This window comes from Osmerus eperlanus, chromosome 10, assembly GCF_963692335.1.
Source record: "Osmerus eperlanus chromosome 10, fOsmEpe2.1, whole genome shotgun sequence".
NCBI classification, from domain to species: Eukaryota; Metazoa; Chordata; class Actinopteri; order Osmeriformes; family Osmeridae; genus Osmerus; species Osmerus eperlanus.
This window is the reverse complement of record NC_085027.1, coordinates 17,533,731-18,110,446: the sequence shown is the minus strand read 5'-3', so window position 1 is coordinate 18,110,446 and position 576,716 is coordinate 17,533,731. Positions and strand designations below refer to the sequence as shown.

The 576,716-nt window shown below is 41.5% G+C and overlaps 11 protein-coding genes, 2 long non-coding RNA genes and 1 pseudogene across 32 annotated transcripts in view; 9 read left to right on the top strand and 5 right to left on the bottom strand.

Moving 5' to 3' along the window:
• Positions 1-75,810, top strand: part of kifc3 (kinesin family member C3) — a 76,819-nt gene extending 1,009 nt beyond the window's left edge. The window contains exons 1-23 of one of the 12 annotated variants that reach the window (XM_062471904.1): positions 58,066-58,180; positions 62,502-62,622; positions 63,889-64,031; positions 64,597-64,632; positions 64,898-65,063; positions 65,413-65,531; positions 65,672-65,737; positions 67,915-68,061; positions 68,149-68,430; positions 68,526-68,669; positions 68,909-68,995; positions 70,432-70,579; positions 70,665-70,795; positions 70,932-71,043; positions 71,140-71,321; positions 71,415-71,519; positions 71,695-71,825; positions 72,269-72,392; positions 72,814-72,943; positions 73,058-73,437; positions 73,516-73,693; positions 73,817-73,863; positions 74,317-75,810. In XM_062471904.1, coding sequence (XP_062327888.1) covers positions 62,541-62,622; positions 63,889-64,031; positions 64,597-64,632; positions 64,898-65,063; positions 65,413-65,531; positions 65,672-65,737; positions 67,915-68,061; positions 68,149-68,430; positions 68,526-68,669; positions 68,909-68,995; positions 70,432-70,579; positions 70,665-70,795; positions 70,932-71,043; positions 71,140-71,321; positions 71,415-71,519; positions 71,695-71,825; positions 72,269-72,392; positions 72,814-72,943; positions 73,058-73,437; positions 73,516-73,693; positions 73,817-73,863; positions 74,317-74,325 — 2,949 coding nt within the window. In that variant the 5' untranslated portion in view covers positions 58,066-58,180; positions 62,502-62,540 and the 3' untranslated portion in view covers positions 74,326-75,810. Of the gene's footprint in view, positions 1-58,065; positions 58,181-61,070; positions 61,334-62,028; positions 62,149-62,501; positions 62,766-63,888; positions 64,032-64,596; positions 64,633-64,897; positions 65,064-65,412; positions 65,532-65,671; positions 65,738-67,914; positions 68,062-68,148; positions 68,431-68,525; positions 68,670-68,908; positions 68,996-70,431; positions 70,580-70,664; positions 70,796-70,931; positions 71,044-71,139; positions 71,322-71,414; positions 71,520-71,694; positions 71,826-72,268; positions 72,393-72,813; positions 72,944-73,057; positions 73,438-73,515; positions 73,694-73,816; positions 73,864-74,316 lie in introns of those variants that run through there. The other 11 variants (XM_062471897.1, XM_062471895.1, XM_062471900.1 and 8 more) reach the window with 11 other exon arrangements.
• A 238-nt stretch (positions 75,811-76,048) lies between these two features.
• Positions 76,049-85,339, bottom strand: katnb1 (katanin p80 (WD repeat containing) subunit B 1). 3 transcript variants are annotated; one of them, XM_062471473.1, is made up of 20 exons: positions 85,174-85,337; positions 84,312-84,533; positions 84,016-84,146; positions 83,732-83,849; positions 83,521-83,621; positions 83,128-83,169; positions 82,590-82,673; positions 82,236-82,351; positions 82,057-82,128; positions 81,797-81,947; positions 80,754-80,938; positions 79,747-79,901; positions 79,538-79,588; positions 79,349-79,413; positions 79,002-79,256; positions 78,735-78,884; positions 78,542-78,618; positions 78,361-78,435; positions 77,140-77,256; positions 76,049-77,041 (listed from the first exon to the last, which is right to left on the bottom strand). In XM_062471473.1, exons 2-20 carry the CDS (start codon positions 84,349-84,351, stop codon positions 76,906-76,908), a joined length of 2,121 nt encoding a protein of 706 aa, XP_062327457.1. In that variant the 5' UTR covers positions 84,352-84,533; positions 85,174-85,337; the 3' UTR covers positions 76,049-76,905. The 3 variants fall into 3 exon arrangements, 2 of the variants coding, with proteins under 2 accessions (XP_062327457.1, XP_062327458.1); XM_062471474.1 differs by lacking the exon at positions 85,174-85,337 and adding an exon at positions 84,783-84,802; XR_009931500.1 differs by lacking the exon at positions 76,049-77,041 and adding an exon at positions 77,781-77,877 and having other exon boundaries at positions 85,174-85,339.
• A 244-nt stretch (positions 85,340-85,583) lies between these two features.
• Positions 85,584-87,945, bottom strand: tmem208 (transmembrane protein 208). Its single transcript, XM_062471184.1, has 6 exons — positions 87,706-87,945; positions 87,470-87,565; positions 87,293-87,352; positions 86,966-87,102; positions 86,709-86,793; positions 85,584-86,556 (listed from the first exon to the last, which is right to left on the bottom strand). Exons 1-6 carry the CDS (start codon positions 87,709-87,711, stop codon positions 86,419-86,421), a joined length of 522 nt encoding a protein of 173 aa, XP_062327168.1. The 5' UTR covers positions 87,712-87,945; the 3' UTR covers positions 85,584-86,418.
• Positions 87,946-88,445: 500 nt separating this feature from the next.
• Positions 88,446-93,049, top strand: slc39a1 (solute carrier family 39 member 1). Its single transcript, XM_062471183.1, has 4 exons — positions 88,446-88,881; positions 90,581-90,711; positions 90,934-91,266; positions 91,892-93,049. The coding sequence occupies exons 1-4, from the start codon at positions 88,767-88,769 to the stop codon at positions 92,243-92,245; spliced, it is 933 nt and encodes a 310-aa protein (XP_062327167.1). The 5' UTR covers positions 88,446-88,766; the 3' UTR covers positions 92,246-93,049.
• A 5,266-nt stretch (positions 93,050-98,315) lies between these two features.
• Positions 98,316-370,837, top strand: rlbp1a (retinaldehyde binding protein 1a). 3 transcript variants are annotated; one of them, XR_009931520.1, is made up of 9 exons: positions 98,316-98,440; positions 99,163-99,201; positions 99,649-99,777; positions 99,905-100,109; positions 101,150-101,328; positions 101,530-101,688; positions 102,095-102,205; positions 102,454-102,673; positions 370,827-370,837. XR_009931520.1 is itself a non-coding variant. In XM_062471919.1 (8 exons), exons 2-8 carry the CDS (start codon positions 99,187-99,189, stop codon positions 102,598-102,600), a joined length of 945 nt encoding a protein of 314 aa, XP_062327903.1. In that variant the 5' UTR covers positions 98,316-98,440; positions 99,163-99,186; the 3' UTR covers positions 102,601-103,423. The 3 variants fall into 3 exon arrangements, 2 of the variants coding, with proteins under 2 accessions (XP_062327903.1, XP_062327904.1); XM_062471919.1 differs by lacking the exon at positions 370,827-370,837 and having other exon boundaries at positions 102,454-103,423; XM_062471920.1 differs by lacking the exons at positions 101,530-101,688; positions 370,827-370,837 and having other exon boundaries at positions 102,454-103,433.
• Positions 181,875-183,843, top strand: LOC134028348 (piggyBac transposable element-derived protein 4-like; annotated as a pseudogene).
• Positions 216,105-217,031, top strand: LOC134028143 (uncharacterized). The gene is made up of 2 exons (XR_009931502.1): positions 216,105-216,405; positions 216,908-217,031. It is a non-coding gene; the product is annotated as an uncharacterized LOC134028143 (long non-coding RNA).
• On the top strand, positions 277,635-384,527 carry syt7b (synaptotagmin VIIb). Its single transcript, XM_062471916.1, has 10 exons — positions 277,635-277,714; positions 327,958-328,112; positions 338,260-338,610; positions 343,732-343,854; positions 362,610-362,739; positions 381,314-381,581; positions 381,734-381,903; positions 382,876-382,990; positions 383,193-383,392; positions 384,311-384,527. The coding sequence occupies exons 2-10, from the start codon at positions 328,012-328,014 to the stop codon at positions 384,413-384,415; spliced, it is 1,563 nt and encodes a 520-aa protein (XP_062327900.1). The 5' UTR covers positions 277,635-277,714; positions 327,958-328,011; the 3' UTR covers positions 384,416-384,527.
• A 70,990-nt stretch (positions 384,528-455,517) lies between these two features.
• Positions 455,518-462,197, bottom strand: sdhaf2 (succinate dehydrogenase complex assembly factor 2). Its single transcript, XM_062471922.1, has 4 exons — positions 462,037-462,197; positions 461,229-461,452; positions 460,976-461,085; positions 455,518-456,191 (listed from the first exon to the last, which is right to left on the bottom strand). The coding sequence occupies exons 1-4, from the start codon at positions 462,061-462,063 to the stop codon at positions 456,061-456,063; spliced, it is 492 nt and encodes a 163-aa protein (XP_062327906.1). The 5' UTR covers positions 462,064-462,197; the 3' UTR covers positions 455,518-456,060.
• Positions 462,198-462,460: 263 nt separating this feature from the next.
• Positions 462,461-467,174, top strand: LOC134028396 (cleavage and polyadenylation specificity factor subunit 7-like). 2 transcript variants are annotated; one of them, XM_062471918.1, is made up of 9 exons: positions 462,461-463,030; positions 463,474-463,584; positions 463,835-463,938; positions 464,054-464,199; positions 464,319-464,658; positions 465,001-465,119; positions 465,446-465,590; positions 466,227-466,450; positions 466,741-467,174. In XM_062471918.1, the coding sequence occupies exons 1-8, from the start codon at positions 462,950-462,952 to the stop codon at positions 466,441-466,443; spliced, it is 1,263 nt and encodes a 420-aa protein (XP_062327902.1). In that variant the 5' UTR covers positions 462,461-462,949; the 3' UTR covers positions 466,444-466,450; positions 466,741-467,174. The 2 variants fall into 2 exon arrangements, with proteins under 2 accessions (XP_062327902.1, XP_062327901.1); XM_062471917.1 differs by having other exon boundaries at positions 462,462-463,030; positions 463,474-463,665.
• A 189-nt stretch (positions 467,175-467,363) lies between these two features.
• polr2l (RNA polymerase II, I and III subunit L) lies at positions 467,364-468,271 on the bottom strand. The gene is made up of 3 exons (XM_062471923.1): positions 468,122-468,271; positions 467,828-467,939; positions 467,364-467,637 (listed from the first exon to the last, which is right to left on the bottom strand). Exons 2-3 carry the CDS (start codon positions 467,920-467,922, stop codon positions 467,529-467,531), a joined length of 204 nt encoding a protein of 67 aa, XP_062327907.1. The 5' UTR covers positions 467,923-467,939; positions 468,122-468,271; the 3' UTR covers positions 467,364-467,528.
• Positions 468,272-469,802: 1,531 nt separating this feature from the next.
• On the bottom strand, positions 469,803-473,478 carry LOC134028237 (uncharacterized). Its single transcript, XR_009931506.1, has 2 exons — positions 472,941-473,478; positions 469,803-472,103 (listed from the first exon to the last, which is right to left on the bottom strand). It is a non-coding gene; the product is annotated as an uncharacterized LOC134028237 (long non-coding RNA).
• A 752-nt stretch (positions 473,479-474,230) lies between these two features.
• Positions 474,231-524,553, top strand: dagla (diacylglycerol lipase, alpha). 4 transcript variants are annotated; one of them, XM_062471892.1, is made up of 21 exons: positions 474,232-474,479; positions 474,879-475,052; positions 506,496-506,597; positions 506,724-506,935; positions 507,150-507,251; positions 507,430-507,568; positions 508,273-508,360; positions 508,507-508,641; positions 508,733-508,810; positions 508,912-509,036; positions 509,355-509,505; positions 510,259-510,342; positions 511,566-511,643; positions 512,038-512,118; positions 512,311-512,453; positions 514,877-514,945; positions 515,195-515,267; positions 515,374-515,579; positions 515,708-515,834; positions 520,226-520,389; positions 520,904-524,553. In XM_062471892.1, exons 3-21 carry the CDS (start codon positions 506,503-506,505, stop codon positions 522,015-522,017), a joined length of 3,264 nt encoding a protein of 1,087 aa, XP_062327876.1. In that variant the 5' UTR covers positions 474,232-474,479; positions 474,879-475,052; positions 506,496-506,502; the 3' UTR covers positions 522,018-524,553. The 4 variants fall into 4 exon arrangements, with proteins under 4 accessions (XP_062327878.1, XP_062327876.1, XP_062327877.1 ...); XM_062471893.1 differs by having other exon boundaries at positions 474,232-474,772; positions 521,072-524,553; XM_062471891.1 differs by having other exon boundaries at positions 474,232-474,772.
• Positions 524,554-535,371: 10,818 nt separating this feature from the next.
• On the top strand, positions 535,372-536,729 carry LOC134028347 (C-X-C chemokine receptor type 4-like). The gene is made up of 3 exons (XM_062471832.1): positions 535,372-535,690; positions 535,843-535,983; positions 536,054-536,729. Exons 1-3 carry the CDS (start codon positions 535,372-535,374, stop codon positions 536,578-536,580), a joined length of 987 nt encoding a protein of 328 aa, XP_062327816.1. The 3' UTR covers positions 536,581-536,729.
• The last annotated feature ends 39,987 nt before the right edge of the window (positions 536,730-576,716 follow it).

Below are 576,716 nucleotides of genomic sequence, written 5' to 3'. Positions count from 1 at the left end.
GCTTTGCCTTCGGCAAGAGCACAACCTTTGTTCTCACATATATATTTATTATTATTTATTTTTGCCCCCCTAAGCCTCAGTCAATATTTGGACTACATAGACAACCTAGGTGTCAAAAGTTTCGTCTTGGTAGTGATTGAGTTGCTTGTATTTTTATTTACACTACTTTGCACAGTTTAGGATGTTACAACGTTTTTGTGGCAAAAAGTGTATTTTGTCAACGAAGGGTACCAGTGCTAGCCTACGTCACTACGTCAGCACACGTTAGCAACGACGCATGGATACAACGTGATAGAGACGTTCTAGCACGCAAATTGGAGCTTGGATTATGAGTGAAAAATGCCAAACCCCAAAATTACCAACCATTGGGTTTTGTTGAGAAAGCAATTTCGAGTGGAACTGCCATCTCTGATTTTTTATTTCGGTCGTGAAAGTCTTTGTAATTTGAGCGAGTGCGTGTCGCCCGTGAGACTGCCTAGGCGGCAGCCATGCAAGCGTCATAGTAGTTTAGTATTTTCGTAATTTTATAGTTCGGTCAATTCTACACCAAAAAACAGAAGGAGGGCAATGTTATGACGATATGACTATTTTGAAGACAGCCAGATGGTGAGATGTTAATGTAGGTTGCTGTAAAAACTGTGATTGGTTTGCTACGTGAGAGCCCCGTCAGCCTCCGTTGACGATTGCGTCAGCTGTTGTCGATCTCTGATGAGTATTTTCTTAATTTCGTACCAGGGTCAATTCTACATCAAAAATCAGAAGGAGGGCAGTGTTTTTAAAGATATGGCGATTGCGAAGATAGCCAGCGGGTCAGCATATTTTTGTGATGTGTAAAACTTGGAATTTGAGTGACACCGCGGCTTGTTTTGACGTTAGCCTCAGTCAGACTCGGCTCGCCCACAGGCAGTGTGTAGTACTGTCTTCAATGCCACAGCTAAACTTTATGTCAAAAGAAATGTTCTAATTTCCGGCGCTTTCAAACAATCAGTGAAATGTGGAGCAACAGCAGCTAGCTTGTTAGCTTGTGAACTTATTTTGAATTAGCCATTTCCCCTACATTAATGTCAAACTTAATTACGTTTTGGGGGGCATATTTTCAGTTATCAGACGGTACTGTTTGAATCACAATTCCATACTGCCAGTGACAACGTTGTTACAGTAGCTTGTTTCAAAGGGGGTTCGCAGCTGTTTCAAAGGGTGTTCTTAATGAAATATGCAATATGAGTAGGCTAAATGCTTGAAAATATCACTAGAAGGGAAAAACTTAGAGGACGGACCCACCTGCAACCGACGCAAGCAAGCACACCCTACAATTTCCCCAGAAATTGTACCCTCTCTAGTTGGGTGTGCTTTGCCTTCGGCAAGGGCACAACCTTTGTTCTCTCACATATATATTATTGGGTGTGCTTTGCCTTCGGCAAGGGCACAACCTTTGTTCTCTCACATATATATTTATTTATTATTGTTTATTTTCGCCCCCCTAAGGATCAGTCAATATTTGGACTACATACACAACGGCGGTGTCAAAAGGTTCGTCTTGTTAGCGATTGCGTTGGTTGTATTTTTATTTACGTTCCGTTGCATGGTTTAAGTAGAAATTGCGTTTTTGTGGTGAAAAGTGAAGCTAACGGTGGCTAATTTGCTAGCCACAGTCACTGACGTTACAAAAGTCACTACGTCACTAACGTCACGAAAACACGCGTGACTACCTGTAGCAGAACATTCGTTTCGCATCTGTTAACCCTTTGACGCGTACGAACACACCGGTGTGTTGAGTCCTGGCTGGTCCCTGGAGCGTACCAACACACCGGTGTGTTGGAACGCGTCCTTTAGAATGTCCAGTTTGGCTTATTACGTAACAATAAACTCTTCAGCATTAGCCTACGCGTATGTTATAAACATGAATCTCAATTTACTGTATATTTTGAGAAAGTTTACCTTTATTATCCATAAGAAAACGTTCAAACAATTTAGTTTAGCTAATGTTAGCTAACAGCTAACCAAAAATAACTCACGCTTTACTCACGCCACCTAGTAAACCATAATATTATCCGTTTTCCTTGACTTGGCTATCGCTTTCAACAGATTTTACTATTGTACAACCAACCAGAGATCGAAATAATAGATATACGTTCACAAATATGCATCTAAAACATCTGACATTCGTCTGTCTTTCGTCTCGTTTTGAGCTACTAGAGGCCATCTTTGATTTTTTTGTCTTCCGGCAACAAATATGACCCTTGATGATGTACCCCTTGACCCCGTACACCTCAGTATTTTCTCGTGAGAAGAGTAGGTCATCTCGTTGACCATTTGACACCCACAATGCAGAGTACTGATCAAAACAAAAATAAATGGCAGCCTACATTATCGTCATTAGCCAAGTTAGCTTCTCGAAAGCTACACTACGATAATATATCATATCAATTCACTGTGGATTCACCTGTGTGAATATTTAAAAATCGGAACAGTAATGACAGTACTAAGTTATTTTAATAAATATTTTAATAAGTTAAAAAGCCCACACCAACACGTTTCTTAATTTTTAACACGTATCCTTTTACTCATTTCAGGTAGCTAATTACATGTCCAGGAAAGGGTACAATCTCGTCATTGTCACGTTACATATCAATGAATATCATTAGCACACAGCTATAAAAAATATCACATCAAAATTATTTAAAACCTTGACACTGTGTAGGGGTAGGCAAAGCTTCCGTCAACATATCGGCAAAAAGGTACAGCATGTTTGAGTTGTGTGATGTACTGGCTATGTTTAGGACATGATCCTTTACACAGGATCCACTATGGACATCCAGGATCATGAAGGGCTTGGGATTTCTGGATCTGTTGTCATGACAAGTCAACTGGTATTTATTGTCATCATATACTTACAGTACACAATGAAACAAAACAACGTTCTTCCAGGACCTAGACATAACCTAGACAACTACAACAACTGTGTGGAATTAGGTCAATAAAATTGGTCCAATAAGACAAGATGAAATTTGTGACAAATGCCTCAAAACACCAAGAAGTGGGGATACTGTGAATGTAAACAAGTAAGCTAGTGCAAGGGAAACTGAATGTAAACATAACATACTAATACCATAATACATGGACATCAGTTATTGAGGTAGCAGCAATATGCAAAAATATTGAGTTTGATGATGTACAGGAGCGTGTGGGATGCATGGGTTTGTCCACAATGCGTGTGGGTTTGGGGATGCAGCATTTCGTATAGATGTTTGTGAGGGAGGGCAGAGAGATCCTGACTATCTTCTCAGCTGTCCTCACTGTCCTCTGCAGGCCGTGATGCAGCTCCTTGGGATGCTCTCTACAGTCCCTCTATGCAATGTGGTGAGGGTGTGGGATGGGAGATGGGCTTTCAGCCTTTGCAAAAAAATAAACATGCTGCTGGTACATCAAGGAATTAGGTGTTTGACGGTCTCGTTGATGTTCAGCAAGGAATGGTCACTTTGTGCTGACCGTACTTGCTCGACACCTGAGAGAAGGCCATGTACTATACATGGACAATTTGTACAGCAGTGCTGTCATGTTCTGTTTCTTGGAACGGGACCTGTGCGGGCCAACATTCACCTGTAAAATTATAGGGAGATGTTCAAGATATAGAAAACGGTCAACAGCAGGCAATCAAGTGGTATGACAAGTGGTGCGTTTCATTACCCTATGAAACATTACAGTCATACATTGCCGTCTTGTCATTTCAATAGGTTGTTAGATTGAATAAGCATAAAGTCTGGTTTATTCTACATGTCGTCCATCAACTAGCCCTAGCCCAGATTTTCCAAACAAATTACACTTGCCTCTCATTTTTGCTTGAACTGTGGCCTGACAATAAATGAGGAATACATTTTCTATCAACACGGAAATTAATGACAGTAGATGGTAGCAAGAGATCACAAAACATAGCCATCAATATAGAATGGATGTCTGAATTATTGTGTTTGCTTTAATTGGACTAAACATGGTGTAGCGGGGTTTGCTCGTTTAAGATTAGCAATACTTAATTTATAATAAAGTATGTAGTTCTTGGGGCACCACCTCTTATTGTTAAAGGGATAGAGGAAACCTTATTGAATAATATTTAAATAATAGCCTTCGTAATAATCAGTCTAATCTTAAGGAATGAATTCGTTCTAAGAGTAGAGCCAATCGTAACATCAGTGAACACGCACGTCAAAATATCTTTACAATGAATTTATTCAAGTAAGGTAAACAGATCTTATGAAAGTTGGATTATGGGTTTGATATGAGAGATTGGTTTCAATGAACAGAATGAAATGGTCTAACTTAAAGAAAGGCAGAAATTGTACAGTCAGTGATTACATCCTTACAAATCATAAACAGAGCTCACGCCAATGCCATGTCGAGGAGGAAAGAGCGTTAGCCATAGTTACGTTTGATCAGGGGTTGATCAATGATGTTGAGGGCGGTTTGCGCCAAAGGTCCATTTGAAGAATCTGAAGTCACAGCGCGGCTGCGCTGGGTCATGTGACTGAGTCTGCGGGATCTCAGTGAAGTCGCATTTGGAATTGCGTTTTGGGTTCTTCTGTTGAAACGTCCAGATAGTGACGCGTTCACTATAAAGTTGAATCTCAGGAGAAGCTTGGCGACGTCCTTGGAACGCCAATCCTGATGGCGTTCATGCCATGGTCGGTTTCGCTGGAGTCCGAGATTGATGGTCATCTTAGGGCTTTATACAGTTCGAGGGAGGACCCGTCTGGGGTCAGATGTGGATTGGGGGAAGTTGGGTTCTCAACTCCCCCCTCCTTCCTTCACACCTACCAAAGGTGTGATCTGATCTTTGGCTGGTTCATTCGATGGTTCAAATATTGTTCTGGACATCTTGGTACAGTTACAAAATATAGTTGAATGATTGTTTTATTATGATAGCTTCGTGTAGATACCAAGAATGACGTGGTTATCTTTCAGGAAGAAGGAGTTGTTACTAGAATCAAGATTTCAGTGAACACAACATTAAAACAAAGTAACAAACATAACACAAATATCCCTCTCATAATTCTCCACCTTGTACTCTTGTGGTAAAGGTGAAGTCTCAAGACTTTCCTCAAAAGTTCTGATCAAGGTATGTTCTTTGTTCAAATCGCCGCCGAAACGGATAGCAAATGGTCGCTGGAGACGTGTTGTCTAAATCAGGCCCTTTGAAGCTTGCAAGCTAGCAGGAGGGCTGATTAGGTAGATTGGGGAGGCCCCCCCCCCCCCTTCTATGGTTCCTTTGCATCGGCGTTTGGTGGGTAATCAGCATACTGAGGGTGTCACAAGGGCTGATTCTGATGTGATTGAATCACTCTTCAGGTGTGGCAAGATGTTGGCTCCGTGTGGTCTTGTGGACCTCACTACATCCCCCCGGATGTCAACTTTCATAGACCGTCGTCGATGAAACTGTTGACATGAAGACAAGAGAAGAAAGACCACAGCAGCGTAACAGCATGTCACCCCCCCTCCCCAGACATTGGCATGGCTATGAGTGATTAAGCTATGACATGACATAGGAAAAAGGTTGAGAGGAAATTATTGAAACAAAAAGAGGCACTTGAAGTGGCTTACAATGGCCGTAGCAATTGAAGCTTTGTGACTAGGGGTCTAGATGAGGGAAAAGTTGTCGGCTTTCCAATCTTTTTAAATCAAACTAGTTTCAATAAACTCATTTAGGTTATGGTTACAATTGACTGCCAAAGACGTATACAAATAACAAATAAAGGTACAAGGTAATTATAGTACATACTTTACACAATTATAGTTACTAAGTAGCTTCTTGAAGTCAACGTAACTAAACCACATTGATGAACTGCATCTAATAATGTAACTTTAGTTTGGCAACCACTGTTATTTTAAAACACAGTTAGCTGTGGGAATAGTCAATGCTTTTTTCGACAAGCTATCGTGGCGGCATAATAGGTTACGTGTAGAAACTGCATTGTTTAGTTGCTTCTAAACAAAAGTCCTTCAGGACTAAGCACTACTGTCTGTTTCCCTGAACTAGACATGTGCACCAACGTATTAGTTGGTTGGTTAATTCACTTAACCAAATAGCTACACTATTAAAAATAGAGGCTATAATAAAGGCTCTTATGCTACTTTCCGTGAAGAGCTGGCCGAGGCAGATTACAACGTAAATGTCGGGGCAGCGGTGTTTCTGAGCACGCGCGTACCTCCGGTCAAACCTAGCCGCTTCCTTTGAGCTAGCTGGTCCCACACACACACTCGTGGTGGCGGTAGGTTACGTGTACAGAACTGCGTTGTTTAGTTGCTTCTAAACAAAAGTCCTTCAGGACTAAGCACTACTGTCTGTTTCCCTGAACTAGACATGTGCACCAACGTATTAGTTGGTTGGTTAATTCACTTAACCAAATAGCTACACTATTTAAAATAGAGGCTATAATAAAGGCTCTTATGCTACTTTCCGTGAAGAGCTGGCCGAGGCAGATTACAACGTAAATGTCGGGGCAGCGGTGTTTCTGAGCACGCGCGTACCTCCGGTCAAACCTAGCCGCTTCCTTTGAGCTAGCTGGTCCCACACACACACTAGCAGCTATTTCACGAAAAACAATTGAATACGCACACAGCCACTGTAGCCCAGGCACAGTAGTATTAAATACATGGTGCTACATACAGTTAGAGCTCGCTCTATTTTAACAGTTCGTTTCACAAAAGTTACGATTGCTCATTTCAATCTATCTTAGCCTCACACGGGGCGCCATTATGTAGCGGGGTTTGCTCGTTTAAGATTAGCAATACTTAATTTATAATAAAGTATGTAGTTCTTGGGGCACCACCTCTTATTGTTAAAGGGATAGAGGAAACCTTATTGAATAATATTTAAATAATAGCCTTCGTAATAATCAGTCTAATCTTAAGGAATGAATTCGTTCTAAGAGTAGAGCCAATCGTAACATCAGTGAACACGCACGTCAAAATATCTTTACAATGAATTTATTCAAGTAAGGTAAACAGATCTTATGAAAGTTGGATTATGGGTTTGATATGAGAGATTGGTTTCAATGAACAGAATGAAATGGTCTAACTTAAAGAAAGGCAGAAATTGTACAGTCAGTGATTACATCCTTACAAATCATAAACAGAGCTCACGCCAATGCCATGTCGAGGAGGAAAGAGCGTTAGCCATAGTTACGTTTGATCAGGGGTTGATCAATGATGTTGAGGGCGGTTTGCGCCAAAGGTCCATTTGAAGAATCTGAAGTCACAGCGCGGCTGCGCTGGGTCATGTGACTGAGTCTGCGGGATCTCAGTGAAGTCGCATTTGGAATTGCGTTTTGGGTTCTTCTGTTGAAACGTCCAGATAGTGACGCGTTCACTATAAAGTTGAATCTCAGGAGAAGCTTGGCGACGTCCTTGGAACGCCAATCCTGATGGCGTTCATGCCATGGTCGGTTTCGCTGGAGTCCGAGATTGATGGTCATCTTAGGGCTTTATACAGTTCGAGGGAGGACCCGTCTGGGGTCAGATGTGGATTGGGGGAAGTTGGGTTCTCAACTCCCCCCTCCTTCCTTCACACCTACCAAAGGTGTGATCTGATCTTTGGCTGGTTCATTCGATGGTTCAAATATTGTTCTGGACATCTTGGTACAGTTACAAAATATAGTTGAATGATTGTTTTATTATGATAGCTTCGTGTAGATACCAAGAATGACGTGGTTATCTTTCAGGAAGAAGGAGTTGTTACTAGAATCAAGATTTCAGTGAACACAACATTAAAACAAAGTAACAAACATAACACAAATATCCCTCTCATAATTCTCCACCTTGTACTCTTGTGGTAAAGGTGAAGTCTCAAGACTTTCCTCAAAAGTTCTGATCAAGGTATGTTCTTTGTTCAAATCGCCGCCGAAACGGATAGCAAATGGTCGCTGGAGACGTGTTGTCTAAATCAGGCCCTTTGAAGCTTGCAAGCTAGCAGGAGGGCTGATTAGGTAGATTGGGGAGGCCCCCCCCCCCTTCTATGGTTCCTTTGCATCGGCGTTTGGTGGGTAATCAGCATACTGAGGGTGTCACAAGGGCTGATTCTGATGTGATTGAATCACTCTTCAGGTGTGGCAAGATGTTGGCTCCGTGTGGTCTTGTGGACCTCACTACAATGGCAAGTTAGTAATCGCTAGTTACCTGAATAATACCCTTTACTACGAGCTAGCTAGCAAAAACATCAGATAGTGGAAAACAACCACAGGTCATGCTTTCGTCTCAATATCATGCCACAGGTATGTGTATATTTTGTGGGTATAAATAATCTACTCACCAGAAAAGTTTCCCAGATAAATTGAAGCCAACCAAAAAGGTTTGAAGGTATCCAAGCAGCATGAGCTTGCTTGATCGCCTTTCGCCGAGGTGTCTGGGAGTCATGTTCCAGTCTCGCCTACAGTATAGCTCAATTTGGTTGACGATCAACAGTTGCTGCTAATTTACTTGGCTATGTTACGTAGTTTGTGTAGTAGGATTATAACAAAGTAATGCAAGTGCATCTAGTCAGTCTAGCGTATTACTAGGATTGTAATGTATCGTTTTGTTTTCGTTTAGCTGGCTTCCATCCAGTAACTTATTTTGTGAACACTGGCTGCGTTGCCAACTCAGAAGGTTTACGAGATGGAAGCCAGCTAGAGAAAACAAAACGATGAATATAAATGAAATTAGACTGACTGGATGTATCCAAATTATTTTGTATTCGTTATAATCCGACCACACAAACAACGTAACATAGCCTAGTAAATTAGCAACAGCTAACTTGTTGATTGACTCTTTACTACACTACGAGCTAGCTAGTTTGGCAAAAACATCACCTCGTGAAATACAACAGTTCATGCTTTCATCTCAGTATCGTGCAAACTATATGGGTGGTATAATTTGAGTTATACAAATACTTCAGTCACCAGAATAATAGCCAAAATATCTACTTTGAAGGTTTCCGCCAGTCCCCTGAAGCGGAAGAAATACGTAACGAGAAGGTGGATAAACAAAACAACCAATGAATGGAGTATTCGTCACTAATACGGGGTGCAAACTAGGTCAATGGAAAATGTGAACCGATAAATACTTAAATTGTATAGCAATTCGATTTTAATGCGTCATAATCAATTTCTGGAACGTTGAGATTGATCCAAACTCACACGCATAAAAAACTCACTCTGGGGGACCAGTCAAGGAATTTAGAACCTACGTGTGAAAGGGTTAACTTGGGGGATAGCTAGGCTAACTATAGCTTTACTGTAAGGCAGCTGCAGAAACGCCACAAGCAAAGAGGCCAGGGTGATAACTATTTACTAATTTTACTTTGTGATGTGAAACACAATTGTGAAATGTAATGTACAATATTAGCTGATATTATTAAGGAAGTAGGCCCACATCTACTTTCGGAAACGGTAGTAGTAGTCTACTATTTCACTGAAGCATTAGCATGACATTAGCCTCTGTTGCCCGGGCAACACATAGCTACTACAGTGGTCTATGATGCATCTGTTTTCAATCGTTAAAATAAACATTCCTCACAAATACATTTTCGTTGTAGGATTTATTATGACATTACATTACAAGTAAACGATTTGTTGGTGAAATTATCATTACCTGTGGTTTCAAACCAGTGTTGCTCACTGCAACGCTGTAGCTTACGCGAGACACACTACAAAAACATCTACACAGCTGTTTAGGAAGTCAAACGGCGACAGAACATGTTCGGCACTCCCCTTACTTAAATCAAAAGTCTTTCAATAGGTGAAACTATCTGACTACTAACCTGAACTTCATTGCCACAGCCTAAACTTTGTCAATCTGTTCATGAAAATAATTAATTTCAGCCTAAACCGTACAACGGAACGTTCAATCCAATTCAACCAACGCAATCGCTACCAAGACGAACACAGCAGTAGTCTAGTGTACTGTAGTAGAATTTACCGGGGCAGCTTCTCCACACAGGGCTATATCGCATTTTGCGTTGTTACTGACAATGATCGCTACCAGTGAGCTTTTTATGAATGAGCAATTTTCCACTAAATAAATGTCAAGCTTATTTACGTTTTTGGGGGCATTTTTTCAGTTAGCAGATGGTAATGTTTGAATCGCGATTCCATCTTCTACTGCCGGTAACGTCGTAGAATAATCTTCAAAGGGGGTTCTTTATTAATGAATGAATGCAATATGAGTAGGCTAAATGCCTGAAAATATCACGAGAAGGGAAAACTTAAAAGGACGTTTAAGTCATAGAGATTAGGTCAATTTTTACACCGGTCTGCCAAATTTATTCGTTGATTCAGCTATGAGGCTGCCTCTTGCAGGGGAAATGAGAAGACATCATATTTCATTCTACACTTAACTCGTATTTTGAGTTGTAAATGAGCAGCAAAAAAAAGATGCTTTTAAATCTATGTAATCTTTATAAATAATAAGTAGGCCCTATGCATTTTTATATAAAATATACAGAAATATCAGTTGTAAAAATGTCATTAAAAAACGGACCCCTGTGCAACCGAAGCAGCAAGCACACCCTACAATTTCCCCAGAAATTGTACCCTCTCTAGTTATTATTATTTTCCCACCCCTAAGGATCAGTCAATATTTGGACTACATAGAAAACGGCGGTGTCAAAATGTTCGTCTTGGTCTCGATTGCGTTGCTTCTATTGGGATTTACGTTCCGTTGCACGGTTTAGGCTGAACTTAAGTTTTTGTGGCAAAAAGTGCCTTGTGTCAACAAAGGGTACTCAGTGCTAGCCTACGTCACAACGTCAGCACACGTTAGCAACGACGCATGGATACAACGTGCATAGATGTGCTGTTGCACAGCGAGTATTGTGCCGTGGTGTACTAACAGCATCATACATGTACATTTAAGCAAATCAAGACTTGCATGTGCAGTAAGTAATGTAACATTAAATAATGTATTAAACTCAAGCTTGTGTGGTGCGTCGCTGGCTTCAGTGCCACAGCCTAAACGTTCTCATTTCCGGCGCTTTCAAACAATCCCCTCACTCAGTTAAGTTTGGCTAGCCACCGCAACTAGCTTGCTCGTAGCAATCCTCTTTTGAATTAGCCAATTCTCCCTAAATAGATGTCAAGCTTATTTACGTTTTTGGGGGCATATTTTCAGTTGGCAGAGGGTACTGTTTGAATCGCGATTCCATCTGAAATACTGCCGTTGAAAGCGTTATTACAGTCGTTTGTTTCAAAGTTTTTTTTATTTATTTATTTTATTTTTTATGAATTACGCAATCAGGGTTTTTCCTGGGTCAAAATGGGTGCTCCAAAAAAAAAAAAAATGTATTCTTTTTTTCTTCCTTTTTCTAATCAATGTATTTATTCCCAGGTGTTTTGCACCCCCCTCTGTAATAGTCTAATAGCTAATGTAATATTGCACATATTTTCATCCTATTTCCCCTAAAGCAATAAAGTTAGGCTACTTAAAGACACCTTACACTCAAAGTATGCTCTAAATGGCATAAATGCTGCCAATTAATAATTGACGTAACAACTGATATGGTAAAATTCTAGCGGCACTGTGTAGATTTGAATAGTCAAGAGATGGCGGTTACAATAAATTTATTTTGCTTGTACAAATCAAGATTTAACAAAGTACTTTGTGATCAGTCTAACGAAGGAGGTGCTAGCCACAGGTCGTTCGCCAGAGTGATACAGAACAACCCCAAAACCCTACATTATATCAACTTTAGATCAAATGGTTCCTCTGAACTCTGTGATTGGTCCGCACTGCTCAGTGACAGTGACTTCATATCAAGTTCCCACGGTTCTTTAATGTGGCCTCTCTCCCCAAACCAGTAGATAGTAAAACCACAGGAGTTCAGCAGTCAAATGGTCAACTGTCCTTTGTGTGGGCACTTCAAACAAGTATTTGATTAACCCCACCCAATGCAACAGGAAGGGTCAGAGCAGCAGATCACAATAACAATACAGTTGAATCCCCATTGTCTCCAGACCAGCTGTCTCTTCCTCCCCAGGTGTCATAAACTGCAAATGGCATCTCTACCAAATGGAGTTGACTCTTAATCAACTTTAGACTTCCGTTAAAACACATTCCTCATATATGAAACACACACATTATAACTGTATTCCAAAATTTCCACGACAATGCCACAATTTTCTTTTTTTACAATAGCATAAACCCAAACAATTAATCAAGAAAAATAAAATTCAAACATTAACATAAGAAATGCTAGTCTCAAGACAAAACCCATTGTACCCCGTACACCACAAAGTCCAGGTTGTCGGAACTGATGCCATGGTCGTGCATCCGTAGTGGCCATCTTCAGTTGAATGTAGGCAAACTTCTGTCAGGCGGTGTAGTCTAGTCGAATCGATTGCAAACGACGATCAAATTGCTCAGGGCAACTTTCAACGACACTGCACTTCGCGTACAGCTCGGAAATTTCCTTGGTACTACGCAGAACGCGTATCCTCTGCTTCCGTCTCCAGACAAGGTGCACGCAATGGTTAGCGTGTATCCACGTTGCTCTTCCCTCCGATCTTAACCGCCGGATTAGTCGTCAGGAGAATCTGGTATGGCCCCGTCCACCTTGGGTTTTACCAGGCGTTTCAGGTCCTTCACCACGATCCAGTCCTCTGGTATCAAATCATGCAGCGGTCCAGTCATAGGAATAGCCTCCTTCACCTGCCTGTGAATCTCACACAAAATAGACTCCAAAAAGGTTGCACAGTGATAAACAAGCACATTCTCACAGAGGTCAGTTAAAGGTAACTGACTTCTTGTCGTCTGACTTCGTCTTCAAAGTTCTGTTCTCTCATTCAACTGAAGTGATTAACACAATGTTAAATCCTATCAACACCAAAATAACTTCCTTAAACAAGTGTGACCCATTATCATTACATAACCTCAAAGAAAAATCCCATCGAAAATAATCTAAATTAACAAAAGCTTGATCACTGAGCCCCTGAGAAGTCTAAAACTTCTTCCCATCCAACAACCATCAAAACAGTATCACTTCTCCAAAAATTGAACTCTACAAAATCCATCTATCAATACCCAAATAGTTTCTCTAACCTTAACTGTGAAGCTTATCGTGTTTAAATTCCTTTTCTCATACTACTTGTCCCACATATGAAGAACTGACAAAAAATGACTATGCATCCATTACAAATCCTCTTGTATGCTAAAATAATGGATTCTTGATATCACACAAACTGTAGAGGCATGATCTTTCCATGTGTTAACTTAGCAAAATCTCAAGATAAATGTTTTATGCAGACCATACAACCTCCATTTTTTATTCTCATATCCTTCCTTTTTCCAAAACGCATTTTCTTGTGGATTAGTCCAAGTTCAAATCTCCATTCCACCATTCCTTTCTCCATCTGTCCGCTGTATTCTGTAATTCTTATCAAATATACTCAAACAAAACAAAATTCTCACTCTGGGTTAAATACAGTACAATATTTTCAACTCAGCAATATCATATCAAACCCTCACAATCCTATCACAAATCCAAACTACTGAAGCTAAATTCATAAAACCATAAAACCCCATAGTCACTCTCTGTTTGGATCAGTCAGTCATAAATTCCTAAACGTCATCTCTTCCTCTCTAAGAAGCCTGCGCTTCCCTTAAAGAATCTGTAACAAATGTTGTATCAAGGTCACACAACAATTTTCCTCAAAAGAGTCCTGTAAGCCCAAATTTGTCAAGTTAGGCTCATCCGGACATAGCAACATCATCTCATCACTTCCTGTAAACATATCAACATCAAAAACATATTCTAGTTAGTTCATCAATGCATTCAGGCAATCTAGAAACTGCTCCAGCTAGTATCAGCACTAGCATTTTCCCTGTGGAATAATCATAATTGTTAGAGTGAATTCCACATTTGCATACAGCAAGTTGTGTCCCAGATCAAACTAAGAAACTTCCTGTTTCCATACCTTTCCCAAAATCATATGTAACACCAATGATGTATTTAACTATCAGTAAAAATATTTTAACTCTTTTCCCTTTTATGAATTAACAAGCTTACACTGAAGCAAACAACTTTTGAACCAATTTGTATAAAATAAAACTATTTTAGAAAACAACCAAATTACGAATAACCTCAACTTTTAGTCTCTATCTTTTCTTCAAAAAACCTTTAGGAACAGTTCAAATGAATACCTTTACATTTCAGATTCCCTTTTAATTTTTTTGTATTTAAATTCACCAAATCAAATCTCTCTTTTTCCAAGACATGTAGAAAACCAGCATCACTACCCTAAACCAGAATTTAATCTGTATGATTCCAAAATAAAACATAGACCATAAAATGTTCTTAATGTAACCAAACTTATACCCCATCTATATTTCTATATAGGTTAGATAGGTAGAACTTCATAACTTGCTTTGGCTGCAGTCCAGAACAAGCTACTTCGTTCTAACCATCACACCACAATTTATCAGACTTAATAAGTCTTCCCAAATTATTTCAAAACCAAGTTATCATAACCCTCTTTATGAACCAATACCATAATGATACAACCTCATCACAGCCTAACTGTTTATCCCAAAACATTGTACCATGCCCTTAAGACCATGCCCTTTTTCTTTTAAACCTTTAAATTCACAATTTAACATAAACCCGTAAAACAAAACCTTATTCTTTAACTCCTCAAAAGTTTCATCAAAGCATGTAATGTATACACCTTTGAATATTCCTATATTTACCAGCTATCTCAATTACTCTTTGTTAGTGAATCAACTCAAATAAACCATCGCGCATTTCAAAACTCGAATCAAACAAACAGCGCCCTCTGGAACAAAGCAAAAACTCTCAACCTTTTTTCTCTTTTTTTTTAAACAACACAGATGGTTGGCGTTTACCATCTATTCACTTAATTTTGCTAAAGTATAACTTTTCCAATTCAATTAGAACTAATTTACGAACCAGGGTCTAATTTCTGCATTTTTATGGATACCATCACACACAAAACTCACATAATTATGCAGAATTATACCCTCTGGGATCACCTTTGTAAGACTCAACGTAACGGGACTCTTTTTTAGCCCCCACCTTTCCTCGGAATTTCTGAAACTCATTTAAAATGTCCTCAAACAAACAAAACCTTGTTAGCAAATGTCTCAAAATACTCATCACCCAACATATTTCAAAAATAACCAAATTAATATGTAAAATTCGCTCCAAATGTATCTATTTCTCTAAATTTGCGTCTTTGTAAATTTCTCAACTTCCGTCTGCGCATGCGTCATGCGGTTACTCCTGGATTTCAAATGTCAAGCTGCAATTCCTTTACTAGCCTGTACCCGCCTGTCGGTCTGTTAGTTTGTTAGCCAATGTCGTTGCCATAGTTGCAAATTCAACTTCCTGGACTCTCCTTTGTCTCAGGACAGAACAAAATGCACTTCCTCCACGTTTTCACCATTAGCCATTAACCAACAGTCACAGCCTGGATTTTCTTTACAAGTCTATCAACCATTAGTACTATTTCAATTTCCACATAAAAATTAGGCTCCGAAATCTACATATGCACCTAATATCACTCGTCAGAGAATGACAGTTTACCCATGTATTAGCATTCTGGTTGGACAAAGCTCCAACTTCAAGTCCATTTAAATAGGTAAATATGAATACCACCAAACCCAACACATTTCAACAAATCATCTCAGCAGCAATAAACACACATATGTAGCACCTTTGCCCTTGACAACAATCGCAATTCAGTCTCTAACTAGTTCCCCTTGTATACACTTCAGTCCCTCGGACTGGCTCAATCTTTCTAATCACTTATTCATAACCCTTTACATATTTCTTTAAACGGTAACATCTGTGAACTCCCACAAAATAAAAAATTTAAAAACCATCGAACATTTCCAGACATAAACAAAAATATTCCTTAAACAACATAACATTTCCGTTTGAACACATAACTTTCTATAAAAGTTTCAATAACCCCGGGATTGTAATTCTTCAAATGAATATCGCTTTTGTTGCCAAAACTGGCCTTTTACCAATTATCCTACCCAAAAACTAAATTTCCAGCGCATTATTCAATAACGAATCAAGCTCATAATATAGAAAATCGGTCTGTACATAATTTCCAAATCAAGAGTATGGCAACTCACAATATTTTCTTAAGTTTGACAAAGAAACAGAAACACACATCTGTTTTCCAACCAATATACTTCTCAATTCAACGTCAAATTCTCTATAAAATGAGTGTTTTTTTATTTATTTTTTTGCACTCATGTTTGGGCCACTGCACGCAGAATGGGCTTCACTGAAAGAATCAACTTCCGCTAGGCTCAAGCGCATGCGCCTCTTTTCAAGTGGAGAATTCAGTCAAAGAATTAACATTAGCATTTTCAAAACAGAATGTCTCCGTCTTCAAAAACAAATGCCTTCTGGCGGTAATCAGACCGATGTAAAGTCTAACATCAAATATATACCGGTTAACACAGAGTTGTAAAACAATATAACAAGTCAATCGTCTCTCCTCTACCAACAGTGTCAACCGATAAACATTGTACGCCACCATTTCGGAACTCAACTTCCGGTCACGAACCCCTCTGATTTGAGAGTTCGCTCACAATTTCCAGAAAACTTTCAAGTGATGACACATCTCCGGACATTCACGTACATTTTGCTCAAATTCCCACAATTAAAGCACGCATTTTGGATTGACCTAGCAATTCGTGTTGGCCTACATGTTTTTCAACAGCATGTCAACACGCTCTGCATCAGCTTCGACCATAGCCCACAACACCACTTATTCCAAACACAACAGGGACTCAAACCCTTTGTTCCGGAGAGGACTTTAACCTTTCCTTCTTTGAAACACAATGGCAATTGCAAGTCAAGGCACAAGCTTCAATCTTTGCGGGAATCCAAAGCAAATCTATAAACAAATTCCAGGATCCTGCTTTCTTGACTTTTCCTAGATATAACCGGCTGTCAGAAGACATCGGAGTCATAGAGAAATGGCAAATGTCTGACCTCATGTTCATATTCTGTTCTCGCATTCCCGCAAAACCTCATGCGCCTGCGCATCCTGCCGCAACACCCCTGGCTGCGGATGAGGCGAAATTTGTTTGCGGAACAGCCAGAAAATCTCAATCGTGAATCTGTGGGGAAATAGATGAAAAATTCCCCACACTATTCTGTCTTAATATTTCTTCATCTCTCTACCTATCTCCATCCAATCAGAAAAAGCTCTCCAATCAGGCTAAAATCTATTATTTTCTCCACCTAAAAAAATTGTGTATCTATTTCTCTCCACGAACCTAATTCGCAATACAATAAGGTCCTTAAAACAAAACGACTCCACACTCGAAAATCCACATTTATCAATCCATATTTGCATTTGCAATAAACTATTGTTACCATACTTTTGTTTCATGTAATCGATGTTTGGACAGGTCAATTCTGCCTCCAGACCATTCATTTTCAGAATTACAATCCATAAACGATAACCAACGACGGAAAATAAAGACACAATTACTCCTTTTCTTTTCTAAAAACAATTAAATTCCGACTTCACAACTTTCAATGAAAATAACTGCACAATAATAAATTACAAATATTCAAACCGAAAAATAATTAAAATGTTGAAAAATAATTAAAATTGATTTTTGTAATTTGTATAAAGGGTTGAATAATAGACACCATTAGTTACTCATACTTCTTTTAACCTCAAAAAAACATAACTTGTAATTAAAACAAAAAATGAACACGCGTGTTGCAAACTTAAAACCTCTACTTTGAAATTTCACAGGCCCATACTTCCTAACTTTTTTTTTTTCTTAAACACTCAGCTGACTAGTATACTTTTCTCTCGGGACTTAGAATCACGTTTAGGCCGTAAATAAATAAGAACTGTTATGACCACCAAAGCCAATACAATTTCTCAAACTATCACTAACCCAACATATTCTAATCCTAGGGTCTCAAAAGACACATAACACGATATAACATGTGAATTTATCACCCTTTTGTGCACTCGTCAGCACACTTTCCCTGCATGCTTTTTTACGACTTTCACGTAAAGGATAAGTTCTCCGGCCTTACCCGATTAATTTGTACGACTTGCACGTACAGGACAAAAGCTCTCCTCCGGTCTCTGCCCTATTAATTTCGTACGACTTGCACGTACAGGACAAAGCTCTCCTCCGGTCTCTGCCCTATTACTAACTAAACCGAATTATTGACCATAGTCTAAACAACACACATTTAGACAACTCAAACTACACAGTGGCCAAAAAGGATTTCTCACCGGTTCTTTCAGGATCCCACGTCAGCCACAAAACGTCCAACGGGCGCCCCCCCTGGCCCTGCTGTCTCACGCATGGCGGAAGGAAAGGCGGCTTTTGCCGGAAGATCAATTCGCCGAGGGGAGCCGCCTGCTGAACGCCGTAGACCAATCGAGGATCCCCATACGGGCCACCAAGTGATATGGTAAAATTCTAGCGGCACTGTGTAGATTTGAATAGTCGGTTACAATAAATTTATTTTGCTTGTACAAATCAAGATTTAACAAAGTACTTTGTGATCAGTCTAACGAAGGAGGTGATAGCCACAGGTCGTTCGCCAGAGTGATACAGAACAACCCCAAAACCCTACATTATATCAACTTTAGATCAAATGGTTCCTCTGAACTCTGTGATTGGTCCGCACTGCTCAGTGACAGTGACTTCATATCAAGTTCCCACGGTTCTTTAATGTGGCCTCTCTCCCCAAACCAGTAGATGGTAAAACCACAGGAGTTCAGCAGTCAAATGGTCAACTGTCCTTTGTGTGGGCACTTCAAACAAGTATTTGATTAACCCCACCCAATGCAACAGGAAGGGTCAGAGCAGCAGATCACAATAACAATACAGTTGAATCCACATTGTCTCCAGACCAGCTGTCTCTTCCTCCCCAGGTGTCATAAACGGCAAATGGCATCTCTACCAAATGGAGTTGACTCTTAATCAACTTTAGACTTCCGTTAAAACACATTCCTCATATATGAAACACACACATTATAACTGTATTCCAAAATTTCCACGACACAACTTATTGTAAATGGTCAGTAGCCTAGCCTATCGATTAAGGTAGGCCACTCTGAAGCATGTACACTGCCTGCTTCATTTGATCTTGATAGGCTAAGCATTCTGTAGCAAACAATAACAATAAACCCACTTTTTATTAATTAAAACTACTTCAGCATAATAATGCACCTAAAATACAAACCTGAGCGAGGGCAGCAATCGCTATCGAATCAACAGACAATTTAGCTAGCAGGGGAAGAATACAAACAATGAAAATCACCAGTTAACTTGATTTAAATTTGCAAGAACTATAGACTTATACAATAACAGGCTTAACACGCAATCTCAACTGCGGTGTGAAGCGCGTGTCCGTGCAATTCTCCGACAAGCACTCTAACGCCTGGGACACACTGGCTGCGAAGCACCTGGACGCGCCGCGCAGCGCCACGATAGGCTATGATCGGCTACGACTGAGAAAAAGCTGTTGACACCAGACGCGCATTTCTCCTCGCCGGTCACCAAGCCTTTCAGCTACTTTGAGCTTTCCTTTACGCTGACATCCTTTACCCTTTACGCTTTCCTTTCCGGCGCGTCGCAGCAGATCGCAGGCAGTGTGTCCCAGGCGTAACAATCACTGCTGATAGACTGCCTAAAATGTTGTACAGCCTGATTTCTGATACCGTGGCGGCAGAAATGTAGCCATAGAGGAAACACTGCACTATATATTATCATTCCAGGTTAAGAATACCAATGGAGGCTGCGTTGGAAATCGTAAATCAAACTTTTGTCAGCATTTTGAGTGGAAATTTCATTTGCATTTGTACAGGTGTATTCGTGCACGTCGGGCTGGCCCTCGCAGCGGAACAACAGTTTTCTGGCCGATCTGTCCATTCGCGCACCTCAAAGTTGCGTATTGATCAGACAAGAAGACACGCTTATCAACTCGATTACTATTGATCACAACAGAACGAGGGTTCGGCTGTAGCCTACTTGAAACATACTATTGAGAACATATTCGCTGACATGCATTGCACGCGTTTTTATTTATCGCAGACTTTTTTTTGCCTTTGGCGCTCGGGATTTGTCATTGGCGCTCTGGAAAACGGCTTTGGCGCGCGCCAACATTTTCTCTATGCAGGAAAAACCCTGGCAATATGAGTAGGCTAAATGCTTGAAAAATGTCACTAGAAGAGAAAAACTTAAGGGGACGGACCCACCTGCAACCGACGCAAGCAAGCACACCCTACAATTTCCCCAGAAATTGTATCCTCTCTAGTTTCAATTGCTTTTCATATGCTTTCACTTGCTAGCAAAGCAATTGAACTCTCCCTGGAGACACCCACATTTTCTATTTTTTATCCACCACCAGCAACACCATTAATTGTGGGTGGCAGTTTTTTGACAGGAAAGGCCAGATGAGGCCTTTGTTTTTAAAGCATAGTGCTGTGTTTGTAATGGACATACCAACGTGTTCACACAGATACAGATCATACATTTTAGAGGCCCATAGCATTCAGTTCCCTGCAGCTCCTCTTCTCCTCACACATCACCCCTGGCACAGCATTCTGGAAACATGAGTCACTAGCGGAACAGAACATTTCTCTGTTTTGATGCAAGATTTTGATGATCTGAGACCAGTGACACCATTTTGACTTTAGTCAAAGGATTTCAGATGCAAACATTACATGCTTAGTATGAGGAAAGGGATACTTTCTGTCTGACAGTGGGATGCTGACTCAATACTCCTCTTGTGAAATCTCATAATACAAGCTTCTGGCACACAGTAGGGCAATGTTCTTGACTGGGAGGGCTCACAGAAACAAGGTACTTTATAAATGAGTTGTCCAACTCTGAGTCACATCCTATAAAGATATAACATTTGAGCAACCATGAAGACTAGGATGAAGATTCCCTTTACTGGTAGCTGACTGATTTCCATCTAACTTCTCGTCTTTTATTAGGATTGTAACCTGTTGTAACTGATAGTATGCCTATTTTTATTATTCTAGAAACCTATTTGGCCCAATAACTCAAAAAAAACTGAAAAGCTTTTTAAATTTGGCACATTGATACAACCGGCCATGCCACCAGACCAAGAATGGCCCACATTTGACCATAGGCCACGCCCAAAAGTCAAATTTTCAAAGTGATGGCATTTCCACACCATTGCACCGATTCTTCTGAAACTTGGTGTACATGCCTCATTTCTCATGAGGAACATAAAGGTATGTAGGACCCATAAAGTCAGATTTATGGATTTGACTGTACAGTGACACAACTCAGCTTAATTTTGTAACTCCGTTGGGCACAGGGATGATGGTGGATAACATCATACCTACCGAAATGTTTGGGACTGTAAGATCTGACACACCACAAAATTATTTTGGTGGCTCCTCATGCCCTGTACAGTGTGCCATAAAAAGCTTTTGATACTAGTTGCAAAAATGTAAAAGTTAGAAGTTTTTATTTTTATTTTTTATACCTGCCGAAATCCCCCCCCCCCTCATATCTTGGGACTATAAGATCTGACACACCCCAACTATGCGGGGATGTGGACAATCTGGAAGGCAACACTAACTGGGTAATAGCTTGTCAAATGGTATTGAATACATTACTTGTTTCACTACTAAACACATTTATAATGTAGCATTGGTATTTCTTTGTATAAGAGTTAATGTTATTATAGGTGACAGTGACAGTTTTTGCCATTCCTAATGTTTGATCATTCATTATCATTCCACAAATGTCTTAATATTTATCCAAAATCTCAGGTTGGCTGTGACAGCTGCCTCAGATGGTTCCATCACTGTTGTGCTCAAATCCAACTGACAGGAATATGTCTGTGCTGCCTGCCGTAAACGGCCCTGACCTGTTTTCATGATCAAGCCTCAAACTTGTTAAAACTCTTATTTAAATAATAATTATTTCTTTCTTTTTTCTACCTTTTGTTAATTTATCATTATAGTTTTTTGTTTAAAATAAATGTGATGGAACCAATCAAAATGTCATCATTTATTAGATGTTTTTCACTAGCCATTCACAAAGGGAAGGTCCAGGCTTGGCTTATCAGGTACTAGAACCAAGCACTGTACATTGCAAGTTAGAAGATACTAACTAGGCTGTGGGGAGCAGGATCTATAAAATGGATATGATTGTAAACACAAAACAGTTGTGTGGCAAGTAGTTTACTGAGAGGGAAATATAAGTTGAATCCTGGTAGGATGGACCTGTGAGCAGGGGCCTTTTTATATACATTTGTAAAATAATGTAGGTATACTAATTTACCAGACGAGTGCATTTAGTAAGTAGCCTATAACAGCAAGTACAACGTAATCAAGAATCAGAAGTGAATAGTTCTACTAAAAGTGATTCGTACAAATGAATACAAAGAAGGATGCTCGCTTTTACTTGGCAGTGACATAACGGCAGTCGCAACTACAACATAATTCACATATTACCCTCATTCCGATAATAGGACAGTGTAGCACAACATCGACATCAGCATCGTTTTTCAAGTGCAGCTCCACATTACGTCTATTTTCGTGAGACAATCATTCAGATTTTACATGTAGCACGACATACAAATCTTATAGGCTCTCAAGTGCAGCGCAACATAACTTATATTTTAATGAAACATTAATTAAATAGCCTACTGACAATTCACCCCCCCCCCCCTCCCCGCAGAAACAAAGTTATAACCCTATATTTACTTAATTTAAATTTGCAAGAACTATAGACTTGTACAATAACAGGCTTAAATGAACTGACAACATAAATTATACGATTTACAGTTCTCAAGGACGCACACACGCAATCTTAACTGTGGTGTGAAGCGCGTGTCCGTGCTATTCTCCGACATGCGCTCTAACAATCACTGCTGATAGACGGCCTAAAATTTTGTACAGCCCTATTTCTGATTAGCCTGGTCCTAACCAGACCCTCGTACATTTCATTTGTACAGAGGGTCTGGGATTGCTCCATTGACAAGCGTTAACTTCCTTGAAGGCGGGTACTCTGTTGAAGTTTAAAACTATTGGATCTGTTCAGAGCCACTCTGATCTGCCATAACCAATCGCTAGCGTTCGCCTTAGCCAACTCCTTCACCACTACTGTAACGGAGCTAGCTGCAGTAGCTGGAAAATCTAACTTTTGCCGAACCCCGTGGGGAGGAGGGCCACAACATCATGGCCACCAATAAAACTCAGCAAGGATTGTTCTTGCTCCGGCTTTAACTTATGGATATTCAGCAGCGTTGCCACAACAGATCGAATAGCTTCGCTCGCATTGCTAGCATAACGTTAGCTTTCGGGCTAATAGCTCAGCCAAGGGAAAGCCAGTGTTGGTTCTATGAGCTGAGCGGACTATAAAATATCAGAGTTGGCTAACGTGAGAACGATGACGTTGATGTCGTGCATTAGGTAAGGGATAATGCCCGACGAGGTGTACAATATCACCTGATAATGGACTCCGCAGAAGCAACCGTCCTCCGTTGCGCGTCGGACGGTTCACGCCTCCGCATCGTCCATTATCAGGTGATATTGTACACCTCGTCGGGCATTATCCCTTACCTAATGCACGAAATCAACGTCATCGTTCTCAGCCACTCGGGCCGCCACAGCAAAATCAACATAGAGGAAACACTGATATGACTGCAATATACTGACGAGAGGAAAGAAAAGACAATACTATAACAATAATGCAAGAAAATATTTTGTATTTAGACAGTTCATTTGGGGGAGGGGCAGCTACCTTATTATGCAGGTTTGTAGCTTAATCTACAATGGACAAGAAGATCCTCTCCCTCTCACTGTCACTCAGGAAAGGCAGGGTATTGAAGCGTGGATCCAAAGCTGATGCAATGTACAACAGGTCTTCAATTTTTGTGGACCGCTTATCAAAATCATCCAGGAACACCTTCATTTCCTTAATGAGCCCTGTATCCTCAGTATTTGCCTCAAAGTGCTTCTTAAGTTTTGCTTTGACAGGGGCAATCATGGAAATCGTAGGCTGCTCATCCTCGCACATGACTGTGGTCATAACTTTGACAGGTGCTATCACTTTGACCATGTGTCCAGGTGTCCTCAGCATTGCAGAGGTCACCTTCAGTAAGAGCGCTTACATCTTCTCCTTTTCTGAGCTCCCTTGACATGAGTGTGGCAAAAACTGCCGATTGTTGCTCCAAAAAACGTTCGAGCATGTCGTGAGAACTGTTCCACCGGGTGGTAACGTAATTTATGAGCTTGTGGGAGGGCAATGCCATTTGCTGTTGTTTCTGTCGAAGGAGTTCACCCGCTATGTTGCGATGGAAAAATCCAACCACCCTCCTCACTTTCCCAAGCACCTTCGCAGCACGGCTCACATGAAAGGCCTTCTGGGCAGCCTGATTTAATGTATGCGCAAAACACAAAAGGTGAGGGGTCATCTCGGCCTCCACTCCAGCGACAATCATGTTTTTGACGTCGGTCATCAGTGCTGGGTCTTTATAATCTATGTACCACTCAAGACATCCTTTTTTCAATAGAGCGCCAATGTTTTTCCCTGTGTGTGTGTGATTCATTAAGACTGTAGTCTGTAAAACATGGTTCGCTAACTCCCAATCCGGAGTAACATAATGCACGGTGATCGTCACTTAACCCTCGTGCTGCCTTCGGGTCACATGACCCAAAGGTTCATAACGAACCATCGTTGTGTTTACCCAATTTTACCCAATACAAAAACAAATTAAAATAATTTTCTTTTAACCATCGCAATGTGGGGGGTCTGAGACAGCCTAGCTGTTAAAAGAAAATGCTTCACTTTGTCTTTGTATGCGGTAAATTTGTCGCAATACGACGGTGGGTCACAATGACTGATGGGTCAGAATGACCCGAAGATAACACAAGGGTTAAGAATCTGTTGCACATGATGTCCAGGCATTGGTTGTAATTGGCACTCGTTCAGCGCTTGAAAGTTTAGCCTTCAGGTCAGTCTTTGTTTCTATGTACAGCTCGGGTATGCATTTATCGCTGACATGCTGTCTACACGGTATCTTGTACCTCGGCTCTAACTCTTTCAGCAGTACACAAAATCCGTCATTTTCGTTGACACTGTATGGTCTGAGGTCCAGGGCGATGAAACGAGCCACAAGTGTCGTAATTGTCTTAGCCCTCGCCGAGTTGTAACTAAGTTGTGGCTGATGGAGAAACTGTGATATATTTCTGTTCTCCAATGGGGTTATGTTTGTGCTGCTCGATGCAGTGCTAGCATCAAGTTCGGCATCACTGGCATGGTGTCTCGAGATGTGAGTGCTGAGATTCGTGGTACTGCCACTGTACTTAATTACTTCCCTACATAACTTACAAATAGCTTCACTTTTAACAAGTTTACCTTCCTTTTTGTAGAAGCCAAAGGTCTTCCAAACTTTCGATCTGAGTTTCGATGGCGCTTTGAAAATGTGTTCGCTGTGGTCAGACATCATTTCACTACAAACTGGCATGTTCTGAGCATGTTAACGTATGTTGCGTTATTCAAAGGGATAGCGGCACGCCTGATAGGCTTATGTTATGCGGGCTTTGGCCAATGACAGACTGTCATTGTTCTGACTGAGCTCAAGTGCACCAAGTCAGTGAGTGAGGGTTTTGCATAGCAACTTAACGGAGAGACAAACACTTGTGAACCGGTTCATAACTTTTAAATCGGGGCAACAACCGGTTCATGTCATTTTAAAACCGATACGGGACTGAACGCATCGATGTAGTCGTATCTTACACACTAAAAACGGATATCGATACGTATCGGTTATTTTTTACACCCCTACTATGCTCATCTCTACACAACTTTGAAGAAGAAAAGGCTGGCACTAACAATGTGTTGTTCAACAGTAATTAATTGACTAATTAAAGAATAAGAGTGATTTGGAAAAGCTCTCCTGTGGTGTAGCCTGTATTAAGAAGCATGCATGCCATGTCTCATATGGCATATTATGGGTTTCTCAAATAACTTGGCGTGAAAATAGGATTATTAGGTCGGGCTGGTGTAATTGAGCTAAATTGGTAAACTCACTCCTCAGCATAAATACAGCCCACTCGCGCCATCGATCGAAGTGTTAGCTTTTGGGTGGCATAGCTGGTTAAGGAAGTGTTTATAAAGGTGGTAGTCGTTTGAAGTCAGAGGATCCAAATTGAAACCCAGTGCAGGCAAGAGTGGGAGGAAGCAACACTGATGAGCGTCGCAACTCCGAAGGACCGAAGCCATCTCATGAAGTAGAGCCATGTCTGTCCCTTTTAGTAGAGGCCATGGTGCTACCAGCTCACTCCAGGCTGTTGTCCAAGTGGACTCCAAGGTTAGGTGATTTGGGTGATTATTATAAGTGTAGAACCCCACTTTCTCAACCTCCATCCCCTGGATGAGAACTGGGGTCGAAGGGAGTAGTTCCTGTCGCACCATCAAACAATATCATCCACCAGGCCCATGTACCCTTCTAACCCTCCCTGATACACCCCACAAAAGCAGTGTCATCAGAGAACTTCTGCAGATGGCAAGTATCCAACTTGGATATAATGTCGGAGGTGTACAAAAACTGGGTGAATGTAGGTGGTGAATCTAGTTGGATATTAGTTTGGTGTTGCTCTTTTGTACTGAGGCAGTATTCTCTGTTGACACTCATACCTCGTGTGAGTCAGAGGTGGAGGCCTCACACATCCATCCCAGCTCCATAATTCTTTGTTCAGTGTCAGTAGAGAGGCATCTGTTTACAGTTTATACAGCTGTCCCTACAGCCCAAGGTCTCAGTGCTCAGACGTGTGTGGAGAAGCGGGGGGTAAGGGCACACCCAGTGGGCAGCCTGGTTGCATTTGTTCAGACATGCCATATTTTATACTAACCACTCTGATCTGTTGCTGAGTGTTTCCACAGGCGTGTCCCTGGCAAGCCCCAAGGTTAGTATGCAGTAACAGTAACATGCTGTCATACAGCTAGCCGGAAGAGAGGTGAAGACAGGCTCTGGTGTTGGTTTAGAGTGCTCTCTTTTTCTACTCCTTCTCCTTCTTGTTTTTTCTCATCCATTACTGTGTCCTGCTCTCTCTCTCACTCACTCACACACACACACACACACACACACACACACTCATCTGTGGGATGTGCTAGACACACATCTGATCCATGGAGGCCCCACCTCGCAATTTACAGTATTTAAGATCTGCTGCTAATGTCTTGGTGCCAAATACCGCTGCACACCTTCAGAGGTCTAGTGGAGTCCATGCCTCAACAGGTCAGGGCTGTTTTGGCGGCAAAAGGGGGACCTACACAATATTAAACAGGTGGTCATAATGTTATGGCTGATCAGTGTAGCTCTAGCATCAAGACGGTTGTGTAGGCCCTTTGCCCAGAAATATCCTTAATTTCTCAGTATCATCAAGCTCTATGTAGTTGGTGGCCAAGCAGCGAAGCTGTGAAGCCACCTTGTGTTTCTACCTTTTCTGATTTAGGGTTCCTCCAGGCCAGGCCACGCCTAAAAGTCAAATTTTCAGAGTGATCGCATTTCCATTTTGATGGACAGTGACATTTAGACTCGACATTTTGTACAGATGTGTAGAATTTGTCTTTCAAAACGTTGTATCAAATACAACATGGCTGAAAGGAGTGTATTTATGTAAATGTCAACACATTGTGGAAGTCACTATCAGAGAATGGCTGTTTATCAATCCGAAGAACGCTAGGAACGCAATTACAATCTTTTTAAGAACGTTCTTGCAAGCGTCCTTACGAGAGTGGTCTTGCAAGGACGGAGACTGAATAGACCAATTATCACCCTACGTCAAACGACTGTCAAGCATGCTCAACTGCGCATGTCGGATGCAAAAGACGAACTTCTCCCGGGTATAATACACTTGGAGTGTCGATCAGGTCATCATATATATCTGGCCACTAGATTTCAGGGCTTGACATTAACTTTTTGAGGCACTTGTTCTTTGGACAAGTACATTTACGTTTCATTTGTCCATGAACAAAAGTCACTTGACCCCGATACTTTTAAACAGCCTGACCAAGTGATCGGGCAAAACTAGCGTGGCTACGGAGGTCACTTTCTCAGGCAAATGACGAATGAAACAGATCGGTTAAAGAAATCCGAGATGCTGGCTTTCTTCAGCAGGCTCGTATCTACAAAAGGCAGTCCTCCCTGACGTTTTTAGTGTAGGATGGAGTGAACGGGCAAAACTACTGGTTCGGGCAAAACTAGCTTGGCTAACGGAGGTCGCTTTCTCAGGCAAATGATGAATGAAACAGGCTTGGTTAAAGAAATCCGAGATTCTGGCTATCTTCAGCAGGGTTGTATCTAGAAAAGGCAGTCCTCCCTGACGTTTATAGTGTAGAATGGAGTGAAATACAACATTGTGCACACTGCCAGTGAGCGACCCGAGTCTGACTGAGGCTAACGACGTCAAAACAGTGTAATTGTCACAGTGACGTTCTCACTCAAATTTCAAGACTTTCGTAACCCAAATCAAAATTCTGATGTGACAGATCAATGGGGAATCGCTTTCTCAAAGGCTGTCCTCCTCGACCTTTTTGGTCTTTTTAAATCGAACTATTTGTATAATCCGAACTTCTCTAGCCATTATAAAGGCTATCCTTTCCCGGTTTTCTGCAGCCACATTGCGCGCGCATCCCGAATGTTTACAAACAAATAATTGGTCTATTGAGATGCGGGTTTTCTTGGCTATTGCGCAATACCCTGGACTCGCTAGGTTATCGAAAAGTCGGAGCAAATTTACAAAGTACCCGTTTCATCAATAAAATAAACACATCTTCAGCGACTACACTGCCCATTTTTCGTCACATTTTAATTCAGATGCTGATTTTCACGTACCGTTTAGCTGAACTATGAATAGTAAAAACTTAAAGTTATGAAGTTTGACCTAGCTAGCTTTCGATGTGTCAGTCCCACTGTTGTGTGTGACTATAAGCTACGACAGTGACACCCGAAGTGCGTTCCTTATATCCAGTTCAGGCCTATTCCATAATTTTGTTTGATTGCTGTCACAGCAGAAAATCCCGCTTGATGTTGGAAATGGAAGCAGGGTTTTCAGTGCTTTAGTGGCGATCTCAGGATAGCCTTCATCCAAAACACCGATAGAGTTGTTGTCTCAAACAGGCTTCATTGAGTGGTAACTATCACTTGTCACGTGTCAAGAGGAAGAGACGCGCATGATACCGTTCAATGAAGCCCACAAACTTGCTAAAAAATGAGTAAACACACGTCTTTGCAGAGCTTTTTTGCTCAGGGGAAAAGGCCCGCGGAGAAGGAGAGAATCAGGTCATTTTTTAGAATAAAACGTCTTTCAGACTCTGATAATCAATTAAAAGGAAATAATGTTATTAATTCTTTTTTGTGCGGCCCGGTACGAAATGACCCACGGACCGGGGAACGCTGCTCTAAAGACCCGGCAATTCAATCAATTTCCCGGCACATTTGCAATGTAATGCAATGCAGATGTGCACACCACCCCCTACCAAACAAGATGGATAGCTCGGTCAGCAGGGAGCTGAAGAAGAGCGGCTACTGGAGTCACTCTGCTGCGCCGCTCAGAATGCTTTTTCGTTCATTTTGCATTTCTGCAAATGCATTTGAATTTGAATTGTGGTCACGATTTTGCAGCCACGTTCTTAAAATGAAAATGCATTTCTGGAAATGCATTTGAATTTGAATTGTGGTCACGATTTTGCAGCCACGTTCTTGAAAATGAAAATGCATTTCTGGAAATGCATTTGAATTGTGGTCACGATTTTGCAGCCACGTTCTTAAAATGCATTTAATTTCAAATTGAATTTTGGTATCTATTTGCTGGGGCATGTTTTGAAAATTAAATCTCAAATGTCTATTTCTTTTTCATTTTAATTAAGTGAAAGATTGAGCACTCTTGAAGAAGAAAATTAAAATGCAAATAGGATGATTGAATACTAATTTAATTTGAGTCAAATAATGCAGCCACATTCTTAAAATGCAAATGCATTTCTGGAAATGCATTTTCATTTGAATTTCGGTAACAATTTGCTTCCATAGTTTCAAACCAGTGTTGCTCACTGCAACGCTGTAGCCTACGCGAGACACACTACAAAAACATCTACACAACATGTTCGGCACTCCCCTTACTTAAATCAAAAGTCTAACTACTAACCTGAACTTCATTGCCACAGCCTAAACTTTGTCAATCTGTTCATGAAAATAATTAATTTCAGCCTAAACCGTACAACGGAACGTTAAATCCAATTCAACCAACACAATCGCTACCAAGACAAACACAGCAGTAGTCTAGTACTGTACTGTAGTAGTAGAATTTACCGGGGCAGCTTCTCCACACAGGGCTATATCGCATTTTGCGTTGTTACTGACAATGATCGCTACCAGTGAGCTTTTTATGAATGAGCGATTTTCCACTAAATAAATGTCAAGCTTATTTACGTTTTGGGGGGCATATTTTCAGTTAGCAGATGGTACTGTTTGAATCGCGATTCCATCTTCTACTGCCGGTAACGTCGTAGAATAATCTTCAAAGGGGGTTCTTTATTAATGAATGAATGCAATATGAGTAGGCTAAATGCCTGAAAATATCACGAGAAGGGAAAACTTAAAAGGACATTTAAGTCATAGAGATTAGGTCCATTTTTACACCGGTCTGACAAATTTATTTGTTTTGATTCAGCCATGAGGCTACCTCTTGCAGGGGAAATGAGAAGACATCATATTTAATTCTACACTTCACTCGTATTTTCAGTTGTAAATGAGCAGCCCAAAAAAATGCTTTTAAATCTATGTAATGTTTATAAATAATAAGTATGCATTTTAATATAAAATATACAGATATATCAGTTGTAAAAATGTCATTCAAAAACGGACCCCTGTGCAACCGACGCAAGCAAGCACACCCTACAATTTCCCCAGAAATTGTACCCTCTCTAGTTACAGCTTACTGTCTGTTTATGTGTGTGTGTCTATGGCCCTTGCAGTCTGGCATTGCTACTGATGTTGATGTGAGCTGAAAAGGAGGCCCAGTGCCTTGGAGGTGGATGTCAGACCACTGGACGAAGGAGCGCTGGATGGGAGACCACTAGTTGAAGGAGCGCTGGATGGGAGACCACTGGATGAGAGATTTCTGGATGAGGGAAAATGTGATGGAGTGGGCTGTCTTATATTTAAACCACAGTATTTTTGTCATTACTATGCTTTTAATTGTGGTCGTTATTGAGTTATATTGAGTTTGCTCCTGTTGACTTTAGCAAACCACCTCTTTCTCCTCTCACTATCAGCTGGGAAGCCGTAGCCTACATCACGACTCCCTATTTGGAGCATGCAATACATCCCCATGCATCACACCCAACCATTATGAAATCCAAGATGCTAGATGCAAGACCAAGACAGCGCAGTGTAGACAAAAGCGTTACCTTTATTGTGTCACCCTTTACACTCTTTTCATAGCAGAGACTAAAATAACGTGTACATATTTGAATAGTCATGTTGACTATCATGTAGATGTACTGTAGCCTTTCACAACCAAGTCCTTGAGGTTTAATCATTGTGCACTACACATGCATAAAATGATACTATATAGTAGGGAAAGATTAAATAAAGATGCAGAACAAACTACTTGTTTCCAAGTTACATTTAATGACAACACATGAAGGGTATGAAGAGATTCTTAAAGAGATTCTTGAAGACATTCTTAAATTGGAATACAGCTCCTATTGCATCGGTTGATTTTCCAAATCCTGTTGATAATGACATGTGCAGCACGCTCCCTTACAAATGCACTGCTTGAACTATGAGTATCGGTGTACCTCAGTAAATTAGAATATTGTGGAAAAGTTTGTTTATTTTGATTAGTAAATTCAAAAGTTGAAACTCATATATTATACAGATGCATTACACACACAGTGAAATACTTCAAGCGTTCATTTTAATTTTGATGATTCTGACTTTCATCTAATGAAATCCCAAAATTCAGTATCTCAGAAAATTAGAATATTACACAAGACCAATAAACCTAAGGATTTTTAATACAGAAATGTCAGCCGACTGGAAAGTATGTTCATATAGGCATTCAATACTTGGTCTGGGTTCCTTTTGCATGAATAATTGCATCAATATGGCATGGAGGCGATCAGCCTGTGGCACTGCTGATGTGTTATGGAAGCCCAGGTTGCTTTGATAGCGGCCTTCAGCTCGTCTGCACTGTTGGGTCTGGTGTCTCTCATCTTCCTCTTGACAATACTCATAGAGTCTATGGGTTCAGGTCAGGCAAGTTTGCTGACCAATCAAATGATACCATGGTCATTAAACCAGGTTCTGTTACTTCTGGCAGTGTGGGCAGGTGCCAAGTCGTGCTGGAAAATGAAATCAGCATCTCCATAAAGCTTGTCAATGGAAGGAAGCATGAAGTGCTCTAAAATGTCCTGGTAGACGGCTGCATTGACTTTGGACTTGATAAAACTGTGGACCTACCAGCAGATTACATGGCTCTGCAAATCATCACTTGGAAACTTCAAACTGGACTTCAAGCAACTTGGATTCTGTGCCTCTCCACTTTTCCTCCAGACTCTGGGACTTTTATTTCCAAGTGAAATGCAACATTTACTTTAATCTGAAAAGAGGATCTTGGACCACTGAGCAAGTCCTTTCCCTTTTCTCCTTCGCCTGGGTAAGACGCTTCTGACGTTGTCTCTGGTTCAGGAGTGGCTTGACACGAGGAATGCGACAGTTGTAGCCCATGTCCTGGATACATCTGTGCGTGGTGGCTTTTGATGCACTGACTCCAGCCTCAGTCCACTCCTTGTGAATTTCCCCCAAATTCTTGAATGACCGTTGCTTCACAATCCTCTCAAGGCTGCAGTTATCCCTGTTGCTTGTGCACCTTTTTCTACCACAATTTTCCCTTCCACTCAACTTTCTATTAATATGCTTGGATACAGCACTTTGGGAACAGCCAGCGTCTTTAGCAATGACTTTTAGTGGCTTACCCTCCTTGTGGAGGGTGTCAATGATTGTCTTCAGGACAGCAGTCTTCCCCATGACTGTGTAGCCTACTGAACCAGACTTAGAGACCATTTAAAGGCTTAGGAAACCGTTACAGGAGATAATCTGCTGATTAGAGTAGGACATCACGAGTCTACAATATTTAACTTTTTCAGTCAAATGTTCTAGGATACTGAAATTTGGGTTTTCATTAGCTGTAAGCCATAATCATCCAAATGAAAAGAAATAAACACTTCAAATGTTTCACTCTGTCTGTAATGCCTCTGTATAATATATGAATTTCACCTTTTTCCATGATATTCTAATTTACTGAGATTCACCTGTGTCGGTCTAACTGCAGAGTATAGTAGTATAACCATGCTTATAAACTAGACCGCACCATTTCAATGATATGCAATCTACATAATGTATTTGTGACCTGCTAGGGAAGTTACCCGGCTACTTATGTAATGTTACAACACTGGATTAAAATCTAAATGATTAGAGCTACGTCTAAATTCATTTACACAAGTTTCTTAGTTTGACCCGTCTGACACACTCGTCGACACGAGTGTGGATTGCTATGGCATAATGCTTGTCTGAACGTCCTGCCCCGATACCGCCCTGATCCCGCCCCAATCCCGCCCCCTAATTAGCTTAAGGATGAAGAAATACAGAAATAAATGTACACAGAAATAAATAAATACAGAAATAAATACAGACAGAAATAAATCTATCAATAAATATATTGCATACATAGAAATAATTTTACAATTAATTTACTATAGTCTTTTATTTTCTACGTAATTTATTTCTGTCTGTATTTATTTCTGTATTTATTTATTTCTTGGTCTGGGTTCTAAGGAACCCAGACCAAGTATTGAATGCCTATATGAACATACTTTCCAGTCGGCTGACATTTCTGTATTAAAAATCCTTAGGTTTATTGGTCTTGTGTAATATTCTAATTTTCTGAGATACTGAATTTTGGGATTTCATTAGATGAAAGTCAGAATCATCAAAATTAAAATGAACGCTTGAAGTATTTCACTGTGTGTGTAATGCATCTGTATAATATATGAGTTTCAACTTTTGAATTTACTAATCAAAATAAACAAACTTTTCCACAATATTCTAATTTACTGAGGTACACCGATACTCATAGTTCAAGCAGTGCATTTGTAAGGGAGCGTGCTGCACATGTCATTATCAACAGGATTTGGAAAATCAACCGATGCAATAGGAGCTGTATTCCAATTTAAGAATGTCTTCAAGAATCTCTTTAAGAATCTCTTCATACCCTTCATGTGTTGTCATTAAATGTAACTTGGAAACAAGTAGTTTGTTCTGCATCTTTATTTAATCTTTCCCTACTATATAGTATCATTTTATGCATGTGTAGTGCACAATGATTAAACCTCAAGGACTTGGTTGTGAAAGGCTACAGTACAACTACATGATAGTCAACATGACTATTCAAATATGTACACGTTATTTTAGTCTCTGCTATGAAAAGAGTGTAAAGGGTGACACAATAAAGGTAACGCTTTTGTCTACACTGCGCTGTCTTGGTCTTGCACCTAGCATCTTGGATTTCATAATGGTTGGGTGTGATGCATGGGGATGTATTGCATGCTCCAAATAGGGAGTCGTGATGTAGGCTACGGCTTCCCAGCTGATAGTGAGAGGAGAAAGAGGTGGTTTGCTAAAGTCAACAGGAGCAAACTCAATATAACTCAATAACGACCACAATTAAAAGCATAGTAATGACAAAAATACTGTGGTTTAAATATAAGACAGCCCACTCCATCACATTTTCCCTCATCCAGAAATCTCTCATCCAGTGGTCTCCCATCCAGCGCTCCTTCAACTAGTGGTCTCCCATCCAGCGCTCCTTCGTCCAGTGGTCTGACATCCACCTCCAAGGCACTGGGCCTCCTTTTCAGCTCACATCAACATCAGTAGCAATGCCAGACTGCAAGGGCCATAGACACACACACATAAACAGACAGTAAGCTGTAACTAGAGAGGGTACAATTTCTGGGGAAATTGTAGGGTGTGCTTGCTTGCGTCGGTTGCACAGGGGTCCGTTTTTGAATGACATTTTTACAACTGATATCTGTATATTTTATATTAAAATGCATACTTATTATTTATAAACATTACATAGATTTAAAAGCATTTTTTTGTGCTGCTCATTTACAACTGAAAATACGAGTGAAGTGTAGAATGAAATGGATGTCTTCTCATTTCCCCTGCAAGAGGCAGCCTCATCGTTGAAACAAAACGAATAAATTTGGCAGACCGGTGTACAAATTGACCTAATCTCTATGATTTAAACGTCCTTTTAAGTTTTTCCCTTCTCATGATATTTTCATGCATTTAGCCTACTCATTGCATTCATTCATTAATAAAGAACCCCCTTTGAAGATTATTCTACGACGTTACCCGGCAGTAGAAGATGGAATCGCGATTCAAACAGTACCATCTGCTAACTGAAAATATGCCCCCCAAAACGTAAATAAGCTTGACAATTATTTAATGGAAAATCGCTCATTTATAAAAAGCTCACTGGTAGCGATCATTGTCAGTAACAATGCAAAATGCGATATAGCCCTGTATGGAGAAGCTGCCCCGGTAAATTGTACTACTACGGTACAGTACTAGACTACTGCTGTGTTCGTCTTGGTAGTATTTTCATGAACAGATTGACAACGTTTAGGATGTGGCAATGAAGTTCAGGTTAGTAGTTAGATAGACTTTGGATTTAAGTAAGGGGAGTGCCGAACATGTTCTGTCGCCGTTTGACTTCCTAAACAGCTGTGTAGTGTAGATGTTTTTGTAGTGTGTCTCGCGTAAGCTACAGCGTTGCAGTGAGCTACACTGGTTTGAAACCACAGGTAATGGTAATTTCACCAACAAATCGTTTACTAATGTCAGAATAAATCCTACAACGAAAATGTATATGTGAGGAATGTTTATTTTAACGATTGAAAACAGATACATCATAGACCACTGTAGTATGTGTTGCCCGGGCAACACAGGCTAATGTCATGATGCTAATACTTCAGTGAAATAGTAGACTACTGTTTCCGAAAGTAGATGTACTTCCTTAATAATATCAGCTTATACTGTACATTACACATCACAATTGTGTGTCATATCACAAAGTAAAATGAGTAAATAGTTATCACCCTGGCCTCTTTGCTTGTGGCGTTTCTGCAGCTGCCTTGCAGTAAAGCTATAGTTAGCCTAGCTATCCCCCAAGTTAACAGATGCGAAACGAATGTTCTGCCAAAGGTAGTCACGCGTGTTTTCGTGACGTTAGTGACGTAGTGACGTTAGTAACGTCAGTGACTGTGGCTAGCAAATTAGCCACCGTTAGCTTCACTTTTCGCCACAAAAACTTAACTTAAGCCCAAACCATGCAACGGAACGTAAATTCCAATAGAAGCAACGCAATCGCTACCAAGACGAACCTTTTGACACCGCCGTTGTGTATGTAGGCCAAATATTGACTGAGTTTTAGGGGGGCGAAAATAAACAATAAATATAGCTGCAAGCAGCAATGAGGTGGCCAAGCAATCGAATGACCCATAAAACATGTTTTACATCCTCAGAAGAGGGTTAAGAGTACACGCAACAAGTTTGGTGCGAATCCATCAAAGATTTGCTGAGATACGACCCAACTTCCTGTTTGCTGGCTTAACGGCACATTTTGATTGGCCGTACCGGGCAAACGGTTTTGAAAATCCAAAAAACATATGATGGCTTTTGTGAGGCTTGGTCTGAAGATGATCTCTGCCAAATTTGGTGAAGATTGGAAAACATTTGTAGGAGGAGTACAGAAAAAACGTTTTTTCAGTAATTCAAAATGGCGGCCGCATCAATTCGGCAGTTATCACAAGTTATCATGTGTCACACACGGGATGTCCCAAGATATCATGAGACAAAGGAATCACTTAATAAAGGCAAACGAATCAACAGTTATTGGCCAAAACACATTTTTGCATCCTGCGGCCACGCCCAGTGATCACATGACACCAAATTGTTTGGACATCCTCAGATGAGGGTTCCGAGTCATCATACCAAGTTTGGTGTTGATTTCTCAAGGATTGGCTGAGATATGACCCAACTTCCTGTTTGGTGTCTTTGCTGCCGATTTTGATTGGCTGTACCGGACAAACGGTTTTGAAAATCAAAAATCTTTGGATAACTTCTGTGAGGGTTGCTCTGACGATGATGTGTGCCAATTCTGGGGAAGATTAAAGAAAAATTGTAGGAGGAGTAGGCTTTCAAAGGTTTTCGATAAAACCGGAAATGGCGGAAAATCTATATAACCGGAAATTGACGTCATAGGGTGTGTTGAACTCGTCTTGACCCAGGGAATCCAATGGTACCTCATTTTTGAAAATCGGTCATACGGTTCAAAAGTTACGTATGTAAACACAAGTCCAACTTTGACCCGTTGGTGGCGCTAGAGTGCTCCAATGGGAGACATGAAACTTTGTGAATATAAAGAGGGGACTGTGCTTAATGAGTGTGCCAAATTTCACAACTTTTTACCATACGGTTCTAGGGGCTGCCATAGACTCCAATGGCAGAAGAAGTGTAACTAGAGAGGGTACAATTTCTGGGGAAATTGTAGGGTGTGCTTGCTTGCGTCGGTTGCACAGGGGTCCGTTTTTGAATGACATTTTTACAACTGATATTTCTGTATATTTTATATAAAAATGCATACTTATTATTTATAAAGATTACATAGATTTAAAAGCATTTTTTTTGCTGCTCATTTACAACTGAAAATACGAGTGTAGTGTAGAATGAAATTAGATGTCTTCTCATTTCCCCTGCAAGAGGCAGCCTCATCGTTGAATCAAAACGAATAAATTTGGCAGACCGGTGTAAAAATTGACTTAATCTCTATGACTTAAACGTCCTTTTAAGTTTTTCCCTTCTCGTGATATTTTAAGGAATTTAGCCTACACATATTGCATTCATTCATGAATAAAGAACCCCCTTTGAAGATTATTCTACGACGTTACCGGCAGTAGAAGATGGAATCGCGATTCAAACAGTACCCTCTGCTAACTGAAAATATGCCCCCAAAAACGTAAATAAGCTTGACATTTATTTAGTGGAAAATCGCTTTCATAAAAAGCTCACTGGTAGCGATCATTGTCAGTAACAACAAGTGCGATATAGCCCTGTGTGGAGAAGCTGCCCCGGTAAATTGTACTACTACGGTACAGTAGTAGACTACAGTACTGCTGTGTTCGTTCATCTTGGTAGCGATTGCGTTGGTTGAATTGGATTTAACGTTCCGTTGTACGGTTTAGGCTGAAATTAATTATTTTCATGAACAGATTGACAAAGTTTAGGCTGTGGCAATGAAGTTAAGGTTAGTAGTTAGATAGACTTTTGGTTTAAGTAAGGGGAGTGCCGAACATGTTCTGTCGCCGTTTGACTTCCTACAGCTGTGTAGATGTTTTTGTAGTGTCTCGCGTAGGCTACAGCGTTGCAGTGAGCAACACTGGTTTGAAACCACAGGTAATGATAATTTCACCAACAAATCGTTTACTTGTAATGTAATGTCATAATAAATCCTACAACGAAAATGTATTTGTGAGGAATGTTTATTTTAACGATTGAAAACAGATGCATCATAGACCACTGTAGTATGTGTTGCCCGGGCAACACAGGCTAATGTCATGATGCTAATACTTCAGTGAAATAGTAGACTACTGTTTCCGAAAGTAGATGTACTTCCTTAATAATATCAGCTTATACTTTACATTACACATGACAATTGTGTGTCATATCACAAAGTAAAATGAGTAAATAGTTATCACCCTGGCCTCTTTGCTTGTGGCGTTTCTGCAGCTGCCTTGCAGTAAAGCTATAGTTAGCCTAGCTATCCCCCAAGTTAACAGATGCGAAACGAATGTTCTGCCAAAGGTAGTCACGCATGTTTTCGTGACGTTAGTGACGTAGTGACGTTAGTAACGTCAGTGACTGTGGCTAGCAAATTAGCCACCGTTAGCTTCACTTTTCGCCACAAAAACTTAACTTCAGCCTAAACCATGCAACGGAACGTAAATTCCAATAGAAGCAACTCAATCGCTACCAAGACGAAACTTTTGACACCTACGTTGTCTATGTAGGCCAAATATTGACTGAGTTTTAGGGGGGCAAAAAGAAATAAAAATAATAATAATAATAATAATATATATGTGAGAGAACAAAGGTTGTGCTCTCGCCGAAGGCTTGAGCACACCCAATAATAAATATAGCTGCAAGCAGCAATGGGGTGGCCAAGCAGGTCAGATGACCCAGAAGAAACTTTCGACATCCTCAAAAGAGTGTTCCGAGTACACGCAGCAAGTTTGGCGTGAATCCATCAAAGATTTGCTGAGATACGACACAACTTTCTGTTTGGCGGCTCTGCTGCCGATTTCGATTGGCTGTACCGGACAAATGGTTTCTAAAATCTAAAATCATTTTGATAGTTTGTGTGAGGATTGCATTGACTATAGCTTGTAGCTTGACTACAAGCAACTTGCTAAATGATTAAATGTCAAATCCAACTTTAAATGTATAAAAGAGAGAATTAAACCTAGAGGTTTAAAAGGCTACGTTTGTCTAAACTGACATGCACAAACTCAGAGCACTGAGTTTCAACATCCATGTACACATTTTGTCTCTATTTTTTACTCTACTCTTTAACGCATGACTATGTTTAACTTAATGTCAGCACCTCTCTGTCATCAATTGTCTCTGGAGTGGGGGATGGGGGCTTCTTATCCAACAAATTACATCCCTGAACTTTTAAAACATATCAATGGCCTACTACAATTGTAAACATCCTTTGGCCTTCCCATGCTGGGAAGAAAACTAGTTTTTCTTTGATTAAACATTGACCTTGAATAAACGCTGCACCAAAAATGAACATTGTGTAATAAATGGCACCTTCGATTAAACCTCCCTCCCGCCTCCCCCAAAAAATCAGAAAACGGTTATTTAATTGGTTAAATTAAAACACAGTATTTATTACACAATTAATTTACAAGTGTAGCATACTATTATCCCATGAAACACTGGCAGGCACAAGTGTCTTTCTTGCTACAGATTTATTTGAAGCTTTTTCTCCAAATCCACCGTTAAAACTAATGAGAAAATAAAGACCACTTTAGCTTAATATGAACATGCAATGACATGCGCAGCATGTAAATAACATTCACCAAAGTCAAATACAGACACAAAACAACATACTTGTTGGCTGCATGCTGTAGCCTACACAAGGGAATAGAGGTTTCCTTAGATTGCTAACAACCTCTATAACAACCTTAAACTTATCACTTAGTGAATGTGCATAAAGCTCCAGGACCTGACAACATCCCTGGCTGTGTTCTCAAGGCCTGTGCTCCTGAACTGGCAGAGGTGTTCACTGACATCTTTAACCTCTCCCTGTCGCAGTCTGTCGTCCCCAATAGGTTCAAGGGGGCCACCATCATCCCAGTCTCTAAGAAACCATCAGTGAGCTGTCTCAATGATTACCGCCTTGTTGCCCTGTTGTGATGAAATGCTTTGAGACGTTAGTCAAAGACCACATTACATCCTGCCTGTCACCTGCATTAGACCCACTCCAGTTTGCATATAGGCCGAACAGGTCTACAGATGATGTTGTAGCTTTGGCCTTGAACACTGCTCTCTTTCACTTGGATCAGAACAACATATACGTGCGGATGCTCTTCATCGACTTCAGCTCCGTTTTCAACACCATAGTACCATCCAGGCTCATCATAAAACTACAGGACCGAACATCTGTCCTTCCATGTGCAGCTGGACAGGACACAGGCAGTACGGCTAGGTAACATCACCCCACCAGTCTAACACTCAGCACTGGTGCCCCACAGAGTTGTGTGTTAAGCCCACTGTTGTACTCTCTGTTCACCTATGGTTGTGCAGCCACAAAAAGGTCCAACACTATCATTATGTTTGCTGATGACACCACCATTATCGGCTGCATCAAGAATGGTGATGAGTCTGCCTACAGAGCAGAGGTGGTAAGCCTGTTGCTTAATGTAGCAAAAACCAAGGAGTTGATAGTGGACTACAGGCGGCTGCAGGGAGAACATGCACCCATTCACATCGCGGGCACAGCTGTGGAGAGTCAAAAGTTTCAGATTTTTTGGTATCAACATCAGTGAGGATCTGAGCTGGACCACCATATTGGTGTGGTTACAAGGATAGCGAAACAGAGGCTCTTTTTTCAGCGGCGACTGTGGAAATTTGGCATGGACTGCACTATACTGACCAATTTTTACCGGTGCACCATTGAGAGCATACTGACTGGTGGCATTACAACATGGTTTGGCAACAGCACTGCCCAGGACAGGAAGACACTACAAAGAGTGGTCAAATCTGCACAGCGTATTACAAGGACTGCATTACCATCCATTCAGGACCTTTACAGCCAGCGGTGCAGGAGAAAGGCCAAGTGGATAATTTCTGACCCTAGTCATCCCTGCCACAGTCTTTTCTCCCTCCTGCCTTCTGGAAGGCGATACAAGAGTATAAGGTCCTGTACCAGCAGATACAGGGATAGTTTTCTCACACATGCCATCAGGATGCTGAACTGTCCTTGAAATATATTTTTGCACTACAAATTTTCTTATTTTTTCTACCCTTTTTCTCCATTCTTTAGTATTTAATTTTTTTATTCTGCAAGTTGAACGGACATTGAGCACAAAGAATTTCATTACTTATAAATGCTGTTTATGAGTATATGATAATAAACTTGAACTTGAAACTTTTATCAGAGCTTTAAATTGTCTGTGCTTCGCTTGCTGTTAGGTTGTCGACTCTCTCACTCATGTGCGTCCCAAAAGGCCTTCAAAATAAAGTCACGTAATAATTCTGAATACAATTATATAATTCTAAATTAAGACATTGCTTGAAAAAAAATTATACATTATTATAATGCAATTGCGACAATTGCATTCAGGCCTATAGATAGTTATACAAATTGTATACAATATGGCGAGGTAGCTGACTTAACCATTCCTGAATGTGCTTTTCATCAACACCAAGTTTGCGTGCTATAGATCTGTTGCTGGTGGTGAGTGCTTTCTGCACAGGTTTCTGTTTGAAAGCTAAAGTGTAAGAATGTTACGGCATGCTGCGTCAGATTTGTACACAAAGTAGAGACACGCGCGGCATACATTTTACACTGGGCTTTTGTTTGACTTCCTTGTCTATTCTGTGTTTGTCTATGGCTGCACTGCAGCTACAATTCACTGAATCTCTCTTACCAATTAAACGTTGCCCTTGAATGAACGCCACCCTCGAATAAACGCTGCACCACTAACTGCTCTATTAAAAGGGTTCACTATGAAGCAAACCATTCTAACAAAATAATAACAACATTTACAATGATTTCAACAAGAAGTCTCTCTGACTTGACAACTCTCTAAACAAGCAACTTTCCAAAGCAATCTCTGAAACAGCTGACCAGTGTGGTAATTTTATGTTGACAACTAAACCGCTGATTGGAAGTGCGCGGCTGATTGCCAATCACGAGATAGGGAGACTGATAGCCAACCGCCAACAAACGCTGACTAGACCATACCTGCATGCAGCGAATAGAAAGAAAGAGGGGAGAAAAGAAAAAACACACAACCACAACTATACAGACTGAATTAGGACATTTTAAACATGGGTCCGTAACAAAGACGTTGTTAAAAATGCTCATTCACATTCATTTTTCTCAATTAATCTTATCACTTAAACACACTGGTTTAGCATTTTTTCCCACAAGGAAGTCTAACCTCAACAGTGGATCCTTGGTCCCTGGATCTCTTGCTGGAACATGGCATCTAAAAAACACATAGAAAAACCATCAAAAACTATGAAATGTAACATACCACACTACTGCTTAACAATTTCATAGTCTTACATTATCATAACTTCATTCTCAACAGTTCTAGTATACAGACCTTTAAGAAAATATTGAAATGGTTAGGATTCTCAAAACACCAATCTCTTTACTTAAAAAAATATTTTGACATCCATTATTTCCCTTTATTCAATTTACACTGTCTACATTCAAATTTAAGTCTGTAAAATGTAAACATACAGAAACAGACTCGACTATAAATACAAATTAAGACCAATTGAGAACAATTTATCTTGCAAATGGTTTTTACTTTAAATTCATGTTTCACCAAAAGAATCATCACAGTTTAACACAAATAACCAAACCTTACTGTTAAAATACTGCCAAGCCACTGACTCACATTAGAAAATTAAAACAAATAAACATAGCCTAGAAGATGTACCTGTAGGTCAATTACATAATCAAGAGCATGGAGTAGGAATGGATGGATGACAAAATACCCCGCCGAGCCCAATCCATTAAATATTTCCTACCCATAAGTTAATTTCCTGAAATGCAATAATTCACCAACATTTTGACAATTTCATGCTCCAAACTTTGTGGGAACAGTTTGGAGATGGCCCCTTCCTGTTCTAACATGACTGTACAAACGGGGCACAAAGCAAGGCCCATAAACACATGGATGAGCGAGATTGGTGTGGACGAACTTGAGTGGCCTGCACACAGTCCTGACCTCAACCCAATACAACACCTTTGGGATGAATTAGAGCAGGGACTGCGAGCCAAACCTTCTTGTTCCACATCAATGTTGGACCTCACAAATGCACTTCTGGAAGAATGGTAAAACATTTACATAAACCTCTTAAACCTTGTGGAAAGCCTTCCTAGACGAGTTGAAACTATTATAGCTACAAAGGGTGGTCCGACATCATATCCTATGGTTTAAGAATGAGATGTCACTCACGTTCATGAGCGTGTAAAGGCAACCGAGCGAATACTTTGGCAATTTAGTGTATAAAATTGATACAAATATAAAATGTTATCAAGAGATGGGAAATCGTGCAGCATAGTACAACATGCCGATTACAAACGTATTGTAGCTCTATAGGCTTTCAATGGAACTCCTAAACGATCAAACCATGAACCCAAACAAAGCTAGCAAGCAAAACAACCATGGTACCATTGCTACTTGTTTAATGCTAGGTAGCTCTATCTGTGCAGCAAACTAGGCTACCTAGCTACAGTTTGGAAAAGAATAACTTACGATGTGAAGACCGTCAGAAAAACTTGGAACGAACAAACAAAATTACATCAACAATGACATGTAGCTAAAGATAGAATAACCCAACCGTAGGTAGGTACAGTACATAAATTTGAAACGCCGTCCACAAAAGCAAAAACTAGCCTTAAGGGTTATAGCTTGCTCGGCATTTATCTGACCTCCTTGTCTATTTGTTTGTGTATGGCCGCACTGCAACTACAATTCACTGAATCTGTCTTACTAATTAAACGTTGCCTTCGAATAAAAGCCGCACCACAAATGATCATTGTGTAATACACGCTGCAGTGTTTAACCCTTTGACGCGTACGAACACACCGGTGTGTTGAGTCCTGGCTGGTCCCTGGAGCGTACCAACACACCGGTGTGTTGGAACGCGTCCTTTAGAATGTCCAGTTTGGCTTATTACGTAACAATAAACTCTTCAGCATTAGCCTACGCGTATGTTATAAACATGAATCTCAATTTACTGTATATTTTGAGAAAGTTTACCTTTATTATCCATAAGAAAACGTTCAAACAATTTAGTTTAGCTAATGTTAGCTAACAGCTAACCAAAAATAACTCACGCTTTACTCACGCCACCTAGTAAACCATAATATTATCCGTTTTCCTTGACTTGGCTATCGCTTTCAACAGATTTTACTATTGTACAACCAACTAGAGATCGAAATAATAGATATACGTTCACAAATATGCATCTAAAACATCTGACATTCGTCTGTCTTTCGTCTCGTTTTGAGCTACTAGAGGCCATCTTTGATTTTTTTGTCTTCCGGCAACAAATATGACCCTTGATGATGTACCCCTTGACCCCGTACACCTCAGTATTTTCTCGTGAGAAGATTAGGTCATCTCGTTGACCATTTGACACCCACAATGCAGAGTACTGATCAAAACAAAAAACATGGCAGCCTACATTATCGTCATTAGCCAAGTTAGCTTCTCGAAAGCTACACTACGATAATATATCATATCAATTCACTGTGGATTCACCTGTGTGAATATTAAAAAATCGGAACAGTAATGACAGTACTAAGTTATTTTAATAAATATTTTAATAAGTTAAAAAGCCCACACCAACACGTTTCTTAATTTTTAACACGTATCCTTTTACTCATTTCAGGTAGCTAATTACATGTCCAGGAAAGGGTACAATCTCGTCATTGTCACGTTACATATCAATGAATATCATTAGCACACAGCTATAAAAAATATCACATCAAAATTATTTAAAACCTTACTGTGTAGGGGTAGGCAAAGCTTCCGTCAACATATCGGCAAAAAGGTACAGCATGTTTGAGTTGTGTGATGTACTGGCTATGTTTAGGACATGATCCTTTACACAGGATCCACTATGGACATCCAGGATCATGAAGGGCTTGGGATTTCTGGATCTGTTGTCATGACAAGTCAACTGGTATTTATTGTCATCATATACTTACAGTACACAATGAAACAAAACAACGTTCTTCCAGGACCTAGACATAACCTAGACAACTACAACAACTGTGTGGAATTAGGTCAATAAAATTGGTCCAATAAGACAAGATGAAATTTGTGACAAATGCCTCAAAACACCAAGAAGTGGGGATACTGTGAATGTAAACAAGTAAGCTAGTGCAAGGGAAACTGAATGTAAACATAACATACTAATACCATAATACATGGACATCAGTTATTGAGGTAGCAGCAATATGCAAAAATATTGAGTTTGATGATGTACAGGAGCGTGTGGGGTGCATGGGTTTGTCCACAATGCGTGTGGGTTTGGGGATGCAGCATTTGGTATAGATGTTTGTGAGGGAGGGCAGAGAGATCCTGACTATCTTCTCAGCTGTCCTCACTGTCCTCTGCAGGCCGTGATGCAGCTCCTTGGGATGCTCTCTACAGTCCCTCTATGCAATGTGGTGATGGTGTGGGATGGGAGATGGGCTTTCAGCCTTTGCAAAAAAATAAACATGCTGCTGGTACATCAAGGAATTAGGTGTTTGACGGTCTCGTTGATGTTCAGCAAGGAATGGTCACTTTGTGCTGACCGTACTTGCTCGACACCTGAGAGAAGGCCATGTACTATACATGGACAATTTGTACAGCAGTGCTGTCATGTTCTGTTTCTTGGAACGGGGCCTGTGCAGGCCAACATTCACCTGTAAAATTATAGGGAGATGTTCAAGATATAGAAAACGGTCAACAGCAGGCAATCAAGTGGTATGACAAGTGGTGCGTTTCATTACCCTATGAAACATTACAGTCATACATTGCCGTCTTGTCATTTCAATAGGTTGTTAGATTGAATAAGCATAAAGTCTGGTTTATTCTACATGTCGTCCATCAACTAGCCCTAGCCCAGATTTTCCAAACAAATTACACTTGCCTCTCATTTTTGCTTGAACTGTGGCCTGACAATAAATGAGGAATACATTTTCTATCAACACGGAAATTAATGACAGTAGATGGTAGCAAGAGATCACAAAACATAGCCATCAATATAGAATGGATGTCTGAATTATTGTGTTTGCTTTAATTTGACTAAACATGGCAAGTTAGTAATCGCTAGTTACCTGAATAATACCCTTTACTACGAGCTAGCTAGTAAAAACATCAGATAGTGGAAAAAAACCACAGGTCATGCTTTCGTCTCAATATCATGCCACAGGTATGTGTATATTTTGTGGGTATAAATAATCTACTCACCAGAAAAGTTTCCCAGATAAAGATGCCAACCAAAAAGGTTTGAAGGTATCCAAGCAGCATGAGCTTGCTTGATCGCCTTTCGCCGAGGTGTGTGGGAGTCATGTTCCAGTCTCGCCTATAGCTCAATTTGGTTGACGATCAACAGTTGCTGCTAATTTACTTGGCTATGTTACGTAGTTTGTGTAGTAGGATTATAACAAAGTAATGCAAGTGCATCTAGTCAGTCTAGCGTATTACTAGGATTGTAATGTATTGTTTTGTTTTCGTTTAGCTGGCTTCCATCCAGTAACTTATTTTGTGAACACTGGCTGCGTTGCCAACTCAGAAGGTTTACGAGATGGAAGCCAGCTAGAGAAAACAAAACGATGAATATAAATCAAATTAGACTGACTGGATGTATCCAAATTATTTTGTATTCGTTATAATCCGACCACACAAACAATGTAACATAGCCTAGTAAATTAGCAACAGCTAACTTGTTGATTGACTCTTTACTACACTACGAGCTAGCTAGTTTGGCAAAAACATCACCTCGTGAAATACAACAGTTCATGCTTTCATCTCAGTATCGTGCAAACTATATGGGTGGTATAATTTGAGTTATACAAATACTTCAGTCACCAGAATAATAGCCAAAATATCTACTTTGAAGGTTTCCGCCAGTCCCCTGAAGCGGAAGAAATACGTAACGAGAAGGTGGATAAACAAAACAACCAATGAATGGAGTATTCGTCACTAATACGGGGTGCAAACTAGGTCAATGGAAAATGCGAACCGAGAAATACTTAAATTGTATAGCAATTCGATTTTAATGCGTCATAATCAATTTCTGGAACGTTGAGATTGATCCAAACTCACGCGCATAAAAAACTCACTCTGGGGGACCAGTCAAGGAATTTAGAACCTACGTGTGAAAGGGTTAATCGAAAGACACATTTGGAACTCACCGTACTAATTTAAATTACATCAACAATGACATGTAAAAATAGAACAACCCAACCGCATAGTCACGCACAGTATACAAATTTCAAACGCGTCTCACAGAAGCAAGTATAATGTTAAAGATTTTACGACTTGCTAGCCTGTAATACTGTCTGTACAAAGAGATATTCTTAGCTCAGCTAGCCTACAGTAGATAGATTAGCTGCTATCCTGTTTACGACAGTATAAAAGTCTTCAAGTTATCATACGAATACAAACGCTAAAATACATGTTTTGTACTGCCATTGTAGGATCTTATTACTCACTGTCAAATGTAACAATGAAAATCTCTGAGGGCTGCAGGAGTTCTCCAACGATAAAATAAAATGGTCGTCTTCTTGTGCGTGTACCAAGCTCGCGCGTGTGTCAAGGGGCTCTGGCCCCTTGTGTGTGAGAATGTGGAGCACGCGCGCACAGGAGCAAAGGGAGAGAGGATTTGGGGAAACAGCCCTAGAAATTAGCCAAGCATGCATGTTTCAAATATTCACTAAAAATCGAGTTTTCATGTTACAGTCAACTTTTTCTCAGATTTGTGTACTCAACATTCTCAAGAGTCTTCATATGAACTAGTGATTGAATCAGAGTATAGTTTTTTGGCCGGCGGATGTGTAAAGCATTATTTTAGCATTAGCAATAAATTCAATTTGCTTTATATCAATCATTTTTAGAGGTATGAAGTTGCCTTTGCACATGGTAACATGTTGTAGTGTCTTCCACGTGACATACCAAGTTTGGTGTTGATATCTCAAAGATTTGCTGAGATTTGACCAAACGTCCTGTTTGGTTGCTTTGTTGCAGATTTTGATTGGCTCTACCGGACAAACGGTTTTGAAAATCAGAAATCCCTACGATAACTTTTGTGAGGCTCAGTCTGGATATCATCTATGGCAATTTTGAAGAAAATTCGACCAAAAATGTAGGAGGAGTAGGGAAAAAACGCGTTTCCTTAATCTTTATTGTACAGACAAATTCAATATGGCGGCCGTTATAGCTTCTTGAGGCTTTTTTATTCCTCATGAGAAATAAGGCATATGTAATGAATTTCAGAATTTTGGGACTTATGGCCTGCAAATGGCATCAATTTGAAAATTGACATATTGGGGCGTGGCCTGTAGCGCCACCTATTGTCTCACATGGCCCATGTTTGGTATGGTAGTTACTAATGGTCTGCAGTTTCAACATGCCAAATTTCACAACTTTTTACGGTACTGGTCTAGGGGCTGCCATTGACTCCCATGGGTAAAACATAATAATACCACCAAATATAGCTGCAGGCAGCAATGGCGGGTTCCTCCTCAGCATTGCAAACCATTACAAAATTGACATGACACAGACATGTATTTCATACATGTACACAACATTTCAATACAATTGGATCAATGGCTGATTTGAAGTCATTTTTTGAAATTCTTCACAAATTGTCACTGTAGAGAAATATCCATGCTGCCGACATTATGGGTTCTTGAGACTTCTTTGTTCCCCATTGGCAATAAGGCATGCGTACCAACTTTTAGACATTTTGGACTGACAGGGTTAAAATGCCACCCTTTTGAAAGTGACAACTTTGAAGCGTGTTCTGTCAGGCCACCTGTGCTCTGGTCAGGCCCATCATGCAGAGATCCATTCTTTAAAAGCTTTGATTACAACAATAACTTTATGAAAGTCAGAATACACTTTAGTAAAGGACGTGTGTAGTTTATGTACTACTACTGCTTGCTCTGCCCACACACTTTCCCCATCCATGCTGTTTCCCTCTTTGCCAGTGCGGGTGGTGCGGTGGCCGCATGAGGTTTAGGTGTAGTCCAAAAGTTGCCTCCCACAATCAAAACATATTAACCGCAACATTGTTTTCAAACTTTCTCAAAGATGGCTTGAAAACCACAGATATTGACTCTCTTCTTGAGTAGATCTCTTTCCAGAATCTCAGTCAATCCAGAATCAAGATTAGCCTCATAGGCAATTGGTCTGGTCTAGGGCACAGCCCACGTTCAGCTCCTTGCAAGTATAGCCTGTGATAGTAAAATGGCCGACTCTCTGTTCCCATTAAACTACACAGCATGCACACTCAAGGTGACCAACAAGATTATATTAACTAACAAACAATGGCCGGGTTTCCCAGATTCGTTAAGAAGCTCTTAACGCTAAGAGCTTCTTAAGAGCGTTCTAAGAACGCTCTAGAACGCTCTTAGAACGCTCCTAAGAAGCTCTTAGCGTTAAGAGCTTCTTAACGAATCTGGGAAACCCGGCCAATAACATTACAAACATCTAACTGAACGAACACAACAACTGAAATCCCTTGCGTAGCTGTTGTTTTTTTAACATGCCGCACTGCATGCTGGGTACCCAAGAGCGCTGACGCTGATTATCTAGCTGTGCTCCGACTGCGTGATATGACGAGATGCTAGTGGTGCGCTGAGGTCTCAGAGTCTCCTGCCCGAGTTCAAGTTCTGCCCGATTAGCAAGCTATTTTTACTAATGTTTTGTTAGCAATTGAATGGTAATGCAAGCTAGCTAAAAACAATGTTAGTTAGCTTGGCTAAACTGGTTTTCATAGCAACAGAAATCAACAAATCAGATCAGTCGAACTTTATTCAGAAATGGGGGGATGGCGGGAACATTAAAGGTGTAGGTACAGTAAAAGTGAAATGGAACGCGTCTTTCTGCCTTGAAGCTGCGTGCGCATCAACAAGACCCCATCTATATGTAAAGATAACATCCAAGCTAACAATTTCGCCAAATCTGACTGCAGCATTGTATACCATATGTACCGTGTTATGGTTGTTTGAGTTAAACAACTTGCTAAATGAATTAAATGTCAAATCCAACTATAAATGTATAAAAGAGAGTTCCAATCAAATCTGAATTTGTTTTAAACCTAGAGGTTTAAAAGGTTACCTTTGCCTAAACTGACATGCACCAACTCAGTTTCAACAGCCATTTACACATTTAGTCTCTATTTGTTACTCTATTCTTAAGGCATGTTTAACTTAATGTCTGCACCTCTCTGTCACCAACTGTCTCTGCAGTGGGGGCTTCACAGGGTGTCTACAGGTATAAACAAGTTAAATGTAAGACCTTTTAATACCACTTCCAAATGAAATTAAAGACCAAACTTACGATGGAAATACAAATCAAAAGTGGAAATATACAGTCATCTTTCCAAGTAAACACTGATGTCTGTTCAATATGAACAGTATGGTAAAATGACAATAATCGGTTGAGTTTAAGAACATTGACTAAATGTGTGTAATGCGGAAGGATAACACAAAAATGTAATTGCTGTCCTAAATTATACTTATTATTACACTAGGGTGGAAATGGTGGAGCAGAAACTAACAATTCCATGAATCCCATGGAAACAAAGGCAAATGTGTGAGATGTACTGATGTGGAGCACAAATGCTCCAAGAAGCAGTACTTCTCTTGAGTGGTTTTTATTCAGATGAATAATCATTGGATTCAGGTCAAAAGTCTATCACTTGAACTAGTTTCATCACTTAAGACACAAAGTCAGCAGCTTGGCATACTGGCACATGGAAAGGATTAAACATTTAGACTTTCATCAAAGTAATGCTGGCTTGTCCTTTTTCATCAATGTCCTCAAAAAAGCAGGCTGCAGAGCTACTGTGTCTGTGGGGTGACTGTCTCTGGAGGGCTGGCAGGCAGGGGCAAGCAGGGCCTGCAGGCAGGCAGGCAGGCAGGCCAGCTGGATCAAGCTGTTCTGGGGTCAGGGCTGAAGAGAAGCTGTCCAGCTAGAGAGGGGTAGTCCAGCAAGGGGTCTGTGTGGATCTCACCATCCTCGAGTCTGTTGCATCCTCTGTTGAACTCTGTTGAGCAGGCCTCTGCATGACCCTCCAGACCTGTCAAAGTGAAGAAAGGGTCCATGTCAGTTGTGAAAAATGAAGCTTTTCCCATCTACACTTGATACAGACTTCAGTTTTGACTGTGAAATGCAGTGTCATTACTTGAACTTGAATCCAAATGTGTTGACGTCATGGAGACCCATGCAGTCACTCAAAACACAGGTTCGATTCCAGGCTCTGGCAAGAGTATTTACCTCTAAACTGGTCAATATATACACATCTGACAAAAGACCAGCTCGACCTTTGCTTGTAAACAGTGATTCTGACTGTAAGAGACCTTTAAATAGCCTGACTTACCGAAATTGGCAAAACTAGCCTGGCTAACGTAGGTCGCTTTCTCAGGGCATATGACGAATGAAACAGGCTCGCCTTGAAAAAGTCTCCCTGCCGCATAGGCTTATTACAAAGACTTTCACGCCAAAAATCACCATTATGAGCCGACAGGTCTGTGGGGAATTGCTTTTTCTCCTAAAGGCTGCTCTCCTCGACCTTTTTGATGAACAATTCGCCGAGATGCAAAATGACTCACTAATTAAAAACACAGAGGAAAAAAGCTAGAGCTACAGTAGCTACTTTTCGAGTTTGGTTTTCCGTCACTTCAGAATCACGATCTATAAGGTCTAAAAGTGCTAAACCTTCACCATAATTCAAGAGTAGTGTACTTTCACAAACCCAATCATTAATTCTAGCTTAAAATGTGTAAAACCAGGACTTACCGAAAGTGGCTGCCTCCAACACGGCTTTCACGGGAGACGACTTTCACGGGACACGGGAAACAACAATGGCCGCCGAAAAATAATTTGTATTCGTAACAGCGAGCTGCGATTGGAAGCGAAATGAAACAGGGGCTAAAAAACGAGGGTGGGGGCTTGGTCAGCACACATTTTCAAGAAAGCATGCGTGTGTCAAGGGGCTCTGGCCCCTTGTGTGTGAGAGAATGTGGAGCACGCGCGCACAGGAGCAAAGGGAGAGAGGATTTGGGGAAACAGCCCTAGAAATTAGCCAAGCATGCATGTTTCAAATATTCACTAAAAATCGAGTTTTCATGTTACAGTCAACTTTTTCTCAGATTTGTGTACTCAACATTCTCAAGAGTCTTCATATGAACTAGTGATTGAATCAGAGTATCAGTTTTTGGCCGGCGGATGTGTAAAGCATTATTTTAGCATTAGCAATAAATTCAATTTGCTTTATATCAATCATTTTTAGAGGTATGAAGTTGCCTTTGCACATGGTAACATGTTGTAGTGTCTTCCACGTGACATACCAAGTTTGGTGTTGATATCTCAAAGATTTGCTGAGATTTGACCAAACGTCCTGTTTGGTTGCTTTGTTGCAGATTTTGATTGGCTCTACCGGACAAACGGTTTTGAAAATCAGAAATCCCTACGATAACTTTTGTGAGGCTCAGTCTGGATATCATCTATGGCAATTTTGAAGAAAATTCGACCAAAAATGTAGGAGGAGTAGGGAAAAAACGCGTTTCCTTAATCTTTATTGTACAGACAAATCCAATATGGTGGCCGTTATAGCTTCTTGAGGCTTTTTTATTCCTCATGAGAAATAAGGCATATGTAATGAATTTCAGAATTTTGGGACTTATGGCCTGCAAATGGCATCAATTTGAAAATTGACATATTGGGGCGTGGCCTGTAGCGCCACCTATTGTCTCACATGGCCCATGTTTGGTATGGTAGTTACTAATGGTCTGCAGTTTCAACATGCCAAATTTCACAACTTTTTACGGTACTGGTCTAGGGGCTGCCATTGACTCCCATGGGTAAAAAATAATAATACCACCAATAACAATAGGGTTCTCCTACCGGAGGAACCCTAATAACAATAGGGTTCTCCTACCGGAGGAACCCTAATAATACCACCAATAACAATAGGGTTCTCCTACCGGAGGAACCCAAATAAGAAAAGGTAGAAACACTTAAGTGGCTTCCCTGCTTCGCGGCTTGGCCACCAATAAGAAAAGGTAGAAACACTTAAGTGGCTTCGCCGCTTCGCGGCTTGGCCACCAATAAGAAAAGGTAGAAACACTTAAGTGGCTTCGCCGCTTCGCGGCTTGGCCACCAAATATATATGTGAGAGAACAAAGGTTGTGCTCTCGCCGAAGGCTTGAGCACACCCAAATATATATGTGAGAGAAAAAAGGTTGTGCTCTCGCCGAAGGCTTGAGCACACCCAATGATAATCACATGATGGACTGAATGTTACAATGGTCTCTAACTCATAGTTTGCTTAGTAAACATTCACTTTATGAATAGATTAACCATGTTGTACTATGTTCTTTGATGGTTCCTTGACACTGTATAATATCATCCAATTTCTTACTGTACCAACCCCCAGACTATGGTGCAAATAAGCGACCACAGTTACGGATTAATAATTAAATACAGCTTTCCTCTCACACAAACTTGTTTGTAGGCATTAGTTTCTCAATAAATATAAATAGTGCACTAAATTAGCTAGCTACACTGATCATTACATAAACAGGTCATCACTCACTTCGTAGCACATTGTTTTTGCTACGTTCTGGCTTCTACATGTCTACTGTACAGTACCTAGCATCAAAAAATCTCGGCACTTTAAGATACTGAAATGTTAAATGTACTAGATGCCAGAAAATGGGCCAAGAACTTCCACATTCTTACCTTGGCACAACTCCATCATACAGTACAGTACAACTGTTCCTCAACGACGATGCTGCTGTGTTTGAAACTGATGCTAGCTCGCTCTAGTTCTAACTAGCCTACAGTACAGTACAGTACCATGAACGTAAAGGCAATTGACGCAACTCTTTCTCTTTATGACTCTGCAGGCAGCTAAATGGTACAAATTGGTATCCAGAGCCTCAACGCGAAAAAGTTAAACATCTTGACTAGCACTTTTTTTTTAGCAAGGTTAGCTAGCCAAAACTCTCATATCTCGCTATCTATTGCGTGTGTGCAGTCTTTTGTTTACTAAGGTAGTCATAGCAAACCCAGGCATTAAGGTGACACCGTGACATACATTGATTGACAGCTTACCTCATTAGCTTAAGGACAAGGAAATACAGAAATAAATGTACACAGAAATAAATAAATACAGAAATAAATGTACACAGAAATAAATAAATACAAAAATAAATAAATACAGAAATAAATGGCCATGTAAATAAATAAATACGTAATTAAGATGTTTTCATACATTTATTTTTATATATTTACATTTTTTTATGTATAAATACATTTATGTATACATTTATTTATTTATTTTTAATTTTGGCAGGTTTGGTCCTCCATATTTGAGGGGCTCCTAAACATTATAATATATTTGTAAGTAATAGTAAAATTAATTTTACTATTACTACTACTACTTAAATTTATTAAGTTTACTTCACTAAGTACTTACATTAATTGAAAGTGCACTTAAAAGTATTTCCCAGTATACTTTGAGGCTCTTTAGGAAGAATACTTCATGAACTGAAAGTGCACTACACAGGTTACTTTAGAGTATTCCAAGGTATACTTTAAGTACTTTGGGAAGTATACTTTATGAACTGAAAGTGCACTACACAGGTTACTTTAGAGTATTCCAAAGTATACTTTTTATTTATTGATTTTATGTAAAGCACCTTGAGCTACAATTATTGTATGAAATGTGCTATATAAATAAAGTCTTACTTACTTACTTACTTTGAAGTACTTTAGGAAGTATACTTGATGAACTGAAAGTGCACTACACAGGCCACTTTACATTATTCAAAAGTAAACCTTGAAATACACTATAAGTGTACTTTAAAGTGTACTAAGTGACCTAAAAAGTGGGCCAATTCAGTTTACTTAGTACAAAAATAGTATATAAATAAGTACACTGCTAGTATACTTTAAGTAACATGATAATAGTATACTTTTTATACTAAGTATACTTACAAAATAAACTTGAAGTATACTTATTTTTTGTAAGGGTACCGTAGAGCTAGCTCTTAGTAGATAATCTAGCTAACTACATCTAAATGGCTGCTCGTACGTGAAGGCTCCAAAGTGGATGGTGATACAAATAGAAAGGTAGTCTATAGGGTCCACTGCAAACACGTATCATATTCTCATGTAGGTTAGTGCATGACATGTGCACCAGCAGATACTATTTTAAAAGAAATTCCTGCATTAAAATAATGTATCATGACTGTTTGTATGATTTGGTCATTTATTATCACACTAGCATTTAATTATCACGGAAACAATTAAACTGCACTAAACTGTAAGTGTAAAGTGAAAATAACAAAACCAGTCAGTATGATGACTGGAGCGAATATCATTCACGTCTTACTAAAACAGCGGCCACGCAAAAGGGAATGAGGAAACTGTTTCCTCCCTACTAAAAAATACAATGCGGGTCACGTGAAAAAGGGATCCAAAGACTCGTAGAAAGACCGAGTCGGGAAATGAACGAATCGTTCGTTTCCTCCAGTACAGAGCCTATGCAGGTCACGTGAAAAATGATCCAAAGACTCGTAGAAAGACCGAGTCGGGAAATGAACGAATCGTTCGTTTCCTCTAGCTACCACTACAGAGCCTATGCAGGTCACGTGAAAAATGATCCAAAGACTCGTAGAAAGACCGAGTCGGGAAATGAACGAATCGTTCCCTCTAGCGTTTCCTCTAGATACCACTACAGAGCCTATGCAGGTCACGTGAAAAATGATCCAAATACTCGTACCCGAAGACCGAGTCGGGAAATGAACGAATCATTTATGAGGACTACTCCCGAGTCCTTGTAAGGATTTGTTCAAAATGAACGAATCGTTCACGAACGACACATCACTATCTCACGCCACACATTGTGTTTCTTAGCTGAGAAGGCAACGCCAACCAAGTAGTTCTTTTACCGTTGTAAACAGTAATGGACGAGGCGCAGATATGAGTGAAGCAATATAGACGCGCGAACACCCGTGAAAGCTCGTCTTTGCTTTGTACGCAGCAAACATTTGGTTGGCCCCACCAAATCTCACTCCAAGGTTTTTTGAAAAGTTGGCAGCCCAGTGACTTGCTATAGCTTGTTCTGGTAATGCTAGCTAGGCGTTAGCTACATATTTTAGATTTAACTGTAAGGAAACATGAGGTCAACCCAGCCTCCTGGTCAATTCAATATGAACCATATTTGGGTTGAATGATAAACTTTCATGGGTTACATGGTCAATCTTGCTGGGTTACCCAACGTGTGTTCTCTCATTTAACCTTCTAAATGTTAACCAGCCGCTGGGTTTCAACCCAGCATTTTTGAGTGCAGGCTATTTTCATAGAGGTAGCCTACATGTTCTTGTTGACCATATCATTGTGATTTATTGTGAAAAAAACATGGGTAAAAACAGTTCTAACAGCATGCATCTGTAGTAAACACAGTGATTTAGTGTTTTTGTCTACTTTACTGTTGTTTTTATGGTAAAATAATATAATTTTTACAAAGCAATAATGCAAAGGTTATCAAACTTTCTTGTATTTACATTTACAGAACTTATCTGTGAATTCAACAGTTAATTCATGTTTTATAATCCTAAGGAGGGTCCGGAAGGCTACAGTACCTGAGCTTGGGTGTAGAATTGCTCATCTATAATGCACATTCTCCAGACCAGTTGGGACCAGTCCTAAGATTTTCCATGCGCACACACACTGTCTGAGATGTTTCTCAACTGTATTCAGCATTTTTCTGTATTTGTTCTGTGACAACAACCTGGTCCTGATTATGAGAAGCAAAACTACTCAAAAGCACCTAAGAAAAAAGGAGGGAGAGGGAGGGGTTTAGTGTTTGTGAATGGTGTTTGTGATCCAGCCCAGCCACACACTGCTGTTCAGCATGGATCAGTACATGAACAATGATAGCATGATGTAACGACTGAGTACATCTAGGTGGGTTTGTTTGTCCTTTTACATTGGAATGCTTGTGTGTGTACTCATCTTACGTTGTAGACATTTTTCATTGAAGTATTTCAGAGGATGGGAGTAGATGGGATGGGGCCACGATGTGACACACAGCATTGTGCTGTTGCTTTGAATATTTGAAGTGGGGGAGGAGCATGCAGTGCACTGACATGTCTCATTTGTGACTGAAATATTTATTCCTCCATTAGGAGGGAGGATGGATTGGAGAAGAGCCAAAGAGAGGGAGGGGACTAGAGGAAGAGGGGGTTGGGTGACGACAACTACACGGGCAGTGTTGCTTGCTCCAATTCCACTGTTACTAAGGAACAGAGCACAAGAGCAGCGTGTGTGTGTGCACGCATTAGACTAGATAAAGGATGTGGGCTGGCTGGTGTCACTGAGCTTTCACTGTGTGTGTGTGTGTGTGTGTGTGTGTGTGTGTGTGTGTGTGTGTTCAGCAGTGAGGTATTGTTTATGCTGGGAAATGGAGAGACACTAAAAATACAGGGATGATGAGGACACACAGACTGCAGGGGAGGAGGTGAGTAGTCTACATACAAAATACAGATGGACAAAGGATGAGAAAGATGGCGAGGAGAGAGAGAGAGATAGAAGGGAAACAAAAAGATGGACAGTGAGCGAGAGCAAAAGGGATGGTAATGGTGAAATAAAGAGGGGGCAGAGTGAGAGAGAGGACTGTAAGTAACCAAGGGTTAGTGTGTGCCTGTGTGTGTTTGCTGCTCAGTTTGGTCTTCGCTAGGATGTAGAACACTAACAGGAACAGGATATTCTCCTTTTCCTCTCTTTGTTGGGGTTTACTCTTATATCCCTGTAATCTCCTGTCCATCTGTCTGCCCCTCTGTGTGTCTGTCTGCAGTTTTTTCCCAACCTTCTGTTCTCCGGTGAGGACCTGTTCAGAAAAAGCACTCCGATTATTGTTCAGTGTGTGTCTGTCTACTTAAAGTTTCATTTCCACTGTTATTGAGCAGACAGATTTTTTCCACCCAATGTATGGTGGCTGAGCTGCTTGTGAATGATCTGACCCAGTTTTAGGGAAGAATACGGGAGGGAGAGAAGGATGGGGAGAAGCGGAGGATTGAAGGTAAGGAGGGAATTTGATGTTCTTGCTATTCACAGAAAACAGATACCTACGTCCCTCTTGTCTAGTATCGTATGTCCACTAGTCTTGTCACAGTAGACTGTCTACATTTGTCTGGGTGAAGTGTGTGTGTGTGTGAGAAAGAGAGAGGAAGGGAAGGGGGGAGGGAGAACAACAGGATGAATGCAAGAATTGTGTGCATCTCTGAGGGGGGCGTTTGGGCAATTTGGGTGCCATTGGACTGTGAGAGTGATGGACAGGGACAGACTGCATAACCTCAGGAAGTATGTGTCTTAATGCGTGTGTGTACTGTATGTTTGCTTGTGTGGACTTGTGTAATGCAAGGCCCTCCTGCCTTATATGCAGTGAGTAAATGAAGTGTGTTAACACCATGGCTAATGAAGAGCTCTTTACTCAGTAGGTCTTACTTAGAGGTCTCCTCATAGCTTCTCAAGCTGTCCAGCTAGACACCACATGGCAGCTCTGTGGAAACCTCTCTTTATTATTAACAAAGCACCATGGTAGTAACTCCAATTCCCCATACCCCCTTCAGGAATGTCCTTATAAAGTGTTAAATCTGGTTACTTTGGGAGGGCTAATTATGTAGACTGGCCAGTGGTCGACATATCTCTGTGTTGTCATTGGGACAGAAATAGGCCCTCTAGCACTGTACTGTAAGAGAAATATTATCTATAACGAGCAAACAAGAACCGTACTTGCATATCCCATATTAAATACATTGACCTCAAAAGCATGTTCACTCACATGCACATGATAATCATACAAACGTGCATTGTCAGTCCAAGACAAGAATGATCCTTGTGTCTGCAGAGTGGCATTTTAACAGTGAATCGGTGTGTCAGCTCCTGTCCAGATGAGGAATATCTACTTTGTGTAGTGTTTGTATTGTGTGTGTGTGTGTGTGTCAGCAGCTTGTAAAATTTAGTCTAATCTAATCTGTGCTAGTCTATCAAAGGAATGGCTGTGAGTGTTGGGTTGGTGGCAGGTGGTGGCAGGGCCGCTACCTGTGTTTGGTGTCTCTGTACAGGGACTGGATAGTTTAGGTTGTTGGGTCAGGCAGGAGAGAGGTATATTTTAGACTGGTGCCGAATTAACACATTTATTGCACACTTCAGCAGCCCTGCTGTTGTCAGTAAAACACACAAATACAGATTACTTGAACTATAGATAGTGCATAGTGCCCGTGATGAAATTGGTGGCACACACACAGATTCCTGGGGGGGATTATTAAAGTCTTATCCGCCTTAATTTGCCTTACGGGTGCCTTTTCTTCACAGCAGGGGGCCAGAGTGCTAAGGCAAGGCCAGTTGGGTTGTTGACAAACTTTTGAAACCTAAACCCACCTCTAGTGCACCAAGAACCACCAGGAGAGTGTCACCTAGGAAACCTCCAAACATAGGAGTCTTCGTCTGTAATGTTCCAATGCAACAAACAACTTGACTGGTTGAATGTTCCTTTTATTTTCAGCCACCAAAGGAGGTCTCTGACTTGCTCTCTGTAAGAAGAAGAGTACAGTGCATCCGGAAAGTATCCAGAGCGCTTAACTTTTTTCACATGTTATGTTACAGCCATATTCCAAAATGGATTATATTCATTTTTCCCCCTCAAAATTCTTGGAGCATCATACTCAAAAAGACTTGAGGCTGTAATTGCTGACAAAGGTGCTTCATCAAAGTATTGAGCAAAGGCTGTGAATACTTATGTACATGTTGCCAATCTTTAAAAAATATGAAACAAACCTTTTTCACTTCGTCATTATGGGGTATTGTGTGTAGAATAAAAAAAGTTTAATCCATTTTGGAATAAGGCTGTAATATAACAGAATGTGGATGAAGTGAAGCGCTGTGAATACTTTGCGGATGCACTATATTAATACCGTTGCTCAAGGTGCTTGCGACAGGATCCTATTCATAATCACAACAGAAACTGGAGTAGACGGCATCTATGTTCTCTCCTTATGGGCAGTATGGGGTTGGGAAGAAAGGAGAGGTAGTCAACCTGGATCAGCTGTTCCTCTACATCCTGTCCTGGGAACTGTTGGAGCTGAGATCAGCTCCCTGAGAGCTGTGTGTAGCTCTACCTAGAGTGAAGGGGAAGCAGGAGGCCATCTGGTCACAGGCTTAAAAGATTATTGGTAGTGTTTTGTGAGTGGTGAATTTAGAGCTGGTCTGGGATCAGGTCATGTGGTATCCTCCTGCTGGTCCAGGTGAGGGGCCTGAATAGTCCTGTTCCTAGATCTGTTTTAAGGAGGGTCTGTTTGGGAGGAGCCTAACCCAGCCCTCTCAGTAATCAGATTTAATACATTTACTTTGGATAGTGTTGTTATTCAGTAGGGTGTGCATGTATTTGAGAGAATAATGGGGGTTGATGTGGGGGTGAGGAGTTTACCTGTAGCAGAGGGTCAGTGTATGACTGGATGTGAGTGGTACATGGTCTGGATTAGACATTAAGCATGGCCATGGCTCTGTGACAGACAGCATGTTAGGTTTGGTTGGAATTCTCATCAACAAACGCTGGCTGGACCGAGACCACTACAGTCACCACGCAGAACGCAAGGCAACAGGAAATGGAAGGGTAGGGTGTGTGTGTGGATATTAGAGGTTGTCATAGAAAATTGCATTTATATACTGATGACCTGCATAGTGTGGACTGGGTATAGTGATGGAGAGTACTGCTAGTGTGGGCCCCCTAAAAGAATGACAAATAATTAGGATATATTCGAAAAAACAAAAAAACGGACGCATGAGTTAAAGCTGTTTTCCGCTTGCATACAGGCAATTCTCTTCTTGCTCGTCGCCTCAAAAGTTCAATTCATCTGGTTTGCGCAACATTGCCATTGTTATTCACACATGATCACCTGGCGATGAGTACAGCGGCTCCGAGTGATGTAGGTTCCCTGGAGAGGGTTTATTCTTGGGGTAGGGGTATGGGGGTGGTTAAAATAATTGTTTAGGGGGGATTGTTCTGAACTTCACATCCATGTGCATTTGTTTTAGCTGTTCTGCGAAGGGGCTAGTCCTGTAATCCGATTGCTAATGTATTTAGTATGAGTCAGTGGCATGTAATCTGATTGGCTTGATCAAGTTGACCTATGTGGAACAGTGCTCACATTTAAGACAAGTGGGGTGAGGGTAAGGTCTTAGCTACCAGTCAGGTCCCGTCAGTCATTACCCTACTATCAGTGCCTCTAGGCATGTTGCGGATGTTCAGGTTCTCTGTTGAGAATCGCCCACTTGTTTGGGGAGTGACATCACATTCTACATTTCTATCACCAGTTGTCCTCTCGGGAGGAAAGACTGATTGTACAGTACTGAAAAACACACTGTGGCTGATTCTACCGGAGACTATTGCCCTGGGAGATGACTGATACAAGGCAGAGAACAACCTGGGTATTTTCATGAATCAGTAAAAGCCAATGTTTTATTCAGAATCTATGATGATCATTAATAATAAGTTACAGATGTTGCAGCTGTGGCAAAGGCGTCCTGCAGTATCGGTCGACTGTCAGCTGATGCAGAAATGTTATCCACCTTTTACTCATTACTCATAGGCTGTAAGCTCTTCTCAAATTTCTTCCTCGTCTTCTTTCTCATTTCACGTGTTTGTCATATCTTTTACCCTCCCTCCTGTTTGGGTTTGTCAGTTGGATCATCTGCATCTCTCTCTCTCCCTTACGCTCTCTCCCTCTGTCCCCCCCTCGCTCCCCCCCTCGCTCTCTCTGTCTCTGTGTCTCTCGGGGAAGCCGGTCCAGCAGTCCAGTGTTCTGCTCAGCCCCGCGGTCATGTTCGGAACACGAAAGACCTGGGATCTTGGCCACGCCCCCTGCCTTCAGGACCTCTGGAAGAAAGACGTCTCATTGGACGGTGAGCAAGTCTTAAATGTGGGGGCGGGGCAGGGCTGAACCAGTGTGTCTGCATTTTTGGGTCTACGGAGGAGAGAAGGAGGGAGACGTGACGGCACTCACTGAGAGAGTCGGGAAGAGAAGAGGACTGTGCGACTCGTTCCTGTGAGTTTGTTTTACATTCAGCTGAGGGAGACTGGATCCTTGAAGAAAAAGCTGGCACACCTTAGCATTTACACATTACTGTTGTCTAAAAAATATGCGTTAAAGATATGGGTGTCCCTGTGTGTCTAGATGTGGCTCTAAGGCTGATCCCCTTAAAGCCACATTCCAGGGGGCAGGAGTGCTAACACTGTTTGTTTGCGTGTGTGGATGCGCATTGTGAACTAGTTTGTTGTGTCCCTGTGATAATGCGCTTGCAGTGCTGTTCATGGTGACTATGGAGAAGTTTAATTGTTCCTACTGAGGATAGACACAGACAAAACTATGAGAGGGTCAGGGAGCTGACAAAGGAAAATTTGAAAGGTAGTGTTCATGTCCAGAGGCTTTTGTATGGCCCCAGGCCACACTGGTGACAGGTCAGTGTTCTAATGAGTATATGTGTGTGTGTGTGCACTCTGTGAGACTTGGTTATGCTGTCAACAACTAACCAAATGCAATTCACATACTTGATTTCCAAGGATTTATTCAATCTGTCTGTGTATCTGGTATTTGCATATAGTTTTAGGTTTTGGGAACTTCTTTATAGCCTGTAAGGGGTTGCTGTTTGTGCATGTGTTTGATTAGCTGAGTAGTTCTTAGAGTACACATGGATTAGGTCAGCTTAAGACATTAATTATTGTTTAGGCGTACAGTATTAGTGACTTGACGTACAGTATTACAGTGATTGGATCCTGTAGTACAGTGCTGTGATTGTTCTAAAATTGAGTCTGGGCCCCAGTAGAGTTGACTAAGGTGAGCACACTCACACAAACAGACATCCACAGGGTTAATGTTTCACCTGATGGAGTCTTATCACTCCGCTTATCTAGCCTTTGTTGGTTTCCATGGTGCTCTACGAACCTTGGTAGGAGAGAAAATAGGGGCATAGGAAGAGGAGATTGGACTGACTGAAAAAACAGATTTGAAAAGAGAATTTGTAAAATGGTTAGAGGGGTGGAGAGCCTTGGATAATGAACCCTGACTAAAAAAGGACAGACAGAATGTGCTGAAAAGGTGAACAGGAGATCAGCACTGTATCCACCCACAGATCCGTGTGTCACTGTTTGTCCCTCTTGGTTACCTGTAGCGAGCTCAGGGGACTTTCTGATGAGTGATGGTGAGGAGGACAGCTCCTTCCTGTCTCTGCCTGGTACCACCTTCGCACAGTGTCCCTCGCTGACTGCTGACCTTACAGAAACTAGTCCCCACAACCAGCAATTACTCGTACAGGTGGGTTACAAAGAGCATACACACATATACACACTGACAGATCCATGGGGAGACACTCCTTCAGAAGATGCAGACGCTTTTTTTTGTGTGACTCATTTGTAAGGTTGTGCGTGTGAACAAGCTGGCGTGATGCTCCAGTGACGGTCTCAGTACTGACTCAGATGCTTACATCAGCAATTCATACAATGATATTAGCTAACAGGAGCACCTCATGGCCTCTTCAGCCTGGGCTTGCCCACTAAACATGACAGTGCAGTACATTTTCTCAGACACGTTTGTTTTAACAGCTCCTCACACGTGTGTAGTTTGAACAGACACACAGGCACTGTCTCCCCCTCTGCTGAATGCGCATCGTGGCTTTGAGCAGAATGACACAGCCAAATCTCTGCAGTCTACCACCTAAATCCTTTGTTTTTCAACAATGCTGCATCATGCTTATACGATATCTCTATCTTCTTTTCTCTCCTGATATTACTAGCCCTATGTGCTTCATCCCTCTCCTTTTTCACAACATCTTCTTATTTGTTCTTTCAATCATCTCTCCCTGTTCTCTTCTCATCAACAGAAGGTCACCTGGTCTTATTCCTGGACACCTGCCTATGTAACATTCTCATTTACCTACTCGCTCACTAGATGTGTCCCTGTGACCTCTTCTCCTTCTCTACCTACTTGTTAGAGCTTTTCTGAACAGCTGTGTTGTCTGTAGTCAGTGGTAGCAGCAGACTGGTAGAACCCTGTTGTAACCTTGTTCTATAGCTGTCTGTAACATAGACATAATTTGACCTCAGAGAAGTACACCATTCTATTAGATTCCACGTATCCCTATGAACTTGTTTGACACCTAACCACTAACTGTATGTGTGTAGACGCTGCAAGACAAGGTGTGTGAGTTCCAGGCGCGTCTGCGTAGTGAGGAGGGCTCTCGCCGCCTGCAGCTGCAGCGGTTACAGCACAGTCACAAACAGAGTCTCCAGGAAAAGACCAACGTCATCCACACACTGCAGGAGGAGCTGCACTCAGTCCAGCCCAGAGGTGAGGTGAGGGAAAGAGAGAGAGAAGATCGAATAGAGGAGTAGAGACGATTGTGGTAGTTTCAGTAGAACAGATGAGTGAATTGCAGGTGACATCTGGGGTCACTCACATCTCTCTCATGTGTGTGAAATTCATGAGTCAGTCCATAGTCAGGCTGGGTTTTCATGGTATGCCTGTTTGAGTGTTCCATAAATATTGCTATGGGTAGGGTGTGCGTGTTGTTCTGATAGTGGGTGTATGCACACACACTACAGGACAGGTGTATATCAACTGTCTGTCCGTTTGCATTACTCAGCCCTGCATGCTTTAACTGCCCATACATTTGAGTTGTGTGTTTGTGTGTGTGCAGGCGTGAGACCATTGCAAAAGCTGGCTGAGCCAAAGGAGCAGCAGCCTCCCAGAGAGCGTTCCAAAGAGCGTCTCACCAGTCAGGAGGGAGAGCAGCTCATTGCTCAGCTGCGCACACAGGTACAGTCCATCGGGTGGGCTTCGGAGTTGATTGGAAGAGCCTAGGCCTGATAGCAGCAGCTGATACAGGATGAGGTGAACTTTGTTAGTGGAGGACTAGTACAGTTGTAAAGTCTCTGGTCTCTCACGATGATCTACAGGTGGAGGAGCTGGAGGAGAAGCTGTTGGACCAGAGCCAGGATGTGGAGAGACTGCGCTCTGAGCTGGTAAACGAGACAAGATGGGAGAGATGGAGGGTAGAAGTGTGAGAGAGAGATGGAGATGTACACAGGATATCGCAGAGCTAGTCTAAATTCCTGGGATAGACGGAGGAGCGTTTGAATTAGCTCAACTCGTGACACATTTTTTGCTGTCAAGCAACCTGTGTTCGGTTGGGGTTGGGCAATAGAAGGGAGAGAGAAAATACATGTTGAATCCTGGGTTTTGGAAGCACAATACTGCAGGGCTCGACATATTACGTCACGTTATGTGCCACTCATTACATCTATTTTACCGTTTTTATTTTACCGAATTATGCATTGGCAAAACACAAAAAAGTGGCTTTGTCCCACGATCTCTACAGACCGTGCAGCTAATGTAATGCTCAACACTTGAACGGGGGCTTAAATGAAAGAGGAATTATTTACTGTGTTGTCTGTTACACTATCAGTGCTTGGAAACCCAGCTAACACAGTTACGTTGCCCTTACGTTGCCGCAACGTCACTCGATGACCAAACATACGTTGCCGCAACGTCTTTGGCGACGTTGCGGGACCGTGCATCTGTGGGACGCCAGAACGTAACCGCAACGTAATCTTGTGACGTTGCCAGTCCGTAACCGCGACGTCGTGGCAACGTTATTTTTCCGACGTTGCCAGTCTGTAACCGCGACCTCCTAGCAACGTCATTTTCCGACGTTGCCAGTCCGTAACCGCGACCTCCTAGCAACGTAATTTTCCGAGGAGAGCCTCTCGCTGGTTCTCCTCCAATGTCTCCATCTTCCGGAGCATAACCTGTAATGTGTCTGTCATTAAAGACAAGTAAAACAAGTTTACAAGAGTTAGCATGATTGGCATACACTGTGGTTCTTCTAGATTAGCTGTAACATTTATGTAAATAACAAATGTTACCTTGAATGGTTGTATACAAAGCATATATATTTTTGAGTGTCTTATATTTGCACTTGCCTGGCTGCCAGCTGTTTTCCTGGGCCCCCAATTGGTTCACCTCCACCAGACCAGAGTTGACATCTAGGGGTATGGAATCTGGTGATGCAAAAGTTTTAAGTCATGCTTTTGCTTCAAAACATAGCCTTTAGGTTGCCATGGCTCATACAATTATTGTCACTGTTTTAAACGGTCATTCATTACTTTACCATCATTTCCCAGGGACACAGTGCTAGGCCGCGTGACGGTGGTAGGATAATCTGTACAGAAATGAAAATGGAATGTAGTTTATGTACATAGTTATAGCATATTGATATAAAAGGAGTAGCATTGCACATATGTGATCGTTCGAAAGCAGGGCCCCACATCGTAGCGTCGCACATGTGTGATTCTGAACATTCCAACCGACTGTTACACAAAAACTATATGACAAACGCTATAGTATGGCTTCAAAATTTACAATTAGTAGGCTAACAAGTAACACTAGCAGGTAGTAGCATTGCTACGAGTATTATGCTAGGTTGCTAGGTAACGGAAGCTAATTAAAGCAACCTAGCTGCCGTTTTGGAAAAATAACTACTATTTAAAAATAATACTGTGACTTGCATAGGCAAATGGCTAGCTAAATTTATACTACATCTAAAATAATTTCAGGGCTGCCAACTCACGCATTGGCTGTAAGACACGCATTTCAACCATTTCTCACGCCACACCAGATGAGATTTTGGTTGACACGACCAAATCTCACTTTGAAAAGTTGGCAGCCCTGTAATTTTGTAGACACAACAATGGATTTTGCCACTAAATGTTGGTGTTAACTTTTTATTTGTTCTACAATTTACCTTTCTACCCGGCAGAGGCTGATTTATCAAGGGATCCTTTAAAAGGTGTATACTTTACAGTTGAATATTAGCTGATATTTAACTACGTTTAACCGATACAAATGCTATAATGCTTGCTAGGTACACAGCCGTGTACCAACCGACGCTAGCTAGCTAACGTCAACACAATTTATTTTTTATAAAATTATAAATCTTTACCCAGACAAGTGACTTTTGTGCATGGACAAGTGAAACGTTAATGTATTGTCCAAAGGACAAGTGTCTCAAAAAGTTAATGTCGAGCCCTGATACTGTACATCCACCCTTGGAAGGAACGCATTTTTATTATTGTAGCGTTATGTTGACATATCTCTCCCTGGTTGCATGTGTGTCTGTATATGGTCCTCGGGCATCCAGGGTGCGACAGATCTGGAGAAGCACTTGGAGCTGCTTGTGTGTGAGAATGAGCGGCTAAAGCAGGAGTTGAAGTCATGCAAGACTTCTCTGCTCCACACCCAGGATAGGCCAGCCGACTCCACATGCTCTGCCTGCCCCAGCTGCCAGGTGTGTGTATGTGTGTCACCAATTAATATGGTCTGTATTTGTTTTCATTCTGTTATGTTCTAACTGTGTGTGGTCATGTGTGTGCAGGATGCAGAGGTCATGCGAGGAGAGGTGTCTCAGTGGGAGAGCCAGGCCAGGCAGAGGGAGATGAGGCTGGCTGAGCTGGAGAAGGATCTCCTAGAGAAGACCTACAGGGTGGAGACCCTCCATAGACACCTGGAAGAGTCCAACTGCCAGCTGGGGGAGACCCAGAGGCAACTGGGAGAGTCCAAGCGTCAGCGGGGAGAGGTGGAGCAGCGGCTTAAGCTCCGGCTCAAGGACAGTGAAGAGGAGCTGGCTCGAGAGTCCGCGATGCCGCCGCAGGTCAAGGTTAGGAGACACGCCCAACCTGGAACAATGACTTCCTATCGTACTGGAATGACAATACTCTCATTTTTCCCCCTCCCCACCATTAGGTGACTCAGGCGGTGGAGTCTCAGAAGGAGCTGGCTGTAGCAGCCAAAAGCGCTGCCCTGCAGGAGAAGCTGGCTGTGCAGAGACAGCTGCTTAGAGAGCTGGAGCAGCAGCTCCATGAGTCCCAGAGGACCTGCACCCAGCTACGAGCACAGGTACACACGCTGGATACACACCAACACACGCCTTACACAGGAATGGCCTCGGCTGTTGGACTTTTCTGTGCCTCTCCCCGGTCTGTTCAACTCTCCCTTTAGTAAGTCTGTTCTTTTGAACCCCACCCCCCCTCCTGTTACCTTGTTTACAGGCTGATAGAGCCTCCCTCCCCACCTAGAGACTTATTGGTTTTACCCTTCATGTTAATTCCTTTATCTCCACTTGCGTTTGGTTCCAGCTGCATATGGACCGTGGCCGCTTGTGCGCCCTGCTCTCCAAGGCTATCGGCAAGGGCAACGGCGAGGTCATTCGCAGGTTGTCCAAGGTTGGCCCCCCACCCCCCTCTTCGATACCCCCTATAGTTCAGAAGTCAACACTGCAGCTAGTGCTGTAGATAGAAGCAGGTCACTCTGGAACCCATTCTTAAGTCAGACTTAATATACCCCATAATCACTCAACTAAAGTCTTACATTTTATTCCTTTCGCTTTTTCAAAGTGACATAGAAATAGTGCATTTTGAAGTACAGCAGATAATCAAAGTTCAAAAGAGCATAATTCTACCAATGCTTATAGTCAAGGAAAGGTCTGTAGTTGCACTTTGGCTGGTAAAACAATAACACGTCAACTACAAGATTATGTAGTGCAGTACAACAAAATCTGAATCATATCGTAAGTGCAACATCTTAAACAATTCCAATTCTATTCCGAGACAGTGTGACAGGATCTCAAATACAATATGTAGAAAATGAGTTCAGAAGTGTGGTTTTCATATGCAATTTTGGGCATAATCTATACAGGTAAAAAAAAACAGTGTGTAACTACCATGTACATAGCAAAACCAATTGTAAAACATTGCAGGTACTACCTACATAGGAATTGCTATGTAATCGTATTGAGTGTTTGCGGTGTGGATTATTAACAACATTACAGCAGGTATAGTATGGAGCAGGTGTGGTTGGGGACCTGTATGGGGCAGTTGAAAGTTGTTACCAAAATAAGATCAATTTTAACATCAACGTACCCCTGGAAAGCCCAACCAAGTTTTGCTTAACTGGTACCACCAATTACATTGCAGTTCTAATGTAACTACAGTACAATGCTTGTTCCCAAAGGTATTGCTATGTATGTAGAGTAGCCACATGGTCGTTAATCTGACCTTAATTTAAGGCCCAATTTTGCTTGATCCACCTGGAAGCTGCTTTAGAACTTTGGAACCTGTACTATTTTGTGAAGAATTTATCACAGGAGGGTTTTATGTGAGTTCAACTAACAGTTAGTAGATCTGTCATGCTGTATTTTGTGTGTGTCTCAACACCCCTGTGTTTCAGCTCCCCAAACCCCACCCATTAGTGTGTGACCAACCAGACCAACCTGTGTGTGCTCTATAGTGACTCCCTGTTGTACTCTACAAAGATTAGCATGCATCCTGATGGACCAGTCTGTAGTCATGTAGCTTCATCAGTTGAATCTGGCAAGGGGCTTTAGTTCACCCTTTAGCCCTTCTCTATATTTAAAGTCTTACCAATTGAAACTCCAAACTCTGTTTTCTTGTGTAACTGAAGGTGAGAGGAACCTCTGAAGTGGCTCTTTGTATTTCTGCCTCCATGTTTGCACCTAATGCTGTACCCACTTCTGGCTCAGCTCTTAGTTCCAGAACCTCCAAGGGCTCCAGAATCTCTCCTCACCAAGGTCCCAAGGTGGGTGTTGGTATTCCCCTGGCCCCTCTCTAACCCCTCTCTTGGCCTCTGTCCTGGTGTGTAGATCCTGGTGTACGAGGGGGAGATGGAAAGGACCCAGGGCCAGCTTGAGGCTGAGATGCAGAACCTGGAGGAAGAGAAGAACAGAGTGATTGAGGAGGCCTTCATTAGAGCTGAAAGTGAGATGAAAGCTGTACATGAAAACCTAGCTGGTGAGTGTGTGTGTATTTCATTCAGTCAGCGCCTACCTCTGTATTCCCATGATGTTGTCTAACTGTTATCTGTGTGTCTGTCCAGGTGTTCGTATGAACTTGCTGACCCTGCAACCTGCACTGCGAACCCTTACCTGTGACTACAACTGTCTGAAGAGACAGGTTCAAGACTTTCCCTTCATGCTGGACAAAGCCATCACAGAGGCTAAGCAAGAGGTCATATGGCGTGTGTGTGTTTAGGGATGTGTGTGTGAATTGATTTGTTCACCATTTGCCATTACAAACACTAAATATATATGTTTTTGCTAGCATCATGATGCTAACTCTGTGTGCCAACTTGTCATGCCTAAAGATCTGCCAAGTGATCAGTGAGGTCAGCAGTGCCAACCAGGAGCTGCTGCGTAAATACAAAAGGGAGATGAACTTGAGAAAGAAGTGTCATAACGAGCTGGTGCGCCTCAAAGGTACCACCTTCATCCCTCACCTCAGCATTCTGGAATATGTAGTTCCCACTGCCATCCCCAGCTCCTAATATAATGGTTTCTGCCTACATTTCCCAGGCAACATCAGGGTTTTCTGTCGCGTGCGGCCTGTGTACCATGGGGAATCAGATTCAGCAGAGGCCAAAAACATGGTGACCATTGACTCTGATGATGACTCAGTCCTCTACCTCTCCAACAAAGGAAAACTGATGACCTTTGAACTTGACAAGGTGTTCCCACCTCATGCCTCTCAGGAAAAGGTTGGTCACCAAGTGCCCACCAGGCACCTGCATAGTCTTTTTCTTTTGTCTTAAGAGCTGCTACTCTTACACCCTCTCTGATTGGACAAACAGGTGTTTCAGGAGGTCCAGTCCTTGGTGACTTCCTGTATCGATGGCTTTAATGTGTGTATCTTCGCCTATGGACAGACAGGCTCAGGAAAGACCTACACCATGGAGGTAGGTTGAGCTGAGGGATCCTGCTACATGTCCTTCGTTTCTGAAGTAAAAAACCTCCCCTGTCTGTCCTTTAAGCATTTACCCAATGACTCTCCCCAGCCTGAATGTGGTGTAGATTTTAACCAGTGATTGGCAGGTGGTGGTGGTTGCTGACCAATAGATGCAATGTCCTCAGGGTGTGGTCCAGGACCCTGGCATAAACCAGAGAGCTTTAAGGCTGCTCTTCTCTGAGGTGACTGAGAAAGCTCCCGACTGGGACTACAAAATCACAGTCAGCATGGTGGAGATCTACAATGAGACCCTTCGGTAAGCATACACACACACCTACACACAATTTATTAAACTAAGCTTAGAAAATGGACTTTAGTGATTGGGTGGGTTACACTGTGTGAACAAGTGGTCACTTTGTTACCACCTCAGAGAGCAGGGGTTTGCACCATTAGTAGACATTATTGCATTTCCTTTATGTAAGTCCTTCCTAAGCCCTCTGTAGCACCATGTGCTGGCTGGTATGTGTGCTTAGGAAATTTGAGTGAACTGGTCAGTGATTATGTAAAAGTGGATTATATTCAATGTCCTTGGTCATCTGTGCAGCACAAAGTATTCTACTATTCTATCTTTTCTCCCTTCCTATTTTTTCCCCCTCACCATTATGTAACCTCTGAACATCTGTTCAAGCTTTAGTGCCAGAGTGTGATGATGGGATGCTCCCTGGCCAGGAACCATCTGACTGTTTGACTTTCCACCAGGAACCTCTTGGGAGAGAACCCCAGTGAGAAGCTGGACATTAAAATGAACCCAGATGGTAGCGGTCAGCTGTATGTGCCCGGTCTCACAGAGTTCATCGTCCAGAGTCCCGAGGACATCAATAAGGTCAGTCCATCATCGACCATGGGTTGGATGCTCAAAGACCAACGAGTTCCATTGAGAGGCAACCAAAGATCCAGGAAGTACTTTGTCAGTCTACCAGAGTATAATGTTTGTCTGCTCAGTATGAAATGGTAGTAGGGGAGCTGGATACTAACTGTGTTCCTAATCTACCTGATTTTAAATTGGCTCCATCAGGTAGGTAGGTCGCAGTAGGTTCTTATCCTGAGCGTAGATGGTTAAATAGCTGCCAGGACTCCCTGGGCTGAAGGAATGTGCTGGAGCAGGGATTTGGCTCCTCCAACCCCCAGATTAGACCTACATATGTTAGATAAAGAGATCTCTTTCCAAGAGAGTGTGTTTGCGTGTGTGTGTCTTGTAACTGTACAGATAGGGTCTGCTGTTTACACGTCTCATTTGAATGCAGGTTTTTGAGCTGGGTCATATGAATAGAGCCACCGCCTGTACAAACCTGAATGAACATAGCTCGCGCTCCCATGCACTCCTCATCATCACTGTGGCAGGATTCAACTGCTCCACTGGACATCGCACTCATGGTATTCTTTCTCACTCCCTGTCTTTTGTACATTCCCTAAAATGCGCGCGCGCACACACACACACAGAAGGATACAAACACATGGCAGTCATTCATATGTGTCCTATTCCCAAAGGTAAGTTGAACCTGGTGGACTTGGCGGGCTCTGAGCGGATCGGAAAGTCTGGGGCTGAGGGTAGCCGCCTCAGAGAGGCCCAGTGCATCAACAAGTCACTGTCGGCCCTGGGCGACGTCATAAACGCGCTGCGGAGCCGACACTCCCATGTGCCATTCAGGAACTCGCGGCTCACCTACCTCCTCCAGGACTCACTGAGTGGGGACAGCAAGACGCTGATGATGGTCCAGGTGTCTCCTCTAGTCAGCAACATGAGCGAGTCGGTGTGCTCGCTGAAGTTTGCCCAGCGTGTACGGACCATTGAGCTAGGCTCCGTCTCCTCAAGAAGACAGACAGAAAACTCCTCCACCTCCTCCTCCCCCACCCACGACAGCATTGAGGTAAAACTCACTCTGGCTTTTAACACAGCACTTATCTGGGCTCCCTCAAATACCTCCCTTATCCCTCCTGTAAACTAGGACAGATCCAGCTTCATTATAGCCCATCATAGGAATGTTTGCCTTCTGCAGCTGGACTCTCCACCAGTGACTCCGGTGCCCCTTCCCATCTCCCGGGCCAGCAGTGCTGGCTCTACCCTCTCCTCCACATCCAAGACCCCCACCACACGCAGGAGGTCCCAGTCTCAGCTCTCAACAGGTAAAAACACACTGAAGAAAAAAATTGTTCTCCCAGCACACACCACATACTGACGCAGTCAACTTTCAAACCCTTTGACCCTGGAAAGGTGTTGTCCTGATCCTGTGATTGGTTGGTTTACAGACAGGCAGGTAGACACAGCCAGACCATTGCTCGGGGATGGTGGGCAGGTAGGTGGGCTTAATGCTGAATGGTTGGTAGCTTGGCATGGTAACGCTCAGCATGGCATGGTGCCCAATGCCCACCTGTGTCACCTGTTCAAGGCCCACCTAACACTCCCTGCCTCTAACTCAGACAGTGCTAGTGTGTGTGTGTGTGGGGGATACAACAATGTAAGTCCACAAGCTTGAGTGAGTCTACAAACCCATGTCATTATTTAGTAAATAAAAAATTGTGTGTTAGTGTGTCTATATTTTATTTTTATTGGGAGACAGAGATACAACGTGTGTGAGACAGACCGAGAGTGTGTTACTGAATGTTTCACGTTGTCCGCTCACTCATCTTTGCTGCTCTCTGCCTGGGCTGGATTGAGTTGTGGTGATTAGATTTGGATGTAGGAGACCCCGACCACCCCACTTCTTTCCTCCTCTCACACTCCTGCTCTCCTCTGGTTTGTCCTGCAGGACGATTAAAGCTGGTCGCCTGAGATCCCTGCTGGGCCCGTCCACAAAGAATGAGAACACCTGGCCTGGAGGGGTGTGAACCAGCACTACTGAATTGACAACCAGTCGGAACACCAAATCAGCTACATCCTCTGACCTTGTGCATTTCTCATCCTATGCTTGAAAGGAGTGACTGAATCAAACAATGGATCATGTTGTGACTATTTTGAGCTACGTGACCTAGTGAGAGCTAGCGTTTTATCAGATCTTTCCACATGTATGACATTTGACCTCCTAATATTTAAAACTAAGACTGTATCTCCTTCATGGACTCTGAGGAAAGAGGATCTTGCGTTTTTCCCACATTGCTAGGGTTGTTGTTGAGCACCATGTCTTCCAGCACTCACTACGGACACCTGAAGAGGCTCCACTGACCAACAACGTTGCTGCAGTCAACCCTTCATTACCCAGAATGGCTCACTTACCTCTCAGCCTGGACTGAGATTTGCTCTTCTGTTGGCCAAAAGACAACTCACCTCTCCCCCTTTATCAGAGACAGTGCTAAATCATCCTTATCATCCAACAGTGTACATTGTAATCACAGTATTTAAAATTGGGTAAAAATGCACTTTAAACAAGGCTGTTACCTTATTGATGTTTTTAATCATTAATGATTTCATTAATGCATTATATATATATACAGTATATCTGCGTTGAACTGTTTTATGAACTTTTTGCAGTTTTGTTTTCTAATGAGGAACATCTTGGTCTCCTCACTCATTTCCCTTAATCAATCAGGGTACTCTACATGAAGTGAGCTGGGCATATTCTGTCCAATAGGACATGAGCAATAAGATAGATGTGCACAGGGAGAGGTTCTTCCTGTGTGCATGTGTGTTTTAGAATAGCAAAAATTGGCTATATAGACCTGCATCTAACTGCCTTAGCACTGCATGGAAGCACTCACATTCCTTTGTATCTTGTTTTATGTCTTGCACAGAGCTAATAGAGCTTGATAGATTCAAAACCATGTCAGACAGTAAATGCTCATGGTAGAAGTTGACTCTTAACAGCACTGTCTGTGCTTTTATCCTGACTACATTCTAAACCTCATCGGTAGTTAAGATCTGACCTCAGGCCAGTGTCTGGGTACAACTTGTCTTCACTGCCCTATCTGACCACAACCAGCAAGTGACTTCAGACCTCACAGAACAAACACTAACATGTAGCCATGGAAACCGCTGCTGGACTGTGGAGGGAGTGATGAGACTCTGGCATCTGTGTTGTAAATGCATTTATGCCGTAGGAATGCTTCAAGTTTGATCAACAGCTGATGGTTTCTTTATGTTAACTCAATTTTCCTTCCAGATGTTCTAAAACGTTAACGTGGGAGGAACATTGAGACGTGTTGTTGGTTGCTGCTGGTATTGCTGCTTGCTTGTGTCGTTGTATAGTAGGTTTCTAAACAGTTTTGTTTTTGTACACCCTTTTTAATAAACATGAAATCAAATGAAACTGAAATGTGTGGATGGGTGTGGTCTTCTTAAACCCAGGAAAAAAACTGAATGTTTTGTCATTGCTCCAACTGGCAGAAGATACAGCAGACATGTTATTTGCTACACCAAGTGTAGTTCCAGATATCATATTGAACTATACATATTCTGTATATTCTCTTCAAACTTGATATGTTTAGACATATGGGAATACATCTCAGCTGCCTTCACATCCATTTATTTTGCTACTATGCTTACATCTCTGGATTAATAAACATATACTGCCCCTTAATGATTAACAAGTGATTTCAGAAAAAGTGTCACCATCAGCAGAGCTTTATAAATTCTGTCTGGCCACTTTTTTTAAACTAAGTACTCTCCAGCACTGAACTGAGACTACCATTCATGTGTCTTGTCTGCTTGCTGCCCCCTGCTGCTGGAGGATGGATATTACAATTAGTCATCTTCCAATCCAGTTACACCACGTCTTTTGTTCCTTTTATTAGCAAAACATGATTTAGTGTTATTACTTACAGTGCATCTATGTTGACATAAATTACAGACTGTAGAAAAAGCATTTAAATAGAAATCAGTAAAATGACTGCCCGTGTTGCTTGGACACCCTATAGCACTCATGCCCAATGGTCCAGGGGTTGTGTGTGTGTGTGCAAACTCACACATGTGAAGGGCAGGTGACGGTAAGAGAATGAATCACATCTCACACACCAACTAAAAAAGATATAAAGGTACACACACTCAAAACAACACAAACAGACCTGTGATGGCTGTTGTCCTCACACAAGCACATACTGTACAGTGCATGTAATGTGCCTAGGGTTTAGAGTTGAGTCCTGGGTCGTTGTGACACTGACGCTGGCTACAGAGCTAACATAAAAACCCTTCAGCAGCATCTGGGTGCCATATGCATAAGATTCATCTCCCACTCAGCCCTGTTTCACAGTTCACTGCTGCAGTCACAGTCTGTGACTGACTTCGCACAGGAAGCAGACATACTCAGTCAGGCCAGCCTGGCTTCAGCAGTCATCACAATGCTCCGCCATTTGGAATCAGTCACCAGGCATCTTGGATCTACACGTGTTTTAAGTTGCACAGTCTGTCAATAGTCCAAAGGGGCCATGAGCAACTGTAGCTCTTTGAAGGAGCTGCCGTGGCGGCCCACCTGGTCAGCCTTGTTTTTGACCATGTTGCTAAGATTCTTCAGCTGATTGTAACATGCCTTGCACTTCTGATGTCTGGAAACAAGAACACACTGGACTGATGATCTGGGATGGCTATTATGAATATTTAAATAGAGATATTTAATAGCTTGGAGTTCCAAAATCAGACTGACCGTTCCTCTCGTGTGATGTCCACTCCGACAGAAGGGGGCGCTGTGAGAGTGTCTGAGATGAGGGGCCAGAAACGCTTCAGGATCAGCTTCAGAGACATACAGCCCGTCTGCACATAACTGACCACACAGAGAAGAGACACGCTTCTATATTATATACAGTCCTGTTTATATGATACACACACACACACAACATAGGAGATAGGTTCACTATATACAGCCAGGTCTTTGGGTATTTGGACAGAAACATTTTCATTTCATTTTGGCTCTGTACGCCATCACGATAGTTTAGAAATGAAACAATCAAGACAATCACTAGGATTAAACTGTTGTACATAAGGTGGAGTTGAAAATGAGTTTTAAGTTCATCACACCACAGAAGAATGTGTTGTTAACTACCCATCCAAATTAGAATGAAAAAAAACAGAATGTTAAATTAGGCTTTGAAATCGTGAGAAAATCAGCAGTCTTCTCTGCTTGAGACTGGGGGGGCGTGTCGCCTGAAGGAGCTGAAGCTCCGCCCCTTCGAATTTATTGAATTTAGCAACAACAGCAACACTAGCTAAATCAATTGCAGATATCAGAACAGACCTACCTGCAGTCTGAGTGTTTTATGTGTTAATTACTTTGTCTTTGCATCGTACCAGCTGAGTAACAGAATGCAACCGTCTGTGATCTGACGTAGATAGGTGGCTGTGACGTAGATAGGTTGGGTTTTGCCCCGCCTATACAAAACCTGAGCTGAAAACGGGTGAGAAACTGTTCAACGGTCTAACTCCACATTTCAGTGTGACAAAGTTTTAGAGCTTTGCACATGCTTTCAGCAACTAATTTCACACATATATAATGTACTGAGAAGCAAATCATGGAATTTGCTTTACAGTATTTTTCTGCCTAATGATAGCTTGCTTCACTGATAGTGACAGCTCTTTAGACTTCAGATTGAGAGTTAACAGCAACAGATGCCAATTGCAAATTTCAAACTTTAATTTAGTAATGTAGACCAATCAAAATCAAAGATTGCTTACTGGTGACAAACTTGGCCATAGGCTTTTGGTCCTGAGGTGAGGTGAGGACTCATATTAAAGCTGAAAGTCTGCCCTTCGAGCTCATATTCATTATTTAATTTCACTACTTTACTATAATTCTCAAAATGACAATAACTTTGTCAGAAACATAAGAGTTCAGTCTCTACACTTCAGTCATAGCACCAGTATCCCTTACCTTTCATACTTGCTCTGTAACAGCTCCTCAATCTGGGGCAGGATGGACATACACAGGTCCAGTTTCCATAGCGACCTACATCAACAAAGTGACCAGGCCAGATGTTGGTCAGATAGCGCTGACACAGGAACCCATGTCAGATGTCCACTCACAGTAACTGTGTGAGCAGAGGACCACTCACGGTTTGAGGTTGACTATGTTAAGGATGTCCACCACGATGGAGAGATCGTTCATAGACATGGCCGAGTCCAGAGACGTCTAGAGAAAGAAAGCACAAAAATTATCCCTCAGCTTTCCTCAGGGACCTGCTATTGTCTTTTCTTTTACGGTGATGTTGTGTGAATGTTGTCTGAACATTAGGGGGGTCTGTGTACCTTGACGTCGCCGCTGCCCCACACAGCCCTGACTGTGTCCAGGTTTTTGCGCCGGCTGGTCAGCATCACACACATGGTGTCATGGCCCTTCCTGATCTGGGACAACGCCTCATCATCCCCCAGCACGCTGGGCCGGTTATTACGAGCATGCTGGGTAGAGAAGAACACTTTACACCTCCCATTCGAAAACACTACTTCATCGCTGTGGGTAAGATTGAGTGAGATTAAATGCGTGTGTGTGCAGCCTCTGTAAAGTATACTACACACAGGAAGAAAATCTCCCACGTTGAGTCCTATTGGCTCATTCCTGGTCGATAAGATGACACTAGGCTGCGGTTTGGCTTTAGCCAAGGTGACAGCTGCTGGTGGGGCTGGGCGGGGTGCGGGGGGGTTGGAAGAGGTGGGCCGTGTCACGGAGGACATTGCCGTCTGGATCGGTATGGGCCGAGGAGCAGAGGAAACAACAGTAGGCTCCACCCTCAAGACAGGAGTCGAGGAGGCTATGGGCTTCGACTGGCCAGACTGAAAAAAGAGATGCTGTTCAGCACACATTTAACACACACAGTAAAACTAGTTGCCATTGATCAAGGACATTCAGATGATGAAGCACAGACCTGCTGTATGTCAACGGTGGGGGTCACCGTGTCCAGGGTCACGTTGGGCCTCACCACAAAGATCTCTGAGAGGTGGCAAAGCATTGTAGACACACACACACACTTATTACTGTCCCATCAACTACAGACAACAGATCAGTACAGCCTTCCTCCTGAGTGGCAACAGTATCAAGGGGGTGTTCTACTCACCATCCTCAAAAGGAGCAGGAAAGGGCTCGCTCCTCATAGGGGGGGTGCGGGCTGGCCAGGACAGGACGGGAAGGGGGATGGGGGGCAGAGGCATATATTGAGAATAGAGATAAACCAGTTTACCTAAACACTGAAGACCCTAGTTGCAGACCCTTAAATTAGCCAACAGTGCTCAGTATGTACAGTGAAAAAAACTTGAGTAAGCCTACAGATGGCACTTTTTGGTTGGAAGATCTCCTTGTAGTCATCAGCATTACGGATCTCGGCAGAGGACTCCTTCTCCTCTCTTTCATCCTCACTGCTGGGACTCTGTCTCTCGCCCTCAGGGCTGCGGCGCTGGGCCTCAGAGCTCTGCTGCTTCACCCTGGGAACCCCGACACACGGCACACTGTTTACAGTCACTCTCTCTCTCTCTCTCTCTCTCTCTCTCTCTCTCTCTCTCTCTCTCACTCACTATAGAATAGGGGTGGAACGGTACATGTATTTGTATTGAACCGAAACGGTACGGGCGTCACGGTTCGGTGCATGAAATTACACGGAGAATACACAGTATAACAATAAATAAAACTTGCGTGCAAATTAATTAATGTAATGCGTAACTACTGTTAGATACTCGTGTTCTTTAGGGACACCTAATCTGTTGCCCTGCTTTAGCTCTGAAGCTCTGGTGCCGCCGTGAGTCAGAGATAGCTAGCAGCACTAAGGACAGTATGGCGAGTGGTGGCGACCCACGAGAGATAGAGGACTCGCCGGCCTCTTTAAGATCGCAAGTTTGGGAAAACTTTGGTTTACCATTCAATTACAGTAGTACAGGCGAGAGAGTGGTGGATAAGACAAGCACTGTGTGTCGGCGTGTCCTAAATGATTAAAAATATCCGACGCCATCACCCAGGTGCACCCTTGAACGAGACAAAAGAAAACTGTCCAACTTCTCCCTACAGTGCTTAACCAGCCTTTAGATACACATACAAATAGGGCCAAAAAACACACTGACGCAATCGGAATTTACATGTCATCTTCAATGCGCCCGTATTCACTCGTAGAGGAACCTGGTTTGTTTCGCTTTTCCCTCCATTACCAAACTCGTACCGAACCGTGATGTCTGAACCGCAGTATGAACCGAACCTCAGTGTACCATTCCACCCCTACTATAGAATGTTCGTCTCCAGTGCGCAAATGGCCATTGTGCTGGAGAGGTGTAAATAGAACTGCTGACCTCTGTGTGTTACATGTCGTCATAGGTCTCTCATAGTTGCGGCGCAGAGTGGATCCTTTGGGCGAGGGCTCTGTGAGTGGCTGATTATCCTGGATCACACCTTGGATCACAGAGCCGGACTTCTTTACCCGGGTTAGGTCAACCACGTAGGAGGACACATTGGTCATGTGGAAGGACACGCCAATCTGGGCAGGGGTTAAAGTGAAAAAAAATCCTGAGCTGGAACTTTTTTTGGGGGGGGGGGGGGGGTCGAGGAGAGAAACACTTTTTTGTCTTCTGCTAGTTTTCTACACAGGGTGACCATTGGCTAAGAAATTGTGAATGACAAGTCATGTTCTGCAATAAATGTGCACAAACGTATTTCTAAGTCGCACACACGGTCATTCATAGACAAACGGTGTGTCAGCTGTAACAGTTTCTCCCGGCAACGTCATGGTAAGTTTGAGTGCACGGGCAGCGGCTCTATGACCGGGGTCAAACTCGAGCAAGCACTTTCTTACCGCTGCTGGCATATAGTAGCTTCCTTGAGCAAAACGTGCAGAAACAAGCACCAGGCTCTCAGTTTCTTGCACCAACTGCCAAAAGGCTCGCCGTCTATACCTTCTATCCACGACCAGCGCCATTTATTTTGTAGTCCTTATGGGTTGGACATCATCCCCAGGCTTCATGAATTTGCGCGCCATAGTCACCGACAACGCTAACGTGATGTATGAATCTCATTCACACTGTGTTGCCAGGATCTTCCCAGCTCTGCTTCTGATAGGCTTGTAACGTTAGTTATAGCTGCGTTCCTCTCATATGATTGGTAGGTGAAATCAATTGATTCAAAAATATTAAACCGCATGTAAGTTCCCAACAAACAAAACAATTCTCATGGCCGCACGCCGGACATCTGGCACGGTGCCAGAATACTTTAAGCCCTGTCTGGGGGGAGAGAGGGAGGGACATGCAGGGAGATGAAGACACGGGAGACAGAAAATAGGTCAAAGCTAGGACAAACAAAGCAAACCACTCAAAGTGAGAGTAACAGTGGCCCCACCTACCAACTGGTGGTTGCATATTGCAAGGTCTGCCACACGGCCCCAGCCCACTGGCACCAAGTCAAAACAGCGGTCTGGCTCCCAGCCATACACACGCAGAGAATCCATCGCCCCACTGTACAGGCAGCAGCCATCCGGGTCGAACGAGATACACCTACAGGACAAATCCAAGAGGGAGAGAGAGAGGAGTTACCTGTAAAATACTGAGACCAATGCTGGCCATTGAATCATGTATTAACAGTGCATGAATCACAGAGGCCTACCTGACTGCTCCTGTCTCTCCTTCTGAAGAACCAATCATCTTAAACTTCTCCAGGTCCCATAATTTGACAGTCCTAGAGAAGACAAACACACACAGATAGAAGAGCCAAGCTCAGTAACCTATTGCTGTGCTGTGAAGTAGGGTGGGGTGAAGAGGGGAGGAGAGTGAGGTGGGAGGAACCTGTCTGAGCTGCCAGACGCCAACATGTACTCGTTCGGGTGGAACTGGACAATGTTGACCGCTCCGGTGTGGGCCATGAATTCAGTGATCATCTTGCCTGCAGTCAAGTCCCAGAGCTAGGACACAAGGCAGAGAGGAGAAGCTGCTGACTAATTGACAGATGGCAAACTTAGTTACTGATAAGCATGAAGGGCTGCATTTCAAAAGTCTTCTCTCCATCCCTTCATCAGCACTAATCTACTGGACATGTGAATGTGTGCTCCTGCCAGCTTGCTGCCCTGTGTTCATTTCAAAGGAGATGAAGAAAACGCTGAAAGATTCTTGAAATATCAGAGTGAACAGAGAAGGCTGTACCTTGATAGTGCAGTCATCTCCAGCAGAGGCCAGCCACTTCCCATCTGGACTGAAAGCCAAACACCTCACTGCCTGAGTGTGGCCCTATAGACAAACATAATGGATGTATTAGATGTGAATGGCCTGTAAAAAAAAAATTATCACACAAAACATGTACACAAACACTAACATATACAAACTGACATAAAGGGTGCATAGATATACATAAGCCCATCCCCCTATACCAAAGAGGAAGACAATAGATATTCGCTGTAAAAAGTAATCCCTCGGCTAAATCCTGCAGCCAGACACACAGCATTAGCCCTGATTAACAGAGCCATTCCCATGGCCACAGCTAACAGGATAACAAGCCACTGATCAACACGTTCCTATCCTGTTCCCTTTGCTTAAAAGGCCAGATTTTTCAACCTGATCAAGGGCTCTTCTTAACTATACAACCTTGGCACACTTTGTTGGATCCTTTAAAATATTCTGAGGAATCAATGGCTCTCTTCTATGGCACTGTTTACAAACACAACCACACAGACACACATCTTACCTTGTACCTGAAGACACATCCCTTTCTCCGAATGTCCCAGAGCTGGCCAAACAAAGAAGATTTTTTTAATTTTTACCTTTACTTACACAGGCTATTCTTATTGAGATTTAAATCTCTTATTCGAGAGACCAGTTCAACCTCAGCAAGTGGAACAATGTTCTGTATAATACAATTTTACATGAACACAAACTTGAAAAAGACAAGATAGACATATTTACACAACACTGTTGTGCATAAAGAAAAGAAGAAAAAAAAACACTATTAAAAACAGCTGTCCTAAAGGCAATTACATTCTTCCATGCTATTACCAGCAAATAGTGGCATGTATCTCTAATAAATAAGCTGCACACCTATGGACAGTGCCCCAACACACACAAACAAATACACACACACCTTGATGTTGGTGTCCATTGAGCCAGATGCCAGGTATTCTCCATATGGATGGAAGTCCAGGCTACAGATATTGGCCTTGTGTCCTATCAGGGTCCTTAAAACTAGATAAACAGATAAATAGTTAAATAGATATACAGTGAGGCAATAACACTCACCTGATGTATACATGCACACACAAACTACTGACTCTAAATGGAAAGTGCAAACTTACTCTTGGCTGCTTCCAGGTCCCAGACACGCAGTGATCCAGACTGGGAGCCTGCCACCACCTGCTCCTCAGAGCTGTTAAACTGCACACACTCGACTGGGTTGTTATGACCAGTCAGACTCTTCAGAGAGTAAGCAATATAGAAACAGACAAAAATAGAGGACAGAGAGAATTATGTTATGGTGTCATTTCTGTAAATTTGTATGTATTTTTATTTTAAGATTAATACATTGGAACCTTAAACAGATAAAACAACATTACAGACACACATTATAGCAGTAATTTACCATGATGCAGTTGGGTTTGCTGATGGCCCAGATGTTGACTCTGCAGTCTTCCCCTCCGGTGGCCAGGAGACGACCCGAGCTCTTCCCCAGAGCCACCGACGACACATTACTAGAGTGGGCCACAATCTCCTCTGAAACACAGCAATATCAGGCAGTGTTTCACTGATCTACACAGCAAAGGCCAGGGAATCTACAGATCACACACACTTTACTTTATGGTAATTTGGTCTTCATGCAACCACAAAAAGATTTGATCAGGACGATGGGGAAAGATGACTAGAGAGACAAATACTCACGTAATCTCCATGATGTCTTAGTAGTATTGGCCACCGCCATAATGGTGTATAAGAGCAACAAATAATAACGTAATGCTGCCAAATGCTAACTTTGGTTGTAAAGATAATACTTAATTTCAAGAGAGATGACCCAGTCAATGACAGGTGTTATAAATTAATGAGCTAATGTTAACTTTGTAGAGGTCAGCTTCTCATCACATCTTCTGGTAGCTTTTCCTAAAACTGCCAATGACAAACAAATAAAATGTGTTATTATTTTATCAAGCTAGAATTGGCTTACATCAGCTTCGTACTCAGTTTAACAAATAGTTTGTCGGACAGGTTTATAGAGCTACTGTAAGTAAAAGGGGAACATTTTTTTGTTTACAACACAGTAGCTTATTGATAGCTACCTATCGCACTAGAGCATACATCCTGCGCCGGTAGAGCATACATTTGAAATACTATGGCCCCGCCCTTGCCGCGTTATACTTTTCTAGTTAGCTGTTAGCTAGGTTATGCAACTTAATGCCAGCTGGACTTGCTAGTTTATTAGACAAGCTAGATAGCTAACGCTAGTCTACAGTAGCTCGAAAGTTGCCGGATGGATAGTGAATTGGCTTCTTGCTACCCAAAAGTGAGCGTAGCATGAGACGGAATTTTATCAAATAGAAGCTAATTAGTTTAGGTTTTGTTCACACAGACCCGTTTAAAAAAAACATTTATTTAACAAAGTCACTGACGTTAAGGACTACTGTAGCTAACTGAGGTAGCTAGCTCTAGCTACAGTAGCTAGCTACTAGTTACATAAACTACTGTGTCAGACAGCTCTAGAAAGCAGGTGCCAAATCAAAACGTACAGGACTTCATATTGCAAACCTACCTGAAAGTGTAACTCATTAACCTTCCCCTTGGGAGATGTTACACGAAAATCCCCAGATTTCAATAGCTAGCTAGCTAGCTACAACTAATATCAATTTGCTTGCAAGCAACTTATGTTTATGCCGCTGCAACTCGAGACTTGAGGAGTCTAGTCTAGACAACTGACTTGCAGCTTAGCAACAAGGCCACTTCCGGTTAGGTTGAATCGAATATCAACCTAGATGGTCCGGATGAGGGAAATAAACCACAATCTTTGATCCACATCCATATAGGCTATACACCAAAGTGGACAGATAAAATATTCCCCATCATTTCAACAACAGAAATCATTCAACTAGTGTTTCATCTTTAAATAGTAGGCTATTACCACTGTTGAAATTGTTCATGCAACAAACATCTAAACTAGAAATATTTTGATCTTGTCTTTTTATTCAATTGTTTTATGTATCTGTACATTAAGACTTTGACAGAACAAAATCTAGTCACACAGATATTAACTGATAAAAAGAAGCCATTGCTTTTTAGAACAACCCTGCATGCCAATGCAAAAATAGTGAACATCATATTGCTAATCTGTTCAAAGAAATTTACTGAAAATCTAAGTTGAAAATCTATAAATGTCTTCATTATTTTTATTGAAAATCTGGATTGGTAATATGTTCATGTTTAGAGACATTGTTTTGGATTGGATCCAGGCAAGATGGTCTCACATAAAAAGAGACCTGAAGAACAATATGTAAAACATTTGTGTAAATCTGGACGAAGACCAACAGAAGATCACAAAGTTGTGTTATCATTCCATTCTTTCACCTTTTCCCTTCAAGGCCATGACACTGAATTTATGACAGCTGTACGATGGACACTTAGCAGGTACTTACATATACACATATTATGTATTATATAATCAGAAGTCTATGACTATCAAAGGAGAGTATTCCACGGTAAAGGGGATAGTAAAAGCCTTGTGTACTGAGATATCCCTCACACATGTTGGTAATGAATCCCTGGTCCAAATTATTATAAAAAAAGAGAGACTATTTCATGATTAACTCTTCAAATGTAAAAGTGAGATTAAGAAAAGTATAGCAGTTGGGATGGAGAGAGAAAAGAAGAGGTAAGCCAGTTGTACCACAGGGTCTGGTTCGTTGTCCATGCCTGTTCCTCCTGAATAACTTAACTCGAGAGTTCATGGACAACTGTATATTAGGTTCTGTGTATAAAAAATAAAGCAGTCTGCACAGCATAGTCAGAATCTCTTCATCTGTCTGCGCTCCTGCCGTCTCTGTTTCTTTTCATTGACCTCCTCTGGAGCTGTAGGGCTCTCTGCTGAAAACCAGGGACCCAGGAAGTTGACCCACAGCAGGTGCAGTGCACGGGCAGGAGCCTGACAAAGTATATGGTGAAGGGTAGGACAGAGATAAACATTAAAACAAATGTGCCACATGCTACAATAGGCTGTTGCAATAACATCAATACATCAATGACAGGTTAAAGGGGTATGGAAACACCATAGAAATGCCATATAAAAATACTTACCAGTAGCCAGAGGTACCAGAAGTAGGAGGAGATGATGCTTAGCACTTGAACGATTGCAGTAAGAAGAATTACATCCTTCAGGTGCCTAAAACAGTTAACAGACTGAGATATTAGATTCTCAACTTAATTTCCTTGTTAAGTTAATGTTCTTGACTAACTTGAGGTAAAGATAACCCCTTTGATCATTTTGGATGATTAAACCCATCAAACACACCAACCCATCCCCATCGTCTCCCTTTCTGATTCCGAACACTCACTCTGCCATGCCTTGTTCCATGTTCAGGTCTATGCCTCCATCCAGCAGGCTCCCATCCTCCGCCAATACTGGTTTAGCCATGGTGGACATAGAACGGTAACTGCCAACATACACAGCCAGTGCAAACACCAGGAACAGCTATAGAAGGAAATGTGTATTGAAAGACAAGAAGGGTTTGAAAGAGAAGAAAAGGAGACAAGGGGAAATGAGTGATGGCACGCAATCAGGACAGATTAGTGGCATCACATAGTATGTGTACTTCGTTATAATCATCCCATTTATTTACTGTTGAAGTAAAGGATCTCTGCATAGTGTAGAATATTCTCACCCATGTCCAAAAAGTGGATGAGCCGTTGAAGACCAAGAGGTTTATGGCAGTGTATATCGCCTAAATGAAAGTTAAAGTGTTAATACCATTACTAGGCTGCATATTAGTGGCAAATAGTCTATTTCTATCAATAGTTTAAAAATGTGTGCCACACCAGTCGTGTTATAGCCATCTTACATTCGCTCCCAAGATGACTCTTGTGTAGAACTTGAGCGTCGCCTCGTTCTCCTCATATATTTGCTTCTTACCTTTAGTGCCTACCTTACCTTTGGGCTGTGTGCATTGAAACATGGGTTAGCTTCGTCAATAACAAAAAAAATTGTTTAACTCAACATTGGAACAAAATGTTAATATTAAGTCAAGAGAGTATCTATGAAAATATCTAGCTAATTGCAAATATGAAAACTCCATACCGCCATTGGGACTGTAACACTGTTCTGCTTTTCCCTTCACGTTGAGGACCCTTTCTGACATCGACCTCCGCACTGTTTCAATTTCTGGCTACAGCACGCTCATAGGCTATATAGATATATTAAAGTGCTGTAAGAATAACAACTCGCTATGTTATATGTCTAGAGAGTGCCCAAGTAACACATCAGCGTTGAAATACATTTCCGGCGCAGAGGTCTTTCGTCATGAACATTAATCCAATGAAGGAGTTTGGTTGTCAAACGCTGCTTGTTTACATGTTTCTTTGTAGCCTATTCGTTCATTAATGTTAATGTCAAGAGGACATGTGATAGGCGTAAAACGATACTTTTTTGTTAGTTTTTTTTTAACAGTTTAACAGTTGGTGAAAATCGATAGAGATTGTTGTGGCGCCTGGTTTATTGACCAGCAACAGTTTTAATTAACAAATTAACTTGTATCTTATGTCTCGTGCAAAAACAGTCAAGAGTCCAACCTTCCAAATCAAGCTCAGATAATCCAATGTGGAAATATCAGTGGGTAGGCTAATAAAAGTGTTCGGATTTTGAATGGAATAATTTTCTGGTCAAAAGTAACGCTTCTAAACTATTGAAAGTAAATCATTTTAACGGCCATCAACGTTGAAAGACATACGTGAATGTTGATGTAATCGAACAACTTCAGCCTAATTAACAAACAAGCAAACTAGGCTCCTTTAATAGTGCAGCATAGAGTGGGTGGAGCTAGCACTAGAAAGTACTGTGTCCAAAATCTGGCGAGATGTAAACATTTCTAGCTAGCTCTTGGGCACTATGGCCAGGCCAGATTTATAACAATAAGATAGTTTCGATTACAGTGAACACTTTTACTTTAGAAGACTAAGATCTCAATGATCTGTTTATAGCGGATCTTTTGTATTATGCAGCGCACACAGTAGGCTGTAACAATTGTGTCCCAAACTTCCTGTTTGAAGTGAGGCTAATTATATATTTACTCTCACTATTGTACCGAACGGGTAAAATTCAAACGATTATTCCGAGTTTGACAAACAGTAGCCCAGATCAAAATGGACTACCTCTTACAGGTTAAAATAGGCGCCCTCGTGGGTTTATTGTTTTTAACGCTACTTTTCGGATTTATCCCTGCTTGGATGAGATGTTTCAGAGAAACCAGCAGAACAGGTAGCAAAACATGCATTTTGATGTATTTATTTCACACTTTACACTTTGAATGAATTGCATGGATGGGTTTGAGATTGTAGGCATATAGGCAAATTATTGTAGCCTATGGTGTGTAGCGTTCTACAATGACATGCAGTCAAGTGTCTATTTACTCCTATTGATATTGACTACAGTCATTTACAGTTGAGTAGCTTACCCAAAAGTGGTTCTTTTAAACTATAGTTCTCGCAACATGTGGCCAAAGTTTTGTTCATTCAGTTAGTGATAGTTCAAGCGGAGACTATATCTGAGTTTCATTATTGAGGCATAGTGAGAACAAAGTGAAGTCACCCGACTGAGACTGCGAAGATCCTCATTTGATCACATTATAGTCAAATATTACCTGAGAGGAATGGTTATAGGAGGATAAGGGGATGTTTGTACACTCAAAATAATGTAAACTTCTTTCCCCTGTGGTCCTTGAGAAAATCACATTATTTGATAGTGCCGTTTTTTTCACCTCCAGTCTGGAGGTGAAAAAAACGGCACTATATAGGCTATAGATAACATCTTATCCAAAGTTAAGGACGAACATTCAGGCCAGTGACCAAAGCTGCTGTGGTGTGCCTAGATTTAACAAGAGTGCTCTTAATGTATCCATTTAGCAGACGCTTTTATCCAAAGCGACTTCCAAGAGAGAGCATTACAATTACAATAACATTTTATTGTGATTGTTGTTTTTTGCCAAAGCCGCTGTCCTGCCAAAATGGATTCTGACAAGTTATTTCCACTTTCATTTGTGTTAAAAGAAGTGACTGCAGTAGTAGATGCTTTGGTAGCTTTATTCAAGTCTGCCGAAGCATTGTGTTGCCCGTTCCTTGATAACCTTAAGAAAGATTAAGTAGCAATGGGCCTAATATCACTTAAAAGTGATATTTTTCATATTGCCATCTCATTTAAAAATGACCACATGTATCCAATGGCATTGCAAGGCAAGACAATAGGACCCATTGGGTATGTAATGTGGTCTTTCAAAAAATATATAGGATTTGCAAATGTGTTTTTTTGGAGAGCTAAAAGTGATGTTGTAATTTTAAACCGGGTCTACAGGGCTAAAAGCCTAAATGATTAGATTTGAATAATCAATAGGTAGGCTAACTGTCCAGCAGGGCTTCAAATTAACTTTTTGATTTAGTGGCACAATTTAGGAGCAAAACATTTGGAGCACCTAGCAAATATTAGGTAGCACCACAACTAGAATGTTGTAGATTTATTTTGCGCTCTAGTTATCTCCTTGTCACGTGACAACAGATCGCAGTGACAAGGAGTGACTGAAAATCTAAAATTGAGAACGTAGATTAAGTTTAATTGGTTATGTAACGTTGGATGGAACGGTCACTGTATACACATACTGTGTAGTAGGCTAATTAGCGAGAGTTTTGTAAAGAAATGAAAACAGGTCGCACCATAACGATTATTTGCGCTCGCACAAATGCTCCCAAATATATTTTAATGTCGCACAGACACAATTTCGGGAGTATATGCTACCAAAATGGTCGCAATTTCATGCCCTGTATCCACTCATTAGATGTTAACAGAATAACAGCAACAGTCTGTAAGGGTTTCCTTTATATTTAAGCTATATGAGATACACTTGTTCACCCTGAAACTGTAAAAATTAAATCAAACAATAAGAGGGCTTTGCATGTTTGTGATGCAGAGACCCATCGAATTGTGTTGAGTTTCATCAGCTGTTTTGCTGGAGGCGTCTTCCTGTCTGCCTGTCTGCTCGACATCATCCCAGACTATCTCTCAGACATCAGTGCTGAGCTACAATCACGGAAGGTGGAGGTGAGTTTGGCCCCACTCCCATCAATTAAACAACATGAGGCGCAACCTCAAAGTTTTGGCTTAGACAGCGAGCTGTCATTTTTGCAGTTATTTTGGATCCCTTGGCCATGTGTATTTATAGTATACCACTAACCATAACCCTTTGTGTGGTTGGTAAATGATAAAGTATTAAAGAGGGAAGCTTTAACTGAATTAAAGTCCATGTGCATCTGTCTTAAATAGACCAGCTTCCCAATCCCTGAGTTCATCATGGCTGCCGGCTTCTTCACTGTCCTCATTCTTGAGAGAATTGTCCTCAGCTGCCGTAAGGAAGAAGCGTCCGTTGAGGAGAGATCCCCCTTGATAAACTCCTGTGGTCATGGTCATGGACACGGCCATGGGCATGGGCATGGGCATGGACGAACCACATCCAGCAGTTTGGAGGGCAGCGGCCATCACATTCATGTTGACCACCAGGCCCACTCTTCCTTCCGTTCTTTCATGCTCTTCCTCTCTCTATCCCTTCACTCTGTGTTTGAGGGCCTAGCCATAGGCTTGCAGACCACAGATGCAAAGGTATGAGCTTTGTCGACAACCTTTTGAAGTAAACACAACATGTTTGCTGTGTATGTTATACTATGTTGTACTATTTATGTTTGCCATGTATGTCACATTAGATCCGTCACCTGGTGTACTGCACAATTCAATAAGTTCAAAGATGTACAGAAGCCTGCAAGTCCTGTCTACAGTGAACTCACTAACCTTCATGTACCATACTAATAAGACTGCCAACTACAGAAATTGCTGTTCTTAGCTGAATGAGTTGTAGCATGTGACTTTGGTTTATGTAACATGTGTAAAGGAGAACTTTACCAGGGAGAACATTTGTAGAAAGAATGGTTAAGGCTCAATGAGGATATGTGTTCTAAAACAGGAAGCAGGTCACTTTCATAGGAAATGCTTTCTTCTACATCCTCAGGCTGCTACTCATGTACTATCAGCTGATGCCATGGGTTGATAATGAAAACTATTCACCCAAAATAAACTGTTGTAGGTTTAGGATTGGGTTGCATTTACCCAGAGAATAGTTGGTTTCTTGAGTATAAAGATGAAAAAAAAATGATCTCAAAAGAAAAAATACAATACATTAAATTTTACATGCACTTGTTATGGTAAACGCTGTTTTCTCTTTCACTTCCAGGTATTGGAGATCTGTATTGCCATTCTGGTTCACAAAAGCATAATCGTTTTCAGCCTATCAGTGAAACTGGTCCAGAGTGCATTGCGGCCCATGTGGGTGGTAGCTTACATTGGTGTCTTCGCAATGATGTCACCGCTGGGTATAGCTTTGGGCATCGGAGTGATTGAGGCAAAGCTGGCAGCTGGCTCTTTGATCCAGGCCATCCTGGAGGGGTTGGCGGCGGGGACATTTGTTTACATTACCTTTCTAGAGATCTTGCCCCATGAACTCAACTCTGCAGAGAACCAACTGCTCAAGGTCCTCTTCATCCTGCTTGGCTTCAGTGTCATGGCGGGCCTGACCTTCATTGGCTGAGAGAGCACCATGGGTTGGATCTACCCATGTAAAACCCAAGGGCCTTGATGGGTGTACAGGCCCCATGCTTGAAGCAGGTTGAACTATTTCTTTTGAACTATTGTGGATGTTTCAGTGTTTCTATCCCAATGTTTTTATTGAAAATTTTCAGAAGTGGGTGTTTTTTTCTTTTAAAACTTTATTATAATTGTTCAACTCAAAGGTTCATATAACTGACATCAAGTGTTTGATTTCCAATGTCTGGTGGCAAATATTTAGAAGAAACCAGTTGAGACAAAGGGCTGTTAAAACTAAAATAATGTGATCTAATGGTACTAGATTCATAAACTGTATCAGTATCTCTTTATCTGTGCTATCCTATGTTTACACTTTGTTCAACTGAGCTCTATTTTAAGACTGCAGAATTTGGTGAGTTAAAGTATTATACTGTTAAGTGGCTGATCTTTAACCAAACTGAAGACCCACTGTGGAGCACCTTATATTGAAAATGTTCCAGCCCTGTCAGTGTGTATCCTATTTCATAGACACATTTTTACCAAGTATTTTCTGTATAAAACAGTTGGAGAAAACCACAATTTGTGATTCTAGCACATTGCACACATGCTACTAATGTTTGGAACATGACACATTTGTGTCTGTATCATAATACCTCAGTATTATGTGCCTTACAGATTAGATCAATTAGATGTACTGTACTACATTACTCCCTAATTTCAGTATGTCTTAAGTATGTCACCATCTTGGACAATGTCAATTGTTTTCCATGTTCCCTCCACATGCTCGGATGTGATAAACTGTTGTGATCAGGGCTGTGTTGGGATAGTTTGTTTGCAGACTTAAGATTTTTTCCTTTTAAGAGCTTAGTTCTGCTCCTTATTGTAAAAATCAGCCTGATAATTTACATTTTAGTCATTTAGCAGACGCTCTTATCCGGAGCGACTTACAGTAAGTACGGGGACATTCCCCCCGAGGCAAGTAGGGTAAAGTGCCTTGCCCAAGGACACAACATCATTTGACACGGCCGGGAATCGACCCAGCAACCTTCTGATTACTAGCCCGATTCCCTAACCGCTCGGCCACCTGACTCCCTATGATAATGGGAGATTGACTGTCAACTTAGGAAATTTGACCATCACTATCCATGAGTCAGGGCCTTGTGATAACTTTGTATTTATTTTATAATTAATTTTTCTGCCATTTCTTCCTTCTTTACTTGCAGTCAAAGCTTATCGAATTGGGAAGGTCAGATCATGCACTTCTTCAGATTTATTACACATCTCACATCAGTCATGTTAGATCAGTGGTTCTCTAAGGAAGGCAGAGGAAAGTTGCAAGGGGGGGGGGGGGGAGGCGGCGACCATGAAGAGACATGGTCGCCCGACCATGAAGAGACAGAAATGACATGCCATCGTGTAAACAAGATAAATAACATAAGGCCATTTAGTTTGTTTAATAAAAGAGCAAGCTATATACATGTTTTATAGGAAAGGTAACCTTAAATGACTTATTTAGTGATCGGGCGCTATATTTTTATTTTATTAACTTGACCTTCCAGGGGTGCCGTTGGGGGGGGCGGGGCGCCCCCCTAATATAATGGTAGGGGAAACACTGAAGTTCAACACTCCCTTATTTCTGCAGTCTCTTTTCTGGTAACCCTGTCGAAAGAGTAGAGCTTTTGATTATGGTGTGTGAAGTGCTGAATTTTCTTTTTGTCCATGGCCTGTTTTGAAATGTGGCCACTGCTCATGGCTATGGTCAACAGTGTTATTATTGGAGCTTTGTTGGTCTTGTTACTCGTGTCCTCATCTATGGGTTAACCCTTGTGTTATCTTCGGGTCATTCTGACCCATCAGCCGTGTGACCCACCGTTGTATTGCGACAAATTTACCTCATACAAAAACAAAGTGAAGCATTTTCTTTTAACCGTTGGGCTGTCTCAGACCCCCCACATTGCAAAGGTTAAAAGAAAATTATTTTTATTAGTTTTTGTATTGGGTAAAACTGGGTAAACACAATGATGGTTCGTTATGAACCTTTGGGTCATGTGACCCGAAGGCAGCACAAGGGTTAATGTCATGTGGTTCATGGTGTACTCGTTTTAGTGTGGTTTGTTATCTCTGCCTCTAGGTGGGAGTATTGACCCCCGAACTAACAGTACTGAATTCATGGTTAATGGTAGTGTACAGGTAAAGTAGTTTTAGCCAGCCTGTTCAACAAGCTTCATCTCTCAAGCTCAAATTTCCTGATGTATATTGAAGTGAACCTTTCGACTACACAAGTACATTTACATTTATTCATTTAGCAGACGCTTTTATCCAAAGCGACTTCCAAGAGAGAGCTTTACAAAGTGCATAGGTCACTGATCATAACAACAAGATAGCCACAAAAACATTGCGAGTAGCCAAAACATGAAGCACACATTGTGAACAACCAAAGTAAGTGCCAAAGGGAAGAACCATAAGAGCATGTAGTTAAACAAGTTACAATTAAACAACATGAACCGCTATAAGTGCAAGTGTACCTGTGGAAAAAGCAAGCAACAATAATAAAAACAATATATCACAGCGAGTACAAAAATTTAAATCAGTTACCACTAACCACAAGAGCAACAAGTCTCTAAGCAAGAGTCATTGTGATCCTTGAGGAAACTAACATCGGGTCAAGCGAACCATTCCTAAGTACCGTTGTACTCCCGGAACAAGTGCGTCTTGAGCCTTTTCTTGAAGGTGGAGAGACAGTCAGTGTCTCTGATGGAGGTGGGGAGTTGATTCCACCACTGGGGGGCCAGACAGGAGAAGAGCTTGTGTTGGGACCGGGCGGTCTTGAGCGGTGGGACCACCAGGCGGTTGTCTGAAGAAGACCGTAGGTGACGGGTGGGGGTGTAAGGCTGCAGGAGAGACTTGATGTAGACGGGTGCAGTCCCGTTCACTGCTCGGAAGGTCAGTACCAGGGTCTTGAATCTGATACGGGCCATGATAGGTAGCCAGTGGAGAGAGATGAGGAGCGGGGTAACATGGGTAGATTAGGTCTGGGTAGATTGTAGACCAGGCGGGCCGCTGTGTTCTGAATCCTCTGAAGAGGGCGGGTTGCACATGCTGGGAGACCAGCGAGCAGCGAGTTGCAATAGTCCAACTTGGAGAGGACAAGTGCTTGGACTAGCAGCTGGGTGGAGTGCTCAGACAGGTATCTCCTAATCTTCCGGATGTTGTAGAGGGTGAATCTACACGACCGGGAGACCGCAGCAATGTGGGCCGTGAGGGAGAGCTCGTCGTCCATGGTAACCCCAAGGTTCCTGGCAGAGGATGAAGGGGTCACCGTCGCAGATCCAGGGTGATTGAGAGATCGTGGGACATGGAGGGTTTAGCCGGGATGATGAGAAGTTCTGTTTTGGCGAGGTTCAGCTGGAGGTGGTGCTCGGTCATCCAGGCGGAGATGTAATCCAGGCCTCAATCCTAGCTGAGATCCCCGGATCGGTCGGGGGGAACGACAGGTACAGCTGCGTGTCGTCAGCGTAGCAGTGGTAGAAGAAGCCATGGGAGGTGATGATTGGTCCAAGTGAGGTGGTGTACAGAGAGAAGAGGAGGGGTCCAAGGACGGAGCCCTGTGGGACACCAGTGGAGAGCTGGCGAGGGCCTGACACTTTGCCTCCCCAGGAGACCTGGTAGGATCTTCCCGACAGGTAGGATGAGATCCACTGGAGTGCAGTGCCAGTGATGCCCATCTCAGAAAGTCTGGAGAGCAGGATCTGGTGGTTAACCATATCAAACGCTGCAGAAAGGTCCAGCAGAATGATGACGGATGACCTGGAAGCCGCTCTGGCAGACTGGAGGGCAGTCTCTGTGGAGTGGCCAGTCTTGAAGCCCGATTGGTTGGGGTCAAGCAGGTTGTTCTGAGAGAGAAAGTTTGACAGTTGGTTAGATACAGCACGTTCAATTGTTTTTGAAAAGAAGGGTAACAGTGATACCGGTCTGTAGTTCTGGAGGACGGCAGGGTTAAGGGAGGTTTTTTTGAGTAGAGGGGTAACTCTAGCCTGTTTGAAGGCAGAGGGGAAGGTGCCGGAGATAAGAGAGGAGTTTAGGACATGGAGAAGAAAAGTTATGATGGAGGGGGAGATGGTTTGAAAGAGAGGGGAGGGGATAGGATCAAGGGGACAGGAGGTGGGGCGATGAGAGAGAATGAGGTCAGAGATCTCTGCCTCAGACAGGGGAGAAGTACAGATATGGAAGCTCAGGGTTTCCCGCAGAACTTTTCAGTTAAGGCGGCCGCCTAAGCAACACACGCTTGCCGCCTTAACTACATCGTCAAAATAGCATTTTAAATAGCGATATCCGCCGTTGTCCTGTTTTACTCCTTTCCATTCCAAACCATGACCAACGCCAGTCTCCCCTCTGCATAAAACGTTTTGCGCCCCCCCCCCCCGCGCTCCGCCGGCAATACATATGTGGCCATGTTGTACCCTGGTGGTGAATGTCACACCCTCACATATTTCTGTGTATCAATATCCAGGAGGTCCTGTCAATAGAACAGCAGGATAAACTACAGAGATGATGACCGTAGACCCTAGAGTGACAAAAATCCATTCCAGGGTCTGAGAAAGATATTGGGGTGAACAAGAACGTCCTATGTAATGGAGGGCTTTGGGACGCACACAGTGACATCAACTGATGGACATTCTTGAACCATCAAAGAGTTTTCTCTCCATACCAGAAATTACAATTGTCCATTACCGTGCCAGTTATTATAGACAACATAGTTGGACCTCCATTTGGTTTTGGAGAGTAGAAGCTGGTAATTTATAAGGACCCACTAATGAGAACCCAGTTGCTCAAAGAGGAACAATGGGGGAGTCTAGAAAGAGGACTACATGCACAACTGAATAATGAAGTCAGCCTACTTGCTCTCTTTTGCTTGCTACAGTATGCTTCACACTAAAGTTTTCTCTGGATTTCACTAATGAGATCCATGTGGACCATCTGAAATGAGGGCATGGTATTTTCACAGTTTCTCAATTAAACTGACAAGAATGTCATCAACATTAGCTACCTTTCCAGGAAATGTTGATTGATTTTAGTGCTTTTAAATAAAGTGTCAATCAGACAAGTGATGAACAAAGCTGTAGCCACTGAAGTAGGTCAACTAGATCCTGCATCATCTTTACATCTAGTGGGTTTATCTGATTCACTCAGCATGGATCGATGGGGATGTCCATTCCTCTGTATCTGACTTTGTTGTGCAAGGTTGTTTAAGCTCCAACCCTGCCTCATTACAAAATGAGGTTTGCAGAGTGGGCTCTCCGTATTACTCACACTAACTGCCTCCTGACTCGTTGACATAGTTAGAATGGTTTGATGTTACGCAATCATGGATAAAAATATAATCCCTAATCTTGGTCCAAAACAGGGCCCTCTGAAGACGTTTGTGGAGTGCTGGGAGATTCATTTTGAATGGGTATAATTGGCTGTTACCAGGGCTCCTATGTTTTGGCCATCAATACTCACTTCCTTCTGAGCTAAATCTATGGTTGCATGATTTGTGTGATGTTCAGAACATATAATTAGGTCTGCAGCATGGAGGAGCATGTCAGCATAGCTAGTGTCACACAGATGACAGGAACGGCAAGCTTCATGGCACGCCCATGCACCCTGCGAAAATGTAAATAGTGTAATCACTGTGCTTATTCTTATAGTGGGACTCTACTTATACCAAGTATTGACCAGTCAGCTTCTGGAGACATTGCTTTATTCATCCAGAGGGTTACTGGGATGCTTAATTTCCCAATAGCTCAGATTCTGAGTTATTGGTCACATCCATATCTGCTGTAGTTCTTCATTTTGTCTCTCTTTCTCCCCTCTCTCACTCTGTGGTTCATATGATGTAAATTAGAACCTCCTAGTAATTCAGGGTGACGTGCTAATCTCTCTGTGAGTGACACTCCCTCCTCCCTCAAGACCCCCATTCTCTCTTTCTCTCTCTCTCTCTCTCTCTCTCTCTCTCTATCTCTCTATCTCTCTCTCTCTCTCTCTCTCTCTCTCTCTCTCTCTCTCTCTCTCTCTCTCTCTCTCTCTCTCTCTCTCTCTCTCTCCCTCCCTCTACATGCCTTCTCATCCACTCTGCTGTCACTCTCAAGAGCTCTCTCACAGGTTCTCTCACTCTTTCCATCCCTGTCAGTCCAGCTCCCTGTGGTCAAGGACTAAGGTAAGGTTAAGCAGACCTGAGATAGGCTGGGGTATTCATATGTTATCGTACAATCAAATGTTAGAGTTACAATTAGTTCAGACAAATTCCAAGGTCTGATTTTATCCAGTGATTCAAGCAATTCTGGGTTGTGATGAGAGATTGTTTTATGAGATTAAACAAGTGGCATTACCTAACTTGATATTTGATAGATGGTCATTTAATTGGCTTTAAAAGATAAATGCTATCAAGTAAATCTTTATTTTATAAAAAATAAATACATATATTGTGATTGTGTGGCTTTGATGGACTGTACAGGATGAGAGATTTACAACTAAGATTGTGGACTAGTTGTTCTGTGTGCATGGACTCTGTTCTAGAGAGTTGAAAGGAGGTCTCTTTTATAGAACTGAAAAGAGACACTGTACAATCAAACACAATCTGCCACTTTAGAAAATGCATATCCACAGAATTCAAATGCTAGACATAAAAAATTGATTCTAAGAACTGAGAAATCCAGGAACTGAATGAATGCCAACATCTTTATCCTAAGTAAATGCAGGAAACTGAAATAATACCAAGCTTATTCTGTGACCTTTTAAATTGACACAACCCCTGAGTTGTAATGGAATCTAGACCGTATGGGAAGGCAGTAAATTGATCCATGATGAACATAGTCATTGATCGATCAAAGATCGGAAAAGTAAGCATTTGAGCCCCTATGTGCTCGTCTCTGTTCACAGTGTTGGTGACTCCTGCGAGATCCTATGACCATGGCTGCTGTAAGTATTCTCAGCAACTAATAGGAAGGTTAACAGCTGGATGCCGATCTGTTCTCAGCTTCAGCCACTTTTGAATGCTGGGGCAGGCTGGCAACCTGTTTGAGGGTCTTTAGAATATCAGAGCCTGTTGCTGGTTATACCTGTTTTGTAGAAGATGAAGGCTTTGGTAGAATCCTTAGTGTTTTTGAGAGGTAGGTTTAGCAAACGTCTCTGTAATCATGTGAGACAGATTAGCAGCCTACTCTGCATTATTTGTGGTCTGTCCTAGGGTGGGGCACTGGCAGGGGATTATAGTGTGTGTGTGTAGTTTACATAGACCCACAGAAAGGCAATAAGTCAACCACAACTAAGTATTCAGACATGCTCTCTCTTTCTTTCTCTCTCCCCCTCTCTCTCTCTTTGTGTTTGTGTGTGTGTGCATGCATTTTTGCCTGCGTGCATGTACAGACTGGAACGTTCCGCATGGTTTCAGAGGAAGAGCAGGCTCTGAGGTCCAAGCTGGAACACCTGACTGTGAAGGACCACGGGCCGGTGTTTGGCCCCTGCCTCAAACTGCCTGCTCACACCATACAAAAGGTACAGAAACACACACCATCCAGATCCCAGGAGAGGATCACACTAAACTATAAAAAAATAAATAACCAGCAGTACTTTGTGTACCACCACCATACATGGTCCTCTGATATTACTTTTCATTTCCAAGGCAAAGGATGAATTGAATGAGACAGAGCAGACCAGAATGTCATCTCTGAAGGAGCTGCGAGCCATGATGAAGAAAAAGGCAGGAGAGGGGGATGACCTAGCTAAGGCAGTGCTGGAGCGCTTTCGAGACAAGCCAGACTCTCTGCTGCTACGTTTCATCAGAGCTCGCAAGTTTGACGTGGCCAGGTCCCACGAGCTCATGAAGGGTGAGGAGGAAAAGTCAATTCATAGAGGATTACTCCTTTGTGAATGCTACGATTACATTCCCAATTCATCTGGCTGTTTGTCTGTCTGTACATCTATCCATCCATCCTTTTTTCATGGGTCCATCGATGCATCCGTACATCCATCCATACGTACTATAATAATACGTACATACCTACACACATGCATACTTTGCATACATGCAGTACTGTGGACATGGACTGTCGAGGACACTGGATGTGATTGGGTAGTTGAGGGCCAAAATATTTTTCTGTGTTTTTTATATTTGTTTTCTCATCACTCAGAATGCTCTCCGATAATTGGAGGCTGGCACAGCCTTTCAAAGTTCCCCTGACAAAGAGGTCCTTTGTGTTTAAATAGGGCAAGAGGTTTGGTTGGCCTGTGCACCCACCGTTTTCTGCTGGGAACTGTCCAGTGCCTGCACCGAGACAGTGTGTTTGTGCAAAAACAATGGGGGCCATGATAACAAAGCCCATTCCACTCTTTCTCATACACTCATGCAGTCTCTGGATCTACAACACATGCCTGAACCACGCACACACATACACATCCATTGAATGTGTCCCTAATACATATCAAATGTAACTGGCTGAAAAGTAACATTGTACAATAACACAACCCTTTAAAGGGGGTGAATACTGGGGCACCCAGAGTTGTGAGACAGAAATGTGCACTTGCTCCCTGAGGTTAATTGGTGGCCTGGAAAGAAGGGGTTTGTCTAGCGAATCAAGATAAGAAGCTGTGACACACAAACATGCACTCACACATGCATAGTTATGCTGTTGAGACAACGTTTTACAGATGTTCAGTCATCATGTGAAAGCAGCTCTGGATCAAGGCTACTACAACAACCCATCCTAAATACTGGAGATTGTGTCAGATGGCCTACTCAATTTTCACACACAATTAAATGTGTGCTTTAGATACTCATCATATTCCTCAAATTATACTGATGAACTATATCTAACTTGTGACTTGTAAGCTTTCTTTAATGTTCTCCTTATCTGTTGCATGTATGCAGGTTATGTGCGTTTCAGAAAAGAGTATCCGGAACTCTTTGAGAGCCTCACCCCGGAGGCAGTGCGCAGTACCATCGAGGCGGGCTACCCCATGGTACTGCCCAGCAGAGACAAGTACGGCCATGTGGTCTTGCTCTTCAACATTGAGAACTGGGACCTGGAGGAGGTCACCTTTGATGAGGTTAGGAATGTCTAAATTAATTAAGCTTCTATTGGACTGTCTCAAGTGTCAAGGGGTTGGGGTTAGATTTTTTGTTGACCAACCCATTGGTTCCATTGTTCTAGGCAAGACCAAAGAAGCACATTCTGTGCATAGTAACTATGTCACACTGGTCTCAGCACACCACATTATGACCTCTGTATCTGTGTGTGTGTATTGTAGACCCTGAGGGCTTATTGTGTGATTCTGGAGAAGCTCTTGGAAAACGAGGAGACCCAGATCAATGGTTTTGTCCTGATAGAGAACTTCAAGGGCTTCACCATGCAGCACGCCTCTGGGATCAAACCCACTGAGCTCAAGAAGATGGTGGACATGCTTCAGGTCAGAGCAGCTTCAACTAGTCCATCTACCTGTGGGTAGATCCATACAGATATCCATACACACTTATCTAGTCAGGTGGCTGAGCGGTTAGGGAATCGGGCTATTAATCAGAAGGTTGACGGTTCGATTCCAGCTGTGCAAAATTACATTGTGTCCTTGGGCAAGGCACTTCACCCTACTTACCTCGGGGGAATGTCCCTGTACTGTAAGTCGCTCTGGATAAGAGCGACTGCTAAATGACTAAATGTAAAATGTAAATGTATCTATGGGATCAAAGCCATGGGTCTATGCTCCACCAACTTTAGATATAAATATATATAATTACTAAACATCTGCTAGTGCTAATCCTAGACCCACTAGTGCTTCCTCAGACTGACAAAGGATGTTTTGGTGTTCTTGAATGCAGGATTCCTTCCCCGCTCGTTTCAAGGCAGTCCATGTGACTCATCAGCCTTGGTACTTCACCACCACCTACAACGTGGTCAAACCCTTCATGAAGAGCAAGCTGCTGGAGAGGGTGAGGAGGGGAGGAGGACTGAGGGTGTGAGGTGTACAGTTGGAGTGGAGAACATGAGATGTGCTGAGATGAGTGCATGGATGTGTCTCTCTCTTTCTATCTCTCTCTTATTCAACTATCTTATTAAAGAATGTGTTTTTGCAATGTCTGGTGGGTAAATAAATGCACGTTCCAGGAGTTTCTCGTAGAGTAAAGTGTATGAGTAGAGGGCCTCTTCTGATCTTTGTTCTTGGGCCTCCTCCTGGCAGGTGTTTGTCCATGGCGAGGAGCTTGACGGCTACCTCAAGGAATTTGATGCAGACATCCTGCCATCAGACTTCGATGGCAAAGCCCCTGTGTCTGACTGCAAGGCCATTGCTACCAAGCTGTTTGGATCAGAGGACACTGCCCTTTAACCATGTCCCTGTCATACAAGGCTGGAAAAGTCAATGACCTGGTCTAAACTCAGAATCTAACACCTTAGACCCTCTATACATAGACCATGGATATGAATGGTTGTTTGTTGTTTTTTACTGCAGAGTAAAGTGTAGGTACTCCTTGTAAGCATTTTTCCAGTCAGGGGTTAACTGTGACATTCAGAAAAAGGCGGTCCCCCAAGAATTTATCAACATGGTGAGATTAAATTTCGTAAATTTGTTGTTCCTCGCTTTAAATGTGCAATGTTTTCTATGACATTGGACAGGATCCACCTTTTTAAATTGCAGACAATATGTATGTTACAATAGGTACACTCTTAACCTTTCTCAAGAGAATATATTAATAAGTAAATCCTAAAATAGGCCTGTGTTAGTTGTTGTGTTATCCGACAAATAAGCCAATTTGTTCAACAGTGCCATTATCTTTTTGCTTAACTAAGTTTTTTTGTAGTTTTATTCTTCTTTTTTTACAACTAATAACATTAATTGTCTGTATCTGGTCATTTCTATCCCTGTACTGTTATAATCGTACTCTTCAACATTTTGACAAGGTAGATAATATCCCTGGAATAGCATCTCAATAATCTATTTTCAATAAAATGTGAATATATTATATACATATATTGTTTTTCTTTTGTTTATACAATTTTAGTTTATTGTATTTTCTATAAATTGGTGTATTAACTTGCACACCGTCTCTCATTGTCCAGTAGATATTACTGCAATTAATTATTGACACCACATAGGGTATAACAACCTCACTTATGCATTCAACATCAACTGCAAACAGTTTATGTGAAGACTTGTTTCCAATAAAGGCCCCCCCAAAAAAATCCTCCCAAGAACCTAATATTCTTGATTAAATTAAACATATAACTTATATGCTATTGTTTCTCCACAAATGCACATCAGTGATACAAAATCACAATACCAAAAGACTATTAGGGACAAAATTGTAATGTTCAATATGACCTTATTCATGCTCTAAAATGTAAATGCATATATAAGGAAAAATGAAATCAAAACTGATTTGATTTGTATTTATAGTTTTCAGCAAGGTTTTACAATCTCAACGCAGGTTCCTTAATTTGACTACTGTCCCTCATACAATATTAAACAGTAGACAATTGTATTACCCCCTGGTTTAAACCAGAGGTGACAAGTCTCGGTGTAATCCTGGACTCAGATTTGAATTTCAACTCTCACAATAATAAAGTGACCAAAACAGCTTTCTTTCACCTCAGGAATATAGCGAAGGTACGACCATTCATAAACCAAAATGATGCAAAGAAGCTGGCTGGACTACTGTAACGCACTTTTCGCTGGTCTTCCCAAGAAAACCACTGAAAGACTATAGTTTATTCAAAACTCTGCAGCTAGATTATTAACCAAAACCAAAAGGAGAGAACACATTAGTCCCGTCCTAGCTCTTCCCTAGCTAATTCTGTTACCTTCAGAATTGACTTTAAGATCCTTCTCCTCACACACAAAGCTCTAAATGGACAAGGACCTAGCTACATTGCTACCTTTCTTACTAACTAGACACCAGCTAGAACACCACGATCATCAGATGCAGGACTATTAGAGGTCACTAGAAGCAGTCATAAGAAGATTGGTGATGCAGCCTTTGTCAACTATGCCCCAAAACTATAGAACACATTACCCATAAATATTAGGGAAGCAAACACGCTGCACATTTCCAAAGGCAGCTTAAAACCTATCTTTTTACCAAAGCATTTTACAAATTTAGTCTCAGAAGGGTTTTATTACTTTAATTACTTGTATTATGTTTTTGATAGATTTTTGGGGATTCCCGCAAAAACTGTGGCTTGTGTTTTGTTGAGTTACATTTTATTTATATTTGGAAACCACAAAGACAGTTGGTCGAGATACCGCAAAGACTGTGGCTTGAGATACCGCAAGGACTGTGGCTTGTGTGATTACCGCAAAAACTGCGGCCTCAGAAGGGTTTATTACTTTTATTACTTGTATTATTGTTTTTATTGATTTTATGTAAAGCACCTTGAGCTGCAATTCTTGTATGAAATGTTCTTAAATACATTTCATGATTTTTGTAAAATACAGGGAGAAAAAACTCAGTTGTCCTACTGTATATCACTGTTTCGTTTCAATATTATGGACAAAGCTCCACCAGCTGGTGTGTAACAGATGTAACATCTACTTTCATTACATTTACATTTATTCATTTAGCAGACGCTTTTATCCAAAGCGACTTCCAAGAGAGAGCTTTACAAAGTGCATAGGTCACTGATCATAACAACAAGATAGCCACAAAACATTGCGAGTAGCCAAAACATGAAGCACATTACATTCAACTTTTAACACTACATAGCTTTCACTCTCCTGAGCAATGGAGAATTTAATTACTCGATTCCATTCAAGACGGGGCTTTTAATGTGTGAGCATTAAAAGCAAAATAAAGTTAAACTAGCCCTGCCATGGTAGCATTCATTGTGACATTCACATTCACTACATCTTAATAGCATTCATCATGGTCCATTTTAGCATTGTTGGTATTAGTAATATTCCTTCTCAGGTCATCTTAGCAACTCCAGCAGTCAGAAAGCTATTTAAGGACTGCCTAAGACACCTACTAGCCTGCAGCCTCTGGAGATCTGACAAACTCACAAACAAAAAAAAGACAGATAGGTCTGCTTTGTTGCTGAAATGTTAGTGTGAAATATTTTACTCCTTGGTACACTTTATCCAGTGAATTGAAACGGAACAGTAGAATTCTGCTAACAGCTAATTCTGAGGTAAATAAAGGTCTAGGCTGTTTTGTGCTTCAATGTGAACAAATCTCACTTCACTATTTAACCCTCGTGCTGCCTTCGGGTCACATGACCCAAAGGTTCATAACGAACCATCGTTGTGTTTACCCAATTTTACCCAATACAAAAACAAATACAAAATTTTTTCTTTTAACCATTCCAATGTGGGGGGTCTGAGACAGCCCGACAGTTAAAAGAAAATGCTTCACTTTGTTTTTGTATGAGGTAAATTTGTCGCAATACGACGGTGGGTCACAATGACTGATGGGTCAGAATGACCCGAAGATAACACAAGGGTTAAGAAATATCCACTCCACATTTGAAAAAATGTCAGTCACTGTAAACAAAATATTTTCTTCCTCCGTAAGGAGGAAACCTATTGTTATTGTTAGTTTTATTATTATTATTGTTGGAATGCTGCTTCAGCATTCCAAGTATTGTTCTTTGAATCTTTATTCAACTTCTTCATATTCTTCTTCTATTTCTTCCTTGACACCTTTCAGCGCCTTCAAATCTTCAGCTATTAAAACCGTTCAGCTATCAAACAATTCAGCAGTTTAGGGCTATGACTGCTATGACTTTTCAGCTTTCTACCTCTTATGTTTGAATTAATATAAATCAATATTCATAATATTTTTAACATGGTTTTCTAATGGAGTTTTTTTTTCAAATCCTCTCAAACTTCTTAACCCTTGTGTTATCTTCGGGTCATTCGGACCCATCAGTCATTGTGACCCACCATCATATTGCGACAACTTTACCGCATACAAAAACAAAGTGAGGAATTTTGTGAGGAAGTGAGGAAAAGAAAATGCTATTTATTTGTTTTTGTATTGGGTAAAATTGGGTAAACACAACGATGGTTCGTTGTGAACCTTTGGGTCATGTGACCCGAAGGCAGCACAAGGGTTAAAACTTCTTCAACTTCCAAATCCTTCTTCTTCCTCAATCTTTCAGCTAGAGACACCATTTAAACTTTAAAATGTTGACAAAACCCTAAATTATTTTTAAATCATTCAGCTTTTTGATATCTATTCAACTTTTTTCAATATCACTGATTATGTTTCATGACCTTTTCAAACCGTTTCTGAGATTTACATGGGTGTGTACGTGAAACCCTAGAGTGCAGACTGAAACGCTTAGAGTGGAGGGGAGCTTCGGATGTTGTTGAAAAAATATTTCTAGTTTGCCAGCATTGCCAACATTTTTGCTCTTCATGCTCCGTTTTTGGATCAATAGATAGCTAATTTTGTGCTGGTCGTAGACAGTTGTCTGTTGAATCCAACAGACGTACACATTTGTTCAGAGCCCCACGAAAGCGAGACAAAGTCCAACTCTCGCCCCATAGAGACCAATGCAAATCTGGTGACAAAATCGTCAGAGAAAGCAAAAAGAACAAGATTTTGAAACTGCCGGTAGAGTCGTATTTCTGACCGCACAGAAATATGAAGGACATCTCTGGTTTCGGCAGAGTCTTGGGTCTCGGAAAATATCGTTATTTTTTGGATTGGACGTATAGTTTTGGGTCTAGGTTAACTTGTTTGAGGTGTGGATTCAAGCTACATTTCTGTTATTCTCTGCCCTCAGCGCGTTAGCAATCATAGCTGCACCATCACCGTGGAAACGACAGACACGCAGCACTCAGTCTCACGCAGGTGATTGGTATTAGCTGATTAGTGGAGTCACAAGACAGAATTTGATAGTATTTCAACCTAATACAATTTACAAGAGGTGACTCTGCAGGTGCTGCTAATATCTCTTTTACTACTATTGCTAATGGAACTGTTTTATTCTACTACGCCACTGAATGCGTTTACTTGACCATGAGAAACCCGATTACTAGCAATTGTCGGTTTATGCCATACGATTACTCCGTTTACATGTGTAATTGGGTGTGCTTTGCCTTCGGCAAGGGCACAACCTTTGTTCTCTCACATATATATTATTATTATTATTATTCTTTTTGCCCCCCTAAAACTCAGTCAATATTTGGCCTACATAGACAAAGTAGGTGTCAAAAGTTTCGTCTTGGTAGCGATTGAGTTGCTTCTATTGGAATTTACGTTCCGTTGCATGGTTTAGGCTGAAGTTAAGTTTTTGTGGCGAAAAGTGAAGCTAACGGTGGCTAATTTGCTAGCCACAGTCACTGACGTTACTAACGTCACTAACGTCACGAAAACACGCGTGACTACCTTTGGCAGAACATTCGTTTCGCATCTGTTAACTTGGGGGATAGCTAGGCTAACTATAGCTTTACTGCAAGGCAGCTCCAGAAACGCCACAAGCAAAGAGGCCAGGGTGATAACTATTTACTCATTTTACTTTGTGATATGACGGGGTTAGGGTTTCTACCTTTTCTTATAATTATTATAATTATTATTATTAGGGGCCAAGCAGCGAAGCTGCGAGGCACCTATTGTTATTGTTAGTATTATTATTAGGGGCCAAGCAGCGAAGCACCTATTGTTATTGTTAGTATTATTATTAGGGGCCAAGCAGCGAAGCTGCGAGGCAACTATTGTTATTGTTAGTATTATTATTAGGGGCCAAGCAGCGAAGCTGCGAGGCACCTATTGTTATTGTTAGTATTATTATTAGGGGCCAAGCAGCGAAGCTGCGAGGCACCTATTGTTATTGTTAGTATTATTATTATTATTATTATTATTATTAGGGGCCAAGCAGCGAAGCTATTGTTATTGTTAGTATTATTATTATTATTATTATTATACTTCTTAAGACTAGGTGTCTATGGCAGGCCCTAGAAGCGCTTGGTCGAAAGTTGTGAAATTTGGCACACTCATTAGCGGCAGTCCCCTGGTCCAATTCACAAAGTTTCATGTCCCATACTCGGGCACTCTAGCGCCACCAATGGGTCAAAGTTGGAGTTGTGTTTACACACGCAACTTTTAAACCGTATGACCCATTTTCAAAAATGAGGTACCATTGGATTCCCTGGATCAAGCCGAATTCAATGCACACCATGGCGTAAATTTCCGGTTTATAGATTTTCCGCTATTTCCGGTTTTATCAAAAACCTTTGAAAGCCTACTCCTCCTACAATCTTTGTCAAATCTTCTTCAAAATTACCAGATATGCTTTTCAGACCAAGCCGCACAAAAGTTATGGTAGAGCATTTTGATACCCACAAACGTTTGTCCGTGACAGCCAATCAAAATCAGCAGAAAAGCCACCAAACAGGAAGTGAAGTCATATCTCAGCAGTTGTTTGAGGCAGTGAAACTAAATTTGGTACGCCGCCTCGGAACCTTATTCTGAGGATGTCCTCCAAAGATTGTGTCATGTGACTAAAAGGGGGCGTGGCCGGAAGCATAAACGTGTTTACGCTAATAACTGTTGAAGTGTTTACCTTAATAAAGTAATTTCTTTGTCTGTTGATGTCTTGTGAGATATCAAGCCTGACTATTAATAACTTTTCATAAAATTCGAACGGACGTGGCCGCCATTTTGGATTTCATGGAAAAGTATAAAAACCTTTTGCACGACCCAATTTTTGTCCAATGTTTACCAAATTTGGCAAAGATGATCTTTAGACCCAGTTTCACAAAAGCAATCAGAAGAATTTTCAATTTTCAAAAACGTTTGTTCGGTAGAGACGATCAAAAGCGGTGGCGAAGCCGCCAAACGAGGCGCAAGAGCATATCTCAGCAACCATTTGCGCGATTGTCACCAAACTTGGGTTCCATCGTTCCCATGAGGAGCAGAGGAGGCCTGCAGTGTTATACCAGAAAAATAACTTTGAACTATCAGTACTCTTGAACGCAAACATATATTTCAACCATACTTGGTGTGTTGCATGAGTGCAACAGGTTGTTGTGACTTAATTGTTGCACAAGTGCTATGGAGGCCATGTCCTGCTCTGGACTGCTTGGCCCCTCCATTGCTGCTTGCAGCTATATTTAGGGGCCAAGCAGCGAAGCTGCGAGGCACCTATTGTTATTGTTAGTATTATTAGGGTTCCTCCGGTAGGAGAACCCTATTGTTATTAGGGTTCCTCCGGTAGGAGAACCCTATTGTTATTGGTGGTATTATTATTTTTTACCCATGGGAGTCAATGGCAGCCCCTAGACCAGTACCGTAAAAAGTTGTGAAATTTGGCATGTTGAAACTGCAGACCATTAGTAACTACCATACCAAACATGGGCCATGTGAGACAATAGGTGGCGCTACAGGCCACGCCCCAATATGTCAATTTTCAAATTGATGCCATTTGCAGGCCATAAGTCCCAAAATTCTGAAATTCATTACATATGCCTTATTTCTCATGAGGAATAAAAAAGCCTCAAGAAGCTATAACGGCCGCCATATTGGATTTTTCTGTACAATAAAAGATTAAGGAAACGCGTTTTTTCCCTACTCCTCCTACATTTTTGGTCGAATTTTCTTCAAAATTGCCATAGATGATATCCAGACTGAGCCTCACAAAAGTTATCGTAGGGATTTCTGATTTTCAAAACCGTTTGTCCGGTAGAGCCAATCAAAATCTGCAACAAAGCAACCAAACAGGACGTTTGGTCAAATCTCAGCAAATCTTTGAGATATCAACACCAAACTTGGTATGTCACGTGGAAGACACTACAACATGTTACCATGTGCAAAGGCAACTTCATACCTCTAAAAATGATTGATATAAAGCAAATTGAATTTATTGCTAATGCTAAAATAATGCTTTACACATCCGCCGGCCAAAAACTGATACTCTGATTCAATCACTAGTTCATATGAAGACTCTTGAGAATGTTGAGTACACAAATCTGAGAAAAAGTTGACTGTAACATGAAAACTCGATTTTTAGTGAATATTTGAAACATGCATGCTTGGCTAATTTCTAGGGCTGTTTCCCCAAATCCTCTCTCCCTTTGCTCCTGTGCGCGCGTGCTCCACATTCTCTCACACACAAGGGGCCAGAGCCCCTTGACACACGCATGCTTTCTTGAAAATGTGTGCTGACCAAGCCCCCACCCTCGTTTTTTAGCCCCTGTTTCATTTCGCTTCCAATCGCAGCTCGCTGTTACGAATACAAATTATTTTTCGGCGGCCATTGTTGTTTCCCGTGTCCCGTGAAAGTCGTCTCCCGTGAAAGCCGTGTTGGAGGCAGCCACTTTCGGTAAGTCCTGGTTTTACACATTTTAAGCTAGAATTAATGATTGGGTTTGTGAAAGTACACTACTCTTGAATTATGGTGAAGGTTTAGCACTTTTAGACCTTATAGATCGTGATTCTGAAGTGACGGAAAACCAAACTCGAAAAGTAGCTACTGTAGCTCTAGCTTTTTTCCTCTGTGTTTTTAATTAGTGAGTCATTTTGCATCTCGGCGAATTGTTCATCAAAAAGGTCGAGGAGAGCAGCCTTTAGGAGAAAAAGCAATTCCCCACAGACCTGTCGGCTCATAATGGTGATTTTTGGCGTGAAAGTCTTTGTAATAAGCCTATGCGGCAGGGAGACTTTTTCAAGGCGAGCCTGTTTCATTCGTCATATGCCCTGAGAAAGCGACCTACGTTAGCCAGGCTAGTTTTGCCAATTTCGGTAAGTCAGGCTATTTAAAGGTCTCTTACAGTCAGAATCACTGTTTACAAGCAAAGGTCGAGCTGGTCTTTTGTCAGATGTGTATATATTGACCAGTTTAGAGGTAAATACTCTTGCCAGAGCCTGGAATCGAACCTGTGTTTTGAGTGACTGCATGGGTCTCCATGACGTCAACACATTTGGATTCAAGTTCAAGTAATGACACTGCATTTCACAGTCAAAACTGAAGTCTGTATCAAGTGTAGATGGGAAAAGCTTCATTTTTCACAACTGACATGGACCCTTTCTTCACTTTGACAGGTCTGGAGGGTCATGCAGAGGCCTGCTCAACAGAGTTCAACAGAGGATGCAACAGACTCGAGGATGGTGAGATCCACACAGACCCCTTGCTGGACTACCCCTCTCTAGCTGGACAGCTTCTCTTCAGCCCTGACCCCAGAACAGCTTGATCCAGCTGGCCTGCCTGCCTGCAGGCCCTGCTTGCCCCTGCCTGCCAGCCCTCCAGAGACAGTCACCCCACAGACACAGTAGCTCTGCAGCCTGCTTTTTTGAGGACATTGATGAAAAAGGACAAGCCAGCATTACTTTGATGAAAGTCTAAATGTTTAATCCTTTCCATGTGCCAGTATGCCAAGCTGCTGACTTTGTGTCTTAAGTGATGAAACTAGTTCAAGTGATAGACTTTTGACCTGAATCCAATGATTATTCATCTGAATAAAAACCACTCAAGAGAAGTACTGCTTCTTGGAGCATTTGTGCTCCACATCAGTACATCTCACACATTTGCCTTTGTTTCCATGGGATTCATGGAATTGTTAGTTTCTGCTCCACCATTTCCACCCTAGTGTAATAATAAGTATAATTTAGGACAGCAATTACATTTTTGTGTTATCCTTCCGCATTACACACATTTAGTCAATGTTCTTAAACTCAACCGATTATTGTCATTTTACCATACTGTTCATATTGAACAGACATCAGTGTTTACTTGGAAAGATGACTGTATATTTCCACTTTTGATTTGTATTTCCATCGTAAGTTTGGTCTTTAATTTCATTTGGAAGTGGTATTAAAAGGTCTTACATTTAACTTGTTTATACCTGTAGACACCCTGTGAAGCCCCCACTGCAGAGACAGTTGGTGACAGAGAGGTGCAGACATTAAGTTAAACATGCCTTAAGAATAGAGTAACAAATAGAGACTAAATGTGTAAATGGCTGTTGAAACTGAGTTGGTGCATGTCAGTTTAGGCAAAGGTAACCTTTTAAACCTCTAGGTTTAAAACAAATTCAGATTTGATTGGAACTCTCTTTTATACATTTATAGTTGGATTTGACATTTAATTCATTTAGCAAGTTGTTTAACTCAAACAACCATAACACGGTACATATGGTATACAATGCTGCAGTCAGATTTGGCGAAATTGTTAGCTTGGATGTTATCTTTACATATAGATGGGGTCTTGTTGATGCGCACGCAGCTTCAAGGCAGAAAGACGCGTTCCATTTCACTTTTACTGTACCTACACCTTTAATGTTCCCGCCATCCCCCCATTTCTGAATAAAGTTCGACTGATCTGATTTGTTGATTTCTGTTGCTATGAAAACCAGTTTAGCCAAGCTAACTAACATTGTTTTTAGCTAGCTTGCATTACCATTCAATTGCTAACAAAACATTAGTAAAAATAGCTTGCTAATCGGGCAGAACTTGAACTCGGGCAGGAGACTCTGAGACCTCAGCGCACCACTAGCATCTCGTCATATCACGCAGTCGGAGCACAGCTAGATAATCAGCGTCAGCGCTCTTGGGTACCCAGCATGCAGTGCGGCATGTTAAAAAAACAACAGCTACGCAAGGGATTTCAGTTGTTGTGTTCGTTCAGTTAGATGTTTGTAATGTTATTGGCCGGGTTTCCCAGATTCGTTAAGAAGCTCTTAACGCTAAGAGCTTCTTAGGAGCGTTCTAAGAGCGTTCTAGAGCGTTCTTAGAACGCTCTTAAGAAGCTCTTAGCGTTAAGAGCTTCTTAACGAATCTGGGAAACCCGGCCATTGTTTGTTAGTTAATATAATCTTGTTGGTCACCTTGAGTGTGCATGCTGTGTAGTTTAATGGGAACAGAGAGTCGGCCATTTTACTATCACAGGCTATACTTGCAAGGAGCTGAACGTGGGCTGTGCCCTAGACCAGACCAATTGCCTATGAGGCTAATCTTGATTCTGGATTGACTGAGATTCTGGAAAGAGATCTACTCAAGAAGAGAGTCAATGTCTGTGGTTTTCAAGCCATCTTTGAGAAAGTTTGAAAACAATGTTGCGGTTAATATGTTTTGATTGTGGGAGGCAACTTTTGGACTACACCTAAACCTCATGCGGCCACCGCACCACCCGCACTGGCAAAGAGGGAAACAGCATGGATGGGGAAAGTGTGTGGGCAGAGCAAGCAGTAGTAGTACATAAACTACACACGTCCTTTACTAAAGTGTATTCTGACTTTCATAAAGTTATTGTTGTAATCAAAGCTTTTAAAGAATGGATCTCTGCATGATGGGCCTGACCAGAGCACAGGTGGCCTGACAGAACACGCTTCAAAGTTGTCACTTTCAAAAGGGTGGCATTTTAACCCTGTCAGTCCAAAATGTCTAAAAGTTGGTACGCATGCCTTATTGCCAATGGGGAACAAAGAAGTCTCAAGAACCCATAATGTCGGCAGCATGGATATTTCTCTACAGTGACAATTTGTGAAGAATTTCAAAAAATGACTTCAAATCAGCCATTGATCCAATTGTATTGAAATGTTGTGTACATGTATGAAATACATGTCTGTGTCATGTCAATTTTGTAATGGTTTGCAATGCTGAGGAGGAACCCGCCATTGCTGCCTGCAGCTATATTTAGGGTTCCTCCGGTAGGAGAACCCTATTGTTATTAGGGTTCCTCCGGTAGGAGAACCCTATTGTCATTGGTGGTATTATTATTTTTTACCCATGGGAGTCAATGGCAGCCCCTAGACCAGTACCGTAAAAAGTTGTGAAATTTGGCATGTTGAAACTGCAGACCATTAGTAACTACCATACCAAACATGGGCCATGTGAGACAATAGGTGGCGCTACAGGCCACGCCCCAATATGTCAATTTTCAAATTGATGCCATTTGCAGGCCATAAGTCCCAAAATTCTGAAATTCATTACATATGCCTTATTTCTCATGAGGAATAAAAAAGCCTCAAGAAGCTATAACGGCCACCATATTGGATTTGTCTGTACAATAAAGATTAAGGAAACGCGTTTTTTCCCTACTCCTCCTACATTTTTGGTCGAATTTTCTTCAAAATTGCCATAGATGATATCCAGACTGAGCCTCACAAAAGTTATCGTAGGGATTTCTGATTTTCAAAACCGTTTGTCCGGTAGAGCCAATCAAAATCTGCAACAAAGCAACCAAACAGGACGTTTGGTCAAATCTCAGCAAATCTTTGAGATATCAACACCAAACTTGGTATGTCACGTGGAAGACACTACAACATGTTACCATGTGCAAAGGCAACTTCATACCTCTAAAAATGATTGATATAAAGCAAATTGAATTTATTGCTAATGCTAAAATAATGCTTTACACATCCGCCGGCCAAAAACTGATACTCTGATTCAATCACTAGTTCATATGAAGACTCTTGAGAATGTTGAGTACACAAATCTGAGAAAAAGTTGACTGTAACATGAAAACTCGATTTTTAGTGAATATTTGAAACATGCATGCTTGGCTAATTTCTAGGGCTGTTTCCCCAAATCCTCTCTCCCTTTGCTCCTGTGCGCGCGTGCTCCACATTCTCTCACACACAAGGGGCCAGAGCCCCTTGACACACGCATGCTTTCTTGAAAATGTGTGCTGACCAAGCCCCCACCCTCGTTTTTTAGCCCCTGTTTCATTTCGCTTCCAATCGCAGCTCGCTGTTACGAATACAAATTATTTTTCGGCGGCCATTGTTGTTTCCCGTGTCCCGTGAAAGTCGTCTCCCGTGAAAGCCGTGTTGGAGGCAGCCACTTTCGGTAAGTCCTGGTTTTACACATTTTAAGCTAGAATTAATGATTGGGTTTGTGAAAGTACACTACTCTTGAATTATGGTGAAGGTTTAGCACTTTTAGACCTTATAGATCGTGATTCTGAAGTGACGGAAAACCAAACTCGAAAAGTAGCTACTGTAGCTCTAGCTTTTTTCCTCTGTGTTTTTAATTAGTGAGTCATTTTGCATCTCGGCGAATTGTTCATCAAAAAGGTCGAGGAGAGCAGCCTTTAGGAGAAAAAGCAATTCCCCACAGACCTGTCGGCTCATAATGGTGATTTTTGGCGTGAAAGTCTTTGTAATAAGCCTATGCGGCAGGGAGACTTTTTCAAGGCGAGCCTGTTTCATTCGTCATATGCCCTGAGAAAGCGACCTACGTTAGCCAGGCTAGTTTTGCCAATTTCGGTAAGTCAGGCTATTTAAAGGTCTCTTACAGTCAGAATCACTGTTTACAAGCAAAGGTCGAGCTGGTCTTTTGTCAGATGTGTATATATTGACCAGTTTAGAGGTAAATACTCTTGCCAGAGCCTGGAATCGAACCTGTGTTTTGAGTGACTGCATGGGTCTCCATGACGTCAACACATTTGGATTCAAGTTCAAGTAATGACACTGCATTTCACAGTCAAAACTGAAGTCTGTATCAAGTGTAGATGGGAAAAGCTTCATTTTTCACAACTGACATGGACCCTTTCTTCACTTTGACAGGTCTGGAGGGTCATGCAGAGGCCTGCTCAACAGAGTTCAACAGAGGATGCAACAGACTCGAGGATGGTGAGATCCACACAGACCCCTTGCTGGACTACCCCTCTCTAGCTGGACAGCTTCTCTTCAGCCCTGACCCCAGAACAGCTTGATCCAGCTGGCCTGCCTGCCTGCCTGCCTGCCTGCAGGCCCTGCTTGCCCCTGCCTGCCAGCCCTCCAGAGACAGTCACCCCACAGACACAGTAGCTCTGCAGCCTGCTTTTTTGAGGACATTGATGAAAAAGGACAAGCCAGCATTACTTTGATGAAAGTCTAAATGTTTAATCCTTTCCATGTGCCAGTATGCCAAGCTGCTGACTTTGTGTCTTAAGTGATGAAACTAGTTCAAGTGATAGACTTTTGACCTGAATCCAATGATTATTCATCTGAATAAAAACCACTCAAGAGAAGTACTGCTTCTTGGAGCATTTGTGCTCCACATCAGTACATCTCACACATTTGCCTTTGTTTCCATGGGATTCATGGAATTGTTAGTTTCTGCTCCACCATTTCCACCCTAGTGTAATAATAAGTATAATTTAGGACAGCAATTACATTTTTGTGTTATCCTTCCGCATTACACACATTTAGTCAATGTTCTTAAACTCAACCGATTATTGTCATTTTACCATACTGTTCATATTGAACAGACATCAGTGTTTACTTGGAAAGATGACTGTATATTTCCACTTTTGATTTGTATTTCCATCGTAAGTTTGGTCTTTAATTTCATTTGGAAGTGGTATTAAAAGGTCTTACATTTAACTTGTTTATACCTGTAGACACCCTGTGAAGCCCCCACTGCAGAGACAGTTGGTGACAGAGAGGTGCAGACATTAAGTTAAACATGCCTTAAGAATAGAGTAACAAATAGAGACTAAATGTGTAAATGGCTGTTGAAACTGAGTTGGTGCATGTCAGTTTAGGCAAAGGTAACCTTTTAAACCTCTAGGTTTAAAACAAATTCAGATTTGATTGGAACTCTCTTTTATACATTTATAGTTGGATTTGACATTTAATTCATTTAGCAAGTTGTTTAACTCAAACAACCATAACACGGTACATATGGTATACAATGCTGCAGTCAGATTTGGCGAAATTGTTAGCTTGGATGTTATCTTTACATATAGATGGGGTCTTGTTGATGCGCACGCAGCTTCAAGGCAGAAAGACGCGTTCCATTTCACTTTTACTGTACCTACACCTTTAATGTTCCCGCCATCCCCCCATTTCTGAATAAAGTTCGACTGATCTGATTTGTTGATTTCTGTTGCTATGAAAACCAGTTTAGCCAAGCTAACTAACATTGTTTTTAGCTAGCTTGCATTACCATTCAATTGCTAACAAAACATTAGTAAAAATAGCTTGCTAATCGGGCAGAACTTGAACTCGGGCAGGAGACTCTGAGACCTCAGCGCACCACTAGCATCTCGTCATATCACGCAGTCGGAGCACAGCTAGATAATCAGCGTCAGCGCTCTTGGGTACCCAGCATGCAGTGCGGCATGTTAAAAAAACAACAGCTACGCAAGGGATTTCAGTTGTTGTGTTCGTTCAGTTAGATGTTTGTAATGCTATTGGCCGGGTTTCCCAGATTCGTTAAGAAGCTCTTAACGCTAAGAGCTTCTTAGGAGCGTTCTAAGAGCGTTCTAGAGCGTTCTTAGAACGCTCTTAAGAAGCTCTTAGCGTTAAGAGCTTCTTAACGAATCTGGGAAACCCGGCCATTGTTTGTTAGTTAATATAATCTTGTTGGTCACCTTGAGTGTGCATGCTGTGTAGTTTAATGGGAACAGAGAGTCGGCCATTTTACTATCACAGGCTATACTTGCAAGGAGCTGAACGTGGGCTGTGCCCTAGACCAGACCAATTGCCTATGAGGCTAATCTTGATTCTGGATTGACTGAGATTCTGGAAAGAGATCTACTCAAGAAGAGAGTCAATGTCTGTGGTTTTCAAGCCATCTTTGAGAAAGTTTGAAAACAATGTTGCGGTTAATATGTTTTGATTGTGGGAGGCAACTTTTGGACTACACCTAAACCTCATGCGGCCACCGCACCACCCGCACTGGCAAAGAGGGAAACAGCATGGATGGGGAAAGTGTGTGGGCAGAGCAAGCAGTAGTAGTACATAAACTACACACGTCCTTTACTAAAGTGTATTCTGACTTTCATAAAGTTATTGTTGTAATCAAAGCTTTTAAAGAATGGATCTCTGCATGATGGGCCTGACCAGAGCACAGGTGGCCTGACAGAACACGCTTCAAAGTTGTCACTTTCAAAAGGGTGGCATTTTAACCCTGTCAGTCCAAAATGTCTAAAAGTTGGTACGCATGCCTTATTGCCAATGGGGAACAAAGAAGTCTCAAGAACCCATAATGTCGGCAGCATGGATATTTCTCTACAGTGACAATTTGTGAAGAATTTCAAAAAATGACTTCAAATCAGCCATTGATCCAATTGTATTGAAATGTTGTGTACATGTATGAAATACATGTCTGTGTCATGTCAATTTTGTAATGGTTTGCAATGCTGAGGAGGAACCCGCCATTGCTGCCTGCAGCTATATTTAGGGTTCCTCCGGTAGGAGAACCCTATTGTTATTGGTGGTATTATTATTTTTTACCCATGGGAGTCAATGGCAGCCCCTAGACCAGTACCGTAAAAAGTTGTGAAATTTGGCATGTTGAAACTGCAGACCATTAGTAACTACCATACCAAACATGGGCCATGTGAGACAATAGGTGGCGCTACAGGCCACGCCCCAATATGTCAATTTTCAAATTGATGCCATTTGCAGGCCATAAGTCCCCAAATTCTGAAATTCATTACATATGCCTTATTTCTCATGAGGAATAAAAAAGCCTCAAGAAGCTATAACGGCCACCATATTGGATTTGTCTGTACAATAAAGATTAAGGAAATGCGTTTTTTCCCTACTCCTCCTACATTTTTGGTCGAATTTTCTTCAAAATTGCCATAGATGATATCCAGACTGAGCCTCACAAAAGTTATCGTAGGGATTTCTGATTTTCAAAACCGTTTGTCCGGTAGAGCCAATCAAAATCTGCAACAAAGCAACCAAACAGGACGTTTGGTCAAATCTCAGCAAATCTTTGAGATATCAACACCAAACTTGGTATGTCACGTGGAAGACACTACAACATGTTACCATGTGCAAAGGCAACTTCATACCTCAAAAAATGATTGATATAAAGCAAATTGAATTTATTGCTAATGCTAAAATAATGCTTTACACATCCGCCGGCCAAAAACTGATACTCTGATTCAATCACTAGTTCATATGAAGACTCTTGAGAATGTTGAGTACACAAATCTGAGAAAAAGTTGACTGTAACATGAAAACTCGATTTTTAGTGAATATTTGAAACATGCATGCTTGGCTAATTTCTAGGGCTGTTTCCCCAAATCCTCTCTCCCTTTGCTCCTGTGCGCGCGTGCTCCACATTCTCTCACACACAAGGGGCCAGAGCCCCTTGACACACGCATGCTTTCTTGAAAATGTGTGCTGACCAAGCCCCCACCCTCGTTTTTTAGCCCCTGTTTCATTTCGCTTCCAATCGCAGCTCGCTGTTACGAATACAAATTATTTTTCGGCGGCCATTGTTGTTTCCCGTGTCCCGTGAAAGTCGTCTCCCGTGAAAGCCGTGTTGGAGGCAGCCACTTTCGGTAAGTCCTGGTTTTACACATTTTAAGCTAGAATTAATGATTGGGTTTGTGAAAGTACACTACTCTTGAATTATGGTGAAGGTTTAGCACTTTTAGACCTTATAGATCGTGATTCTGAAGTGACGGAAAACCAAACTCGAAAAGTAGCTACTGTAGCTCTAGCTTTTTTCCTCTGTGTTTTTAATTAGTGAGTCATTTTGCATCTCGGCGAATTGTTCATCAAAAAGGTCGAGGAGAGCAGCCTTTAGGAGAAAAAGCAATTCCCCACAGACCTGTCGGCTCATAATGGTGATTTTTGGCGTGAAAGTCTTTGTAATAAGCCTATGCGGCAGGGAGACTTTTTCAAGGCGAGCCTGTTTCATTCGTCATATGCCCTGAGAAAGCGACCTACGTTAGCCAGGCTAGTTTTGCCAATTTCGGTAAGTCAGGCTATTTAAAGGTCTCTTACAGTCAGAATCACTGTTTACAAGCAAAGGTCGAGCTGGTCTTTTGTCAGATGTGTATATATTGACCAGTTTAGAGGTAAATACTCTTGCCAGAGCCTGGAATCGAACCTGTGTTTTGAGTGACTGCATGGGTCTCCATGACGTCAACACATTTGGATTCAAGTTCAAGTAATGACACTGCATTTCACAGTCAAAACTGAAGTCTGTATCAAGTGTAGATGGGAAAAGCTTCATTTTTCACAACTGACATGGACCCTTTCTTCACTTTGACAGGTCTGGAGGGTCATGCAGAGGCCTGCTCAACAGAGTTCAACAGAGGATGCAACAGACTCGAGGATGGTGAGATCCACACAGACCCCTTGCTGGACTACCCCTCTCTAGCTGGACAGCTTCTCTTCAGCCCTGACCCCAGAACAGCTTGATCCAGCTGGCCTGCCTGCCTGCCTGCCTGCCTGCAGGCCCTGCTTGCCCCTGCCTGCCAGCCCTCCAGAGACAGTCACCCCACAGACACAGTAGCTCTGCAGCCTGCTTTTTTGAGGACATTGATGAAAAAGGACAAGCCAGCATTACTTTGATGAAAGTCTAAATGTTTAATCCTTTCCATGTGCCAGTATGCCAAGCTGCTGACTTTGTGTCTTAAGTGATGAAACTAGTTCAAGTGATAGACTTTTGACCTGAATCCAATGATTATTCATCTGAATAAAAACCACTCAAGAGAAGTACTGCTTCTTGGAGCATTTGTGCTCCACATCAGTACATCTCACACATTTGCCTTTGTTTCCATGGGATTCATGGAATTGTTAGTTTCTGCTCCACCATTTCCACCCTAGTGTAATAATAAGTCTAATTTAGGACAGCAATTACATTTTTGTGTTATCCTTCCGCATTACACACATTTAGTCAATGTTCTTAAACTCAACCGATTATTGTCATTTTACCATACTGTTCATATTGAACAGACATCAGTGTTTACTTGGAAAGATGACTGTATATTTCCACTTTTGATTTGTATTTCCATCGTAAGTTTGGTCTTTAATTTCATTTGGAAGTGGTATTAAAAGGTCTTACATTTAACTTGTTTATACCTGTAGACACCCTGTGAAGCCCCCACTGCAGAGACAGTTGGTGACAGAGAGGTGCAGACATTAAGTTAAACATGCCTTAAGAATAGAGTAACAAATAGAGACTAAATGTGTAAATGGCTGTTGAAACTGAGTTGGTGCATGTCAGTTTAGGCAAAGGTAACCTTTTAAACCTCTAGGTTTAAAACAAATTCAGATTTGATTGGAACTCTCTTTTATACATTTATAGTTGGATTTGACATTTAATTCATTTAGCAAGTTGTTTAACTCAAACAACCATAACACGGTACATATGGTATACAATGCTGCAGTCAGATTTGGCGAAATTGTTAGCTTGGATGTTATCTTTACATATAGATGGGGTCTTGTTGATGCGCACGCAGCTTCAAGGCAGAAAGACGCGTTCCATTTCACTTTTACTGTACCTACACCTTTAATGTTCCCGCCATCCCCCCATTTCTGAATAAAGTTCGACTGATCTGATTTGTTGATTTCTGTTGCTATGAAAACCAGTTTAGCCAAGCTAACTAACATTGTTTTTAGCTAGCTTGCATTACCATTCAATTGCTAACAAAACATTAGTAAAAATAGCTTGCTAATCGGGCAGAACTTGAACTCGGGCAGGAGACTCTGAGACCTCAGCGCACCACTAGCATCTCGTCATATCACGCAGTCGGAGCACAGCTAGATAATCAGCGTCAGCGCTCTTGGGTACCCAGCATGCAGTGCGGCATGTTAAAAAAACAACAGCTACGCAAGGGATTTCAGTTGTTGTGTTCGTTCAGTTAGATGTTTGTAATGCTATTGGCCGGGTTTCCCAGATTCGTTAAGAAGCTCTTAACGCTAAGAGCTTCTTAGGAGCGTTCTAAGAGCGTTCTAGAGCGTTCTTAGAACGCTCTTAAGAAGCTCTTAGCGTTAAGAGCTTCTTAACGAATCTGGGAAACCCGGCCATTGTTTGTTAGTTAATATAATCTTGTTGGTCACCTTGAGTGTGCATGCTGTGTAGTTTAATGGGAACAGAGAGTCGGCCATTTTACTATCACAGGCTATACTTGCAAGGAGCTGAACGTGGGCTGTGCCCTAGACCAGACCAATTGCCTATGAGGCTAATCTTGATTCTGGATTGACTGAGATTCTGGAAAGAGATCTACTCAAGAAGAGAGTCAATGTCTGTGGTTTTCAAGCCATCTTTGAGAAAGTTTGAAAACAATGTTGCGGTTAATATGTTTTGATTGTGGGAGGCAACTTTTGGACTACACCTAAACCTCATGCGGCCACCGCACCACCCGCACTGGCAAAGAGGGAAACAGCATGGATGGGGAAAGTGTGTGGGCAGAGCAAGCAGTAGTAGTACATAAACTACACACGTCCTTTACTAAAGTGTATTCTGACTTTCATAAAGTTATTGTTGTAATCAAAGCTTTTAAAGAATGGATCTCTGCATGATGGGCCTGACCAGAGCACAGGTGGCCTGACAGAACACGCTTCAAAGTTGTCACTTTCAAAAGGGTGGCATTTTAACCCTGTCAGTCCAAAATGTCTAAAAGTTGGTACGCATGCCTTATTGCCAATGGGGAACAAAGAAGTCTCAAGAACCCATAATGTCGGCAGCATGGATATTTCTCTACAGTGACAATTTGTGAAGAATTTCAAAAAATGACTTCAAATCAGCCATTGATCCAATTGTATTGAAATGTTGTGTACATGTATGAAATACATGTCTGTGTCATGTCAATTTTGTAATGGTTTGCAATGCTGAGGAGGAACCCGCCATTGCTGCCTGCAGCTATATTTATTAGGGTTCCTCCGGTAGGAGAACCCTATTGTTATTGGTGGTATTATTATTTTTTACCCATGGGAGTCAATGGCAGCCCCTAGACCAGTACCGTAAAAAGTTGTGAAATTTGGCATGTTGAAACTGCAGACCATTAGTAACTACCATACCAAACATGGGCCATGTGAGACAATAGGTGGCGCTACAGGCCACGCCCCAATATGTCAATTTTCAAATTGATGCCATTTGCAGGCCATAAGTCCCCAAATTCTGAAATTCATTACATATGCCTTATTTCTCATGAGGAATAAAAAAGCCTCAAGAAGCTATAACGGCCACCATATTGGATTTGTCTGTACAATAAAGATTAAGGAAATGCGTTTTTTCCCTACTCCTCCTACATTTTTGGTCGAATTTTCTTCAAAATTGCCATAGATGATATCCAGACTGAGCCTCACAAAAGTTATCGTAGGGATTTCTGATTTTCAAAACCGTTTGTCCGGTAGAGCCAATCAAAATCTGCAACAAAGCAACCAAACAGGACGTTTGGTCAAATCTCAGCAAATCTTTGAGATATCAACACCAAACTTGGTATGTCACGTGGAAGACACTACAACATGTTACCATGTGCAAAGGCAACTTCATACCTCAAAAAATGATTGATATAAAGCAAATTGAATTTATTGCTAATGCTAAAATAATGCTTTACACATCCGCCGGCCAAAAACTGATACTCTGATTCAATCACTAGTTCATATGAAGACTCTTGAGAATGTTGAGTACACAAATCTGAGAAAAAGTTGACTGTAACATGAAAACTCGATTTTTAGTGAATATTTGAAACATGCATGCTTGGCTAATTTCTAGGGCTGTTTCCCCAAATCCTCTCTCCCTTTGCTCCTGTGCGCGCGTGCTCCACATTCTCTCACACACAAGGGGCCAGAGCCCCTTGACACACGCATGCTTTCTTGAAAATGTGTGCTGACCAAGCCCCCACCCTCGTTTTTTAGCCCCTGTTTCATTTCGCTTCCAATCGCAGCTCGCTGTTACGAATACAAATTATTTTTCGGCGGCCATTGTTGTTTCCCGTGTCCCGTGAAAGTCGTCTCCCGTGAAAGCCGTGTTGGAGGCAGCCACTTTCGGTAAGTCCTGGTTTTACACATTTTAAGCTAGAATTAATGATTGGGTTTGTGAAAGTACACTACTCTTGAATTATGGTGAAGGTTTAGCACTTTTAGACCTTATAGATCGTGATTCTGAAGTGACGGAAAACCAAACTCGAAAAGTAGCTACTGTAGCTCTAGCTTTTTTCCTCTGTGTTTTTAATTAGTGAGTCATTTTGCATCTCGGCGAATTGTTCATCAAAAAGGTCGAGGAGAGCAGCCTTTAGGAGAAAAAGCAATTCCCCACAGACCTGTCGGCTCATAATGGTGATTTTTGGCGTGAAAGTCTTTGTAATAAGCCTATGCGGCAGGGAGACTTTTTCAAGGCGAGCCTGTTTCATTCGTCATATGCCCTGAGAAAGCGACCTACGTTAGCCAGGCTAGTTTTGCCAATTTCGGTAAGTCAGGCTATTTAAAGGTCTCTTACAGTCAGAATCACTGTTTACAAGCAAAGGTCGAGCTGGTCTTTTGTCAGATGTGTATATATTGACCAGTTTAGAGGTAAATACTCTTGCCAGAGCCTGGAATCGAACCTGTGTTTTGAGTGACTGCATGGGTCTCCATGACGTCAACACATTTGGATTCAAGTTCAAGTAATGACACTGCATTTCACAGTCAAAACTGAAGTCTGTATCAAGTGTAGATGGGAAAAGCTTCATTTTTCACAACTGACATGGACCCTTTCTTCACTTTGACAGGTCTGGAGGGTCATGCAGAGGCCTGCTCAACAGAGTTCAACAGAGGATGCAACAGACTCGAGGATGGTGAGATCCACACAGACCCCTTGCTGGACTACCCCTCTCTAGCTGGACAGCTTCTCTTCAGCCCTGACCCCAGAACAGCTTGATCCAGCTGGCCTGCCTGCCTGCCTGCCTGCAGGCCCTGCTTGCCCCTGCCTGCCAGCCCTCCAGAGACAGTCACCCCACAGACACAGTAGCTCTGCAGCCTGCTTTTTTGAGGACATTGATGAAAAAGGACAAGCCAGCATTACTTTGATGAAAGTCTAAATGTTTAATCCTTTCCATGTGCCAGTATGCCAAGCTGCTGACTTTGTGTCTTAAGTGATGAAACTAGTTCAAGTGATAGACTTTTGACCTGAATCCAATGATTATTCATCTGAATAAAAACCACTCAAGAGAAGTACTGCTTCTTGGAGCATTTGTGCTCCACATCAGTACATCTCACACATTTGCCTTTGTTTCCATGGGATTCATGGAATTGTTAGTTTCTGCTCCACCATTTCCACCCTAGTGTAATAATAAGTATAATTTAGGACAGCAATTACATTTTTGTGTTATCCTTCCGCATTACACACATTTAGTCAATGTTCTTAAACTCAACCGATTATTGTCATTTTACCATACTGTTCATATTGAACAGACATCAGTGTTTACTTGGAAAGATGACTGTATATTTCCACTTTTGATTTGTATTTCCATCGTAAGTTTGGTCTTTAATTTCATTTGGAAGTGGTATTAAAAGGTCTTACATTTAACTTGTTTATACCTGTAGACACCCTGTGAAGCCCCCACTGCAGAGACAGTTGGTGACAGAGAGGTGCAGACATTAAGTTAAACATGCCTTAAGAATAGAGTAACAAATAGAGACTAAATGTGTAAATGGCTGTTGAAACTGAGTTGGTGCATGTCAGTTTAGGCAAAGGTAACCTTTTAAACCTCTAGGTTTAAAACAAATTCAGATTTGATTGGAACTCTCTTTTATACATTTATAGTTGGATTTGACATTTAATTCATTTAGCAAGTTGTTTAACTCAAACAACCATAACACGGTACATATGGTATACAATGCTGCAGTCAGATTTGGCGAAATTGTTAGCTTGGATGTTATCTTTACATATAGATGGGGTCTTGTTGATGCGCACGCAGCTTCAAGGCAGAAAGACGCGTTCCATTTCACTTTTACTGTACCTACACCTTTAATGTTCCCGCCATCCCCCCATTTCTGAATAAAGTTCGACTGATCTGATTTGTTGATTTCTGTTGCTATGAAAACCAGTTTAGCCAAGCTAACTAACATTGTTTTTAGCTAGCTTGCATTACCATTCAATTGCTAACAAAACATTAGTAAAAATAGCTTGCTAATCGGGCAGAACTTGAACTCGGGCAGGAGACTCTGAGACCTCAGCGCACCACTAGCATCTCGTCATATCACGCAGTCGGAGCACAGCTAGATAATCAGCGTCAGCGCTCTTGGGTACCCAGCATGCAGTGCGGCATGTTAAAAAAACAACAGCTACGCAAGGGATTTCAGTTGTTGTGTTCGTTCAGTTAGATGTTTGTAATGCTATTGGCCGGGTTTCCCAGATTCGTTAAGAAGCTCTTAACGCTAAGAGCTTCTTAGGAGCGTTCTAAGAGCGTTCTAGAGCGTTCTTAGAACGCTCTTAAGAAGCTCTTAGCGTTAAGAGCTTCTTAACGAATCTGGGAAACCCGGCCATTGTTTGTTAGTTAATATAATCTTGTTGGTCACCTTGAGTGTGCATGCTGTGTAGTTTAATGGGAACAGAGAGTCGGCCATTTTACTATCACAGGCTATACTTGCAAGGAGCTGAACGTGGGCTGTGCCCTAGACCAGACCAATTGCCTATGAGGCTAATCTTGATTCTGGATTGACTGAGATTCTGGAAAGAGATCTACTCAAGAAGAGAGTCAATGTCTGTGGTTTTCAAGCCATCTTTGAGAAAGTTTGAAAACAATGTTGCGGTTAATATGTTTTGATTGTGGGAGGCAACTTTTGGACTACACCTAAACCTCATGCGGCCACCGCACCACCCGCACTGGCAAAGAGGGAAACAGCATGGATGGGGAAAGTGTGTGGGCAGAGCAAGCAGTAGTAGTACATAAACTACACACGTCCTTTACTAAAGTGTATTCTGACTTTCATAAAGTTATTGTTGTAATCAAAGCTTTTAAAGAATGGATCTCTGCATGATGGGCCTGACCAGAGCACAGGTGGCCTGACAGAACACGCTTCAAAGTTGTCACTTTCAAAAGGGTGGCATTTTAACCCTGTCAGTCCAAAATGTCTAAAAGTTGGTACGCATGCCTTATTGCCAATGGGGAACAAAGAAGTCTCAAGAACCCATAATGTCGGCAGCATGGATATTTCTCTACAGTGACAATTTGTGAAGAATTTCAAAAAATGACTTCAAATCAGCCATTGATCCAATTGTATTGAAATGTTGTGTACATGTATGAAATACATGTCTGTGTCATGTCAATTTTGTAATGGTTTGCAATGCTGAGGAGGAACCCGCCATTGCTGCCTGCAGCTATATTTAGGGTTCCTCCGGTAGGAGAACCCTATTGTTATTAGGGTTCCTCCGGTAGGAGAACCCTATTGTCATTGGTGGTATTATTATTTTTTACCCATGGGAGTCAATGGCAGCCCCTAGACCAGTACCGTAAAAAGTTGTGAAATTTGGCATGTTGAAACTGCAGACCATTAGTAACTACCATACCAAACATGGGCCATGTGAGACAATAGGTGGCGCTACAGGCCACGCCCCAATATGTCAATTTTCAAATTGATGCCATTTGCAGGCCATAAGTCCCAAAATTCTGAAATTCATTACATATGCCTTATTTCTCATGAGGAATAAAAAAGCCTCAAGAAGCTATAACGGCCGCCATATTGAATTTGTCTGTACAATAAAGATTAAGGAAACGTGTTTTTTCCCTACTCCTCCTACATTTTTGGTCGAATTTTCTTCAAAATTGCCATAGATGATATCCAGACTGAGCCTCACAAAAGTTATCGTAGGGATTTCTGATTTTCAAAACCCTTTGTCCGGTAGAGCCAATCAAAATCTGCAACAAAGCAACCAAACAGGACGTTTGGTCAAATCTCAGCAAATCTTTGAGATATCAACACCAAACTTGGTATGTCACGTGGAAGACACTACAACATGTTACCATGTGCAAAGGCAACTTCATACCTCTAAAAATGATTGATATAAAGCAAATTTAATTTATTGCTAATGCTAAAATAATGCTTTACACATCCGCCGGCCAAAAAATGATACTCTGATTCAATCACTAGTTCATATGAAGACTCTTGAGAATGTTGAGTACACAAATCTGAGAAAAAGTTGACTGTAACATGAAAACTCGATTTTTAGTGAATATCTGAAACATGCATGCTTGGCTAATTTCTAGGGCTGTTTCCCCAAATCCTCTCTCCCTTTGCTCCTGTGCGCGCGTGCTCCACATTCTCACACACACAAGGGGCCAGAGCCCCTTGACACACGCGCGAGCTTGGTACACGCACAAGAAGACGACCATTTTATTTTATCGTTGGAGAACTCCTGCAGCCCTCAGATTTTCATTGTTACATTTGACAGTGAGTAATAAGATCCTACAATGGCAGTACAAAACATGTATTTTAGCGTTTGTATTCGTATGATAACTTGAAGACTTTTATACTGTCGTAAACAGGATAGCAGCTAATCTATCTAGGCTAGCTGAGCTAAGGATATCTCTTTGTACAGACAGTATTACAGGCTAGCAAGTCGTAAAATCTTTAACATTATACTTGCTTCTGTGAGACGCGTTTGAAATTTGTATACTGTGCGTAACTATGCGGTTGGGTTGTTCTATTTTTACATGTCATTGTTGATGTAATTTAAATTAGTACGGTGAGTTCCAAATGTGTCTTTCGATTAAACACTGCAGCGTGTATTACACAATGATCATTTGTGGTGCGGCGTTTATTCGAAAGCAACGTTTAATTAGTAAGACAGATTCAGTGAATTGTAGTTGCAGTGCGGCCATACACAAACAAATAGACAAGGAGGTCAAACAAATGCCGAGCAAGCTATAACCCTTAAGGCTAGTTTTTGCTTTTGTGGACGGCGTTTCAAATTTATGTACTGTACGTACCTACGTTTGGGTTATTCTATCTTTAGCTACATGTCATTGTTGATGTAATTTTGTTTGTTCGTTCCAAGTTTTTCTGACGGTCTTCACATCGTAAGTTATTCTTTTCCAAACTGTAGCTAGGTAGCCTAGTTTGCTGCACAGATAGAGCTACCTAGCATTAAACAAGTAGCAATGGTACCATGGTTGTTTTGCTTGCTAGCTTTGTTTGGGTTCATGGTTTGATCGTTTAGGAGTTCCATTGAAAGCCTATAGAGCTACAATACGTTTGTAATCGGCATGTTGTACTATGCTGCACGATTTCCCATCTCTTGATAACATTTTATATTTGTATCAATTTTATACACTAAATTGCCAAAGTATTCGCTCGGTTGCCTTTACACGCTCATGAACGTGAGCGACATCTCATTCTTAAACCATAGGATATGATGTCGGACCACCCTATAATAGTTTCAACTCGTCTAGGAAGGCTTTCCACAAGGTTTAAGAGGTTTATGGAAATGTTTTACCATTCTTCCAGAAGTGCATTTGTGAGGTCCTACATTGATGTGGAACAAGAAGGTTTGGCTCGCAGTCCCTGCTCTAATTCATCCCAAAGGTGTTGTATTGGGTTGAGGTCAGGACTGTGTGCAGGCCACTCAAGTTCGTCCACACCAATCTCGCTCATCCATGTGTTTATGGGCCTTGCTTTGTGCACTGTTGCACAGTCATGTTAGAACAGGAAGGAGCCATCTCCAAACTGTTCCCACAAAGTTTGGAGCATGAAATTGTCAAAATGTTGGTGAATTATTGCATTTCAGGAAATTAATTTATGGGTAGGAAATATTTAATGGATTGGGCTCGGCGGGGTATTTTGTCATCCATCCATTCCTACTCCATGCTCTTGATTATGTAATTGACCTACAGGTACATCTTCTAGGCTATGTTTATTTGTTTTAATTTTCTAATGTGAGTCAGTGGCTTGGCAGTATTTTAACAGTAAGGTTTGGTTATTTGTGTTAAACTGTGATGATTCTTTTGGTGAAACATGAATTTAAAGTAAAAACCATTTGCAAGATAAATTGTTCTCAATTGGTCTTAATTTGTATTTATAGTCGAGTCCGTTTCTCTATGTTTACATTTTACAGACTTAAATTTGAATGTAGACAGTGTAAATTGAATAAAGGTAAATAATGGATGTCTAAATATTTTTTTTAAGTACAGAGATTGGTGTTTTGAGAATCCTAACCATTTCAATATTTTCTTAAAGGTCTGTATACTAGAACTGTTGAGTATGAAGTTATGATAATGTAAGACTATGAAATTGTTAAGCAGTAGTGTGGTATGTTACATTTCATAGTTTTTGATGGTTTTTCTATGTGTTTTTTAGATGCCATGTTCCAGCAAGAGATCCAGGGACCAAGGATCCACTGTTGAGGTTAGACTTCCTTGTGGGAAAAAATGCTAAACCAGTGTGTTTAAGTGATAAGATTAATTGAGAAAAATGAATGTGAATGAGCATTTTTAACAACGTCTTTGTTACGGACCCATGTTTAAAATGTCCTAATTCAGTCTGTATAGTTGTGGTTGTGTGTTTTTTCTTTTCTCCCCTCTTTCTTTCTATTCGCTGCATGCAGGTATGGTCTAGTCAGCGTTTGTTGGCGGTTGGCTATCAGTCTCCCTATCTCGTGATTGGCAATCAGCCGCGCACTTCCAATCAGCGGTTTAGTTGTCAACATAAAATTACCACACTGGTCAGCTGTTTCAGAGATTGCTTTGGAAAGTTGCTTGTTTAGAGAGTTGTCAAGTCAGAGAGACTTCTTGTTGAAATCATTGTAAATGTTGTTATTATTTTGTTAGAATGGTTTGCTTCATAGTGAACCCTTTTAATAGAGCAGTTAGTGGTGCAGCGTTTATTCGAGGGTGGCGTTCATTCAAGGGCAACGTTTAATTGGTAAGAGAGATTCAGTGAATTGTAGCTGCAGTGCAGCCATAGACAAACACAGAATAGACAAGGAAGTCAAACAAAAGCCCAGTGTAAAATGTATGCCGCGCGTGTCTCTACTTTGTGTACAAATCTGACGCAGCATGCCGTAACATTCTTACACTTTAGCTTTCAAACAGAAACCTGTGCAGAAAGCACTCACCACCAGCAACAGATCTATAGCACGCAAACTTGGTGTTGATGAAAAGCACATTGAGGAATGGTTAAGTCAGCTACCTCGCCATATTGTATACAATATGTATAACTATCTATAGGCCTGAATGCAATTGTCGCAATTGCATTATAATAATGTATAATTTTTTTTCAAGCAATGTCTTAATTTAGAATTATATAATTGTATTCAGAATTATTACGTGACTTTATTTTTAAGGCTCAAGGCTCATGAGTGAGAGAGTCGACAACCTAACAGCAAGCGAAGCACAGACAATTTAAAGCTCTGATAAAAGTTTCAAGTTCAAGTTTATTATCATATACTCATAAACAGCATTTATAAGTAATGAAATTCTTTGTGCTCAATGTCCGTTCAACTTGCAGAATAAAAAAATTCAATACTAAAGGATGGAGAAAAAGGGTAGAAAAAATAAGAAAAATTGTAGTGCAAAAAGATATTTCAAGGACAGTTCAGCATCCTTATGGCATGTGTGAGAAAACTATCCCTGTATCTGATGGTACAGGACCTTATACTCTTGTATCGCCTTCCAGAAGGCAGGAGGGAGAAAAGACTGTGGCAGGGATGACTAGGGTCAGAAATGATCTACTTGGCCTTTCTCCTGCACCGCTGGCTGTAAAGGTCCTGAATGGATGGTAATGCAGTCCTTGTAATACGCTGTGCAGATTTGACCACTCTTTGTAGTGTCTTCCTGTCCTGGGCAGTGCTGTTGCCAAACCATGTTGTAATGCCACCAGTCAGTATGCTCACAATGGTGCACCGGTAAAAATTGGTCAGTATAGTGCAGTCCATGCCAAATTTCCACAGTCGCCGCTGAAAAAAGAGCCTCTGTTTCGCTGTCCTTGTAACCACACCAATATGGTGGTCCAGCTCAGATCCTCACTGATGTTGATACCAAAAAATCTGAAACTTTTGACTCTCCACAGCTGTGCCCTCAATGTGAATGGGTGCATGTTCTCCCTGCAGCCGCCTGTAGTCCACTATCAACTCCTTGGTTTTTGCTACATTAAGCAACAGGCTGTTATGCTGACACCAGGATGTCATTGTTGCCACCTCTGCTCTGTAGGCAGACTCATCACCATTCTTGATGCAGCCGATAATGGTGGTGTCATCAGCAAACATAATGATAGTGTTGGAGCTGTTTGTGGCTGCACAACCATAGGTGAACAGAGAGTACAACAGTGGGCTTAACACACAACTCTGTGGGGCACCAGTGCTGAGTGTTAGACTGGTGGGGTGATGTTACCTAGCCGTACTGCCTGTGTCCTATCCAGCTGCACATGGAAGGACTGATGTTCCGGTCCTGTAGTTTCATGATGAGCCTGGATGGTACTATGGTGTTGAAAACGGAGCTGAAGTCGATGAAGAGCATCCGCACGTATATGTTGTTCTGATCCAAGTGAAAGAGAGCAGTGTTCAAGGCCAAAGCTACAACATCATCTGTAGACCTGTTCGGCCTATATGCAAACTGGAGTGGGTCTAATGCAGGTGACAGGCAGAATGTAATGTGGTCTTTGACTAACGTCTCAAAGCATTTCATCACAACAGGGCAACAGGGCGGTAATCATTGAGACAGCTCACTGATGGTTTCTTAGAGACTGGGATGATGGTGGCTCCCTTGAACCTATTGGGGACGACAGACTGCGACAGGGAGAGGTTAAAGATGTCAGTGAACACCTCTGCCAGTTCAGGAGCACAGGCCTTGAGAACACAGCCAGGGATGTTGTCAGGTCCTGGAGCTTTATGCACATTCACTCTAAGTGATAAGTTTAAGGTTGTTATAGAGGTTGTTAGCAATCTAAGGAAACCTCTATTCCCTTGTGTAGGCTACAGCATGCAGCCAACAAAGTATGTTGTTTTGTGTCTGTATTTGACTTTGGTGAATGTTATTTACATGCTGCGCATGTCATTGCATGTTCATATTAAGCTAAAGTGGTCTTTATTTTCTCATTACAACGTGAGTTTAGTTTTAACGGTGGATTTGGAGAAAAATCTTCAAATAAATCTGTAGCAAGAAAGACACTTGTGCCTGCCAGTGTTTCATGGGATAATAGTATGCTACACTTGTAAATTACTTGTGTAATAAATACTGTGTTTTAATTTAACCAATTAAATAACCGTTTTCTGATTTTTGTGGGGAGGCGTTTAATCGAAGGTGCCATTTATTACACAATGTTCATTTTTGGTGCAGCGTTTATTCAAGGTCAACGTTTAATCAAAGAAAAACTGTAGTTTTCTTCCCAGCATGGGAAGGCCAAAGGATGTTTACAATTGTAGTAGGCCATTGATATGTTTTAAAAGTTCAGGGATGTAATTTGTTGGATAAGAAGCCCCCATCCCCCACTCCAGAGACAATTGATGACAGAGAGGTGCTGACATTAAGTTAAACATAGTCATGCGTTAAAGAGTAGAGTAAAAAATAGAGACAAAATGTGTACATGGATGTTGAAACTCAGTGCTCTGAGTTTATGCATGTCAGTTTAGACAAACGTAGCCTTTTAAACCTCTAGGTTTAATTCTCTCTTTTATACATTTAAAGTTGGATTTGACATTTAACAGACATTTAATCATTTAGCAAGTTGTTTGACTCAAAAACCATAACGAAGTACATATGGTGTAAAAAATCTGCAGTCAAATTTGGCGAAATTGCTAGCTTGGATGTTATCTTTACATATAGATGGGTTGGTGGTTACAAACAATGAGGATGCGCACGCAGCTTCAAGGCAGAACAATGCCTACCATTTCACCTCTAGTTTATATGTTCCCACCCCCCCCCCCCTTCTGAATAAAGTTAGATTGATCTGATTTGTTGATATCTGTTGCTATGAAAACCATTTTAGCCAAGCTAACTAACATTGTTTTTAGCTAGCTGACATTACCATTCAATCACTAACAAAACACTAATAGAAATACTTTGCTAACAGTCCTCACGTGTAATCAAAAGCTTGTAGTGAGATCACATGCATGACCCCCCGAGACAAGCTTTCATGTTTGCATCGCTAGCATCTCGTCATATTACACAGCCGGAAGACAGCTAGATAATAAATATTGTAGCGTCAGCGCCCTTGGGTACCCAGCATGCAGTGCACACCAAAAACGCAAATAGCTGTGGAAAATAGTTTGGTTACAACAGCTGTGCAAGGGATTTCAGTTGTTGTGTTCGTTCACTTAAATGTGTGTAATGTTATTGTTTTTTACTTAAGATAATACTGTTGGTCACCCTGATTGTGCATGTTGTGTAGTTTAATGGGATCAGAGAGTCTGACCATGACAAAGTATTGTTAAGCTGCTGTACCATCACAAGGTACACTTGCTAACAGCTGGACATTAGCTATACCTTGGTCCAGTTCCCTACATGACTCTTGACAGTTGTTTGACTGAGACTCTAGAGAGAGCTCAATTCAGGTAGAGTTCTAATAGCCATGGTCTTCTAACCAGTTTCAGTTTTGAAAACAGTGTGACTGTGTATGGTATGTTTTTTGGGCTACTTCTAATACTCATACGGCTGCCGCATTTATGCCTTGGCATGACCTGCGCTGGGATAGAGGGAAACAGCATGGATGGGGAAAGTGTGTGGGCAGAGCAAGCAGTAGTAGTACATAACCTACACACTTCCTTTAGTGAAGTGTATCCTCACTTTCATAAAGTTATTGTTGTAATCAAAGCTTTTAAAGAATGGATCTCTGCATGATGGGCCTGACCAGAGCACAGGTGGCCTGACACAACACGCTTCAAAGTTGTCACTTTCAAAAGGGTGGCATTTTAACCCTGTCAGTCCAACATGTCTAAAAGTTGGTACGCATGCCTTATTGCCAATGGGGAACAAATAAGTCTCAAGAACCCATAATGTCGGCAGCATGGATATTTCTCTACAGTGACAATTTGTGAAGAATTTCAAAAAATGACTTCAAATCAGCCATTCATCCAATTGTCTTGAAATGTTGTGTACATGTATGAAATACATGTCTGTGTCATGTCAATTTTGTAATGGTTTGCAATGCTGAGGAGGAACCCGCCATTGCTGCCTGCAGCTATATTTAGGGTTCCTCCGGTAGGAGAACCCTATTGTTATTGGTGGTATTATTATTTTTTACCCATGGGAGTCAATGGCAGCCCCTAGACCAGTACCGTAAAAAGTTGTGAAATTTGGCATGTTGAAACTGCAGACCATTAGTAACTACCATACCAAACATGGGCCATGTGAGACAATAGGTGGCGCTACAGGCCACGCCCCAATATGTCAATTTTCAAATTGATGCCATTTGCAGGCCATAAGTCCCAAAATTCTGAAATTCATTACATATGCCTTATTTCTCATGAGGAATAAAAAAGCCTCAAGAAGCTATAACGGCCACCATATTGGATTTGTCTGTACAATAAAGATTAAGGAAACGCGTTTTTTCCCTACTCCTCCTACATTTTTGGTCGAATTTTCTTCAAAATTGCCATAGATGATATCCAGACTGAGCCTCACAAAAGTTATCGTAGGGATTTCTGATTTTCAAAACCGTTTGTCCGGTAGAGCCAATCAAAATCTGCAACAAAGCAACCAAACAGGACGTTTGGTCAAATCTCAGCAAATCTTTGAGATATCAACACCAAACTTGGTATGTCACGTGGAAGACACTACAACATGTTACCATGTGCAAAGGCAACTTCATACCTCTAAAAATGATTGATATAAAGCAAATTGAATTTATTGCTAATGCTAAAATAATGCTTTACACATCCGCCGGCCAAAAACTGATACTCTGATTCAATCACTAGTTCATATGAAGACTCTTGAGAATGTTGAGTACACAAATCTGAGAAAAAGTTGACTGTAACATGAAAACTCGATTTTTAGTGAATATTTGAAACATGCATGCTTGGCTAATTTCTAGGGCTGTTTCCCCAAATCCTCTCTCCCTTTGCTCCTGTGCGCGCGTGCTCCACATTCTCTCACACACAAGGGGCCAGAGCCCCTTGACACACGCATGCTTTCTTGAAAATGTGTGCTGACCAAGCCCCCACCCTCGTTTTTTAGCCCCTGTTTCATTTCGCTTCCAATCGCAGCTCGCTGTTACGAATACAAATTATTTTTCGGCGGCCATTGTTGTTTCCCGTGTCCCGTGAAAGTCGTCTCCCGTGAAAGCCGTGTTGGAGGCAGCCACTTTCGGTAAGTCCTGGTTTTACACATTTTAAGCTAGAATTAATGATTGGGTTTGTGAAAGTACACTACTCTTGAATTATGGTGAAGGTTTAGCACTTTTAGACCTTATAGATCGTGATTCTGAAGTGACGGAAAACCAAACTCGAAAAGTAGCTACTGTAGCTCTAGCTTTTTTCCTCTGTGTTTTTAATTAGTGAGTCATTTTGCATCTCGGCGAATTGTTCATCAAAAAGGTCGAGGAGAGCAGCCTTTAGGAGAAAAAGCAATTCCCCACAGACCTGTCGGCTCATAATGGTGATTTTTGGCGTGAAAGTCTTTGTAATAAGCCTATGCGGCAGGGAGACTTTTTCAAGGCGAGCCTGTTTCATTCGTCATATGCCCTGAGAAAGCGACCTACGTTAGCCAGGCTAGTTTTGCCAATTTCGGTAAGTCAGGCTATTTAAAGGTCTCTTACAGTCAGAATCACTGTTTACAAGCAAAGGTCGAGCTGGTCTTTTGTCAGATGTGTATATATTGACCAGTTTAGAGGTAAATACTCTTGCCAGAGCCTGGAATCGAACCTGTGTTTTGAGTGACTGCATGGGTCTCCATGACGTCAACACATTTGGATTCAAGTTCAAGTAATGACACTGCATTTCACAGTCAAAACTGAAGTCTGTATCAAGTGTAGATGGGAAAAGCTTCATTTTTCACAACTGACATGGACCCTTTCTTCACTTTGACAGGTCTGGAGGGTCATGCAGAGGCCTGCTCAACAGAGTTCAACAGAGGATGCAACAGACTCGAGGATGGTGAGATCCACACAGACCCCTTGCTGGACTACCCCTCTCTAGCTGGACAGCTTCTCTTCAGCCCTGACCCCAGAACAGCTTGATCCAGCTGGCCTGCCTGCCTGCCTGCCTGCAGGCCCTGCTTGCCCCTGCCTGCCAGCCCTCCAGAGACAGTCACCCCACAGACACAGTAGCTCTGCAGCCTGCTTTTTTGAGGACATTGATGAAAAAGGACAAGCCAGCATTACTTTGATGAAAGTCTAAATGTTTAATCCTTTCCATGTGCCAGTATGCCAAGCTGCTGACTTTGTGTCTTAAGTGATGAAACTAGTTCAAGTGATAGACTTTTGACCTGAATCCAATGATTATTCATCTGAATAAAAACCACTCAAGAGAAGTACTGCTTCTTGGAGCATTTGTGCTCCACATCAGTACATCTCACACATTTGCCTTTGTTTCCATGGGATTCATGGAATTGTTAGTTTCTGCTCCACCATTTCCACCCTAGTGTAATAATAAGTATAATTTAGGACAGCAATTACATTTTTGTGTTATCCTTCCGCATTACACACATTTAGTCAATGTTCTTAAACTCAACCGATTATTGTCATTTTACCATACTGTTCATATTGAACAGACATCAGTGTTTACTTGGAAAGATGACTGTATATTTCCACTTTTGATTTGTATTTCCATCGTAAGTTTGGTCTTTAATTTCATTTGAAAGTGGTATTAAAAGGTCTTACATTTAACTTGTTTATACCTGTAGACACCCTGTGAAGCCCCCACTGCAGAGACAGTTGGTGACAGAGAGGTGCAGACATTAAGTTAAACATGCCTTAAGAATAGAGTAACAAATAGAGACTAAATGTGTAAATGGCTGTTGAAACTGAGTTGGTGCATGTCAGTTTAGGCAAAGGTAACCTTTTAAACCTCTAGGTTTAAAACAAATTCAGATTTGATTGGAACTCTCTTTTATACATTTATAGTTGGATTTGACATTTAATTCATTTAGCAAGTTGTTTAACTCAAACAACCATAACACGGTACATATGGTATACAATGCTGCAGTCAGATTTGGCGAAATTGTTAGCTTGGATGTTATCTTTACATATAGATGGGGTCTTGTTGATGCGCACGCAGCTTCAAGGCAGAAAGACGCGTTCCATTTCACTTTTACTGTACCTACACCTTTAATGTTCCCGCCATCCCCCCATTTCTGAATAAAGTTCGACTGATCTGATTTGTTGATTTCTGTTGCTATGAAAACCAGTTTAGCCAAGCTAACTAACATTGTTTTTAGCTAGCTTGCATTACCATTCAATTGCTAACAAAACATTAGTAAAAATAGCTTGCTAATCGGGCAGAACTTGAACTCGGGCAGGAGACTCTGAGACCTCAGCGCACCACTAGCATCTCGTCATATCACGCAGTCGGAGCACAGCTAGATAATCAGCGTCAGCGCTCTTGGGTACCCAGCATGCAGTGCGGCATGTTAAAAAAACAACAGCTACGCAAGGGATTTCAGTTGTTGTGTTCGTTCAGTTAGATGTTTGTAATGTTATTGGCCGGGTTTCCCAGATTCGTTAAGAAGCTCTTAACGCTAAGAGCTTCTTAGGAGCGTTCTAAGAGCGTTCTAGAGCGTTCTTAGAACGCTCTTAAGAAGCTCTTAGCGTTAAGAGCTTCTTAACGAATCTGGGAAACCCGGCCATTGTTTGTTAGTTAATATAATCTTGTTGGTCACCTTGAGTGTGCATGCTGTGTAGTTTAATGGGAACAGAGAGTCGGCCATTTTACTATCACAGGCTATACTTGCAAGGAGCTGAACGTGGGCTGTGCCCTAGACCAGACCAATTGCCTATGAGGCTAATCTTGATTCTGGATTGACTGAGATTCTGGAAAGAGATCTACTCAAGAAGAGAGTCAATATCTGTGGTTTTCAAGCCATCTTTGAGAAAGTTTGAAAACAATGTTGCGGTTAATATGTTTTGATTGTGGGAGGCAACTTTTGGACTACACCTAAACCTCATGCGGCCACCGCACCACCCGCACTGGCAAAGAGGGAAACAGCATGGATGGGGAAAGTGTGTGGGCAGAGCAAGCAGTAGTAGTACGTAAACTACACACGTCCTTTACTAAAGTGTATTCTGACTTTCATAAAGTTATTGTTGTAATCAAAGCTTTTAAAGAATGGATCTCTGCATGATGGGCCTGACCAGAGCACAGGTGGCCTGACAGAACACGCTTCAAAGTTGTCACTTTCAAAAGGGTGGCATTTTAACCCTGTCAGTCCAAAATGTCTAAAAGTTGGTACGCATGCCTTATTGCCAATGGGGAACAAAGAAGTCTCAAGAACCCATAATGTCGGCAGCATGGATATTTCTCTACAGTGACAATTTGTGAAGAATTTCAAAAAATGACTTCAAATCAGCCATTGATCCAATTGTATTGAAATGTTGTGTACATGTATGAAATACATGTCTGTGTCATGTCAATTTTGTAATGGTTTGCAATGCTGAGGAGGAACCCGCCATTGCTGCCTGCAGCTATATTTAGGGTTCCTCCGGTAGGAGAACCCTATTGTTATTGGTGGTATTATTATTTTTTACCCATGGGAGTCAATGGCAGCCCCTAGACCAGTACCGTAAAAAGTTGTGAAATTTGGCATGTTGAAACTGCAGACCATTAGTAACTACCATACCAAACATGGGCCATGTGAGACAATAGGTGGCGCTACAGGCCACGCCCCAATATGTCAATTTTCAAATTGATGCCATTTGCAGGCCATAAGTCCCAAAATTCTGAAATTCATTACATATGCCTTATTTCTCATGAGGAATAAAAAAGCCTCAAGAAGCTATAACGGCCACCATATTGGATTTGTCTGTACAATAAAGATTAAGGAAACGCGTTTTTTCCCTACTCCTCCTACATTTTTGGTCGAATTTTCTTCAAAATTGCCATAGATGATATCCAGACTGAGCCTCACAAAAGTTATCGTAGGGATTTCTGATTTTCAAAACCGTTTGTCCGGTAGAGCCAATCAAAATCTGCAACAAAGCAACCAAACAGGACGTTTGGTCAAATCTCAGCAAATCTTTGAGATATCAACACCAAACTTGGTATGTCACGTGGAAGACACTACAACATGTTACCATGTGCAAAGGCAACTTCATACCTCTAAAAATGATTGATATAAAGCAAATTGAATTTATTGCTAATGCTAAAATAATGCTTTACACATCCGCCGGCCAAAAACTGATACTCTGATTCAATCACTAGTTCATATGAAGACTCTTGAGAATGTTGAGTACACAAATCTGAGAAAAAGTTGACTGTAACATGAAAACTCGATTTTTAGTGAATATTTGAAACATGCATGCTTGGCTAATTTCTAGGGCTGTTTCCCCAAATCCTCTCTCCCTTTGCTCCTGTGCGCGCGTGCTCCACATTCTCTCACACACAAGGGGCCAGAGCCCCTTGACACACGCATGCTTTCTTGAAAATGTGTGCTGACCAAGCCCCCACCCTCGTTTTTTAGCCCCTGTTTCATTTCGCTTCCAATCGCAGCTCGCTGTTACGAATACAAATTATTTTTCGGCGGCCATTGTTGTTTCCCGTGTCCCGTGAAAGTCGTCTCCCGTGAAAGCCGTGTTGGAGGCAGCCACTTTCGGTAAGTCCTGGTTTTACACATTTTAAGCTAGAATTAATGATTGGGTTTGTGAAAGTACACTACTCTTGAATTATGGTGAAGGTTTAGCACTTTTAGACCTTATAGATCGTGATTCTGAAGTGACGGAAAACCAAACTCGAAAAGTAGCTACTGTAGCTCTAGCTTTTTTCCTCTGTGTTTTTAATTAGTGAGTCATTTTGCATCTCGGCGAATTGTTCATCAAAAAGGTCGAGGAGAGCAGCCTTTAGGAGAAAAAGCAATTCCCCACAGACCTGTCGGCTCATAATGGTGATTTTTGGCGTGAAAGTCTTTGTAATAAGCCTATGCGGCAGGGAGACTTTTTCAAGGCGAGCCTGTTTCATTCGTCATATGCCCTGAGAAAGCGACCTACGTTAGCCAGGCTAGTTTTGCCAATTTCGGTAAGTCAGGCTATTTAAAGGTCTCTTACAGTCAGAATCACTGTTTACAAGCAAAGGTCGAGCTGGTCTTTTGTCAGATGTGTATATATTGACCAGTTTAGAGGTAAATACTCTTGCCAGAGCCTGGAATCGAACCTGTGTTTTGAGTGACTGCATGGGTCTCCATGACGTCAACACATTTGGATTCAAGTTCAAGTAATGACACTGCATTTCACAGTCAAAACTGAAGTCTGTATCAAGTGTAGATGGGAAAAGCTTCATTTTTCACAACTGACATGGACCCTTTCTTCACTTTGACAGGTCTGGAGGGTCATGCAGAGGCCTGCTCAACAGAGTTCAACAGAGGATGCAACAGACTCGAGGATGGTGAGATCCACACAGACCCCTTGCTGGACTACCCCTCTCTAGCTGGACAGCTTCTCTTCAGCCCTGACCCCAGAACAGCTTGATCCAGCTGGCCTGCCTGCCTGCCTGCCTGCCTGCAGGCCCTGCTTGCCCCTGCCTGCCAGCCCTCCAGAGACAGTCACCCCACAGACACAGTAGCTCTGCAGCCTGCTTTTTTGAGGACATTGATGAAAAAGGACAAGCCAGCATTACTTTGATGAAAGTCTAAATGTTTAATCCTTTCCATGTGCCAGTATGCCAAGCTGCTGACTTTGTGTCTTAAGTGATGAAACTAGTTCAAGTGATAGACTTTTGACCTGAATCCAATGATTATTCATCTGAATAAAAACCACTCAAGAGAAGTACTGCTTCTTGGAGCATTTGTGCTCCACATCAGTACATCTCACACATTTGCCTTTGTTTCCATGGGATTCATGGAATTGTTAGTTTCTGCTCCACCATTTCCACCCTAGTGTAATAATAAGTCTAATTTAGGACAGCAATTACATTTTTGTGTTATCCTTCCGCATTACACACATTTAGTCAATGTTCTTAAACTCAACCGATTATTGTCATTTTACCATACTGTTCATATTGAACAGACATCAGTGTTTACTTGGAAAGATGACTGTATATTTCCACTTTTGATTTGTATTTCCATCGTAAGTTTGGTCTTTAATTTCATTTGGAAGTGGTATTAAAAGGTCTTACATTTAACTTGTTTATACCTGTAGACACCCTGTGAAGCCCCCACTGCAGAGACAGTTGGTGACAGAGAGGTGCAGACATTAAGTTAAACATGCCTTAAGAATAGAGTAACAAATAGAGACTAAATGTGTAAATGGCTGTTGAAACTGAGTTGGTGCATGTCAGTTTAGGCAAAGGTAACCTTTTAAACCTCTAGGTTTAAAACAAATTCAGATTTGATTGGAACTCTCTTTTATACATTTATAGTTGGATTTGACATTTAATTCATTTAGCAAGTTGTTTAACTCAAACAACCATAACACGGTACATATGGTATACAATGCTGCAGTCAGATTTGGCGAAATTGTTAGCTTGGATGTTATCTTTACATATAGATGGGGTCTTGTTGATGCGCACGCAGCTTCAAGGCAGAAAGACGCGTTCCATTTCACTTTTACTGTACCTACACCTTTAATGTTCCCGCCATCCCCCCATTTCTGAATAAAGTTCGACTGATCTGATTTGTTGATTTCTGTTGCTATGAAAACCAGTTTAGCCAAGCTAACTAACATTGTTTTTAGCTAGCTTGCATTACCATTCAATTGCTAACAAAACATTAGTAAAAATAGCTTGCTAATCGGGCAGAACTTGAACTCGGGCAGGAGACTCTGAGACCTCAGCGCACCACTAGCATCTCGTCATATCACGCAGTCGTAGCACAGCTAGATAATCAGCGTCAGCGCTCTTGGGTACCCAGCATGCAGTGCGGCATGTTAAAAAAACAACAGCTACGCAAGGGATTTCAGTTGTTGTGTTCGTTCAGTTAGATGTTTGTAATGCTATTGGCCGGGTTTCCCAGATTCGTTAAGAAGCTCTTAACGCTAAGAGCTTCTTAGGAGCGTTCTAAGAGCGTTCTAGAGCGTTCTTAGAACGCTCTTAAGAAGCTCTTAGCGTTAAGAGCTTCTTAACGAATCTGGGAAACCCGGCCATTGTTTGTTAGTTAATATAATCTTGTTGGTCACCTTGAGTGTGCATGCTGTGTAGTTTAATGGGAACAGAGAGTCGGCCATTTTACTATCACAGGCTATACTTGCAAGGAGCTGAACGTGGGCTGTGCCCTAGACCAGACCAATTGCCTATGAGGCTAATCTTGATTCTGGATTGACTGAGATTCTGGAAAGAGATCTACTCAAGAAGAGAGTCAATGTCTGTGGTTTTCAAGCCATCTTTGAGAAAGTTTGAAAACAATGTTGCGGTTAATATGTTTTGATTGTGGGAGGCAACTTTTGGACTACACCTAAACCTCATGCGGCCACCGCACCACCCGCACTGGCAAAGAGGGAAACAGCATGGATGGGGAAAGTGTGTGGGCAGAGCAAGCAGTAGTAGTACATAAACTACACACGTCCTTTACTAAAGTGTATTCTGACTTTCATAAAGTTATTGTTGTAATCAAAGCTTTTAAAGAATGGATCTCTGCATGATGGGCCTGACCAGAGCACAGGTGGCCTGACAGAACACGCTTCAAAGTTGTCACTTTCAAAAGGGTGGCATTTTAACCCTGTCAGTCCAAAATGTCTAAAAGTTGGTACGCATGCCTTATTGCCAATGGGGAACAAAGAAGTCTCAAGAACCCATAATGTCGGCAGCATGGATATTTCTCTACAGTGACAATTTGTGAAGAATTTCAAAAAATGACTTCAAATCAGCCATTGATCCAATTGTATTGAAATGTTGTGTACATGTATGAAATACATGTCTGTGTCATGTCAATTTTGTAATGGTTTGCAATGCTGAGGAGGAACCCGCCATTGCTGCCTGCAGCTATATTTATTATTATTATTCTAGTTCCATGGGAGTCAATGGCAGCCCCTAGAACCCTTGGATTACTTTTTGTGAAATTTGGCACACTCATTAAGGACAGTTCCTTATATACCTACACCAAGTTTCATGTATCCCATTAGACCACTCTAGCGCCACCAATGGGTTAAAGTTGGACTTGTGTTTACACACGCAACTTTTGAACCGTATGACCGATTTTCAAAAATGAGGTACCATTGGATTCCCTGGATCAAGACGAGCTCAACGCACCCCATGACGTCGATTTCCGGTTATATAGATTTTCCGCTATTTCCGGTTGTATCAAAAACCTTTGAAAGCCTACTCCTCCTACAATTTTTGTCATATCTTCTTCAAAATGACCAGAGATGATCTTCAGACCAAGCCTCACAAAAGTTATCCCATGGCTGATTTTCTAAACCGTTTGTCCGGCACAGCCAATCAAAATCGGCAACAAAGCAACCAAACAGGACGTTTGGTCAAATCTCAGCAAATCTTTGAGATATCAACACCAAACTTGGTATGTCACGTGGAAGACACTACAACATGTTACCATGTGCAAAGGCAACTTCATACCTCTAAAAATGATTGATATAAAGCAAATTGAATTTATTGCTAATGCTAAAATAATGCTTTACACATCCGCCGGCCAAAAACTGATACTCTGATTCAATCACTAGTTCATATGAAGACTCTTGAGAATGTTGAGTACACAAATCTGAGAAAAAGTTGACTGTAACATGAAAACTCTATATTTGAAACATGCATGCTTGGCTAATTGCTAACGAAATTTCAAATGAAATGTCTCCCCTGCTCTTCAGCGCGCGCGTGCTCCACATTCTCACACACACAGCTTTTCCCTTGACACGCGCGAGCTTGGCGAGACACACACACAACATTTTAGGAAAAAGTGGGTCGACCAAGCCCCCACCCTTGGTCCTTGGCTTGAAGCAATGTGTCTTAGTAGCTATTCTGTGGCTAGTTAGGCTAGTAGCATATTTCTATTTTCTTGGAAATATTTACTCACAAATGAAAAGTCTCCCTTTGCTTTTCAGTGTTTGTGTTCCAAATTCTCTCACACACATGCTGGCCCCTTGACACTATTCATTCTATTTTCTTCAAAATATTTACTCACAAATGCAATAGTTTAGCTTTGAAAATGTGCTGTAAGAGGAGAATAGTGTGCAAAAAATATATAGTTTGGAAAAATGTATCTGAGGATCATTTGTAATTTAGAAGACATTTTCAAGGGGTCTGAATACTTTTGCAAGGAAATGTATGTGTAGGAAACATGTCTGGCAAATTCATATTCCTATGGAATTTGCTATCACATCAGATTTTTTGTAATTGGATTAAAGGTGTGTCAATAACTTTTGTTTAATTGTATTTACTAGTTTGATCATGTATTTTGTATGATTTGTTTTGGATAATGGAACCGGATATACGGGTTTGAAATAAGTATACGTTGGAAGGTGAACAGAAGGTTAGTACGTTGTTGACATCAAGAGAAGAACACCATTTTTTTGTGTGCAGAAGATTTTCGTTTACATTTGATCGTAAGTAATAAAAGCATACCTATTACAGCGGTAAACAACATGTATTATAGTGTTTAATTCGTATGATAACTTCAACATCATTTTATTCTGTTTTTGTTCTTGTTTAGTTGAGGTAGGGATTCGTCTTTGCTAGTAAACAGTAGGCTATGTATTTCAGCATAGCAAGCTATATATAACGTTTCTGCTTGTGTGAGACGGCGTATGGAATTAATGTTCTGTGCGTGCCTGTACGGTTCGGTTATTCTATATTTCGTCATGTAATTGTGTTGTTTTAATGTGTGCCTTCCAAGTTTTTGTGACTGTATTTACAACCCAAATGTTTTGGTCGAAATGGTAGCTAACTAGCTTAGTTAGCTGCATAGTTACCTAGCATTAGGCAGAAGGCAATAAAGAGAGGCGATAGGAGCGATCGCTAGATGTTTGAGTAGTTAATTGTGTTCAGACAGTGATGAAACCAAACGATAGAAGTTTAACCTAGTTCGTGTGCGTTGATGAATACATAGTCAATGTTTCATTGACTTGTTCCAGTATCACTTTGTGACTCTGTACTGTGTTGTGGATATGTTGGCCTAATGTTAATGTCGAGAAAAGCAGACATGGCCCTTCGACATGCGGTTAGTACTATAAGTAAATGTACTTGCGGTATAGTTGGGTTAAATTGGCAGCGACAGTTGTGTGTAAATTGATGTGGGATCTTATAGTTAGTAATGTTCGTGGTAATTATTGTTTTCACTTGGTGATAGGTGGTGAAGTGTCTTGATCATTGTCCTGGGAGAACGGTCTTACAGATGTAACTTAACATGTGTCTGCACAGGTGATTGTGTAGGCTTCCAATGTTAGCATAGTCTTGCAGGGATTGACATTATTAAGGTTTGTCTGCTTGTTTGGGACAAGTGGGTTTTTTGGTAGGGCAAGTGGAAAAGAAATGTTCTTGCCCCACTGGACAAGGTAAAACTCAAACTAAATAAAATGCCATGTTACTTGCACTGGCCAGCTTGCAAATGTTGAGGATAGCCCACCGAAGTAGAGTTAGCCAATGTTTTAGCTAACTAATGTCAGTTTGCTAGTTGTATGTAACATTTCACTGGGTCTTGCAGCTGTTTGATTTACTGAAATAATTATGAAATGTTATGTTCTATTAGCCATTTCCTTAGTTTAGCAAGTCACAGTATTTTCAAGCTTTCATAGGTTAACTGAGAAGACACAGTAAATAATTCCTATTTTTATATAGACTTTAATAGTTTGTATATTTATTTTGTTTTAGACCACACAGACAAACAAACATATACAAACCCAAAGTTATTTTAGTAAAATAAATGAAGAATGCCTGTGCCTTGTTTAGTGTTCTTATCAACATTCTATGGTGACAACTAAACCCCAACCTTGAGTCAACAACACCCAAACTTCCCAACATGTGGTATGTTACATTGTATAGTGTTTGTAATGTTTTTTTGATGTGCTTTTAGATGCCACGATCCAGCAAGAAATCAACAGCAGCCAAGAAAAGGAAAGCTGCAGAGGCCACTGTTGAGGTTTGACTTCCTTGTGAACAAAGCAAAACCAGCTTGTTTAAGTGATAAGATTAATTTACAAAAATGAATGTGAATGAGCATTCTTAAGAACCTCATTGTTACAGACCTATGTTTGTAATTTTCCTAATTTAGTCAGTGTTTGTATAGTTGTGGTTGTGTGTTTTTTCTTTTCTATTCTCCCCTCTTTCTTCCTATTCACTGCATGCAGGTACGGTGTAGTTGGTTTTTCCCAATCCTGTGACCTGCAATCAGCTGCCCACTTCCAATCAGCTGTTAGTTTCACATGAAATTACCGGAGTCGTCTGTTGTTTGGCAACACAGTTGCTTCTTTACAGTTTTTCAGAGAGACTTCTAGTTGAAATCATTGCTAATATTTTGTTAGAATGGTTTGCTACATAGTGCACTCCCTTACTACACCAGTTATTTTGTTCATGTTGATATGCAGTATTGTGCTTTGTTAGTGTGTTTTTTTGTGGACTTACATTTAGTCATTTAGCAGATGCTCTTATCCAGAGCGACTTACAGTAAGTACAGGGACATTCCCTTGAGGCAAGTAGGGTGAAGTGCCTTGCTTAAGGACACAACGTCATTTAGCACGGCCGGGAATCAAACTGGAAACCTTTAGATTACTAGCCGCTTCCCTAACCGCTCAGCCACCTGACTCCCATGGACTTGCACATGGGGGCTTTAAAATTGGTAAACTGTTTAACATGGGCATACACTCCATCACACACAGCGAACCTCTGGTAACACAGGAGGGAAGGAACGGGTGCCACCTCATGTATGTTTAGTCTGGGCTCTAGGTGTTTACTAGATCAGATACTTTTTTGGCATTTGCTTTTCTTTGGCATTGTTAAGCATTTATTGTTTTTCTGTTGTGACAATTGTGACAAACATCACTTTTAGTCACACTAAAAGTGTTAATTTCAAAACCGTTTGTCCGGTACAGCCAATCAAAATCGTCAACAAAGCAACCAAACAGGAAGTTGGATCAAATCTCAGCAAATCTTTGAACTATCAACACCAAACTTGGTGTGTCACGTGAAAGACACTACATCATGTTCCCATGTGAGAAGGCAAATTAATATCTTAAAAAATGATTGAAATAAAGGAAATCTAATTTATTTCTAACGCTAAAATAATGCTTTACACATCCGCCAGTCAAAAAACTCTGATTCAATCAGAATTTCATGAAGACTCTTGAGAATGTTTAGTATACAAATCTCAGAAAAAGTTGACTGTAAGATGAAAAGTTGAATTTTGGTGAATATTTGAAAAATGCATGCTTGGCTAATTGTTAAGGGAATTTCCAATGAAATGTCTCCCCTGCTCCTCAGCGCGCGCGCTCCACATTCTCACACACTCAGCCTTTCCCTTGACACACACGCAAGCTTGGCGAGACGCATACACAACATTTCAGGCAATTGTGGGCTGACCAAGCCCCCACTCATTGCTTGGTCTTTAGCAAAGGCCCATGTGGATCTTGATGGTATTGCATTTCCGATTTTGAATGCAATGGTAAAAAGTTCTCAAAATCCTGAAACATTGATAGTATGTTTAGAGTACTACCACACCACAAATGGCCCAATATCACCCATAAGTGACGCTACAGGCCACGCCCTCATACACAAAGATACAAGGCTTTCTGGAATGGGTAGGCTCACCAAGCCCCCTCCCTTCACTCCTTGGCTTGAAATAAAAGCCCTTGTGGATCTTGATGGTATTGCATTTCAGATTTGGTATCCCATTGGTAAGTCTACAGCATGGATGTTTCCATACAGTGACAATTTTTGAAGAATATACATTTTTCAATGGTTCACAATGTTAGGAGGAATCCGCCATTGCTGCTTGCAGCTATATTTAGGATTCCTCCGTGAGGAGGAAACCTATTGTTATTGTTAGTTTTATTATTCTAGTTCCATGGGAGTCAATGGCAGCCCCTAGAACCCTTGGATAACTTTTTGTTAAACTTGGCACACTCATTAACCCTTGTGTTATCTTCGGGTCATTCTGACCCATCAGTCATTGTGACCCACCGTCGTATTGCGACAACTTTACCGCATACAAAAACAAAGTGAAGCATTTTCTTTTAACCGTTGGGCTGTCTCAGACCCCCCACATTGCGAAGGTTAAAAGAAAATTATTAGGGTTCCTCCGGTAGGAGAACCCTATTGTTATTGGTGGTATTATTATTTTTTACCCATGGGAGTCAATGGCAGCCCCTAGACCAGTACCGTAAAAAGTTGTGAAATTTGGCATGTTGAAACTGCAGACCATTAGTAACTACCATACCAAACATGGGCCGTGTGAGACAATAGGTGGCGCTACAGGCCACGCCCCAATATGTCAATTTTCAAATTGATGCCATTTGCAGGCCATAAGTCCCAAAATTCTGAAATTCATTACATATGCCTTATTTCTCATGAGGAATAAAAAAGCCTCAAGAAGCTATAACGGCCGCCATATTGGATTTTTCTGTACAATAAAGATTAAGGAAACGCGTTTTTTCCCTACTCCTCCTACATTTTTGGTCGAATTTTCTTCAAAATTGCCATAGATGATATCCAGACTGAGCCTCACAAAAGTTATCGTAGGGATTTCTGATTTTCAAAACCGTTTGTCCGGTAGAGCCAATCAAAATCTGCAACAAAGCAACCAAACAGGACGTTTGGTCAAATCTCAGCAAATCTTTGAGATATCAACACCAAACTTGGTATGTCACGTGGAAGACACTACAACATGTTACCATGTGCAAAGGCAACTTCATACCTCAAAAAATGATTGATATAAAGCAAATTGAATTTATTGCTAATGCTAAAATAATGCTTTACACATCCGCCGGCCAAAAACTGATACTCTGATTCAATCACTAGTTCATATGAAGACTCTTGAGAATGTTGAGTACACAAATCTGAGAAAAAGTTGACTGTAACATGAAAACTCGATTTTTAGTGAATATTTGAAACATGCATGCTTGGCTAATTTCTAGGGCTGTTTCCCCAAATCCTCTCTCCCTTTGCTCCTGTGCGCGCGTGCTCCACATTCTCACACACAAAAGGGGCCAGAGCCCCTTGACACACGCGCGAGCTTGGTACGACGCACAAGAAGAAGGCCATTTTATAGTTGGAGAAGACTTGAAGACAACGACTGACGAGACTCCTGCAGCCCTCAGAGATTTTCATTGTTACATTTGACAGTGAGTAATAAGAGCCTACAACGGCAGTACAAAACATGTATTTTAGCGTTTGTATTCGTATGATAACTTGAAGACTTTTATACTGTTGTAAACAGGATAGCAGCTAATCTATCTAGGCTAGCTGAGCTAAGGATTTCTCTTTGTACAGGCAGTATTACAGGCTAGCAAGCCGTACAATCTTTAACATTATACTTGCTTCTGTGAGACGCGTTTGAAATTTGTATACTGTGCGTAACTATGCGGTTGGGTTGTTCTATTTCTACGGTCTTCACATCGTAAGTTATTCTTTTCCAAACTGTAGCTAGGTAGCCTAGTTTGCTGCACAGATAGAGCTACCTAGCATTAAACAAGTAGCAATGGTACCATGGTTGTTTTGCTTGCTAGCTTTGTTTGGGTTCATGGTTTGATCGTTTAGGAGTTCCATTGAAAGCCTATAGAGCTACAATACGTTTGTAATCGGCATGTTGTACTATGCTGCACGATTTCCCATCTCTTGATAACATTTTATATTTGTATCAATTTTATACACTAAATTGCCAAAGTATTCGCTCGGTTGCCTTTACACGCTCATGAACGTGAGTGACATCTCATTCTTAAACCATAGGATATGATGTCGGACCACCCTTTGTAGCTATAATAGTTTCAACTCGTCTAGGAAGGCTTTCCACAAGGTTTAAGAGGTTTATGGAAATGTTTTACCATTCTTCCAGAAGTGCATTTGTGAGGTCCAACATTGATGTGGAACAAGAAGGTTTGGCTCGCAGTCCCTGCTCTAATTCATCCCAAAGGTGTTGTATTGGGTTGAGGTCAGGACTGTGTGCAGGCCACTCAAGTTCGTCCACACCAATCTCGCTCATCCATGTGTTTATGGGCCTTGCTTTGTGCACTGTTGCACAGTCATGTTAGAACAGGAAGGGGCCATCTCCAAACTGTTCCCACAAAGTTTGGAGCATGAAATTGTCAAAATGTTGGTGAATTATTGCATTTCAGGAAATTAACTTATGGGTAGGAAATATTTAATGGATTGGGCTCGGCGGGGTATTTTGTCATCCATCCATTCCTACTCCATGCTCTTGATTATGTAATTGACCTACAGGTACATCTTCTAGGCTATGTTTATTTGTTTTAATTTTCTAATGTGAGTCAGTGGCTTGGCAGTATTTTAACAGTAAGGTTTGGTTATTTGTGTTAAACTGTGATGATTCTTTTGGTGAAACATGAATTTAAAGTAAAAACCATTTGCAAGATAAATTGTTCTCAATTGGTCTTAATTTGTATTTATAGTCGAGTCCGTTTCTCTATGTTTACATTTTACAGACTTAAATTTGAATGTAGACAGTGTAAATTGAATAAAGGTAAATAATGGATGTCTAAATATTTTTTTTAAGTACAGAGATTGGTGTTTTGAGAATCCTAACCCTTTCAATATTTTCTTAAAGGTCTGTATACTAGAACTGTTGAGTATGAAGTTATGATAATGTAAGACTATGAAATTGTTAAGCAGTAGTGTGGTATGTTACATTTCATAGTTTTTGATGGTTTTTCTATGTGTTTTTTAGATGCCATGTTCCAGCAAGAGATCCAGGGACCAAGGATCCACTGTTGAGGTTAGACTTCCTTGTGGGAAAAAATGCTAAACCAGTGTGTTTAAGTGATAAGATTAATTGAGAAAAATGAATGTGAATGAGCATTTTTAACAACGTCTTTGTTACGGACCCATGTTTAAAATGTCCTAATTCAGTCTGTATAGTTGTGGTTGTGTGTTTTTTCTTTTCTCCCCTCTTTCTTTCTATTCGCTGCATGCAGGTATGGTCTAGTCAGCGTTTGTTGGCGGTTGGCTATCAGTCTCCCTATCTCGTGATTGGCAATCAGCCGCGCACTTCCAATCAGCGGTTTCAGAGATTGCTTTGGAAAGTTGCTTGTTTAGAGAGTTGTCAAGTCAGAGAGACTTCTTGTTGAAATCATTGTAAATGTTTTTATTATTTTGTTAGAATGGTTTGCTTCATAGTGAACCCTTTTAATAGAGCAGTTAGTGGTGCAGCGTTTATTCGAGGGTGGCGTTCATTCAAGGGCAACGTTTAATTGGTAAGAGAGATTCAGTGAATTGTAGCTGCAGTGCAGCCATAGACAAACACAGAATAGACAAGGAAGTCAAACAAAAGCCCAGTGTAAAATGTATGCCGCGCGTGTCTCTACTTTGTGTACAAATCTGACGCAGCATGCTGTAACATTCTTACACTTTAGCTTTCAAACAGAAACCTGTGCAGAAAGCACTCACCACCAGCAACAGATCTATAGCACGCAAACTTGGTGTTGATGAAAAGCACATTCAGGAATGGTTAAGTCAGCTACCTCGCCATATTGTATACAATATGTATAACTATCTATAGGCCTGAATGCAATTGTCGCAATTGCATTATAATAATGTATAATTTTTTTTCAAGCAATGTCTTAATTTAGAATTATATAATTGTATTCAGAATTATTACGTGACTTTATTTTGAAGGCCTTTTGGGACGCTCATGAGTGAGAGAGTCGACAACCTAACAGCAAGCGAAGCACAGACAATTTAAAGCTCTGATAAGTTTCAAGTTCAAGTTTATTATCATATACTCATAAACAGCATTTATAAGTAATGAAATTCTTTGTGCTCAATGTCCGTTCAACTTGCAGAATAAAAAAATTCAATACTAAAGAATGGGGGAAAAGGGTAGAAAAAATAAGAAAAATTGTAGTGCAAAAAGATATTTCAAGGACAGTTCAGCATCCTGATGGCATGTGTGAGAAAACTATCCCTGTATCTGCTGGTACAGGACCTTATACTCTTGTATCGCCTTCCAGAAGGCAGGAGGGAGAAAAGACTGTGGCAGGGATGACTAGGGTCAGAAATGATCCACTTGGCCTTTCTCCTGCACCGCTGGCTGTAAAGGTCCTGAATGGATGGTAATGCAGTCCTTGTAATACGCTGTGCAGATTTGACCACTCTTTGTAGTGTCTTCCTGTCCTGGGCAGTGCTGTTGCCAAACCATGTTGTAATGCCACCAGTCAGTATGCTCTCAATGGTGCACCGGTAAAAATTGGTCAGTATAGTGCAGTCCATGCCAAATTTCCACAGTCGCCGCTGAAAAAAGAGCCTCTGTTTCGCTGTCCTTGTAACCACACCAATATGGTGGTCCAGCTCAGATCCTCACTGATGTTGATACCAAAAAATCTGAAACTTTTGACTCTCCACAGCTGTGCCCGCGATGTGAATGGGTGCATGTTCTCCCTGCAGCCGCCTGTAGTCCACTATCAACTCCTTGGTTTTTGCTACATTAAGCAACAGGCTGTTATGCTGACACCAGGATGTCATTGTTGCCACCTCTGCTCTGTAGGCAGACTCATCACCATTCTTGATGCAGCCGATAATGGTGGTGTCATCAGCAAACATAATGATAGTGTTGGACCTTTTTGTGGCTGCACAACCATAGGTGAACAGAGAGTACAACAGTGGGCTTAACACACAACTCTGTGGGGCACCAGTGCTGAGTGTTAGACTGGTGGGGTGATGTTACCTAGCCGTACTGCCTGTGTCCTGTCCAGCTGCACATGGAAGGACTGATGTTCCGGTCCTGTAGTTTTATGATGAGCCTGGATGGTACTATGGTGTTGAAAACGGAGCTGAAGTCGATGAAGAGCATCCGCACGTATATGTTGTTCTGATCCAAGTGAAAGAGAGCAGTGTTCAAGGCCAAAGCTACAACATCATCTGTAGACCTGTTCGGCCTATATGCAAACTGGAGTGGGTCTAATGCAGGTGACAGGCAGCATGTAATGTGGTCTTTGACTAACGTCTCAAAGCATTTCATCACAACAGGGCAACAGGGCGGTAATCATTGAGACAGCTCACTGATGGTTTCTTAGAGACTGGGATGATGGTGGCCCCCTTGAACCTATTGGGGACGACAGACTGCGACAGGGAGAGGTTAAAGATGTCAGTGAACACCTCTGCCAGTTCAGGAGCACAGGCCTTGAGAACACAGCCAGGGATGTTGTCAGGTCCTGGAGCTTTATGCACATTCACTCTAAGTGATAAGTTTAAGGTTGTTATAGAGGTTGTTAGCAATCTAAGGAAACCTCTATTCCCTTGTGTAGGCTACAGCATGCAGCCAACAAAGTATGTTGTTTTGTGTCTGTATTTGACTTTGGTGAATGTTATTTACATGCTGCGCATGTCATTGCATGTTCATATTAAGCTAATGTGGTCTTTATTTTCTCATTACAGCGTGAGTTTAGTTTTAACGGTGGATTTGGAGAAAAAGCTTCAAATAAATCTGTAGCAAGAAAGACACTTGTGCCTGCCAGTGTTTCATGGGATAATAGTATGCTACACTTGTAAATTACTTGTGTAATAAATACTGTGTTTTAATTTAACCAATTAAATAACCGTTTTCTGATTTTTTGGGGGAGGCGTTTAATCGAAGGTGCCATTTATTACACAATGTTCATTTTTGGTGCAGCGTTTATTCAAGGTCAACGTTTAATCAAAGAAAAACTGGAGTTTTCTTCCCAGCATGGGAAGGCCAAAGGATGTTTACAATTGTAGTAGGCCATTGATATGTTTTAAAAGTTCAGGGATGTAATTTGTTGGATAAGAAGCCCCCATCCCCCACTCCAGAGACAATTGATGACAGAGAGGTGCTGACATTAAGTTAAACATAGTCATGCGTTAAAGAGTAGAGTAAATAATAGAGACAAAATGTGTACATGGATGTTGAAACTCAGTGCTCTGAGTTTGTGCATGTCAGTTTAACGTAGCCTTTTCAACCTCTAGGTTTAATTCTCTCTTTTATACATTTAAAGTTGGATTTGACATTTAACATACATTTAATCATTTAGCAAGTTGTTTGACTCAAAAACCATAACGAAGTACATATGGTGTAAAAAATCTGCAGTCAAATTTGGCGAAATTGCTAGCTTGGATGTTATCTTTACATATAGATGGGTTGGTGGTTACAAACAATGAGGATGCGCACGCAGCTTCAAGGCAGAACAATGCCTACCATTTCACCTCTAGTTTATATGTTCCCCCCCCCCCCCCCCCTTCTGAATAAAGTTAGATAGATCTGATTTGTTGATATCTGTTGCTATGAAAACCATTTTAGCCAAGCTAACTAACATTGTTTTTAGCTAGCTGACATTACCATTCAATCACTAACAAAACACGAATAGAAATACTTTGCTAACAGTCCTCACGTGTAATCAAAAGCTTGTAGTGAGATCACATGCATGACCCCCCGAGACAAGCTTTCATGTTTGCATCGCTAGCATCTCGTCATATTACACAGCCGGAAGACATCTAGATAATAAATATTGTAGCGTCAGCGCCCTTGGGTACCCAGCATGCAGTGCACACCAAAAACGCAAATAGCTGTGGAAAATAGTTTGGTTACAACAGCTGTGCAAGGGATTTCAGTTGTTGTGTTCGTTCACTTAAATGTGTGTAATGTTATTGTTTTTTACTTAAGATAATACTGTTGGTCACCCTGATTGTGCATGTTGTGTAGTTTAATGGGATCAGAGAGTCTGACCATGACAAAGTATTGTTAAGCTGCTGTACCATCACAAGGTACACTTGCTAACAGCTGGACATTAGCTATACCTTGGTCCAGTTCCCTACATGACTCTTGACAGTTGTTTGACTGAGACTCTAGAGAGAGCTCAATTCAGGTAGAGTTCTAATAGCCATGGTCTTGTAACCAGTTTCAGTTTTGAAAACAGTGTGACTGTGTATGGTATGTTTTTTTGGGCTACTTCTAATACTCATACGGCTGCCGCATTTATGCCTTGGCATGACCTGCGCTGGGATAGAGGGAAACCGCATGGATGGGGAAAGTGTGTGGGCAGAGCAAGCAGTAGTAGTACATAACCTACACACTTCCTTTAGTGAAGTGTATCCTCACTTTCATAAAGTTATTGTTGTAATCAAAGCTTTTAAAGAATGGATCTCTGCATGATGGGCCTGACCAGAGCACAGGTGGCCTGACACAACACGCTTCAAAGTTGTCACTTTCAAAAGGGTGGCATTTTAACCCTGTCAGTCCAACATGTCTAAAAGTTGGTACGCATGCCTTATTGCCAATGGGGAACAAATAAGTCTCAAGAACCCATAATGTCGGCAGCATGGATATTTCTCTACAGTGACACTTTGTGAAGAATTTCAAAAAATGACTTCAAATCAGCCATTGATCCAATTGTCTTGAAATGTTGTGTACATGTATGAAATACATGTCTGTGTCATGTCAATTTTGTAATGGTTTGCAATGCTGAGGAGGAACCCGCCATTGCTGCCTGCAGCTATATTTGGTGGTATTATTATGTTTTACCCATGGGAGTCAATGGCAGCCCCTAGACCAGTACCGTAAAAAGTTGTGAAATTTGGCATGTTGAAACTGCAGACCATTAGTAACTACCATACCAAACATGGGCCATGTGAGACAATAGGTGGCGCTACAGGCCACGCCCCAATATGTCAATTTTCAAATTGATGCCATTTGCAGGCCATAAGTCCAAAAATTCTGAAATTCATTACATATGCCTTATTTCTCATGAGGAATAAAAAAGCCTCAAGAAGCTATAACGGCCGCCATATTGAATTTGTCTGTACAATAAAGATTAAGGAAACGCGTTTTTTCCCTACTCCTCCTACATTTTTGGTCGAATTTTCTTCAAAATTGCCATAGATGATATCCAGACTGAGCCTCACAAAAGTTATCGTAGGGATTTCTGATTTTCAAAACCGTTTGTCCGGTAGAGCCAATCAAAATCTGCAACAAAGCAACCAAACAGGACGTTTGGTCAAATCTCAGCAAATCTTTGAGATATCAACACCAAACTTGGTATGTCACGTGGAAGACACTACAACATGTTACCATGTGTAAAGGCAACTTCATACCTCTAAAAATGATTGATATAAAGCAAATTGAATTTATTGCTAATGCTAAAATAATGCTTTACACATCCGCCGGCCAAAAAATGATACTCTGATTCAATCACTAGTTCATATGAAGACTCTTGAGAATGTTGAGTACACAAATCTGAGAAAAAGTTGACTCTAACATGAAAACTCGATTTTTAGTGAATATTTGAAACATGCATGCTTGGCTAATTTCTAGGGCTGTTTCCCCAAATCCTCTCTCCCTTTGCTCCTGTGCGCGCGTGCTCCACATTCTCACACACAAGGGGCCAGAGCCCCTTGACACACGCGCGAGCTTGGTACACGCACAAGAAGACGACCATTTTATTTTATCGTTGGAGAACTCCTGCAGCCCTCAGAGATTTTCATTGTTACATTTGACAGTGAGTAATAAGATCCTACAATGGCAGTACAAAACATGTATTTTAGCGTTTGTATTCGTATGATAACTTGAAGACTTTTATATTGTCGTAAACAGGATAGCAGCTAATCTATCTACTGTAGGCTAGCTGAGCTAAGAATATCTCTTTGTACAGACAGTATTACAGGCTAGCAAGTCGTAAAATCTTTAACATTATACTTGCTTCTGTGAGACGCGTTTGAAATTTGTATACTGTGCGTGACTATGCGGTTGGGTTGTTCTATTTTTACATGTCATTGTTGATGTAATTTAAATTAGTACGGTGAGTTCCAAATGTGTCTTTCGATTAAACACTGCAGCGTGTATTACACAATGATCATTTGTGGTGCGGCTTTTATTCGAAGGCAACGTTTAATTAGTAAGACAGATTCAGTGAATTGTAGTTGCAGTGCGGCCATACACAAACAAATAGACAAGGTCAGATAAATGCCGAGCAAGCTATAACCCTTAAGGCTAGTTTTTGCTTTTGTGGACGGCGTTTCAAATTTATGTACTGTACCTACCTACGGTTGGGTTATTCTATCTTTAGCTACATGTCATTGTTGATGTAATTTTGTTTGTTCGTTCCAAGTTTTTCTGACGGTCTTCACATTGTAAGTTATTCTTTTTGAAACTGTAGCTAGGTAGCCTAGTTTGCTGCACAGTTAGAGCTACCTAGCATAAGCAAGTAGCAATGGTACCATGGTTGTTTTGCTTGCTAGCTTTGTTTGGGTTCATGGTTTGATCGTTTAGGAGTTCCATTGAAAGCCTATAGACCTACAATACGTTTGTAATCGGCATTTTGTACCATGCTGCACGATTTCCTATCTCTTGATAACATTTTATATTTGTATCAATTTTATACACTAAATTGCCAAAGTATTCGCTCGGTTGCCTTTACACGCTCATGAACGTGAGTGACATCTCATTCTTAAACCATAGGATATGATGTCGGACCACCCTTTGTAGCTATAATAGTTTCAACTCGTCTAGGAAGGCTTTCCAAAAGGTTTAAGAGGTTTATGGAAATGTTTTACCATTCTTCCAGAAGTGCATTTGTGAGGTCCAACATTGATGTGGAACAAGAAGGTTTGGCTCGCAGTCCCTGCTCTAATTCATCCCAAAGGTGTTGTATTGGGTTGAGGTCAGGACTGTGTGCAGGCCACTCAAGTTCGTCCACACCAATCTCGCTCATCCATGTGTTTATGGGCCTTGCTTTGTGCACTGTTGCACAGTCATGTTAGAACAGGAAGGGGCCATCTCCAAACTGTTCCCACAAAGTTTGGAGCATGAAATTGTCAAAATGTTGGTGAATTATTGCATTTCAGGAAATTAACTTATGGGTAGGAAATATTTAATGGATTGGGCTCGGCGGGGTATTTTGTCATCCATCCATTCCTACTCCATGCTCTTGATTATGTAATTGACCTACAGGTACATCTTCTAGGCTATGTTTATTTGTTTTAATTTTCTAATGTGAGTCAGTGGCTTGGCAGTATTTTAACAGTAAGGTTTGGTTATTTGTGTTAAACTGTGATGATTCTTTTGGTGAAACATGAATTTAAAGTAAAAACCATTTGCAAGATAAATTGTTCTCAATTGGTCTTAATTTGTATTTATAGTCGAGTCCGTTTCTCTGTTTACATTTTACAGACTTAAATTTGAATGTAGACAGTGTAAATTGAATAAAGGTAAATAATGGATGTCTAAATATTTTTTTTAAGTACAGAGATTGGTGTTTTGAGAATCCTAACCATTTCAATATTTTCTTAAAGGTCTGTATACTACAACTGTTGAGTATGAAGTTATGATAATGTAAGACTATGAAATTGTTAAGCAGTAGTGTGGTATGTTACATTTCATAGTTTTTGATGGTTTTTCTATGTGTTTTTTAGATGCCATGTTCCAGCAAGAGATCCAGGGACCAAGGATCCACTGTTGAGGTTAGACTTCCTTGTGGGAAAAAATGCTAAACCAGTGTGTTTAAGTGATAAGATTAATTGAGAAAAATGAATGTGAATGAGCATTTTTAACAATGTCTTTGTTACGGACCCATGTTTAAAATGTCCTAATTCAGTCTGTATAGTTGTGGTTGTGTGTTTTTTCTTTTCTCCCTTCTTTCTTTCTATTCGCTGCATGCAGGTATGGTCTAGTCAGCGTTTGTTGGCGGTTGGCTATCAGTCTCCCTATCTCGTGATTGGCAATCAGCTGCGCACTTCCAATCAGCGGTTTAGTTGTCAACATAAAATTACCACACTGGTCAGAGATTGCTTTTTGCTTTGGAAAGTTGCTTGTTTAGAGAGTTGTCAAGTCAGAGAGACTTCTTGTTGAAATCATTGTAAATGTTGTTATTATTTTGTTAGAATGGTTTGCTTCATAGTGAACCCTTTTAATAGAGCAGTTAGTGGTGCAGCGTTTATTCGAGGGTGGCGTTCATTCAAGGGCAACGTTTAATTGGTAAGAGAGATTCAGTGAATTGTAGCTGCAGTGCAGCCATAGACAAACACAGAATAGACAAGGAAGTCAAACAAAAGCCCAGTGTAAAATGTATGCCGCGCGTGTCTCTACTTTGTGTACAAATCTGACGCAGCATGCCGTAACATTCTTACAGCTTTCAAACAGAAACCTGTGCAGAAAGCACTCACCACCAGCAACAGATCTATAGCACGCAAACTTGGTGTTGATGAAAAGCACATTCAGGAATGGTTAAGTCAGCTACCTCGCCATATTGTATACAATATGTATAACTATCTATAGGCCTGAATGCAATTGTCGCAATTGCATTATAATAATGTATAATTTTTTTTCAAGCAATGTCTTAATTTAGAATTATATAATTGTATTCAGAATTATTACGTGACTTTATTTTGAAGGCCTTTTGGGACGCTCATGAGTGAGAGAGTCGACAACAGCAAGCGAAGCACAGACAATTTAAAGCTCTGATAAAAGTTTCAAGTTCAAGTTTATTATCATATACTCATAAACAGCATTTATAAGTAATGAAATTCTTTGTGCTCAATGTCCGTTCAACTTGCAGAATAAAAAAATTTAATACTAAAGAATGGAGAAAAAGGGTAGAAAAAATAAGAAAAATTGTAGTGCAAAAAGATATTTCAAGGACAGTTCAGCATCCTGATGGCATGTGTGAGAAAACTATCCCTGTATCTGCTGGTACAGGACCTTATACTCTTGTATCGCCTTCCAGAAGGCAGGAGGGAGAAAAGACTGTGGCAGGGATGACTAGGGTCAGAAATGATCCACTTGGCCTTTCTCCTGCACCGCTGGCTGTAAAGGTCCTGAATGGATGGTAATGCAGTCCTTGTAATACGCTGTGCAGATTTGACCACTCTTTGTAGTGTCTTCCTGTCCTGGGCAGTGCTGTTGCCAAACCATGTTGTAATGCCACCAGTCAGTATGCTCTCAATGGTGCACCGGTAAAAATTGGTCAGTATAGTGCAGTCCATGCCAAATTTCCACAGTCGCCGCTGAAAAAAGAGCCTCTGTTTCGCTGTCCTTGTAACCACACCAATATGGTGGTCCAGCTCAGATCCTCACTGATGTTGATACCAAAAAATCTGAAACTTTTGACTCTCCACAGCTGTGCCCGCGATGTGAATGGGTGCATGTTCTCCCTGCAGCCGCCAGTAGTCCACTATCAACTCCTTGGTTTTTGCTACATTAAGCAACAGGCTGTTATGCTGACACCAGGATGTCATTGTTGCCAACTCTGCTCTGTAGGCAGACTCATCACCATTCTTGATGCAGCCGATAATGGTGGTGTCATCAGCAAACATAATGATAGTGTTGGACCTTTTTGTGGCTGCACAACCATAGGTGAACAGAGAGTACAACAGTGGGCTTAACACACAACTCTGTGGGGCACCAGTGCTGAGTGTTAGACTGGTGGGGTGATGTTACCTAGCCGTACTGCCTGTGTCCTGTCCAGCTGCACATGGAAGGACTGATGTTCGGTCCTGTAGTTTTATGATGAGCCTGGATGGTACTATGGTGTTGAAAACGGAGCTGAAGTCGATGAAGAGCATCCGCACGTATATGTTGTTCTGATCCAAGTGAAAGAGAGCAGTGTTCAAGGCCAAAGCTACAACATCATCTGTAGACCTGTTCGGCCTATATGCAAACTGGAGTGGGTCTAATGCAGGTGACAGGCAGGATGTAATGTGGTCTTTGACTAAAGTCTCAAAGCATTTAATCACAACAGGGCAACAGGGCGGTAATCATTGAGACAGCTCACTGATGGTTTCTTAGAGACTGGGATGATGGTGGCCCCCTTGAACCTATTGGGGACGACAGACTGCGACAGGGAGAGGTTAAAGATGTCAGTGAACACCTCTGCCAGTTCAGGAGCACAGGCCTTGAGAACACAGCCAGGGATGTTGTCAGGTCCTGGAGCTTTATGCACATTCACTCTAAGTGATAAGTTTAAGGTTGTTATAGAGGTTGTTAGCAATCTAAGGAAACCTCTATTCCCTTGTGTAGGCTACAGCATGCAGCCAACAAAGTATGTTGTTTTGTGTCTGTATTTGACTTTGGTGAATGTTATTTACATGCTGCGCATGTCATTGCATGTTCATATTAAGCTAAAGTGGTCTTTATTTTCTCATTACAACGTGAGTTTAGTTTTAACGGTGGATTTGGAGAAAAATCTTCAAATAAATCTGTAGCAAGAAAGACACTTGTGCCTGCCAGTGTTTCATGGGATAATAGTATGCTACACTTGTAAATTACTTGTGTAATAAATACTGTGTTTTAACCAATTAAATAACCGTTTTCTGATTTTTTGGGGGAGGCGTTTAATCGAAGGTGCCATTTATTACACAATGTTCATTTTTGGTGCAGCGTTTATTCAAGGTCAACGTTTAATCAAAGAAAAACTGTAGTTTTCTTCCCAGCATGGGAAGGCCAAAGGATGTTTACAATTGTAGTAGGCCATTGATATGTTTTAAAAGTTCAGGGATGTAATTTGTTGGATAAGAAGCCCCCATCCCCCACTCCAGAGACAATTGATGACAGAGAGGTGCTGACATTAAGTTAAACATAGTCATGCGTTAAAGAGTAGAGTAAAAAATAGAGACAAAATGTGTACATGGATGTTGAAACTCAGTGCTCTGAGTTTGTGCATGTCAGTTTAGACAAACGTAGCCTTTTCAACCTCTAGGTTTAATTCTCTCTTTTATACATTTAAAGTTGGATTTGACATTTAACAGACATTTAATCATTTAGCAAGTTGTTTGACTCAAAAACCATAACGAAGTACATATGGTGTAAAAAATCTGCAGTCAAATTTGGCGAAATTTCTAGCTTGGATGTTATCTTTACATATAGATGGGTTGGTGGTTACAAACAATGAGGATGCGCACGCAGCTTCAAGGCAGAACAATGCCTACCATTTCACCTCTAGTTTATATGTTCCCACCCCCCCCCCCCCTTCTGAATAAAGTTAGATAGATCTGATTTGTTGATATCTGTTGCTATGAAAACCATTTTAGCCAAGCTAACTAACATTGTTTTTAGCTAGCTGACATTACCATTCAATCACTAACAAAACACGAATAGAAATACTTTGCTAACAGTCCTCACGTGTAATCAAAAGCTTGTAGTGAGATCACATGCATGACCCCCCGAGACAAGCTTTCATGTTTGCATCGCTAGCATCTCGTCATATTACACAGCCGGAAGACAGCTAGATAATAAATATTGTAGCGTCAGCGCCCTTGGGTACCCAGCATGCAGTGCACACCAAAAACGCAAATAGCTGTGGAAACGCAAATAGCTTGGTTACAACAGCTGTGCAAGGGATTTCAGTTGTTGTGTTCGTTCACTTAAATGTGTGTAATGTTATTGTTTTTTACTTAAGATAATACTGTTGGTCACCCTGATTGTGCATGTTGTGTAGTTTAATGGGATCAGAGAGTCTGACCATGACAAAGTATTGTTAAGCTGCTGTACCATCACAAGGTACACTTGCTAACAGCTGGACATTAGCTATACCTTGGTCCAGTTCCCTACATGACTCTTGACAGTTGTTTGACTGAGACTCTAGAGAGAGCTCAATTCAGGTAGAGTTCTAATAGCCATGGTCTTGTAACCAGTTTCAGTTTTGAAAACAGTGTGACTGTGTATGGTATGTTTTTTGGGCTACTTCTAATACTCATACGGCTGCCGCATTTATGCCTTGGCATGACCTGCGCTGGGATAGAGGGAAACCGCATGGATGGGGAAAGTGTGTGGGCAGAGCAAGCAGTAGTAGTACATAACCTACACACTTCCTTTAGTGAAGTGTATCCTCACTTTCATAAAGTTATTGTTGTAATCAAAGCTTTTAACCCTTGTGCTGCCTTCGGGTCACATGACCCAAAGGTTCATAACGAACCATCGTTGTGTTTACCCAATTTTACCCAATACAAAAACAAATAAAAATAATTTTCTTTTAACCATCGCAATGTGGGGGGTCTGAGACAGCCCAACGGTTAAAAGAAAATGATTCACTTTGTTTTGGTATGCGGTAAAGTTGTCGCAATACGACGGTGGGTCACAATGACTGATGGGTCAGAATGACCCGAAGATAACACAAGGGTTAAAGAATGGATCTCTGCATGATGGGCCTGACCAGAGCACAGGTGGCCTGACACAACACGCTTCAAAGTTGTCACTTTCAAAAGGGTGGCATTTTAACCCTGTCAGTCCAACATGTCTAAAAGTTGGTACGCATGCCTTATTGCCAATGGGGAACAAATAAGTCTCAAGAACCCATAATGTCGGCAGCATGGATATTTCTCTACAGTGACAATTTGTGAAGAATTTCAAAAAATGACTTCAAATCAGCCATTGATCCAATTGTCTTGAAATGTTGTGTACATGTATGAAATACATGTCTGTGTCATGTCAATTTTGTAATGGTTTGCAATGCTGAGGAGGAACCCGCCATTGCTGCCTGCAGCTATATTTTTTATTTGTTTTTGTATTGGGTAAAATTGGGTAAACACAACGATGGTTCGTTATGAACCTTTGGGTCATGTGACCCGAAGGCAGCACGAGGGTTAAGGACAGTTCCTTCTATACCTACACCAAGTTTCATGTATCCCATTAGACCACTCTAGCGCCACCAATGGGTCAAAGTTGGACTTGTGTTTACACACGCAACTTTTGAACCGTATGACTGATTTTCAAAAATGAGGTACCATTGGATTCCCTGGATCAAGAAGAGTTCAACGCACCCTATGACGTCAATTTCCGGTTATATAGATTTTTCGCCATTTCCGGTTTTATCAAAAACCTTTGAAAGCCTACTCCTCCTACAATTTTTGTCAGATCTTCTTTAAAATTACCAATGATGATCTTCAGACCAAGCCTCACAAAAGTTATCGAAAAGAATTTTGATTCTCACAACCGTTTGTTCGGTACAGCCAATCAAATTCAGCACAAAAGCCGCCAAACAAGAAGTGAAGTCATATCTCAGCAAATCTTTGAGATATCAACACCAAACATGGTATGATAACTCGGAACCCTCTTCTGAGGATGTCTACACAATTTGGTGTCATGTGATCACTGGGTGTGGCCGCAGGAAGCAAAAATGTGTTTTGGCCAATAACTATTGATTTGTTTGCCTTTATTATGTGATTCCTTTGTCTCATGATATCTTGGGACATCCCGTGTGTGACACATAATAACTTGTGATAAAAGCCGAATTGATGCGGCCGCCATTTTGAATTCATTGAAAAACGTTTTTTCTCTACTCCTCCTACAATTTTTGTCATATCTTCTTCAAAATTACCAGAGATGATCTTCAGACCAAGCCTCACAAAAGTTATCCCATGGCGTTTTGACTTTCTAAACCGTTTGTCCGGTACAGCCAATCAAAATCAGCAACAAAGCAACCAAACAGGAAGTTGGGTCAAATCTCAGCAAATCTTTGAGATATCAACACGAAACTTGGTATGTCACAAGGAATACACTACATGATGTTACCATGTGCAAAGGCAACTTCATATCTCAAAAAATGGTTGATATAAAGCAAATCGAATTTATCGCTAACGCTAAAATAATACTTTACAAATCCGCCAGTCAAAAACTGATACTCTGATTCAATCACAAGTTCATATGAAGACTCTTGAGAATGTTTAGTACACAAATCTGAGAAAAAAGTTGACTGTGAGATGAAAAGTCGATTTGTGGTGAATATTTGAAACATGAATGCTTGGCTAATTGCTAATGAAATTTCCAATGTAATGTCTCCCTCTGCTCCTCAGCGTGCGCGCTCCACATTCTCACACACTCAGCCTTTCCCTTGACACACGCGGAAGCTTGGCGAGACGCATACACAACATTTCAGGCAATTGTGGGCTGACTAAGCCCCCACTCATTCCTTGGCTTGAAGTGAAGGCCCTTGTGGATCTTGATGGTATTGCATTTCCGATTTTGTGTGCAATGGTAAAAAGTTCTCAAAATCCTGAAACATTGATAGTATAGGCCAAGAGTAACTACCACACCACAAATGGCCCAATATCACCCATAGGTGACGCTACAGGCCACGCCCTGATACACAAAGACACAAGGCTTTCTGGAATGGGTAGGCTCACCAAGCCCCCTCCTTTCATTCCTTGGCTTGAGATAAAAGCCCTTGTGGATCTTGATGGTATTGCATTTCAGATTTGGTATCCCATTGGTAAGTATACAGCATGGATTTTTCTATACAGTGACAATTTGTGAAGAATATACATTTTTCAATGGTTCACAATGTTAGGAGGAATCCGCCATTGCTGCTTGCAGCTATATTTATTATTATTATTCTAGTTCTATGGGAGTCAATGGCAGCCCCTAGAACCCTTGGATAACTTTTTGTTAAATTTGGCACACTCATTAACCCTTGTGTTATCTTCGGGTCATTCTGACCCATCAGTCATTGTGACCCACTGTCGTATTGCGACAAATTTACCTCATACAAAAACAAAGTGAAGCATTTTCTTTAAACTGTCGGGCTGTCTCAGACCCCCCACATTACAATGGTTAAAAGAAAATTATTTTTATTTGTTTTTGTATTGGGTGAAATTGGGTAAACACAACGATGGTTCGTTGTGAACCTTTGGGTCATGTGACCCGAAGGCAGCACGAGGGTTAAGGACAGTTCCTTCTATACCTACACCAAGTTTCATGTATCCCATTAGACCACTCTAGCGCCACCAATGGGTCAAAGTTGGACTTGTGTTTACACACGCAACTTTTGAACCGTATGACTGATTTAAAAAAATGAGGTACCATTGGATTCCCTGGATCAAGACGAGTTCAACGCACCCTATGACGTCAATTTCCGGTTATATAGATTTTTCGCCATTTCCGGTTTTATCAAAAACCTTTGAAAGCCTACTCCTCCTACAATTTTTGTCAGATCTTCTTTAAAATTACCAATGATGATCTTCAGACCAAGCCTCACAAAAGTTATCGAAAAGAATTTTGATTCTCACAACCGTTTGTTCGGTACAGCCAATCAAATTCAGCAGAAAAGCCGCCAAACAAGAAGTGAAGTCATATCTCAGCAAATCTTTGAGATATCAACGCCAAACTTGGTATGATGACTCGGAACCCTCTTCTGAGGATGTCTACACAATTTGGTGTCATTTCATCACTGGGCGTGGCCGCAGGAAGCAAAAATGTGTTTTGGCCAATAACTATTGATTTGTTTGCCTTTATTAAGTGATTCCTTTGTCTCATGATATCTTGGGACATCCCGTGTGTGACACATGATAACTTGTGATAAAAGCCGAATTGATGCGGCCGCCATTTTGAATTCATTGAAAAACGTTTTTTCTCTACTCGTCCTACAATTTTTGTCATATCTTCTTCAAAATTACCAGAGATGATCTTCAGACCAAGCCTCACAAAAGTTATCCCATGGCGTTTTGACTTTCTAAACCGTTTGGCCGGTACAGCCAATCAAAATCAGCAACAAAGCAACCAAACAGGAAGTTGGGTCAAATCTCAGCAAATCTTTGAGATATCAACACCAAACGTGGTATGTCACAAGGAATACACTACATGATGTTACCATGTGCAAAGGCAACTTCATATCTCAAAAAATGGTTGATATAAAGCATATCGAATTTATCGCTAACGCTACAATAATACTTTACAAATCCGCCAGTCAAAAACTGATACTCTGATTCAATCACAAGTTCATATGAAGACTCTTGAGAATGTTTAGTACACAAATCTGAGAAAAAGTTGACTGTGAGATGAAAAGTCGATTTGTGGTGAATATTTGAAACATGCATGCTTGGCTAATTTCTAATGAAATTTCCAATGTAATGTCTCCCTCGGCTCCTCAGCGCGCGCGCTCCACATTCTCACACACTCAGCCTTTCCCTTGACACACGCGGAAGCTTGGCGAGACGCATACACAACATTTCAGGCAATTGTGGGCTGACTAAGCCCCCACTCATTCCTTGGCTTGAAGTGAAGGCCCTTGTGGATCTTGATGGTAATGCATTTTAGAAAAAGTTCTCAAATTCCTGAAACATTGATAGTATAGGCCAGGAGTAACTACCACACCACAAATGACGCACCATTATCCATAGGTGGCGCTACGGCCAAGTCCCAATTGTCCATTTACAAAGTGATGCCATTCGCATCCCATTTGTCCCAAAATTCTGAAATTCATTAGATATGCCTCAATAACCTATAACTGCCGACATATTGATTTTTTTTGTACAGTAAAGATTTAGGAAACACGTTTTTTCGCGACTTCTCCTACAATTGTTGTCCAATCTTCCCCAGAATTGGCAGGTATCATCGTCAGAGCAACCCTCACTGAATTCTTCAACAGATTTTTGAATTTCAAAACCGTTTGTCCGGTACAGCCAATCAAAATCGTCAACAAAGCAACCAAACAGGAAGTTGGATCAAATCTCAGCAAATCTTTGAAATATCAACACCAAACTTGGTGTGTCACGTGAAAGACACTACATCATGTTCCCATGTGAGAAGGCAAATTAATATCTTAAAAAATGATTGAAATAAAGTGTAAGGCAGAGTTTCTGGGTACATGTACAGCTTGTGTCTCGGTAAGGTCAAGAGGTCATGCAGTGAGGCCCCCTCTGAGCAGAATATAGCATGCAGTCCAGACAGTGGGGAGACAGTAAGGAAAATCATGTACAAATAGGGCTTATGTGATTAACGACCACTTCACCTGCTGAACGTTCTAGTGTATCAGTGTACTGACCACTGAAGACCTGTTAAGGAAGCAATTCTGTGCATTCTATATCTGTACTGTCCAACTGATGTATTTAAGCACGACTGAGAGACAGAGTTCTCACTCATGCCATCAGCTCGTCTTGAACTGATTGTTTGATCAGGGCCGCTCAACTAATAAACCCAAGTCCACTCCTTTCCTTTGTCGTGACTCCTTCCGGCCTGCCTTCTCCAGAATTGACATCTTATCATAAAGGAAATCTAATTTATTTCTAACGCTAAAATAATGCTTTACACATCCGCCAGTCAAAAAACTCTGATTCAATCACAAGTTCATATGAAGACTCTTGAGAATGTTTAGTACACAAATCTGAGAAAAAAGTTGACTGTGAGATGAAAAGTCGATTTGTGGTGAATATTTGAAACATGCATGCTTGGCTAATTGCTAATGAAATTTCCAATGTAATATCTCCCCCTGCTCCTCAGCGCGCGCGCTCCACATTCTCACACACTCAGCCTTTCCCTTGACACACGCGGAAGCTTGGCGAGACGCATACACAACATTTCAGGCAATTGTGGGCTGACTAAGCCCCCACTCATTCCTTGGCTTGAAGTGAAGGCCCTTGTGGATCTTGATGGTATTGCATTTCCGATTTTGTGTGCAATGGTAAAAAGTCTCAAAATCCTGAAACATTGATAGTATAGGCCAAGAGTAACTACCACACCACAAATGGCCCAATATCACCCATAGGTGACGCTACAGGCCACGCCCTGATACACAAAGATACAAGGCTTTCTGGAATGGGTAGGCTCACCAAGCCCCCTCCTTTCATTCCTTGGCTTGAGATAAAAGCCCTTGTGGATCTTGATGGTATTGCATTTCAGATTTGGTATCCCATTGGTAAGTATACAGCATGGATTTTTCTATACAGTGACAATTTGTGAAGAATATACATTTTTCAATGGTTCACAATGTTAGGAGGAATCCGCCATTGCTGCTTGCAGCTATATTTATTATTATTATTATTATACAGGAGAAACTGCTTACTTTTTTTTATACAGTAACTGAACACAGCATTTCCCTGCAGTGAGAATAGCTCACTGGGATAAGATGGCTTCCTCTGAAGTGCAAGGTCATAGGTTCGAACCCAGCCACAGTCATCAAGCCTGACATGATACTGGTTTATCTGTTTAGTGAAGCCAGGTATGCCACAGTAGCTGTCTAACAGTATAATGGTAATGACCATGTTTCATTCTCAGGGGATCTATACTCAAGAAGAGTCAGATTTATTGTGCTTTGTAGATATGTGTCCTCTAACCTCTAGGGGGTCAATCCCGTGTCTGACACATGTTAACTTGTGATACCAGCCGAATTGATGCCACCATTTTGAATGAATTAATAAAACGTTTTTGTTCACTCCTCCTACAAAATGTATCAAATATTCACCAAATTTGGGACAGATTATCTTCAGACCACAATCACCTTGACATGTCAAAATAGGACTGAATTACAGCTGTTTAAACTTGGGCCAAATCGGACAACCGCTTTCCACAGGAAAACTGCTTATATTTTTACCCAGTAACTGAACTGTGATTTGCAGCACTGAGAATCGCTCACTAGGATAAGTTGGTGTCCTGGCAACGGCAACGTCAGAGGTTTGAATCCAGCCAAAGCCGACGAGCTTGTCATGTCTCTGATTCTCTGTTTAGCGAGACTGTAAGCCACTGCAAAGGAAGCCAGGTACACCGCAGTCGCTAATTACCTGTAGTCAAGCTACAAGCTATAGTCAATGCAATCCTCACACAAACTATCAAAATGATTTTAGATTTTCGAAACCGTTTGTCCGTTACAGCCAATCGAAATCGGCAGCAGAGCCGCCAAACAGAAAGTTGTGTCGTATCTCAGCAAATCTTTGATGGATTCACGCCAAACTTGCTGCGTGTACTCGGAACACTCTTCTGAGGATGTCGAAAGTTTCTTCTGGGTCATCTGACCTGCTTGGCCACCCCATTGCTGCTTGCAGCTATATTTATTATTATACATCTGCCATGGGAGTCTATGGCAGCCCCTAGAACCACATGGTCAGAAGTTGTGAAATTTGGCACACTCTTTGGGACCAGTCCCCTCATCAATTTCACCAAGTTTCATGTCTCCCATTCTAACCATCTAGCGCCACCAATGGGTCAAAGTTGAAGGTGTGTTTACACACATTACCTTTGAACCATATGCCGCATTTTCCAAAATGAGGTATCATTGGATTCCCTGGATCAAGACAAGTTCAACGCACTCGATGACGTCATACCCAGTCATATAGATTCTCCGCCATTTTGAATGTTAAGGAAAAGTGTTTTTTCGCTACTCCTCCTACAATTCTTGACGAATCTTCTTCAAAATTGCCACAGATGATCTTCAGACCAAGCCTCACAAAATTATCCCCTGGAGCTTTGATTTTCGCAACCGTTTGTTAGTTACAGCCAATCAAATTGATGTGGCTGAATTGATGTGGCCGCCATTTTGAATATAAAGTTTTTTCGCTACCTCTCCTATAAAGTTTGTCCAATATTCACCAAATTTGGCACAGATCATCTTCAGACCAAGCCTCACAAAAGACATCACATGTTTTTTGATTATCTAAACCTTTTGACTGGAACAGCCAATCAAAATCGTCAACCAAGCCACCATAAAAGAAGTGAGGTCATATCTCAGCACCTATTTTCTGCATTGACACCAAATTTGGTATAAGGACTAGGGACCCTGTTCTAAAGAGGTCCAAAATATGTCATGCCATTTCACCTCTAGGTGGCGCTGCAATAAGCAAAGATTTGGCACCATTTATCTTCAGATCATGTTTTTTTTGATTTTCTACACTTTTGACTGGAACAGCCAATCAAAGTCGTCAACCAAGCCACCATAAAATAAGTGAGGTCATATCTCAGCATTGACACCAAATTTGGTGTCAATGCCATCAAGCCTCACCATCAAGCCATCAAGCCTCTGATCAAGCCTCACAAACCTTTTCACATTCCGGTAAAGCTGATCAAAGTCGGCGATGAAGATCATATCTCAGGAAATATTCGCTGAATTGACAACAAACTTGGTATAGGTGCTCGGGCCCCTATTTCAAAGAAGTCCACAAAAGGTTGTGTCATATAACTTCTAGGGGGCTATCCCGTGTCTGACACATATTAAATTGTGATACCAGCTGAATTGATGTGGCTGCCATTTTGAATGAATGAATAAAACGTTTTGGTGAATACCAAATATTCACCTAATTTGGCACAGATTATCTTCAGACCACAATCACCTTGACATGTCAAAATAGAACTGAATTACAGCTGTTTAAACTTGGGAAAAATCTGACAACTGCTTGCCACAGGAAAAATTCCTTATATTTTTACGCAATCACTGAAATCTGATTTCCAGCCCTGAGAATAGCTCACTAGGATAAATTGGTGTCCGGCAACATCAGAGGTTCAAATCCAGCCAAAGCTGACAAGCTTGTCATGTCTCAGATTCTCTGTTTAGCGAGACTATAAGCCACTGCAAAGGAAGCCAGGTACACCGCAGTCACTCGATGTCGAAAGTTTCTTCTGGTTTATCTGACCTGCTTGGCCACCACATTGCTGCTTGCAGCTATATTTATTCTTATTTTTATATATATTTTATTTTATATTTAAATTGTTGGATTCTTAGATTGTTTAGTTTTTAGAAATAGTTAAACTTTTGTACTTTTCCTTAATTTAAGATCTGTATATGTTTAGTGTTTTGCACCTCCCTGCCACAGTAAATTCCGTGATTGTATAACATACATGGCGAATAAACCGAATTCTGATTCTGATTCTGTATGGGGATTTGAACTCATGAGCATAAGGTTACAAGTCTCTCTATCCTCCTCTACACCAACTGTTGAGATTTTATGAATAGAAAGGGCAGTATTAGCTTTGGTCAGCTTTGGGACAAAGGTTAAGAAACGGTTGGCATTTCAAGGTAAAATTGCATGAAATTGCGCATGGTACATCAGAATGATGTCACCTTGAATCCAATAAGGTTTGAAAAACCATCAGTCAAAATTATATTTGATGTATTGACACAAAGATATTGAGGCAATGTGGACATTTACATACATACACCCCTGTCAGACATTTTGTATTGCATTTTTCATTCCATTTCACCCTATATAAAGACACATCTGCCCACACACTATCCCCATCCATGCTGTTTCCCTCTCTTCCAGTGCAGGTCACGCCAAAGGAGAAATGCTGCAGCAGCCGCATGAGGTTTAGATTTAGTCCAGAAATTGCCTCCCACAATCAAAACATAATATAGCTGCAAGCAGCAATGGCGGATTCCTCCTTCAAAATGGCAAAATGTTGTAAAATTGACATAATAGATAGTTACACTGGGATTACCCAGAAGACTTGAAACTGTAATTTGTCATTAAAAAAAAAGATTATACCTTTGCCTGGATTAGAACCAACCACCCTTCACACATCAGCACTGCATCTCATCTTACTAAGCCATTCGCAGACTTAGACATTTGATTGTTCAGTTTTTGTATCAGGAAATAAGAAATTTCTCCAATGGCAAGCATTGTCAGGTTTGGTTAAAGTTCAAACAGCTGTAATTTAGTCCTATTTGAATATGGGACATATCAATGGGACAATGGGATGACTGGGTTGCTGCTGTAAAGAATAACTTACTAGTAGTGCTTTAAAAAGGTTGTTTGGGGTGCCATAACTTGTCATGGAAGGGAATTTCAAATCATGCCTAGCATCAGTGGCGATTTGTCCTGGCTTAGGTTACTGAAATGAATTTGTGCAACAGGCAAGGGATCCACCTGAACAATCAATATACTTCATTAAAGCTAACTCGGCTGTGAATCTGACACTACCATGCATAGACTCCAAGTAGCTAGCTACTGTGGTAAACCTGTCTTGTTTTGCAGTGGTTTACACGGTCTCGCTAAACAGATGATCGGAGTGTTGTTATGGGCTCAAATAAACACTCAGTGCTATGTTTTACAACCGGAGGATTGACCGGAAGACTACAAACCATTCTGTCCAACAACAAAAAAATGCCTTTGACTGGTTTTGAACCTACAACCCTGCGTTTACCAGCACAACATCTCATCCAATTGAGCCATTCCCAGATCTGGACTTTGCCATGTTCAGTAACTGGATAATAAAATAAGGCAAGCATTGTCAGATTTGGTCCAAGCTCTAATTCAGTCATATTTTCACATATCAAGGTGAATATTTGCAGGGTACTTCAGGCGGGTGTCACCTTAAAGCCTATTAGGTTTGAAAAACCATCATTCAAAATGACATTTGATTGAGTGACACAAACATATTGAGGCAATGTGTTCAGCCATTTTGTATTTGATTCAACTGTCTTAAGTAACGTTTTTAAATACATCAATGATACATATCTGTACAAAATTCCAAGTCAATTAGACCTTTGGTTGAAGAGAAGAGGAATTTTTAAAGTTTTCCCTAATTATCACTGTACAGGAAAATCCATCATGGTGGACCTTATGGGTCCTTGAGGCTTTTTTGTTCCTCATGAAAAATGAGACATGCACACCAAGTTTTAGAAGAATTGGAGCAATGAGGTGAAAATGCCATCACTCTGAAAAGTGGACATTTTTGCGTGGCCTGTGGCGCCCCCTATGGTCTGATGTGGGCCAGTCTGTGTTTGGGCGGTATTTGTGGCATGTTCAATATGCCAAATTTCTAAACTTTTTACCAATGTGTTCATGAGATAAATTACAATAATAAATATAGCTGCAAGCAGCAATGGCGGATTCCTCCTAACATTGCGAACCATTGAAAAATGTATATTCTTCACAAATTGTCACTGTATAGAAACATCAATGCTGTAGACTTACCAATGGGATACCAAATCTGAAATGCAATACCATCAAGATCCACAAGGGCTTTTATTTCAAGCCAAGGAGTGAAGGGAGGGGGCTTGGTGAGCCTACCCATTCCAGAAAGCCTTGTATCTTTGTGTATCAGGGCGTGGCCTGTAGCGTCACCTATGGGTGATATTGGACCATTTGTGGTGTGGTAGTTACTCTTGGCCTATACTATCAATGTTTCAGGATTTTGAGAACTTTTTACCATTGCATACAAAATCGGAAATGCAATACCATCAAGATCAACATGGGCCTTTGCTAAAGACCAAGCAATGGGGGCTTGGTCAGCCCACACTCTCCTGAAATGTTGTGTGTGTGTCTCGCCAAGCTTGTGCGTGTGTCAAGGGAATTCGATTTGCTGTATATCAATCATTTTTGGAGATATGAAGTTTCCTTTGCACATGGTAAAATGTTGTAGTGTCTTCCACCGATATACCAAGTTTGGTGTTGATATCTCAAAGATTTGCTGAGATTTGACCTAACTTCCTGTTTGGTTGCTTTGTTGCCGATTTTGATTGGCTGTACCGGACAAACGGTTTTGAAAATCAAAATGCCATGGGATTACTTTTGTGAAGCTTGGTCTGAAGATCATCTCTGGTAATTTTGAAGAAGATATGACAAAAACGTTTTTCAATTAATTCAAAATGGCAGCCGCATCAATTCAGCATTTATCACAAGTTATCATGTGTCACACACGGGATGTCCCAAGATATCATGAGACAAAGGAATCACTTAAAGGGGCGATTGACTGAAAAACCTATTTTACCTTGTCATAGTTGAAAAATGACAGTTTGGTGTGTAAAACAGCCCACCGGTGTTCTGGCCCAGGAACTACTGGAGCTCACGTAGATCTCAGACACTAGTTTATCAGCGCGCTGCTCTGTAGCCTACTTCCACAGGATTTGAAAGAAGAAACTTTTTCTAAGGATATTGAAAATGGACCACGGGCGTAAATGCAGTGTTCCAGGCTGTACAGGGAATGCTGACAGTCATAGTCTTCCCACGGAACCAAACTCTCGACGGGCATGGCTGATGTTTGTCTACAAGAAGATCCCTGTGAAGTTCGACCCTTGGTTCTTCATTTGCTCGAACCATTTCACCAACGACAGTTTTGAAAACCTAGGACAATTTAAAGAAGGATTTGCTAAGCCACTGTTGCTGAAAAAAGGTGCTGTTCCAACCGTATGCTCATCACAAACGCAAGCTGTAAGTATGATTTTGTCGCTAACAGTTAGCCTGCAATGCTAACGTCTCCTGTATCTAGCATAGGTAGAATGCTAAATACGTTTCTAAACACATCAACATACCTTACTTTGCAAATGACTCTAGCTAGACTAACTGTAGTCGGCATTGGAAGGGAAGCTTCCGAAAACGAATAGCCAGAAAACGAATAGCAGTCTAGCCTATTGCTAACGCTTGTCTAGATTATCTATTCGAAAGAACTGGAGAAAGGCAGGTGCTAGATACAGGATACGTTAGCATTGCTAATAACTGTTACCCGACAAAATCATACTACAGCTTGCGGTTGTGATGAAGATAAGGTCGGAACGCACCTCTTTTCAGCAACAGCTTCATAGCAAATCCTGCTTTACATTGTCCCAGGTTTTCAAAACCGTACTTGGTGAAATGGTTCGCGCAAATGTGTCCAGGGTCGAACTGCACAGAGATCTTCAACGCTACGGTATAGACAAACATCAGCCATGCCCGTCTAGTCAATGTTAACTATAGACTCTAGCTCATCTGCTTTTTATTAACAGTGACTTGCAAGGAATGCAAGAACAGCTAGATAGCGAAAACACCTAGACTAACGCAAGAGCATAGGTTGAATGTGTGATGATTTAGCCTAGTTTATTGGCAATGGGGCTAACGTTATTTCATGTTCCTGACTGTGTTTCATTAAAATAAATAACCGTGTTGTCATGTAAAACTACAATTCAAGATGTTTGTCCAGATCTATTTTTCAGCAAGATAGCTAGAGCTAACTGAAGCTGAGTTGAATCACGATAGTTTGTTTGCTAAGCTTTAGTGCTAACGTTACCCACCTAAGTCGATCCTGTTTGCTTCGACAACAGAAGTGGAAACAACTAACGTAATCATTTCAAATGATATCTAGTCAATCTGTTGAAAACAGTGTTATTTAGACAAAATTTATCGTACGTTTTTATTTCAAGTCTCCACTTTCGATGTTTCAGTGAGTGTTGGCCATGTTGCGTCTTTGCTCCGCAGGCAGCTTCACTCATTGTAGACCAACCAATCAGCGCGCAGCTCATCTATATATTCATGAGCATACCATAAAAGGAGAAAACCTAGCGTTTTTTCCCAGGAAAATTTCACTGGATGTATAAGGGGGCATAGAACAGCACCCAGGCCATTTTTAGCCCAACCAATGTTGCATACCCTATTCGGAGACCTTAAGGAACAGTGTGAAATACCCCAAAAACCCAGTCAATCGCCCCTTTAATAAAGGCAAACAAATCAATAGTTATTGGCCAAAACACATTTTTGCTTCCTGCGGCCACGCCCAGTAATCACATGACACCAAATTGTGTAGACATCCTCAGAAGAGGGTTCCGAGTCATCATACCAAGTTTAGTGTTGATATCTCAAAGCTTTGCCGAGATTTGCCCCAAATTCCTGTTTGGTTGCTTTGTTGCCAATTTTGATTGTCTGTACCGGACAAACGGTTTTGAAAATCAAAAACTTTTGATAACTTCTGTGAGGGTTGCTCTGACGATGATGGTTGCCAATTCTGGGGAAGATTGGAAGAAAATTGTAGGAGGAGTAGGTTTTTAAAGGTTTTTGATAAAACCGGAAATGGCGGAAAATCTATAGAACCGGAAATTGACGTCCTAAGGTGCGTTGAACTCGTCTTGATCCAGGGAATCTAATGGGATACATGAAACTTGGTGTAGGTATAGAAGGAACTGTCCTTAATGAGTGTGCCAAATTTCACAAAAAGTTATCGAAGGGTTCTAGGGGCTGCCATTGAATCCCATGGAACTAGAATAATAATAATAAAACTAATAATAACAATAGGTTTCCTCCTTACAGAGGAATCCTAAATATAGCTGCAGGCAGCAATGGCGGGTTCCTCCTCAACATTGCAAACCATTACAAAATTGACATGACACAGACATGTATTTCATACATGTACACAACATTTCAAGACAATTGGATCAATGGCTGATTTGAAGTCATTTTTTGAAATTCTTCACAAATTGTCACTGTAGAGAAATGTCCATGCTGCCAACATTATGGGTTCTTGAGACTTCTTTGTTCCCCATTGGCAATAAGGCATGCGTACCAACTTTTAGACATTTTGGACTGACAGGGTTAAAATGCCACTCTTTTGAAAGTGACAACTTTGAAGCGTGTTCTGTCAGGCTACCTGTGCTCTGGTCAGGCCCATCATGCAGAGATCCATTCTTTAAAAGCTTTGATTACAACAATAACTTTATGAAAGTCAGAATACACTTTAGTAAAGGACGTGTGTAGTTTATGTACTACTACTGCTTGCTCTGGCCACACACTTTCCCCATCCATGCTGTTTCCCTCTTTCCCAGTGCAGGTGGTGCTGTGGCCGCATGAGGTTTAGGTGTAGTCCAAAAGTTGCCTCCCACAATCAAAACATATTAACCGCAACATTGTTTTCAAACTTTCTCAAAGATGGCTTGAAAACCACAGATATTGACTCTCTTCTTGAGTAGATCTCTTTCCAGAATCTCAGTCAATCCAGAATCAAGATTAGCCTCATAGGCAATTGGTCTGGTCTAGGGCACAGCCCACGTTCAGCTCCTTGCAAGTATAGCCTGTGATAGTAAAATGGCCGACTCTCTGTTCCCATTAAACTACACAGCATGCACACTCAAGGTGACCAACAAGATTATATTAACTAACAAACAATAACATTACAAACATCTAACTGAACGAACACAACAACTGAAATCCCTTGCTTAGCTGTTGTTTTTTTACATGCCGCACTGCATGCTGGGTACCCAAGAGCGCTGACGCTGATTATCTAGCTGTGCTCCGACTGCGTGATATGACGAGATGCTAGTGGCGCACTAAGGTCTCAGAGTCTCCTGCCCGAGTTCAAGTTCTGCCCGATTAGCAAGCTATTTTTACTAATGTTTTGTTAGCAATTGAATGGTAATGCAAGCTAGCTAAAAACAATGTTAGTTAGCTTGGCTAAACTGGTTTTCATAGCAACAGAAATCAACAAATCAGATCAGTCGAACTTTATTCAGAAATGGGGGGATGGCGGGAACATTAAAGGTGTAGGTACAGTAAAAGTGAAATGGAACGCGTCTTTCTGAATTGAAGCTGCGTGCGCATCATCAAGACCCCATCTATATGTAAAGATAACATCCAAGCTAACAAATCTGACTGCAGCTTTGTATACCATATGTACCGTGTTATGGTTGTTTGAGTTAAACAACTTGCTAAATGAATTAAATGTCTGTTAAATGTCAAATCCAACTATAAATGTATAAAAGAGAGAGTTCCAATCAAATCTGAATTTGTTTTAAACCTAGAGGTTTAAAAGGCTACCTTTGCCTAAACTGACATGCACCAACTCAGAGAACTGAGTTTCAACAGCCATTTACACATTTAGTCTCTATTTGTTACTCTACTCTTAAGGCATGTTTAACTTAATGTCTGCACCTCTCTGTCACCAACTGTCTCTGGAGTGGGGGGTGGGGGCTTCACAGGGTGTCTACAGGTACAAACAAGTTAAATGTAAGACTTTTTAAGACCTTTTAATACCACTTCCAAATGAAATTAAAGACCAAACTTACGATGGAAATACAAAAGTGGACATATACAGTAATCTTTCCAAGTTGAGTTTAAGAACATTGACTAAATGTGTGTAATGCGAAAGGATAACACAAAATGTAATTGCTGTCCTAAATTATATTTATTATTACACTATGGTGGAAATGGTGGAGCAGAAACTAGCAATTCCATGAATCCCATGGAAACAAAGGCAAATGTGTGAGATGTACTGATGTGGAGCACAAATCATCCAAGAAGCTCTGGATAAGAGCGTCTGCTAAATGACTAAATGAAGCAGTACTTCTCTTGAGTGGTTTTTATTCAGATGAATAATCATTGGATTCATGTCAAAAGTCTATCACTTGAACTGGTTTCATCACTTAACCCTTGTGCTACCTTCGGGTCATTGTGACCCACCGTCGTGTTGCAATACCTATTCCTACCCCTTGTGCTACCTTCGGGTCATTGTGACCCACCGTCGTGTTGCGATGCCTATTCCTACCCCTTGTGCTACCTTCGGGTCATTGTGACCCACCGTCGTGTCTGCGTTGTCAAAGTGTGTATATCACGTTATATCACTAGTTAACACTAGGTGGAGCTGTCTCCGGGTCATTGTGACCCAGCGCAGTGTCTGCGTTGTCAATTGTGAACCCGCCGCCCGCCCCAGAAGTTTATATATCAGGTTAAATCACTAGTTAACACTAGGTGGAGCTGTCCGCGGGTCGTTGTGACCCACCGCAGTGTCTGCGTTGTCAATTACGCCGGTTGAATTAGGCAGGCGTCATTGGGCTCTCTCAACTTGACGAGGTTTGATCCACGCCTCCAACATCTCCCCTGAGTCTAATGACGCCTTTACGATTCGACGATTGGCGATCCCTCTCGGCGGGAGAATTGGCCTGGCGTCAGAGAAAACCGCGGTCGGACCCTTCTGCCAAGTTTGCAGGTAGGACGGCCTCGGCAAGCAGACGGGGCGACGTGACGTCTGGCGTCAGAGAAGACCGCGGCCGGACCTCTCTCACCACTTTTTTTTATTTTTTTAAAAATATTTTTTACCCGTCTGCCGAGCGGCCGTGCGGCTGCGGCCCCTTTGGAATCAGACTGGCCACGTTGACCGACATTAAATTGATAAGGTCGGAACGGTGGGAGACAAATGGTAACCGCGGCCGGACCCGTCTGCCGGGCGGCCGTGCGGCTGCGGCCCCTTTGGAATCAGACTGGCCACGTTGACCTAGATTAAATTGATAAGGTCGGAACGGCTGGAGACAAATGGTAACCGCGGTCGGACCCATCTGCCGAGCGGCCGTGCGGCTGCGGCCCCTTTGGAATCAGACTGGCCACGTCGACCTAGATTAAATTGATAAGGTCGGAACGAAGGGAGACAGATGAAATCGACGCCTCTCTCCGACCTCGTCTCGTCCACTTTATTTATGTATTTTATTTTATATTATTTTATTTCAATTTTTTATTTTTTGTGTCCAACCGCGCGCGCGCGCCGCCTTTTAGGATTCGACGATTGGCGATCCCTCTCGGCGGGAGAATTGGCCTGGCGTCAGAGAAAACCGCGGTCGGACCCTTCTGCCAAGTTTGCAGGTAGGACGGCCTCGGCAAGCAGACGGGGCGACGTGACGTCTGGCGTCAGAGAAAACCGCGGCCGGACCTCTCTCACCACTTTGTTTTTTTTTTTTTTTTTTTTTTTTTTGTCCAACCAGAGAACCAGAGAAAACCGCGGCCGGACCTCTCTCACCACTTTATTTATTTTTTTATTTATTTTTATTTTTGTTTTGTCCAACCAGAGAACCAGAGAAAACCGCCGTCGGACCCTTCTGCCACGTTTGCAGGTAGGACGGCCTCGGCGAGCAGACGGGCCACGTGACGTCTGGCTTCAGAGAAACCGCAGCCGGACCCGTCTGCCGAGCGGCCGTGCGGCTGCGGCCCCTTTGGAATCAGACTGGCCACGTTGACCTAGATTAAATTGATAAGGTCGGAACGGCTGGAGACAAATGGTAACCGCGGTCGGACCCGTCTGCCAAGCGGCCGTGCGGCTGCGGCCCCCTGAATCAGACTGGCCACGTTGACCGACATTAAATTGATAAGGTCGGAATGGCGGGAGACAAATGGTAACCGCGGCCGGACCCGTCTGCCGAGCGGCCGTGCGGCTGCGGCCCTCTGAATCAGACTGGCCACGTCGACCTAGATTAAATTGATAAGGTCGGAACGAAGGGAGACAGATGAAAACCGCGGTCGGACCTCTACGCCGAGCGAACGGCCGAGAGGGGTCGTTGCAGGCCAACATTTCAAAGACGGCCTTTACGATTCGACGATTCTTGATCGCTCTTTGGCAGTCGAATTAGGGAGGCGTCCTTAGAATAATTTGTCCATGCAATCACGTAAACTGTAGACAAGTGCTACTAACACACATTCCGTGGGGGTCAGGACAGCTTCTGTTTAGGGTAACGCAGCTATGGCTCGCAGTTTCAGTGCGCTGCAAGTTCTACAGCAGATGTTTGCCAATATCGAGCAAAGTGAGTCTGAAGAGGAGGCAGAGGATGTGTCAGAAGATGACGGGGAAGAGTGTGCAGAGAATGTAGCAGAAGAGGATGACGAAGAAGAAGAAGAAGAAGAAGACGGGCAAGAGTACGCGGAGCATGTGTCAGAAGAGGAAGAGGAAGACGGGCAAGAGTACGACGTAGTCAACCACGACGACGACGCTGCCGCCGCCGCCGCCGACCAAGCCCCTAAAATCGACAGAGATACTTTCTTGTCGAAAAACGGCCAAATTGAATGGTGTTCGATTGTGTATCGGAGGAATCCGAGGCTGCTGTCGCAACGTGAAAGTACGGAGAGGACCCCCAGAGGACCCACAGCTTACGCCGTTTCCCACGCTCACGACATTGTCTCCGCATTTTTACTCTTTGTCACGCCACAAATCGAAAGAGTAATCTTGGACGTGACAAATCGGGAAGGTTATCTGAAACGCGGAGAGGAGTGGAAAGCCATGGACGCCACTGACCTACGTGCCTACATAGGGCTGCTAATCCTGGCAGGGGTGTACAAGTCCCGAGGCGAAGCGGCCGCCAGTCTATGGGACGCGCAAAGCGGCAGAGCGATTTTCCGCGCTACCATGCAGCTGAAACTCTTCTACACCTATTCGACGTCGATACGATTTGACGACCGTGGGACACGAGCGGCGAGACGCGCGACGGACAAGTTGGCGGCGATGAGAGGTCTGGGATATGTGGGTAGAGAGATTACCACGCCTCTACGACCCAGGGCCCGAAGTGACCGTGGACGAACAACTGCTCGCGTTCAGAGGACGGTGTCCTTTCAAGCAGTACATGCCAAGCAAACCGGCGAAATACGGCATCAAGTCGTGGGTCGCGTGCGATGTAAAATCAAGCTACGCTTGGAAGATACAAGTCTACACCGGGAAGCAGATGGACGGAGTCCCGGAGAGGAACCAGGGGATGCGCGTCGTGCTCGACGTGACAGAGGGCCTGAAGGATCGCAATGTCACGTGTGACAATTTCTTCACCTCTTACGAACTCGGACGAGAGCTCATGGCGACGAGAAACATGACCGTGGTTGGCACCGTGCGAAAGAACAGGGCCGAGCTCCCGTCCGAGCTGCTGACGACGAAGACGTCGCCTTCACTCCAACCACCACTTTGGTTTCCTACCTCGCGAAGAAAAATAAGAACGTTTTACTCATGAGCACACGCCACACAGACGCTGAAATCAGTGACAGAAACGACGGCAAACCGACTATAGTCCTGGATTATAATTTGAACAAAGGCGGAGTCGACAATCTGGATAAGGTCATCACGGCCTACAGCTGTAAAAGGAAGACGGCCCGCTGGCCCCTCGTCATCTTCAGCAACATCGTTGACGTCTCCTCCTACAACGCCTTTGTGATATGGAGAGGTCAACCCCAACTGGATGCCGCGTAAGCGCAACAAGAGAAGGTTTTTCCTCGAGCAGCTCGGAAGGGCCCTCGTGACTCCGCTGATCGAAAGAAGACGATGTCTGCCCCGCACTGGAGCTGCTGCCGCGGTTGTGAAAGATCTACGGATGGCCAGCTGTTGCGATCCGCCTCCTCAACGGCGACCCGGAGAGGATGGCGCAGCGGCAGCAGCAGCCGCCACCGCCGCCTCCTCATCGGCAGGACCGACGTCGCCGGTCCCTGCCAGTAAGAGGAAGAGATGTCAAGTCTGCCCGGTGAAGAAGGACCGTAAAACGTTCACCGTTTGTCGCGGGTGTAAGAGGCCTGTCTGCAAATCCTGTATGTATACTGCCCCACATGCCCCACCGAGCTGGGCTTTGGCCAAGGAGAGGTTCCCGTTGACCCTGGACGACCCGCGGGAGTGTGTGCAGAAGACTGAACAACTCAGTCGAGTGCAGAAGAGGGCTTTGCTCAAGCCACAGCGCTGCTAACGCTACTACCAACACATGCATGGGATGTATAGATGATGTATCAGGACGGCGGGCTGGAGGTTCTATCCCTAGTGCTGTCTGCGGGTCGTTGTGAAGCACGGTGTCATGCGTGGTGTGACAACTTTTCATGATACAAAAATAAAGTGAAACATTTGATTTTATTCCTCGCGTTGTCTTCCTAGTCTATGACGCCACTCTCGTGCCGTTTCGGGGTCGTGGTGAAGCAAACTGACGTTGTGACAACTTTTTCATAATAAAAAATAAATAAAGTGAACCCTTTTATTTCTAGCCTTGTCTGCCTAGCCTATTAGTACACTCTCGCGCTGTATCCTAGTCTGCGCTGTGACTCACCATACCTAGTCTGTTACGCCACCCTCGTGCTGACAACCTTTCGTAATACAAAAATAGTGAAGTGAAACATTATCCGTCGAAATAAAAATGAAATCATATTTGCCCTGACCGTCAAGCGAACCCGGGCCACGGAGCAGAAAGCCCCACAGTCGAAGCCACTAGACCACCAGGGAGATACTTGTTTATTGCGCTGTCTCTGCCTTTTTGTTAGACACGGCAACGTCTGTGTTGTCTATTACGAGACCCCGCACTGTCTCCGGTTCCTTGTGACCCACAGCGGTCTTCTGACAACTTTTCATAATACAAAAATAAATAAAGTGAAACCTTTCATTCCCACGCTGTGGGTCACAACGACCCCCGAGACAGCGCGAAGGTGGCGTAATATACAACGCTGTGGGTCACAACGACCCCCGAGACAGCGCGATGGTGGCGTAATAGACAACGCTGTGGGTCACAACGACCCCCGAGACAGCGCGAAGGTGGCGTAATAGACAACGCTGTGGGTCACAACGACCCCCGAGACAGCGCGAAGGTGGCGTAATATACAACGCTGTGGGTCACAATGACCCGGAGACAGCGCGATGGATAAGTTCAGGTTGCATAGACAATGAGGAGAGCGTAAGGGTTATTGCGCTGTCTCTGCCTTTTTGTTAGACACGGCAACGTCTGTGTTGTCTATTACGAGACCCCGCACTGTCTCTGGTTCCTTGTGACCCACAGCGGTCTTCTGACAACTTTTCATAATACAAAAATAAATAAAGTCAAACCTTTCATTCCCACGCTGTGGGTCACAACGACCCCCGAGACAGCGCGAAGGGGGCGTAATAGACAACGCTGTGGGTCACAACGACCCCCGAGACAGCGCGATGGTGGCGTAATATACAACGCTGTGGGTCACAATGACCCGGAGACAGCGCGAAGGATAAGTTCAGGCTGCATAGACAATGAGGAGAGCGTGAGGGTTAAGACACTCAAAGTCAGCAGCTTGGCATACTGGGACATGGAAAGGATTAAACATTTAGACTTTCATCAAAGTAAAAAATGCTGGTTTGTCCTTTTTCATCAATGTCCTCAAAAAAGCAATCTGCAGAGCCAGTAAACACAGTAGTCTGTGGGGTGACTGTCTGTCTCTTGAAGGCGTGCAGGCAGGGATGAAGCTGGATGAAGCTGTCTTGGGGTCAGGGCTGAAGAGAAGCTGTCCAGCTAGAGAGGGGAAGTCCAGCAAGGGGTCTGTGTGGCGGGTGACTGTCTGTCTCTGGAGGCCTGGCCGGCAGGGGCAGGCAGGGCAGGCCAGCTGGATGAAGCTGTCCTGGGATCAGGGCTGAAGAGAAGCTGTCCAGCTAGAGAGGGGTAGTCCAGCAAGGAGTCTGTGTTGCTCTCAGCATCCTCTGTTGTACTCTGTTGAGCAGGCCTCTGCATGACCCTCCAAACCTGTAAAAGTGAAGAAAGGGTCCATGTCAGTTGTGAAAATCTTTCCCATATACACTTGATACAGACTTCAGTTTTGACTGTGAAATAGAGTCCGAACGATAAAGGATTTTTAAGGCCGATACCGATACAAATATTTGGTAATTTAAAAAACCGATATTCTGATATCGGCCGATATAAAAAAATATTTAAAAAATCCAGAAATGTGTAACAAAACAAACTGATTTCCCTAACAGTAGTTATTTGTAGTTTACATTTAGTCACTTTTAGCAGAAGTTCTTATCCAGAGCGATTAAGTACAGGGACATTCCCTGAGGCAAGTAGGGTTAAGTGCCTTCCCAAGGACACAACGTCATTGACATGGCCGGGAATCGAACCAGCAACCTTCTAATTAATAGCCCGATTGCCTAACTGCTCAGCCATCTGACTCCTGTTATTAGTTCCTCACTAAAATAATATGTTAATGCAGTTTCTGATAAATAAAATGTATAAAAATACAAACTTAAGATATGAAACTTAAAATCCTTAAAAAAATAAAATAATATTCATTTATCGGCCATTATAAATGCCGATACCGATAGTTTAGAAAATGCCCAATATCGTCTGATAATATCGGCCCGCCGATATATCGGTCAGGCTCTACTGTGAAATGCAGTGGCATTGCTTGAACTTGAATCCAAATGTGTTGACCTCATGGAGACCCATGCAAAGTCACTCAAAACACGGGTTCGATTCCAGGCTCTGGCAAGAGTATTTACCTCTAAACTGGTCAATATATACACATCTGACCAAAGACCAAAGCTCGACCTTTGTCTGTAATCAGTGATTCTGACTGCCAAAGACCTTTAAATAGTCTGACCGAGTAAAACTAGCCTGGCTAACGTAGGTCGCTTTCTCAGGCAAATGACGAAGGAAACAGGATTGCTTTGAAAAATCTTCAGCAGGCTCTTGTCTACAAAAAGCAGTCCTCCCTGACGTCTTTGGAGTAGAATTGAGTGAAATACAGTCACTGCCAGTGAGCGAACCAAGTCTAACTCTGAGGCTAACGTCAAAACAATGCACTCTCACTCAAATTGCAAGTTTTCCACAAATCACAAAAATAATAGGACCATCTGGCTAAAAGCACAATTCCCACATCTCTTGAGGCTGCCCTGCCCTTTTCGGGGGTAGAATTTACCGAACTGTAAATACAATGGTGAACATGATGCAACCAAAACATGGCTGCCGCCTAAGCCTATGCGGTCTCCCTGGTGTCCGAACTCACTCCAATTACAAAGACTTTCACGACCCAAATCAAAATTCTGAGCCTACAGGTCTGTGGGGAATCTTTTTTCCGAAAGGCTGCCCTCCTCAACCTTTTGGGTGAAGAATTCGCCGAGATGCAAAATGATTCACTAATTATAAACACAAAGGGGAAAAGCTAGCTACTTTTCGGTTTTCTGTCACTTCAAACTCACAATCTAAAGTTCTAAAAGTGCTCAAACCTTCACCATAATTCAAGAGTAGTGTACTTTCACAAACCCAATCATTGATTCTATCTTAAAATGTGTCAAAATAGGACTTACCGAACGTGGCTGCCTCCAACACGGCTATCAGGCGACTCCAGAAAACAACAATGGCCGCCCCCAAAAATGTTTTATTCGTAATGGCGAGCTGCGATTGGAAGCTAAATGAAACAGGAGCTAAAAACCGAGGGTGGGGGCTTGGTCAGCACACAATTTTCAGAAAGCATGTGTGTGTGTATCGCCATGCTCGCGCGTGTGTCAAGTAGGCTGACCACCTGTCCCACTTTGCTCTGTATCGCACAGCATTATCAATATGCGACGTGCGGGGCAAGGGGTGATAATGCTGTGCGACACAACGCAAAGCGCGACAGGTGGTCACCCTAATGTCAAGGGGCAGGATGAGTCTGAGAATTTGGAGCACGCGCGCTATGGAGCAATTCAATTGAATTCAATCATATGTTGACATATCAAGGTGAAATTGCGTATGGTACTTCAGAATGATGTAAATTTGAAGGCAATAACGTTTGAAAAACCATCAGTCCAAATTATATTTGATTTATTAACACAAAGATATTGTGGCAATGTGGACATTTACATAAATACACTTCTTTCAGCCATTTTTTATTGCATTCCTTATTCAATTTGACCCTATAGAAATACATGTGTTCTACAAATCTGTAACAATTTTCAAGTCGATTGGATCTATGGTTCATGAGGAGAAGGGTTTTGAAGGTTGTACCAAATTTGGACAGTACAGAAAAATCTATCATGGCGGACCTTATGGGTTCTTGAGGCTTTTTTGTTTCCTATTTGCCCCCCAGCTATTGGGCCATTTAGCTGAGAAATATAATAAGAATACTAACAAAAACAATAGGTTTCCTCCTACCGGAGGAACCCTAATAATAGGAATACTAACAAAAACAATAGGTTTCCTCCTACCTCCTGCCTTGTCTACCTAGTCTGTTACGTGACTCTCGTGCTGTTTCCAAGTTGTTGAGACTCACCGCACCTAGTCTGTTATGCCACTCTCATGCCGCTTCGGGTTCGTTGTGACTCGCTGATCCTAGTCTGTTACGCCACTCCCGTGCTGTTTCCAAGTCATTGTGACCCACCGCAGTGTCACAACGACTTGCTGCCTATAAAGACGCTAAGGAGAGCGTGACGGATAATAGCTCCTCTGCATGGTGACCAGTGATACACTGTGATTCAAAGCGAAAATATGAATTCCTGGGGTGTGTGTGGTGTGTTTTTTGTGAGGACGGACTACTCTCGTGCTGTTTCCAAGTTGTTGAGACACACCGCACCTAGTCTGTTACACAACTCTCGTGCCGTTTCGGGGTCCTTGTGAGTCACAGTCAGTATGTGAAAACTTTTCACAATACATTTTTTTTTTGTGAAATATTTGTATTCCTCGCGTTGTCTACCTGGTCTGTTACGTGACTCTCGTGCTGTTTTCAAGTTGTTGAGACTCACCACACCTAGTCTGTTACGCCACTCTCGTGCTGTTTCCAAGTCATTGTGACCCACCGCAGTGTCACAACGACTTGCTGCCTATACAGACGCTAAGGAGAGCGTGAGGGTTAAGATTCAATGAATGCGCATTGATTAAGCCTAAGAAACTCAACGGAGGCCTGTTATTTCTTAAGAAATTAATCAACCTGATCAGCAATTTTGGAAAAATGTTCAAGATCATGCCAAACTGCAGCGTGTGATCAAGACAGCAAGTGGGATCATTGGGGTCAATCAATTGTCTGCAGCAAAGCTGTGTTGTCCGTCAGACTTGGTCCAGCTGTATACACCGTCAAGCACTCTGAGATCTTCAGATTCTAGTGTACTCTCCGAACGCACATTTGTAGTCGCTGGGCCGAAACTAAGGAATTGTTTACCCTTGCACATCAGATTAACAGCCTTCAAGTCTGCTCTAAATACTTATTTATTCTCTTTGGCTTTTAATAGCTTGTTAATCATAGTGAATTGTTTTATCTTTTCATTACTGTACTTTTATCTAGATTGTTGTATGCATTATTTTTTCTGTGAAGATTACTTTGCCTCCTGTAGAGCACTTTGGTCTGCTAAGGTTGTTATAGTGTTCTATAAATACATATCGATTGATTGATTGAGTATTAAGGTATTTTAATTGTATATAATATTGCATATTGTATATGATGTATATTTTAGATTAGTGGAATTGCACAGGATATTCTATTGACGAGTGTGCAGATTTGTGTGTGTAAGTGTGCGTGTGTGTTAGTGTTTGTATAGTATATCCCTGTGTTTTAAACAGGATGTGTATGACCACATACATTTGCCCTTGTGAGATTATAAAGTTATCCTTGACCTCAACCTATATACAAATTCTTCATACTTTTTTCTAAATATTTTTATGACCAAAATGGATGTTTATTTTCATATTATAATTAACCATTATAATCTCTATCCCATCATTAGGTGGTGATTTACTATGATCTGCCGGTAAATAGTGGATAGAAGGATAGTGAGAGGAAGCCATGCAGCTGTCATATAGTTGAGTGACATGACATGAATATCTATCTAAGTATTTTGGCCTGAAGCAGAAAGATAATAAGGGGTAGGAGTAGTAGAGAGAGAGAGGAGAAAGATTAAGGATCAAGTCATTTAACCAAATCAGGCCAGGATGATAAATGCATTGATTGCAGATGGTAGTGATTGTGCCTGAAGGATGAAAGTACACTTAGAGCCAGCACGTCAGTGCTACAGAACTGTAACACTTTCATTCAGAGCACACAAAAATAGCTGTAAAATATTAAACCAAAAAAATATTTACCTTCAGACATGGTTTATTCTCATGAGTCACAAAATAATCACAAAGGCTTATGGAGATTGAGAAAGTGACATGCAAAAGAGCATAGGCGATTTGACCACGTTTGCAGGGGGTACATTTGTACCCCCTACTGTTGGGATGAAAACATTTTTCAAATTAATGTAAAAAAACGATTACATGATTACATTTTTAAGTGATGTCAGAGTTGTATGTTCTATCATGTTTGTTGTACTCTAATGAATAATTTTAAATTTTAAGGTCTATTATTAATTTTGAGCATGTTTTTGTAAGCAAAACAAAAAAAACACTATAACCCTTTGCACCCCCAGTTTTAAAACCTAGAATCGCCTATATGCAGAAAAGTTAAGTATAACCCTATATCCCTTCATCAAGCCACATTTTCAACTTGCTCCTGTCTTTGACTGCAAACTTATGGAAAAGTGTCTGAAGGTACAAGCAATGTCAATAAGTAAAAATTATACATACTATAAGACAGAGAATGAGAGAGAGAAAAGAGAGAAACAGAAAACCAAGAGACGTCTGGGACGGCCGGTAATATCTCCCAGCCAAAGGCTTCGGATTGAGCCAGGAAGACGGAAAGAGGCACAGGGCCAATACAGCTCTGGAGGCCAGCATATCTGATGCCATCTTTCCAGGGTGCCACTGATCTTGCGTTACTGAACACTCAAGGTCAGCCTATTCAAAATAGCAAGAGAACTGGGCTGGTCCCTGGGAGGGTGCAGAGTTGGACAATGGCAAGCCAAAAATGTATGTTTCTAAACCAATATATTATGACTGAGTGATGCAAAACTTCCAACCCCAAAATATCAAGACCTAGGCCTGGAGGAGTAGGCAGAGAATCAATGCTAGTGTGAAGAGGCACTTGTTGCTGGATGGAGTAGTATCATGCTCATACAGAGGTATGGGATTGGACACCTCTAATCCCAAAACTAAAATTAATAATGGCTGTCATGTAAAATATTTTATAAATATGCATTACCTATAAAATGTCTGCCTTTCCATGGATATCACAGGGGATTAGAAACCAAAGATGTTGAACATCTTGGAGAGATCTTTTTTTTATGTTGAATGGTTTGCAGACAACTGCCATCTATATCCTGACAGCTCAATACATTGGTTAAGGACTGTAATTTTATGACAATGTTATCTTCAATTTCATGTGTTTATGAAAAGAATTATTCTGCGTGGAACACTAGAGACCGCCATTGAGCCACTTCAGTCGCCGGCTCAGGTGGACGTGATTCGTGAGTAAATCAGACTCCCATGCTGATTTTTCCTTACTAAGTAAGCTCACACACGTTGAGATTTCAGTAAATAAGCTTATTTTTCACTCGCTGATCATAAGCCAAATGTGAGGGAGATTGAGTAGTGTGCGTGCTGCGAGATAGTATAAGCAGCGGCGGGCTTGTCGCACATGACCTCCAATTACCTGCTGTGGAAAACGCAAGCCGCTGGCTCCAACCTGTCGATTTGTGTGTCATCACGCCCTATTAGCGCTTATTTATAATGGTCTTAGTGTAGTAGCCACACAAAAATCACCACCAACTGGAATGTGGTTAGCTGGTAAAAAAAAAATCCATTGTCTTTTTGTTGGTCCAAGATAAAAACCCATTCTGATTCTGATGATGATGATACCCATCTGTGTATTTGGCCATCTGAGACAGACGTAGTCTGGGATTCCTCGTGGTACATATTTATGTAATTAGTGTCGTATGCCGGTAATAATAATTAATATGATGATGACATTGATAGTTGTTATTGTGGTTTGTCATTTACGTCCTCTATAGGGGTAGGTTATCCAACCAGATCGGACGATGACTGTCAATTGTAGCTTCTGACGCTGGGAACCCTTGGAGAACTGGTCGGTCAGCAAGGAAGTGCAGCGTTCCATCAGCTGCTGGCTGGAGCAAGTAGGCTCCAGCTGCGAGCAACTCGCACGGACTGCTTTCACGTCACCCCGCCCGTCTGCCGTCTCCTCCCTGCAACCCTACAGCGACCATGCCTTTTGAGCGACTTTGAAGTAAAGAGAGAAAGAGGAAGAGCGAGAGAGCGGTGGTGGGGGGGGGGGGGGGGGGGGGGGACTTCAACATCACTTACCTGCTCGAGCGAAAACGGAGGAGGACGCTCAAGTACGCGCGCGTCCACGCGCATCAACTGAGTAGCAAGACAATAAAAGGCAAGAACAAATCCAATTTTGAGTTTTTCATAAGGATACTAATCGAAAAGAAAACACCGTTTAAAAAATAATAATTAAGCAGCAGCTATGCATCTGAACAGAGAAGAAAACAGCAAAGGTGAGCAGATACCATACCAATTAATATCTGGAAGTCATGCACTGTCTCCTTTTAGTTAAACGCTCTCGCGTTGGTTCCAAAACGCCCTTGAATATGATTTGTTGAAGTAATGTTGCTGGGGGTCATTGCCACACATTGGGTGATATTGCCTATTTTTCACTGTCACTCTGACCATATCAGTATGGTCAATTTATAAACCATCTGTTGACAATGATATTAGTTCACATATTGCACACCGATGGCATGAACTCCGTTGTTTTAGTCTACACTTGTACACTTGTTTTGCTCGCAGCCAACATTCGAGTGCTTTTGGTGAACTGAGTTGCCACATTTACAAGGTCATTTATATTCCTCTTATGCCAACGGACATCCGTGTCTGCCAGAGGTAGTGTGTTTGAGTGTGTGATATAATGTACACAGTGTGCGCGTGTTACGCCTCGCCGCGCGCCATGCTCGGTGTCCCCAGCGCGCGTGGTGGAATCTTGACTGAAGTGTTCAGAGGACGAACATGAGGGTTAGACGTCCATTTATGAAATATGCCACATGTGCGTCGGTCGAGGGCGTGATGGGCAGTAGAATACACTACAATACGCCCATCTCTCGCCTCTAAACGTCGACACAGTTGGCTGGTCTTGACACTTAACATCGTGTTCGAATGGAGACTGATCAGCATGTCAGAATATTCATCACCCAAAGGCATCCTTGCAAAATACACTTCAACAAATACAGAAGATGATCTTTATGTATCCATGTATCTGTTGTTTGTTTTTAATAGAAATGCAGACAGATTCCTTGAAAATGCATTATTCTAATTCAGTTAAATTATTTTCCTCTCCTCATCTCAAGATCTCTTCAGCATGTCCTAAAAAATATTTTGGTCTACAACTAGAAGTAGATGTTTAGGTTCCAAATAGCTCTGTGTTTAAACATCTCCTACCTGTTACAAATCCAAAGTAAGAAAATGTACAGACAGAGGGCTGTAGAACACACTTACTATCATCCCATAACACCACTGACACATTTAGAATATAAGATGAGAGGATATATTTTGTACTTTACCCTTGCTTTTGATTTAACTAAACTTTCCTGACTCTCCTGGGCCACCACCCTCTTTTTGTATGCGACAGACAACCATATCACAAAACATGCCATCGTGTTGGCACTCCTTGCTAATTGTCAGGTGTCAGATAGAATAATTAGTGATATTTATAGTGATGGCTATGATGGTGATAGACTAGGAACTTCAGTAGAGCTGAATCTGGAGAAGTCGGTCTCAAGCAGCACCTGATCAGAATGCATGCTACTTTGGAGATTCCGACCCTAGCTAATCTGCGCCTCAGGCTGGGATCAAACCACATCTGAGACTCAACTTAAACTCATTAAATAACAGCTTTAACAACTGGCAAGTAGGCAGGGAGGAACCATGTCCAACCTCTACCAGAGGTTTTCCAAAGATTAACCTATGTTATAGAGTTTAAATTGTAGAGCAGTGTTATTCTTTAGAGAGGGTGTTGACTCCCTCTGTGCTGATTGTTTTCTTAGGGCTATGTATCAGTGAGGACGCCACCTGCTGGAAGGCTGTAGATTTCAGAGGTATTGATTTGCAAATTTGATGGAATGTCATGTCATAATTTTACAAAATTATGTGATATTATGTCTATTTTATACTATCTGTGAGCTTTTGGTCTGATGCTATAACAGAGAGACAAACAAACATACAATGTCCAGAAGTATGGTCTGAGATTTTAGTTCACCAAATCAGATAGGCCGACAGTAAAATATTTAGAATACTATGCTGTGCAATTATTTTATTGATCACTTAAAAAAAAATATATGTATAATTGTTTACACAAACTTTGTTAACAGAAGCAAGAGATATACCTTTTATTTACAAATTATTAATTCAGACTGTAAGGCTGGGTGTCACCTGCCCCTCACCTCTCAAATGCTAAAATATGGAGTTGCTGGACGGAGTCTCTGCTTGATGGGTCTCACAGCTCATTGTGTAACTTACTGTTGCATTGCTAGTCATATGTTGATAAATAAGGGTTAAGATGTGGTCTGATTGGTTATTCTACAGAAAACTGTTGGGTATAAAGGGGATTGTGAAGCATTGTTCTTTATATTCTTGATCTCCTGAGGGCTTCTCCTCATGGCTGGCTTCTCGTACTCCTTCTCCTTGCTCACCGCATAATCTTTCTCTCTGATTTACAATAATCAAGGTAGAGTAGGTAAGAGTTTAAACCTTCATTTTGTAACATGTTTGCCTTGATTTGATTAATTGACATTAATCAAATTGGCATGTTATTAAATAGCTATTTAATTTAACTTGTTTAGACTATTCTTCCTCAGATTTTACCCATAGAGTCAAATAACTGCAATTCCAGCATATTTGGTTAATGTACACTTTTCAGTTTACCCCTCTTCCTTTCAACTTAGGTGAATAGTTTTGTTTAGCCAATATTAAACCCCCTACAAGACCTTTTTTGAAGGGCCGTCTGATTACAGTAAGTGACTGAGCTCTTAGTGAGTTAGTTCATTATCTCTACACCAGCACCAGGGAGCCCAGGGGTGAAATCTCAGGTTAGTCTCAGTACTGCGCTACAGCCTGGATGGGTCAGATTCAGGCCAGATGAAATACTCATGTCATAACTATCGTACCTACGGATGTATCATTGGACTCACTACTACTCTCTGTGACATACAGTACTTGGTCTTACTGTACTTGCTGACCTTTAGCGACCTTTGTGTGATCCATGGGGTTGTGAAGTGAATCTGTGATGGCCTTGCCAACCCAGTCATGACGGCCTGGCTCCTGGAACTCTCTAGTGTCTGTATAGTGCCCTTGTCTGCTAGGTGCCTGATCAGTGATATGAGATTGTGGGTGAGATGGGCTCGCCTCAACCCTGCCCGGCTGGATGTGTGTTCAGTGATCAGGGATTGTGCCATGGCATCACTCTGCTTCTATCATCCGTTTGTTGGATAAGAGATGGGATGGGAGATTGCAACGGCGGCTGTGAGTCTGACAGGGACTGACGCATAGCAGGAACTGGGATGGTGGGAGGAGGGGAGGTAGAAGGATCTGGAGTGAAACAGTGGATGGGAGAAGTGAGGAACAAGAAAAGGAAGAGAAAAGAGGATGGGGTAAAAAACTTTGATGGAGGGAAAAATACTTTGATGGAGGATATTATGAGTAAGAGAAGGGGACAGGGGAGGAAACGGTGCAAATAAGAGATGAATGCATCCAGGTTCAAGTGTATTGTGGAACAGAAACTGTTCTCTGTTCCTTCCCTGCAGTTTTTTACTCTCGGAAGTAATTGCTTATTAATACCAGTCTCTAGATCCATTGTCAAATGTCTTGTTAATATTATATTACTAAAGGAGAAGCATAATGGGCTGCAATCATCTGGCTTATCATTGCTTTATTTGAAAATGAGCAAGAGGGAGAAACAGGACAGAGGTAGGCGGAGAGCAACTATTCGTTAGGTGCTGGATGAAATTAGCCTGGTCCTAACCAGACATTGCATTTGTACAGAGAGTCTGGCCTCGCTCCATTGACAAGCGTTGACTTCCTTGTAGGCGGGTACTCTGTTGAAGTTTAAAACTATTGGATCTGCCCAGAGCCACTCTGATCTGCCATAACCAATCGCTAGCGTTCTCCTTAGCCAATTCCTTCACCACTACTGTAACAGAGCTAGCTGCCGTAGCTGGAAAATCAAACTGTTCCCGAACCCCTTGGGGAGGAGGGCCACAACATCATGGCCACCAACAAAACTCAGCAAAACTTTTTCTTGCTCCGGCTTTAGCTGTTGGATATTCGGCAGCGTTGCCACAACGGACCGCATGGCTTTGCTCGCATCTTTCTCCGCCGCCATTACGGAACTACAACACAAACTAGCGCACAACATCAACGTCATCGTTCTCAGCCACTCCCTCTGTTCGCTGATTCGCCGGTAGAAAATCAACCTGAAAAATCTGACTTACGTACCTCATGGCCAGACCTATGTACAGAAGCAAAAATAAAATTGAGCGGAAGTACGTAGGAGGGCAGAGCCAGGCTAGGATGAAATAACCATCTAAAATGAATGTATTTTCATCCGTCAGTGACTCTGGGGTGAGATGTGAGGAAGGCTGTAAGACATTCTGTCTCAAGGAAGAAGCTTGACTGTGAGTCTGGCCCAAAGGAGCACTGCTGAAGAAACAGAGAGACAAAGAGATAGAAAGACAGCATATAGGGCATTTTGTTTGTGTTTCTCCTGGATGTGCATAGGAGCTGTCAGGGTCATGGGATGGAGTCCTACAGTGCCCCAGTAAGATGCCACATTGATTAACCAAGATGGAGAATGACATGGGACAGAAGGAATCAAGGACATTGAGGTTAAGAAAGTGTAAAGATGAGGTGTGTACATGTCATACAGGCAGGGGTGAAAGTAGTTTTTACTTCTTGGTGGTACTATGATACAGGTTTAATGCGCGCGGTGTAATGCGCGCGCCGAAAATTTCACTTAGCCTAATTATTTATTATTTATTTATTTGTTTATTTACTGTATTATAGTCTACTTATCAAGCATTCACTAGGACTTCTTATCACTCTAGTATCACTCTTTAACCCACCTGTATCTGTTTTTGATTATGAATAAATTGCAAACACTTAATTTCAACATTTATTTATTTATTTTTTAGCTGAATAGTTAGAACAGAACAGTGGAACAGAACAGAAAAGGTAAAACCTTTTCTGTTCTGTTCCACTGTTCTGTTCAAGCCTCTTTGGAATTTATTTTAAGTTTAACACTTAAAATAAATTCCAAAGAGGCTTGAAGTAGCTGTCCTCATCTGCTTGACGATGACGACGAGCCATGCCTTGGGTTGAATGAGCAGCTCTCCTTCCTTTGCCAAGCCAAGTCTTCACATAAGGAAGGGCATCCCACTCCTTACATGGAGGACCCACTGTGTTTATGAAGAGGAGGTTTGCTGCATTTTTTGTTGTTAGTTTGTTTCTGTAATCTGTTATAATGGTGTTCATTGTGCTGAACCCCCTCTCACAGTCTGCATTACTTGCCGACAGTGTGTCCACAGCAATGAGCAATTTCCTCAACCTGTTGGGAACGCTTCTTCCTCCACTTGCCTTGAATTCAATGAACCCAAGGTGTGCCTCCTTTTCGTTCAGGTGAAAAGCATTACACAGATCCCTTACCTCTTCTTCGCCATACCGAGGGTTGTCATGGTCCCAGTTGTCAGGATTAAGAACCTCCATTTTACCGATGAGGCTATTGTAGGCCTCTTTTCTAGTGGCTTTGACACTGGCATGTGCCCTGTTTGCTGTGGTGGTGAAGAGTCTGTCTTTCATACTCTCTGCTACTGCTTTGATGAACTTCACAGAGTCAATGATGGGGGACTTGCCAACACCTAACTTTTCTCCCTTGAATTCCATAATTTCTTCTGCCTTGCTTGCTTCAACAACATGTTGGCCTGAGTGTGTACTTTGGCTCTCGATACGTTTCACATACAGTGACATGATGTCATGGGCCTTCTGAAGTGTGGTCTTCCTGTCCTGAAGAATTTCTGACAAGTTCTTCAGTTCAATGAGAACATCTAACATCAGTGCAAGACTTGTCAGGAAATTAACAGAGCACAATTTTGTAAGCAGCCCCTTGAATTTGGCCCTCTCTCTGCCATCCCTGGAAGTGTCCTCTGATGCCTCCCGGAAATGTTGTGCCAAGGCTGGATAAGACTGCCATACAGCTGTGACTGCCCTACATGAAGAAGCGACCCAGCGGACACTGAACACTCTCCCAATCCTGTTGAGGGTGATGTGCAGGTTGTGAGCACATTCACTCAGCTGTCGCACATTTTTTGGTGACTGGCTATATAAAGAATACAGGGTGTCAAGGAATGCCTGAAAGTCTTTTGTTCCCCCTGTTGAGTCCAGTGCCTGGTCCACAGCAAGCTCCAGTCTGTGATTAAGGCAGTGCCACAGCATGATTCCTGGGAAGTCATCCTGGAGCAGCTTCCCCACACCTGACTTCACACCTAACATTACATTGGCCCCATCACTGCAAAACCCTATGAAGACTTCCTGCAGCAACTCAGTAGTGAAGCTATTCTTGAACAGGCAAGTCATTATCTTGTCTTTGATATGGGCAGCAGACAGACTATCCAGCTCAATCAGGTCCAAAGGAAAGGCAACGGGGTCCATGTTTCCATCAACACTGGTCTTCAAAAACACAATTAGTGTTGATTTGTGTCCAGAACTGGTTGACTCATCTGCTAGTATTGTGATCTTGCATCTATTTTCTATTGTCTTTTTCAGAAGTGCAGTTTTCATTTGTGAAGACACATGATCAATTATATCAACACAGACAGTCTTACTGTGCAAAACACGGCCTAGATCAGAAGCATTGGCTTGCTGCAGGTCAATTAGGCTCTCGAAGTCTGTGAAAGGTTTGCTTTCTTTGGCCACATAATAAGCTGTCCTAAATACTCTTGCAGTGGTCTCATATGTAGCCTCCTCACTGGCGACATTCATGCTCAAAAGTATGTTTTTTTTTGCAGTTAGTTGAATTTTAATCGCTTCATTATGTGCTGCAGACTGTCTATGTTCAAAAATCTTTTTTCGCAGTGATGAAAGTTGAACATCCCTTGATGTACCAAATGGGGCTATCTTTCCTTTAGCCCACTGATTAGCAATATTGACACCACTGGATGCCATGACACCGAGATCTTTCACTTCTTGGCATGGGGTACAGCCAAGCATTCCTGATTTAGCATACAACCATTCATTTTTTTCCTTGAACTGCTTGTACTGTTCTTTTTTCCATACTGAGGGGTAAGCAGTAGGCCTAACATCATCATTATCACATGGTCCTGCTGTACTTGTTCCTGAAGATCCTTCAGTTATTTCATTCTCCTGACTTTGTGACTCCTGGGTTTGAACTTCCTCTAAATCGTCTTCTGAATCATCTTCATCTTGAATTACCATTCTGCTAACTTTACCTGGGTTTTCTGTTTCATTGCTATGGACTTTTCTTTTAAACATATCATACATTTTTCTCTGCATTTTCTTTGTTCCACTTGTCATCTATCCTCTCTTGAATCGCTTTCGAAGCGTTGTGCGTCCGTCTGCTAAAACATGTTGGCGCAATTACTGTAGGCTACTGTGCGCGCTATTCGGTTGTTAAGTCTGACGTCACACGTGACATTTAGCCTCTTCTGGGTCCAAGCGCTCCGCTCGTCCAGATCTAATAACAATGGCGGAACCTGTTAATTTATTTACGATCACGTCCTACTTTAGTGATGCACCCTTGCTCACACAGTTTGTTGTTGCATTTTATTCTTAACCAGTCGTTGTCTTGGGGCCCCAAGCCAGCTCGGCGCCCCAAGCAATTGCTTGTTTTGCTTGCCTTGTCGTGACAGGCCTCTGCGTGTGTCGTAATTTAAAAGAAATTTCTTACCGGTACGGCTTACCGGCAAGAAATTTCTTACCGGTACGGCGTACCGGCCAGTACCGGCTTACTTTCACCCCTGCATACAGGTCATGTGTGTTTGTTTGAGTGAGAGAGAAATATAATGTGATATTTTCAATGAGGGTTTGAACGTCTACAGGAAAGAAGTACCGGTAAGTGTGTATGTGACAGAGAACAAGGTGGTGTATGAGTGGGAGCATTAGGCATTCGTATGCTTACGTGTGTGTTTATGCTGTTGCATAACATATCTCATAAAATGTTGTTTCTGATATACAGTATGCACGAACATACTTAAGTCATCCTTTCTACTCTCCTCTCTTCTGCTCACCTCTCTTCTCCTCTCTTTTCCTCTCTGTTCAGCGGTTAGGGAATCGGGCTATTAATCAGGTTGCCGGTTCGATTCCTGGCCGTGCAAAATGACGTTGTGTCCTTGGGCAAGGCACTTCACCATACTTGCCTCAGGGGAAATGTCCCTGTACACACTGTAAGTCGCTCTGGATAAGCCTTTAACCTTTAAGGAATTTGTGGCTTGAATGTGAGGTACTCTGGAAATGGTATTACCAGTCATGTCCAGCTTTAAGGATAAACTGATCATTATACATATTTAATAAGGCATAGATAGTTACTGTTATAAAATGTTAAATATACTTAATGTTTTACAATGATGAACAAACTATTAACTAGCTTTACAAATTCATATTGTGCTGTTATTACAATGGGTTCCCGAAAAAATCCATAAAAAGAAGTGAGAAATAGAGAGATCTGAAGGCATAAAAAGGGAATGAAGGGCAACTGAGGATGGGGAATAGGGGGATGTCGAGGGGCAGATGCAGGATGAGGAGAAGCTTCAAGATAGGGGTGGTGAGAAAGAGAAGAGGGAGAGAGGGACAAAGAAGAGTTAGGTGGGAGGGTGGCCTAAATGAGAGTTGAGTCTTCTACCTCCTAGATTCTCTTTCATCTCCAAGTGTTTGAAGGCATAGCACTTACTGAGACACCCTTGGGTCTGTCTGCCAGTCTCAGTGTGTGTGTGTGTGTGTGTGTGTGTATGAGAGTTTGTTTGAGAGTGTGCATGTGTGTACGTAGAGAGAGTGAGAGACAGGATTTTTTTTTCTGGCTGACTTGCTTTGGCAGAAAGACGGCATCTGAGGGTAGATCAGTTTCCCATCTGCTCCTCTCTGTCTTTGTGTCTGTTCTTAGAAATAACCTGCTGTCTATCCCTCCCTATCTCTCCGAACACTCACTCCTCACATCTGCCAATCCTACGCTCCTTGGTTATCTCTACTCTTTTTTCTTCATTATCAAATTAAAAAAAAACATTGTAAAAAAACAGGAACAATCTGGCAGCTGGGACGCCAGATTAAACCCATTAAATTACTGTGTTTTTTATGAACATTAATTAACCGTTAAATAATTTTAATTTTCCTGTACCAAATTTACAAGATATATCTGTGAAATTACATTACAGGCTGTTCTTTTCCGGTAAATATGACTTTTATTAATTGAACTTCTCTGTAAAAAAACAGCATTTCTAATTTTAAATGTGTACTATTATCCTGAATAAACCAAATTTGCGGGGGGAAAAACGATGTCCCTGTACTTTCTGTAAGTCGCTCTGGATAAGAGCGTCTGCTAAATGTAAATGTAAGCTTAAACCTTTACCTGTAGCTTTTCAGCTTGCCGCGGGGCATTCTGGGTAACAGTAGCATTGCCGCTACACAACTATCTAATCAACTTTTCTTTGTCCTACTCTGGAGTCTTTACATTTATTCATTTAGCAGACGCTTTTATCCAAAGCGACTTCCAAGAGAGAGCTTTACTAAAAGTGCATTGGTCAATGATCATAAACAACGTGATAGCCCCAAAAAGGCTTTTGCAGGCTATTGTAGTCTTTGATATTGACTGGTGCATGCTGGGATTGCATGACGTCAACTACCCAAGCTCAGTTCACAATTCAAGGTTCCTATGTCTAAACCAAAGAAGTTATTAAGAAGTTATTTGTTCGTGGGATGAAAGTAAATATCTGCAAAATAACTGTTAAAATAGCTTGTTTTGATAAAGTAAAATGATCTGTTTTAACAGAACATTTTGGTGAAAATGTTATTAATATTTGTAAAAAAACAATATAAGTAACAATATTTAGCAGTAATTTTAATGTAAATATATACATTTACATACTATAGATACTATAGATTCCCTGTCATTCAGAAATACAGAAAAAAACACATAATTTACAGAAAAAGTACTGTAATTTAATCTTTTTTTTTCTTCTGTTATTAACCTATTAATCAAATAAATCAATGTTTATCAGTGCATTACATGTTTATATTGGGGTCAGTAATGTTTATGTATTAATTATCTATACATTATGAAAACTAATTCTCCCTAAATCTTTACAAGTGATTCATATTATGTAGCCTAGTTATTATGAATAACATAATTGCTCCCTACGTCCTTCTATTGCTCTCGCTGTGCTCTTAGGGGAATATGTATGTTTTTCCTCGTCTCTCAGCCCACCACACACTCAAATACTCAACTTAATTACAGAGAGAGGCAGAGAAATGGAGGGAAAGAAAGAGGACATGTAGCGTCTTCAGGGGTTGAGTATCAAAGAGGAATGGTGACAGGGATAGAAGGGGCTGGTGGAGGACTGGTAGGATTGGGTAAGGGTAGAAAAAGGGAAGGTGAGAGAGGAGGGTGAGAGCAGGAGAGGAGAAATGGGCCAGGCTAGATCTGAAAGGTGGTGAGAGACAAAAGACTAGAGCCTGTAGGTTCTGACTAAGCTCACTAGTGGGTTTGCTGAGGAACCAAAAGTAGAGAGGGAGACAGAGGGACAGTGAGGGAGAAAGAAAGGAAAACAGGCACTGGAGGCAAGAGCTGGAGAGGGGGAGGGAGAGAAAGGGGAGAAAGAGGAGAGAGGGATAGTGCTGGGAGCAGGAGAAGGAGCCAGCTGTGTTTACTTCTAAGTAAATACTCTGAATAATTTAGTGGAGCCTTAAGTGGCCATGTGGGCTCTGCCCAAGTTCTAATGGACAGGCAGGGGGACACACCCACACACACACTTTTCGGGGAACCACGCATTGACACGCTGTCAAGGAGATGGACCTACAAACTGTCGTGGAAGTTTTTGAGAGAATCAATCGTTTAAGCTGAAGTCGGGTGAAGTACAGAGTTAATGTTTATTTGACGTAGATTTGAACATAATAACGTTATCAACATAACATCATCGACACACAAACATAAGACAATAACACAAAGACAATTCTATACAGCTCCATCTAGCATTCTAAAATGGAACCGGGAGAATCCAGCCCACCAGCACTACCCAGCTGATGGCCCTGAACCCCCCAGAACATTCTTCAACAGACCATTTTATAGATACGACAGTTCTCAAAAGCCATTGGTCCATCCTACAGACATGCAGCTATACCAAATCTCTTCTGTCATTGGTTAAATCCTTAGAACAATACAGTTGAATCCACATTGTCTTCAGACCAACTGTCTCTTCCCCCCAGGTGAGAACTCTCTCAGGTCACCCAGACTTCCCGTCTCTTAGACTTCACGTCTCCTAGCTAGGTGTTTAATCAACATACATTGTATCAAGCTTCTTAACCAACTGTAAACTTATCCTAAAACACATTCATTGTACATAGGCCCAAAATTTCTTTCACATTCCCACACTTTTTCTTTTTGTACAATTAATGTCAACCAACAGTAGTAAACAGTTCTTTAAAAACAAAAAAAATCTAGCTTCAATACAATTCCTAATCAGGATACAAAATGTCATAGTGTAGTAGTCGTCTCTTGTTGCGTGTGCGCATGTGTTAGGCAATTACCCTTCCGTTGTATCAATTTTGAAACTGCAATTCCTTCGCTTGCACATACCCGCCACCGTCGCTGCTGATTCTGTCTGTAAACTGTGACAAATGCCGTTGCCATTCTTCCTGTCTTTCAGGACACTCACGAAACCACAGCCTTGATCTTTCCGATCCAAGCGCTGTCTTTCTGGCAATTTTTGCAGACATTATTCAACAGACGGCGGACTAGCACATTCGGAAGAAAAAATTATGTGTATTTTTATGGATTAGTTCTTTTCTTATCTTATACTCCTCGTTGTTTCAAACAAACATTTAACACAAAAGACAAACTTATACAATTTCCTCACTTTTTCTTTAACTTCTCTTTCCTCACATAAAAGAGAAGTCGGGATTCAAATTCTACATGGAAAACACCACATCAGATTCGCCGTTTACACATCCATCCAAATCCTGGTCGGCAATCTGCAACTCGCCCATTTGGTTAGGATTTATTAACAAATGTTTGCCATGCATTTGTCTACCACCAGACTTAGAATTAATCATAACACACACATCTCAGTAGCAATAAACTCATGCAGAACTCGTAACCCCTAATGGGACTCAAGATCCTTTGTACGACTTCAACGCAACGGGCCTCGAACCCTTTAACATGTATTAGTATACTTAGTAATTACATGACTTCAATAGATAGCTCATACAATTCCAAAATATCGCAATAACATGTATTTGTGAGAAAGAAAAAAAATTCGGTAACTAGATATGACAATTTCAACCAATCCATTTACAGATCAGGATCCACTGTGAGTTTCGAGAACATTCCACATTACCCATACACTCATCCACACACCCATGGATGGACAACCATATGCACTATGCATATGACAACTGGCGCAGCAACAAATAAACTGGCCATCTGCATCTTTGAACTACACAAAGACTAAACACAGACCACAACTGCATCTTTGAACTACTCAAAGACTAAACACAGAGGATTTACAGTAGGAATGTAGCAATATCACAGATAGAATTGCACATCTATTTATCGGACTAAAATTGTACCATTCAAACAAAACCCCATCAAATTCAACAATAACTTTAACCTCACCATAACTTCGCTCAAAGTAATCGATCTCAGTAACTCACCACTTTCCCCTGTTCAAAATGCTGCATCGAATCACCTGACCCTGAGGAAGAATCCCGTTCTTGCCACTCACGAGTCCAGGTCGGATCTCAATGAACATCCTAGTGCCCCCTCCAAAACTGTCGTGGAAGTTTTTGAGAGAATCAATCGTTTAAGCTGAAGTCGGGTGAAGTACAGAGTTAATGTTTATTTGACGTAGATTTGAACATAATAACGTTATCAACATAACATCATCGACACACAAACATAAGACAATAACACGAAGACAATTCTATACAGCTCCATCCAGCATTCTAGAATGGAACCGGGAGAATCCAGCCCACCAGCACTACCCAGCTGATGGCCCTGAACCCCCCCAGAACATTCTTCAACAGACCATTTTATAGATACGACAGTTCTCAAAAGCCATTGGTCCATCCTACAGACATGCAGCTATACCAAATCTCTTCTGTCATTGGTTAAATCCTTAGAACAATACAGTTGAATCCACATTGTCTTCAGACCAACTGTCTCTTCCCCCCAGGTGAGAACTCTCTCAGGTCACCCAGACTTCCCGTCTCTTAGACTTCACGTCTCCTAGCTAGGTGTCATACAACTACAGGTGGCATCTCTACCAAATGGAGTTTAATCAACATACATTGTATCAAGCTTCTTAACCAACTGTAAACTTATCCTAAAACACATTCATTGTACATAGGCCCAAAATTTCTTTCACAATACATAGGCCAGCCAGGGGTATCAGAAAGAACACAGATGGAAGACTTGAAACAGCCATAAGGACAGCATGAGGAGAAACAGAAACAGTGTTTGACACACATACATACAGGCCCAGTTTAAATAGACAGTGTTAACACTAGAACGGCCTCAATGGTCATTCAATGTGCAATAACTTTGTTGAATCCTGCTGGAATCTGACTTTTTCTAAAATTGTTTGTATTTCATTGAAAACTTTTAATATATAAATTACTCAAAAGGCAAAGAAAATATGATCACTTTTACCGGCCATACAGTCATATTGACCGCACAGGACTTTTGTTGTAAATCTTTCCGCAGTTGATGGTTGCTTAGCAATTATCATTGTCGCTGTCAAAGAAACATCGCTAGCGGTTTCGAGTGCTAAAGCTATTTTGCTTACAAATACAAATTGCAGAGCATATGTCTTTGCATGTCTTCACCAGTAGCTAAAGAAATGTGTCCCACAGAGTGAGCGATTGAGAGAGAGGCCAACAGGCCAACAACCTCTCAGACCTAGCGTCTAATGTTTTTAGAACCGGTAAGCATTGTAACACATTAAGAAACCTTAGTACTTGGTATGACCCTTTCTATTCATTGAGTCTCTCTCCCACTGCTTATCGTACACAGTTACAGTCCCTGCTCCTCGTACACTGGAAAAAAAAAACAGGAACAATCTGGCAGCTGGGACGCCAGATTAAACCCATTAAATTACAGTAAAAAACATTTTTTTCATTAACATTAATTAACCGGAAAATAATTGTAATTTTCCTGTACCAAATGTACAAGATATATCTGTAATATTACATTACAGGCTGTTCTTTGCCGGTAAATATGACTTTTATTAATGGAATTTCTCTGTAAAAAAAACTGCATTTTCAATATTATATAAAGCCAAAACAAGATATAACGATTTAACATGCAATTACATTTTTGTGTTATCCTTTCGCATTACACACATTTAGTCAATGTTCTTAAACTCAACTTGGAAAGTAAAACAAATTTATTTGTATAGCCCTTTTTACACGCAAGCATGTCACAGAGGGCTTCACATACGCCCATAGAACTGCCCCTCAACCAACCTAAACCCTCAAGGAAGACAAGGAAAAACTCCCAGAAAAATTCTCAACAGGAGAAAAAATGGAAGAAACCTTGGGAGGAGCAATTCAGAGAGGGATCCCCTCCTCCAGAGACGGTTGGTGAGAGAGAGGAGCAGAACACAGGCTAAACATAGTCATACAGTGTCGATGGGTTTTGAAACACCAAAATCCATTGTTCAACTTTATAGATGTAGGACAGGACCGGGAGACTCGCGACCAGGTCCAGCGTTGGCCGACCGACGACCAGGCAGGTGCTGACAACTCAAACCCCCCACACCACAAGGGATGTGTGTGGGGGGGGACAGAGAGAGGAGAGCAGGGATTAGAGAATGCCAGGAGCAGCTAACAGTTACAGTCATAATAGAATGAGATCCCCACCGGTCAAGTGTGGACTGGTGCAGCAATTTAACAGAGCAAAAAAGGGGTATTTGATGCAGCCCCACACACCAAGACAGCGACAGCCCCCCTCGGTTGGAACATGAAATCTGTTCCAGGGGAAGAGAACTCTAAAATAAGTTATACTTATAGAATAAGGATGGAAACAACCCGTCCCCCGTTGCCTCCAACGTATATAGGGAGTCAGGTGGCTGAGCGGTGAGGGAATCGGGCTAGTAATCCGAAGGTTGCCAGTTCGATTCCCGGTCATGCCAACTGACGTTGTGTCCTTGGGCAAGGCACTTCACCCTACTTGCCTCGGGGGAATGTCCCTGTACTTACTGTAAGTCGCTCTGGATAAGAGCGTCTGCTAAATGTATATGTCCACTTTTGTATTTCCATCGTAAGTTTGGTCTTTAATTTCATTTGGAAGTGGTATTAAAAGGTCTTAAAGTCTTACATTTAACTTGTTTATACCTGTAGACACCCTGTGAAGCCCCCACCACCCACTCCAGAGACAGTTGGTGACAGAGAGGTGCAGACATTAAGTTAAACATGCCTTAAGAGTAGAGAAACAAATAGAGACTAAATGTGTAAATGGATGTTGAAACTCAGTTCTCTGAGTTGGTGCATGTCAGTTTAGGCAAAGGTAGCCTTTTAAACCTCTAGGTTTAAAACAAATTCATATTTGATTGGAACTCTCTCTTTTATACATTTATAGTTGGATTTGACATTTAACAGACATTTAATTCATTTAGCAAGTTGTTTAACTCAAACAACCATAACACAGTACATATGGTATACAAAGCTGCAGTCAGATTTGGCAAAATTGTTAGCTTGGATGTTATCTTTACATATAGATGGGGTCTTGATGATGATGCGCACGCAGCTTCAAGGCAGAAAGACGCCTTCTATTTCACTTTTACTGTACCTACACCTTTAATATTCCCGCCATCCCCCCCTTTCTGAATAAAGTTCGACTGATCTGATTTGTTGATTTCTGTTGCTATGAAAACCAGTTTAGCCAAGCTAACTAACATTGTTTTTAGCTAGCTTGCATTACCATTCAATTGCTAACAAAACATTAGTAAAAATAGCTTGCTAATCGGGCAGAACTTGTTAATGCAGGAGACTCTGAGACCTTACAGTGCGTTCACACTGCAGCAACGCGATGCGAGCGACAACATGTTTTCCATTCATTTTCTATGGAGCCAGGCGAATCGCTTGCGTGGTGCATTGTGGGTAGCGACGCGACGCGACCGAGTTGAGATTTTCTCAACTTTATGTAAATGAGGAGCGATTTTCACTAGCGATGGCCAATCGGAGTGTTTTCTTGTTTCTCGTAACATAGCAACCATGGTAAACATTTCTAGCTTTCTAGGTTTCAAGGTGGAGGAGAAACTAATCGTTTGTGTGGCTGCTTACCCAGTCCTGTACTATACATAGCTGTATTCGTACAGATGTTAATTTTTTTTAAACGATACATGGCGCAAGGTTGCCGAAGTTGTTGGTGCTTGTACTTTCAAATTCAGTCTAGTCACATTACGTAACTTCGTTCTGTGGTAACTAGCTAGCTAGCCCGGCTGGAACTCCCTACTGTATCGTATCGACAGATTAGCAGAGACTTCGAGTAATATAATAAAACGTTTTTTACGCATGTCAACGTGTATGTCTATTAAACAGTTTTGTATTTTGTATACAAGTTGTATTTTGATCGATGTTGCGAGTACGTAAACCCAAGTCTGCACACTTGGCCATGACAACTACAACAGTGACTTTAGAGAACTACATTCTACATTAATCTGTTTGAAACTCCCCCGAGCGTGGTGAACTGTGGGAAGGCGAGCGATGGCAAGCGATTCGCGTCGCTGGAGTGTGAACGCACTGTTAGCGTGCCACTAGCATCTCGTCATATCACGCAGTCGGAGCACAGCTAGATAATCAGCGTCAGCGCTCTTGGGTACCCAGCATGCAGTGCGGCATGTAAAAAAACAACAGCTACGCAATGGATTTCAGTTGTTGTGTTCATTCAGTTAGATGTTTGTAATTATATTGTTTGTTAGTTAATATAATCTAGTTGGTCACCCTGAGTGTGCATGCTGTGTAGTTTAATGGGAACAGAGAGTCGGCCATTTTACTATCACAGGCTATACTTGCAAGGAGCTGAACGTGGGCTGTGCCCCTAGACCAATTGCCTATGAGGCTAATCTTGATTCTGGATTGACTGAGATTCTGGAAAGAGATCTACTCAAGAAGAGAGTCAATATCTGTGGTTTTCAAGCCATCTTTGAGAAAGTTTGAAAATAATGTTGCGGTTAATATGTTTTGATTGTGGGAGGCAACTTTTGGACTACACCTAAATCTAATGCGGCCGCCGCATTTATGCTTTGGCGTGACTGCACTGGGAAAGAGGGAAACAGCATGGATGGGGAAAGTGTGTGGGCAGAGTAAGCAGTAGTAGTACATAACCTACACACGTCCTTTACTAAAGTGTATCCTCACTTTCATAAAGTTATTGTTGTAATCAAAGCTTTTAAAGAATGGATCTCTGCATGATGGGCCTGACCAGAGCACAGGTGGGCTGACAGAACACGCTTCAAAGTTGTCACTTTCATAAGGGTGGCATTTTTTTTTTTTTAACTTAAATTTTTATTGTTTTTTTTGCACATTTTACCAATATCAAACCACATATATGCAGAAATACATCCAGAATAAAGAATAGTCTCAAATAGAGCTTCATGTGCTTGGATTAACAATTCTTATACATACATACCCATATATTTAGGCCAAAAAGACATTGAAAGGAAACAAAAGACAAATCAAAAGCCACAACAAAAGCAAAAACAGGAAAGTAGAAGGCAATAAAAATAATAAATAGAAATAACAGTGACATGTAAGCGTTCTTCCTTACTTGAAATGCAACGTCGAGATCTGATTTCGAGCTTCCTAATCAGTGGTGTCATTAATTTTTCTTTTATATTCTACCCATTTTCCCCATCTTGTATCAAACTTCCCCTCCTGGACCCTCAATATGTACGTGAATCTTTCCATGTCGTATATTTCTTCAACTACACCAAGCCATTGCTTCTTTGTTGGTGGATCTGCTTTGTACCACGCTCTTGTTATTGTTTTCTTGCTGGCTGCCAGCAGAGCTTTTATCAGATATAGGTCCCCACCCTCAACGGTTTCCTGAACCAGATTCCCCAGATACAGCACCAGGCCGGTGTTAGGCATTTCATAACCAATTATCTCCTTTAATTCTTTCAAGACATCTTCCCAATAATGCTCTAACTTTTGGCACTTCCAAAATATATGTGTGTGGTTTGAAGGGTGGCATTTTAACCCTTTCAGTCCAAAATGTCTAAAAGTTGGTACGCATGCCTTATTGCCAATGGGGAACAAAGAAGTCTCAAGAACCCATAATGTCGGCAGCATGGATATTTCTCTACAGTGACAATTTGTGAAGAATTTCAAAAAATGACTTCAAATCAGCCATTGATCCAATTGTCTTGAAATGTTGTGTACATGTATGAAATACATGTCTGTGTCATGTCAATTTTGTAATGGTTTGCAATGTTGAGGAGGAACCCGCCATTGCTGCCTGCAGCTATATTTAGGGTTCCTCCGGAAGGAGGGAACCTATTGTTTTTGTTAGTATTTAGGGTTCCTCCGGTAGGTGGGAACCTATTGTTTTTGTTAGTATTCCTATTATTATTATATTTCTCCGTTAAATGGCTCAATAGCTCAAAAAGTCCTTGACCCGATTTTTTCAAATTTGGCCCAATGATACAACAGGTCACTAACTACTCCCAGACCACTAAAGGCCCATGTACGCCCATAGGTGGCGCTATAAGCCACGCTCAAAGTCTACGTGATTTCCCCAGCGCCCCATTATTCCAAAATGCCTGAAAATTGGTATACATGCCTTATTTCTCATGGGGAACAAAAAAGCCTCAAGAACCCATAAGGTCCGCCATGATAGATTTTGCTGTACTGTCCAAATTTGGTACAACCTTCAAAACCCTTCTCCTCATGAACCATAGCTAACAAAACATTAGTAAAAATAGCTTGCTAATCGAGCAGAACTTGTTAATGCAGGAGACTCAGAGACCTTAGCGCGTCACTAGCATCTCGTCATATCACGCAGTCGGCGCATAGCTAGATAATCAGCTGTCAGCGCTCTTGAGTACACAGCATGCAGTGCGGCATGTCATAAAACGCAAAGACTTGTGGAAAATAGTTCGGTTACAACGGCCATGCGAGGGATTTCAGTTGATGTGTTCGTTCAGTTAGATGTTTGTAATGTTATTGTTTGTTAATATAATCTTGTTGGTCACCCTGAGTGTGCATGTCGTGTAGTTTAATGGGAACAGAGAGTCGGCTACTTTACTATCAGAGGCTAAACTCACAAGGAGCTGGACGTGGGCTTTACCCTAGCCAGTTGCCTATGAGGCTGTTCTTGATTGTGGGTTGATTAAAATTTGGGAAAGAAATCTACTCAAGAAGAAAGTCAATATCTGTGGTTTTCAAGCCATCTTTGAGAAAGTTTGAAAACAATGTTTCGGTTGATATGTATTGATTGTGGGAGGTAATTTTTGGACTACATCTAAACCTCATGCGGCTGCTGCAGCATTTCTGCTTTGGCATGACCTGCGCTGGGACAGAGGGAAACATCATGGATGGGGATGGTGTGTAGGCAGATGTCTTTATATAGGGTGAAATGGAATGAGAAATGCAATACAAAATGTCTGAAAGGGGTGTATTTATGTAAGTGTCCATATTGCCTCAATATCTTTGTGTCAATAAATCAAATATAATTTTGACTGGTTTTTCAAACCTTATTGGCTTCAAGGTGACATCATTCTGATGTACCATGTGCAATTTTATGCAATTTTACCTTGAAATGTCAACCGTTTCTTAACCTTTGTCCTAAAGCTGACCAAAGCTCATACTGTGCCCTTTCTACTCATACAATCTCAACAGTTGGTGTGTAGCAGAGAGGATAGACAGACTGACTTGTGACCTTATGCTCATGAGTTCAAATCCCCATTCAGCCTATTGTTGTTGGCCAAACATGAAGTAGTTTTGCTCTCTTGTTGTCCAACTCTCCATCTTCAACAGTGTACATGTTTATAATATTTTGCCATTTTGCGGAGGAACCCGCATCGCTGCTTGCAGCTATATTTATTATTATTATTATTACACATCTGTCATGGGAGTCTATGGCAGCCCCAACCACATGGTCAGAAGTTGTGAAATTTGGCACACTCTTTGGGACCTGTCCCCTCATCAATTTCACCAAGTTTCATGTCTCCCATTCCAACCATCTAGCGCCACCAATGGGTCAAAGTTGAAGGTGTGTTTACACATGTTACTTTTGAACCATATGCCGCATTTTCCAAAATGAGGTATCGTTGGATTCCCTGGATCAAGACGAGTTCAACGCACTCTATGACATCATACCCAGTTATATAGATTCTCCCCCATTTTCAATGTAAATGAAAAGCGTTTTTTCGCTACTCCTACACTTCTTGTCGAATCTTCTTCAAAATTGCCACAGATGATTTTCAGACCAAGCGTCACAAAAGTTATCCCCTGGAGCTTTGATTTTCGCAACCGTTTGTTAGTTACAGCCAATCAAATTGATGTGGCTGAATTTATGTGGCCGCCATTTTGAATATAAAGTTTTTTCGCTACCTCTCCTATAAGGTTTCTCCAATCTACACCAAATTTGGCACAGATCATCTTCAGACCAAGCCTCACAAAAGACATCACATGTTTTTGGATTATCTAAACCTTTTGACTGGAACAGCCAATCAAAGTCGTCAACCAAGCCACCATAAAAGAAGTGAGGTCATATCTCAGCACCTCTTTACTGCATTGACACCAAATTTGGTATAGGGACTAGGGACCCTGTTCTAAAGAGGTCCAAAATAGGTCATGCCATTTCACCTCTAGGTGGTGCTGCAATAAGCAAATATTTGGCACCAATTATCTTCAGATCAAGCCTCGCAAACGTTTTCACATGGTTTTTGATTTTCAAAACTGTTTTTCCGGTAAAGCTGATCAAAGTCGGCGATGAAGCCGCCAAAACAGGAAGTGAGATCATATCTCAGGAAATATTTGCTGAATTGACATCAAACGTGGTACAGGTGCTCGGGACCCTGTTCCAAAGAGGTCCACAAAAGGTTGTGTCATCTAACCGCATGTTAACATGTGTCTGACACATGTTAACATGTGATACCAGCTGAATTGATGCGGCCGCCATTTTGAATGAATTAATAAAACTTTTTTTTCCCTACTCCTACAAAATGTATCCAATATTTACCAAATTTGGCACAGATTATCTTCAGACCACAATCAGCTTGACATGTCAAAATAGGACTGAATTACATCTGTTTAAACTTGAGCCAAATCTGACAACTGCTTGCCACACGAAAAACTGCTTATATTTTTACACAGTAACTGAACACAGTAATTTCCTGCACTGAGAATAGCTCACTAGGATAAGTTGGTGTCAAATCAAATCAAATCAAATGTATTTGTATAGCCCTTTTTACACGCAAGCATGTCACAGAGGGCTTAACATATGCCCATAGAACTGCCCCTCAACCAACCTAAACCCTCAAGGAAGCAATGCTTCTTATGTGGCAAGCGCAACATAAGAGGTTCGAATCCAGCCAAATCCAACAAGCCTGTCATGTCACAGGTTATCTGTTTACACTATCAAACCTCACCTCACTCTATCAAAATGATTTTTGATTTTCAAAAGCGTTTGTCCGGTACAGCCAATCGAAAACGGCAGCAGGGCCGCCAAACAGAAAGTTGAGACATCAGAATCAGAATTCGGTTTATTCGCCATGTATGTTATACAAACACAGAATTTACTGTGGCAGGGAGGTGCAAAACACTAAACATATACAGATCTTAAATTAAGTAAAAGTACAAAAGTTTAACTATTTCTAAGAACTAAACAATCTAAGAATACAACAATTTAAATGTAAAATAAAATATATATAAAAATAAGAATAACTAGAAAGGTACATTTCCTGAAGAAAATGTGTGTGTTTGCTGAAAGCAGTTGAAACGATTGTTTTGATGGCTTGAATAGTGAAGAAGGTTTTACAAAAAAATTAAAAGAGGTATGTGCTTTAAAAACAAAATGGTGAGAAAAAGTGTTAAAAGTATATCTGTCATTGTTATGCATTGCGATATTTTCTTACTATTGAAAATTGAGAAAAAACAGTGATGAAAAGAGTATCTTATTGACTTTCATACATTTTTAATCGTTAAAAGTAGTGGTGGGCATAGATCAATTTTTTTAATCTAGATTAATCTCACTGTAATCTTGGCTTTAATCTAGATTAAAATGGATCATTTAAATTCCACCGAAGGCATTCAGAATATGTGTGCTACCCAAATAATGACTAAAAGTAGCGTCACTGTGTCCAATCCCGACCGGTTTTTAGCTAACATTCTGATAAAATGCCACTTCAAATATTGATAAAAATAATCGTATCACGTTTTCATCTGATTTATTGATTTCACGTTAAGCTTTAACTTCTTACCTTTAGAGCTAAATATTGTTTAAAAATTTAGAGTTAGCTTAGCCTTTACTAGAGCCGGTCAAAAGACGCTGGCGCCGGTAAATTAGCCGTGCGCTACCCTTGTCCAAACCCGACCGCACTTCTAAACACTGGCCGCTGCTGTTTTTCTGGGGATATTAACTTGATCCAGGGTCACCAAACTGACAATCAATGCTGTCAACATATCCGGGGACGTAGTTATGTCCTCCACAATAAGATCACGCTTCAACATCTCCAAACTATGCGATAAAATCTCAATTTGACTGTATACCACCACCTGCTGGATGTTTTGTTGAACTCTTCTTAAAGTTTGCTAGCCCCCATCCCTTCCTCCCCTCGACTACAGATCACGTCACACATGATCGTGTATTTTCATTGGCAAGACAAAGTAGTGTTAAGCTAGCATTGAAATACACTCATATGCTAACCCATAGTAGCAGTACGATGACAACACAGACACACTTGTCAGAGTAAAGATCGTCGCCCAATCGTCGCCCGAGTGTCGCCGAGTGGTCTTTCGGCCAAAGTAACTTTCCTATATTAGACATGTAAATTATTCCTATTCCTAGACATGTAAACGTCCATATATGTTCATGAAATTTTACACGTAGATTGTTTGGTATGCCTAAAATAATACTACTTACACTTTGCTGGCGATAGCAAAAGAAAATGCTGGCAAAAAGACCGGAAACTGAGTGTCGAAACCCCGTTCGGGTTTGGACAATAGTAGTTTACAGCGGTCGGGATTGGACACAGTGACGTTAAATCTTTGAGAACGGGTTTCTCAAGCCAGGTGGCGCATTAGACAAGGGGCTCATCTCCTGTTTCCAAAATGCATCACAAACTGCTTGAGAAAGCTGTTCTATATAATTGGTGATGAAAATAAATTATGTTCAATAAGATGTACTTGTGTTTATTAGCTGTTTATTAGATTTGTTAGCTTGGCTGATAGAGCTGTGCTGACGGGCTTGCCTCGGTTGCACTCAAATAGTAGTTTGACGACGACTCTTCCCCTGCGCTACATCAGTGCTTGGCCCGGCATCTTCCGCATTAGCTAAGGGAAGCTTTGCGTTTAGGTGGTATTTGAGACTGGAAGAACTCCTACAGTAAACTAATTCCGCATAGCACAAGGTGCAAACAACCTTAGTCTTGTCGAGGTTTCCATTGGGAAGCTTCTTAAAAATACATTTTCCCTGAAGCAAACCAGGCGGCTTCATAGCTGCATCCATGTTAGCACGTTACGTTTGATGTGATAATTTCATACACAAGGCATACACATATGGAGGACCAAACCTGCCAAAATTAAAAATAAATAAATAAATGTATAAATAAATGTATTTATACATAAAAAAATGTAAATATATAAAAATAAATGTATGAAAACATCTTAATTACGTATTTATTTATTTACATGGCCATTTATTTCTGTATTTATTTATTTTTGTATTTATTTATTTCTGTGTACATTTATTTCTGTATTTATTTATTTCTGTGTACATTTATTTCTGTATTTCCTTGTCCTTAAGCTAATGAGGTAAGCTGTCAATCAATGTATGTCACGGTGTCACCTTAACCCCATTGGTTGATCGGTATCAGAGTGCGAAGATGGACTTTCCATGCCTGGGGTTGCTATGACTACCTTAGTAAACAAAAGACTGCACACACGCAATAGATAGCGAGATATGAGAGTTTTGGCTAGCTAACCTTGCTAAAAAAAGTGCTAGTCAAGATGTTTAACTTTTTCGCGTTGAGGCTCTGGATACCAATTTGTACCATTTAGCTGCCTGCAGAGTCATAAAGAGAAAGAGTTGCGTCAATTGCCTTTACGTTCATGGTACTGTACTGTACTGTAGGCTAGTTAGAACTAGAGCGAGCTAGCATCAGTTTCAAACACAGCAGCATCGTCGTTGAGGAACAGTTGTACTGTACTGTATGATGGAGTTGTGCCAAGGTAAGAATGTGGAAATTCTTGGCCCATTTTCTGGCATCTAGTACATTTAACATTTCAGTATCTTAAAGTGCCGAGATTTGTTGATGCTAGCTAGACATGTAGAAGCCAGAACGTAGCAAAAACAATGTGCTACGAAGTGAGTGATGACCTGTTTATGTAATGATCAGTGTAGCTAGCTAATTTAGTGCACTATTTATATTTATTGAGAAACTAATGCCTACAAACAAGTTTGTGTGAGAGGAAAGCTGTATTTAATTATTAATCCGTAACTGTGGTCGCTTATTTGCACCATAGTCTGGGGGTTGGTACAGTAAGAAATTGGATGATATTATACAGTGTCAAGGAACCATCAAAGAACATAGTACAACATGGTTAATCTATTCATAAAGTGAATGTTTACTAAGCAAACTATGAGTTAGAGACCATTGTAACATTCAGTCCTCATGTGATTATCATTACAGCTTACTGTCTGTTTATGTGTGTGTGTCTATGGCCCTTGCAGTCTGGCATTGCTACTGATGTTGATGTGAGCTGAAAAGGAGGCCCAGTGCCTTGGAGGTGGATGTCAGACCACTGGACGAAGGAGCGCTGGATGGGAGACCACTAGTTGAAGGAGCGCTGGATGGGAGACCACTGGATGAGAGATTTCTGGATGAGGGAAAATGTGATGGAGTGGGCTGTCTTATATTTAAACCACAGTATTTTTGCCATTACTATGCTTTTAATTGTGGTCGTTATTGAGTTATATTGAGTTTGCTCCTGTTGACTTTAGCAAACCACCTCTTTCTCCTCTCACTATCAGCTGGGAAGCCGTAGCCTACATCACGACTCCCTATTTGGAGCATGCAATACATCCCCATGCATCACACCCAACCATTATGAAATCCAAGATGCTAGATGCAAGACCAAGACAGCGCAGTGTAGACAAAAGCGTTACCTTTATTGTGTCACCCTTTACACTCTTTTCATAGCAGAGACTAAAATAACGTGTACATATTTGAATAGTCATGTTGACTATCATGTAGATGTACTGTAGCCTTTCACAACCAAGTCCTTGAGGTTTAACCCTCGTGCTGCCTTCGGGTCACATGACCCAAAGGTTCATAATGAACCATCGTTGTGTTTACCCAATTTTACCCAATACAAAAACAAATTAAAATAATTTTCTTTTAACCTTTGCAATGTGGGGGGTCTGAGACAGCCTAGCTGTTAAAAGAAAATGCTTCACTTTGTCTTTGTATGCAGTAAATCTGTCGCAATACGACGGTGGGTCACAATGACTGATGGGTCAGAATGACCCGAAGATAACACAAGGGTTAATCATTGTGCACTACACATGCATAAAATGATACTATATAGTAGGGAAAGATTAAATAAAGATGCAGAACAAACTACTTGTTTCCAAGTTACATTTAATGACAACACATGAAGGGTATGAAGAGATTCTTAAAGAGATTCTTGAAGACATTCTTAAATTGGAATACAGCTCCTATTGCATCGGTTGATTTTCCAAATCCTGTTGATAATGACATGTGCAGCACGCTCCCTTACAAATGCACTGCTTGAACTATGAGTATCGGTGTACCTCAGTAAATTAGAATATTGTGGAAAAGTTTGTTTATTTTGATTAGTAAATTCAAAAGTTGAAACTCATATATTATACAGATGCATTACACACACAGTGAAATACTTCAAGCGTTCATTTTAATTTTGATGATTCTGACTTTCATCTAATGAAATCCCAAAATTCAGTATCTCAGAAAATTAGAATATTACACAAGACCAATAAACCTAAGGATTTTTAATACAGAAATGTCAGCCGACTGGAAAGTATGTTCATATAGGCATTCAATACTTGGTCTGGGTTCCTTTTGCATGAATAATTGCATCAATATGGCATGGAGGCGATCAGCCTGTGGCACTGCTGATGTGTTATGGAAGCCCAGGTTGCTTTGATAGCGGCCTTCAGCTCGTCTGCACTGTTGGGTCTGGTGTCTCTCATCTTCCTCTTGACAATACTCATAGAGTCTATGGGTTCAGGTCAGGCAAGTTTGCTGACCAATCAAATGATACCATGGTCATTAAACCAGGTTCTGTTACTTCTGGCAGTGTGGGTAGGTGCCAAGTCGTGCTGGAAAATGAAATCAGCATCTCCATAAAGCTTGTCAATGGAAGGAAGCATGAAGTGCTCTAAAATGTCCTGGTAGACGGCTGCATTGACTTTGGACTTGATAAAACTGTGGACCTACCAGCAGATTACATGGCTCTGCAAATCATCACTTGGAAACTTCAAACTGGACTTCAAGCAACTTGGATTCTGTGCCTCTCCACTTTTCCTCCAGACTCTGGGACTTTTATTTCCAAGTGAAATGCAACATTTACTTTAATCTGAAAAGAGGATCTTGGACCACTGAGCAAGTCCTTTCCCTTTTCTCCTTCGCCTGGGTAAGACGCTTCTGACGTTGTCTCTGGTTCAGGAGTGGCTTGACACGAGGAATGCGACAGTTGTAGCCCATGTCCTGGATACATCTGTGCGTGGTGGCTTTTGATGCACTGACTCCAGCCTCAGTCCACTCCTTGTGAATTTCCCCCAAATTCTTGAATGACCGTTGCTTCACAATCCTCTCAAGGCTGCAGTTATCCCTGTTGCTTGTGCACCTTTTTCTACCACAATTTTCCCTTCCACTCAACTTTCTATTAATATGCTTGGATGTGATGTTTCTTGGCGAATAAAACCCATTCTGAAAAGTATTAATAATTGAAAGATGTAGAAACAGAAAAAAGTTTGAACAGTGGAACAGTGGAACAGTGAAGAGCGTTGGCCAATCGGATTGGTTCCTTGTTTCTTGTAACGTAGCAACTGTTGGTCATTGTCAACATTTCTAACCTAGACTCTAGGTTTTAGGTTCAAGATGAAGGAGAAACTAATCATGTGTGCCTGCACAACCAGTCCTGTTCAGACACTTAATTTAAAGATGACATCAAAATAATAATCCATAGTGTATGGTTGCCGATGTTGTCGTTGTCCCTGGTGAGTTTTTTTAATTCAATCTCGTCACATTATGTGACTTTGTTGTGCAACTAGAAAAGCTAGCTACTCTAACTCAGAATGCTGCTGCAAAAAAGCAGAACTATTGTGGGTGGTAAATAAGATCATGCTACATCTAGCCAGCGGATAATTTCTTGCAAGTGTGTCAAAGTGGTATTTTTACAGACTGTATTAACACCGTAGGCGTGAATAATGCATGCATCGTCATTGTCGTCCATCTTTAGCTGAAGAAGCTAGAGAGGATGCAATGGGAGATTTCCGACAGTAAGGTAGATATTGCTTCAAATTGAAAACGGAGACGATCTTTTGATTAAAGACAAGTTCCTTAACCTCTGTTGTCAATATCGCCGATAAAAAGTAAATACTGTTACGAAGCATTTGTTTGTAGGTAACGAACGATACAGTAGACGTAGCTAGTTTCGCCGTTCTATGGCAGCTAGTACAGTACTGTATGATGACAGTCGTAGCTAGAGTTGTAAGCACTCGTCACTAGAATGACCAGAACTTTAAAACAAAAGATCATATTTCAAATCTGTCTGCTGTTCTACATTGCCCACACAATTTATGTATATATATCAACTCTAACATGGCCTGTATCTTGTATTGAAAGTGCTCGAAAATTAGCTCGTCTAATGTATGGTGGACTGAGAAAACATATTTGTCAAAGCAGAGCGAGCGGATGTCGTGGGAGAATTCCTAATGTGTTAGATTTACTGCTTCAAATTGAAAACGGAGAAGATATTTAGAGTAAAGACAAGTTTCTTAACGTCTGTGTTCAATATCGTCAACTAAAAGTAAAAACCTTTCAGTTACGAAGCTTTTGTTCGTAGTAATGCCAGCTGCAGTAAACCTTTCGTGACCCCGGTTTAACTGTTCGTGACAGTCGGCTATGACAGTGTTGAGCCCCAATTTTTGCAGATTTCTGTGAAAGTTTCTTAAAGAAAAATAATCTAGCTAGATTATGTACACTTTAAGATCAATGTACATACCTTGTTTGGCCAATTTGGTCGATTGTGGAAAAAAGTAGAACCGTTTTTAGTTATGGAGAGCCATCGCGCTAGCTTGGAATTGCGTTATCCCACTCATCACTTCAGTGGTCATAACTTTTAAACAAAATTGTCTATCTTAAATCTGTCTGCTGTTCTGAATTCACGACAAACGTACGCACATTTCATACATCTAACATATCCTCTATCTTGTAGTGAAAGTGGTTAAAAATGAGGTTTTCTAAAAAAAAGTAATGCAGACGGAGAAGATTTTTGTCAGAATGGCTCCGTGAAATCGTCTTGATAAAGGATGATTTGCCTAACATGATCATTTAAATATTTACATCATTAGAAAGCCCTAAATCTTGTCTTCAAAATGGTATAAACAGTTCAGGTATATTATTTGAAAAGGTATGCATATTCAGGCAGGAAAGTGTTAAACAGTGTCAAAAATTGACGCGGTGAGAAACAGTTCTGTTGACTTGAACATTCTGAACCATTGAAACCCATTCTTTTTTTTAGCACTTTAAACTTTAATACCTTAAAAACGTTAAAAGTTATCAATGAGAAAAGTAATAGCACACTAGAGCAGTTCAGACTTTATCAAATGAAGTTTGAACGGTGTTTCTAGCTTAAACGGTGTGAAAGGAGTAGGCGACGGAAAAAAGTGGGAGGAAAATTAAAAAAAACTAGAAACGGCTGTTCCTGCGAAACAGCAGTGAGAATGCTGAAAACCTAAATGGGGATAGCTGACCATGTTAAAAAAGCTGAAAATAGTGAAAATTTAGTAGAAAGTTATAAGCTGAAGCTTCAAAGCAACCGAAAGGTATTTTTGAAAGAGGCTGGAGCAGCATTCCAACAATGATTTGAAAGGATTTACCATTACTTTTAAAGGGAGAATAATTTGCACAAAAACCTTAATGTCTTAAAAAGTATAAAAGTGAGAAATACCAAAAGTCATAGCCAACATCTCCTGAAGGAGCTGAACGTTTTGATACATAAATTGTAGGAATCGGTGAAAGTATGCAGAACTAGTTAAAGGCCAAAAAACGGCGGAAGAACTAAGAAGTTGATATAATATTAACTAGAAAAGGCTGTTCCTGCGAAACAGCAGTGAGAATGCTGAAAACCTGAATGGGGATAGCTGACCATGCTAAAAAAGCTGACAATAGTGAAAATTTAGTAGAAAGTTATAAGCTGAAGCTTCAAAGCAACCAAAAGGTTTTTTTGAAAGGGGCTGGAGCAGCATTCCAACAATGATTTGAAAGGATTTACCATTACTTTAAAAGGGAGAATAATTTGCACAAAAACCTTAATAGTATAAAAGTATAAAAGTGAGAAATGAGAAAATACCCGCAAGGTGAAATGATTTTCAAAAATGTGTGAGTCACACAAAAGAGGCAGTGTGGAAGCTGAACTGCATCATCTTAACAAAGCTAAGAGCTAAAATAGCCTACAATGTGGGAGAAGCTGAAAGCTGAACTGTTAAACAGAAGAAGTAGGCTAGCTAGTCGTAACAAGAATATTATCGTTTTAACAGATTAAATTATAGTTGGGATAGTATTAGCAGTAGCAGATGTAGCCTATGCGTTTACTCGGCTTTCTTAGTTGGATTCAATGTGTTGATGGAATGAAACATACAGCAGTAGGGCCGATACAGGAAGACACGGCGACACTTTGTTGCAGAAGGATGATGGTGCAAGTTTTGTCCGTGGAGCATACAACGATTAATAAAAAAGAATCATGTAGACGTGTTTATTGAGTAATCGCATAACTAATTACACATGTAAACGGAGTAATCGTATTATTGGCATAAACCGACAATTGCTAGTAATCGTGTTTCTCATGGTCAAGTAAACGTACCAATCACCTGTTTGAGAGACTGAGTGGTGCGTGTCTGTCGTTACGGTGATGGTGCAGCTATGATTGCTAACGCGCTGAGGGCAGAGAATAAGAGAAATGTAGCTAGAATCCACACCTCAAACAAGATAACCTAGACGCAAAACTGTACGTCCAATCCAAAATATAAGGATATTTTCCGAGACCCAAGACTCTGCCGAAACCAGAGATATTCTTTATATGTCTGTGCAGTCAGAAATACGACTCTACCTGCAGTTTCAAAAACGTGTTCCTTTTGCTTTCCTGGTGCTTGTTTGTTTGGTTGCCACGGTGATGGCGCAGCTGTGATAGCTAACGAGCTAGGCAGAGAGAAAAACGAACATTTACCTAGCATCCACACCTCAAACAAGTTGACCTAGACGCAAAACTATACGTCCAATACAAAATATAAGGATATTTTCCGAGACCCAAGACTCTGCCGAAACCAGAGATGTCCTTTATATGTCTGTGCGGTCAGAAATACGACTCTATCGGCAGTTTCAAAATCTTGTTCCTTCTTGCTTTCTCTGACTGATTTTACTCACCTCTCCATTGAAGTTAGTGAGAGAATTTGAAAGGCTGCTCTCGCTTCAAGGCTCATAGCTGAAAATATGTAAATGTGAGCTCTTTAGTAGTTACATTGGCTGAAAGAGGACAATTTTTCCTACATTTTAAGGTATAACTTGTTTCTGTAAGTTAAACTATATGAACGTTAGAGGAATTTGTTTGACAAATTAGTTGAATATCAGAAAAATCATTTGGGAATAGCTGAATGTCTTGTGAACATTTTAAAGGTTGAATGGTGTCTCTAGCTGAAAGTATGCTGAAGTAGTTACGTTTGAAAGAGGAGGAAGCTTTTTAATGATTTGAAAGGATTTACCATTACTTTTAATGGGAGAATAATTTGCACAAAAACCTTAATGTCTTAAAAAGTATAAAAGTGAGAAATACCAAAAGTCATAGCCAACATCTCCTGAAGGAGCTGAACGTTTTGATACAAAAGTTGTAGGAATCGGTGAAAGTATGCAGAACTAGTTAACCCTTTCACACGTAGGTTCTAAATTCCTTGACTGGTCCCCCAGAGTGAGTTTTTTATGCGCGTGAGTTTGGATTAATCTCAACATTCCAGAAATTGATTATGACGCATTAAAATCGAATTGCTATACAATTTAAGTATTTCTCGGTTCGCTCCAGGGACCAGCCAGGACTCAACACACCGGTGTGTTCGTACGCGTCAAAGGGTTAAAGGCCAAAAAACGGCCAAAAAACGGCCAAAAAAAGGCAAAAAAATCCACACCTCAAACAGGTTGACCTAGACGCAAAACTGTACGTCCAATCCAAAATATAAGGATATTTTCCGAGACCCAAGACTCTGCCGAAACCAGAGATATTCTTTATATGTCTGCCCAGCTAACACAGTTACGTTGCCCTTACGTTGCCGCAACGTCACTCGATGACCAAACATACGTTGCCGCAACGTCTTTGGCGACGTTGCGGGACCGTGCATCTGTGGGACGCCAGAACGTAACCGCAACGTAATCTTGTGACGTTGCCAGTCCGTAACCGCGACGTCGTGGCAACGTTATTTTTCCGACGTTGCCAGTCCGTAACCGCGACCTCCTAGCAACGTCATTTTCCGACGTTGCCAGTCCGTAACCGCGACCTCCTAGCAACGTAATTTTCCGACGTTGCCAGTCTGTAACCGCGACCTCCTAGCAACGTCATTTTCCGACGTTGCCAGTCTGTAACCGCGACCTCCTAGCAACGTCATTTTCCGACGTTGCCAGTCCGTAACCGCGACCTCCTAGCAACGTAATTTTGTAACGTTGCCAGTCCGTAACTGCAACGTTAACTAAGTAACCTATATTTCTCAATTCTACTGCTTATATTGGGGCGGTTCATATGCAGACCTCATTTGCCCAAAATGCTACTTGTTCTTGTATAATAGGCTACATGGTAGCCAACTTCAGGAGGTTTGTGTGATGTGTAGCCTAACTCCAGCTAATCATAAACAAGGCAGCATTTCCATGTAACATTGTCATTTTATTTCAAACAAAGTGCCAAACAGTGAATTAAAATCTTCTGCCAGTCCCCGCTACAGGTCCTGTCTGTTGGCCCTGACAATGAAGCACAAAATAAGTTAGTGTTCTATCAACATAATTGCACGTGTAAAAAGGCGCTATACAAGTCATAAAAAAATCACATCTAAAATAATATACATCATCAAAAAAACATGTGATTCTAGATTTGTGTCACATAGCCATGTGAAAGGTTGGATATGGAAGCTGCAATCATGATTCATTCACCTGGCTTGTTTTGAACGGGCTGCCGGGTTGTGTTTGAGTGTCTCCTCTATGAGGAGCTCCACAGCTTTCTCTCCCAGTCCCGTCTTCCACTTCATCACAGCGTCTGGAATTAGAAGTCATGAACTTATTGTCAGCACCAATGTGAACGTTGAACGCTGCGTGTAAGCCATAGTTCATGGCATCTCCAAACACTTACCACTCTCTTTCGCAACTCCAGCACCTTAAGGCGCTCCTCGCTTAAGGCGTCTTGGAGTTCAGCCTGTGTTTGGGCCACCTGTAGGTCCATCACTGGCACCTCTTCAGTGTGTCTGCCCTGTAGTCGCCTGAATAGGAGAGCCTCTCGCTGGTTCTCCTCCAATGTCTCCATCTTCCGGAGCATAACCTGTAATGTGTCTGTCATTAAAGACAAGTAAAACAAGTTTACAAGAGTTAGCATGATTGGCATACACTGTGGTTCTTCTAGATTAGCTGTAACATTTATGTAAATAACAAATGTTACCTTGAATGGTTGTATACAAAGCATATATTTTTTTGAGTGTCTTATATTTGCACTTGCCTGGCTGCCAGCTGTTTTCCTGGGCCCCCAATTGGTTCACCTCCACCAGACCAGAGTTGACATCTAGGGGTATGGAATCTGGTGATGCAAAAGTTTTAAGTCATGCTTTTGCTTCAAAACATAGCCTTTAGGTTGCCATGGCTCATACAATTATTGTCACTGTTTTAAACGGTCATTCATTACTTTACCATCATTTCCCAGGGACACAGTGCTAGGCCGTGTGACGGTGGTAGGATAATCTGTACAGAAATGAAAATGGAATGTAGTTTATGTACATAGTTATAGCATATTGATATAAAAGGAGTAGCATTGCACATATGTGATCGTTCGAAAGCAGGGCCCCACATCGTAGCGTCGCACATGTGTGATTCTGAACATTCCAACCGACTGTTTTCCGATAGACAAAAACTATATGACAAACGCTATAGTATGGCTTCAAAATTTACAATTAGTAGGCTAACAAGTAACACTAGCAGGTAGTAGCATTCCTACGAGTATTATGCTAGGTAACGGAAGCTAATTAAAGCAACCTAGCTGCCGTTTTGGAAAAATAACTGGTGGAAGCGTCGGAAATATTTAAAACTCACGCATCTAAAAGGTTAAAACGAATAAACTTATCCAAAAAAAGATGTCATGTACAAATTGGAAAAATTATAGACGCCATTGCTGTGATTAAAACGTGATCAGCCACGCTAGCTCCACAGTCTTTGAAAATTCCGGGCTAAATAAACTATTTTGGGACAAGGTTTTTTAACAGTTCTGAACGTTTATTTTCACTGATTCTTTTGTGGGTGATTTGTGAGAAGCTAAACTTTGAAAACATGTAGGCCTATGCATTTTCAGTATTTCAACATAACTTTCTGGAGGGTTTAACCTCTACTGTACTGTAGCTATCGAAATCCTAACGTAAACAATGTGAATCTGATAGCACATAAACAGGCTAAATGGCCTACATTTCAAACATATACGTATAAGTATGCCCCATCAAATTTCTTAAAATATGTTTATATATTTCTGTAAAGAAACTCACCTTTGAAGTAGCTAATTTCCAGTTGAAATCCAATGCGTACAAGACGGTGTTGAACCCCTGCAAAATCTCTTCTGAAACCCCAATTTGAGCGATGCGTTGAAATGGGCATGCGCAAAGTTGTTGCTCAGGGGCAGACTGAGGGGCAGGTTTGCTAAGGAAGAATTGTAATATTCTGTGATGACTTGTCTTTGGAAATGAAACTCTTAAGAGTCGCTTACCTTTTGGTCACATTTAACAATTTTGTATCACAAAAATTATTGGAGCACAAATTTGCATTGTGTGTCATACAGCTTTGGTGTGCTATACAAAGAATGTTTGCTTAATCATGTTACACATCACACATTGATTGCTTTTGTACATGTTTATAGTAAAGAATGAAAGACTAAATTATATTCCAGATTCAGTCTTATTTATCAAAGCTATGTTTCTGCATATGAGAAAATTGATGACCAATGACATGCTGGGGCTGAGCTGCACATGAATTACATGCATTGTCTACATTTATACGTGCTGGGTGCAACATTTAATATTGTGTGTGATTGAAATTCATGTAGACTATGGGTACATTGCAAAAGTGTCAGAACTGAGAGCAGTCCAGTGTGATCTCTCCATCTCTGGATAAACCACTATATGCACTCGAGATCCATTGTCCTGCGACCAAAGAGCGACTTAGCCGCAACTTAACCCATGGTACCAAAATTTATGTATCCAGCCGACCAAGGTCCAGGGGACCAACAAATAACGTAACCAGCCGACCAAGGTACGACGTCGCGGCAACGTTGCCCACGGGTCTAAAAATAACGTAACCAGCCGACCAAGGTACAACGTCGCGGCAACGTTGTCCAGGGGACCAAAAAATAACGTAACCAGCCGACCAAGGTACAACGTCGCGGCAACGTTGTCCAGGGGACCAAAAAAAAAAGGAACCAGCCGACCAAGGTACGACGTCGCGGCAACGTTGTCCAGGGGACCAACAAATAACGTAACCAGCCGACCAAGGTACGACGTCGCGGCAACGTTGTCCAGGGGACCAACAAATAACGTAACCAGCCGACCAAGGTACGACGTCGCGGCAACGTTGCCCACGGGTCTAAAAATAACGTAACCAGCCGACCAAGGTACAACGTCGCGGCGACGTTGTCCAGGGGACCAAAAAATAACGTAACCAGCCGACCAAGGTACGACGTCGCGGCAACGTTGTCCAGGGGACCAACAAATAACGTAACCAGCCGACCAAGGTACGACGTCGCGGCAACGTTGCCCACGGGTCTAAAAATAACGTAACCAGCCGACCAAGGTACAACGTCGCGGCAACGTTGTCCAGGGGACCAAAAAATAACGTAACCAGCCGACCAAGGTACGACGTCGCAGCAACGTTGTCCAGGGGACCAACAAATAACGTAACCAGCCGACCAAGGTACGACGTCGTGGCAACGTTGCCCACGGGTCTAAAAATAACGTAACCAGCCGACCAAGGTACAACGTCGTGGCAACGTTGTCCATGGGACCAACTGGCAACATTCCCTTTATAACGTAGCTACGACGTTGCCACGACGTTGCCAGAAGGTAACGTCGCGGGTTACCAACTGAGCACTTACTGGCAACGTTGCCGCAACGTCATGTGTTAGCTGGGTGTGCAGTCAGAAATACGACTCTACCTGCAGTTTCAAAAACGTGTTCCTTTTGCTTTCCTGGTGCTTGTTTGTTTGGTTGCCACGGTGATGGCGCAGCTGTGATAGCTAACGAGCTAGGCAGAGAGAAAAACGAACATTTACCTAGCATCCACACCTCAAACAAGTTGACCTAGACGCAAAACTATACGTCCAATACAAAATATAAGGATATTTTCCGAGACCCAAGACTCTGCCGAAACCAGAGATGTCCTTTATATGTCTGTGCGGTCAGAAATACGACTCTATCGGCAGTTTCAAAATCTTGTTCCTTCTTGCTTTCTCTGACTGATTTTACTCACCTCTCCATTGAAGTTAGTGAGAGAATTTGAAAGGCTGCTCTCGCTTCAAGGCTCATAGCTGAAAATATGTAAATGTGAGCTCTTTAGTAGTTACATTGGCTGAAAGAGGACAATCTTTCCTACATTTTAAGGTATAACTTGTTTCTGTAAGTTAAACTATATGAACGTTAGAGGAATTTGTTTGACAAATTAGTTGAATATCAGAAAAATCATTTGGGAATAGCTGAATGTCTTGTGAACATTTTAAAGGTTGAATGGTGTCTCTAGCTGAAAGTATGCTGAAGTAGTTACGTTTGAAAGAGGAGGAAGCTTTTTAATGATTTGAAAGGATTTACCATTACTTTTAATGGGAGAATAATTTGCACAAAAACCTTAATGTCTTAAAAAGTATAAAAGTGAGAAATACCAAAAGTCATAGCCAACATCTCCTGAAGGAGCTGAACGTTTTGATACAAAAGTTGTAGGAATCGGTTAAAGTATGCAGAACGAGTTAAAGGCCAAAAAACGGCGGAAGAACTAAGAAGTTGAAAAACAATAGTGAGAATGCTGTTCAGCATTCTCACAATAAAGAGAAACAGGAAAACAATAATAAAGAGAAACAGGAAAACAATAGTGAGAATGCTTAACAGCATTCTCACAACTAGAGAGGGTACAATTTCTGGGGAAATTGTAGGGTGTGCTTGCTTGCGTCGGTTGCACAGGGGTCCGTTTTTGGATGACATTTTTACAACTGATATTTCTGTATATTTTATATAAAAATGCATACTTATTATTTATAAAGATTACATAGATTTAAAATAATTTTTTTGCTGCTCATTTACAACTGAAAATACGAGTGAAGTGTAGAATGAAATAGATGTCTTCTCATTTCCCCTGCAAGAGGCAGCCTCATCGTTGAATCAAAACGAATACATTTGGCAGACCTGTGTAAAAATTGACCTAATCTCTATGATTTAAACGTCCTTTTAAGTTTTTCCCTTCTCGTGATATTTTAAGGCATTTAGCCTACTGATATTGCATTCATTCATGAATAAAGAACCCCCTTTGAAGATTATTCTACGACGTTACCGGCAGTAGAAGATGGAATCGCGATTCAAACAGTACCATCTGCTAACTGAAAATATGCCCCCAAAAACGTAAATAAGCTTGACATTTATTTAGTGGAAAATCGCTTTCATAAAAAGCTCACTGGTAGCGATCATTGTCAGTAACAACGCCAAGTGCGATATAGCCGTGTGGAGAAGCTGCCTCGGTAAATTGTACAGTACAGTAGACTACTGCTGTGTTCGTCTTGGTAGCGATTGCGTTGGTTGAATTTGATTTAACGTTCCGTTGTACGGTTTAGCCTGAAATTAATTATTTTCATGAACAGATTGACAAAGTTTAGGCTGTGGCAATGAAGTTAAGGTTAGTAGTTAGACTTTTTATTTAAGTAAGGGGAGTGCCGAACATGTTCTGTCGCCGTTTGACTTCCTACAGTTGTGTAACCTAGATTTTTTTGTAGTGTCTCGCGTAGGCTACAGCCTTGCAGTGAGCAATACTGGTTTGAAACCACAGGTAATGATAATTTCACCCACAAATCGTTTACTTGTAATGTAATGTCATAATAAATCCTACAACGAAAATGTATTTATGAGGAATGTTTATTTTAACGATTGAAAACAGATGCATCATAGACCACTGTAGTATGTGTTGCCTGGGCAACAGAGGCTAATGTCATGATGCTAATACTTCAGTGACATAGTAGACTACTGTTTCCGAAAGTAGATGTACTTCCTTAATAAAATCAGCTTATGTTGTACATTACACGTCACAATTGTGTGTCATATCACAAAGTAAAATTAGTAAATAGTTATCACCCTGGCCTCTTTGCTTGTGGCGTTTCTGCAGCTGCCTTGCAGTAAAGCAGTTAGCTTAGCTATCTCCCAGAAGTTAACGAGCTGCTAAACTAATGTTCTGCTAGAGGTAGTCACGCGAGTTTTCGTGACGTTGGTGACGTAAGTAGCGTCATTGACTGTGGCTAGCAAGTTAGCCACCGTTAGTTTCACTTTTCGCCACAAAAACTTAATTTCCACTTAAACCATGCAACGGAACGTAAATCCCAAAAGAAGCAACCCAATCGCTACCAAGACTAACCTTTTGACACCGCCGTTGTGTATGTAGTCCAAATATTGACTGATCCTTAGGGGGGCGAAAATAAATAATAAATAAATATATATGTGAGAGAACAAAGGTTGTGCCCTTGCCGAAGGCAAAGCACACCCAACTAGAGAGGGTACAATTTCTGGGGAAATTGTAGGGTGTGCTCGCTTGCGTTGGTTGCAGGTGGGTCCGTCCCCATAAGTTTTTCCCATCTAGTGATATTTTCAAGCATTTAGCCTACTTATATTGCATATTTCATTAAGAACACCCTTTGAAACAGCTGCGAACCCCCTTTGAAACAAGCTACTGTAACAACGTTGTCACTGGCAGTGTGGAATCGCGATTCAAACAGTACTGTACCGTCTGCTAACTGAAAATATGCCCCCCAAAACGTAAATAAGTTTGACATTAATGTAGGGGGAAATTCCAAATAAGTTTGCTTGAAAGTTTGAAATGAGAACGTTTCTTTTGACATAAAGTTTAGCTGTGGCTTTGAAGACAGTACGACACACTGCCAGTGGGCGAGCCGAGTCTGACTGAGGCTAATGTCAAAACAAGCCGCGGTGTTCACGCAAATTCCAGGTTATACACAAATCACAAAAATATGCTGACCCGCTGGCTATCTTCGCAATCGCCATATCTTTAAAACACTGCCCTCCTTCTGATTTTTGATGTAGAATTGACCCTTGTACGAAATTAAGAAAATACTCAGAGATCGACAACAGCTGACGCAATCGTCAACGGAGGCTGACGGGGCTCTCACGTAGCAAACCAAAGTTTTTACAGCAACCTACATTAACATCTCACCACCTGGCTGTCTTCACAATAGTCATATCGTCATAACATTGCCCTCCTTCTGTTTTTTGGTGTAGAATTGACCGAACTATAAAATTACGAAAATACTAAACTAGACGCTTGCATGGCTGCCGCCTATGCAGTCTCACGGGCGACGCGCACTCGCTCAAATTACAAAGACTTTCACGACCTAAATAAAAAATCCGAGATGGCAGTTCCACTCGAAATTGCTTTCTCAACAAAACCCAATGGTTGGTAATTTTGGTGGTTGGCATTTTTCACTCATAATCCAAGCTCCAATTTGCGTGCTAGAACGTCTCTATCACGTTGTATCCATGCGTCGTTGCTAACGTGTGCTGACGTAGTGACGTAGGCTAGCACTGGTACCCTTCGTTGACAGAAGACACTTTTTGCCACAAAAACGTTGTAACATCCTAAACTGTGCAACGGAGTGTAAATAAAAATACAAGCAACTCAATCGCTACCAAGACGAAACTTTTGACACCTAGGTTGTCTATGTAGTCCAAATATTGACTGATCCTTAGGGGGGCAAAAATAAATAATAATAAATATATATGTGAGAGAACAAAGGTTGTGCTCTCGCCGAAGGCTTGAGCACACCCAATAATAAGTATGCAGAATAGTGTTTTTGCTTGCAGCAAACACACTAATAAGTGAATGAATGTCAATGGGAGTCCTTGGCCTTGTTGAAGAGGCCAGTAGCAGATGGAAAGAAACTGTTCTTATGGCGTGAGGTTTTGGTCCTGATGGACCGCAGCCTTCTGCCAGAGGGGAGTAGCTGGAACAGGGAGTGACCAGGGTGGGAGGGGTCGGCCACAATCTTCCTCGCACGCCTCAGGGTCCTCGAGGTGTGCAGGTCCTCGAGGGTAGGCAGATTGCAGCCGATCACCTTCTCAGCAGTGCGGATGATACGCTGCAGTCTTCTCTTGTCCTTGGCAGTGGCAGCAGCGTACCAGACGGTGATGGAAGAGGTGAGGATGGACTCAATGATGGCTGTGTAGAAGTGCACCATCATTGTCTTTGGCAGGTTGAATTTCTTCAGCTGCCGTAGGAAGTACATCCTCTGTTGTGCTTTTTTGGTGAGGGAGCTAATGTTCAGTTCCCACTTGAGGTCCACAGTGTTGACTGGGGAGTCGCACAGGGTGATGGGGGTGAGTGGGGCTGTATTCTTCCTGAAGTCCACAACCATCTCCACTGTCTTAAGAGCATTGAGCTCCAAGTTGTTCTGGCTACACCAGGTCACCAGGTTGTCAGCTTCCTACCTATAGTCAGACTCATCCCCGTCAGAGATGAGCCCAATGAGGTGGTGTCGTCCGCAAACTTCAGAAGTTTGACAGACGGATGACTGGAGGTGCAGCTGTTGGTGTACAGGGAGAAGAGCAGAGGGGAAAGGACGCAGCCCTGAGGAGATCCGGTGCAGATGGACCGGGAGTCAGAGACTTGTGTTCCCAGCTTAACGCACTGCTTCCTGTCAGACAGGAAGTCTGTGATCCACCTGCAGGTGGAGTCGGGCATGTTCAGCTGGGAGAGCTTGTCCTGAAGCAGGGCAGGGATGATGGTGTTGAAGGCAGAGCTGAAGTCCACAAACAGGATCCTGGCATAGGATGCTGGGGAGTCCAGGTGCTGTAGGGTGAAGTTGAGGGCCATGTTAACGGCGTCATCCACAGATCTGTTGGCTCTGTAGGCAAACTGCAGTGGGTCCAGGAAAGGGTCTGTGATGGCTTTGAGGTGTGCCAGCACAAGGCGCTCAAAAGACTTCATTACCACAGAGGTCAGGGCGACGGGTCTGTAGTCATTGAGTCCTGTTGGCCTTGGCTTTTTGGGCACAGGGATGATGGTGGAGGACTTGAGACAGGCTGGCACATGGCATGTCTCCAGGGAGGTGTTAAAGATGTAGGTGAACACCGGAGACAGCTGGTCAGCGCAGTGCTTGAGGGTGGCAGGAGAGACAGAGTCCGGCCCAGCTGCTTTGCGGGGGTTCTGCCTCTTGAAAAGTCTGTTAACTTCACCCTCCTGAATGGAGAGAGTTGTCACTGTAGAGGGGGTGAAGGAGGAGGCCCCGTGGGTGGGAAGGGGTAGATCAGGACAGTCCAATTGTCTTTCAAATCTACAGTAGAACTCATTCAGGTCGTTGGCCAGGCGGGAGTCATTAGTGGAGTGGGGGGCTCTGGGCTTGTAGTTGGTGATCTGCCTGAGCCCTCTCCAGACAGAAGCAGAGTCGTTAGCAGAGAACTGACGCTTCAGTCTCTCTGAGTACAGTCGTTTAGCCTCTCTCACCGCCTTGCTAAACCTGTTCTTTGACTCCTTGAATCTGTCTCTATCCCCACTCCGAAATACTTCCTCCTTCTCTGACCTCAACCTTCTGAGCTCTGCTGAGAACCAGGGCTTGTCATATCTGATGGATTCACACCAAACTTGCTGCATGTACTTGGAACCCTCTTCTGAGGATGTCGAAAGTTTCTTCTGGGACATCTGTGCTGCTTGCAGCTATATTTGAAAATGAGTTTTAAGTTCATCACACCACAGAAGAATGTGTTGTTAACTACCCATCCAATTCTAATGAAAAAAAAACACTGACGTATGTTAAATTACACTTTGAAATAGTGAGAAAATCGTCTTCTATGCTTGATGCCTGGGACACACTGGCTGCGATCTGCTGCGAAGCGCCGCCTTTTTTCTTTCGACGCCCATGTTCTCAAATGGGACCGACCACACTGGCTGTAAAGTGCCGTGAAGTGCCGCGATTGCCTGCGATCTGCAGCGATCGTTTCGGCAGCTGGTCTAATATTTTCGCAAGACGCTTGCAAAATCGGCTGCGCTGCAGGATGAGAAAATACATTTACATTTAGTCATTTAGCAGACGCTCTTATCCAGAGCGACTTACAGTAAATACAGGGACATTCCCCCGAGGCAAGTAGGGTGAAGTGCCTTGCCCAAGGACACAACGTAATTTTTGCACGACCGGGAATCGAACCAGCAACCTTCTGATTACTAGCCCAATTCCCTAACCGCTCAGCCTCCTGACCATATTAGTTGATATATTTGAATAAAAAAACATTTTACTACATTAATTGTAGACTACGGTGAACATTTGTAAAGTTGTAGACTTTATAATTTTTTAAATATTACTTTGGAGGAATACGTACAATATTCACTCTATATAAAACCTAACTACACAATGTTGGTAAAGATGGCCGTTCCATGTGGTTACCCTGATAAAAACGAATTAAAATAAACAGATTGATCTGTTGAGCCAACATAGTTGTTTTGTTTGTTTGAGAGAAACGAGTTGTCACGCGTTGCACACAACACACACGCGTGCAGACAGCCTACCGAGTGAACCCCCAAGTAGATTTGGAAAATCTACTTCTGAAAAAATTCAAGAAGATGGACGACATCAAATTATTCTACAACGAAAATGCATTTGTAAGGAATGTTTATTTTAACGATTGAAAACATAGACCTCTGTAGTACTATATGTGTTGGCCGGGCAACAAAGGCTATTGTAAATGGTAAATTGCGGCACTCAAAGCGCTTTACAATGTTTGCGTCTCATTCACCCATTCATACTCTAAATCACACATACAGACGGCAGCGAGCTACCATGCAAGGCGCCGGCCTGCCCATCGGGAGCAACTTGGGGTTCAGAGTCTTGCTCAAGGATACTTCGGCACATGACCTAGGAGGAGTTGGGGATCGAACCGCCAACCTTGCGATTAACAGACAACCCTCTCTACCCCCTGAGCCACAGCCGCCCCACATGATGCTAATGCTTCAGTGAAATAGTAGACTACTGTTTCCGAAAGTAGATGTACTTCGTTAATAATATCAGCTCATATTGTACATTACACTTCACAGTTGTGTTTCATTTCACAAAGTAAAATGAGCAAATAGTTATCACCCTGGCCTCTTTGCTTGTGGCGTTTCTGCAGTTGCCTTGCAGTAAAGCTATAGTTAGCCTAGCTATCTCCCAGAAGTTAACAAGCTCCTAAACTAATTTTCTGCAACAGGTAGTCACGCGTGTTTTCATGACATTGGTACCGTCAGTGACTGTGGCTAGCAAGTTAGCCACCGTTAGCTTCACTTTTCGCCACAAAAACGTAATTTCAATTTAAACTGTGCAACGGAATGTAAATTAAAATTAGTGGTGGGCATAGATAAATTTTTAAAATCTAGATTAATCTCACTGTAATCTTGGCGTTAATCTAGATTAATCTAGATTAAAATGGCTCATTTGAATTCCGCCAAAGGCATTCAGAATATGTGTGCAACCCAAATAATTACTAAAAGTAAGTCTTTGAGAACGGGTTTCTCAAGCCAGGTGGCGCATTAGACCAGGAGCTCATCTCCTGTTTCCAAAATGCATCACAAACTGCTTGAAAAAGCTGTTCTACTATGATAATTGGTGATGAAAATAAATTATGTTCAATGTGCTTATTATGTACTTGTGTTTATTAACTGTTTATTAGATTAGTTAGCTTGGCTGATAGAGCTGTGCTGACGGGCTTGCCTCGGTTGCACTCAAACATCGTAGTTTGACGACGACTCTTCCCCTGCGCTACATCAGTGCTTGGCCCGGCATCTTCCGCATAAGCTAAGGGATGCTTTGCGTCTAGGTGGTATTTGAGACTGGATGAACTCCTACAGTAAACTAATTCCGCATAGCACAAGTTGCAAACAACCTTAGTCTTGTCGAGGTTTCCATTGGGAAGCTTCTTAAAAATACTATACAAATATTCGATGAGGCAAAATCACGGATGATTTAGGAATCCCTGCAGGACGCATTTTTTAGATCTCGAAAAGAGGACATGTCCGGGTAAAATAGGACGTCTGGTCATCCTAATTACAGACAGTTCAAACACAGTTTCTTAAATATGACCACTGAAATACTTAAAAGGAACATTTTCTTCTTCCCCCACGAATGCTTCAGTGGAGATTGCAATGCACGGGCTGTAGGCTTGGTGGGGGTGGTGCATATGGCAGAGTTTTGTCCCTGTTGAAGTCAGCTGGCTGGACTCGCAGAAAGGCCATGTCTACTACCTCCTCATGCTGGGTGCGCCCCTATCTGATACTTTTAAAATAATTGTAGTTTGATTTGAAGTGTATTTATCATTCTGGCAGATCAATTACATCAAGGCTAAAGGCTTTACACACAATTATTGGGAGTTTTACATATCGATCCAGTATACGTTTCACATTGACAGAAATTTTACAATATAGGAAATATTGTGTGTACAGTACATACCTGATGTACTAGACGTCCCTGACTCCCTTCAAACTCTGTTTGAGATAATTGGGTGTGCTCACGCCTTCGGCGAGCACAACCATTGTTCTCTCACATATATATTATTATTATTATTTATTTTCCCACCCCTAAGGATCTGTCAATATTTGGACTACATAGACAACGTTGATGTCAAAAGTTTAGTAGCGATTGAGTTGCTTGTATTTTTATTTACGTTCCGTTGCATGGTTTAAGTTGAAATTACGTTTTTGTGGCAAAAAGTGCCTTTTGTCAACAAAGGGTACTCAGTGCCATAGACATATATACATGTCTATGCTCAGTGCTAGCCTACGTCATAACGTCAGCACACGTTAGCAACGACGCATGGATACAACGTGCATAGATGTGCTGTTGCACAGCGAGTATCGTATCGTGCCGTGGTGTACTAGCAGCACATGTAGGTTACATTTAAGCAAATCAAGACTTGCATGTACAGTAAGTAATGTCACATTAAATAATGTATTTAAACTCAAGCTTGTGTGGTGCGTTGTTGTCTTCAATGCCACAGCCTAAACTTGATGTCAAAAGAAACGTTTTTCATTTCCGGCGCAGTCAAACAATCCCCTTACGTTTGGCTAGCAACAGCAGCTAGGCTAGCTTGCTCGTAGCACAATTTACTGAGGTCAGCTTTTCCACCATGCAGGGCTCTAGTCTAAGGTCAAATGGTCGTATTTGGCATTGTTACTGACAATGATCGCTTCCAGCAAACTTCTTTTGAATTAGCCATTTCCGCCTAAATAAATGTCAAGCTTATTTACGTTTTTTGGGGGCATATTTTCAGTTAGCAGATGGTACTGTTTCAGTCGCGATTCCATCTATAATAATACTTCCGGTGAGAACGTTACTTAGAAAAGCTTGTTTCAAGGGGGTTCAGCTTGTTTCAAAGGTGGTTCTTAATGAATGAATGCAATATGAGTGGGCTAAATGCTTGAAAATATCTACTGTAGAAGAGAAAAACTTAAGGTGACGTTTTAGTCATATAGGTTAAGTTTATTCTACATTTACAGTACATTTAGTCATTTTAGCAGACGCCTGTATCCAGAGCGACTTACAGTAAGTACAGGGACATGCTACACTTCACTTTGTATTTTGAATTGTACATGAGCAGCAACGAATATAGGCTATGCTTTTAAATCTATGCGATCTTCATAAATAATAAGTAGGCATTTTTATATAAAATATACAGAAATATCAGTTGTAAAAATAGCAGTTAATAAACAGAACCGTCTGCAAGCAAGCACACCCTACAATTTCCCCAGAAATTGTACCCTCTTTAGTTGAACCTGGCTTTGCATTGCTCAGGTGTTCTTGAAACCCCAAACGAAGATGCACTGACAGCCACTGCTAAATCCTTGCTAGCACTTGGAGATGTTGAGTCTCTCCATAAATATTGTTTTACGTAGGTGAACTTCCATCTCAGCCTCTGTGAGTTTAGGTTTTCTTAATCTTTCCATAGCTACTCACACATTTTTAAACAGCCCTGTTTGTTCCTCCAAGCAAGATAACCAAATTATTTGGTACAGTACCCTGGAGCGGTCTACAGTTCCAAGATCTTGCCCATGTATGGCTGTATGTATCTCTCTGTGCCTCTCTGTCTGTCTCTCTCTTCCTATACCTTGTCAGTGTGCCTGGCTAAGGAGGGTTGTACCCCACTCCCAGTGTCTGTTTTCTTCACACCATGAACATATCATATGACCCAAGCGTGTGATTCTCTGCCATCATGTGTGTGGCTGGATGACACCCAAGCTCAAGCCTACCTCAGTGCCTGATTAATGCACACAGACACCCCTCCACACCCTTTTGGAACAATCGATCCTCTTCCTACTCCTTCTCCATTCCTCTCTCTCCCTTTCTCCTTTCTGTCCCTCTCTCTCTCTCCCTCTCTCTCCAATGGACCATCTTATTGTGGGGACTCAACCACCCTTATTCCCTTTCACACCATTCACATTATCCCAGTCCACCCACTGACTGGGAAACACTGTAATAAAAGTGAAGGGAATTAGTATGTCTCTGCATAATGTATAGACAAGCATGTTCCTCAATAATGGGCCTAGCTGGGCTGGGGATACACAGGACATGTGCTGTAATGCTAGTGTCAAAGGACATGCAAGCTGTTCTGGTCTGACTGTATTTGTTAATAGAGCTTTTGTGTGTGTGTGTGTGTGTGTGTGTCTATGTGTGTTGTACTCAGCAGCATACTTATTATTGTGTTAATATAATTATTGTGGCACCCCTCAAGAAAAGAGTGCAAACCCATCCCTTCGCAAGAGGAGAAGCGAATACACCGAATATTTCACTTTATTTGTATTTATTCAACAGCATGTGGTATATTAACTTATAGCATCATGTACTAATATAGCAAAAACATTAGATTAAGTAGTGCAATGCCCGTGCCCTTGATGCAGTTGGTTATTAAGATGTGGGTTAGTTAACCAACAAACACATACAGAGAGATTCCTGGAATTATAGATAGAAGTACAATGCCCATCACGACTCTAGGTAGAGCAGTGCTATTTTCACAAAAACACCTCAATATACCGCGATATGGTCCTTAGGAGCGTTTTTGTTATTGCCTACATATCATTGACAATAGTGTCAGTGTAAACTGTGCTGATATCAATGACCAAATTGAGGTGGACTGTTGATGCAGCTATGTAGAATTAGTTGAATATTTCATAAACCGTGCAATGGTAAATTAACTGCCTGCCAGGCTGGTTTAGCAAAAAGAATTAGGCTTTATTTATTTTGCCTTTTTGTGCCCCACTCTGCCAATTATGTTTCATTTTGTTGGCCAGTCATTCAATTGCAAAATATAATTTTTATAAATGGGAAAATACAACCAGGGGGTTGGAAAAAGTTGTTAATCATTGTTATTATATATTTTTTTATTACTATTATAACTTTTTACTAAATGTTGGGTGAGGTCATCTCAAATGTCACATCTCTGTGGGCCCCCCGCACCATGTTGTACGTCTCTGGTTGAAGCCTACTGTATGTTTTAGATGTTTGTGTGTGTCTTGAAAGATGTTTGACCATAAACAACCTCCTGTGATTTAATTAGCTCCTGTACTTGGTCTAATCAACGTAACACCATGCTTCAAAAGAGTATGAATAGTGATGAACTTAGTGACATCACAATAGTGATTAACTTACAGAATGCCCATCTGGTGCAACAGCTTCTCATCTGCTGTGTAGAGTGATTGACAGTTAAAGTTGTTAGGGAAAGAGTTGAGAAGAAAAAAAAACTTGGACTTCACATTCAGGGTTTATAAGCGCTGCGGGCAAACTGCCCAGTGGAACACACAGCGCTGGCTCTTTACCTATATCTCTATCATCTTCCCTCACTCCCTCATTCTCTCTGTCCCTCCTCTTACCTCAGCCTCTACCCCTTCCTCACACATCTCACAGTCCATTTCTCATTATGTCTTTTTTTTCGTCAGCTGCTCTGTCTCTTCTCACTTGACCTATTAACTTAAACAATTTGAGCTCTCTGAAATGTTTTATGTTTAAGTTGCACTGCTCCTCTCTATTTCCTTGCCCATGTTTTTCATCCATTAAGATAACATAAATCAGTACAAATCAATCACTTGATAAAGTTGGAAACAAATGAGGAGGATAATCGACCGTTACCTGGCCATTGAGAGAGCAAGCACTTGGGGGCATGAGAGCAGTGACAGCATGTGAAAAGGAACTTATGGGTTGTTTAGGTGAATGCAATGCACTCAGATGTGCCTGAAGAACACACGTTATATCCACGAGAACTGTTAGATCACATCTAGATAAAGATAAAGGACCATATCTGTGTGTTGGACCAGGCAGGGCTCTGACCAGGGGGCATGGTGTGGAAGTGACCTCAGTGTTGCAGTGATGTCTATTCATCCTGTCAGACAGGAAAGAAAGTGTGATCTCTGGCCCAGACTTGTTCTAGTTGTACTCTCACGCCCTGGCTCCTTTGTGACGAGGGACTTGGAGAATGTTTGAAATATAAACCAGTATCACACTGGCTGTTTAAGCCTCCCACAGGTAATCTTTAATGCAGCTACTGTTCTCAGCTGCTTCAAGATAGAATGGGTATACTGTTTGATGAACTGTTTGCTCTCACATCCCTGAGATCCCTTGGATTCTCAGGACCTCATTCTGTCAGCTCATTGGCCGTCATGCCCTTCTGGTGGTGTGTTTGTTGTAGGGACAAGAGCAACCTCAATCGTGGTCTCTGTACGGGTTGGTACCCTGTTGTGCCACTCTGCCACCCCAGCCCAGGAGGTATCCTATGACTAAGAAGCCACCCCCACTCATCCACACATTCTCACTCAAAAGGATACCGGATTTTTCGTAAAATAAGCTGCATTTTCTATAAGCCGCACCCCACCAGAATGGGAGCTTTGTGTTTATAAATCTGAGTATAAACCGCACTTGAATACATGCCGCACTTGATACGGGAACAATGATACCAAGCAATGCACGAGTATAGGCGAGCTTACAGCATGCCGTTGTGTAACACACTTAGAAAACGAAAGTAAGTAAGTGCGTAATGTATGTTTTCTATTGACCGAGAATTAACTAATATTTACCTTTAGACACGTGAGTTCTAAATATTTACGACGGTCCCCAAAGCGTAAGTTATTTTTCCGAAACGGTAGCTAGCTAGCTTTAGTTAGCTTCCGGGCTAAGTTAGCTAGCATAATACTCATAGCAATGCTACTACAATGCTAGTGTTACTTGTTAGCCTTCTCATTAGTACATTTTGAAGCCATACTAAAGCGTTTGTGGCATAGTTTTTGTCCATCGGAAAATATTCAGTTGGAATGTTCGAAATCGCATATATGCGACGTTATGCTGTGAGACCCGCATTCGAACGATCACATATGTGCAACGCTACTCCTTAACGGGTTAAATAGCATTCACAAAAAAATTGTTTCTACTGTTGTTTTGTTATAAAAACGTGCTATAAGCTGCATCGAAATATAAGCCGCACCACCACAAGAAAAATGTAAAATTGGGGTATAAACCGCGGCTTTATTTCCCCAAAATACGGTACACACAAATGACGCTTTTTACTCCTCACACACACACAAACACACACACTTTCTCTCTTTTAGCTTCTTTTTGACATGATTTAAACCAAAATATCCCACCTCCTCCCTTCAAAGCCACTCCCACAAAACTACAGTAACAAGCATTGAGTGGAGGGGAAGAGTGCGCGCAGGTAGGTAGGTAGACAGACAGGTAGCCCATCCAATCAATAGTCAGGGTACCCCTTAATGATTGGTCGTGTTTATTACAGTATTGCGATGCCCACAGACGTCAGAATGATTTAATATTACCATCAAACTTTTAGATATATTGGTTGCTATCAAGATGTGAAGTTACTTTCGACAAATATGACAAAATGTGCTTCTCAACAACATTAAGAACAAACAAGCACACACACAAACGCATGCATTTGCATGCACAAATACACACATGCCCGCACGCACACACATCAATAAACAAATGTGGCCACCAGCCCCAGAGGCTCTGTGAGCAGAACACAGGCAGGGAGACACAGCACGAGGTTCAGAGGAACAGGGTGGGGGGGAGTAGGGGAGGGAAGGAGGGAACAATCCAAAAATTACGATTGTGGGAAGGTGGGTTAGAGCTGAGGTCAAGGAGAGAGCCAGAAGGAGGGAGAGGACGAAAGTGATGTCTGACTGCCTGCCTGGTGCATTGGGGCAGAAAATTCAGTGAATTATCCTCCATCATTTGCCAATAGTTCTCCTAGCCTTTTGATTGCTGGTTGCTCATCTGACACAGATGATGTCTTGATTGTTACCCTAGCGCTCTGGCCTTGGACAGCTGCCATGTTGTTTGACTAATGGAAGTGACGTGAATATGTGGTTCTGCCCACTCTAGCCAGGTACTGTACTGGTGTACAGGCTAATAATCTCAGAGGCTTCCCTGTCTTGTTCTCGGGTAGCAAGATGATCTGCAATAACTTTAACCCTTGTGCTGCCTTCGGGTCACATGACCCAAAGGTTCATAACGAACCATCGTTGTGTTTACCCAATTTTACCCAATACAAAAACAAATTAAAATAATTTTATTTTAACCTTTGCAATGTGGGGGGTCTAAGACAGCCCAACGGTTAAAAGAAAATGCTTCACTTTGTCTTTGTATGCGGTAAATCTGTCGCAATACGACGGTGGGTCACAATGACTGATGGGTCAGAATGACCCGAAGATAACACAAGGGTTAATGAAGGCAGATGCTTCTTATAGTCTGCAAGAGTATTCCTGTCTGCTCATTATGTGCCATTTCCCTCCCTTGATCCACATGTACCCACAATCCCACCTGCCACAAATCAGCATCATCCATCTAGAGTGACCCGGCACATCCAAAGTCCCATCCTCTTTGATTTCTGGCACTTTTTGGGGATAACTGGAACAGAGCCTACCACTATGTCTGTCAACGTCTGGGTGCCTCTTCACCCTCACTTCCATCCTCAATCATCTAGGAGTTCCCTCTCCGTCCTCCTAGGTCCTCTTACATCCCTGGAATTCTTTGGCATCACCATGGAGACTGTTTATTCAAGCATTGGTTCCCACCGACAAAAGCTTGTTCCTCTTTAACTTCCTCCTCCTTGCTTTCTTTGCTTAACAGGCTTGTCTTTGCTACCAGCCTCACCATTTATTCCTCCAATCAGTTGCCATCAGAGCTTTGTTACCAGCCGTATCTCTCCCAAAAATGTCTACATTTATTCTTTTTTTAAATGAATTTTTTGCACTTGTGAATTGGTCATTATTCTCTGGTGGTAACCCCTTTCAGCAGTACATGGTAGGTTACCCATGTGAAAGGCCAGTGACTTGAATCCTTCCTAAGACACGTACTGTACATGATGACGACAGTTATAGTTTGTTGTGGGTGTGTGTATGTGCAAGTGCGAGTGTGTGTGTGTACCCGAGTATATTGTGTGAGAACATAATACCCCTCTGTGGCCTAACAAGCTCTTATAAAACAGATGCTGCCAGGTCTCTGTTAGAACAATGTGGAGGAGTGAGGGTTAAATACACATAGGAATGCAGAGAGAGAGAGAGCGATAGATAAATAGAAGGAAAGAGAGAGATTGCGATTAAAGATAGGAGGGAATTATATGGATGCCATTGTCAGATGAGTAGTTTTAATCGTTATGGTATTATGTAATTACTTGAGGGAAAATAATGGTGCATTGATAGAGCTGGTGGGTGGGGAGATGAGAGATAAGAATAACAGTCCAAGAGGAACATAGGTGTGGGAGCAGTCCTGCACAGAAACACCATCCCTGCACTTTACAGAAATACCAGTTATGTATTGTGCTGAAACACCAGCCATGTACAAGTCCACTGTTCTTATTCATGGATATACAGTAGAAGTACATGTTATGGATTAGTCTGGTCCAAGCTGGCACAGCAATAAGGTCCTGGGTTTGCTTCCTGCATGGGACACTGTTCGGTGCTCAGGTGGGCTATTTACCGGGCCTTTTCTGTGTGGAGTTTGCAGATTTTCCCTGTGCTCATATGGGTTTCCATATGGGTTTGCAATAGAACCCAAATTTAAAAACAAACAGAACGGATGGTTCTCCTGCCCAGGTGCCTGGTCAGGACCAGTGATGCTCTAATCTCACCACTTTTTTCAGTAACGAGTAGTCTAACGCGTTACTATTTCCAAACCAGTAATCAGATTAAAGTTACTTGTCCAAGTCACTGTGCGTTACTATTTTGTCATTAATAGTAAAATATATATTTGATTTCTTCTTCCGTCTCTGGGAGTGAAGTCATGTAGCCTATGCAACAATTAACCCTCGTGCTGCCTTCGGGTCACATGACCCAAAGGTTCATAACGAACCATCGTTGTGTTTACCCAATTTTACCCAATACAAAAACAAATTAAAATAATTTTCTTTTAACCTTTGCAATGTGGGGGGTCTGAGACAGCCCAACGGTTAAAAGAAAATGCTTCACTTTGTCTTTGTATGCGGTAAATCTGTCGCAATACGACGGTGGGTCACAATGACTGATGGGTCAGAATGACCCGAAGATAACACAAGGGTTAAGTCACGTTTTCAGCATGAGGGTCAAGTCACGTGTGACTGAGTCGCCACTTTCCTCAAGCCCCTTTGCTCCAGTGCCATCTCGATTTGATTATATGTGACAAATAAGAAAGACAAATAAGATTAATAAACTATTATGTGACTCCCTCCCAAGCACAGTCAGACAGCAAATGGTTTCCTTTACGGGTTTTTAATGAAGTCTTCATCTCCACATCAAACCATGAAAACTATGTAATACACGGTATCAAAACACATAAGACATAACGTTAGCTGGTTAGCAAACACAGCATCAAAAGTAACACAACGTTAAAGTACATAACAAACAGACAAAATACCTCGTTGGCTGCATGCTCTAAAAGGAAATCTTCTTATCTTCTTTTACAGTCCCTTTCAGCTTTTAAAGGCATTAATATCTTAATGTAATTCTCTTGACTAATGTACTAACTAACGTGTGTGTAAGGACATCAGCTTTCTTCTCTGTGTTTCGCACTCAAAACTAGCAGCTCCACCAAGGCTCCAAAATAAAAGTATTCTGTTATTACAATAATGTCAATACAATACAGTAATGCTACATACAAATACAAAATGTACAATTCTGAAAAACCTTTACAAAATATTAAAGTAATATGGTGGCAACAGTTACAATTACATGAACAAATGCAACGAACCGCAACTAAATTCATGTTTTTTCTAAAAGTAATGGTTCGCAAATTATCTCATATTTACTGTACTCGGGACGTTTTTTATGGTTAGTTTTTTCCCCAAGTAGGCCTACGACTTGAGTCGTTTTTCCAAGTGCGTTCTTAGGTCAACATTTCAAAAGAAACTCTTGTCTTTAAATCAAAATTACACTTCTGTCTTGCCTCTCATCGGCCAAGTTACAGTGGAGATGTTTGGAGACAATTGATGTAACATGCAGCGACACAAACAACAATGGAGGAGGAGAGAGATGCGCATTTTCGAGTTGGAAATACAATCACTATTTTGAGTATTTGTCAGCTAAAGATGGAAATATCAAGGTTTGTTGTACACATTCATTGTTGTTGTGTACCTTACTGTTAAACATGCACTTCTAATAAAGTGAGTGTTGGCAAAACCGGTTGTCATTTTTATGTTGAGGCGGCGGGGGTGTTGTCGGCAGCTGCTGAATGTTACTAATAAAGTAACTTGTAATCTAACTTAGTTACTTTTAAAATCAAGTAATCTGTAAGGAGTAATCAGTAATCAGATAACTTTTTCAAAGTAACTGGCAACACTGGTCAGGACATGGGTGAGCACTTGGACTTGGCCCCCGAGCGCTGCTGATGTGGCTGCCTACTGCTCTTGGCTGCCCTGGGAGGAAGGGCAGCAGGATAGGAAAAGGGCAGAAGCAAATTTCTCTGGTGAACGCTCTGGCATGCGTTTGTGTGTTCCACCACTCCCTGCCCATGTGTGTGTGTATCACTATTGTGAAATTATTAAAGGGTTCCTTCTTACTGGCAGTATCTGTGATTATTTTACAATATGCAGTTCATAAATATCAACAGTGAAGGTTAAAAGTAGAAGCTTTGACATTGTGTACATACAAAGGATTGTTTATTTAAAGATGTGTGTTTTTGTGTGCGTGTGATAGAAGCAGTTCTATGTGAGTCTTGGGTTGGTATTCTCAGCCACAGGTGGTGCCCAGTAAGACTCCCACCACAACCCTGCATGATGCCAGTCCTGGAGAGAAATAGAGAGTGAGAGAGAGAAAAAAAATTAAGTAGGAGGAGAAAGAGAGGTTATGGCTGGGAAAGAGGAAAGGCTTTCATGGGAAAGAAAGAGAGAGGGGACTGGAGTTATAGAAGAGGGATGGGCAGTTGCTAATGGACACTCAGTTGGAAGTCCTCCTCGCCCGGGCCAACATCAACATATGGTCCCCCTCCTCCTTCTCTTCCTCTGTGAAGACTAATCTCTCACGCCTCTCCTTCTACCAGCTTGTGTGAATGTCTGTGGCCACCTGCAGTTTCTGGGTCTAAGTTCTAGCTAGGTAGGCAGGCATGAGCCAGCTACTTTCTTCTCTGCTCTCGTTTTCATTCTCTGGTTAAGTCTCTTCTTCTCTCTCCAGGCTGCGTTAGCTGCAACTTTGTCAAGCCTGCTGCCACTGCTTTCTGTTTTTTCTTTTCTGCTTGCCACTCTCTTCTCAGCTAGGCAGCTGTACAAGAGCGATATTACTGCTGCTATTATAATAATTAAAGGAACTGGTGCATCCAATTACCAGGATGTAATCCTCCTATCACAACCATCTAATGGAGATCCCCGAGGGTGAGACTACAGGGAGATTGCTTTCAATACTAGGGTGGGCTGGCCTGCCTGCTTGCCAGACAGACAGGAAAACAGCCAGACAACAGTTCCCATCCCCCCCAGCCAGCCAGCCTGCTCAGCTACTGTAAAGGAAGAACTCTAGTGGCACTGTGTAGATCTGAGTAGTCAAGAGATGGCGGTTTCAAGAAATTTATTTTGCTTGTACAAATTAAGAATTAACAAAGTACTTTGTGATCAGTCATAACGAAGGAGGTGCTAGCCACAGGTCGTTCGCCAGAGTGATAAAGAACAACCCTAAAACCCTGCCTTATATAAACTTTAGATCAAATGGCATTCTATAAGGTCAATCCCTCAATGTAGCCAACTCTGTGATTGGTCAGCACTGCTCAGTGACAGTTTGACTCCATACCAAGTGTCCCACAGTTCTTTGATGTGGCATCTCTCCCCAAAACAGTAGATAGTAAAACCACAGGAGTTCACCAGTCAAATGGTCAACTGTCCTTTGTGTGGACATCTTCAAACAAGTATTTAATTAACCCCACCCATGCTACAGGAAGGGTCAGAGCAGCTTGATCAGTTAAACTGCTCCCTCAGATCACAATAACAATACAGTTGAATCCACATTGTCTCCAGACCAGCTGTCTCATCCTCCCCAGGTGTCATAAACTGCAAATGGCATCTCTACCAAATGGAGTTATTTCAACATTAACCAACTTTAGACTTCCATTAAAACACATTCCTCATATATAAAACACACACATTATAACTGTATTCCAAATTTCCACGACAGCTACACAGCTAACTAGACAAACAGTCTGCCAGCCAGCCAGCTAGCCAACCAACCAGTTGGCCAGGCAGCCAACCAGTCTGTCTTACCACCTAATTCTATCTATGCCATAACCTCACAGAGTGAAGAAGATTCCTGGTTCATATTCTTCCATCCTTTCTTTTTTTTTAATCCATGCTCATCCTGGAATAGCCAAACTGTTATTATACAGCAGCTATATGAATTCCACATTGGGAATTCCACAGCAGGAATGCAACATTTATTATTATCGTGGTTCAAATGCTTTTCAACATAATGCTGCCTGATTGCTTTGATTGACAGCCAGCACCTGGAGCTTGGCTGTGTTGTTTTGCATTACACAGGTAAGAGAGAATGGAAGGAGGGAGAGAGAGACCGAAATAGAGATGAATGGTGGGAGGTGGAATAGAGTATATGTTTAGAGAGGAAAAAGAAAGTGGGGAGTAGAGAAGGAAAATAAAGGTAAATACATCAAATAGAATGAGTACTGAGGAGGATGCATTGACTTTTCTGCTTCCTCTCTTTAATGTTCATTTATCCATTCCAACTTAAAAGGTCTGAAGTTATATCTAGGCATGTGCAGAGTGATGGGGGGGTTTGAGGGGGATCTTATTGGAAGAGCGAGAAAGAGAGGAAGAGAGTAGAAAGCAACAGAGTGAGAAAAGAGGATGAACTACGGTTGCATTGCGACTATTTTTGTGGCAACTGGCACTACTTTTTGGATGGCTGTAGAAAGGCAGGCCTGGTAGGCGAGAGACCTGGTAGAAACGCCCCCAAAAAGGTTGTTATCTCATTGTGTTGTTTTACAGAGACTATCAACAGACAGAGGGAGAGGGAACAGGTTGTTGTGTACAAAGACAAAATCACAGAACAAGTAAGATGATTAGCAAGCCTGTGTGACAGTTGTTTAGTGTCTGTCTTTGTATCGTTTTCTGTCAATGTCTCTGTCTCTCTCTCTGTTCTTTCTCAGTCTCTTTTTTCAGTGTCTTCCCCTCTTAGTTGTATATGATACCACTGATATAGAAGCCCCCTGATATCTAAAAAAATATACTCAGGAATCAATTAAACTGGAATTGCATTAAATGTAGTGAATCAACAACTCTCTCTACTGCATGGTATTGTCGTGTAGTATAGCATATTTTATTGTATGTTTTTGCTCAATATTCCTGTTGGTTCCCATCCTTCTCTGATAGATGAGTCTGTCTGTGAGTTAGTGATGATGGAGTGTAGAGAGGAAATCACATTATGGCCTCCCTCCACCACCACACACACACACATCTCCACACCTTCCCTCCTCCCTGTACCTCATTTGTGGGGTTTTTCAGTTATTTATCTGTTGGTTCAGTACGTCACTGGAGGAATATTAGTTTTTTTTCTCGTCTGGATATGATATTTGACCTCTTCTCCCTCCCCTTACATAAATGTGGTGGAGGATCAGTTGTGTTTATGCAGTGACTTTTGTCCCTGAATAAGTTAACATGGTCACTGAAGTCAGAGACTAACCTTTTCCATATATTTCTCCTCTTACTCTCTCCCACTCTTTTTTCTTTCTTCTCTCAATTTATCCCCTCTAATTCTCTCCTATTCCTCTCTCACATTTAGTCATTTCAGGCTCATTGTCTCTCAGTGTGATCCTGGTCTCCATGGGACTGACGGTGTGTACTGTCTGGCTCGTTGCTCTGTGTGGTGTCTGCACCTGGTGTCAACGCAAATTGGTAAGTAACTATGATGCCATATCCTGTTTCCTGCTTTGGTATTGATCTGTATTGTCCTTCACTGTTCACTTTAGTGGATGCCTTGGTTTTATGTCCTGTTGATGGAAGAAGATACCTAGAAGATACAGTTTTTTTTACATAATGAATTAATTGTGTGTACATTTTGACATCAGAAGTCATAGTATTGTAAGTCAGAAGTCATAGCCTCTTGTGCTGCATCATACAGACATACACACTCAAGTACGCACACACTACTTTTTCTAGTCTCACACACACCAATTCCAAACTTGGCTCTTAACAGAAGTGCCTGCTTGACCTGCTATCGAGGTGCGCAAACTCCCCCCCCCCCCCCCCCCCCCCCCAGGCCTGATGCCATTAGTGTAGACAAGTTCGACATCCAGGTAATTATCAGTGATTAATAATTAGCTATGCACAGTGTGCGAATTATACAATGACAATCGGGGGGGTCCCCCCCCGGGACGAAGTTCACCCCTGCCGCTGCCCCAACCAAGTAAACGGCACGACAACGCACTACTAAAACTACAAACACTATTGTTTGTAGTCATTTCTTTCTGAAATAATCTTGATCTTTACAAAATTTGCAGAGTAACATATCTGACTGTTCATCACAAAATAAGGTTGTTGGAAATCTCTCCAGATTCTGACAAGCAATGAGACAGACAAATGAAGCTATCTTGCTTTATATAGAGCTAGCGATAGCTATCTTTTAAGTTGGTGGTTAACCATGTTTCTATCATTAACATTCTTGTGAATATTCTACAGCTAATTGCCATTACAAATACATTCGTGACAGATTGTTGGGGTATTAGATAGCAAACTTGCCTTTCTTTCACTTTATCACGACGCAGAACGCACCGCTACACTGAGGTGATTCAACATTGCACACTGCCTGGTCACTCGCACGCTGTGTTTCTTGAGTTTTATTGGGCACTGGTCACTCGTGCTGTGTTTATTGCGTGAATTTTGACTATGGCAGTCAGTGTAATAGTGTGTGATATTCTCTGCCATAAAGTCAACATTTCTGTGTATTGCCAACCTGTTATTGAATGAATATGGTAACTATATTGTGATATTTACGACTACAGGTAAGAACGATATATAAATGTATCGACCCCCCCGACCTGTGGTTTTTACCTCTTTTGGGGGGGTCCGAGCCTTAATCGGGGGGGTCAGACCCCCCCAAACCCCCCCGTAATTCGCACACTGGCTATGCACTTTCTGTCCCTCCCTTTTGTCTATAACTGGAGAATAGAAACGGCTCATTGACCAGACACTCGGGTGACAAAATTGTCTCTTTGATTAAACTGTCCTTAATGTGAGTTTGTCTCACCCTTCTGCATAATGAAGTATGTCATATTTTATAAAGTAAAGAATTATTTTTATTTCCACTCCTCCTTTTAGCGTCTCGTTAAACCACCTCATTGTCTGGCCAGAATGAATGAATAGCATCACACATGGACACGGGAGCTTGAACATTCCTCTTTGGTTCTTAAGGACATACTCTCTACAGTAAAACACTGCCCCTGAGATTAGAGCAAAAACATTTTGAATGTAACACGGCATTTACTCTTACTGTGCACAACTCTTGGTGGTGAAATATTTCTTGGTTACACATTCATGCATGTTACACTCATTACAAAACATGGCTTGTGCTGTTGAATGAATATGGCTTGTGCTGTGATGTTCTATTAGATTGTGTAAACATTGTGTGCGTTTGTGTTTTTGTGCGTGTTTGTAGCTACTGTATGTGTGTGTAAGTGTGTCTATCTATATGCAGATCTGTGTGTGCTTGTGTGGCCTGGCCTGGTGTGCCACCTTGTTTACAGCTTCCAGCTCATGCTAATGATTCATATGGTAATGAGCACATCACTCGGAGCTGTTGGCTGCTGCCTGAGCGACACTGACTCTTCCCATGCCTTTGATCTGCTCTGGAAATACTGTCTCCTGCCTCCCATTCATTTTTCTTTCTTAATTTTCCCTCTCATTCGCTCTAACTCTTTCTCTATACTGCATGTGCAATATAAACAGTACATACTGTACGTCCCTCATACTATTCCCACATAAAGTAAGATGCACATGCTGTATGTACGTACAATATGTTATGGTGTTTTACTCAACAAGACTCATACCAACCAATATATTTTGACCAGGGGCGTCGCAAAATTTTTGGGATCCCAGGAAGAGATAGCAATTTGCCTCCCCCCTCGGGCATCCCCATTTTGGTTATGTCAGTTTATTCATTCAACACATTTTCAATTCAAGCTTTTCGCTGATTGTCTTGCCCTCTTGACCAAACCCTGTAGCTGGTTGTATCTTCTGTACTGTTCTCCAACTTTCTTTTCTTTACCCACTATCTATTTTCTAACTAAGAAATTCTATTTCCCCACAAAAATTGTTAAAGGGCCTGCTTAACAGGCACCACTGGGCATACTGCTGAATTCAACCAGCCACTTTTACCAGTCAGTAGGGTGACCAGAAGCATGACCCTGAAAAGGAGGACACGTCGGTCAAAAAAGGAGGACAAAGGGGGGGGGGGGGCATTAGGATGAAATTAAGACAATAACATTAGTCATTTTAGTAAGTCAACATTTGTAATTTGAATACAAATCCAATACTTACGGGAGTCAGGTGGCTGAGCGGTTAGGGACACAGGCTAGTAATCTGAAGGTTGCCAGTTCGATTCCCGGCAGTGCCAAATTACGTTGTGTCCTTGGGCAAGGCACTTCACCCTACTTGCCTCGGGGGGAATGTCCCTGTACTTACTGTAAGTCGCTCTGGATAAGAGTGTCTACTAAATGTAAATGTACTTCAATACAAGTGCACTGATTTTCTGTTGTCTTTGGTGAGATAAGTTGCATCAAAAAATAAATAAGAAAATAAGACAGTACCATTCCCCAAACTATTTCAATTGTAATATAAATTTAAATATATAATTTGGTCAGCTCAGCAGTGGTTGTTTTATCATCCACTGTTGTTGTGTTCGGGAAGAGTGCCCGGCAGAACTAGCATTATCTTTGTGCCGTTGCCTAGCGCAGGCATCCCACTCTAAAGCCCCTTTCCCCCTACCTCTCACATCTATATCAATGCGACAGAGCTTACAGAAGGCACGATATTTATCTTTGCTGCTCTTAGTGGCAAAGTGGAGTTCTGAAGTCCACGTAGGTTTGAGGGAGGTCTTTCTTTTTGGCATCTGAAATCCTACACGAGTGGTAAATTGCCACGGTGGGCAGGAAGGGTCAAAAACGAGGACAAAAGGGTGAAAAGGAGGACACGCAACAGCTGGACTGTCCGGACAAAATCCGGATGTCTGGTCACCCTACCAATCAGTCAGTCTTTACCAGTCAGTTAATCTGGTCACAATTAATCCTGCTTTCATTGACAAAAACTATGATAAATGGAAGAAAGATTGTTTTGCGTGGCCTACTAGCATACACAGCATATGATGTACAATAAATGAAGATTTGGAAAATGGGGAAGAGACAAAGGGGGATGGATGCATGCAGGAAAAGTTAAAAAGGTTGTGTGTGAGAGAGGAAGGGAGGAGGGTTAGTGGTCATTCAGCGTCCTTGTGTGTGACAGTGGTGACGACAGCAGTACTCAGGAGAACCCTCTGGAGACCCAGAGAGCAACACTGCTGCCGAACTGCTGCACAAGGCTGTCCAAACATGCCTGTCTCTTCTCTATCTCTCTCTACGTTATCTCTCCATCTCACTTGACATCTGATGCGTCTTTGCTTCACTATATACTGCTCTTTATTTTGTAATCTGTTTCAAACCTCCTCATCCTGTCACTCCTTTCTCTCTTTCTTGCCTATCGCTTCTTCTTTCGCATTGTGCTCTGCCTCGTTCTCTTTCTGCACCCTTTTCTCTTTCTGTCTGTATTCCTCCACCCCTCCCACTCCTAGCTCTTAATGTTTTTCCTTGCCTCCCTCTCTCCCTCCCTCTTTCCTTCTCTGCAGGTTCCTGCAGATTTCATGATTGTGGTGAATGATAGATGAGCTGCATTTGATAGCATCTTCTTCTCTGTAAAAAATGCCTTGTTGCAGTGGCAGAAAACATGTGGGGCAAAACAGTGGTTCTTAATGTGTGTGCATATGTGCGTTTGAGCATGCTTGCGGATATGTGTACACGTGTATGTGCGCTTGGACACGTGTGTGCATGGATCATGCCCAGGGCATTGTCCTGTCCTGTGGTAAGTAAAAAAACATGGATGATTGGCATACTATACATTCAGGTTACATTAACTACCATGTAACTGCATAGCGATACCTATATTAAAAACAATATAGTTCTATGGGAATTGTTGACAAAAGTGTAAGAAGGGACCGTATGGGAAAGGGGTGTGTGAAAGTGGATGTTGAAGGTTGGCAGTTGAAGGTTGTGCTTAACAAGCTCAATGTTAACATCCACAACCCATCCTCCCCCAAACCAAGTTTTACTAGTGTAATTACTTTGACCTCTAAACTGTTATGAAGGGTAACTACTTAGCATTTACCATGTAACCGCAGTGTTGGTACTATAGGTCCCATGGCTCCCATGGCTTCTCCTACCACTGCTATGCTGACGACACGCAGCTGTACCTGTCGTTCCCCCCGACTGATCCGGGGATCTCAGCTAGGATCGAGGCCTGCCTCACAGACATCTCCGCCTGGAAGACCGAGCACCACCTCCAGCTGAACCTCGCCAAAACAGAACTCCTCATCATCCCGGCCAAACCCTCCATCTCCCACGATCTCTCAATCACCCTGGGATTGGCGACGGTGACCCCTTCATCCTCTGCCAGGAACCTCGGGGTGACCATGGATGACGAGCTCTCCCTCTCAGCCCACATTGCTGCGGTCTCCCGGTCGTGTAGATTCACCCTCTACAACATCCGGAAGATCAGGAGATACCTATCTGAGCATTCCACCCAGCTGCTAATCCAAGCACTTGTCCTCTCAAAGTTGGACTACTGCAACTCGCTGCTCGCCGGTCTCCCAGCATGCGCAACCCGCCCTCTCCAGAGGATTCAGAACGCGGCGGCCCGTCTGGTCTTCAATCTACCCAGACACTCCCATGTTACCCCGATCCTCATCTCCCTCCACTGGCTTCCCATCACGGCCCGTATCAGATTCAAGACTCTGGTACTGACCTTCCGAGCGGTGAACGGGACTGCATCAAGTCTCTCCTCCAGCCTTACACCCCCCCCCCCCGCCACCTACGGTCTTCTTCTGACAACCGTCTGGTGGTCCCACCGCTCAAGAGCGCCCGGTCCCAACACAAGCTCTTCTCCTGTCTGGCCCCCCAATGGTGGAATCAACTCCTGATATGGAAAAAATTCTAGCGGCACTGTGTAGATTTGAATAGTCAAGAGATGGCGGTTACAATAAATTTATTTTGCTTGTACAAATCAAGATTTAACAAAGTACTTTGTGATCAGTCATAACGAAGGAGGTGCTAGCCACAGGTCGTTCGCCAGAGTGATACAGAACAACCCTAAAACCCTGCCTTATATAAACTTTAGATCAAATGGTTTTTCTGAACTCTGTGATTGGTCAGCACTGCTCAGTGACAGTGACTTCATATCAAGTTCCCACGGTTCTTTAATGTGGCCTCTCTCCCCAAACCAGTAGATAGTAAAACCACAGGGGTTCACCAGTCAAATGGTCAACTGTCCTTTGTGTGGGCACTTCAAACAAGTATTTGATTAACCCCACCCAATGCAACAGGAAGGGTCAGAGCAGCAGATCACAATAACAATACAGTTGAATCCACATTGTCTCCAGACCAGCCGTTTCTTCCCCCCAGGTGTCATAAACTGCAAATGGCATCTCTACCAAATGGAGTTGACTCTTCTTAGACTTACGTTCCTCATATATGAAACACACACATTATAACTGTATTCCAATTTTTTTTTTTTTTTACAATAGCATAAACCCAAACAATTAATCAAGAAAAATAAAATTCAAACATTAACATAAGAAATGCTAGTCTCAAGACAAAACCCATTGTACCCCGTACACCACAAAGTCCAGGTTGTCGGAACTGATGCCATGGTCGTGCATCCGTAGTGGCCATCTTCAGTTGGCTTGTAGACAAACTTCTTTCAGGCGGTGTAGTCTAGTCGAATCGATTGCAAACGACGATCAAATTGCTCAGGGCAACTTTCAACGACACTGCACTTTGCGCACAGCTCGGAAATTTCCTTGGTACTACGCAGAACGCGTATCCTCTGCTTCCGTCTCCAGACAAGGTGCACGCTTGCAATGGTTAGCGTGTATCCACGTTGCTCTCCCCTCCGATCTTAACCGCCGGATTAGTCGTCAGGAGAATCTGGTATGGCCCCGTCCACCTTGGGTTTTACCAGGCGTTTCAGGTCCTTCACCACGATCCAGTCATCTGGTATCAAATCATGCAGCGGTCCAGTCATAGGAATAGCCTCCTTCACCTGCCTGTGAATCTCACACAAAATAGACTCCAAAAAAGTTTGCACAGTGATAAACAAGCACATTCTCACAGAGGTCAGTTAAAGGTAACTGACTTCTTGTCGTCTGACTTAGTCTTCAAAGTTCTGTTCTCTCATTCAACACCAAAATAACTTCCTTAAACAAGTGTGACCCATTATCATTACATAACCTCAAAGAAAAATCCCATCGAAAATAATCTAAATGAACAAAAGCTTGATCACTGAGCCCCTGAGAAGTCTAAAACTTCTTCCCATCCACAATCATTAAACAGTATCACTTCTCCAAAAATTGAACTCAACAAAATCCATCTATCAATACCCAAATAGTTTCTCTAACCTTAACTGTGAAGCTTATCGTGTTTAAATTCCTTTTCTCATAATACTTGTCCCACATATGAAGTATTAACAAAATGACTATGCATCCATTACAAATCCTCTTGTATGCTAAAATAATGCATTCTTCTTGATATCACACAAACTGTAGAGGCATGATCTTTCCATGTGTTAACTTAGCAAAATCTCAAGATAAATGTTTTATGCAGACCATACAACCTCCATTTTTATTCTCATATCCTTCCTTTTTCCAAAACGCATTTTCTTGTGGATTAGTCCAAGTTCGAATCTCCATTCCACCATTCCTTTCTCCATCTGTCCGCTGTATTCTGTAATTCTTATCAAATATACTCAAACAAAACAAAATTCTCACTCTGGGTTAAATACAGTCCAATATTTTCAACTCAGCAATATCATATCAAACCCTCACAGTCCTATCACAAATCCAAACTACTGAAACTAAATTCATAAAACCATAAAACCCCCATAGTCACTCTCTGTTTGGATCAGTCAGTCATCAGTCAGTCATAAATTCCTAAACGTCATCTCTTCCTCTCTAAGAAGCCTGCGCTTCCCTTAAAGAATCTGTAACAAATGTTGTATCAAGGTCACACAACAATTTTCCTCAAAAGAGTCCTGTAAGCCCAAATTCATCAAGTTAGGCTCATCCGGACATAGCAACATCATCTCATCACTTCCTGTAAACATATCACATCAAAAACATATTCTAGTTAGTTCATCAATGCATTCAGGCAATCTAGAAACTGCTCCAGCTAGTATCAGCACTAGCATTTTCCCTGTGGAATAATCATAATTGTTAGAGTGAATTCCACATTTGCATACAGCAAGTTGTTCTATAAGTGAAAATAAGAAACTTCCTGTTTCCATACCTTTCCCAAAATCATATGTAACACCAATGATGTATTTAACTATCAGTAAATATTTTAACTCTTTTCCCTTTTATGAATTAACAAGCTTACACTGAAGCAACCAACTTTTGAATCAATTTGTATAAAATAAAACTATTTTAGAAAACAACCAAATTACCCCATCTTTTAGTCTCATATTATCTTTTCTTATAAAAACCTTTAGGAACAGTTCAAATGAATACCTTTAAATTTCAGATTCCCTTTTAATTTTTTCTGTATTTAAATTCACAAAATCAAATCTCTCTTTTTCCAAGACATGTAGAAAACCAGCATCACTACCCTAAACCAGAATTTAATCTGTATGATTCCAAAATAAAACATAGACCATAAAATGTTCTTAATGTAACCATTAACCAAACTTATACCCCATCTATATTTCTATATAGGTTAGATAGGTAGAACTTCATAACTTGCTTTGGCTGCAGTCCAGAACAAGCTACTTAGCACAAACCATCATAACCACAATTTATCAGACTTAATGAGTCTTCCCAAATTATTTCAAAACCAAGTTATCATAACCCTCTTTATGAACCAATAGCATAATAAAACAACCTCATCACAGCCTAACTGTTTATCCCAAAACATTGTACCATGCCCTTAAGACAAAAGAAAATATAAACTCTCCCTTTTTCTTTTAAACCTTTAAATTCACAATTTAACATAAACCCGTAAAACAAAACCTTATTCTTTAACTCCTCAAAAGTTTTATCAAAGCATGTAATGTATACACCTTTGAATATTCCTATATTTACCAGCTGTCTCAATTACTCTTTGTTAGTAAATCAACTCAAATAAACAATCGCGCATTTCAAACTCGAATCAAACAGCGCGCTCTGGAACAAAGCAAAAACTCTCAACCTTTTTTCTCTTTTTTTTTAAACAACACAGATGGTTGGCGTTTACCATCTATTCACTTAATTTTGCTAAAGTATAACTTTTCCAATTCAATTAGAACTAATTTATGAACCAGGGGTCTAATTTCTGCATTTTTATGGATACCATCACACACAAAACTCACATAATTATGCAGAATTATACCCTCTGAGATCACCCTAGTAAAACTCAACGTAACGGGACTCTTTTTAGCCCCCACCTTTCCTCGGAATTTCTGAAACTCATTTAAAATGTCCTCAAACAAACAAAAACCTTGTTAGCAAATGTCTCAAAATACTCATCACCCAACATATTTCAAAAATAACCAAATTAATATGTAAATTCGCTTCAAATTTATCTATTTCTCTAAATTTTCGTCTTAGTCAATTTCTCAATTTCCATCTGCGCATGCGTCATGCGGTTACTCATCCTGGATCTCAAATATCAAGCTGCAATTCCTTTACTAGCCTGTACCCGCCTGTCGGTGTGTTAGTTTGTTGGCCAATGTCGTTGCCATAGTTGCAAATTCAACTTCCTGGACTCTCCTTTGTCTCAGGACAGAGCAAAATGCACTTCCTCCACGTTTTCACCATTAGCCATTAGCCAACAAAGTCACGGCCTAGATTTTCTTCCTCTCAGATCCCAGCTATCCTAGCAATTTGTAAAAGACTTGGTTCAACAGACAGCGGACTGGCAAATTCGCTAGAATCATGTCAGCCTTCGGATTTCTTTCTAGGGACAAGTCTACCCTCTTACAACATGTAAAACAATTACCCATGGTTATATTTACAACAGAACCTCAATATTTACAATTCTATCAACTATTAGTACTATTTTAACTTCAACATAAAAATTAGGCTCCGAAATCTACATATGCACCTAATATCACTCGTCAGAGAACGACAGTTTACCCATGTATTAGCATTCTGGTTGGACAAAGCTTCAACTTCAAGTCCATTTAAATAGGTAAATATGAATACCACCAAACCCAACACATTTCAACAAATCATCTCAGCAGCAATAAACACACATATGTAGCACCTTTGCCCTTAACAACAAACGCAATTCAGTCTCTCGAACTAGTTCTCCTTGTATACACTTCAGTCCCTCGGACTGGCTCAATCTTTCTAATCACTTCTTCATAACCCTTTACATATTTCTTTAAACAACAGTAACATCTGTGAACTTCCACAAAATTAAAAATTAAAACCATCGAACATTTCCAGACATAAACAAAAATATTCCTTAAACAACATAACATTTCCGTTTGAACGCATAACTTTCTATAAAAGTTTCAATAACCCCGGGATTGTAATTCTTAAAATGAATATCGCTTTTGTTGCCAAAACTGGCCTTTTACCAATCATCCTACCCCCAAATTTTTTTTCCAACGCATTATTCCATAACGAATCAAGCTCATAATATAGAAAATCGGTCTGTACATAATTTCCAAATCAAGAGTATGGCAACTCACAATATTTTCTTAAGTTCGACAAAGAAACAGAAACACACATCTGTTTTCCCAACCAATATACTTCACAATTCATCGTCAAATTCTCTATAAAATGAGTGATTATTTTTTTGTTTTTTTGCACTCATGTTTGGGCCACTGCACGCAGAATGAGCTTCACTGAAAGAATCAACTTCCGCTAGGCTCAAGCGCATGCGCCTCTTTTCAAGTGGAGAATTCAGTCAAAGAATTAACATTAGCATTTTCAAAACAGAATGTCTCCGTCTTCAAAAACAAATGCCTTCTGGCGGTAATCAGACCGATGTAAATTCTAACATCAAACATATAACGGTTAACACAGAGTTGTAAAACAATCGTCTCTCCTCTACCAACAGTGTCAACCGATAAACATTGTACGCCACCATTTCGGAACTCAACTTCCGGTCACGAACCCCTCTGATTTTGCGAGTTCACTCACAATTTCTAGAAAACTTTCAACAAAGATGACACATCTCCGGACATTCACGTACATTTTGCTCAAATTCCCACAACTAAAGCACACATTTTGGATTGACCTAGCAATTCGTGTTGGCCTACATGTTTTTCAACAGCATGTCAACACGCTCTGCATCAGCTTTGACCATAGCCCACAACACGCTTATTCCAAACACAACAGGGACTCAAACCCTTTGTTCCGGAGAGGACTTTAACCTTTCCTTCTTTGAAACACAATGGCAATTGCAAGTCAAGGCACAAGCTTCAATCTTTGCGGGAATCCAAAGCAAATATATAAAGATGGCAGATGTCAGAAGATATCTGACCTATCTCCATCCAATCAGAAAAAGCTCTCCAATCAGGCTAAAATCTATTCTTTTCTCCACTTAAAAAAAACCGTGTATCTATTTCTCTCCACGAACCTATTTCGCAATACAATAAGGTCCTTAAAACAAAATGACCCCACAATCGAAAATCCACATTTATCAATCCATATTTGCATTTGCAATAAACTATCGTTACCATACTTTTGTTTCATGTAATCGATGTTTGGACAGGTCAATTCTGCCTCCAGACCATTAATTTTTAGAATTACAATCCATAAACGATAACCAACGACGGAAAATAAAGACACAATTACCCCTTTTCTTTTCTAAAAACAATTAAATTCCGACTTCACAACTTTCAATGAAAATAACTGCACAATCATAAATTACAAATATTCAAACCGAAAAATAATAAAAGTTTTGAAAAACAATTAAAATTTTGATTTTTGTAATTTGTATATAGGTTGAATAATAGACACCATTAGTTACTCATACTTCTTTTAACCTCAAAAAACATAACTTGTAATTAAAACAAAAAATGAACACGCGTGTTGCAAACTTAAAACCTCTACTTTGAAATTTCACAGGCCCATACTTCCTCATTTTAGTCAAGTCAAGAGATGGCGGTTACAATAAATTTATTTTGCTTGTACAAATCAAGATTTAACAAAGTACTTTGTGATCAGTCATAACGAAGGAGGTGCTAGCCACAGGTCGTTCGCCAGAGTGATACAGAACAACCCTAAAACCCTGCCTTATATAAACTATAGATCAAATGGTTTTTCTGAACTCTGTGATTGGTCAGCACTGCTCAGTGACAGTGACTTCATATCAAGTTCCCACGGTTCTTTAATGTGGCCTCTCTCCCCAAACCAGTAGATAGTAAAACCACAGGGGTTCACCAGTCAAATGGTCAACTGTCCTTTGTGTGGGCACTTCAAACAAGTATTTGATTAACCCCACCCAATGCAACAGGAAGGGTCAGAGCAGCAGATCACAATAACAATACAGTTGAATCCACATTGTCTCCAGACCAGCCGTTTCTTCCCCCCAGGTGTCATAAACTGCAAATGGCATCTCTACCAAATGGAGTTGACTCTTCTTAGACTTCCGTTCCTCATATATGAAACACACACATTATAACTGTATTCCAAAATTTCCACGACACTCCCCACCTCCATCAGAGACACTGACTGTCTCCCCACCTTCAAGAAAAGGCTCAAGACGCACTTGTTCCGGGAGTACAACGGCACTTAGGAATGCTTGGCTGGACCTGATGTTAGTTTCCTCCAGGATCACAATGACTCGTATTGAGAGACTTGTTGCTCTTGTTGGTTAGTTGTAACGGTTTCAAATTCTTGTACTCGCTGTGAAATATTTTTACTGTTGATTGTTTTTTCTACAGGTACACTCTTGCACTCTTGTGGGGAGTTTCATGTTGTTCAATTGTAACTTGTTTAATTGCATGCTCTTATGGTTCTTCCCTTTGGCACTTATTTGGTTTTCCACAATGTATGCTTCATGTTTTGGCTGCTCGCAATGTTTGGGGCTATCTCGTTGTTATGATCAGTGACCTATGCTCTTTTGTAAAGCTCTCTCTTGGAAGTCGCTTTGGATAAAAGCGTCTGCTAAATGCATAAATGTAAATGTATTGGTTTACGGAGCGCTAGATTGGCTGGGAAGCCGTGATCGTGATTAAAATTCGATTAATCATGCAGCGGTTCATTTATCAAGCATTGAAAATATTCTATCTGTAAAGTTATTAGCATTTTTACACAATTATCTTTAAAATAAAGTATCCTGAAAAGGGACGTTTATTTTTATATGCTGAGCTTATAAAGACTTTTGAGCAGAATCATATCAGAGGTACAGTATGTGAAAATAAAATTTTTTTAAACTTGTGTTAGGTTTGTCGTTGTCTAGGTGTAACGAATATAAAAAATAAAAAAATTCCACTTAAAATCCCTCCATTTTATTTTGGCATTACTGTACTGTTGTCGGTTTTATTTATTTAATATAGTTTTGTGTATAATTTTAAGAGCTTTTAAAATTTTATTTTGCCGTTCTGTTAATGAAGTAATTGGTGTGCGTGGTGCGAACTTGCCTCAGTCTGTGCGGAGACTTGTCGAGTTAGCTTTTAATGAAGCAAAAGCCTGCTCATTTTGCTGTTTCCTATTTATCTGTCCAGGTAATGTCACTTTAATACATAACGTCACTGTGTCCAATCCCGACCACTGTAAACTACTATTGTCCAAACCCGAACAGGGTTTGGACACTCAGTTTCCGGTCTTTTTGCCAGCATTTTCTTTTGCTATCGCCAGGAAAGTGTAAGTAGTATTATTTTAGGCATACCAAACAATCTACGTGTAAAATGTCATGAACATATATGGACGTTTACATGTCTAAATAATATAGGAAAGTTACTTTGGTCGAAAGACCACTCGGCGACACTTGGGCGACGATCTTTACTCAGACAAGTGTGTCTGTGTTGTCATCGTACTGCTACTATGGGTTAGCATATGAGTGTATTTCAACGCTAGCTTAACACTACTTTGTCTTGCCAATGAAAATACACGATCATGTGTGACGTGATCTGTAGTCGAGGGGAGGAAGGGAGCAAAGCTAGCAAACTTTGAGAAGTGTTCAACAAAACATCCAGCAGGTGGTGGTATACAGTCAAATTGAGATTTTATCGCATAGTTTGGAGATGTTGAAACGTGATATCTTATTGTGGAGGACATAACTACGTCCCCGGATATGTTGACAGCATTGATGGTCAGTTTGGTGACCCTGGATCAAGTTAATATCCCCGGAAAAACAGCAGCGGCCAGTGTTTAGAAGTGCGGTCGGGTTTGGACAAGGGTAGCGCACGGCTAATTTACCGGCGCCAGCGTCTTTTGACCGGCTCTAGTAAAGGCTAAGCTAACTCTAAATTTTTTAACAATATTTAGCTCGAAAGGTAAGAAGTTAAAGCTTAACGTGAAATCAGTAAATCAGCTGAAAACGTGATACGATTATTTTATCAATATTTGAAGTGGCATTTTATCAGAATGTTAGCTAAAAAACGGTCGGGATTGGACACAGTGACGCTAATGATGTTTATGTTAGGTACATTTTGCTAATCTATTTAAAACTACGTTATGTATAATCTTTGTTGAATTGTTGAATAACATTTTGGCGGGATCTGCCTGAGTCTGTGTGGAAACTTGTTGCTTGTTGCCTGCTCATTTTGCTGTTTCCTATTTATCTGTTCAGGTAATGGTACAAATAAAGTGTCACACAGCCAGAGAAGTCGTGCATCGTCATTCACAATGCAAGTTAACAGTCTGCAAATGTCAGTCGGATAGAGCGGACTACATAGGGGGATATTAGTAGACTGTCACCGATGCTATGGCTAACAAGCGGCAGGCCCCGGGGCAGCTCAAGCTGCTGTTCCGCGAACAAGCTGGTATATTCGATCAGTTTGATATTTACATTAAGCACGGCGTCACACAAAGGAAAAGGTGGATAGGCAGCAGTGGGGAAACAACCGCAGTGGGGAAACTGAAACCCAGGAGACAACGGGTCGGCATCAATGGTTACGTCCACCCACAACAACCTCTGATGTTCCTCCATCTTTCTGCCATCTGGGAGTTAAAAAAGGCTAAACCCCTCCCCATGATTACCTGGGCCCCAATCAGGACACAGGGCGTAGTCCCACTCCCCTTTCAATCACCACCATGCCACTAAAGTGTTATACTTAAAAGTTACTTCCAAGAAAGGAATATGAACCATCCCTCTAACACCCTGCCACTAGGCGTGCACGTAAAACTTTGTCATTCTCTGTGTGGGTGTGTTGGCCCACTCACTGTGCAACAGCACATAGGGAGCATTTCAAAGAGAACTAGGGTGTGCTTGCTTGCAGATGGGTCAGTTTATTAACTGCTATTTTTACAACTGATATTTCAGTATATTTTATATAAAAATGCCTACTTTAAAAAGCATAGCCTAGATTTGTTGCTGCTCATGTACAATTCAAAATACAAAAAGTGAAGTGTAGCATGTCCCTGTACTTACTGTAAGTCGCTCTGGATACGGGCGTCTGCTAAAATGACTAAATGTACTGTAAATGTAGAATGAAATTAACCTATATGACTAAAACGTCACCTTAACTGTTTCCCTTTTTACAGTAGTGATATTTTCAAGCATTTAGCCCACTCATATTGCATTCATTCATTAAGAACCACCTTTGAAACAAGCTGAACCCCCTTGAAACAAGCTTTTCTATAACAACGTTCTCACCGGCATTATTATTATTAGCTACTGGTAGATGGAATCGCGATTGAAACAGTACCATCTGCTAACTGAAAATATGCCCCCAAAAAACGTAAATAAGCTTGACATTTATTTAGGCGGAAATGGCTAATTCAAAAGAAGTTTGCTGGAAGCGATCATTGTCAGTAACAAAGCCAAAAGCGACTTTTTGGTCTCAGTCTAGAGCCCTGCCTGGAGAAGCTGAATTGTGTACGAGCTAGTGATGGGTCGTTCGCGAACGATCCGGCTCTAAGAGCCGGCTCTTGAAGGTGAACGTCGGGAGCTGGCTCGCATATCTGAAGAGCCGACTCTATTTTTAATAGATTAATACAGCCTATAAAAACTACATGATTATGAAATAATGAATTTTAATTGTATTGAAAATAATTGACTAATTCAAAGAACAACAAATACTTGTAGTCTTAAAGGCGCACACGATCATCCTCACATTCTGTTCCTGTCAATCCTGCATGAGGGAGGGCCGAGCCAACTCACACAGTCAGAGAGTAGTCAAAACTCGGAGAGCCATGATAAATCAATGCATTTTTAAAGATATGTGGTTACGGTCGAGTATGATTTCATTTCATAATTTAATTCAAATTGTTTTCACACCCATCATAGTTAAATTCATAGTTAAAACATGTATTTTTTAAAGAGCCGTTCGGGAGCCAAAAGAGCCGGCTCTTTTTGGTGAGCTGAGCCATACGAGCCGGCTCACGAAAAAGAGCCGAAATGCCCATCACTAGTACGAGCAAGCTACTCTACTGTAGCCTAGTGCTAGCTGCTGTTGCTAACCAAACTACACTGAGGGGATTGTTTGAATGCGATGGAAATTAAAAACGTTCTTTTTGACATAAAGTTTAGGCTGTGGCATTGAAGACAGTGACGCACCACACAAGCTTGAGTTTAAATACATTCTTTAATGTTTAATGCTACTAGTACACCACGGCACGATACGATACTTGCTGTGCAACAGTCTATGCACGTCGTATCTAATGCGTCGTTGCTAACGTGTGCCGGAAACGTGTTTTTTCACTACTCCTCCTACAATTATTTTCGAATCTTCTTCATAATTGCCACAAATAGGGAGCGCCCAGCGTTCGAACCGGAAAACAGATGTAATCGTTTCCGCTTATCACTTCCGTACACATCTGCAGCGCTTGGTGATGCAAAGAACTTATATTGACAGAGAAGTTCAAGCATTTTATAAATTATATTACTCTCTACATTAGGCTAAGTGTGACAGTGATGAGTTTATATAACGTTATAATAGCCTAACGTTAGACCGTTTCCCTGGAGGTAACGTTAACGCTAGCTCTACAGTACACATTACAACGTTAGCCTACAGTATACACAAATAAGTTATCAATTAAATATATGAATTCAGCAAATTAATTTAAGAAGCTCATTTTAATTTACTGTCATATCCATATAAATCATTATTCTGGTTTCTATGGCTAGGACCTGCAGTTCCTAGAAGGAATTAAGTTCACTAGCCTACTACTAGACTAAAAAAACGTTAAAGTTAGCAGGTGCATAAGATTACGCTACCGACAAAATTTACCTGTCAGGGTCTTTGGGAAAGCGATGAAAGGCATAAATACTGTCACATTGGTAGTTGTTGCAGTTGATTTTCGAACACTGCGTTCTTTGAGTCCACTTGGACTTCGTTGTCATATTGTCTCTTTCTGTGTAACTGTTATAACTAGCTAGTATGTAACTTTGTTACTATTAGTCCAGGCAAAGTAGCGTTTTACAACAGACTAATTGTAAAACATTTTTTTTGCAGCTTAGATCATTTCTATGAGGTGTCCAGAACAACATACTAAAAGTCCTAAGAAATCGTAGTTGAGGAAATATGTTAAATTCTCATCAATCCGAGATGTGTGGCAATAAGGCCAGGCAACATTACACCTCAATGGGGTTATTTTTTCCCTTTACTCCTATCAAAATGAAACTTTACACAATGAAACTACCCATGACAAGTACAACATTTTGTATTACAAGTTTCTTTAAAAATGAATGTTAATATGCAAATGAGCTATACACTAATCGAATATGCCCAAAATACACCCAAATAGGCTTAATGTTTTACTTTACTCCTACCACAATAAAACTTAACATAGTAAAAGTATAAATGAAAAGTAACTTTTTATTACAAGTTTCTTTTGAAAGTAATTTGAATATGCACATGAGCTCCACACTTATTGAATATGCTCTAATTTGAATAGGCAGAAACACCATTCATATGACAAATACATCGGCCCAATCTTCATCCAATCATCCTTCTGCTAATGACCTGATGGTCATTATTGGCATAAATCTCCCATCCAAAACATGCCACCCCCAGTCTTTTGGTCCATACGTTCACTTCCCCTTTCCACTCCATCATTTGGCAAAAGACCCAAAGACTATGGAACTTTGCAGCTGTTGACGTTGGAGGGATAGTTACATTTATGCATTTAGCAGATGCTTTTATCCAAAGCGACTTCCAAGAGAGAGCTTTACAAAAGTGCATAGGTCACTGATCATAACAACGAGATAGCCCCAAACATTGCGGGTAGCCAAAACATGAAGCATACATTGTGAAAAAACAAATAAGTCCCAAAGGGAAGTACCATAAGAGCATGTTTAGACAAGTTACAATTAAACAACATGAACTTCAGAAGTGCAAGTGTGTACCTGTAGAAAAAGCAAGCAACAATAATATAATTCACAGCGAGTACAATAACTTTAAGTCAGTTACAACTAACCAACAAGAGCAACAAGTCTCTCAATAAGAGTCATTGTGATCCTGGAGGAAACTAACATCATGTCCAGCCAATCATTCCTAAGTACCGGAACAAGTGCGTCTTGAGCCTTTTCTTGAAGGTGGAGAGACAGTCAGTGTCTCTGATGGAGGTGGGGAATTGATTCCACCATTGGGGGGCCAGACAGGAGAAGAGCTTGTGTTGGGACCGGGCGCTCTTGAGCGGTGGGACCACCAGACGGTTGTCAGAAGAAGACCGTAGTTGGCGGGTGGGGGTGTAAGGCTGGAGGAGAGACTTGATGTAGTCGGGTTCAGTCCCATTTACCGCTCGGAAAATAAACTGAGTCTCCACTATATTACGCTGCACCTCAAAATGCTTCTGACCTTAGATCACAATACTTTCTTTTAGCAATTTACAATTTTTATTGCTGCATACATAGCCTAACTCTTACATACATATACAGTACATTTGCCTCAACCCTTACTGCAGTTCTGGGCTTGTGCTATTGTTGTTCAGTTTCTGTGCAGGCATGAACAGGGGGGACAACCTGGATATTGAGCTCTGAGTAATGAGCTGTCTGAAAGAGCAGTGCAGCAGTGTCATTACACACTGCTGTGCCAGCTTTGCACGAACACTGACTGGAGGTCATGACGACAGGTTCTGAATCACGTAGCACTATCTGTGTAAAATACACAAAGAGACAATTAGACAAACATTGATACTGATGTATCCATTGAATTGTTTTTGAAGTGAATTTTGCTACTATTCAGATACCGCTGAATTAAGAATTGGCCAAGTAAAGTTGCTGGGGTAAGTTTGTTGACAAGGGGTTTCCTACAAGTCTATTACAATATGAGGTGAGGTATACCATACCAAATATGTTGCAATAGAAATATTTACTGTCAATCAACTTTGCCCCAATTACCTTACTTCTCCACTAACAGGTAGACTATAGCCATTCATCAAGAGTCTCAGAAGAATGTTTACATAGTCGAGAACATGTTCATGGTCAAATGAAAGCAGTTTTAATGTAAATATTTTCGTTCCGAGAGGCTTGATGAACGCATGCTATGCTGCAGTCATTGAACTGGAACAGACTGCAAAATTGAACAGAATACCCAAACCCATCCCTAAACATTAGCCTACTCTCAAGCTGTGTGGTTTTTCATTCTTCTGCATGGACCTGTGACAAGCTGCTCTGACACTGATAGTACCGGTCAACCTGTCTTTGTTTGAAACTGGTGGACAAGAAGATACAGCATTCATCCATTCAGTACTTTTATCATTATTCTAACAATATTTTAGAAATCTGAAACACCTGCCAGAACAGCAGTCTACATTAGACCTACAGTCGACACATTAGACCTACAGTCTGATGGATTACATAACAGTTGACCAGCATAAACACACAGGACATCGTAGTAATTATACTGTTGGTACTATAACCCCATCGCTAAAATGTTTTTAAACAATGTTTTTAAAAGTCTTCGTTTGACTGTTTTAATCGTCTGCGAGCAAAAATAGAAGACTAAACTACTGATAGCATACAAGTCTAAATTAACTACTGATAGTTAGCTAACACTACTGGTATCGCTATATCCGATGCCATTAGCAAAAGCTACACATATTACATACCTTCATAATTATGAATAAATGAGGAGGCGTAAAACTTAAATACCTTGTCTAACAGAGTACTCGGGGCTCTGGACGTCCGTTTGGCAATACGGTGTACATCGGAAATTGTAATTAAGGGTAACGTTAGCTCCTGTAAACACCGAAGGTGGCCATTACTACGCTGTGTTTACATCAGTAGCGGCCGGCCGGAAGTAGTTACATCTGTTTTGTAGAACCCGGAAGAATGTTGCGCATAACCCCTATTATCTTCAGACCAAGCCTCACAAAAGTTATCCCCTGGAGCTTTGATTTTCGCAACCGTTTGTTAGTTACAGCCAAATTCAGCAACTGATCTGGAAAAAGGGAAGTGAGGTCATATCTTAGCGAATCTTTGATGGATTAGGTGCGTTCGACATGGACTGCGGCTGCATGAAACGACCGGCAAGAGTAGCCGCTTGCTGTCGGGGAGGAGTTGAAAACGGCTCTGTGAAGTCGGACATTCCAGCTTCTCGTGGTTTGCTGCGTTGACGTCAGTCATGGCCGATCAAGCGCTGTTTGCTTACTTTACTTCATTTATAATTAAACTTAGTCTTTCCGTTAGTGAAGAGGCGGACTAAAACCCTTTCTTCAACACATTTTTAATTCAATTAAACAGTTTGGTCCGGATTTGAGCGTTGGTGAAACTGAAAGTGTCAGAATAATTACAAAACACGCGTCAAAGTTGTCGCGTGTGAGTCTGGCCAATCATGAAATAGCTATGTCGTCATTTGAACCCGTGCAGTTGCTCTTGAGAAAATGCGCTCGGCTACACAGCCGGCAGTTCTCGAATCGATCTCACGGTACTTTGATGGCTACGTCACAGTGACCTAGCCTCGGCGCCGTCTCAAGTCGGACAAAAAGTCTAACCACAATTCACTGTTTCAAGTCAGCCAGCTGCAGCGCTGCATGAAGTCAGGTCATGTCGAACGCACCTATTGACTCCAAACTTGGTGTATGGATTCATGACCCTGTTATTGAGAGGACCGGAAAAAAGTTGTGTCATTTGAGCTAGGGGGCACTACAATAGGACAAAATTGTGTTTTGACCAATAACTGTTGATTTGTTTGTCGTATTTAAGTGATTCCTATGTCTCGTGATATCTTAGGAGATCCCGTTGTCATGTAACTGGGTCTAGTTAATGGCGTAATGTTATGGGCATGGAGATGAGGCTACCACAAGGGGGCAGGGCGGTAGAATATAACAGAGCAAGACGTTAGATACTACACACACGCCACGAATAAAGGAGACTTGTATTAAACGTGTCACGGAGCATTCATTCCGCAAGCAGAAGCTTGTACATGGTGTCAGAACGCGGATTTGAGTAATGGCGAAGTTCAACCCACCCGAACCGATGGACTTTACACGGCCGGAGCAGTGGCCGGAGTGGAGGCGACGCTTTCAACGGTACCGAACGGCTACTAAGCTAAACACCGAGAGCGGTGTCGTACAGGTTAGCACGCTGCTATATGCGTTGGGCAAGGAGGCCGAGCAGGTTTTCAGCACTTTTGTTTTCGTGGGTGAAGAAAAGGATGATGACTACGAGACTGTGTTGGCCAAGCTAAATAATTATTTTGTTCTGAAAGTGAACGTTATACACGAGAGGGCTCGTTTCCACCTTAGGGCACAGAAGCAAGGTGAATCAGCGGAGGAATATATCCGCACGCTATACGAGCTAGCCGAGACATGCCAGTTTGGTCCAGCAAAGATTGAAAACATAAGGGACAAGCTGGTTATAGGGATCTTGGACAAAGGGATGTCTGAAAAGCTACAGCTGACGGCAGACCTGACACTGGACAAAGCAGTGGAGATGGTGAGACAGGCCGAGGAGATAAAGAGCCAAGTTAGCCAGCAGGCTATAGCTAGCTCAGCTGAAGCTAACTACCTCAGTGAAGTGGCGCGGAATCATACACGCGCGGGGCCTTCAAAGCCACACGGTGGAAGAGAAGAAAAGGGCGGCAGCTTTCACGGAGGAGGATATCGCGACAGAGGTGGAAAACCACCCAACACAAAATGCTACAGGTGTGGCAAGGACAACAAACATGCTCAGTGTCCAGCTAAAGCTGTAAAATGCAGGAATTGTCAGAAAATAGGACATTTTGCGGTTGTGTGTCACTCTGCCAAGGTAAATGAACTGACTATAGCGGAACAGGATGCCGACCAGTCTGACGGACGTTTTTTAGGTGAAGTCAAAGCGTACACCTACATCTCAGACAACAACACCTTGGACAGTAAAACTGAACGTTTGTGGGACATCTCTCTCCTTTAAGATCGATACTGGTGCAGATTCCACGGTGATTTCAAAAGAAACATATCACCAGCTCAGACACCTGCCCCAGCTAGAAAAGAACGACAGAGACTTTGACAGTCCTGGAGGTAAACTGAGCTGTTTGGGGGGATTTGTAGCTTTAACGAAATACAAAGGCCAGTTCTACAAATATAAGGTCCATGTGATTGAAACAGCCAATGGCAGCAACCTGTTAGGTCGAAACGTGGCTGTGGCAATGGGACTAGTACAAAGAGTAGAGGAAGTCCAGGCGTGCCAAAGCACGTTTGGGCAGGATTTGGGACTCTTGAACATAAAGCCAGTGAGAATTTGTTTAAGAGAGGATGCAGAACCATATGCAGTTAACACGGCGAGGAGAGTGTCTGCCCCCCTGCTTCCTAAAGTCAAAGCTGAACTGGAGAGGATGGAGAAATGTGGCGTCATTGAGGAGATCACAGAGCCAACGGAGTGGTGCGCTCCAATGGTTCCTGTCCCAAAGAAGACTGGGGATGTGAGAATCTGTGTTGACCTCAAACGGCTCAACAAAGCCGTTAAGAGGGAGAGGTTCGTCCTACCTACAATGGACGACATACTGCCTCGGTTGGAAGAATCGTGTGTGTTCTCCCTGCTCGACGCTGAAAGCGGGTTTTGGCAGATCCCGCTGGAGCGTGATACAGCCAAATTGACCACATTCATCACAACCATGGGGAGGTACTTCTTTAAGTGACTCCCTTTTGGAATCTCCAGCGCACCGGAGATATTCCAGAGAGAAATGTCAACCTTGTTCAGAGGCCTGGAAGGAGTTTAAATTTACATGGATGACATTCTTGTTCATGGACAGGATGAGAAGGAGCATGAGGAAAGGCTCCAAAATGTACTCCGGACCCTGGACAACGCAGGCTTAAAGCTAAACTACAAAAAGTGTCACATGCGTCAGAGGCAGTTAAACTACCTAGGTCATCTCATCGACAGAGCCGGCATCCGGCCTGACCCCGCAAAAGTCGGTGCCATCACAGAGCTACAACCGCCAGAGGATGTTCCAGGTCTGAGAAGGTTCCTGGGCATGGTCCATTATCTAGGGAGATACCTGCCCAACCTGACAGATGCACTACAACTCCTAAATGACCTGCTAAAAGATGACACAACCTGGATCTGGGATGCTGCACAAGCAGACGCCTTTAACCCTTGTGTTATCTTCGGGTCATTCTGACCCATCAGTCATTGTGACCCACCGTCGTATTGCGACAGATTTACCGCATACAAAGACAAAGTGAAGCATTTTCTTTTAACCGTTGGGCTGTCTCAGACCCTCCACATTGCAAAGGTTAAAAGAAAATTATTTTAATTTGTTTTTGTATTGGGTAAAATTGGGTAAACACAACGATGGTTCGTTATGAACCTTTGGGTCATGTGACCCGAAGGCAGCACGAGGGTTAAGAGAGTAAAGCAACTCGTCACCACCGCACCAACTCTTGCCTTCTATGATGTACACAAGCCTACAATAGTGAGTTTGGACGCAAGTAGCTATGGGCTGGGTAGTGTGCTACTGCAACAACACCCTGAGGGACTGAAACCAGTAGCATTCTGTTCTAGGGCACTGACTGATACAGAAAAACGCTACGCGCAGATAGAAAAAGAGACTCTAGCTGTGGTCTGGGCCTGTGAAAGATTTTCCACTTACCTGTATGGCCTAAATGAGTTCACAGTGCACACAGATCACAAACCGTTGGTTCCTCTGATTAACAATAAAGACTTAGATGCAGTTCCCCTGAGGTGCCAACGCCTACTTATGCGCCTGATGAGGTACAACCCCACGGCAGAGTATGTTCCGGGGTAAACACTGACAGTAGCTGACACACTATCTAGACAGCCACTACCCTTCATACACAGTGAAGTGTGTGAACTAATGTGTGATGTCTCAGCATTTGAAGCCGCAGCTCATGCATCATGGCCCGTATCTCAGCTGAAGCTGGACAGGATCAAGCAGGAGACGAGCATGGACAGAGAACTGCGAGTGGTGAGCAGACAGGTGATCGAAGGTTGGCCAAAACACGTGAATAACATTCCAGCTCAAGCAAGAGCATACCACCAGTGGAGGAATGGACTGTTTGTGTCAGAAGGTCTTGTGCTCTATGGCGACCGTATCGTCATCCCGCACAGCATGAGAAGTGACATATTGCAACGTCTGCACGATGGGCACCAGGGCATCACTAAATGTCGCGAGAGGGCGCACATGAGCGTGTGGTGGCCTGGTCTGGAGAGCGAGATTCAGGACCTAGTGACAACATGCCCAGAATGTATGGAGGTCAGACCAACACAGAGGAAAGAGTCTCTGATAACCACACCGCTACCACAAAGGCCCTGGCAAAAGATTGGAGCGGACATCTGTGAGTATGCAAAGCAGAACTATCTGGTCGTTATTGATTATTTCTCTCGCTATCTTGAAATAGCCCATCTGCCTGACATGACGAGTGAGACCACCTGTGCACGGCTGAAAAACATGTTTGCCAGGTGGGGGTGTCCAGACGAGCTACGCACAGACAATGGAGGACAGTTTTCAAGTAAGGAGTTTAAACGCTTTTCTGTGACTTATGACTTTCAACACATTACCTCCAGCCCCCACTACCCTCAGTCCAATGGGGGGGCTGAGAGGGCAGTGCAAACGGCGAAAAGGATCCTCCGGCAGGCTGACCCGTTCCTGGCTCTCATGAGCTACAGAGCTACTCCGCTGCATGCCACGGGTTGCAGTCCTGCCCAGCTGATGATGGGCCGACAGATCAAAACAACAGTGCCTACAGTCGACAAGGTACTGTCTCCAAAATGGCCCGACCTTGCAAAAGTGCGCCAAGCTGACTCCAAGGCCAAAAGCAGCTACAGGCGTGCCTACAACACACGCCACAGCGCCAGATCACTTCTGCCTCTCAATCCGGGTGACAGTGTGGCAGTGAAACTCGATGGTGAGTCAGGCTGGACGACAACAGGGACAGTCCAAATGCCACACCCAACTCCGAGGTCCTACCTGATCCACACGGACCATGGGATACTGCGAAGGAACAGGCGACACTTGCGCCCGACGTTCCCTCCTACACAAGAGCCGGACACAACAGAGGACACACAGGTGGCTGAACATTCCCAACCTTCACCTGTTAGACAGACTGTTCCACTGGGGCCCGTGGCACAGCCCCCTGCTCAGGCTCGTGTATCTTCACGGGGGAGGATTCTCCGCCCACCAGAGAGACTGAAAGACTTTGTGATTAACACATAGCTTGCCTCTTGGAGCAGAATAATCTCCAGCAGCTATGGAGGTACATGAGTAGTCTACCTCATTACCTCAGGTTACCCCGTATTCTTAAATACGAATAAGGACGAAAAAAAACAAAAACGGGAGGGAAAGTGAAATGTGGGGAAACTAAAAGAAAAGACAGATGTTATTGTTAACAGTTTAAGGAGACATGTGGATGTTCATGGTTTAAAACACTTTTGATGTGGATATTGTTTAGTCATAAGCATTTACAGAAGCTAATGATAGGGCTTATAAAAGGTGTCTTAGGAGTCATAACTTTCAACTCAACAGCTGAGAGCTTGAGTTACAGTCATGTACTGTTAGAATGTATTTCCATTGTAAACTGTTCATTTTCTTAAGAAGAGATGCTGCACCCTGTTAGCTCTATGCTGTTAATTAGCCTACAGCTCAAAAGGAGGAAGATGTCATGTAACTGGGTCTAGTTAATGGCGTAATGTTATGGTCATGGAGATGAGGCTACCACAAGGGGGCCGGGGAGCAGGGCGGTAGGATATAACAGAGCAAGACGTTAGATACTACACACACGCCACAAATAAAGGAGACTTCTCAAGTTGTATTAAACGTGTCACGGAGCATTCATTCCGCAAGCAGAAGCTTGTACACCCGTGTCTGACGCATGTTAACTCTTGATACCAGACGAATTGATGAGGACGCCATTTTGAATGAATGAATAGACCTTTTTTCCCTACTCCTACACAATGTATCCAATATTCACCAGATTTGGCACAGATTATCTTCAGACCACAATCACCTTGATATCAAAATATGACTGAATTACAGCTTTTTATACTTGGGTCAAATCTGACAACGCTTCCCACAGGAGAAACGGCTTACTTTTTCTTATTCAGTAACTGAACACAATAATTCCCAGCACTGAGAATCCTTTGCAGTGCAAGGTCTTAGGTTCGAATCCAGCCACAGTCATCAAGCATGTCATGAACTGGTTTATCTGTTTAGTGAAGCCAGGTATGCCACAGTAGCTGTCTAGCAGTATAATCATAATGGTCACGATAATGTTTCATTCTCAGGGGATTGATACTCAAGAAGAGTCAGATTTATTGTGCTTTGTAGATATAATGATGCTACATCTAGCCAGTGCATCAGATTTCTTGCATCATAACTTCTGAACAGATTTGTCATAAATCACAAGATTGGTCTCCTCTGATTGTACGTGGCATACCAAGTCGAAATATATCACATTGTCCCGTGTCCACCATTTTGGGCGTCGGCCATTTGGAATTTTCATAAAAACATACTTTTTTGAACTCCTCGTTCGGCATTGCTCCTATTTTCATGGACATGTAATCAAATCATTTTCAGACCACAATCACCTTGATATGTCAAAATATGACTGAATTACAGCTTTTTATACTTGGGTCAAATCTGACAACGCTTCCCACAGGAGAAACGGCTTACTTTTTTTTATACAGTAACTGAACACAGTAATTCCCAGCATTGAGAATAGCTCCCTGGGATAAGACAGGTTCCTCTGAAGTGCAAGGTCATAGGTTCGAATCCAGCCACAGTCGTCAAGCATGTCATGATACTGGTTTATCTGTTTAGTGAAGCCAGGTATGCCACAGTAGCTGTCTAACAGTATAATCATAATGGTAATGATAATGTTTCAATCTCAGGGGATCTATACTGAAGAAGAGTCAGATTTATTGTGCTTTGTAGATGTGTCCTCTAACCTCTAGGGGGTGATCCCGTGTGTGACACATGTTAACTTGTGATACCAGCCGAATTGATGCCGCCATTTTGAATGAATTAATAAAAAGTTTTTGTCCTACCCCTCCTACAAAATGTATCAAATATTCACCAAATTTGGGACAGATTATCTTCAGACCACAATCCCCTTGACATGTCAAAATAGGACTAAATTACAGCTGTTTAAACTTGGGCCAAATATGACAACCGCTTGCCACAGGAAAAACTGCTTATATTTTTAACCAGTAACTGAACTCTGTGACTTCCAGCACTGAGAATAGCTCACTAGGATAAGTTGGTGTCCTGGCAACGGCAACGTCAGAGGTTACAATCCACCCAAAGCCGACGAGCTTGTCATGTGTCTGATTCTCTGTTTAGCGAGACTGTAAGCCACTGCAAAGGAAGCCAGGTACACCGCAGTCGCTAGCTACCTGTAGTCAAGCTGTATATAGTCAATGCAATCCTCACAAAAACTATCAAATGATTTTAGATTTTCGAAACCGTTTGTCCGGTACAGCTAATCGAAATCGGCAGCAAAGCCGCCATACAGAAAGTTGTGTCTCAGCAAATCTTTGATGGATTCACGCCAAACTTGCTGCGTGTATTTGGAACCCTCTTCTGAGGATGTCGAAAGTTTCTTCTGGGTCATCTGACCTGCTTGGCCACCCCATTGCTGCTTGCAGCTATATTTCTCCTATTGTATTTGTCAATTGTGCATATATATTTTTTAATATATTAACGGTTTTACATTTTTATTTCCAATTCTTATTTCATCTTCTTGCCTGCTGCAATGCCTCAATTTCCCCTTGGTGATAAATAAAGTACCTACTACAACTGTACTACTACTACTACTACTGCTGCTACTACTTGATGAGGTTATGTTTACACTGTTTTTGTCTATCAAAGTGATTTATTCTCTGTACATGTTAGATAATCCAGTCCATTAAACCAATATAGCTTTCACTCAGTACTGTATCTTGTGTGTTTGTGAGTATGTGTGTACCATGAATACACATTCATGTGTAGGGTTGCAAGCACATGCAAACAGCATTGATACACATCCAAACAGCATTTATTTATCTTTACTGTACATATCACACACACACATTCACTCTGTATGGTAATCAGGTGTAGGGCCTGTGTCAAAGCAATGGATTGATCCTACATTTCCATCCAAGCTCAGCTATCTGACTCCCATCCAAACTGTTGCTATTTTGTGTCTTTTCACAATCATTTCACAACCTGTTTGGCACTTGATGGCCTTCTTAAAGGCTGTGTAATGGATCCTCTGCTGGTTAAGTGTTTTTGGATGTAAACTGCAATAAAGACACCATGCATAGCTGATACACACTGTCTGCAATGGGTGAGAGAGTAAAGATTTCACTCGTGCTGCTTATCACTCCCCTCACTTCCTCTCTCTCCACTCTTACCCCCTCTTGCTCTACTCCTCTATCCCTACACCTTTACTTCCCACTCGCTCTCTCTCTTTCGATCCCTCTAGGGGAAGAGGAACAAGCCTGGAGTTGAGGCAGCTAGCCCTCCAGACTCGGTGCGCGGTCGAGGGGAAAACAAAGCCATCAAGTAAGTGTTTAACATTGAGGGAGTGGAGGATGTTGTATGTTATTATTATTTATTTATTGGGATTTTCAAATTATTATACAGCAACAATTACAATTACAACAATACAGTAGTCAAGATCAACATTACATAGACATAACATATAAGTCAGGGAGTCAGGTGGCTGAGCGGTGAGGGAGTCGGGCAAGTAATCAGAAGGTTGCCAGTTCGATTCCTGGCTGTGCCAAATGACGTTGTGTCCTTGGGCAAGGCCCTTCACCCTACTTGCCTTGGGGGAATGTCCCTGTACTTACTGTAAGTCGCTCTGGATAGGAGCGTCTGCTAAATGACTCAATGTAAATGCAATGTATAATAACATACACAATAAAGTCAAGGTTATCAAAATGCCCACCCCCCACCTAAAAATAACTAAATATAAAAAATAAGACAACACAGGACTAGGCAGTGAGTACACAGGATGATTGTTCCTACAGAGCTGACATTTTAAGTTGAGCAATAGGAATGCGTAGAGATGATTTACATTGCAGGTAGCTGGATTTTATCTCTGACATGAGTGATAAAAGGGTTCCATAACTCAAAAAAACTCTTTACAGAGCCCCTTAATGAGTGTTTTATCTTTTCAAGTTTAAGAAAATACAGGACACCTTCAATCCAGTGTGTAAAAGTGGGAGGATGGGGATCTTTCCACTTGAGTAAGATTAAACGTCTGGCAATAAAAGTCACAAAAGCAAAGCAATCTAAATGTGTTTTTTACAATTTAAGATGGTCTGGGGAGGCACCAAAAATGGCCATGAATGGGCAAGGACTGATGGTTATATCCCCACCTATGCATTTTGAGAAAGCTTCAAAAATCAAAGACCAAAGGTTTTTAAGTTTGCTGCAAGCCCAAAACATGTGGGCATGAGTAGCAGGGGATGAATGGCATCGACTGCAGATGGGACTAATGTCTGGGAAGTGTCTTGAAAGTTTTAGGTTCGTCCAGTGTGAGCGGTGCAGAATTTTACATTGCATTAGGCTGTGCCTAGCACAAATCGATGAACCATGTACTTTTTGCAGGATAGAGAGCCACACATCGTCGGTAATGCTTTCACCTAAATCAAATTCCCAATTGGCTTTTAAAGATGGAAGCAGTGAGTGGTGCTACTGTGTAAACTTGTTGGATATTATGGAAATGATCCTCCTAAATGAGTCAGGTTGCTCTACAAGCACCTCAAATGGGTTGCATGGTGGCAGTGCTGGAAACACCGGTAGTGTTTTACGCAGAAAGTCTCTGACCTGAAGGTAGCGGAAGAAGTTACTTTTGGGGAGGTCAAATTGGCTACAGAGCTGGTCAAATGAGGAAAGAACACCGTCGGAGTAGAGGTCAAAGAAAGATTCAATACCTAATCTCTGCCAATTCAAAAACGACTTGTCTAACAAGGAAGGTGTGAAAACATGGTTTGAATGGATAGGAGCTTTTAAAGAGAAACATGTCCATCCAAAATGACGACGCATCTGTTTCCAGATCTTTAAGGTTGATCACACTATCTTATTTTTGGTAAATGCCATTGGGGATTCAGAGGTGGAGGAATACACCAATGCTGGCAAAGAGGAGGGTAGGCAAGATTAAGATTCAAGAACACACCATGATGGTGCATCAGCACCCGGATCGTCATACAGCCAATGTACAATTGGGCGTATATTAAAAGCCCAGTAGTATGCAAGAAAATCTGGAGCTGCCATACCACCAAGACATTTTGGATGTTGTAAGATACTTCTCGCTATGCGGGGAGCTTTGTTATGTCATACAAAAGATGAAATGACAGAATTTAGTTTGTGAAAGAATGATTTGGCAATGAATACAGGGATACATTGAAATAGATAAGTGAATTTGGGAAGAATGTTAATTCGAATGCAATTAATGTGGCCTGCAGCAGAGAATGGAAGGGGCCTTCAATGCTCAAGGTTAAGTTCAGTCTATTTGAGGAGAGGTGGAAAATTGGCAAAAAAGAGGTTGGAGAATTTATCCACAACATTGACACCTAGATATGTACATTTATTTGAAACCTTGAAAGACTGAGAACTGGATGTGTATTGATGGGCTGCCTCATTAATTGATGGCCAAGCCGCGAAGCAGCGAAGCCACCTTAAGTGTTTCTACCTTTTCTTATTATTATTACACATCTTCTGCCATGGGAGTCTATGTGGTGTATGGACTCAGGACCCTCTTATTAAGAGGTCTGAGACAGGTAGTGTCATTTGACCTCTAGGGAGCACTAAATAGGCAGGATTGTGCGTTGACCAATAACTGTTGATTTGTTTGTCTTATTTAAGTGATTCCTTTGTCTTGTGATATCTTAGTAGATCCCGTGTCTGACACATGTTAACTTGTGATACCAGCCGAATTGATGTGGCCCCCATTTTGAATGAATATAACAATTTTTCGCTACCTCTCCTATAAAGTTGTAGCCTGGTCCTAACCAGACTCTCGTACATTGCATTTGTACAGAGAGTCTGGCCCCGGTCCATTGACAAACGTTGACTTCCTTGTAGGCAGGTACTCTGTTGAAGTTTAAAACTATTGGATCTGCCCAGAGCCACTCTGATCTGCCATAACCAATCGCTAGCGTTCGCCTTAGCAAATTCCTTCACCACTACTGTAACAGAGCTAACTGCCGTAACTGGAAAATCAAACTGTTCCCGAACCCCGTGGGGAGGAGGGCCACAACATCATGGCCACCAACAAAACTCAGCAAAACTTGTTCTTGCTCCGGCTTTAGCTGTTGGATATTCGGCAGCGTTGCCACAACGGACCGAATGGCTTTGCTCGCATCTTTCTCCGCCGCCATTACGGAACAACAACACAAACTAGCACACAACATCAACGTCATCGTTCTCAGCCACTCCCTCTGTTCGCTGATTCGCCGGTAGAAAATCAATCTGAAAAATCTGACTTACGTACCTCATGGCCAGACCTATGTACAGAAGCAAAAATAAAATTGAGCGGAAGTACGTAGGAGGGCAGAGCCAGGCTAATAAAGTTGTTCAATCTTCACCAAATTTGGCACAGATCATCTTCAGACCAAGCCTCACAAAACACATCACATGTTTTTTTGATTTTGTAAACCTTTTGACTGGAACAGCCAATCAAAGTCGTCAACCAAGCCACCATAAAAGAAGTGAGGTCATATCTCAGCACCTCTTTACTGCATTGACACCATATTTGATATAAGGACTAGGGACCCTGTTCTAAAGAGGTCCAATAGGTCATGCCATTTCACCTCTAGGTGGTGCTGCAATAAGCAAACATTTTGCACCAATTATCTTCAGATCAAGCCTCACAAACGTTTTCACATGGTTTTTGATTTTCAAAACAGTTTTTCCGGTAAAGCTGATCAAAGTTGGCGATGAAGCCGCCAAAACAGGAAGTGAGATCATATCTCAGGAAATATTTGCTGAATTGACATCAAACTTGGTACAGGTGCTCGGGACCCTGTTCCAAAGAGGTCCACAAAAGGTTGTGTCATCTAATCGCTAGGGAGCGATTCCCTGTCTGACGCATGTTAACTTATGATACCAGCCGAATTGATGCCGCCATTTTGAATGAATTAATAAGACGTTTTTGTCCTACCCCTCCTACAAAATGTATCCAATATTCACCAAATTTGGCACAGATTATCTTCAGACCACAATCACCTTGACATGTCAAAATAGGACTGAATTACAGCTGTTTAAACTTGGGCCAAATCTGACAACCGCTTGCCAGTTGAAAAACTGCTTATATTTTTACACAGTAACTGAACACAGTAATTTCCAGCACTGAGAATAGCTCACTAGGATAAATTGGTGTCCTCGCAAGGGCAACATAAGAGGTTTGAATCCAGCCAACGAGCCTGCCATGTCACTGGTTTTCTGTTTAGCGAGACTGTAAGCCACTGCAAAGGAAGCCAGGTACAACGCAGTCACTAGCTACCTGTAGTCTAGCTGTATATAGTCATGGCAATCCTCACACAAACTATCAAAATTATTTTAGATTTTTGAAACGGTTTGATCGGTACAGCCAAAATCTGCGGCAAAGCCAGCAAACAGGAAGTTGGGTCGTATCAGCAAATCTTTGATGGATTCAAAGCTGTATTTACTCAGAACCCTGTTCTGAGGATGTCTAAAATGTTTTTCGTTCATTTTACCTGCTTTACCTGCTTGGCCACCTCATTGCTGCTTGCAGCTATATTTGGAAACAATTCACTCTTCTGTAAATTGAGTTTATAGCCTGAGAGATGATGAAATGTATCTAAAATGTTAAGCACATGTGGGAGAGATTGGGCTAGGTCTGAAATGTATAAAAGTTGGTCATCCGCATATAATGAAACTTTTTGTTCCTGACCCTCTCTCATAACACCTTTTATCAGTGAAGTCTGGCTCAGAGTAAGAGACAATGGCTCAATGGCCAAACCAAAGAGCAAAGGTGATAGTCGACAACCCTGTCTTGTACCACGGCCTATCTGAAAATATTTTGAAAAGGTGTTATTGGTACGAACTGAAGAGAGTGGAGAAGTATATAGTAATTTAACCCAAGAAATAAACATCTTGCCAAAACCAAACTTTTCAAGGGTGTAAAAAAGGTAGCTCCATTCAACCCTATCAAAAGCCTTTTCGGTGTCTAAGGACACTACATCTTCTGGAATGGGGGATTCAGATGGGTGGTATATGATGTTGAATAAACGCCTCACATTAAAAAATTTAAATCTGTTCCTGATGAAGCTTGTTTGGTCAGCTGATATAACACAAAAAGCTTGCGTATGCTGGTTTTCACGCACACTTTGTGATGTATAAAGATTTACTTGACGTGAGAATGTGCGGGCCGTCACGGAAAGTTTTGAGCAGACGTGAGAATGTGTGGACCGTCCGCAAAGTCTTGTCTGGCTCTGTAACGTGGCAAATTCGAACTGAAAAGTGCCGAAACTTACCAAACATTACAAAATAAAGTTTCCACTACTACGTTTATGATGTTGAATATTCAAAAAACATCAAAATAAAAGTTTGATCATTAATGTGGATGATCACATCAAAATGCCAAAACCCAAAACGGGAAATGCTATATAGCCTTCTGTTTAACCCTTTGACGCGTACGAACATACCGGTATGTCCAGTCCTGGCTGGTCCTTAAAGCGTCCTTAGAATGTCCAGTTTGGCTTATTGTGTAACAATAAAGTCTTCAAAATTAGACTATGTGTATATTATAAACATAAGTCTCGGTGTACTGTATATTTTGAGAAAGTTTACCTTTATTATCCATATGAAAACGTACAAACAAATTAGTTTAGCTAATGTTAGTTAACAGCTAACCAAAAATAACTCACGCTTTACTCACATCACCTAGTAAACCATGAAATTATCCATTTTCCTTGACTTGGCTATCACTTTCAACACATGTTACTTTTGTACAACCAAACAGAGGTCGAAATAATAGATATACGTTCACAAATATGCATCTAAAACATCCGACAAGCGTCTGTCTTTTGTCTCGTTTTGAGCTACTAGAGGCCATCTTTGATTTTTTTGTGTTCCGGCAACAAATGTGACCCTTGATGATGTACCACAATGAAACGAAACAACGTTCTTCCAGGACCTAGACATAACCTAGACAACTACAACAACTGCGTGGAATTAGGTCAATAAATATGGTCCAATAAGACAAGATGAATTTGTGACAAATGCCTCAAGACACCAAGAAGTGGGGATATTGTGAATGTAAACAAGTAAGCTAGTGCAAGGGAAACTGAATGTAAACATAACATACTAATACCATAATATGTGGACATCAGTTATTGAGGTAGCAGCCATATGCAAAAATATTGAGTGGAGTCTGATGATGTACAGGTGCGTGTGGGGTGCGTGGGGTTTGTCCATATTGCATGTGGCTTTGTGGAGGCAGCGTTAGGTATAGATGTTTGTGAGGGAGGGAAGAGAGACCCCGACTATCTTCTCGGCTGTCCTCACTATCCTCTGCAGAGTTGCGGTTCGAAGCGGTGCAGTTCCCAAACCAGGCCGTGATGCAGCTCCTCGGGATGCTCTCTATAGTCCCTCTATGCAATGTGGTGAAGATGTGGGATGGGAGATGGGTTTTCAGCCGCTGCTGGTACACCAAGGAATTAAGTGCTCAACGGTTTAGTTGATGTTCAGCAGGGAATAGTCGCTTTGTGCTGACCTTACTTGCTCGACACCTGAGAGAAGGCCATGTACTATACATGGACAATTTGTACAGCAGTGCAACCATCTTTCTACATTTTCTGTCTCTTGCTCTCCTGTGCGGGCCAACATTCACATTCACCTGTAAAATTAGAAAGGGAGATGTTTAATATATAGAAAACGGTCAACAGCATGCAGTCAAGTGGTATGACAAGAGGTGTGTTCAGTACCCTATGAAACATTACAATCATACATTACTGTCTTGTCAATTCAATAGGTTGTTATATTGAATAAGCATAAAGTCTGGTTTATTCTACATGTCGTCCATCAAGTAGCCCTAGCCTAGATTTTCCAAACAAATTACACTTGTTCTATCAACACGGAAAGTAATGGCAGTAGATGGTAGCAAGAGATCACAAAACCTAGCCATCAATTTAGAATGGATGTCTGCATTATTGTGTTTGCTCTAATTAGACTAAACATAGCAAGTTACGAGATAGCTAGCAAAAACATCAGATCGTGGAAAACAACAAGTCATGCTTTCGTCTCAATATCATGCCACTGGTATGTGTATAATTTGTGGTTATAAATAATGTACTCTCTCAAGGTTTTCCCAGAAAAGTAGAAGCCAACCAAAAAGGTTTGAAGGTATCCAAGCAGCATGAGCTTGCTTGATCGCCTTTCGTCAAGGGGTCTGGGAGTCATTCTCCAGTCTCGCCTATGGCTCACATGGTTGACAATCATCAGTTGTTGATAATTTACTAGGCTATGTTACGTTGTTTGTGTGGTCGGATTATAATGAGTACAAAATAATGCAGGTGTATCAAGTCAGACTAATGTGCTAGGATTGTAATGCACCGTTTTATTTTTGTTTTGCTGGTTTCCAGTAACTTATTTTGAGAACACGGTCTGGTTTCCAACTCCGTAGGTTTACGAGATGGAAGAGAGAACAAAACGATGTATAGCAATCAAGTTAGACTGACTGGGTGTATCTGAATTATTTTGTATTCGTTATAATCCGACCACAACGTAACATAGCCTAGTAAATTAGCAACAGCTAACTTGTTGATTGACACTTTACTACACTACGAGCTAGCTAGTTTGGCAAAAACATCACCTTGTGAAATACAACAGTTGCTTTCATCTCAGTATCGTGCAAAATATATGGGTGGTATAATTAGAGTTATACAAATACTTCTGGCATCAGAATAATAGCCAAAACTTTGAAGGTCTCGCTAGTCCCCTGAAGCGGAAGAAATACGTAAAGAGAAGGTGGGATAAACAAAATAACCAATGAATTGAGTAGTTGTCACTAATACGGGGTGCAAACTAGGTCACTTTCAAATGCGAATCAAGAAATGGTGAACTTGTATAGAAATTCGTAATAATCAATTTCTGGAACGTTGAGATTATAACAAACTCACGCTCATAAATAACTCGTTAAGGGTTAATCCGCCACCACTTAATAACTTCTGTTAAAACTTGAGGGTGTCAAACGAACAACAAAATCACTGCATGTCACGCATGCAGTGATTTTGCATGTCACGCTAACTAGGCCGTAAAGTGAACCCTGTTATCGTTTCAACCCGCTCCACAGTCTGGCATCTACACATCTACAGTCTGAAGCGAGACTATCTTGCTCCTCCCTTCCCCCCCCCCCCCCCCCCCACCGACATCTGTGGTTTGGTCTCTGCCTGGGTCATGACCAAGGATGTCTCCTGGCCAACACAATCTGCATAGGGAGAATCGGACTGATTGTGGCCTAGGTCGAGGGCGCCAACCCAGACCTACTCACACATTAACTTTCACCTACTACAGATATCACCACCCCCCCCACCCCCATCCAACGCCTTCGCCTGTTTTTGTAAATGTTGTTGTACTTATATGCTGAGGTTTTTTTTTTCCTCCTCTTTCCTCATGTTTACCTTGTCTTGTCTTGTGTATTAGAAACTGCAAGTGGCAGCTCGGAACTAAGATGGATTCGAGAGACCGCGGCTAGTTTAGATCAACACTTGTATTATTGTTTTGTTGATTTTATGTAAAGCACTTTGAGCTGCAATTCTTGTATGAAAAGTGCTATATAAATAAAGTCTTACTTACTTACTTACACAATCTTTAGCTCATAAAAAAGAACGAGTCCTGCTTAGCTACCAAAAAAAAGTTTGTCGATGAAATTCCAGTCGATTGTCGATGCGTCTATGTTTTATGCAGAACTAGTTTCTTCAGAGCGTAATAGGATTTTGGTGGCACGGTTCGACACTTGATCCTTCTACACCAATAAGGTAGCTGCTTTTTGTCAATATGGATGGATATGGCTGTCAAATAGAGGATGGGACCTTGCACGTTAGTGTTTCCTATGTTTATTTTGCCGTGGCGGCCCGCCACGACTACATTTCTGCCGCCATGGTATCAGAAATAGGGCTGTACAAAATCTTAGGACGTCTATGTGATTGTTAGAGTGCATGTCGGAGAATAGCATGGATACGTGCTTCACACCACAGTTGAGATTGTGCGTCTTTGAGAAGTCGTATAGCTAACTTGTCAGTTAATTTAAGCCTGTTATTGTATTAGTCTATATTCTTGCTAATTTAAATTAAGTTAACTGGTGATCTGTATTATTCCCCTGCTAGCTAAATTGCACATGTCTGTTGATTCGATAGCGATTGCTGCCTTTGCTTACGTTTGTATTTTCGGTGCATTACTATGCAGAAGTAGTTTTAATTAATAAATAGTGGGTTTATTGTTATTATTTGCTACAGATTGCTTAGCCTATCAAGCTCAAATGAAGCAGACAGTGTACATGCTTTCGAGTACCTTAATCGATAGGCTACTGACCAACGTCAATTATTAATACGTCAATTAATAATTGGCAGCATTTATGCCATTTATAACATACTTTATGAGTGGAAGGTCTCTAAGTAGCCTAACCTTATTGCTTTAGGGGAAATAGTACGAAAATATGTGCAATATTGCATTAGTTATTAAACTAGGCTATTACATTAACCTGGGGGGGGGGACAGACAGACTTATGTCGTTGTTGTAACATTCATTCATTCTTCCACAAATGAAAACACTGATCAACCATAAAAACAATCGTAATGAAAAATATGAAATATGATATATAAAACTGTACAAAACAGAATAAGGAATAACAGATTAAGGACACTCAGTCCTCACTGTCAGTGTCAGGACAGTTATCTCCCAGTTCCTCAGTTTCTTTTGTGTTGGCACAATTACAACAACGACATAAGTCTGTGCAACACAGTCCTGCAGAAAAACATGAACATCTGCCTGTCTCACACGCACTTTTGCAGCCGCAGTGTATCACATGCAAAACACTGTCAGGGGCCGAATTTCTGTTACGTGCAAGGTCCCATCCACTATTTGCCAAACATATCCATCCATGTTGACAAAAAGCAGCTACCTTATTGGTGTAGAACGATCACGTGTCAAACCGTGCCACCAAAATCCTATTACGCTCTGAAGAAACTAGTTCTGCATAAAACATAGACGCAACGATAATCGACTGGAATTTCAGCGACAAACTTTTTTTTGGTAGCTTAGCACAAATCGTTCTTTGTTCTTCCTCAGAAGTAGCGAAATTTGGGCAGATCGTAAAGTTTTGGGAAGAATGCCTGAAACAAGAGACTCAGTGAACATGTTGTGAAGCAGAGGAATGAGCTTTGCAGAAAATGTTTTGAAAAACTCAACTGGGAATCTATCAGGCCCAGGACTCTTACCACTTTGTATAGCCATAATAGCTTCCTGCACCTCTTCTGCAGTGATTGGTCTATCAAGATTTTCAGCTGTGTCCTCTGATAGTTTTGGTATGGAAAGATTAGCAAAAAATGTTAACAGGTCATCAGTGGTAGGTTGCTGTTCTGAAGTATAGAGTGATACATAAAAATTCCTGAAAGCGTTATTAATTTCTTGGGGATCCCTAGTAAGGCCACTGCTTGTGTTGGCAATGACTCGTGAAGCAGCAGATTGGCGAAGTTGGTATGCCAAAAGACTAGGGATGCTCCGATCTGATCGGCGCCGATCCATATCGGCCGATATTCTCATTATTGGTTTTGATCGGCGTTCTCAAAACGGCCGATCAGATGACATAAAATCTGCGAGAACTACTATCAGAGACGTTTCAATAAAACTTTAGATTGGCATTTCAAGCCGCCAGTGGTAAGAAATGATTCTTTAACCTTTAGATGCGTGAGTTCTAAATATTTCCAACGCTTCAACCAGATTTAATTTTCTAAAACGGAAGCTAGCTAGCTTTAGTTAGCTTCCTTTACCTAGCAACCTAGCATAATACTCGTAGCAATGCTACTACCTGCTAGTGTTACTTGTTAGCCTCCTAATTGTAAATTTTGAAGCCATACTATAGCGTTTGTCATAGTTTTTGTCTATCGGAAAATAGTCGGTTGAAATGTTCAGAATCGCACATGTGCGACGTTACATGTTACATGTGCGCTCGATCCAAGATGGCGCCGATGATGGCTGCCTCGGTTGCTAGGTGCGCTCTGTTTTGTCTTGTTTTGTCTGTTAATTCAGTGTTCTGCCAAGATTTCCGGGGTTCTCTAACAAGAGAAGTACTTCTAAACATCAGGACTACAACTCCTGTGGATTTGTTTCCCACTTTTCTGCTTCCAGCGGCAGATTTAGTGGGAATTCTAGCCAGTGCCGCGCTAGGCTTTGCTCATGCAGTGAAACGCCGTAGAAGGGGAAAGCGAGCGGGAGCGTTAGTTCGGCTTTGCAGACGTGGAATCCGAACAGTGCTTCCAAGTTTTTTCCTCTCCAACGTACGTTCACTGTGCAATAAAATGGCCGAACTTCAGCTACTGATGGTGAAAAACAGAGACTTTCTTTCATCTTCGGTTTTGTGCTTCACGGAGACATGGCTGTGCGTTTTGATCCCGGACACTGCATTACATCTGGCAGGCTTTCAACTCGTGAGAGCTGACCGGGACATTGCACTCTCCGGCAAAACCAAAGGCGGTGGTATTTGTTTCTACATCAGCAGTGGCTGGTGTGTAGATGTGACAGTGATTCTGCAACATTGTTCTCCGGATCTGGAATCATTTTTTATAAACTGTAAACCTTTTTACTCGCCACGAGAATTTGCGTCACTCATTTTGGTCGGAGTTTACATGGCACCGGGTCCACAGGTTAAAGAGGCCCAACGCATGCTCGCCGACCAGATTCTGAGTGTGGAGCGAGCAAACCCGGATTCCTTTGTTATCGTACTCGGCGACTTTAACAAAGGTAATCTCAGCCACGAACTCCCTAAATACAGACAATTCATCAAATGCCCAACCAGAGAAGAGAACACTCTGGATCACTGCTACACTACAGTCAGTAGAGCCTACCATGCCGTCCCTCGTGCAGCACTGGGTCACTCTGACCATACCATGGTCCATCTGATTCCTGCATAGAGGCAGAAATTAAAGCTCTGTAAACCTGTTGTGAGGACAAAACAGTGGACCAGTGAGGCTATGGAGGATCTGCGGGCGTGCTTGGACTATACTGACTGGGATATGTTCACGACTGCTACCAATAGTCTGGATGAACTCACAGAGGCTGTGACATCATACATCAGCTTCTGTGAGGACTGCTGTATTCCAACACGCACCAGGGTGAACTTCAACAACGACAAGCCCTGGTTCTCAGCAGAGCTCAGAAGGTTGAGGTCAGAGAAGGAGGAAGCATTTCGGAGTGGGGATAGAGACAGATTCAAGGAGTCGAAGAACAGGTTTAGCAAGGCGGTGAGAGAGGCTAAACGACTGTACTCAGAGAGACTGAAGCGTAAGTTCTCTGCTAACGACTCTGCTTCTGTCTGGAGAGGGCTCAGGCAGATCACCAACTACAAGCCCAGAGCCCCCCACTCCACTAACGACTCCCGCCTGGCCAACGACCTGAATGAGTTCTACTGTAGATTTGAAAGACAATTGGACTGTCCTGATCTACCCCTTCCCACCCACGGGGCCTCCTCCCTCACCCCCTCTACAGTGACAACTCTCTCCATTCAGGAGGGTGAAGTTAACAGACTTTTCAAGAGGCAGAACCCCCGCAAAGCAGCTGGGCCGGACTCTGTCTCTCCTGCCACCCTCAAGCACTGCGCTGACCAGCTGTCTCCGGTGTTCACCTACATCTTTAACACCTCCCTGGAGACATGCCATGTGCCAGCCTGTCTCAAGTCCTCCACCATCATCCCTGTGCCCAAAAAGCCAAGGCCAACAGGACTCAATGACTACAGACCTGTCGCCCTGACCTCTGTGGTAATGTGGTCTTTTGAGCGCCTTGTGCTGGCACACCTCAAAGCCATCACAGACCCTTTCCTGGACCCACTGCAGTTTGCCTACAGAGCCAACAGATCTGTGGATGACGCCGTTAACATGGCCCTCCACTTCACCCTACAGCACCTGGACTCCCCAGCATCCTATGCCAGGATCCTGTTTGTGGACTTCAGCTCTGCCTTCAACACCATCATCCCTGCCCTGCTTCAGGACAAGCTCTCCCAGCTGAACGTGCCCGACTCCACCTGCAGGTGGATCACAGACTTCCTGTCTGACAGGAAGCAGTGCGTTAAGCTGGGAACACAAGTCTCTGACTCCCGGTCCATCAGCACCGGATCTCCTCAGGGCTGCGTCCTTTCCCCTCTGCTCTTCTCCCTGTACACCAACAGCTGCACCTCCAGTCATCCGTCTGTCAAACTTCTGAAGTTTGCGGACGACACCACCATCATTGGGCTCATCTCTGACGGGGATGAGTCTGACTATATGTGGGAAGCTGACAACCTGGTGACCTGGTGTAGCCAGAACAACTTGGAGCTCAATGCTCTTAAGACAGTGGAGATGGTTGTGGACTTCAGGAAGAATACAGCCCCACTCACCCCCATCACCCTGTGCGACTCCCCAGTCAACACTGTGGAGTCCTTCCGCTTCCTGGGCACCATCCTCTCCCAGGACCTCAAGTTGGAACTGAACATTAGCTCCATCACCAAAAAAGCACAACAGAGGATGTACTTCCTACGGCAGCTGAAGAAATTCAACCTGCCAAAGACAATGATGGTGCACTTCTACACAGCCATCATTGAGTCCATCCTCACCTCTTCCATCACCGTCTGGTACGCTGCTGCCAAGGACAAGAGCAGACTACAGCGTATCATCCGCACTGCTGAGAAGGTGATCGGCTGCAATCTGCCTACCCTCGAGGACCTGCACACCTCGAGGACCCTGAGGCGTGCGAGGAAGATTGTGGCCGACCCCTCCCACCCTGGTCACTCCTTGTTCCAGCTACTCCCCTCTGGCAGAAGGCTGCGGTCCATCAGGACCAAAACCTCACGCCATAAGAACAGTTTCTTTCCATCTGCTACTAAGGACTCCCATTGACATTCATTCACTTATTTAACTATAAGTCCATCTAATGGCAATTCAGTATGCATAAGCCACTTTATCTCAGTATCCGACTGCACTATGTTGACCATTCACGCTGCTCATTATTCTTATTTTTATATATATTTTATTTTATATTTAAATTGTTGCATTCTTAGATTGTTTAGTTCTTAGAAATAGTTAAACTTTTGTACTTTTACTTAATTTAAGATCTGTATATGTTTAGTGTTTTGCACCTCCCTGCCACAGTAAATTCCGTGTTTGTATAACATACATGGCGAATAAACCGAATTCTGATTCTGATTACTCTGTGAGACCCGCATTCGGACAGCCACTGCTTTTTGGAAGGCCAATAAAGACCGCTTTCCTGCTCTTGCACAAGCAGCATGAGTCTTCCTCTCCGCACCTTGTACAAGTGTAGATAGCGAACACATTTTCAGCACAGCAGGACATATTTTAGATGAGAAGAGGAACAGGTTGACTCCTAAAAATGCTGATATGCTTATATTTATCAAGGCAAATCTGCCAGTGATGCTGCTTAATCAGAAGTAAGGTTTGAATTCTCTAGTATGCCCCCTCTCCGAGTGAGTGAGTGTGTGAAGTGAGTGAAGTGAGAGAGTGAATGAAGTATTTTATGGAAGCAAATTGTTACCAAAATTCAAATGAAAATGCATTTCCAGAAATGCATTTGCATTTTAAGAATGTGGCTGCATTTTTTGACTCATAAATGAAATTAGTAATCAATCATCCTATTTGCATTGTAATTTTCTTCTTCAAGAGTGCTCAATCTTTCACTTAATTAAAATGAAAAAGAAATAGACATTTGAGATTTAATTTTCAAAACATGCCCCAGCAAATAGATACCAAAATTCAATTTGAGAAGGAAAATTTGAAAATTTCCAGAAATGCATTTTCATTTTCAAGAACGTGGCTGCAAAATCGTGACCACAATTCAAATTCAAATGCATTTCCAGAAATGCATTTTCATTTTCAAGAACGTGGCTGCAAAATCGTGACCACAATTCAAATTCAAATGCATTTCCAGAAATGCATTTTCATTTTAAGAACGTGGCTGCAAAATCGTGACCACAATTCAAATTCAAATGCGTTTCCAGAAATGCATTTTCATTTTAAGAACGTGGCTGCAAAATCGTGACCACAATTCAAATTCAAATGCATTTGCAGAAATGCAAAATGAACGAAAAAGCATTCTGAGCGGCGCAGCAGAGTGACGTCAGTAGCCGCTCTTCTTTAGCTCCCTGCTGACCGAGCTATCCATCTTGTTCGGTAGGGGGCGGTGTGCACATCTGCATTGCATTACATTGCAAATGTGCCGGGAAATTGATTGAATTGCCGGGTCTTTAGAGCAGCGTTTCCCAACCGGTGCCCACCGGTCCGCGGACCGGTACCGGTCCGTAGGTCATTTCGTACCGGGCCGCACAAAAAATAATTAATAACATTATTTCCTTTTAATTGATTATCAGAGTCTGAAAGACGTTTTATTCTGAAAAATTACCTGATTCTCTCCTTCTCCGCGGGCCTTTTCCCCTGAGCAAAAAAGCTCTGCAAAGACGTGTGTTTACTCATTTTTTAGCAAGTTTGTGGGCTTTATTGAACTGTATCATGCGCGTCTCTTCCTCTTGACACATGACAAGTGATAGTTACCACTCAATGAAGCCTGTTTGAGACAACAACTCTATCGGTGTTTTGGATGAAGGCTATCCTGAGATCGCCACTAAAGCACTGAAAACCATTTCCATTTCCATTTCCAACATCAAGCGGGATTTTCTGCCGTGACAGCAATCAAACAAAATTTTGGAATAGGCCTGAACTGGATATAAGGAACGCACTTTGGGTGTCACTGTCGTAGCTTATAGTCACACACAACAGTGGGACTGACACATCGAAAGCTAGCTAGTAACAATATAACGATGGAAAACCAGGCTAAGAAACTTAAAGATGGGTCAATTGAAAAAACGGCTGTTTATTTTACATAAAACTCAAAAAACTATTTTTCGCTCAAATCAGCTAAACTATTTTTCTCGCGCGCTCGCATTAGGTGTGGAAGTCACTAACTAGGATCACATCAAACCCAGAATGTACATGCATTAGCAGCGCAGCTGTCCAGGGCCTACCTTTCCTCCCAGTCCATTCTGCCGGTCCGTGAAAATATGTCTTACATGAAAGCGGTCCGTGGCGCAAAAAAGGTTGGGGACCGCTGCTTTAGAGGACGCATCACAGACCATGGCGCTCCCTCAAATTGTGCAAACACTGTTAGAATTAGCTGAACAGGTAGAATCAAGTCATAGAGAGCTTGGCTGCATACTCTGCCGTCACAGATTTACACATTAATAGTAGCTCTGCCACTGTTTTATTCATTGTTTGATATCAAGTTGCTCAGTCTGTGATGCGTCCTCTAAAGACCCGGCAATTCAATCAATTTCCCGGCACATTTGCAATGTAATGCAATGCAGATGTGCACACCGCTCCCTACCAAACAAGATGGGTAGCTCGGTCAGCAGGGAGCTGAAGAAGAGCGGCTACTGACGTCACTCTGCTGCGCCGCTCAGAATGCTTTTTCGTTCATTTTGCATTTCTGCAAATGCATTTGAATTTGAATTGTGGTCACGATTTTACAGCCATGTTCTTAAAATGAAAATGCATTTCTGGAAATGCATTTGAATTTGAATTGTGGTCACGATTTTGCAGCCACGTTCTTAAAATGAAAATGCATTTCTGGAAATGCATTTGAATTTGAATTGTGGTCACGATTTTGCAGCCACGTTCTTAAAATGAAAATGCATTAATGCATTTTCATTTTCAAATTTTACATTTCAAATTGAATTTTGGTATCTATTTGCTGGGGCATGTTTTGAAAATTAAATCTCAAATGTCTATTTCTTTTTCATTTTAATTAAGTGAAAGATTGAGCACTCTTGAAGAAAATTAAAATGCAAATAGGATGATTGAATACTAATTTCATTTATGAGTCAAATAATGCAGCCACATTCTTAAAATGCTAATGCATTTCTGGAAATTCATTTGCATTTGAATTTTGGTAACGATTTGCTTCCATAGTATTTGAGAGTGAGTGAGACACTATACAGATAGATATACATGTTTAGTTTTTTTGTTTAATTGCTGACTTCCTGTGCACCTTCAATCTTTATTCTGTATGTTATCTCCTCCTAAATGCAGACTAATCGACTTGAAACTGACTGACTTGAAACATTGTATATTTGGCTATAGCCTGTTTCTGTTGCAGTTAAGTTTGTATTATTATTTTTCCACAGGAAAGCTACTGTATAAGCTCCAAGTTCTCTTGAGAGCCTCTAGAGAGTGGAATGTTGCACATGTGATTCTATTGTTGTGATTTTTATTTAAAGATTAATATTTGTATTATTATTTACACATTTTATATTAAGCGAGAGAGCTTCAACACTGGAATGTTGCACGTTCCCTGCAATAGAACGGATGGTTGTCAATTCAGGGGGTCAGATGGCTGAGCAGTTAGGGAGTCGACACCGTGATCTGTATTATCGGATCGGCAGATACTGATTTCAGTGATTGGTGATCGGCACCAAAAAACCTGATCGGAGCATCTCTACAAAAGACGGCTAGGTTTATCACCGTACTCATAGTAGGTGTGTCTAGATTTCAAGATCATTTCTTCTGCATTAATTGTGCTGAGATTTTCAAATTCTGTTTTGAGGAGGAGCTTCTCCTTATACAAAGCAGGGGAGGGAGATTGAATGTATTGACTTTCTAGACTCTGAATGCGGTGCATGAGATTGGTGAGAGTAAAAGACCGCATCTGCTTATCGTATGCTACACAAGATATTAGTTGGCCTCTCATGTAGGCTTTAAACGCTTCCCATAATGTACTATGATTCGTTCCACCAGTAGCATTCGTGTCAATAAAGAAATCAATTTGTTATGATATATATTCAGCAAAGTCTGAGTCAGATAGGAGAGATGTATTAAGTCTCCAAGGTGGGCGAGATGTAGATTTGTGGACAAAGTTAATGGCCATTAAGAGGGGTGAATGATCTGAGATAACCCTAGCATGGTAGCTACAGCTTTGAATAAGTGGAAGTAATTTATTGTCAACAAGAAAATAGTCTATACGTGTATATGTGTGATGGACAGGAGAAAAAAATTAATAACCTTGAGCATTGGGGTTCAGGCGTCGCCATATGTCTGCCAGACCATAATTATTGAGGTGCATATTCATAACTTTTGCAGATTTCGAAATAGAATATTTTTTCCTAGCAGATGAATCCAGAGATTGAAGGCAACAATTCAAATCACCAGCTATAATCACCAGATCAGTGTCAATATTTGGCAAAGTAGAGAAAAACTTTACAAAAAACTGCTCATCATCATGGTTGGGGCCATAAACATTGGCTAGTATCAGTGGAGTCTCATATAACGTCCCTGTAACAATGACATAGCGCCCATTACGGTCTGCTATGACATTTGATGAAACAAAAGGTACTGAAGGATGAATTAAAATAGCAACACCTCTTGCTTTACTATTAAATATAGAATGAAGAGAGAGACCCATCGTCAAGGCCGGACTTACCATTGGGCTTGAATGGGCTCCAGCCCATGGGCCCCGCCCTGTAGGGGGCCCCGCCCGTTTACATTTACGTGCAGTGGAGGACTGAGCTATTTATTAGCCAGAAAGCTAAGTTATGCTAGCAAGATTCATAGGCAATAACATTGTGTACGGTTGACAAACAGTAAATATAATTTGACAATATGTTGGACAAGAAGACCAACTAGCTAAACAGCCATGTCATTGTCCCCAAATCAATATAAAGATTTTCACGAACAAGGTATCGGACATATACTACTAGTACTAAGCTACAGTACGGCCGCAGCTTGTGTACTGTAGCGAGTTGAATAGCAAATGGATGTGAGATGATCGTATCAAAGTTGACATATTCTCCAAACAGTAATTCTAATTTGACCGTATGTTTAACAACAATACTAGCCAGCTATCCAGCCATGTCATTGTCCCCAAATCAAGATTTTTACAAACAAAATAATTGGCATGTCGTGTTGGCCGCAGCCTGTCTGAATTGACTAGCGAGGTGAATAGCTAATGGCATGTGAGATTAGCGGTTACATGACACTGACACCGTAAATTCAGAAAAGTAACATTTTCCAAATAGGTTAAAAAAATATTGAAGTCACTCATTGTTGTAATTACATGTTAGCTTGTTAAAGTCTTTCAAAATTGTAAACGGAGGCTTTGACTGTTGTTATGGTTAGCTAGTTATTTCAGACACTTTGTACAGGCTCAAAGAGTATAGTTTTTTGCTCATACTATAGCCAGTGCAATAATTTAGAATGGTGAAAAGACAGTTTTGCTGGAACTACTTAGTAGGTGTACATTATCATCTGGTAATGGACTCCCCTGCAGCCAATCAGAATCGAGTATTCACCCAGACATTCACCAGATATAATGACTTAAAATATTTGTCATTGAATCGTTCATTCAGGAGATTCGTTCAAAAATGCTGATTCGTCCATGAAACAAATTAAGTATTTGAGTGAGTAATTGAATCATTCATTCAAACCACGTTTTTTTTTTTATAATTCAGATTATTTTAACATTTTAAATAGACTTCAGCAATTAACATAAATAATGTTATTTTGTTTAGTTGTTTGTTCAGAATTGTGATCTCTATTGTATTCTCAATTTATCCAGAACATACATAGCTTGTGTATGTATCATTTTGTTCTATTTAAAGTCATGTATAGAAGGTAGGGCCCGAAAATGACTCAAGCCAAGGGGCCCCCACCCCCCTAAGTCCTGCCCTGCCCATCGTCTGCGTAATTTAGTGTGGTCAGAGATGTTCAAGTGAGTTTCCTGGATAAACGCAATTTGAGCTCCTACATTTTCCAGATGAGAAAGAACCTTGTTGAGTTTTGTGGGCTTTCCCAAGCCTCTTACATTCCAGCTAACAAAGGAAATACGCCTACTTGCTACGTTTCTAGCCAGGCTGTTAGCCATACTCTAGAACATGAGAGTGTAACAGTAGTACAGTTGAGTGAAATACAACACTGCAGTATCTCATAAGCCTAGACATATAAAAAAATATAAAAAACACATAGTCCCACCCAGCTCGTACACCTCCATGAACTTAGTGTAATTATCCCCATAAGGAAAGTGAACTTTAGATCGATCCGTCAGTCACTAGTAACTAGTAAGAGAAAAAAAAATAAGCAAACTGAGGCAAGTATCCAGTATAGTTAACAGATAAAAACAACCTAAGAGTTTAAATTCCCTAATTTTCCTTCAAATAAGCATTGGAACTGAAAATCTAAATGTTATTAATCACAGCATCAAAATGACCGAAACAATTCAACTGAGTTTAACATCAAAGCCAACGCTAGCTCACTATCAAACGGCAAACAAAGATGAGACAAACTACCGTCAGAGTCCAAATTAATAATCCCCCGCAACTGCCTCGGTTTCTTCATGTATCTCAGCGTCAGGAACCTTTGAGACAACATAGTCCATTGCCAGCTGAGGGTCGCAGAACACATGCTCCTTTTCCCCAGGCAGAGTGATGCAAAACTTCGCAGGCAGACGAAATCCAAAGCGAGCCCCTTTGATAGCATGTAGCCGCTTCTTCACATCCCCGAATACAGCCCTCCTTTTTGCTTCGGCGGCGGTCAGGTCGGGAAAGATGTAGATGTATGGAAGGCCAAAAGGACAAGTATTAGGACGTCTCCGTGTGTCAACCACACGTAATTGACGCCGTCTTTGCATGCAAAGTCGGCGTCAATTACGCCGACAAGTCGGCGTCTTTTTCGCCTCAAATTGAACCGTGTCACGTGACACGTTCAAAGCACGCGTTTATTTAGACGCGTGCTTTTAACGTGTCACAAAGCACGCGTCTAAATAAACGCGTGCTTTTTTGAGACGTGTCTATCAAACCACACGAAATTAACGCCTGGTTTGGCTCAATCAGCGTCTGGTTTTCCAAAATTAAAGTCTGCTTGCTTGAATCTCCGATGGGAAATTACGGCAACAATTGTAACATCTAATACGTAAGTAAAGTAGGTCTTAGAATGCTCGTGCGAGCTAGGCTACTATCAAATACAATGCTAGTTAGCTATTAGTATGAAGTTGGTGGTCACAATTGCAATACTCTATGATATAACAATTGGTGCAGAGACAAATTAATGCAGTAATATCAGGCTGGCTGGCTGTCTGTCTGGCTTGGAGCTTTGTGAACTTCCCTTGCACTGCGATTGCGTTGCCTCAGTATTGTGCGCAAATGCGCAAACTTAGTTGGTGGCAATATACAACTGTTGTTAGGCTAATCTTCAAGTCAAGTGTATTTTATTGTCATTTTCAATTGCATATGGTTGTACATAATAAAAACGAAACAGAGTTTAAAGTTCAAGTCTTTTAATGTCAGATGCACAGACCAACACAGGGTCAGACTGTGCACTGAAATTCTTAGGACAAGACAACGCAAAGCAACCTGGCATAACATAACATATAAGTACTCAGAACAAGTGTACACCTATGACAAGCTAACATATAATAAACCTCCTAAATAAATTCAAAATAAACACTAAACCTATTCCCCCAGGACCATGATGCCATATAAAACAACATATAACAGTAATTGGTGCCAGTGCAAACGTATGTAGCCTACAGTTACAGGCCAGTATGTTCAGTGACAGGACAATATGTACAGTGATTGGAGGTAGCAGTTATGAAGTGATAGGTTCTCGTGCCAATATATTGTGATGCCAATTTGTTGAGCGGTCATCTTCCTTGTATAGACCTAGAAAAGTGAAATACACAGCCAAGGTGACAGAAATAAAGGTTCGTCGGCTGTCCTTCACATTCCCACACTGTTGTCTTTATACTTAACAGATCATCTATGATGTCCCAAAGGCCCAACTCCTTCTCAGGTCACCTTCTGGCAGCAACCATGCAGCTGGATTTCACTGTGCAACCAGGCCTACCCAAGCTGCTGCTGCTGGGCCCAGGGTTGATTGTAATGGCACACTGGGACTTGCAGATGACCTGAAATACATATTTTTCTTTCTGCTGTGTAAGATGTAGGCCTACTGCTTTTAACTTGAGTCGAACGCTATTAAACCCTCCCATGGTCAGCAAACACTAGCCATTGCTCTACTTCAGAAAGGATACTGTTCACTGCTGTATGAGTCAATAGGACATTACCTGAATGACTTGTAGTGATCGGGAGGTTATGCCTGTGCTGATGATGGTATAAACCATGTTAGATTGTTGGCTCTGTGCATTGTTTGGGTCTCCTCTCTCTGTGTTCTGCTTCTGTGTCTTTGGTTCTGTTGCAGGATGGCAGGCAGGTAGAGGAGCTGTGATTGCTGCAAGGGCACACCTGTGACCTGTGCCTTGGTCCTTAATAAGCTGTGCCCTAACAAGCTGGGTCTCTCCATTACTAGCAGGAACATCAAATCTAATCTTCCTATGAACCCAATTAACACAAAATATTGTACACTGCTAATCATCAGCTAACTAAATGGTAGGTGAATAGACAATCAAGCTTGATATGGTATAGTCATGAACTAGCACTGTTCAAAGATGTCCAACCTAAGTTCTCAATGTCAATGTCAGCAGAAAAACACGAAAGAGCAGAAACCTGCTCTCGCAATGCAGTGTTAGTCTACTAATAAAATAATTGTGATAATTTTTCAACTTTCATTTATCTTCATAGCGCCCGCTCACTAGGGATGATTTTCCATAACAAATTACGCAATGCGCCCTCTACTTTTATGAGGTGACCTGATGCTCAGGTCGTTGACCCTTTAGTGACACCATCTATATGGGTAACACAATTTTTATTATCTGGGAAATCACACCATAATCTTTTGATACATTTCCTTCTCATGTAATACACTTTCCCCTACATTCAGCCTAATAACATACTCCAAACTAACACAATGTACCATCATTAGGCTACAGTGTCTTGGTAACGGGTGAAAAATACTAGATTTGAACTGAGCTTCCATTCAGGGATACGACTGCAGATGCATTGATTACAGAGAAGTTTAAAGAATTATAATAGACATTTTTGTAAGTCCATCGGTAATATCTGTAGGTTGCCACCTACACTCAGAAGCCAATGCTACTTAGAAACCCTTTTAAAATCAAACACTCTAAGTAAGGTTATACAATTTAATTTGATGTCTTTAATTAATTCAAATATGCCTTATGTGTTACAGTGTGTGGTGGCGTAGGACCCAAACGCAGGAGAGTAGCCAGACATTGCCTCAAACAAAGGGTTTATTCTTTTAATTGGGAAACAGACAGGGTCAGTAGCGGTCCTAGTACATATGGCGCCCTAGGCAAGATTTATCAACAGCACCCCCTCTTCATGCTGCCCTAGGCGGCTGCCTATGTCGCCTATAGGAAGGACCGGCACTGGACAGGGTACTCACGTTAAGGACAAGACAAAGACTGGACACTAAACAGGAACCTAAAATACACAGAACCAAACAAGACACAGGTGGACATGATAATACAAACAAGAACTGAAACCACTGAATGAGACACAGGTGAAGACAATGGCAGACACGGACACAGTAGGGCAGGGCAAAACCAAAAACGGGGTCACGTTTGTGGCTGTGACATTATGCCTGCCCAAAGGTGGGTGACTGTATTATCCTAGACTCCATGTACTGTTTGAACTGTACATGGGTTGTGTGTATGGGCAGTCTCAGGGTTATGTCACAGGTGTTGGCCTCTGGGCACACCCTTGGTGCTGGGGGAGGACCAGGGGGACAGGGAGCTGCTGGTGCTGGGGGAGGACCAGGGAGATGGAAAGAGGCAGAAGAATTGAATATCCAATACAGTGCCAATACACACATCTGTATAAGCCCGACATGAGGTGTGTAGCCAACCAGGGCTTGTTTAATGCTGTCATAACTTGATTCATAGGAAGATTAGATAAGAACTTCAGGAAGTGACAAGCCACGGTAATAAGGATAACAATGTATTTATTTAATAAAAAGTGCTTACAAAGAAATGGTTGGTAAATTAGAAGTGTATGGAATGGGTGTGGGATCAGTGCAAGTGTAGAGTGAAGAGAATCATTACACACTAAAAAGCAAACAGTGATGATGTTCCTGCTAGTAATGGAGAGACCCAGCTTGTTAGGGCACAGCTTATTAAGGACCAAGGCACAGGTCACAGGTGTGCCCTTGCAGCAATCACAGCTCCTCTACCTGCCTGCCATCCTGCAACAGAACCAAAGACACAGAAGCAGAACACAGAGAGAGGAGACCCAAACAATGCACAGAGCCAACAATCTAACATGGTTTATACCATCATCAGCACAGGCATAAACTCCCGATCACTACAAGTCATTCAGGTAATGTCCTATTGACTCATACAGCAGTGAACAGTATCCTTTCTGAAGTAGAGCAATGGCTAGTGTTTGCTGACCATGGGAGGGTTTAATAGCGTTCGACTCAAGTTAAAAGCAGTAGGCCTACATCTTACACAGCAGAAAGAAAAATATGTATTTCAGGTCATCTGCAAGTCCCAGTGTGCCATTACAATCAACCCTGGGCCCAGCAGCAGCAGCTTGGGTAGGCCTGGTTGCACAGTGAAATCCAGCTGCATGGTTGCTGCCAGAAGGTGACCTGAGAAGGAGTTGGGCCTTTGGGACATCATAGATGATCTGTTAAGTATAAAGACAACAGTGTGTGAATGTGAAGGACAGCCGACAAACCTTTATTTTGTAGCCTACAGTTACAGGCCAGTATGTTCAGTGACAGGACAATATGTACAGTGATTGGAGGTAGCAGTTATGAAGTGATAGGTTCTCGTGCCAATATATTGTGATGCCAATTTGTTGAGCGGTCATCTTCCTTGTATAGACCTAGAAAAGTGAAATACACAGCCAAGGTGACAGTCTGACTTCTTACATTTTCCCTTGATTTTACTTGCACCTGATTTTTGCCCCTTACTACTTGGATCTTTATCGGTGGATAACAGACTGTACAGCGGCTTGGCAATGCGCGAGAAGTTTGGAATATAAGGACGGTAATAAGATAGAAACCCTAGCATTTTCCTCAGGTCTCCCACAGTCTCGGCTTTGCGGTCCTGCAGTGCTTGTACAGGTGCTATCTCTGCCGGATCCATGCAGTAGCCATCTTTGGATACAATTCTTCCCAGGTATTTCACCCTGTCTTTGAAAACTTCAATTTTTTTTGCTGTTAGCTTTACCCCATGCGCTTGATAGCGACGGAGCACCTCTCTCATGTCACACAGATGATCCTCAAACGATTTACTATGTACAAGGTTATCATCCAGATACGGCTGACAAGTTTCATCCCTCAAACCCGACAGACACTCCTCCATACTGCGCTGGAATTCTGCTGGAGCCGAGGACAGGCCGAAGGGGATCCTTACCCACTCATACAGCCCCCAAGGTGTTATAAAGGCTGAAAGTGGTCTACTACTTTCCTCAAGGAAACCCTGATGGTACGCCTTGCCCTGGTCTAGTACCGAGAACCACACACTCCCGCTCAAGCTGTTCAGCATATCTTGTACCCGAGGGATGGGGTGGCGGTCGGGGATGGATTTTTGGTTGAGTTCAAGGTAATCCACACATAGACGCAAACTCCCATCCTTCTTCCGTACGCAAACTATTGGTGATGAGTATGAGGACCGGGATTTCCGAATCCATCCTTGATTCAGTAGGTCTTCCAAATACTCCTTCACTTCCTTGTGGAGCGGTTTGGGTACTGAAGTGTAGGTGCGTCTTACCGGGTTTTTGTCACTCAGTCTGATTTTCAACTGCAGGGATGGAATGCACCCTACATCACTCTCGTCTTTTGAAAAGGCAGCACACTCTTCTCGTAGCATCTGTCTCACCATTTTTTGGTGATCTGGAGTCAAGTGATCAACTGACACCAAAGGGTCCCACAAATCCTGTTGGCATTTGCCCCTCTGTCTGTGTTCCCCATTATCTCTTTCAGGAGCCTCAGTTGTTTTGGTAGTGTTTCCACTAGCACTGGCTGGTCTCACATCCACTGGGTAAATTGCCTTGATTTGCTGTAGTTGTCCCAATACTGTACGGGGGGTGAGAGAGATGTCATGGTTGCTGTCATTAGTGACTGGGATAGCTACCTTAGACCAGTTTCCCTTCTGCAGGCAGATGGCGGTTTCTGTAATGTTCACCCCCTCTGGCCACTCTGGAACCTCCTCTGGTTCAAAAAGGACTTCCTGTCTTGTGGATAGGGGACCTGTCCTAACACTACACTTTACCTCCCTGGTCTGACCTGCTGGAATCACTGTCTTTAGTCTCCCAACTTTCACCACACCCTCTTTGTCAAACTGGTCACAGCTCCGCACTATTTGGATCAACACATTTGCTTTTTTACAGTCCATGGAGAAAGCTTCTCTTACTACAGCAGGTGTAACCTCTGGATGCCTCTCCATTCCATTCATTACTAGCTGTTCAATCACATTGTAGCCAATAATTGGTGGTTCGGCTACTCCTGGCTCGTTTGAAACCAGCACAGGTACGAGTAGTTCTGTCTGTGGGCCCCCATTTGGTCGAAGCTTAAACTTCAACTCAACCCAGCCCGCAAAGGGTATGGGCGTCTGGTTTGCTGCTCTACCACATTATTTTATTTTAGTAACTAGAGAGGGTACAATTTCTGGGGAAATTGTAGGGTGTGCTTGCTTGCGTCGGTTGCACAGGGGTCTGTTTTTTAATGACATTTTTACAACTGATATTTCTGTATTTTATATAAAAATGCATACTTATTATTTATAAACATAACATAGATTTAAAAGCATTTTTTTTGCTGCTCATTTACAACTGAAAATACGAGTGAAGTGTAGAATGAAATAGATGTCTTCTCATTTCCCCTGCAAGAGGCAGCCTCATCGTTGAATAAAAACGAATAAATTTGGCAGACCGGTGTAAAAATTGACCTAATCTCTATGACTTAAACGTCCTTTTAAGTTTTTCCCTTCTCGTGATATTTTCATGAATTTAGCCTACTCATTGCATTCATTCATTAATAAAGAACCCCCTTTGAAGATTATTCTACGACGTTACCGGCAGTAGAAGATGGAAGCGCGATTCAAACGGTACCATCTGCTAACTGAAAATATGCCCCCCAAAACGTAAATAAGCTTGACATTTATTTAGTGGAAAATCGCTCATTCATAAAAAGCTCGCTGGTAGCGATCATTGTCAGTAACAACGCAAAATGCGATATAGCCCTGTGTGGAGAAGCTGTCCCGGTAAATTGTACTACTACAGTACAGTACAGTACTAGACTACTGCTGTGTTCGTCTTGGTAGCAATTGCGTTGGTTGAATTCGATTTAACGTTCCGTTGTACGGTTTAGGCTGAAATTAATTATTTTCATGAACAGATTGACAAAGTTTAGGCTGTGGCAATGAAGTTCAGGTTAGTAGTCAGATAGTTTCACCTATTGAAAGACTTTTGATTTAAGTAAGGGGAGTGCCGAACATGTTATGTCGCCGTTTGACTTCCTAAACAGCTGTGTAGATGTTTTTGTAGTGTGTCTCGTGTAGGCTACAGCGTTGCCGTGAGCAACACTGGTTTGAAACCACAGGTAATGATAATTTCACCAACAAATCGTTTACTTGTAATGTAATGTCATAATATATCCTACAACGAAAATGTATTTGTGAGGAATGTTTATTTTAACGATTGAAAACAGATGCATAATAGACCACTGTAGTATGTGTTGCCCGGGCAACAGAGGCTAATGTCATGCTAATGCTTCCGTGAAATAGTAGACTACCTTTTCCGAAAGTAGATGTGGGCCTACTTCCTTAATATCAGCTAATATTGTACATTACATTTCACAATTGTGTTTCACATCACAAAGTAAAATGAGTAAATAGTCACCCTGGCCTCTTTGCTTGTGGCGTTTCTGCAGCTGCCTTGCAGTAAAGCTATAGTTAGCCTAGCTATCCCCCAAACGAATGTTCTGCTACAGGTAGTCACGCGTGTTTTCGTGATGTTAGTGACGTAGTGACGTTAGTAACGTCAGTGACTGTGGCTAGCAAATTAGCCACCGTTAGCTTCACTTTTCACCACAAAAACGCAATTTCTACTTAAACCATGCCGGAACGTAAATAAAAATACAACCAACGCAATCGCTAACAAGACGAACCTTTTGACACCGCCGTTGTGTATGTAGTCCAAATATTGACTGATCCTTAGGGGGGCGAAAATAAACAATAAATAATATATATGTGAGAGAACAAAGGTTGTGCCCTTGCCGAAGGCAAAGCACACCCAACTAAAGAATAAGTACTAGTAACTTTAAAATAGTGACTAGTAGGTTTATAGAAATAAATGTTAAAACGGCCTGCCATATGCCAGTGCCTCCACTGGTATGTGACAGTAGCTAGTGGTACATGCCAGTGCCTCTACTGGCACCTAGTGGTACGTGCCAGTGGAGCTAGTGGTACGTGACAGTAGCTAGTGGTACATGCCAGTGCCTTATGGAACGCCGACAGGGTCAAATGTACTCGTAATTTAAACGCGTATTTTTGATTGGACACCCGTTTAGGAAGCGCCTGCAGCTGTTTCATAAGCGGCTGCAGCCGTAAATGTGCAGGCAAAAGTTACACATGAATGTACGCGTTAGTTAACGCTTGCAGGCGTTAAATAAACACCTGTATATTTACACATGCAATTGCAGGCGTTAAATAAACGCCTGTATATTTACACATGCAATTGCAGGCGTTAAATAAACGCCTTTATATTTACACGTGCAATTGCAGGCGTTAAATAAACGCCTGTATATAACTGTAACTTGCACAAGCTCTAGGCATGCACTGTTAAATACCACTGCAATTTAACAACAAATGAATTAGGGCAGTAAAAAATACTGCACAAGGGAAAATGCAATGGGCAGCAAGTGAACGATGTGTGAAACAACTCAAAGGACTATCTGAGCTGTGAGCACCCACCCCCACTGAAATGGTTCCCACCTGTGCATGCCGACCATGGGTGCGACTCTCCTGCATGAGCTCGGACACTTCAGCTATCAGGCCGTCTGCTGAAGCAACATTTAAGAGCGTACCCCTTTGCCCACTCTAGGCTTCGCTGCATTGTTTCCAGCCTGAAAGAAGACAATGGTGTTAAAGTAGACAAGGCTAGTATTTTTTGTTGTTGTATCTAAACCAGTAATAATTTATCGACCATATCTCATAAGAACGTGAACAAATAGTCGCCTAGGTTGAAGGTTGAGCTTGCTTGCCTTCAGCAGTGGTTTTGCCTCAAAATACCAGCTAGCTAGACTAATCGACTTTAGGTAACAACAAAAAATGAATGTCAAGAATGTGCAGCACTGGAGCCTACTGTACTGACTACTGAGGATAGCAGATGGTTGGGGGTTGAGGCTAACTCGTTTAGCTAGCTACATAACTAGGGGACAGATAGTTGGATATGGACTGTCCAGCCTTAACATGGCAGCTTTCACGGATAAAAAGGAAACGCAAATAGCTAGTCTTTATCCAACAGTCTAGACTAGTCAGTGACTGGCTAGCTAGCAATGCAGAAGTATCACAGTAGCAATCCATTGCTAAAAAACAAACAAACAAAAGCTATCCGCACAGCGAGTGACCAAGTTAAACCCCTGTTAGCCTAGCTAGCCGGTGAAGATTACGATTAAGTCACAAATAATGATTTCGAAAAAACTGTACCTTTGTCAACATGGACTGAAGGTCGTCGTGTCCAGGGTTATCCGACAGCAAAAGCTGAGTGCAGTCATTTAGTGTCTGCTTACACTGTCTTAGGAAGTTCCTTCTTGCCATCTTCTCATCCTTCAAACTTCTGTGTGCTGGGCTAAACTTGTTTTGAAATCTTCCGCTTCTACAGTGGGGAGGAGCTGGTACTTGAAAATACAGGGAAGAATCAAATCACACTAGCCCAGATAACTGCAGGAGGAGCTAGGGAAATTGTGGGCAGTGATTTGCATGTGGCGTTTATTTAACGGCTGCAATTGCACGTGTAAATATACAGGCGTTTATTTAACGCCTGCAATTGCACGTGTAAATATAAAGGCGTTTATTTAACGCCTGCAATTGCACGTGTAAATATACAGGCGTTTATTTAACGCCTGCAATTGCACGTGTAAATATACAGGCGTTTATTTAACGCCTGCAAGCGTTAACTAACGCGTACATTCATGTGTAACTTTCGCCTGCACATTTACGGCTGCAGCCGCTTATGAAACAGCTGCAGGCGCTTCCTAAACGGGTGTCCAATCAAAAATACGCGTTTACATTACGAGTACATTTGACCCTGTCGGCGTTCCATAGTGCCTCCGCTGGTACATGACAGTAGCTGTGGTTCGTGACAGCGCCTCCACTGGTACATGACAGTTACTGTTCTGTTGATAGTGATATGCAAGTGTCTCGTGGCAGTTGCATTGGGTGTCTTGCAGCTTTTGTTTACTGTCATGTAGCCTAACTGCCCCGCGGCCATTTTAGAATAGAATTGTTTAAGTATGTGTGGCGGCCTGCGGAAACCCGTGGATGTCGCGGCCGCTCATTGTTGGCTATAAGCCAAAAAAGATCGAAAATCGTTTTCTGTCAAAATTGAGATGTTTGATGTTTTGTATCGTTAACACCCTAAACTTCATTGTAATGTACAAAAAGTATATGATTACTTATGAAAAACTATTAATTTCAACGGTTTTTGGACATGTCAGCTAGCAAGATTTTCAAGCCATGTCAAGTCAAATGCTTAGTTTGCTTGCTCTTTTGAGTGCTGCAGCAGCCCATAACAACTGATCAATGAAATAACTTGCTGAGAAGTTATTAATGTAGCCTATACTTAAACTGACATTTACATTCACAACGTCATTACGAACAAAAGGATTTTCTCCCATATCACTTTTTGACACAGGTCGACTTTAAAATGATGTAACTTCAGTTGTGATAAAGATATCTGAGTGATTTAAACAGATTTGTATCCAGGAGAGTTTGTAGTTTCCAATATGTATAATACCCAGAAAGTACATTTGCAATCATAGGGTGTCATTAATTGACAAGGTTCTTCATATGAAAATAATGAACTATTATTAACAACTATTTACTCAGAGTATCGAAATGCAAATGTAGGCTACCTATATTGACTTCAGTTATTACAATTAATGATATACGCCACTAGGAGGCGCTGATAACAACACAACGATGTGCATTAGAGACGAGAGTCTACAACGGTGGCTCATGTGCACGCTTAAATTCAGTTACTCTGAGTAAAATAATTTGTTACTAATTCATTACGTGTGTACAAGTCTGCTTTACATTACAGTCACACCATTACACTATATGCAACATGTTTAAATCGACTACTTTGTATGGTGAGCTTGTAGTGAGACATCAAAAGTATGGTTTGGAGTCTGTTAGCACGAACAGTTTAACTTATTTTTTTTAAATAAAAGTTTATAGCCTGTTCTCCTATTCTAAAATGGCTGCGGGGCAGTTACACGACAGTAAACAAAAGCTGCAAGACACCCAATGCAACTACACACTTGCATACCACTATCAACAGAACAGTAACTGTCATACCAGCGGAGGCGCTGTCACGTACCACTAGCTACTGTCATGTACCAGCGGAGGCACTGGCATGTACCACTAGCTACTGTCACGTACCAGTGGAGGCACTGGCATGTACCACTAGCCACTGTCACGTACCACTCGCTCCACTGTCACGTACCACTCGCTACAGTACAGTACAGTTTCGGTTCTAACCGCTACTGTCAGCAGAGGAAGCGACGACAGATATGAAGAAGAGAGGACTTCCCATCACCGTGTTCAGGGCTGAACCGAAGGAGGATTTAGCCGTGCAGCTGTCTCGCACTGCATGGGAGAGAATGGAAGCCTCAGGTCGCATACGGGTGGCCACACTGCAAGAGCCTGGGGACCCGTGAATGGACGGAAGATGCTATGAAACGGTGGTAACTGTCCCAATTCTTTGAAAAAAACATCACTATCTACACGCAAGTAGATTCCCTTCCCTGACAAATGTACAAATATAAAGTACAATGGAGGGATCGGACCTTAAGTTAGCCTTTGCACTGATGGACAAAGATTTTATTTTTTTCTTCTCCCTTTTGGGAAATTTCAGCGGAGGCCCTCAACTTATTAAAAGGAGAGGCTTTCCTCCCAAGCTAGACATTCTCTCTAGCTTAGTTAAAGGTGACATGACATGAAAACTTAACTTTAGGTTATTTAACATTAATATGAGTTCTCCTAGCCTGCCTTTGGTCCCCCAGTGGCTAGAATTTTCGATCGGTGTAAACCAAGCCCTGGGTGTTCTTCTCCGCCTTTCAGAAAATGAAAGCTCAATTGCTCTGTTTGAAAATCTCCTCTTGTCACAAGGAGGAAGGTGAAGGATTCAAAGTCTTTGTGTCTATTCCAATATGTAATGATGGTATCCAATGACACAAATCTGTGTTCTAGAAAGAGTGGTCTGGAGTCGCAGAGGTCCGATAATATCAGCTTTAATGCAGCAGTTGGAAATCAACAAGTACAGAGCTCTGGGGTTGTCTAAGTTTCCCTACCCGCAACAGAGTTTGGGCTGGTTCACGAAGTCCAACTGGCTATCTGTCCCTCCCCAGCATATATTTATACAGTGCAATTGAAACACAAGTATCAAAAAAGGGTTCAGCTTGTTCTCTCGTGCTTCAGGGAGTTGTTCTTGCCTACGCGCGTCCCACCTGCTCGGGTGCCGTCTCCACCCGGTTTCAAGGTTGTTTCTGAAAATGAAGAGATAGAGACACAAAGAACAGCCTGCTTCCCACACCCAGTGTGAGACCCAATGTTTAAGCCTGAGCACACTTCTAAGTTCATAACTTTAATAAGCACAATGCATAACTTTAATAAGCACAATATATTCTTTAATTAATTAATTCTTTAATTCTTTAAAGTAAAATAGCGGAAACCTTCTTAGTCCAGTACAATTCTAGTGTGGTCATGCAGTATCACTCTTGGCCTAGTCGTAACCCTCTTTTCTGGACTCTCACATTCGTAGCAATAGCAAAAGGTTCACTGGCCCTTCTCCACCAACTCCTGCAACGTACGACTGGATTCTGGAGCAGCACAACACATGCTCCAGTGGTACCACGTACTTCCTTTCCCCAGCACCCTTAGGGCGTGCGAGGTTCTCTCGATGACCTTGAATGGTCCTGTCCATAACTGTACAACAGGCTTCCCCGAACATCTGATGATGTATTGGGGCAGGTGGGACAGGGTCTTCAAGGGGAAGGGGGGGGCCAGACCACTCCTAGGTCTGATGGGGCATAGGGGCAGATGGGGCAGGGTCTCCAGCGGAATGGGGCCTTAGAACAGGGGTTAGGTAGTCAGACCCGCCGGTCTGACTCGTCCTGAAGCAGAAAAGAGTTACAGTCCCAGCATCACCTTATCTCCCATGATCAAGCAGTAACTGAGTCAAATGAGATGCGAACAGTAAGGTGTGACAACAAACCCAAATTTAAAAAATATCCCATTACCGATTACACAATGTTGACATACAAATCAACAATAATGATGAGACTATGCAGCGTTATGGCCAAGTGGTGAGGACACACTGGAAACAGTGGGAAAACCCTAATGATGTTATAGGGGAAAACCCACCGTCACTCCGCAGAGTGGACATTCAACATCCATGTATCCACGGCAGACCTGGACATGCTCACAGGCCCCCTTCACCACATACATACAACTTTAGCCAAGCTTTTAGAATTGTAATAAAATTAAATAAATTTGAAACAAATAGAAAAACCAGAAATTAGACAGGATATTTTAAAGTTCTCATAAGATCCCTCCTTCCATTGATAACTTTAATCAATACCCAATCTCCTCGTTTGACTCCTCCACTCTTTGGTTTACTGCTTCACCTGGAACAGAATTTAGCAGAAGACATCTCTTTTCTAGTTAGCATTTTTTATAAAATTGGTTAACCATTTGATTCGCCTCTTCATCATGCTATGTGAAAGGTTTAAGTTGTGGTATTACATATGATCTCCAATAAATCAATTCAAATGGTGTTATGCATCTGGTATAGGACTGGGAAAGACTTCAATTCACCTAGTAAACATACTGTATCTATAATTACCAGGCAGTATTTTCCCTTCAGTTTTCTTATTGTTGAGCAAACACATGTAACAGCATCTAATAACGAGCCCCCATATTCAACTCCTATTAGTCATGCCTAGAAATGACAATCTGTTTCTTTGTTCCCTTCTTTAGAAAATCAACTGTTAGTTTAATTTCTTTCACTCCAAAAAACCTTTTCTGTCTTTTAAAACAGTTAAGTTTAAGACCAATATTGTTTTAGATTCTCTATTTTACCAAATCACACCTCTTTTTATCAAAGATACAGTTAGGTATCTTATATAAATATTTGGACATTGACACAATTTTCATCATTTTGGCTCTGTATACCACCACAATGGATTTGAAATGAAACAATCAAGATATGCTTTAAGTGCAGACTTTCAGCTTTAATTTCAGGGTATTTACATCCAAATCAGGTGAACGGTGTAGGAATTACAATACATTTTATATGTGGCCCCCCCTTTTTTAAGGGACCAAAAGTAATTGGACAATTGGCTGCTCAGCTGTTCCATGGCCAGGTGTATGTTATTCCCTCATGGGAGTTCGTTATTTCATTGACAAGGAGCAGATAAAAGGTCTAGAGTTCATTTCAAGTATGGTATTTGTGTTTGGAATCTGTTGCTGTCAACTCTCAATATGAAGTCCAAAGAGCTGTCACCATCAGTGAAGCAAGCCATCGTTAGGCTGAAAAATCAAAACAAACCTATCAGAGAGATAGCAAAAACATTAGGTGTGGCTCAATCAACTGTTTGGTACATTCTTAAAAAGAAAGAACGCACTGGTGAGCTCAGCAACACCAAAAGACCCGGAAGACCACGGAAAACAACTGTGGTGGATGACAGAAGAATTCTTTCCCTGGTGAAGAAAAACCCCTTCACAACAGTTGGCCAGATCAAGAACACTCTCCAGGAGGTAGGCGTATCTGTGTCAAAGTCAAAAATTAAGAGAAGACTTCACCAGAGTAAATACAGAGGGTTCACCACAAGATGTAAACCATTGGTGAGTCTCAAAAACAGGAAGACCAGATTAGAGTTTGCCAAAAAACATCTAAAAGAGCCTGTACAGTTCTGGAACAACATCCTATGGACAGATGAGACCAAGATCAACTTGTACCAGAATGATGGGAAGAGAAGAGTATGGAGAAGGGAAGGAACTGCTCATGATCCAAAGCATACCACCTCATCAGTGAAGCATGGCGGAGGTAGTGTTATGGCGTGGGCATGTATGGCTGCCAATGGAACTGGTTCCCTTGTATTTATCGATGATGTGACTGCTGACAAAAGCAGTAGGATGAATTCTGAAGTGTTTCTGGCAATATTATCTGCTCAGATTCAGCCAAATGCTTCAGAACTCATAGGACGGCGCTTCACAGTGCAGATGGACAATGACCCGAAGCATACTGCGAAAGCAACCAAAGAGTTTTTTAAGGCAAAGAAGTGGAATGTTCTGCAATGGCCAAGTCAATCACCTGACCTAAATCCAATTGAGCATGCATTTCACTTGCTAAAGACAAAACTGAAGGGAAAATGCCCCAAGAACAAGCAGGAACTGAAAACAGTTGCAGTAGAGGCCTGGCAGAGCATCACCAGGGACGAAACCTAGCGTCTGGTGATGTCTATGGGTTCCAGACTTCAGGCTGTCATTGACTGCAAAGGATTTGCAACCAAGTATTAAAAGTGACAATTAGATTTATGATTATGTTAGTTTGTCCAATTATTTTTGGTCCCTTAAAAAGGGGGGGGCCACATATAAAATGTGTTGTAATTCCTACACCGTTCACCTGATTTGGATGTAAATACCCTGAAATTAAAGCTGAAAGTCTGCACTTAAAGCACATCTTGATTGTTTCATTTCAAATCCATTGTGGTGGTATACAGAGCCAAAATGATGAAAATTGTGTCAATGTCCAAATATTTATGGACCTAACTGTATGATAAAAGCAATTTTCATTATGCCAAACCAGAATCTGTATGCTTCTTAAATGAAATATAGACCAAATAATGTTCTTAATGTAGCTATTAACCAAACATTTTTCCCAAATATATTTTCTATAAAGGTCAGATAGGTAGAACTTCATAACTCGTTTTGCTGCAGTTCAAAACGAGCCAATTAGCTCAAACCATCATAACCACAATTTATCAGACTTGATGAGTGTTCCCAAATTATTTCAGAACTGAATGTTATAATAATCCTCTTCATGCACTAATACCATTTATTAATACAACATTATCACAGCCTAACTGTTTATCCCAAACAGTATGCCAGGCTCTGATAAAACTCTCAAATAAAACTTAAAACCAAATTACAATTAAACTCCAAATAAAAGTACATTTAGTTATGTTCTCTTTCTCATTTTTAACCAAATTATATCTAATACCTTTATCAAAACTCTTAAAAACCCTAGATTTTACTATTTTGACTTAAAATGTTATCCCATATACCATCAAAGTATATTCATAGTTTCCTCTTCAAAACATCAGTGTTTAAACGAGTGGCCCCACGTTGGGCGCCACTCTTCACATCCACAAAACATTCTTGTTTTATTTCATAACCTTCCATGATCCTCTCTAAACCAATCCTTTATGTAACTTTCCAATTGCTTCCTCATATTTTTTCACATACATTTCCTCAAACCATTCTTTGACCAACACAGCTGGTTTGCTCTAGTATAACTCTTCCAATTGTATTAGAACCAATTTATAAACCAGGGGTTCAATTTCTGCATTTTTACTGAATACCATCACACGTTCCAGATTTTCCGCCTATAAATCCAAGTTCTGGTCGGAAAGGCTTCAAAAAACCTCCCTGTTTGGCTAGGAATTATAACAAATGTTGATCACGCATTTGTTAACCACCAAACTTGGGATTCATCTAAACGAACACATCTATCAGCATTAATACTCACATAATTATGCAGAACTATACCCTCTGGGATCACCTTTGTAAGATCTCAAGTAACAGGACTCTTTTAGCCCCCACCTTTCTCCAACTCTCCTCGGGATTTCTGTAACTTCTTGGTCAAAGAAAAAAAAGCACGAGATTGATAAAAGTGAGTGATCTCACAATTTGACAACTTGTTAGATTTTGCACTGAAGGCAATTATGGTCCTTGGAGGACACCTAGTGGATCTTTTTATTTTTTATTTTATTTTTTAACCCTTGTGCTGCCTTCGGGTCACATGACCCAAAGGTTCATAACGAGCCATCGTTGTGTTTACCCAATTTTACCCAATACAAAAACAAATACAAATAATTGTATTTTAACCTTTGCAATGTGGGGGGTCTAAGACAGCCCAACGGTTAAAAGAAAATGCTTCACTTTGTTTTTGTATGCGGTAAAGTTGTCGCAATACGACGGTGGGTCACAATGACTGATGGGTCAGAATGACCCGAAGATAACACAAGGGTTAAAGAACGACAGATCTGTTTAAAATACCGTTCAACTCAACCCGACTCCACACAAATATTACTTTTTCACATCAATTCAATTCTGTAACCCTCTTGTACCGGAGAGGACAAATAAAAGACACACCACACTCCTCTCTATTTTTATTAAACTCAATCTGACTCCACACAAATAGACAGTGTTCAGGGATTCTAACCCTTGGAGAGGACTCTAACCTCCCTCTGGACAAAGACAACGAGTTCAGGGACTCTAACCCTTGGAGAGGACTCTAACCTCCCCTTGGACAAAGACAACGAGTTTAGGGACTCTAACCCCTGGAGAGGACTCTAACCTCCCCTTGGACAAAGACAACGAGTTTAGGGACTCTAACCCCTGGAGAGGACTCTAACCTCCCCTTGGACAAAGACAACGAGTTTAGGGACTCTAACCCCTGGAGAGGACTCTAACCTCCCCATGGACAAAGACAAAACACAAAAACGGTTGATTTCCCACCACTGTTGGTTTGACTAGGTACGATGAAACATAGTAATCGTCTAAATTTGGTTCTCAGTTCCGAATAGCAGTACTTTGAATTAACAGGTGTCTGCTTACCTTTTTTTTTTATGTTGAGGCGCCTCTGACGATTACGTCTGCCTCCTCGTACCGGTGTATGGGTCTCTCTCCCGATCTGTCGGTCTGGCCGGAACCCTCTGGACTCCCTCTTTTCAGCGTCGGGGTCACCATTTGAAGGATTCATATATCTATGTGTCTATTCCAATATGTAACTAGAGAGGGTACAATTTCTGGGGAAATTGTAGGGTGTGCTTGCTTGCGTCGGTTGGACAGGGGTCCGTTTTTTAATGACATTTTTACAACTGATATTTCTGTATTTTATATAAAAATGCATACTTATTATTTATAAAGATGACATAGATTTAAAAGCATTTTTTTTTTGCTGCTCATTTACAACTGAAAATACGAGTGAAGTGTAGAATGAAATGGATGTCTTCTCATTTCCCCAAGAGGCAAGAGGCAGCCTCATCGTTGAATCAAAACGAATACATTTGGCAGACCGGTGTACAAATTGACCTAATCTCTATGACTTAAACGTCCTTTTAAGTTTTTCCCTTCTCGTGATATTTTCATGCATTTAGCCTACTCATTGCATTCATTCATTAATAAAGAACCCCCTTTGAAGATTATTCTACGACGTTACCCGGCAGTAGAAGATGGAATCGCGATTCAAACAGTACCATCTGCTAACTGAAAATATGCCCCCCAAAACGTAAATAAGCTTGACATTTATTTAGTGGAAAATCGCTCATTCATAAAAAGCTCACTGGTAGCGATCATTGTCAGTAACAACGCAAAATGCGATATAGCCCTGTGTGGAGAAGCTGCCCCGGTAAATTGTACTACTACGGTACAGTAGTAGTACAGACTAGACTACTGCTGTGTTCGTCTTGGTAGCGATTGCGTTGGTTGAATTGGATTTAACGTTCCGTTGTACGGTTTAGGCTGAAATTAATTATTTTCATGAACAGATTGACAAAGTTTAGGCTGTGGCAATGAAGTTCAGGTTAGTAGTTAGATAGACTTTTGATTTAAGTAAGGGGAGTGCCGAACATGTTCTGTCGCCGTTTGACTTCCTACAGCTGTGTAAATGTTTTTGTAGTGTCTCGCGTAGGCTACAGCGTTGCAGTGATACACTGGATTGAAACCACGGGTAATGATAATTTCACCCACAAATCGTTTACTTGAAATCTAATGTCATAATAAATCCTACAACGAAAATGTATATGTGAGGAATGTTTATTTTAACGATTGAAAACAGATACATCATAGACCACTGTAGTATGTGTTGGCCGGGCAACACAGGCTAATGTCATGATGCTAATATTTCAGTGAAATAGTAGACTACTGTTTCCGAAAGTAGATGTACTTCCTTAATAATATCAGCTTATATTGTACATTACACATCACAATTGTGTGTCATATCACAAAGTAAAATGAGTAAATAGTTATCACCCTGGCCTCTTTGCTTGTGGCGTTCCTGCAGCTGCCTTGCAGTAAAGCTATAGTTAGCCTAGCTATCCCCCAAGTTAACAGATGCGAAACGAATGTTCTGCTACAGGTAGTCACGCGTGTTTTCGTGACGTTAGTGACATAGTGACGTTAGTAACGTCAGTGACTGTGGCTAGCAAATTAGCCACCGTTAGCTTCACTTTTCGCCACAAAAACTTAACTTAACCCTTGTGTTATCTTCGGGTCGTTCTGACCCATCAGTCATTGTGACCCACCGTCGTATTGCGACAACTTTACCGCATACAAAAACAAAGTGAAGCATTTTCTTTTAACCGTTGGGCTGTCTCAGACCCCCCACATTGCGAAGGTTAAAAGAAAAGAAAAAAATATTTGTTTTTGTATTGGGTAAAATTGGGTAAACACAACGATGGTTCGTTATGAACCTTTGGGTCATGTGACCCGAAGGCAGCACGAGGGTTAAGCCCAAACCATGCAACGGAACGTAAATTCCAATAGAAGCAACGCAATCGCTACCAAGACGAACCTTTTGACACCGCCGTTGTGTATGTAGGCCAAATATTGACTGAGTTTTAGGGGGGCGAAAATAAACAATAAACTAGAAAAGGCTGTTCCTGCGAAACAGCAGTGAGAATGCTGAAAACCTGAATGGGGATAGCTGACCATGCTAAAAAATCTGAAATAGTGAAAATTTTGTAGAAAGTTATAAGCTGAAGCTTCAAAGCAACCGAAAGGTATTTTTGAAAGGGGCTGGAACAGCATTCCAACAATGATTTGAAAGGATTTACCATTACTTTTAAAGGGAGAATAATTTGCACAAAAACCTTAATATTTTAAAAAGTATAAAAGTGAGAAATGAGAAAATACCCGCAAGCTGAAATGAATTTCAAAAATGTGTGAGTCACACAAAAGAGGCAGTGTGGAAGCTGAACTGCATCATCTTAACAAAGCTAAGAGCTAAAATAGCCTACAATGTGGGAGAAGCTGAAAGCTGAACTGTTAAACAGAAGAAGAAGTAGGCTAGCTAGTCGTAACAAGAATATTATCGTTTTAACAGATTAAATTATAGTTGGGATAGTATTAGCAGTAGCAGATGTAGCCTATGCGTTTACTCGGCTTTCTTAGTTGGATTCAATGTGTTGATGGAATGAAACATACAGCAGTAGGGCCGATACAGGAAGACACGGCGTCACTTTGTTGCAGAAGGATGATGGTGCAAGTTTTGTCCGTGGAGCATACAACGATTAATAAAAAAGAATCATGTAGACGCGTTTATTGAGTAATCGCATAACTAATTACACATGTAAACGGAGTAATCGTATTATTGGCATAAACCGACAATTGCTAGTAATCGTGTTTCTCATGGTCAAGTAAACGTACCAATCACCTGTGTGAGAGACTGAGTGGTGCGTGTCTGTCGTTACGGTGATGGTGCAGCTACTGTATGATTGCTAACGCGCTGAGGGCAGAGAATAAGAGAGATGTAGCTAGAATCCACACCTCAAACAAGATAACCTAGACGCAAAACTGTACGTCCAATCCAAAATATAAGGATATTTTCCGAGACCCAAGACTCTGCCGAAACCAGAGATATTCTTTATATGTCTGTGCAGTCAGAAATACGACTCTACCTGCAGTTTCAAAAACGTGTTCCTTTTGCTTTCCTGGTGCTTGTTTGTTTGGTTGCCACGGTGATGGCGCAGCTGTGATAGCTAACGAGCTAGGCAGAGAGAAAAACGAACATTTACCTAGCATCCACACCTCAAACAAGTTGACCTAGACGCAAAACTATACGTCCAATCCAAAATATAAGGATATTTTCCGAGACCCAAGACTCTGCCGAAACCAGAGATGTCCTTTATAGGTCTGTGCGGTCAGAAATACGACTCTATCGGCAGTTTCAAAATCTTGTTCCTTCTTGCTTTCTCTGACTGATTTTACTCACCTCTCCATTGAAGTTAGTGAGAGAATTTGAAAGGCTGCTCTCGCTTCAAGGCTCATAGCTGAAAATCTGTAAATGTGAGCTCTTTAGTAGTTACATTGGCTGAAAGAGGACAATTTTTCCTACATTTTAAGGTATAACTTGTTTCTGTAAGTTAAACTATATGAACGTTAGAGGAATTTGTTTGACAAATTAGTTGAATATCAGCTGCTCATTCATAAAAATCAAGAAGGAGCAAACATTTTAATGTATTTCAAACTGTCATAATTCAAAATTGGCTGAACATTTGAAAAAGCTGAATCATTTGGGAATAGCTGAATGTCTTGTGAACATTTTAAAGGTTGAATGGTGTCTCTAGCTGAAAGTAAGCTGAAGTAGTTACGTTTGAAAGAGGAGGAAGCTTTTTAATGATTTGAAAGGATTTACCATTACTTTTAATGGGAGAATAATTTGCACAAAAACCTTAATGTCTTAAAAAGTATAAAAGTGAGAAATACCAAAAGTCATAGCCATCATCTCCTGAAGGAGCTGAACGTTTTGATACAAAAGTTGTAGGAATCGGTTAAAGTATGCAGAACGAGTTAAAGGCCAAAAAACGGCGGAAGAACTGAGAAGTTGAAAAGCAATAGTGAGAATGCTTAACAGCATTCTCACAATAATAAAGAGAAACAGGAAAACAATAGTGAGAATGCTTAACAGCATTCTCACAATAATATATATGTGAGAGAACAAAGGTTGTTCTCTCGCCGAAGGCTTGAGCACACCCAATGATAGTATTCAATGACACAAATCTGTGTTCTAGAAAGAGTGGTCTGGAGTCGCAGAGGTCCGATAATATCAGCTTTAATGCAGCAGTTGGAAATCAACAAGTACAGAGCTCTGGGGTTGTCTAAGTTTCCCTACCCGCAACAGAGTTTGGGCTGGTTCACGAAGTCCAACTGGCTATCTGTCCCTCCCCAGCATATATTTATACAGTGCAATTGAAACACAAGTATCAAAAAAGGGTTCAGCTTGATCTCGTGCGTCAGGGAGTTGTTCTTGCCTACGCGCGTCCCACCTGCTCGGGTGCCGTCTCCACCCGGTTTCAAGGTTGTTTCTGAAAATGAAGAGATAGAGACACAAAGAACAGCCTGCTTCCCACACCCAGTGTGAGACCCAATGTTTAAGCCTGAGCACACTTCTAAGTTCATAACTTTAATAAGAACAATGCATAACTTTAATAAGCACAATATATTCTTTAAAGGTTACCTCCCCTCTCTCTGCTTTTCCCGCCCAGAGAATCTGGCCCGCCAATAAGAAACTGAGCTACGACCGTGCAAGTGTTTTTATCCTAGAGACATCATGGCTTGCAAACAAACAAAGCATTACATTTGCTCAGTTTGGATGTACAAAGGAAAACAAAAATCTTTTTACAGTTCCTTCATCCGAGCCTCTGAAGACCCAGTATCTTAATTTTATTTTCTCTGGAAATGCGCCTACACAACTTCTGTTGTAGGCACATTTGTTTTGTATGTCTGCGCCAAACACTTCAGCCACGACTGTTTCCTCAACTTGAGCTAATACAAAACTGGCCTTGCTGAAATTAAATTCTGGATCAGTACTAACTCTCCTTCGTCCAGCTACTAACCTCGGACAAGTAAGTTAACTTACGCTATATCATTTTGTAGCTTTACTGTATATGGTTACCTAGCTTGCTACCCTTAGAATGTGGCTGTAACATTAGCTCTGCAGCTAACAGCTGAGTTACTGTCGCTAATGGAAAGGTATATAGCATCAAGTATGTGTGTGAATACACATGCTGTAACGTGAGTGTTGTACACTTTTTTGTTATTTGGATAACCGTTCTGCTGTTGGTGTTATGGCGCGCGCGATATCCTCTTTCCCCTCATTGAAATGACTGACTGTGTACCTTTGCAAACCAGGGTTATCAGATGAGAATGGGCAAATTCGAGGCATCTTACAGCAACGGGGATACAGCCATTGCGATACATCCATTGTAAACATTAGCGCATGGTGCCGCCCCTCCGCTCCTCATTAGCATTTAAAGCTATAGACACCAAAACAGCGCGTTTTGAGGAAAGCTCCTTGTGGGACTGCTAGTAGTGGCTGTAATTCTGCACCAAGGCTGAATTTCGGAAAAGAGACTTCTGATACAGTATTAGGGGACCACTAAGGCCTGTATAAAAGCATCCAAAAACAGCATGTCAGGGTAGGTATGTTTTAGTTAAGGGAAATATAGATGGAAATATAATAACTTTACTCAATATCTATGTACCCCGGGAAGTGATATGGGATTCTTTCAAAAGATAATTGATATCATGATAACAGAAACAGAAATCCTACTAATATGTGGGGGGATCTTAATATCCATCTACAACCACAACTTGATTCTTCAAGTGGGAAAACGTATGAAACAAAATCTCTATATAGAAAAGTCAACACACTTTTCAAGGATGTGGGACTTATTGATACATGGAAAGAACTATTCCCACAAAAAAAAAGATTACACCCACTACTCTGCTCCTCATTCCATATACACAAGAATAGATTATTTCATAACATTTGGAAAGGAAAGGGATCAAATACATGCATGTGATATTGGGACGATTGATTTGAGTGACCATGCATGCATATCTGACTGTTAACCTTGACCTACCACCCCGAAATACTATATGGAAACTAAACTCTGGCCTACTTAATGCTCTTTGTTTCAAACAAGATATTATAAAAGAAATTTGTGTCTTCCTAGAATTTAATGATAATGATGAGGTCTCACCTCCTATATTATGGGATACTATGAAAGCTGTTTTAAGGGGGAAAATTATAACAATAGCCTCACATAAGAAAAGACAAAGAAAAAAGGCTCTAGAGGAGCTACAACAAAAACTTAAGAATTTAGAATCAAAACATAAGACCAATACAGATGGAAATACATTTCAGGAAATGGAGAAAATCAGAAATGAAATCAGAAGTTTAACCACACAAGACATTAAAAGAAACCTAATGTATCTGAAACAGAGACATTATGAAAGTGGCCCAAAATCAATGAAAATACTGGCATGGAAACTGAAGAAAAAACTAGCTGAAAATACAGTTCATAAAATACAACACCCTAGAACGAAGGAGGTCAAAAACAAACTAAGTGAGATTCATGAAGCATTTGAAGCATTTTACAAAAAATTATATACAAGAGTCCCAGGAGGTGACATAGCCCAGATTGATACTTTCTTGAACACCCTGAAATTACCCACTCTTAATGAAGAGCAAAACCAAGAGTTAATCGCGGAGATAACAGAAAACGAACTGCAAGCGACAATTAGCAGACTTGAAGTAGGTAAAGCTCCAGGTTCTGATGGCCAACAGCTGAGTGGTACAATGAGTTTAAAAATGACTTGATTCCTATCATGTTTCCTACACTAAACTGGGTCCTGGAAAAGGCACAAATACCTCCTAGTTGGAAGGAGGCCGTTATTTCTGCCATTCCAAAGGAAGGCAAGGATAGAATGGAGTGTGCGTCATTTAGACCAATATCTGTTTTAAGTATAGATTATAGTGTTACGCGCACGCCTAGTGGCAGGGTGAGAGAGAGGTTCATGATCCTTTCTCGGGAGTAACTTTTAAATATAACACTTTAGTGGCGCGGCGGCCTTGCACATGGTGGTGATTGGGAAAGGGGAGTGGAACGGGGTCCTGCTTGGGGCCCAGGTAATTAAGGGGAGGAGTTTATTATTTTTGAACTCCCGGATGGCGGAAAGATGGGGGGAACCTCAGAGCTGTTATGAGAGAACTTCACCGTCGATTCCGACCGGTTGTCCCCCTGGGTTTCTGTTTCCCCACTCCTGCCGATCCGTCTTCCTGTTGCACACGCCGTGCTTAATGTATCGACCATCTACATAAACTGATCAACTCTACCAACCGCGAGCGAGCTGTCCGCCGAATTGAGCGTCTACCGGGCTGGGGGGAGTGTTCCCGTTTCTCCTTTCACTCTTCACCTGTCTGGGCCCGCCGCGGTTAGCTGTAGCATCGGTTTCAGTCGACTAAGATACCCCCTAGACAACGACGACCGTAACAATAGGATGTTCACCTCTATTATGGCCAGAAGACTTGAAAAGTTTATGACTAAGTTGATCCACAACGATCAGACAGGTTCCATACACCAACGTCAAACACAAGACAATATATGAAGGACGTTACATTTTATTAATCATATAACAAAAAACGGAAGCAATAGTAGTTAGTATAGATGCTGAGAAGGCTTTTGACTCCGTCGATTGGGTTTTTCTTTACAGAGTTCTACATAGATTTGGTTTCCATGCCAGGATTATTAAAACCATACAAGCATTATACAATAATCCTACTGCAAGGGTCAAGGTCAATGGTTATTTATCAAATAGGTTTACCCTGGAAAGGGGTACAAGACAGGGCTGTGCATGGTCGCCAATACTTTTCGCACTTTTCCTTGAACCACTAACCCAATATATAAGACAAAACAGAGAGATAAGAGGCATTCAACTTGTGGAAAGAGAGCATAAGATAGCATGCTACGCAGATGATGTACTAATTTATCTTAGTCAGCCAACAAACTCCTTGCCCCAGCTGATGCTGGCACTGGAGAAATATGGGCAATTATCAGGGTATAGGGTTAATGTGGGTAAAACCCAAGTGCTATCTTATAACTATAATCCAACATCAGAAATAGAGAGCAAATACCCATGGTCGTGGCAAGCAAAGTCCTTTAAGTACCTCGGCATAAAAAGATCTGTCAAAACTATCGGAATATAACTACTCACAAGATGGAACCTCATACCTTTCTTTAGTTTAAGTTCAAGAGTACAATCTATTAAAATGAACATCTTACCCAGATTGTTAAATCTATTTCAAACCCTACCAGTAGAAGTTTCTCAAAGCCAGATTCATGAATGGGACAAAATGTTGTCTAGATACTTGTGGCAAGGCAAGAGACCAAGGGTTTGCCTCAAAACACTACAGTTAGTGAAGGAGAAGGGAGGATGGGGTCTGCCATCCCTCAAGGAATACTACTATGCCGCCCAGACAAGAGCTATAATATGCTGGTGCAATCCCTCATATGATGCACTAGGGATGTCACGAGAACCGATACTACCGATACCTTCCGGTTCTAAAATGTCAAAACACCGACGATGCCCATTTTTTTGAAGCACCGTAGGCACCGTTAGCGACGATGCCAGTGTTAGCAGCATCGGTTTCGGAACTGATTGGTGCAGCATACGCTTCAGTGTTCCAGTATTTGTTGCACTATAAGCATTAATTGCACTTTATTATGTTGTTCTATGCTATATTGCACATGTTTTGATGTATTATGACATTTTGATATTTTTCAAGTATTTTAGACGTTTGAGTTCTAAATATTTCCGACGGTCCACACAGCGCAAGTTATTTATCCGAAACGGTACAGTAGCTAGCTAGCTTTCGTTAGCTTCCTGGCTAAATTAGCTAGCATAATACTCCTAGCAATTCTACTACCATGCTAGTGTTACTTGTTAAGGCCGAATTATACTTCTCCGACTCCGTTACGGACAGACGGACGGACTCAGACGGATTGGTTGAATTATCCTTCTCGTTAGTACATTTTGAAGCCATACTAAAGCGTTTGCTGCATAGTTTTTTCCTATCGGAAAATATTCAGTTGGAATGTTCGAAATCGCATATGTGAGACCCGCATTCGAACGATCACATATGTGTGACGCTACTCCTTTACGGGTTAATAAAGAAGTTCAAGTACATGGAATCTTAGAAAACCGTTTTTTAACGTGGTATCGAAATCAGCATCGAGAATCGTGTTATTTTACTGGTATTGGAATTGACTACTGAATTTTTGGTATCGTGACACCCCTATGATGCACAATGGAAAGACATCGAAGGGAAAATATTTCCTGTTCCAATACAAGCAATTATAGCTGATTCTAAACTGCAACACTACATAAACAGTTCTGATCATCCATGGGTCAAATTGACCCTTAAGGTGTGGAAAAATATAATCAGAGAATATAAACTAGATGGAGATCTACTGCCACTTAAATGGTGTGGATATGACTCAGACTTCATAAATAAACCAAATAAAATGGACACCAGATTCAAGAAATGGAGAGATAATGGACTAACAGCTTTATGCAATATTATGAATGGAAACAAACTGTTAAGTTTTGAAATGACTCAAGAAAATTATCTGCTGGAGAAACAGGACTTCTTTAGATACTTACAGTTGCGGCATTATGTCAATGAAAATGTAAAAAATGTAACAGAGGCAAACTCCAGTCTCATAGAACTGTTTAGAAGAGCATATACGTCAAATTGCAGTAAAGGGGTGATATCATCCATATATAAATGCTTTCTAGATCTTAAAACTCATTCAACAGCATATATTAAAGCAAAATGGGAAAAGGATTCCGGGATAGATATTTCTGAGGAAGAATGGACATTAATATGGGGATACCAATGGAAATGTACCAGTTCAATGAGCTGGCGAGAGTTTAACTGGAAAAATTATGTAAGATATTTCATTACACCATCTCAGACATCTCATTATAGCGATAACATCCCTGTTTGCTGGAGAAAGTGTGGACACCAAAGCGCAAAACACTACCACATCTTCTGGGACTGTCCCATCATTAAAGACTTTTGGAAGGCAATACACAATACTCTACAGGATAACTTTCATAAGGACATTCCTTTGGACTTTAAGATCCTGTACCTTGGAATTTTACCTCAGAGTTGGCTGAAAGGGGACAAACACTTGATGAATGCAATGCTGGGAGCCAGTAAGAAGAATATTACTAGAAAATGGTTATTACCAGTGTCCTACAATTACATCATGGAGAGACATTGTAATGGAAATCTACAGAATGGAGCAGCTTACAGCTCATGTTAACCAGAGAATGGAAACATTTCTTAAGCACTGGCAAAAATGGTGCAACTATGTCACAGATAAATGGCCTGACTGTATTTCTTTACTCTATGGAAAATGATTTCTCCCTGTTTTTATTTTGTTTTTGTTTGTCTATTTGTATGTGTTCGTTTGTTCTCATTTCTATACTTGAATAGTAAGAAAATAAGTATACTGTTTGCCATATACATAGAATCTGAAACATTGAAATATGTATATGTGATATCTGAACACTAATAAAATATATATATATATATATATATATATTTTTTTTTTTAAAAGACAGCTTTTTCGAACTAGTGTCCGTGGAGAAGCGAATTTCTGATAGGGTGGGCCGACTGCTTGCCTTTACGTGATTCGTCAAGATCTGAGGTAAGACACGTAGTGCTAGTTCCCTCTGGGTAGTGTAGTTTATGTAACGTTAGGGTCATTACCAATCTCTCTGACACTAACATAGGATTCAGGTGGCTGAGTGGTTAGGGAATCGGGCTAGTAGGGCTGTCCCCACTCAGTCGACTAGTCGATTTTCTGGTCGATATGCTCTTGGTCGACTAAGATTTTTTTAGTCGAGCTTCCGTATGGCAGTGTGAGATCTGATTCCTGCTTGTGTCATCATTGCTGAATTAACGAAATGTTCTACAGAAATTGTAGATTATATTATTGAAGACAAATAAAGCAACTAAAAAAATATATAATTTAAAAGAAAAGGTGTTACTGTTTTCCCTTTCGGTAATCTGCGCTATGTTTTGGTTTGGTATTTTGCACACGGCACAAGCACAATTGGCTGCCGAACTACAAACTCTGCCATAGCCTACTTTGTCGGCGTTATTAGTCAAAATGGCAAAGAAATCTGTGGTATGGCAGAATTTCATTAATCAACAATCAAATCTGCTGACTTGAAGCAGCCAATGGCATTCTCAGATTCAAGGCGTCGGTACCGCCGGCGCTGCATGAAGTCAAACACACCTATTGTCTCCGCTGCAACACACCTAATGATGATATTGAAAGTACTACACAGGGCTGCCAAACCTGGGAACCTTCATGGCCTTATTACATGTTTTGGTGCCTCTCATGCCAGACCAAAAGAAGAAAGTTCTCAGTCTGTTTCAAATGTTTCTTTTTAATATTTAATTAAATTAATATTGTGCTGATGCTTGACCAGCCTTGCGTTTACAATAAAGGATGTATAAAAAAAAAAAAAACAGAAATGTGTATGTGTATTAAAAGTCATATTTTGACAATTACAATAGTGCAAACTGCAAATCAGTGACCTATCTGAACAGAAACTATATGTTTAAGTAAATGTCAGTGCAATTTATGCATGTACTGACATTAAAGTCCTTTGGTCGGAATGTATGTCAATCCTGTACCCAGCCATTGCTGAAATGTCCGTGGGCTTCAAGGGATTTACATTTAGTCATTTAGCAGACGCTCTTATCCAGAGCGACTTACAGTAAGTACAGGGACATTCTCCCCGAGGCAAATAGGGTGTGCCCAATTTACCGCAGTCAGCTCGTATGGATCTATGTCTTGAATGGATGACAATTTCTCAAAATAACGGTCCCTAGCATTTTTGGTGAGTTTATCGCAGTACAGCCTTTTCTCAGTTTTCTTGTGCTTCTCCAGTTTTGCGATTTATTTGCTTGTTATCTTGAGTAAATTCTCATCAGTGCTCACCGACTGCATGTTAGCTGTACCTGGAAAATGGTGCCGCGGTGACGTCACACACAACAAACCCACGTGACTGACAAAGACCGATTCTACATATCTGTATTTATTTATCTGAGTAACCAAACTTTAAAGCTCCACTCCACTGCTCCTCTATGACTATCTACACTTTGTCTGTATTAATGAACACTTTGTTTCCATTTTATTTCATCCCCTACGCAGGCTGAGTAGTGAATGTACAATGTCTGGTGGATGTTTGAGGCCTCAAAGCAAACAGGATTCTGACAATAGACTTTGTTGCAATCCAGGTCAAACAATCGGTCTAGGTTTTTTTTCAATTTTTCTTTTTTATTGTAAAAGAAGAATCAAAGTAGAGTTTTGTTCTTTGTTGCTACAACTGCCCAAATTATTTTACTGTGTTCAGAAATGTATCCCTTTTTGCATACTTCTGTATCCAGTACCCACTTTCTTTTTGTCCTAACTCTATCCATGTTACCCTAGACTCCTCCCACCATGACCCACTGTGATTGGCTTTGTGCTGCTCTGACTGTTCCTGTGCTCTTTCTTTGGTCGCAGTGATCTAGACAGAGACTTTTGGAATAACAATGACAGCAGCAACGTGCAGCAGAGATGGAGCTCCTACCCGCCCAAGGAGTTCCTCCTAAACATGTCCCCATATGCCCCCTACGGAGACCCTCGCCTCACGCCCAAGTGAGTCTCGGTCGCGGCTGGTAAGGGACCCCTCTCTCTGGGCAGGGCTGTAACGACGATGGGGGGCCGGGGCTGGAGGCTGGAGTTGAGTTCTGTGCTACTGTACATACCTTCTCCAAATCCACTACAACACTAATTGCACAGTTAGAATGACACATACACACACACTACATTTAACACATTCTAGAACATGTCTAGCTGTTCCACAGGAGGCTTCTCCTGCAGCATGAGCTCTTCTGACATGCACACAGAAGAGAGAGCAACTAAATGGCCCCCACAACTCGAAACAGTAGCTCTGAACCCAATCCTTGAATGGTCACAACAAAGGTCTGTAGCAGCCAGAGGCGTCCGGCATAAGTGCTCTGTAGCTGCTGTCTGACAAACACGTCTTCTACACAACCCAATGAGTCCCTGGAGATGCTGAATGATTGGCAGAAATAATTCCTCCGTTCGTAGTCAGTGCAGACTGAGGGTATTCTTAGCTAGTTAATATGCACTGTTGGCAGCCTTACTGGAGCTGATGAAGATGTACAGTGTGATCTGCTGTGTTGTGTTCACAATTGGTGTATGGTAGTCCTCCTATCTTAACAATTTGTAGAACCGCACATGCTTTCTGTCAAAATATGATGTGAAGAAATACAGGGGACTGTATGTAGGCTAGGCCGTATATCTGTTTAAGTCTATTGCCATGTATGCCATATCTGCTTCCTCCCACCTCCATCCCCCTAGTGAACTGACTGGACTTATTATTCTAATCTGTGGACGTAGATAATATTCACTGGTGGTTAGCTGTAGTACTGAGAAAGAGAAAGATGCAGCTGTCAAGCCCACAGAAATGTATGTTGCCACTCTTGATGAACATTATGTTAAATTCATAATCATACCAAACCCTTTATCTTATACCCTTTTTAGGTCACATGGATATTTACAGTTACATAGGCTATTAGCATAGGAACATGCAGTCAGTATACTGGACAGACATGTTTGAAAGTATATTATAACTTATAGCATCTCATACATGATACATGAGCAACACATTAACCACAATCTTTTCAATAGAATAATTAGACTGCCCCCCTGTTCCCTACAGCCCTGCCAGCCTCACTAAACACTAAACCTCTCACCTCCACCCATGGAGTGCTACCATGGAGACGGACAACCCTCAGACACCATGGACTCTAACCTGCCCAAAATCCTCTTTCTAAATCCCTAGGCCCCATTCTTCAACCCCCAACCCCGCCCTTGGCTTATCAGAGGGTTGACCGTTACATTTGACTGGCAATTCACCCTCTTTTGCATTTGTTGGTGTTGTTGTTGCTGATGTCATGTGTTTGGTGTTGTTGACTTTCCAAAGGGCACCTTTTTATGTAGGAGTTGCTTCTTTTCCAGCTTTCTTATCTTCTCACTCCCTGAGTACCTATTACTGGTTGTGTCTACACCTCCACCACCTCTACCTGCCTACAGGCCAGTCAATACTACCACGCTGTCTGTCCAATAGCTCTCCTTAATGTGGCCTACCCAGCCTGCTCTAACTACAGTAGTATATGCAGCACAAAAGGTTCAGACTTGAAACTAATCAAGGACTTGATGCCTGTGCTTTAATAACAGTTATTGTTTTAGTCCATACCCTATTTTTAGCATGACTTGAAAAAAGTTTGATGGGTTTTTATGTTTTAATGGCTGTGTTGTCTGCAGAGCTGTACATAGACCAGGTTATTTCTTCCAGTTTGTTGGGTTTTTATGTTTTAATGGGTGTGTTGTCTGCAGAGCTGTACATAGACCAGGTTATTTCTTCCAGTTTGTTGGCTGTTATCAGACGCCGCTCACCACAACACGGGGAGTGCTTGAGTGAAGGATAGAATTAGCTCATCTGTCGCAACACTTGTTTGTCTCAGGGCTTGTCAAAGCTAGCCATTGACCCCAAGTCCCTTTTACTCATTAAATAAAATATGAATATCTCCTCCCCACCTCTACCTTTGCTCTCACTGCCTGCACATGTTGTCTGAAAGGCTAGCTAATCTGAACAGTGACTGTGTTCTGTGGCTTGTCTATCCTTATCCCTAATTGTGGGTACCTTGTAAAGTAAACCTATACTGACCTTTTTCAGTGACTCTGCTGTGTTGCCTGTCTGGTCTGGTCCGGTTTGGTCCAGTCCAGTCTGTAAGACATTTAAACCAAGGTTGTCTGTGTTGGTCTGGGTTAAGTGATGGAACGGTAAGTGGTTTCCGAATAACATTTACAGTACTGTGGCCAATATATTTAAAATGAAACTATTTGGGCTATTTGACACTCAAAACACATACAATACTCTTAGATACAAACACTATTGTTTTGTTAATGTCAACCTACTTTTCCAGTTAAAATAATACTCCTCTGTAGATGAAACCATGACCAAAGAAGCATAAAACATTTAGTTTCTCATAGTCTGAAGATGCCATAACAGCATCATTAGGATTAAAAACCTTTCAGCTTCATAGCACACATTATCTCCTTTGTAAGCACATCTTTTCAGTCTAATGCATAGTGCTCAGCTACACTGTAATATAATTTGTTAAACGTTGACAGGTCCCCAGACACAAAGAGCACCTGTCTCTCCCTAGTCTGAGTTAATGCACATATGAAAACGCATAACAATTTAAAAGACAATCCTTATTACCAAGAAAGCATAGGGTAGCAGCAGGCTCAACACATGCAAACACAAATACACGCACACACATGCATATGAGGTGTAATAGGTGTCACTGGTCAATATGCAAAGGGGAAACCTACCTGCAAGACCTACGCCACATGAACACTACACCTAACTGTTTGATAGATATCTAGGCGTGCGCACAGGCAAGTGTCATGTGTGCTTCGCATACTGACACCATAGATAGCGCAGCACAGCAACACCTGCACACACCTGGCCGCCTAGACACGTGAGCTCTAGGCATGGGGTTGAATAGGTTACACCAAGGGATTGCTGTTCGTTCAATCCAGTTTTTCCTAATTGTTGTCTTAAAATTAACTTTCCTTGGGTCAATTTGTCATTCATGTTTGTGTTGTTAGTCGGTGATTATTGCTTTTGAATATTTGATGTCTAGCCCTTTAATCATTCAGCTAAATATAATGTACGCCACATAAACACTCAGGGCCCTATCTTGCATCATTCCTATTTTGCACCCGATGCACAGCGGACTTTTCCCTCCACAGACGCACATTGGTAAATTAGAGAATTAACTTGCGGTCCCGGGGCGGTTTAGCGAAAAGAGGAGGCGTGTTCCGGCGCAAACGTTCCCTGGTGCTATTTTGCAGTTTCAGAAAACAATTCCGCCACAGACCAGGAAAAACGTAGTCTAAAGTCAGTGGCGCGTTATTCAGATGCTATTTTAAGGGCCTACGTATGCTTGGCCTGTGCGCACTGCTGGCAAGGCCAGGGTCTTCTTCCTGCGAAGCTGCGTTACATTGTTTTGATTTATTGTATGGCTGTGTTACATTTCTTTCATGTCAATGATTGAAAAGATTTTCATGAGAAATCTCTATGTGAACTTGATTTGTAACAATTGTGGCAATTTCCTCCCACGCCTGTTTAACCAAAGCTAATTTGGGTGGGTTTCTTCTCCCATCCCCATACAATGTCACTTCTCTGTCTTTTACTGCCCTGACGAGAACGTTGGTCTCCTCGGCTGTGAACCGCTCCTGGCGTGCGCCTGGCAAATCCACCATTATAATAGCAATCCGCCATGAAACAAACGTGCCTGCTTTTAAAGGGAATGTGAGATGACGCTCTGATTGGTTTATTGCACTTTACGCCCAAACCATCCGTAGAAATCATTTTGCATCCGTAGAAAACGTTTTGCACAAGTAGAAAAAGATTTGCATCCGCAGGAATAGTTTTGCATCCGTAAAAAAAGTGTTGGTCAAAAATATTTTTTACAGACGCTCAACTATATCTAAGGATGCATAACTTTTTTACAAATGCAAAGCTTTCTCTGCGGATGCAAAACCTTCTCTTCGGATGCAAAACTTTCTCTGAGATCCAAGATATCGAAGCTTCCAAATGTATACTTTTTAAATACTTTTCTTGTGGGGGAATTTTCACCTCAAACACCTTCAAATAACAAACCGCAATTATTATTTTACACCAAGCAGCATTCTTGTAAATAAAAATAAGAATAAAGATTTAACACACACAGGCAAAATATATAGGCTATATATAGGCTGTATACAGGCCTGGTTCAGGCAGGAGGACTTAGTAGTAGTATTTACTTGATAGTTTATTACACACGATACAATACATGTTTTGGCATAATGGTTCTGCTCCCAGCGGCTCCCTGCCGCACCCAACGTAGACACCCTCTCGACATTCGAGCAGCGACGCATTCCCCCTACGAAAGGAAACGCATCACCAAGTGTGGAGGCCAGGGAGGCGGAGGCAGCAGGATTGACTGTGAGCATCCTGTGTCCCACTAAGCAATGCAGAGTGCCGTGAGGTCCTGTTAAATACCTCGCCATGCTAGGAACGTGTGCCCCGTCTGGGTGATATGACGAGTGCACATGACGCGCTAGGTCTCGGAGTCTCCTGCATGAATCAGCTCCGTCTGATTCTTGCCAGCTATGGAAGGGCGGACTGGCAAATATCCTGAGTGGGAAATTATGAGGAGAAATTATGGAGATTTTTCTTTTATTTATTCTGATTTAACTCTGTATAACTCGAGACAACTATCATCTCAATATTACACGTCAATATCGTGGTTTTCAATAAAGTGATTTTCGTAAAATCCGAGTCTGAATGAGACGTAAAATGATAAGAGTTGATGAAGTTCTGCGTGTGATATAGACGCATTTTCTGCTGATAGACATGAATGGGAGGAATTTGCGTATAAACTGCACGCAAAACAGTGTGCTAGGACTGGCACTGCTACATTGCAGGGGCGATTCTAAGATCAAACCTTTAGGGGTGCTCAGCCCCCAATGAGAATGTGACATGAATACAGTGCCTTGCAAAAGTGTTAAACCTTGGTATTAAATCCCTAATTTCACTGGATAACAATTAATATATTTATTAGTGGTGGGCCGTTATCGGCGTTAACGCGCGTTAACGTGCTGCGACTCTTATCGGCGATAAAAAAAATATCGCCGTTAATCTATTCTCAAAGTTGGGTTGGGAGCTGGGTCTATACTACGCAAGCTATGATGACTTTCACCTTGATATTTTAGCGCGGATGTATACCTAGCCGAATTGCACTGTAGGGGGCGAGAACGAGTCTTCGAACCTGTGTGTATGCCTTGTGTATGAAATTATCACATCAAACGTGACGTGCTAACATGGATGCAGCTATGAAGACGCCTGGTTTGCTTCAGGGAAAATGTATTTTTAAGAAGCTTCCCAATGAAAACCTCGACAAGACTAAGGTTGTTTGCACTTTGTGTGCAAACAACCTTCTTCCAGTCTCAAATACCACCTAAACGCAAAGCATCCCTTAGCTAATGCGGAAGATGCTGCAATAAACACAAGTACATCTTATTGAACATAATTTATTTTCATCACCAATTATCATAGTAGAACAGCTTTCTCAAGCAGTTTGTGATGCATTTTGGAAACAGGAGATTAGCTCCTGGTCTAATGCGCCACCTGGCTTGAGAAACCCGTTCTCAAAGACTTACTTTTAGTCATTATTTGGGTAGCACACATATTCTGAATGCCTTCGGCGGAATTCAAATGAGCCATTTTAATCTAGATTAATCTAGATTAACGCCACGATTACAGTGAGATTAATCTAGATAAAAAAAAAAAAATCTATGCCCACCACTAATATTTATTTATTATTATGCAAAATATTGAATGAATAAAAAAACTAAGGATGTCCCTTTCTTCATGAACTACCAGCATCAAATTATAATAAACAAAAATGTTTTATTTTTTATTATTATTATTTTTAGGGGTGCTGAGATTAAATTTAGGGGTACTTGAGCACCCCTAAAAAGGGTCTAAAATCGCCACCGCTACATTGGATGCTTTTCGGGCGTGCGAGGGCACTTGTCACCCCCCATAGATTACACGCCATATTTTATTGACATGTGAACAACGTGTACGTGTCATGTACACTACTACACCTGACATACGCCTCAAATACGCGAGACCTACGCCTACGTGAAAACTACGGATAACTGTTTGATAAATATATTGGCGTGCGCACAGGCAGGTGTTATGTGTGCTGCACATACTGACACTGTTGTATGAGGTGTAATACGTGAATGACATAGGCTATTGACCCAAGGCAAGTACATTTTCAGACAATGAGACAGGAAAAATGGCTCTGCGCTTCTAGTGATGAGGATGTTCATCACTGAACAAAGTATGCGAAGCACACGTCCATGCCTTTGCGCACGCCTTATCAAATGTAATATGCACAAATTACGCCTGTTTATATGAACACAACATTTTCTATCAAACTGTAAGGTGTAGTATTCATTCCGTGCTTTCCACAACTCGCCAGAGTAGCCTACTGATTTCACCCCATACACATATGCACACACGCACACACAGCCAGGCTCACACACTCACACACAACTTGCCCTCTTGTACCCAACCACAGTAGCTGGTTCCCACAATAAATCTAGACCACCTTGATCCACTGCTAGCCCATCACCGTTACAGCCTACAGTACCATATGGATGACTGGATCCCCTGGCTGGCTGTCTGGTTGACTGGGTGCTGCTCTTGTGATACCTGTAGCTGGTTTGGTAACTCCCCGTCCCCTGTGGTTCAGTGGCTCTGCCGTCCAATAAGACGTTTGCTTTACTCTTACGCTTCTTTCTCTGTATGCTTCTGTCTGTTTCTCTGTCTGTCTTTCTAATCCTATACCCTCTGACTTCCTCTGTCTCATCCCTCCTCTTTCTCTCTCTCTCTCTTTTTTTTCTTTCTTTCACTCTCTTTCTTGACTCTCTTTCTGTCTCTTTCTGCCTCTCTCACTCTATTTTTATTTGTCTCTCCACCCCTCCCATTTTATATTTTTTGTCTTTGTGATCGTTCCTCCTTGCCCTGCTATTTCAGTGGGGCAGTGGAGAAGGGTGGGGCCGCAGGGGGCGGGCCCAGCCGCAGTGACAGCGTGCGGAGCATAGTGGCGGGTAGCAGCAAGGTGGGTCGCTGGCAGACTGTCCAGAGCCACATGCACGCCGGAGGCCTGAGGCCCACCAAGTGAGTGTTGTGACTCGATGGGACCACTCCTGGGGGTTTCCTTGCAGCCCTAGCAGGGGCATAGTCTGGCGTGCCTGTCTATAGGCAGGAAAGAGAGTGAGAAGGTATGGATGATGACATGGGTGGAATGAAGTGAGAGATGATTGAGGGAACGGTAGAATAGAAGGAAGAGAAGTACGCATGTGTATGCATGAAATGCTGTACTCTGGTGCATGGTCATCTGTTTCCATGGGGAGATTATCCTCTCTTACCAAAGCAACACCTGTCAACTTCTGCTTGTATAGTACTGTATAAACTGTTCCAGCTCTCAACAACCTCACTGGACGGTTATTTCAGGCCCACCTGGAACGTTAATGAAATCCATTCTGTACACTGACAAATCTTACGACTATTTGAAATGTCAGCTGTATTTGAATCAAATATAACTTTCCAAAACGTACTTGTTCACTCAATCATTTTGAACCCGTTCACCTCTTTTCATTCCTTCTGTCAATCCCTTCACCCCTCCCTCACACCTCTCTCATTCATATCCACCTCTATTCCAGTGGCGGCTGCTGGTATTTCAAATAGGGGAAGCTCATTTTCGGCCTACATCATATACATTTTCAATTTTTTTGCTAGTTCACTGGCTAGTTCACCCCTACGACACTAGCCTAGCCTACTGTATGAATGAATGAATGAACGAACAATCTAACGAAAAAATATTAAACTCGAAGGAAATGTGGGCATGTAACTCTGTATAACTCGAGATAGCTATCTCCTCCTCCTTGGTGTCTCACGGTGAATGCGTGAGACTTGAGCACCTTTCAAAATAAAAGCACACCATTGGAAGTTTGGTAACTTATAAAAATTTAAGTTGGATTTTTGGACGGAGCCGGAGCACACGTCCGCGACCTACTTTTGGGTTGCGACCCACCAGTTGAGAAACACTGTTATAGAAAGATGTCAAAGAACTGTGAATACTGAGAGAATACTCACTTGTGAGTGTGAATGTGTGTGTGTTTAAGGAAGAAACCAAGGCTATTTTACAGGCATCACGGAGTGCTACCATAAATGTTTGTTCAATGTAGTAATTGTAGAGTTCATGAGCAAACTTTATGACACAGAGGAGACTGAGGATGTTTATTTGAACGATGACCATACGGTTAGCTGTCGATCCTTCCCCTCAGTTTTATTGATTCATCATTGTGTCAGTTATGGCAGAAACATTAGTTGGCTGTACATATACAGTAGTCTCACACAGCGCTCTCTGTAATCCTAACCTTGCCTGTATACATCATTGTTCGTCAACTGTATGCAGTTGTTTCTCTTCCATTTTGTTTGTTCCATTTTGTTTCATCCCTTTGTTCTCTTGTCTGTGCTGTAATGTCTTCTCTAAGCAACCTTTTTTCACACTGGGTTCTGTCTCTCCCACTTCATTAACTGCATAAAAGAGGTTTCAGTACTGAGACTGTAAACAGCGTCAGTGAGATGATTGTGAACCTTCCTGTACAAAAGGGAGAGCATGGTACAGAACTTTGGGCTAACCTAGCACAATTGGGACAGAGCTGATGGCCTGTGTAGATGTTTGGAGGGGTTGACATCCTGTTGATAACATTCATATGAAACATGATTACAATTTAACAATTTCTAAACATAGTCCCTTTTGAAGATACCCCATATCCACTGAATCATAATCATTAACCAGTCACCAGCCTCAGCCCATTCTCACTCAACAAGCCGTAACACAACAACTGTGTGTGTTTGTGTGTGTAGGATGGGCGTAAAGGTTTGTGTGTGTGTGTCTGTAAAGGGGTGGGTGTGTGTGGAGGGGCAGAGTGTTGTGAATTATGGCTGGTATTAATTTGATCTACCTCTGTCTTTTTCTGGGGTCACGTCACTGTGGCTTCTATAGACTCACTGAAGCGCACACACAAATAAACCCACACAGGCACACATACTGTACACACACAGGCACACACACAGTCCTGGGCAGTAAATCGTGGGGCATAACATTAGCTTCAGACAGCACTGTTTAGAAGTAGCTTACAGCAATCAGGGATGGCGGAGATGGAGGGAGGATGGAGGGGGGAACAGAGTTAAATGAGAGTAAAACCAAATGGATGATTAAAGGAGGGGTTGAGAGTGGCTGTGTGGATAGATTGAGGGTGGGCCTAAACTGAAGGGTAAGGCAAGATAAATGGGTGAGACAAAGTGGTCAGAAGTGGACAGGAGAGGAGAAAGGGGGAGAGAGGGAAGCAAGGAGGTAGGGGGAAGGCAGAGCAAGTCTTGGATGAATAGGTGAGTGGAGGAAAGATAAATGGAAAGAGGAAAAAGCAAGATGAGGAGGGGTAGGTCATGGTAAATGATGTAAAAGGAACAAAGAAGCAATAGACAATCAGAGGGAAACCTATAGAGATGTTTTAGTGTAGTTTCTGGTTGAGCTGATCTCATCTATGGGGAGGCCAGTTGACTGTTTAACCACCAGAGTTAGTATCAGAATATGAGTGAATTCATTAAGAAACAAGATACCAGTCTGTCCACACTCTCTGAGACTGTAACATACAGCACAGTAAAGTGTCCAATATCAACTCCAATATAACTGCTTTCCTGTTGCTAACCTTTGACTGTATCTGATTATCCTCTTGCTCTGTCTCTCCTCCTCAATCACTATCTCCTCTCTCTTCATTCCGCATTCTACTCTCTTAATCCTGTCTCATCTGTCCTCTCTCCTTCCATGATTTGTTATGTTTTGCGATATTGTATTCCTTCAATGTCACACTAATCCTTCTCATCTCTTAATCTCCTGGTCTCCCTCTTACTCTGTCTGACCACAAATTACCTCTTTGTTGGCCTCTCTCCACCTCCACCCTACACCCTCCTCTATTATTCTATTTTCTTCTCTTTCCTAATCTCTCACTCCATCAATCATATCTCTTCTGCCATATTTTTTGCGTGTACTGTCCCCTATTCCTCCTTTCCTTCGCACTCTCTCCTTCTGTGGCCAGTTTTGGGGACCCGTCCCTGTCCTCCGCCTCCACGCTGGAACACATTCCCTCCTCGGCCGCTGCCCGGCCGCGCCCCCTGGTCCGTCAGCAGAGCCTCCAGCAGCCCCTCACTCACCAGCCCCCCTCAGGGCCCAATGACCCCCCTGCTACCTCCCAGAGCCTGGGCCAACTCCACACAGGGCCAGGAGGGGGGGGGGGGCACCGGGGTGGCCCACGGGGGGTCAGGGGGAGTCCGGTGGGAGCCGCTCGCTACAGAGGGGCAATGGCAGGGCGTTCCCGGTCGAACCCTGGGAGCTGGGATCATATGATGGGCCAGATACGGAACCGAGGACTGGACGTCAAGTCCTTCCTGTGAGTATGGAAGTTATTTTTAGGATGCATGTAATGACTTACACTGTGGGTTTACCTAAGATGTATGGGATGTTCTGTACTGAGTGCATACCTGTCTGATCTGCTCTGGTTCTGTGGGGTCTGCTGTCTGATTTCTCAGTATGTTCTTATTTCTCCCTCTTTCTGAACTACCCAAACATGTCCTTGATAGATGTTCAATAACATTGACTTCTCACATCAAAAGCCAAATTCTTAGTGTTGACACCGATTTTTACATCACTCTGGGCAATGTTCTGTCTGTGTGACCTTAAAGTCTCTGTTTTTAGCTTGCTGTGTCATCTCCGTTATCAGTCCATAGGTCACATTCTTCCACTCGAGGGTAGAGCACAGCCTGTAGCAGTAGCACTGTGTGTTCTTGTGAGCTCTGCACACGCTTGTGTGCGTCTGTTCTGTTAGCCTGTGCTGTGTGTCTACATCACAGTTACAGCCTATGCAAGTCAACGCTGGTGTAGGGGGTAAGCCACAGCAGGTAGTGAATGTTAGTAGGTTAACCATCCTGGTCATTGGTCTCCTGCCAACAGCTTCATTTTCCCCACGAAGGACTGCTACTACTGCTGGGGGCGTGGGGTGCAGGGATAAAGTATATACAGTTAGGTCCATAAATATTTGGACATTGACACCATTTTCATCATTTTGGCTCTGTATACCACCACAATGGATTTGAAATGAAACAATCAAGATGTGCTTTAAGTGCAGACTTTCAGCTTTAATTTCAGGGTATTTACATCCAAATCAGGTGAATGGTGTAGGAATTACAACACATTTTATATGTGGCCCCCCCCTTTTTAAGGGACCAAAAATAATTGGACAAACTAACATAATCATAAATCTAATTGTCACTTTTAATGCTTGGTTGCAAATCCTTTGCAGTCAATGACAGCCTGAAGTCTGGAACCCATAGACATCACCAGACGCTGGGTTTCGTCCCTGGTGATGCTCTGCCAGGCCTCTACTGCAACTGTCTTCAGTTCCTGCTTGTTCTTGGGGCATTTTCCCTTCAGTTTTGTCTTTAGCAAGTGAAATGCATGCTGAATTGGATTTAGGTCAGGTGATTGACTTGGCCATTGCAGAACATTCCACTTCTTTGCCTTAAAAAACTCTTTGGTTGCTTTCGCAGTATGCTTCGGGTCATTGTCCATCTGCACTGTGAAGCGCCGTCCTATGAGTTCTGAAGCGTTTGGCTGAATCTGAGCAGATAATATTGCCAGAAACACTTCAGAATTCATCCTACTGCTTTTGTCAGCAGTCACATCATCGATAAATACAAGGGAACCAGTTCCATTGGCAGCCATACATGCCCACGCCATAACACTACCTCCACCATGCATCACTGATGAGGTGGTATGCTTTGGATCATGAGCAGTTCCTTCCCTTCTCCATACTCTTCTCTTCCCATCATTCAGGTACAAGTTGATCTTGGTCTCATCTGTCCATAGGATGTTGTTCCAGAACTGTACAGGGTCTTTTAGATGTTTTTTGGCAAACTCTAATCTGGTCTTCCTGTTTTTGAGACTCACCAATGGTTTACATCTTGTGGTGAACCCTCTGTATTTACTCTGGTGAAGTCTTCTCTTAATTTTTGACTTTGACACAGATACGCCTACCTCCTGGAGAGTGTTCTTGATCTGGCCAACTGTTGTGAAGGGGTTTTTCTTCACCAGGGAAAGAATTCTTCTGTCATCCACCACAGTTGTTTTCCGTGGTCTTCCGGGTCTTTTGGTGTTGCTGAGCTCACCAGTGCGTTATTTCTTTTTAAGAATGTACCAAACAGTTGATTTGGCCACACCTAATGTTTTTGCTATCTCTCTGATAGGTTTGTTTTGATTTTTCAGCCTAACGATGGCTTGCTTCACTGATGGTGACAGCTCTTTGGACTTCATATTGAGAGTTGACAGCAACAGATTCCAAACACAAATACCATACTTGAAATGAACTCTAGACCTTTTATCTGCTCCTTGTCAATGAAATAACGAACTCCCATGAGGGAATAACATACACCTGGCCATGGAACAGCTGAGCAGCCAATTGTCCAATTACTTTTGGTCCCTTAAAAAGGGGGGGGCCACATATAAAATGTATTGTAATTCCTACACCGTTCACCTGATTTGGATGTAAATACCCTGAAATTAAAGCTGAAAGTCTGCACTTAAAGCACATCTTGATTGTTTCATTTCAAATCCATTGTGGTGGTATACAGAGCCAAAATGATGAAAATTGTGTCAATGTCCAAATATTTATGGACCTAACTGTAGATAGATAGTTAAAAAGACAGAGGGAGAGGAGCAATGAGTTAGGGTACTGCAAGGCCATAGATGAAGGCTGGTGACAAGGAGATATGAGATGCTTTCAGGATTGGGAGAGCAAGTTGAAACCTGCCGTTTGAACGGAAAACCACAGTAAATAAATAATGCATTAAACCCAGCCCACATATATTTTAACTGGAGCTACAATAATATGTCCAGATTTAAGCTTATCATCTCTGCCTGAGGTTAGTTAAGTGGTAGACTGGTTAACATGAATCACCAACAGCAGTGATAACAACAACAGAACATAAATCAAAATGTGATTCATCATAAGATGCCAGGCTACCACAGGAACCTTTTATTCCAACTTATTTTATTCCAGTTCACTTCTCCTGTGCTTTGCAGACAACAAACTGCTTTGGACATCTATATTGAGCAATCTGGTGATTCCACAAATATCACAGATTTTCTGATATATTATCAGTTTAGATGAGGGACCAGTGTGAATGTGTGTTTGTGTAGATGAGGGACCAGTGTTGGTAGTAAGGCCAGGGATGGACAGTAACACGAGACCCCACATGTTTGAGAACCAGGATACAGAGAGTACCATTGCTCCCTCTCTTTGTGTGTGTGGAATGATCAATGACTGATGATGATGTACTCTACACGACAGCCTGCAGACCATTGCTCCGCCCCAATTCCCTTTTCCTTCTGTCCACTTCAGTCACTGGCGGCCACACCAGTTTCTGAATATGGACCTCCCCCCAGTGAATCATCACTCAATAAAGGCATGCCAGACACACTCACACACACACCCAGAGGTGGCCTTGCCCATAGGTCCTATCCCCTTGAATCTACCTGGGTCTTACTAATAAACCAGGGACCGGAGGGAGAATAAAAAACAAATGAAACTCTCCTAGATCTGCTCAGAAAGTATGTTTGACTGACAGGATTTTAATCTAGATTTCCTTTTGTAAACTTAGTTCACAGGGTGATCTTACAGCCACATGTACTGCAGGAAGAATTGGCCTTCACTGACTAGTGTCAGATTCCTGTTTGACGTGCCTGTTGCCTGTCTAATACCCTGCTATAAGCTCTGAGGCTAATCAATGGCATTCATGTTGGGGTTGTTAATGGTTTCCTGGTGGGCCACTGTCTATCTTTCCAGCACCAGTCCGGATGCACAAACACTCATCTGCCAACACTGTTCTGTCTTAACTCTGGGAGGAGACAAACAGTGGGGGAGACAGATGTAAGAAAGACAGAAAGAGAGAGAGACAGAGAGAGGTAGGAGAGAGGGGAAAAGAAAAAGAGAGAGGGAGTCAGGTGGCTGAGCGGTTAAGGAATCGGGCTATTAATCAGAAGGTTGCTGGTTCGATCCCCGGCTCTGCCAAATAACGTTGTGTCGTTGGGCAAGGCACTTTACCCTACTTGCCTCGGGGGAATGTCCCTGTACTTACTGTAAGTCACTCTGGATAAAAGCGTCTGCTAAATGACTAAAAATGTAAAAATGAGAGCGGTAGGTGAGTGAGTGGAGGGGGTGCAAAAATAGGCATACTGAAGATGGAATGAGAAGGAAATAAGGGATAGGGAGCATTTGGGTCAAAGAGGGGAAGAGAGAAATCACTGAGAAACACAAGCAGGATCAATGATAATCCATTTTTTACAATGTGATAAACAGCTTCCGCTCGAGGATAACATCTCAGTCCTGATACAAGGAGGACTTACACTCAGACGCCCAATGTCTACCGGTGTGTATTCAAGGCTCAAATATACTAGCTGATTTGTTAGCTAGTGGAGGTTTTTTCTCTTTAAGAGGAGACTCTGGGAAAGAGAGCAGAGACTGAGGACAAGCTAAGCAGTAGGAGACAGACAGACAGATACATACATACATTTACATTTAGCAGACGCTCTTATCCAGAGCGACTTAAAGTAAGTACAGGGACATTCCCCCGAGGCAAGTAGGGTGAAGTGCCTTGCCCAAGGACACAACATAATTTATCACAGCCAGGAATCGAACCGGCAACCTTCTGATTACTAGCCCGATTCCCTAACCGCTCAGCCACCTGACCCCCTGTTTTGCTCAAATGTTCTCTTCTGTCCTTCACTTTATTCTTTATTCCCCTGCTGCTTGAGTGTATATGCATGTGTATGTGCCTGTGTGCATGGGTGTGTGTGTGGTTGTTTGTGTCTGTGTGTCTGGCAGCGAAGGGAAGATGGTGGTTCTGTCACAGATGAAGTAGAGAGGGCGTAGGGTACACATGGTACATGAGAGTCAGTGGTTTGTTTGCGTGTGTGTTTTGTAAGGGCAGTGTGAGCAGACTAAGTGTTTGATGGTGGTAGTTCGACAGGACAGGGTCTCAGGATAGAGTGATTTACCTCAGCACACCACATGCTGTGAGGGGTGACGGGGTGTGACTGCATTTGTTTACCATTTCTCGCTGTTTGTATCCATGTGTCAGTGTTCACAGATATGAAAGTGTGTGGGGAACCTGGGTGTGTTCAACTATTTACAAAAGAGCATTGGCGTGTTAATATGTTCTTGTTAAGGGCACAGTCTCCATGGCCTCTAGCCTTCACGGTGCAGCTCACTTTGATAAGTGACTCCAGGCCTTTTAGTTTGAAGAATTATAATTGTTGAACAACTGCTGGTGTCTCTGCTATTCTGACTGCTGCCCTCTAAGTTCTTCACTTGTTTGTTCTCTGTTTTGCTCAAATGTTCTCTTCTGTCCTTCACTTTATTCTTTATTCCCCTGCTGCTTGAGTGTGTACGCATGTGTGTGTGTGTGCCTGTGTGCATGGGTGTGTGTGTGGTTGTTTGTGTCTGTGTGTCTGGCAGCGAGGGGAAGATGGTGGTTCTGTCTCTAGCCATAGGTCTGGCAGAGCAGGATGACTTTGCAAACCTCCCAGACCTTCAGGAAGATCCAGCATCTCAGGAGAGCCAGACACCCATAGACAAGAGGTGAACGAATGAACATGAACAAATCAATCATCTATCTATCTGTCTTTCTGTCTCTGCCAAACTGTCAGACTGTCTGCGCATCAGGAAGGACATTGATGAAATAATCTAAGTGCTGAATACACCAATTTGCAAAGTTTGTAAGTAAGCATCTGAGGAGGCAAGCACTAGACAGCTGTTATTGGTCCTGTAAAATCTGGGCATTTGAGAGGTGTTTGACGTTGTGTCCTTGGGCAAGGCACTTCACCCTACTTGCCTCGGGGAGAATGTCCCTGTACTTACTGTAAGTCGCTCTGGATAAGAGCTAAATGACTAAATGTAATGTAAATGTAATGTAAATGTTTCAAATCTTAGGAAGATAGAAATAGATCAGTCACTTGCGTAGAATTGTGGTAGCAGACATATTCAGAGGATGAGGTGATATCTGCTCTTATTTTGTTGGGTGTTTATCCTTAGGGGCTGCTCTGCTGTGGCCATGGGAAGTATAGTACGTTTCATGGTCCGGCTACGGTTATGACCTGATCAGCCTTGAAATGCATTGTGCCCATCTCTTCTCTTCCGTTGTCTCTTCTCCTCTCATATCCTCTCCTATCCTCATTTTCTTTCCTCTTCTCTCCTTCCTGAGCCCCACTGTCCAGCTGTAATCAAAGCCAGCCTGTGTGAGGTGGGGCCCAGAGGGGTCATGAGGGCAAAGCTGTCCAGTGTCCTTCTGCTTCTACTACTAAAAACCCCTTCAATCATCATCTGTGTCCATCTCTCAGTATTTCTTGGTCTCTCCCACCCCCTTTGGCCTTCTACTGGAGCCCAGTCGACTGAGGATGATGGAAAGCGATGATCCCTCTAAGAGCAGAAAAAAAAGCTGTCAGGCAAAAAGAGAAAGAGAGAGATGTGGGGAAAACTGCTGTCAGGTTTTCAACTCAGAAAAATGTACACTCTTGGACAAAAGTACACAGAGGCATCGACCCTGAGAAAGATATAGCCATTCGAACTTTAGAGAGATTGTGGGAAACACAGCATCCAGACAGAAGACATACATACAATACACGTACATCCATACCAGGCTATGCAGACCGTCCTTCATAAGAATATGTGCTTGGGTTTAAAGCACATGCATAATACACAATATATTCTCTAAATAAGATTCAATGGTTCAAAGGAGATACAGTTTTTTTTTACCATCCATCTGTCACCTGCCTTACTTGCAGTGCATCTCATTGTATCCTATAGAGTGATACTAATCTAAAATTATGCCATTTGAGAGAGAGAGAGAGAGCAAATAGAGAGAGTAGAAGAAAGAAGATAGAGAAAATAAGATGGCATTGGCTGCATTCAGACATATATTCAGTTCATCAGAGCCGCGTGAGATGCATGACAGAGATCATCTGTAATCTCTTTATTTTTCTTCTCAATTAAAAAATCATTACGGTGTTTCAGCCGTGCTCCAGAGTCAACTATAGCTAAACTGTCCATGCTGGGGAGGTAGGCGAGCAAAACAATGCAAGCCATCTTTATTATCACCTTGGAGACCAGCATGCTGATAACCATAATACTAATCAAAGATTAGTGATGCTCCAGAAGCTGTGGCGGTTTCATGCCTGAACACCCTCTTCTCTACCTTATTAAAATCTACATTTATCATATCAGTACATATATAAATATACAAATTCACATATATACAGTATATATATATAAAATGTATATATAATTTACTCATTTATACAATTTGTGTCTGTTTTTAAAGAATTTCATTAGCAAACTATTACGTAAAATCACCTATTTTAAATGTTAGTTATATATTTTTTTTTTTCAAGTCAGCTAAAGTACCTTTTTTTTGTTTGATGGACCTGCTATCTGAATATGTCTCTTTATAATGATCTTTGAAAAGCATTGCAGCTTTGTGGCTCCAGAAGAGTGGTGATGCTTCATTGTGACACAGACTTTGAGCCCCTGATTTGGCCCCCCCACTACCCCAGCCCATGCTCTCTCTCCTATCAAAGCTACTGGGATGCTTTATCAAAGCATCCTCACTATCATATTATAAATAAAAGCTGCTTTAGCATGACAATGCTTGGCTTGGTAGGAGGCCAGGGCACAAGACTGGAGAATGGATGTTTATTGTATGCACCTTCCTGCCAAAGCAAATTCCTTGTCTGTGCAAACTTTCATGGCGAATAAATCCCATTCTGATTCTGATTATGAGAATAGGATGCTGGAGGCTAGATGTAGAGGCTGAAGGTTAGCGGCTGGAGGCTGCATCTGAAAAGATGGAAGCTGGCAGAACTTATGTCCCAATTGTAACTTTTTTCAATACAGGTTGCAAAGAGATATGATTGGCTAGAAACAGCAATGTAGGGCAGCGCAAAAAAAATATTTTTAAGAGATGTCAGCTCTCGGTCCCCAGGCCATTTAACACGCCTGGCCTTGCCGCTTAGCTGGGAAAAGGAAGTTGATTAAATAAAGGAAGTTACTGTATATCAACCAAACAAAAGTGAGAGAGAATGCTGTGGATACATTGCAAAACGCTCACATAGAAAGTCATTGTGATCAATACCTCATGACCGTTATGTTTATTGAATTGCTTATTGATCATTTCAAGGGGAAATTGATTGATGGTTCCACTTCTTTATTTATTCATCCAATGAAAGTGATTGATTTGAAATATCAATTGTATTATTGTATTGTGTCAATAGTTATTTCATAGGGCACCCTTTAAAATCAGGATGAAAAAGGGAGGGTTATTCAGAAAGCATGAAGTTGCCCTTACAAAAAAGAAGTATATTAAAGTATACTATAAGTATACTAAAGGAGTATACTTAGAAAATAGAAAATAATTCACTTTTGATATATTTTTAAGGAGTATACTTAGAAAATAGTTCACTTTTGATATACTTTTAAGGAGTATACTTAGAAAATAGTTCACTTTTGATATACTTTTAAGTATGCTTTGAAAATAGTTCACTTTTGATATACTTTTAAGAAGTATGCTTCGAAACAGAAAATTGTATACATTTCTTCTGGAGTAAGATGTACGTTTTCTATTATTATACAGCAAAAACAGTCAAAATAATTTTTAAGTAGGCCTACATTACAGGTTAAATTATTTAGATCCATCTCATTCTAATTATTCATGTCTACGAAAATCTATTATGCATTGCACATTGAATCTTTTTTCGTACTGAAGCTGTAACCTTAATTACTGCCAAAACATTTTGAAGCCCTATACTCTTATACTAATAATTGGGTGTGCTTTGCCTTCGGCAAGGGCACAGCCTTTGTTCTCTCACATATACCTTATTGGGTGTGCTTTGCCTTCGGCAAGGGCACAACCTTTGTTCTCTCACATATATATATTTTTTATTATTATTATTATTTTATTTTTTTGCCCCCCTAAAACTCAGTCAATATTTGGCCTACATAGACAACCTAGGTGTCAAAAGTTTCGTCTTGGTAGCGATTGAGTTGCTTCTATTGGGATTTACGTTCCGTTGCATGGTTTAGGCTCAAGTTAAGTTTTTGTGGCGAAAAGTGAAGCTAACGGTGGATAATTTGCTAGCCAGTCACTGACGTTACTAACGTCACTACGTCACTAACGTCACGAAAAAACGCGTGACTACCTTTGGCAGAACATTCGTTTCGCATCTGTTAACTTGGGGGATAGCTAGGCTAACTATAGCTTTACTGCAAGGCAGCTGCAGAAACGCCACAAGCAAAGAGGCCAGGGTGATAACTTTACTCATTTTACTTTGTGATATGACACACAATTGTGATGTGTAATGTACAATATAAGCTGATATTATTAAGGAAGTACATTTACTTTCGGAAACAGTAGTCTACTATTTCACTGAAGTATTAGCATCATGACATTAGCCTCTGTTGCCCGGGCAACACATACTACAGTGGTCTATGATGCATCTGTTTTCAATCGTTAAAATAAACATTCCTCACAAATACATTTTCGTTGTAGGATTTATTATGACATTACATTAGTAAACGATTTGTTGGTGAAATTATCATTACCTGTGGTTTCAAACCAGTGTTGCTCACTGCAACGCTGTAGCCTACGCTAGACACTACAAAAACATCCACACAGCTGTTTAGGAAGTCAAACGGCGACAGAACATGTTCGGGCACTCCCCTTACTTAAATCAAAAGTCTTTCAATAGGTGAAACTATCTGACTACTAACCTGAACTTTATTGCCACAACCTAAACTTTGTCAATCTGTTCATGATAATAATTAATTTCAGCCTAAACCGTACAACGGAACGTTAAATCCAATTCAACCAACGCAATCGCTACCAAGATGAACACAGCAGTAGTCTGTAGGCATACTGTACTGTAGTAGTACAATTTACTGGGGCAGCTTCTCCACACAGGGCTATATCGCATTTTGCGTTGTTACTGACAATGATCGCTACCAGTGAGCTTTTAATGAATGAGCGATTTTCCACTAAATAAATGTCAAGCTTATTTACGTTTTTCGGGGCATATTTTCAGTTAGCAGATGGTACTGTTTGAATCGCGATTCCATCTTCTACTGCCGGTAACGTCGTAGAATAATTTTCAAAGGGGTTTCTTTATTAATGAATGAATGCAATATGAGTAGGCTAAATGCCTGAAAATATCACGAGAAGGGAAAAACTTAAAAGGACGTTTAAGTCATAGAGATTAGGTCAATTTTTACACGGGTCTGCCAAATTTATTCGTTTTGATTCAGGCTGCCTCTTGCAGGGGAAATGAGAAGACATCTATTTCATTCTACACTTCACTCGTATTTTGAGTTGTAAATGAGAAAAATGTATTCATTTATTTATTCATTCATTCATTCATTCATTCATTCATTGTTCCCAATATGATAATGAGAGGAGAGTCAGGGACAGGACAGGGACAATGACAGGGAGTCAGGTGGCTGAGCGGTGAGGGAGTCGGGCTAGTAATCTGAAGGTTGCCAGTTCGATTCCCAGCCGTGCCAAATGACGTTGTGTCCTTGGGCAAGGCACTTCACCCTACTTGCCTCGGGGGGAATGTCCCTGTACTTACTGTAAGTCGCTCTGGATAAGAGCGTCTGCTAAATGACTAAATGTAAATGAGAGGAGGCCAGTAGGCGTGGAAACTGACGTTCAGACATTGCAATCAATCCAGAGCCATAGATTCAATCTAGCTAACGCCTGGGACACACTGGCTGCGAAGCGCCCTGAAGCGCCACAATCTGCTACGAATGATGCGATGCTGTTCACACTAGACGCGCATTTCTCCACGCCGGTCACCAAGCCTTTCACCTTCTCTGAGCTTTCCTTTTATACATGTAAAGCTGACCTGGTACATAAACATGGCATAGGCTACAGGCTAATTAGGTAACTTGTTGCTCCAACAACCGTCGCAACAGCATCCCATTCCCAACATAACGTGGCAATGTTTGGCTTTTGTTGCCGTAGTCTTTGTAAAATACGTGCTGTGGGGCATACAACTCCATGTAGGACTAAGCTACATTTCATCTTCGATGATTAACTTTGTGTCGTCAATCTTCACAATTCTCTTCTGCTTGATTGGGGGCTATGACAGATCGTCTATCTCGTTCTTACACACAGGACAAAAATGTTGGTTTGACAATCAACAATCAGGATTTTTTATTTTTAAATGTTTACATTTTGAGAATTGATCGGATATTGTTTTTATCGGGGTACTGTAAACACATGGTTGGCCGGTCAGCGTAGTGAAGTTGGGTGTTAAGTGATAGCCCACAACTAACGTAGTCAATTCTTTATAACATGTTTGTTTATCCAAATACCATATGGTGAATTAAATCTTTGTTTTCAACGAGGTCGGCCAGCCTGGCCATGTAGGCTATGTTGTCCATAAAAACGATATCCGCTTCACAGCCAGTGTGTCCCAGGCGTTAGCTAGATTGAATCTATGGCTCTGGATTAATTGCAATGTCTGAACGTCAGTTTCCACGCCTACTGGCCTCCTCTCATTATCATATTGGGAACAATGAATAAATAAATGAATGAATGAATGAATAAATGAATGAATAAATAAATAAATGAATGAATAAATCAATCAATAAATCAATAAATGAATACAAAAATAAATACATACATAAATGTAAAATATATGTAACTATTGATTGACAATTTTCGTTTATTTCTGTCTAAATGCATGGATGTGGACATTTATTTATTCATTCATTCATTTGTAAATATGGCAGGTTTGGTCCTCCATATGCAGAGGCCCTACCGCAAAGTCGCAGCTGTGAGATGTGAGAGAGACATAAAAAAGTTAAAAAATAACAAAAGCACAACAGCAGCCTATCTGTGTGGCGTCCTGCCGTAACCCGTCGGATGTCGCGGCCGCTCATTGTTGGCTATAAGCCATAAAAGATTGAAAATCGTTTTCTGTCAAAATTTAGATTTTTGATGTTTTCTATAGTTAACACCCTGAACTTCATTGTAATGTACAAAAAGTATATAATTACTTATGAAAAACAGTTAATTTCAACGGTTTTTAGACATGTCAGCTAGCAAGATTTCCAAGCCGTTTCAAATCAAATGCTCAGTTTGCCTGCTCTTTTGAGTGCTGCAGCAGCCCCAAACAACTGATCAATTAAGTCAGGCTGTTAAACTTAAAAATAACTTGCTGAGAAGTTATTAATGTAGCCTATACTTAAACTGACATTTACATTCACAACGTGATTACGAACAAAATGATTTCCTTTCCATATTCGCCACAGAATTTGAATGAAACGGAGTGGAATCTTTGAATGCAATTTTCTCCCTTATCACTTTTTGACACAGGTCAACTTTAAAATTATGTAACTTCAGTTGTGATAAAGATATTGTTGCCAGATTCAGGGATTTTTAGACTGTTTAGCCCATGTAAGTGGATGAAGATCTGTTACGTTGCCTACATTACGGAATTACTTTACCTGGCAGTTTAAACTTGGGGCTCTCAATGAGCGCCCTCAAAGTGTTTTCCTTGTTTTTTTTTTATATATTTTTTTTATATATAAGCCTAGTCTGTTTTTTGATATGCAGGGCGGGGACCTTAGGGCGTGGCCCCCCCCCCCCACCTCGCGGGGGGCTGCAGGGGCTTCCCAGCCGCCACTGCTTCTCTACACAGGGCTATATCGCATTTTGCGTTGTTACTGACAATGATCGCTACCAGTGAGCTTTTTATGAATGAGCAATTTTCCCCTAAATAAATGTCAAGCTTATTTACGTTTTTGGGGGCATATTTTCAGTTAGCAGATGGTACTGTTTGAATCGCGATTCCATCCGAGATAGCTACTGCCGGTGTTACAAGCCAACTGGTTTTCAAACCTACTGGTTTCCCAGCTGTGCGTTCACCTATCAGTCTGCCTCTATCACCAGATTCGTCACAAATTCACAAACATATTAAAGCCAAATCAAGATGCCAAATCAAGATGTTACCTGAAGGCCAAGGTGATTAATAAGTACGTAACTGATTTGATGATATTCTATGAGCTAGAATAGCTCGCAGTGTAAAGCAATGGCCTTTGGTATATTACGTGTTTTGCTTGAGTGCGATCGAATCCCACTTCATGCGAGCCTGCAAATGTTTTATTTCGTCTCCATTTATTTTGTTGTGAATGGTAATGTAGTAACGTAGCCTATACTTTTATATTCGCCGCAGCAAATATGAGATCCGACTGGAAAATCCACAGTAATATGTTTGTGAATTTGTGACGAATCTGGTGATAGAGGCAGACTGATAGGTGAACACACAGCTGGGAAACCAGTAGGTTTGAAAACCAGTTGGCTTGTAACACCGGTCTCAACGTTGATGTTAGAATAAGCTTCAAAGGAGGTTCTTTATTAATGAATGGATGCAATATGAGTAGGCTAAATGCCTGAAGGAAAAACTTAAAAGGACGTCATAGTCATAGAGATTAGGACCATTTTTACACCGGTCTGCCAAATGTATTCGTTTTGATTCAAGTATGAGGCTGATGATCACCATTCCCTCTTGCAGGGGAAATGAGAAGACAACTATTTCATTCTACACTTCACTCTTTAGTATTTTGAGTTGTAAATGAGCAGCAAAAAATTATGCTTTTAAATTTATGTAATCTTTATAAATAATAATGCATTTTTATATAAAATATACTGAAATATCAGTTGCAAAAATGTGATTAAAAAAATGGACCCCTCTGCAACCGACGCAAGCAAGCACACCCTACAATTTCTCCAGAAATTTTACCCTCTCTAGTTATCAATTGGAGTATTAATGGAAAAAGCTACTTGAGAAAGAAGCAGACAGAAGGGTTGCATTGTGCATTTGAAGGTTATACTGTCAAACTGACTGAAGAACGAAATAAGGACGTGAAAAAATGAAGATAGCGTGGCTCATTGGCTGGTCAATTCCCATGATGCAAGGCGGTAAATAATGTAACAATTTGCAGATAAGTTTGCCGTTTGTTCGAAATACAAATGTAACTTCATGAATTTCGTTTTTTTAATGTGTCTGCTTAGAATGTAGTGTTTTGTTGCGTGGTAATTGTCATTGTTGTGCCGGTTTACCATTGTAACCATGAGTTAAATGAGTGTTACGTTTCATAAGAGGAGCTGGATTATTTCAACATGAGTGTAAACACAATAATTTGCTTCTTTCAGCTAAGGATCTGCGGTGTCACTTGGCGAAGGCCCCCGTTCTCGCCAAGTGACGCAAGATCAGCGATGTGTGAAGGGCCCCTAAACATTTAAATATATTAGTAAATCAGAGTAAATTGACATTTATTAAGTTTACTTCTTGACGTATTTACATTAATCGAAAGTGCACTTGAAAGTATTGCAAAGTATACTTTGAGGTACTTTAGGAAGTATACTTCATGAACTGAAAGTGCACTACAAAGGCTACTTTACAGTATTCAAAAGTAAACCTCAAATACACTATAAGTGTACTTTAAAGTGTACTAAATGACCTAAAAAGTGGGCCAATTCAGTTTACTTAGTACAAAAATAGTATATAAATAAGTACACTGCTAGTACACTGCTAGTATACTCTTAAGTACCATGATAATAGTATACTTTTTATACTAAGTATACTTTACATTTACATTTAGTCATTTTTACTTACAGTTTACTTATACTTACAAAATAAACTTGAAGTATACTTCCTTTTTGTAAGGGTGGACGGCTTGTTGTAGATGGCTCAATTAGCAGTATGAGGCCTGTGTACAGGGGGAGGGGCCAGGGTAATTTGTCCCTGTTGGAGGGGAACGCTGACTGGGCTGACATTGGAACCAAATGAACATCCATCATAGTCAGGGGACCCTATATTGTGTTGCACAGTCTCTTGGGGCACTGTATGATCAGCATGGCCCATAGATATTTATGGATGTTTGTGTCCACCTGTAGTGCGATCCCTCATCTCTCATGCTCTCAACCCCTCCTCTTGCACTCATTCACCTCTCTACCCCCCACCATTATTACAACCCTCCACTCCCTACATCTAGAGACCCTCCCTCCACCTCCCTTGCTCTGTCTCCATCCCACTTCCCCTTGTCTACTCATCTGTCTTTCTCGTTCTTTTACACTGCATTGCTGCCTTCTCCCTCCATTCCTCTGCTTTTCATTACTCCACCCTCTTTCTTCATCTAATCTATTCAGCATGGTTTCCCCCTACCTTTCTCCTCTTTCCTACATTTTTGGCAGGTCACTCCTGTTCCTCATCTTCTTCCCTCCCTCCTTCCACTCTATCTCTCTTATTCATCTAATCGTGCGTTCCCCGGGGGTGTTGACGGGCGTTGTGATGGGATGATGTCAGAGTGGTGGCCTGGATGAATGTCAGCAAAGGGGGCCTGGCTAACATCTGCATCACAGCTGAATATCAGGACGGGAATGAGAGTCCCCAGTGGGCATGCATGAACACACACACACACATATGCAGATGCACACACTCGCATGCAAAGACACGCATGCAGGCACACCCACAGATAGACACATATAGGCATGCACGCCAACAGATACAAGCATTCCCAAGTGCATAAAAATGCACACAGATACTAAGAAGATGTTGTGGTTCTATAATGATCAAGACTAACGGAATGCAATAGGAAGATCTTTCCAAGTTTAATAATGCATGGAAAGTTCACAGCAATGGTGTTATATCAGTTATCTGTCAAATGGCAGTTCTACACAAACTTATAGACTAGGTAAGACAAATAACATGGATGACATCAAATCAAATGTATTTGTATAGCCCTTTTTACACGCAAGCATGTCACAGAGGGCTTCACATATGCCCATAGAACTGCCCCTCAACCAACCTAAACCCTCAAGGAAGACAAGGAAAAACTCCCAAAAAACTCTCAACAGGAGAAAAAAAAATGGAAGAAACCTTGGGAGGAGCAATTCAGAGAGGGATCCCCTCCTCCAGAGACGGTTGGTGGGAGAGAGGAGCAGAACACAGGCTAAACACATCACAAGTCAGTTGGGTTAGGTTATATATATACTGATTAACTACCATCTGACTACCAACCAACAACTAATTCCAAACCACCATGAGTTAAGCTCCATCAAGACAGAATTCCTTGCAGAAAGGTATGCAGTGTGGCAAAGAAAGAGGTCGGGCGGAGAGTGAAGGTTTCTTTTATTGCAGCCGACACAAAAAAAACTTAAAGTACCCGGCAGACAGGGTCCGGTGGCCCGTTAAACAGTACGAAAAGAAAGTCGGAAAAGTACATAAAAAAGGATGGAATCCGGGTCCGCCTTCGGTTGCCTCCGTGGGTTTAGCGAGGGAGGGGGCCGTGCCCACTTTCATCGGCCGAGTCTGGGGAAAGAGAGAGAGTGATTAACTTCTGGTAGCTGTCCGTTGTTGCGCTGTGTTCTCACCCCCAAAAAACTGGACTGGTCTCGCATCTTCTTTTATGGCACGGCTGACAAGGTCTAATTCGATGCAGGTGTGTCTTCTCATTATCCCTCGCCAGCTGTGCGCAATGAGAGGTGTAAACTCGAGAGGAGCTGTCCTTGGTGCCAGTGGTCCTTTGTGGGCGGTGCCTGGACCCACACTGATACCAGCCTTTACGTGGCTGCGACATCACAGCAGTCACAGGCTTTAAATCTAAATAGATCAGATAAGGGGTGTACATTAACACATATAGTCCTGGAGTTAAAAGAAGAATGAAAGATTCTCCTAAAATACACACACATGCAGAATATACACACAATGATGTGTATACACAACACACACCAAATGAGACAACAGGGACACAAACTCAAAGGAACACAGTCAAGAGACACTCCAAAGATCAAAATAGAATAGAACATTCAAATTACTTGAAATCTGCAGTTTATACTGATGCAAAATCATATTTTCTTGCAGGAAAGGCCAACTGTTTCTATACCCAATTATACCGGGAGAGATTGCATTGTAATCACTTGGAAGCCTCTGTGCTATGGAAGACATTATTGAGAGAAACAAAAGATTTTCTGCTCCAGGGAACCCAGCTCCACCTCTATCTAGGCGTTCAGGCATTCAATTGCATTTGCATGATAGTTAAGGAACTCAAACAAATGATCATAGATCAGAAAATATCAATGTCCACAAATGACGCCAGCTATGTATGTGCCAGAAACAATAATGCGAGGGTCAACCGATTGCCTTTCTACCTACCTCTCGCTTTTGTTTAATTAATTTACTTAATTTCTCACAGTCTCCTCTCAGCTGGGCGGAGACAAACATCTAGAACCTGTATGGCTAATTTAAAAATGGTGCAGTTACAAGAATGTTAGTTTCAAATTCCCACGTGTAGTATGGGGTGATAGATGGACAATGTGTCACAGAAACAATAACACATTGTTTACTTAGCAGCGTGACATTTGCATTTCCACAAACCAGGTCTCTGTTTGATTATTTGGAAAATCAATTTATCCCCTTCCTATGAGCAGTCACATCTGCCATGAAGGGATTGGTGACAGCTGTGGAGTGTGAGCGCATTTTTTTGCACATAGATCAATGATGACTTCCAGGAATAGAGTAAAAATGCCTTGTCTCCAAATGCGACCTGGGTTTCAAAATCATATCCCCCTGCTTATCATCAAGTATACCGGATGGACTGCATCCTCTTGTTGTCCCTTGAAACGTGCCTGGGCACTCTGACCAATCATTGTTACTTGCTGGACCGGTGTCAAGGTAAGTTGTCAAGTGAATGTGAATCATTCCAGCTAGGTTGGATTTTCCATGATGTGTAGAACAGGGACAGGGCAAAGGTGAGAATACTATTGTATGCTGGTTAGAGGGGACAGAGTGGAGAAGTTGTGACTGAGGGCATTTCTGGTTATTTTTCCTACAGTCTTTGTAATAAATAAAAAAAGGATTTTAGCCAACTTTTCTCATCCAGCATGACTCGACAGTGATTTTCGGGGGAGAAGGGGGGTGCGCTTGACTACCGAAGGGGTCAAAAGGTTATTTCCCTTCCTACCCCACTGCCCTTGAAGCAAAAACCATTAGCAGTAAATATTTGGCTTTCTGGTCACTCCTCATGCATACCCCTCACACAGACACACAAACCGACTGAACATTGTTAGGTCATATTGCCCCTTGTGGAACCATCTGGTAACAGTTTTTACCCCTCTCTAAACCCTTAACAGTTACATGGTTGTGGTAACTAATACAACCTTTAGCTAGAGTAGGCCATTTGGTTGTCTTTTTTATTGCAAGTCAATGCAGTACCGAAACCAGGAAGGCTTCAACAGATGTTAAATATGTACACAGCTTTGTTTTACAGTTTACTTTCGAGGGATTGTCCATGAAGCAGACCTGCTGATGCACATGTACACAAATGCATGGCAACAATACTGTACACAAACACCGATACAACACATTTTCACACACTAGTTTACTGGTTGTGCACTACCATCCATCTAGGATTATTAATAATCTAGACCTTCTAGTCTGGTTAAGAATAGTGTGTCACGAGGTGTGTGTCACTGTGTGCGAGTGTGTGTGCATGTGTTTCAGTGCTTAAGTTAGAGCGTGTTCATCTGGTAATTTGAGTGAATCATGGGAGAGGTCATGAATTCTGAGAGTAGAGTCAGAGGGATGTGTGTATGGGGTGGGGTTGGAGGGAGGCAAGAGGGGGGTGTCTCCTCTTCTGGTACTTTCCTCTCCAGCTTTGAAAAGGGGTGTGTCCACCTTACTCCATAACAGCCCCATCACAGATCATTGTGACAGAGTGGCCTTACCTGAGTCCACGTACCCTGAGGGTGTAGTTTGTGTGTTTGTGTGCATGTTTCCAGGGAAGCACTCACCTGCAATTGTCATATGTCCTCTAATGTCATTTTGGTTTTGCTGTGTCTGCTGCCCTCTGTAATCCTCTACCAAGATACCTAGACCCATATGTCCATGCTAACCCGCATAACTGCTGTCTTTACATCCACTGTGTTTGTCCTAACTTCCTCAAACATGTATTCCTCCATCCTGCCTGTATCCCGGTATTTGTCCCCCATAGATATGACTGCATGTCCATCTGTTCCTGTCATCCTATCGTTCTGTCTGTCTGATATGAAAAACGCCTGGGCCTCATTGCTCGGATGACCCTGTATATCATCCGATCATTCCTCTCTCCCTTTTGTCACCTACCTGTCACCAGTGGCCGTGACCTCTCCACTAATAGCACAGTGAGCCTCGTAGTGGAACCAGGACACACTGATGGACTAATGTTATGTACAAACCTTGAATCCTTCATGCTTTAAATATACTGTAAGTATTTGTGTAGACTTTGGCTACAAGAAGACTAGGGACTGTCCCTCCACAGTAAATTATAGAGAATCTTCCAAGTCCTATCTAATGTTTGTATAAGCATGTCGACTGTTCAGAATTTAGCCTCTTTCTGAAGAGGAACTATCAGTGACTTTAAAAACAGCTGATAGGGATAAACTGTAGCCCCCCCCCCTCTCAGGGTCACCGTCAGCACCAGTCCTCTCTGTAAAAGCCATGGTGTTTAGACCTCCTACGTAGATCTTCTCTCCTCACAGCTTTCTTCAGGGTGATTAACTCCACTTGGCTCCTATCTCGAAATGTTTGTATGTGTTTATGTGTTTTCCTTCCACCCACACCACATCCTCTTATTGTTCCTTTTCTCTCAATGTCTTTATCCCATCCTCTCCTCGCCTACTTCTCTCTTTCAGTTTGCCTGTTTTTCAGCCTCCCCTTCACTCTCTAATTCCCAGGCCACTTTTTTCTGTTGAGTGTTTTTTTTCTTTCCAAATGTAGTGTTCTTTACTGAAACAAACTATTGTTTTTCTCAATGCCTTTTTATTCTAACCCCTTTCCTACTTCTCGAAAAGCTTTAACTTAAAACATGTTGGGGTGGCTGCCTCACGTTTAATTAGGTCAGTAACCTCCTTTGTTGGTTTAAATAATTCTCAGGTGTAACAAAGACAAATCCTTCTCTCTGCTTCCTCAGCCTCTCTGCACAGATACATCTTTGAAACCACCCTTTCTTCTCTCCTTCTACACTCATCTTCCCACGGCTCTATTTCTGTAACCTCACTTCTTCTTGTAATTTACAGTTCGCCTGCAACCCTCTCTCTTTCTCTCTCCTTCCCAGAGATTAAACTGATTAGTGTACATTTTCATGTTTTTGACTGAAGGATAATGGTTTCCCAATCAACCTTTATCTATGTTACGCCTGGGACACACTGGCAGCGAAGCGCTGCGATTAGCTGCGAAGCGCCGCCTTTTTTCTTTCGGCGCCCATGTTATCAAATTGGACTGGCCACACAGGTTGCGAAGGGCTGCGAAGCGCCGCAATTTCTCGCACTCTGCAGCGAACGTTTCGGCAGCTGGTCAAATTTGTTTCTGGAGACACTTGCGAAATCGGTTGCAGGATGATTATGACAGCCAGCCCAATGCTGCGCTGTTGTAGTGTTGCCCCAGGCTCTGGTACGACGCGCTAGGCGGCTATTGGTTTACCTGGTGCTCGTCTTTAATAAGTCCAAAGGCCGGCTAAGGAGATAATACCTTTTATTCCAGGATGGCTGGTGCAAACAAGACATACACGAGACAATACTCTGCCGAAACGGTCAAAACCATTTGCCCTTCCGGGGTCAACACCTGGCTCTACCTGTCTCCCCCTGGCTCATATAGCCGAGCCAAACAGCGCCACCCAGTGTACAGCCATAACCATTACAATACAAATATTTGGCTCTTACAATGATAAAATACACCATATTAGTTGATATATTTGAATAAAAAAACATGTTATTAAGATTTTACTACATCAGGTGTTGAAATTAATCAAATAATCGATGCATCGCAATGGACATGGACGATGCTGCATCGATGCAGTGGCCGACCATAATCGATTATAACACAATGATGTCGCTCGTTAATTTTCCGGCTGCGGCATAAACATTCAAATGAAAAATAACATTCACAGTAGCCTAACGCCTGGGACACACTGGCTGCGATTAGCTGCAATCTGCAGCGAAGCGCTTGGAAGCGCCGCTTTTTTCCTTTCGGTGCCCATGTTATCAAATGGGACCGGCCACACTGGCTGCGAAGCGCTGCAATAGCCTGCGATCTGCAGCGATCGTTTCGGCAGCTGGTCAAATTTTTTCGCGAGATGCTTGCGAAATCGGCGGCAGGATGATAAAATACACCATATTAGTTGATATATTTGAATACCAAAAATACGATTTTACTAAATTAATTGTAGACTACGGTGAACATTTGTAAAGTTGTAGACTTTATAATTATTTATTTTTTTATTATGGAGGCCTACGTACTCTACCAATATTCACCCTATATAAAACCTAACTAATGTAACCAAACTAACGAATGACAATAAATGGATCGATCTGTTGAGCCAGCATGCCCGTAGTTGTTTTGTTTGTTTGAGAGAAACAAGTTGTCATGCGTTGCACACAACCAGAGGTGTCAGAAGTATTCACATTCATTACTCAAGTAGAAGTATAGATACTAGGGTTTAAAAATACTTCTGTAGAAGTTGAAGTATCAATTCAAGCTTTTTACTCAAGTAAAAGTATAAAAGTACTGGTTTCAAAACTACTTAAAGTATAAAAGTAAAAGTAGTAAGGGGAAAAAATGCCATTAAGGACAAAAGCTTAGGCACTGGGGTCTATAATGCACGACCCCACCTCCCCCCAAAAAAACATTTTTCCAAAGGCCATAATGACTTGTTATATTGAAATGTTAATGTTGAAAAATTTGGGCTGCACCTGTTTATGCACATTGAAAATGAACGCATTTTAGTACAATGCAAATACATTAAAGAACCATATATGTGTAGCCTACTACTAAGCATTAACATGTGTTTCATGGAGCGCAAGATATGATGACTAGTTGCCTATAAGTATTGTAATGCTGCAAAAAGTCAAACTTCAGAGGCATGTTATCAATAGCCTTTATTCAAATTAGACGGCGAGTTTGTGAAAGCCATTAGCTCGTGGTAGCCTACGTGGGTGCGCAGAGCTTGCAGCGCATTCGAAAGGAGTTGTTTTTGCATCCAAACATGTCGAAAAATTCTTCCAGGTACGGCCAGGGATGCTGGCTAATCTTCCTAGCTACCAACGTCCTCGCTGGTGCTTGGTTCGGACATTTTGCTCGAGTGCTCTTGAGTCTCTGCCACGGACATCTTCGTAGGCTACATAAGTCTGCTATTTCCTTGCTGGAGTTTGACGTGATTGTGTCATGTGCAGGTGATGGATCACGTATAAACCAATAGGATGTCGGAATGGTATATGTTTATACTTCTCATCCAGCCACCATCAAATTCACTCTATCCGGATGGCGCGTTTTTTCTGGATAGTTTTTTTTGTGTTTTTTTGAACGATGACAAGCCGGAATGAAAACAAGCCAAACTGAAATTGGAGTAACGAGGCTATTTAAAAAATTTAAGGAGTAGAAAGTACAGATAACTGCGTGAAAATGTAAGGAGTAGAAGTAGAAAGTCGGCTGAAAAATAATTACATTTACATTTAGCAGACGCTCTTATCCAGAGCGACTTACAGTAATTACAGGGACATTCCCCCGAGGCAAATAGGGTGAAGTGCCTTGCCCAAGGACACAACTTCATTTTTGGCCCAGCCGGGAATCGAACTGGCAACCTTCAGATTACTAGCCCGATTCCCTAACCGCTCAGCCACCTGACTCCCGTTACTTCAGTAAAGTATAGATACCCAAAATTTCTACTTAAGTAAGGTTACAAAAGTTGAAAAGCACAAGTTGTATGACCCTCAGTCAGCACCAATTTTACAGAGTACAACGTAGAGAAAGATCAATGCTGGGATGCTGTTGGAATAGCACGTTTCCTAAATATAGCCTATGCCAGGGGTCACTAATTGGCGGACCGCGGTCCGGGTCCGGACCCAGGCGGTTCCCTATCCGGACCCGGACCTATAACCTATATACGTTTCCATTTTAACCGGCACATCTTTTTGTTCCAACTAAATGTGGTTTCTATCTTACTTGTCCAATACAAAGGTCCAATCAGGAGCTTTAATAACTGTAATCACCATGACAACTCACTCACTGAAAGTTGGTTGCAACCTCTGTGGGTCAGGTTGTGTGTGTCATTCGCAACAACGCAGGCTAATCGATTTGCTAACAGTACCTGTTTCTTCCTTCCTAATTTCAGACAAGTATGCATTTGTGCTGCCGGTGGGGCGCACAAAACCGATGTGTTTAATGAGACGGTTGCCCTTGTCGTGGTAGCTAATGTGAAACGTCACTATCACGGCCGTGGGAACTAGGAGTGCTGTAGCACCCCCTGACAGCACGAGAATTTCCAATGATATGACTTTAAAATTCACCACCGCGGCACAGCCCAGCCCCGCAGTAGCGGACTGGCCATCGGGAGCACCGGGAGAAGAATAACAATGGAAAACCAGGCTAAGAAACGTAAGGGTGGGGCTGAAACATTGAGACAAAAAGACATCACCTTCACTAGACAAGGTTTTACCAATTGAAAAACGGCTATGTTCATTTTACATAAAGCTCAAAAAACGACTTTGTGCTCAAATAAAGGCAAACAAATGGTCTTGCGTGCTACGCGTGCTCGCATTAAGTATCCTAGCGTTCTCACGAACTAGCATCACATCAAACAGAATGTGCATGACCTATTTTTACTCCCAGTCCATCCCTACCGCCCCGCAACATTAAGAACCCCCCCCCCCAGCAGCACCCCCCTGATAAAATATCCTATGTTCCCGCGGCTATGGTCACTATGACACAAAGCATGGACACTTTGAACAAAATTACCCCCAGAACTCTGAGGTAAGGACCAGAAAAATAAACCATAATTGTTCCGGACCCTGGACTGAATGGAAATTTGGTTAGTGGACCTTTTGGGTTTCTAATTGAGTACCCCTGGCCTATGCCATGTTTATGTACCATGTGAGCGTTACATGTGAAAAAGGAAAGCTCAGAGTAGCTGAAAGGCTTGGTGACCGGCGCGGAGAAATGCACGTCTGGTGTGAACAGCCTTGAGCGAGTCGTAGCCGATCGTGACGCTTCCGGGCGCTTCGCAACCAGTGTGTCCCAGGCGTTAGGCTATCTTTTTTTAAATCTTTTCACATTCCCACTTGTCCACTGTTTAGTAACTTTGAAGGAAATGTGTGTGTGTGTCCATGTGGCTACTATCTCTCTTGTGCAGAGCTAAGCCAGAATCTCTAGGCCTCTTTCTCAGTTCCTCTGCTCTGCTCTTCTTGGTAGACCGCTCCCAAACTATGACCCTGCCCCCGCTGACTGTGTGTTTTCTTGCCCCCCCAGTAGGAGCCTTGGTACCAAGCCCGGCTGCAGCCCTAAGGGACAAACTCCCGACGACGCAGGCCGACACCCTGGACATGACGCCAACTCGTCCGTCTCGGACCTTGCCAACTCCGTCACCAGTGACATGCTGATGGTAACTACATTTTCTTTTAGCCCTTGTGTTATCTTCGGGTCATTCTGACCCATCAGTCATTGTGACCCACCATCGTATTGTGACAATTTTACCGCATACAAAAACAAAGTGAAGCATTTTCTTTTAACCGTTGGGCTGTCTCAGACCCCCAACATTGCGAAGGTTAAAATAAAATTATTTTTATTTGTTTTTTTATTGGGTAAAATTGGGTAAACACAACGATGGTTCGTTATGAACTTTTGGGTCATGTGACCCGAAGGCAGCACAAGGGTTAGTCTGTCTTTTATCACTCTGTTCCATCTAGCCTCTTACTTGTCCTCCTTCTCCTTCTTGGGAGACAAATGGAAGGGCCAATACAGAGGTCCCCTTGCTTGTGACAAAGCCGCCTCCTCAAACAGGCTAATTACAGTTCACAGGAATATGCTTCATTCAGAAAAGAGTGGACGGGTAATTATCAGTGGAAAAGTGTACTGAGAGCTAGGAAGTGTGTGTGTGTGCTTGTGTGACTGAGTATGTGTGTGTGGTGGGGGTCGGGAGTGGAGCTGTATGTAATTATGTGGGCCACATGCCTGCTCTGTAGAAGTCATGAATCTGCTTAATGATGATATTTTCAGCCTTGGAAAAGGGTAGTTAGAGGCAGTTATCAGTACTTTGGGGTGAAAATGCTGTCTGGGTGGATTGCCAGCAGTCTCACTAGGCCACTAGATGTGGATCACCAAGCTGTATGCTGGCAAGATAGGATAGCTAGACTATTGGGGGATGCTGCTTGGGGTCTAGTTATTATTCATCCATTGACAATACAGACAATTCATCAAATGCCCAACCAGAGAAGAGAACACTCTGGATCACTGCTACACTACAGTCAGTAGAGCCTACCACGCCGTCCCTCGTGCAGCACTGGGTCACTCTGACCATGCCATGGTCCATCTGATTCCTGCATACAGGCAGAAATTAAAGCTCTGTAAACCTGTTGTGAGGACATCAAAACAGTGGACCAGTGAGACTATGGAGGATCTGCGGGCGTGCTTGAACAGTATTGACTGGGATATGTTCACGAATGCTACCAATAGTCTGGATGAACTCACAGAGGCTGTGACATCATACATCAGCTTCTGTGAGGACTGCTGTATTCCAACACGCACCATGGTGAACTTCAACAACGACAAGCCCTGGTTCTCAGCAGAGCTCAGAAGGTTGAGGTCAGAGAAGGAGGAAGCATTTAGGAGTGGGGATAGAGACAGATTCAAGGAGTCAAAGAACAGGTTTAGCAAGGCGGTGAGAGAGGCTAAACGACTGTTCTCAGAGAGACTGAAGCGCCAGTTCTCTGCTAACGACTCTGCTTCTGTCTGGAGAGGGCTCAGGCAGATAACCAACTACAAGCCCAGAGCCCCCCACTCCACTAGCGACTCCCGCCTGGCCAACTACCTGAACGAGTTCTACTGTAGATTTGAAAGACAATTGGACTGTCCTGATCTACCCCCTCCCACCCATGTGGCCTCCCCCCCTCTATACAGTGACGACTCTCTCCATTCAGGAGGGTGAAGTTAACAGACTTTTCAAGAGGCAGAACCCCTGCAAATCCATCACCGACCCTTTCCTGGACCCACTGCAGTTTGCCTACAGAGCCAACAGGTCGGTGGATGACGCCGTTAACATGGCCCTCCACTTCACCCTACAGCACCTGGACTCCCCAGCATCCTACACAAGGATCCTGTTTGTTGATTTCAGCTCTGCCTTCAACACCATCATCCCCGCCCTGCTTCAGGACAAGCTCTCCCAGCTGAACGTACCCGACTCCACCTGCAGGTGGATCACAGACTTCCTGTCTGACAGGAAGCAGTGCGTTAAGCTGGGAACACAAGTCTCTGACTCCCGGTCCATCAGCACCGGATCTCCTCAGGGCTGCGTCCTTTCCCCTCTGCTCTTCTCCCTGTACACTAACAGTTGCACCTCCAGTCATCCGTCTGTCAAACTTCTGAAGTTTGCGGACGACACCACCCTCATTGGGCTCATCGCTGACGGGGACGAGTCTGATTATAGGTGTGAAGCTGACAACCTGGTGACCTGGTGCAGCCAGAACAACTTAGAGCTCAATGGGCCTCATTCACCAATATCTTCCTAAGTTATTTCTTAAATTTGTTCTTAAGAAAGTTCCTAAGAGAAATCTACGTGTGATTCATGACGTGTTCTTAAACAGCAGAATTGTTCGCAGGTGTGTTCTTAGAATGATGAATCCCAATATTTCGTAAGTTGAAAGCTCGTGCCCCGTTGCTCCTATTTAGCATAGGTAAACACCCCGTTAATTCCCATAAAAGGGCATGATATGGCAGGGCCGTGTGCACACTCAGAGAAATGTCAAAACGACGTGGTAAAGACGGTGGAGGCCTCGACGAAAAACTTTAATAATTCTGAAGTGGAGGTACAACTGCAAGAAGTTAGCGACAAACAACACATCATATTTAATAGCGTCATCTGTGGATACAAAGCAGTAAATAAAACCGATGCATGGAATGCAATTACTCATGCAGTGAACGCTGTATCTGGAGAAGTGCGCCGAACTGATGAAGTGAAATGAAATGGTTTAACTTTAATCTGAATTCTGAAGCAAAAAAAACATATTTCAAAACATAGCCTAGAAGACAGTTGACTGTTACAAAATATCCATGAGGACTGCTCTTGGTAGCCTAAAGCGTCCCAACAGGTACTCGTCACTCTCTGCAAATAAATCGGTATGGTCACGGAAGATGCGTTCCCTCCTCAGGGGACGATCTGCAAAATTTTGCAGCAGCAATAACCACGCCATTGTGTGATGTTGTCTTAGTGTGCGGAATAATCTTCAAAGGGGGTTCTTTATTCATGAATTAATGCAATATGAGTAGGGTAAATGCCTTAAAATATCACGAGAAGGGAAAAACTTAAAAGGACGTTTAAGTCATAGAGATTAGGTCAATTTTTACACCGGTCTGCCAAATTTATTCGTTTTGATTCAACGATGAGGCTGCCTCTTGCAGGGGAAATGAGAAGACATCTATTTCATTCTACACTTCACTCGTATTTTCAGTTGTAAATGAGCAGCAAAAAAAATCTTTTAAATCTATGTAATCTTTATGAATAATAAGTATGCATTTTTATATAAAATATACAGAAATATCAGTTTTAAAAATGTCATCCAAAAACGGACCCCTGTGCAACCGACGCAAGCAAGCACACCCTACAATTTCCCCAGAAATTGTACCCTCTCTAGTTGGTTTTAAAATAACTTTTGTTCAATTAAATGGTTCACAGAGGGACATGTTTTTTTCTCCAGGATGCTCTTCTACAGGACAATCATAAATAAGACAATTAACCTAATTAATTTTCATAGATGTACTTAACAGAAATGTCTGTAAATAAGTATGCATACTTATTATGTATGAAGATTGCATAGATTAAAAAGCATCCATTTATTGATGCTCATTTACACTTCAAAATAATAAGATACCAGATGTCTGAGCGGTTACGGAATCGGGCTATTAATCAGAAGGTTGCAGGTTCGATTCCGGCCGTGTCAAATGATATTGTGTCCTTGGGCAAGGCACTTCACCCTACTTGCCTCGGTGGAATGTCCCTGTACTTACTGTAAGTCGCTCTGGATAAGAGTGTTTGCTAAATGTAATGTACATGTAATAAGAGTGAAGTGTAGAATGAAACACGGTTCTCTACTCATTTTCCTGTGATAGGCTATATGGTAGCTTCACATAGTTGAAACAGTTGCATCAAAACAAAGAAATTGGGCAATCCTGTTTAAAATTGGTCCTAACCAATATGACAAACTTTCCATTGACTTTTTCCATTTTAGTGACATTTTTAAGCATTTACTCATATTGCATTCATTCAATAATAAAGAACCCCCTTTGAAACAAGACTTTTCCATCTACACATGATACAAATGATGGTTTTAGCTTTGAAGTATAGTTACGGTAGTTCAACATGAATCGAATTGTGTTATAATCTGATGGGTGCCTCTGTAGATCACAGGAATCACCAGATCGATCCCCATGTCTGGCGACAGTATTTAGATTCAAATGGTTGAATTTACACATCTAGCAAATGAATACCAATGTGAAGGATTCAAATTATTTGTGTCTATTCCAATATGTAATGATGGTATTCAATGACACAAATCTGTGCTCTGGAGTCGCAGAGGTCCGATAATATCAGCTTTAATGCAGCAGTTGGAAATCAACAAGTACAGAGCTCTGGGGTTGTCTACGTTTCCCTACGCGCAACAGAGTTTGGGCTGGTTCATGAAGTCCAACTGGCTATCTGTCCCTCCCCGGCATATATTTATACAGTGCAATTGAAACACAAGTATCAAAAAAGGGTTGAGCTTGTTCTCTCGTGCATCAGGGAGTTGTTCTTGCCTACGCGTCCCACCTGCTCGGGTGCCATCTCCACCCAGTTTCAAGGTTGTTTCTGAAAATGAAGAGATAGAGACACAAAGAACAGCCTGCTTCCCACACTCAGTGTGAGACCCTATGTTTAAGCCTGAGCACACTTCTAAGTTTCATAAGACATAACTTTAATAAGCACAATGCATAACTTTAATAAGCACAATATATTCTTTAAATGCCAGTAAATAATTAATCAGACTGTCAGTAAAAGAGCCTGACTGAGGTGAACGGCAATACAGTACTGTCCAACTGAGCTCACATTATCAATCAAAATTAGTGGTGGGCCGTTATCGGCGTTAACGCGCTGCGTTAACGTGAGACTCTTATAGGGCGATAAAAAAATATTGCCGTTAATCTATTCTCAAAGTTGGGTTGGGAGCTGGGTCTATACTACGCAAGCTATGATGACTTTCACCTTGATATTTTAGCGCGGATGTATACCTAGCCGAATTGCACTGTAGGGGTGAGTACGAGTCTTCGAACCTGTGTGTATGCCTTGTGTATGAAATTATCACATCAAACGTGACGTGCTAACATGGATGCAGCTATGAAGCCACCTGGTTTGCTTCAGGGAAAAATTATTTTTAAGAAGCTTCCCAATGGAAACCTCGACAAGACTAAGATTGTTTGCACCTTGTGCTATACGGAATTAGTTCCAGTCTCAAATACCACCTAAACGCAAAGCATCCCTTAGCTAATGCGAAAGATGCCGGGCCCAGCACTGATGTAGCGCAGGGGAAGAGCAAGCCCCCACCCCTCGCCTCTCGGCTTGAAGCAACGGCCCCGGTGGATGTAGGTGGTATCATAGATATATATAAACACTAGATGTCTTACGGCATACTTTTATTCTATTTTTAAAAAAATAACATAATTATTCATAAGTATGCAGTGGCATACCGACATCTCTGACGTTGATAACAAACCAAACCGTTTCAAAATCGGTTGAAAATTGAGAAAGTTATGGTCATTTAAAAAGTACATGTAGCATCAACACAATGTTATGGGTGAGCGAGTTGACTGTCGCAAGATGGCCGCCATGTGCGGACGTTCGACTCCGTTGTCCGGCAACGCGGACGAGACATCTAGTGTTTATATATATCTATGGGTGGTATTGCATTTCTTGTTATACTTCCGGCTCTTCCGGTCATTTTTATTCTATTAACTCCAGTCAACATTTACAAAACTATCTCCCCCAATAATTTTTGTTCGATTCTCGAACCTGGCTCATACTACTAGCTTTTTCATAGAATAATTTTTCCTGATTTTGGCTAAGTTTGAAACCAATCCGAAATGGGTAAACTAGCACCCCATGTATTTGCTTACGTCAATAAAAGTTGCCTGCAAATGTGCTCGCGGATACTAACAGGGCACGAGCACAAAAGTTCACATTGGCCGATAGCCGATTTACCTGGAGCTGAAAGAAATGGCTTGAGTTGCCTGCCCTGTTGTAGCAAGTTTAGCAAATGGTTGTCACACATACATGAAATGTTGTTAATATAGTTTATTCCCGTTATTTTAAAACAGATTTGATTTTTCGTAAAAACGTTCATGACATTATGGCAAATATTATGTTAAGCGTGAGCATAGATTGTTGACATGTCTATCTGGAGCAAAGACGAAGATTAATACTTTAACTGATAACCACAATAGGAAATGATATATATTTAAATAATATTAGTCTTGCCTTCAGAAGCTTTTGTTAAACACACTCATTATTCTTTTTTTGATCGTGTCATCAAGCCAGACTGCTTTTGTGGGACAATGAAGGTCCTCAGTGACTCTGTTTAACCCCCACTTATATCTGATGGAAACGTCTTGTATATAGTTCTGTTAATATGCACATGTTCAATAAAGTAGACTAGGCACACTTCTCAATTTATTACTTTATTACCAAGTCTTGTTAGATCACGTTATATCCATTAATAGGCGTTTGGTTTTGTAGGTGGAACATATAAAACACAGACCACATTTCTACACTGATGTTAAATTGAAGGCAGTGTGAATTTCGTGGCATTTCGTTTGAATATAAAGTTGACAGTAAGCTATGGTAAGTCTGCATTATGGAAGATTTCTGTTACAAAAATAACTATTAAGCTTTCTTTGCCTGGCGAGAACAACGACGGAGCTGTTCATGTTAACAGTTTATTTAATCCGATACAATGCGTTGGAAATCATACTCATATCACAAAGAAAAAAAGCATATGTGATGAGTTCCATCTAAAAAAGCCCTATAGCCTATTTAGCCTATAGCCTATTTCTAAAAACTAAGTGAAAGGAATACTATACAGTGACAGCATACATTTCCGTAAAGTTTGCATCATGTCTCTGATTCTTATCGGACTTGTACCCCATTCTGCCACTGCAATGCCTCACACGCTCGCAACCATATAAATCTATGCGCGCGACTGGTTGTCGCAAAGTATGACGTGTACAGCTAGTTGCAAGCGTGCACAAGGTCTCGGAGCTAGGGGAAAAAAGAGCCATTGTTTAAAGCTAGACCGGAAGAGTCGGAAGTGGAAAGATGCGTGGTCCTGTTTCGTGCTCTCGCTTGCCTCACTGCGCCACTGAGCACTTTTCATAGAAATGAATGGGGACGCCATCTTGGAAGACAAAAGTTGCTTCCTCTAGTAATATTAACTCTATGGGGAAGAGTCGTCGTTAAAGATCCTGTAAAGTGGACCTGGAAACGAGTTTTAAGTTCGCCACACCACAGAATAATGTGTTATTAACTACCCATCCAAATTCGAATGAAAAAATAACACCGACAAGTATGTTAAATTAGGCTTTGAAATCGTGAAAAAATCTGCAGTCTTCTCTGCTTGAGACTGGGGGGGTGTGTCGCCTGAAGGAGCTGAAGCTCCGCCCCTCGCTGCCTCGTGCTTAACTCCGACCCAGATAATGGACGCTATGTCAAGCCGAACAAAACCGTATAGAATTAGAATTTATTTGTTCAATGAGTGAAACATACAGATGCATATAAATGAAATGTTCTCCTGAGCTGTAACAGTTAAAATGGTCACCAGAGACAGCAGACAGTGAGCTCTCCAACTAGGCTACTTCTAAATCATTAGCTACCATTTCACCAAAATACCATCATTCTACACGAGTAGCCTAATATCAATTTAGCGGTTTGCACTAACTCATAGCAGAGATACTTCTGGAAAAGTTATCTAGTATAATTATAACAAGCACACAAGTGATGAACTGCTGGCAGCGGTGGTTGGTCCAGGTGCGACCGGAGGATGAACGGCCGGAGGGGCGATGCTCGGTACGGCTCCGCGCTGCAACAAAAGCCGTGTGTTGGTGAACCCCGTCTGTCTCTGGTCCATGTTAAAACTGTCCGCCGTGAAATGGTCAGTGCAGAGGCGGATGTTGGAGTTTATCCGAAGCTTTCCATGAGCGTGGCTCTTCACAAAATCTATCCACCTATTTTTTCTTTCATTATCAATAGGGAACTTAAATGGCGTTGCAGCGCAGCTGGAGTTCTTGCATCCAGGGAAGATGCAGCTGCGGGTGGTGGGAGACATCCTGAAGCTAGCTAGGTAACTGATGTAGGCTACAATAACAGTACAGCAGGAGGAGCCATTCAGTGATCTGACGTAGATAGGGCGAAATAACGTAGATAGGGCATTTTTTGGCTCCGGCCATTAAAACCTGATCTGAAAACGGAAGAGAAACTGTTCTTTGGTTTAACTCCACATTTCAGTGTGACAAAGTTTTAGCGCTTTGCACATGCTTTCAGGAACTCATTTCACACGTATATAATGTACTTAGAAGCAAAACATGGAATTTGCTTTACAGGATCTTTAAACTACGATGTTTGAGTGCAACCGAGGCAAGCCCGTCAGCACAGCTCTATCAGCCAAGCTAACTAATCTAATAAACAGTTAATAAACAGCAAATGTTTACTCCTCGACAGGTCTGCAAACGCCTTTGTAAACCGAGATTTGTTAAAACGTTTGTTACAATTGTTACGTTACAAACAAATCGTTTTAACAAATCGAGGCGACAAAGCGAGGAGTAAACATTTGGTTTCTTATATACTACAACAATACGTGGGAAGATCACAAATCAAACAGGTTGAATCTGGAGCAGACGCCATGCTGTCAGAGCAATCAGTTGCACTTGCACTGGTTGCGTCACTACATCTCCAAGGCAACATATCAACAACATCAATTTGTCTTCTGTCTGCTTCAGATACTTCTTTAAAACGGGAAGTGATTGCGGGGCGTTTGCGGACCTGTGCAAAAACCATATTTGGTTGTTTTAGTTTTTTTTTAGGCAATTTAGGCTACTTTGTTGCCGAGCAGATGCCACGTTGTTAAGGTCAATGGCTACATCTCCAAGGCAACCGCTTTTTGCTAGGTCCGTAAACGTTTATTTACCTCTGCGAACTTTCGGGAGGTATATAAATGGATTTATTAACTTTTGAGAACGTCTTCTGGACCAATAGGAACAGCGTGTTGGTCCAATTATTACACTAGTATATACGAAACGAAAAAGTACGTCTTATTGAACATAATTTATTTTCATCACCAATTATCATAGTAGAACAGCTTTCTCAAGCAGTTTGTGATGCATTTTGGAAACAGGAGATGAGCTCCTGGTCTAATACGCCACCTGGCTTGAGAAACCCGTTCTCAAAGAATTACTTTTAGTCATTATTTGGGTAGCACACATATTCTGAATGCCTTCGGCGGAATTCAAATGAGCCATTTTAATCTAGATTACTAGATTAACGCCAAGATTACAGTGAGATTAATCTAGATTAAAAAAAATAATCTATGCCCACCACTAATCAAAATACAATTTAAATACACCCCATGCAAGAAGTCTGAGACACTGGCTAGATGCAGCATGCTCATCTAGAAAACGCAATGATACTGTATGTTTTTTATGTATTGAGTGAAATATTAAATTGTAGAGACTGCAAGTATGCGACCAGATACTGAGTGATGCTAACGGCAATACCGTCTAACGGAGGTCACAAGATTAATCGAAATACAACTTTTACACACCCCAGGCAAGAAATCCGAGACACTGGCTATATGTAGCCAGAGAATGCCACCCTCGGGAAACTTCCGGGTTCTGAACTGGTTGCAGTTCCACTCTGGTTCCATATGAGGGCGCTCACCAGAGAGTGCAGAATGAATGGAGGTCTATGGAGCTATACACCTCAAATTGGGTGTATATGTAGAGTTTGAACTATAGAGCTAACGAGATATGAAACATAAACAGACCCAAATAACACTACAGTGTTTTCAAAAGTCTGTCGGGTCGGGTGACACTGCAGCTCCCACCTCAGGTCATGATGACCCGATCGTAAACGTTACCACAGACAACCAGCCAGAAAATTCTACCACAACGTTATTGTTACCTTGTAAGTGTCAGTAACTTATATATGATATTGTGTGTCTGTGCGTGTGCCTGAGTACAGCAGTAAACAGAATACAACGTTTATATTTCCTTGTCTCAGATGATAAGAGATGGTGAGAACTCCTGGCCAGCATTGTGGACGGAAAGTCAGGCTAGGGAGTTTAAAAACAGGCATCCTTGGTTAGAGTGGAGGGACAGAACGTTATTAGCACACATGTAGATATTAGCACACATGTTAAGTTGATATAAGCAATGGAAATTCATAAGGTCAATTACAATGCAAATGAGAGTAAATTCATGGTCATCTTAAATGTGCATTACATTACACAATTGAATTACTATATGGTAATAAAAATCAAGGAATAGTTAGAGCACTCACAGACTGAAACCATGCCAAAAATGAAGCTCTAGGACATGTTTACTAATTAAAAACTACTGACGTTTTGATGCCACAGCATCTTCCTCAGAGTAATACAGACAAATACAGATTACTTTTGATTAAATTTGGGCCCTGTTAAGCAGATGTTATTGCTAATAGATACAAAACTTGAATGCTGATATTAGTCATGGTTTTGTATACTTCCAGGTTATGCGTTCTGCAGCTCAACAAAATCAACCACCATCCTTACTGAAAAAAGATGATCCATATCTGAGGAATGGGTGTACTTTAAGATCCAGTCATCCAGTACAAACAGATCCACAGCTCTTTCTTCTTTGCGTAACAAAATTAAAAGAATATGAAATAGCCCAGGAACTCACTGAAAAGGATAGGCAGGATGTACTTGGAACTTTGGTGAAAACTAAGTCAGAGACTGTGTTGGCTGAGACAGATGCTGTATTTAGAACAGCATACTACCTTGCAAAGATGAACCGACCTTTCACTGACCATGACAATCTTATTGAGCTTCAGGAACAAAATGGTGTTAACATGGGCACTAGTCTCCACTCGAGGTTCAGTTCCACAAAAATCGTGGAACACATTTACATTTATTCATTTAGCAGACGCTTTTATCCAAAGCGACTTCCAAGAGAGAGCTTTACAAAGTGCATAGGTCACTGATCATAACAACAAGATAGCCACAAAAACATTGCGAGTAGCCAAAACATGAAGCACACATTGTGAACAACCAAAGTAAGTGCCAAAGGGAAGAACCATAAGAGCATGTAGTTAAACAAGTTACAATTAAACAACATGAACCGCTATAAGTGTACCTGTGGAAAAAAACAAGCAACAATAATAAAAACAATATATCACAGCGAGTAAATTTTTTTTTAATCAGTTACCACTAACCACAAGAGCAACAAGTCTCTAAGCAAGAGTCATTGTGATCCTTGAGGAAACTAACATCGGGTCAAGCGAACCATTCCTAAGTACCGTTGTACTCCCGGAACAAGTGCGTCTTGAGCCTTTTCTTGAAGGTGGAGAGACAGTCAGTGTCTCTGATGGAGGTGGGGAGTTGATTCCACCACTGGGGGGCCAGACAGGAGAAGAGCTAGTGTTGGGACCGGGCGGTCTTGAGCGGTGGGACCACCAGGCGGTTGTCTGAAGAAGACCGTAGGTGACGGGTGGGGGTGTAAGGCTGCAAGGAGAGACTTGATGTAGACGGGTGCAGTCCCGTTCACTGCTCGGAAGGTCAGTACCAGGGTCTTGAATCTGATACGGGCCATGATAGGTAGCCAGTGGAGAGAGATGAGGAGCGGGGTAACATGGGAGCGTCTGGGTAGATTGTAGACCAGGCGGGCTGCTGCGTTCTGAATCCTCTGAAGAGGGCGGGTTGCACATGCTGGGAGACCAGCGAGCAGCGAGTTGCAATAGTCCAACTTGGAGAGGACAAGTGCTTGGACTAGCAGCTGGGTGGAGTGCTCAGACAGGTATCTCCTGATCTTCCGGATGTTGTAGAGTGTGAATCTACACGACCGGGAGACTGCAGCAATGTGGGCCGTGAGGGAGAGCTCGTCGTCCATGGTAACCCCAAGGTTCCTGGCAGAGGATGAAGGGGTCACCGTCGCAGATCCCAGGGTGATTGAGAGATCGTGGGAGATGGAGGGTTTAGCCGGGATGATGAGAAGTTCTGTTTTGGCGAGGTTCAGCTGGAGGTGGTGCTCGGTCATCCAGGCGGAGATGTCTGCGAGGCAGGCCTCAATCCTAGCTGAGATCCCCGGATCGGTTGGGGGGAACGACAGGAACAGCTGCGTGTCGTCAGCGTAGCAGTGGTAGGAGAAGCCATGGGAGGTGATGATTGGTCCAAGTGAGGTGGTGTACAGAGAGAAGAGGAGGGGTCCAAGGACGGAGCCCTGTGGGACACCAGTGGAGAGCTGGCGAGGGCCTGACAGTTTGCCTCCCCAGGAGACCTGGTAGGATCTTCCCGACAGGTAGGATGAGATCCACTGGAGTGCAGTGCCAGTGATGCCCATCTCAGAAAGTCTGGAGAGCAGGATCTGGTGGTTAACCGTATGAAACGCTGCAGAAAGGTCCAGCAGAATGATGACGGATGACCTGGAAGCCGCTCTGGCAGACTGGAGGGCAGTGGTGACTGAAAGGAGGGCAGTCTCTGTGGAGTGGCCAGTCTTGAAGACCGATTGGTTGGGTTCAAGCAGGTTGTTCTGAGAGAGAAAGTTTGACAGTTGGTACTAGTTGGTAACACATAGCAAAAGAGATGCAGAACAAAATAGTTAACACTATTGTGTCATCTCCAAGCAAATTGCCTGTTCTCATTGACGAGGCTACATCTCTCAGCCACAAATCTGCCATGATTGTAAACGTTAAAGCCTCAGTAGATGGAGCTACTCCTGAATTTGTGTTCCTAGAGCTAGTTGAGCTGGAGAGCCAAAGGGCAGAGGGTATAGAAGAAGCTCTACTTAACTGTCTAGACACTGCAGGCTTCAGTGAAGAGTGGCTTCAAACAAATTGGGTCTCATTTGTTTCTGATGGAGCCAGTGTCATGTTACTGTAGGCAAGAACTCTGGTGTGGCAACCAGGCTCACTGCAAGGTACCCTAACATCTTCACATGGCACTGCATGAACCACCGTTTGGAATTGGCTGTATCTGATGCTGTGGATGAGGTTCAGGCAGTGAATCACTTCAAAGCCTTTATGGAGAAGATCCACAACCTGTACAGTCAGTCTAATAAAAATTCACAGGAGCTTCTGGAAGCAGCGCAAGAAGTGGGCTCAGAAGACCTTAAAATTGGCAGAGTTTTATCTACGCGATGGGTGGCCAGCAGCTTCCGTTCTGTAAAGGGTGTGTGGAGATCCTATGAAGCACTCAACAGACACTTTGAAAGTGCTGCAGGAGACGAAACAAGAAACAACAAAGAGAGACAAACTTACAGAGGCCTGGCACGTTGTATGTAAAGCAAGGAAATTCTGTGTGACCTTGGACTCATGTATGATGCACTGTCTGAGCTTGCAAACCGGTCCCAGCAACTCCAGGCCCATTCAGTCACACTCTTGAGAGCCGACCAGCTTCTGAAGCGCACCATCAGAGTGCTGGCATCATTCAAAGACTCCCTGCTTCATGATCTCAGCATTCTGGATATAAGCAACTGGCCATCAACACCTGGCATACGGCATGTGGAGGCACAAGTAAAAAGACTGTGCAGGCGGTTCAATCTTTGTGAAGAGCAAGCAGTAAATGGTATGAGAGATTTCCTTGAGCACCCAGACAGTGAGCCTGAAAGCCTAAAACCTCTCATAAGATGCATGCAGACCATCCCTTGCAGCACTGCTGAGTGTGAAAGTGGCTTCAGTCTCATGAACAATGTTTGCACAGACAAGAGATCTAGACTGTTGTTGTACATGTGAGCAATTTGATGATGATCAGCATCAATGGGCCCCCTGTAAGACTTTTTGAGTCAAGAAAGTATGTGACAACATGGAGAAGATGCCATCGCTCCGCCACAAAACCAAGGAGGAAATGCACACCTCAGATCCCTGAGTACAAACATATTTGGAAAGCATTGTAGACTACCAGGCTGCCCACCCATCTCTGTAGTGACTTATAGAGATGGGAATGTCAGAGCATTAGCAACATTATTAGCAAACCAAAACTCTTTCTAGCATGTGTATTGACATGGAGATATTATAGAGAATGTATAATATGGGGAGAACTCCCACTCTCTGGAAACTTACGGCTTCTGAACATGTTGCAGTTCCACTCTAGTTCCATATAAGGGTGCTAACGGGCGAGTGCAGAATACATGGAGGTCTAAGGAGCTAAACCCCTCAAAATCCACTTTTCTCAGGATTACATTTTTTGTCTAGTAATTTGAATGTCGAATTCTAAAGGGGAGGCCAAAAAAAACACACAGCTGGGTGTTTTTTCAGTCGCCTTTTTGTTCTAAAAAGCCTTTTAAAATGTCAATGACGTCATACACATTGTATGGCCAGAGATACTGCTTTACGGCAATCTCTGTCACTTCCTTTTTTCTCTCGAGGCATCGACAACACAGCTGACAGGTTAGGCTCTCCCTGTCAATACACGTGCTAGAAAGAGTTTTGGTTTGCTAATGATGTTGCTAATGTTGCCCCAAATCTGAGATTTCTCAATGACAATCAGGTGAAAAAGACAAATTTAGCCGTCGAGCTCCATAGACTCCCATTTATTTTGCACTCGCCCGCAATCACCCCCAGTGGAACTCTAGTGGAACTGCAACCAATTTCGGTGCGGCTGTAAGATCCTGTAAAGCAAATTCCATGATTTGCTTTTAAGTACATTATATACGTGTGAAATTAGTTCTTGAAAGCATGTGCAAAGCGCGAAAACTTTGTTGCACCGAAATGTGGAGTTAGACCGTTGAACAGTTTCTCTTCTGTTCTCAGCCCAGGTTTTGTATAGGTGGAGCCAAAACCCGACCGATCTACGTCACAGCGACCGATCTATGTCAGATCACAGACGGTTGCATTCTGTCACTCAGCTGGTACAATGCAAAGACAAAGTCATTAAACACTCAGAGACTGCAGGTATGGCTGTTCTGATATCTGCAATTGATTTAGCTAGTGTTGCTCTTGTTGCTAAATTCAATAAATTCGAGGAGGCGGAGCTTCAGCTCCTTCAGGCGTCACGCAGCCCATGTTTTCATTAAGGATGAAAATTGTTTTTGACAAGAGAACATCAATGTTAAAATTCATATCCTAAAGAGAGGTCCTCCTCAGGCGGCTACTGTAACATAAAGGTAGGTCTTTGGAGTCTGAGACATTGAACTGACACTCAAGAGCTCATAACAGTGAAGTAATCCAATCATGAAATCAGCATCACTTCCTAATTATATTTTTTTTTAAACAAATGATCATTATTTGTATTATTCTATGTTTAAGATTGAAATAAACAGAGAACATACGTCCAATCTTTTGGTAAGAGTACTAGTCACAATCTCAACTTGTAGCTAACGTATTTGGGGGGATATAATATTCATAAACTGGTTTCCACAAAGAACCCATTTGAAGCACAAGCTTCTGAAATGCTATGACCATGTTAAGAGTTAAAACTAATTGTTCACTTTTTAGACATGTTACTTTTGTGCTTAGTAATTAATTGGTTATTCTTTCTTTATTGGTCATAGTTCACAAGTAGTTCTCAATGAGGATATATTTATTTAGTAATAATCAAATACCTACTAAGGAACTACCTTTGTACTAAATTTGCTATTACTTACTGCTTAGTTGATCTTGGTTCCATATTAGTTAATAGTATTAAAGATCCCATGACATGCTGTTTTTGGATGCTTTTATATAGGCCTTAGTGGTCCCCTTATACTGTATCTGAAGTCTCTTTTCCGAAATTCAGCCATTAGGCTGCAAGGTGAACCACGAAAAGTCTTTTAGAAAATGATTCCTGCTCCACAGTATGGCATCTACACAATCTTTAGCTCATAAAAAAGAACGATTCTAGCTAAGCTACCAAAAAATGTTTGTCGCTGAAATTCCAGTCGATTATCGTTGCGTCTATGTTTTATGCAGAACTAGTTTCTTCAGAGCGTAATAGGATTTTGGTGGCACGGTTCGACACGTGATCGTTCTACACCAATAAGGTAGCTGCTTTTTGTCAACATGGATGGATATGTTTGGCAAATAGAGGATGGGACCTTGCACGTAACAGAAATTCGGCCCCTGACAGTGTTTTGCATGTGATACACTGCGACTGCAAAAGTGCGTGTGAGACAGGCAGATGTTCATGTTTTTCTGCAGGACTGTGTTGCGCAGACTTATGTCGTTGTTGTAATTGTGCCAACACAAAAGAAACTGAGGAACTGGGAGATAACTGTCCTGACACTGACAGTGAGGACTGAGTGTCCTTAATCTGTTATTCCTTATTCTGTTTTGTACAGTTTTATATATCATATTTCATATTTTTCATTACGATAGTTTTTATGGTTGATCAGTGTTTTCATTTGTGGAAGAATGAATGAATGAATGTTACAACGACATAAGTCTGTCCCCCCCAGGTTAATGTAATAGCCTAGTTTAATAACTAATGTAATATTTGCACATATTTTCGTACTATTTCCTCTAAAGCAATAAGGTTAGGCTACTTAGAGACCTTCCACTCATAAAGTATGTTCTAAATGGCATAAGTGCTGCCAATTATTAATTGACGTAATAATTGACGTTGGTCAGTAGCCTATCGATTAAGGTACTCGAAAGCATGTACACTGTCTGCTTCATTTGAGCTTGATAGGATAAGCATTCTGTTGCAAATAATAACAATAAACCCACTATTTATTAATTAAAACTACTTCTGCATAGTAATGCGCCGAAAATTCAAACGTAAGCAAAGGCAGCAATCGCTATCGAATCAACAGACGTGCAATTTAGCTAGCAGGGGAATAATACAGATCACCAGTTAACTTAATTTAATTAAATTAACTGACAAGTTAGCTATACGACTTCTCAAAGACACACAATCTCAACTGCGGTGTGAAGCGCGTATCCATGCTATTCTCCGACATGCACTCTAACAATCACATAGACGTCCTAAAATTTTGTACAGCCCTATTTCTGATACCATGGCGGCAGAAATGTAGTCGTGGCGGGCCGCCACGGCAAAATAAACATAGGAAACACTAACGTGCAAGGTCCCATCCTCTATTTGACAACCATATCCATCCATGTTGACAAAAAGCAGCTACCTTATTGGTGTAGAAGGATCACGTGTCGAACCGTGCCACCAAAATCCTATTACGCTCTGAAGAAACTAGTTCTGCATAAAACATAGACGCATCGACAATCGACTGGAACTTCAGCGACACACTTTTTTTTGGTAGCTTAGCAGGACTCGTTATTTTTTATGAGCTAAAGATTGTGTAGATGCCAGACTGTGGAGCGGGTTGAAACGATAACAGGGTTCACCTTACGGCCTACTTGGTTCAGAATTACAGTCACTACGAGCAGTCCCACAATTAGCTTTCCTCAGGACGTGCTGTTTCTGTGTCTGTAGCTTTAAATGCTATGAGGAAGAAAGAGGCGTGGCTAACTGCCATGCATCGGTCGTTTGCAAGCCATGATGTCTCTCGAGGAAAAAACAATATCGTGCTCGCACGGTCGTAGCTCATTTTCTCATTGGTGGGCCAAATTCTCTGTGCGGGCAAAGCCATAGATATATATAAAGTTTAGATGTCTTACGGCGGAGTCTAGAACGTCCGCACATGGCGGCCATCTTGCTACAGTCAACTCGCTCACCCATAACATTGTGTTGGTGCTACATGTACTTTTTAAATGACCATAACTTGCTCAATTTCCAACTGATTTTTTAATGGTTTGGTTTGTTATTAACGTCAGAGATGTCGTTATGCCACTGCATACTTATGAATAATTATGTTTATTTTTATTTTTTATTGAATAGAAGTATGCAGTTGTGCATTCTTCATACTGCATACTTAACCCAAAGGTAGGCTAGGGGAAGTCATATTAATGTTAAATAACCTCCTAAAGTGAAATTTTCATGTCATGGGACCCTTAAATTCAGTGTTAATGTAGTACTACCTATTACTTCCTGCATAGCTACTCGTTAACAACGGAACATTATTCTAAAGTGTTACCTGCAAGTCTTAAATTGCTTAAATGTATGATGCTGCTAGTACACCACGGTATGATAGGATACTTGCTGTGCAACAGTCTTACTAGCACATCTATGCATGTCGTATCTATGCGTCGTTGCTAACGTGTGCTGTTGTTGCTAACATGTGCTGACGTTGTAACGCTAGACTAGCACTGAGTCCCCTTTGTGCAAACAAGGCACTTTTTGCCACAAAGGAATTGAGGAATCCTGGGGTGGGAAAAGAATAAAATAAAAATAATATATATGAGAGAACAATGGTTGTGCCTGCCGAAGGCTTGAGCACACCCAATAATAATAATAATAATATATATGTGAGAGAACAATGGTTGTGCTCACCGAAGGCTTGCGCACACCCAACTAGAGAGGTACAATTTCTGGGAAAATTGTGGGGTGTGCTTTTTGTACGCCCTTTCGGCTGGTTAGCTCCTGCGATTCCCACACAGCAGAAGTGTAGTTGTTAGCTAGCTCTACAATTTACCCCTGGGGCTAGGTCTGAATCTAGGAGCAAAACAGAGCACAGCTGCCAGCTGTAGGTATATGCAGGTAGCAACACTAGTGCTGAATAACTATTTAGCTGGTCGGCTCCATGACGCTGGGTAAGTAGGGCTCATGAGACTGCTCATCAAAAGAACGAAGGGGAACCCACTTGTCTAGCAGATTGACATGTTTGTAGGTACGTTCGTTAAAGCGTATTTGTGCTGTCCTCAGGTATCTCCAGGTTCAGAGGAGGATGAACATGAGGGTCCAGTGTGTGAGAAGCTGGGAAGGATCCAGTTTAGCGTGGGCTACAACTTCCAGGACTCCACCCTGACGGTAAAGATTCTGAAGGGCCAGGATCTACCCGCCAAAGACTTCTCTGGAACCTCAGACCCCTTCGTCAAACTCTACCTGCTGCCCGACAAGAAGCACAAACTGGAGACCAAGGTCAAGAGGAAGAACCTCAACCCCCATTGGAATGAGACATTCCTGTTCGAAGGTGACAGCAGTCACAGAGAAACACACAAGATTGTTCTTGTGTTCAATCTGTTACTTTATGTAACACGTATACTTAGGCACTGTCTCTCTTTCACACACACACACACTCTCAAAGAGACACACACCGACTAGATTTGTGTGTATGTCTCCCAGGATTCCCCTATGAGAAGGTGGTCCAGAGGACCCTGTACCTGCAGGTTCTAGACTACGACCGCTTCAGTAGGAACGACCCCATAGGAGAGGTGTCCACCCCCCTGAACAAGCTGGACCTGGCGAACATGCAGACCTTCTGGAAAGAGCTCAAACCCTGCAGCGATGGCAGCGTAAGCATGGGGAGGGGATAACAGGGAGGGGTGTGTTGTGACTTGAGGTTATTTCAGACCAGGGCCGGGGTGGGTAATCGGAAGAATCGGGAGAGTTCCCGGTGGGCCGCTTCACTTTTGGGCCAGTGGGCCGCTTCACTTTTGGGCCGGTCGAGGATTTTTTTATTGTTGACATTTGTCACGTTAGTCTATCTTCTCTTAAAGTAGGCTACACACGTTCCGCATTCTGACACCTCAGCCTCTGCATGGGTTGTACCATGTTAGGGAGTTCTCCCCTCCCAAATAGAGTTGGTTGGGTCCATAGCGCGTCTTTTCCAAAAAGTTTTCTCAGATAGGCTACCGATAGCTGGGACGGGCGGCCCTACCGTAACGATACGCGTCAGGGAGGATGGATGGGAGCAGGGCCGGAGTGATGGCATCACAAGACAAGGTTTTACCAATTGAAAAACGTCTGTTTATTTTACATAAAGTTCAAAAAAGTATTTTGCGCTCAAATAATGGCCACAAATTATTATTATGTGATGCAAGATAGGCACTTCGCATTAAGTGTAGAAGTGCCTATCTTGCGTCACATCAGACCCATACGTCTTAGGTTGGGGCAAAGCTCAGAATGTTTACAACGTCTGGCTCCGTGCCTGATTAACACTCGGATTGTTAAGCAGTCTCAAAAATTGTATCAATATAAAAAATAATACAATCCCTTTCTGTAATCATGATACCCCCCAGAAAAGTTCACTGCACCCACAGTCAAAGCAGGCTGCATCCGGCCCTGTTTGGTATACAAAAAAAAGGACCGGTCTTGGGGCTGAAACTCCCGGGCTGAAAAGTGGCCCCACTCTGGCCCTGTTTCAGACCTGTCTAGACCTGCAGGAAAGAAAAGACAGAAAGATGGATGTTTGAAGTTAACTCCAACTCTTTGTTGTTGTTGTTGTTGTTTGTGTGTGTGTTTGTGTGTCCTTGTGTGTTTGACAGGGGAGTCGAGGAGACCTGCTGGTGTCCCTGTGCTACAACCCCACAGCCAACACCATCACTGTGAGCATCATCAAAGCCCAGAACCTCAAAGCCATGGACATCGGAGGGACCTCTGGTACACACCCACTCTTTTTTACTTCATACACCCACACACATGCTGTCACAGTTGCTGATGCCGAAGCACATTTTCTGTGATTTCACGTGAAATAAATTGTCAGATGTAATTCCCTGTTAAACAGTTCAACCCTTTATCCTCCTTTCCACTTTACTTCCATTCTCTCCTCATGTCCTTCTCTTCCTCCCTCATTCCCTGTCAGACCCCTATGTAAAAGTGTGGTTGATGCATAAGGACAAGCGTGTGGAGAAGAAGAAGACTGTTGTGATGAAGCGTTGTCTGAACCCGGTCTTCAACGAGTCTTTCCCTTTCGACGTGCCTGCCCACGTGCTGAGGGAGACCACCATTATCATCACCGTCATGGACAAGGACAAACTCAGCCGCAACGATATCATTGGAAAGGTACCATCTCCTTTCTCACTACCGGACCACCACCTTTATTCTATGGTCTCATCCTCCCCCCTTTCTCCCCTCTCTTCTGCCCTCCTGATGATGGACCCCCCCACCCAAATAACCAGCCTACACTGCCCCCTGCTGGCTCTGACAAACAGACTCACAAGCACACAATGACACAGAGACCGTCTTCAAACTATTACATGCACCACATTCAACTTGGCGAATAGCAATCCAGTGAGATTGATATCCATTGATTTTGTGGCAGGGATGCACTATCCCATTGATTTTCTGACACACTGTAAAGCTGATCCTTGCAGCCTTACTTTTGGGTCCCAATGGGGGATATTGACACCTTAAGTCATTTAAGCACACCATATCATATCACCACCGGCTGTAGTCTTCTCCTCTCCATATTTCTATCTCCCTCTCCGTCCCTCTATCTCTCTCTGAGTTTCTCCCACTCTGTCCATCTCCCTCTCTCTACTACCACTGACCTTAGTCTATAATGCTCCCCAACACACACACCACACACACTGTATACCAGATGGTTTGGGAATGAGTGCATCCTTCAGTGCGTTGGTGTATCATTACAAGTCTCTGGCTCTCACCCTCTCCTTCACTGTCATCAGCGTGCCCTTCTCAGGATGTTGCCGTGTTAAACAGCTGTTTCCTCCCTGAAAAAAACATTGTTCAGCTTTAGACCTGAATCAAATTTTAATTAGGGTGATTGGCTGGCTGAGTGGGGACAGTAGTGAGAAGTCAAGCTTGCAGAGTTGATCTTACCTCTCAATGCTTAGACAGCACTCACAACATCCATCTAAGTGACATTACAGCTTATCTTCGCATAATCAATCTGTTGTAATATATGTCTCTTTCTGTCACCCTTTTTATTTCTTCCTGCCTGCCTGCCTGCGAATCTGTCAGATTTACCTGTCATGGAAAAGTGGTCCAGCAGAGGTCAAACATTGGAAAGACATGATGGGTCGTCCTCGTTCCGCTGTTGCCCAGTGGCATGCTCTCAAAGCCTGAGAGACTCCCCAGAACCAGACCCTAGAACCCAGACCCCAGTCACTACGCTCAGCATCTGTCCTCCAGATTCCAGATCCCCAGAATCCAGAATAAGACTCTTGTGTCCTGTCTCCTGGACTCCAGTACTCCTGGGGGTACTGCTCAGGGGTATTCAAACCCTGAGCAGTACCCCCTCCCAACCCCAGCATCAGGACCTGGTGAGCTGACATTGTCTTCCAGGTGACTGGGCTGAAATGGTTTATGGGACTCACAGTAACCATCTTCACACCTTCTCCACCAGGGCCCTGGGTGAATTAAGGAATCCTTCATTTACTTGGCTCTTCTTACTGCTCAGTGTCCTGGATGGTTGTCCACATTAATATTCACCGTCACCCTTTTAGAACCTCCCCTGTCCATCAAAACAGTATCAACAGAGTAAGAGGCTGAGGCTGAGACTGACACTGAGGAAGATGAAACTGGACGGATCAAAAGCGAAGCTCGTTTTCCTTTTCACACGTATTCTGCACACCCTTCTTTTTGTCTATCATACCTCCTATGTCTTTTTGCCTCTTTACACTGCATCTGTGGTTTTGTCAGACTGTATTTAATATAACATAAATGGCAATGTCATACTTTTTTTTCTAACCGTCTATATTCAGTGCAAAAAGAAATATGGATGTTATGGCCAAGGATCAGGGACGTGCACAGGCATTTGTCACTTTCTTTCTCATACAAGTAGCCTACTATACCACAGATATATAGTACAACAGTACAGTTATACCACCATCAACTGAGCCCAGAGGCGGTTGTAGTGATTTGGGGGCCCTAGGAACAGACTGGTTGAGGCCCCTAAATAATATATTTCTTTACCTGGCTTTCTCCCGCTTTAATGTCCTTGTCAAATCATCTTCAGTAATAGCTGGAGCTGCTAAGCTATTCACATTAGTAGTACTAGCCGCAGCCACTAAACTACTCTATTACTATTGCTAACATTGTTGGCAGAATAAAAAAAGTGGTCACCTTTGGGAGGGTGGCAATATAAGTTTTGTTTTCTTCCTTCTTCCGTCTTTTTGCTGCAACGCTAACATATGATCGTTTCATAATTTCATAAAATCGTTTCAAAGTCTCCTATCTACGGTGTCCCTGAAGTGCAAATCACACCCACTAATATGAGTTCATCTCCCAAATGAAAAACACTCCCCCCAAATAGGATGACGTGCTCACCTCCCCCCAATACAAAGACACGCTCCGCCAAATGGGAAACGACATTACATTAACTCAAAAACACATTACATTAACTCAAAACGGAAAGGGTAGGTACAACACTTTGTCGCTGAATGGATGCAGTAACTAACAAGAAATTGATCGACAGAAGTACAAAATGCAATAGCCTGACAGAGTTACGTGCAGGACATTTGTTTGGCTATCGAAGCATGTAGCAAATAGTAGGCTACTTATGCGAAAGTATATATTGCGTGTTAAACGTAAAAATCGAAAGCCAAACAATTATCCTGGTCCACGTAACTCTGTCATTGGGGCATTTCGTTCTTCTGTTGTGGACTAATAGTTTTTTTTCCAGAAAAGTCCTGCTTCCTTCAAATGTGGGGGGCAGAGGGCAACGCTGATGTGGGGGGCAGAGGGCAACGCTGATGTTATGGTGGCAAAATAAATGAACACAGAACTGGATGATATCGCAATTTAGTTTTATTTAACTTTACTAATGGCGGGCTTATCATATTGATGCAGCCACAATTATTTACTTTCTCCAGAGGGGCAGATCAGGGCAAACGGCCTGTTGGGCAACAATAGCCCATATCTGTGCACGTCCCTGCCGAGGATACATATTGACATTGCACACTTATAGATTACATTAAATGGAGGTACAGACAGTCGCTTTTACACTCAGGGAGACAATGGGGGGTGACTTTTTTGATCTATCACTCTATCACACTGTTTTGAAGCTAGAGTGTAGATTGACATTTAGCTAAACATTCTGCTCTAGCTCTCTCTCTCTCTTCTCTCTCTTTGGCACCAGTGTTCCTGCTTCCTTCAAATGTGTTTTTAGCGTGCGCATAGGCTACTTATTTTAATGTTGTGAAACGTTAACAGCATATCTAAGATTATTTCATAGGAATGTCCCTGATTAAAATAAAGTGTAGTGCAAGTCATGACTCTGAATTGTTAACACAATATTTCTTCTTTTATTCCAACCAAAACGATCAAGTTCATGGTAATGACAGAGTTACGTGGACCAGGATGGTTGTTTCGCTATCGATTTTGACGTTTAACATGCAATTTATACTTTTGCATAAGTAGCCTACTACTTGCTACATGCTTCGATAGCCAAACAAATGTCCTGGTGCACGTAACTCTGTCAGGCTATTGCATTTTGTACTTCTGTCGATCAATTTATTGTTAGTTACTGCATCCATTCAGCAACGAAGTGTAGTACCAACCTTTTCCGTTTTGAGTTAATGTAATGTGTTTTTGAGTTAATGTAATGTTGTTTCCCATTTGGGGGAGCGTGTCCTTGTATTGGGGGGAGGTGAGCGAGTCATCCTATTTGGGGGGAGTTGACTCATATTTGGGGGGGAGCATGTCCTTGTATTTGGGGGAGGTGAGCAAGTCATCCTATTTGGGGGGAGTTGACTCGTATTTGGGGGGAGTGTTTTTATTTGGGGGATGCACTCATGTTAGTGGGTGTGATTTGCACTTCAGGGCCACCGTACCTATCTGTCTCTCTTACTGTAGGCTAACTGATGCTACCTAACGCTGCTGGGCTGGAACAAACCATTTGTGCAAGATAGGGGGGTTTGGGTTTGTCTTGCACATGAATAATGTAATGGAAGGCAGGATATAATTTGATAACATGTTTGAGAGAAACACAAATATGAAAAATAACATACTGTACTATATAATATTTTTTGCATTTTCACCGGGGCCCCAGGCATTCTGGGGCCCTAGGCAGCTGCCTACTTTGCCTAATGGTAGTGCCGCCTCTGCCCTAGCCTCTCTCTTCTCTACAGAGCGCACAATAATACATTTACATTTATTAATTTAGCAGAAGCTTTTATCCAAAGCGACTTCCAAGAGAGAGCTTTACAAAAGTGCATAGGTCAGTGATCATAACAACGAGATAGCCCCTAAACATTGCGGGTAGCCAAAACATGAAGCATACATTGTGAAAAGCAAATAAGTGCCAATGGGAAGAACCATAAGAGCATGTAGTTAAGTTACAAATTAAAAAACATGAACCTCAAAAAAGTGCAATAATGTAACAGACTGGACATAATGTAGCTACGTTAGCCTGCTGCTGCTACATAGGCTATTACTTAGCTTTGGTTCATGTAACGTAGGCAGCATGATTATACGTCAATAAGGCAGGGTAGCGCGATGTGATGCAAACGTTACAAGCTGATGCTGCACATTATTCGAGACACAAGCGTATTATTTTTTTTATTTTTTTTTCTATTCACAGGGCATTTGTCATTATCTCCATTACTTCAAAAAGTCAGGTGAAAGTGCAAGGGTTTTCCCTCCTTCACTCGCAGTGCGTGACAATACAAACGCTGATGTTATGGTGACAAAATAAATGAACACAGAACTGGATGATATCGCAATTTAGTTTTATTTAACTTTACTAATGGCGGGCTTATCGTATTGATGCAGCCACAATTATTTACTTTCTCCAGAGGGGCAGATCAGCCAATCAGGGCAAACGGCCTGTTGGGCAACAATAGCCCATATCTGTGCACGTCCCTGCCGAGGATACATATTGACATTGCACACTTATAGATTACATTAAATGGAGGTACAGACAGTCGCTTTTACACTCAGGGAGACAGTGGGGGGTAACTTTTTTTTATCTATCACTCTATCACACTGTTTTGAAGCTAGAGTGTAGATTGACATTTAACTAAACATTCTGCTCTAGCTCTCTCTCTCTCTTCTCTCTCTTTGGCACCAGTGTTGTTCGTCCCTGGCTGGAACCCTTATTGTTTGTGCATGCTGTAGGTAATGTGCCGTGACCCCAACCTTCTAGAACAACAAAAAAATTAAAATTACAGAAAAATTTACACGGTGGTTTGTAGACGAATTGTATAAAGGCGTTATTGTTTTCTGGAAAAGATACCCTAAACAAGGACAAAAAAGTAAAGTCAATGTTTTGTTTGAAAACCTAGTATTTTTTAAGAATTTAAAAGAACATGTTCTTCCAGAAAAAGAAAACAGCAGCAAAGAACTGCTTTTTAAAGCTGTAATTTGCGAGTGTGTGTGTGTTATGGGTTTCACTGGTAAATCAACGTAATCAAATGAACGGCAACTCTCTCTGTTGCTTTCTCATGATAGATTCATTCTGTGCAGATATAGGCTACATGTATCTCTCACAATGTATATTGTGAGCGAGTGAGTGAATGAATGAGTGAGCAATTGAGTGAGTGAGAGAGCCTACCCTGCTCCTGGTTAATATAACATGACCAGGGGGGTATTCCAGAAAGCAGGTTCAACAAACTGTGAACCTAACCCTGAACTCTAAGTTGGTTTACCCTAAAATGGGAAACTCTGACTTTCCGGTTCCAGAAAAGCTGATTTGAATTTTAATGTGTTAAATCAACTCGGAGTACGTCCACTCTGAGTTAAGCGCGGGCATGAGAACTATTGAAAGCCAACATCAATGGAGCTCCGATACTAGGATTCACCATGGCACCTGGCGACAAAAAACGTTGTCCTACTTCACCACACTTCAGATAGAAGCAGTGCTGAAGTGGGGGAAAAAAAGTGCCAGTACTCTTTTGCATTGGCAAATAATTATGACATTTGAGATTTCTACAGTGAAAAACTTTTATTGATTTAAAGATATTGCTGGTACAACAACAATTTATTATTTATTGTTGATGTTGGTGTCATTGTTGACGCAAATCGCTTGCCATCGCTCGCCTTCCCACAGTGCACCACGCTCGGGGGCGTGTCAGACAGATTAATGCAGAGTTGTAGTTCTCTGTCACTGTTGTAGTTGGTATAACGTCATGGTAAAGTGTGCAGACTTGGGTTTGCTTACTCGCAATATCGATCAAGATACAACTTGTATACAAAACTGTTTAATATACATACACATTGACATGTGTAAAAAAGTTTTATTATATTACTCGAAGTCTCTGCTAATCTGTTGATACGAGTAGGGAGTCCCAGCCGGGCTAGCTAGCTAGTTACTGTTTTGATGTGTTGTATGGAGAAGACACAAGACATGTTCTTAGTTTCAGCCATGTAGTTTTATATTCTACTGGTCCCACCCCCGTAGCCCCAACTTACATTTATGCTTCCGAGTGCCAATAGGTGACTCAATTATTACATATCATGACATCTCCATTTTGTTTTGTTTTTACATTCTGAAAAATAACTTCAGTCACCTTGTTTTACAAAACAAATTACAAATTACAAAACAAATGTGTATCACTTCACATCATAACACAACAGCATTTTTTTTGGTTTTTACATCTGTCAGACTTTCATTTAACATAACCTTGTCCTCTGATCTGTGACAATGTTTAAACATAAGGAAAAATCATCAAACTCCTCCTCAATAAGCCTTCTTTGTTTTGAGACCACTCGTCCACTTGCAGTTTTCACAGGTAGACTTCGAGAGCTCGGTGGGACTCGCATCTCTGTTTCATGTTTGAGTGTCCATTTCATGGTTTTTCTCTGTGTTGTCACACCCATTTTGTGGAGTCACATCCTGATTGTCCGCGTCCTTCCTTGGTGTGTCACTTTGTTCTTTTGATTTAAGTAAAAACTTTCTGTTCCTTCTGTACACCTTTCCCTCCGGCAAGGGCGAAATAGTCATTGGGGGGGACAGCTGTGGGACTTTCTGTGTTGAGTTTATTACCCCATCTTAGCCTATACATTCACTCACAATGTCAGTTAAGAGCTATTAATGTCAGTCTGGTGTCCTGTACCTTAAAACATGTTAAATGAACTACTACTCTGTTAATAATGTCTAAAATCTCCAGAAACATGCTTTTTCTTTTCTCTCCAAAGAAATTATGGACGTCAGCTGAAGTCTCTCTCTTGTTCATTTTTGGCCACTACTGCGAAATACAGCAACACAATTCCATAGGGATGAAAATGATGAAAGAAGAAAGAACAAATGGCAGGACTCTAAAATAACTTTCTATCGAGCAAGTTATTTTAGAGCCCAATTCAGAGAACAGGAGCATAGCTCAAAATGCTGGGTTTGGTACGTTTGATTAGCCTGTCACTGACTGCTATCCCAGTTTGCTGTAAATCCAGGCTACATGCTGGCCTGTATAGGTTGCTGGCGGCTAGCTTGTCAAAAGTCCCATTCATACAAGCTGTATAGTATTGCAATCGAAATTCGCACTAATTCTACAATTCAAAATTCTAGTGAAATTCACCTAGTCGTTATCTCAGGGATTATGTTAGTCAAATACTGGATATTTACCATCCATAAATATGTGCCAAATGTCTGTCTGATGTCGCGCTGCTAACTCACTCATTGACAGTGCATAAGGTATAGGGAAAACATGACATGGATTTCAGGAGAAATAGGTTTCGTTAATGTATAGTGTAAGGCAAGTTGAATGGATTTGGGAAATGGACTGGCCGGGATTTGATATTTTCGGAGCTGGAAAGAAAGACGTACTAGCAGTCATATCGATATTGCCCGTGTAGCCGGTGTGAATCGGTGAAACTCACTCCTCAAGTATGTAACAGGCCACCCGCGTCATTGAATAGCTATCTTTTCTTTGGCGTAGATGGTAGTGGTGGCGCTTGGGAAGTCAGAGATGGCGTGTTCGATCCTCGGTGAAGGATGAACACGGTCCGGAAAACTCTGATGGAACTTGCAAGACCACGTCTGTTACATACCCGCATAATCATACAGTATGAACAAATATTGGTGGGGACAAATCGTCCTTCTTTAAATATTGTGGGGGCCGTGTCCCCCTGTCCCCCCATATAATTACGCCCTTGCCCTCCGGTGTCCGAATTACATAAGATCTTGGCTGTTCAGGAAGTCCAGTAACTTCAGCTGGATTCCATGTGCCATGAATTCGATGTGCCACGAATCTTAGTTTTACAGGCCGTTCCCAAAGACACCGTAGCTAAAGTGTCTCTTGAAAATTTGTAGCTCTTGAAAGCGCATAGATAAGCCTACTCCTTATGAGCATGTTTGGGAAACGCACGTAACAAATATCGATGATTTCGTTATTTTGCTCGATCGTTGCTACGATCCATTATCATCCTCAACCGCATGCACTTTCTTCTATTTACACATCTTTGCAAAGTGGTTCATTTTATCACAGTTCTTGCACTGTTTGCAGGAGCGGACTTACCCATTAGGCAAAGTAGGCAACCGCCTGGGGCCCCCAGCTGCCAGGGGGCCCCTTGAAAGACTCCATAAAAATACTATATGATCAATAATAACTATAATAATAATACAAATCAATTAAGTCACAATCTTCCCCAAAAGTATCAACAAAGATACCAACAGAGCGTTTATTCTATTTGTGTCAACGCAGGCTTCCCCTCCCACCCGATACTACTGTGGACTATTCCATCGATTGCAGCAACTGCGCAGCAAAGCACGTCATTTCAGTTGGTTAATATGAGACAGTAGAAGAGCTAAGTGAATGCAAAAACCAATTTGCTAAATTAAACGCAACTCCCCGGGCGGGGAACAAAAGAGGAAGACAAAAGAGGAGAGTAAACAAGTAGTTGCCAAACTGAAACTACTGAAGGGAACGTAATTTTCCTCTCCACTGGTATCCAATGATGCGGCAGCTAGCACAAGTGCTGCTCAGTTAAGTTTGGCTAGCAACAGCAGCTAGGCTAGCTTGTTCGTAGCACAATTTACCGGGGTCAGCTTCTCCACGCAGGGCTCTAGACTGTGACCAAATTTGGCATTGTTACTGACAATGATCGCTTCCAACAAACCTTTTTTTAATTAGCCATGTCCCCCTATTTATTTTCAGTCAGCAGATGGTACTGTTTGAATCGCGATTCCATCTGAAATACTGCCGGTGACAATGGTGTTACAATAGCTTGTTTCAAAGGGGGTTCTTAATAAATTAATGCAATATGAGTAGGCTAAATGCTTGGAAATATCGATAGAAGGGAAAAACTTAAGGTGTCATAGAGGTTAGGACCGTTTTGCACCTGATTGCCCAATATCTTTTCAACTGAGGCTGCTATAGCGTGTCAATATTGACAGCTGAGACTGTTCCTGAATAGATGCAGACAAAAGAACATCAAACTGAATGCAGACAAGTTCAAGCTGAGGGAAAAAGAGGCTACTTACATAGGACATCTCCTGACAGCGGATGGTCTAAGGATACATCCAGAAAAAGTACGTGCCATTGAACAAATGCCAAAACCAACAGATGTGAAAGCAGTTCAGAGGCTGTTGGGTATGGTGAACTACCTGGCTAAGTTCTGTCCTCATCTGTCTGACCACTGTCAGCCACTCAGGCAGCTGACACACCAGGACGGTGAATGGAAGTGGACAGAGCAGCACGACCAGGCATTTCTCAAAGTGAAAGAGACTATTTCAAACACACCGGTGCTGAAGTACTACAGCCCAGAGGAGGAATTGACTGTGCAGTGTGATGCCTCAGACACAGGTTTGGGCGCAGCACTGGTCCAGAGGGGTAAGCCCGTAGCATTTGCAAGCAGAGCACTCACACAGACAGAGAAGGGCTATGCCCAAATAGAGAAGGAGTTCTTAGCAATGATTTTCAGTTTGGAGAAATTCCATCAGTACACATATGGACGCAAGGTAACTGTACAAAGTGACCACAAACCTTTAGAGAACATAGTGAAAAAGCCACTATTGAGTGCACCCAAAAGACTACAAAGAATGATGATGCGTATTCAAAAGTATGATGTTGATGTTGTGTACTTACCAGGAAAAGACATGGTGTTAGCAGACACCTTGAGTCGAGCGTACCTCCCTGAGTGTTCATCCTTTGGCTCAGTGGAAGCTGAAATAGAGACTGTTAATATGTTGCAGCATGTACCTATCTCGGCGGACAGCCTCAGTTCAATCCGCTCTGCAACAACACAGGATTCGACCCTGCAGAAACTCATTGAAACCATACAACAAAGATGGCCAAATGACAAGACGAAGACACCATGCGAAATCAGACCATACTTTTCAATCCAGGATGAACTGAGTCACCAAGATGGAATAGTGTTTCGGGGTGAACGGGTTGTCATACCTGATGCGCTAAGGAGAGACATCACGTGCCGTCTACACTCCTCTCATTTTGGGGTGGAAGGATGCCTACGACGAGCCAGAGAGTGCGTATAAGCAGTGCCGCTGCTAGCCATTTTGGTACCCTAAGCATAATTCCTTTATGATGCCCCCCCCCCCACCTAAAAAAAAAAAAGATTGTTTTTGCCAGTTTAACTTTTTATCACCAAACATATAACTCAATACCAATAGCCTAACACAACAGCAGCATCACAATGTAACACCTATTCAGAGGTGGTGGTTCTCTGCTGTGTATCTGTCCCTAAACAGCTCGTTGAGGGTGGTTGATCAGGGCTTGGCAGGGATGGACTGGGAGTAAAAATAGGCCCTGGACTTTGATCCAGACCTGCCCACCAGAACCGGCCCCCGTATACGCCACCACAACTGCCCTGCCAATGCATCCACATTCTGTGTTTGATGTGATGCTAGTGACGGAGTTCCCAACGTAATGCGAGCGAAAAATGTTGGCCTTTATTTGAGCGCAAAATAGTTTTTGAGCTTCATGTAAAATAAACAGCCGTTTTTCAATTGGTAAAACCTTGTCTAGTGAAGGTGATGTATTTTTGTCTCTTAATGCTTCAGCCCCACCCTTACGTTTCTTAGCCTGGTTTTCCAAATTATAAACATTTAAAACTGAAAGCATGCAGCCAAGGAGCTCTCCACCTTTATTACTCATTTAAAAACTATTTGATAAATCGAATATAAAAGCATCATAGAATGTAAAGTAAAGTAACAGCTAGCTGGCGTCAGTTACTTGTGGGGTCAGATGGCTGAGCGGTTAGGGAATCGGGCTTGTAATCTAAAGGTTGCCCGTTCGATTCCCGGACGTGCAAAATGACGTTGTGTCCTTGGGCAAGACACTTCACCCAACTTGCCTCGGGGGAACGTCCCTGTACTTACTGTAAGTCGCTCTGGATAAGAGCGTCTGCTAAATGACTAAATGTAAATGTACTTGTAAAATGCATAGATAATGTTTAACAGTAAAATCTCAATTTAGCTTGCACCTAACATATTTGAGTGTGCTAACATTAGCAATAACGTCAGCTAGTTCGAGGTGTATGCATAGGCTAACCATTAAATTAGCAGCACATTTCCCGTATTTAACAATGATTAAACATGGACCTGAAAGTGATGCACGGGCATCATTTCGCAGTTTCTTTCTCTTTCTTATTTCTGCCCCTGACTCCTGTTGTCTTTTTGAGGCCATTTTCGAAAAGTTGACCCTACTGTCAAAGTTCATCAGGTCACTGAGATAGGACAGGGCACCCACGGCGAGCTTGGGAAGTTGAGTGTGTATTTGTTTTGGGGGGCACCATCGTAACTTTTTTTGAGCAATTAAATATATCTCTTGTTCTGCCTGTTTTGTGATATACATGCCTAAAAGGTGCCTAATATTAATATACTGATATAATATCGGCATTATAATTATTAGTACTATGATGATTTTTGAGTTGGCAATTTTTTGGTGCCCCCTCAGGACTTGGTGCCCTACGCACAGCGCGTAGTGCGCGTTATGGGAGCGGCGGTACTGCGTATAAGGGCCAGGCATTAATGACCAGATCAAGACCTATGTAGCCAAGTGTGACATCTGCAGGGAAACAATGATCTCACGTGAAATACCAAACAGACCATGGGCTAAGGTAGGCACAGATTTGTTTTCTTTTGACAACAAGGACTATCTCATCACTGTTGATTATTATTCGAATTTCTGGGAAATAGACTATCTCTCAAACACAACATCTACAACTATGATAAAGAAACTGAAAGCCCACTTTGCCAGACAAGGAATCCCTGATATTGTCATCTCAGACAACGGACCACAATACTCATCGCAATAATTCCAAAGGTTCAGCGAACGGTGGGAATTCCTCCATAAGACTTCGTCACCTGGACACGATCAGAGCAATGGCAAAGCGGAATCAGCCGTCAAAACAGCCAAGACACTTTTGCACAAAACTAAAATGGCTGGACAGGATCCTTACCTTGCTCTTTTGGATCACCGTAACACACCGTCAAGGCCTGGACACCAGTGCAGCACAAAGACTTCTCAGTCGCCGCACCAGAACACTGCTGCCCACAAAAGCAAGCCTTCTGCAGCCAAAAGTCGAACAGGTGCAGCAAGGCCTAACAAGTAACCAAGAACGCCAGTCTGCCTACTACAACAGATTAGCCAAGGATCTGGACACATTAAAACCAGGGGACTGTGTGCGAATACAGCCATTTGGATCTCACACATTCTGGAGACTAGGCAAAATTCTCAGGGCTGTGGATGCGAGATCCTACAAAGTCTGGTGGTGTTCTGCAGAGGAATCGCAAACACCTCAGGCGTGCCCACGGACAGACCCTCAGTGAGCCTATGGACATAGAGACTGTTGTTCTTCCACAGACTGTTCCTGAACCACACACAGCAACAGACATGGGTGACACCCACCCACCGGGTAACGAGGTCTTACCGGTGACCACAAGGGCTGGTCGCACAGTGGTGAAGCCACAACGCTACAAAGACTTGGTGAACTAAGAGTTGTGGACCGCTCATGGACTTTGGGGGGAGTTAAGACAAATGTTGACAAAAGCATTACGTGTTTGATAATGTGTGTGAAGGGTAACAAGGAATATCACTCCAGTTAAATTGTGAAGACGATAAGTTTTTTTCACAGTAACAGTAATGAGTTTTGTCATTTAGAGATGATTTGTATTGTGTGCATTTTTGACAGTTCATTACGTGTCACAGCTTAAAAAAAAAAAAAAAGGAGAAAGGATGTAACAATAGTAATTGTGTCAACACGAACCTGTTGGAATGTGGCACCGGAAGTGAGAGTTGAACGTGTTATGCACGTAGGTTGTACTGTACCTCTTGGTAAGCAAATAAAGCGTTGCCCGGCTGGGCTGTTCTACAGTAATTTTGTAGTCCTTTTATGCACAAAGGAGCAGAATTAAACACTTGCAACAGTCCAAACTCGCATGACTTCGCCTTTAGCTTTAGTTCTGTGATGTTAATAATGGGCACGTCCCCTTGCACACACGTGAAAAACTTTTCGGGTTACAGTATTCTTCAAATTTCTCCATTATTTTCGGCAGACGATGCTTATCCTCGTCTCCTTCGAACGTGAAGGTATTGTACTCTTCAACCGCTTCTTTGCTGGCTACATGAAGGAATAGTCAGCAGGGCTCGACAATAACGATGGCCCGGGGCCAGTAAAAAGTAACGTCGGGACAGTTAACCCTATCCTGCCGGCCCATTCAAATATGGGCATTCAAATGGACATGGTTCCCGCCTTAATATCTTTGCCGTCCAATCACCGATTTTATTTCTGAAAACTGACAGATACTCATGACAAGTTAAGCTCAAAGTACATATCATTGGTTAAGGGGTTACTGGGATGGGAAAATAAATCTATCGTCAGCAACGGCAGCCATTGTTTTTCGAGGCGGAGCCAGAGCGGAGACCATGGGAGATTGCCTACAGTGTTAGATTTACAGCTTTGAATTGAAATCTGAGACGATATTCTGAGTAAAGACAAGTTTCTTAATATGTGTTGTCAATATTGTCAATTAAAAGTCTAAACTTTTTACTTACGAAGAATTTGTTTGTGGGAGTGACGCGAGTTTTTTCAGGAAAGAATTGCCTGCCATGCCGTGTCCGGCAGGACAGGCAGTAATGACGTTAGTAGCACTGTTTAGCCTCGATTTGAGCAGATTTCTAAAAAACTTAGAAAAACAACATTAACTAGCTAGATTATATACACTGTAAGCTAAATGTACATGCCTTGTTTGGCCAATTCGGTCGATTGTGGAAGAAACTCCAACGTTTTTTAGTTATCGAGAGGAGTATCCAGCCATAGCGCTAGCTACTTTTGGGGCAGAGAAATTTCGGTTTCCCCCATGTTTCCACGTGTTTCCATGTAGTCACTAGAATGGTCATAACTTTTAATCAAAATATGATATTTCTAATCTGCCTGCTGTTATACATTGCCCACAGATTTGTGGATATTCCACCTGCTCAAAGTTTTCCTCCATCTTGTAATTAAAGTGGTTAAAAATGAAGTTGTCTGATGAGGTATGGTGGATGGAGAAGTTTTTGTAAAAAATGGCTGCCTGAAATCACCTTGATAAAATATGATTTGCCTTAAGTAATCATATATTTATTCACATCATAAAAATCCCCTAGTTCTGTTCTTCAATATGGTGTCAACAGTTAAGGTGTATGATTTAATATGAAAATTCATAAAATTTGCATATTAATATGAATATCATATTTCAACAGCATATGGAATGTTTGGAATGTTGGCTTATTAGCAACTCACTGGCCCGATCGTGCCACTGCAAATTATTGATTGAAAAAAATTTTGCATTGTAAAATTTAACATCCTTCATATGTTTTGCTATCTGCTAAATGCATAAATAACTTTGCAGCTCGTGGTGCGCACAGTTGGCAAATCAAGAGTTGAGTAGTGAGTGACGAGTGGTTGTCAAATTGTAATTCTCTAATCTCGATACATTTTTTAACAACTGGCGCGAGACAAAGTGAAGATGGCAGCAAGGTAGAGCTACGAGCTCAAACGGAAGCAACTTTTTTTATGGAATGAAGATGCACTGTGTCGTCTGTCGTATGATCCCGTCTAAAGCGGACAAAAGTAGCCTAGATCTTTTTACACAGGCACCGACAATTTTCGAAAACAATACCTGACCAGCCATGCTAGCAGGCAGCACCTGGTTTGCGTGACAGCTAAGCGAATGGTTGACAATCCATCAGGATGTGTTTAATAAATAGTTAAACATGTTAACAGAATAACACAACTTAAAAGTCTTTGGTTTTGTTGTAACAATGATAAATTACAACTTTTGGAGGGGGGGCCAGTAAGTTTAAAAAAAATGTTAATGTTGAGCCCTGGTCAGTGTTTCCCATAGGTTTAGAGCTTTGGGGGGGGGGGGGGGGGGCGACCATGACATGCCGTCGTGTAAATAAGATAAATAACATAAGGCCATTTAGTTTGTTTAATAAAAGAGCAAGCTATAGACCGTTTTTTTTTCTTTTTTTCTTGACTTTCCAGGGGGGGGGGGCGGGGTAGGGGAAACACTGATAATAGCGAGGACTTGGCTGGCTTGCTAGCACTTCCAGTTGCATCTAGATACAGCTCAAATCTGCCGAAATCTCCTCCAGTTTTCTGACAAATTACCGTGCAGTAGATCAAGTCCTGCAGGTGGCTTTAACCCTTCCATTTTCGTCACACTTATTGGCGCTTTTTACTTTAGTACTTCTGACACCATGTTTTGATGTGTTGTATGGAGAAGACACGAGACATGTTCTTAGTTTCAGCCATGTAGTTTTATCTTCTACTGGTCCCGCCCCCGTAGCCCCAACATTACATTTATGCTTCCGGGTGGCAATAGGTGACTCATTTATTACATATCATGACAGTTACCACAGAACAAAGTTACGTTTTGTTACGAGAATTTTAAAGTACAAAAAAAACACCAGGAGCACCGACAATGTCGGCAACCCTGCGCCAGGCCTCGTTTTTTTAGTCAATGTCTCTGTACAAACACAGAGACGTATCGTACAGGACTGGATATGCAGCCACACTGAAAGCCAGACATGTTTACCATGGTTGCTACGTTACAATCGGCCATCGCTAGCGAAAGTCGCACCTCATTTGCATAAAGTTGAGAAAACCTCAACTCGAATCGCTTGGATCACGTCGCTACCCACAATGCACCACGCAAGCGATTTGCCTGTCTCCATTGAAAATGAATGGAAAGCATGTCGTCGCTCGCATCGCTGCAACATAGACGCGCAAACACCCGTGAAAGCTCGTCTGGGGGGGTGGGGGGTTGCTTTGTACGCAGCAACATTTGGCGATTAGCTGCTGGTCGTTACCAATCTCTGACACTGACGCTTTCTCTGTCAGTGGTAGAGTACCGGGCCGGCTACATGCAAGAAGTAGCGGTACCCTACGCAAGAAAAAGTGCAGGTAGGCCTACGCTTAAGAGTAAAATGTAGAAGTGCCGGTGTTGCACCGAAAGCTGTGACCCATCAGAAACTGCCCACATGATTCTTCCTGGTAGTAACATATGTTTATCTGCAAGTAAATAAAATATATTAAGGTAGGCTACATTCTCTCTGAAATGTTTCTAAACATGTATTTCTTTGTGACTGCATGCACAAGTTACATTTGTAACTAGAGAGGGTACAATTTCTAGGGAAATTGTAGGGTGTGCTTGCTTGCGTCGGTTGCACAGGGGTCCGTTTTTGAATGACATTTTTACAACTGATATTTCTGTATATTTTATATAAAAATGCATACCTATTATTTATAAAGATTACATAGATTTAAAAGCTTTTTTTTTTTGCTGCTCATTTACAACTGAAAATACGAGTGAAGTGTAGAATGAAATAGATGTCTTCTCATTTCCCCTGCAAGAGGCAGCCTCATCGTTGAATCAAAACGAATAAATTTGGCAGACCGGTGTAAAAATTGACCTAATCTCTATGACTTAAACGTCCTTTTAAGTTTTTCCCTTCTCGTGATATTTTCAGGCATTTAGCCTACTCATTGCATTCATTCATTAATAAAGAACCCCCTTTGAAGATTATTCTATGACGTTACCGGCAGCAGAAGATGGAATCGCGATTCAAACAGTACCATCTGCTAACTGAAAATATTCTCCCCAAAACGTAAATAAGCTTGACATTTATTTAGTGGAAAATCGCTCATTCATAAAAAGCTCACTGGTAGCGATCATTGTCAGTAACAACGCAAAATGCTACATAGCCCTGTGTGGAGAAGCTGCCCCAGTAAATTGTACTACTACGGTACAGTACTAGACTACTGCTGTGTTCGTCTTGGTAGCGATTGCGTTGGTTGAATTGGATTTAACGTTCCGTTGTACGGTTTAGGCTGAAATTAATTATTTTCATTAACAGATTGACAAAGTTTAGGCTGTGGCAATGAAGTTCAGGTTAGAAGTTAGATAGACTTTTGATTTAAGTAAGGGGAGTGCCGATCATGTTCTGTCGCCGTTTGACTTCCTCCTAAACAGCTGTGTAGATGTTTTTGTAGTGTCTCGCGTAGGCTACAGCGTTGCACTGAGCTCCACTGGTTTGAAACCACAGGTAATGATAATTTCACCCACAAATCGTTAACTTGTAATCTAATGTCATAATAAATCCTACAACGAAAATGTATTTGTGAGGAATGTTTATTTTAACGATTGAAAACAGATGCATCATAGACCACTGTAGTATATATAACAATATAAACTGGGCTTATATTGTTATATTGTTATATGGGCAATATAAGCCCGGGCAACAGAGGCTAATGTCATGATGCTAATACTTCAGTGAAATAGTAGACTACTGTTTCCGAAAGTAGATGTACTTCCTTAATAATATCAGCTTATATTGTACATTACACATCACAATTGTGTGTCATATCACAAAGTAAAATGAGTAAATAGTTATCACCCTGGCATCTTTGCTTGTGGCGTTTCTGCAGCTGCCTTGCAGTAAAGCAGTTAGCTTAGCTATCTCCCAGAAGTTAACGAGCTGCTAAACTAATGTTCTGCTAGAGGTAGTCACGGGAGTTTTTGTGACGTAAGAACTTAGGAATGCTTGGCTGGACCTGATGTTAGTTTCCTCCAGGATCACAATTACTCGTATTGAGAGACTTGTTGCTCTTGTTGGTTAGTTGTAACGGTTTCAAATTCTTGTACTCGCTGTGAAATATTTTTTACTGTTGATTGTTTTTTCTACAGGTACACTCTTGCACTCTTGTGGGGAGTTTCATGTTGTTCAATTGTAACTTGTTTAACTGCATGCTCTTATGGTTCTTCCCTTTGGCACTTATTTGGTTTTCCACAATGTATGTTTCATGTTTTGGCTGCTCGCAATGTTTGGGGGCTATCTCGTTGTTATGATCAGTGACCTATGCTCTTTTGTAAAGCTCTCTCTTGGAAGTCGCTTTGGATAAAAGCGTCTGCTAAATGCATAAATGTAAATGTAAGTAGCGTCATTGACTGTGGCTAGCAAGTTAGCCACCGTTAGCTTCACTTTTTGCCACAAAAACTTAATTTCTACTTAAACCGTGCAACGGAACGTAAATCCCAATAGAAGCAACTCAATCGCTACCAAGACGAAACTTTTGACACCTAGGTTGTCTATGTAGGCCAAATATTGACTGAGTTTTAGGGGGGCAAAAAGAATAATAATAATATATATGTGAGAGAACAAAGGTTGTGCCCTTGCTGAAGGCAAAGCACACCCAATAACCTACCTAAAACCTTACACTAGACCTAGGCTACATTAAAAACTTTAAATAATCATATTCTACTGTAAAGAAAAGAATGAACAAAATATTTAATGGACCAGCACATTGGGTAAGTTGTCAGAATATGTGACCTCACTGTAACTGCTTAATAAAAGAGTTAAACTTTCAAATATTGTACACGCACGGGCAGACGATGTGCAGCTGCGGTCACAGTTTCTGATGGGTCACAGCTTTCGAGCTGTTTTTTTTACACTCACATTGAGAATAATTAATAGAAAAACGATTTTCACATGATCCTGTTGAACAGAACATGGATGCTGTATGCAGTGAGATGTTCATTTAATGGAAGGTGTATTCTGCATGTGGAACTGTGGGATTTAATGTAATCTCATGTATTCCCAGTTACCAATAAATTGTACAAACTGCATCTCATGAAGCAAGTACCAAAAACTGACCAAGAGATTGTCACCAGTTACAGGAGGGTGCATGGTCACAGGTGAATAATGTCAGCCTTTGTAGGAACGTTAGGTAACGTTAACTTAGGTATTCATTCATTCATTCGGGAATTAAAGCACATCGAATCGCGGTTTTATAATCCTCCCCCGACGATTAACGAAGCGAATATAATTTTGTTCAAGATCGGTCAGCTGAACCAGGAAAGGACACCCCATGTCTGTCAACTGTAGCCTATCAGGCTCAGAAAGTGGGAGGGTATAGGTAGAAATTTTGAAATGCAGTTTGTTATGGAAAACCTGCTAGCGAGCAGGTTAGGTTCATAGAGTCAGTTACCATTGACACTGACCAAACCTCTCTTTCTGAAATGGAAAACCCAGAATTAGCCTTATTTCAGGGTTAGGCTACCCAACTCAGGGTTTTCACTAAACCTGCTTTCTGGAATATCCCCCTGTTTCAATCATCACTCTGTTGTGTGAATTGAATTATGGTCAGAAAAACAACCAGAGTAAGAATAACTAAAAAACAAAATCTGTCATGAAAATTGACAATTGCATTCACGACTACTTGTTTGTTTGCGTCGACTGGATGTATTGTGTGAGTGTGTGTTTGCACTGTGTCAAGTGTGTAAACCTCTGACTGTTAGTTTGTGGGATTGTGTGTTGATATTTAAAGTCCGGTTTGTGTGTTCAATTCAGATTTATTTGGTGTCCTTACAAATGATGTGTTTGTTTTTCAATTTTTGCTGTTTTGATTCTGTATAAAGTTAAAGGTACAGATAATAATGTTGTGTGCTGTGAACCTTGTTTACGTTGCTGCTGAAAGGTCAGTTTGAGACTCTGTTGATGAAAGGGATGTTGAAATGGGACTTTGTAAACGATGGTGTTAATCTACTTTCTATCTGTTGGGCGTGTGGGTTGGCTGGGGAGGAGCCATATAGGTCTTGAGTAAAGAGAGAAGGAAATTAAGAGCTGGAGGTAGGGAGAGATTATATATCATAGGGATGCTTAAAGAATACAAATCCTTTTCTGGACATTTCACATTCAATGAGACTGTGAAGACTTATACTTTAAACTCTGCTATATCAGAGCCAGACATGGCTTCAATACCATGCAGTTGATTCTATTTGTCCCAGACTCCCAGTTCAATGAGAACATAGGTACAGTGGGTATGAACCGTGCTATGGATAAGAGCGTCTGCTAAATGACTAAATGTAAATCAATCACACCTCAACAATACTTCTCAATGTCTGACTGTGTTCTGTTATCATTTCATATGGTCTGCCTATGAGGCTGCATCCTCCTGGAGGTTTCTACACGTCAGAGCTGACATTACTCCAATACCCTACTGGGTCATTTGGCACAATGTGTTCTGTACATGCCTTACACACCCCATGTCACCCTGCCCCTCGCCTCCATATGCTCTTGCCTACCAAGTGTGGGAGAAAGAAGGTAAGACAGACCACCCCCCTCCCACGCGCACACACACACCCATCCTCCCTAACCCCACCCTGACCTGCGCTTAAAATAACAGACACACGCATGGTCACACATTGTGTTCACATTGTATTTTGTCTGCTGACTCAACATAATTTTTACACATTCCAAAAGGTCAGCCAGAATAGTGTTGGGGGAAATCAAGACGTCCGTAGAAAAAGGAGTCGAAGACAAAATATCTTTCAACAGCTCAGGGCAGCTTGATGGTTTATTTCGGAAAGGCAATAGCGCATTCACAAGACATACAGGAAAGACAAAGACCAATGCCCCAAACCTCATGTTTTATAGGCTAAATGAGAATAATCCCCCGCCCTGCATAATATGACATAACCTTCTAGAACATTCTAGGTTCTTTAACCAGTTCCTAACCACCCCACAACTGCGTGCGCATCCTCTGGCTCTTAAAATGTTGATCAACTTCTCTCTTACTGGAAAAGCCCCCTCTACTTCACTTCCCATGTCCCCGCTTCATCTCAACCCCAGTTCACCCTAACATGCTTAACCCGTTCCTACATCTTCCATCTCTCTCTGTTCTGGCCGAATCTACCACTTTCGGATGCATGACTGTAGTCCCTTAAGACTAAGTTCAAAGATGATTTGCTCCCACCTGCTGCACCCTGTCTCACTCCCCCCTTCCTTTCTGACAGGCCCTCTTAAATTGAACGACCCCACCATACGCTCTGTTATGCAATAACAGACTATTTTTCTAAGGATACCAGTTCCTTTCCCATCATAAGTTTGCCAACTCTCTTCTCCCCTCATATTTTCCTTTGTTTCTGGTTAAATCCAGTTTAGAGTGGAGTTTATCAACTGCGCATGGTTTCTTAACTACGAAGTCAGCCATTCTAGGCCCCAGAACCTGACCTGGGGTAACCTTCCCTAGTTTGCCTTGCTATCCCATAATCAATTTCCCACGACAATAGCAAATTTAACGAACAATCTGGAGAATACAGAAGTTTACCTCGACTGAAGTTCAGGCCAAGTATGCTCCGTGTTGATTTATAAGAATCCTTGTGGATCCTATCATTACTTACCATAGTCTATAATAGACCCCGGTATACAGGAGTTGATTTACAAGACACAGTATAAACCTAGTTTATGATGAAAAGAGAACTGAGATTCTCTATTCGTAAGGGAATCTTAGTCCTTGACCAGATTTAATCTGTTTCATTGGTGAAAGTACTTTGCCAACAGAAAGACTTATTCTACAGGACGTTGGTGCTGGAGTTGAAAGTGTGCATTTAAAACCTGTTCTTTAAGGATGTCGATATCTGTCTGTTCTTGACATCCCTCTGCTCTTTCTTCCCTGCTCTGTTCTCTCTTTACTCACACACTCTTCAGTGGGCATGTACAATGTTGTATATCAACCATTTATTTTTTGGAAAGCTGTACAGTGTATATAGACATATAAATGTGTAAATAAAAATAAGAAACCTCTGAATCTGTTGTTGCGTTTTACAATGCAAATATCTTTTTAAACATGTTTTCTTGATGACTGTAACAATTTGGTCTCACTACATGTTGTTGTAGAAGCGTGGTGTAAGGGCCATTGTACCTTACATAGCACCAGCTCAAATCAAACTCACATCTAAAGGGTTGGTGTGATGTAACTACAATCTGCCAGTACATGCAACTGTAAACTGTAAATATCAAAATGATTCTAATCTACAAACTAAACCATTTATTAATGTTGTATTGTTATATTTCGAAGTATAAGCAATACATGGACATTTGAAATAGCTGAACTCTGAAAAGTTATCAACCACTTCACACCCATACGTCAATCTCAGGATGGACGCCCAGGTGGGAGTAACTGACCAATCAAAGAGTTCACCTCCAAAAGGATACCCCCCTTTCTCAAGGATTATAAAACCTCGACGCACAAGCAATCCTGCAAGGATTCACCGGAAGTGTTCGCGACACATCTGACCTATCCTTCTCAATCAGCAACTCACTGGACCACTAGGAACTTGAACGAAAGATTCCTTTGCTCTAACCGTTTGACAACGACGAACGGAACTTTGACTCTTCTTCTTCAAACTGACAACAGTAACTGCGATATTGCTACATTTCTTACTTGTGAACATTGGCATATTGTGATTTAATTTGTTACGTTTGATTTTAGTTTGCAAATGATTTAACCTAACTTTCGTTAGGATTAGTTAACATACTCTCCCATTGTTCTCCAGGAGCCTATCTCTCTCTCCCTCTCCCTTCCCCCTCCCCACGCGCTCTCAACCTACCATCTTGTACCAACCCTCATCATAGTTTAGGACCTACTGTATACAGTTCAACTCAACTCACTTTCAACTAACCTATAACTTCTCTGGTATTTGTTCATTATAATTAAATTTCCTTAAATAAATCATTGTTTATAATACTTGCGTTATCCCTCACGTTATCTGATCTGCTCTACTTTCATAGAAATTCACTACTTAAGATTAGACTGATTATTACAAAGGCTATTATTCAATATTATTCAATAAGGTTTCCTCTGTCCCTTCAACAAATAAGAGGTGGTGCCCCCAAGAACTACATACTTTATTATAAATTAAGTATTGCTAATCTTAAACAAGCAAACCCATTGCTACATACCTTTTAGTATAATTTTTCCTGAGGTGCAGTTGAGGACACTAAAACACTCAAGTGGTATTTCAGCAGGTAAGGTTTACCTGAATAAATGTAAATAATAAATTACATAAGTATACTAGCAGGGCTAGCAAAATTATGACCCAAGAAAAACAAGACAAATTTTAGCGGTAGCCTATGTATTCATTTCAATTTTAAACTTAAAATGTTTTGGACTTAGTATTGAACATTAACACTAACCAAACCACATATGGGCACAGGATTTGGTTTTAAGACCAGCTGCTGTTTAAGACCTTTAGGACACAATTGAAATGTATAATAACTAGTGCACAGTGCCTGTGATGCAGTCTGCTACCAGCCTCCTCCACTAATCAGGCTTGACTCTGCTACCAGCCTCCTCCACTAATCGGGCTTGGCTGTGCTACCAGCCCCGCTTCAATAAAAGCATCATTCTTCAATCGCTGGTGTGTTACTGAGCTAGTGAAAAGGACACTAAGATCCCAAGATCACGGCTATCTGGTGGTTCCCCAAATCAACAAAAAAACTGTTGGAGGCAGGGCGTTCTCATAGAGCACCTCTTCTCTGGAACAAATTACCTGTCTCAATTAAGGAGGCTGACACCGTTTCGATATTCAAAGTTAGGTTAAACTCTTTTCTGTTTAGTCAGTTCTACGGCTAAAGTGTGTGTGTGTACTTTTAAAACTTCACTACAAATAATGAAAACCTGAAGTGTGTGTTTGTATGTATATGTATCATATAACTTGAATTTACAAATAAAGTAAACCTGTTACTGTATATTGTTACTGTTACTGTTTCTGTTGCTAGTTGGAGACAACGGGGGACGGGGCACTCTTATTCTTATTTTAGTGTTTCTCTTCCCTGGAACATATTTAATGTTTCAAACGAGGGGGGGCAGGCGCTGTCTTAGTGTTTAGGGCTGCATCAAATACCCTTTTTGGTCTGCTAAATTGCTGCACTAGTTCACACTTGACCGGGGGGGGGGACCTCATTCTTAATATTACTGTAACTATGTTGGTTTGAATTGTATTAAGTTGAATTGTAAATGTATTAAGTTTTGTGACAGGTTTTTCTCTTTTGAACAGAGATCTTAGTGGGACTTTAATTTTGGTTTGAATTGTAACTGTATTAAGTTTTGTGTTGGGCTTTTCTCTTTTGAACAGAGATCTTATTGGGACTTTTATTTTGGTTTGAATTGTAACTGTGTTAAGTTTTTTGGGGGCTTTTCTTAAGACCAAGCACAGTAGGTGGGTGGACATAATGTATCAGGGTCAAAGGCTTTTTGCAAGAGACCAACTTTTAAGGGTAAAGTGGTTTTAAACAAGTTAGGGATACTTTGACAATGTAAAGGGGCAGTTAGGCTTTTAACTGACAAGTTTGGCATTTAATGATCAGCGAGGGACACAATCAAATACTAAGGGAAAGATATAGACTGGCACTTTATGAATTAACTCTTCTCTTTTAAGCACAAATTGTGGTTATTTTGTTACTTATGAGGTAATGGAGTTGAAGAAATTATTGTATGCGCGTTCCCAAAGAGTTGGGTCTTTGTAGGCGCGTCCCATGATCGAGCGCCGGAGGGCGAGGATAGTTTGGCTTGAAAAGGGCCATATTTGTAGTTCACTACCACATGATATTGTAGTTCTTTTATTCTTCAATATTGTAACCGTTTTACAGTGCTATGGGATTGTGCGACTGTTTTATAGTGCTATGTGATTTTGTGACTATATTCTAAAGTGCTGTGTGATTCTTGCTGCAGTAAATCTGCTGCAGAGTTGGCTACATAGCCTACCGTTATGAGATTTGTTACAGATACTTTGTATTCAGATACATCGTAATTCAGTATGGGTAATCTAGCTTCCAGTACGGGAGCAATAGAGACGTTGTTAGTCCAGCCCGATATATGTTTGATTTACATGGAATTCAAGCAGTGTCAAGCATTGAGAGATGGCATGCGTGGATTAATCATGACCCGAGACATTGTTTTCCGCTGGAGGGAACGTTTGATGTAAAAAATATAGGAGAGTTTAAAAGCGGTTTTGAAAGACAAGGAAACAAGTCGGACGTGTAAACAATTTGTCAGCTGGCCAATGTTTATGATATGGTTAACTGAAGCTACGAGATGACGTGGCATTGTGTATCTTGAGAAAATACGGTCAGATCAAGCTAAAACTGATTCTGATAGAGAAGCTAGGAATGAGCCGGAGCGTCTTGAGAGACAGAGACAAGATGAACAGAAAAGTGAGCTAGAACGTTTTAACCCTTGTGTTATCTTCGGGTCATTCTGACCCATCAGTCATTGTGACCCACCGTCGTATTGCGACAAATTTACCGCATACAAAGACAAAGTGAAGCATTTTCTTTTAACAGCTAGGCTGTCTCAGACCCCCCACATTGCAAAGGTTAAAAGAAAATTATTTTAATTTGTTTTTGTATTGGGTAAAATTGGGTAAACACAACGATGGTTCGTTATGAATCTTTGGGTCATGTGACCCGAAGGCAGCACGAGGGTTAAGCGAGACAAACAAGAGGCTGCTAGAATTGAACTAGAGCAGTTTGAGAGACAGCATCTGGGAGTCATTGTTAAAACGTGATCAGATTGTTGCTATAGCTGTGGCTATGCAGAGGAGAGCCAGAGACAGGGAAAATGCAGTGTTAGTGGAAGCAGCGGGTCAGGTGCAGCCAGCACAGAACCTACAAGAGAAGGTTGAGGTTCATACCACGGAAAATATGATTGGTGAGGTTAGTCAGGAAGGCCTAAGAACAGAAGAAGCACTACTGCTTATGAGGTTGAGGAAACGGTTCAGGTCAATCAAGCAGAGAAAGAGAGCCCCAATCATGAAAGGCCTGTAACTATCAGTTGAACCCCGAGGTATCAATGAACCCTGTGTGTATATCCACATCCTGATGTGACAGCCTATGTACCTTTATCGCCCATGGTCAGTGACTGAGCTGAGGGAGCTAGGAAAGGGATTTCCTGACATGAGAGGACTCAGCAACATTTCTAAGAGATTTGCAAATAGTTATCAATGCCATACATACTTTTATTGATTTGAATCAAGGGTTAGAGGTTGCACTCCAGCCCGGTGTGTTGAGAAATTGATTCCTGATGGTGTTTAATGGCAGTAACACTGGAGGGGTGTTGCTTGACTGGAGCAAAGTGTATGATCGCAAAAAGATGAGGATCCTACATATTATCTGGAAAGACTTTATAGGATGTTTTTGAAAAAACATTCTGGTTTTACAGCAGCTGCATCCCCATGCCACTTTGTCATGTGTTCATATGTGGATTGCTTCCTGAACTCCAGGTCGAAGTTAAGAAACAGGTTCTACATTGGGAGAACAAAACTGTTGATATGATTATGGATTATGTCAAACATAATTGTACATTGATGCAGGAGAATGCAGAAAAGAAAGTTGAGAAATTAATGACATTGCAAATGAATGTCTTACGGAAAGAAAATAATGTGTATACGGGATATGTGCATACTCTGTAAACAGATACGCCACAGGGCAGGTGATTGTCCAGGCACAGTGTGAAGTCCGTATGCGTTACACGCTAGTTTGCCCTTAGCTGACTACGTACTCCGGTAAGAGAGTAGCCACAACCTTCAGGTGTAGTAGAAACAGGTTTATTGATGTTTAACCTCCAGCAGGTTAACCGAGTGCATTTGGTGCTCAGTAGAATAAACATACATTACAAGAAGTATTTGTACATGTTTGTGTGGTTTCTGTAGAATAAACGAAATACAAAATATAACGTAAATATACATAATTAGCAATATGTACCAATATACATAAACATATGCATATCTGAACAATATACATAATTACATATCATTTATGAATATATAATTCACTATTATGAATTTATATGCAAACCAACTGAAAGAATAATATATTAAAGATCCTGTAAAGTGGAATTAAAAACGAGTTTCAAGTTCACCACACCACCGAATAATGTGTTATTAACAATCCATCCAAATTCGAATAAATAAAAAAAACACCGACAAGTATGTAAATTAGGCTTTGAAATTGTAAGAAAATTAGCAGTCTTCTCTGTTCGAGACTGGGGGGGCGTGGTCGCCTGAAGGAGCTGAAGCTCGGCCCCCTCTCTGGAAGGCGCCGCCTCTCTCAAGTAAGCTACCTACGACCCAGATAATGGACGCTACGTCAAGCCGAACAAAACAGTATAGAATTAGAATATATTTGTTCAATGAGTGGAACATACAGATGCATATAAATGAAATATTCCCCATAGCTGTAACACAGGAGTAAACATTTACAGTAGAGACAGCAGACAGTGAGCTCTCCAACTACTAGCACATTAGCTACCATTTCACCAAAATACCCTCATTCTACACCAAGTAACCTAATATCAAGTTAGCGGTTTGCACTAATTATATATTTCCATGAGCGTGGCTCTTCACAACATCTATCCACCTATTTTTCCTTTCATTATCAACAGGGAACTTAAATGGCGTTGCAGCGCAGCTGGAGTTCTTGCATCCAGGGAAGAGGCAGTTGCGGGTGGTGGGAGACATCCTGAAGCTAGCTAGCTAGCTAGCTGATGTAAGCTACAATAACAGTACAGCAGGAGGAGCCATTCAGTGATCTGACGTAGATGGGGCGAAATGACGTAGATAGGGCATTTTTTGGCTCCGCCCATTAAAACCTGATCTGAAAACGGAAGAGAAACTGTTCTTCGGTCTAACTCCACATTTCAGTGCGACAAAGTTTTAGCGCTTTGCACATGCTTTCAGGAACTCATTTCACACATATATAATATACTTAGAAGCAAAACATGGAATTTACTTTACAGGATCTTTAATACCTGCACTCAGTGTATAAGTAACACCGTAATCACAATGCTGTTACGCTAACTCTAAGCTACCAGCGATATCAAAACAATTGGATCTCCGGATCAGCGTCGGAGACAGGCTAGAACAAATCGATGCAACGTATGCGAGAAATTACTAGTTATAACAGCTAGTGCTAGTAAACATCAACATGAGGAGAGTAATGCTAGCAATAACATGAAACCATATACTTACATTGGCAGTAACGCACACGGCAACACAACATTAACGTAATGCTAGCATGATATATTGAAAGCACGTCCACTCGTATTAGCAGCTGGTATAAAAAGGAAATGGAAAGTTTGTGCGCGTGCGCAACAGCCCTAATAGTGACGTGAGCTCACAGTCCAGAATGGAGTTTTCCACACACAGTATACAGAAAATAGTCAGTACCCTTCAGTCACATACTCCATACTACTGCACTCAACCCCTCCCGTTTTCTTCAGAACGAAGAGCTTGCTGTGGCCTGCTCAAGGACACTCAGACAGTAAACAGCCACAATCAAAATAATAATAATCAAGAATAGGGGAGGCAGAGAGCTTCTCTTTTTCAAGTAAGACACAGAGCTACTAGGTTAGCCAGTTCAACAGTATACAGTACCCAAATCAATGAGATGATAGTGGTAGTTTCTGGGGTTCCTGTGGACACAACTATCAGTTAGCTCTTATGGGCTCTTATGTATTTCTTTCAACTATGTAAAAGTAAAGTAAATCTGTTGGAAAGGAATCTATTCCTTAGGATAAAGAAACACTTGGCCTAGCAATCCCATACACATCCCCCAGCAGTGGAATGCAGAGATTTTAGCGACCGCAGATGTGGCCTTGCTAGAAGCTGGGCCTGAGCTACTGTGGTCCACACACGCTAATCATATTGGGCGCATTAAGAATGCTACCCAAGTTGTTATTATCATTGATTGTAGTACGACTCTTGAGAACCGTACCTCAGTATGCTAGTAATAGAGAAGTAGGGAAAGGTCCCAGTTATTGATGCTTTGTTGAAACAAGGAGTCATCAGAATCAGAATTGGTTTTTATTCGCCATGAAAGTTTGCACAGACAAGGAATTTACTTTGGCAGGAGAGCCTACCTAGGCAGCCATTTTCGGCGCCAACTAGAAAGTTACAGCATAACATGAGGAGAGAGGAGGAGAGAAAAAGGCAACACCCAGACAATGCTCCTAGAGGAGTACAGTGTGGGAACAGACAAAAACCAGCCACCCTGGGGAAACAAGCAGGCGAAGGCGTTGGATGGGGGTGGGGGGGTGGTGATATCTGTAGTAGGTGAAAGTTAATGTGTGAGTAGGTCTGGGTTGGCGCCATCGACCTAGGCCACAATCAGTCCGATTCTCCCTATGCAGATTGTGTTGGCCAGGAGACATCCTTGGTCATGACCCGGGCAGAGACCAAACCACAGATGTCGGTGGAGGGGGGTGAGGGAGGAGCAAGATAGTCTCGCTTCAGCGCTCTCCAGGGGAGTTGTTTTCCAGCGACGGCCTTGGCCAAGGCCTGTGCTGGTTACGGGGCCGAAAGTGGATAAGATTGGGGTAGTTGTTTTGACGAGTAGCCGCAACTCAGTTTTCACGTCCACCCTTCAGGAAGGTCTCCATGTCCTCCATCTTCCTTTGCAGAGCCGCAAACTTATCCCTGTTGTAATCAATGCTGCGTTGTAAGTTCACAGTCTGAGCTCCAACAACTCTGCCCACCGCATCAATCATATCGGGCAGCCCAACGGGGCTTTTGATGGCTGCAGCCGTCAAAAGCTGGCTGAAGCAGCTTTTGAATGCTGCTTCAGCATTCCAAGTATTGTTCTTTGAATCTTTATTGTTGGAATGCTGCTTCAGCATTCCAAGTATTGTTCTTTGAATCTTTATTCAACTTATTTTTATTGTTGGAATGCTGCTTCAGCATTCCAAGTATTGTTCTTTGAATCTTTATTGTTGGAATGCTGAAGCAGCATTCCAAGTATTGTTCTTTGAATCTTTATTCAACTTATTGTTGGAATGCTGAAGCAGCATTCCAAGTATTGTTCTTTGAATCTTTATTAGGTTCCTCCGGTAGGAGGGAACCTATTGTTATTGTTGGTATTCTTATTATTAGGTTCCTCCGGTAGGAGGGAACCTATTGTTATTGTTGGTATTCTTATTATTAGGTTCCTCCGGTAGGAGGGAACCTAGTGTTATTGTTGGTATTCTTCTTATTATTATTTTTCTTCTCCTTGCGCCCCAATATCTCAAAAAGTCCCTGGTCATACATTTTCTAATTTGGCACATTGATACTACATCCAAGTGGGTACCCCCACACCAAATATGGGCCACATCGGACCATAGGGGGCGCCACAGGCCACGCCCAAAAGTCCGATTTTCAAAGTGATGGCATTTCCACCCCATTGCTCCAATTCTTCTGAAACTTGGTGTGCATGCCTCATTTTTCATGAGGAACAAAAAAGCCTCAAGGACCCATAAGGTCCGCCATGATGGATTTTCCTGTACTGTGATAATTTGGGAAAACCTTCAAAATTCCTCTTCTCTTGAACCAAAGGTGAAATTGACTTGAAATTTGGTACAGATATGTATCATTGACGTATTTAAAAACGTTACTTAAGGCAATTGAATCAAGTACAAAATGGCTGAAATGGGTGTATTTATGTAAATGTCCACATTGACTCAATATGTTTGTGTCACTAAATCAAATGTATTTTTGAAGGATGGTTCAAACCTAATAAGCTTTAAGGTGACATGCCTCTGAAGTACCATGCAAAGTTTCACCTTGATATGTCAAAATATGACTGAATTACAGCTGTTTGAACTTGGACCAAATCTGACAATGCTCGCCATTGGAGAAACAGCTTTTTTTAATTATCCAGTTATTGAACTTTGTGTATTCCATGCCTGGGAATGGCTCAATTGGCTGAGATGTTGTGCTGGTAATCAAGGTTCAATACCAGTCAGAGGCATAGTTTTTATTTTTTTATTCTGACAAAACGGTTTCTAGTATTCCGATCAATCCTCCGGTTGTAAAAACATAGCAATGCGTGTTTATTTGAGCCCATCACAACACTCTGATCATCTGTTAAGCGAGACTGTGTAAACCACTGCAAAACAAGCCAGGTTCACCACAGCAGCTAGCTACTTGTAGTCTACGCATGGTAGAGATAACTCTGTTCAGGTGGATCCCTTGCCTGTTGCACAAATTCATTTCAGTAACTTAAGCCAGGACACATTCCCACTGATGCTAGGCATGATTTAAAATTCCCTTCCATGACAAGTTATGGCACTCCAAACAACCTGTTTAAAAAAACGATGAGAAAGTTATTCTTTACAGCAGCAACCCAGTCATCCCGTTGTCCCGTTTTTATAGGAAATGTACAAGCAGTTTCAACTTAGGCTGAATCTAACAACGCTTACCACAGGAGAAACAGCTTACTTTTTTACACAGTAACTGAACATGACAATATTCAACACTGAGAATAGCTCAATGGGCTGGGATGGTGACCTGATAAGTATAAGGTCATAGGTTGGAATCCAGCCATAGTCTTTTGGCCTGTCATAATTTTGATTATCTGTTTAGTTCAACAGGATGACATCTTTCTGAAGTACCACAAACAATTTCACCTTGGTATGTCAACATACAGTTAGGTCCATAAATATTTGGACATGTACACAATTTTCATCATTTTGGCTCTGTATACCACCACAATGGATTTGAAATGAAACAATCAAGATGTGCTTTAAGTGCAGACTTTCAGCTTTAATTTCAGGGTATTTACATCCAAATCAGGTGAACGGTGTAGGAATTACAATACATTTTATATGTGGCCCCCCCCCCCCTTTTTAAGGGACCAAAAGTAATTGGACAATTGGCTGCTCGACTGTTCCATGGCCAGGTGTATGTTATTCCCTCATAAAGGGAGTTCGTTATTTCATTGACAAGGAGCAGATAAAAGGTCTAGAGTTCATTTCAAGTATGGTATTTGTGTTTGGAATCTGTTGCTGTCAACTCTCAATATGAAGTCCAAAGAGCTGTCACCATCAGTGAAGCAAGCCATCGTTAGGCTGAAAAATCGTTAGCTGTTTCAACGTTGGCTGAATCTAACAACGCTTACCACCGGAGAAACAGCTTACTTTTTTATACAGTAACTGAACATGACAATATTCAACACTGAGAATAGCTCAATGGGCTGGCATGGTGACCTGTAAAGTATAAGGTAGTTGGTTGGAATCCAGCCATTATCTTTTGGCCTGTCATAATTTTGATTATCTGTTTAGTTAAACAGGATGACATCATTCTGAAATACGATGCACAATTTCACCTTGAAATGTCAACCGTTTCTTAACCTTTGTCCAAAAGCTGACCAAAGCTAATACTCTGCCCTTTCTATTCATACAATCTCAACAGTTGGTGTGTAGCAGAGAGGATAGAGAGACTGACTTGTAACCTTATGCTCATGAGTTCAAATCCCCATTCAGCCTGTTGTTGGCCAAACATGAAGTAGTTTTGCTCCCTTGTTGTCCAACTCTCGATCTTCTGCAGTGTACATAATATTTTGCCATTTTACGGAGGAACCCGCATCGCTGCTTGCAGCTATATTTATTATTATTTTTCTTCTCCTTGCGCCCCAATATCTCAAAAAGTCCCTGGTCATACATTTTCTAATTTGGCACATTGATACTACATCCAAGTGGGTACCCCCACACCAAATATGGGCCACATCGGACCATAGGGGGCGCCACAGGCCACGCCCAAAAGTCCGATTTTCAAAGTGATGGCATTTCCACCCCATTGCTCCAATTCTTCTGAAACTTCGTGTGCATGCCTCATTTTTCATGAGGAACAAAAAAGCCTCAAGGACCCATAAGGTCCGCCATGATGGATTTTCCTGTACTGTGATAATTTGGGAAAACCTTCAAAATTCCTCTTCTCTTGAACCAAAGGTGAAATTGACTTGAAATTTGGTACAGATATGTATCATTGACGTATTTAAAAACGTTACTTAAGGCAATTGAATTAGAAGTACAAAATGGCTGAAATGGGTGTATTTATGTAAATGTCCACATTGCCTCAATATGTTTGTGTCACTAAATCAAATGTATTTTTGAAGGATGGTTCAAACCTAATAGGCTTTAAGGTGACATGCCCCTGAAGTATCATGCAAAGTTTCACCTTGATATGTCAACATATGACTGAATTACAGATGTTTGAACTTGGACCAAATCTGACAATGCTTGCCATTGGAGAAACAGCTTTTTTTATTATCCAGTTGCTGAACTTTGTGTCATCCATGTCTGGGAATGGCTCAATTGGCTGAGGAGCTCAATTGGCTGGCTAAATTGGCTTACATTTGAATACCTGTTTAGTTAAACAGGATGACATCGTTCTGAAGTACCATGCGCAATTTTACCTTGATATGTCAAAAGATCATTGAATTACAGCTGTTTAAATTTTGGCTGAATCGAACAATGTGTGCTACAGGAGAAACGGCTTCTTTGTTATATACAGTAACTGACCACATGTTCTCAGCCTTGACGGTAGCTCAGTGGATTGAACCGGTGTCCTGCAAAGTGCAAGGTCACAGGTTTGAATCCAGCCACTGCCTTTGGGAATGTCATAATTTTGATTATCTGTTTAGTTAAACAGGATGACATCGTTCTGAAGTACCATGCGCAATTTTACCTTGATATGTCAAAAGATCATTGAATTACAGCTGTTTAAATTTTGGCTGAATCGAACAATGTGTGCTACAGGAGAAACGGCTTCTTTGTTATATACAGTAACTGACCACATGTTCTCAGCCTTGACGGTAGCTCAGTGGATTGAACCGGTGTCCTGCAAAGTGCAAGGTCACAGGTTTGAATCCAGCCACTGCCTTTGGGAATGTCATAATTTTGATTATCTGTTTAGTTAAACAGGATGACATCATTCTGAAATACCCTGCGAAACTGCAATTTTACCTTGACATGTCAACCGTTTCTTAACCTTTGTCCCAAAGCTGACCAAAGCTAATACTCATATCACGCAGTCGGAGCACAGATAGATAATCAGCGTCAGCACCCTTGTGTACCCAGCATGCAGTGCGGCATGTCAAAAAACGCAGACTTGTGGAAAATAGTTTGGTTACAACAGCCGTGCGAGGGATTTCAGTTGTTGTGTTCATTCAGTTAGATGTTTGTAATGTTATTGTTTGTTAGTTAATATAATCTTGTTGGTCACCCTGATTGTGCATGTTGTGTAGTTTAATGGGACCAGAGAGTCGGCTGCTGTACTATCACAAGCTATTCTCGCAAGCAGCTGACCCTAACCCTAGCAACGTGAGCTCTGCCTAGCCCCGTTGCCCACATCACTATTGTTAATTGTGCATTGACTGAGATTCTGGAAAGAGATCAACTCAAGAAGAGTTTCAATATCCTATAAAAAGCTAATACTTTACCCTTTCTATTCATAAAATCTCAACAGTTGCTGTGTAGCAGAGAGGGTAGAGAGACTGACTTGTAACCTTATGCTCATGAGTTCAAATCCCCATTCAGCCTATTGTCGTTGGCCAAACATGAAGTAGTTTTGCTCTCACGTTGTCCAAGTCTCGATCTTCTACAGTGTACATGTTTATAATATTTAGCCATTTTGCGGAGGAACCCGCATCGCTGCTTGCAGCTATATTTCAACTTATTATTGTTGGAATACTGCTTCAGCATTCCAAGTATTGTTCTTTGAATCTTTATTGTTAGAATGCTTCTTCAGCATTCCAAGTATTGTTCTTTGAATCTTTATTGTTGGAATGCTGCTTCAGCATTCCAAGTATTGTTCTTTGAATCTTTATTCAACTTATTGTTGGAATGCTGCTTCAGCATTCCAAGTATTGTTCTTTGAATCTTTATTCAACTTATTGTTGGAATGCTGCTTCAGCATTCCAAGTATTGTTCTTTGAATCTTTATTGTTGGAATGCTGCTTCAGCATTCCAAGTATTGTTCTTTGAATCTTTATTCAACTTATTGTGAGAATGCTGTTCAGCATTCTCACTATTGTTTTTCAACTTCTTAGTTCTTACGCCGTTTTTTGGCCTTTAACCCTTTGACGCGTACGAACACACCGGTGTGTTGAGTCCTGGCTGGTCCCTGGAGCGTACCAACACACCGGTGTGTTGGAACGCGTCCTTTAGAATGTCCAGTTTGGCTTATTACGTAACAATAAACTCTTCAGCATTAGCCTACGCGTATGTTATAAACATGAATCTCAATTTACTGTATATTTTGAGAAAGTTTACCTTTATTATCCATAAGAAAACGTTCAAACAATTTAGTTTAGCTAATGTTAGCTAACAGCTAACCAAAAATAACTCACGCTTTACTCACGCCACCTAGTAAACCATAATATTATCCGTTTTCCTTGACTTGGCTATCGCTTTCAACAGATTTTACTATTGTACAACCAACCAGAGATCGAAATAATAGATATACGTTCACAAATATGCATCTAAAACATCTGACATTCGTCTGTCTTTCGTCTCGTTTTAAGCTACTAGAGGCCATCTTTGATTTTTTTGTCTTCCGGCAACAAATATGACCCTTGATGATGTACCCCTTGACCCCGTACACCTCAGTATTTTCTCGTGAGAAGAGTAGGTCATCTCGTTGACCATTTGACACCCACAATGCAGAGTACTGATCAAAACAAAAAACATGTCAGCCTACATTATCGTCATTAGCCAAGTTAGCTTCTCGAAAGCTACACTACGATAATATATCATATCAATTCACTGTGGATTCACCTGTGTGAATATTTAAAAATCGGAACAGTAATGACAGTACTAAGTTATTTTAATAAATATTTTAATAAGTTAAAAAGCCCACACCAACACGTTTCTTAATTTTTAACACGTATCCTTTTACTCATTTCAGGTAGCTAATTACATGTCCAGGAAAGGGTACAATCTCGTCATTGTCACGTTACATATCAATGGATATCATTAGCACACAGCTATAAAAAATATCACATCAAAATTATTTAAAACCTTGACACTGTGTAGGGGTAGGCAAAGCTTCCGTCAACATATCGGCAAAAAGGTACAGCATGTTTGAGTTGTGTGATGTACTGGCTATGTTTAGGACATGATCCTTTACACAGGATCCACTATGGACATCCAGGATCATGAAGGGCTTGGGATTTCTGGATCTGTTGTCATGACAAGTCAACTGGTATTTATTGTCATCATATACTTACAGTACACAATGAAACAAAACAACGTTCTTCCAGGACCTAGACATAACCTAGACAACTACAACAACTGTGTGGAATTAGGTCAATAAAATTGGTCCAATAAGACAAGATGAAATTTGTGACAAATGCCTCAAAACACCAAGAAGTGGGGATACTGTGAATGTAAACAAGTAAGCTAGTGCAAGGGAAACTGAATGTAAACATAACATACTAATACCATAATACATGGACATCAGTTATTGAGGTAGCAGCAATATGCAAAAATATTGAGTTTGATGATGTACAGGAGCGTGTGGGGTGCATGGGTTTGTCCACAATGCGTGTGGGTTTGGGGATGCAGCATTTCGTATAGATGTTTGTGAGGGAGGGCAGAGAGATCCTGACTATCTTCTCAGCTGTCCTCACTGTCCTCTGCAGGCCGTGATGCAGCTCCTTGGGATGCTCTCTACAGTCCCTCTATGCAATGTGGTGAGGGTGTGGGATGGGAGATGGGCTTTCAGCCTTTGCAAAAAAATAAACATGCTGCTGGTACATCAAGGAATTAGGTGTTTGACGGTCTCGTTGATGTTCAGCAAGGAATGGTCACTTTGTGCTGACTGTACTTGCTCGACACCTGAGAGAAGGCCATGTACTATACATGGACAATTTGTACAGCAGTGCTGTCATGTTCTGTTTCTTGGAACGGGGCCTGTGCGGGCCAACATTCACCTGTAAAATTATAGGGAGATGTTCAAGATATAGAAAACGGTCAACAGCAGGCAATCAAGTGGTATGACAAGTGGTGCGTTTCATTACCCTATGAAACATTACAGTCATACATTGCCGTCTTGTCATTTCAATAGGTTGTTAGATTGAATAAGCATAAAGTCTGGTTTATTCTACATGTCGTCCATCAACTAGCCCTAGCCCAGATTTTCCAAACAAATTACACTTGGCTCTCATTTTTGCTTGAACTGTGGCCTGACAATAAATGAGGAATACATTTTCTATCAACACGGAAATTAATGACAGTAGATGGTAGCAAGAGATCACAAAACATAGCCATCAATATAGAATGGATGTCTGAATTATTGTGTTTGCTTTAATTGGACTAAACATGGCAAGTTAGTAATCGCTAGTTACCTGAATAATACCTTTTACTACGAGCTAGCTAGCAAAAACATCAGATAGTGGAAAACAACCACAGGTCATGCTTTCGTCTCAATATCATGCCACAGGTATGTGTATATTTTGTGGGTATAAATAATCTACTCACCAGAAAAGTTTCCCAGATAAATTGAAGCCAACCAAAAAGGTTTGAAGGTATCCAAGCAGCATGAGCTTGATCGCCTTTCGCCGAGGTGTCTGGGAGTCATGTTCCAGTCTCGCCTACAGTATAGCTCAATTTGGTTGACGATCAACAGTTGCTGCTAATTTACTTGGCTATGTTACGTAGTTTGTGTAGTAGGATTATAACAAAGTAATGCAAGTGCATCTAGTCAGTCTAGCGTATTACTAGGATTGTAATGTATCGTTTTGTTTTCGTTTAGCTGGCTTCCATCCAGTAACTTATTTTGTGAACACTGGCTGCGTTGCCAACTCAGAAGGTTTACGAGATGGAAGCCAGCTAGAGAAAACAAAACGATGAATAGAAATCAAATTAGACTGACTGGATGTATCCAAATTATTTTGTATTCGTTATAATCCGACCACACAAACAACATAACATAGCCTAGTAAATTAGCAACAGCTAACTTGTTGATTGACTCTTTACTACACTACAAGCTAGCTAGTTTGGCAAAAACATCACCTCGTGAAATACAACAGTTCATGCTTTCATCTCAGTATCGTGCAAACTATATGGGTGGTATAATTTGAGTTATACAAATACTTCAGTCACCAGAATAATAGCCAAAATATCTACTTTGAAGGCTTCCGCCAGTCCCCTGAAGCGGAAGAAATACGTAACGAGAAGGTGGATAAACAAAACAACCAGTGAATGGAGTATTCGTCACTAATACGGGGTGCAAACTAGGTCAATGGAAAATGCGAACCGATAAATACTTAAATTGTATAGCAATTCGATTTTAATGCGTCATAATCAATTTCTGGAACGTTGAGATTGATCCAAACTCACGCGCATAAAAACTCACTCTGGGGGACCAGTCAAGGAATTTAGAACCTACGTGTGAAAGGGTTAACTCGTTCTGCATACTTTAACCGATTCCTACAACTTTTGTATCAAAACGTTCAGCTCCTTCAGGAGATGATGGCTATGACTTTTGGTATTTCTCACTTTTATACTTTTTAAGACATTAAGGTTTTTGTGCAAATTATTCTCCCATTAAAAGTAATGGTAAATCCTTTCAAATCATTGTTGGAATGCTGCTCCAGCCCCTTTCAAAAATACCTTTCGGTTGCTTTGAAGCTTCAGCTTATAACTTTCTACTAAATTTTCACTATTTTCAGCTTTTTTAGCATGGTCAGCTATCCCCATTCAGGTTTTCAGCATTCTCACTGCTGTTTCGCAGGAACAGCCTTTTCTAGTTTATCTTCTATTTCTTCCGTGGCACCTTTCAGCGCCTTCAAATCTTCAGCTATTAAAACCGTTCAGCTATCAAAAAATTCAGCAGTTTCAGGCCATGGGTGCTATGACTTTTCAGCTTTGTACCTCTTATGCTTGAATTAATATAAATCAATATTCATAATATTTTTAACATGGGTTTCCAATGGAGTTTTCTTTCAAATCCTCTCAAACTTCTTTAAACTTCTTCAACTTCCAAATCCTTCTTCTTCCTCAATCTTTCAGCTAGAGCCACCATTTAAACTTTAAAATGTTGACAAAACCCTAAACTATTTTTAAATAATTCAGCTTTTTGATATCTATTCAACTTTTTTCAATATCACTGATTATGTTTCATGACATTTTCAAACCGTTTCTGAGATTTACATGGGTTTCTATGTAGAGAGCTAGAGTGAGGCATTGGAATGTTCCGCAAATTCAGAGTGACAGCAGAGTCCGAAACCGTTTTTTTTTTTAATGGCACTTTTGCCCTCACGGCCACAATATTAACTTTTCAAGCTTCATTTTGGATCAAAACGATGCCGTGCTTGTGCTGGTCGGACTCATGGGTATGGAAACACACAGTTATTTACTTTTTGCGTGAGGAGCCCGAGAGTGAGACAAAGTCTGTCTCAAGCCCCATAGAGACTAATGCAAATGTTGGGACAAATTCGTCAGAGAAAGCAAAAAGAACAAGATTTTGAAACTGCCGGTAGAGTCGTATTTCTGACCGCACAGACATATAAAGGACATCTCTGGTTTCGGCAGAGTCTTGGGTCTCTGAAAATATCCTTATTTTTTGGATTGGACGTATAGTTTTGCTTCTAGGTTAACTTGTTTGAGGTTTGGATTCTAGCTACATTTCCGTTATTCTCTCAGCGCGTTAGCCATCATAGCTGCACCATCACCGTGGCAACCACACAATCACGCGCCACTCAGTCTCTTACACAGGTGATTGGTATTAGCTGATTAGTCAGCTGAGTCACAAGACTGAGCTATTCAGTCAACTCGTCTGCGCATCATTCCGTCCTGACGTCTTCTCTGGTGAGTAACTGTGAGCCTCTAACCGATAATGATTTAAATGATATAAATACAATATAACGTTTTAAAAAGGCGTTGAAGTTAATTTGTAACTCGTACAGAGTTTATGCATGAATGGAAGTGAAATATTTTACCTGTATTGCATACGCTAACGCTTGCCTAACCCTTGTGCTGCCTTCGGGTCACATGACCCAAAGGTTCATAACGAACCATCGTTGTGTTTACCCAATTTTACCCAATACAAAAACAAATAAAAATAATTTTCTTTTAACCATCGCAATGTGGGGGGTCTGAGACAGCCCAACGGTTAAAAGAAAATGATTCACTTTGTTTTGGTATGCGGTAAAGTTGTCGCAATACGACGGTGGGTCACAATGACTGATGGGTCAGAATGACCCGAAGATAACACAAGGGTTAACACTAGCATAGCAGCTATTGTCACTTTAGCCAGCTAGCTAGCTAACCGGTTAGCGTGGCTAAAGTCAGTGCTAGCCGCTATGCTAGTGTTAGCTGAGCGTGACGTCATGCTATCATGTTCATAACCAACGTGGCGCGAATTTGTTGCGCTATTGTGAAAACGTAACATACAACATAACGCGTTTATAGGCTCATCCTGTCTTTACTATATGGTAGCTTCGGTGTTCACATAGAGCTCTGAGACCTGTGTACGAACCGTAATTGTGTAAATTATAATGACGCCGTATGACTTATTTTAAAGTGTTGGTGGAGCTAACTAATAATTGATCGTGGCAGCTTTAATGTTGTGTCCCATGCTGAGACAGTTGCATTATGTTTAAGTCCTTGACATGCAGTAACACATATTGAAGGTATACAATTGAATGCCGTTGACAACACAGGATTACCTCAGTCACACTTAAATGTACATTTTACATGTGATGTTGATAATAAATAAAGAACCTGAAAGTCCTTAAAGTGAGCTATGAGGTTGGTTTTCTGAAGTGAACTGAAAATGTCTCTTTCTCCCTCATCATCCCTCACCCTCCTTTGTCCTGCAGGCTGACTGAAGAGTAAGTTCACATACATTGTTATGGTTTATGCTAGAACTAAACTGATATTACATTGGTTTACAGTTTAGAATGTCTTCCCATCATAATAATCCGTCTTGACACAAATTGTCCCTTACCTACTTAACAATAATCACCCAACCTTAAGTTCTAGAGTGAAATGGGATATGATACACTGTTTTTGGAGAAGAATGGAAATATAATGTATTTCTCTCCTCACTTTTCCTGTTTCCTCTCTGTTTTTAACTACAGACCATCACTGCTAGTGACTCCTAGGTGACTTCCCAGTAAGTTCACACATGAGTTAAAACTGAATGCAGTTTGTTAAAACGCATTGTGAAGTTGTTGTGAAACACTCCCAGCTGCGCTGCCTGTGTGAGTCTGTGGCTCTTTTCGAGATTTCTGTCCACGAATCCCCTTATTTCTTAAATGCTTTCTATTCTGAAATATTTGCAGAACATTGAAGGAAAATGCAATGACTTTCACGGCTCCATGAATTCAGAGAATCAGCTTTTAATTGTGGATTGTTAACATCTTATGAATAAACACACACTTCTTAAACTTTGAATCTATTTAAAATACACTTTTTAAAGTATTATATAGTTGGTTCATAATTAAATGAACAGTGTGGTAATCATAAAAGGCAAACCCTGTAGAAGGACAGCTGGCAGCAGCAACTCTGTGAGACATCTGAACCAGTCCCCTTAATGATACATTTAGAACCAGCATTGTTTTTAATATAAATAAGTGAAGTATTACGTGTGGTAGACTGTTTAATATCCTAGTTATTTGAGAAAATTCTGCATTTTAGCTTTAAACGTTCCTTAAATTGATCTTCAAACTGCTGTCTAAAGTGTGTTTCGTATTGTGTCTTCCAGGTGTCCTGCTGTCCAGCATCTCTCCTCTATCACATTGGCTCTCTATCTCTCCTGTACCTTGTATCCACTCTGTCTACACGTTGGCTCTCTGTCTCTCCTGTCACATCTACCGCTCTGTCTTTTGCATTTGGCAACTCACACTTTGTATCCCCCTCTATCCCACTCTGATGTTGGTAATCTTTGGCAAATGAATGGAACAAACTCTGGAGCCCTTTTTCTGAACTGAATTTTGGACTAAACCTTGGTCACAAGGACCTGTCTGTTGGTTTGACTTGGGTTACCGGTACCCGATCTATCTGATTTGAATAATCTGAGAGGCTCTCTTCTCTCACCCTCACCTCTTACCTCTCCTGTCTACAACTCATACACTTAAAACACTTGCTGTTTTTACAACTTAGACTAAGCATTTATGCTATTTCTGAGACTTTTTCCAACACAATTGGTTTGAACAAAACTGAAAAGTTAATTCAGAAACTGTAAAAGACAACACATAACATACACATTTTGTTGTAATTGATTATTGACAAGCTACATTTCCAAATGTATAATTTCTGTATAATTTGTACATTTATAAATGTATAATTTTTTTTAAATCTTTGTCTCTCGTTACAGAAATAATCCTGAATTTAGAGAAAACAAAAGAAAAATCTTGGTCTCTCGTTACAGAGATAATCCTGATTTTAGAGAGAAACAAAAACAGATCTTGGTCTCACGTTACAGAAATAATCCTGATTTTAGAGAGAAACAAAAACAAATCTTGGTCTCTCGTTACAGAAATAATCCTCAATTTAGAGAGAAACAAAAACAAATCTTGGTCTCTCGTTACAGAAATAATCCAGAATTTAGAAAGAAACAAAAACAGCACTTTACGGACCGCTACCGAGACAATGCTGAGTTTATGACGAAAAATAACTAGGTAGAGAAACTGGTGAGGAGCAAAGATGCAGTCAGATTCATGCAGCCGCTGAGAGGAACACCAGCCTACTGGGAGAAAACCACCCGAGATCTTTTTGCCATGATTAGACAGTTGGGAACTCCCACATTCTTTTGTACGTTTTCTGCAGCTGAGATGCGTTGTCCTGAAGTGATTGAAGCAATAAAAAGACAGCAAGGTGAAGAGGTACATTTTGAAGGGCTTGACTGGTCAGCAAAGTGTGACATTCTGAGAAGCAATCCTGTGACAACAATGCGCATGTTTGATAAGCGTGTTGAGGCCTTATTCAGAGATCTGCTCTTATCTCCTGCACAGCCTCTTGGCAAAATTGTTGACTACTTTTACCGAGTTGAGTTTCAGCACAGAGGAAGCCCACACATTCACTGTCTCATATGGGTAGAAGGTGCACCTGTGTTTGAGGAGGATGATGATCAGACTGTGTCAGATTTTGTGTCCAAATACATCACAGCTCAGCTGCCTGACCCACGCACACAACCTGAACTACACAAGAAGGTCACAGAAGTGCAAATACACAGCAAAAAACACTCAAGGACATGTTTCAGAAGTCCCAGCTCTGGTTGCAGATTTGGATTTCCTAAACCACCTTCCACAAAGACAATTATATCAAGACCTGGTGAGGGCGTTGATCCACTGCAAGTGCAAATAGCAAAGTCAAAACTCCAACCACTGAACTTGTTGCTGAATGAACCTGAAACCGCCTCACTCAGTTTGCAGCAGCTCCTATCTCAATGCAACTTAACACTCCAAGAGTATGAAGGATGCCTCAATGTTATCAACAAATCCAGTGCGGTGATCCTGAAACGTAAGCCAAAGGACTGCTGGGTAAATGGATACAATGCACATCTTCTTGAAGCCTGGGATGCCAATATTGATGTTAGTTTTATTCTCAATGCATACTCATGCATCATGTATCTCACCAGCTACATAACCAAAAAGGAAGCTGGACTTTCTGAGTACCTCAAAACAGTCATTGAGAACTCCACCAGAGACCACGTCAATAAATGTGATGAAATGAGGGAAATCATGCAGGCTTACTCTAAAAAGAGAGAGGTCAGTGCTCAGGAGTGTGTGACTCGTGCATGTGGAATAAACATGAAGTGTTCACGTGGTGTCATATTCGTACCAACAGATGACAACGCACTGAAAATGAGTCGCCCCATGTCTTACCTGGAGAACACAACATCAGAAAGTGTAAATGTGTGGATGACGTCTTTGACTGACAAATACAAAGCCAGACCAGAAACACCAGAGTTTGAGCAGATGTGTTTGGCTGATTTTGCAGCTACTTGCAGAATTGTCTATGGCCGGCAGAAAAAAGGTAGAGATGTGTTGCCCCTCCTCAATGAGATGGGATTTGTGCAAAAGCGTAAAAACGATAAACCTGCTATCATCAGATTTTACCGCTGCTCACAGGAAAAATATCCTGAGAAGTTCTATGGCACATTACTGAAACTGTACATTCCTCACCGATCAGACCGGGAATTTAAAAGACCGCATTTCCTCACATACGAGTCCTTCTATAAATGTTGTTGTGTTGAACTACCAGGTTCTAACCATCATGAGTATGTCAAACACATAGTGAAACGAAACAAAGACAAATATGAGAAAAACAGCGAGGAGATTGAGAAAGCAGTCGAAGAATTTGAACAGAACAGAGGAGTAATTGATGAATGGTGTAATCTGGCTCCAGAATCTGAAGTGGAGAGGTTGGAATGTATCGAAGAACTGGAGGCAAGAGAGCCAGATCATGAAAATGTACAAGAAAATGTTCCAGAATACACTAATCAGGCTAATGTTGCAACAGAAGCCAGAGCCATCAGAGAGCCTCCTGCGTTTGACCCCACACTGTTACGGCAGATGTATCAGAACCTGAACCAGAAACAAGCATGTGTATTCTATGCAGTTAGAGATTGGTGCGTAAAGCGTCTCTGTGGCCTAAATCCTGAGCAGTTTTTCTTTTACGTCAATGGTGGTGCCGGAACAGGAAAGTCACATCTCATTAAATGCCTTTACTCAGAGGCATCTAAGATACTGTGCAAACTGCCCAGCCATTCTCAGGAGGTTGACATATCAAACCCCACTGTCCTGTTGACAGCTTTCACTGGAACTGCAGCCTTTAATATATCAGGATCAACACTGCACTCTCTGCTCAAGCTTCCACGAAGCCTGAAACCTCCATTTCAAGGACTTGGTAACCAACTGGACGAAGTCCGATCAGAACTTTTAAATGCTGAAATCCTCATCATTGATGAAGTGTCCATGGTGTCAAAGCCCCTGTTTGCTTATGTGGATGCGAGACTGAAACAGATCAAAGGTAGCCCCAGACCCTTTGGAGGAATGTCAGTAATAGCTGTTGGAGACTTTTATCAGCTACCACCAGTTCGACAGTCCAAGACCCTCTGTGTGTACGAGCCGTGTGAGATTGATCTATGGCAGGAGCACTTTCAGACAATCACCCTGACTGAGATTATGCGGCAGAAGGATGATGTTGCCTTTGCAGAGATGTTGAACCGGATCCGTGTGAAAGGAAAGTCAGATGAGTTGTCTCAAGCAGACAGAGCCTTGTTGTCACAGACTATCACTGAACCATCACTTTGTCCACCTGATGTCCTGCACATCTTTCCAACTAATAAACAGGTTGATTCACACAACTCAGTAACATTAGCTCTGCTCCATTTTAATATCACCAAGATCGATGCAGATGACTACAAGAAGGACCCACAAACTGGAAGAATGGCTCGACAAGCCCAACCATACAAAGGAAACAGAAATGAGTTACCCGATACACTAAACCTAGCAGAAGGTGCTCGAGTCATGCTCACCAGAAACATAGATGTGTCTCACGGATTGGTGAATGGATTGTTTGCTACACTTGTCAGGGTGATAACCTCAGAACAGAGTGGTGTTGCACATGTCACTATGCTCGGGCTAAAGATGGATGATCAAACTTCTGGAAGGAATTACCGTAATAGAGCACCAGGCGGCCCTGATGACGTGGTGTACATAGAGAGAGCGGAGGATAATCTGAAACAGAAAGGAGTGGTACGCAGACAGTTTCCTGTTAGACTTGCATTTGCCTGTACGATACACAAGGTTCAGGGTATGACAAGGACATCAGCTGTAGTGTCACTGAAACACATTTTTTAACCTGGCATGGCTTACGTAGCTATCAGTAGAGTGACCTCTCAGTGGACTGCACATGCTGGATCTGGATGAGAGTAAAATCTATGCCAACCCAGAAATCACTGGAGCCCTCGAGACCATGAGACAAGTCAACTTGGACGACATGATGCCTCTTCTTCATATTACACAGACATCGAGCAGACGTGACACTCTGACCATTGTTCACCATAACACGGAAGGTTTGCCTTCTCACATCAATGACATCAGGAGCCATCATGTGTCTTGCAGATGTTTTGTGTCTCACAGAAACTCACCTTCAAGGTTCCTTTGTTGCAGAGAGTCTCAATTTAGAGGGCTACAACATGTTCAAACGCAACAGACACCTTTCCTACACAAATGTTCAACAAATAGCCAACAGAGGTGGTGGTGGAGTTGCCGTTTATGTGAAAAGCCACATTCAAGTGCGTGAGAAACAGTACATACATAATGTAACTGATCTTGAGTTTGTGGCTTTGAAGGTAGAAGCCCCAGTGAGTGCCCTGATCGCAGCTGTGTATAGACCTCCAGACTACAGTGTGAGATCATTCCTGTTTAACCTGGGGAGCCTGCTGGACTCATTGGAGATCATGGACTGTCAGCCCATCATTGTCTGTGGTGATTTCAACGAGAATCTCTTCTCCAACACTGCTAAGCCAATCCTTGAGCTCTTCCAGTCCAGAGGATATGCACAAATCATTACTAATGCAACCACTGATAAGAACACACTGCTGGACCTCATTTTCATCTCTCAACCACAACACTGTCTCCACTCTGGTGTGATGAGAACTTATTACAGTTATCACAACCCTGTCTATTGTGTCATGTCCTCTAACGGTCCATGAAGGTATCAGCTGAGTTTTAAAGAAAAAAGTAATGTACCTGTGACTTAATTTAAACTAATATTGTATATACATTGATTTAATACTGTTGTCCACAATTATTCAGAAGAGGGGTATCCTCAGCCATTTTTATCTTCTCAGCCACAGCAGGGTCTTTATTCTTGTACAGTAAAAATACTTTTCACTTGCCACAATCACGTTGTCTGTCCACATTCCTACAACAGGTCTTAAAATGTTCAGGTAAGACCAAAATCCACTGAGAATCGTGGATTTTCTAACAACACCACATTGTTGTCTGGGATTATGTAATTGTCGATGTAAAGAAAACTTAATCATCTGGTCAAAACATGTTGTTGCACTTTAATTAGTTAGTAGAATGGGGTAATTTTAAGTGTTCAACTGGACAACATTATGGGTCATACAGTTTTCCAGGTAACCATGTTGTTTTTAGCTATATTTCTAACACATTTTGGCCTGTGCATTTATCAGGGTGGGTTTGGGTCAGGGTCTATAAATGCACAGGCCAAAACTCTTTCAGCAGTGTACAATGCTGTGTACAGCATTGTACACAGCTGCTGACATTTAGTGTAGCAGATGCACATCAGAAAGTATATGTTCTAGATGTAACACATACTTTCTGATGTACCTACCAGCTGAAACCCCACACTTCCATCCTCATTAATTTAATTTAAATTATCCTGTGTTCTCTGTAGTGTTAAGTTTCCTTTGTACCTCACAGGAGACACAGTCTTCCTGTGTCCTCTGTAGTGTTAAGTTTCCTTTTTACTGGACAGGAGACACAGTTATTGTGTGTCCTTTGTAGTGTTAAGTTTCCTTTCTGATGGACAGGAGACACAGTTCTATGTGTCCTCTGTAAAGACACCTTCCAGTTTTGGCCTCACCTCCTTCCACACTGTGATGATCAGCTCACAGCATCTACGACTGCAGCACCAACTGAACTGTCAATCAACTGAGGACCCATCGGCACACATTTGACTTCCTGCTTGTCCCCGTCATTCTTCAAAGAAAAGGACGAGAAAACACCTGCCTGTCCTTGCCTCACTTTCTGTCTGGCTCTGAGATTCTGGATCAGCTCATACCGACCAAGACATCATGCCACCACAGAGCAGATGTTGAAGCACCATCTCAACTGTTCATCATCAGTGGACACCACTGAGACACATGTGTTCTCCCTGCCAGTGTTGAGGTTTTTTTTCACAACAGATAATAAGGTATTGTCTTCTTATTTCATATGTGATTTCTAATGTTTTGTTCTAATTCTGTTATCATTCATGTATTCATTTTGTATAAATGCAATATTCTTAATAACAGTAGTTGTACATCCAATATAACATTGTAATTTATATCCATTTCTTCCTTCAGGTCTTCCTTCTTTGTGATTCCTCCACATCACAGTGAAGACACTCAGGGTAGAGAGGGCAAAGCACATGAAAGAAGATGAACATCATGAAGCGTATTCAGGTGCACTGGACGTACATGTTGATCTGCCCTGCAGCAGAATTCAAGGTATTTCATTACTGTGAATTATAAACCTTTTTAGAAAGTTTAGTTTGTCTTTAGTTTATAACGATAACTTCCTGTTTTCTTTTGTCAGGATCAGGTGTGCGACTGCAAGGAAGCAAACTGCTGCAGAAGAGTCATCAGTCAGTCATCACTGTCCCAGTGATCACTGATCAAAGGTCCTAATGTTACAGGTCTTTAACCCTTGTGTTATCTTCGGGTCGTTCTGACCCATCAGTCATTGTGACCCACCGTCGTATTGCGACAACTTTACCGCATACAAAAACAAAGTGAAGCATTTTCTTTTAACCGTTGGGCTGTCTCAGACCCCTCACATTGCGAAGGTTAAAAGAAAATTATTTTTATTTGGTTTTGTATTGGGTAAAATTGGGTAAACACAACGATGGTTCGTTATGAACCTTTGGGTCATGTGACCCGAAGGCAGCACGAGGGTTAAAGCATTCACTACTAACTCATGAACAGTATGAATATCTCTAAAAACTGCAGGTCTATTTTGTTTGTTTCATCTCTACCGTATTTGATCTAACAATGTATGTTTTCTTTATGATTCATCACATTTCTTTTTTTTAGTTGACTGTATTTATTTATTTATTCATGTCATTCGTCCCCTTTTCAGTCAGTTTTCTAACAGATATATGGGAAAATTAAGGATGGAAATGTTTGTTTGATTGCCTCGTGCATACAAACAAATTAACCTTGAAGAAATTGCATATTTGTATCACAATGAGTCATTAGTATGGGGTTTCAGCTGGTAGGTATATTCAAGGTTTTTCACACGTGTACACCGATCCTTAGGGTAACCTAAAGTCTACTGAGAAGATGAATATTTAAGGCAAGTGTTAAATTGTATAGCTGTGAAATCCATCTAAGTGTGTCATCTTCAGATTGGCCAAAGCATGACTTGTCAAAAGATTTAACAGGAAAACAAATCCTACAAAGCTTGTGTCCTAGCCTTGAGTCAACAAGTGACTCTAACTGAATGTTCAATCAAAGTAAGGAGAACTCAGTGTTTCAGTGAGCCTCAGTAAACTAAGCTTAACGTTGGGATAGTCTAAATGACAATGTTGACAAGACTTATCTGTCCGGGGCTACTGGACCTTGAAGTCTTGAACTTCTGTGAGTATTAACCTAGGCCTGGAAATGATGTGAAAAGCCTTTGATTGTAGGAAATGAACCATATTGTTAACTATTGAAACTATTGAAAGTATATTTATTCATGAATATCAAAGGGACCAATGTGTTGATAAATTTGTCAAGTTTTTATTTTGCACGAAATTGTGCACTGTACTTATCTATATTATTTTATTATATTTAAATAGAAGAAAATGGGTCAAAAAAGGATGTAAAGACAGGATGTAAATGCATCTTTTGAAATATAGCACACACCTCACACTACTGAAAAATAACAACACAAAATAATAATGAATGAATAATGTTCTGCCTGGTCTGTGGTATACGTCTATTTAAAAACTTTTGCTTTTTAGGCACTATGGGTACATCTTGTGGGATCTTTCTGGAAAACCCAAAGGCTTCTGCAGAAAGCGTTTATTTTTTCTTTATTTCCAATTCTATGTTTTAATTCACTTGAGAGCACGTAAATGAGCACGTAATGATTTTTTGGATTGGACGTATAGTTTTGCGTCTAGGTCAACTTATTTGAGGTGTGGATGCTAGGTAAATGTTCGTTTTTCTCTCTGCCTAGCTCGTTAGCAGTCACAGCTGCGCCATCACCGTGACAACCAAACAAACACGCACCAGGAAAGCAAAAGGGACACGTTTTCGAAACTGCAGGTAGAGTCGTATTTCTGACTGCACAGACATATAAAGAATATCTCTGGTTTAGGCAGAGTCTTGGGTCTCGGAAAATATCCTTATTTTTTGGATTGGATGTATAGTTTTGCGTCTAGGTTAACTTGTTTGAGGTGTGGATTCTAGCTACATTAGTTATTCTCTCTGCCCAGCTCGTTAGCCATCACAGCTGCGCCATCACCGTGGCACCCAAACAAACACGCACCAGGAAAGCAAAAGGAACACGTTTTCGAAACTGCAGGTAGAGTCGTATTTCTGACTGCACAGACATATAAAGAATATCTCTGGTTTCGGCAGAGTCTTGGGTCTCGGAAAATATCCTTAGATTTTTGGATTGGACGTACAGTTTTGCGTCTAGGTTATCATGTTTGAGGTGTGGATTCTAGCTACATTTCTCTTATTCTCTGCCCTCAGCGCGTTAGCAATCATAGCTGCACCATCACCGTAACGACAGACACGCACCACTCAGTCTCTCAAATAGGTGATTGGTACGTTTACTTGACCATGAGAAACCCGATTACTAGCAATTGTCGGTTTATGCCAATAATACGATTACTCCGTTTACATGTGTAATTAGTTATGCGATTACTCAATAAACGCGTCTACATGATTCTTTTTTATTAATCGTTGTATGCTCCACGGACAAAACTTGCACCATCATCCTTCTGCAACAAAGTGTCGCCGTGTCTTCCTGTATCGGCCCTACTGCTGTATGTTTCATTCCATCAACACATTGAATCCTACTAAGAAAGCCGAGTAAACGCACTCAATGATAGGCTACAGCTATTACTACCCCAACTATAATTTCAGCTGTTAAAACTATAATATTCTTGTTATGACTAGCTAGCCTACTTCTGCTGTTTAACAGTTCAGCTTTCAGCTGCTCCCGCATTGTAGGCTATTTAAGCTCTTAGCTTTGTTAGATGATGCAGTTCAGCTTCCACACTCCCTCTTTTGTGTGAATCACACATTTTTAAAATCAATTTCAGCTTTCAGCTTGCGGGTATTTTCTCATTTCTCTATTTTCAGCCATTTAAAAAAAATAATTTCAGATTTCAGCATTCCAACGCATTTTCAGCAGGAAATGCCTTTTCTAGTTCAACTTATTATTTATCTTCTATTTCTTCCGTGACACCTTTCAGCACCTTCAAATCTTCAGCTATTAAAACCGTTCATCTATCACAAAATTCAGCAGTTTCAGGTCATGGGTGCTATGACTTTTCAGCTTTGTACCTCTTATGCTTGAATTAATATAAATCAATATTTATTCATAATATTTTTAACATGGGTTTCCAATGGAGTTTTCTTTCAAATCCTCTCAAACTTCTTTAAACTTCTTCAACTTCCAAATCCTTCTTCTTCCCCAATCTTTCAGCTAGAGCCACCATTTAAACTTTAAAATGTTGACAAAACCCTAAACTATTTTTAAATAATTCAGCTTTTTGATATCTATTCAACTTTTTTCAATATCACTGATTATGTTTCATGACTTTTTCAAGCCGTTTCTGAGATTTACATGGGTGTTTACGTGAAACGCTAGAGTGGAGGGCAGCTTCGGATGTCTTTGAAAAAATATTTCTAGTTTGCCAGCATTGCCACAATTTTCGCTCTTCATGCTTCGTTTTTGGATCAATAGATAGCTAATTTTGTGCTGGTCGTAGACAGTTGTCTGTTGAATCCAACAGACGTACACATTTGTTCAGAGCCCCACGAAAGCGAGACAAAGTCCAACTCTCGCCCCATAGAGACCAATGCAAATCTGGTGACAAAATCGTCAGAGAAAGCAAAAAGAACAAGATTTTGAAACTGCCGGTAGAGTCGTATTTCTGACCGCACAGAAATATAAAGGACATCTCTGGTTTCGGCAGAGTCTTGGGTCTCGGAAAATATCCTTACTTTTTGTATTGGACGTATAGTTTTGCGTCTAGGTCAACTTGTTTGAGGTGTGGATGCTAGGTAAATGTTCGTTTTTCTCTCTGCCTAGCTCGTTAGCCATCACAGCTGCGCCATCACCGTGGCAACCAAACAAACACGCACCAGGAAAGCAAAAGGAACACGTTTTCGAAACTGCAGGTAGAGTCGTATTTCTGACTGCACAGACATATAAAGAATATCTCTGGTTTAGGCAGAGTCTTGGGTCTCGGAAAATATCCTTATTTTTTGGATTGGACGTATAGTTTTGCGTCTAGGTTAACTTGTTTGAGGTGTGGATTCTAGCTACATTAGTTATTCTCTCTGCCCAGCTCGTTAGCGATCACAGCTGCTCCATCGCAGTGGCAACCAAACAAACACGCACCAGGAAAGCAGAAGGAACACGTTTTTGAAACTGCAGGTAGAGTCGTATTTCTGACTGCACAGACATATAAAGAATATCTCTGGTTTCGGCAGAGTCTTGGGTCTCGGAAAATATCTTTAGATTTTGGATTGGACGTACAGTTTTGCGTCTAGGTTATCTTGTTTGAGGTGTGGATTCTAGCTACATTTCTCTTATTCTCTGCCCTCAGTGCGTTAGCAATCATAGCTGCACCATCACCGTAACGACAGACACGCACCACTCAGTCTATCACACAGGTGATTGGTACGTTTACTTGACCATGAGAAACCCGATTACTAGCAATTGTCGGTTTATGCCAATAATACGATTACTCCGTTTACATGTGTAATTAGTTATGCGATTACTCAATAAACGCGTCTACATTTACATTTATTCATTTAGCAGACGCTTTTATCCAAAGCGACTTCCAAGAGAGAGCTTTACAAAGTGCATAGGTCACTGATCATAACAACGAGATAGACACAAAACATTGCGAGTAGCCAAAACAAGAAGCACACATTGTGAACAACCAAAAATAAGTGCCAAAGGGAAGAACCATAAGAGCATGTAGTTAAACAAGTTACAATTAAACAACATGAACTGCTATAAGTGCAAGTGTACCTGTGGAAAAAGCAAGCAACAATAATAAAAACAATATATCACAGCGAGTACAAAAATTTAAGTCAGTTACCACTAACCACAAGAGCAACAAGTCTCTAAGCAAGAGTCATTGTGATCCTTGAGGAAACTAACATCGGGTCAAGCGAACCATTCCTAAGTACCATTGTACTCCCGGAACAAGTGCGTCTTGAGCCTTTTCTTGAAGGTGGAGAGACAGTCAGTGTCTCTGATGGAGGTGGGGAGTTGATTCCACCACTGGGGGGCCAGACAGGAGAAGAGCTTGTGTTGGGACCGGGCGGTCTTGAGCGGTGGGACCACCAGGCGGTTGTCCGAAGAAGACCGTAGGTGACGGGGTGGGGGTGTAAGGCTGCAGGAGAGACTTGATGTAGACGGGTTCAGTCCCGTTCACTGCTCGGAAGGTCTACATGATTCTTTTTTATTAATCGTTGTATGCTCCACGGACAAAACTTGCACCATCATCCTTCTGCAACAAAGTGTCGCCGTGTCTTCCTGTATCGGCCCTACTGCTGTATGTTTCATTCCATCAACACATTGAATCCTACTAAGAAAGCAGAGTAAACGCACTCAATGCACACATCTGCTACTGCTATTACTATCCCAACTATAATTTCAGCTGATAAGACTATAATATTCTTTTTATGACTAGCTAGCCTAGGCCTACTTCTTCTTCTGTTTAACAGTTCAGCTTTCAGCTTCTCCCGCATTGTATTTCAGCTCTTAGCGTTGTTAGATGATGCAGTTCAGTTTCCACACTGCCTCTTTTGTGTGACTCACACATGTCTTGACATTCATTTCAGCTTGCGGGTATTTTCTCATTTCTGTATTTTCTGCAATTTAAGAAAAATAATTTCATCTTTCATCATTCCAACGCATTTTCAGCAGGAAATTCCTTTCTAGTTCAACTTTTTTTATTATTATTTATTATTATTATTTATCTTCTATTTCTTAATCAATTTCAGCTTTCAGCTTGCGGGTATTTTCTCATTTCTGTATTTTCAGCCATTTAAAAAAAATAATTTCAGATTTCAGCATTCCAACGCATTTTCAGCAGGAAATGCCTTTTCTAGTTATTATTATTTATCTTCTATTTCTTCCGTGGCACCTTTCAGCGCCTTCAAATCTTCAGCTATTAAAACCGTTCAGCTATCGAAGAATTCAGCAGTTTCAGGCCATGGGTGCTATGACTTTTCAGCTTTGTACCTCTTATGCTTGAATTTATATAAATCAATATTCATAATATTTTTAACATGGGTTTCCAATGGAGTTCTTTCAAGTCCTCTCAAACTTCTTTAAACTTCAACTTCCAAATCCTTCTTCTTCCTCAATCTTTCAGCTAGAGCCACCATTTAAACTTTAAAATGTCCACTGGCTTCCCATCACGGCTCGTATCATTTACATTTAGTCATTTAGCAGACGCTCTTATCCAGAGCGACTTACAGTAAGTACAGGGACATTCCCCGAAGCAACTAGGGTGAAGTGCCGGGAATCGAACTGGTAACCTTCAGATTACTAGCCCGACTCCCTCACCGCTCAGCCATCTGACTCCCTATCAGATTCAAGACTCTGATACTGACCTTCCGAGCGGTGAACGGGACTGCATCCGACTACATCAAGTCTCTCCTCCAGCCTTACACCCCCCCCCCCCCCCCGCCACCTACGGTCTTCTTCTGACAACCGTCTGGTGGTCCCACCGCTCAAGAGCGCCCGGTCCCAACACAAGCTCTTCTCCTGTCTGGCCCCCCAATGGTGGAATCAACTCCCGACCTCCATCAGGGACACTGTATCCCCACCTTCAAGAAAAGGCTCAAGACGCACTTGTTCCGGGAGTACAACGGCACTTAGGAATGCTTGGCTGGACCTGATGTTAGTTTCCTCCAGGATCACAATGACTCGTATTGAGAGACTTGTTGCTCTTGTTGATTAGTTGTAACGGTTTCAAATTCTTGTACTCGCTGTGAAATATTTTTACTGTTGATTGTTTTTTCTACAGGTGCACTCTTGTGGGGAGTTTCATGTTGTTCAATTGTAACTTGTTTAACTGCATGCTCTTATGGTTCTTCCCTTTGGCACTTATTTGGTTTTCCACAATGTATGTTTCATGTTTTGGCTGATCGCAATGTTTGGGGCTATCTCGTTGTTATGATCAGTGACCTATAGTCTTTTGTAAAGCTCTCTCTTGGAAGTCGCTTTGGATAAAAGTGTCTGCTAAATGCATAAATGTAAATAGTTTTGCGTCTAGGTTAACTTGTTTGAGGTGTGGATTCTAGCTACATTTATGTTATTCTCTGCCCTCAGCGCGTTAGCAATCATAGCTGCACCATCACCGTGGCAACGACAGACACGCACCACTCAGTCTCTCACACAGGTGATTTGTATTAGCTGATTAGTGGAGTCACAAGACAGAGCTATTCAGTCAACTCGTCTCATTAAAAGACTAAGAGCACTATAATTTCAGCTACTAAAACAAATATACTACTTCTACTACTTCTACAGTTTAACAGTTCAGCTTTCAGCTTCTCCCGCATTGTAGGCTATTTAAGCTCTTAGCTTTGTTAGATGATGCAGTTCAGCTTCCACACTGCCTCTTGAAATTCTACAATTTCTTCGATTGCTTCACAACGTTCAAACTTATTCTCCCGCATTGTATTTAAGCACTTAGCTTTGTTAGATGATGCAGTTTAGCTTCCACACTGCCTCTTTTGTGTGACTCACGCATTTTTGAAATTCATTTCAGCTTTCAGCTTGCGGGTATTTTCTAATTCTGTAGCCTATTTTCAGCAATTTAAAAACAAATAATTCATCTTTCAGCATTCCAACGCATTTTCTGGAGGAAATGCACTTTCTAGTTATTGTTGGAATGCTGAAGCAGCATTCCAAGTGTTGTTCTTTGAATCTTTCTTCAACTAGCAATTGTCGGTTTAGTTATGCGATTACTCAATAAGCGCGTCTACATGATTCTTTTTATTAATCGTTGTATGCTCCACGGACAAAACTTGCACCATCATCCTTCAGCAACAAAGTGTCGCCGTGTCTTCCTGTATCGGTCCTACTGCTGTATGTTTCATTCAATCAACACATTGAATCCTACTAAGAAAGCCGAGTAAACACACTCAATGCACACATCTGCTACTGCTATTACTATCCCAACTATAATTTCAGCTGTTAAGACTATAATATTATTTTTATGACTAGCTAGCCTAGGCCTACTTCTTCTGTTTAACAGTTCAGCTTTCAGCTTCTCCCGCATTGTATTTCAGTTCTTAGCGTTGTTAGATGATGCATTTCAGTTTCCACACTGCCTCTTTTGTGTGACTCACACATTTTTGACATTCATTTCAGCTTGCGGGTATTTTCTCATTTCTGTATTTTCTGCAATTTAAGAAAAATAATTTCATCTTTCAGCATTCCAACGCATTTTCAGCAGGAAATGCCTTTCTAGTTGTGAGAATGCTGTTCAGCATTCTCACTATTGTTTTTCCAACTTCTTAGTTCTTCCGCCGTTTTTTGTCCTTTAACTAGTCCTGCATACTCTCACCGATTCCTACAATTTTTGTATCAAAACGTTCAGCTCCTTCAGGAGATGTGTGCTATGTCTTTTGGTATTTCTCACTTTTATACTTTTTAAGATATTAAGGTTTTTGTGCAAATTATTCTCCCATTAAAAGTAATGGTAAATCCTTTCAAATGATTAAAAAGCTTCCTCCTTTTTCAAACGTAACTACTTCAGCATACTTTCAGCTAGAGACACCATTCAACCTTTAAAATGTTCACAAGACATTCAGCTATTCCCAAATGATTCGGCTTTTTCAAATATTCAGCCAATTTTGAATTATGACCATTTGAAATACATTAAAATGTTTGCTCCTTCTTGATTTTTATGAATGAGCAGCTGGCTGTTCTTTTTCTGATATTCAACTAAATTATCAAACAAATTCCTCTAATTTTCATATAGTTTAACTTACAGAAACAAGTTATACCTTAAAATGTAGGAAAACGTGTCCTCTTTCAGCCAATGTAACTACTAATGAGCTCACATTTACAGATTTTCAGCTATGAGCCTTGAAGCGAGAGCAGCCTTTCAAATTCTCTCACTAACTTCAATGGAGAGGTGGGTAAAATCCGTCAGAGAAAGCAAGAAGGAAGACAATTTCGAAACTGCCGGTAGAGACATATTTCTGACCGCACAGACATATAAAGGACATCTCATATAAAGGACAATCAGTAGGATTCAGGGAGTCAGGTGGCTGAGCGGTGAGGGAATCGGGCTAGTAATCCGAAGGTTGCCAGTTCGATTCCCGGCCGTGCCAACTGACGTTGTGTCCTTGGGCAAGGCACTTCACCCTACTTGCCTCGGGGGAATGTCCCTGTACTTACTGTAAGTCGCTCTGGATAAGAGCGTCTGCTAAATGACTAAATGTAAATCTCTAGTTTCGGCAGAGTCTTGGGTCTCGAAAAATACCCTCATGTTATTGATTGGACGTGTAGTTTTGCGTCTAGGTCAACTCGTTTGAGGTGTGGATGCTCGCTAAATGTTCGTTTTTCTCTCTGCCAAGTAGTGATGTGTCGTTTGTGAACGATTCGTTCATTTTGAACGAATCCTTACAAGGACTCGGGAGTAACGAGTCCTCTCAAAGAGTGATTCGTTCATTTTCTCGGGCCGCGCATCGGGACTGTTGCATAGGCTCGTCCAAATCATTCGTTCATTTCCCGACTCGGTCTTCGGGTACGAGTATTTGGATCATTTTTCACGTGACCTGCATAGGCTCTGTAGTGGTAGCTAGAGGAAACGAACGATTCGTTCATTTCCCCACTCGGTCTTTCTACGAGTCTTTGGATCATTTTTCACGTGACCTGCATAGGCTCTTTAGTGGTAGCTAGAGGAAACAAACGATTCGTTCATTTCCCGACTCGGTCTTTCTACGAGTCTTTGGATCATTTTTCACGTGACCTGCATAGGCTCTGTAGTGGTAGCTAGAGGAAACGAACGATTCGTTCATTTCCCGACTCGGTCTTTCTACGAGTCTTTGGATCATTTTTCACGTGACCTGCATAGGCTCTGTACTGGAGGAAACGAACGATTCGTTCATTTCCCGACTCGGTCTTTCTACGAGTCTTTGGATCCTTTTTTCACGTGACCCGCATTGTATTTTTTAGTAGGAAACAGTTTCCTCATTCCCTTTCGCGTGGCCGCTGTTTTAGTAAGACGTGAATGATATTCGCTCCAGTCATCATACTGACTGGTTTTGTTATTTTCACTTTACATTTACACTTACAGTTTAGTGCAGTGTAATTGTTTGCTGTGATAATTAAATGCTAGTGTAATAATAAATGACCAAATCATACAAACTGTCATGATACATTATTTTAATGCAGGAATTTCTTTTAAAATAGTATCTGCTGGTGCACATGTCATGCACTAACCTACATGAGAATATGATACGTGTTTGCAGTGGACGGATAGCTTTTGTTAGTTATGGCCATTCTAGTGACGCTACTGTCATCATGGCTGCTAATAGAACGGCGACACCAGGTCACATACGGTCTAATAACTATCATTCATTACCTAGCTACAAACAAATGCTTCGTAACTGAAGAGTATTTACTTTTTATTGGCGATATTGACAACAGAGGTTAAGGAACTTGTCTTTAATCAAAAGATGGTCTCCGTTTTCAATTTGAAGCAGTAGATCTAGCTTATGTAGGAAATTTTCCACTGCATCCTCTCTCTAGCTTCACGCCTTCGGTTATTATTCAAGCCTACGGTGTTAATACAGTCTGTAAAAATACCACTTTGACACACTTGCAAGAAATGATCCGCTGGGGTAGGGAGGACAAACGTTCTGCTCTCAATGTACAGTAATCACAACGGAGTTCCAAGCGTCAACAAATGCTAAACTGAACTTATTGCTCATTTAAAATTGTCATAAAAAACACACTTGTGAGATTTAATGTACAATACGATGTACGATGATATTATTAGTACATTAACTTTCGAAAACAGTAGTCAATTTTCGCTTGTTGACTGAGACGTTAGCATAATTAGCCTCTGTTGGACGACATATACGATAGCGGTCTGTGATACATCCGTTTTCAATCGTTAAAATAATAAACATGGCTCACATATCAATGACCGTTTTATGATTTATTATGAGATAATATTACTAGTAAACAATTAATGGGTACAATTATCATTATATACCTGTAGTTTTAAGCCAGTGTTGCTCACTGTTATGCTGTACGCGACGCGGTTTAGAGAAACTCCTAATTCTATTGCTGTTTAGGAAGCCAAACGGCGACAGTAAAATCTCGGCCCTTCCCTTACAAAAATCAAAATTCCCAGATGAGTTTTTCAATTGGTGAATCAACCTGTCACTCAAATTAGAGCCAATCCCTGTGCGAATACCATCCCGTATGTGGCACAGAGCAGAGCCATAGAAAGAGTTGCCACACGCTTTGATCTCGCTGACACGTGATCACGTGGTTCATGTAGCTCGCTGTAGTTCCAAAAAACCCCACTGCTGTCAACCGGTTTGAATGGTTTTCAATGAAGCTGGCCAACGGAAGTCGCTTTCTCAGGCAAATGATGAATGAAACAGGCTCGGTTAAAGAAATCCGATATTCTAGCTATCTTCAGCAGACTCGTATCTACAAAAGGTAGTCCTCCCTGACGTGTTTGGTGTAGAATGGAGTGAAATACAACATTGTGAACACTCACTGCCAGTGAAACACAGGAAAAAAGCTAGAGCTTTTTTGTCACGTGGTTCCGGTAGCTCGCTGTAGTTAACCCTTGTGTTATCTTCGGGTCATTCTGACCCATCAGTCATTGTGACCCACCATCGTATTGCGACAACTTTACCGCATACAAAAACAAAGTGAAGCATTTTCTTTTAACCGTTGGGCTGTCTTAGACCCCCCACATTGCGAAGGTTAAAATAAAATTATTTTTATTTGTTTTTGGATTGGGTAAAATTGGGTAAACACAACGATGGTTCGTTATGAACCTTTGGGTCATGTGACCCGAAGGCAGCACAAGGGTTAAACAAAAACCCCACTGCTGTCAACCTGTTTGAATGGTTTTCGGCGGGACAGACAGCAGCACCATCTCGATTCACGGACATTTTCGGTATATTAACACAATGTCAATTGGGTACTGGTGTGTTGTATCATGTATGTCTGATACTTTATTAACATGTATGTATTACATGAACTTATAATACATAACGCAATATTGTGAAGCAGAGCTAGAAATGACTATGCTAGTTACCATACTGTACTGTACCGTACATACCAAACAGTTGCCTAATGAGGACTATCTTGTTCCACTTAACGTTTAACCTTCGACTGTTGAAGTAAATGGGACTTGTTAAACGTTTTTTTATTCATCAGCCCACTTACAATTTACCACATTAACAACACTTATATTTGTAGTACTTGATGCAAGTTGAATCTAACCATTATCACCAGCAACTGCTCAATTTAAGACAAGGAGTTTGGTAAATAGAACAGAATAAACAAGGCAACCAACTGCATTCAATAAAACATTTTATTGTACAATATGTCCGGTGTTCTTCCACTCCTTTTGTTTGTGGTGATCTTCTGGCTATGATACATGTAGGCCTACAGCTAGCTAGAGTAAAAGTGTTGCTTACGTAGACCTACAGTCTAGCTCCAACTGCATTTAGAATCTAACAAGCTTACGATAAACTTTAACTAAAGCTGGCTATATAAAATACTACTAATAAACATTGATATGTGGTGGTCGAAATATGAAAAAATGCAGGATTTTCGTGAATTTACCAGCTAACTTTCTTCGGACCCCTTAATCTGCAATTCATTGTTGCTAGCTCTACTAACTAGGCTAATAAGAGCTATATATAGAAGACTTACTTTGTATGGCAACGAACACCAATAATTAGAACTAATTTGACAGACTATAAGCCAACTGACTTCTGGTTATGATACACGTGCTCTCTAGCTAGCTTCAGTAAAAGTGTTGCTTATGTTAGATACTAGCTAGACCTACAGTCTAGCTCTAACTGCGTTTCGAATCAAACAAGCTATAATCTTATGATAAACTTTATCTAAAGCTAGCTATATGAAATACTACTAATAACAATTGATATGTGGTGGTAAAAATGAAAAAATGAAGGATTTTCATCAATTTACCAGCTAACTTGCTTCGGAGACACTGAAAATGAATGGGGTTGAACGGTGGAAAATGCAATGTTTGGAACTACAGGTCGCATGTGACACGCTTTACTTCCGCATTCCTCGATAACAATGGGAGTCTATGGAAGTGTCACAACTCTCTTTTTCTATGACTCTGGCACAGAGGTTTTACCATTTTAAGACGTCTGTAATGGACTGAGAGTACTTTGAGCCATTGGCTACTAACCTGAACTTCAATGCCACAGCCTCAATTTGATGTCATTCTGTTCATGAAGGTCTCCTCTACAGGACTGTGAAAACAGCTAACATTTCCCAGCTGGGGTTTTTTTAATAATCGAGCTTAAGTCCGAGGAGTGCCAGTGGCATGACATGGTTGCGTTTTGATTTTTGTTTTTGGTACATTGGGCTTCATATAACATTTCTATTTTGAGTATACTTGTATCTTGCAAGGTTTGTTATAAAATTGTTTTTAATTTAATTTACTCGGAAAAGGCGCGTTTTTATATTCCCCTCAACTCCGCCATCTAGTGACTTTTTTTGTGAACTGATCTGCATTATCTTCAATCACCAGCACATAATGAGACAATTATATATCACATAGATTAAACAACAACTTTAGCCAATCCCAAATTTAAGTAGGCTATTGTGTGAAAGGTGTTATGGAGGACATTTAGATTTTAATGAGTGACAGTGATCAGCTCAACGTGACTCACTGAGCGCATTAGTGAAAGTTTATTTTGGGGTTATTTAGGTGGCTCTTAAAAGAGCCTTTGTTGCTTTTAGGCGGGAGTGTTTACAATATCTTGCTCAGACCTGAGTGGACATTCAACAGAAACATTTCGTTTCCCCTGAAATTTAGATGAAACGCCGTCCTTAAAATAACAATCATCCTTATGATGGATGTTATTGTTTCGGATCCCAGACATGCCCCTATCAGCCAGAAAGGCGGCTACGCCGGCATTCACAGGCGTTCGGGCCCGTTCAATCCCGTACACACTGGTACCAGGTACATGGTTGCGATAGACCCGTCGCTGGATAATATCAGAAAATAGGATCTTGGTACTGGGGTATTTTTGCAGTAACCATCCAAGATCGTTCCTCATTTGGATCATCAGAGAACACGACGTTTGAGAGGGCAGGTTCCGCCTAGATGTACGATCATAACGTCGGGACCTGGACACGGTGTTCTCTGGAGAAGAGGCAGGAGCTGCTCCCATCTCATACCCCTCTTCCCCATCCACTCAATCTGGCACATCAAGCCGAGGGTGGCTGTGTCCCGTGGCCGTGTGGCGGTCAGGTGGCGTTCAAGCCAGTAAATCAGCGAGCTGCCGATTATCCACACGCGTGGCTTTCGAAGGAGTTGGAGTTCGTTTTCCATAATTGTTGGTAAGTAAAGTCTAGAGACAGATGCACTTATATTTAAACCCCCTTCTATTTTTTTAAAGGGACGAATAACTGCTTACTATTGGTCTATCATAAAACGGCGGGAACATGTTACAATTTACCACAGTGACATGGGGGAGGGGCACAAGTGAGTGACAGGGGATATGATCTTATTGGGTATTAATCAGAGTAAACAAACCAATTATATCCAGCTAAGCACCCTCCCCCCCAGCAACACACACAAACACCCCAGCAACACATTGTAACTCATACAAAGATTAAGCCAATCAATTGTTACTGTCCACCCCATCCCCCCTGTCAGTGAGGAGTTACTAGTTAAAATCTAATAATTCATTACTGACAAGGTTGTTGTGGATTTAGAAAGGGAACTGAAGGAAAGGGATCAATTAGTGCAGGACTTTGAGGTTCTGCTTAAAGAGAAAGATAGGATAGACAATGATAGGAAAGAGAGAGGTTTGAAGCTGTATGAGGCTGAGGTTAAGATCAGCAGCTTGCAGTGTAAGCTAGACAAGTGTAGTCAGAGGTTCTCAGAGAACCATAGCTCCAGTTGAAGAGGGAAGAAGAGGGAAGATAGGCTAGCACTGAAAGAGCAGGAGGCTGAGAGCTTTAGGCTTCAGAACAGTGTGTTGGAAGTGGCAAAGGAAGAGTTAGAAGAAAGGTTAGTAGGTCTGAGTCAGGGACTAGCACAAATGAAAATTGAGAAAAGGAGGGAGACTCTGCGTTCTAATTATTTAAAAAGAAAGACCGATCAGGTAAGTGGTAGAGCGTCTAGTTTAGTAGAGCAGGTTCAGAGTTTAAATGAGCAAGTGCAGTTTTGGAAAGGGGAACATGCTGCCGCACAGGAGGAACTAGACAGGTTTATACAAGGGCAGGTCCCCACTTTTGAGCATGGTAGGTATTCAGATGTTGTTAGGGAGGTGTACATGGATTTGATCACAACTATGGGGGTGAGTTCCACCAAAGCATCTGAAGTTGTGAAAGTTGTGTTGCAGAAGCTTGGCAGGTCCAAGATAGGAAGGCTTCCTAGCCAGTCTTTTTGTAAATATATGGTGTTGGAAGCAAGACAGGTGTCGTTACAGCATCTGCAAAGTACTCTGTTGTCAGAGAATAACTTGACCCTTTGCACAGATGCAACAAGTAAGTTTGGACACAAATATGGCACTGCAGGCATCTTTTTAAAGGATGGTACTAGACTTCATTTAGGTGTGAGAGAACAGGCATCCGGTTCTGCCCAGTGCACGTTTGATACTGTGCGGGAGATGATTCATGATGTTGTTAGCAGTGGTGGTGAAGAAGTTAGTGATTTTTGTGAGAAAGACATTTTCTCCAAAATTAAGAACCTGATGAGTGACAGGGCTAGCACAGAGAAGAGGTTCAATGAAATACTAGCTCAGTACAGAGCCAGTATCCTGCCTGACATAGTTGAGGACTTTGATCAGTGCAGTGAGGTAGAGAAAGCAAGACTGTGTGGTGAATGAGCTGTTCTGTGGTTTGCATCTCATTGATGGTCTGGCCCATCAAGCAAACACTGCCTTGTCTACCTGGGAAGACATGGTTTTTGGCAGTGCAGAGATTGGAAGCTCTAGGCACCCCGGTTTCCAGAAGAGTTGTGGTGAAAGCGGAGCTGTACACCTTTTGAGAATAGTATGTAAGCTCATTCAAGAGAGTGGCTGTGAAAAGAGTGGCAAGGCGGTTCAATTTCGAACATTTTTGATGGACAGGAACGGAACGGATTTCGTTCCCCTTGTTCTTTTTAAGGGAAACAGGGAAAATGTCACCTTTTACAACTCAGCAGGTTTGTATTTTTTGAGTAGGGATATTTTGGATTTCTCTTGTGCCAATAGAAGTGCCAATAGGTTAGTAGAGGCTGTGTATGAGGGTCTTAACCCTCGTGCTGCCTTCGGGTCACATGACCCAAAGGTTCATAACGAACCATCGTTGTGTTTACCCAATTTTACCCAATACAAAAACAAATAAAAATAATTTTCTTTTAACCTTCGCAATGTGGGGGGTCTGAGACAGCCCAACGGTTAAAAGAAAATGCTTCACTTTGTTTTTGTATGCGGTAAAGTTGTCGCAATACGACGGTGGGTCACAATGACTGATGGGTCAGAATGACCCGAAGATAACACAAGGGTTAATGTTCCTCATTTCCTTGCAGGTTGTCGGGCCTTGGGGCTTGTAGGGAAGTTAGTTGTTGATCCTGTGTGGGAGGCACTTTCTAGGAAGGAAAATGTGCTGGTAATGAATGGCAGGTATCAGGAGCTTGTCAGAATGCTTAGAGAGTGGCAGGTGGATGGAGCTTCACTTCTTACAGGGGAAGTGACTCTCTTTGAGGACATGGCTGTCCATGATAGTCCTGTTTTAAAGTGTTTGACTAGAAAGACTGACATATATTTTGATGGTTTGACAGTGCAGGCTGTTGAGATAGTTTTAGCCAGCCTGGTTAAGGTGTGTAGCAGCATGCTAGCGGACCACTTAGTGCATGAACGCTATGCAGATGTGTCTGAGGAATTGGTTGACCAACTTGCCTCAGCACCTAAAACCAATGTCAGTTGTGAGCGTGATTTTGGGGTTTTTGATAGGCTTCTTCGAGAGAAAGCTAGGGCAAAGGTCAACACACTAGAGGGCATGATGCTTTTCAAGCAGAATCGGTCTTGGGAATGGCTGTCAGGGTTAGATAGAGACAGGAAAGCACAGGTGTTATCTGTAGCTAGAGCATCAGTGCAAGAACAGAGAGCTGTTTTCTGTGAGCGTGCTCAAGCCATTAGGGATGAGAGACTTAGGATTTTGCAGGCGTCTTGGGTCAAAGAGAGAGAGAGGGAAGTTAGGGATGTTGCCACAAAGCAAAAGCTGACATTGGAGATCGGTAAGTATGGGGGCTTGTGGACAACTTTAGATGAAATAGATGAGCAACTAGAGAGTTTAGGTGAGAGATCCAAACTGTTAGCTGTATCAGCACAGTTGAGGTTTAGACGGGTGGTACTAGGGATGAAAAATTTGAATGGTGTCTTCAATCTAAGTAAGGACAGGAGAAGATTGCCTTTAGAGACTCTCACTAGGAATCTTAGGAGTGTAGTTCAGGCACCTCTGGAGTTGGAGGACACTGAGGATAGGCAGTATGGGTGTGCATCAGCACATGTTTTTGCAGAGGCAAAGGCAGAATTTATACGCCTTGCTGAGAAGCAGCAGGCACTTGTTCGGGATTCAGGTAGGAAGAGGGGGGGGCTCTCAAAGGTCATAGTACCTGATGTGCAGTCGGCAGACCAGCTCCTTGGTAAAATCATCAGACATGATAGGCAGGAAAATAAAGCACATGTACATAGATAGTGATGATGGGTTGGAGTGCTGGTATCCAGGTAGAGTAGTGGGCTGTAGCACAGGTAGTTTACTTGTTGTAGAGTACGAGGGTGAGGACGAACAGGAGGGGGTTTACGAATGTCCTCTTTTAGATGATTATTTAAATCATGAAGTCAGATTTACATAGGTTGTAAAGCAAGGCTGTTGAGCGGGATTTAAAAGCCAACAGTATAGAGTAGGGCATTGGCAGTTAGACTGTTGAGCGGGATTTAAAAGCCAACAGTATAGAGTAGGGCATTGGCAGTTAGACTGTTGAGCGGGATTTAAAAGCCAACAGTATAGAGTAGGGCATTGGCAGTTAGACTGTTGAGCGGGATTTAAAAGCCAACAGTATAGAGTAGGGCATTGGCAGTTAGACGAAGGTATAAAACTTCAGAAAAGAGAAGAAAAATGCAAAAAGATAAATAATTCTGAAGAATTTGAAAATTTAGCAGAAGATTATTTGCTGGAGTTTCAAAAGGCCTGAAATGTATGTTAGAAAGGACCTGCAGCAAGATGAAGGCAGAAAAGTACAGAAAAGAGAAGAAAAATGCAAAAGTAATGGCAGTTGGAAGGTACTGCTGTGAAAGGTATTTTTGAAAGGACCTGGAGCAAGATGAAGGCAGAAAACAGAAGAAAAGAAGAAAAATGCAAAACAATAAGGGCAAAAATTCAGAAAGATGAGCTGCGGGAAAATGTGAAAATTTAGCAGAAAACCAGTTGCTGAAGTCTGGGTTGAACGAATTTGAAGGTAAAAGGACAACACTGGAATGACTTGAACTTGCTGGAAAAACGTAGCATCCGTTGGTCATTGGCAACAGACTGGCAACATTTCTAACCTAGAATCTAGGTTTCAGGTTCAAGACGGAGGAGAAACTAATCATGTGTGCCTGCACACCCAGTCCTGTTCAGACACTTAATTTAAGATGACATCAAAATAATAATTCATAGTGCAGGGTTTCCAATGTTGTCGTTGTCCCTGGTGAGTTTTTTATACTTAAATAATAAGATCATGCTACATCTAAGCAGTGGAGCTCAGTGCAACGCTGTAGCCTACGCGAGACACTACAAAAACATCTACACAGCTGTTTAGGAGTCAAACGGCGACAGAACATGATCGGCACTCCCCTTACTTAAATCAAAAGTCTATCTAACTTCTAACCTGGACTTCATTGCCACAGCCTAAACGTTGTCAATCTGTTAATGAAAATAATTAATTTCAGCCTAAACCGTACAACGGAACGTTAAATCCAATTCAACCAACGCAATCGCTACCAAGACGAACACAGTAGTCTAGTACTGTACCGTAGTAGTACAATTTACTGGGGAAGCTTCTCCACACAGGGCTATATAGCATTTTGCGTTGTTACTGACAATGATCGCTACCAGTGAGCTTTTTATGAATGAGCGATTTTCCACTAAATAAATGTCAAGCTTATTTACGTTTTGGGGAGCATACTTTCAGTTAGCAGATGGTACTGTTTGAATCGCGATTCCATCTTCTACTGCCGGGTAACGTCGTAGAATAATCTTCAAAAGGGGTTCTTTATTAATGAATGAATGCAATGAGTAGGCTAAATTCCTGAAAATATCACGAGAAGGGAAAAACTTAAAAGGACGTTTAAGTCATAGAGATTAGGTCAATTTTTACACCGGTCTGCCAAATGTATTCGTTTTGATTCAACGATGAGGCTGCCTCTTGCAGGGGAAATGAGAAGACATCTATTTCATTCTACACTTCACTCGTATTTTCAGTTGTAAATGAGCAGCAAAAAAAAAAGCTTTTAAATCTATGTAATCTTTATAAATAATAGGTATGCATTTTTATATAAAATATACAGAAATATCAGTTGTAAAAATGTCATTCAAAAACGGACCCCTGTGCAACCGACGCAAGCAAGCACACCCTACAATTTCCCCAGAAATTGTACCCTCTCTAGTTGGTTTGTATTGTTAGGTTTGAGGCTCATACTAACAATACAGATGATGTTTCAAGAGGAAATGCTTGAGCTGATTTAGCAGCAAAGGCTGCGGCCAAATCCTCTGATGTGTCCGAGGTCTCTATATTTTTTTGTGTCTCAGCAACCGGAAACACGCACTCCCTCTCTTCATGTTGTGGTGGACCTTCAAGCCGCTGCTGATAACACTGAGAGGGATGGTTGGTTATCTGTTGGCTGTGTGAAAGATTCTACGTGCATTATTCCCTTGGTTGGCTCGCATGGCGCACGGATGTGCCCATACGAGCAAGGGGGGTATGGTCTCAATAGTAAATACAGATTGGTTTGCACCTGGTTTTTCCACAAAGGCTGAGCAACATTGTGCTCAGTGTCATACCTGCCAGCAGCATAATCCCGGAAAGAGACCAAAGAGAAGAGACACAGCCCACCCGCCACCAAGTGGTCCTTTTATTCATTTACAAATTGATTTTATGCAGATGAACAAGTGTTGTAATTTTGAATATGTACTTGTAATTGTTGCCATGTTCTCGAAATGGGTAGAAGCCTACCCATGTCGGAAAGAGAGATGTGATCTGTAGATATGGGACCCCCACAAGACTGTCCAGTGATAGAGGTTCACATTTCACAGATCAAATTGTTCAGGAACTTTGTAAAGCGCCCCAGATCAACCAGCATTTCCACTGTCCCTACCACCCAGTCTGCGGGGGCAGTGGAGAGGCAAAATGGAAAAACAAACTAGCCAAGATATGTGAAGAGACTGGCCTAAAATGGCCTGATGCACTCCCACTAGCACTTATGGCCATGAGGTCCACTGCCCAGAGGAGGAATGGACTTTCGTGGGGAAAGTCCATTCCTCCTCTGGGCAGTGGACCTCAAGATACCACAAGATAGTTTTAGGGAGACCAATGAAATTGTCTCTCCCCCACTATCATTGCAAACAGATGGATATCCACCAGATGGATGATACAATGTTAAACTTTTGTTTTGCCCTAACTAGAGCAGCCAGGGTTGTGCATTCACAGGTGAAAGATGCCCGCTGGGGAGCCAATGTCATCCCTATCAACCGGGAGACTATGTGAAAGTGCACAAACGGAGGACTGCCCTCTCACCGAGATGGACCGGTCCATACCTGGTTTCTCTTGGTGACTCACACAGCTGTAAAAGTGGAGGGTCGTCCGACATGGATTCATGCAACAGACTGCAAAATGGCCCCTCCACCGAACAACACGGTGGAGGGTCCCAACGGAGAGCCAGGGGCCGGTGGAGGAGCAGGTGCACCTCCAAATGGTGCCTGCTCCAACTTGTAATTTTGTCTCATCCCCACTGGCTTACTCCTCCAGGAGTACACCAAGGGGGGTGGAGACCCGTTTGCAGCAGCTGATCCGGGAGCAGGTTCCAGTCCAGCGGACCGATTTGAGCCAAAACCAGAACCCCGCCATCCAGCACCCCAATCCAGGGGCGCTGAGAAGGAGGTCCCAAAGAGCACCCACCTGGAGGTGTTGAAGACGTCGAAAGGTGAGTCACATGAGGAGAAAGCCAGAGAGGGGCTGCTGTTGCTACCATGCCTCTCTTCCCCATGTGTGATTCATGAAGCAGATGACAGCACCCAGACGGGAAACCAGAGAGAGGAGCCTGGAGATGGGAACACACTTTCAGTCTTCCTCCGGCCTCTACATGAAGCAGATGACAGCACCCAGAATGGGGACGAGAGGATACTGTGGTGCAGGCCCTCGGTTGTTTCAAGGAAACCGAGGCCGCTGCCGGAGCTACGATGAGAGATGAGATCCAGACATACTGACGCACACACCTGACAGACATTTACTGATACTGGACGCACGAGTCCACAGACATCGCATACATGAGCCACACCGAGAGCCACTATTGCACGCTCCCAATTATACTGATGTGAACATTGAGATTCATCATAAACCACACATGAAGAACAATCTGTACAACAACACCTTACCGTGGACGGGAAAAAAGGACTGGACGCAGCATTAGAGGGGACAGACCTTGCAGGGTTTGTGGTTAAAGTCCCAAGCATTCTGGAGGTTATCAAGAGATATCTGTCCCTCTGTCAATGGCTGATATGTGTAAGGTCAAGAAGTGGCCTTGTGTAGTGTTGGATGTAACAAATGTGACTGTTCTGTCGAACGAGTCAGTCATCTCTTGAATATGCCCCACCTGCATGGTTATGTGTATGGCATAGTGGTACAGTGAGAGTGAAAAAAAATACATGCAAGGATACGGTTTCTATGTATGCTCACACTCTACTGGATGATTTGTAACTTCAATTGTATCTGAGTTCAATGTTACTTGTCCTGTATACCATTTGGGCGGGTGACATAAATTCCTGATGTTGTTGACTATGCTATTCCTAAACCTTTAGCATACTACAGAAGATGTAGTATATGGTTGATTAAATGTTTAAATAATTATGGGAAGGTATTTGGAAAAATACATGTAACCACACTGTGGTATCTATGCTAACAGCCTGTTGCATGATTTGCCTGTTGCAGATGGACCTGTAAGTATAAGGGCATCACCATTTTGGGTTCCTCGTGCAGCTAACAATGGCACCATGTGGGGATGTGGTAAGAGTGCTTATTATTTCCTGCCAGCCGACTGGTCAGGAACGTGTTACCTTGGGTTTATTGTAGGAGTCCTCAGACCTGTAGATGGGTTGCCCCTGCACCCCTTTCCCAAACATTGGTGGCACCGCCACAAGAGAAGTATTATTAATGCAGATGCTAAGAAGCTGGGATCTGTGAAAGAAATTGGGATTTCCTGTGTGCTTACATTATTAACTAATCAATAGAACTAGTCATTGGATACTAGTTAGTACGTTCTCATGTAAGCTTGCTATTAAGAGTATATTGTGTCTGTGTCAGGGTTAATAGATGTTTGGGGTCAGGAGAAGGTACTGGCTAAACGTTCCTTGTCATGACTACAAGGAGAGCTCCAACTATGAACTCTCTAGTCTGAGAGTTGTCATGTGTTGGGAGCAGTGAATCTCTTTCTCTGAGACTGTTGAAACGTCATTACTGCCTGACTGTCACAATCTATGTTTACATTCTTGTGCCCTATAAAAGATGGCTTTCAGAGCTGAGAGAGACATGATTGAGACCTAATCCTGGTGTTGTGTTGTCATTTATTGTCAGAGGTCTGGTTTCCTCTCCCAATCTGCAGATTGATAATACTTATTAAAATCCAGAACTCAACTGAACTTAGTCACTCCGTTTATGAAGAGACGGACAAAACACTTTCTTCATCACTATCTAGATGACATAGTTATATATAGTAACACCTGGATGGAACATGTGCGGCATCTACAGGAAGTCATACTACGTCTACAAAACGTATGTCTGACCGTCAACCCGAATAAGTGCGCAGTGGCTGGGAGGGAGACGGAGTACGTGGGTTTTGTTATTGGTCATGGGATCATTCGGCATCAAGTGAAGATTTTCAGGCACTGGAAGAATGCCCTGTACCACAGAAACGTAAGGAACTTCCAACAATGTCCCTTAACAGACATGGTGGGGGCGCGCTCTCCAAACCAGCTTCAGTGGTCTGTTGAGGCTATGAAAGCCTTTCGACACCTACAGAAGGCTCTGGCAAACAATGCTGTTCTTTATAACCCTGACAATGGTGGCACACAGGGGCTGTGTATTTATAAATGTATAATATTTTGTGGAAAAATGTGCTAAGCAAATAAAGAAAATATGCAAGTAGAGGCACAGAAAAACATAGGCTGTTCTTGCCATCTGGTGTTTGAGTAAGGACACTGCAACCTTAACACAACCTATACTTTGTGTAACTCACATAGAATATGCTGTCACTAAAGGGTTAACTAGCCAAGTGTCAAATTACATGATGCCAGTACCGCTAGCGCGGTTCTTATGTTCATTTTATTAGGAATTCTCAGTTGTAGCAAGAAGAGTAGAGTGACTTTCCATTTGCCCAAGGAGAATTTATTTTCTTTTCCTATTTTTTTCTAATCAAATAGCTCTATTTTATTTTTGAGTATTTTCTAATGTAAGATAAAACACTTATGTGAATAGTGTGTTGCTCAGTGATTGTGTAATAAACCTGACAACTGTTCTGTTACAAAAAAGTAAAGTCTCCTTTTACGTCTTGTCAATTTTTGCTCAGAGCCTAGGTAATAGATATATAGCTATCGTTCTAATTCAGGTTAGAGGTGCTACAGATACATCATACTTTATGTAACATCCACATGCTTAGTTCTGCAGCCTCAACAGAAGTTTGAGACATGGTCTTTATTCCTAACTGTCTATTAAGATGTTGTCAAGTAATTAACAGCCATAAACAAAAAGCAGGACATACTGGTAGAGAACATAAATATTTTATATGGCATGCATATTTATTACATTACAACCAACAAGCGGTGCATTAACTGTATAAATTCACAAAAAAGATCCATCATACAAAGGGCTCTGTTTTAATCAGGGGTGTGTGTGTGTTGGTGTGACAAAGCTTATTATTGTTTTTTATAATTTAGAAGTTCAGTGGCTTGTTTAAATTCTTTCAGATTCCTAATCTTGACTAACCAATTTCCTAATCTGAGTCAATTTGAATATCACAGTCATTGTTTAAGATGTTTCTTCACTGAAGTTATATGCTAAGGGTTTGCTTAACCCTAGCCCCACCCAGCAGTTTGGACCAGAGAAAGAAGAAATTATATCACAGACAGATGGATAGATCGACCAGCCGACCTGGTTGCAGTTTTTCAGCGGACCTGGATTAATGCATCTGTCAGCACATGGTTAAATTACCACTTGACATTATAACCAATTATAACTCAAATGCACTTAAAACACAAGTCTTTTGCTATGTATTTGAGCCAGGTGAGTCTCATGCACCATGATGGGCCTCACTGGCTGCTCTTGTCCAGGTACTCCAGGTTGGGGGCATCGAGCCTCTGTTCCTGGTCCCGGTTCTTAGTGAACTCTTTTAGCATGTCCATCACCTCTCCGTCGTACACCTCAGGTGTGGGGTGGGCCTCTGTGAAGATATGAATTAAAACTCAAAAACACATTTAGAGAGACTTATTATTATTATAGAGATATTCAACAAGATTGTTACGGTCTCTCTCTCTTTGGGGAGATGGGGCTGTTTGTCTCTCTCTCTCTCTTCCTATCTGATGCCTCAGGTGTGGTGCATTTCAGGCTGATGACGTGGGCGTGTCCGTCAAGGCTCCTCGTTGGCCAATCAGGAGAGCTCCACACCCTATATAAGTGTCGGTTTGTGTTGTGTGGGGGGAGGTTGTTAAGAGCTTTTGGCTGAGCAAGTAGTACGAGCTTGTGTTATTGAGAAAACCGTAAAGGCTTTGTTGTTGTTGATTGTTTATTTGTATTTGTAGACCAGAGGGGTATTCGTCGTAGCTCGCTAAGCGGTTAAGCGAGCTAATTTTCAGGCTAAGATAAAAAACGCCCCTCTTTTTGGTTCGTGGAAGCAACTTTCGATAAATCACCATAGTAACATATCAATTAGCACTAACCTGCTCCAGAGCAGGCTAACGTAAGTGTAGCTGGATAAGCTTGCCACACCCCCGGAAAATAACATGGCAGCTCCATTTTTGAGAGACCCAGTTGACCAAGGAGCTATATTTTAGTTCAATTAGCTTTCCATACCAATAGAGTTCTTCGCGATTGCCAAGATCCTTTATTTCACACGGATGAGTTCTTGTTTGAGCGATATCGATTCATCCGACAAGGACTCATTTATTTGCAAGACCTTCTCGGGCTGTACATTGCAAATATCACACGCTGCAGCAAGCTTTATGCTTTATTATGAGCTTATGCTGCTGTATGTGAATATGTAACGCTATGTTTTACGAAATGTCTTGTCTTATCTGTTGTGCCTGTGCTTTTTATATGTTTCACTGTGGGAAACGTCATATCGGAAATTGCACGTGCACGTCCTACTTCTAAAGGCAGGAAAGGTCGATCACCAAAACCGTGATTTTCTAACGGTATGATGGCGGAAAAGACGAAAGAGAGAGCGGTGATAGGCTATTCTCGCCATCCGAGCAAACTATTATAATGAGTCTCTACGAAGACAATAAGCATATTATCATGGCTAAGTCAAACACTGCCACCTCTGCCAGAGCAAGACAAGCAGATTGGCAAAAAAATTGCCGATAAGCTAAATGCGAAAGTTTTGGGGAAATGTATAGGCTCATCTTAAAGATCCTGTAAAGTAAATTCCATGTTTTGCTTCTAAGTACATTATATACGTGTGAAATTAGTTCCTGAAAGCATGTGCAAAGCGCTAAAACTTTGTCACACTGAAATGTGGAGTTAAACCGAACATTTTCTCTTCCGTTTTCAGATCAGGTTTTAATGGGCGGAGCCAAAAAATGCCCTATCTACGTCATTTTGCCCTATCTACGTCATATCACTGAATGGCTCCTCCTGCTGTACTGTTATTGTAGCCTACATCAGCTAGCTAGCTAGCTTCAGGATGTTTCCCACCACCCGCAACTGCATCTTCCCTGGATGCAAGAACTCCAGCTGCGCTGCAACGCCATTTAAGTTCCCTATTGATAATGAAAGGAAAAATAGGTGGATAGCTTTTGTGAAGAGCCACGCTCATGGAAAGCTTCGGATAAACTCCAACAGCCGCCTCTGCACTGACCATTTCACGGCGGACAGTTTTAACATGGACCAGAGACAGACGGGGTTCACCAACACACGGCTTCCCTTGCAGCACGGAGCCGTACCGAACATCGCCCCTCCGGCCGTTCATCCTCCGGTCGCACCTGGACCATCCACCGCCGCCAGCAGTTCATCACTCAGTTCTGTGTGCTTGTTATAATTATACTAGATAACTTTTCCAGAGGTATCTCTGCTATGAGTTAATGCAAACCGCTAAATTGATATTAGGCTACTCTGGTTCATTCTACTCAGAAATACCATCATTCTACTCAGAATGATGGTATTTTGGTGAAATGGTAGCTAATGTGTTAGAAGTAGCCTATGGAGAGCTCACTGTCTGCTGTCTCTGGTGTCCATTTTTACTGTTACAGCTCAAGGGAACATTTCATTTATATGCATCTGTATGTTTCACTCATTGAACAAATACATTCTAATTCTATACGGTTTTGTTCGGCTTGACATAGCGTCCATTATCTGGGTCGCAGGCACTAGGCAGCGAGGGGCGGCGCTTCAGCTCCTTCAGGCGACACGCCGCCCCAGTCTCAAGCAGAGAAGACTGCTGATTTTATCACGATTTCAAAGCCTAATTTAGCATACTTGTCGGTGTTATTTTTTCATTCGAATTTGGATGGGTAGTTAATAACACATTATTCTGTGGTGTGGCGAACTTAAAACTCGTTTCCAGGTCCACTTTACAGGATCTTTAAGTGCCTCATTACCCCAATCAATCAGATCACATTTCTTTAAATGTGCCAGTTGGCAGTAGGCTTAATGGAAATTAATAATCGAATGAGATCTTGCTAGCGAAAATAATGATCTCAACTCTTTCAGAATAAGTAGGCTAGATAAAAACAAGGCCAAAGAGTATCTAATTGATACGAATTCATAGACAATTATGAGGATATATGTAGGCTACTGCGCTTATATCATGTACTATATATGTGTATATGAATGTAGGCCTATGTGTAAATCCCTCTTTGATTTCATTGACTGGGACATGGCCAGGGAATATGATGAATTGAGTCATCAGCTGGTTAGCGCCAAGTACACTTTTCTTACAGCAACGCATGCTGCGGCTTTGCCAATGTTTTCTGCATCGCCTATACTGTATAAAAATGTAGCCTATAGCCTACCTGACGCAAAAAACCTCAAGGCTATGCAGTCTGAAGCACAGTTAAAGTTTCAAGTAGCTTTACTGTCAATTTCTTCACATGTCAAGACATAAAAAGGAATCGATATGACGTTTCCCACTCTCCCACAGTGAAACATATAAAAAGCACAGGCACAACAGATAAGACAAGACATTTCGTAAAACATAGCGTTACATATTCACATACAGCAGCATAAGCTCATAATAAAGCATAAAGCTTGCTGCGGCGTGTGATATTTGCAATGTACGGCCCGAGAAGGTCTTGCAAATAAATTAGTCCTTGTCGGCTGAATCGATATCGCTCAAACAAGAACTCATCCGTGTGAAATAAAGGATCTTGGCAATCGCGAAGAACTCTATTGGTATGGAAAGCTAATCAAACTAAAATATAGCTCCTTGGTCAACTGGGTCTGCCATTTTCCGGGGGTGTGGCAAGCTTATCCAGCTACACTTACGTTAGCCTGCTCTGGAGCAGGTTAGTGCTAATTGATACGTTACTATGGTGATTTATCGAAAGTTGCTTCCACGAACCAAAAAGAGGGGCGTTTTTGATCTTAGCCTGAAAATTAGCACGCTAAACCGCTTAGCGAGCTACGACTTGCTAAGCGGACTTGGACTTGCTGTCATAGCAACAGGTCCGTAAGCTTAAACCTGCTCGAGGCTTAACAAGCAGAGGTGATACAGGAAGTCTGTCACAGACATGTCTTGTCCGTTTTTACTACAGGAACCTGTTGCAGAAGGTGCAAGAATAATTAGCAGAATTTAACATGAAACCGAATTAATTGCTCATTGCGTGATAGATAGGGTCCTTAAGCACAGCGCGATATGCTAGCCTATACTTTTTGAGTGGATAGCCTATCGTTTTTTTTGTGAGGGTGTCATTTACATAATAAATGTGTTGAAACCACATCATATGACATTAAAGATGATAAATGAAAATATGAAAGTATGAAAATAAAAAAAACATAGGCCTAGATTACTGTAATAAGCGATAAAACGCATCACTCCTCTACATTTAATTTGGTCTGCTACTTTTTGCCAGCCCTCTTTCTTGGATTTTGCAGACTTTGAGGTGTTCCCTGGCGTTCTGATAAAATCTTCAAATTCGGAGTAACCTTCGAGCAAGCTGTTGCTCTGTTGGCTCTGTTGCGGAAAAAACAGGGTGCTCATTTTGGCCACGGTGAGCAGCCATAGACTTATTTGAGCAGCCAATAGCAGCGTTGCTGATCAAGGTTTCTACTATCAATACATACCCCCTTTTAGACCAACGTATAACTCAATCCAGCTATACTAATCATAAACAACAAGTGTGTTCGAAGAACCAAATTAGCCAGATCACGATAAGCAAGATGATGTCATCTTGGATGTGTCATTTGATCTCGGATGTTATAAGCGACGTACGGAGAACGGGCCCCAGCTGTGTTTGTAACCCTGGTCCCACCTAGACGTCTGTGGAATAGGGCTAGGTAAGACACCCTGGGGTTTACATACACCCGTAGGTAACTAATTGTTAAATACACCAGGTTAGAAGCTAGCGGCTGTCACCCTTTGTATTGTAGCAGTGAGGTAAGTTGTAGAATAGGTTGTGTCAGGCAGGAGTAGAGGGGTAGGGAAGCTCAGGGTCTTTTTGTATCATTTCTTTGATTTGACAGACCGCTGGCACGGCCCTACTCCTAACCCTTTGCCTGTTGTCCTCCCTCCCCATTGTTATATGTATGTGCAGTATATGTATGTGCATCTGTGTGCTTATTAAAACCCATGTACAGCATTGTGGTTGTGGCAATCTATTATTGGCACTACCCTCCTGTTCCCTTCACCACTGTGTGGCCATGGGCAGTTGCGTACTCCTCCTCCCCCGAGCCATTGGAGGGGGCGTAACAAAGATGCAATTCACATGTCTAATGCTTAAACATACGTTAGCTCACCTTAATAATAAAATAATAAACACAAGGTCTGAAACAAGAGACAATTCTCCTCACCTGTAGCCCAGTAGTAGATGTCCCAGTCGTTGCTGGGCTCATTAATCAGTCTGTCATATTGTTGCAGCTGAGTCTCACTCATGGTGTTCAAGTACCGCTTGGAAAAAAGACTACAGAAAGGATGGTGGGGTAGAAGAGATTTAGCATTTATTTGGAGTTGATACAGGTAAACTATCATCAGACTCTTAAGAAATACGCAACTGATATGAAGTAACTAATCGCTTAAAGAAAATGTGTTTATAGTCTCTCTAACCTGAGCAGTATGCAGTTCTCCAGCATTCCCCTCTTGCGACTCTCATACAACAGCCGTCTCCTCTTGATGTCAACAGTCTCTCCGGCCTTCTCTGTCCAGGGGGGCAGAGGGATCTCAATTAGGTCACCTTTCGAATCCTCAGGTGCCTCTCCACGGTATGCCCGTGCTGACATTAGGCCTGTCACTCCAGATCGCCATGACGTCTGGCACACCCCACTGACCAACTGGCCCAGGAGAAAGAAGCACAGCTATGTCATAATGTGGAGTCAGGTGGCTGAGTTGGGCTAGTAATCTGAAGGTTGCCAGTTCGATTCCCGGCCGTGTAAAATGACGTTGTGTCCTTGGGCAAGGCACTTCACCCTACTTGCCCCGGGGAGAATGTCCTTGTACTTACTGTAAGTCGCTCTGGATAAGAGCGTCTGCTAAATGACTAAATGTAATGTAAATGTAAATAATAGCAACAATAAACCACAACGTTATACACACTAAAGGATGGTCCTTCTGATGCTACCCTCATGTTTTCCATGGTATTGTATGTGCTTGAAATCCTATAACACATTTTGAATACTGTAACATGAAACTGAAAATAGGCACAGATGAAACATTGTAATTATTGACAGATGAAACATTTTTACTTGCTTAAATCCGCTAGCTAGATAGTTGTTCCTTAAAGTCCTTCGGAGCTAGCTGCTGGTAGGCTAACGTAAATGCTAAGCAAACTGGAAATGCACCGCATGAAGTTAGCTATGTGTAGGTCAACGTCACTTAACAAGATCAAAATAGTGTTTAAAATACGATTCACACTCACTCTTTTCGCAGCAACTGCAGACAACATTGTATATTTTCTTTCCACCCGCTTGACCGTTTATTGTCCAGAAACGAATGCCCTATGATTAGATGCCAGATGTACAATTACACAATTGTTTACTGTGCAGTCACATAACATGGTAACACAGGAACGTGATGATGGATACACGTAGACGCCATACTGATGAGGTCAAGAGTCAGTGAGGTACTGTAGCTAGTACAGTAATTGATTAACAATATTTTTTTCTTCTGTTCAGTGAAACTGTTAATATATGTATTTGGTTGTCTTTTTTGAGTGTATTTATGTATTACATTTTTATTTTTCAATAACGGGAGATTAAATTGCCGAAAATAATTTATTGCTAACTTGAATAATACAACATAGCTAGTAGTACTGGATAGTGTTTCTCGTCGGTTGTATTTCAACGATACCCCCAACCCCAACCCCACTTTGGGCATCTTAGCTAACTAGCTGTGTGTTTATTAGCTGGCTAGCTAACTAGCCAGTCTGTCTCGTATTATCAGAAGGTTGTGTTTTTTCATGTGAGAACTCGTATATCTGTGTCACATATTCATTGTAAAAGTACGTTATTTTATCTTGTCACTGGTGTTTGTTTACCTCTGTTAAGTTTCGTCCACGTCTACTCCTAGCTACCGCTTAGCTAACTAGCTGTGGTGTAGGAAGGGGTACGCTAGCTAGTAGCGCTTAATCTAAACAAAAGTGTTGCCAGCTAGCCACCTGTCATATATCTCAAAAGTGCTGGCTAATATGAAGCTGTACTCGTTTTCGTAGATGCCAGTACCGGTGCACGTTTCAACTGTTCTTATTTGAGTATAAGACGTTTGTTGAACCGTTAGCTAGCTAGTAACGTAACGTGAAGAACGGTGGCTACAGTGCCGTGCAGGTTTTGGGGATGGCGGGTACAGGTACCTCAGCCGATGGGAACACCCAAGACCTAGATATCTACGATGACAATTTCAACCACAACGGAGAGGTGAGATGGATTTGCATTGTTCTGGAGAGATATGTGCTAGGTACAGTAGGACTTATTAATGTACCAAAGCATTGTACAAGCTTTAACATCCTGATTAAAAGCGTTGCACCATGAAGAATCAAAATGTAACCGAGTTGTATAATTGGTTAAACTCACACTTTAGTCTAAATACCGCCCTCCCGCGCTATCAAAATGCTAGCATTTCGGTGGCGTAGCTGGGTAAAGCGGTGTTTATTGAGGTGGCCGTTGCGTTCGTTAAGGACCCGAGTTAGAACCCCGGGCACCCCAGTGCAGTCAGGTTCTGGAGGAAGCCATACTACCGTGCAACGCGACTACAAATGTTGACACTAACCTTTCGGTGTACTGCCATAGACTAACAAGGATATCGTTTCAAAATAGGCTAACCCATGATAATATAATTCTAATTATCATTTTTTCCGTAGGATGAGATGAATGATCTTTATGACGACGTCCTCACGGGTTCTGTGAGTCGGGAGAGACTTCCTAATGAGACCGTCCCTTCCAAGAAAGACGACAGGCCAACGAAGGAGGAAGTTAGCGCAACATCAATACTGAACACTCGCAGTGCTGCACCAACCAAAAGACTGGCAGTCTATGTAGGCAACTTCTCCTGGGTAAGTGTAGCTTGTTTATTCACACACACCTAAACTCACTCAAATCAGTGTACTCAGTAAGTTCTAGATAGCCCATTGTAGAAGGCAATTACCGACTCCTTCCTCTCAATAACTTACTCAGACCACCCTTGCCATCCTCATTCCCTATTTCCTCCTCCTGTCTCCTCAGTGGACCTCAGATACAGATTTGACTACCATGGCCCAGACTCTGGGGGTCAAGGACATTGTCGAGATCAAATTTGCAGAGAACAGAGCCAATGGCCAGTCTAGAGGGTGAGATAGAAAAACCCTATTCTGATCCCCTCCCATAGTGTTTTTAGTTATCCCTCATTTCACTTTCTTGTCCTCTCTCGCCTTTTTGTTCTTTTCTCTCTTTTCGGTGCCATAGATATGCTGAGGTTGTGGTGGCCACAGAAGAGTCATTGCAGAAATTGCTGGAGGCGCTACCCTACTGTCAAATGAATGGGGAGAAGGTGGACTGTCGCTTTGCCACTCGACAGAATCTTGCTGTGTTCGAGGCCATGGCCAACAAACGTAAGCCTCCACTTGGCAATGTCAACCCAGTAGAATGTAAAACTGTTCTCGGATTTGACCCCGATGTGGAATGCCGCTAGCTGATGCTTTTTTTAATGAAAGTATGCGTGTATCCACAGGTGTCCCCCAGCGGGCTAACTCGAAGGAGTCCACAGACTCGACAGATAAACATCCTTCCGCGCCGTCTCTGGAGCCCAACTCCATCCCTCACATACCTCCTCCCCCACACCACCTCCCCAACAGGCCCCCTCCGCTGTCCGTTCCCTTCTTCAGCCGGCCTCCTCCACTCTTTCCCCTCCTCCCACCACACATCCCACCTCCCAGCATGCCCCACTTGTTCCCCCCACCACCCCTCCACCTGCACAGCCAGCCGCCCCCCTCCAGCCTCCATCTGAACCCAGCCTTCTTTCCTCCAGCACACGACAGCTACAGCACAACCTCAGCCTACAGCCGACTCAAGTGAGCTCACACAACCTCTTTCTTTGTAAACTACTTATGGGTGTTTTCTGTATTTGTCGCTATACAGGGATTCAGTGACTTTGGGGGTATTTGGAATTTGTTACTAATGTCAAATTGAAATTACATGACTACAATTGCTTCTGTGTTTTGCTGTTCATAGCACTAATGCACTGCCACTGATGTTAGATGTATGTACGTCTTGCTACAATTCTACCACAACTTGAATGGAAAAAGTTATGGATTGATGTGTTTCGCTTGCCAAGTAAAGCCTGGTTTATACTTCAGCGGGTTTGCATTTTTTATGTCATGTGCGGGTGTGTGGGTCTCTTTGCTGTGTTGCAGCCGGGACAGCGACGCCCCTACACCCCTGGTTCCAGATGGGGAGTTTGAGGAGCTGATGAACAGGAATAGAGCCATAGCCAGCAGTGCCATCACCAAGGCTGTGTCTGGGGCAACGGCAGGTGAGACTGACACTACGTCAGAGGGTAACCTACAGTACCATAAACACAGACACTTAGAGATGGAAATGTACATGGCATAGCAATCCATAATACGGAAACAGCATAATGTGAAAACCCCAAGGGTTCCCCCTTCACTGCACTGTGCATGCTAGTAGTCTTTTGTGAACTCAGATTTTATGAACTATTGCATTTCACAGAACAGGCTTGTTTCATTGAGTCAATATCATTCAATATAGCATGTGTATGTATTTAGCCTATGCCGGCCATTATTCATCCTTGACTGCTATTGGGTCATCATGTTACTGACTGTTGTGTTGCCCTCACAGGAGACCTGCGTGTGGCCATGGAAACACTTCTAACGGCCATCGCTGTCATTAAACAGTCCAGAGTGTTCGGAGATGAGCGATGTCAAACCCTGGTCACCTCACTTAAAGACTGCCTTGTCTCCATTCAAGCAAACTTTGGCACCAGGTCAGCACTGGACCCATGCATTAAGGGTCATGTGACCATGTGTCATATCTGACCAGGCTCACAAACATTAAGCCTAGTCCAAAGCTAAAATCTCTTGACATTTTAAATAGAGACGCACTGATGCTACTTGTACTGGGCAAATACAGCATGGTAAACAGCATTTGTACTTGGTATCAGCATCATGATTTTATTACGAGTATACCCATAATGTAGCGTGTAAACTTTCCTCAAAACTAACAGTGGAGCCCCGGTATTGCATTTGAATATGGAATTATGTCACGCAGTCTGATTCCCTCCTTTGGCCTCCACAGCTTGGATATCCCTACCAGCACCATGCACTAGTGTTGAGAGCAAACAACAAAGAAACTGACTTGCATGTGAGAGAGCCGAAATGCTCCTCTTTATTAAGAAAAAACTTCCCATAACTCTAAAACATAACAATACCAACAGTACTTGGTGCTCCTATCAGTCTTAAAAAACGTTAAAAACGACTTTTTAAGTCTAGGACTAGGCTTGGGAAACTAGCCTAAAGTACTACCAGTGTATTGTTTTTCATGACACAAATGTATTCTGCAGAATACAGAATGTTTAACTAGCCAGTGGTCTTATTCTCTTTCTCTCTCTTTCTACCTACAGGAAAAGACATCGTTCCAGAGAGAGGGAGAGAGACCGTGACAGGGAGCGAGATCGTGAGCGGGAAAGGGACAGGGACCGAGAGGACTTCTACAGCCAGGGTTGGGAGTCTGCTGGGATGTCACGACGACACAGAGAGCGTTCCTCAAGTGGGGAGCGAGACAGAGAGAGGCTGCGAGAACGAGACAGGCACCGGGACCATCGAGAGAGACACCGCTAATAGCTAGGTAAACACAGTAGGTCTACTGCACAACTGTACTACCTAATACATGATAAATACTGTAATAAATGTTGTTGTGGTTTGAAACACAATGCTATTCAGTTATAAAAAATACATGTCTGTTCTTTATAAAATTCTGTTCGAATCAAATCGTGTTCTAAGCCACACTTCAGGTGTCCAACAGATTCCAGTCCCATCCTAATACATTACATAACTCTGGACAGTCTTTCACTGCTTAACCTGTTTACTCTTGATGTGGGTCTGGATACCTGACAGGTATGTCTGTGTTCTCTCTAGGACTTTGCAGGCTGAGACTGTTCGTCAGGCTGGGTACAGGTTGAAGCAGCTCCTACTGCTTAGAAACCTTAAATAATGGAGTGTAATAGAACAGAATTATGGAGACAACGTGAATGTCCGTAGCTCTCCTTGTCCCCACAATCTGACAGAGGTCCCAGAAGATCCCCTTTCGATCACCTATATCAACATCTCGTCCCGTTCCAGTTCTCTGTTTCAGCATCACCTTGTCCCTTATGTTTCTCTCACTCACTTACTGATGTAACTATTGTTTGATAAATCTTTTTTAGAGTTGTGGCAGGAAACCATTGCTGTTCGCCACACCTGGATGCATTGGTTTTTTTTTATATATATATTTTACAGTGTCATGTATGTTTTTCATCTGTCCCCATTCTTTTGTATAAGAAATTGAGAAATAAAAAGGTTGTTAAATTGAAGCCTTGACATATGTTCTTAAGTGTAAAGGGTTTCACTTTTCTTCAAGAGAGTAGAAGTGAAGTGTAGAAGTGAATATATGTGATGTTTGTTGTTGCTCAAAGATTCAGTGCATTGTGAACAGTTTAACTACAGCCACATGTTGATATAACATGATTAGAACAAACACAAGGCCACCACAGAAACAATCACACATTTGTCAACGTTTATTTAGAAAATAATACAAATGGAGTACTGGTTTGATGATCTAGTTGCCTTAATATCCATGCATGAGGGTCCTGGGATTGATTAAAGAAATGAGGTGAAATGAAGGTCATAAATTCATAAGACGGAATAGATGTGTTTTCTGTAAACTATCATTTCTCCAACGGAGCATAATTCAACAGCTTCTCAATGAGATCAACATGGGCAAGAAGCATCCTGCGGCAGCAGTATCTCTTCAGACCCAGAGCATCAAGGGCGTCGCTGTATGACCAACGAGAGAGGACAGTTTCAGGAACACATTTTTAGATTTGTGAGAGCTTAATCTGTCAATCTAACCTGTCATGACTCCATTCCCGAGTAGCCTACATGTTAGTGAAAATAAAGTATACTAATTGTATCTTGATAGTACGGTAAAATGTGACTACCAGTAAAATAGAGTATGTATTCTCACCCTTCAGTGTACTCTGCTTGGAGAAGACCGAGGTACGCCTCCCATTTATTCCCTACAATTTTACCGCACGTGAAACAACGAACAGGGATGATCATTGCTGTGCAGTAGGTACCTAGAGACGTAAAAAAAAAAATGTCAACAAACGCCGGGCTATGTAGCTAGCCAGGACTAGCCACATAGGCGCGTGTTTTGCATCCAGGTACTCCCATAATTATTGAGGCTGTTGGAGATGGTTTAATACATAGTTTATCAATACGCATTATTTCATTTAAAGTAAATGCTTTCTCTACTCACGAATATTGTTGAAAACTTTGGTTCTGAGTAGGTAAGAATTATCGCTTCCTAGCTGGCCAAGGCGCTCTGGCTTGAGGCAGTGTCGTCTGGCATCGAGCGCATGGAACTGGGGGAAACATTATAGTGTGACACTTTAAGCTATGTTCAGAGTATACATCTTTTAGAGTGTTAGCAAACGTACTGTTATTTAACGCAGGTCAAATTAAGAGAATTTGCACATATTTAGGATTACAGGTTTGCAATAGCACAAATATTTAGGGATTCAAAACCATATGGCTTTTGTGCTGATTTATAATTCTTTTCGCAAATTCGTGTGAGATGGTAAATGGTACAGAATTTATGTTGCAAATTGATTGGAAGTTATGTGGAAATATATTTGTACAAATATGAGCCCAATTGGTATAACTAATGTAAAAAAAAAAAAAAAAAAACATTTCAAAAGGACATGGATACAGTCCAACTCCACATGCCCTACAAAAACAGCCTCTGGACCATAAAATCCACAATAATGGATTTTCCGCCTTTTTTTTCGTGAAGCAAATTTTTTTTACAACTCCTCATAATAGACATATGCTACATGTTATTATCATGATGAGTATTGCTTTATTAGTACTAGAATTATTTCGGATATACCTCTTTGAACACAATTTTAGCTTTCGAATTTGCGCAGCTTGAATTTCCGAACCTTGAATTTTTGTATCTGAACTGTTATTAAACGTTGAAATAAACTCACATATACATATTTAAGAGGTGAATTGAAAACCAAGAAATTCAGGTATGGTTTTCTAAGTAAAATATTTTGATGCTATGAATTCGCTGGTGTTTAAATGTCAAAATTAAGTATTCAATGCCTTTTAAAATTCAATGTCACTGATTTGCTATTCTTTTGGCAATTGACCACTGGTGCAAAACTATTTTTAAATCGATCGGTGGCGCCATCAGTTCCAAACATGTGCATGGCCCCTGGCTCATATTTAGCCATAAATTGGTGATGGTTCATCCAAACATCACAAACTTTGTGGATATTTATGTTGAACTAAGTTTGTGAAAATGTCTTGAAAGTTTAAATTGGTCACGATGAACGAATGTTGACTGGTAGGCCTACTGTGTGACGTAATTATGTAACTTTTACCAGTAGCTAAAAGTTGGCCTATAACGAATTACTTTTTCAATTTCCATTAAGTGGTCCAATCTTGACCAGATTACAAAGAAGACTATATAGCCTTTTCAAAACACAGTTGGAGTTTCGGTAAACCTTCTATTTGTGAAAATGCAAATGAGTTGTGCTGTTAACGTTTATCCTGTATCACCGTAACTACATATATATATAAGAGCATCGTCTATTAATTTAGAACCCCGTACTGTAGTGTTTATAGTGTTGAACCGATGTATTTTAATGATAAATCAACCAAAAGTATGGTTTGGTTAGTCGACCTACTATAATAGATTTTCTGTCCTCCTGGCCAGTAAATTGGCCTGCCTTGCTCTCATCTTTCTCAATCTTCTGACCTAAAATTCCCATTTCAAGGAATGTGCTCTTCAGCTCAACTGTTACTGTTCTAGTCATATTAAATCAGTGACTACTCAGAAGAAAGACAAATAAATTATGTATTTAAAGATGTTTGTATAATAGTGTCCAACCCTTATTCTACTGGTGGACAGAACAAGACACACTCATATGTATGCTGACTGGTTCATTGTCTTTATTACAGGTCAGCTGTAGTTACAAGGGAACCATTTCCTTTTTGGGTTTATCATTATGAGCTTTGGGGGGCCAGGAAGAGAGTGTGTAAAATGGAAGGTGTGGCATGGAACAGGGAATATCAAGAATAGGCTACATCATCATCATCATATTCCATGTCCATTATCATCACCCTCGTCATCATCACCCTTGTTGATCCTGCTGATCAATTTAATTGCTACAGATTTACCAAACATGTGCTGAAATGAAGAGTCCTACCGGAATTATTGCATTTATACGCTCTTGAATCAAAGGAAAATAAAATAAGAGATTTTTTTGTTTAATTCTGTATGTTATACAGTAAAATGTGAAGGTTATTTGGCATAACACGCCTGTTGCTTTGTTTGGGTGATTACTACATCATATTAAACTAAAGGCTAGTATTCATGCAGGATGTTTGGACTACTTATGTGTTCAAATGTAGTACTTGACATAACGCAAGCTATAAGGTTGTGATAATCCTCAAGCATAACTTAAGTTTGTACTAAATACAACTGTGTTGGTTTGCAATTTACTTTAGATTGATGAGAGTCATTGTGATGTCATTTTAAAATGCTGCTCCTGGGATTAGTAGATTGTCAAAGATATAAACTATAAGAATAATATTGGTCTAACTGTCATATTCAATAACACACCAATATCATACATAACCCTCAAAACTTGTGATATGTCAATGGTGGAGAATAGATTTAGCTTTTTGTATTCCACCTATGTAATCTCTTGGGGAATAATTTGTACATATATTACAATGAATTTACAGTAATTTGAAAATAAATGCCAACATTAGACTACGTCATAACATTATAATAATTATACAGTATAACAATATATTGTTATAACATGCACCCTTTACTCTTAACACAAACTATAGAATTAACTATGACTCCAATTGGGGATGTTTCCATATTCCATAATGATGAAGTTCCAGGTTACCTCTGTCTCTCTGGAGACTGGAGAGTGTGTCTTTAATCTACCAAACCTGTCTACTGTACATGTTGTTTACTGTATAGTATGTGTGGTGAGGTTGTGAGTACCAAGCTTTTCATATTGATGACATCTGGTCACAGTGTGCCTCTGCTCCACTAAAAAACAGCACATGTTTGGCAATAAGTTTAGTTTCTAAATGTCTTTGTATGTGCTCCTCTCAGTAATCCAGCATCTGACATATAGATGACCTGAATCAGATAGCCTTTCAGACATTCTTTAACTGTTATCAGACAGAAAATTAAGGTTAAACTGATATTTGACTGGGAAATGGTCAACACTAACAACCATAAATTACTGTCAAAAACACTCCACTACCAGACAGGGTTGATAAGGAGACAATGTTAATTTGATTTTAAAAATTCAACATCCTGTGTTCAACTGTTATTACTTGCAAGTGTTTAGTGTGAAATGTCAGAGAGAAGGGACTGCCAATCGAAATTGGACCAAATCAAATGTCTTGTGCAAAAACATACAGAGCTTAAGAATGTGTTTCTCTTTTGATGTGCAAATCCGATTAAATAGGTCAAGCCAGTTGATGTACTGTAAGGCAGTGGTAAATGAGCTCAGTATTGCTGAGTGTGCATCTACTATATGATTGACTTGTATTGATTTCTGAAGTCTATGCACCAGTGTGAGTAAGATGGTGCAATCACATGGGTGGAGCAAATTCATGCAGTATACTGGCATTATCTAGCCATCATTGACCAAAATATTTAATTTAAAACGTCACTGATATGGGTATATTCACTACAAGCAAAGTCAGACTGGAAGCAATACAATCAACACAGTGGCTCCCCATTCCCCATCTCTACCAAATAGCCTTAATAGTCTATTATTACACACATTAGTAAGTGACCAGCTAACCCATTGACCAATAGCATACGAAGACAAAGGGTTGGTTCTAATTTCTCCGTGCCAATAGAAGCACTCCAAGCAGGATGGCCCCGGCAGCAATGATGGCTCCACCAATCAAAAAGGGTTTCAGGGATTCTAGAGAGTCTGTGCTGGCAGCCACCTCCTCCTCGCCACCCTCTGGCGCCGCCTCCTGCTCTGCTGCTCCATCCTGGGGGGGAGGAGGGGGGTTCTCGACCTCTGGGGCAGCTGGGGCAGGGTCTGCCTTACGGGGGGCAACAGGCTCCTTCTTCTCTGCTTTAGGGACACCCTTGGGCACGGGTGCCCCGCTCTTGGCCTTGGTTTCCATAGGACGAGGTCAAGCAGTGGATGAATCTCTCTCAGGAGTTCACTGTTGTTTTACTGGTGGACTGACATCAAACAGAGACACAGATAATCACCCAAATTAAAATCACATACACAGACCATTTATCTGCCATAATGGGTCTCTCTTGTGTTATTACATCGACATGTGACAGTGACTAAACTACGCTGGGAGCGTTAACACAATCTCTTCACAGCACAGTGACAGGATGGAATGGCTGCTTCAGGTCAGCAAGGGCTCACATGTGACCTTGATGGATGAAAGACGCCCACTGCTCATCCATGTTTGTTTGGTGTTCAGAATGACAGCTGTGAAATAAATAAACTCCAGTTGGGAGCTTCCTGTGTTCAGCTTCCTCATGGTAAAATCTGCTAGTTTTGTAACAGAAGGAGGAGATGGGGGATGTAGGTACAGGCTACGCAACAGCAGCAGTTACAAAAGAGACGATAGATGCATACAGAAGTGACATGCATATTTCCTGCATTATGACAGAAGGGTTCAAATGAAACACCATTTGTTCTGGACATGAGTATACATCTATTTTTCTTCCTGTGTAAAACTGCATGAGTCATACAGTATGTACTATAATCAAAGGACAAGATGGAGGGGAGGAACAAGGATAACAGCACCATAGTAGGCACTACTCCACAAAGACACAAAAAACACCGGCTGAGAAAAAAAAGAATGAAATGAAAGAGAGAATGAGAGAGAGACAGAGATTGGGTGGGACTGAATCAAAGGATTTGGTATGCAGCTGCAACATAAGAGGATGCAAGCTGTAAATAGGCCATAAAAAAATAAAAATAAATTAAAGACCAATATACCATTATGACATCAAGGGATTCAGGTAAGAGTATGAGAAGCTGAAGACCTACCCAGCAGGTCTGTTGGACTCCTCAGTAGTACTGCCGAGATGACAAGGTGGATGGAGATAAGAGGTTGCTACCGGGAGGGAGTCTGCAGGACAAGCAAATGTCCTCAGGACAAACAAATGAGAGCTGAGAGATGGAGGGCACAGTAAAAAAGGGGAGGAGAGAGAGGAGCAGAGGGAATGGGATGTACCATCTGGTATGGATACAGAGGGGGGATTTAAAGTTTCCTATGGAGTGTGTTGTCTGTCAACTTCTTAGTGAATCTTTTTGTCCGAAGCTTAAATACATTTTTTATTCTCTTGCTATTATTTTCTACATGTGAAATGTTATTACGTGTATGTTTAGAATTAAATTGAAAGCTTAGTTGATCTATTTTGTGAGCCTTGATTTTTCTCGGGTACTGATGTGCATCGATGTGCATGGATGTGTGTGAAGTCATTGTTGAAAACCTAGAAATGCTTGATGATTTATGTGATTGCTGGGTGTGTTGTTGACGTTGTTGACGTGTATATGTGTTCTTTATTTCTCTTTTTAGCACTAGTGTATTCTCATGGCCTAAATTGGTCAGTAAATAAATTATCTGTGCTACCAATGTACTCTAAGAGGCCAAGAGCAGAGGTGGTTCTAATCAGACAGAATGTTTTTCTCTTTCCTGTGGCATATTTTAACTACTCAACATACTTCTCATCCAACTCTTTAGCAATACAGTGAAACCTGAAATGAAACCTTCCCTCAGAGCAGTAATAATGGCGTAATTGTCATAAAGATGATAATTCCATCTGCTAATTGCAACAGAAACGTTAGCATGAGTTGCTTGGAAAGAGCAGCAGAATAGCTTCTCTATACAGTATAGTCAATCAAGTAGTGGTATTTCTGTGCACTAAACACAATTGTAAAAAATGGACACAGCAGACATAGGTACATTTTAACAAATTAAATTGATTATGCAGTGAGGTCTAATTAATTCAAAGAATTGTTGTATGGCTGCTATGAAAGTTGGAGTCATTCATTGGTAAATATGCCAAGCCTATTTTAAGCACTTTAGGATGAATGGCGCCAGCCAGATGAACCCTCATCCAAGGCTTGCAGATGTTGTCATTTAACTATAATAAAGGCCTGTGCATTATATGCCTACGTCCTGGTTACGCGTTTAACAGAGTGCGGGTTACCTTTTAAATATGTTTCGGTAATAATAGCGTCACTTAGGGCACACACCTATCTAATTAAAGTGTATAAAAATCAGGAAATGACGCGGTTCCACGCCCAATCTCTCCGGCTCGGAGATTCCTTGATATTCACAAACCACCAGTCGCGCATTTACCAGCTGTCGTGAATTTCCAACGGTATACACAATGTTCAAAACCTGCCAGGCTTGCGTGAAAAACGTAAATCCAACCCGTTTTATCGTAGAGTTGTAGGTGACGTAAATTCTCTACGCAAATAGCGCTGAGGCGAATCGGGTTTTGATCCGAAGAAGTGTGAATAGGCAATGGGAATAGTAACGACGTATCTTTTCGGGGAGAAAATTCAGGTCAGAGGGGGGTGAGTTTATAACAACAGATTTATCAGGACATGCCGTCGCCGCTCTAGCTGCACCGATTCGGTTCGGGAGGAGTCCAGTCGGTTGTCAGCAATGTTAGACACTGCATTAAAATGTGTGTACCCCCGGGTTGTAGAGGCTGACTGACCGTATGAAAGATTGCATGGGCGCACTCCCCGGCACACTCAGTGGAGTGGAGATAACGAATTACAGAAATCAAGGACGTGTTGCAATTTATAGAAGGATACCAAACAGCTCCACTGAAAGCGATCGTGACCGTGCGCGCTGTTTGACGGTACAGGCGCTGTATTTTATTGTATCATTGGATTCCTGTTTAACCTGTCATTTGATGTTCGGCGTCTGGACTTCGATCGATTCATTGGGATACGTGTGATCTACAGGCTACGGCACGGTGAGAATAGGCGTTATTTTCACCGCGGTGGTTTGGACGGTTTCATCCCAATAGAACCTCGACCACTGTTGGAGTCGGGGTGAAATAGAGGTGGACAACCGTAGGATGGGAGAGCAATCGGAACCGATGCAGTGGTTCTTGACACGGCATCGTAACAACACAGGTGAGTATTTTAGCGTTAGGCAAAGATCAATTAATCTGTTGTGCAGCGATGGTGTTAAAGTAGAGTGCCATTTGACAGCATGAATCCGTTTATGCCATGTTGTCTGGAAGTGCAGCTAATTTTAAACTCTAATATGTTCCTGTATGCTCCCCAAACATACTCTGAACTTCTTGACCTTGTCCCTTTTGACCACTGCATATATAAGAGCACATATATTTGACCACTGCAGATATAGGAGGATAAGAGGGCATGTCAGGTTTAATCTACATAATGATGAACATCATGCAGGATTCCAAGGCAGTGGAGTAACCTGTTACTCCCATAAATTGAGTTATGCTCAATGCTTTAGGTCACTTTTTTTTTACAAAATCCGGTTCTTAAGATGGAAGACAATTACATTTGTATTTAGTATTTTGGTTACAGTACAAAAGGTCATGTTAGTGCTTGCATGCACCCATGCATTTGCAGTTTGGGTAAGATATTATGAATTACTACAATACATCTTCCTATTGTGAAAGAGTTTGTGTGAAAGGGAGGGGAGAGAGTGAGAGGCCATAGAAGAGAACAATGCTAAGGTTGTGTTTCTGAAGGCCTAGCTGGTCCAACAGAGGGAAATTACTGGTCAGTCAGTCCTGGTCACTGAGAGAGCCCCAGCACCTTCCTCTCTGTCTGTGTGTGTCCTTCCTCTGGCTGTGAGCGTGTAGGCCTTCACATCCAGGATTCACTCATGAAGGCTTACATGCCACGTTTACAACCATACCTACAGCATTTATTTTCACTTACAGCTCTGTGTACTGGTCTGGCCAAGATATACCATTCTCTGCTTTAAGCAAGGCCACTGGAGAGCAATTTCTCCATATCAGCAGTGCAGGCTACACAGAGCAGACCTCTGGGATAACCCAACCAGTGTCCACCTTGTTCCCTTTTTCTGTCTGAACGGGCCATCAGGAACACGTTGTTTTGTAGCAGTTCAACAAAAGTTGTAGTAGTGTAACCGCAGTGTTTCCCATACATTATGTACACCCTCACAGACTTTGAGGCACGTTCTTGCTAAGTTTGCAAGGGCTTACAGTGCATGTCCACTACAGCAACGCCATGCGAGCAACGCAATGCTTTCCATTCATTTTCAATGTAGCCAGGCGCATCGCTTGCATGGTGCATTGTGGAAAGCGACCCAACACGAACCAACATAGACCTATATAACTAGACCAAGCTACGGAGGTCTTTAAAGATGGCGTCCTAGTTCATTTCTATGGAAAGTTCTCAGTAGCACAGTGCAGCAAGCGAGAGCGCAAAACGGACCGCGCATCAACATCACAGGCAATGTTTTCTCTAGCCAAACGGCAGGGAAAAATGCCCTTGAATGCCTGAGCCATCCCCGACAAGACTCCACAGCAATGTCCCCACAAGCCCACATGGCTTGGAGAAGGTTGTTCTGTCAGAGATTTCTGTCAGAGTGTGGCATGGATCTCATTTGAGATTGTTGTTCTCCTTACTCTTTCTCTGCCTCTTCTTCTCCCTTTCACCTCCTCTCATTCTGACAATTCTGCCTCTTCCTCTGATATTTGCATTCATGATTTCAAAGTACAGATGAGCTTACCTTTGTATTCATTCCAAACCCCTGATTGCTTGTTGAGTATTTTTGCTTGTTAGTGCTTACACATGGATAATTGGTTGTTAAGGGTGTTTGAATTGTGCTGGTTTGAGTTTACTTATCAAACAGTGTTTTCCAAATGACATAATGGTGACAATTGTGTCTTAAAGTGAGAGGTGTGTTTAGACTTTTGCAAAGAAGTGTGAATGTAATGTGTCAAAAAGGGTAAATTGTGTTTAAAGACTGGGGTACATGTAGCCTGGTCCTAACCAGACCCTCGTACATTTCATTTGTACAGAGGGTCTGGGATCGCTCCATTGACAAGCGTTAACTTACTTGAAGGTGGGTACTCTGTTGAAGTTTAAAACTATTGGATCTGCCCAAAGCCACTCTGATCTGCCATAACCAATCGCTAGTGTTCGCCTTAGCCAACTCCTTCACCACTACTGTAACGGAGCTAGCTGCCATAGCTGGAAAATCAAACTTTTCCAAAACCCTGTGGGGAGGAGGGCCACAACATCATGGCCACCAACAAAACTCAGCAAGGATTATTCTTGCTACGGCTTTAACTTCTGGATATTCTGCAGCGTTGCCACAACGGACCGAATAGCTTCGCTCCCATCTTTCTCCGCCGCCATTCAAACTAGCGAACTACATCAACGTCATCGTTCTCAGCCACTCCCTCTGTTCGCTGATTGGACCTACAAAAACTTGATTTGAGAAAACCGACTTATATGCCGAATTCCCAGACCTAGTACAGAAGCAAAATGAAAATTGAGCGGAAGTACGTAGGAGGGCAGAGCCAGGCTAGGGTACATGGTCTTTCTGCTGGGAATTGGCAAAATGGTTTTGTGAGGATGGCTTACACATACCATTTGTGTGTGTTAGCAGTCGAGAAAAACTTTAATAGAATAAAATCAACTGGACGAACCAGGTACCTAATCGTAAATGCAATACCACCAACATCCACCGGTGCCTTTACCTCAAGCCGAGGAGCGAGGGGTGGGGGTCTGGATCCAAGCGATTTGAGTTGAGATATTCTCAACTTTATGTAAATGAGGAGCAATTTTGAATTTTGGCCGCGGCATAATGCAAAAAATAGAAGAAAAAATATTATAATAATTGTATATATATTTAAACAAATATATACCTATATAATAGTTTAATCGGCCGTGTTCACTTTGAGCGCGGCATTAAATACTATACAACCATTTTACTGGAGTGAGCTTGGTGAAAACTTGAACAGTGCATTTGTGCATACGTTTTACAGACCGTGATTGGTCAATACATCCCGTCTTCCAGGTTCAGAGTTGAAGCGGAGGTGAGTCGAGTGAGTCCGGGCAAGACAATAGCCTACAGAGTTTTGAAAGTTTTTTACGTGTTTGTTTCTTCTCCAAAGTAATGGAGAGGAAGCGAAAAGGAGAAAAGGGTGGCACAGAAAAAATCTGAAAAAAGAAACATCGAGCACTCAAAACTAATAGAGATGCTCCGATCAGGTTTTTTGGTGCCGATCACTGAAATCAGTATCTGCCGATCCGATAATACCGATCACCGATCATGGTGTCGATTGAAGCATTCTATTTATTGTGTAGCATTATTTATGAAATTAATTATTCTTAACAACATTGGTATTGTATTTTAAGTATTTAAATTACGAGACGAGAGAGTATCATGAATTGACAACCGTCCGTTCTATTGCAGGGAACATGCAACATTCCAGTGTAGAAGCTCTCTTGCTTACTATAAAATGTGTAAATAATAATAAATAAATATAAATCTTTAAATAAAAATCACAACAATAGAATCACATGTGCAACATTCCACTCTCTAGAGGCTCTCAAGAGAACTTGGAGCTTATACAGTAGCTTTCCTGTGGAAAAATAATACAAACTTAACTGCAACAGAAACAGGCCAAATATCCAATATGTTTCAAGTCAGTCAGTTTCAAGTCAATTTGTCTGCATTTAGGAGGAGATAACAGACAGAATAAAGATAAAAGGTGCACAGGAAGTCAGCAATTAAACAAAAAAACAACATGTATATCTATCTGTAGTGTCTCACTCACTCACTCTCACATCCTTTACTCACTCTCACTTCACTCACTTCACGCACTCACTCACTCGGAGAGGGGGCATACTAGAGTATTCAAACCTTACTTCTGATTAAGCAGCATCACTGGAAGATTTGCCTTGATAAATATAAGCATATCAGCATTTTTAGGAGTCAACCTGTTCCTCTTCTCATCTAAAATATGTCCTGCTCTGCTGAAAAGTCGGAAAAAGGAAAGAGGTCTTTTGGCCTTCCAAAAAGCAGTGGCTTTCCGTGACTGTTTTCGTTCGAATGCGGGTCTAACGTCACACATGTGCGATTCTGAAAATTCCAACCGACTATTTTCCGATAGGCAAAAACTATGACAAACGCTATAGTATGGCTTCAAAATGTACAATTAGAGGCTAACAAGTAACACTAGCAGGTAGTAGCATTGCTACGAGTATTATGCTAGGTTGCTAGGTAACGGAAGCTAACTAAAGCTAGCTAGCTTCCGTTTTGGAAAACAAACTGGTGGAAGTAAGTAAGTAAGTAAGACTTTATTTATATAGCACATTTCATACAAGAATTGCAGCTCAAGGTGCTTTACATAAAATCAATAAAAACAATAATACAAGTGATAAACAATTCAAACAAAAATTAAAATCCCAATAAGATCTCTGTTCAAGAGAGAAACCAACTTTAAACATGCATCTTAAAAGTAACAATAATATAATTAATAAAAGTAGGAAAACCCTTTTGAGATAAAATTACTTAAATGCTTCGGTAAAAAGGTAGGTTTTAAGCTGTCTTTTAAAAATGTCTAGAGTGTTTGCTTCCCTAATATTTATGGGTAATTTGTTCCATAGTTTTGGGGCGTAATTGACAAAGGCCAAATCACCAATCTTCTTATGACTGCTTCTGGTGACCTCTAATAGGGCTGCATTTGATGATCGCAGTGTTCTAGCTGGTGTGTAGTTTATAAAGGCGTTAGCAATGTAGCTAGGTCCTTGTCCGTGTAGAGCTTTGTATGTGAGGAAAAGGACCTTAAAGTCAATTCTGAAGGTAACAGGGAGCCAGTGTAAAGTAGCTAGGACAGGACTAATGTGTTCTCTCCTTTTAGTTTTGGTTAATAATCTAGCTGCAGAATTTTGAATGAGCTGTAGTCTTTCAGTGGTTTTCTTGGGAATACCAGTGAAAAGTGTGTTACAGTAGTCCAGCCGGCTGGATATAAAAGCATGAATTAACTTCTCTGCATCATTTTGGTTTATGAATGGTCGTACCTTTGCTATATTCCTCAGGTGAAAGAAAGCTGTTTTGGTCACTTTATTAATGTGAGAGTTGAAATTCAAATCTGAGTCCAGGATTACACCGAGACTCGTCACCTCTGGTTTAAGACAGGGGGTTAAACCTCCAAGATTCTTAATAAGCATCTCTCTTTTGGATTTGGGGCCACATAGTAGGACTTCGGTTTTGTCTTCATTTAATTTAAGAAAGTTAGCGTTCATCCATTTGTTTATTGCCAACAGGCAGTTGGTAATGGAATTGATGGCCGTTGCATCGTTGGGTTCAGTGGATATAGTTGTGTGTCATCCGCATAGCTATGGAAATCTATGTTATGTTCTCTGATTATGTCGCCGAGTGGTAACATATAAAGAGAAAAAAGTAATGGACCTAAGCAGCTTCCTTGAGCAACCCCGTAGCAGTTCTCATGTTTCTTGGACCTATGGTCACCTAAACTAACATAAAACTTCCTTCCTGTGATATATGATTTCATCCAGTTCAATACACTATCCGTGAACCCAATAAGCTTTTCCAGTCTATTGATTAGGATGTCGTGATCAATTGTATCAAATGCTGCACTGAGATCTAACAGGATAAGGATAGAGACTTTATTTGCATCAGAGTTTAGTCTGAGGTCGCTAATTATTTTGGTGAGAGCAGTTTCAGTACTGTGATATTTCCTGAAACCTGACTGCGAGACTTCCAGGATGTTATTAAGCGTCGGAAATATTTAGAACTCACGCATCTAAAGGTTAAAGAATAATTTCTTACCATTAGTAAGTAAGTAAGTAAGACTTTATTTATATAGCACATTTCATACAAGAATTGTAACTCAAGGTGCTTTACATAAAATCAATAAAAACAATAATACAAGTGATAAACAATTCAAACAAAAATAAAAATCCCAATAAGATCTCTGTTCAAGAGAGAAAACAACTTTAAACATGCATCTTAAAAGTAACATATACATTTGGTTCACCCCTGGTCTGTATATATAAAACCATACACTCTGTTAACAGACCACTTAGTGAGAGCGACAGTCATCAGCCCGGAGGTGCGGCAGTAGGAGACGTCAGGTGCCTGCATTTCTATCTATTCTTAATTTTATTAAGAAACATATATGCCCAAGAGAAAGGGACACTAATAGGCTACATATCTATGCTCAACGTGGTTTTATTGGCCTTATATTTAAAAAAGGTGCAATCAAATGCAATTGTCTTAATTTTTGGATCAAATGCAATTGTCTTAAAGGTGACATGACATGAAAACTTCACTTTAGGAGGTTATTTAACATTAATATGAGTTCCCCTAGCCTGCATTTGGTTCCCCAGTGGCTAGAATTTTCGATCGGTGTAAACCAAGCCCTGGGTGTTCTTCTCCGCCTTTCAGAAAATGAAAGCTCAATTGCTCTGTTTGAAAATCTCCTCTTTGTTACGTCACAAGGAGGAAGGTTACCTCCCCTCTCTCTGCTTTGCCCGTCCAGAGAATCTGGCCCGCCCATAAGAAACTGAACTACGACCGTGCAAGTGTTTTTATCCTCGAGAGACATCATGGCTTGCAAACGAACAAAGCATTACATTTGCTCAGTTTGGATGTACAAAGGAAAACAAAAATCTTTTTACAGTTCCTTCATCCGAGCCTCTGAAGACCCAGTGTCTTAATTTTATTTTCTCTGGAAATGCGCCTACACAACTTCTGTTGTAGGCGCATTTGTTTTGTATGTCTGCGCCAAACACTTCAGCCACGACTGTTTCCTCAACTTGAGCTAATACAAAACTGGCCTTGCTGAAATTAAATTCTGGATCAGTACTAACTCTCCTTCGTCCAGCTACTAACCTCGGACAAGTAAGTTAACTAACGCTATATCATTTTGTAGCTTTAATGTATATGGTTACCTAGCTTGCTACCCTTAGAATGTGGCTGTAACATTAACTCTGCAGCTAACAGCTGAGTTACTGTCGCTAATGTAAAGGTAGATAGCATCAAGTATGTATGTGAATACACATGCTGTAACGTGAGTGTTGTACACTTCTTTTTTATTTGGATAACCGTTCTGCTGTTGGTGTTATGGCGCACACGATATCCGCTTTTCCCCTCATTGAAATTACTGAGTGCAAACCAGGATTATCAGATGAGAATGGGCAAATTCGAGGCATCTTACAGCAACGGGGATACAGCCATTGCGATACATCCATTGTAAACATTAGCGCATGGTGCCGCCCCTCCGCTCCTCATTAGCATTTAAAGCTACAGACACCATAACAGCGCGTTCTGAGGAAAGCTCCTTGTGGGACTGCTAGTAGTGGCTGTAATTCTGCACCAAGGATGAATTTCGGGAAAGAGACTTCTGATACAGTATTAGGGGACCACTAAGGCCTATATAAAAGCATCCAAAAACAGCATGTCATGTCTCCTTTAATTTTTCTGGTCTGCATTTGAAATCAGCCACAGGTGATGCTGGGAATGAGGAGACTGAGAAAGAGAAGGAGGCAGCTGTGATGGTGGTGACAGGGTCCAGTGTGCAGAGATTATGACAGGTGCAGCAATGATACTGTGCACAATAGAGTATAAGTTAACTCCAAAACATCTATATTGTTAACAGCCATCAAGCACTGCATTTTTGGCAGTTTTTTAGGGAACTACAACTCTGAATTCCCCTGTCTGACACCCCCCGAGCATGGTGCACTGTGGGAAGGCGCTGTAGTGGACATGCGCTGTCCCACTGTCAAATCGTCAAGTGTGCTAGGGCTCTTTCGCAGACATTTTGAGCCCTTTATGCACCCTTTTCGTTAGCCAAAGTCTGCGGGAATTGCTGACAATTCACAGCGTTGTGACGTGAAAACATGAGGGTTACCAGGGGAAGCCCGGAAGCGAGAAAAAAATCCCAAACCCTCCTCATAAAACAAGAAAGAAGAACGGTAAACACACAAGCATGAAAGGAGCAACCAACCCTGACGTAAACATAGTTAGAAATAAAAGTTAACATACGTTTAAACACAAAGCTCACTGATGGTTAATATAGCCAGAATTGTGAGTAGTTTGTCCTTTGATGATAATTTCAAAATATGCTTTCAACAGATTTGATCCAACAACATTACTATTTTGCCGACAAGGCAGCAAAGTGCTGTCTCATTCCAATTCATAGCATTTTGAGCCCTTGCAGCCTCTTGCACTCAATCACTTACTAGATGACGTCAAGTAAGTCTGTGAGGATTCAGGTTTAGGGGGGACATTGGGATTGGTCCTTAGTATCATACATTTACATTACATTTACATTTATTCATTTAGCAGACGCTTTTATCCAAAGCGACTTCCAAGAGAGAGCTTTACAAAAGTGCATAGGTCAATGTAATCATAACTCTATGCACAAATGTGTCCAAAACTGTATTATTATATTATTCCTAGTTAAATACATTAGTCAAATATAACAGTTCAACATAATGTTTATATTACATAAAACTCAAAATTATGCAAAATATTTCTGAATGCGTGCTCGCATGAATTGTAGAAGTCCCTATATACACTCACATCAAACCGATACTAGGACATAGGATTGGGCTAAGCCCCTATTGTTTACAACGTCTGTTTCCGCCCCTGCCTACCACCACAAATATAATCAAATTCTTTGGGAAACACTGAACTGAGTTGAATTGGTTAAACTCACACCGCAAAAAAAACACTCGCTTCATCAAGTAGCTAGCTTTACAGTGGCATTGCTGGTTAAAACAGAGTTTATGAGAGGTGTTCATTGCTGGAATTGGCAAGTGAGCGAGGAAGTGATTCTGATGGACGACACAATGACACCTGTGATTTCAGAGTTCAGCTTTTCATCACTGAGGATCACATTGATGGTTGCTTGATGCTTTTTATACTCTTGAGAACAGTACGATACCGGTGCCAAATCGATACTTTTAAAACGGTTCCGGTGCCTGAACCGATAAGAGCCACTAAACAATGGTGGACTACATTAAAGAACGGCTTTTTGATCAAAACTGTTGTCTGCCGTGTTCTTCGACTTTCCGTGTTCCGACTTTCACGTTTCCGACATTCACGTGAAATTATTTCCCGACTGAGAACATTTTCTGATTTTGACACCACATGAATGCAGCAGGCTATAATTTAACTAGAGAGGGTACAATTTCTGGGGAAATTGTAAGATGTGCTTGCTTGCGTCGGTTGCAGAGGGGTCCGTTTTTTTTAATGACATTTTTACAACTGATATTTCAGTATATTTTATATAAAAATGCATTATTATTTATAAAGATTACATATATTTAAAAGCATAATTTTTTGCTGCTCATTTACAACTCAAAATACTAAGAGTGAAGTGTAGAATGACATAGTTGTCTTCTCATTTCCCCTGCAAGAGGGAATGGTGATCATCAGCCTCATCACCACTTGAATCAAAACTAATACATTTGGCAGACCGGTGTAAAAATGGTCCTAATCTCTATGACTTAAACGTCCTTTTAAGTTTTTCCTTCAGGCATTTAGCCTACTCATATTGCATTCATTCATTAAGAAAAGAACCCCCTTTGAAGCTTATTCTAACAACAACGTTGAGACCGGTGTTACAAGCCAACTGGTTTTCAAACCTACTGGTTTCCCAGCTGTGCGTTCACCTATCAGTCTGCCTCTATCACCAGATTCGTCACAAATTCACAAACATATTACTGTGGATTTTCCAGTCGGATCTCATATTTGCTGCGGCGAATATAAAAGTATAGGCTAGGTGCACACTACATTACCATTCACGACAAAATAAATGGAGACGAAATAAAACATTTGCAGGCTCGCATGAAGTGGGATTCGATCGCACTCAAGCAAAACACCTAATATACCAAAGGCCATTGCTTTACACTGCGAGCTATTCTAGCTCATAGAATATCATCAAATCAGTTACGTACTTATTAATCACCTTGGCCTTCAGGTAACATCTTGATTTGGCATCTTGATTTGGCTTTAATATGTTTGTGAATTTGTGACGAATCTGGTGATAGAGGCAGACTGATAGGTGAACGCACAGCTGGGAAACCAGTAGGTTTGAAAACCAGTTGGCTTGTAACACCGGCAGTAGCTATCTCGGATGGAATCGCGATTCAAACAGTACCATCTGCTAACTGAAAATATGCCCCCAAAAACTTAAATAAGCTTGACATTTATTTAGGGGAAAATCGCTCATTCATAAAAAGCTCACTGGTAGCGATCATTGTCAGTAACAACGCAAAATGCGATATAGCCCTGTATAGAGAAGCAGTGGCGGCTGGGAAGCCCCCGCAGCCCCCGCGAGGCGGGGGGGGGCCACGCCCTAAGGGCCCCGCCCTGCATATCAAAAAACAGACTAGGCTTATATAAAAAAAAAAAAAAATATATATATATATATATATATATATAGCCCATGTAAGTGGATGAAGATCTGTTACGTTGCCTACATTACGGAAGAGAGCAGTTTAAACTGGCAGTTTAAACTTGGGGCTCTCAATGAGCGCCCTCAAAGTGTTTTCCTTATATATATATATATGCCCCCAAAAATATGCCCCCAAAAACTTAAATAAGCTTGACATTTATTTAGGGGAAAATCGCTCATTCATAAAAAGCTCACTGGTAAAAAAAAAAAAAAGCTCATAAAATTCATAAAAAGCTCACTGGTATATATATAAAGGAAAACACTTTGAGGGCGCTCATTGAGAGCCCCAAGTTTAAACTGCCAGTCCACTTACATGGGCTAAATAGTCTAAAAATCCCTGAATCTGGCAACAATATCTTTATCACAACTGAAGTTACATAATTTTAAAGTTGACCTGTGTCAAAAAGTGGGAGAAAGGGAGAAAGTTGCATTCAAAGATTCCACTCCGTTTCATTCAAATTCTGTGGCGAATATGGAAAGGAAATCATTTTGTTCGTAATCACGTTGTGAATGTAAATGTCAGTTTAAGTATAGGCTACATTAATAACTTCTCAGCAAGTTATTTTTAAGTTTAACAGCCTGACTTAATTGATCAGTTGTTTGGGGCTGCTGCAGCACTCAAAAGAGCAGGCAAACTGAGCATTTGATTTGAAACGGCTTGGAAATCTTGCTAGCTGACATGTCTAAAAACCGTTGAAATTAACTGTTTTTCATAAGTAATTATATACTTTTTGTACATTACAATGAAGTTTAGGGTGTTAACTATAGAAAACATCCAAAATCTCAATTTTGACAGAAAACGATTTTCGATCTTTTATGGCTTATAGCCAACAATGAGCGCCCGCGACATCCGACGGGTTACGGCAGGACGCCACACAGATAGGCTGCTGTTGTGCTTTTGTTATTTTTTAACCTTTTTTATTTCTCTCTCACATCTCACAGCTGCGACTTTGCGGTAGGGCCTCTGCAAAGTCCCGGCCGCCACTGTAGAGAAGCTGACACAGGTAAATTGTACTTGGCTACTACTAACGGTTACTGTTGTGTTCGTCTCGGTAGCGATTGCGTTGCTTGAATTCGATTTAACGTTCCGTTGTACGGTTTACGCAGAAATTACGTTTTTTTATGAACAGATTGACAAAGTTTAGGCTGTGGCAATGAAGTTCAGGTTGGTAGTCAGATAGTTAAATCAAGTTTTTCATTAGTGGAAACTAAGGGGAGTTCTGAACATGTTCTGTCGCCGTTTGGCTTGCGAGATGGTTTTTTTACTTGACTATCTGGCATACAGCGTTGCAGTGAGCTACATTGGTTTGAAACCACAGGTAATGATAATTTCACCAAAAATTGTTTACTTGTAATCTAATGTCATAATAAATCCTACAACGAAAATGTATTTGTGAGGAATGTTTATTTTAACGATTGAAAACGGATGCATAACAGACTGCTGTCGTATGTGTCGCCCGGGCAACAGAGGCTAATGTCATGATGCTAGCTAACGCTCAAAAATCAGTAAAATAGTAGACTACTGTTTCCAAAAGTAGATGTACTTCTTAATTATATCACCTCATATTGTACATTACATTTCACATCACAAATTAAAATAGTAAATAGTTATCAGCCTAGCTTTTTTGCTTGTGGTGTTTCTGCAGCTGTCTGTCCGTTTTAGGTAAAGCCTAGCTATATCTCCCAGAAGTTAACGAGCTGCTGTTTTCGTGACGTTAGTGACTGTGGCTAGCAAGTTAGCCACCGTTAGCTTCACTTTCGCCACAAAAACTTAACTCAAACCTAAACCGTGCAACGGAACGTAAATCCCAATAGAAGCAACGCAATCGTGACCAAGACGAACAATTTGACACCGCCGTTGTCTATGTAGTCCCAATATTGACTGATCCTTAGGAGTGGGAAAATAATAATAATAAGATATATGTGAGAGAACAAAGGTTGTGCCCTTGCCGAAGGCAAAGCACACCCAACTAGCAATCATGTGCGGTGATGATGCTTCTTACGTCCGTTTCGGAGCACCAGAGGGCAAATATTTCAATTGACAGCTTAGGCATTTAAGTGGCACCAAAATCTGCGTTCTGATTCGGTCCAGTAAATATAGGTTTCGGTACTCTTTCAACCCTTTCAACCCTAGTGCCATGTGTACCCCAGGAAAGCGATGCACATGCACCTAGCCATCCACATGATGTAAAATAATGTGATTCATCAGACCAGGCCACCTTCCATTGTTCCATGATCCAGTTCTGATGCTCATATGCCCATTGTAGGCGCTTTCGTCAGTGGACCCCCTGTAATGGGCACTGGTCAATGGCTACTCAGCCCCACACACAAGTGTCAGTGTGTTCTGACACCTTTTTATCTGAACCAGCATAAACTTTTTCAGCAATTTGATCTACAATAGCTTGTCTGTTAGATCGTCCCACACGGGCCAGCCTTCGCTCCCTACGTGAATCAGTGAGACTTGGCCGCCCATGACCATGTCGCCGGCTCACCCCTTTTCCTTCCATGGACCACTTTTGATAGTTACTGACCACTGCAGACTGAGAACACCCCACAAGAGTTGCAGTTATAGATGCTCTGACCCAGTCCTCTAGCCATCACGATTTGGCCCTTGTCAGAGTGGCTCAAATCCTTATGCTTCCCCATTTTTCCAGATTCTAACACTTTTGAGGACAAAGTGTTCGCTTTTATGCCCCGCTTTCATGAATATATCCCACCCACTGACAGGTGCCATAATATCAAGAAAATCAGTGTTATTCACTTCACCTGTCAGTGGTCAAAATGTTATGGCTGCAGTTTATAGCAGAGACACAACCACAGGTAAAATAGCATCATGTGTCACTTTTTTAAAACCTGCTTTCCCTGATTGTGTCCCTGCAGCCAACAGTAGCCCCCTTTACACAGCCTGTTCAAGGCAGGAATGTTGTGCCTTTATGCTGCCTCAAAGTATGAACAAGGAATGGGGTGTCATTTGTGTTCCTGCATTACGCTGGCATTGGAGGTAGTCACAGAGCCTAACCTACTTCTGTGTTAAAGAGAGAGCCGGCATGGCAGGACTACGAACACTCGTCGCCAATGCTGACGTCAGGCTTCAGATTTGGGAATCTCGGCATGCTGTCTAAAACCACACACAAGGGATATTCTTTATGGACATTTTACAGTATGAACAGGGCTAGTGTGTGTGTACCAAAATGTGTGACACTGCATAGAAACCTTTCCAGTACTATAATTTCACAAATAGGCTACCACTGTCCAGCATTTGTTATGCTGTATACATGCATGTCTTTTCACTTGTTTTCAGTGTGAAGTTAAGAGAACAGCTAATAGGAAGGTAATAGGAGTGTGAATATTTTAAGGTTTAAAGGGATGGGCTGAGTTGGATTGGTGTAGGCACGCATTTTGAAGGATATGTTGTGTGTGGGTGTTGGGAAGGGTGTGTGTGTGTATGGGTGTGGGTGAGCCCGACACCTGGCAGAGTGAGGTATAAGCAGGACTGGGGCCTGATAAGGAGGATACTGAGTGTGATAGGCCTGTTTGGCAGTGTACCATGACCCTGTCTCACTCCATCTTTGATCTTTCTTATTTCCCCTGCTTCAGTATTTCACCCTCTCCCTCTGTTGCCTGCTATACTATCTCTTTACCCATCTGGTTTAGACTCCTATTTCCAGTCTCTGTCTCCGTAGGTCAGTGTCACACACTCCCTCCATTCCTCTTCCTTCTTCTGCTTGCAACACACCCCTTTCCTTTGTCTCTCCTGCTCTCTCCTAGTTTCTTCTTATGGTGTCTTATGTGTAAGGTACAATCTACTACAATACAGGATTTGTCTGTCCTCTCTTTTTCTCAGCATTCTGTCTTTGCTTCTTGGCTTCCATCTCTATCCCTTAATTATTTCTTTCTCCTTCCATCCTCACTCTACCCACATGCTCGTTCACTATACATATTTTATAGGAGGCATAAAACCATTTAACCTGGTATGCGCATCTGCATCATCATGGCAGCACTGTGGAGGAAATCTACATTTCCGTCTACTCTCCTTTCTTTATCAAGCCAATCCAGATTCTGGTCTTGGCTTTGTGTTTCTCTCATCCTTTTTTAGACTGAAAGCCATGTGCCACTCACTCCCACTCTCCCTCTGCCTCTTTCTCCATCTTTCGCTCCCACTCCTGCCCACTCAATCCCTTTCACCTCTTCTCCTCTCTCCACTCTCTATTCCCTACGTTTCTGTGATATTTGTATTATGTGCTTGCATGTTTGCCAGATTTTGTGTCTGTCTGACATGTATGTGCCTGTGTGTATTTTGAGATTTTGCTAAATCTAGCCTACATATTTTTTATTTTGTCTAAAATAAATTTAAAACGTGTACGGCTTTGTTAGTGTTTGTATGTCGTTGTGTCTATCCAGATAGTGAATCAGTCATATCAAATACACAGTTTATGACCATGTTTTAAATAAAGAGATTAGATTGTGTTGTTATTAACATTAACTGTTCATGCACACTCTTACACCAGTGACGTTGTCAGGTGGAGAGGCACAGTCACCAGTTAGACTGTTAGAGGACGTGTTGGAATGTCAGCAATGCGAGCAGCAAACTACAACAACACAGAGGCAGAAACAGGATAATTGTATTTAATCAATCGATCAATACTTATTAGTACGTTTTTCAGAGAAAGCATTTTCTCCTTGCATCTTTGCCTACCCTCTGATATACTGCTTCATATAAACTAACATCGATTATCAGCTTTCTGTAACCTCTGTGGACTTGCAGGGAAGAGCATCACAGATTAATAGTATCGTATGGTGATGGTGTGGGAAGATGGTTTTGTGGTTGCTGTATAGTTCTACAAACCTGTTTAATTAGGAGCAGGTTTGCATCATGGCCTCTGTGTTTAGTGTGTTTGCTAAGATGATTTGTATATTTACTTTTGATGTAAACCCTCTTGAATTGGCCTCCCCATGACAAGGAAGAAGTATCAATATGCACCATTTGTAAATAGTTTCAGATAAAAGCATCTGCTAAATGAATGAAACAAAACTTTTAGAAAAAAAGATGGCCAAAGGGGAAATAACGAGGATCTGTTTTTGCACAAAACTGCTATGCAAAGAAGCTTCAGCTATTGTGACCCACTTCCAGTCGACCTGATGCTAGTAGCCAGAGTAACGTAGCTTGAGCATGTTTGTAGTCTGGCTATGTATGCACTATGAATTGAGCCAGCGAGTGAGGACGGAGGGTGAGTCTATCTGTAAAATAGAGAAGCACGTGCAGGGATTCATTATGTATTATGACTTCATCTTCTCTCAGTAGAATGTGTCCTGAATACAAACAGGTATGCAGTTCGGCAGCTTTATTGAGTCCATGTAGTCTCATGTATGATCACTAACCACAGACCAGAAGCAAGAGTATTACACCCTAAAGACATGTCATAAATGTAGCACAACGAAAGCACTTTATTTAAATTGTCTTGTTCTACTCTGCTCACTTTAGCAGTGTGCCAGTGCCTGGTGCAGAGACAGACATCACTTCTGAAAAGCTAGAGAAAATGTCATCTTTGGAGTTATGATGTAACAGGGACTATCCACGTACATCACCATACCATGGTGGCTACTTGACTGACTGACTGACTGAGCAGAACACAAAAGCATTGCTTGCATGCAGGGGCCTGTAGCACACACACATTCCACCAAACACATGTTAGTAGAATTCAGAGTTGGAGGCGAGAGAGGGGGGAGAGGGAGAGATAAAATGACTCACTCTCCCAGCAGAGAAAATAGAAGCAACATACTAGAGTGGAAACCAGCAGTCTGTGTAATTACAGTATGATCTGCCAGTACCTAGGAACTATTTGTTTCTTCGCCTGAAAAGATGAATGAAGGTGAATAAAGATGAAGACACAATACCTTGTTAAAATACCAGTCCTGGTGGTTAACCAGCCTAATGCGTGTACCATGTAAGCTTGACTTTGGGAACAACATCCATCCCATTGATGGGCGTTCTAGTACAGCCATGGTTTGTCTGTACTGTAGTGTGTTGGTATAAGTAGGGGCTTGCAATGAGAGGTTATGCATCGTTCCGTACCGGAATGCTATGTTCTTTCGCTAACTAGTTTTTGTATATTTCTGACAGTGTTTTGTATTTTCTCTTTCCTGTTTCCCCTAAACGTAAGTCCTGAGATAGTTTTTTGGGGGGGGAATGTCATACCGAACTCTGAGGATGGAACAGTTTTACGCTGCATGCATGATCAGTCCTTCTACACTTATTGTGGTTTGGTAGGGACTGGGTCTACGGTACAGGTTAGCAAAGTATACACATTGCATTGTAACTTATGATACAAAATGGCCTTACATTTCAACAGAATTACCTAACCTTTTTAACCTTTCATGCATCATTTACATTACATTTACATTTATTAATTTAGCAGACGCTTTTATCCAAAGCGACTTCCAAGAGAGAGCTTTACAACCACATTTTCAATCTATTTTGGCAGAGTAAACAAGTAAAAGAAAAGAGAAGGACATCTGATGTCAGTAAACTTCATGATAATCAGCTGTACTTCCAGTAATACACAAAAACGACTGTATAAGTGTATTCCCCCAGTTGCCAACAGCAGCTGCACAAAGCACTACAATAGGCTTTCTCCCCAGGGAAATGGATAGATGGCCTTAAGAGAGATAGAGATGGACGGATGCTCTGGGGTTAAGACATGCGCTGATGAGTACCATCCATTATGCTGTAGAGAAACCAGCTCAGCCCCGTCTCACTAGAGGTCACTGCAGTGACTGCCCAGACATGGAGCTAACAACCAGGTTTATTGACTGATTGCAGCAGAGGTCACTGTGCAATCCGCGAAGGTTGGATCTGGGATGAGATGTGGTGGGATGAAAGAGCTTATAATAAAGCCTGGCCAAACTAAGAAGACATAGATCAACCAGGGCAAGGCTGTGAGAGAGATGGAGAGAGAAAGGAAGATAGAGAAAGACAGAGACAAAGTAGATTGAGAAATAGAGATGGAGAGACAGAAAGTGGGAGAGGTAGAGAGGCAAAAGACAGAAAGGAAAGTTTGAAAAGATTGAGATCAAAGCTTACCTCATGTCTCTCACACCATTCTTGCTCAGTACAAGCCATTAAACTTCACCTGATAAAATTTCTAGACAAACACATCACATAGGTTTTGTGACCGAGAGGCTGAGAAAGATACCAAGACGATAAGACTGCTCAAAATGTATCATCCTCTTGGCCTAACCAATTTTCTAGGAAACTGACCACAAATAAGGTTTCGAAAAAAGCATTTTTCAAAGTATTTTCAAAATGGATTTAATGCATATTTTAACATCCGGAACAGTGTGTTTAAGCAACTTCTGTTACTTACAGTTAGGTCCATAAATATTTGGACATTGACACAATTTTCATCATTTTGGCTCTGTATACCACCACAATGGATTTGAAATGAAACAATCAAGATGTGCTTTAAGTGCAGACTTTCAGCTTTAATTTCAGGGTATTTACATCCAAATCAGGTGAACGGTGTAGGAATTACAACACATTTTATATGTGCCCCCCCCCCTTTTTAAGGGACCAAAAATAATTGGACAAACTAACATAATCATAAATCTAATTGTCACTTTTAATACTTGGTTGCAAATCCTTTGCAGTCAATGACAGCCTGAAGTCTGGAACCCATAGACATCACCAGACGCTGGGTTTCGTCCCTGGTGATGCTCTGCCAGGCCTCTACTGCAACTGTCTCCAGTTCCTGCTTGTTCTTGGGGCATTTTCCCTTCAGTTTTGTCTTTAGCAAGTGAAATGCATGCTCAATTGGATTTAGGTCAGGTGATTGACTTGGCAATTGCAGAACATTCCACTTCTTTGCCTTAAAAAACTCTTTGGTTGCTTTCGCAGTATGCTTCGGGTAATTGTCCATCTGCACTGTGAAGTGCCGTCCTATGAGTTCTGAAGCATTTGGCTGAATCTGAGCAGATAATATTGCCCGAAACACTTCAGAATTCATCCTACTGCTTTTGTCAGCAGTCACATCATCGATAAATACAAGGGAACCAGTTCCATTGGCAGCCATACATGCCCACGCCATCACACTACCCCCACCATGCTTCACTGATGAGGTGGCATGCTTTGGATCATGAGCAGTTCCTTCCCTTCTCCATACTCTTCTCTTCCCATCATTCTGGTACAAGTTGATCTTGGTCTCATCTGTCCATAGGATGTTGTTCCAGAACTGTACAGGCTCTTTTAGATGTTTTTTGGCAAACTCTAATCTGGTCTTCCTGTTTTTGAGACTCACCAATGGTTTACATCTTGTGGTGAACCCTCTGTATTTACTCTGGTGAAGTCTTTTCTTAATTGTTGACTTTGACACAGATACGCCTACCTCCTGGAGAGTGTTCTTGATCTGGCCAACTGTTGTGAAGGGGTTTTTCTTCACCAGGGAAAGAATTCTTCTGTCATCCACCACAGTTGTTTTCTGTGGTCTTCCAGGTCTTTTGGTGTTGCTGAGCTCACCAGTGCGTTCTTTCTTTTTAAGAATGTACCAAACAGTTGATTTGGCCACACCTAATGTTTTTGCTATCTCTCTGATAGGTTTGTTTTGATTTTTCAGCCGATGGCTTGCTTCACTGATGGTGACAGCTCTTTGGACTTCATATTGAGAGTTGACAGCAACAGATTCCAAACACAAATACCATACTTGAAATGAACTCTAGACCTTTTATCTGCTCCTTGTCAATGAAATAACGAACTCCCATGAGGGAATAACATACACCTGGCCATGGAACAGCTGAGCAGCCAATTGTCCAATTACTTTTGGTCCCTTAAAAAGGGACATATAAAATGTGTTGTAATTCCTACACCGTTCACCTGATTTGGATGTAAATACCCTGAAATTAAAGCTGAAAGTCTGCACTTAAAGCACATCTTGATTGTTTCATTTCAAATCCATTGTGGTGGTATACAGAGCCAAAATGATGAAAATTGTGTCAATGTCCAAATATTTATGGACCTAACTGTATATAACATGTGTTTAAATTCCTTTTTTACTGTATTTTTTACTTCACCACCCAAAATATGTCAGGTAGTGCAACAAAATATTTGTTAATATATATATTTTCCTACTATTTATTTTAAGTGTTTTTTTTTTCAATTATCCCTAAGAGCAGGGGTCTCCAACCCTGCTCCTGGGAAGCTACCTGCCTGTAGGTTTTAGCTCCAACACTTATCTAGCACACATTCTAATAATTAGCTGGTTGATCAGGTAACTAGTGTAGAATCAGGTCAAATGAGTGTAGTTGGAGCAAAAACCAACAGGCAGGTAGCTCTCCAGGAACAGGGTTGGAGACCCCTGCCTTAGAGTGTCTACAGTCCCTAACACATTATTTTGAGTTGGTGTTTTGTATTTATAACAATTTAAGATATTTGCATTCTAGTAGCCAGGTATTTAGTATCTTTAGCGTCCGATTTTACATTTAAAGACAGAAAAATAATTCTACAAATCTACAAATGAATGCACTCAATACAATAGATATTCACATCATATATATCAACCATTTGTTCACTTTAACCTATTATTTATTGGTTGAATTTAATATTTTACATGGTTGCACCACCTTACGATTATCAGTTGTGCCACTTGACAACATTAGTAATGACAGAAAATATGAATATTTTTTTTATTTCAAATACAATAGTTTTTTTTGTCAACAGTTTCTATTAAATGTTCCATGACATGAAATGTTCACTTTAGGAGGTTATTTAACATTAATATGAGTTCCCCTAGCCTGCCTTTGGTAGCCTGGTCCTAACCAGACTCTCTTACATTTCATTTGTACAGAGAGTCTGGTCTCGCTCCATTGACAATCGTGACTTCCTTGTAGGCGGGTACTCTGTTGAAGTTTAAAACTATTGGATCTGCCCAGAGCCACTCTGATCTGCCATAACCAATCGCTAGCGTTCGCCTTAGCCAATTCCTTCACCACTACTGTAACAGAGCTAGCTGCCATAGCTGGAAAATCAAACTGTTCCCGAACCCCGTGGGGAGGAGGGCCACAACATCATGGCCACCAACAAAACTCAACAAAACTTGTTCTTGCTCTGGCTTAGCTTATGGATATTCGGCAGCGTTGCCACAACAGACCGAATGGCTTTGCTCGCATCTTTCTCCGCCGCCATTACGGAACTGCAACACAAACTCGCACGACAGGCTGGTAGAAAATTAACCGGAGACATCTGACTTACTTACCTCATGGCCAAACCTAGTACAGAAGCAAAATCAAAATTGAGCGGAAGTACGTAGGAGGGCAGAGCCAGGCTATGCCTTTGGTCCCCTAGTGGCTAGAAATTTAGATAGGTGTAAACCAAGCCCTGGATAATCTTCTCCGCCTTTGAGAAAATGAAAGCTGAAACGCTCGGCTTTGAAAATGCTGGTTTTATGACGTCATAAGAGCGAAGGTTACCTCCCCTTTCTCTGCTTTGCCCACACAGAGAATTTAGCCCACCAATGAGAAAATGAGCTACGACCGTGCAAGCACGATATTGGTTTTCCTCGAGACATTATGGCTTGCAAACGACCGAAGCATGGCAGTTAGCCCCACCTCTTTCTTCCTCATAGCATTTAAAGCTACAGACACTGAAACAGCACATCCTGAGGAAAGCTCATTGTGGGACTGATCGTAATGGCTGTAATTCTCCCCCAAGGCTGAATTTCGGGAAAGAAACTTCAGAAACAGTATTAGGGGACCACTAACGCCTATATAAAAGTATCCAAAAACAGCATGTCATGGGATCTTTAAAGTAAAAGTAGTAAATTGATCAAAAACAGGAGATCACATTAGGCGAATAGGCTACAGTGCAATAGATTACATTGATACATTGTAATGGATTGAACAACTAAGTAATGTTTTAGTTTGATTCAAATAAAATCAGCTTCAGTTAATTGAAAAAAATCTTTTCAAATAAGCATCATAAAAAGTATTCCTAGATTTTTTTATATTCAATTCATGGCAACTGGAATGCAATACTTTGTAATACTCATGTTAAATTTTGATTTAACAACAATGAAGTCATGTTTGACTTATCATTTCGAACTGTTTGTTAAACACTGTTAGAGAGCTAATATTACGGCTAATAATACGGCGGGATAAATGACTTTGCACCTGGCGCAAATCTAAGATGGGTTGGTCTGAAGTAGCTACATTACTAATGGGTGTGGTTTGGGCGTAACGTGCAATAAACCAATCAGAGCGTCATCTCACATTCCCTTTAAGAGCAGGCGCGCTTGTTCAATGGCGTATTGCTATTATAACGGTGGATTTGCCAGCGCACGCCAGGAGCGGTTCACAGCCGAGGAGACCGACGTTCTCGTCAGGGCCGTAAAAGATAGAGAAGTGACATTGTATGGGAAAGGCAGAGCAGTTTTCTCATTGCACTAAGTAGCCCACTCATGCTGCTCATTCAAGTTCTTAGTCTTATTTTATATATATTTTATTTTTTAAATTGTTATATTTTAAAATTGTTTAGTTCTTATAATAAGTTTAACCATCTTTTTTACTTAATTTAAGACCCGTATATGTTTATTGTTTGCACCTTCCTGCCACAGTAAATTCTGTGTTTGTGTAACATACATGACTAATAAACCGAATTCTGATTCTGATTGGGATGGGAGAAGAAACCCACCCAAATTAGCTTAGGTTAAACAGGCGTGGGAGGAAATTGCCACAATTGTTACAAATCAAGTTCACATACATAGAGATTTCTCATTAAAATCTTTTTAATCATTGACATGAAAGAAATGTAACACAGCCATACAATAAATCACAACAATGTAACGTAGCTTCGCAGGAAGAAGATCCTGGCCTCACCAGCAGTGCGCACGGGCCAAGCATGCGCCCTTAAAATAGCATCTGAATAACACGCCGTTGACTTTAGACTACGTTTTTCCTGGTCTGTGGCGGAATTGTTTTTCTGAAACTGCAAAATAGCACCAGGGAACATTTGCCCCGTAACACGCCTCCTTTTTTCACTGAACTGCCCCCGGGAGCACAAGGTCATTCCCTAATTTACCAACGTGCGTCTGTGGAGGGAAAAGTCTGCTTTGCGTCGAGTGCAAACTAGGAATGATACTTGCGTCGTTGAAAAAGTCAATTGCGCTGGGTGCAAGATAGGGCCCCCAGTCTGTATGAGTTAGCGGTGTGTGCCGTGAATTAAGAGGCCTGGCTCAGAGATCACTTTGAGCACAGCAGTTGTGTAGTAAAAAAAGTATGTCAGCAGGATGGGGCTAAGTGAACTTATTAAAAAAACTTCCATCCCCAGACTCTGCTTTCATGCCCAGTTTATTCATCCACCACTTCACTTCGAATATTTTGTTTGTGTTCAAGGACGTTGATTGTACCTGCTGTTGTAATTGTATCTTGAAATAATTTACATCAATAGAATCACATGAATCTTAGCGTTCCAACAATATTTACATTTATGCATTTAGCAGACGCTTTTATCCAAAGCGACTTCCAAGAGAGAGCTTTACAAAAGAGCATAGGTCACTGATCATAACAACGAGATAGCCCCAAACATTGCGAGCAGCCAAAACATGAAGCATACATTGTGGAAAACCAAATAAGTGCCAAAGGGAAGAACCATAAGAGCATGCACTTAAACAAGTTACAATTGAACAACATGAAACTCCCCACAAGAGTGCAAGAGTGTACCTGTAGAAAAAACAATCAACAGTAAAAATATTTCACAGCGAGTACAAGAATTTGAAACCGTTACAACTAACCAACAAGAGCAACAAGTCCCTCAATACGAGTCATTGTGATCCTGGAGGAAACTAACATCAGGTCCAGCCAAGCATTCCCAAGTGCCGTTGTACTCCCGGAACAAGTGCGTCTTGAGCCTTTTCTTGAAGGTGGGGAGACAGTCAGTGTCCCTGATGGAGGTGGGGAGTTGATTCCACCATTGGGGGGCCAGACAGGAGAAGAGCTTGTGTTGGGACCGGGCGCTCTTGAGCGGTGGGACCACCAGACGGTTGTCAGAAGAAGACCGTAGGTGGCGGGGGGGGGGTGTAAGGCTGGAGGAGAGACTTGATGTAGTCGGGTGCAGTCCCGTTCACCGCTCGGAAGGTCAGTACCAGAGTCTTGAATCTGATACGGGCCATGATGAGAAGCCAGTGGAGGGAGATGAGGAGCGGGGTAACATGGGAGCGTCTGGATAGATTGAAGACCAGACGGGCCGCCACGTTCTGAATCCTCTGGAGAGGGCGGGTTGCGCATGCTGGGAGACCGGCGAGTAGCGAGTTGCAGTAGTCCAACTTTGAGAGGACAAGTGCTTGGACTAGCAGCTGGGTGGAATGCTCAGACAGGTATCTCCTGATCTTCCGGATGTTGTAGAGGGTGAATCTACACGACCGGGAGAGCTTGTCATCCATGGTCACCCCGAGGTTCCTGGCAGAGGATGAATGGGTCACCGTCACCGATCCCAGGGTGATTGAGAGATCGTGGGAGATGGAGGGTTTGGCCGGGATGATGAGGAGTTCTGTTTTGGCGAGGTTCAGCTGGAGGTGGTGCTCGGTCATCCAGGCGGAGATGTCTGCGAGGCAGGCCTCGATCCTAGCTGAGATCCCCGGATCAGTCGGGGGGAACGACAGGTACAGCTGCGTGTCGTCAGCATAGCAGTGGTAGGAGAAGCCATGGGAGGTGATGATTGGTCCAAGCGAGGTGGTGTAGAGGGAGAAGAGGAGGGGTCCAAGGACGGATTCCTGTGGGACACCAGTGGAGAGCTGGCGAGGGCCTGACAGTTTGCCTCCCCAGGAGACCTGGTAGGATCTTCCCGACAGGTAGGATGAGATCCACTGGAGTGCAGTGCCAGTGATGCCCATCTCAGAAAGTCTGGAGAGCAGGATTTGATGGTTAACCGTATCAAACGTTGCAGAAAGGTCCAGCAGAATGATGACGGATGACTCAAAGCCGTTCTGGCAGACTGGAGGGCCGTGACTGACAGGAGGGCAGTTTCTGTGGAGTGGCCAGTCTTGAAGCCCGATTGGTTGGGGTCAAGCAGGTTGTTCTGAGAGAGGAAGTTTGACAGTTGGTTAGATACAGCGCGTTCAATTGTTTTAGAAAAGAAGGGTAGTAGTGATACCGGTCTAGTTCTGGAGGACAGCTGGGTTACTGGAGGGTTTTTTGCCGGAAGTAAAGGCTGATTTATACTTCTCTGTTTTTACGGAGACGGACACAGGGAACGCCCTCTCCGACGAGGAATTCCCTCTCCGTGCCCTCTCCGAGCCCCTCGGAGAGCTCTACGTGCACCTCCTGATTTTCCTGACTATCCGTCTGTCCGTCCGTCATTTTACGGATACCCCTTGGCTGTGATTGGTCCGTATTAAGAACCGCTTGCGTCAGGGGCAGGGTTGCCGTGATAAACAGGACGAACAGAATCCTTTGACTGTCATTGCTGTAAGTTTTTACAATTCATATTTCAGCTAAACAGTACATGTAAATCAGCATCTGAATTAAAATGTGACGAGAAATGGGCAGTGTAGTTGCTGAAAATGTGCGTATTTTATTGATGAAACGGCTAATTTGTACATTTGCTCCGACTTCTCGACAACTTCTCGACAACGACTTACAAAAAAACGTTGCGCCACGTACTCTTCTGGCGGTGAATTGTTTTCAGCACCCACAGCCTTCGGAGTACTATAAATTCAACCAATCCGTCCGACTCCGTCCGTCTGTCCGTAACGGAGTCGGAGAAGTATAATTCGGCCTTAAGAGAAGAGTTAAGGACATGGGGAAGAAAAGTTATGATGGAGGGAGAGATGGTTTGAAAGAGAGGGGAGGGGACTGGATCAAGGGGACAGGAGGTGGGGCGATGAGAGAGAATGAGGTCAGAGATCTCTGCCTCGGACAGGGGAGAGAAAGCGTTTAGACATTTAGTTGGGTCAGTCATAGAGGGTGAGTGGGTAGGAAAGGTGGCTTCAGGGAACCGACTGCTAATGTCAGCAACTTTTTTCTCAAAGAAGGAGGCAAAGTCGTCTGCTGTCAGGGTGGAGGTGGAGGGTGGGAGAGGTGGGTTAAGAAGGGTGAAGAAGGTAGAGAAAAGTTTGTGAGGGTTTGAGGCAGAGTTAATTTTGTTCAGGAAGTAGTGGGTTTTAGCATCAGTTATGCGGGCAGAGAAGGATTTGAGGAGGGAGTGATACTTATCGAGGTCCAGACCGTCTTTGGACTTGCACCATCTCCTCTCAGCTGCCCGAAGGATGGACCGTTCTTCACGAATCACATCCGTGAGCCACGAGCAGGAGGGAGAAGATCGCGCAGGCCTGGGAGACAACCCTGAGAGACAGAGAATTGGATGAAGGAGTGATCAGAAATGTGTAGTGGGGTTACAGAGGTTAAGTCAGTGATACAGTTAAGTGTCAGGATGAGGTCGAGCTGTTTTCCTGCCTTGTGGGTCGCCGGTGTGTTCAGCAGCTTCAGGTCGAAGGAAATCAGAAGAGACTTGAAGTCGACGGCCTGCGTTCCTTCGAGGTGGATGTTGAAGTCCCCAAGGAGTATCAGCGGTGTTCCATCATCCGGGAGGACGCTGAGGAGCATGTCCAGCTCCTCCACAAAGTCGGCTAGCGGCCCTGGTGGGCGGTAGAGGACAACTAAAAATGCTTTGATAGGATCAGTTAGCATCGCATAATGGTGTTCAAATGATTTGGCAGTAACAGCGAGTGGGGTGGATGTGTATTTAATATGTGGGGAAAGGAGCAAACCTGTGCCACCACCTCGCCCGGTTGAGCGGGGTGAGTGAGAGAACGAGTGGTTGACGGAGAGAGCAGCTGGAGTTGCAGTGTTCTCTGGGTGGATCCATGTCTCTGTCAGCGCAAGGGCGTGAAGAGAAGCATGGGATGCAAACGCCGGGATGAAGTCTGCTTTGTTCACAGCAGACTGGCAGTTCCAGAGCCCAATAGAAAGAGAGAGGGCAGGTGGAGAAGATCTGGATAGGTAGCTAAGATTAGAAGTGGACCGTATATACTTTGTGACATATCTACGTCTACGAGTGGTGTAATGAACGGGAATGCTGAAGAAACACATGCTAGCTATGAATATGTTCTAGGTAGGTTTAAATACAAATAGGGTGATACTTATCAGAAGAGGTGATCCGCCTCGTCGGCCATCCTAGGTGGACTCCCGCAGGTAGACTCCCTGTCTTTGTTAGACCGAGTCCTCGTGCACCGAGGCTGCCAGACGAGGCTGCCTCTGCAGTGCTAGCCGCCTTAAATATGCTAAAGGCGCAGCTGACAATGGCCCTAATTATGTAAACAAAGCCAGGGTCTCACTTGGCGGCAAGTACCCAAACTCGATCTCTAGCTAGCTACATATTGACCAATTTAGCTGCTATACCCTTACCCTGGCCTCTGTCCTTGAGACAAAGTTTTAGCTAAACATAAATGAATGAAACAAACTCTGGTTACTTACAGTCAGATGGCAGTCACGAAGTACACTCAGTAAGACACTATTCGCTCTGAATCTGATTACGGAAGTCAGGGCTGATTTAACCAAATTCTACAATGGCCCTAATTATGTAAACAAAGCCAGGGTCTCACTCGGCGGCAAGTACCCTGAAACTCGATCTCTAGCTAGCTACCTATTGACCAATTTAGCTGCTATACCCTTACCCTCTGTCCTTGAGACAAAGTTTTAGCTAAACAAACTCTGGTTACTCACAGTCAGATGGCAGTCACGAAGTACACTCAGACAATATTCGCTCACAATATATATATATATAAGACACAATATATGGCATGTGTAAACAAAGCAGGTTCATGCACCACAGTTTAGTACAATCCCTTGCAGTTTCGCCACCTGAAGCTGATTCCGCCACCTTACTTTTGCTACTAGTTTTAATATTTGGCACACTGATTGGGGACAGGTTTCATGTCGACCACTGAAGCACTATAGCGCAACCAAGGGGTCAAAGTTGGAGGTGTGTTTACGCCCATAACTTTTGAACCATAAGACCATTTTTCTAAATTGAGGTATCATTGGATTCCTTAGATGTAGATGATTTGACTGGACCCTATGATGTCATTTCGTCATGAAGGTTTTTCCGCCATTTTGTATTTTCTGAAAAACCTACTTTTTTTAACTTCTCGTAGGCCGTTGCTCCGATTTTCATGAAAATCGTGTTACATCATCTTCAGACTATGCCGACAAAACGAAACGGCTTACTTTATTTATAGAGTATCTGAACTCAGCAATTCCCAGCACTGAGAATAGCTCACTGGGATAAGACGGGCTCCTTTTATGTGCAAGGTCATAGGTTCGAATCCAGCCACAGCCTCAAGCATGTCATGATACTGGATGATCTGTTTAGTGAAGCCAGGTATGCCACAGTAGCTGTCTAGCAGTATAATCATAATGGTAACGATAACAATTCATTCTCAGGGTATTTATACTCAAGAAGAGTCAGATTTATTGTGCTTTGTAGATATAATGTTGCTACATCTAGCCAGCACATCGGATTTCTTGCATCATAACTTCTGAACAGTTTGACCCCAAATCACAAGATGGTACTCTTCTGATTCTTTGTGGCATACCAAGTCATAAAATATAACACTTTCCCACGTCGGCCATTTTGGGCGTCGGCCATTTTTTACTTTGTCCTAAAATGATATACAGTGCCCTCCACAATTATTGGCACCCCTGTTTAAGATGTGGTCGTGGACTTCTAAAAATAATTAAAAAAATAATAATATGCCAATAATTGTGGAGGGCACTGTATTTACTGAACGCATTGGCTTATCATTACAAAACTCGGTATACGTCTTTTGCACAATGCCATTAAGGTAATCCAAACGTTTTGGCTAGCGCCACCGTGTTTCCATAAAGTATCATAAAACATTTTTTAATAAAAAAAAATTGAGCAGTCCAGAACTCAAGCCTGAGCTCAAGCCTTTTGCAGAGCAGTCCAGAACCTGTGTTGCTCAAGCCTTTTGATTCAAATCCTAAATGCACAATCTCAGACCTTTTGCAGAGCAGTCCAGAACCGATGTTGCTCAAGCCTTTTGATTCAAATCCAAAACACACAATCTCAGACCTTTTGCAGAGCAGTCCAGAAACTATGTTACTCAAGCCTTTTGATTACAAGCCGCAGTCTTTGCGGTATCTCGAGACAGTCTTTGCGGTATCTCGAGCCACATTCTTTGTGGTTTCCCAATATAAATAAAATGTGACAAAACACAGGCCGCAATCTTTGTGGGAATCCAAAACACAATCAATAAAAACAATAATACAAGTCAAAACACAAGCCGCAGTATTTGCGGTATCTCGAGCCACAGTCTTTGTGGTTTCCAAATATAAATATAAATGTCAAAATATAATATAACTAAACAAAACCCAAGCTCAGGCCTTTAAAAAAAAAAATTTGAGCAGTCCAGAACTCAAGCCTGAGTTCAAGCCTTTTGCAGAGCAGTCCAGAACCTGTGTTGCTCAAGCCTTTTGATTCAAATCCTAAATGCACAATCTCAGACCTTTTGCAGAGCAGTCCAGAACCGATGTTACTCAAGCCTTTTGATTACAAGCCGCAGTCTTTGCGGTATCTCGAGACAGTCTTTGCGGTATCTCGAGCCACATTCTTTGTGGTTTCCCAATATAAATAAAATGTGACAAAACACAGGCCGCAATCTTTGTGGGAATCCAAAACACAATCAATAAAAACAATAATACAAGTCAAAACACAACCGCAGTCTTTGAGGGACTCAAAAAAATAAAAAAATGTATGAGAACATCACAAATCCAAACTAAAAGGATTTGTCACAGATGTTTGTCCCATGTGTTGTGCACATGTGGTTTCTTCATGTGAAACCTGTGATTAACTTCAGGAATGGAGTATGGAACGGTGCATCTGTAGAGTATTGAGACTCATCCACAGTTCCTATGCCGCTGATGTCACTATCCCCGCCGGCCCCCTCAGCTTCTTGCAGCTTGGGACCTGCTGTACTCCATTAGCCTCATTGTTCTGCCCTAAATGAGATGGGGTTCATTCTCTTTCCCGCTTTTCTTTTCACCTACTTAATTTTTCCCCTTCTCTTGTCCTCCTTTTTTTGAGTCACACCCACAGGGGGTTTACAGGAAGTTGTGTGGCAGTGAGCTGCTGTGAGTCAGATGGCCAAGGCCTATGCCAACCGTGTCCTCAGACATCCACTCCCACCCCTGGAACTTGCACTTGGCCTCATTAACAGATGTATGTAAAAGCACAGTATTGATTGGTGTAGGTAAGGGCTCTTCAGAGGAAAAGGAGACTGTGATGCCGAACCTGTTTAACCAGCAGTTATTTTTCCATGCAGAAGCCTATGTTAGCTAAGCTTGCTTTAGCTGCATTGTAGTCATACAAATTAAATTCATGTATCTCTGCCTCCACCCCTTACTTTATGAAATTAGCCAATATGCCAGAGGGGCTGCATGGCAAACGGTCTCACTGTTAGCCAGGGTTCTGTCACAAACTGAAAAACCGTCTGGGACCAATATGTCTTGTCACTGAAAACAGATGACGGTGCTTCTGTTCTGCTCAAATATGTCAAATAAAACAGCAGCACTCACCACATCGCCATGATACGAAGCAAACCCTCACTCCCTCTCTAAACTTCTCTCATATTCTGTCTGTACTCCCCCCCACCTCCATCCTCTCCCTTTCTCCAGATGCTTCATGCTCTTCCCCACCCTCCCTTCCTTCGCACCACACTCCCTCCCTTTCTCTTCTCTCTTCACCATTTCAGTTCAACACAGGCCTGAGGCTTTTAGACTTGTTTTAGAGTGCCTTTTTGGGTGTCTTTGGGTGGAGAGATAGAGTGGACCGAACGCTAAATGCTTTGACTGTTTCAAGTTGTCATTGCTTGAACAGATGCTGAAACAAACGTAACCTGCAAGCCCTTATACTTGGCACGGGTTGGGCACCGAAACCCGGTGCTTATAGGTTTTGGCACCGGTACCTATATGACCAGTATGTATGCTACTGGACCGAATCAGAATGCAGATTTTGGTGCTTCATTTCGTGACACTTAAATGCCTGAGCTGGCGATTATGATATTTGCTCTCTGGTGCTTCGAAACGAACGTAAGAAGCATCATCAACGCACATGATAAATTCTAGCCTACTGCCTTCATGTGGTGTCAGAATAATCGGCAAAACTCAAAATTCGCAGTCAGGTAAAAATTCCAGATGTAGAAAAAATTCACGTGAAATCAAGTCGGAACATGGAAAGTCGAAGAACATGACAGACAACAGTGCTTTTTTTAACCCTTGTGTTATCTTCGGGTCGTTCTGACCCATCAGTCATTGTGACCCACCGTCGTATTGCGACAACTTTACCGCATACAAAAACAAAGTGAAGCATTTTCTTTTAACCGTTGGGCTGTCTCAGACCCCCCACATTGCGAAGGTTAAAAGAAAATTATTTTTATTTGTTTTTGTATTGGGTAAAATTGGGTAAACACAACGATGGTTCGTTATGAACCTTTGGGTCATGTGACCCGAAGGCAGCACGAGGGTTAAAGTAAAAAAGCCGTTCTTTAATGTTATCCACCGTCATTTTGAAGCTCAATATTTATTTAAGTATCGGTTCAGGCACCGTTTAGGCACCGGAAATGTTTGAAAAGTATCGATTAGGCACCGGTATCGTAAAAACCCAAAAGATACCCAACCCTACTCATACCCCATCACAACCCCACCTCCTTCTCCTTCTCTCGTAGTGTCCATCTGTTTCTGCACCCTTCCTTTCCCTATGTTTTTTCCATCTGGAGAGCTTCACGGAGAGAGCAAGAGAGAGGTGAGACAGCCAGAAGTCTGGCTGAGGCTGCAGTTGAGTTGAGGAAGTATAGCCTATTATGCAATCCTCTTTTAGTGGTGAAGGAAGTATGGCCAGGCAGTGAGCAAACGGTCTGTGATTGCAGTCAGTGTCCCACTCTCTTCCTCTTGTGATCTCATTGGACACAAAAACATTCTTTGTGTCTCACCAAGAGCCAGGTTTTTGGCAGTTACATCGGAGCATGGTTGGTAGTACTGTTAGGAAGTATGGGAACCGAAAATACGATCTTGAGGTGTTTTGAATTCTAAGTATCCTCTGCACCCCTCTTTCCCCGCTCCTTGTCTACAGGGCAGTGATGCCGGGCATGGTGATGTTTCGACGGCGGTGGTCAGTCGGCAGTGATGACCTGGTGCTGCCCGCCCTCTTTCTGTTTGTACTGCACTGCGTATGGTGAGTGTCTGCGTGCTTTGCCATCTCTTTCCTGACTTTTAAGGTTGTGTCTCCGAAACTTCTTTGTGTGTTCCTTGTAGATCTCAAGTTATCTCTGACCAGCCCCCCTCCCCTTTTCTCCTCCAGGTTGGTGGTTCTGTCTGTGGTTCTGTTTGGCCTGCCCTATGGTTCTGACCAGTCCTGCTCGGTCACTCTGGTGGACCATGGGCGTGGCTACTTGGGCATCCTGGTCAGCTGTCTGATCTGTGAGAGTGCCATCATGTGGCTCAGCATGAGGGGCAGCATCCTGTACACGCAGCCTAGAGAGGCTGTGCAGTATGTGCTGTACATACGACTAGGTAGGACGTTACATGCACTTGCTCTGTGTGCTTCTATAAAACTCATTAAAGAGGAATTGACAGAGCTGTTTTTGTGTTCATGGGATCTACATTGTCTGACAAATTGAATATAAAATGACATTGATACAAAAATGTATCAATGTATCTCTCTCCCCTCTCTCTCCCCTCTGTCCAACCCCCTAAATCTCAACCTCTCTCTCCTTTGCTTTTTTAGCAATCCTGCTAGTGGAGTTGGTGTATGCCGTGGTTGGGATTGCCTGGCTAGTTCAGTACTACCAACCATGCTCCGATGTAACTGCCAAAAACCTGGCTCTTGGTGAGACACAAAGAATTTTGTAGATCCACCTGAAAAAGTGAATGTTAGGCTTTTGAAAAGAAAAAATATGGTTTGAAGATAAGACTGACAAATTATTTGGGAAGAGATACCCAAGGGCAGGTGTTTTTCTGTAGTTGCTAAGCTGTTAATAGTTTCTCCTCTCCTCCTCTCTCCCTAGGCATTGTGGTGTGTAACTGGCTGGTCATCTTCAGCATGTGTTTTACCCTCATGTGCACCTTCGACCCAACTGGACGAACATTCGTCAAGCTGAAAGCCACCCGCCGTCGCCAACGCAACCTCACCACATACACACTCAGGTACCAACAGACAAACTCACACACACACATTAAAGGGCTAACACACACACTTGCATAAAAAAAGAAAAAGTTAATCATTTACATTTAGTCATTTAGCAGACACTCTTATCCAGAGCGACTTACAGTAAGTACAGGGACATTCTCCCCGAGGCAAGTAGGGTGAAGTGTCTTGCCCAAGGACACAACGTCATTTCGCACGGCAGGGAATCGAACCGGCAACCTTCTATTTAATAGCCCGACTCCCTAACTGCTCAGCCATCTAACCCCCCACCGTCCTTCCTCTCAGTAAATACATTGCATCACTTAATCTGTTGCTTTCTCTGCCTTCCTCTTAGAGAGAGAGAGAGGGAGAGGGTCAACATGGCCTTGCCTAAGGACACAACGTCATTTAGCACGGCCGGGAATCGAACCGGCAACCTTCTATTTAATAGCCCGACTCCCTAACCGCTCAGCCATCTGAACCCCCACCGTCCTTCCTCTCAGTAAATACATTGCATCACTTAATCTGTTGCTTTCTCTGCCTTCCTCTTGGGGAGAGGGAGAGGGAGAGGGAGAGGGAGAGGGAGAGGGAGAGGGAGAGGGAGAGGGAGGGGAGGGGGAGGGTCAACATGGCTGAATGATATCACCCCCTTTCTCTGCCTTCCTCTTAGGTAGTCTGTGTGTATGTGTTTGTGTGTGTGACATTCTCTGTGTTCCTCTCTCAGACACAGACTGGAAGAGGGGCAGGCAAGCAGTTGGAGTAGAAGACTCAAATTCTTCATGTGCTGTACCAGAGCCCAGGACACACAATCTGTGAGTATTACACACACACACTGGTTTATTTTTGTCTGTTCAACTACACTGCATTTCTACTGTTAGTTGCTCACTTCTCGGAACTGCAGGGTGTCCAATAGGGGCCAGACATAGTAGAGGTTGATGTGGAGATCTTCTCCTGACAGGACGCCTACTCAGAGGTGGCCAGCCTGTTTGCTGAATTCTTCAGGGACCTGGACATTGTGCCTAGTGACATCATCGCTGGACTGGTTCTGCTCCGCCAGAGGCAGAGGTCCAAGAGGTCGGCCATCTTGGACCAGGTAGGAGCTGTGTGTGTTTGTGAAAGGGAAAAGGAAACACATAAGTATGCCTTGACTGTCTGTTAAATATAATGTGTTGGTTTCCCCTTAGGCCAACAATGATATTTTAGCCTTCTTATCTGGAATGCCTGTCACCCGCAACACCAGATACCTGGACCTTAAAAACTCGGTAAATGAGTCTGTGGTTTTCTTTTTGTATACTGTAAAGTTTATGATGAGGAACAAATGTTTGTTTCATTTTGTGTTTAATTGTGTGTGTGTGGCTCCCAGACTGAGATGGCCATGTATAAGGAGGTGTGTTACTACATGCTGTTTGCCCTGGCTGCCTATGGCTGGCCAATGTACTTGATGAGGAAGCCAGCCTGTGGACTTTGTCGTCTAGCCAGCTCCTGCCCGTAAGTCTGTACCTGCCTTCTTCCCCCCTCTCTCCCATCCCTCCCTCCTTCACCCCCATCTGTCCACCAGCCAGGCCTCCTTTCATCCCACCATCATTTTATCCTTCCCTCCCTTTTCTATCCCCATTTCTCCCTCCCTCCCTCCCTCCCTCCCAATAAACCACATGACAAACAAACGTGCGTGTAACACACAGCACGCACGCACAAACATGCATTAATGCGCAAAACAAACAATGGCCCCACATAGCCCACTTGACTATTGATAAGAATGTATTTAAACTCCATGTACCACAACCCACCCCCCCACCCCTACCCCAGATGTACGTCTGTGTCGGGCTCCCGTCTGTCCCAGTCGGTCACAGTGGAGGAGGACAACTGCTGCGGTTGCAACGTCCTGGCCATTCGACGTCACTTCCTCGACAGAGAGCTCAAACAGGTCCACATTGTCTACACTTCCTGCCACGACGCGGTGAGTAAACTTGTGATTGGTTTATTTCAAACAGTGGTCAGGGCTTAGGCGGGGACTAACTGGAACCTTCCAAATGACATCCTGAACTGCGATTGTTCCTATTCTGCAATTGTTCCTATTCTGTAATTGTTACTATTCTTTAAATATGCTGTGAAGTGGAATTGAAAATGAGTTTTAAGTTCATCACACCACAGAAGAATCTGTTGTTAACTACCCATCCAAATTTGAATTACTTTGTCTTTGAAAGTAATTCAGAATGCAATCGTCTGTGATCTGACGTAGATAGGTCGCTGTGACGTAGATAGGTTGGGTTTTTGCCCCGCCTATACAAAACCTGAGCTGAAAACAGGAGACAAACTGTTCCACGGTCTAACTCCACATTTCAGTGCGACAAAGTTTTTGCGCTTTGCACATGCTTTCAGGAACTCATTTCACATGTATATAATGTACTGAGAAGCAAATCATGGAATTTGCTTTATAGCATCTTAGCAATAATTTCTATATATACATAACTATATGGCTGTGTAACTATATACAGTTAACCATCAAATGTCAGCCCTTTTCTGACTAATTTGTAAAGCAGATCAGTGCTGTGTGGCAGTGCAGACACTAAGTTTCGATCCATAAAACCTGAATGTGTGTGTGTGAGAGAGAGAGAGAGAGATAGAGAACATGGCTGAATGATATCACCCCCTTACACTTCTTTCTCTCTCTCTCTCTATCTGTCTCTTCCTGTCTGTCTTTGTACGACAGGTCTATGAGACGCCGTTCTTTGTGGCAGTGGATCATGGAAAAAAGAAGGTTGTCATCAGTATCAGAGGTACTCTGTCTCCCAAGGTGAGAATTAGGAAAGTTTGTGCATTTATGTGTGTCTCTTTCATGGAATGACCGATACAACAGACAGATCCAAGTAGGGTTGCAAAGGGGCGGAAAGTTTCCGGTAAATTTCTTTTTTGCTAAAGCATATAGCAGCTGGTTGGGAACATTGTCTGCCAGAAACATAAACCTAAACGTAAAACGTTCTGTTGTTTTTGAACGTCTTTGTCATCAGTGTTGCGTCTGAACGTTTCAGCCCTATGCCTGGCAAGTTTGAGAGCGCCGAATTGCGTAGAGGCCAAGAGCGGTATTGCAGACAGAGATTTCAATTATAGCTCGCAACATATTGAAAGAAATTTTTGGAGCTGTGAACTTTTGAATTATGAACTATGAACTGAAATGAACTGGGAAGAGGCCCCGGGGAAGACCCAGGACACGCTGGAGGGACTATGTCTCTCGGCTGGCCTGGGAACGCCTCGGGGTCCCCCAGGAAGAGCTGGTGGAAGTGGCCGGGGAGAGGGAAGTCTGGGCCTCCCTGCTTAGGTTGCTGCCCCCGCGACCCGACCCCCGGAAAAGCGGAAGATGATGGATGGATGGATGGATGGAACTGAACTAGTTCATTTTAAAATTTGTGAACTATGAACTGAACTAGTTCATGTAGAAAGTGAACTTTCCCAACACTGTTTGTCATTACCTAGCATATTGATTACTTGGTAAACTGAAGCCATGTTCATTTTAATACCAAGTTTATACAGTAGACTAACTTTTTACAGCAGTGAGAGTAGGATGTATGTATGTCCACACAAAAGTTGTATTATAAATGTTTGCATGCATGTCTGCTTATGACAGGGTAAATACAGTTAAATTACCCCAACATTTCCAGTTTATTCCCGTTAATTCCCGTGGAAAGTTTCCAACTTTGAATATTCCCGGAATTTTGCAATCCTAGATCCAAGTCATCACACAGACATCAAACTGTGTTCCATGCATGCACAGTGCAGTGATGTACAGCACACATAAGTCAGATTACTCTGTTTGATGGCAATTTATCTGTCTGTCTCGGCCTCCCACTGCCCCCTTGCATACTCGCTAAACATTCTCAAAAGACACTTTCTTTTTCTCTGTCTCTCTGACTGCTCACTCACTCTTTTTTATTTTCTTTTTAAAATGTATTTCTTTCTTTTCTCGAATATTACATCCTTATCCTAACATCATCTATGTCTCTTGATCCGTGTGTATGTCAGGATGCGCTGACTGACCTAACAGGGGACTCTGAGCGTCTACCTCTGGAGGAGCAGCATGGAACCTGGCTGGGGCACAAGGTCAGTTACACACGCACACACACCCCTACTCCAGACAAAACACATCTCCCTGACACATTCTCCTGCTTCACACTCACACCCCCACACACACACATTCCTCCATACTTTCTCCCTCACACTCACATTTAATCTGTTCCACTGCTTCAGCTGTAGGGACCATCCAGTATACTTAATTCATTATTGGTAATGTGATCCCAAAGCACAGAAGTCATTTCATCTCTCCTCAGTGACTGATTCCGCTTATTAACAAAGAGCAGTTGATATTGAATCACGATATTGCAGACACGATTCGTGTGGTCTAACCTTGTCTTGGTTGCTGAGGATGTCCTTCCTTCCTCCTTTTCCTTCCCCTGTTTTTCCCCGTCTCCCTCTCTCCCTCCACTCCTCCTACCAGGGTATGGTGTACTCTGCAGAGTACATCAAGAAGAAGCTGGAACAGGAGATGATCTTGTCACAAGCCTTTGGGAGAGACCTGGTACTTGACTAGATTTATGTATAGTTTGCCTGGCAAATTGGATTGTAGATCAGTGTTTATCTGCACACCTGTCTGCATTAGCATGTTATGAATGTAACAACAAACATGCAATCTACTCATAAGATAAACTTGAGAAAACAGGATATTTCGTTTCAGCCCATGTGTGGTAATGTTCCCTTTTCTCTAACGCAGGGTAAAGGCACCATGCACTATGGGCTGGTAATCGTGGGTCACTCTCTAGGTGCGGGTACCGCTGCGATTCTGTCCTTCCTGCTACGGCCCCAATATCCCACTCTGCAGTGTTACTCCTACTCCCCGCCTGGTGGCCTTCTCAGGTAGGGGGGAGAGAGGGACTGGGTGGGGGGAGTGTGGGACTGTGTGGGTGGAGAATAGGGCTAGGTGGGGGAGAGGGGCTTCGTGGGGGGAGAGAGAGGCTGTGTGGGGGGAGAGAGGGGCTGTGTTGTGGGAGAATGGGCTAGGTGGGGGGCTGGGGGGGGGGAAGAAAGGGTCTGGGTGGGAAGAGAATGGGTCTGGGTGGAAGGAGAATGTGGCTGGGTGGGGGGAGTGTGGGGCTGGGTGGAGAGAGGGGTTGGGTGGGAGGAGAATGGGTCTGGGTGGGGGGGGGGAGTGTGGGGCTAGGTGGAGAGAGGGGCTGGGTGGGGAGGAGGGAAAGAGGGGACATATGATGTCCATACAGCACTTTTACCTGAATAATAGTGTGTGCATGCGTCGGACGGAATTTCTCCTGCCTTTCTGGACTGAGGCCCTGAAGTGACAGCTTTAACTGACTCGTCGTCGTCGTCATCTGCCGCTTGTCCTGGGGTCGGGTCGCGGGGGCAGCAACCTAAGCAGGGAGGCCCAGACTTCCCTCTCCCCAGCCACTTCCACCAGCTCTTCCTGGGGGACCCCGAGGCGTTCCCAGGCCAGCCGAGAGACATAGTCCCTCCAGCGTGTCCTGGGTCTTCCCCGGGGGCTCTTCCCAGTGGACGTGCCCAGAACACCTCACCAGGGAGGCGTCCAGGAGGCATCCTGATCAGATGCCCGAGCCACCTCAACTGGCTCCTCTTGATGCGGAGGAGCAGCGGTTCTACTCTGAGCCCCTCCCGGATGACCGAGCTTCTCACCCTATATCTAAGGGAGAGCCCGGACACCCTGCGGAGAAAACTCATTTTGGCCGCTTGTATTCGTGATCTCGTTCTTTCGGTCACTACCCACAGTTCGTGACCATAGGTGAGGGTAGGAACGTAGATCGACTGGTAAATAGAGAGCTTCGCCTTTTGACTCAGCTCCTTCTTCGCCACGACGGACCGATGCAGAGCCCGCATCACTGCGGACGCCGCACCGATCCGCCTGTCGATCTCGCGCTCCATTCTTCCCTCACTCGTGAACAAGACCCCGAGATACTTGAACTCCTCCGCTTGGGTCAAGATCTTCTCCCCGACCCGGAGATTGCAATCCACCCTTTTCCGGTCGATAACCATGGCCTCATATTTGGAGGTGCTGATTCCCATCCCAGCCGCTTCGCATTCGGTTGTGAACCGCTCCAGTGAGAGCTGAAGGTCACGGCCCGATGAAGCCATCAGGACCACATCATCCGCAAAAAGCAGCGACCCGATCCTGAGGTCACCAAACCGGAACCCCTCAACGCCCTGGCTGCGCCTAGAAATTCTGTACATATAAGTTATGAACAGAATCGGTGACAAAGGGCAGCCCTGGCGGAGTTCAACCCTCACCGGGAACAAGTTCAACTTACTGCCGGCAATGCGGACCAAACTCTGGCACCGGTCGTACAGGGACCGGACAGCCCCGATCAGGAAATCCGGTACCCCGTACTCCCGGAGCACCCCCCACATGAGCCAGCACCCCCCACATGAGCCCCCGAGGGACATGGTCGAACGCCTTTTCCAAATCCCCGAAACATGTGTAGACTGGTTGGGCGAACTCCCATGCACCCTCCAGGACCCTGCCGAGGGTGTGGAGCTGGTCCACAGTTCCACGGCCAGGACGAAAACCACATTGCTCCTCCTGAATCCGAGGTTCGACAATCCGACGGACCCTCCTCTCCAGAACCCCTGAATAGACTTTCCCAGGGAGCTTTAACTGACTCTAATATGCAAATCGTGCGGAGAGAGTGTAAGTGTGTGGCAGGCAGATATGACATGCTCCAGCTCACACTGCCAGTGGAACAGCTAGATAAGGTAATTTGTGGTTGGAACATGTGCAGAGACAGCAACAGTCATCCACAGGAACCCAGCCACATGTCCTTCAGCCCTCTACAGCACTGAGCAGCACCTATAAAGGACCTATTAAATATGTTGTGAATGTGAGTTTATGAAACAAGGAATATGCAGTCTTACTTAGTGAGACCATTCGTTTGCTTCATCCAGCCCTTATCTGACTGTGGGGGGAATGAATTGGCTCTATGACACCTCCTGTGCCTGTGCTATCGTCATGTGTCGATATGTGCTGAATGTTTAATATCGTAGGCGGCGTCATACTGAGCCTTGACGCCCTATCACACCTCCATGTTTGCTGTGGAGAGGTTCTGAATTATTCAGTCCGTTTGGATCGGATCGAGCAGCTATGATTTTTTCGGGGGGTGGTTTGTTAACTGTGAGATTGCAAAAATCTGCTCCTCCAATTTCACTCAAGGAATGAGAATGAGCATGGATGCATTTGAATGCCAAATACTTTCTATTTGATCCTCTTCTCTCCTTTTTCCTGGCTAATTGTTCCTCTAAATTCAATATGTCCTTAGTGAGGATGCTATGGAGTACTCCAAGGAGTTTGTTACCTCAGTGGTTTTGGGGAAGGACCTGGTCCCAAGGTGAGTAATCTGCTTCCTCCTGTGCCCTCCCCTCATCTCCCACTCAGAGGATCCCAGGGCCCTGTTCAATACTCCTGATATATAACATCACTGCTCACCTCTGTGAGGCACTATCTGATGTAACATGAATGTATAGCTGAACGCTTTTACAACTCTACACATGCACAAGGCTAGAATGTGTTTAGGACTTGCCTGACCGCATACTAGGCTGCAGCATAGTCATTCTTGCTCTCTGCTTGTGTCCCCCAGGATTGGCCTTTCCCAGCTGGAGGGGTTTCGGCGACACCTACTGGAGGTTTTGCAGAAAAGTGACAAGCCAAAGGTGACGTGTACCAGATGGCAGCCAGCCACACAGACAGGATGTCATGGTAGTAACACACTGTAGCTACTGAGAAGGCTGACAATAATTCTGTGTGTGTCCTTTACAGTGGAGGATCATCGCAGGGGGCACAAAGTGCATCCCCAAGTCCGAGTTGCCTGTGGAGGACAGCACCCAGCCCCCCCCAGTTGCGCCTCCCAGTGCACGGCTATGGTTGCACCCCAGTGACCTCAGCATCGCCTTGTCAGCCTCCACCCCCCTGTACCCTCCTGGGAAGGTCATACATGTGGTGCACAACCACCCCCCAGAGACCTGGTGAGGAGACTGGAATTTCCCAAGCCAGCTGGCAGGCTTTCACATCCGTGTTAAAGAACATTTTACATGTCCAGAACAATTAAATCCATTTTCTGGTTTGTATTGTGTTTTTTTTTTTTTTGGTCTAGCTGCGGCCAGGAGGAACCCACATACTCTGCTCTCTGGGGGGACAACAAAGCCTTTGATGAGGTCATCATCTCTCCTGCAATGCTTAACGAACACATGCCTCACATGGTGATGGAAGGCCTCAACAAGGTCTGTGGAGATTGTGTGTGTGTGTGTGTGTGAGCGTGAGTGTGAGAGAGAGTATGGTTGGGTGTCGGTGTTTGTGTGGGTGCAGACATGGGCGCTGACGTACGTGTTCGATTGTACTTTGTGTAAAAGTGACTGTAGTGGTAGAGGGTACTGATGAAATACAATCAAGAAACACTGCTTCACAGGGGTGCATTGTGAGGGCTGCTTGCTGCGACCGGCTCAGTAAATGGTTGTTGTGTGCGCGTGTGTGTAGATCAGAATGTTTAATCTAAATGTTTGCCAAAGGACTTGGGACTGATCCTCCATGGCACCTAGTGTGTGATCACTAAGCTTTTATGGATGGTCTCACTTGGCTGTATGTTTGATTCCATATTGGGGTGTGTATGGGTGCTTGGTTTACACACTACATTTATCTACACTATATAGCCAATTGTTTGTCGGAACCACTCAGTATATCAACACCTGCATTTTGATCTTCTCATTCCAAAACCATGGGCATTGATATGGAATTGGTTCCCACTTAGATTCTATAACTGCCTTCTCCTATCTGGAAAGGCTTTCCAATAGACTTTGAACATTCATGCAGGATTTGCTTCCATTCAGCCACAAGAGCATTAGGGAGGTTGGGCACTGTATTAGACCTGGTTTGCAGATTGAATTAAAATTAATCACAAATGTGCTTGATTTGATGGTGTTTAAGTCTGGGATCTGTGCAGGCCACTCAAGTTTTTTCCACACCAAACTTGACAAAACATTTCTGTCTGGACCTCACTTTGTGCATCATGGGGGAATTATCAAGCCAAAAACAGGAAAGTGCCATCCCAAAATTGTTGCAACAAAGTATGAACCACAGAATTGTCTAGAGTGAAATTGTTATGCTTTAGTATTAATATTTCCACCAGTGGAACTAAGGGCTGTAGCTCAAAACTACGAAATAGTCCCTAGTTATTGAAAATGGAAAATTCTCCTATGCACAAAGCGAGGTCATTACAGAAATGTTTTGTCGCAAGCCTGGTCTAATCACCCCAACCTTCCAAATGCTCTTGTGGTTGAATGGAAGCAAATCCGACATTAATGTTCCAAAGCGTATTGGAAAGCCTTCGTTGAAAGGTGTGAAGTCAGTTATAGAAAAAAAAGTAGGAATCAACTCCTTTGGAATGCCCATGATTTTGGAATGAAAAGTTAATCAAGAATGTACAATTGTACAATACAATACAATTGTACATACACTGTATATTACCCCCTATTCACACCGGTTGCGTCTGCGGCGCGTTCAGTGTTCAGCCTTTTGTTTGTTCTGTGCAAGTACAGTGAAGAGGTCTGTATCTTTAGTGTATTTGTTGTATGACTGCTTGCGTATGTTTGTGTGTGTGTAGTTGTTTGATGCGTATGGTGTTTCTGCAGGTATTGGAACCATTTGGGCTCAGTTCAGAACTGACAGACTCAGAGCCAGTGGAGGTGGAAGAACTGAACCATCCATCCTTCACTAATGTTGTCATAACTTCTCAAACACACCTGCACTCCTCTATTTCCCCATCTTTCTATCCAAAAGAGCTTCCGTCTACCCCTTTCATCTCTGATATCTCATCGGATACTCACAAATATCCACCCTCCCCCTCTCCCCTTTCAGAAAGTCGCTCCATATCTTTTACAGACCCACCTTCTTCATCTCCTCCTCTTCTTGCAGAGGGCAAATCTCTCCACCCAGCAGACCTTCCTTCCATCCCTCTTCATTCTGATACCTTTGCTGTTTCTGTAGAGGGCCTGGCATCCTCTTCTCCTACTGCTCCCTGTGTTCCAGGTGTTGTCATCTCCATCTCTCCTCTTCTACACAGCCCAGCAGATACACTTCCTGTCATGTCGCCTGCTTCTCTCTCAACCCCACCCTCCACCTCACTGTCAGACATCACTCCCGAGACAGACTCCCAGCCCTCGCTCCCCCAGTTGCCACACAGCGCCCCCAGCCCCGGTCACAAATTGGTATCCAGCCTGCATGTAGACCTGCGTTCTTTACCTCAGGCCTGCAGCACCCCATGTTCCACCCAAACAGACCTGCCCCCTTGCCTTCCTTACAAACATCTTCCCTCTGGTCCCCCTGCATCACAAACCCTCCCTCTAATCTCATAGCACTCTCTAACCTCTCTATATTAGTCCCGATAGACATGGACCCATCCTGACCAACAGACTCCCCCTCTCGTCTCTGTTCACTCAAATGATCTACCCTTCACCTTGATCTACCCTTCACCTGTCAGAAACACCTACCATCATTATGTCAGTCCCCCCAGTTTAGAATGATACTACTGCTCCATACACCAGTATTAATAATTACAAACCTTGGCTAACTCTTATCCCCTCACATATATAAAGGTTGGGGAGCACAGTCACACACACACACATGCCCTACTTGCCAAATAACGCACGCTTCTCTCTCTCTAGATGCTGCAGGGTTTCCATGGTAACTGCGGTTTCTTCCACACACACACTAACCCCTCTCTGCTTTATTCCTGGTGGGCTTCCTGCGGTTTCTAATTGGCAGCTCAAGGTGTTGTGTGTGTGTGTGTGTCTTTGTGCTCTTCTTTTTTCCTACACCTCCTCCTGCTGTATAAGAACAGAACATCAACACACCACATTTTAAGTACCTCGACACAGTAGGAAGCTGTCTCTGGGTAGATTTCTCTGCTGTCCTCTTTACATGTCATACTGTGTTTCTATTGGTCAGTGCTGTGGTGATGTCATCTGTTTGCTCTCAGGAATTACCTATGCCTTTACAGATCCACCAGTCTGGAACTTGTTTTGGCCAATGAGAAGAGAGTCTATGCAGTATTTATTAATTTTGATGATTGAGTGTTAAAATCCTATCCAATAGACGTGAGTTAGATTTTTATACAGCCATTCTTTTATAGTCATTATTATTGTTATAACTCCTCAGGTTACAGTCAAAGTCATGGGTTAAACCGAATACTTCTGCACTGTACTGTATGATGTTTGGGCAACCTGTATTTGGAGAAGTGAGGTTACCGACTTCTAGCCTTTCACCTCTGGCTCTAGAGGTGAAAGGCTATGTATCCTATGTCCCTGATTCTCTGGAGCCTTTCTATGAAACACACCAATTATGGGAGTGTTTGTATTTGCTTTTGGCTTGTTGAGTTATAGTTCTGGTGTGGATGTCTTCTACTGCTGTTGGTAGTTCTATACTAATATCAGGAGTGATAGTATATGCCCTTGTTTTGCCTGGGCTTGGTTGTTAAATCGAGAGCACAATCTAATACTGAACCTAGTTTTCCCCCATAGTTGCTGTTTTCCCCCAGTCTCTTTCTCTTCTCTTATTCCATCACTCAGCCATTACTTGCATGTGAGATCTTTGTTTACTGCCATTTTAAAGTATTGTATCTTCCTTAAACATGTAATTTTAATGTGTGCTTTGTCTATTAGCTACATGTGATTGTTTACATTGCCTTATTGTTCATGTGTAAAGGACCCTTTAAAGTATATGCACGTACTGGTACAATGTTTGTGTGTATTCATTACACGTGTGTTTTTCCATTGTTTTCATTAACCCATTAAAGTCAAACAAATGTTTAACAGTGGCCATGCGTGGTGATGTTCCATCATGTTGTAATTTTTCTTTAACTGTCTAATTTTGTACTTTCTACATCTGTACAATCATTTTCATGGTTCATGTGTCAAAAGACGATGTCTGTTAGGGTTAGGGTTATTCACAAAACTAAGCTACCTTCAGAAGCGCAGGACCTACATCTCTCATGCTTTACAGTGGCAGTGCCCTTTTGAATCCATCTATGAGAATCCTACTAACATTCTCATGTTATGTGACTTCTTGCTGATACCAATTAAACTGTTATTCTTCAATAGTCTTTGCACAAGACGCTTAATAGCTACAGCCTTTTTGCCCTTCAGGAAATGTTCCCTTCCCATATCTGTCACACAATGTTGAGGTATTGTGCAGCAACCTGTGTAGGTGAGGTGAGTGCCTGTGAAGCATGTCCACAGGAGATTGGTGGAGAATGATAGTGATAAAGTCAATGTTGGTGGGCGTAGTGGTATTATACTTTTCCCATGTTTTCTATCTGTAACACCCTGTTTTCTCAGCTCTAACATTCCGTTCTAATGTGTATTTCTATATCTGTTATTTTTTTTAATTTATTTGACCTTTCTCTGACCCTATTTGACCCTAACCTCTCTAACAACATACAGTTTGTCTTTGTAATGTCAATAATGATAACTTTCTGCCCCGTAACTCCCTACCATCTCCACACCCCAACCCTCTCTCACCCCCCCTCCAGAGCTCCCTGGTGATCCACCTATAACGCCAGCAGCCTTGGCTACAAGGTGACCGGGCATTAATGTCCTCCTCCCTCCCATCTTATCTCCAGGTGCTGGAGAACTACAACAGAGGGAAGACTGCCCTGCTATCCGCTGCTAAGATCATGGTGAGCCCCACAGAGGTCGACCTCAACCCTGAGACCATCTTCATGGCCGTGCCAAATTCCCAGCAGCCCACGCCTGCCATGCATCACCGCAGGAACAGCAGTGTCCGGTTAGTCTACTGGCATGTCGAAGAGGGAGGGAGGAAGCTGGGAGGGAGGAGTGGGGAAACCTGGTCTATTCTTCTGAGTGTCCGATTTATACAGAGCATGAAATTATCTTTATGTAATGCATGATCCATTAACTATGTGTACATATGTCCCTCTCTCTCACACATGCACGCCTGCTGTCTGACCACAGAGTTACCTATGGTAGTGTCCAGTTCCCTCCTCGTCCTCTGTGGTTTAGCCCACCTAGGCCCAGAGAACAACTAGTCTAGCCTCCCAGTAGTAATGTTTGTATGTAACCTCCCGGGTGCTCCTCTCTCCCACCCCTCTTGTTTATGTTCTCCTTTTCATACTTTTGTGTCATTTTCTTTACGGTTCTCACCCCCCCTTACTATTTTCCAACAATGTATATTTCCCACACTTCTACACCTTCTTCATTCTTTCTTTCTCGTTGTCATTTGCTGCCACTCCTCTCCACTCCCACCATCTCTCCTTTCCAAACCCCCTCCTTCTCCTCAGTTCCTGTGCCCGGTCTGAGATATCCCTTGATGGCTTTTCGGAGTGCCCTCCTCCCCCAGTACCGGTGGTTCTACGGGGGGCTAGGGAGCGCCTAGCGGTGGAGTTGAGAGACAGGAAGGCCCCCCTGGCCGTGATGGAGAGCCTGTCTGATGCTGAGTCTCTCTACAGCCTGGACTCCAGACGCTCATCTGCGGCTTTGAGGGGATCTCCCATGCTGGGCTGCCTCCCCTTCTCATTGGATGCCCCCATCCCAGAGGAGAACCCCTCCCTCAGCTCCCGCACTGAGCTCCTGGCTGCCGACTGCCTCTGCCAGGCCACACCGGAGCACCTAGGACAGGCAGGGCCATACTTTACCCCCCTGGAGTCTGGATCAACGCCAGATTACATCATGCGTCTGTCACCTGCCACCCCTCGCTTCAGCGGTCACCATTCCCCAGCCCCTCTAGGACAGATTGTCCTGGCCCAGCAGTCTGACTCCAGCACCCCACATGAGACAGAGCTAGATGGGGGAGTCCAGGATATACCTGCTGTCTACAGCCCTGACAGCACCCCCCCAGTCCCCCACAGGGCTCGGACCAACCTTGGGCCAGAGAATGGGGGATATGGAAAAGACGTGGATGGGTGGGAGAAAAGAGAGACAGCAGAAGAGACGCAACTCAAGGCAGAGCCCTCTGCCTCCACCCCTCCACCCCAACTCTCCAATGGGAACCCCAGCCAGGCAGTGCTGGAGTTTGCCCAGTATCTGGACTCTCTCTTCAGGCTAGACGGCAGCAGCTCTCCCCCTCTAGAGCTGTCTGATGGAGAATCTGAGTCTGGCAGAGGATCATACGACCAGGAAGAGGGGTCGGGGGAAGGACAACAACGGGGGGAGGACAAACAGCTGCTGGCCAGGGCCACTCTTGAGCCCAACCTGGTCCCCAAGCCACCCCGCACCTTTGCTGACTCTGCAGACCCCTCCTCCGGCATCTCCCTCTCTCCCTCCTTCCCCCTCTCTTCTTCTGGGGAGCTGAATGACCTGTCCCCCTCTGATGGAGCTCCTACAACCACACACTCATTAAGAACATCCACCCCCTGCCCTTACCCAGAGGAAAACGTACTATCTTCCATGGTGTAGTAGTACACCTGCCGGGTTCCTCCCTCTTCCTCTTTCCTCACTCTTTCCATCCTCCTTGGATGTTCTCATCTGACCTTCTCCGACGCATCACAGAGCATGCATGCAGTTGAATGCAGTCTGCTGTGCTGGCATCAAGACACAACAGACACAACAAAACCATAAACAAAGTGACTGAGACAAATAACTCTAATTAAAAAAAATTCAGGTGTTAAAGCTAAATTCTGTGTATAGCATTTCCACTACTGTTGTATGAAAATATGTAATTATCTGTGCATGCCAGGGGCCTGTGCTGAATAGGAAGAGCCTCACTAATATCATTCCAACACACTATCTCACTCACATCCACATGGCATTGTTATGTAGAGATGTGGCATTATTTTAAGTAAAGAGCTAGGCAGGGGGGAAGTTATTATACTGTAGGTAATCTAGGTGATGCATTTCCCAGAGTCAGGTGCCTAATTTAAAATATATATATATACACATTAGGCAAAAGTGGAAAATCTTATCTAGTGGCTTGACATCTCCCTCCTCATCCCTAGAAGTTCACTGTATCCCGTATAACTCTTTAACTCAATATCAGGAATATGACGACCACAACAGATAGACAGAGTGCTGAGTAGAGGAGAGAGGATGCTAAGATGTTCTAAGTTCCTCAGGTCTTTCAGGAATTTACTGTGTGGGTGAGAGGGTAACATACAGATGACATACATGTGTCTTAAAAACAGTGATTGTGACAAATAAAACAATGCCTCCAGTTGTTTATTTTGAAGTACATTTTTGTAGTGCATGAAGGTAGATTCCTTTTTTTCTTTACTAAAGGGGAAGTTTCTCTTATTCAAATGTTCATACTTTTATTTGGATAATGTCATACACATACAAATGCACAATTTGCCCCATCCCCCTTTGCCAAAAATGTATTGCCAAATGTATTTATATAAAGGTGTAATATTGTTTATGTATGTGAATACTGTTCAAGTATATACCATTGAAACAACAAACAAAGCCCTAAAGTACCAAGTTAAGCTAAAAAAGGGATAGGATTCATTTTAATATCTCTCGATCTGCCAATCAAATGGATTTCTGTGTAAAAGGACTGTGGAAAGGGATGCCATTTTGACTCACTAACACTGCCATGGCACATGTTCTCCACACCCCTGCCCTTTCCTGGAGTCTCCACCAAGCTCAGCTTGTTGAAGGATAACTTTTGAGATACTGTATGAGATTTATTTCTTCCCCTACAAGAGATGGGGTTAGTGTAATCTGGAGAATTGAGAAGTATATGTAGGTGTACATCCCAAACTGTCAAGGTTGTTGGTGTATAATGTAGTTGAATGCTGGTTAATATTTAATAACAGACCACCACAAAGGGACCCTTAAAGAACGAGTGTTGACGATTGTCCACTTTTGGGGGAGGTAAATTCTCCTCCTTTCAATTTTTGACCTCAGAGTCTGAGTTCCCTTTAAAACTGGTTAATCTCAAGCCTAGGTGGGTTTGTACTGGAGCAATAGGCTCATTACAGAGCCAAGTATCACTGCATTTTACTAGAATATGGGGCATATACATACTTAATATCAGTTGGGGTTATGTTGCATTAGCACAAACACTACATTATTTATTACCATTACAGTTGATATCCTGATTATTGCTATTGTTGATGGTATTATTATGCATTTTATTACTCTTGTAACATTTGCTTTTTAAGGTTGAGTATGGTGAGTTTTAGCAGACTTGCCTAAATAAGGGAATATATGTATATGTGGGGAAATGTCCAGGTGAAGATGTACTGAATGGGGTACATGGTGGCAGTGAGAGCTGTTTGAGAGACTGGTTTTGGGATATGCTACGCAAAGGACTCTATAATAATGAATGGGGTCATTACAGTAACGTGTGGTGCAACACAGACATGTTAATGGGGTCGCTGGGACCATTAGTAACGCTCTGTACTGTATTGTGACTAAGGGACTTGCTATTGTGCCTCTTAACAGGCTCTTCCTTAGTGTCCAGTTTACGGTTTGATGACTTTCCAGTCTATGCTAACAATCAGATTTGGACTGGAGGGATGAGCACAGTCACAGGAAGCGAGGGTACTTTTTCACTATGGCATGTACAGCACTGTCTTCTTTGTGTAATTATTTATAAGCTATGTCTTGTTACTTGTCTTTTTAAGAAAAAATATATTACATTTCAATAGGATAATAATGTAGAAGATTACTGTATTATGAAAACGAGTATATCATAAATCTATATCGATATTGACATATATATAAAAAGATGTATGAAAAAATTAATCTATTTAGTAAGAACGCAAAAAATCTACAGTATACAAAAGATTCAGTCTATTGGCAGAATTTTACAGAATCCTTTAAAAGCAGATTTAGAGATTGGTCATGTTGAAGAGGAAATAATTCAATTATGTCTTGTCCTTGTTTATTTGGTTTGCTACTCTTCCCGTCTTGTCCCAGAATGAGAATGTATTTGAACCTTATACCCCACTGCTCTGCCTGTAATAAAATAAAGCAAAACCAACTTCAGAGAAACAAAATCTTGTTTGTCTTTTTTTTCCAACCATATTCTTGATCTGTCCTGAGTTAAGTCCTATGAAGGCCAAAGCACTAGAAAATATAGGCCTACCAGCAATTTTATGGAGGAAGATTTGAGTCTATATTAAATAATTCTATAAATAACAAGTGAAACGTTACCAGAAATTATTAACTGTAAACATATGATTATTTGTGTTAATATTTAATTATTTATTTTAAAATTTTATTATTAAAATATTTATTTATTTTACAATGTAATTATTTAAACATGTATTTATTTATATCAGTATTTATTTATTTCAGTGTTTATTTATTTCAGTATTTAAATATTTACTGTCACATTTCTTTATTGCTTCATTTAATTACTATTTAATTACATTTATTGACACATTTCATGACCGTCGGTTCTGCACTGTGAAATAATTATATCTGCCAACTTCAGCCATCAATGGCAGTGGACAGGTCTAACATTTGATGAATAATTGAGCTAAACCAGAGTTAAATATAGCTGCAAGCAGTAATGAAGAGGCCAAGCAGATAGACATAGTCAGAACTGGGTTCTGAGCCCATATAGTTAGTCTAGTGTCAATCCAGCAAATAATTGGTGGTTTTGCATATTATTTTGATTGGCTGTTATTGACAAACGGTTAAAAAAATTCTGTGAAGCTTGGTGTGAAGATCATCTGTGCCAAATTTGGGGAAGATTGAACAACATTTGTGGCCAGTGAATATATTTTAAGCTTTTTAATAAAACAGGATATCGAGGAAAATCTATTTCAGAAAGAGTTGGGTAACCCAAAAATGAGGCAAACTCTGGGTTTTCCGTTCCAGGAAGAGAGGTAACGAAAACTTTTGGTCAGTGTCCATTGTAACTTACTCTGTGAACCTAACCTACTCGTGAACCCGCCCGGTTCCTCCCTGCCTCCGGGTCGCCCTACGGACCTGCCCTGCCCCCGGGTCGCTCTCCTGTCAATGTCTTTGTCATGACAACTTGACATTAACTGAGACAAAAGAACCTGTCACTGTCTTTGTTATGACAACTTGACATTAACTGAGACAAAATAACCTGCCACTGTCTTTGTTATGACAACTTGACATTAACTGAGACAAAAGAACCTCTCATAAACAAATCATAGAAGGCCTAATTATCTACTTACCCACTTAATCCTCTTCGTCCCTAATGGGACATAAGGCTTCGACGATCTGCCTCCATCTCGACCTGTCTTGTGCCGCATGCTGTGCCTCGCCCCAGGTTAGGTTCATTTCCTTCAGCTCCGCTGTCACTGTTCGCTGCCAGGTGTTCTTGGGCCGGCCTTGCTTCCTTTTTCCAGGTGGAGTCCATCGTAGGGCGATCTTGGGGATGCGGTCCTGGTCCATCCTGAGAACGTGTCCGAGCCATTTGAGTCGGCGGCGTTTGATCTCTAGCACCACACTGTTGCACTTAGTCTTCTTGTATAAATGTGCATTAGATATTTTCTCGGGCCAGAAGATTCGGCAGAGTTTCCTGAGGCATCCATTGTGGAAGGCTTCGACTTTTTTCATGTCGTAAGATGTTTCGCCAGCCTTCCGAGGCTGTATTGCTTAGATTTTCCAGATGGGGTGTAGCCTAGCAAAAGCACAATGTGACTTTCCGAGTCTTGCTCTAATGTCTTTCTGTGCAGAGTTTTCTTTGCTGACGAGGCTTCCCAAGTATATAAAGTCCTCAGCATAGTCAAGAGCGTGCCCATTCACTGTGATTGGTGCATCGGGGGTGGCATTGATCAAATCAAAATGTATTTGTATAGCCCTTTTTACACGCAAGCATGTCACAGAGGGCTTCACATACACCCATAGAACTGCCCCTCAACCAACCTAAACCCTCAAGGAAGACAATGAAAAACTCACCGAAAAACTCCCTAGAGGAGAAAAAATGGAAGAAACCTTGGGAGGAGCAATTCAGTGAGGGATCCCCTCCTCCAGAGACGGTTGGTGAAAGAGAGGAGCAGAACACAGGCTTAACATAGTCATACAGCAGGGAAATGTCAATGGGTTTTTGAAACACCAAAATCCATTGTTAAACTTGGTAGATGTGGGAAGGGACCGGGAAACTCGCTGTTGCCCATCATGGAGACTGGTTTCCGGTTGGCGACCAGGTCCAGCATTGGCAGACCGACGACCAGGCAGGTGCTGACAACTCAAACCCCCCACACCACAGGGGATGTGTGGGGGGGGCAGAGAGGAAAGCAGGGATTAGAGAATGCCAGGAGCAGCTAACAGTTAAAGTCATAATAGAATGAGATCCCCACCGGTCAAGTGTGGACTAGTGCAGCAATTTAGCAGAGCAAAGTAAGGTATTTGATGCAGCCCTAGAAACTAAGACAGCGCCAGCCCCCCTCGGTTGGAACATTTTATTTTTAAATAAAATCTGTTTCAATCTGTTTCCCCTGGAACAGATTGAAATCTGTTCCAGGGGAAAGAACTCTAAAATAAGTTATACTTATACGAATAAAGATGAGAATGCCCCGTCCCCCGTCGTCACCTACTAGTAACAGAAACTATTACAGTAACAATAACAGGTTTAGTTTATTTGTCAAATCTAGATGGGGCAACATGAACATATAGAGGCTTTAATTGTAATTTAAAAGTTACATGTGATACATATACAGACAGACACACACTTCAGGTTTACATAGAAAGTACATACACACATACTTTTAGCAGTCATAGGACGCTTAGCAGTCATAGAATTGACTAAAGAAGAACGATTTTTAACCAAATTTTGAATGTCGAAACAGTATCAGCCTCCTTAATTGAGACAGGTAATTTGTTCCAGAGAAGAGGTGCTCTATATAAGAACGTCCTGCCTCCAGCAGTTTTTTTAATTAATTTTGGGAACCACCAGATAGCCGGCATCTTGGGATCTAAGTGTCCTTAAGGGGTGATAGGGTGCAAGGAGACCAGAGAGGTAAAGTGGTGCCAATCCATACAGAGATTTGTAGGTTAGTAATAGAACTTTGAAATCAGCTCTGGCTTGGATAGGGAGCCAGTCTAAAGAGACGAGAGTAGATGTTATGTGATCGAACTTTCTGGTTCTAGTCAATAATCTAGCAGCAGCATTTTGCACCCGCTGTAAATTTTTTAAGTAGGTAATTGGGAAGCCAGAGAACAACACATTGCAGTAGTCCAGTCGGGATGTAACAAATGCATGTATTAGTTTTTCAGCATCATCCTTTGAGAACTAATACCATAGCAGCCACAGATGAGAAAGCGGGCCCTGCCATCCCATCTTCAGAGTCTTCATGGTGCTCTCTGGCATGATAGGATTTCAACATGTTGATGTGGCATACGCGAGAGCAGCGCCTGCGGTCCGGTGTTTTTACGACATAGTCTGTTTCGCTTATCTTCTTCTCCACCAAGTATGGGCCGGAGAAGCGGGCACTGAGGGCTGAACCAGGAATTGGCAACAAAACCAGAACCTGGTCACCTGGCTGTAAAGAACGAGTAACAGTGTTAAGATCATAACGTTTTATCTTTTTCTGTGATACAGACAGGGCTTCCCTAGCGAGAGTACACCCAGATAGCATACAGATGTAGGCCACTTCAGGCAATCATACGGCACTGCTGGCTTTTTTCTGGCCCGGACAAAATGCATGTGAGCCTAAAGTGGCCCACATGTCAAACAGCAAATGTGGCCCAGATATCCCATATCAAATGTGGGCCTTTTTCGGCAAAGATGCGGTGCTCTCAACAATGTGTATCAGCATATGATCCTACAGTGGCCCACATGTTAAACAGCAAATGTGGCCCAAATATCACAAAACAAATGTTGGCTACCTTTGGCAAAGATGTGGCACAGTCGACGAAGGCTAATTTGGGTGTTAGCCAAAAGTGGGCCACATAGGGAAAAAAATATTTGATCCCCTGTTGATTTTGTACGTTTGCCCACTGACAAAGAAAGGATCAGTCTATAATTTTAATGGTAAGTTTATTTGAACAGTGAGACAGAATAACAACAACAAAATCCAGAAAAACGCATGTCAAAATTGTTAGGAATTGATTTGCATTTTATGGGGTGAAATAATTATTTGACCCCTCTGCAAAACATGGATTAGTACTTGGTGGCAAAACCCTTTTTGGTAATCACAGAGGTCAGACGTTTCTTGTAGTTGGCCACATCTCAGGAGGGATTTTGTCCCACTCCTCTTTGCAGATCTTCTCCAAGTCATTAAGGTTTCGAGACTGATGTTTGGCAACTCAAACCTTCAGCTCCCTCCACAGATTTTCTATGTTCTTCTTCTTGAGCCACTCCTTTGTTGCCTTGGCCAGGTGGTTTGGGTCATTGTCATGCTGGAATATCCATCCACGACCAATGCCCTGGCTGAGGCAAGGAGGTTCTCACCCAAGATTTGACGGTACACGACCCCGTCCATTGTCCTTTTGATGCGGTAAAGTTGTCCTGACACCTTAGCAGAAAAACACCCCCAAAGAATAATGTTTCCACCTCCGTGTTTGACAGTGGGGATGGTGTTCTTGGGGTCATAGGCAGCATTCCTCCTCCTCCAAACACGGCAAATTGAGTTGATGCCAAAGAGCTCGATTTTGGTCTCATCTGACCACAACACTTTCACCCAGTTGAGCAGGGGGACCTTGCGGGCGCTGCAGGATTTCAGTCCTTCACAGCGTAGTGTGTTACCAATTGTTTTCTTGGTGACCATGGTCCCAGCTGCCTTGAGATCATTGACAATATCCTCCCATGTAGTTCTGGGCTGATTCCTCACCGTTCTCATGATCATTGGAACTCCACGAGGTGAGATCTTGCATGGAGCCCAAGACCAAGGGAGATTGACAGTTCTTTTGTGTTTCTTCCATTTGTGAATAATCGCACTAAATGTTGTCACCTTCTCACCAAGCTGTTTGGCGATGGTCTTGTAGCCCTTTCCAGCCTTGTGTAGGTCTTCAATCTAGTCCCTGACGTCCTTGGACAGCTCTTTGGTCTTAACCATGGTGGAGAGTTTGGAATCTGATTGATTGCTTCTGTGGACAGGTGTCAGGTGTCCACAGAAGCAATCAGTCAGATTTATACATTTATACAGGTAACAAACTGAGACTAGAGAGGGTACAATTTCTGGGGAAATTGTAGGGTGTGCTTGCTTGCGTCGGTTGCACAGGGGTCCGTTTTTGAATGACATTTTTTTTTTGCTGCTCATTTACAACTTAAAATACGAGTGAAGTGTAGAATGAAATAGATGTCTTCTCATTTCCCCTGCAAGAGGCAGCCTCATCGTTGAATCAAAACGAATAAATTTGGCAGACCGGTGTAAAAATTTACCTAATCTCTATGACTTAAACGTCATTTTAAGTTTTTCCCTTCTCATGATATTTTCAGGCATTTAGCCTACTCATTGCATTCATTCATTAATAAAGAACCCCCTTTGAAGATTATTCTACGACGTTACCCGGCAGTAGAAGATGGAATCGCGATTCAAACAGTACCATCTGCTAACTGAAAATATGCCCCCCAAAACGTAAATAAGCTTGACATTTATTTAGTGGAAAATCGCTCATTCATAAAAAGCTCACTGGTAGCGATCATTGTCAGTAACAACGCAAAATGCGATATAGCCCTGTGTGGAGAAGCTGCCCCGGTAAATTGTACTACTACGGTACAGTACTAGACTACTGCTGTGTTCGTCTTGGTAGCGATTGCGTTGGTTGAATTGGATTTAACGTTCTGTTGTACGGTTTAAGCTGAAATTAATTATTTTCATGAACAGATTGACAACGTTTAGGCTGTGGCAATGAAGTTCAGGTTAGTAGTTAGATAGACTTTTGATTTAAGTAAGGGGAGTGCCGAACATGTTCTGTCGCCGTTTGACTTCCTAAACAGCTGTGTAGTGTAGATGTTTTTGTAGTGTGTCTCGCGTAAGCAACAGCGTTGCAGTGAGCTACACTGGTTTGAAACCACAGGTAATGGTAATTTCACCAACAAACCGTTTACTAATGTCAGAATAAATCCTAGAACGAAAATGTATATGTGAGGAATGTTTATTTTAACGATTGAAAACAGATAACGCTACATCATAGACCACTGTAGTATGTGTTGCCCGGGCAACACAGGCTAATGTCATGATGCTAATACTTCAGTGAAATAGTAGACTACTGTTTCCGAAAGTAGATGTACTTCCTTAATAATATCAGCTTATACTTTACATTACACATGACAATTGTGTGTCATATCACAAAGTAAAATGAGTAAATAGTTATCACCCTGGCCTCTTTGCTTGTGGCGTTCCTGCAGCTGCCTTGCAGTAAAGCTATAGTTAGCCTAGCTATCCCCCAAGTTAACAGATGTGAAACGAATGTTCTGCCAAAGGTAGTCACGCGTGTTTTCGTGACGTAGTGACGTTAGTAACGTCAGTGACTGTGGCTAGCAAATTAGCCACCGTTAGCTTCACTTTTCACCACAAAAACTTAACTTCAGCCTAAACCATGCAACGGAACGTAAATTCCAATAGAAGCAACTCAATCGCTACCAAGACGAAACTTTTGACACCTACGTAGGCCAAATATTGACTGAGTTTTAGGGGGGCAAAAATAAATAAAAATAATAATAATAATAATAATATATATGTGAGAGAACAAAGGTTGTGCTCTCGCCGAAGGCTTGAGCACACCCAATTAGGAGAACATTCTTAAAGAGAGTGCTCCTAATCTCAGCTTGTTACATGTATACTGTAAAAGACACCTGGGAACCAGAAATCTTTCTGATTGAGAGGGGGTTACATACTTATTTCACTGCAAATCAATTTATAACAATTATTGTTTAAAATTATAGACTGATCATTTCTTTGTCAGTGGGCAAACCTACGAAATCAGCCGGGGATCAAATAATGTTTCCCCTCACTGTATGATGCCGCAAATGTGGCAGGGTTGTCTTAAAACATATCTGGGCCACCTTTGGCAAAGTTACGGCACAGTAAGTACTGGCTGACCTGGGTGTGAGCCTTTCACATATGACAAAGCAAATATGGCCTGAATACTGTAAAAAATAATTTGGACCACTTTTGCAAATATAAAGTATCTTACAATCTGCACTGGTTTATCATTGTGTGAGTCTAAGAGGCCCACATTTGAAAATATGATCCAAATATTCTTTAACGCATAAAGTGTCCGATTATCCATTTTATTATTATAATTAGGCTATTTATTTCAGTTGGGAATATCCCCCTTATCATAACTATGTCCTATGAACCCGTTTTTTAAATGTTATTTATTTAATAAATTACTCAATTCAAAATGTAATTTTAAAAATACATTAATTAATATAATCAAACAATCTGACAGTCTATAATTCTGCTGGCATATTCAAGTTTATGTGCGGGATCTGTTTTTATTTGACAAATTTATTTTAACCCTCACGCTCTCCTTGGCGGCTGTATAGGCAGCCCATGTAATCCAGCTGACACTGTCTGACTTGACAGCAAACGCCGCTCTGATGTACTCAGTTGTTGTCTTCTGTACACCCCCTGTTGTCGTCGGGGTCAACGATGCATGGGAATGGGTCTCGGTGTAGAAATGGTGTGTTACTAGTCAATAGTATCGAATGCATTGTAGTAGTTCACATTACATGACGGTGCTTAGATTTCAGCCTAAAACAGGTCCCACTGATTCTAATAAACTGTACTTCATCCTAGCCACATACTGATGACAAGATTGAGACCTTTACTTTGTAATGCTATGAAAGAAAATGTGTATTTTTGTATTGGGAAAAGTCGTTGTGACACTGCGGTGGGTCACAACGACTTGGATACAGTACGAGAGTGGTGTAACAGACTAGGATTGGCGAGTCACATCGAACCCAAAGCGGCACAAGAGTGGTGTAATAGACTAGTTGCGGTGAGTCTCAACAACTTGGAAACAGCACGAGAGTCACGTAACAGACTAGGTAGACAAGGCAAGGAATACAAATATGTCACTTTATTGTTTTATTTTTTATCATTGTCAAACATCTGCTGTAGAACTTTCAGCGCAGTTAAATCCCCAGCCATAGCTCTGTGACTCTAGACAACAGCTGCTGTCCTGACCCTAACCCACTGAATGTATGTAAGTAGTAGTAGCAGCACTTCCCCAGACAACTTCCTCTGAAACGTCCAAGCGCACAGTGACCAAGCGCTCAGTATTCCACCTCCTGAACGTCCAAGCCCTCAGGGTCCAAGCGCTCAGCATGCCACCTACTCTGAGACATCCAAGCACTCGGTGTCCAAGCACTCAGCATGCCACCTCCTCTGACACGTCCAGGTGCTCAGTGTCCAAGCTCTCAGTATCCTACCTCCTCTGAAACGTCCAAGCGCTTAGTGTTCAAGCAGACAACGCGGATACAGCGAGAGAGTGGCGTTATAGACAACGCAGACAAAATTGATCTTTCCTCATTTCGTCCAACCTAGTTGCAGGGGGGAAAGGGCGCTCATTTCGTCCAACCTAGTTGCAGGGAGGGGGCAGGGCGCTCATTTGTCCAACTTAGTTGCAGGGAGGGGGAAGGGCGCTCATTTCCTCCAACAGAGACGATGGGGGGAAGGGTGCTCATTTGTCCGACCGAGATGAGGAAGTCTATTCTTCCAACTGGAATGAGGAATTGTATTTCTCCAACAGAGACGATGGGGGAAGGGCGCTCATTTGTCCGACCGAGATGAGGAAGTCTATTCTTCCAACTGGAATGAGGAATTGTATTTCTCCAACAGAGACGATGGGGGAAGGGAACTCATTTGTCCGACCGAGATGAGGAAGTCTATTCTTCCAACCGGGATGAGGAAGTACATTTCTCCAACAGAGACGAGGGGGGAAGGGAACTCATTTGTCCGACCGAGATGAGGAAGTCTATTCTTCCAACCGGGATGAGGAAGTCTATTCTTCCAACTGGAATGAGGAATTGTATTTCTCCAACAGAGACGATGGGGGAAGGGCACTCATTTGTCCGACCGAGATGAGGAAGTCTATTCTTCCAACTGGGATGAGGAAGTGCATTTCTCCAACAGAGACGATGGGGGAAGGGCGCTCATTTGTCCGACCGAGATGAGGAAGTCTATTCTTCCAACTGGGATGAGGAAGTGCATTTCTCCAACAGAGATGATGGGGGGAAGGGCGCTCATTTGTCCAACTTAGTTGCAGGGGGGGGGAAGGGTGGTCATTTCCTCAGACAGAGACGATGGGGGGGAAGGGCGCTCATTTAGTCCAACCAAGTTGCAGGGGGGAAGGGCGCTCATTTGTCTAACTTAGTTGCAGGGGGGGAAGGGCGCTCGTTTCCTCTGACAGAGACGATGGGGGGAAGGGCGCTCATTTCGTACAACCTGGTTGCAGGGAGGGGGAAGGGCGCTCATTTCCTCTGACAGACGATGGGGGGAAGGGCGCTCATTTCCTCCGACAGAGACGATAGGGGGAAGGGCGCTCATTTAGTCCAACCAAGTTGCAGGGAGGGGGAAGGGCGCTCATTTCGTCCAACTTAGTTGCAGGGAGGGGGAAGGGCGCTCATTTGTCCAACTTAGTTGCAGGGGGGATGGGCGCTCATTTCCTCCAACAGAGACGATGGGGGGAAGGGAACTCATTTGTCCGACCGAGATGAGGAAGTCTATTCTTCCAACCGGGATGAGGAAGTGCATTTCTCCAACAGAGACGATGGGGGGAAGGGAACTCATTTGTCCGACCGAGATGAGGAAGTCTATTCTTCCAACCGGGAGGAGGAAGTACATTTCTCCAACATAGACGAGGGGGGAAGGGAACTCATTTGTCCGACCGAGATGAGGAAGTCTATTCTTCCAACCGGGATGAGGAAGTACATTTCTCCAACAGAGACGAGGGGGGAAGGGAACTCATTTGTCCGACCGAGATGAGGAAGTTTATTCTTCCAACCGGGATGAGGAAGTGCATTACTCCAACAGAGACAAGGCAGTGTATTTTTCCAACTGAGACGAGGAAGTGTATTTTCTCCAACCGAGAGACGAGGAAGTGTAGTCCTCCTACCAAGACTTGTATGGGCTCCGGGGGGTGAATGTGAGAGATATTAAATTCCACTGAAGGGAGAAGTGTACTCAGCTCCGCTCAGCAGAGGAGACAGAGACTCAGGCTCCGCTCAATCATCTCCTACTATGAGGTATGCGGCAAGGTCTTATTCAGCTTTGTTGTTGTATTTACGTATCTATGATTTGTAGGTGTACATTGAAGGTCATTTTACAACTGCTCCCCAATGGAAGGTCACAATGTAGCAGGTCTGTCTAGTTCTTTGGGGTCTTTGAAATCTATCTTTAGATAAAAGGATATTTATAAAAAGGATAAAGCATCATTATAGTCTGGAAAGTTGGTCTCAGCAAATAGAAAGATGATTGTGCAACTTAAAAAATATATGTTCGGTCAAGAATCTTTTCAGTTTTGAATAGTCATCATGTCATCCTTTTTTACCAAGGCAAGTTATGGTGGCTTGTGAAACTGCTTATTCTCTCTCACTTCATCTACTAGTGTCTTTCTATGTATCTCATGACTGTTGCCATCTCTCTCCTATCTGTCTCTCTGTCTCTCCCTCCCTACAGCATATTGTGTTTGACTATGACATAAACTACACTGGTTCTGGTGACTTGGGGGTGGCCCTGGAGGATCTGTGTGACCTGGATCAAGTTATAACCCCTGACCTATAGAGAGTGTTCCACATTTTAATCTTAAAAAAAAATTAAGATCCGTACATTTATTGTATCCGTTTATTGTATGCACCTTCCTGTCACAGTAAATTCCTTGTTTGTGTGAACACATTACATGGCGGATAAAACAAATTCTGATTCTGATGTAGAAGATGACACACAGAGGGTTTTATCTGATTGTCCCCAGGTCAAAATTGAGTCTGACAGACCGCTACCGGCTGCACCTCTCTGCTGCCGATCTTCTCTTCGTGCTGACACTCCCATTCTGGGCAGCGGATGCCGCACTGACGGACTGGCGTTTCGGATTAGGCACATGTGTGGCCGTGCACGTCATCTACACGGTGAACCTGTATGGGAGTGTGCTCATCCTGGCCTTCATCAGTCTGGACCGCTACCTAGCCGTGGTCAAAGCAACAGACGCGCACACCTCACGCACGAGACAGCTACTGGCACAGAGACTGGTGTTTGTAGGTGAGCTAGGTCTCTAGCCTCATCCCTTATCTCTCTCTCACGACGTGCCCATGCCTCAGATGTACAGAGGTACATCTTCACTTGTATTCTCCATCTCCTGATCTAACGATCAAATCTCCTCTTTGTCTCCCTCACCCCCTCTCCTTTTCCAGTAGCCTGGTTGCCTGCGGCTCTCTTGGCAGTGTCAGACATAGTGTTTGCCAGGACTTGGGAAGCAGGAGATGGGGTAATCACCCCATCTCCTGCTTTAAATTTGTTTTATCCGCCATGTAATGTGTTCACACAAACAAGGAATTTACTGTGACAGGAAGGTGCATACAATAAACGGATACAATAAATGTACGGATCTTAATTTTTTTTTACGATTGTGCCAGCGCTTATACCCAGCTGACAACGCTCCTCTCTGGGTGTCAGTGTTCCACCTGCAGCTGGTGTTGGTGGGCTTGATGGTACCGAGCCTAGTTTTACTGGTGTGTTACTGTGTCATCGTGTCCAGGCTGACGCGCAGCGGCCCTCTGCAGGGGCAGAGACAGAAGCGCAGAGCTATCAAGACCACTGTGGCATTGGTCCTCTGCTTCTTCCTGTGTTGGCTCCCGTATTGTGCTGGCATCACTGTGGATGCCCTCATGCGCCTAGAGGTCCTTCCCAGGGGCTGCAGTCTGGAGGTGGTGTTGGGTGTGTGGCTGACGGTGGCTGAACCAATGGCATTTGCCCACTGCTGTCTAAACCTGCTGCTGTATGCCTTCCTGGGGGCGGACTTCAAGAGGTCCGCCAGACGGGAGGACTCAATACTCGGTCGCGTCGTCTCCAGTCTGAAGATTCTACCTCCTAGACGCCCAGGAACCTCTACTACCACAGAGTCTGAGTCATTTAGTCTACACTCCAGCTAACAGAATATGGGTGTGGATGTAGGTGTGGGTTGGATGAGGGTGTAAATTCTTTGTCCTATATATGAGAAGAGGGTAGTCTGCTGATCCATGACTTTGTCCCTTGTCTGAAAGATAAACTTTTCTGTAAATATGGTTTGTGGGTCACTGATGTTGTTTTTTAAGTTTGTTTATATACAATAAAATTTCGAATTAAATGTTCTCAATTTTTGTGTTACTCTTCCTGTCTCTCAGAGTTGTCAGTGTGTGTGTGTGTGTATGTGTGTGTGTTAGTTTCAATTATTTTGGAGGTGTTCACCCCTCCCTCCCAGTTAGTGCTGTGGTAGTCTTGAATGTGTCTATATGACTGTCATCATCATCACACACCAACTATGACTCAACCAACTATGACTCAACTTACAAGGAGTCAGGTGGCTGAGCGGTGAGGGAGTCGGGCTAGTAATCCGAACGTTGCCAGTTCGATTCCCGGTCACGCCAACTGACGTTGTGTCCTTGGGCAAGGCACTTCACCCTACTTGCCTCGGGGGAATGTCCCTGTACTTACTGTAAGTCGCTCTGGATAAGAGCGTCTGCTAAATGACAATCTAAACTTTGACTCATGATGGTTTCTGAACAAACGCATGTCAAAAGCACTGAAACATTATATTGAGAATGAAACTAGATTTCACACTAGTGGCTTGGACCAGGTGTATGCTTCCTCCTCCTCCTTATTTTAGTATATACAAGGAGCAAAACACATTATTACAATGCCACATTAGTGGCGGTGTTGTAACACACAATGCGGACACGGCAGGGGGGTCATAAGGACCCGGAGACAACGCGAGCGTGACGTAATAGACAACGCAGACAACGCTGTGGGTCGAAACGACCCCGATACCGCGCGAAGGATAATGAAAATGTTTCACTTAATTTTTTTATCATGAAAAGTTGTCAAAACATAGCTGTGGGTCAAAACGACCCCGATACCGCGCGAAGGATAGAGAACATGTTTCACTTTATTTTTTTATTATGAAAAGTTGTCAAAACATAGCTGTGGGTCAAAACGACCCTAAGGTAGCACAAGGGTTATAGTGCTTTTCAGCTCTTGAATAGCGTTTTCAATGCATTTACAATGTTTGGCATTGTACTAGTTCACATTACATGACTTTGACTTAGATTTCAGCCTAAAACAGGCCACACCGACTCAAATCAACTGTAAATCACCTAATCCATGGTACTGACAAGATTTAGCCATTAGATTCCAAGTTTTGAAACTTTCATTCTTTTATTGCTGTTTTCAACGCATTTACATTGTTTGGCATTGTACTAGTTCACATTACATGACTTTGACTTAGATTTCAGCCTAAAACAGGCCACACTGACTCAAATCAACTGTAAATCACCTAATCCATGCTACTGACACGATTTAGCCATAAGATTCCGAGGTTTGAGACTTTAATTCTTTTATTGCTTTAAAGTGCTTTTCAGCTCCTGAATAGCGTTTTCAATGCATTTACAATGTTTGGCATTGTACTAGTTCACATTACATGACTTTGACTTAGATTTCAGCCTAAAACAGGCCACACTGACTCAAATCAACTGTAAATCACCTAATCCATGCTACTGACACGATTTAGCCATTAGATTCTGAGGTTTGAGACTGTCATTCTTTTATTGCTTTAAAGTGCTTTCCAGCTCCTGAATAGCGTTTTCAATGCATTTACAATGTTTGGCATTGTACTAGTTCACATTACATGAATTTGACTTAGATTTCAGCCTTAAACAGGCCACATTGACTTAAATCAACTGTAAATCACCTAATCCATGCTACTGACACGATTTAGCCATCAGATTCCTAGTTTTGAGACTTTCATTCTTTTATTGCTTTAAAGTGCTTTTCATCTCCTGAATAGCGTTTTCAATGCATTTACATTGTTTGGCATTGTACTAGTTCACATTACATGACTTTGACTTAGATTTCATCCTAAAACAGGCCACACTGACTCAAATCAACTGTAAATCACCTAATCCATGCTACTGACACGATTTAGCCTTCAGATTCTGAGTTTTGAGACTGTCATTCTTTTATTGCTGTTTTCAACGCATTTACATTGTTTGGCATTGTAGTAGTTCACATTACATGACTTTGACTTAGATTTCAGCCTAAAACAGGCCACACTGACTCAAATCAACTGTAAATCACCTAATCGGCTACTGACAAGATTTAGCCATTAGATTCCGAGTTTTGAGACTTTCATTCTTTTATTGCTTTAAAGTGCTTTTCAGCTCCAGAATAGCGTTTTCAAGGCATTTACAATGTTTGGCATTGTACTAGTTCACATTACATGACTTTGACTAAGATTTCAACCTAAAACAGGCCACATTGACTCAAATCAACTGTAAATCATCTAATCCATGCTACTGACAAGATTTAGCCATTAGATTTCGAGTTTTGAGAATTTCCTTCTTTTATTGCTTTAAAGTGCTTTTCAGCTCCTGAAAAGCGTTTTCAATGCATTTACAATGTTTGGCATTGTACTAGTTCACATTACATGGCTTTGACTTAGATTTCAGTCTAAAACAGGTCACACTGACTCAAATCAACTGTAAATCACCTAATCCATGCTACTGACAAGATTTAGCTGATTCCGAGTTTTGAGACTTTCATTCTTTTATTGCTTTAAAGTGCTTTCCAGCTCCTGAATAGCGTTTTCAATGCATTTACAATGTTTGGCATTGTACTAGTTCACATTACATGCCTTTGACTTAGATTTCAGCCTAAAACAGGCCACACTGACTCAAATCAACTGTAAATCACCTAATCCATGCTACTGACAAGATTTAGCCATTAGATTTCGAGTTTTGAGAATTTCATTCTTTTATTACTTTAAAGTGCTTTTAAGCTCCTGAATAGAGTTTTCGAGGCATTTACAATGTTTGGCATTGTACTAGTTCACATTACATGCCTTTGACTTAGATTTCAGCTTGAAACAGGCCACACTGACTCAAATCAACTGTAAATCACCTAATCCTGTCAAGCTCCTGAATAGAGTTTTCAATGCATTTACAATTATTGGCATTGTACGAGTGTACATTACATGCCTTTGACATAGATTTCAGCCTAAAACGGGCCACACTGACTCAAATCAACTGTAAATCACTTAATCCATGCTAACGACAAGATCTATTCATTAGATTGCGAGTTTTGAGACTTTCATTGTTTTATTGCTTTAAAGTGCTTTTCATCTCCTGAATAGCGTTTTCAAGGCATTTACAATGTTTGGCATTGCACTAGTTCACATTACATGACTTTGACTTAGATTTCAGCCTAAAACAGGCCACACTGACTCAAATCAACTGTAAATCACCTAATCCATACTACCGACAAGATCTATTCATTAGATTCCAAGTTTTGAGACTTTCATTCTTTTATGGCTTTAAATTGATTTTCAGTTCCTGAATAGCGTTTTCAATGCATTTACAATGTTTGGCATTGTACGAGTTCACATTACATGCCTTTGACTGACTCAAATCAACTGTAAATCACCTAATCCATGGCATTGACGAGATTTAGCCATTAGATTCAGAGGTTTGAGACTTTCATTCTTTTTTTGCTGTAAAGTGCTTTTCAGCTCCTGAATAGAGTTTTCGAGGCATTTACAATGTTTTGCACTGTACTAGTTCACATTACATGCCTTTGACTTAGATTTCAGCCTAAAACGGGCCACACTGACTCAAATCAACTGTAAATCACTTAATCCATGCTACTGTCAAGATTTAGCCATTAGATTCCGAGTTTTGAGACTTTCATTCTTTTATTGCTTTAAAGTGCTTTTCAGCTCCTGAATAGCGTTTTCAAGGCATTTACAATGTTTGGCATTGCACTAGTTCACATTACATGCCTTTGACTTAGATTTCAGCCTAAAACAGGCCACACTGACTCAAATCAACTGTAAATCACTTAATCCATGCTAACGACAAGATCTATTCATTAGATTGCGAGTTTTGAGACTTTCATTCTTTTATTGCTTTAAAGTGCTTTTCAGCTCCTGAATAGCGTTTTCAAGGCATTTACAATGTTTGGCATTGTACGAGGTACATTACATGCCTTTGACTTAGATTTCAGCCTAAAATGGGCCACACTGACTCAAATCAACTGTAAATCACCTAATCCATGCTAACGACAAGATCTATTCATTAGATTGCGAGTTTTGAGACTTTCATTGTTTTATTGCTTTAAAGTGCTTTTCAGCTCCTGAATAGCGTTTTCAATGCATTTACAATGTTTGGCATTGTACGAGTTTACATTACATGCCTTTGACTTAGATTTCAGCCTAAAACGGGCCACACTGACTCAAATCAACTGTAAATCACTTAATCCATGCTAACGACAAGATCTATTCATTAGATTGCGAGTTTTGAGACTGTCATTGTTTTATTGCTTTAAAGTGCTTTTCATCTCCTGAATAGCGTTTTCAAGGCATTTACAATGTTTGGCATTGCACTAGTTCACATTACATGACTTTGACTTAGATTTCAGCCTAAAACAGGCCACACTGACTCAAATCAACTGTAAATCACCTAATCCATACTACCGACAAGATCTATTCATTAGATTCCAAGTTTTGAGACTTTCATTCTTTTATGGCTTTAAATTGATTTTCAGTTCCTGAATAGCGTTTTCAATGCATTTACAATGTTTGGCATTGTACTAGTTCACATTACATGGCTTTGACTTAGATTTCAGTCTAAAACAGGTCACACTGACTCAAATCAACTGTAAATCACCTAATCCATGCTACTGACAAGATTTAGCTAGATTCCGAGTTTTGAGACTTTCATTCTTTTATTGCTTTAAAGTGATTTTCAGCTCCTGAATAGCGTTTTCAAGGAATTTACAATGTTTGGCATTGTACTAGTTCACATTACATGACTTTGACTTAGATTTCAGCCTAAAACAGGCCACACTGACTCAAATCAACTGTAAATCACTTAATCCATGCTACTGACAAGATGTAGACATAGATTCCGAGTTTTGCTTTAAAGTGCTTTTCAGCTCCTGAATAGCGTTTTCAATGCATTTACAATTTTTGGCATTGTACTAGTTTACATTACATGACTTTGACTTAGATTTCAGTCTAAAACGGGCCACACTGACTCAAATCAACTGTAAATCACTTAATCCATGCTACTGACAAGATGTAGACATAGATTCCGAGTTTTGCTTTAAAGTGCTTTTCAGCTCCTGAAAAGCATTTTCAATGCATTTACAATGTTTGGCATTGTACTAGTTCACATTACATGACTTTGACTTAGATTTCAGCCTAAAACAGGCCACACTGACTCAAATCAACAGTAAATCACTTAATCCATGCTACTGACAAGATTTAGACATAGATTCCGAGTTTTGAGACTTTCATTCTTTTATTGCTGTTTTCAATGCATTTACATTGTTTGGCATTGTACTAGTTCATATTACATGACTTTGACTTATATTTCAGCCTAAAACAGGCCACACTGACTCAAATCAACTGTAAATCACCTAATCCATGCTACTGACACGATTTAGCCATTAGATTCCGAGTTTTGAGACTTTCATTCTTTTATTGCTTTAAAGTGCTTTCCAGCTCCTGAATAGCGTTTTCAATGCATTTACAATGTTTGGCATTGTACTAGTTCACATTACATGCCTTTGACTTAGATTTCAGCCTAAAACAGGCCACACTGACTCAAATCAACTGTAAATCACCTAATCCATGCTACTGACAAGATTTAGCCATTAGATTTCGAGTTTTGAGAATTTCATTCTTTTATTACTTTAAAGTGCTTTTAAGCTCCTGAATAGAGTTTTCGAGGCATTTACAATGTTTGGCATTGTACTAGTTCACATTACATGCCTTTGACTTAGATTTCAGCCTGAAACAGGCCACACTGACTCAAATCAACTGTAAATCACCTAATCCTGTCAAGCTCCTGAATAGAGTTTTCAATGCATTTACAATTATTGGCATTGTACGAGCGTACATTACATGCCTTTGACATAGATTTCAGCCTAAAACGGGCCACACTGACTCAAATCAACTGTAAATCACTTAATCCATGCTAACGACAAGATCTATTCATTAGATTGCGAGTTTTGAGACTTTCATTGTTTTATTGCTTTAAAGTGCTTTTCATCTCCTGAATAGCGTTTTCAAGGCATTTACAATGTTTGGCATTGCACTAGTTCACATTACATGACTTTGACTTAGATTTCAGCCTAAAACAGGCCACACTGACTCAAATCAACTGTAAATCACCTAATCCATACTACCGACAAGATCTATTCATTAGATTCCAAGTTTTGAGACTTTCATTCTTTTATGGCTTTAAATTGATTTTCAGTTCCTGAATAGCGTTTTCAATGCATTTACAATGTTTGGCATTGTACGAGTTCACATTACATGCCTTTGACTGACTCAAATCAACTGTAAATCACCTAATCCATGGCATTGACGAGATTTAGCCATTAGATTCAGAGGTTTGAGACTTTCATTCTTTTTTTGCTGTAAAGTGCTTTTCAGCTCCTGAATAGAGTTTTCGAGGCATTTACAATGTTTTGCACTGTACTAGTTCACATTACATGCCTTTGACTTAGATTTCAGCCTAAAACGGGCCACACTGACTCAAATCAACTGTAAATCACTTAATCCATGCTACTGTCAAGATTTAGCCATTAGATTCCGAGTTTTGAGACTTTCATTCTTTTATTGCTTTAAAGTGCTTTTCAGCTACTGAATAGCGTTTTCAAGGCATTTACAATGTTTGGCATTGCACTAGTTCACATTACATGCCTTTGACTTAGATTTCAGCCTAAAACAGGCCACACTGACTCAAATCAACTGTAAATCACTTAATCCATGCTAACGACAAGATCTATTCATTAGATTGCGAGTTTTGAGACTTTCATTCTTTTATTGCTTTAAAGTGCTTTTCAGCTCCTGAATAGCGTTTTCAAGGCATTTACAATGTTTGGCATTGTACGAGGTACATTACATGCCTTTGACTTAGATTTCAGCCTAAAATGGGCCACACTGACTCAAATCAACTGTAAATCACCTAATCCATGCTAACGACAAGATCTATTCATTAGATTGCGAGTTTTGAGACTTTCATTGTTTTATTGCTTTAAAGTGCTTTTCAGCTCCTGAATAGCGTTTTCAATGCATTTACAATGTTTGGCATTGTACGAGTTTACATTACATGCCTTTGACTTAGATTTCAGCCTAAAACGGGCCACACTGACTCAAATCAACTGTAAATCACTTAATCCATGCTAACGACAAGATCTATTCATTAGATTGCGAGTTTTGAGACTTTCATTGTTTTATTGCTTTAAAGTGCTTTTCATCTCCTGAATAGCGTTTTCAAGGCATTTACAATGTTTGGCATTGCACTAGTTCACATTACATGACTTTGACTTCAGCCTAAAACAGGCCACACTGACTCAAATCAACTGTAAATCACCTAATCCATACTACCGACAAGATCTATTCATTAGATTCCAAGTTTTGAGACTTTCATTCTTTTATGGCTTTAAATAGATTTTCAGTTCCTGAATAGCGTTTTCAATGCATTTACAATGTTTGGCATTGTACTAGTTCACATTACATGGCTTTGACTTAGATTTCAGTCTAAAACAGGTCACACTGACTCAAATCAACTGTAAATCACCTAATCCATGCTACTGACAAGATTTAGCTAGATTCCGAGTTTTGAGACTTTCATTCTTTTATTGCTTTAAAGTGATTGTCAGCTCCTGAATAGCGTTTTCAAGGAATTTACAATGTTTGGCATTGTACTAGTTCACATTACATGACTTTGACTTAGATTTCAGCCTAAAACAGGCCACACTGACTCAAATCAACTGTAAATCACTTAATCCATGCTACTGACAAGATGTAGACATAGATTCCGAGTTTTGCTTTAAAGTGCTTTTCAGCTCCTGAATAGCGTTTTCAATGCATTTACAATTTTTGGCATTGTACTAGTTTACATTACATGACTTTGACTTAGATTTCAGTCTAAAACGGGCCACACTGACTCAAATCAACTGTAAATCACTTAATCCATGCTACTGACAAGATGTAGACATAGATTCCGAGTTTTGCTTTAATGTGCTTTTCAGCTCCTGAAAAGCATTTTCAATGCATTTACAATGTTTGGCATTGTACTAGTTCACATTACATGACTTTGACTTAGATTTCAGCCTAAAACAGGCCACACTGACTCAAATCAACAGTAAATCACTTAATCCATGCTACTGACAAGATTTAGACATAGATTCCGAGTTTTGAGACTTTCATTCTTTTATTGCTGTTTTCAATGCATTTACATTGTTTGGCATTGTACTAGTTCATATTACATGACTTTGACTTATATTTCAGCCTAAAACAGGCCACACTGACTCAAATCAACTGTAAATCACCTAATCCATGCTACTGACACGATTTAGCCATTAGATTCCGAGTTTTGAGACTTTCATTCTTTTATTGCTTTAAAGTGCTTTCCAGCTCCTGAATAGCGTTTTCAATGCATTTACAATGTTTGGCATTGTACTAGTTCACATTACATGCCTTTGACTTAGATTTCAGCCTAAAACAGGCCACACTGACTCAAATCAACTGTAAATCACCTAATCCATGCTACTGACAAGATTTAGCCATTAGATTTCGAGTTTTGAGAATTTCATTCTTTTATTACTTTAAAGTGCTTTTAAGCTCCTGAATAGAGTTTTCGAGGCATTTACAATGTTTGGCATTGTACTAGTTCACATTACATGCCTTTGACTTAGATTTCAGCCTGAAACAGGCCACACTGACTCAAATCAACTGTAAATCACCTAATCCATGCTAACGACAAGATCTATTCATTAGATTGCGAGTTTTGAGACTTTCATTGTTTTATTGCTTTAAAGTGCTTTTCAGCTCCTGAATAGCGTTTTCAATGCATTTACAATGTTTGGCATTGTACGAGTTTACATAACATGCCTTTGACTTAGATTTCAGCCTAAAACGGGCCACACTGACTCAAATCAACTGTAAATCACTTAATCCATGCTAACGACAAGATCTATTCATTAGATTGCGAGTTTTGAGACTTTCATTGTTTTATTGCTTTAAAGTGCTTTTCATCTCCTGAATAGCGTTTTCAAGGCATTTACAATGTTTGGCATTGCACTAGTTCACATTACATGACTTTGACTTAGATTTCAGCCTAAAACAGGCCACACTGACTCAAATCAACTGTAAATCACCTAATCCATACTACCGACAAGATCTATTCATTAGATTCCAAGTTTTGAGACTTTCATTCTTTTATGGCTTTAAATTGATTTTCAGTTCCTGAATAGCGTTTTCAATGCATTTACAATGTTTGGCATTGTACTAGTTCACATTACATGGCTTTGACTTAGATTTCAGTCTAAAACAGGTCACACTGACTCAAATCAACTGTAAATCACCTAATCCATGCTACTGACAAGATTTAGCTAGATTCCGAGTTTTGAGACTTTCATTCTTTTATTGCTTTAAAGTGATTTTCAGCTCCTGAATAGCGTTTTCAAGGAATTTACAATGTTTGGCATTGTACTAGTTCACATTACATGACTTTGACTTAGATTTCAGCCTAAAACAGGCCACACTGACTCAAATCAACTGTAAATCACCTAATCCATGCTAACGACAAGATCTATTCATTAGATTCCAAGTTTTGAGACTTTCATTCTTTTATGGCTTTAAATTGATTTTCAGTTCCTGAATAGCGTTTTCAATGCATTTACAATGTTTGGCATTGTACTAGTTCACATTACATGGCTTTGACTTAGATTTCAGTCTAAAACAGGTCACACTGACTCAAATCAACTGTAAATCACCTAATCCATGCTACTGACAAGATTTAGCTAGATTCCGAGTTTTGAGACTTTCATTCTTTTATTGCTTTAAAGTGATTTTCAGCTCCTGAATAGCGTTTTCAAGGAATTTACAATGTTTGGCATTGTACTAGTTCACATTACATGACTTTGACTTAGATTTCAGCCTAAAACAGGCCACACTGACTCAAATCAACTGTAAATCACCTAATCCATGCTAACGACAAGATCTATTCATTAGATTGCGAGTTTTGAGACTTTCATTCTTTTATTGCTTTAAAGTGCTTTTCAGCTCCTGAATAGCGTTTTCAAGGCATTTACAATGTTTGGCATTGTACGAGTTACATTACATGCCTTTGACTTAGATTTCAGCCTAAAATGGGCCACACTGACTCAAATCAACTGTAAATCACCTAATCCATGCTAACGACAAGATCTATTCATTAGATTGCGAGTTTTGAGACTTTCATTGTTTTATTGCTTTAAAGTGCTTTTCAGCTCCTGAATAGCGTTTTCAATGCATTTACAATGTTTGGCATTGTACGAGTTTACATTACATGCCTTTGACTTAGATTTCAGCCTAAAACGGGCCACACTGACTCAAATCAACTGTAAATCACTTAATCCATGCTAACGACAAGATCTATTCATTAGATTGCGAGTTTTGAGACTTTCATTGTTTTATTGCTTTAAAGTGCTTTTCATCTCCTGAATAGCGTTTTCAAGGCATTTACAATGTTTGGCATTGCACTAGTTCACATTACATGACTTTGACTTAGATTTCAGCCTAAAACAGGCCACACTGACTCAAATCAACTGTAAATCACCTAATCCATACTACCGACAAGATCTATTCATTAGATTCCAAGTTTTGAGACTTTCATTCTTTTATGGCTTTAAATTGATTTTCAGTTCCTGAATAGCGTTTTCAATGCATTTACAATGTTTGGCATTGTACTAGTTCACATTACATGGCTTTGACTTAGATTTCAGTCTAAAACAGGTCACACTGACTCAAATCAACTGTAAATCACATAATCCATGCTACTGACAAGATTTAGCTAGATTCCGAGTTTTGAGCCTTTCATTCTTTTATTGCTTTAAAGTGATTTTCAGCTCCTGAATAGCGTTTTCAAGGAATTGACAATGTTTGGCATTGTACTAGTTCACATTACATGACTTTGACTTAGATTTCAGCCTAAAACAGGCCACATTGACTCAAATCAACTGTAAATCACTTAATCCATGCTACTGACAAGATGTAGACATAGATTCCGAGTTTTGCTTTAAAGTGCTTTTCAGCTCCTGAATAGCGTTTTCAATGCATTTACAATTTTTGGCATTGTACTAGTTTACATTACATGACTTTGACTTAGATTTCAGTCTAAAACGGGCCACACTGACTCAAATCAACTGTAAATCACTTAATCCATGCTACTGACAAGATGTAGACATAGATTCCGAGTTTTGCTTTAAAGTGCTTTTCAGCTCCTGAAAAGCATTTTCAATGCATTTACAATGTTTGGCATTGTACTAGTTCACATTACATGACTTTGACTTAGATTTCAGCCTAAAACAGGCCACACTGACTCAAATCAACAGTAAATCACTTAATCCATGCTACTGACAAGATTTAGACATAGATTCCGAGTTTTGAGACTTTCATTCTTTTATTGCTGTTTTCAATGCATTTACATTGTTTGGCATTGTACTAGTTCACATTACATGACTTTGACTTATATTTCAGCCTAAAACAGGCCACACTGACTCAAATCAACTGTAAATCACCTAATCCATGCTACTGACACGATTTAGCCATTAGATTCCGAGTTTTGAGACTTTCATTCTTTTATTGCTTTAAAGTGCTTTCCAGCTCCTGAATAGCGTTTTCAATGCATTTACAATGTTTGGCATTGTACTAGTTCACATTACATGCCTTTGACTTAGATTTCAGCCTAAAACAGGCCACACTGACTCAAATCAACTGTAAATCACCTAATCCATACTACCGACAAGATCTATTCATTAGATTCCAAGTTTTGAGACTTTCATTCTTTTATGGCTTTAAATTGATTTTCAGTTCCTGAATAGCGTTTTCAATGCATTTACAATGTTTGGCATTGTACTAGTTCACATTACATGGCTTTGACTTAGATTTCAGTCTAAAACAGGTCACACTGACTCAAATCAACTGTAAATCACATAATCCATGCTACTGACAAGATTTAGCTAGATTCCGAGTTTTGAGCCTTTCATTCTTTTATTGCTTTAAAGTGATTTTCAGCTCCTGAATAGCGTTTTCAAGGAATTGACAATGTTTGGCATTGTACTAGTTCACATTACATGACTTTGACTTAGATTTCAGCCTAAAACAGGCCACACTGACTCAAATCAACTGTAAATCACTTAATCCATGCTACTGACAAGATGTAGACATAGATTCCGAGTTTTGCTTTAAAGTGCTTTTCAGCTCCTGAATAGCGTTTTCAATGCATTTACAATTTTTGGCATTGTACTAGTTTACATTACATGACTTTGACTTAGATTTCAGTCTAAAACGGGCCACACTGACTCAAATCAACTGTAAATCACTTAATCCATGCTACTGACAAGATGTAGACATAGATTCCGAGTTTTGCTTTAAAGTGCTTTTCAGCTCCTGAAAAGCATTTTCAATGCATTTACAATGTTTGGCATTGTACTAGTTCACATTACATGACTTTGACTTAGATTTCAGCCTAAAACAGGCCACACTGACTCAAATCAACAGTAAATCACTTAATCCATGCTACTGACAAGATTTAGACATAGATTCCGAGTTTTGAGACTTTCATTCTTTTATTGCTGTTTTCAATGCATTTACATTGTTTGGCATTGTACTAGTTCACATTACATGACTTTGACTTATATTTCAGCCTAAAACAGGCCACACTGACTCAAATCAACTGTAAATCACCTAATCCATGCTACTGACACGATTTAGCCATTAGATTCCGAGTTTTGAGACTTTCATTCTTTTATTGCTTTAAAGTGCTTTCCAGCTCCTGAATAGCGTTTTCAATGCATTTACAATGTTTGGCATTGTACTAGTTCACATTACATGCCTTTGACTTAGATTTCAGCCTAAAACAGGCCACACTGACTCAAATCAACTGTAAATCACCTAATCCATGCTACTGACAAGATTTAGCCATTAGATTTCGAGTTTTGAGAATTTCATTCTTTTATTACTTTAAAGTGCTTTTAAGCTCCTGAATAGAGTTTTCGAGGCATTTACAATGTTTGGCATTGTACTAGTTCACATTACATGCCTTTGACTTAGATTTCAGCCTGAAACAGGCCACACTGACTCAAATCAACTGTAAATCACCTAATCCATACTACCGACAAGATCTATTCATTAGATTCCAAGTTTTGAGACTTTCATTCTTTTATGGCTTTAAATTGATTTTCAGTTCCTGAATAGCGTTTTCAATGCATTTACAATGTTTGGCATTGTACGAGTTCACATTACATGCCTTTGACTGACTCAAATCAACTGTAAATCACCTAATCCATGGCATTGACGAGATTTAGCCATTAGATTCAGAGGTTTGAGACTTTCATTCTTTTTTTGCTGTAAAGTGCTTTTCAGCTCCTGAATAGAGTTTTCGAGGCATTTACAATGTTTTGCACTGTACTAGTTCACATTACATGCCTTTGACTTAGATTTCAGCCTAAAACGGGCCACACTGACTCAAATCAACTGTAAATCACTTAATCCATGCTACTGTCAAGATTTAGCCATTAGATTCCGAGTTTTGAGACTTTCATTCTTTTATTGCTTTAAAGTGCTTTTCAGCTCCTGAATAGCGTTTTCAAGGCATTTACAATGTTTGGCATTGTACGAGTTACATTACATGCCTTTGACTTAGATTTGAGCCTAAAATGGGCCACACTGACTCAAATCAACTGTAAATCACCTAATCCATACTACCGACAAGATCTATTCATTAGATTCCAAGTTTTGAGACTTTCATTCTTTTATGGCTTTAAATTGATTTTCAGTTCCTGAATAGCGTTTTCAATGCATTTACAATGTTTGGCATTGTACGAGTGTACATTACATGCCTTTGACATAGATTTCAGCCTAAAACGGGCCACACTGACTCAAATCAACTGTAATTACCTAATCAATGGTACTTACAAGATTTTGCCATTAGATTCCGAGTTTTGAGACTTTCATTCTTTTATTGCTTTAAAGTGCTTTTCAGCTCCTGAATAGCGTTTTCAAGGCATTTACAATGTTTTGCACTGTACTAGTTCACATTACATGCCTTTGACTTAGATTTCAGCCTAAAACGGGCCACACTGACTCAAATCAACTGTAAATCACTTAATCCATGCTACTGTCAAGATTTAGCCATTAGATTCCGAGTTTTGAGACTTTCATTCTTTTATTGCTTTAAAGTGCTTTTCAGCTCCTGAATAGCGTTTTCAAGGCATTTACAATGTTTGGCATTGCACTAGTTCACATTACATGCCTTTGACTTAGATTTCAGCCTAAAACAGGCCACACTGACTCAAATCAACTGTAAATCACCTAATCCATGCTAACGACAAGATCTATTCATTAGATTGCGAGTTTTGAGCCTTTCATTCTTTTATTGCTTTAAAGTGATTTTCAGCTCCTGAATAGCGTTTTCAAGGAATTGACAATGTTTGGCATTGTACTAGTTCACATTACATGACTTTGACTTAGATTTCAGCCTAAAACAGGCCACACTGACTCAAATCAACTGTAAATCACTTAATCCATGCTACTGACAAGATGTAGACATAGATTCCGAGTTTTGCTTTAAAGTGCTTTTCAGCTCCTGAATAGCGTTTTCAATGCATTTACAATTTTTGGCATTGTACTAGTTTACATTACATGACTTTGACTTAGATTTCAGTCTAAAACGGGCCACACTGACTCAAATCAACTGTAAATCACTTAATCCATGCTACTGACAAGATGTAGACATAGATTCCGAGTTTTGCTTTAAAGTGCTTTTCAGCTCCTGAAAAGCATTTTCAATGCATTTACAATGTTTGGCATTGTACTAGTTCACATTACATGACTTTGACTTAGATTTCAGCCTAAAACAGGCCACACTGACTCAAATCAACAGTAAATCACTTAATCCATGCTACTGACAAGATTTAGACATAGATTCCGAGTTTTGAGACTTTCATTCTTTTATTGCTGTTTTCAATGCATTTACATTGTTTGGCATTGTACTAGTTCACATTACATGACTTTGACTTATATTTCAGCCTAAAACAGGCCACACTGACTCAAATCAACTGTAAATCACCTAATCCATGCTACTGACACGATTTAGCCATTAGATTCCGAGTTTTGAGACTTTCATTCTTTTATTGCTTTAAAGTGCTTTCCAGCTCCTGAATAGCGTTTTCAATGCATTTACAATGTTTGGCATTGTACTAGTTCACATTACATGCCTTTGACTTAGATTTCAGCCTAAAACAGGCCACACTGACTCAAATCAACTGTAAATCACCTAATCCATGCTACTGACAAGATTTAGCCATTAGATTTCGAGTTTTGAGAATTTCATTCTTTTATTACTTTAAAGTGCTTTTAAGCTCCTGAATAGAGTTTTCGAGTCATTTACAATGTTTGGCATTGTACTAGTTCACATTACATGCCTTTGACTTAGATTTCAGCCTGAAACAGGCCACACTGACTCAAATCAACTGTAAATCACCTAATCCATACTACCGACAAGATCTATTCATTAGATTCCAAGTTTTGAGACTTTCATTCTTTTATGGCTTTAAATTGATTTTCAGTTCCTGAATAGCGTTTTCAATGCATTTACAATGTTTGGCATTGTACGAGTTCACATTACATGCCTTTGACTGACTCAAATCAACTGTAAATCACCTAATCCATGGCATTGACGAGATTTAGCCATTAGATTCAGAGGTTTGAGACTTTCATTCTTTTTTTGCTGTAAAGTGCTTTTCAGCTCCTGAATAGAGTTTTCGAGGCATTTACAATGTTTTGCACTGTACTAGTTCACATTACATGCCTTTGACTTAGATTTCAGCCTAAAACGGGCCACACTGACTCAAATCAACTGTAAATCACTTAATCCATGCTACTGTCAAGATTTAGCCATTAGATTCCGAGTTTTGAGACTTTCATTCTTTTATTGCTTTAAAGTGCTTTTCAGCTCCTGAATAGCGTTTTCAAGGCATTTACAATGTTTGGCATTGTACGAGTTACATTACATGCCTTTGACTTAGATTTGAGCCTAAAATGGGCCACACTGACTCAAATCAACTGTAAATCACCTAATCCATACTACCGACAAGATCTATTCATTAGATTCCAAGTTTTGAGACTTTCATTCTTTTATGGCTTTAAATTGATTTTCAGTTCCTGAATAGCGTTTTCAATGCATTTACAATGTTTGGCATTGTACGAGTGTACATTACATGCCTTTGACATAGATTTCAGCCTAAAACGGGCCACACTGACTCAAATCAACTGTAATTACCTAATCAATGGTACTTACAAGATTTTGCCATTAGATTCCGAGTTTTGAGACTTTCATTCTTTTATTGCTTTAAAGTGCTTTTCAGCTCCTGAATAGCGTTTTCAAGGCATTTACAATGTTTTGCACTGTACTAGTTCACATTACATGCCTTTGACTTAGATTTCAGCCTAAAACGGGCCACACTGACTCAAATCAACTGTAAATCACTTAATCCATGCTACTGTCAAGATTTAGCCATTAGATTCCGAGTTTTGAGACTTTCATTCTTTTATTGCTTTAAAGTGCTTTTCAGCTCCTGAATAGCGTTTTCAAGGCATTTACAATGTTTGGCATTGCACTAGTTCACATTACATGCCTTTGACTTAGATTTCAGCCTAAAACAGGCCACACTGACTCAAATCAACTGTAAATCACCTAATCCATGCTAACGACAAGATCTATTCATTAGATTGCGAGTTTTGAGCCTTTCATTCTTTTATTGCTTTAAAGTGATTTTCAGCTCCTGAATAGCGTTTTCAAGGAATTGACAATGTTTGGCATTGTACTAGTTCACATTACATGACTTTGACTTAGATTTCAGCCTAAAACAGGCCACACTGACTCAAATCAACTGTAAATCACTTAATCCATGCTACTGACAAGATGTAGACATAGATTCCGAGTTTTGCTTTAAAGTGCTTTTCAGCTCCTGAATAGCGTTTTCAATGCATTTACAATTTTTGGCATTGTACTAGTTTACATTACATGACTTTGACTTAGATTTCAGTCTAAAACGGGCCACACTGACTCAAATCAACTGTAAATCACTTAATCCATGCTACTGACAAGATGTAGACATAGATTCCGAGTTTTGCTTTAAAGTGCTTTTCAGCTCCTGAAAAGCATTTTCAATGCATTTACAATGTTTGGCATTGTACTAGTTCACATTACATGACTTTGACTTAGATTTCAGCCTAAAACAGGCCACACTGACTCAAATCAACAGTAAATCACTTAATCCATGCTACTGACAAGATTTAGACATAGATTCCGAGTTTTGAGACTTTCATTCTTTTATTGCTGTTTTCAATGCATTTACATTGTTTGGCATTGTACTAGTTCACATTACATGACTTTGACTTATATTTCAGCCTAAAACAGGCCACACTGACTCAAATCAACTGTAAATCACCTAATCCATGCTACTGACACGATTTAGCCATTAGATTCCGAGTTTTGAGACTTTCATTCTTTTATTGCTTTAAAGTGCTTTCCAGCTCCTGAATAGCGTTTTCAATGCATTTACAATGTTTGGCATTGTACTAGTTCACATTACATGCCTTTGACTTAGATTTCAGCCTAAAACAGGCCACACTGACTCAAATCAACTGTAAATCACCTAATCCATGCTACTGACAAGATTTAGCCATTAGATTTCGAGTTTTGAGAATTTCATTCTTTTATTACTTTAAAGTGCTTTTAAGCTCCTGAATAGAGTTTTCGAGTCATTTACAATGTTTGGCATTGTACTAGTTCACATTACATGCCTTTGACTTAGATTTCAGCCTGAAACAGGCCACACTGACTCAAATCAACTGTAAATCACCTAATCCATACTACCGACAAGATCTATTCATTAGATTCCAAGTTTTGAGACTTTCATTCTTTTATGGCTTTAAATTGATTTTCAGTTCCTGAATAGCGTTTTCAATGCATTTACAATGTTTGGCATTGTACGAGTTCACATTACATGCCTTTGACTGACTCAAATCAACTGTAAATCACCTAATCCATGGCATTGACGAGATTTAGCCATTAGATTCAGAGGTTTGAGACTTTCATTCTTTTTTTGCTGTAAAGTGCTTTTCAGCTCCTGAATAGAGTTTTCGAGGCATTTACAATGTTTTGCACTGTACTAGTTCACATTACATGCCTTTGACTTAGATTTCAGCCTAAAACGGGCCACACTGACTCAAATCAACTGTAAATCACTTAATCCATGCTACTGTCAAGATTTAGCCATTAGATTCCGAGTTTTGAGACTTTCATTCTTTTATTGCTTTAAAGTGCTTTTCAGCTCCTGAATAGCGTTTTCAAGGCATTTACAATGTTTGGCATTGTACGAGTTACATTACATGCCTTTGACTTAGATTTGAGCCTAAAATGGGCCACACTGACTCAAATCAACTGTAAATCACCTAATCCATACTACCGACAAGATCTATTCATTAGATTCCAAGTTTTGAGACTTTCATTCTTTTATGGCTTTAAATTGATTTTCAGTTCCTGAATAGCGTTTTCAATGCATTTACAATGTTTGGCATTGTACGAGTGTACATTACATGCCTTTGACATAGATTTCAGCCTAAAACGGGCCACACTGACTCAAATCAACTGTAATTACCTAATCAATGGTACTTACAAGATTTTGCCATTAGATTCCGAGTTTTGAGACTTTCATTCTTTTATTGCTTTAAAGTGCTTTTCAGCTCCTGAATAGCGTTTTCAAGGCATTTACAATGTTTTGCACTGTACTAGTTCACATTACATGCCTTTGACTTAGATTTCAGCCTAAAACGGGCCACACTGACTCAAATCAACTGTAAATCACTTAATCCATGCTACTGTCAAGATTTAGCCATTAGATTCCGAGTTTTGAGACTTTCATTCTTTTATTGCTTTAAAGTGCTTTTCAGCTCCTGAATAGCGTTTTCAAGGCATTTACAATGTTTGGCATTGCACTAGTTCACATTACATGCCTTTGACTTAGATTTCAGCCTAAAACAGGCCACACTGACTCAAATCAACTGTAAATCACCTAATCCATGCTAACGACAAGATCTATTCATTAGATTGCGAGTTTTGAGCCTTTCATTCTTTTATTGCTTTAAAATGATTTTCAGCTCCTGAATAGCGTTTTCAAGGAATTGACAATGTTTGGCATTGTACTAGTTCACATTACATGACTTTGACTTAGATTTCAGCCTAAAACAGGCCACACTGACTCAAATCAACTGTAAATCACTTAATCCATGCTACTGACAAGATGTAGACATAGATTCCGAGTTTTGCTTTAAAGTGCTTTTCAGCTCCTGAATAGCGTTTTCAATGCATTTACAATTTTTGGCATTGTACTAGTTTACATTACATGACTTTGACTTAGATTTCAGTCTAAAACGGGCCACACTGACTCAAATCAACTGTAAATCACTTAATCCATGCTACTGACAAGATGTAGACATAGATTCCGAGTTTTGCTTTAAAGTGCTTTTCAGCTCCTGAAAAGCATTTTCAATGCATTTACAATGTTTGGCATTGTACTAGTTCACATTACATGACTTTGACTTAGATTTCAGCCTAAAACAGGCCACACTGACTCAAATCAACAGTAAATCACTTAATCCATGCTACTGACAAGATTTAGACATAGATTCTGAGTTTTGAGACTTTCATTCTTTTATTGCTGTTTTCAATGCATTTACATTGTTTGGCATTGTACTAGTTCACATTACATGACTTTGACTTATATTTCAGCCTAAAACAGGCCACACTGACTCAAATCAACTGTAAATCACCTAATCCATGCTACTGACACGATTTAGCCATTAGATTCCGAGTTTTGAGACTTTCATTCTTTTATTGCTTTAAAGTGCTTTCCAGCTCCTGAATAGCGTTTTCAATGCATTTACAATGTTTGGCATTGTACTAGTTCACATTACATGCCTTTGACTTAGATTTCAGCCTAAAACAGGCCACACTGACTCAAATCAACTGTAAATCACCTAATCCATGCTACTGACAAGATTTAGCCATTAGATTTCGAGTTTTGAGAATTTCATTATTTTATTACTTTAAAGTGCTTTTAAGCTCCTGAATAGAGTTTTCGAGGCATTTACAATGTTTGGCATTGTACTAGTTCACATTACATGCCTTTGACTTAGATTTCAGCCTGAAACAGGCCACACTGACTCAAATCAACTGTAAATCACCTAATCCATACTACCGACAAGATCTATTCATTAGATTCCAAGTTTTGAGACTTTCATTCTTTTATGGCTTTAAATTGATTTTCAGTTCCTGAATAGCGTTTTCAATGCATTTACAATGTTTGGCATTGTACGAGTTCACATTACATGCCTTTGACTGACTCAAATCAACTGTAAATCACCTAATCCATGGCATTGACGAGATTTAGCCATTAGATTCAGAGGTTTGAGACTTTCATTCTTTTTTTGCTGTAAAGTGCTTTTCAGCTCCTGAATAGAGTTTTCGAGGCATTTACAATGTTTTGCACTGTACTAGTTCACATTACATGCCTTTGACTTAGATTTCAGCCTAAAACGGGCCACACTGACTCAAATCAACTGTAAATCACTTAATCCATGCTACTGTCAAGATTTAGCCATTAAATTCCGAGTTTTGAGACTTTCATTCTTTTATTGCTTTAAAGTGCTTTTCAGCTCCTGAATAGCGTTTTCAAGGCATTTACAATGTTTGGCATTGTACGAGTTACATTACATGCCTTTGACTTAGATTTGAGCCTAAAATGGGCCACACTGACTCAAATCAACTGTAAATCACCTAATCCATACTACCGACAAGATCTATTCATTAGATTCCAAGTTTTGAGACTTTCATTCTTTTATGGCTTTAAATTGATTTTCAGTTCCTCAATAGCGTTTTCAATGCATTTACAATGTTTGGCATTGTACGAGTGTACATTACATGCCTTTGACATAGATTTCAGCCTAAAACGGGCCACACTGACTCAAATCAACTGTAATTACCTAATCAATGGTACTTACAAGATTTTGCCATTAGATTCCGAGTTTTGAGACTTTCATTCTTTTATTGCTTTAAAGTGCTTTTCAGCTCCTGAATAGCGTTTTCAAGGCATTTACAATGTTTTGCACTGTACTAGTTCACATTACATGCCTTTGACTTAGATTTCAGCCTAAAACGGGCCACACTGACTCAAATCAACTGTAAATCACTTAATCCATGCTACTGTCAAGATTTAGCCATTAGATTCCGAGTTTTGAGACTTTCATTCTTTTATTGCTTTAAAGTGCTTTTCAGCTCCTGAATAGCGTTTTCAAGGCATTTACAATGTTTGGCATTGCACTAGTTCACATTACATGCCTTTGACTTAGATTTCAGCCTAAAACAGGCCACACTGACTCAAATCAACTGTAAATCACCTAATCCATGCTAACGACAAGATCTATTCATTAGATTGCGAGTTTTGAGACTTTCATTCTTTTATTGCTTTAAAGTGATTTTCAGCTCCTGAATAGCGTTTTCAAGGAATTTACAATGTTTGGCATTGTACTAGTTCACATTACATGACTTTGACTTAGATTTCAGCCTAAAACAGGCCACACTGACTCAAATCAACTGTAAATCACCTAATCCATGCTAACGACAAGATCTATTCATTAGATTGCGAGTTTTGAGACTTTCATTCTTTTATTGCTTTAAAGTGCTTTTCAGCTCCTGAATAGCGTTTTCAAGGCATTTACAATGTTTGGCATTGTACGAGTTACATTACATGCCTTTGACTTAGATTTCAGCCTAAAATGGGCCACACTGACTCAAATCAACTGTAAATCACCTAATCCATGCTAACGACAAGATCTATTCATTAGATTGCGAGTTTTGAGACTTTCATTGTTTTATTGCTTTAAAGTGCTTTTCAGCTCCTGAATAGCGTTTTCAATGCATTTACAATGTTTGGCATTGTACGAGTTTACATTACATGCCTTTGACTTAGATTTCAGCCTAAAACGGGCCACACTGACTCAAATCAACTGTAAATCACTTAATCCATGCTACTGTCAAGATTTAGCCATTAGATTCCGAGTTTTGAGACTTTCAGTCTTTTATTGCTTTAAAGTGCTTTTCAGCTCCTGAATAGCGTTTTCAAGGCATTTACAATGTTTGGCATTGCACTAGTTCACATTACATGCCTTTGACTTAGATTTCAGCCTAAAACAGGCCACACTGACTCAAATCAACTGTAAATCACCTAATCCATGCTAACGACAAGATCTATTCATTAGATTGCGAGTTTTGAGCCTTTCATTCTTTTATTGCTTTAAAGTGATTTTCAGCTCTTGAATAGCGTTTTCAATGCATTTACAATGTTTGGCATTGTACTAGTTCACATTACATGACTTTGACTTAGATTTCAGCCTAAAACAGGCCACACCGACTCAAATCAACTGTAAATCACCTAATCCATGGTACTGACAAGATTTAGCCATTAGATTCCAAGTTTTGAAACTTTCATTCTTTTATTGCTGTTTTCAACGCATTTACATTGTTTGGCATTGTACTAGTTCACATTACATGACTTTGACTTAGATTTCAGCCTAAAACAGGCCACACTGACTCAAATCAACTGTAAATCACCTAATCCATGCTACTGACACGATTTAGCCATAAGATTCCGAGGTTTGAGACTTTAATTCTTTTATTGCTTTAAAGTGCTTTTCAGCTCCTGAATAGCGTTTTCAATGCATTTACAATGTTTGGCATTGTACTAGTTCACATTACATGACTTTGACTTAGATTTCAGCCTAAAACAGGCCACACTGACTCAAATCAACTGTAAATCACCTAATCCATGCTACTGACACGATTTAGCCATTAGATTCTGAGGTTTGAGACTTTCATTCTTTTATTGCTTTAAAGTGCTTTCCAGCTCCTGAATAGCGTTTTCAATGCATTTACAATGTTTGGCATTGTACTAGTTCACATTACATGAATTTGACTTAGATTTCAGCCTTAAACAGGCCACATTGACTTAAATCAACTGTAAATCACCTAATCCATGCTACTGACACGATTTAGCCATCAGATTCCTAGTTTTGAGACTTTCATTCTTTTATTGCTTTAAAGTGCTTTTCATCTCCTGAATAGCGTTTTCAATGCATTTACATTGTTTGGCATTGTACTAGTTCACATTACATGACTTTGACTTAGATTTCATCCTAAAACAGGCCACACTGACTCAAATCAACTGTAAATCACCTAATCCATGCTACTGACACGATTTAGCCTTCAGATTCTGAGTTTTGAGACTGTCATTCTTTTATTGCTGTTTTCAACGCATTTACATTGTTTGGCATTGTAGTAGTTCACATTACATGACTTTGACTTAGATTTCAGCCTAAAACAGGCCACACTGACTCAAATCAACTGTAAATCACCTAATCGGCTACTGACAAGATTTAGCCATTAGATTCCGAGTTTTGAGACTTTCATTCTTTTATTGTTTTAAAGTGCTTTTCAGCTCCAGAATAGCGTTTTCAAGGCATTTACAATGTTTGGCATTGTACTAGTTCACATTACATGACTTTGACTAAGATTTCAACCTAAAACAGGCCACATTGACTCAAATCAACTGTAAATCATCTAATCCATGCTACTGACAAGATTTAGCCATTAGATTTCGAGTTTTGAGAATTTCCTTCTTTTATTGCTTTAAAGTGCTTTTCAGCTCCTGAAAAGCGTTTTCAATGCATTTACAATGTTTGGCATTGTACTAGTTCACATTACATGGCTTTGACTTAGATTTCAGTCTAAAACAGGTCACACTGACTCAAATCAACTGTAAATCACCTAATCCATGCTACTGACAAGATTTAGCTAGATTCCGAGTTTTGAGACTTTCATTCTTTTATTGCTTTAAAGTGATTTTCAGCTCCTGAATAGCGTTTTCAAGGAATTTACAATGTTTGGCATTGTACTAGTTCACATTACATGACTTTGACTTAGATTTCAGCCTAAAACAGGCCACACTGACTCAAATCAACTGTAAATCACTTAATCCATGCTACTGACAAGATGTAGACATAGATTCCGAGTTTTGCTTTAAAGTGCTTTTCAGCTCCTGAATAGCGTTTTCAATGCATTTACAATTTTTGGCATTGTACTAGTTTACATTACATGACTTTGACTTAGATTTCAGTCTAAAACGGGCCACACTGACTCAAATCAACTGTAAATCACTTAATCCATGCTACTGACAAGATGTAGACATAGATTCCGAGTTTTGCTTTAAAGTGCTTTTCAGCTCCTGAAAAGCATTTTCAATGCATTTACAATGTTTGGCATTGTACTAGTTCACATTACATGACTTTGACTTAGATTTCAGCCTAAAACAGGCCACACTGACTCAAATCAACAGTAAATCACTTAATCCATGCTACTGACAAGATTTAGACATAGATTCCGAGTTTTGAGACTTTCATTCTTTTATTGCTGTTTTCAATGCATTTACATTGTTTGGCATTGTACTAGTTCATATTACATGACTTTGACTTATATTTCAGCCTAAAACAGGCCACACTGACTCAAATCAACTGTAAATCACCTAATCCATGCTACTGACACGATTTAGCCATTAGATTCCGAGTTTTGAGACTTTCATTCTTTTATTGCTTTAAAGTGCTTTCCAGCTCCTGAATAGCGTTTTCAATGCATTTACAATGTTTGGCATTGTACTAGTTCACATTACATGCCTTTGACTTAGATTTCAGCCTAAAACAGGCCACACTGACTCAAATCAACTGTAAATCACCTAATCCATGCTACTGACAAGATTTAGCCATTAGATTTCGAGTTTTGAGAATTTCATTCTTTTATTACTTTAAAGTGCTTTTAAGCTCCTGAATAGAGTTTTCGAGGCATTTACAATGTTTGGCATTGTACTAGTTCACATTACATGCCTTTGACTTAGATTTCAGCCTGAAACAGGCCACACTGACTCAAATCAACTGTAAATCACCTAATCCTGTCAAGCTCCTGAATAGAGTTTTCAATGCATTTACAATTATTGGCATTGTACTAGTTCACATTACATGCCTTTGACATAGATTTCAGCCTAAAACGGGCCACACTGACTCAAATCAACTGTAAATCACTTAATCCATGCTAACGACAAGATCTATTCATTAGATTGCGAGTTTTGAGACTTTCATTGTTTTATTGCTTTAAAGTGCTTTTCATCTCCTGAATAGCGTTTTCAAGGCATTTACAATGTTTGGCATTGCACTAGTTCACATTACATGACTTTGACTTAGATTTCAGCCTAAAACAGGCCACACTGACTCAAATCAACTGTAAATCACCTAATCCATACTACCGACAAGATCTATTCATTAGATTCCAAGTTTTGAGACTTTCATTCTTTTATGGCTTTAAATTGATTTTCAGTTCCTGAATAGCGTTTTCAATGCATTTACAATGTTTGGCATTGTACGAGTTCACATTACATACCTTTGACTGACTCAAATCAACTGTAAATCACCTAATCCATGGCATTGACGAGATTTAGCCATTAGATTCAGAGGTTTGAGACTTTCATTCTTTTTTTGCTGTAAAGTGCTTTTCAGCTCCTGAATAGAGTTTTCGAGGCATTTACAATGTTTTGCACTGTACTAGTTCACATTACATGCCTTTGACTTAGATTTCAGCCTAAAACGGGCCACACTGACTCAAATCAACTGTAAATCACTTAATCCATGCTACTGTCAAGATTTAGCCATTAGATTCCGAGTTTTGAGACTTTCATTCTTTTATTGCTTTAAAGTGCTTTTCAGCTCCTGAATAGCGTTTTCAAGGCATTTACAATGTTTGGCATTGCACTAGTTCACATTACATGCCTTTGACTTAGATTTCAGCCTAAAACAGGCCACACTGACTCAAATCAACTGTAAATCACTTAATCCATGCTAACGACAAGATCTATTCATTAGATTGCGAGTTTTGAGACTTTCATTCTTTTATTGCTTTAAAGTGCTTTTCAGCTCCTGAATAGCGTTTTCAAGGCATTTACAATGTTTGGCATTGTACGAGGTACATTACATGCCTTTGACTTAGATTTCAGCCTAAAATGGGCCACACTGACTCAAATCAACTGTAAATCACCTAATCCATGCTAACGACAAGATCTATTCATTAGATTGCGAGTTTTGAGACTTTCATTGTTTTATTGCTTTAAAGTGCTTTTCAGCTCCTGAATAGCGTTTTCAATGCATTTACAATGTTTGGCATTGTACGAGTTTACATTACATGCCTTTGACTTAGATTTCAGCCTAAAACGGGCCACACTGACTCAAATCAACTGTAAATCACTTAATCCATGCTAACGACAAGATCTATTCATTAGATTGCGAGTTTTGAGACTTTCATTGTTTTATTGCTTTAAAGTGCTTTTCATCTCCTGAATAGCGTTTTCAAGGCATTTACAATGTTTGGCATTGTACTAGTTCACATTACATGGCTTTGACTTAGATTTCAGTCTAAAACAGGTCACACTGACTCAAATCAACTGTAAATCACCTAATCCATGCTACTGACAAGATTTAGCTAGATTCCGAGTTTTGAGACTTTCATTCTTTTATTGCTTTAAAGTGATTTTCAGCTCCTGAATAGCGTTTTCAAGGAATTTCCAATGTTTGGCATTGTACTAGTTCACATTACATGACTTTGACTTAGATTTCAGTCTAAAACGGGCCACACTGACTCAAATCAACTGTAAATCACTTAATCCATGCTACTGACAAGATGTAGACATAGATTCCGAGTTTTGCTTTAATGTGCTTTTCAGCTCCTGAAAAGCATTTTCAATGCATTTACAATGTTTGGCATTGTACTAGTTCACATTACATGACTTTGACTTATATTTCAGCCTAAAACAGGCCACACTGACTCAAATCAACTGTAAATCACCTAATCCATGCTACTGACACGATTTAGCCATTAGATTCCGAGTTTTGAGACTTTCATTCTTTTATTGCTTTAAAGTGCTTTCCAGCTCCTGAATAGCGTTTTCAATGCATTTACAATGTTTGGCATTGTACTAGTTCACATTACATGCCTTTGACTTAGATTTCAGCCTAAAACAGGCCACACTGACTCAAATCAACTGTAAATCACCTAATCCATGCTACTGACAAGATTTAGCCATTAGATTTCGAGTTTTGAGAATTTCATTCTTTTATTACTTTAAAGTGCTTTTAAGCTCCTGAATAGAGTTTTCGAGGCATTTACAATGTTTGGCATTGTACTAGTTCACATTACATGCCTTTGACTTAGATTTCAGCCTGAAACAGGCCACACTGACTCAAATCAACTGTAAATCACCTAATCCATGCTAACGACAAGATCTATTCATTAGATTGCGAGTTTTGAGACTTTCATTGTTTTATTGCTTTAAAGTGCTTTTCAGCTCCTGAATAGCGTTTTCAATGCATTTACAATGTTTGGCATTGTACGAGTTTACATTACATGCCTTTGACTTAGATTTCAGCCTAAAACGGGCCACACTGACTCAAATCAACTGTAAATCACTTAATCCATGCTAACGACAAGATCTATTCATTAGATTGCGAGTTTTGAGACTTTCATTGTTTTATTGCTTTAAAGTGCTTTTCATCTCCTGAATAGCGTTTTCAAGGCATTTACAATGTTTGGCATTGCACTAGTTCACATTACATGACTTTGACTTAGATTTCAGCCTAAAACAGGCCACACTGACTCAAATCAACTGTAAATCACCTAATCCATACTACCGACAAGATCTATTCATTAGATTCCAAGTTTTGAGACTTTCATTCTTTTATGGCTTTAAATTGATTTTCAGTTCCTGAATAGCGTTTTCAATGCATTTACAATGTTTGGCATTGTACTAGTTCACATTACATGGCTTTGACTTAGATTTCAGTCTAAAACAGGTCACACTGACTCAAATCAACTGTAAATCACCTAATCCATGCTACTGACAAGATTTAGCTAGATTCCGAGTTTTGAGACTTTCATTCTTTTATTGCTTTAAAGTGATTTTCAGCTCCTGAATAGCGTTTTCAAGGAATTTACAATGTTTGGCATTGTACTAGTTCACATTACATGACTTTGACTTAGATTTCAGCCTAAAACAGGCCACACTGACTCAAATCAACTGTAAATCACCTAATCCATGCTAACGACAAGATCTATTCATTAGATTGCGAGTTTTGAGACTTTCATTCTTTTATTGCTTTAAAGTGCTTTTCAGCTCCTGAATAGCGTTTTCAAGGCATTTACAATGTTTGGCATTGTACGAGTTACATTACATGCCTTTGACTTAGATTTCAGCCTAAAATGGGCCACACTGACTCAAATCAACTGTAAATCACCTAATCCATGCTAACGACAAGATCTATTCATTAGATTGCGAGTTTTGAGACTTTCATTGTTTTATTGCTTTAAAGTGCTTTTCAGCTCCTGAATAGCGTTTTCAATGCATTTACAATGTTTGGCATTGTACGAGTTTACATTACATGCCTTTGACTTAGATTTCAGCCTAAAACGGGCCACACTGACTCAAATCAACTGTAAATCACTTAATCCATGCTAACGACAAGATCTATTCATTAGATTGCGAGTTTTGAGACTTTCATTGTTTTATTGCTTTAAAGTGCTTTTCAGCTCCTGAATAGCGTTTTCAATGCATTTACAATGTTTGGCATTGTACGAGTTTACATTACATGCCTTTGACTTAGATTTCAGCCTAAAACGGGCCACACTGACTCAAATCAACTGTAAATCACTTAATCCATGCTAACGACAAGATCTATTCATTAGATTGCGAGTTTTGAGACTTTCATTGTTTTATTGCTTTAAAGTGCTTTTCATCTCCTGAATAGCGTTTTCAAGGCATTTACAATGTTTGGCATTGCACTAGTTCACATTACATGACTTTGACTTAGATTTCAGCCTAAAACAGGCCACACTGACTCAAATCAACTGTAAATCACCTAATCCATACTACCGACAAGATCTATTCATTAGATTGCGAGTTTTGAGACTTTCATTCTTTTATTGCTTTAAAGTGCTTTTCAGCTCCTGAATAGCGTTTTCAAGGCATTTACAATGTTTGGCATTGTACGAGTTACATTACATGCCTTTGACTTAGATTTCAGCCTAAAATGGGCCACACTGACTCAAATCAACTGTAAATCACCTAATCCATGCTAACGACAAGATCTATTCATTAGATTGCGAGTTTTGAGACTTTCATTGTTTTATTGCTTTAAAGTGCTTTTCATCTCCTGAATAGCGTTTTCAAGGCATTTACAATGTTTGGCATTGCACTAGTTCACATTACATGACTTTGACTTAGATTTCAGCCTAAAACAGGCCACACTGACTCAAATCAACTGTAAATCACCTAATCCATACTACCGACAAGATCTATTCATTAGATTCCAAGTTTTGAGACTTTCATTCTTTTATGGCTTTAAATTGATTTTCAGTTCCTGAATAGCGTTTTCAATGCATTTACAATGTTTGGCATTGTACGAGTTCACATTACATGCCCTTGACTGACTCAAATCAACTGTAAATCACCTAATCCATGGCATTGACGAGATTTAGCCATTAGATTCAGAGGTTTGAGACTTTCATTCTTTTTTTGCTGTAAAGTGCTTTTCAGCTCCTGAATAGAGTTTTCGAGGCATTTACAATGTTTTGCACTGTACTAGTTCACATTACATGCCTTTGACTTAGATTTCAGCCTAAAACGGGCCACACTGACTCAAATCAACTGTAAATCACTTAATCCATGCTACTGTCAAGATTTAGCCATTAGATTCCGAGTTTTGAGACTTTCATTCTTTTATTGCTTTAAAGTGCTTTTCAGCTCCTGAATAGCGTTTTCAAGGCATTTACAATGTTTGGCATTGCACTAGTTCACATTACATGCCTTTGACTTAGATTTCAGCCTAAAACAGGCCACACTGACTCAAATCAACTGTAAATCACCTAATCCATGCTAACGACAAGATCTATTCATTAGATTGCGAGTTTTGAGACTTTCATTCTTTTATTGCTTTAAAGTGCTTTTCAGCTCCTGAATAGCGTTTTCAAGGCATTTACAATGTTTGGCATTGTACGAGTTACATTACATGCCTTTGACTTAGATTTCAGCCTAAAATGGGCCACACTGACTCAAATCAACTGTAAATCACCTAATCCATGCTAACGACAAGATCTATTCATTAGATTGCGAGTTTTGAGACTTTCATTGTTTTATTGCTTTAAAGTGCTTTTCAGCTCCTGAATAGCGTTTTCAATGCATTTACAATGTTTGGCATTGTACGAGTTTACATTACATGCCTTTGACTTAGATTTCAGCCTAAAACGGGCCACACTGACTCAAATCAACTGTAAATCACTTAATCCATGCTACTGTCAAGATTTAGCCATTAGATTCCGAGTTTTGAGACTTTCAGTCTTTTATTGCTTTAAAGTGCTTTTCAGCTCCTGAATAGCGTTTTCAAGGCATTTACAATGTTTGGCATTGCACTAGTTCACATTACATGCCTTTGACTTAGATTTCAGCCTAAAACAGGCCACACTGACTCAAATCAACTGTAAATCACCTAATCCATGCTAACGACAACATCTATTCATTAGATTGCGAGTTTTGAGACTTTCATTCTTTTATTGCTTTAAAGTGATTTTCAGCTCTTGAATAGCGTTTTCAATGCATTTACAATGTTTGGCATTGTACTAGTTCACATTACATGACTTTGACTTAGATTTCAGCCTAAAACAGGCCACACCGACTCAAATCAACTGTAAATCACCTAATCCATGGTACTGACAAGATTTAGCCATTAGATTCCAAGTTTTGAAACTTTCATTCTTTTATTGCTGTTTTCAACGCATTTACATTGTTTGGCATTGTACTAGTTCACATTACATGACTTTGACTTAGATTTCAGCCTAAAACAGGCCACACTGACTCAAATCAACTGTAAATCACCTAATCCATGCTACTGACACGATTTAGCCATAAGATTCCGAGGTTTGAGACTTTAATTCTTTTATTGCTTTAAAGTGCTTTTCAGCTCCTGAATAGCGTTTTCAATGCATTTACAATGTTTGGCATTGTACTAGTTCACATTACATGACTTTGACTTAGATTTCAGCCTAAAACAGGCCACACTGACTCAAATCAACTGTAAATCACCTAATCCATGCTACTGACACGATTTAGCCATTAGATTCTGAGGTTTGAGACTTTCATTCTTTTATTGCTTTAAAGTGCTTTCCAGCTCCTGAATAGCGTTTTCAATGCATTTACAATGTTTGGCATTGTACTAGTTCACATTACATGAATTTGACTTAGATTTCAGCCTTAAACAGGCCACATTGACTTAAATCAACTGTAAATCACCTAATCCATGCTACTGACACGATTTAGCCATCAGATTCCTAGTTTTGAGACTTTCATTCTTTTATTGCTTTAAAGTGCTTTTCATCTCCTGAATAGCGTTTTCAATGCATTTACATTGTTTGGCATTGTACTAGTTCACATTACATGACTTTGACTTAGATTTCATCCTAAAACAGGCCACACTGACTCAAATCAACTGTAAATCACCTAATCCATGCTACTGACACGATTTAGCCTTCAGATTCTGAGTTTTGAGACTGTCATTCTTTTATTGCTGTTTTCAACGCATTTACATTGTTTGGCATTGTAGTAGTTCACATTACATGACTTTGACTTAGATTTCAGCCTAAAACAGGCCACACTGACTCAAATCAACTGTAAATCACCTAATCGGCTACTGACAAGATTTAGCCATTAGATTCCGAGTTTTGAGACTTTCATTCTTTTATTGTTTTATAGTGCTTTTCAGCTCCAGAATAGCGTTTTCAAGGCATTTACAATGTTTGGCATTGTACTAGTTCACATTACATGACTTTGACTAAGATTTCAACCTAAAACAGGCCACATTGACTCAAATCAACTGTAAATCATCTAATCCATGCTACTGACAAGATTTAGCCATTAGATTTCGAGTTTTGAGAATTTCCTTCTTTTATTGCTTTAAAGTGCTTTTCAGCTCCTGAAAAGCGTTTTCAATGCATTTACAATGTTTGGCATTGTACTAGTTCACATTACATGGCTTTGACTTAGATTTCAGTCTAAAACAGGTCACACTGACTCAAATCAACTGTAAATCACCTAATCCATGCTACTGACAAGATTTAGCTAGATTCCGAGTTTTGAGACTTTCATTCTTTTATTGCTTTAAAGTGATTTTCAGCTCCTGAATAGCGTTTTCAAGGAATTTACAATGTTTGGCATTGTACTAGTTCACATTACATGACTTTGACTTAGATTTCAGCCTAAAACAGGCGACACTGACTCAAATCAACTGTAAATCACTTAATCCATGCTACTGACAAGATGTAGACATAGATTCCGAGTTTTGCTTTAAAGTGCTTTTCAGCTCCTGAATAGCGTTTTCAATGCATTTACAATTTTTGGCATTGTACTAGTTTACATTACATGACTTTGACTTAGATTTCAGTCTAAAACGGGCCACACTGACTCAAATCAACTGTAAATCACTTAATCCATGCTACTGACAAGATGTAGACATAGATTCCGAGTTTTGCTTTAAAGTGCTTTTCAGCTCCTGAAAAGCATTTTCAATGCATTTACAATGTTTGGCATTGTACTAGTTCACATTACATGACTTTGACTTAGATTTCAGCCTAAAACAGGCCACACTGACTCAAATCAACAGTAAATCACTTAATCCATGCTACTGACAAGATTTAGACATAGATTCCGAGTTTTGAGACTTTCATTCTTTTATTGCTGTTTTCAATGCATTTACATTGTTTGGCATTGTACTAGTTCATATTACATGACTTTGACTTATATTTCAGCCTAAAACAGGCCACACTGACTCAAATCAACTGTAAATCACCTAATCCATGCTACTGACACGATTTAGCCATTAGATTCCGAGTTTTGAGACTTTCATTGTTTTATTGCTTTAAAGTGCTTTTCATCTCCTGAATAGCGTTTTCAAGGCATTTACAATGTTTGGCATTGCACTAGTTCACATTACATGACTTTGACTTAGATTTCAGCCTAAAACAGGCCACACTGACTCAAATCAACTGTAAATCACCTAATCCATACTACCGACAAGATCTATTCATTAGATTCCAAGTTTTGAGACTTTCATTCTTTTATGGCTTTAAATTGATTTTCAGTTCCTGAATAGCGTTTTCAATGCATTTACAATGTTTGGCATTGTACTAGTTCACATTACATGGCTTTGACTTAGATTTCAGTCTAAAACAGGTCACACTGACTCAAATCAACTGTAAATCACCTAATCCATGCTACTGACAAGATTTAGCTAGATTCCGAGTTTTGAGACTTTCATTCTTTTATTGCTTTAAAGTGATTTTCAGCTCCTGAATAGCGTTTTCAAGGAATTTACAATGTTTGGCATTGTACTAGTTCACATTACATGACTTTGACTTAGATTTCAGTCTAAAACGGGCCACACTGACTCAAATCAACTGTAAATCACTTAATCCATGCTACTGACAAGATGTAGACATAGATTCCGAGTTTTGCTTTAATGTGCTTTTCAGCTCCTGAAAAGCATTTTCAATGCATTTACAATGTTTGGCATTGTACTAGTTCACATTACATGACTTTGACTTAGATTTCAGCCTAAAACAGGCCACACTGACTCAAATCAACAGTAAATCACTTAATCCATGCTACTGACAAGATTTAGACATAGATTCCGAGTTTTGAGACTTTCATTCTTTTATTGCTGTTTTCAATGCATTTACATTGTTTGGCATTGTACTAGTTCATATTACATGACTTTGACTTATATTTCAGCCTAAAACAGGCCACACTGACTCAAATCAACTGTAAATCACCTAATCCATGCTACTGACACGATTTAGCCATTAGATTCCGAGTTTTGAGACTTTCATTCTTTTATTGCTTTAAAGTGCTTTCCAGCTCCTGAATAGCGTTTTCAATGCATTTACAATGTTTGGCATTGTACTAGTTCACATTACATGCCTTTGACTTAGATTTCAGCCTAAAACAGGCCACACTGACTCAAATCAACTGTAAATCACCTAATCCATGCTACTGACAAGATTTAGCCATTAGATTTCGAGTTTTGAGAATTTCATTCTTTTATTACTTTAAAGTGCTTTTAAGCTCCTGAATAGAGTTTTCGAGGCATTTACAATGTTTGGCATTGTACTAGTTCACATTACATGCCTTTGACTTAGATTTCAGCCTGAAACAGGCCACACTGACTCAAATCAACTGTAAATCACCTAATCCATGCTAACGACAAGATCTATTCATTAGATTGCGAGTTTTGAGACTTTCATTGTTTTATTGCTTTAAAGTGCTTTTCAGCTCCTGAATAGCGTTTTCAATGCATTTACAATGTTTGGCATTGTACGAGTTTACATTACATGCCTTTGACTTAGATTTCAGCCTAAAACGGGCCACACTGACTCAAATCAACTGTAAATCACTTAATCCATGCTAACGACAAGATCTATTCATTAGATTGCGAGTTTTGAGACTTTCATTGTTTTATTGCTTTAAAGTGCTTTTCATCTCCTGAATAGCGTTTTCAAGGCATTTACAATGTTTGGCATTGCACTAGTTCACATTACATGACTTTGACTTAGATTTCAGCCTAAAACAGGCCACACTGACTCAAATCAACTGTAAATCACCTAATCCATACTACCGACAAGATCTATTCATTAGATTCCAAGTTTTGAGACTTTCATTCTTTTATGGCTTTAAATTGATTTTCAGTTCCTGAATAGCGTTTTCAATGCATTTACAATGTTTGGCATTGTACTAGTTCACATTACATGGCTTTGACTTAGATTTCAGTCTAAAACAGGTCACACTGACTCAAATCAACTGTAAATCACCTAATCCATGCTACTGACAAGATTTAGCTAGATTCCGAGTTTTGAGACTTTCATTCTTTTATTGCTTTAAAGTGATTTTCAGCTCCTGAATAGCGTTTTCAAGGAATTTACAATGTTTGGCATTGTACTAGTTCACATTACATGACTTTGACTTAGATTTCAGCCTAAAACAGGCCACACTGACTCAAATCAACTGTAAATCACCTAATCCATGCTAACGACAAGATCTATTCATTAGATTGCGAGTTTTGAGACTTTCATTCTTTTATTGCTTTAAAGTGCTTTTCAGCTCCTGAATAGCGTTTTCAAGGCATTTACAATGTTTGGCATTGTACGAGTTACATTACATGCCTTTGACTTAGATTTCAGCCTAAAATGGGCCACACTGACTCAAATCAACTGTAAATCACCTAATCCATGCTAACGACAAGATCTATTCATTAGATTGCGAGTTTTGAGACTTTCATTGTTTTATTGCTTTAAAGTGCTTTTCAGCTCCTGAATAGCGTTTTCAATGCATTTACAATGTTTGGCATTGTACGAGTTTACATTACATGCCTTTGACTTAGATTTCAGCCTAAAACGGGCCACACTGACTCAAATCAACTGTAAATCACTTAATCCATGCTAACGACAAGATCTATTCATTAGATTGCGAGTTTTGAGACTTTCATTGTTTTATTGCTTTAAAGTGCTTTTCAGCTCCTGAATAGCGTTTTCAATGCATTTACAATGTTTGGCATTGTACGAGTTTACATTACATGCCTTTGACTTAGATTTCAGCCTAAAACGGGCCACACTGACTCAAATCAACTGTAAATCACTTAATCCATGCTAACGACAAGATCTATTCATTAGATTGCGAGTTTTGAGACTTTCATTGTTTTATTGCTTTAAAGTGCTTTTCATCTCCTGAATAGCGTTTTCAAGGCATTTACAATGTTTGGCATTGCACTAGTTCACATTACATGACTTTGACTTAGATTTCAGCCTAAAACAGGCCACACTGACTCAAATCAACTGTAAATCACCTAATCCATACTACCGACAAGATCTATTCATTAGATTCCAAGTTTTGAGACTTTCATTCTTTTATGGCTTTAAATAGATTTTCAGTTCCTGAATAGCGTTTTCAATGCATTTACAATGTTTGGCATTGTACTAGTTCACATTACATGGCTTTGACTTAGATTTCAGTCTAAAACAGGTCACACTGACTCAAATCAACTGTAAATCACATAATCCATGCTACTGACAAGATTTAGCTAGATTCCGAGTTTTGAGCCTTTCATTCTTTTATTGCTTTAAAGTGATTTTCAGCTCCTGAATAGCGTTTTCAAGGAATTGACAATGTTTGGCATTGTACTAGTTCACATTACATGACTTTGACTTAGATTTCAGCCTAAAACAGGCCACACTGACTCAAATCAACTGTAAATCACTTAATCCATGCTACTGACAAGATGTAGACATAGATTCCGAGTTTTGCTTTAAAGTGCTTTTCAGCTCCTGAATAGCGTTTTCAATGCATTTACAATTTTTGGCATTGTACTAGTTTACATTACATGACTTTGACTTAGATTTCAGTCTAAAACGGGCCACACTGACTCAAATCAACTGTAAATCACTTAATCCATGCTACTGACAAGATGTAGACATAGATTCCGAGTTTTGCTTTAAAGTGCTTTTCAGCTCCTGAAAAGCATTTTCAATGCATTTACAATGTTTGGCATTGTACTAGTTCACATTACATGACTTTGACTTAGATTTCAGCCTAAAACAGGCCACACTGACTCAAATCAACAGTAAATCACTTAATCCATGCTACTGACAAGATTTAGACATAGATTCCGAGTTTTGAGACTTTCATTCTTTTATTGCTGTTTTCAATGCATTTACATTGTTTGGCATTGTACTAGTTCACATTACATGACTTTGACTTATATTTCAGCCTAAAACAGGCCACACTGACTCAAATCAACTGTAAATCACCTAATCCATGCTACTGACACGATTTAGCCATTAGATTCCGAGTTTTGAGACTTTCATTCTTTTATTGCTTTAAAGTGCTTTCCAGCTCCTGAATAGCGTTTTCAATGCATTTACAATGTTTGGCATTGTACTAGTTCACATTACATGCCTTTGACTTAGATTTCAGCCTAAAACAGGCCACACTGACTCAAATCAACTGTAAATCACCTAATCCATGCTACTGACAAGATTTAGCCATTAGATTTCGAGTTTTGAGAATTTCATTCTTTTATTACTTTAAAGTGCTTTTAAGCTCCTGAATAGAGTTTTCGAGGCATTTACAATGTTTGGCATTGTACTAGTTCACATTACATGCCTTTGACTTAGATTTAAGCCTGAAACAGGCCACACTGACTCAAATCAACTGTAAATCACCTAATCCATACTACCGACAAGATCTATTCATTAGATTCCAAGTTTTGAGACTTTCATTCTTTTATGGCTTTAAATTGATTTTCAGTTCCTGAATAGCGTTTTCAATGCATTTACAATGTTTGGCATTGTACGAGTGTACATTACATGCCTTTGACATAGATTTCAGCCTAAAACGGGCCACACTGACTCAAATCAACTGTAATTACCTAATCAATGGTACTTACAAGATTTTGCCATTAGATTCCGAGTTTTGAGACTTTCATTCTTTTATTGCTTTAAAGTGCTTTTCAGCTCCTGAATAGCGTTTTCAAGGCATTTACAATGTTTGGCATTGCACTAGTTCACATTACATGCCTTTGACTTAGATTTCAGCCTAAAACAGGCCACACTGACTCAAATCAACTGTAAATCACCTAATCCATGCTAACGACAAGATCTATTCATTAGATTGCGAGTTTTGAGACTTTCATTCTTTTATTGCTTTAAAGTGCTTTTCAGCTCCTGAATAGCGTTTTCAAGGAATTTACAATGTTTGGCATTGTACTAGTTCACATTACATGACTTTGACTTAGATTTCAGCCTAAAACAGGCCACACTGACTCAAATCAACTGTAAATCACCTAATCCATGCTAACGACAAGATCTATTCATTAGATTGCGAGTTTTGAGACTTTCATTCTTTTATTGCTTTAAAGTGCTTTTCAGCTCCTGAATAGCGTTTTCAAGGCATTTACAATGTTTGGCATTGTACGAGTTACATTACATGCCTTTGACTTAGATTTCAGCCTAAAATGGGCCACACTGACTCAAATCAACTGTAAATCACCTAATCCATGCTAACGACAAGATCTATTCATTAGATTGCGAGTTTTGAGACTTTCATTGTTTTATTGCTTTAAAGTGCTTTTCATCTCCTGAATAGCGTTTTCAAGGCATTTACAATGTTTGGCATTGCACTAGTTCACATTACATGACTTTGACTTAGATTTCAGCCTAAAACAGGCCACACTGACTCAAATCAACTGTAAATCACCTAATCCATACTACCGACAAGATCTATTCATTAGATTCCAAGTTTTGAGACTTTCATTCTTTTATGGCTTTAAATTGATTTTCAGTTCCTGAATAGCGTTTTCAATGCATTTACAATGTTTGGCATTGTACGAGTTCACATTACATGCCTTTGACTGACTCAAATCAACTGTAAATCACCTAATCCATGGCATTGACGAGATTTAGCCATTAGATTCAGAGGTTTGAGACTTTCATTCTTTTTTTGCTGTAAAGTGCTTTTCAGCTCCTGAATAGAGTTTTCGAGGCATTTACAATGTTTTGCACTGTACTAGTTCACATTACATGCCTTTGACTTAGATTTCAGCCTAAAACGGGCCACACTGACTCAAATCAACTGTAAATCACTTAATCCATGCTACTGTCAAGATTTAGCCATTAGATTCCGAGTTTTGAGACTTTCATTCTTTTTTTGCTGTAAAGTGCTTTTCAGCTCCTGAATAGAGTTTTCGAGGCATTTACAATGTTTTGCACTGTACTAGTTCACATTACATGCCTTTGACTTAGATTTCAGCCTAAAACAGGCCACACTGACTCAAATCAACTGTAAATCACCTAATCCATGCTAACGACAAGATCTATTCATTAGATTGCGAGTTTTGAGACTTTCATTCTTTTATTGCTTTAAAGTGCTTTTCAGCTCCTGAATAGCGTTTTCAAGGCATTTACAATGTTTGGCATTGTACGAGTTACATTACATGCCTTTGACTTAGATTTCAGCCTAAAATGGGCCACACTGACTCAAATCAACTGTAAATCACCTAATCCATGCTAACGACAAGATCTATTCATTAGATTGCGAGTTTTGAGACTTTCATTGTTTTATTGCTTTAAAGTGCTTTTCAGCTCCTGAATAGCGTTTTCAATGCATTTACAATGTTTGGCATTGTACGAGTTTACATTACATGCCTTTGACTTAGATTTCAGCCTAAAACGGGCCACACTGACTCAAATCAACTGTAAATCACTTAATCCATGCTACTGTCAAGATTTAGCCATTAGATTCCGAGTTTTGAGACTTTCAGTCTTTTATTGCTTTAAAGTGCTTTTCAGCTCCTGAATAGCGTTTTCAAGGCATTTACAATGTTTGGCATTGCACTAGTTCACATTACATGCCTTTGACTTAGATTTCAGCCTAAAACAGGCCACACTGACTCAAATCAACTGTAAATCACCTAATCCATGCTAACGACAAGATCTATTCATTAGATTGCGAGTTTTGAGACTTTCATTCTTTTATTGCTTTAAAGTGCTTTTCAGCTCCTGAATAGCGTTTTCAAGGCATTTACAATGTTTGGCATTGTACGAGTTACATTACATGCCTTTGACTTAGATTTCAGCCTAAAATGGGCCACACTGACTCAAATCAACTGTAAATCACCTAATCCATGCTAACGACAAGATCTATTCATTAGATTGCGAGTTTTGAGACTTTCATTGTT

Bases quoted from the DNA above. Each gene is read 5' to 3' on its own strand.
- slc39a1 (XM_062471183.1), top strand. From the start codon at position 88,767: ATGGACTACCTCTTACAGGTTAAAATAGGCGCCCTCGTGGGTTTATTG. The intron at 88,882-90,580 runs GTAGCAAAACAT...TTTGTGATGCAG, and splicing joins CAGAGAAACCAGCAGAACAG to AGACCCATCGAATTGTGTTG. The intron at 91,267-91,891 runs GTATGAGCTTTG...TTTCACTTCCAG, and splicing joins TGCAGACCACAGATGCAAAG to GTATTGGAGATCTGTATTGC.
- katnb1 (XM_062471473.1), bottom strand. From the start codon at position 84,351: ATGGCGGTGGCCAATACTACTAAGACATCATGGAGATTAC. The intron at 78,436-78,541 runs GTGAGTGGTCCT...TTGTTGATGTAG, and splicing joins AACATAGTCAACCTCAAACC to GTCGCTATGGAAACTGGACC. The intron at 77,257-78,360 runs GTAAGGGATACT...CTGTGTGGTCAG, and splicing joins TTACAGAGCAAGTATGAAAG to TTATGTGCAGACGGGCTGTA.
- LOC134028396 (XM_062471917.1), top strand. From the start codon at position 462,950: ATGGCGGGTACAGGTACCTCAGCCGATGGGAACACCCAAGACCTAGAT. The intron at 463,666-463,834 runs GTAAGTGTAGCT...CTGTCTCCTCAG, and splicing joins ATGTAGGCAACTTCTCCTGG to TGGACCTCAGATACAGATTT. The intron at 465,120-465,445 runs GTGAGACTGACA...TTGCCCTCACAG, and splicing joins TGTGTCTGGGGCAACGGCAG to GAGACCTGCGTGTGGCCATG.
- dagla (XM_062471892.1), top strand. From the start codon at position 506,503: ATGCCGGGCATGGTGATGTTTCGACGGCGGTGGTCAGTCGGCAGTGAT. The intron at 507,569-508,272 runs GTACCAACAGAC...TTCCTCTCTCAG, and splicing joins CTCACCACATACACACTCAG to ACACAGACTGGAAGAGGGGC. The intron at 510,343-511,565 runs GTGAGAATTAGG...TGTGTATGTCAG, and splicing joins GAGGTACTCTGTCTCCCAAG to GATGCGCTGACTGACCTAAC.
- syt7b (XM_062471916.1), top strand. From the start codon at position 328,012: ATGGAGCTCCTACCCGCCCAAGGAGTTCCTCCTAAACATGTCCCCATA. The intron at 381,582-381,733 runs GTGACAGCAGTC...TATGTCTCCCAG, and splicing joins TGAGACATTCCTGTTCGAAG to GATTCCCCTATGAGAAGGTG. The intron at 383,393-384,310 runs GTACCATCTCCT...CGAATCTGTCAG, and splicing joins GCAACGATATCATTGGAAAG to ATTTACCTGTCATGGAAAAG.
- tmem208 (XM_062471184.1), bottom strand. The intron at 87,353-87,469 runs GTAAGATGGCTA...ACTTTCATTTAG, and splicing joins GAGTCATCTTGGGAGCGAAT to GCGATATACACTGCCATAAA. The intron at 87,103-87,292 runs GTGAGAATATTC...TTCCTTCTATAG, and splicing joins CATCCACTTTTTGGACATGG to CTGTTCCTGGTGTTTGCACT.
- sdhaf2 (XM_062471922.1), bottom strand. From the start codon at position 462,063: ATGTTGTCTGCAGTTGCTGCGAAAAGA. The intron at 461,086-461,228 runs GTTAGAGAGACT...TCCTTTCTGTAG, and splicing joins GAGAACTGCATACTGCTCAG to TCTTTTTTCCAAGCGGTACT. The intron at 456,192-460,975 runs GTGAGGAGAATT...ATATCTTCACAG, and splicing joins CATCTACTACTGGGCTACAG to AGGCCCACCCCACACCTGAG.
- rlbp1a (XM_062471919.1), top strand. The intron at 101,689-102,094 runs GTCAGAGCAGCT...TCTTGAATGCAG, and splicing joins AGATGGTGGACATGCTTCAG to GATTCCTTCCCCGCTCGTTT. The intron at 102,206-102,453 runs GTGAGGAGGGGA...TCCTCCTGGCAG, and splicing joins AGAGCAAGCTGCTGGAGAGG to GTGTTTGTCCATGGCGAGGA.
- LOC134028347 (XM_062471832.1), top strand. From the start codon at position 535,372: ATGACACACAGAGGGTTTTATCTGATTGTCCCCAGGTCAAAATTGAGT. The intron at 535,691-535,842 runs GTGAGCTAGGTC...CTCCTTTTCCAG, and splicing joins ACAGAGACTGGTGTTTGTAG to TAGCCTGGTTGCCTGCGGCT. The intron at 535,984-536,053 runs ATTTACTGTGAC...ATTTTTTTTTAC, and splicing joins TGTGTTCACACAAACAAGGA to GATTGTGCCAGCGCTTATAC.
- polr2l (XM_062471923.1), bottom strand. From the start codon at position 467,922: ATGATCATCCCTGTTCGTTGTTTCACGTGCGGTAAAATTGTAGGGAAT. The intron at 467,638-467,827 runs GTGAGAATACAT...TTGGTCATACAG, and splicing joins CAAGCAGAGTACACTGAAGG to CGACGCCCTTGATGCTCTGG.